The sequence below is a fragment of the Canis aureus genome, chromosome 3, assembly GCF_053574225.1.
Source record: "Canis aureus isolate CA01 chromosome 3, VMU_Caureus_v.1.0, whole genome shotgun sequence".
Classification (NCBI taxonomy): domain Eukaryota; kingdom Metazoa; phylum Chordata; class Mammalia; order Carnivora; family Canidae; genus Canis; species Canis aureus.
This window is the reverse complement of record NC_135613.1, coordinates 28747912-29314485: the sequence shown is the minus strand read 5'-3', so window position 1 is coordinate 29314485 and position 566574 is coordinate 28747912. Positions and strand designations below refer to the sequence as shown.

Sequence of the window (566574 nt, the reverse complement as noted above, 5' to 3'; positions counted from 1 at the left end):
GATGGGAGCCACCACCCGACACTTCTGGGCCCTGCAGCCACCCCAAGAGGACAGAGCTGCCCCCCACCCCACAGCCTAAGCAGGTGCAGCATAACAGCGGATCCACAGCAATGAAACAGTGCCATGCTCCAAGGGGTGAGGATGCGAGTGATGGGGTGGTGGGGGTGGGGAGATGATGGAGATCCAGTTTGTTGAAAGAAGAAAGAATAGGGCCCAAGTGGAATCACTTGTGCCAAGCCCCATGTCAAAACCAAAGCCTCTAAGTATCAGCAGCTGTGGCCCCTCCCAGGAATGCAACCTTGCCCTGGTCAGCGGGCATGGGCTGCGCAGGGCCAGGGAGCTTAGCTACCTGATAGGCCCCTCTCATCCCCTAAGGATGGTGACTTTGCCTGGAACAACTCACTCTCGCCACCCCCCCCCCCGCCCGCCTCTAAGAGCCTTCCATCGTGTGTGGCTTCTCAGAGCTCCTTCCCACCTGCTAGACGGAATGCTGCCTAATTCGTGAATCATCAAATAAGGTCAATTAGGTCTTTACTCAGATTTTGTGTCATAACGAGTCCCACCCTCAGGAGGCAGGAATACGTCACTCTGCAGTGACAGTGATTTGCCTGGTCTCACTTTAGGGTTCATTTTATTTATTTATTCTTTAAAGATTTTATTCATTTATTTGAGAGAAAATGAGCATGAGCGGTGGGAGCAGCAGAGGGAAAGGGAGAAGCAGGCTTCCCGCTGAGCAGGAAGCCCGATGTGGGGCTTAATCCCAGAATGCTAAGATCATGACCTGAGCCAAGAGCAGATGCTCAACCAACTGAGCCACACAGCTAAGCATCCCATTTTATTTTTTTAATATCTGAAAAGTCATGAGGTGTGCAGCAGAACTTGCCAGGCCAATCCCTCCATCTGCAAAATGCGTGCCCCATAGCTGCCCTGGTGGCCATGGCAACTGTCCCAAGCCTCCCACCCCTCTCTCCTGGACCTGCCACTGCCTCCCGACAGGGGGAGCCATGAGAGGCTGGTCCTTACCTCTCTTGACTCCTTTCCCACCACACCCCTCCACAGTGGGCAGCTTTATAAAACAAAATCAGATACAGCTGCTCCTCTGCTCAAAAATGTCGATGGATTCTCCACCCCCATTCAGGGAACATGGTATGTGACCTCTGTGACCTCATCCTGTCCCTTCCTGCCCCCTCACTCATTCAGCTCCACCCACGCTGGACTTCCTTTCTTTCTTCAATACTTCCAAGCTCGTTCATGCCTCAGGTCCTTTGCTCTTGCTGTTCCCTAAGCCTGGAATGTTATCCTCCAGAATCTCTGTACAATGAGCTCCTCCTTTCCTCCAGCATAAATGTCACCCCCTCAGGGAAGCCCACCCTGATCACCGACCTCTATTCTCCTACCTGCAGTCCCTCCTCATCCCAACGCCAGCACTGCCCGCTCCACTCTTGCAAATCTGCCAATCTTTTTCCTGCCTCTGCTAGGCAGCAGGCCCCCAGCAGGCTTGGAGAGGCACTGCCGCGTTCCCCACTCTGTTCCCAGGGTCTGCAATAGTGCCTGGGACATAGTAGCTGTTCAACTGTTCTGTCCAGGCCTCCAACTGACCAAATGAGACCAAGCTGCTTGGTGCAGGCAATCTGCTTCATTCAGAGCCCACTGATTTCAATGTTAATCTCATCCATCAACCCCATCACAGAACCATCCAGAATGATGTGTGACCACATATCTGGGCCCCATGACCCAGAGTAGGAGATGCATAAAATTAACCTCACAAACCCCAAACAAAGAAATCCATGCCAAGACACATGGTGCTTAAATTTCTGAAAATCGAAGACACAGAAAAGTCTTCTTTTCTTCAAATGCTTCAAAAGACTGAAGGAAGCCCAAGGAAAATAAGCTTTACCTATAAGAGAATAACTATCAGAATGAGAGCAAATGTTTTGTTTGTTAATGGCTGGAAGGAGATGGCATATATTCCCCACCTGGTAAAAGAAAAAAACTGTCAACCCGAAGACCTTGTAACCAGTGAAGATATGCCTGAGGAATAAAGGGGAAGTCAAGGCATCCCCAGACGAAGAAAAATTGAGAGACTTTGCCACTCACAGAACTGCCTCAGATGATGGCAAAAGGAAGTCCTCTAAACAGAAGGCAAAGAGGGACGCCTGGGTGACTCAGCAGTTGAGCATCTGCCTTCAGCTCAGGGTGTGATCTTGGAGTCCCAGGATTGAGTCCCACATCGGGGTCCCCACAGGGAGCCTGCTTCTCCCTCTGCCCATGTCTCTGGCTCCCTCTCTCTCTCTCTCTCTCTCTCTCTCTCTCTCTGTTTCTCTCATGAATAAATAAATAAAATCTTAAAAAAAAATAGTTGAGCACAAATTCCAACACAGCATGATGTGGTTCTACATGTATGTAGCATAAATATTTATATTATATTATACGCGGGGGTTCTTAAAAGGGCATAAAACATGGAAAGACTTCTCTACTTCATTCAAGCTACAAAATGGCAAAGCCAGGAGGCTGTGGTTAGTGATGCAGGCATCATATGATGCCCAGAGTAATCACCAAAAAGTCTAGACAGAGAGAGACACTCAAAAACACTCTCAATAAACAAAATGGAATTCTGAAGATGTGCAAGGGACAAAGGCAGAAGGGTGGAAAAAATTACACAGAGAAAACAAACACATATAGCAAAAACAGACATATATATGGTACTTAAGATCGAACATATAAATAATTATGTTAAACATACCAATTAAAACACAGATTGGCAGAGTGGATTTAAAAACATGTCTCAACAAGACGCCGTCTATAAGAAACTCACTTTAATTATAACAATATTGGCAGAAAGCAAAAGGATGAGAAACGCATAGCTTGCAAAGCCCCGTCCCATGAAAGCAGAAGTGGCCTCATTCATAAGAGATAAGGTGGACATCAGAGCAAAGAAAGTCACCAGACAAAGGTGAAATAAGGACAAAAGGGCCAGTCCTCCCAGAAGACCTAGCAATCGTAACCGTGAATGCACCCAGCAACCTGACAACCGTGATCAGTGCACACGACGTGAGGCAGACTCTGGTAGAAGGAGAAATAGTCAAGCCCACAAGTGTAGCTGCAAAAGTCAGCATCCCCATCTCAGCAATGCTAGATGTACGCAGCGCTAGGCAAGGATGCAGGAGCACCCGGCAATACCCCTCCAACAACACTGACCGGCATTTACGGAGCCTTGCATCTCACGACCACACAGTGCACGTCGTTTCCAGACGCCCTGGGAGCAGAGCTGAGGGTGAAAGTTGTAGTAATAAATGCATGCATTTAGGAAGAAACTGTCTCAAATCAATCATCGAGGTCCCTAGCTCAAGAATCTAGTCAAGAAGAAAATAAACCAGAGGCACCTGGGTGGCTCAGCCGGCTAAGTGTCTGACTCGTGATCTCAGCTCAGGTCGCAATTTCAGGGCCATGAGTTCGAGCCCCACATCGGGTGGGCTCTGCACTGGGCAGGGAGCCTCCTTGGGATTCTCTCTCTCCCTCGGCCCGTCCTCCCACATATTCTCTCTCTCTCTCTGTCTCTCTAAAAGACACACACACACACACACACACACAAATTAAAAAATAAAATAAACCCAAGCCAGGCAGAAGGGAAAGAAATAATAAATAGAAGAACAGGAATCGATGAAATTGACAACAGAGAAACAACACAGGAGCTCAGCCCAACAAAGAGCCCGTCTTCAGAAACGTACCTAAAAGTGACAACAGGGAATACCGTGGACGGCTGCCCACACATAAATGTGGCAAACTTGAATAAGCACAGCACCTCCGTACTAAACACAGACTACCACCGACTCCCGAGCCCCGTGTCTGGCACCTGCAGGCACCTGCCATCCTGCCCGCCGCCAGGCAAACGACATAACTAACCTTCGATCTAGGATGGTACATGCAGAGCCCAGAGAAGTTACCCCCGGATCGAGGAGGAAGAGAAAAACTAACTTTGTTTTTAGAAATGTGAACAGTTAGCCCAAGCCGAGCAGAGACCCGAGACCCTCCAGAGACCTGGAGAGAATGCACGGGGCTGGATCGCCGGGGTGGGGGGTGGGGGGCAGATGGAGGAGGTGGCAGGAGCCAGGGTGGGGACAGAGGCTGGAGGGAGGCTCTGGGGTGCTGATGGGAATTTGCAGGATGCTCCCTCTGCTGTATTTTCTTTAAAGAAAAATCTCACTGTGATTTTAGTGTCATGCTCACCAACCATGTAAGCAAGGCTGGGATCATCCAAGTACTAAGGGAGAGTTAAATGATGTGCCGAAAACTGCTTTTCCTCTAAGTTATGCTGTGCTTTGAAGGTGAAGAGGCCTCAGCCTCGGGGACGGCTTAGAACAGCAGAGGATGGGGAAGGCTCGCTGTCCTGGTGCATATCAATCCCAGACTCTTCGGCTGCATAAAGGAGCTGGGCCTCTCAAAGAAAACCAGCCTTTCATGAAATTTCTTGGAAATTCAGTCAAGAAAGTGTGCACGTCTCCCTCAGATAACATGGCAGTACTATAGGCGTTGAACTCCATCAGGGCTAGGGAAAAATAAAAGGTCCATTTAAATATGTGCCTGGAAATGCAGCCGAGCCACGGAAAGCCTCAGGCCTGTCCAGGCTCTGGGGTGGCCGGGCAGGGCTGGCAGGGAAGCACGTGCCGCCATCCCTGATGACACCCCAAAAACCCTCTCAGGCCCCAGCATCAGTGTCATCCAGGGTGCTGGCCCCATATGCAGGCTCCCTGACCCCATGCCACACCTGGTGGACCCAGACCTCTGGACGTGGCCCTCAGGAGCTGCAACAGGTTTCCCAAGCAGCTCCCGTGCACATCATGGGGTGACAGGGTGCCACAGTTGGGTTCCAGACCCGGTTTCCATGGAGGCCAAAGTCGAGGCCTGTGGACCTCCACAGTCCACAGCAAAGAGCCCAAGTACCTGTGCGTGATTCCCAACTATTTTCCAGTCCTCGGCCTGAGCCACTTTGAGGGTGTTGAGAGTTGGGGCTGAGTTGTCAAAGGGAGGAGGCCAGAAATTAGCACATCGGTTCTTTGGGAACAGATGGCTCTGCTGTGAATCCCACCATGCCACAGCCTTCCCCACAGTCAGAGTAAAAGAGAGAGGCTCCTAGGAGGCCCCTGGAGGGTTTGAGGTATGTCCCCAAGAGCGTGCAGGACACAGATGCAAGTCATCTCAGTTCCGAAGAGAGTCGGGGCCACACTGCCTCCAGGAGGATCAAGGACAGGACGGTTGTGACTCGGGTAATGTGCCACCAAGGACGGGGACCAGCTGTGGGCCTCCTGGAGACAGATGGCACCATGCGTATGTCTGGGGCCACATTACAGAGATTGTCCCCAGGAGGATGCCTGGAGGGCTGACAGGTTGGGAACATCTGTGCAGAGTGGGGGGCCAGGTGCCCTGGGGCCGTCCAAGGAGCCCCAGCAGAACCAGGAGAGGGCCAGCCTCCATCCCGGGGCTGCATAGACAGACACTCCAAGGGGGCCTGGGGCTCTGAGTGCCCCGTGTCCCTTCTGCTCTCTCCCCCCGCCTCACCCTCCAGTCTCACAAGGACCACGTGCCCAGGGCCTGCGAGGGCTGTGGGGTCTGGGTCTGCCACCCGGCCCCCCTGCGCTTCCAGCCTTGACCAGACCTGTGCCAGAAGAGCAGAGACACTGAAGTACAGTGAAGATGGGGTTTTGAGTCATTTTCCTGGACTAACCATACCACTCTAGAGAGAACTCAGACTCCCGCCGGGACTAAGAAAGACAAGGTGACTTTCCGGTTCTGAGAAGGACCAGAGACATCACATGACCCATCAGGTGCCCGGTTCACTCCACATAGGCCTTCAGGAGCCCAAAGGGGCATCACTGACAACAGGGGTGCTGAGAAGAGAGGCAGCTCTCCCAGGCCCTGGGGACCCCAGGACACTGAGCTGACCACTCGAGAACTGGGGCCTCCTGAGCGGCTGGGAATGAACCCTCTGACACAGACACGGCTGCCTCTGCCCACCCTCCCCGCACTGCACGCCCCAGAGCACTCGATCCCCTGCCTGGGTCGTGGCAGACAAGACCTCCCGTAGATGTGGCAGAGGCGCCTCGCTGCCCCCCCCCCCCCAGAGTCCATCCCCACTCTCTCCCTTAGGAATAGAGCCTGATTTTTAGCTGAGCCGTGATGATCCTCCCTTGCACTAGGTGTAGCCATGTGATTCAGTTCCGGCCAATGAGGTACGAGCAAAGCCTTGCATGGTACTTTCAGAAAGTGTCCCTAAGAAATGTGGATGGGATGGTTGGAGTTCCAGCACCATGTGGGACCACAAGGATGAGGGCATACTGGAGCGTCAATCTCTAACAGCTTCCTACAGCCACCCACCTCCAAACGGCTGTTACATGAAAAGGGGCATAAAATAACTGTCTTGTTTCAGACACTGATGCTGGGAAGATTTTTATTAAATGCTACAGAACCTAATCTTGGCTGATGAATATATATATATACAGTGACTCCTTCCCACACCTCACCAAGGACACTGCCAGCCTGGCATGCAGTGGGCTCTCCACCAGGCTTAGCTCCACCTCCCTTGCATGTTTCAGGATAAGTGTGGCTTGGGGGTTTCTTCCTTGGCTCTGTACACATGCCACGGGGATTCATTGAGCTCAGTGAAAACTCCTCCCAATGGTCTCAGAGGCAGGTGACAATGTGGCATATGCTGGTGGAGATGATCGTGACTCCACCCCAGGAGTGAAGGCCTGAGCTGTGGTTGGACCTGGGTCTCTAGGTCGTAGATGGCACTCTAACCCTGGCCTGGGATGGCTCTCTGTGGAGATGAAACACAGCAGGTGTCGTGGGCTCAACTGTGCCCCTCCCATTCATATGACATTTTAACCCTAGAAAAGGGATTGCTGCAGGTGTAATGAATTAAGAAGAGGTCAGTAGGATAGGTCCCTAACCCAATATGATTGGTGTACTCTTAAGAAGAGGAAATTGGACACACACACACACACACACACATAGAGAACACAAGCCCTGGGAAGACTGAAGTGATGATGCCACAAGCCAAGGAACTGCCAGAAGCCAGGACAGATTCTTCCCCAGGACCTGCCTTCAGAGGGAGAATGACCCTACTGACACCTTGATCTCAATTTCTGACTTCCAGAACAGTGAAACAACAAATTCCAGCTTGTGCTTTGTCATGGTATCCCCAGCAAACTCATGCAGCAGGTTATACCCACATCACCTTGTCCTTCAGGAGTTACCATGCCAGACATCACAGCACACTGACTGGCTGGTTCTCAGTGTTCCTGGATAGAAGTGGGTGGATGGATGGATGGATGGATGGATGGATAGATGGATGAATATGAAGATGTGAATGCATGGGTGGGTGGGTGAGTAAGAAAATGAACAAATAAACGAACACATGGATGCAAGAACACACAGGGTAGCCACCAGATGCTACAAGGATTCTGCAAAATGCCTCACATGCCTACAAGTGCTCACAGATCATCCCAGCATGTGCAGCTGGCAGAGTGGCTGCATCATGTCCGTGGATTCTACAGAAATCAATGCAACCTCACCTCCAGGGAAAAATAGGCCATCATTTTCTGTAAAACTGCCAAGAACTGCCCTGATCAATGACTGCATCCATCTGTTTTACTCTTCACACCACTTATTTTTATTCCTCATGAATAACAAAGGGAGCTTAGAGGAAGATGTAGGGGTTGCTGCAGGGGGACTGGGTGCATATCCCCCAGGGAGGTGATGGGGCAGGTCCTTTCACAGAGGATGACATCTTTGCCTGACAGGTGAGATGAGCAAGGAGCAGCAAGAGGGAGGTGCCAGCCCCCAAGTGTGCCATCCTCCATGGGAGCCACCTCAGTGGCAGGTGCTGCTGGTCTTCAGCATGAGAGTGTCTGGCCACTAAGGAGAATGAGATGGAGACACCAGGGGCACAGCCCTCTGTCGTGAGCACATCCAGGCATTTGAGACTGAGCAATGATAAACCCTCCCACCATGAGTACCTGGAGGGGCGAACGTTCATCAAAGGCTCAGCTTGGGGAAGTACCCTTCCTGTGGACCTTGACACAGGCCCCAGGGGAACAGATGTCCAGTAGCCTCAGAAGGAGCAAGCAGGAGTGAGGCTTAGGAGGATGATCCTGCCCAGAACAAGGGCCCTGCCTCTCACCAGCCCTCCCAGGCCGTGGGAGCAGCCTGGCTGAGCAATTGAGTGAAATAACCCAACACAGTTGTTGCCATGCTGTCCCTAAGGCTCCAAACACTTGTGCCTCTTCCCCCATGCACAGGCCACAGGGTTTCTCCCCTCCAAACATAATAACTATTGGGGAAAAAACCTGATGGACAGTGAGAAGTCTCTGGAAGGTGATGCCAGGAAAAGCCATTGGTTAATCTACTCCTTTCTGGAGCTCCCGACTCATTTGGCTGGGCTTCTGGGGCACTCGTTGCCAATGTGGCCTCGGCTAATAAGTAATTAGAAGATAATTAACATTTGTAACATACAATGGGAAACATCTGGACCTACTGACTTATTAAAACCTAAGAACCTGATTAATCAATTGTGTAGAGAGATGGAACACAGGCTCAGGTTGGGGGATTGGCTTTGTTGGGCTCAGCCCTTCCTATTCAGCCCTGAAAAGGTGTCCTCGGGTCCCGAAGCTGGTGACACTCGAGTGTGGACTCTGTCCACCCAGGCTGCCTTGGGCCCAGCCTCCCACTGCTTTGTGCTTCCCCACGTGTCTCCAAGGATCAGAGAAGACACCTAGGCCTCTTTCCTGAAACAAAGTTCCCTGAGGTGAAGAGAAAGCCCAAGGCATGAGTGGGATGGCACCTATGTCCCCACGCATCCCCTTCTCCTGCTTCCCCTCCTTCCCTAGAGAGAGAGAGAGAGAGCCCTGTGTGTGCTCCCTTGGAATACACTATGGCTTAGCCTCAAAACACTTCCTCCAGCCAGAACCATGGCTGATAAGATGTGCCGGATTCCGGACGGCACACCCCTGCTCTGGTGTGCGACAGCCTCCCTCTGACCCCTCTGCTTCTCCCCTCCATCCTCTGAGGGGCAGGGCAAGGGGAGATGTGCGGGAACACATGTACTGGATGAGCCCGAATGCACTCCCCAAATGCTTTGGTTTCCAGCCAAAACATTAGGATGTTGCTCTATCAACTAATCATCCTCCCGCAGACAGGAGGGAGCTGAAATAAAAAACCTGGCGTTTCTGTGAATGGGGAAAAGCCAATTAGGGCTGCGGTAATTCCCTCCAGTGGAGCCAGGCAGAGTGGAAATCCTCGGGCTGCTCCTTGAATGTCGCTGGAAGATGCTTCCTGGGGATTGTTCTTTGAGAAATGTAGGTCCAAACCACATCTACTATCTGTCTCCAGTGAGAAGCCTGAAGAGAGATACTCAGGGATGCAAATGAGAGAGGCCCCCCTCTGGGGTCCTCTCCTCAGCCCAGGCCCAGGCGGGGCCACCTCTATGCTCTGCTTCTCCCGCAGCATGAGGGGCCAGTCTCCGGGTTCTGGTGGGGACTGATCCTCTGGGCTTTGGTATCCCAAAGCCAAAGTAATTGGTCCAGGGGCAGGCATGTGACGTGAGCAGACCCTGTGAGAGGCCTACCCAGGACTTTCCTCCCTCAGGCTCAGGGAAGAAGCCTCTCCTGTCCCTGGAAGAGGCTGAAGGAACAGATCCACCCAGCAGGGAGGCAGAGGTGGGGCTCCGGGCTGGTGGAGAACACTCCCCTCACACCCCCCAGTTCCTTGGACCAGCTCAATTTCATGAGCCAGTGGGTTCCTTGTTTTTGCATAAGGCTGTGTGGGCTGCCTTCCTGCTGTTCTCAAGCACATGCAACAAGTGTTGATACCCCTATTCCGGCCTCATGGTTCATGGGAGAGGTGCAGGCACTCAGCTGGAGGGTTGTGTTCAGAAAAAAAAATAATAATAATGGGGCGCCTGGGTGGCTCAGCTGGTTAAACGTCTGTCTTCGGCTCAGGTCATGCTCCCAGGGTCCTGGGATCCAGCCCCACATTGAGCTCCCTGCTCAGCGGGCAGTCTGCTTCTCCCTCTCCCTCTGCTGCTCCCCACTGGCTCATGCTCTCTCTCTGATTCTCTCTCTCTCTCTCTCTCTCTCTCTCTCTATCAAATAAATAAATCTTGGAACACCTGGGTGTCTCAGTGGTTGAGCATCTGCCTTGGGCTCAGGATGTGATCCTAGGGTCCTGGGATCGAGTCCCGTATCAGGCTCCCCACAAGGAGCTGCTTCTTCCTCTGCCTTTGTTTCTGCCTCTCTCTGTGTGTCTCTCGTGAATAAATAAATAAAATCTTTAAAATAAATAAATAAAATCTTTTTTAAAAAGAAAAAATAAAAGAAAACAGATCTGAGAAATGATATTTAGCAAGTTAACATGACCACATTAGCAGGAGGGTAGATTGGGTCCACTTAGGAAAACAAACCACTTCAAGTGTTTTTGAAACCACGCTGCCCTCACTGGCATGCATCCCGTGAATGTTTTAAGCAGAGATCCATTTGCAGGCAACCTGTCTCGACCTAACGTCCCCATTGTAGTGGGTTTCCTGCAGATTCCTGTTTTCAGTGGACTGTGTCCTGGCTTCCCAATAAAGCAGGTGGAATAAGAGCTTTTCTGGGGGAAGTAGAGATCCCCATGGTGGGGAGAGAAGGTGTTGGGTGCAGAATCTCAGCCAGCCAGTATAGCCAGTCACAGGACTCAGGGAGCAAGGGAAGACTCCTTCACTGTGGGGGGCCGGGACCACCGCACCCCAGACCTAGAATCCTGCCTGACATGAAGAGAAATGAGCCGACACCTGCTGGGCAAGACAGCCATCCGGGCAGGAGAGCCCACCATGTCCTGAGCCCTGGGCTCTGCCCATTCCCCTTGCAGTTCTCATAAACACCAGGGAAGTATGCAGCCCACCCCCCATCACCCATACAAACAGGGATCCTACGGCTCACTGCTGGCAGGGGGCAGGTCTGGATTTGAACTCGGGTCTACCTGGCTTTCAAAACTCCATTCCTTCTACCACCTGCTCTGAGTCATTGCTAGGTCATGACCCCCACTCCCAAGCTCCCTCGTGGGGGTCCACCCTTCACGGTCAATCAAAATGCAGCAGCAGGGCACCCCTACCCCTGCCCAGGGCCACCTCACCATGGCAAGGCAGACTGTCAACGATGATCTTGGGAGGTGGGGAAGGAAACTGGCCAGGAGAGATAACTCAGTCACTTAGGACTGCGAACTTACTAGGCAACCAATTTGCAGAGTCTGTTCTTAACCTGCGCCATCGGCAAGGTCTACGCAGGCAATTTGGGTCTATCAGCCTTTAAATTATAGAGGGCCATATCCCTCCGTCAGGCCTGCCGCAGAGCCGAGACGGAGCAGCTCCGGAGTGAGTGACAGCTCCAATAAATGCATTCCTGCCAGGAAAATGGCATTACCACGCGGAGGTGCTTGGGAAAGTATTGAACTTCAGGAAGAAATAAAATAAAAATAAAATGGCTCAGGTGCTCCCAAGTGCTTCGTCATTATTGCCAGATGCAGTGGGGAGAAAAGGAGGCCCATTATCAAATAAATATCTCACTGTCCTTGGCAGAGAACGGTACTGCATCACGGCTCGTGAGCAGCTGGCCATAGAGCGGCGTCTGGCTCAAGTGGAGAGTCTTTGCCCGGTGAGGAAAGCCCGCAGGGGCATCCAGGCAGCTTTCTGTTCACAGTTGGGGAAACTGAGGCTAAAGCCACGCAGCAGGTCAGGTCCGTGGACTACAGGTGTCCAAATGTGGAAGCATGGGACAGCACCCCAAGCAAGGCAGGTGAAAGACAGGCTCCCCAGTGTCCTCTGAATTGGGACATATCAAGAGCCTGCTCCCGGGCCTGGGTTAGGAACCCGAACGGCTGCTGTGTAGCCTGTGTGGGCCATGCCCATGCCCCCGAGGAGTGAGGAAGAGCAGCTGAAAACCAGAGCAGCCACCGGACACCCCCAGCCTGCTTCTTGCTTCCTCTCATTGCTAATGTTCAGAAGCCTCCAGTGATGGTTTCTGACCCTGAGGTGCAGCAGTCTGTCCTTCTGGTCTAACTGCTCCTCTGCTTCCCCCACACCCCCCTGCTATGCCCAGCCCTGTGCCTTTGCCTCTCCTAGCCAATGAGAACCATCTGAGGCCCTCATCCTGCACTTTCTCTCTGTACCAGGGCTTTGGGAGGACCACAGGCTAGCTCGGCAGGAGCAGGCTTGCTCTCCGCACTCACTGCCGCATCCCCAGACCCAACACGGTACCTGTCATGTAGCAGGTGCTTAGTGAACCTGTCAAGTGCATGCACCGGGGCAGAGATCTAACAACAGACCAGACTCTGAATCAAACAAGAGAGTGGTTCCTATATCCTCACCTTTGGGATGTTCTTACCTTCCCTGTGGAATGACGATCAGGTGACTGGACCTCCATGCGGCCAGCAGGTCAGCACCTGGGCTCTGAGACACTACCGTCCCCCGCAGCTGGCTTGTCCTACCACACTCCCAGAGGAGGTCCCCTCTAAGTGTGTACCTCTCGCACCTCAAAATTTAGAGTAGAACCGAGGAAGGGCCAGGTGCAGGAGGGCTGAGCTGGACCCAAGCATGTCTCCAAAGTCATACTTTGGGGTCACTTTACTTCCTGAGTCCTGTGTCTTCAGACACAACACTGCAGGAATCAAGTGGGGCAGGGGGAGAACACAGCTACAGGCACTTGGACCCTATGCGCAGGGGGCTGATCGGTGCATTATCATCAGTCCCTGATACTCCAACAGCTCATCCAGACCCCTGAGTGGTCCCGATCCTCCCTTTCCGAGCATCTGTGCAAAGGGTTCCGATTCCAAAAGCACACTTCTTGCACACGGCCTCTTGTTTGACTCCCTCCGTGAATTTACCTCCTCGCCCTCATCATGCACTGTTTCTCTCCGTGATGTTTTACAAGTGCCTTTCAGAGTTAAACAACTGGAAATGATACCCGCCACCTCGGCAGTGAGTGCCCACATCGATGCAACAGCGAACGTCTAAGACGAACCATAGCCTTCTCGGGTCAGGAAAGCTTCTGAAAAAGCGTTTTTAACTCATTTCCCTAATGCTGGGTTGGCTATCATCCACGTGCACACTACCCGTGGCAGCAAGATCACAGCTCAAAGTCACGAGAACAGCACGTAACATGAGGAACAGTCCTGTTGATCTGTCTCCAGTGAGAGGGCCTCTGGCCTGCAAGAGGCAGGCGGGGGACAGGGCAGGGGAGAGGTGGGCACTGGGTTCTGGTGGCCATTACCAGGTGCACGTGAGCCCAGCTGGTGACCACACAGCTGCCCCTAGATGCCTGGTTCCCTGCAGTCGCCTGCACGGTGAGCGCTTCGGGAAAGTGGGTGCGTCTGGAGACCGCCACTCTAGGACCTAGAACACTGAAGGTCAGACTGACCTTGACCTGCTGGGCTACCCTGGAGGCCAGGGTGACAGTCTGGGTCTGTGAGACTCCTCTCACTAGCCCCTGCCCACTTCTCTCCAGGAACCCACGGTCCACAACCCCCAGTCCCTGTGGGAAACATGTTCTCCCAGATCACCCAGATTGACCCTCATCCTCAGGACTCCTGGCAGCACCTGGCTTCAGACTGACCACGGAATGGTGAGGCCCCGGGGCAGGGGTCACCGGGGCTGGTCCCTGCAGGTTCTTCGCCAGACAGTCTCTCTGGCAATGTGTTCCAAGGGTACGCAGGATCTGTTTTCATCGGGTATGGTCAGACACACAGACATGAAAGTGACTGCCGTGAAGGAAGAAACTTGGTATGCTCACAGATTCCAGAGCACGGGGCACGCCACACGGGGAAGCACCAGGGTCAGCCAGGAGGCAGGAGGCAGAGGGTGTGTGAGCCAAAGACTTTACTGGGGTTTCTATGGGAAGGAGCAGAGAAAGCAGGCTTCACGCTGGCTAGTTGGAATAATTTCAGGGTGTTATGGGACATAGATGCTGCCTTTGGTTATCCGTACCTGCCCCTCTGGTGATTGGGGCAGATCTCATCAAGAGAGTGCTTGGGGGTTGGGGCTCTGGATTGGATGCTCTGCATTTGGAAGGCACCCTCCCTTGAGACAGTTGTTTACTATCTCTGGGAATTGGATTACCCTGGCAGGGCAGTTGTCTAGTGCCAAGGCCCCAGCTCCCAAAGCATCACAATACAGAAAATAAAAAGATGTGGTCAAAATCAGACCCAGAAGGTCCTAGGACGACCAATGACCTCTACAAAGGCTTTTGTGCAAGAATTGTCCCCATTTCCCAGGCAGACACCAGGCTTGGCCAGCAGATTCCGGCTGAGTCTCAGTATGTGTTCACCACCTAGGCCCAGACACCCTTGAGCAGTGCACAACCAGCACAACAGTTCAGAGGCCCTGGAAGGCCCTGCCTTGCCTCCCAAGCCAAGGCCAGTCCAGCCATCCCTGGGGGACAAATGGCTCTACTGCTCTGAAAGTGTCCACAGGGACAGAGCACTCCTGACCAGCCTGTATCCTATTGGCTCATGCTCTGGATACAAGTCTAAAACTTCCAAGCAAGGCAAAGCTATGCTTCAGAACTCTTGGGGGTAAACATCCTTTTCCTAAAATATCAGCAGGGGTGAAACCATCAGAGAGGAACAAGTGGTCTCTGGAGAGAAGTCTGCTCAGGGGGCACCTGGGTGGCTCAGTGGTTGAGTGTCTGCCTTCAGCTCAGGTCATAATCCTGGGGTCCTGGGATCGAGTCCCATATCAAGTTCCCTGCAGGGAGCCTGCTTCTCCCTCTGCCTCTGTCTCGGACTCTCTCTGTGTCTCTCATGAATAAGTAAATAAACTCTTAACAAAAACAGAAGTATCTGCTCAGAGTCCCACCCATCCCTCCACAGCAGTGCCCGACTGGGGGGCTCCTGCAGGTGAATCCCATCTTTGAGCCTCTTTCCACAGACAAGGGGGACACTTTCCTGGAAAAAGGAACAGCTCCCCTTCAGAAAGTAAAGAATGAAGCTTCTCCCTCTCATTTCCTCAGAAAAGACCGAAAGGAAGGTCTCCCCTGAGCGTAGCTGTGTGCAGTGTGGCTCAATGGTCAGGGTTGTAGGTTCTGCTTTTGCAGAGACATTTTTTTTTCCCCAGCAAAAGAATATAATGAGGTGATGTCCTAACCTCAGGATGGAGCATGTTTGTGAAAGGCAATTTCAAGGCAGAAAGGTCAGCCCAAAGGAGAACTTTGTTTCTAAAACCGGATCCTGCAGAGGAGCAGCCACCAGGCAGGGAGCTTGGGTGTCAGTCCCTGGATTCCAGCAGGGCTGGGAGCCGGTTGGGGTTCAGTCAGGACGTGTAAATGGGACCTCTGGATTTCATTTAGTTCTGCTCTTTTTCAGACCGATGTTGCTAAAAGTCATATCCAACTGTGGTCACCCAGAGGCCAGCTCAAAGGAGCCCCTACCCACCCACCTGACCCCCAGCCTTGGGGGAGACTCAGAGTAGTCTCTGTAACAAACCACGTGTTCAGACACAAATTTTAGAAACATAAAAAGGGGGACTCCTGGGTAGCTCAGTGGTTAAGCATCTGCCTTTGGCTCAGGGTGTGATCCTGGGGTCCTGGGATCGAGTCCCACATTGAGCTTCCCATGGGGAGCCTGCTTCTCCCTCTGCCTATGTCTCTGCCTCTCTCTCTGTATCTCTCATGAATAAATAAGTAAATCTTAAAAAAAAAAAGAAAAGAAAAAAAAGAAAGAAAGAAAGAAAGAAAGAGAAGAAAGAAAGAAAGAAAGAAAGAAAGAAAGAAAGAAAGAAAGAAAGAAAGAAAGAAGAAGAAAGAAAGAAAGAAAGAAAGAGAAAGGAAAGAAACATAAAAAGACTAAGTGGCCAGAGACACTTAGAAGTGAACAGGTCCCTGGATGTCTTCCATCCTACGGCAGTTTCTGGGAAGGGGCAGACCCAGAGCGAGGCAAGGGTCCTCCACGGTCACCGAGTGATGGAGACGCAGGGCTGCATCCCCCGTCACCACGGGGACCGCCAGAAGGAGCTGTCATCACCAAAGGAGCCCACATACTTCTGAAGCACCTGGATCCCACCTTTGAAATCCTGTGTTTCAAGTCACCCAAACGAATCCACTGAGATTACCCTGGTGGCTCCCACTGTCCCAAGCTGCCCCGGCCAAGAACTAATTCCATGATAGTTCCCATTAACTGCACAGCTGACCAGCTCCTTGAGTGGAAGGAAAGTGGCCAAGTCAAGGCCCCCCCGCATCTGTGCTGTGGTGACTTGGAAGGAACCAAGAGCTCCAAGGAGCCTTGTGTGTTGTGGGGGTTGAGCGTGCCGAGCAGCCTGGCCGCTAGGAAGATAAAGTCTCTGCCAGAGGCCCCTGATGCTGTGGCTGCCACCCTGTCCCCAGAACCTTCCATTGGGCACTGTGGGAGAACTCCAATCTGGGTTCAAACGAGAACAAAAAAGCACACTGGCCCTAGAGCCCTGGCCCCAAGTGAGAGCTGGCATCACCAGACGCCCCTGTGGGCTTCGCAGTGGCTTGGGTGACAGGTGGAAGGGACGCTGCTGGGTGGCCTCGAGTTAACGCTGTGTTGGGGCCCAAACCCCACTGATGGCTCCACGTAGCCATAAGCCAGGAGAAGCTGAAGTGTGCCTGGAAGCCCAGCTCTTCTGTTTGAGACATTAAGAAACCGGGCGGGGGAGCAGGAAGCCAGCCTTGGTGTCCCCCAGGAAATCAAGTCACAGCTTGAGGGCACTCCGTGGCCCTGAGTCAGCTGAGCCCAGGGTAATTCAGACAACCCCGAGCTCCAGCAGGCTCAGTCCACTGCCCAGAGAGCTACAGCTGCCCTCCCCAAGGAGGACGAGGGAGAGGCCATTTCTCTTGGCAGGACATTCAGCAGCACCTCCTCCTTCAGGAAGTCCACCCTGATTTACCTCCTCCATGAGATAGGGGCCCCACTAGAGCCCTCAGAGCGCTTGGACACACCGCCCAACATCGACACTCATAACATACCCGGTGTCTGTCTTAATCCCATTTGGAGCAAGATGGGTACAAAAGCTAATGTCCCAGTGAACTGTAATTGTCTGGGCGCAGACCGTGTTTGTCACTGCATGCCCAGAGCTTGGCGAGGTGCCTGCCCATTGTTACAGCTGAAATAATAAATGTCACAGATCTAATAATAACGATAATAGCCAACACGGACTGCGGGCTCCAGGCCAGCACGTGCAGACTCTTTCCCCGCCTGAGCCCCAAGAGGCCACTCTTCTACCCGCAGGTGGCAGGCGATGGACCACTTAAATGGGTTAAATCACTCATCCAAAGTCACATCGCCACTCAGAGACCGAGACTATCAGCTCCCAGCATGGCAGTGAGCTCAGCCCTAGGCAGGGTGGGGGTGGGGGGGGGGTGAGGGACGGGGCATCTCGTCCATGCACCCCTGCAGGAGGCGAACACGAGTTCTGGGGTCAGGAGATCCCAGCCTGGCACCAGAGAGGTTACACCCACCCGGGGCTTCTGGGTTTGCTGTTCTCAGAAGGGCCTAAGGCTGAGCAGACATGAGGGGAATCCCAGCGCTCTCCTGGGGAGCCCTGGAAACCCCCCTGCGCCTGGGGGTGGAGGGAGGGGCCAGAGTCCAGCCCCAGGGGTCAGAGGAGCTGGTGGTGGGCGGAGCTGGGGGGCCTGGGAAATCAGCCAGGCTGTGCTCTGGAGGGAAGACAAACCTGGAGGCCCCGCATGCCAGCCGCCCCCATCTGTGCCTGTACTTTGCACCAGCAGGCTTCCAGAAGCATCTGACCGTGGTGCAGACAAATTGTTCCCGGCCCAGGATGTTTGGATGGACTGAAGGAGTTTCATTAAGGGTCTTTAAACAATTAATGCCAGCGAAACCACTGAAATCACGATGATTAAATCTAAATTAAATGCCACTTTGAAATTTCACTTTCGGGTGTAGATCAGCTACAGGAGATTCTCCTGGATCGGACTGAAGAGGTGTTTAACACGAGCAGAGATCGGAACGGAGGGCGGCTGGACGGGGACAGGGACAATGATGGACACAGGGTTGGAGGGGACGTGCTTGTCCAGCGGGTCTGGGTCTCCCCAGGTTTGTGGCGCTGTTCTGCGTATACGCCGCGGTCCATATGGTTCCCTCTCCCTCTCTTTTGGTAACAGCTCTCTGGCCACCCTGCCCCCGTCCTGGACTGTGAGGGTAGCTTGTCAACGTGTGGCTCAGACCTGGCCTGGCAGAGAACTGCATTTCTCTGGCCATGGTGATTGGTCCCATGATGCACACATGATCCCAGCTGAGCCCACAGACCCCACAGGACGTTTGCAGGGCCTGCTGGGAGGAAGGCTGGGATGAAAGCAAGACTGGAGCAGTAGCAGCCACCGTGCCACCACGAGGCACACCAAGGAGAAGATGGAGAACGAGCAGGAAAAGCAGGAAAGGGAGAAGGTGGCCCCATAGGGTCTCTGTGTGAGCCCCTGAATGAAGACCTCTTTTCCACAAGGTGGTGGGTTTTTTGTCACTAGCAACTGACAAAGATGTCCCAACCAGGACTGTGCTGATAGAAACCATTCCCTCGCCCTAGCAGCAAGAGCTAACGAGTAGTCTCAAGTACTTTTAAAGGAGTTTTACAGCAGTTTGCTCTGACATGTATTTTGCTGTAATTCACTGCCCTCCTTGAGACGCAAACAGACTGTAGGCAGCAGGGCCAGCCGGATGCTGGGATCCCGCCCAAGTCCAGCTTTGCCAGAGAGGAATGTCAAGTGCAAGAGCTGACTGGGCTCTCGGACTTGCTTGTCTTCACTTGCGTGGACCAGGGTCAGGACCAGGGCGAGGCAAGGGAGGCATTTGCACAGCCTGCTAGTGAGCTCCCCTCTTTAAAGCTCGTGCTCTGAGCCTCTTGCTGAACTAACCCAGGCTCAACCCTGGTATGGATGATACCATGGTCCTCACCACCCCCAAGACCAGCCACAGGCCACAAGTGGGTCCTAGAGACTATTATCCCGAACTTCAGCCCATGCACTGCCAGCCCCAGGCAGCCCACCCTCCTCCTGAGGCTTTGCTTTTCTGGCCTATGCAATGACCAACATAATGAGGGGAACCCCTGGAGCCAGGCCAGCCCTGAGTTCTATGATTCTCTGAGTACTTCCAACTGGTTCCAGGGACCTCCACACGCCTCCTGCTGCTCAGCCCACTAGAGCCCCAGCCCTCCTCGCCAGTCAGGGAAACTGGACCACAGCCGCCCCAGAGGCCCAGGGCTGGCCAGCTGTTTTCACTCCCCTGTGACCTCAGCAAGGTGGAACCAGCTTTCCACCCAGTGGCTCCTGGGGATGCCCATACCCAGGAAGAAACTCTGAAACAGGGGCAGATCATTCCTGGCCCCGAACAAAATGAACATTCAATCTGAGGCACAGGGGACACTCAGCTCGAAGTCTCTCCAGGCTGATGAGGGGGGTTGTGGCTTCCCATCTGAGCTCAGGGTCACACAGCTGTCCCCCTCTGTCCCCGGAGTTGAGCCCCTGGGCCCTGCCTGGCACCACAGCAAGCCACCTCCCACCACAGGGGCTCCGTGAGCACAGCAGATGCCCCATGTTCCCGAGGAAACAGACACCTGACTCAGAGTGGGGGGTGGCGTCCGTCTGCAGGCTCAGCTCCTAATGGTGAGGGAGGCACCCAGCCTCCAGGGGCAGGGGGACCCCCACCCACTCCTCCCTTGGCCAGCCACCTCCAGCTCTGCGCCTAGAGCAGGGCCTGGCGTGGAAAAGGGAGAAGGAACAGGAGACTCCAAGGGAGAAGCCCAAGCAGTTTCCCCAGGTCTCTCCCACCGCTGCTGCCTGCCCAGGTCATCAGCGCCCCCCACCCAGTTCCATCCACATCAACATTGCCCCACGCTGCAAAGCCTTCACTGGGAGTCTGCTCCATACCCACAGCTGTCCCGGAGCGCAGGGTCCAGGTCCTGAGGTCCCACAGCCACCCCATCCGGGGCCCAGCTCTGCCTCAGCCGGGAAGGGCAGGGGGAGCAGTTACTTCTCTGGCCCCAGCCTCTGTCTCCCCCCACAGAAGTTGGCAATAGGGTCCTCAGCTTATCCGAGCGTTGTGATCACACATGCACGGCACTTAGCAGGAGGCCTGGGACAGAGAAGTCATCGGGGACTTCAGGGGTGTGAAGGTCTCTGCGAGGGGTCGTGACTTCGGCCTCACGCAGCTCACGGGTGGTAAGAAGGCGGCACCGCCCGGGAGGATCATCTGGAAGCCGAGCCATGAGCCCCGTCGGTATCACGAAACAGGGAGGGGAGACTGAGCCGGGGCTAGGGAGGGTGCTCTGAGGCGGCTTGGTGCACAGATGGGAACTGGGGTGACACGGCCCTGGAGGGAGACAGAGAAGTCCCAAGGTGGGGTGAGTGAGGATGGCACATGGGGGGGGCAGTGGCTAGAGTAGCCAGAGGCAGGATGGGGAGATATTCTGACCCCTCCCCGCCGGTTCCTGCTCTAGAAGGACATGGGCTCCCAGAGCTGGGACTTGCTGAGAGTCCAGGAGACTCCGGAGGGTGGGGGGCCCCAGGGGGCTGCAGGGAGATGGGGCAGCAGAAGCAGCAGAAGGCAAGGTGCTGAAGGGGTCCTGAGCTCATCCATCACCAAATAGCAGCCTCAGGTGAACAGGAAGGTGAGCATGGGCTGCAGGTGGCCAGCCCCAGGCCTGTCACCCCCAATACTCATGCTGTCACCTGTTTCCCCTGAGCACTCTGGACATTTCGGGGAGGGGAGGAATGCACAGGACACCGTGGGATGTTTAGCAGCATCTCCTGCCTCTGCCCCCCACACACCACCCACCTCACAACCACAATGTCTCCGGACACTGACAGGGGTCCCTGGCGGGGAGCAAAATCACTCTGGGTAGGGAACCGCTGGATTCGTGAGAGGAAATGCTGAAGGCCTCTTTCCAAAGGAGACTAAAGAAAAATAAAGAATGCTCTGTTATTCCTCCAACAAATATTTTTTAAACAACTTTATTGCACTGGGTGCTGGGGACAGCCGGGGTTCACAGGCGAACAACACCCCATTTGTCTGCAGTAGAGGGGCACTCAGGTGTGCCTAGACACTTACTTCTTTGACTCTTGCTCTGAACCCTCTATCCTCTTGAATACGAAGTGTGAGCTGCAGGAACGGGCACATCACCAGCATCTTGAACTCACCCTGCAGAGGACGCTTGCCAGAGCCCACAGGGCCCGTCGGGTGGGGGCCTTGGGGCCTGTCCCCAGAGCGTCCCTTGAGAGGGGCAGAGGGAGGGATGGCAAGGGAAGACACATGCCGAGTAAGGACCCTGTGCTATTAGGTAAAACCTGAAAATGGAGCCTTAGGATTTCATTTACAATCGGAGTAGCGTTTTTTCTCTCCTATCTCTAATTCTTCATTAACAGCTAGAAATGTAGATTGTGCTACATAAATGCTGAACTAAAGCAGAAAGAACACATCTCTCGGACTGGCAGTCATCAATGCCACCCTGACGATGGGGAAGCGTATGGGCTGGGCCCCCACCCCCGACGACCATGGGACAGCACCTGGAGCAGGGGGTCCTGGTGGACAGGGGCTGGAGAGACGTGCCGACCACAGGTCAGCGGCAGGATGCACGACAGGGCCACAGCCCGATGGGCTGTCCCGGGTCTGCCGTCCTGTGCTCCCTCCCAGCTCACCTGCGGTCACACAGGAGAGAAGCAAGCAGCAGGCCAGGACTCAGTCCACGCCAGGTCTACACCACGCCAGGCTGTGGTCAGGGGGCCACTGGAGTCAGACTGAACTGCTAGGGTGGAAAGGGGTGGGGATGCTCATTAGACACTAGGCTCCTGGGCTGCACCGCTGAGCTGGAGAGTCACGACTCTAGAGGGGGCCCTGGGGGCTGCCCTCCGAGGAGTGCCCCCAGCTCAGCTCAGAAGCATTCCCTGTCCTGCTGTGTGCACAAGCCGCGGACACCTGGGTCCCTGGCAGCAGGACCTCTGCCCCCATCCCAGCCCTGCAGCGGGCAATGGAGCCGCACCTCTGCTGTGAGAGCCAGAACCCCAGCCTGGGACTCCGAGGTGCTGGCTGCACAGGGCCCCGCCGCCCAGCTCCAGCCCTCCTGGTAGCAAGGACAGAGGGGGCTTTGTTTTACTCTATTATCTGCTGGATCCCCCTGCCCAGAAGAGTACCCAGCACATTAGGAGGTGCTCAAAAATTATTGGAGAAAGGGAAGGGAAAGAGAGAGAGACAGAGAAAGAGGGAGGAAGGATAGACAGGGAGTCACAGTGGGGTGCTCCTGAGGATGGAGACTAGGGCTCTTCAGCCAAATCCCAGAGCCCTAGAAAGTGCCACCCTGAAGCCACTCAGTCTTGCCAGGCCCACTGGACAGACTCCCCAGAGCCCTCGGAGCCTGGCGCCAGGCTGCCCGTGGTGGACACCCAGGAAATCAGTGAGGAGGTGACTGGAGGAACCGGTGGACGTGACACTCTGCAGCATGAGTGACAGCTTGCAGGTACAGGGCTCCAGATGATGCGCCAGCCGGAGACAGCCACCGGCCCCGGGACTGCCCACGTCACTGCCCAAAAGGATGCACGCACAGAGTGCCCAGCACACGCGGGCTGTTAGTAAACCCTTGGTGAGGAAGGAAACAGGCTCTGAGGACCAAGGTATCTCGTCCGGGAACCAGCCCGGAGGAGGTGGGGGAGGCAGGACAATGCTACAAGCTCTCCTGGCTCCCCATGGGACTGAGGACGCCCACGCACCCCTCCAGCACCCAGCCACTCTGGCCACCCCAACCCGGGGAGGGCCTCGTGCTGCAGAATGAAAGCACCCTCCAGGAGCCGTGTCTAGGCGGGCTGCCGGCTGCAGAGGCCACATTCTGCCCCAGCATCGTGGCCGTCACACAACCTTAGGAAGCTTTGCTGCTGGCGTCAAAGGCCGGCCACGTCCACTCCCTGCACACAGGGCCGCACCCCACACGGTGCGCATGCTGAATAATTAAAGGGAGAACAGAGTTCCCAGGCAGAGAGCTGTGGGACCTTCTGCCGGAGGATACAGCCCCTGCCCGCCCCCCACCTCCTCAGCCCCAAGCCAGAGTAGCCCGGCACTGCCAGTGAGCACAGACAGCACCCCAGTGTGTCTCCCAGGACACCACCCGGTTTGCCGAAAACGTGTTTATCTAGGAGTTGAGTTTCCACTGGAAGGCTTTCCGATGGGTTTGGTTCAGGGTTTTAGAAGATATTTTTTGAAAAAGCAAACTGCCAGACTCCTTCCTGCCTCTGTCCTTGCAGAGAGGTGGGGACCGTGCTGGCTCTGTCTGCCGTGCTGTCCTCCAGCTGGGGAGGGGGTTTCCAGGACCCTTGTGTGCTTTGGCCACCAGCCTGCAAAACTGGGTCCCAGAGCCATTCTCATGCCCAGGGCGGCATCCGGCACCCTCCCCAGAAATCTACAGGCTCCTGCAACTCCCTGTGGTTCGCATCCTCGGTCTCCCGTCAGCTCCAAGTGCTGGCTTCCCCTGACCTCTTCATTCCGCTGCCCCCACTTCTCCTCTGGTCTCTGGGATGGAGCTTTGATCCTCAACCCCCACCAGGCCCCACACACCAGGCATCTTCATCTCTGCCCAGGGCTCTCACACCTGGAGGGGATGCGTGGAGTCAGCTGAAGGGGAGTGTCGAAGGTCCTTTGGTGGCTTGGACACTTCCCAAAGGCTGGGCTTTCTGGAGGATTCTCCTGGGTAACAGCAATTAGAAGCCCCCACCAGTGAAATGGGATGGAGAGAGTCTCCAAAACAAAGTAGGGCTCTGTACTTTAGCTTTGGAGATATAAGTAGCACCTGCCATCAGGCCGCTCCCCTGCAGAACCTGAACCTGCGTCTCTGCTTAAGGAGAACCCCAGATGGCACATATCACCCTCCAGAGAGCTAGTGAGGCCCTGGGTCAGCTCTGGCTGTGGAGGCCCCCGGAAGCCCCCAGAGATGTCGCTCTGCCTCTGGGTGTGCACCGCCCAGGCTTCAGCTCCCGGCAGGCTGGAGTGTCCCAGGCAGATGCTGGGGGTCAGTGGCCGGCCCCCAAACTCCCCGGGGCACTGTGAGGACTCCTAGCTCTCAGGTCCCTCCCAGGCCTCTAGGAAGGACCCCAGTCGTGTCAGGTCAGAGAAGTAATACCTGTGGGCTAGAGGGCACATGAGTGGGCAGGTGTGACTCAGTACTGAGGAGGTGGCCAGGCATCCTCCCACTAGCCATGCAGCCCTGCCGGTGCTCCCTCCCTCCCTCCCACTCAGTGTCCTGCCAGGGAGAGACCCTCCTGAAGGGAGACTGTCTCTGACACCCAGCTGACCTCCAGGAGAGCAGCCACCGCCCTAACAGCCAGGTCTCTGTCACACCTGACCACTCCCCTGCTGGCACCCACCCTCCTCCTTTAAGGAGTAACTGGCTTCCCGTCTCCTGCTCCTTCACAGCCCAGCAGCATCTCCTCTGTTTCTATCAACCTCGTGGCTGAAGGCCTTTGCGTGATCTGGCTCCTTCCACAGGCTGAAGCAATTTACCTGAATAATTTAGCATGGCACAAAGGCAGAGGGAAATTTGGAATCCTCCTCCGAACCTCTGCCACTTAGCAGCATTCCCGGAGTCCCCAGCATTAGCCAGGCTGGGGGCAGAGGCGGCGGGGTGGGAGGGGGAATGATCTCCCTGGAGCCCACCCCCCACTTCCCACTGGTCTCCGGTGGCTTCATTCTAAAGCAAAGGTAATGTTGGAAATTAATTCAAATGTGCTGTCAAAACAGTTATGTAAGCAGCTTTCTTTTAAAGACCTGGACCAGAGACGCAACCTGGCGACGGCTTACATAAGCTGGGGGATAATGAGCTGCTGGGATGGACGGCCCTGTGATGACATCCAGGCCCTCGGTGGAGCTGTCGGGAGGCAGAGCCAGAGCAGGGCCGCATGGGGCCCCCCCAGGTCTTGCCGCCCACCCACAGACTCAGAGACCAGGAAGAGGCAGGCGTGAGCTGCAGGCTGCAGAGGAGACGGCCAGGGGTCTCCAGGCTCCACGAGCCACTCTGCCCTCCACCTGCCCCCCATCTCCAGCCCCTGCACTACTCATAAACCTGCTCTTCCCCCGGAGAGAAGTTCCCGCAGCAGTTTCACCCTCTATAGGAACGTCCTTCCCAGCACTTTGCATCCTCGCCCTCGATTTCTTCCAGGTAGGGCTAACCTGAACTCCTCACCGTCTTATTCATCACTTTCAGTGCAGAGAAAAGCAAATGACCACTACCCATAGGATCCACCTGCCTGCCAATCGAAGAAATGGAAATTAAAATAAGATTCCTCCTCACCTTTCAAATTGATCAGATTTTTTAAAATATATTCCAATGATGCTACTCCAGGCAGTGAGGACAGAGTAAGACAGGCACTCTCCATCACTGAGGACGGGCATGTAAATTGGCATAACCATCTGGAAAACAATCTGTCACTTTGTATCTATCAGCCAGCCTGGGCCAGGGTATGCTACAGAAAAAACAACAACAGAAGTAATGGTTTATAACAAAGTTTTGATTCTTTCTCCTGCCACATGTCCAGAGCAGTTTAGTTGTCAAGCTGGGGGAAAGAGTGGTCTGCACGTTGTCCTGTTTCTCGCTCCAGGACCCATGCTGATCAGGCAGGAAACACCTAGAATGTTATTGGCATCTGTGATGGAGGGAAAGGAATGTGGCAAAATAGGAACCACCTCTCAACCTCTGCCCAGCGGTGAGACACATCACTTCTGCTCATATTTCATTGGCCAAAGCAAGCACATGCTTTGACTTCTAGCAAAACTATTTGACGATGGATGGATGGATATAAAGATGCATAGTTTAGGGATGGATGGATGGAAGGATGGATGGATGGATGGATACACAGATGCGTGGATAGATGAATAATACATAGACGTAGAGTAGGGGGAGGGAGGAGGGATGCAGGGATGAGAGGTGAATGAAAGAGTAATAACAAAAACAAGAGTGAGAACAGAACTAAAGGCAAATCCATAAATGGAAAGATGGACCAGAGAGAAGGGATCCAATCTTTTAATGGATAGATGATGTGACGGAGAAGATTAGCTTTTAAAAGAAACCCAGGTGTGCCCCCAAGGTATACATTTGAGGCATTTGGGGCACTTGGATCTTCATTTTGTAATGTTAATTTCAGAGAAGGACTAAAAGACATCCGGGGAGGGCATCATGGGCCAGGACGGGAAGGGCTGCTCTGGCCTCTTCCATCCACCCCCCACCCCACCCCGCCCACTGCCGCCCTGGCCTCATGAGAGGCAGGGAAATGTCTTGGAGCTGAATGCCCCGGAGGAAAAGAAAGAGTTTAGTAGCATCTAGCCAGTTTGGAGATAACCGTACGGATGCCCCAGCCACCCCCATTGAGCCCTGAGCACTCTGGGGCGGCCCCCATGCCCCCCTACACACGTGTTTAGCCCCCAGGTATCTGGGGAGCCAAAGGGCAGACTTGGAAAGGGACCTTACTCCCCTCAGCTGGCTTCTAGACAATAAGAACACAAATGAACAACCTGGGTATTTCACATCAACTAACCAGCTTGTGTCACAGGAGAAAAAGACATGAGGCCACCAGGTGGGGGGACGGTGGGCAGTTCTGAAGTTCTATCAAGGCCTTTCCTGAAGTTCATCTGTTTACTTGTTCGGCAAACAGACACTGTATGGGTCTCCCTGCCCAGCTCTGTGAGGACCTGGGGATATTTAGTGAAGATGGGAAGATTCAAACTCGTTGGAAGGATAGGGAAATTGGTGGCAACAATCCAGTGTGACACAACCGTGGGAGGGACGCTGCAGGGGAGCTCGAGAGGCTCTGCTGCCTTGGGTGAGTAGGACAGAGATAGTGATCCAGTCTGTCCCGGACAGACAGACCTGAGACGGGAAACTAGGATGACCATAGGCGGCCGGGGGACGTGGTTGAGTCTCCCATTTACAAAGACAGAGGGGGCGTGTTCATTTCCCAATAGGAAATGAACTAGACACAGAGCAGACACCTGTCAGGGACACGCCCACCTGTCACCAGCCCTGCTGGAGGCTCAGGGGTGATAGTTCTAAAACAAAGCAAGGAAGGCCTGGGATTCCATCCACCATCCACAGTGAGGGTGGTGGTGCCAGCAGGGACCCCAAAAGACTCCAGGGATGCTAAGACATTTCTATGGGGTGCTCCACCAGACAGAGATTCAGAAGATCCCTAACGGTGGGAAATCAGTGTCTTGGGAACCAGTTCCCAACCAGGTTTCTCACCCGGACCATCCACCCCAAAAATGATGTGAGTGACTATTTTCTCAATCATCCCAAAAAGCTGGAATGATTCTCTATGCAGAGGAGAGAAGCTATCGGGAATTTGGTCCACATCCCTGTCCTGCCTGTCAAACCCCTGACTCAGTGAATCCCTGGTTCATTCAGAAAACCAGCCTCACTGTTTTCAAAGTCAACAGGCACCATGAAGAAGCTTACGGCAAATTTCCCGGAGTTTAAGAGAAAATATCCCACGAGCACTGGTCTTTGAAACAGACAGCCATGGGTCAGAAGCCTCACAGGGGGGTTAGCACATGGGTCTGCAGGTGAGGCACGGAGCACACATAAGGTGCCCAAAGAGGGAGCCCAGAAGCCACCACTGTGCTTTTCTGCCCCCGGGGGCACCCTCCTCCTCCTCCTCGGGACCCAAGCAGCACCCAGCACATCAGGAAGTAGGCTGCAGCCTGGGAGGAGCACAGCCCGCCCAGTGGGGCAACTACCCTGCCTGGACTGAGGAGCCGAGGCGGGAATAAAGGTCTTCCGAGAGAGACTCCAGCTGCTTCCCGACCCCACTTCCTCCCACGTTGCCGCAGCCTGAGGCCCAGCCTCCTGCTCAGCACATTCTTCCCTCCGCGTCCAGAGTGGGCAGGCAGGAACGGGCATATCGGATCCCTCCATGAGATCTGCTTTCTCGACAGTCAGGGAGAAGCTCTCTCACCCACCCCCCTCCATGCACGGAGACATCTGGGTGGGAGGTGTTTCCACCCCAGGGAGGGAGGCTCCCACAAGACAGGCAGAGCTGAGGCCTGGGACCCTCAGAGCCCCATGCTCATTGGAGCCCCAGATCCAGGTGTGCAGGGAGCTAGACAAGCCGGGGCTCCCATTCCCTGGGCCGTGTGTGTGTGTGTGTGTGTGTGTGTGTGTGTCTATGTCTTGTCTGTGTGTGCATACACGTTCTTTCTTTTTCTCCCTTCATTTATTTTATTTTGCACAAACCGCTTAGATGCTCTCCACTGAAAGAGTCCCAGCCGATCCACAAATGAAGCGGACAGCCTCTTTTCCAGGAACCTCCAGTGCCGAAGGGTAAGACCGACACTGAATGCATCTGGAATTCAGAGAACCCAGAGGTCAGCTCAGGCCTCTCAGCTCTGCTTCCAGCTCGGTGCCTCCCTGGACCTCCATCAGCCCGGGCCTGAGCGGAGTTCAGAATTCTGTCTCTGTCTGAGATCCAGCTCCACTGACCAGCTCAAGACACAGAGAGAGAGACAGAGACACACGAGCAGACACGCACTCACACGTGTGATGCTCCAGCCTCGGGCAGGATGACTTCATCCCGGCAGCCTGGCTGGACAGGGGCGTTGAGGCCACGCTTGCAGGGAACACGTAGAAACCCACGATTTTCTCCCACGCTGGCCTCAGGAGCTCTGGGGCCAAGCTTTTCCCGGGCTGCCAGGAAGCTCGTGGGAAGAAGGGTCTTCGGCCTCCTTCCATCCTCCACCTGCCAGCCCCGGGCCCCACAGGGGGTGAGCTCTGATAACAGCCAGACACATGAGCGGAGACCCACACAAAGACTCACGCACATGTGTACATTCCAGGGAAGAAGTAAAATCCCCACTCCCGTTGCCATGGCAACTCAACTTGGAGCGGTGGCAGGAGCTTTAATTGGAAGTGCTTATTTGGCTGAAACCCCAGGAATAATCAACAGGAGATTAGGGACATTAAGAACCAGCAGGAGCCACAGAGCGTCTTGGAGGAGTCAACAACGGGAAGGATGGTCCCTCTGAACCCCCCCCCCACAGGAACGGTAAGTGTCGTTGCCATCTGCTGAGTGATGCTCCCACACCAGGCTGTGCCAAGCCCTCGCACACATTATTTCCTTGACCCCTCCAGCAACCCTTCAATCACTTTCCCATTTTACAGATGGAGACACTGAGGCTCAACGAGGTTAAGAAGGCGGCCCACCTGCACCCAGGTTTAGAGCCAGCCAGAATGACTCCAAAGGCCACCAGCTCTCAAGTGCAGTGTGGGCCTCATGGCTCCCCAAAGCCACCAGTGTAGGGCCCCAGAGCCTCCAGCCCTTGCAGGGCAGCTGGTACGCCAGGGCACCCCAGGTGCTAAAGCCCACAGCTCAGCTGGCCTGAGGGGCTGGCCGGGTTGGCCTCCCCACACCTACCAACGCTTGCATCCAGGCTGCTGCCGCGACTGCCTGCCCTGGCTGTCCTGTCCTGCTCGGCTCCGGGCCACCAGCGTCCACCCTCCAGCCCTTGGGCCTGGTGACCCCTGGTGGCAGCCTTGGGGCACTGCATGGAGCCGCGGGCTGCCTCCCACACCCCGAAGAGGGAAGGTCCGGAGCCGGCGAGAGGAGCAGCCTAGCCAGCACCCAGCACCTCTGGCTGCGGGCAGGAGTGACGAGAGAAGCAGGTGGGAGGGGCCGGCGAGCGCCCAGGCGTTCTCTGCCACCACCCCCCGTGGGGAGGCTGAGGCCCACGGGCAGGAGCACACAGGCCCCGCCATGACGACCAGCACCAGAACGGTACTTTCACCCAAACGTTTATCCACCTGGCAATTTAAATTACTTTTTTAAAGCGAGTGGCATTTACTCAGTTGGCATCTTATTGAATTTCCCCTTCCTGAACTACTCAAATATGCAAGTCACTGTTATTGCAAATAGGAGGACTCACGGTTCAAACAGTGAGGGAGCAGCGTGCAGAGCAGCCAGCGTCCCTCTGGAAGCCACAACAGGGAAGGCCGTGAGTCCATCAGGGAGCTAGGGGTGGGGGAGCTGGTGCGGGGCCAGAGGCCCACACCCTGTCTCCCAGGACCCAGGCCCCTGCTGCAGGGAGCTGGGAGCTCTGGTCTCCTGTAAGGCTCCGGGAGCACAGCAGGGTCACCCCAGCACAAGCCCTGGGGAGACCAGAGATACTGTGGGTTCCCGCCCCTGAGCCAGAGCCACTCCCACCCCTGCAGGCCTGCCTTCGGCGGAGGTGGCGTGGCGGGTGGCGGGGGTAGGCAGCACTCAGTCACCCAGACAGGTGGGTGGGACCATGGGCTTCCTTGGCCCCTTGTCACATCCCTAACAGAGAAGTCAGGAAGGGCTGACCGGTCTCCTCCCACGGGCTGTGTGCAACCCAGAGGGCAGCAGAGCCCGTGGGGAAAGGGCAAATAGCTCTAAGTCTCAGACCTCCCAGCGGCCTGAGAAGTCCCAAGGCAGAGCCTCCTTTCCAGGGAGGACCCGCGCTCCAGGAGACCAATGGAGGGAGGCGGTGAGGGGGGAGGCGGAGGGAAGGAAACAGACCTAGGAATCAGAGCAGCCCGGGCTGGCACCTGGCCCTGCAGTCTGCTAACTGTGACTTTGGCCATGTCACCTCCCTCCAACCTTCCATTTCCCCATCCACTAACCGGGATCGACAGCGGCTCCTCCTCACGGACCCCGAAGCGCTGCTCACGTGCAGCATGTGGCACAGTGCCCACATGGGGCCTCTGAGCAGTCCCTCCTGCTGCTCGGGGTCCCTGGGCAGCCCCTCCTCCAGGTTCCTCCGGACTCCTTCCTCCCCTCCAGGGTAAATCTCCTTCCCCACCCAGGGGCTGGCCTGGCCTCGGCCCCACCCAGCACACCTGCTTGGCTTCTGTGCTGGCTGTGTGATCCCCGGCACTCCTGCTGGCCCCCCAGGCTTTGGACTCCTTCCTCTGGACCCAGGGACATACTCTTCATCCTGAGGGATCCTGGGGCTCTGGAGTGGGTCTGGATGAAAGAGGACAGTCTCCCAAGGTCAGAGGGAGCCAGCTAGAGAGCGCAGGTGGGTGGGAGGTCCTTGAAAAGATCCGCTGTGGGCTCCGGGGCTGCACAATGGGACAGTACGTGGGCAGGATGGAGGCCCCGACGGCAGGCACCACCACGCTAGCTGCTGAATCCTTTGGAAGCCTGTTACAAACCTTCAAAGGAGTGCAGACCTAGGAAAGTGGGAGGGGTCTGGCCACAGCTCGCTTGAGTCCCTGATGGGCGGCCCTGGAGCACTGTGCAGGCGGCAGGGGCTGTCAGCAGGTGCCCCACAGCTGGCCCCCAGGGGCTGGGTCAGAGAGAGCTCTCCTGCCAGGAGAACACCCCAGAAAAAGGCAGTGACTAGTCCTCCCCAGCAGAAACCCCAAAGCTCGGACCCAAAGTCTCCAAAGTAGGCTGCTGGGTCCCCCAGAACACCAGAAAGTCTCCACCGCCACGGAGACCACGAGCTCAGAGTCCAGATCCAAAGGGTTGGCCCCCACGGGGGGAGCCTGGCCGGCTCCAGAACGGCAGTCAGATGCGCAGCATCCGAGGCATCTGCCTGCTGCGAGCCAGGCTGGTCCACCAGTTCCCAGGGTTCATGGTCATCAGCCACCGACACTCAGGCTCCCGCTGTGCCCCCCAAACCTAACAAGAGCCATAATCGTAGAGATAATAACTGCCATTTACTGAGTGTCAGTAACATCCCTGGGACTTAGCACCATGGCACCTCATCCTCCACTAAATCTAGGTGAGCTGAGGAGTCTGAGTATGATGATTACTATTATTATGCTTGGCCCCACCTAACAGAGGAGACGCTGGGAGCCGCAGCAATTTGAGTTTGAAGCAGCTGCACCCCGATGTAAACCCAGCTCCCCCCAGGCCTCTGACTTCTGCCGGGGAGCGGGGCCCCGGTGCACCCACCCCTCCATCTGGGTCCCTCCAGGAGGGAAGGGGGCACCAGCAGGAATAGGAAGCTGCCACAGAGCCCCCCTTGGGACTGGACCCAAGGAGGACCCCGCAGGCCCTCCTGCCACCTGAGTCCCTCCTGCAGCCTCAGATTCCCGCCAGGCCTGGAGCAGACTCCAGGGACAGCAGGAGACACAAATGGGACCGAGGCCTCACCCGCACCTGGATGAGGAGACCAGCCAGAGCTACGAGGTCCCCTCAGGCGCAGCGTGCAGCAGCCAGGCACGTACAGCGCTCCCTGAGGGTGCGTGGAGCACCCGCTGGATGTCAAGTGTGTGCGTCAGAAGGAGCAGTGAACAGCCAAGGGCAGATCCCTGCCTTCCTGGGGCCTGTGGCCCGGCACACAGGTAAGGAGGGGAGGCAGTGAGCAGTTCCACAGGGGATTGGGGCTGCTTTTCAGCACACAACAGAGAAAGTGAAAAGGAGGCAGAGAGACAGAGACAGAGACAGAGACAGAGACAGAGAGAGGGAGAGAAGGGGAGACACTCAGGGTAACGAGTGCCCTGGAGGTGACCACAGAGTGCATCTCACCTGAGCACCCACCACCACTGTGCCTCCACCCCCGCCGGCTGCTGAGCTTTGCTTGGGCCTGATGCTGGGCGCAGCCCTTTGCTTTCTGGGGTGTGGCTGCACCCCCAGGTCCAGGTTAAATTCCCCTTCAGACACAGAGCCCAGATCATACAACTCTGCACATTCCAGATTCTTCCTCCAGCCCGGACGCTGCACCTGGAGGGTCCCACTCAGCAACGCCTTCCCCCACAGCACTGCAGCCAGCCCAGCAGAGGTCCACTTGGGCCATAAGTGGGCCTGATGTGCCTCGGACGCCACCCTCTGCTTGTCTGTCCACCTGCCTGAGTGGACAGACAGGCCTCCCCCGACCCCAGATACCCAAGGGCACCTCTTCCCAAATAGCCCTGCCAGTCGGCTGGGCCCAGACAAGAATCTAGACTGTTCCAAACGGCTCCGAAGCCCCCCTGCGTGGTGACTAAGACTGAGCTTCCCTTTTTCTCAAAGACAAAGGAGGCTTCGGAGTGACAGGGTTCAGGACGTGCCACCTTAAAACATAGAGCCTTAGCATATTGAGTATTTGAACTGAAGGAACTAGAGAATGGTAGAGGCAGGAAGGACTCTCTGGCCTGTTCTGGAAGCAAGACTGTCACCGACCCTCCTGGGACAGGTGCCCTCCTCACTTGGGGAGAAAAGGAGCATCCTTACCTGTGAGAGAAGGGGTAGAGGGACGAGCTGACCCTGCCAGATCCCCCAGGTCACCACCCTGAGCTCACACACTTCTTCCCAATGGCTTTCCACCACTCACCACTCTTCATCAAACCTACCACAGACACTCAGGTTTGACCGTTTCCTTGGCTCTTCATTTCCTTACGAAGGCTCCTGTGTCCCATAAAACATATTAAATAAATTTGCATGTTTCTCTCTTCTTTTGTTGCAGAGCCCCAGCAGAGAGCTAGCAGAGAAGCAGAAAAGGGGCTTCTTCCCAGATGCAATCCCATGTGTGGCTGCAGGAAGGGAGCAGGTGGGCAGCCCTCTAACGTCCCCGACTCTAGCTCCTGCAGAGAAGGATGGCTGCTCCAGCCCCCCGGGGACCGCTCCCCCCTGGGATCTAGGCCAGGGCACCATGGTTACCTTGCTGGAGGAGGAAGGTGTCAGTGACACCCTCAAACTTCCTGACCACCAGCCCACCCACACAGCTAGGCGGGGAGGGCCGGGCTCTTCCCAGCTGGAGGCCCACCCAGGGGACCCCAGGGCTCGCACTGCCCTGCAGAGGCTGGGTACCAACCACCTGCGAGCAGCCGCGGTTAGGGTTGAGGGCTGGGCAGGCAACTTGTTTTCAACTCTGAGCCCCTAACTCTGAAAACTCTCAGCTTCTCCAGTTCTCCATATCAGGGGCCCTGGGCAGCCACGTCTTTGGCAGCAGGTGAGGAGCTCAACACCTCCCCTGCATGAGAGCACAGGGGCCTCTGCCCCTGAGGCCCACATCCAGGGCAAGGAGACTGGCTTGGGCCCTTTCTTCTGGGAAGGCGATTCTTCCCCAGTGATATTCCATCCATCCACCCATCCACCCACCCATGCACCCATCCATCCACCCATCCACCCATCCATCCACCCATCCACCCATCCACCATCCATCCATCCAACATCTCCTGAGCTATTGGGTGGGCTTGCTTCACAGTTGCTAGAACTCCAGTTCCAGAAAAGCACAACTAATCCTCCTGCTGTTCTCCAAGTCGGAGACTGGGGGAATCAGGGACTAAAGGGTGCACCCAAAGTAGTTTTGCCTTAGGGAAGAGCAACCCCACCTTTCTTCTGCCACAACCCCAGCCCCTGAGCTGGGAGGGGGACATGGGCATCCCCTGGGGTGGCAGCAGGCCACCCAAGTCAACTGTGAGCCCTGACTCCTGAGGTTGACTCTGCGCAGGGCTGAGCTCCCCCACCCCACCCCATAGGAGCCCATGGAAGCTCCACCTGCCCCTGGAGGCTGGGAAGCAAACAAGAGAGTTCCCCCTCCCCATGTGACCCACAAGGTGGCTGTGGGCTCCCGGGCCTCATCACGGACTCCCCTCGAGGTGCCTACCCTGCGTCGGTCCAGTCCAGCTGCTATAACAAGAAAACCATAAGCTAGGAGGCTTATAAATAGCAGAAGTTTCTTCCCCATGGTTCTGGAGATTGGAAGCCCAAGCTCAAGGCGCCAGCAGATCCAGCCTCTGGTGAGGTCCTGCCTCCTGGTTCAGAGCCAGCCCTTCTTGCCGTGTCCTCGGTGGTGGAAAGGGTGAGGGTGCCCCGTGGAGTCCCCTTTATAAGGGCACAGAACCCAATCTGAGGGCTCCACCCTCATGATGGATCAGCTCCCAAAGGCCCCTCCTCCTAACACCATCACACTGGGGGTTAGGATTCAACATATACATTTTGGGAGGAGGAGGCATTCACATCTTGGCCCATCCCCCACCCCCGTCTGGGTCTCCTGATACCAGGGCCCCAAGAAAGCGGAGGCTCCCCCCTCAGAATGGGTCAGCCCAGAACCAAGATCCCGGGCTCCTTGACAAGTGGCTGTGCTGTTCCCAAGGGGGCCCAGGGTGGTTAGGAGTGAGGCTTGCCTGGGTCACTGTGTGCTGCAAGGACACAGAAGACAATGATGCTGAAAATACAGTCCCCCCAAGACCCAACAGCCAGATCTGGTGAGGTGAGACCCCCCCAAGATTCAGCATCTGGATCTGGTCGGCATCAGGTACGGTGCTGGGCACTTTGCTAACATCTTCTCATCTGGCCTCAAAACAACTCCATGAAGCAAGTACTTCCATTAGCCTTACTTCACAGATTGGGGAAAGGGCTCGGAGAGGTTCGATAAGTTTTCCAGAGTCACACAATAGGTAAGCAGCAAAGCTGGGATTTGAACCCAGGCCTTGTGATGCCACATCTTGTGTTCATTTCTCTGCTTCTGAGGACCTGCTTTTTGCCTGTGGCTTCTGGCTCCCAATCCTCTTTACTCTGAGAAGAGCCCCTTCTTCTGTCTTTAGAACAGAAGTAGCAGTTAGCACAAAGGCCTCCTTTGACAGAACTTGACAGAATCTCCTGTACAAGCATCATTTAGAAAGCAGGTTTGCCCCAAAAATGCTTGCCATATTTTCCCTGCCAGAGACAAGAGCTCCGTCCAGAAAGACAATGTTATGGAGTGAATTGCGTGTCCCCGACCCCACCCCAAAAGTGTTGAGATCCTAACCTGAATGCCTGGGAAGATGATCTTTTTTGGAGACAGAGTCTCTGCAGAGGGTTAAGGTGAATTCATGAGCATGAGTCCCAATCGAACATGACTGGTGTCCTTATAAAGAGGGAAAATTCTGGTATAGAAACACATGGGGGAGAGCCTCGGAGCAGATTCTTCACAGCCCCCGGAAGGAACCCACCCTGCTGCCATATTAATCTCAGACTTCTCCAGAACTGGGGTACAAAATATCTGCTGTTTAAGCCATGCGGTCTGTGGTGCTTGTTACAGCAATCCTAGCAAACTAACACCAATGACCAGATCAGGGTTTCTGGAACTGGCCAAATGCAGTAGAAACTCTGACAAATAGAATAACCAGCCACCCACCCAGATGTCCTCTGAAGATGCCACTGCCCCCAGCCTTCATTCTGGGAGGGGAGCCCGAGCTGAATGAAAAGAATCCTGAAAACTTGTCTCAGCCCTGGACCCATAACACTTAAAACTTTAGGCAGGAATGCCATCTCACCTCCTGCCTCAGGGTGATCCCCAGGACAGCAGAGGCTGAGGACCGGCACAGTGGGAGGCAGACGTTCCCATGGGCATCTACATCAACCCAGGCTGGGAAGAAATTTTTCAAAATCAGAGCAAGTTGAGAAGCTTCAAGCACAGGCACTTACCGGGGTCACAGAACTGTTTATCTGGAATTATTCTAAATAAAGCCTCAGATTCAGTGTGTGTCACTCCTACAGTGGCAACAAGTTTCTGTTATTAAGAAAGAAAGCTCTCAGAGCTGAAGGAGCATGAATATTTGCAAATTCTGTGCAAATTCCACTTTTCTTTCCCCACAAATCAGCTCCTTAAAGAGCCTTTTGGGTAGAACAAGCATTCCAATTAGAAATACTTGTTCACCGCCTCCATTCCAGGGACAAGAGCTCCCCCCTTTGTCACCTGCTGGCCACATGCACAGAAACACCTGCTGGCCTGAGCCCAGACCCCACCACTGTTGGCATGAGGCCACGAGACTAGGGGCCCCGTCTCCTCCCCAGGCCCTGAGTATCCTCCCTGAGGCAGGGGAGGTACAAAAGCAAATCTGGACCCTATGGGCCACACGGCTGGTAGACCAGATGGCTCACTGATAGCAAAGTGCTGGAGGAAAGACCCAAGTGGGGGCACCACGGTGTAGTCCCGGAGGAAGCAGGCAGCAGTATCAGAAACTAAGGGTAGAAATCAAGGGACCGGCTTAGCACAAGAGGTTGACTTAGAATACAGCTTGCTTCCTGGAGATGAATTAACTCAGAGCCCCATGCTGACATCCCCAGCCCAGCACCAGGGCACCGGGCACTAAGGAAATGTCGGCTCTATCTACAGTCTGATCCCTCCGTGCCTCGGGTCCTCTGGGTCTGAATCAGAAAGTGACATCCACCCCTCTGGCACTAACACAGCAGCTGTCTGAATACAGATGGTCATGTCCCTTGTCCCCAGGGATGACATCTTTGATCTGCTGCCAGGACAGCCTGCACTCAGGGCCCTGAAAGATACCCAGACACAGTGAAGAGAAATTAAGGGTTTGGATAAAAGCTCAAATCAGACTAATGGAAAAGAATAGCTAAAGTGGTTGCGAAGTTCCTGTTAAGATTAAATATGGCATTTAACCACACACCAACCCCTGAGGTAGGAACTACCAGTTCTCTCATTTTGCAATCCAAGAAAGCAAAGCAAAAGGAATGGACTCACTTTCCCCAGTTCGTGGTAAAGCAGCCAGGAGGCAAACATAGGCCTCTGGCTCAGAGTCCTGCCCACCCCTATCCTGACACGCTGTTCTGGTCCTGAGCCCTGACCTGCCCCTGGAGACCCTGTCCCGGCAACCTCCCCCGGCGGGGCAGTTGTTTGGTGAAGCTACACCGTGGGGCGCTTGAAACGACCCCGAGGGACCTCTGGCCTCATCCCCTCCCCAGTTCACAGGGGAATCGACTGGGGCCCAGAGAGAGAAAGGATTGAGCAAATGCTGACTCCTGGAATGTTCGCCATCCCTGCTTTGCCGAGCAAGACTACACAGATGAGCTTATAAGAAACCCCACTTCTGACCTGAGGCCTTGGGGATACACAAGCCCCTGAGAAGCAGCCCAGCTTGCTCGGGGTCTCAGGGGTGACAAGCCGGTGGGGCACATCCTCAGGGAGGATGAGGGGCAGACGAGCCCTGTTTGGGACTGAACCCTGTCCCAGAACAGGACCACAGCCCAAAGCCCCTGCTTGCTTGTCCAGAGGCCACACCTGCCGCTCCACCGAGAAAGGTGTGGGTCTGCTGGAGAAGTGACTTAGCGGAACAGTAAACATTGCCCTGGTGGGAATTGTGGTGCCACAATGTTCTGTGAGCCACAGGCTCTCACAGAACATTTCTCTTCTCATTCATAAAGCTCTCCTGTCCCCGGACACTTCAGTCTGACATACCGACTGACCCATGAAAGCACGCTGGGCCCAGGAGATGTCAAGGAGCAGGTGAGAAGGGCCAAACATCCAAACACCCCACCTCACCCCCAAGAACCTTGCACTCACAGGGCTCCGGTACCCAGTTCCACCTGTGGAGAAACTGACTGTGCAGCGCAGAGCAGTTGCTGGGGGCCCCTGCCCGAGGTGGCCACCCCAAACCCAACGCATCTGCAGAGTTTCCTGCTGGAGCTTTAAAGTTCAGGCCCATTCTGCCTTCCACCCCTCATATAGCTACACTTTTCAACACAAAAGTAATGCTGTGCCCTAAACCTTGCAGAAAATTGATGCTGGAGCTGCCTCTTATTCCAGTGGATGGGGCTGCAGAGCAAGACTCTGGACCCCTCCTGCCCAGCACGTGTCACGTCAGTGGTGCAAGGGGGCTCGGTGTGCGGGTGCCTCAACTCAGGTCTTGGCTCTGCTACTTTCTTGGCTGTGTGACTTTGAGGAAATTAGGTCACCTCTCCCTGCCTCAGTTTTCCTGTCTGTAAAATAGTGAGCAATAATGGTGCCTACTTCACTGAGAATTGGGGAAGCTAAACCCTCTAACGCAGGACGTGCTCAGAACAGGGCTGGGCCCTGGAAGCACCCAGCGGTGGTTGTTACTAGAATGGCCAACATCCCCTGCAGGAGGAAGTGGGGATGGCTGGGAATGGGGACTCAGGCGGCCTCTTTGCAGCACTCATGAGGCCATCTGGGTCCCAGCAGACAAACCAGAAGAGGGGGACACAGGCGAGCCCCTGGTCCTGCTGCCCTGCTCCTGAAGGCCCAAGCAGGTGCAGGTGGGGTGATGGGGGCAACCCGGGTGCCCACGCTGGGTCACCAGGGGTTCCTTCCCCTCCCACTTCCTAGGCAGGACTTTCTGAAACTGGGATTTCACACAGAAAGAGGAGCTTTTAATGAGAGTGGCTGCAAACCTCTCCCCGTTCACGGCAAGAGAGTGCGCACTCATCAGAGCCGCGTGCCTGAGCTGTCTCCCCCTCAAGCACGCTTCAAGGACCAGACTTAAGGAGATTTCGAGGCATCGTGTTGTGTGCAGCCACTCGTCAAGGGTACAGCGCACTGTGCACTCTGAGCCAGCGGAAGCGGGCTTCCCCCGAAGTTCTAAACTCAAAGAAGCACCTGCAAAGGTGACATCCAGGGAGAGGCAGGGGTGACAGAGAGGAGCTCTGCAAATCAGGCCTGCTGCTCAGAGGCCCCGGCAGGCCCCCACAGACTTCAGAAACTTGAGGGTGCCAGCCCCTCCCAAGTGCCAAACCTCCCTCTCCTGACCCCAAAACCAGGCACACAGAGGTGGTGGGCAAGGGGCCCGCATGCAGGTGGCTGTGACAGGCTCCAAACGCAGGCTGCAGGAGGGCAGGCATGTCGGGTACCTGAGGCTTCGTCCCTCCTCCCACCCCTCCTTCGCTGAGAGAGCTGAGACGCCCCTGTAGTGGCTTTCCGTGGCTGCCATACACAGTGCAGACTTCGTGGTTTCACGCGAACTCGTTTTCTCGCAGCTCTGTCGTTCAGAAGCCTGGTGTCACTGGGCTCAAGCCACGGCGTGGGCAGGGCTGCCTCCTTCTGGAGGCTCTGGGGGAGCTGCCCTTCCAGCCTCCGGAGGCCGCCCACGGCCCTCGCTCATGGCCCCTGTCTCCAACTCCAGGGCCAGCACCCATGCCCCCTCGGACCCCACTTCTGTTGTCATCACCTATCTCCCTGCCTCCCTGCCTCCCTCGTCCATTTACAAGGATGCTGTGATCACTTCGGGTCCACCAGCATGACGCAGGCTCCTCTCCCCGTAGTGAGGTCAGCTCACGAGCAGCCTCGATTCCGTCTGCAACAAGAGTTGCATGGCCATGGAGCCCACCACAGTCCCAGGTTCTGGGGGTTCGGGCCTAAATGTCTCTGAAGTCAGGATTCTGCGGGCCCATGTGGCCACGGCACAGATGACAACGACAACGACAATAGCAAGCACTTATGCAGTGCTTACTGTGTGCCGGGAACCGCGCTCCATGCTCCCGTCGCAGTGCCATTCCTTAAGACCTCCCGCACAGGAAGTGCACCGGTGTCCCCTTCCTATAGGTGATGGAGCCAAGGCGCTGGGAGGCTCAGGGATGACAGTCCCCAGTACCACCTCGGAGCCCAGGCCCGACCCAGGACACCGAGTCCCAGTAGACGAGGAACACGGCGAAGGGGCTGGAGGCTGTGGAGCTGGAGGCAGAACTCTGAGCACAGGCTCACCCCGCGGAGGAAACTCTGCGGCCCGGGAGCAGGGGTGGGCGCCCTGCAGAGCACCTGCCCGGCATGAGGGGCCCGCGGAACCTGCGCAGCCCAGAAAGACAGACTCTCCTCCGGCACTTGGGCAGCGCGAAGGTGGGAGCTGAGAAGTCTTCGAGGAAGCCGGTTATCATCTCCGCCGCCTCCCCCGCGGCCCCCGAGCCCCCGCAGAGGCGAGAACACAGCGCGTCGCGGTGGCACCTCAGAGGCGGCTCATCCCAACACTTGTCACAGCTCCGGGCCAACTGTTAAAATAACTTTTTGGTTGTTATTACAAAGTAATAGATGTTTATTGTAGAAATTTTAGAAAATGCAGACAAGCCAAAAGAAGGGAATAAAAATTACCCCAAATCCCCAAACTGCAAATGCACCACTTGACATGTTTTTCTACATCCTTCCAGTAACGCTCCCCAGCATTCACTTCTATGTTTTTCTAAAATGAGCTCTCTAAAAATGGGCTCACACTTTCCTTCCTGTTTGGCAAAGTGCCTTTTCTCCTGACTGTACCATGACTATGTGGGGGAGAAAGCGCTCTCCTCTTCTCCTGCCCTCCCCTCAGTTCCTCCCCGAGAAAGGGGGGCTGGCAGGGCACAACCCACATGAGTGGCCGTGAGGTAGAGATCCCGCACAAGGATGCATGCACACAGGCACACACATGGTGCATATATGCATACATGTACCTGCGCATGCACATGTGCGTGCGTGCCCATAGGTACATGTATGGGCACATGCACACGCACCTGTACATGCATGCACACATACACATATATGTGCATATATCCACATGCATGCACACACACACACCCTCCTCTCCCCGCACCAGGAAATCTCTTGCTCCGAGCTGCTCTTGGGCTCACTGACCATGGGGCTCTGCCCTCATGTCCTCCCATGGCCACATCCATGCTCTCTGCAGTCTCAAGGTGGGCAGATCCAATCCTGAGAGAGGAAATGAGGGTTACTGCAGCCTTGAGCCCAAGTCCTGCTTCCGGGGCACTCTCTGGAAAACCCAGCACAGTGGTCACGGGCCTGCACACAACCAAGACCCCCTGCCTGCCCATCTGTTCCTGCTCACTGAGCACCCACCCACCATTGGGCTCCTGGCTCCCCTGGCCAAATACCAGCTAAGGGTCCCACTACCTTCCTCCAATGCCATCTTTGCCACCATGCTTTCCCATGACATCATCGTGAGAAACGGCAGGGCATCCAGGGTCTGAGTCCTGTAGCCATCCCCTGCTAGAGGACAGAGAGAGGGTCCCCAGTTAGCACACATGATACTGTGATCAACACCACACCCACCCCTGGGTGTTTCCTGAGTGGAACTGCAGTAGAGGCAGGGCCCATGTGCAGCACCTGAGTGGGTGTGACTCAGGTGGTGCCACTGCAGCCAGAGGTTGGGAAGTTGGGGGCACCCCAGTGGTCAGGGCAGATGATGTTGGCCCCTGGGGCCTGGGAAGGAAAGCACTCCTGGAATCTTCTTTTAGGTGCAAGGGAGCCACTGAAAAATTCTAAAAGCATGGCTCTGGCCACTGAAGGGAGAATTTGGAGGGACTTCCTTGCCACCCCTCACTCATCCCTCTGGTCACTCCACCTTTCCACTCTCCCGTCCTTCCCTGAGTGCTCGCCCTCTGAGGATAATGCAAGCTCCCCTTACAGAGGGCCCAGCACAGGGACAGACCTGCCCAGGGAGCCCATGGTGTCCCAGACCCAGGCCTCGGCCCTGGGGGCTGCCTCCAGTGCCCCTTCTCAAGACACATTGCCACTCCCTCCCACCCCACAGAGGGCCTCCCAAGCTCTGAAGGGGTGACCGGGGCAGCAGAGCAGTTGGGAAGGAGCTGTGGGAGCAGAGGAAGTAGGCGTGGGGACCTGTGTCCTGGCAGGTGCAAAGCCTCAGCGGGGTGAGCTCAGGAACAGAGCCACTGGCTGCCCAGACTACTGGACAGTCACAGTGCCGGTGGCCCCAGTGGCTCCTCTCCTCCTGGTGGCAAGAGGGGAAGCCAGATGTTTTCTTACTCCTGGCAGTACCACGTCAGGAGGGGTCTGACCCCTTTCTCCACTTGAGAGCCCTGCCCTGGGCTCCCAGGGACCTGTCAGCGTGAGTCATACGCCTCTCACACCCTGTTAGCACATGGGTGTGTGTGTCTGTGTTAGTCTGTAATCATCAGTCTCCACATTAGAACCAAACTTTGGATTGGCGTAGAGCAGGCAGTGGGGTGGGGGTGGGGTTCCCTCCTGCTTTTGCAGGTGACTGCGCAACTGCCCAGCAACCAGACAAGAGGGCCCCTGACCTGCCCCTAGTGGCAGGGAGCCCTATGTTTCCAAGTCCTCCTCCTGCAAATTTTCTAAGCCCTCCCCCGGTGGCCAGAAACAGGCAGGGTGCCCCCAAGAATATTCCTAGGCCCGCATGAACCTCCGTTTGTCTCCTCTGGGGTGCTCTGTCCTCTGCCCAGAGCCTAGGATCACACAGATGCCCCAAGAGGCTCTGAGACTCATAGCTGTGTGGTCATCCTGGAGCCTTAGACTTGGGCCGCAGCTCCCGGTTGGGGACGGTGGGGGGTTCCTGAACTGATGGCTCCTGCTGGCCAGTGTGGTGCCTTTGTTATGAGACCCGGTCACCATGCCCATCCTAGGTGACTCACACTCATGTTGAGCTTGAGATGACTGAAGGCTGCAGGCTGCAGATGGTGCCCCTCCTGCCCTGGGGCTCGCATCCCTGTGTGGGCCTCCGTGTCAGCTCCTGCCTGGCTCCATTCTGACCCCAGGCTGGCATTCTTCATGCTGTGACCCCACCACTGGCTGCACAGCGGTCGTCCCCTCTCCATGGTCTCCATGCCACGCATGGGTCGGGCAGCCAGCTGGGTTGGGTACGCTGGTCTCCTCCAAGGCTTTTTTCCACCTTTTGAAGCACTTATTAAAAGCTCAGTGGTGTGGAATTAGACTCACTCTCACAGTCGTCCTGAGCCCCTGCCACTCTCTCTCAGATACAGATATTATGAAGGCACCATGCTCATCCATCCCTGACACTGATGGAGGATGAGGTGCCTACTAAGAACTTTCTCATGAGTCAATATATCCTTGCTTGGTGCTCACTAAATACACAGACTAATGCTGAACTTGTAAAGCTATTGCATAACCTGTCTTCAAAATATCTTTTGAATTTTTTATTTTAGGATAACTGCAGATTCACATGCAGTTGTAAGAAATAATACAGAGATCCCATGTATCCTTCACCCAGCTCTCCTTGGTGGGTAGCATCCTGCAAACTTGAAGGACGATATCAAACCACGATATTGACATCGATATAGTCAAGACCGAGAATGTTCCCTTTGCCGCCAAATCCGCCTGCCATCCTTCCTAGCCACGTCCTCTCCCATGCCCACCTCTCTTCAACATTTTGCAACCACCACTCTGTTCCCCATTCCTGTAATATTGTCATTATGAGAATGTTACAGAAATGGAATCATATATGTAAGCTTTGGGAATGGGCTCTCTTCACCCAGCGATATTCTGGGGACTCACCCGGGTGTTGTGTACAGCTGTACTGCTGCATACTATTCCCCTACGGGTGTGGAGGTACCACAGTCTGTGACCCATAAGCTGTGAAAGGACGTCTGGGTTGTTTCCAGGGTTGACTTGACTTGTTGATTACAAATCAAGCTGCTGTAAGTATTCCTGTGCAGATATTTGTGTGAGCATAAGTCTTCATTTCTCTGGGAGGAATGCCCAGGAGCTCAGTCACTGGGATGCATGGTAGTTGCCTGGTTCACTTTTTTGAGAAACTGCCAAATTGTTGGCCAGAGTGGCTATTCTATTTTACATTCCCACCAGCAGCATATGAGGAATCCAGTTTCTCCACAAGCTTGCCAGAATTTGGTACTGTCACCTTTTTTCTTTTTTTAGCCATTCTGGAAAATGTATAAGGGGATAGCTCATGATAATTTTAACTTACATTTCCCCAAAGAATAATCAAGCTAAACGACTTTCCATGTGCTTATTTGCCATGAACAAAATATATTTCTTCTTTTATTTAGTTCTTTATTTCATCAGAATTGTGTAGCATATAACATACAAGTCTTGCAATTGTTTTTGATTCATACCTAAATTTTTTGAGCACTTGTAAATAGTACTGTATTTTTTATTTTGGTGTCCATGTAATCATTGCTAATATACTGAAATGCAATTGATTCTTATGTGTTGAGCTTGTATCCTGCAACCTTGCTGAACTTGCTCTAGGTGTTTTCGGTGTTTTTTATAGATTCCTTGGAAAAGTTTACATAAACAATATCATATACAGAGACAGCTTTAGTTCTTTTTCATTCTATATGCCTTTTAATTCCTTTTCTTACCTTATAACCCTGGCTAGCACTTCCAGCATTGAGTACAAGTGGTGAAAGGAGACATCTTAGACTGTTCCTGATCTTATGGGGAAAACATTCAATCTTCCACCATTATGCACAAACTTAGCAGTAGGTCTTTGTAGATGTTCATTATCAGGTTGAGGAAATTCCCCTCTATTCTTACTTTTCTAAGAGTTTTAAGTAATGATTAGGCATAGAATTTTGTCAAATGCTTTTTCTGTATCAATTTATATAAACACGTGACTTTTTCTTCTTTAGCACCGTGTTAACTTGGTGGATTATGTTGATTGATTTTCAAGTATTGAATTGCATTCCTGGAAATCCTTGAATATGATACGAAATTCTTTTTACATATTGCCAAAAGTTATGTGCAAATATTTTGTGAAGATTTTTTTAATCTATGTTCATGACAGAAATTTATCTATAATTTTCTCTTCTTTTAGTGTATTTGGTTTAAGCAACAGGGTAATACTAATTTTATAAAATAAATCGAGACATTTTTCTCTCCGTTTCTTTCTCTCTCTCTCTCTCTCTCTCTCTCTCTCCATTTCTATCTTCTGAAAAAGATTGTGTGGAATTGGTATTAATTCTTCCTTAAACTTTTGACAGAATTCTCCAGTGAAAATTTCAGGGTATAGAAATATCTCTTTTAGTTATTTTAAATTGTAATTCAATTTCCTTAATAGCTACAGTGCTATTCAAATTATCTATTTCACCTTGAGTGAGTTGTAGTAGTTTGTATGTTTGAAAGAAGTGGTCCATTTTGTCTAAGTTATCTAATATATGCATGCACAGTTGCTTGTAGTTATTCCCTTACTGCGCTGTTGATGTCTGTGGGGTCTGCAGTGATTTCTTCATTCCTCATTCTGCTTTTGAGCCCATCCACTAAGCTTTAAATTCCAGTTATTACATTTATCAGTTCTAAAATGTCCATTTGGTTCTCCTTTATATCTTCTATTCCTTTCTTGAGACTTTCTATTCCTTTGATAAGACTCCCTATTTTTACATTTGTTTAAAGAGTGCTCATAATTGCTCATGAAGCATTTTTTTAATCACAGCTGCCTTAAAATCTTTGTTAGAAAATTCTAACATCTTTGCTATCTCAGTGTTGATATTTATTATAATTTTTTTCATTTAGTTGGAGATGCTCCTGATTCTTGGTATGATGACTGTTTTTTTAATTCCCTGAAACCTGGATATTGTTGTCTTATGCTGAGACTCTGGATCTTATGTAAACCTTCTGTTTTAGATGGCTTTCTCTGGCTCCACTCCAGCAGTGGAAGTAGGAGAGGAGCTCTGCTTCATTCCTGTGAGATGGAAGTTCCCCAGTCTGCCTGTACTGACACATGACTGAGGGTGGGGGGATCTCCAGGGGTGGTCTCCCCCTTGGTCTCCACTGACATCACATTTGGAGTGACATTTGGAGACTGCCTAGTGATGGTAAAAGTCCAGACTCTTCATTGGGCCACCTGCAATACCCCTCCAGAGAGGAGACACTTCCAGGTGGGAGTAGAAGTCATCCCCATGTCCCCATGTCATCCCCACTGATTCCATAGGAAACGGGTCCTTAATACTTGCTAGCAGATGAAAGTCTTGGTTCTCTACTTGGCCTTCTCTAGCACCACTCCAGGGGGTGCTTAGGGCTGTTAAGGCATTGATCCCCAAAGCAGATGGCCTTTCCTATTGATGTTTCAGCTTGCTTCCCATCAAGTGGTCACATTGTATTTTCAGTCTTGAGTTTCAAACAATGACAGAGGGACATTCTTTATGCAAATGGGGCCCTTGCCTATCCTCCCTGCCTGTTTCAGTGTTTGAAAATAAGGGAGGTTTTGACACAAAGATCTCTTTCTAAGGAAGATTACAGCCTAAAGAGTCAGGAGAAAATATGGCAGGAAAAAGAGTTGTTCTGTGACTGCACTGAGAAACTACACACAGTGAGTGTTATGTGAGAGCCAGACAGCACATTCTTATTCCCATTTTCCTACATATTCTGAGTAAGACTGGCATTTGTGATTATCACTAATGAAGCACGTGGTCCTTTAAGAGAGTCACCGGAAGCCAGGACTCACAGACTATGCAACAGATGATGCAGGGCTGTGAGTAACGATGTAACCAGAATTAAACACATGGTATAATGGAGCTGCAGAATTGAGAAGATCTATATTGCTTCACTGCAAACAGGCTCCAAAGTGCCATGGCACTCTGAGTCATAACAGCACTGCTGCCTTCTTCTCATGGCAGGAGAGATGAGATAAGCCAAGAATGGTTCATTTAACAATAGGAAACAGGACAAGAAGTTTTCTGGACCTGCACAGGAAGAGATGGTGCCTGAATAGTGGACATATACATAAATACTTCCTTTCTACCTATTAATCTAAATCTATACCAATAAATCACTACAGCTCACATGGGCCCATGATTTTTTCTATATATTTTTAAAAACATTCTAAAATGAGCAAACATCCCATGGTTGGTTAAGTACCCTGGGATGACTTTGGATGCTGGCCAGAGCAGGGGCAGGTGTAGGAAGAGCTTTGCTGCTGGAGATTTCCAGCCCAATCCTGACTGCCAGGAAGGATGAGGTTGGTTCCCAGCCTCCTTTCCAAAGCCAGTAATGGGCCCTAAGAAAGCCAGTCAGGTCTTAGCAGAAACACCTCTTTTGCAGGGTCCTCCCTGACCCCCTACCTTATGGCAGTCCTTTTGCTAGGAAAGCATTGATCTCAATATGTTCCTAGAAGGCCAGGGACCCATTTTGGGTCTCCTGCCAGTGTCCAATAGTCCCCCAAAAGGCCTATTTCCCTTTCCCTAACCCTCAGTCTTACTGGGAAAGAGCTATAGGTCCCTTTGGGGGAGACTGGCAGAAAAACTAACAATATGAATTTCCGGCAGTGGGGTGGGGTCTTTCCTCAAGGGGACATGGCCCTCAGTTCACTCAAGGGGCTCTGGTCCTGTGAACCAACTCAAGTCTGGGGTTGATGGGAGCTGAGACTCTGTGTCTTCCTGCCCCCAGAGGACTGACCCCCAGCACCCCTCCAAGGAACAAAGGCCAAGATTCTCGCTTGCCTGGCTTCCTTGCACTGTGCCAGGAACAGATGTAGCCACACATGTAGCTGTGCAGAGAGACGACACCTTGCCCAGCTGAGGTGAGAACCCAGCAGGTCACTCCTCTTAGACCAGACAAGGATAAAAACGCCAACACAGCAGAAAAGCTGGTTCAGAAGAGGCAGCTCAGGTGGAGACTTCCTTCCTCCCCCACCCTCAATCTCAGCTTTAGGGTCCCTTGTAGGAGGATTAGGCCAGTGAGAGGCCACTTGCCGCCCCAAAATGAGAGACTTGAGGCTGGCCATGCCCACTGGGAAGGAGGAGGAGAAGGTGGCCACACCCTCAGTTCTCATGGTGTCTTGGCCTGTCCTTCTAATGTGGCCCTTCCAGAGAACAGGCTCCAGGGCAAAGCGAAGAGATGCTCCCTTCCCAAGAGGGCAAGAGGGCTGTGGGTGCTGTGCTGTGCCCACCCAAACCCTCATTCACACTGACACCCAAGCCCACTGCACTGTGCCTGTACCTGTGCCTAGCACAAGAGCCATCTGCTTAACCCAGACTTTGCTCGCTATGACCCAAGGACTCCACTCCTTTGATTTTGCTTAGTGTATCTGTTCACAGGGGAGGGGAATGTGTGATTTTCTTTTCATCAGCTCCCTCTCTTTGCACTATAAATGTGCTTTTTACAAATATCAGGTAACACAGAAAAAGGAAAAAAAGACACCAATCATTTTACCACCCTAATAAAAAACATAAAGTAATATAAGCTGCATAATAGAAAGCCTAGAACACAAAAGAAAGAAGCAAAATCCAAGGGTGAATACAGCTTAAGGCATTCCCAACTCCAGCATCCTTGCTCTCTGGCTTCCGGGCACCAAAAGGGGCTCACTTACTGCCCAGTGCCTTCACTGTGGCCCCTTACCCCTTCACACCTACCCCCAGCCCCTAGCAACCAGTAATCTGCTTTCTGCCTCCATGGATTTGCCTGTCCTAGACATTTCATATAAATGGAATCAGACAGTCTGTGGTCTTTGTGAATTGCATCATATCTGTATCTCAACACAGGTAGATGGCGTGTTCGGTTTATTTATTTTTTTTTTAATTTTTTTTTATTTATTTATGATAGTCACAGAGAGAGAGAGAGAGACAGAGACATAGGCAGAGGGAGAAGCAGGCTCCATGCACCGGGAGCCCGATGTGGGATTTGATCCCGGGTCTCCAGGATCGCGCCCTGGGCCAAAGGCAGGCGCTAAACTGCTGCGCCACCCAGGGATCCCGCGTGTTCGGTTTATAATAAGAACACCCATCCCTTGTTCTCTTTCTTAGAAAGCCTTCCATCCTTCCATGAGTGAACCCAATAGTTGGCCACATCCAGACTGCTTGGCCAACTGGAGATGTCGAGTGGGACTGGCCATCCAAAGCCAAGGCAGGTCTCTCCAAAACAGGGTTTTCACCTCAGCACTCTCAACACTCGGTGTGACAATGTTTTATGGGGCGCCATCCACGGTGAGGTGTTTCACAGCATCCCAGACCTGGTACAGTAGCAGAGTGCCCTGCAGGGAGCAGATATGGTAGCAAGAGTGCCCTGTAGGGAGCAGCGGGGTGCAGCCTTGAGGAGCCTGGGGTTTAGGCTCAGACCCAAAGGTCAGTTCAACCTCATCATCAATTTTACCTGAAGCCCCACCTTTCCAACCACATACCTGCCCAGACCCAAAAGAAAGCAGGCCAACTACAGACTTACATGTTGGGTGAGGCCCCTGCCAGCCCTGCTCGCCCGGAGTCCCTGACCTGGCCTTCACCCAGCCCAGCTCCAGAAGTCAGCCCCATCCCCTGACAGGAGAGCCAGGCCTTTCAGCACAAGTAAGTTCAGTCAGTGGAAGAAACTTTCCCAGCAGTGGGACAGCTGTGACAGCTGCAAGCCAAGCCCCTCCTGGCAGTCAGCCTCTAGGTCTAGTTCCAGCCAAATGTGTTGGTTTTGTTTTTGTTTTTTTTGTTTTTTTGTTTTTTCAAAAAGCAAATAAAGGGGTCAGAAGCCAACAAGGGGAACTGGAAGTTTCCTCTGGAGGGTAAGTTCCAAAGGATGAAGTTAGAGGCTCAATTAAAGAATATTTAATAAGTTAGAAAGAGATCAGAAACAGGACAAATCCAGGGTGTAAATCAAATATTAATCATCGTAAAGGCAAGGCTTACTAAGGCACAAATCAATAGCACTGGGCGGACTTGCAAACACCCGCCTCTCTAGAGAGTTTCCAGAACTCTGGAGCTAAAATGCAGGGGAGCAGGAATCCGGGGGAAGAAGACAGTCTCTTTTAGTCAGGAGCAATGAGACATCCCAGGAAAATAAGGGAACGCTGCTGGCCATCTACTGCCCCTTGGAGCGTGTCTTCCCCGAAGGTGCTGGGCCAGGGACTCTGGGCAGGAGAGGCCCCACTGCATCCTGCATTCTGCCGTGGAGCCTCCTCCTCTGTGCAGGGCCTTGCCCTAGACAACGACGTGCATCATCTCAGGCTGTTATTAAATTCTCGTGCCACCAAGGAGATGGAGGCTAGGACACATAAGTCAGCAGTGGAGGCAGGATTCCAAGTGGCGGCCTTGGGTTCAAAACCCTCTCTCCTTCCAGACTCCACACTGCCTCCACCCTGCCCAGGGCAACCTGCCCACCAGGTACAGAGAATGGGCAACACATCGTTGTGCGTGGTAGAAGGCAGGGAGCCTCTCCTTGCCCACATGGACCCCATCCCAGCCCTATTCTTCAGAACTCTCCACCCACCTGTCCTTGCCCAGGGCACCCAGCCCTCACCCTCCAGGAAAACACCTGGTCATCTTCCAAGCAGCATAGCAGCAGAGGCCTGCAGGGTGCATCCACCTTCCCTCGACACTGACCGCTTCTGGGCAGCCAACCCCGCACCTGCTAGATCTGTCAGTTCTCTGGTCAGGCTGCAAGTGCTGGGACCAGCTCCCTCATCCCTTGGCTGCTGCGTTAGATTCCTAGGTCAGCCATAACAAAGCCCCACAAACTGGGGGTGCTTAAAATAACAGAAATCTATTCTCTCACTATCTGGAAGCCAGGAGTTTAAAATCAAGGTGTGGGCAGGACCACACTCCCTCTGAATGCTGCAGGGGTGGACCCTTCCTGCCTCTTCCGGCTTCTCATAGCTCAAGGTGGTCCTCGGGGAGTGTCCATATCGCTCCAATCTCTGCTCTGTCTCCACATGGCCTTCTTCCCTCCTCCGTCTCTTTTCTTCTTTCAGGGACCCCAGTCATTAGATTAAGGTCCACTCAAACCCAGTATGTCCTTGTCTCAACTTGATGACATCTGCAAAGACTCTATTTCTAAATAAGGTCATACTGACAGGTACCAGGTTGGAACTGCAGCATATCTTTTGGGGGGACACAAGTCAACCCCTTCAGCTGGGGGAGCTCAGAAATGTGTTCTCCCATGCAGACCACAGACCAGCAGCATTTGCTTTATCTGGGAGTTGGTTAGAGGTGAGGAATTCAAGCTACTCCAGACCTGCTGGGCCAGGATCTGCACCTCACAAGCCCTCAGAGGCCCCAAGGTGCTCAACCTCAACCCCATCACCTTCCCCAGCCCTCTTGCATCCCCTTCTCTGTGACTTTCTAGGGTCTGCTTCCCCATCAATCACTCGCACTCATATCCTTGGCTCGGGGTCTGCTGTTGGACCCTACCTAAGACCGGGTCGAGGCCCAGGACTGTCTGGCCCAGAAATATTGATCCTCTGGAGAAACCATAGCTCCCGGCTGCCTGTGCTTGTCAGAACACAAACACTTGACTGTGAGCTCATCACACCCAGGCAGGCGATGGAAGGAAGAGAGGGCCAAGAGATGGGGCTCCTTCAGGGGAAGCTCCCTGTGACCCCCAGCACTAGGGAAGCCGACTGCCTTTAGAGACAGACATGGGCCTTGGGGAAAGGAGAGGACAGGTGAGGGACAAGGCCTGCATGGTCCCCCAGAGAGCAGCCCACTCCCCTCCCCCGCCCCAGCACCTGGCTTTCCACAATCTCCTGTGACCAGCTCTGCCTCCCTGGCCCTCCCCAGACCTTACCAGGCTTAGAGGGAAGAGGCAGCATGGCTGGATGGAAGCTGAGGAAGGTGGGCTCCCCAGCCCCCACCTGGCCCTGCTGACTGACCAAGCCCACCCGGACTTTTGGGGGGCATTTTTGGAGATGAGATCACCTTCGCTAGCTGTGGCTTTGATCCCTCCTGGGCCAAGGAACAAATGTAGCAGTTTCTGATCTTCTCCAAACTGCTCAGAGTTTACCACATGGGGACAAGAATCCGGACTTTTTCCTTGCTTTCAGAACACACCTCCGGCCTCTTTTAAAGTTTCCCAAAGAACTGGCTGACCTAGGTGTTACAGGACGGTCTCTGTTCCCATCAAACAAGAAAATCGCTTCTAAAGGGGGACAAGAAACCCAAAGGCTCCGTACGGGAGGGTTTCTCCTGAGCTAACTTTGCGGTGGCCCAGCCCACTTCAGACTCTCCGACGTGCACAGAAATCGTTCCTGGAGATGCAGTGCTGCCCGGGCGCCCGAGCCTGGGCCGTGGCATGTGCACCGCGCAGAGGGGCTCTGCTCTGCAAATGCCAGGAGCAGGGGGCAGAGGCCTCGGGCACAGCCAAGGCCGCCTCCCGACGGCCAGGACGAGTCCGATCCAGCGGACACCCGAAGGTCCCTGCAGGGCGGCAGGTGGCCGCGCCCGAGGCAGGGGTCACGCCCGTCCCCCGCGGGGCCTCGGGGCGCCGGGGCTGGGATCGCGGGATCGCGGGATGGCGCTCGGGGCCTCCCGCCCCGGGGAACCACCCGACCTCTCGGTCGCAGTCCCTGCTCGTGTGCAAGCGGGAAGAACGGAGCGCCTGCCCCCGGGTCGTCGTGGGCATCGAGGCCACAGGGGTGCCTGCGTCTCCCGGCAGGGCCGTCCCGAGGCTGGGGCTGCCCAGGAGGGGCCCGGGGCGCCCCCTGCCCCCCGCCCTCCGCCCCTCCGCGTGCCCCGGCTCGGCGCACCCTCCCGCAGGCTCTCCCCGCGGGGAGCACGCGGGCTTCCGCCTGGTGACGAATCACAGCCTGATTGGCCCTGCGGGGTCATGTGCCCACCTCTGAGCCAATCGCCACGGCCCAGGGGCGGAGCCCTGCGATGGGCGGGACCGAAAGAGGTTATCAGCCCATCAGTCCGTCGGCCGCGTCCTGTGCGGGAGCCCTGGCGCCGGGGCTGCCGCGTGGTATGCACACGAGGGCGCCGGGCGGCCCTCTGCCTGGTGCGGGCCTGCAGCCAGGTGCCCGGTCGCCGCCGCCGAGCTGCTCACAGGCCGGCTGCTGCCCGGGCCTGCCTCGCCCCCGCTCCCTGGCCCCGCGCGTCTGACCCCGCTCCACAGCGGGTGAATGTCCTCCCACGCCCTACCCTGGCTGCGCCTGGGGACAGCAGTCTCTGTTGTCTGCCCTGAACAGCGGGATGGGCTGCTGGGCAGTCGGGGGCTGCCTGGTGTGGCCGGGGGTCTTGGGTCTGTGCCAAGGGGCTGCAGGTCTGGGGGGACAGGATGGAACCTGGGCCCTCACCGCCTGCCAGGACAGGCTGCTGGAGCACTGCCCAAGGACAGCACAGCCCTGTATGCCACCCTGCCTGAAAACAGCATCAGAGCCCAGGCACAGAAGAGCCATAAAACCTCTGGGAGAAATCGGTCCAAGTCCAAGGGTCCCGCCTGAGAAATAAGCAGGGGACAGGGAGGAGGACCAGCCCCTGCACCAAGCCCAGCAGGGATGTCCCAGAAGAAACACATCTCTCAGCCAGCATCACCTGCCATTCTACCAAAACAGACTCCACCGGCTCTTGGCATCCACAGCCACACAGTTCCTTGGCACCAGCAGTCCTGGGTGCTCATGCACACACACAGATTTCAGCTGTCTGACCCTGGATCTTAGCCCCTATCAGAGGTGAGGATGAGATCACCAACATTCAGGCTGTGGGAAGTGCTTTGGACTCACAAGCTCATTTAACTCTCATCTAACGGCTGTGATCCCTGTCTCCTTCCACCAGGAGGTGAAGCAGGATACCCACAGCCCCACAGTCAGCAGACAGGCTGGAATTTGATTTTTCAAAGCCCCTACCCTGGCCATGGCCCACTGCCCACTGCCCAAGGCAGCCTAAGAAGGCAGCCAATGGGGCTGGGGCACAAGCAGCTCTGTCGATGCAGAGGAAAGAACTGATGAAGGAAGCCTGCAGGGTGGATGGGGTGTGGACTGCTCAGGAATGCATGCTCTGGAGGACAGAAAGAGCCACTCCAGGCAGCCCTGAGGAGCCAGGTAGAGGAACTAGAGGGCTAAGAGCATCAGGGTGTCTCCACAGACATTCAGAAGATCACTAGCATATCCTGGGGGCTCTTACCCTGCACAGGGCTCATAAGCCCTCTGGAATATTTAGCCAGAATTCCATGTCCCTAACTAGTGCACCTTTCTGAGAGAGTCCCCAAAGGGTCCGTGAACACTACTGCTTAAGAGCCAGCCCCATCTGAGATGACGGACACAGCACCTTCTACTCCATCCCATTTCCTTGTGGGTCACAGGAGCCCCTGGACCCTGCTCACTCCTCACCTTGATGCCTTGGGCTGGGGGACACCTGACATTCCAAACTTGCTCCCTTCTCCATGAGATCATCACAACTATGGTCCCCACTTGGCAGATGAAGAAAGTGAGACTGAATGAGGTAAGGATCTGGCCCAACCCATCAGTTTTGAAGTTGCAAGAAGGACCTGGTGCAGCTCAGTTCCACCCCTTGCCACTGGGCTGTGCTACCCTGGGTGCTCAGTGACTCAGCCTGGACTACTTCTCTCACACTGGCCCTGACAGAGACTGGGAGGCAAGGGGCAACCTCTCCCTTTCATGTGCCTTCTCTTCTCTGCACATCAGTCACAGAAAGAAGAGCTCACAGTGAGCATGAAACCAGCCAGTGAAGTTGCATGAGCACCGCCTCATCGGCCTGGCTCCCCTTGGCCCTTCAGCCCTGCCGGGCCACGAGCCATTGAACACGATGTGAGACTCACACTCAGGTTGCAGAATGTACCCTCCAGTTTCAAAAAGGGTGTCTGGCATCAGATCTGTGGATTGTTTAACAGGATTAATCCCACTTGCAAGCACTCTGCTGCTACTTTGCTCCTGGCAAGGCTGGCTCTGGTATGAAGGAGCCAAAGGGACTTGAAGCCAAAGGATCCGGCTGCTGTGTATGGGGTGCACACACCCAGGAAGCACCCACAACAAGCTCATTAGCCCACTGTGCTTATTACTGAGCTGCCATCAGGGGCTGGAGGGCCACTGGAACAGAAGCTGGATGGCCCTGGTGGGGGCCGGCAGGGACCGAGTGCCCCGGCTTCCTCCACAAGACTGTAGCCATTCAGGGTTTCATCAGGCTGCCCCCTCGTCCGTACTCCACCTCTGCCTATTTGGGCTTGTCCAGGAAGCCCAAGACCTGGGATCCAGTGGAACTGCAAGAAAACCCCTGGGACAGCTTCAAGCTTCAGATGCACAATAGATGTTGGAACCAGGCTGTCTGAGCTGATCAACTTGAGTCCCAGCAGGAGAGGCCACATGGTGGTATATACACTCAGGGCACAGAGGCAGGAACCAAATAACCTGGATTCCAATCCCAGCTCTGCCACTTTTCTACTGGACATTAATTGAGCACATTAACTTCTCTGGGAAATGGGAAGCTGGTGCTGTTAATGAGGCCTGCATCTCAGGCGCCCTTGGGAGGGCTGGACAGTAGTACAGGTCCAGCACTCAGGCTGGTGCCTGCCCCAGAAAGCACACTGCATGTGCTGGCTAGCATTATCATAATTCTTATGTATTATAATTAGAGTGTTATACTATTATAATATAAATGTTATTATAATTATTATATCATATATAATCATTATTATATGTTCTATTATTATAGTACAAATCATGTTATTATAATTATAATATATAATAATATTACTATGTGACAGTAGACTGTGCTTTTGTTTTTTCAGATTTATTTGTTTTAGAAAAAGCACACAGCAGGGAGGGGCAGAAGAGGAAGAGAGTCTGAAGCCACCTCCACGCTGTGTGCGGAGCCCAACACAGGGCTCAATTCCATGAAACTGAGATCATGACCAGAGCCAAAACCAAGAGTTGGAGGCTTACATGACTGTGCCACCCAGGCACCCCTAGACTGTGCTCTTTACGTGAATTATTGTCTCATTTACTCCTACGTACAACATTCTGAGGCATTTAGCCCATTGTACGGATGCAGACCTGAGATTCTGAGAGGTCAGGATTTGTCCGTGGCCCCATGACCAATTCCGGGAGGGGTGCCCAGGGGCTCCAGGGAAAGAACAGCCCTCCCCAAGGACCTCAGGCCCTCTCATCTGCACAGCCCACCCTCTGGCTCAAACCACAGTGATCTGTCTTCCAAACCCATCACAGACTTACAGACCCATCACCTGAGTCATGACCACTTGGCATGTCCTTCCCAAGAACCACTGAGCTCAACCCTGAGAGAGAATTTCCTTGAGGCAGGGAAGGAAACCACAGGAGAGAAACTGGGCATTATATACCAGCCCTGTGTTCCGGAACAGAAGCTGTTGGGGGCCGGACCTGCAAGCTCTCTCCCCATGGAACTGAGAGGAGTAGACCACATCCCCCTCGGAGAAGGCCAGAGCCAGAGGAGCCTGGTGCTCATGAAGCCCAGCCCTCACATTTCAGAGATGGAATGAGGCCCAGGGAGGGATGCATGTTGCCCAAGGTCGTACAGAGACACGCAGAGCAGTTCCAGGGGCCTGGCCACTCAGAGTCCTGGGCCACAGAGCAGGCTGATCTGCCATAGATGTCCTCCCTCATATCAAAGACCGTGAAAACAGTTTGAACATTTTACACTTTGAAGCTCCCTTTGACTCTAAACCCAGGCCTGCAAAATACTTTTGCAGAAAAATAACCTCCATTTGTCATGGCACATTTTGACACATTTGTGTGGTCCTTTGATCCATCCCTGGGCTGACAATAGCTCCCCGGTTTCACTTTAAATAAGGACATTCACAACAGACAAGAAGAATGGAGGATAAATGGGCAATTACTTAAAAAATAAATAAATAAATAAATAAATAAATAAATAAATAAATAAATAAATAAATAACTTTCACAAATGGGAAAACAAATTCAGTCCTCGGAGAATGGGGGGGGCTCCAGTCCTGTGACAGTTTTCACAACCCGGCAGCTCTCCCAGCGCTTGGCAGCCCCAGAATGAGCCCATGCAGTGGGCAGTGGGGCTCCAGCCTTAATCTGTAGGTCACCGGTTTTCACTGAGCCCTGACAACTGTCACTGAGAGCTGCTCCACTGGCCGGCGAGGAGCGGGCACACCGAGGGTGAGACGGGAGGCTGGGGTCCACAGGGGCCAATCCAGGAAGGAGAAGGCAGGTCCTCACTTTGTTCTCCCTTAGCTCTGTGGCCTCGGCTAAACCCCAGTGAACCCAGCAACAAAGCCAGTGTGGTCACCTGCTCAGGTTATCTCTGCCTGCACGGCGCATTCACTCAATTCGATGAATGCATTTCAGTGCACAGTGGAATGTTAGTCTTTTTTTTTTTTTAAGATTTTATTTATTTATTCATGAGAGACACACAGAGAGAGGCAGAGACATAGGCAGAGGGAGAAACAGACTCCCTATGGGGAGACCGATGCAGAACTCAATCCCAGGGCCCCGGGATCATGCCCTGAGCCAAAGGCAGACGCTCAACCACCGAGCCACCCACATGCCCCTGGAATGTTAGTCTTAATGAAGAAGGAGAGCATGACACCTGCTATGTCATGATGCAGCACAAGGACATCACGCTGAGTCACAAAAGGACAGACACGGTAGGACTCCACTCATCTGAGGTCCTGTGGGGAATCAAACTCCCAGAGAGAGGACACATAATGGGGGAGGGCCTGGGGGAGGGGAAACGGGGCATGGGTGTTTCACAGGGACAGAGTTTCCATTTGGGGAAGATGACAGAGTTCTGGAGCTGAGTGGTGGTGACGGTGGCACAGCAGTGTGAACATACTGGTCCTGCCACTGGACCATACATTTAAAACCAGTTAAAACGGGGTAAATCCCACATTGTGTATATTTTACCAGTGTCTCCATCCATTCTGCTGCTATAACACGACAGCACAGATGGAGCAGCTTGTAAACCGCAGGCATTTATTCCTCAGCTCTGGAGGCTGGTGCCCAGTCCAGAATCAGAGCAGCAGCCCCGCCAGACTCTGCCGAGGTCTCTCCCACGACGCCAGCTCCTCCCCATGTCCTCTCATGGCAGGAGGAGCCCAGGAGCTACTGGGGTCCCCCCCAGTAAGGACCCTGCACAGAAGGGCTTAGGTCCCGACCTAATCCCTTCCTAATGCCATCACCATGGGGGGTTAGGATCCCATCCTATGAATTCGGGGGGGGGGGAGGGGGGCACAAACATTCAGACCAGAATAACCACAAAAACCAAAAAGATGCATTGCAGAGCCTAGAAGTGGCACCTCCAGTGCACACAGGCCCTCCCTGTGGCCTCAGCACTGGGCCCTTCACTGAATGACCATTTCTCAAGCACAGGTACTCTGCTGGGCACTGGGCTGGAGATGCTACATGGTTTCTGCCCCAGGGAGACCTGAAACCTAGGGAGGGGAAGGGGCCAGAAAACACATAGCCCTGCCCTGTGCTCACGAGCCTGCGCCCATTGTAGGGATGCCGGGCAGAGACAGCAGCCGGTGCCCGGGGAAGAACAATGAGGCCATGGGCTACCCTTCACCAGGCGAGAAGGTGTGCAGTGCGCAAAGAAGCCTCAAACATTCCACTGCTAACGACAAATGCATCCCCTCAAGCTACGAAAGTCTTCCTGCCATTTATCCAAGAAACCTCTGGCAGCGCACAGGAGTTACAGGTGTGGTGACACTCACCTGCCTCCGCCTGCCAGGTAATCTGTCTTCACTTGGTGTCTCCATCAGAGTGAAGGGAGGCCTGCGCTCTTGGGAAGTGAAGGATGTGATGTTTACTCATTGCCTCCCCGGCCATTCTTCATGCTGCATCTACAGGAACCAGGAAGAGAGATGGATGGGCCCAGTGCCTCTTGATCCCGCTACAGACGGGAGCAGGGGCTCGCACCCAAGTTCCACTCCGGCATCATCCATCTCCACTTTATTATGTCCTGACAGCTTCTGCTTGAGATTTGTGTCATTTCCTATATTGAGGCTTATTCTTTACTTTTGGCAACTTGTCGAAAGCACTTTTTGTTGAACTGTTATTTCATCTAGAAGTTCCTCGGTCTGGCTGTGACTGAGAACACTTGATAGAGTTGCTCATACCCTGTAAAGATCTCATATCTGATTGCTGATGCTTTAATCTTAAAAGAAACCATTAAGGGAGGCCAGCCGCACCTCACCATGGCTCAGCCATGTAAACACAGGATCACGGCACCATGCTTTTCCAGATGGGCAGGATCTACCCTCTGGGGGGAGGAGAGCCCATTCTCACCACCCCCAGTGAAAAGCAACCAGGTCAGAGGGAAGGCTGGCAACTGCACCAATACCTAGGTTCTCCAACTTTAAAAGCTGCCCTCAGGAGGGATGCATTTTCACAGGAACACGAGTTTCAATGAACTTGTTTAAAGAAGATCCCTGCATGGCTACGGCCTGGGCCATGGTGGAGGGCTGAACATCACATGCAGCTTCAATGGCTCAGTTAGCCAGTGAGCCACGCGGGCTCTGCAGAGTCTGGAGGGCTGCAAGCAGGGCAGAGTAGAGGACAGTCTAGACTGTGGACGGTGGGCACACTGACCATGATGGGCCCTCAGACCCTCAGCATCCAGAGTAGGTGGTCAGCCATGGCTGGGGTATAGAACACACTGCCCTGTCGATACAGCTGTGCACAAGGCAGAGATCACCACCCTGTCTGCAGGCAGTGACCCCAAGCCACAAGGGTCCGCCCTGGCAGTGCACTTGTCCTGGGTGCTCCCAGCTGCCATGCACAGCCCTTGAGGTTTCTAGGAGCACTGAGTTGCAGCCAAGAGAAGTTTCCTGTCTGGGTGGCTTGCCTGTCCCTGCAAGCTTAGTTGCTGTGGGTGGCCATGTAGACAGTAAAGAAACCCGGGCCCCAAAGATGGGCAAGAATGAAGAGGGGAAAGACAGAGAAGCAGAAACAGAAGGCAGATGGTGCTGCAGCCCTGGCCCTGGCTGAGGCTGCTCTGGGCCCTGACCTGTTTCCCACTCGAGTCAGCTGGAGCAGCATGGTCCTTCCATCCCTGCTCCATGGAGCCCCCACTGTTGCTGTGTGGAGTAGGAGGCAGCAGGGGGGACACCAAGGTGGAGCTGGTCCCACCATGGGAGATGTCAGCAAGCCCAGTCTTCTGTTTCAACACTCAATGCTCATGCATTTCAAACACACTTTGTGTAAATTCAAACAAATTTTCACTTACTCATGAATGTTAACAGCCTTAAAGGAAGAACATCTTATTTAAAACAAGTGGCCAACTTCATCAGCCAACTGAAAGTCAAAAGGAACTTAACTCATGGATTTGCTAATGAGTTAACTGGGGTTGGTCTTTGGTTCCATCCAAATGCGTCCAAGGCTTCAAAGCTACAAGATTCAGGGGCACTTAGGTGGCTCAGCGGTGTCTGCCTTTGGCTCAAGTCGTGACCCTGGGGTCCTGGGACTGAGTCCCAAATCAGGCTCCCTGCAGGGAGCCTGCTTCTCCCTCTCCCTATGTTTCTGGCTCTCTTTCTCTTTGTCCTCTTCATGAATAAATAAATAAATTATTTTTAAAAAAAAACAAAGCTACAAGATTTACATGCATGGGAGAGGATGAGGCACTGGCAGCTCGGGAGAGCCCAGAGCTAGGGCTCCAGAGATGGGCTGCTGTCCTTTAAGAATAAGACAAGACAAGACAAGACAAGACAAGAGAGGAGAGGAGGAGGAGGAGGAGGAGGAGGAGGAGGAGGAGGAGGAGGAGGAGGAGGGGAGGGGAGGGGAGGGGAGGGGAGGGGAGGGGAGGGGAGGGGAGGGGAGGGGAGGGGAGGGGAGGGGAGGGGAGGGGAGGGGAGGGGAGAGGAGAGGAGAGGAGAGGAGAGGAGAGGAGAGGAGAGGAGAGGAGAGGAGAGGAGAGGAGAGGAAATTATTCAAAACCTAAAGTAAGAATCATACCAGAAAGAAGTGAATAAAGCCTTAGCTGACTGTAGCTGGCTCCACCTTCTAAGTGAGACAATGCAACCGACATCACACTGTAGTTCTCTGTTAACCACCTAACAAATTACTACACAGTAAAACAAGACACATCATGTCACAGCATCCATCGGCCATCAGTCTGAGGGCAGGGAATCTGGTTCCTCTGCTCAGGGTCCCAGAGTCTGAAATCAAGGGGTCAGCTTGCCCACATTCTCACCTGGAGGCTGGGGTCCTCTTCCAACCTCCTTCAGGTTGTTGGCAGAACCCAGTTCCCAGCACTCGTGGGACTGAGGTCCCCATCACTCTTTGCTCGTCCAGGCCACCCTCCGGTCCTAGCCACCTGGCCTTCTCACCCATGGCACTTCACTCATCAGAGGCCAGGAGAACTTCTCACTTCAGGAAGGACTGGTCCCTTTTAAGGACTTGCCTGATTAGGTCAGACTCACCCAGGAAAAAACTCAAAGTCTACTGAATTGGGACCTTAATTGCATCTTTATAATTCCTTCACTTTTGTCATGTAAGTGACTTAATCATCCAGCCTTGAGGAGACCCTGAAGCCTTCATGACATTGGGTAAGATCATCTCTTCTGTTCACTCCTTCCAGGGAGAATGCAAATAGAAATTCCTGCTTGTGGCCAATCAGAGATCTCACAGACTCAGGGTCAAGAGGCAGATGCAGCCCCATCCCTGTGCAAACTGCACCCACAGCCCCCACTGCGTGTGATCCTCATGGCAGCAGAAGAGGCAGAGGAAGGGGCTGCCCCTTGGATGAGGATGGAGATGAGCGGCAGGACGGTGGGGGAGGGGGCCCAGTGCAGTCCCCACTGCAAGCAGGCTCTGCCGGCTCTGTCTTCTCCAGGCACCAAGCTTTGCTGGCCACCAGCCCAGACCTCCATGTGTGACAACATGCGGCTGTCACCGGGGCTTTCTGCAGACATCAAACACGTGAGCAGCAGCGACCCAAGGTGGAACATGGTTTGTAACGTGCCCACATATCATCTTGCTCAGCCTCCTGGCCTGCAGGTCTCCGTTCGGCCCGGATTCGGCCCTTGCTACCGAAGGAAGGATTGAGGCTGGCTTCCTGAAGGAGGAGGCTATGAGCAGGACCTGGGAAGGGGAGGGGGCGGCAGGGCTCCCAAGCAGTTGGGACCACAGGCCTGCCAGGCTGTCTGGGCTCCTCCTGGAAGACCCAGGCTCCCCCCATTCCTCTGTCTGCCGTGTCCCTCCTGCTCTCATGTCCTTGAATCTGAAAAGGGTGACCTTGGCTGAGATTGCTCATCAGTCACAACACCAGCAGGAAGGATTCTCTGCTCCTTGCACGGCCGTGGGGATGGCTGGGGGTGGGGTGCTGCAGCCTGGGAGGTGGATCTGGCTGCGTGGTCCCCTCAGCCAGGACGAGGTGGCAGAGTGATGGCTCACTGCAGGATGGATGCCCCCTGGAGAGCCCCAGCCCTGCCCTGCCACGCCCTGCTCCCACCCTGCCAGGCTCACCTCTGGTTTTTAATACATCTTCTGTTTTAATGATGGTGAGGTTGAAACCAAGCTAAAAAGGCTCCAAATGCTAATCAACACCTCTGGCTGGCTACTTGGAAAGCCTCCCCTCCCTTTTTCACACAGAGGCACAAGAATGCTAGAAATCAGGGACTAAAGCTCCTGCACCCGGCATCTAAACCCCAGCCCTGACCTGCAGCTGTGGCCTCAGGCAGGCCAAGGCAGGAGAGAAAGTCAGGGGGAAAGCACACTTCAAAGCCCACCTCCAGGACGCCTGGGTGGCTCAGTGGTTGAACATCTGCCTTTGGCTCAGGGCATGATCCTGGAGTCCCGGGATCGAGTCCCTCATCGGGCTCCCTGCATGGAGCCTGCTTCTCCCTCTGCCTGTGTCTCTGCCTCTCTCTCTCTATCTCTCATGAATAAATAAATAAAATCTTTAAAAAAAAAAGGCCCACCCCTGTCCCAGTGCCAGACCTTTGCACACTAGAAATCCATGCCTTAAAACAGTGTCAGTGGATGTATGAATGTGTGAACAACATGTGTCACAGCCACTCAATGGAATATTATGCAGCCATGAAAGGGAGTGACATTCTGGTCACGCTGCAGCTCAGATGAACGTTGAAGACATTCTGCTAAATGAAAGAAGCCAGACGTGACTGATCACATATGGTCTGATTCTGTTTATATGAAATGTGCTAAACAGGCAAATCCATAGAGACAGAGTGAAGATTGGTGGCTGCCAGAGGCTGGGTGAGGGGGGGTGGGAAGTGACTGCCAATGGGTACTGGGTCTCCTTTTGGGGGGATGAAAGTGTTTGGGAACCAGATAAAGGTGCTGATGCACAGCATTGTCAATGTACCAAACACCACTGGACTGCTTACTTGCTGTGTGTGTGTGTGTGTGTGTGTGTGTGTGTGTGTGTGCATGAAGGTGCTAGGGTTTCTCGAAGTCTCCTATTAAATTAATAACACTACTAGACAAGACAATACATTTCACATTCCAGACAGGCCTGTATGTCGGATAAGTTTGCTTACTTAGTCCTCAAAAACATCTCAGAAAAGAGGAAGTCACAACTACTCTACAGTCTCAACACAATCCCAATCAACATCCCAGGAGGGTTTATGCAGAAATTGACAAGCTGATTCCAGAATTCATATGGAAATGCAACGCACCTAGAATAGCCCAAATAACTTTGATAGAGAACAAAGTTGGAGGGCTACTGCCACCTGCTATCACCAACTATTCTTCAATAATGCTGTTACAAAAAGAAAAGAGAGAGGAGTCACTTTATCTTCTGGTCTTTACAAAGGTTCTCAAATGCAGAGAGTTCTGTTACTTTATTTTTAATTACAGGATATTATCCAGGGGCAACGTGCTATGTGAGGCATGTGCAGATGCCACAGGCAGAGAAAGCAGCAGTGGTCATGACTAGGAGAGCTAACCTGGAAATCACTCCTCATACCCGAGTAGCTGGGCATTGACTGATGGGTCCCAGAGCTGCCGCTCACATGAACAACTTTATCTAACATGCTCCAGAAGAGTTTATATCAGGCATTTATTTGTGCCAGGCATCATGCTAAGGAGTTTACTTACATGATCCTATTAAATTTTCACGTCAACCTATGACAGTAGGTTCTGCCTTTAACACCATCTATAGACAAGGATAAAGCAGCTCAGAGAGGTCAGGTAACAACTAATAAGTAGCCAAGTTAGAGTTTGAATTCTGGTCAGTTGACCCCATTAGCCATCATCTCATGCTGTTCCTGACAGGTGTCAGGCCAGGGCTGGGGACATGTCCAGGTCCATCAGCAACAATGTAGCAAGAACCCTCAATGATGAAGTCAAGACACCAGCCACAGCTACTGTGGAAAACAGTATAAAAGTTCCTTTAAAAATTATAAATAGAACTACCATATGACCCGTCAATGCCACTTCTGGGTGTATATGGTCACAGGAATGGACATCGGGATCTCCTGGAGGTATCTGTGCTCCCGTGTTCATTGCAGCGTTGTTGACAATAGCCAAGACATGGACCCAAGAACAGTGTCTGTCAACGAAAGAATGGATAAAGGTGTGGTATATACACAGTGGGAAACTATCCAGGCACGACAAAGATGAGTGAAAAGCTTGCCATTTTTGACAATCTGGATTGAATTTAAGGGCCATGCTAAGTGAAGGAAGTCAGACAAAGAAAGATAAATACTGCACGGTCTCACTCAGATGTGGGATCTAAAAAAAGCCAAATGCAGAGAAACAGAGAATAGAGGGTTGGTTACTGAGGGCTGGGGGTGGGGGAAATGGGGAGATGTTTGTCAAAGGATAGAAACTTCCAGTTGGGATCTCTGGGTGGTGCAGCGGTTTGGCGCCTGCCTTTGGCCTAGGGCGCGATCCTGGAGACCCGGGATCGAATCCCACGTCAGGCTCCCGGTGCATGGAGCCTGCTTTTCCCTCTGCCTATGTCTCTGCCTCTCTCTCTCTCTCTCTCTCTGTGTGTGTGTGTGTGACTATCATAAATAAATAAAAAAATTAAAAAAAAAAAAGAAACTTCCAGTTATATGATTAACAAGTTGTGGGGATCTATTGCACAGCACGCTGATTATAACTAATAATATTGTATCATATACTTGAAAGCCGATAAGGGAGCAGATCTTAAACGTCCTCACCACACACACAAAATATTTAATAGGTGCATCAGACCAAAACATCTTACACGCTAACCTTACACAATGTTATATGTCTACTATATCTCAATAAAGCTGGAAAAGAAAACCACCACCAGCCACTCTGCCATGGGGATGAATCTAAAGAGAGAACTTTTGGCTTTAATGATACGAACCCTGGACCAGCTCAAATCCAGTCTCTGCCAGAAACAAGGGAGCAACCTTACATTCTCATCCTTCCAATTACCAGTAGAGGGGGGTTTCTCTGTCACTTTATCATGAACCACAAGGGATTGTTTGGGGGAAATGAGCTTCCCCAAACGACCTTCTGTCAGTGCAGTTTGGGAGGCTTACTGAGGCACCCTGATGATGTCGTTCTAGAGGGAGGCAAAGAAGTTTCTGGAGGAAAGAACTGACTTGCCAGCACAGGAGCTGGAGATGCCTGTAACAACCTCCTTGGAGAGCAACACAGTAAGTGCTCTCTCTCCAGAGACCACATAGCTTCACTTACTTACAGGACATTGAAAAACAAATTCTTCAAGTGTTCGGCAAATAGGTATGTGCAGCCCAGGATAAAACTTTCAGCATCCGTGGCAGGTCCACAGCATTCTGAAATCTTCCTGTTGTCCTCGGGAATGGCACAGCCCAGAGCAGTCAGCCAGGCCGGAACCAGGCAAGCATCTGCAGGGGCTGGAGGGAAGGGGGCCGTGGCACCCAGCACGAGTGGTCAGCGATGAGCAGGAGGAGGCTGCCTGCAGGGCAGGGGGCTGCCTTGGTAGCAACCAGACGGGGGGTACGGGAGCCCCAGCGAGGTGGGGTGGGAGCCAGCACAGGCGAGGGAGGGGGGACAGCGGTGATGAGAGGTTGGTTATAACCAGCTCTAGCCTGCAGGATTGGTCAAATAAATCATAGCGCATCCTCACTACAGGATATTATGTAGCCGTTAAAATCAATGTTGTAGAAAAACAGTTAATGACACAAAAAGATGCTCATGACATACTGAGGGGGGAAAAGGCAAGTTACACAAGGCTAAATTCCTAATGACCCTCATGACCCCTGTTCTGGTTTCCTGCTGCTGCACAATAATCCAGCCCCAAATTTGGTGCCATTTGACCCACTCCTAGGTTCCATGGGCCAGGTGCTTTGGAAGGGCACAGCAGGAAGGCCCCCCCACCCCTGCTTCAGGGGACCAGGGGCCTCGGCTGGGTTGGCCCGGGTTGGGTAGAAGGGGTGGTCAGCTGGAGGATCCATCCAAGGGTGCCTGTTGACTCTCACACCTGGCGCCTGGGCAGAGGTGACCTAAGGCAAGCACGGCCAGGACGGTCAGCCAGAGTGCCTGTGGTGGATGCCAGCATGGCAGGATCCGGGTGCTCGTGCTTCTCGCACAGTAGCTCAGGACTCAAAGCTCCAGTGTCCCCTGAAGTGGCCTTTCAGGACTTAATCCCGGGACTCTCAGGGTCGCTCTCACCACCTTCCCTTGGTGGAGGTGCTGCGGTCACAAGGACCTGCCCAGACTTGAGGGCAGGGCGCTGACCCTCTCTCACTGGGAGGAGTGCCAAAGCCTTTGCAGGCATGGCTTGGAAACCGCCACATCCTCCCTGAAAAAAGATGGGAAGGGCCAGAATGTCATGGCCACTTTCTAAGAGTGGTGACATTCCAGATGGCATTCTTCCTTCTGCTGCTCCCTGCTTCAGTCTACAATAAGCACGGATGACTTCGTAACACCGGGAATGGATACACGAATTTAAGTCAGGGCCTCCCCACCCCGCTGTCCAGCATCACCCTTGCACCCCCTCCCGTGAGGCCTCTGCTGTGAGCCTGGAATGGGGGGGCAGCACCTGGAGGGGCCATCGCGCTGTGACCCGCGCTGCCAGGAACGGCCCCAGGAGCCCAGTGCAGACAACTTCCTGACGCCCAGGGACCCTGCAGCTCCCCTCTTGTTGCAACAGTGAAGCAGAGCTGGGTGTGGGCTGCCTGAGTGCCAGGCACCAGGGGCTTGCAAACAACCCATGGCCTGGACCCAGCCCAGAGACAAAGGTTGTTTGTCCTATGGTTAGTTTTCCATTTGAGGTCACACTTAAAATTTAGAAGGTTATGTATATAAAAACCTAACCTTTGGGTTCTCTTGAGAAAGCTAGAGATTTGCTGACATGAGCCCCCTCTTATGCAGGGCTACCAGCAGGTGGCACTGGGCCAGTTCGACCCAGGCCCCTGGCCCCACCCCCTGGGCACTACATCTGGTGGGCAGCACTTGCACGATTTACCTGCCAGTCCCCAGGGACACTGGCTTTGTGACCCGTGCAGGCTTTGCAGTCCCAGAGTCTCAGCAGTGGGAGTATCCTCAGAAGGATCCCCACCCCTTTAGGAATACAGTGTGCCCGACAGATGCTCACCATGTTTCACTGAAATGCCTCCAGGACCGGGGAGCACTCTCCTTGACACACAAAGCCTGGACCAGTCTGGCCCTGTCTAATGCTCCAGCCTCACCTTGTCCTACCCATGTGCTTAGCGCCTCCCCCGGCTCCTTGTATGCACCCCTCTGCCTCTTCTTCCAGCACACCCTCCCTAATCTCCCTCCTTCTTATGCTTCCAGTTTCAGCACGAACATCAGCTCCTTGAATAGATTTCCCAGTCACTCAACTCAAAGTCAATCCCTCCCACCCATCATTCTCCTTCTCTCTCACAGCACTTAGCATAATATGGGAACGTTGTATTTGATTACTTGCTTATCTTCCTCCCCTACTAGGATGTCAGCTCCATGAAGGCAAAGAGTGCTGTTTTTTCCTTACTGTTGTATCCTCACCAGCTAGAATAGTGTCTATTCTAATAATCAGCATAATGAGTGCCTAACAAATATGTGATAGATGAACAGATGGATGGATGGATAGATGGATGGATGGATGGATGGATGGATGGATTGAGATGGACAGATAAACCATTACCATGAATTGATACTCTCATTCAGTGAATATTTGAATACCTGCTGTAGACAAAATTCTAATCCTATCAATGGGAGCTACATAGAATTGGTTGGCCCCACCCAGAACAGCCTTTCACATATTGGAAGACCAACAGTCACATCTTCCCCTAATCTAACCCCTGGGTCTGAGGGACCAGCAGCTCTAGTAGTCGTTGGTGACCCCCCTCCTGACTCCTCTGCCTTTTGCCCTTGTTCCCTTTGGCACTCCATCCAGGCCACTTTCTAAAGCCACAGACTTTTCCTAAATGTGGTCCTCCATAATTAAGTTGCTCTCTAAGGCAGACTTACGAACTATCTGTGGAGGACGCATTTTTTTTATTTCCTATTCATCGTGAACCAGTACTTTTATAAAATGTGGTGAAAATGGATGAATAGAAAAGTGAAATGAGGAAACATACAAAATACAAGCCACAATTTTTTTATTACATTCAACAGACATAAAATTACCCTGAAAATTACAAGGATTTCTAAATGCTTGCCCTCAATTTCTGTTTTTTCTTGACCAAACCAGTAACAGTTTGGGGACCACCCTTTGAGCAGCTGAATGAATAAGCTCCATAAGCCCCTGGAAATTTCTGAGAAGTGCGGAGGTTAACACCTGTGAGCAGGTATGATCCAGAGGCCTCGTGCTGCAGGGCTGGTGGTGCAATGGCTCCAGGTGCTCCAGGGAGACCAGCAGGCCACACCCCATGCGATCCCGGGGACCCCAGAGAGCCAAGCAGACCCAGCTCCACCTCGTGTTGGCCCACTTCCTTTAGAATCCAGTCTGGCCAGGCTTTGAGCCTCTGCCTTCGGCTCAGGGTGTAATCCCAGGGTCCTGGGATTGACTCCCACATCGGGCTCCCCACAGGGAGCCTGCTTCTCCCGCTACCTGTGTCTCTGCCTGTCTCTGTGTGTCTCTCGTGAGTAAATAAATAAAATCTTTAAAAAATAATCCAGTCAGGCCATGAAGAGAGCAGTCAAAACACCAGACTTCAAACAGTTTATGCTCCAGTTGGGGAGCAGAATATAGTTGACAATTAAGTATCTGGATGTCAGGTGGTAATTTTGTGAGGGGGGCAGGACTAGAGAACATAGCTATCAGGAAGGGCTGACAGAGATCACACACACCTGAAGGAAGGGACAGAGGGAACTCTGTTGACACCAGGCAGAGCGTCCCAGACAGTGGGAATAGGAGATGCAAAGGCCCTGGGGTGGGAGCATGGGAGGAGTGTTCCAGGAACACCTCTTCCAGGAAGCAGTGGGAGATAGAAAGGGAGGATGGGAGGACCAAGGACTGTTGGTTCACCACAGTGAAGGTCTTTGGCCTATTAACTGAGGCAAGAAGCAACCACACCTTGCCCTGTAGTTCCAGGTGGGACTGGTGTGGAATTTATACCAGCAGTCTCTGTCTGGCAGGGAAAATTCTTAAGAAATCCCTGACCTCTCCAAGCCTCAATGGACTTCCCCATAAAAAGGGGATAAGATTCACATACACACATCCCCAAGGATGTTGTAAAAATTTAATGAGAAGTCACAAAGGTATCTGGCATTGAGCGTAGCACATGAAATGACTCAGCGAACATTCAAAAAAAGAAAAGAAAAAAGCTGGGGCACCTGGGTGGCTCAATCAGTTCAGCATCTGCCTTCAGCTCAGGTCATGATCTCAGGGTCCTGGGACTGAGCCCCATGTTGGGCTCAGCAGGAAGTCTGTTTCTCCCTCTCCCTCTGCCCCCACATGCTTGTGCTTACTCTTTCTCTCTCTTCTCTCTCTCTCTCTGAAATAAATAAAATCTTTAAAAACAAAAAAGAAAAGAAAAGAGGAACCTTGGAAGGAGAAACACTTTGAGCCTAATCAGTCATTTCTGCTTTAGTGAGAAGTAGCATCAGAGTCTTTCCTTGGGACCTCCAGGAGGGGAATAGAGTGCCAGCCCCCCCTCCTCTCAGGGTTGCACCCTTGTCTGAGCAAGCTGTTCTCCCTCCAAGTCATAAGGAATCCCAGGGGTCAGCCGGTCCAACCTACTTGAGAGGGCTCCTCTAGGCTCAAACACCCCGAAGGATGAGGAGCTCACTCTCAGATGCAGGAAATGGCAGGTGGGCAATGGCCAGATTCTCCAAACCTGGTGTGAAAGTTGGTGTCACTTACAACACAGTATTTTCTTCCAGCATCATTCCTTCTCTTAAATATATGTGTGCCTATTCTTGGCCCCCTCCCTAAGCAGAATGGATTCACATCTTTTCTAATCCTAATAAATAATGTTCTTGCCAAGGGCAGGGTCAGGGCAATGTTGGAGTTAGAGCTGAGGCACAGAAATTCTTCAGAGCAGCCTGGATGTGATCCCTCTTGCCAACTGTTCAGTGATTCCTTCATGCAGTATCCTACACAGACACGCATGTAAGCATACATCCTCTCTCTCTCTCACACACACAAACACACAGGCACACATACATATGCACAAACATGCATACATGCTTACCTCTATATACACACGCACATACCCACAGATACAGATGCATATGTGCTCACATATGCATCACATGTATGTACACATACACATTCACACACATGTATCTGTAGGTGCACACTTGCTGTGCGTGTGTGCATGCATAAAAGAGGCACTCACACATGCATTCACATACGTACACAAATGCAGATTGAAAAGGATTAGCAGATGTCTGCTGAGCTTCTGCTTGCTGGGAGACTCTGCAGGGGTCTCTGGAGCCTGCAGGGAACAAGAGCCCCTGCCCTCAGAGCAAAGGAGAAGACAAGGAGGGAATGAACACATGGTAGGTGCCTGCGTGTTGGAGACACATCACGGCATATATTTGAAAAGGCTCAACGACATCTGCGCATCCAGCCCCTCATCCTGTGAGAACGGGTTCAGTCAGGCATCGATGTATGTGGCCAACGGTGTGTTTGCCTGACTTGCCCATTTCACTGGGCATCTTCATCAGAGATGAATTAGTCCAAATCATGCCCTGAGACTGAAAGTAGGAGACACATCCATTTCCAAGAGATGAAACCGTCAATCAGCACTCCACAAATGTGGGCTGTTTGGGGGCATCCACCAGAGCCCATGAGGATCCTGCCCCGAGGCCCCCCAGGGCCCTGGAGTGGGATTGGCATCTGACAAAAGAGAAAGTCCCACTGGGACTCCAGGAGGCAAGGTGATGCACAGTGAGCCCCAGGAGAGAGCGGATGCTCCAAGAATGATGGAGAGCTTTCAAAGGACCCAGAAGCCAATGATGGGAAGGGTTCCCCTGAACCATATCCTGGGCAATCTGTGCAGAACACTAATGAGAGTAATGGATTATAGCCCACTGCATGACTCCATACACATATAAGTCAATGAATAAATAAATATATTTAATAAAAATGGAACAGATGGAATAAATAAATTCAACAAGTATCAATATGATAACTCCAATAAATTATTGGGGGAATAAAGGAAAGTTCTTCCTTACAGAATGCCTTTTAATAAATACATAAGGAATGCTGAAATTAGGGAATCATCCAGCCATGCCCAAACCAGTCGGTGTAAAGGTTTATTTAGAGGCGCGATATTCACCTACTCTCGGAGCATCTCCCCACAGATGACCTAGTAATTGCAGAAGGAAACAAGTAACTCACAGCAAGCAAAGAATCCTGGTGGGCACAACCACAACCGAGCGATCAGTACTCTGTTACTGAGGCCCCGCCACCCCTGTGCCTCCTGACGCATTTGGCTGGCGAGGACACAGCGCCGCTTCGGGAGTCCGCCTGCCCAGAACACATAACCCGGATCTGATCGTTATGACACAAAACTCAAAATAAATGATAATACAAAATGACTAGCCTAGTCTCTCTTAAGATGCCAGCGTCAAAGTTCCCAGAGGAAGGCCGCAGAACACCCGCAGATGGCAGCAGGCTGGAGAGACGCAATCACGACCTAGACCCGGATCCTGGATAATGACAAACAGGCACAAAGCCCGTGATGGGACAGTTGAATACATTTGAATACATATAGCAAGGAGGAGAATGATGAGGCACGTTGGGGGAAATGTGAAGAGTTTGCATCTGGGTGGAGAACACAACACTTGCTCACACTATTCCTACAACTTTGACATTAATTTAGAATTACATCAAAACTTAATGTTTCAAGAACTCTAGCTTGGTTCCATTCCCCCCTCCAGAGTCGTGGTGTGTTTGAGGGTCTCCCAAACCACCCCTAGTTTCAGTCATTTGCTAGAAAGACTCACAGAACTCAGGAAAGTCTTTACAGTCATGGTGATGGTCTACCGCAGCGAAGGATACAGACTAAATTGAGCAAAGAGAAAAATTCTATAATAATGTCAGGCAGGGGGCTGGAGGGTGCAGGACCCCCCCACCCCCACTGCCCCCCCCCAACTTTGCCTTCCACTGGGGTTCACTCCCTCGTTCCATCTCTGGGTACCCTGGGAGGCCCAAAGCCAGCAGCAGAATCCCCCTCCTGCTGGAAGGAGTCAGCAGCTTTGATAAACGGGTGTCCTTACAGGACCTTTCTTCCTATCCTCCCCTCCCCAGAAGCAGATGGGGACACCCTAGCCAGGCCTCCTCAAGTGTTTGCATCCACACCTGGTCCCAACACACTCACAATAGGAGAAAGACAAAAAGGTTCTCAGAGCACACTGATCACATGGATAAAGTGAAGTGCTGTGAGTTAACTCCCCCACTGTTAGGGTCCTCATTTTACAGACAAGGTGGTGACTGGGGTGTTTCCCAGCGGCCCCTCACCTGCCCCATGTGGCACCCTTCAGTGCAGAGGATGAGTCTTTTATCTATTGTTTGCTGCTTCTCCTCCTCCCCAGACTGACAGCTCCCTGGAGACAGGTGCTACAGATTTGGGGGTTTGGGGGTGGGGTGGCAAGACAGATGCTGTCCTCGTCCCATGGAGCACAAGGCCTAGTGGGGAGACAGCCATTAAACAAAAACACCCCAATACATCAACCATTCCAATCACAACCATTGCCCAAGAAATAACCAGGGGAGCTAGGATTGAGACTGTGGCCAAGGAGGATGGTGGTTAGAGCAGGAGGGAACTAGGCAGGGAGACAGCACACACCGGGGACTTGGGCCCCAGAAGGGCTGAGAAATAACCCATCCCCTCTCCCTGGCTGGGATCTGGACCAACTGGAAACAGGATAAAGTGGCAGGCAGGGGAGATCAGAACTGTCACCCTCATTACCCCAAAAAGCAGAGCTGAAGGAAATGGCGGACAGGGTGACAGACTCAGCTCCCCACTAAACCCAAAAGTCAGCCACAGACTGGAGATGCAGAGCGGTGGGGTGCTGCCCTGACTAGCTCCCCCCACCAGAGAGGCAGCTCCACCCCCAGCCCCCAGCGCCCAAAGGGCAGGGCTGAGAACAGAGCCAGAGGAAGTGCTGGACTTTCCTCCCAAGAACAAAGGGAGATTTACTTTATTTTTTAATATATTTATTGTTATCAAGATATATAATTGATACATAACATTGTGTGAGTTTATGCACAGCACATCAGTTCAATACATCTATATATTGCAATACAATCAGCGACCTCTGTCATGTTGCATAATCATCCTTTGCTGTTTAAGGACACAAAATTGCATCTAGCAGAATAAATAAATTCTGGAGATCGAACACACAGCAGAGCGAATACAGTCCACGACACCAGATTATGAACTTCAAAGTTGCTAAGAGATTAGATCTTCATTGTTCAAACTTGTGTTGTCAGAAGGTGGACCTTGCCAACTAGAGGAGAGCAGGTGGGGGCACCCAGGGGCAGCAGGCCACAGGGAGTGCTCCGAGGGCCCAGGACAGTGGTGGCGGCAGCTCAGAGGAGGCTGGTGGCCTCAGAGACCCTGGGAGCCGCTGGGCGTGAACAAGCCAGGCCCGTTTTGCCCGAAGGAGGACAGCTTCGAGTCTCCCCACCCTGAGAATACCGTTGTGAGCACCTCCGACACAATTATTTGGAGCAAGTATTAGAGGAAAGAAAGGAAATAATCTTAATGAGAGGCAGCACTACGGGGGCTCTCTCCCCAGGCTGGCTGCAGCAGAGTGGAAGTTCTGCAGCTCGTCTCCCTGGGGTTCCCGCTGCTGGCTTTGGGAGCAGACCACGGAGATTTTTGTCTCCTGCACAGGAGGCCGGGGCCCCATGCAGCATCTGAAAAGACGTTGGGGAGGGGATTAAGAGGAAAACTAGGCTCTCCCAGAAATAAAAACAATACCTCTCAGAGTTACTTTGGAGAGGACTGCAGAATCTGGAGGGCATTTAGCCCTCAAAGCGTGAAATGTTCTGTTAAATTACTAAAAGGAAAGATTCAGGTTTCTTTGAACCTGAAAGATATAGTAATTACTGAACCAGAACTCACAGCAGGAGATGTTTTATGGAACCTAATTAAAGCTAAACGGGAGGAGCGAGTCATCAGAACTGTGTGAAGGAATCCATCACGGGGAGCTAAGAGAGCAAGCAGAGGCGAGAGCAAGCGAGGAGGTGGCCATCCGGGGACAGGAGGCATATGGGGCTGGCCGGGCTGGCTGGCGCTGTTCCTCATCCCAACAGGAGGCCAGGATCCTAAGTGATGCAGGGCGCAGAAGTGTCCCCTCCAGTGACGCCTCTGAGGGCAGGCCATTTCGTGTGTCCACACACATCCACGTGCACATCCATGTGCACACACATACGGACACGTGCACAAGACACACGTGTATATGCAGTCAAATGCTCTACCACTGAGCTATACCCCCTGATCACACGTGTATATGCACGCATATGTATACATTCATACACACATGAAGCCACATACACACACCCATGTGTGCAGGCATGCTGCTGTGCATACACAGTGCATACATGTACACCTGCACGTGTGTGCATACATGGACATGTGTGCATGCCCGTGTACACATGCACACATGTGCATTTCAGACACTTAAGTGTGCATGGGTATGCCATACACGTGTGCACACGCATGCACATACACACATGCACACACAAAACAGTTCCTCTCTACTTCAATTGCTCCCAAGGAGTACAGCCCTCTATCCTACTGATGATGCATCAACCTAGACTCTTGGGGGTCTTGACCATCAGCAGCAGAGAGGAGATGGACAGGTGGCTGCCCATTCTCCAAGGGGTCTTGAGCACTGCTGTGAGCTGTGATGCTTTATATTAGCAGATTCCAGGAGAATCTAGAACAAAGCAAGACCCCCGCCACCCCAAGCTGGGCAAAAGCACTAGGTCTTAGATAGGTTTTCCAGAGCGTCAAGCCTGAGGCAAGGATTAAAGTGCTATGGCTCTATCCAGGAGGTAAAAACCCAGGTCAGCCACAGTGAGGGAGAAGAGGGGCAGGGGAAGCGTGAGGCAAGGCTGAGTGGCCCACCATGGGCTGCCTGCTGTTCCGCGACGAGCCACAGAGCTCCACATGTCCCTTGGCCAGCGTGTCAACCTGACACATGTGCTCCTCCAGCCAGGCCTCCAGAAGAAACTGTGCTCCCAGCTGTCCCACAGTAAGGGGCAGGGGCGGGGAAGGAAGTATCCGCCCAGTTTCCCATTGGTCAACGGTCACCGCCCAGGGCTCTGGTTCCCCAGCAGTGTACTCGGAATGCCAAATCCCACACCTTGAGGCCAGGACTTTCATCCAAGGCTCGTGTCTGGTCAGCCTGGCTAGTGGCAGCAGCTAAAGGGAGGGGACCCACACCCCCAGATCCAGGGCCAGGCTGGTCCTTGAAGATGGCACAGCATCCAGGGCCGGTGAACACCACCGAGGGTCTCCAAGGCTTGCGTTCAACACAGTGAACCAGAGCTCCGTGTGAGGCCAGCACCGCGCTGCACACCACCTGGGTTCCAAGCCTCTCCACCCAGTAAGTGAGCCCAGCCTTGTCGGGAAGTCAGGACTGCACAAGTGCAAAGGTAACTAGGACGCGCTGAAGAATCCAGAATCTCATTTCTTCCTTCAAAAGAAAAGGTTTCCTAGAGTCAAGAAAATAAAATCCATGAAGACTGAGATTTTTTTTTTTTAATGTAGAAATGAAAGCAAACAAAGGAAGGCATCAGCCTGAAGATCAGACAGCAGCACGGGGGAAACGGGGACTTGCTGGGTGGATCGTGGATGTGCCTTATTGGATCACCTTTCCCAATCCCACCGGAGTATAGACAGCGTGAGCCGGGAGAGGGCAAGGGGACACACAGTACTTGGAGAGCTCTGCGTGCAGCAGAAAGTAACTGACTCTGGCTTTGCGGTCCCCTGGGGGAGGGGCACTCTGCCTGCTGGGCAGGAGGGGGGACTCACCCTCCCCACCGGGACAAGAAGCTCCGTGAGGCAGCCCCTGGCCAGAGAGGCTCCAACGCCCACCGGTCTCCAGCAGAGTCTAGAGTTTTGATGTCATTTCCCTACCCCCAGGAAAGTTCAAGGCTTCTCCAGGCAATCAGCAGGCTCTGTCCAAAGCAATCAAACCCACTGACAGCTCTCTTAGAAAAATGGGAGAAATGTAAGCTAAGCAAGGACACCATTTAGTTATTTTTCCCCAAGACCCCAAAGCGTTTTCATTCGCACCATTTCAGGGGCTGATATTTTGCCCAGCTCTTTTACCCCCATCCATTCAGCTTCATTGGCAGCTGCCAGCAGCGTGATGGAGTGCAGAGGGCCCCCAGCTGGGCACTGGGCCAGACCTCCGCCCCGCTGGAGCTGCGCAGCCCAGACAGGCCCTCAATCTCCCCGGCTTGCAAGCGGGGGTCTCCACAGTAGCGCAGTCACCGCAGGACTGAGGCTCTGCATTTCTACCTTGGTAGCTGCCCAGCATCCTAACGACTCTCCCAAAGCTGATGCCAAGACCCATGGTGCCGAAGAAGGGGGTGACCGGGCCAAGAATCACACCTCGAGCCCTCTTCCTCCGCCTCGTTCTGAGGACCAGAGGGGACCCAGCTGAACCCATCACTTCTCTTGTCCGGGCCCCAGGAACATGTCCAGGCTTGAGGAGGAAGTAGAGAGAGTGGAGCAGAGCTATAACAGCCCCTTTACCTAGGGCAAGCCAGGGGGCTCCCAAAGCTCTGCCTGGGGCCACCACACACATATGGGACCCACTCAGCATAGGCAAAAATGGGTTCAGTTCAGCAATGTCCGGACAGTAACATATCAGTGAAAAAATCTGCAGCTGTTTAATGAATTAGGGCAGAACCCTCGGGAGACCCAGGGAGCAGCTGCTGGGGACTTCTGCAGGCCAGACACCCGACGTGGCAGTGGGGTTCTCGACAAGGACCAGGGGAGCTCAGCAGAGCAGGGCTGGAAACTAGGCATCTGGCTCACTGAAGCAGCTTTTCAGGCCCAGAACGGTACAATCAGAGCAGCTTTGAGCATCAGCGAACGCGCTCCATTTCCTACCAGTTGCCTCCAATGGGGACCCAACTTGGGAGGACGGTCTCCTTAGGCTCACCCACCAGACAGAGCCGCTCGTCCTGCCTGAGATGCCTGCATAGGGCCTGTGTTCAGCTTTCCCCTAAGAAGCTCCGCCTCCAGTGGCAGATGAATATCCAGGCTTTGATGAGCAAGAGAGTGTAGTGGAAGCAGGGAAGTTCCCCTTTCCCTGTCAACAAGCAACTAAAACTCCAAGCAGAGGCTTGCAAATCCCCACCGGGAACACAGAGGACCAGGAGAAGGAGCCTTTGGACAGGCCTTCCCCAGGGTGACACACAGTGGCCCCAGGGAGAAACTCCAGGAGCCGTGCCTGGGGAGCCGGGAATTCATGGAGAAAAGCCAGGCCCCCTGACAGGTGGCCAAAGTCTCTTCCTGTGTCTTCCACCTCTGATGACAAAGACACCTGATGCCTGCTATCATGCAGGGGAGCCAAGAAAACATCACACTCGGTGAGAGAAGCCAGTCGCCAAAGGCTCTGTGGTCATTTATACCAAGTGTCCAGAATCAGTAACTCCACAGAGTCAGAAACAGATGAGCAGTTACCAGGAGATGGGAGGCGCCAGGGGTACGGGGGCGAGATGGCTTAACAGGTCCAGGGCTTCCGCTGGGGTGAAGAGCTGCTTTGGAACCACCAAGAGGCGATGTTGGCACAACATTACGAACATATCAAACAACACTGAATCGTTCGTTTAAAATGGTTAATTTAACATTATGTGAGTTTTCCTGCAATAGGGAGGGAGGGAGGAAGAAAGAATAGAAGTGGGTGTGTTAAGCGCTCAACAGAAGAGGATACCAGGACAGCAGGTGTAAACCCAGACTGTCCCAGCAAACAGAGGTGCATATTCACCTGCCCAAGGACATCACCTGAGGACAGGAGCTCAGGCAACCACTTATCAAAGCCCCAGCTCCAGCCCCAGCCAGCAGCCAGGGTCGAAGAGGGCATCTGGGGCCAGCACACTGGGGCTGCTAGCCTGGGCATCCTTCCCAACATGGGGCGAGAACACCCTGTCATCCATCTCATCTGCCCTCCGACAGGCAAAGGCTCCTCTGCAAACAATCCAGTCACCCCTGACTTGACCTCGGTTAGAAATGAGGTTTTCTGAGCAATGTACCTGCAAGAGAGCTCACAGTCCCCTCTACTGTCTCCAGGGTGGGGTGGAAAGGCATGTTGCCAGTGAGAGCAAAGCCCCGCCCTCTTTCCCAGCCCATCTCCAGCCAGGGATCCTGACTTCGCAAAGACCATGCTCCCACCCCCACAAGAAGTGACAAGGGATCTGAGGGTATCTGCCACCCCCCTCACTGCCCTTCCCAGAGCTGCAACCCAAAAGCATTTCCAAGAGGCCAGGGCACGAGGAATGAGCTCACCCTCCTACACATCTGAAGATGTGCTAATTGATACTGAAATCGAGTTTCTAGAAATAATTACAGCCTGTGCTAGACAGAACACTTAACAAGACAGGAACGCTTTAAAAGGGAAGATGTCCGATGCATCAAGGGGAATTACCAGCAGCAGAGTCTGGTTACTGAGGGCCCTGAGAGGGAAGTCATTACCCTGAGAGGCCGGCAGGTACCCCCCAGATCCAGCCTCAATTAGTGAGGTCTGTGTGCTAACAACACCCATTATTTTAAAAAGAAAAAAATCCCTTATACCCAAGGGAAGAGAAACACTCCAACACTTCTCTCCCCTGCCCTTGGCTGTCCTCCCTGAATACTGATGCAAGCAAGCCCTGGGACAAAACTCATATTCCTGGTATTTGGGCCAGGGGAGCCAATGGGAGAGCACAGTGGGTTGAATGATGGTCCCCCAAAAGATACACCCACATCCTAACCCCTAGAACCTGTCAATGTTACTTTTTTGGAAATAGGGTCTTTGCAATTATGATTCGAACTTGAGTGTCTCCAGACGAGATTGTGCTGAGTACCTGGGTGGGCCGTGAACTCGCTGACAAGGGTCCTCATAAGAGAAGCACAGGAGGCAAAGTAGAACGTTGTGTGACCACAGAGGTAGAAGAAGCGCCAAAAGCCACAAGAGGCAGGGAGGATCCTCCCCTGGAGCTTCTGGAGGCAGCGCTGTCCTGTGACACCTTCACATGATAGGACTTCTGTCCTCCAGAATGTCCCCACTGTTTCAGGGCCCCCATCTGTGGAAATTGGTTACAACAGCCACAGGAACCTCATGCCTGGCCCTGGCTCTTCTGGGTCTGACCATCCCCCTACCTGCTCAAGCACTTCTCTGACTCCCTGTCACCCTCACAATCAAAATCAGATTCTTTAGGCCATGTGCCACGGCCCTGACTTCACGCAGCCTCAATGTACCTTGACGAGCCAAATGCTAGAAGTGGGGGCACACACTGGTCCCTTCTGGGGTGCTCCTGGATTTGGAGACCACAGCAGGACAAGAGGACCCAAGTCCACAGGTGACTTCTCACTTTAACCAGCCATGGTCCCTGGTCCTCCACTGGCCTTGCCTGGCACCACCTCTGAACCACCCAGGGTCCAGGGGGACAGGTGCCAGTGGATGGCAGCCCCAGAGCGCAGTCTCAGCAGATCTCAGAGACCTTCACTGGGACAAAGCCTCCAGGGCTGCACGGACCCACACTGTTCCCGGCTGCCCCAGAGGCTGCACAGTTTGGCTTCAAGAGAGCCGGGACCCCGCTGACGGCATCCCGTCACGGTGGGCAATCAATGAGCTTTCCTTTCTGCAAAGCTCAGCCCCCCGCTGCTCCTCTGCCCAACAGCTGGGACCCTGGCCTCACTTCTGATATGTGTGAGGGACAGCCACTCCCCAGACCATTTCTATCCACAGCCAGGCTCCAAGTCCCAGGGGCCAGAAGACTCCCCACAGTGCTCTCAGGTGCACTAGCCATGGTAGTCTGCCCCTTGTGGGATGCCTGGGGGCGCTCTCCTTGTCTTGCCCACGGAAATGGTTGGAGAGGGAAGACGTGGCAAGACAGTCACCAATCACTGCTAGTATTCACATGACTAGAAGATGGGTCCCCACACATGCAGCTCGCATCCTCCACCTACTCACGATAGGGGAGCACCATCTGGCCCTGAATGGCTCAGACCCTAGGTTTGAATCCAACCACGGCCACTTACTAGCTGTGTGGCCTAAGGTGAGTTACCTACCTTCTCTGTGCCCCAACTTTCTCATCTGTGAGTTGAGAATGACACCGATGATGATACCTATCTCACAGGGTTAATGTGAGGATGGATGCACTAGTATTTGTAAAGTTAGAAAGTAAGAAATAAACTCTGTCTGAGCCTCAGCTTTCCAGCTATAAAATCAAAGAATTACCCTGAAGAACAAATGCAATGAGGTATGGTGGTTTAACACAGTCCCTGGAACACGGTCCATGATAACGAGGGGCTACAACCCATCGTCACCATCATCGTGATCCTTGTAATCATCTCATTATTCATAGGCAAGGGGGCCAGCAGTGTCTTTCCCCTGACTTCACAGGGCTGGAGGGAAGGCAACTGAAACTCAAAAATACCTCACAAATGCATTGTTTTTATTGTTTCTGGTCCCCAAAAAAGCTGAGCTGTGCTTCCTTGAACCCCTGAATACATCTTCTCAAAAACAGATTCCAAGTTCCTGCATTATGGTTACTGAGGTATTTGCCCTTTGGTTCTCAGCTGTGTGAACCAAAAGTATCGCATCATCCTCAGTCCAGGGCTCCCACCCATTTCTCAGGGTACAGACAGGTTACCCCACACCCCATCGGCCAGAACCAAGCCTCACCAGAAGGAAACACCCATTGTATTGATTGAGCCTATGACCTCTGAACACTCTGAACACTCTGCCACCAACCACTGTGAATGCTCACACACACACACACACACACACACACACACACACCACCTCCTTGGCCAAGGAACCACACATTAATTAGGGCAACAAGCTAAAACCTCCCCTCCCTAAAAATATCTTAACATTTTATAATCTCTCTCATCTGCCACAACAAAATGCCACCAAGTCTCTGGCCTCTCCCCAGTGAACCACTCTCATCAGTGCCATGCATTTAGACATCAGCTAGCATCACATGATATGCCTGAAAATGTCAAGCCCATTGGGTCAGACATAAACAATTTAAGAGAGGCTGAATGAGTCTCATTCAGAAGCCTACATTCTCTGCTGGAGCCCCCAGTGAGCAGAGAGAGAAAGAGAGACAGAAAAAAACAACATGATTTTCCTCCTCAGACAGAAGTCAATGCCTATCAAGATGCTTAACACCTGAACTTCCCCCACCCCGCCAAGTACTTCCTCAGAGCAAAAGAGAAATGATGGGAGGGGCAAGAGTTGGGGGCTTCCAGGTTCTTTGCCAGACCCTGGGGGTATCCTATGGTTACTATAGTCCACAAATGAAGTCGTTTCTTCTTGCCACCCATCCACCCACACAGCTTTCCCCTTCTTTCCATCTATCCACCCATTTACCTATTCATCCTTTCACTCTTTCATCCATCTGTCCATTTTTTTGTTGTTCACTCAGAAGTGATTCTTTCCCAAAGGGTTTTGCATGCAGACTGGAACCTCACACAGCACCTGGTCATTGTAGGAAAATCCCCCAAATGCAGACTTGTCAACCTGCTCTGTGTTCTTTGAAACTCAAGATACAGAAGGCTCCAGGGGGCATTTTTAAATAGTGGTAAAAATATAAGACTTTTATGTTTTCAGAAAAACATGAAGACTTTTTTTTTACATATCTTAGCAATAAAACAGTTGCTTGGGATATTCCTACTTTGTTCCTCCTGTTTGATTCAGTTCTTACAAGGTTATCACAGTATTTGGAAAAGCCAGCTCTCCCTGGAGGCAAATTATTAGGCAAATGTTAAGATGTGCTCAGAAACCTCATCCTGTCACCAGCTGGAGACCCTGCAGACTTTGCCCTCACTGGGATCCCTTCTTGTCCCTCCACACACAACCTCCACTGTAGCATTTTGGTCCTTCAGATGGGACCCTCTTACCAGTGTCAGCATGGATTCCCACTTGACCTTGGCACAGCAGTTGACTGAATGATTCTAGGTGATGACGAAGTTGAATAATGCCAAATCACAATTTTCCCCTAGGAATACAGCAATAAATTAAGGAAATAAGGAAGAGAAGCATCTAATATTGCTCTGCATAGATTTTTTTTTTTAACTCTGAGGCTAGGCAATCAAACGTTTGTATATACTTTAACAAAAAATCAATATGGGGGTTGCCCAGGTGGCTCAGCGGTTTAGCACTGCCTTCAGCCCAGGGCGTGATCCTGGAGACCCGGGATCGAGTCCCACGTCGGGCTCCCTGCATGGGGCCTGCTTCTCCCTCTGCCTGTGTCTCTGCCTCTCTCTCTCTCTCTCTCTCGTGTTTTTTTTTAAACTCAATATAGGTTGGAGCACCTAGGTGGATCAGTCAGTTAGGCATGTGCCTTCAGCTCAGGTCATGATCCCAGAGTCCTAGGATGGAGCTCTGTGTTGGGCTCTGTGCTCAGGGAGGACCTGCTTCTCCCTCTACCTCTGCCCCTTCTCCCTGCTTGTGCATGCATGCACACACACACACACTCTCTCTCTTTCTCTCTCTCTCAAGCAAATAAATTAAACCTTTTTAAAAATCAACATAGGTATCCTTCAGTTTGCCTCTTTAGCTTTTGTCAGGTTCGAACTTTGCAGGACTGTAAAAATAAGCAGACTTAGTGATATCCCATTCAAGAAACCATCTTGGCAAAAAAAAAAAAAAAGTAGTTGATTTTAAGGGACCAGAATTATTGATACAAGCTTAAAATTACCCTTATTTTTCACGAGCTTCATCCTCTTGCAAACTTTGCAAAATTAGTTGGCCTAAATATTTTGACTACCTTCATCTCTCTTTCTGCAATTTGGATTGGCTTCAAGAGCCTTTCAGAATTGATTTGATGTAATGCTGCTCTGTTTCATTATCGATTTTAGTTCCAGAGTAAAACAAGAAGTTTATGTCCACATTTAGAACATAAATGCTACCATGCTGTCTAAATATTATACCTCACTGTCACAGTGCAACAATGAAAGCGTAAATATACTTTGATTGACCTTCAGGCACTTAGAGAAAACATAATTTATATATATGCCAGGACTGGAACCTCCTTTCATCACTAATATAATATCTTCTAGCTGTGCAAACACTCATAAAGCCATTTCTCTTCATTAAAAAGCAAAGGCATATGGAATCCTCCCTCGACAAGAGGAACCTCCGCCTATTCACTTCAAGAAGGCTGGAGGGACAAGGAGCGTAAGTGGTGTGTCCTCCTATGTATTCACCCACCTAGAAATCGTTTTGGGTTTTTTTTGTTTGTTTGGTTGGTTGGTTTTTTGTAACATACAATGGTTTTGACAAGTGAAGGTCAAGTATGTCCAGCACCGTGGACAGAGCACAGGATCTGAATCCACGGTGTTCCCTCTGGGGAGAAAATTGTAGTCTTCCCATCCATTTTCTTACAGGAAAACAAAACAAAACAAAAAAAAAAGAGTAAATCTGGACTAGATATTTTTTCATATTTGGACTAGATATGGACTAGATATTTTTTCATATTTAATTCTTTAAACAGAAGTCAGCAAAAGTTTTCTTAAAGAACCAGTTGTAAGTATTTTGTCCTGGCAAATTGTACCCCCTCTGTTGAAACTACTCAAATCCAAAGAGCCAAGGACAATGTGTAATAAATAAATGGGTGCAGCTATTACAACAAAACTTTACACAGCAGGCAGATTTTGTCTGTGGGCTGTAGTTTGCTAACACCTGCTTTAAGGTAAGAGTCAAAATAGGAAACAGGTGGGGTGTCAAACAGATGGGAATTCTTGGGCATCTCTAATTTTAGGACTGTAATCGTGTAGCCGGGTCATGACTCATCAGGAACTACCTTCTGGTAAAAAATCAGTATTGTATCTCCTGATACTCAACAAAGACCTATCAATACACTTTTTTGTTTGTTTATCCAGCGATTTCTTCCTTAAGCTTCACCTCACAACCGTGACAGTTAGTGGTAAGAACTGGAACAGTGAAGAAGACGAGATCCCACTGAGCCTCTCTCTAAAAATCATTCCTCAACCCTCTACGGTGGTCATCCCAAGGCTGGAAAGAGCTCCATGGAGCAAAAAGGCTACTGATCCCTCACTAGTATACTGGTAGCGGAGCATCACTCACACCCCCATGCACCTCAGAAATGGTGCAGGTCTGAACACCAGGTTTGTAAGAGAAGCTGGCTCTTTGGAAAACACAAATGGGGAAGAAAATAAGGAAAGAGTCAGTAGAACTGTGTTGAAAACTTCAGGAAGGCTCCACTCGGTTGTCGGTCTGAGTGCTTCTCTCATAATTAAACACTTCAGCAGCTAATTGGCTTCAACAATTTTTTTTACAAGATTAGATTCAACTTCCACTCCCTTAAAATGCAATCTAGCAAATTTATGAAAAGCAACCAAAAATACTGCAGAGATGAATAGACTTATTCTTGCCATAACCTTCTTAAAAGCATTTGGAGAGGTAAAAATATTCTTAAATCAGAAGGAATGCCATACTTAATAAAATGAAAGTTGGCATAATTAATTTAGCAGCTCCTTTATTATCATAAAGGACAAACAAAGAGATTTGTTTTTACCTGTTAGGTTTTCTCTTGGATGAATCCATTTAGAATGGACAATTTTTAAATGAGGAAGGTTCAAGCTGCTAAAGAGAGGTGCAGCCCCCAGAGAACCTCCTGCTACTCAGAAAATGCACACGGCCTTAGCAGGAAACACAATCCTTGGGGAAAAAAGGAAGCTGAGAATGGCCTCCAGGTGTAGAGAAAAGAGGTATGGCAACAGTGACTGGGGTCTAAGCGGAGGTGGGAATGTCTGGAAAAGGGATAAAAAGTGTGATGGGAAACCTACAAACAGAAGAGACAGAAGGCACTAAAGGAAGGTGAGGAGGGGCAAGGACCTCCCCCCCCCCAGGAATCTCCACAGGATAAGGCCTCTCAGATCAGAGAACATGAGTATGCATGCACATAGCCCACGCACAGCACACGGAGAGACACAGACACTAGTGGAGACACACACCTCACACATGCATAGTCACATACACACGTACACACATAGACACAAGCACAGAACAGTGTGCACACCCACATACAAACACACACACGGAGACAGAGGCACATACACATTCTCCCACACACTGAGATGCACACAGGCACAGAATAGGCCCAAACACACACATTCAAATGCACACACATACACACGCTCACACACCAACACAAAGCACATATTACACTAAGCTAAAGAATACGAGTTCATTTCCAGACCCAGGTCTAGGATGCCAATCGAGGGGACTGGGAAAACCTAACCTAAAAAAGCAGCAAGCAACCTTATCCACATCTTGCTGAGCACTCTGCTCCAAAGACGAGGAATTATTCGTGTATCACCAATAGTCAGCATGTGACCAGACACCCAGTAGGTGCTCCGTATTTGTTGCACGAAGTACAAATTATGTAATTTAAGTCCAGAATCTAAAATCAGTAACCTGAGGCTCCTGGCTCCTGGCTCCTGACTCCCTCCCTGCCCTTCCCATAGAAGGAGTGTGTAGTGGTGCCCTTCGGGGCTGACCACTGCTCCCCATACAGACTCTCTGGGCAGGGTCAGCAAACCCCCACCAAGCAGGCATCAGGTTTCATGCCTTCATTCTACAGAATCAGGCAAAAGAAGTGGCCACCCGTGGCTCCGCCTGCCTTTGAACCTCAGCTACACCCCAGTTATACAACCTCAGGACCCTTGCTTGGGCTCTCTGGACTGGTCTCCTTGTCTATGCACAAGAATATGAGCTTTAGATGAGATGAAACATGTAAAGCTCATAGGGGAAGACTTCTGCCCAAACCTGCTCTACCTTAGATCTCTCTGTCTCTGCTGATGGCAAGTTAGTTCATCCTCCCACTGGATTCCTCTCTTTTTTCTGTGCCTAATACCAGATCTATCTGCCAATCCTGCTGGCCCTGCCCTCAAGACAGATCCAGAATCCAAGCTCTTCCCCCACCTCTACCCCCTCATTTCATACCTGTAGTGGCCTCCAACCTGATCTCCCCAGCTTCTGCCCTAAGCCCCCTGCAGTGAGTCCTTAATTCATCCACTGGAGTGATGTTTACCACATTCAAGAAGTCATTCCTATTTCACCCAAAGTAAAATAAACATCCCTATCCTGCCCACCCCCAGGCCCACATGATCTGCTCTCCATAGCTCTGACTCACTCCAACCACCTCCTTTCTATTCCCTGGACACAGCAGACCGGTGTCCACCCGGGTTCACTGCAATCACTGCTGTCTCTGCCTGGAATACTCTTCCCCAGACCTGCAACCGATTCCCTCACCTCTTTCAAGTATTTGCTCAAATGCCATCTTCTTCTGGGGCCCTAGCATAGCTACCCTGTTTTTTACAGCTCTCTGCCCCTCTCTAATCCTGGCATCAATATTCCTAAGCTTTACATTTCTGCACGGCACTATCATCTTCTAATTTAGTATACTGATGTCTTGTGTAAATTTTTGTCTTTTTTGTTCACCAATGTGTCCCAAGCACTTAGAACCATGCCTGACACACAGGAACCCCTCAGTGAAGATAGGTCGAAGAGATGAACAAGGGACTATGGGTCAAATGCCTACTCTGTGCTCAGTGCTAGGTGGGGGATGAATGGGTCAAAACAAAAGGTGAAATCTAACACCTCCCCCACCAGACCTTCCTTCTCTATTTTCACAATAGTTCTGTGAGGTAAGATACCCAGATTTTCCCTCCACTTTCAGGGCCTGCTCAAGACACTCACTAAGTGGCAGAACAAGAAGTGAAAACCAAAATGTTCACTCCAGATTGTGTGTTCCATCATTTAAGCCCCTCGGGAAGGATCAGGGGGTGGTGAGTATCTCTGTAAACTTGCCAATGCTGGATGAAAATTACTGTGGTTATTAAGGACACATCTTTTTCTGAATCTGAATATGGTTAACCTGGTGAGCAGTTTTGGAGGGGAGATCTGAAACCAGCCAAGAGTATATGTAGGAACAAAGTATTCACTTATTCATTTCCTTCCATTTTTCATCAGGTCAGAGACAAGATGTCTTATTTAAAAATTCATTATGAGGTCAAAGATAAAAACTCCAAAACCAGGAAACATAATATCCCTCAGTTTTTCTCTAAGCATTTTTTTAATGAAAATATGCTGGAATCCAGGAGCAAGAGAGTCTTAGACTCTGAAAGGTGACTGGAGGACCCTGGAAAAACCTTTATGTCAAGGAATGCTTCCTTATGGGGTTTCTCCCACCTTCACTTAAGCTGATGTCAGTTTCATTGTCCTTGACTCACAGAGAGCTTGTCTGTTCTCCATAAAGCCTCTTTCAGTTGGCACCCTCCACTCAAAAGCCCTGTGGCCTTGGGCAAGTCACCTGACCTCCCTGAGCTTCCATTTATTTTCCTGGTCCACTCTGCTTGGAGAATCCAGTGGGGACAGGGTCTTTCCCCACAGGCTGACCCATGACTTTCTTTTACCTCCTTATTCTACAATGCAGTTCCAGTTCTCTGTGATGGCTATTGTACGGTTTCCCATTGGATTCTCACAAACACCCATGTACACCTTGTCCACACCCACATCCACACACATACACACTCACTCTGAGGTGCAGATGCTTGTGGGGACCCCAGATTCTCCCCTGCAGAACCTGATGCACCCACCAGGTATGAAGGCTCCCCTTGCAAAACACCTGCTTTATGTTTCTGTCTGAAGACTTGAAAAGATGACGCCTCCTTTCTGACTGTGCCACATTTGCCAAGAACTTCCTCCCTGTGCAGACTGACCTTAAGGTAAACAAGGTGGGCTCCTGCCTGATGGGGACAGGGGCTGGTTAGGAATCTAGAGAATCACACCCACAGCAGGTCTTGCCTGGTAAGGAAAGAAGAGCTCATCTTCCTCCCAGCCACTGGCTCCATAAATATTCATTACAGGTGTCTGGGACCAGGTGGTCAGCACTGCTAATGGCCTCCAACAGGATCAATGGGCAACAGCACAGCTAGCCTGGGAGCTCAGAAACAGTGCCGTTGCCCATTTCAGAGCTATTACCACTTTCCAAAAAGCAAGACTCCCTTCTGGGGTCTGCAGGTGCACTCTCGAATCCTCAGAAGTTGAAAATTTCTCATATGTAGAGCAGAAGTCAGGCATCTGTCAGAGCTCTGATACTCCCAGACAATTTCCAAATGTGTCTGTTTTCCAGCTTTTTAAGGTTGCTCAAGCCCCTTTCAATAAGGAAGGAGCCTCCGGAGAGCTGGTGGCATCACCATGACTAGAACCATTCCACACGAGGAAATCCCAACTGCATTTGGTGCCTCTGGATCAGAGGGGATAAAGATACCGTTCACAGATTTGAGCTTGGGAGGTTAAAATTTTTAAGTCAAGACAACCTGAAAAGGGAAATCAATTGTGCGCAACTAGAAGAGACCTTACCCCATGGTAGGGCTAGCCTATCACTGAAAATGAGGTCATTCAACTGGAAATGCCCTTAGAAGCCATTTTTAGATCAAGGTGATACGGTGTATCGATCAGACCAACTCAAGACCGGAAATTCTGCTTCACTGGGTCCAGATGTGAAATAAGATGAAAGGACGTCAGGAAAAGAGAGAGGCTTTGCACATGAGCTGGATCTTCACTGGGAAAAATCAAGTGTAAGATTGGCTGAGAGGAGACACAGATTTCAGAGTGATCTGGCCCACGAGTGAGGCCTGAGACAATATGGTCACACTTGGATCCCCAAAACAGATGCCACAACAAGAGATTATAGGACCAGGGGCACCTGGGTGGCTCAGTGGTTGAGCATCTGCCTTTGGTTCAGGTCCTGATCCCGAGGTCCTGGGATCCCATACCCTGCACGGAGCCTGCTTCTCCCTCTGCCTATGTCTCTGCCTATCTCTGTGTCTCTCGTGGATAAATAAAATCATGAAAGAAAAAAAAAAAAAAAAGAAATTCTATAGCCTGCGCTCTCCAGATCCCTTCCATCAGACATGCGTCCTTTCTCACCTTTGCACAGGGAGGTGCACAGGCCTGGGTGGCCCACGGGTCGGAAGATGCCCTGTGCTGCAGCGCCCGCACTCCCTGCCAGTGTAGACCCACCTCGTCTGAAGCCAGAGCCACGAAGGCCCGCGCCTCCGCCAGCTGTGCCAGGACCACATAACATGAGGTAAGAAAGCCTAGACCACAGCACTCGCCTGGTAAGTGCTACATAAACATCGACGATTCAAAAAAAAAAAAAAAAAGGCAGCCCCGCGCATAACGATGGTTGGCAAGGCGTGTGTCCCGGTGGGCCGGGCCCTCGGGCTGCGTGGGCCCGTCAGGGCGGCCAGCCTAACCGCAACAGCATCAGCGTCTCTCATAATGACACTTACTATCCCTCTCAGGCCGCAGTCTGCAGCAGCAGGTGGCCCGTGCGGGGCTCCTCCAGGCCGTGACTCAGAACTCTAGGCTCCTCTCTGATGTCATCTTGATACCACTGAGGTCACCAAGAAGGGGAAGTGGGAGCCACCAAGGTCACGTTCAGGCCTCATCCCATTGGCCAGAATCACATCATGTGACCCTCTTCCAACAGCAAAGGAAGCTGGGAAGTCCCTGCCGTAGGAAGTGCAAACCACAGCCCTGCCTGAAGGTGGCGCACACCACTCCTCCTGGCTTCATCCCATTGGCTAGAACCGCATCATGTGACCCTGGTCTAACAGCAAGGGAAGCTGGGCAGTGCACGCCGTAGGAAATGCAAAGTATGGCCATTCCTGGCCTCATCCCATTGGCTGGAGCCGCATCATGTGACCCTGGTCCAACCGCAAGGATGCTGGGAAGTTCAGACCTCCTGTGTGCACTGGAAGAGGAAATGCAACTGATGATCATCTAAGCAAGTTGCACGTCTTTGTTGTTCAGTCATTGTCTTTTTATGTTTTTTCTCTCTTTTTAAAAATTTTATTTATATGAGAGAGAGAAAGAGCATGAGCAGGGGAGGGGCTGAGAGAGAGGGAGAAGCAGACTCTGCACTGAGCTGGGAGCCCTCCAGGGGCTCCAATCCAGAACCCTGGGTTCACGACCTACCCAGAATCAAGAGTCAGATGTTGAACCAGCTGAGCCATCTTGACGCCCCTTCTTTCCTCTTCTTTCTTATTTTTCTTTCTTCTCTCTCTTTTTTTTTTTAAAATGCACATAGTCTAACATTGTGATGAATAATAGTCCAGACTTTCTCTAATGACTTCAGGGTCATCATTCAGGACATTAATGGAGATGTGTGAAATTTTTTTGCTTGGCTCTATGAATACTGACAGCAGTATATTCTATGGGGAAACTTTTATTTAAAAATTGATACAGACATTTGCCAGACATCTTCAAGAGGAGAATTGGTTCGTTCAAATGTTATTTCTGCTCCAATCTAAATTTCACTTCAAAATTTCATTTAGAAATCAGCGATATGAAAAACTCATTTTACTTATCAAAAAAGCTAACCCGGAGATCAAGTGGCCACATATATGTTCCTGGAAGGAGGGAGCAAGGTATGGTTTACTGGCCAGCACCCCTGAACAGGCATCAGGGTATCTGTGCAGTATCTATGCAGAATATCTCTGTTAGAGTCAAATATCTGGGGTGCTTGGTTGCTCAATTGGTTAAGCCTCTGCCTTCGGCTCAGGCTATGATCCCAGGGTCCTGGGATCCAGCCCCCCATCAAGCTCCTTGCTCAGGAGCTCTCAAATAAACCCTTTAAAAAAAAAGTCAAATATCTGAACTCCCCACCCACCCCACCAATGACTGGAAATGGGGCCAAGGTAGCTAAATAGTAACACACTCTACCACTCTTCGTGGAGCTCAACAGTTTTAGAACCCACCAAGTTTATAGAGAGAAAACAGCCTTTGGGAATTAAAGAGTCCGGGGTATCAATCTAAACTCTGATTCCTACAAGATGTACTCCCTCGGAGAAGGCTTAAACTTCCCAAATCTCAGCTTTCCCATCTATTAAAAGGAGTTGATACTTTCCCCCATCAATTATTGAGATGAGTTAGCAAAACAACAAATGTAAAGCGCTAAGTTCAAAGTCTAACACGTGACAGGAGTGCCATCGCTGGTGGCTTCTGTTTTGAAGGAGAATGGTCCCTGTACATTGCAAATGTCCACAGGAAATCAAGTTTCCAACTTGAAAAATAAAGACTATACACTTGATTTGCTTTCACCAGGACAAATTGAGACAAGCAGCTCCCACTCAAGTTAAAATCAGGCTGTCCCAAAGTGGTATGAGGAGGTGGCGAGGAGGAGAGGGAGACACAAGGGACTTAGGAAGTGTTCTCCTCTTGCTACATGTGGGTCTGGGTTCCTCAGAGTGAGACAAGAAAGGCTCAGAAAAGAGTGAAGTGGGGAAGCCATGCCCAGATGCTGCTCTAAATAACATCCGCCCTAGACTCCCATGCAGAGAGAGCTTGAGTGACCGGGAGAAAATCTCAACAGCTCTCTCTAACCATGCTGACCTCTCCCCTTAACAAGAGACAGGGAAAGGAGAGAGAGAAAGAGCAGGGGTGGTACGGAGGGAAGAAAAAAGAAAGAAAAACCGCAACGAAAACTGCTCTCAGGTAAAAGCTAGTATTTGCTGCAAATAAAAACAGCATTTTATATTCACGAAGTTTATTTTTACAGTTACCCTACTATTTTTGAAAAGCAAATTCTGGTGTTTCATGATGTATGTACATTTCCCTTATGAAATAAGTGTCTTTAGCTAAAAAGCCCAGGGCATTTAAAGAATAATAATGATAACTCGGCCGAAGTGTTAACAGTGTTAACGTGGTAACAGCAAAAATTGGGAGGCAGGCAAGATGGCAGAGGAGTAGGGTCCTCAACTCACCTGCCCCCCCCCAACTTACCTAAATAACTTTCTTTTTTTTTCCTAGATAACTTTCAAACACCCTGAACACCTACGAATCTGACCTGAGATTTAAAGAGAGAACAGCCAGAACGCTACAGAGAGAAAGGTTTTTGCTTCTAACAAGGTAGGAAAGAGGAAAAAAATAAAAAAGAATCAAGTGGGGGAGGGGCCCCACAAGGAGCCAGGCTAAGGCCCCAGTGAAACCCTCCGGGACAGGAAAGCCCAGCCCCAGGGAAGCGGGAACTTTAAAAAATCTGCACTGCATTCTTCGCGGATGGAAAGGTGCTCAGCAGGGAAATCGGCCAGAATCGCAGGAGGGGCAGTGGAGCCTCCAGTCTCCCCGGGTCACTAACAGTTGGTGCACCCCGGGGGAGAGCACCCCACACCCCGGGGGCCGAGCTCGGTAAAGGGCTAGAGCGTGGACGGGGGGGGGGGGGGGGGGGGGGGGGGGGGGGGGGGGGGGGGCTCTAGACGGAGGGGGCTGCACCCTGCTGCCTTCAGGAGCCCTGGCCCGGAAGGGCGATTCCAGCAGTGCAGGCCCCAGATCCCGGGGCGCCAGGGGACACAACCCAGGATTTTGTGCTCTCTGGGGACAGGTGGAGGCCAGGAGGGCCCAGGACAGCAAGGACGCTCCTGCCGCCTGGTGCCCCCAAGCTGTGCAGATCAGCGCCCCTACTGCCCCAGAGTATCCAGGCCCCCGCTGACTGGGAGCTGCGGTAGTTACTGTGGAGCAGACTCCAGAGCTGGAGAGCTGGCCGCCGCCAGTGTGGTTTTTCCTCCTTGTTTCACCCTGTGCTTGGGAGAGGCGGGACCGCCAGGGGACAGAGGCCTCATGGGGTCAACAGCTCCCACTAAGCCCAGCACCTGGGGGGGCATCTCCCCCAGGTACACACACCTAAGAATCAGCACAACAGGCCCCTCCCCCAGAAGACCAGCTGGAAGGACAAGGGAAGAGCAAGTTCTTGACCAAGCAGCACTGGAAAGCTCCAGGGAAAGTCGAGGGATTTACAGTATATAGAACCAGAGGGTACCCTCCTTTTTTCTTTTCTTTTCTTTTTTTTTTTTTCCTTTTTTGGTACAACTCGTTTTTATATCAGACTATAAATTTCCAATTTTTTTTCTCTTTTCCCACCTTAGCTACAATATTTTACCACCTCTTCATTTTTAAGTTTCTTCCTTTTTGACTTTCATATTTCTACAATTACAGGTCTTAGATATATTTTCCACTTGTAGATTCCCTTCAACATACTCAATTTTGGGAAATATACAAAATATGTTTTCTTTGTTTCATGTTTTTTGTTTTCTCTGCTTCATTTTGTTCTACAATGGCGGAAGCTAATACCTTCCAAAACATAACCAGCATGCACCCAGAACCAAGTGGTATACCATGCTGGTTCCTTCTGTGAGATTATATTCTCTCTTCATTCCCATTCTGCCCCCCTTTTATCTCATTTATGTTTTGGTGGTCAATGTTGGGGCTCTCTACAAGTATTTCTGGTTTATATAAATTTGGGACTGAGCATCTTCTAACATACAGAACTTAATATACTCAGAACCAAGAGGATCACCCTCTAGGACCCCCTCAGGTAGACTAAATTCTCCCTCCACTACAACTTCATCATCACCACCATCCCAGTACCCCCCTTTTCTCTTCTTTTTTTTTCTTTTTCTTTTTTTCCCTCCTTTTGCTTTTTTTCTCTTCTTTTTCTCTTTTTTTTCTTCTTTGGGATTCTTGGCCTTTTATTTTTTATTATGTTTTAAAATTTGTTTTTCACTTTAGTGGCCCTTTTGTTTTATTTCGTTCTGATCTTTGTTTTCAATTTCTGGTCTCTGACCTCGTCAGAATCATCTAGGGTGAAATATACTTAGGTGGTGGCTGATATTCTTGACTCAGCCCACTCATACAGCCACTCTGCACTGAGCAAAATGACTAAAAGGAAGAATTCACCACAAAAGAAAGAATCAGAAACAGTACTCTCTGCCACAGAGTTACAGAATTTGAGTTACAATTTGATGTCTTTAAAAAAAACCAACTCAGAAGCATAATTATAAAGCCAATTCAGCCAATTCATAATTATAAAACCAATTCAGAAGCATAATTATAAAGCTACTGGTGGCTCTGGAAAAAAAGCATAAAGGATTCAAGAGACTTCATGACTGCAGAATTTAGATCAAATCAGGCCAAAATTAAAAATCAATTAAATGAGATGAATCCAAACTGGAGGTTCTAATGATGAGGGTTAAGGAGGTGGAAGAAAGGGTGAGTGACATAGAAGACAAGTTGATGGCAAGGAAGGAAGCTAAGGAAAAAAGAGAAAAACAATTAAAAGACCATGAGGAAATGTTAAGGGAAATAAATGATAGCCGCAGAAGGAAAAAATCTACGTATAATTGGGGTTCCAGAGAGCACCGAGAGGTACAGAGAGCCAGAAAGCATATTTGAACAAATCATAGCTGAGAACTTCCCTAATTTGGGGAGGGAAACAGGCATTCAAATCCAGGAGATAGAGTGGGTCCCCCCCAAAAATCAATAAAAACCATTCAACACCTCGACATTTAATAGTGAAACTTGCAAATTCCAAAGATAAAGAGAAAATCCTTAAAGCAGCAAGAGACAAGAGATCCCTAACTTATATGGGGAGAAATATTAGATTAACAGCAGACCTATCCACAGAGACCTGGCAGGCTAGAAAGGGCTGGCAGGATATACTTAGGGTACTAAATGAGAAGAACATGCAGCCAAGAATACTATATCCAGCAAGGCTCTCATTCAGAATAGAAGGAGAGATAAAGAGCTTCCAAGATAGGCAGAAACTGAAAGAATATGTGACCACTAAACCAGCTCTGCAAGGAATATTAAGGGGGGCCCTGTAAAAGAAAGAGGAAGCCCAAAGAAATAATCCACAAAAACTGGGACTGAATAGGTATTACGATGACACTAAATTCATATCTTTCAATAGTTACTCTGAATGTGAATGGGATAAATGGTCCTATTAAAAGATGCAGAGTTTTGGACTGGATAAAAAAGCAAAACCTATCTATTTGCTGTCTACAAGAGACTTATTTTAGACAGAAGGACACCTCCAGCCTGAAAATGAAAGGTTGGAAGACCATTTACCATTCAAATGGTCCTCAAAAGAAAGCTGGGGTAGCAGTCCTCATATCAGATAAATTAAAGTTCATCCCAAAGACTGTAATAAGAGATGAAGAGGGACACTATATCATACTTAAAGGGTCTATCCAACAAGAAGACCTAACAATCATGAATATTTATGCCCCTAATGTGGGAGCTGCCAACTATATCAATCAATTAATAACCAAAGTAAAGAGATACTTAGATAATAATACACTAATAGTAGGAGACTTCAACACCTCACTTTCTGCAAATAACAGATCTAAGCACATCGCCAAGAAACAAGAGCTTTAAATGATACACTGGACCAGATGGATTTCACAGATATTTACAGAACTTTACATCCAAACCCAACTGAATACACATTCTTCTCAAGTTCACATGGAACTTTCTCCAGAATAGACCACATACTGGGTCACAAATCATGTCTCAACTGATAGCAAAAATTGGGATTGTCCCCTGCATATTTTCAGACCACAATGCTTTGAAACTAGAACTCAATCACAACAAGAAATTTGGAAGAAACCCAAACACGTAGAGGTTAAAGAGCATCCTGCTAAAAGATGAATGGGTCAACCAGGAAATTAGAGAAGAATTAAAAAGATTCTTGGAAACTAAGAAAATGAAGATACAACCTTTCAAAATCTTTGGAACACAGCAAAAGCAGTCCTAAGAGGGAAATACATTGCAATACAAGCATCCCTCAAAAAATTGGAAAAAAAACTCACATACACAAGCTAACCTCGCACCTAAAGGAACTGGAGAAAGAACAGCAAATAAAACCTACACCAAGCAGAAGAAGAGATATAATAAAGATTCAAGCAGAACTCAACGAAATAGAGGCCAAAAGAACTGTAGAAAAGATCAACAAAACCAAGAGTTGGTTCTTTGGAAGAATTAATAAGATAAACCATTAGCCAGCCTTATTAAAGAGAAAAGACTCAAATTAATAAAATCATGAATGAAAAAGAAGTGATCACAACCAATACCAAGTAAATACAAACGATTTTCAAAACGTATTATGAGCAGCTATACGCCAATAAATTAGGCAACCTAGAAGAAATGGACGCATTTCTGGAAAACCACAAACTACCAAAACTGGAACAGGAAGAAATAGAAAGCCTGAACAGGCCAACAACGAGGGAGGAAATTGAAGCAGTCATCAAAAACCTCCCAAGACACAAAAGTCCAGGGCCAGATGGCTTCCCAGGGGAATTCTATCAAACGCTTAAAGAAGAAACAATACCTATTCTACTAAAGCTGTTCCGAAAGATAGAAAGAGATGGAATACTTCCAAATTCATTCTATGAGGCCAGCATCACCTTAATTCCAAAACCAAAGACTCCACCAAAAAGAATTATAGACCAATTTCCCTGATGAACACAGATGCAAAAATTCTCAACAAGATACTAGCCAATAGGATCCAACAGTACATTAAGAAGATTATTCATCATGACTGGAATTAGAAAAGACCCCAAATAGCCAGAGGAATACTAAAAAAGAAAACCAGAGCTGGGGACATCACAATGCCAGATTTAAGGTTGTACTACCAAGCTGTGATCATCAAGACAGTGTGGCACTGGCACAAAAACAGACACATAGATCAATGGAACAGAATAGAGAATCCAAAAATGGGCCTTCAACTCTATGGTCAACTAATATGCGACAAAGCAGGAAAGACTATCCACTGGAAAAAAAGAGAGTCTCTTCAGTAAATGGTGCTGGGAAAATTGGACATCCACATGCAGAAGAATGAAACTAGACCATTCTCTTACACCATACACAAAGATAAACTCAAAATGGATGAAAGATCTAAATGTGAGACAAGAATCCATCAAAATCTTAGAGGAGAACACAGGCAACACCCTTTTTGAACTTGACCACAGCAACTTCTTGCAAGATACATTTATGAAGGCAAGGGAAACAAAGGCAAAAGTGAATTATTGGGACTTCATCAAGATAAAAAGCTTCTGCACAGCAAAAGAAACAGTCAACAAAACTAAAAGACAACCTACAGAATGGGAGAAGATATTTGCAAATGACATATCAGATAAAGGGCTGGTATCCAAGATCTATAAAGAACTTATCGAACTCAACAGCAAAGAAACAAACAATCCAATCATGAAATGGTCAAAAGACATGAACAGAAATCTCACAGAGGAAGACATACACATGGCCAACAAGCACGTGAGAAAATGCTCCGCATCACCTGCCATCAGGGAAATACAAATCAAAACCACAATGAGATATCACCTCACACCAGTGAGAATGGGGAAAATTAACAAGACAGGAAACAACAAATGTTGGAGAGGGTGTGGAGAAAGGGGAGCCCTCCTGCCCTGTTGGTGGGAATGTGAACTGGTGCAGCCACTCTGGAAAACTGTGTGGAGGTTCCTCAAAGAGTTAAAAATAGAGCTGCCCTATGACAGATGCAGTGAAACGCCGGAGCACCTGCACCCCAATGTTTATAGCAGCAATGTCCACAATAGCCGAACTGTAGAAGGTGCCCTGGTGTCCATAAAAAGATGAATGGATAAAGAAGATGTGGTCTCTGTATACAATGAAATATTACTCATTACAATGGAATATGTATACAATACAATGTCATTAGAAATGACAAATACCCACCACTTGCTTCAACGTGGATAGAACTGGAGGGTATTATTCTGAGTGAAGTAAGTCAATCAGAGAAGGACAAACATTATATGGTCTCATTCATTCAGGGAATATAAAAAATAGTGAAAGGGAATAAAGGGGAAAGGAGAGAAAATGAGTGGGAAATATCAGTGAGGATAACAGAACATGAGAGACTCCTAACTCTGGGAAACGAACAGGGGTAGTGGAAGGGGAGGTGGGCGGGAGGATGGGGTGACTGGGTGACAGGCACTGAGGGGGGCACTTGATGGGATGAGCACTGGGTGATATGCTATATGTTGACAAATTGAACTCCAATAAAAAAATATACAAAATTTTAAAAAAGCAAAAACTGTGCAGAAAGTCAGAAATGGATGAACCTTGGGCCAGGTTCTCCACCCCTTCACCCTCAGGATGAGGAGAGCAGACCTGGAAGGTCAGAAGTGTGGATACCTGCAGAGCCTCCTTTACCCACTGCCTTCTATTTCTGGGTGTAAATGGGTATCAGTATCCCTCTAAGTATGAACCCCAGCTTCCCCCGCCCCTGACAGTGGCAGATGGACTTTCCATCCTACCCAAGTGGCAAAGCCTGGGACTCAGGTTTGAGGGGTCAGATAGAAGATGGAGCTGTCTGCACTGTCAGCCCAGCTGGCCAGAGACCTGCAGCAGCCACACCAGAGCTGCAGATGCTAATAAAAGTTTCCCCTGCTTCCCTTTGCCCCCTTCAAGTGGTACCCTTGGGACTTTGCAGGAGAGGGGTGGGGGCTGGGGGCTGGGCCAAAGCCAAAGGCAGGGGTCCAGGCTTCTTAACCAATATGTTGTCCTAATAGCTCCCACTCCCCAACTTTTTACACCGTGTGTTTGGCACTGTGTTGTACGTATATGTATAATAAACATATTCAAATTCTCCAAAGCACATTCAAGTGGCCTTAGGGTGCCATGAACAGGCTCAGCTGGGTTGGAAAATTGACCAGAGAAGAAGAAACTTGAACCTACCTCCATCATCTGCCAGACTTTCTTTCATCAGCAGAGTGGCCAGAACCAGCAATTCTGACATCCTTGCTTCCCTGATCCATCAAAACTAGGGCTTCAAGAGACATAAGAAAAAATGCTCAACATCACACAGCATCAGCCAAATACACATCAAAACCACAATGAGGGGATCCCTGGGTGGCGCAGCGGTTTGGCGCCTGCCTTTGGCCCAGGGCACGATCCTGGAGACCCGGGATCGAATCCCACATCGGGCTCCCTGCATTGAGCCTGCTTCTCCCTCTGCCTATGTCTCTGCCTCTCTCTCTCTCTCTCTGTGTGTGACTATCATGAATAAATAAATAAAATCTTTAAAAAAAAAAAAAACACAATGAGATACCACTTCACACCAGTCAGAATGGCTAAAATTAACAAGTCAGGAAACAACAACTGTTGGTGAGGATGAATATTATTCACGGAGAATAATATTCTCCATGTAGAATATTATCTACGTGGAGAAAGGGGAACCCTCTTAAACTGTTGGTGGGAATGCAAGCTGGTACAGCCACTCTAGAAAACAGCATGGAGTTTCCTCAAAAAGTTAAAAATAGGGCTACCCTAAGACCCAGCAATTACATTACTAGGCATTTACCCAAAGGATATAAATGTAGTGATCTGAAGGGGCACCTGCACCCCAATATTTATAGCATCAATGTCCACAATAGCCTAACTATGGATAGAGCCCAGATTTCCATCACACAGATGAATGGATAAAAAAGACATGGTGCATATATAGAAGGGAATATTAGCCATCAGAAAATGAAATCTTACCATTTGCAATGACATGGATGGAACTAGAGGGCATTATGCTAAGCGAAACAAGTCAATCAGAGAAAGACAATTATTTGTTTTTCACTTATATGTGGAAGTTAAGAAACAAAAGAGGATCATAGGAGAAGGGAGGGAAAAATAAAACGATAAAATCAAAGAGGGAGACAAACCATAAGAGACTCTTAACTATAGGAAACAAACAGGGTTGCTAGAAGGGAGGAGGATGGGGAAATGGGTAACTGCGTGATAGGCATTAAGGAGGGCACTTGATGTAATGAGAGCTGGGTGTTATATGTAACTGATGAATAACTAAACTCTACCTCTGAAACTAATAATTCACTATATGTTATTTAAATTTAATTTTTTTTCTCTGTCACATTTATTTTTTATTTTTAAAAAACTAGGGTTTCATCAGAACCAAACGGTATCACTCTGCCAAGGGGTGACCTCCACCGGGATCCCAGGATGCCCACCCACACAGACACATCTCTTCCAGGTGAGTGCAAACCCAGAAGTGTCAAGGCATGGGCTCCTCTTGAAGACAGCAAAATCACCCAGTCATCTTATAGGGTTTTTTTTTTTCCTCTGTATCCTTATGAAGGATAGGAACTTCATATACTCACATTAATAATTAAGATGTATCCTAAACTTGGGGAAAGGAAATACAATGACCGCTTGGTTTGTTCATATCCTGCAAGAGGATTTCCTAAGTCACCCAGAGCATCAGATTCTCTGGGGAGCATAGTTTTGTTCCCTAACAATGCACAGTGGCTAGGAGCCCAGACATTCTGCAGCCCTGTTAGGGGTTTTAACCTGTAGAAACTGGCAAGGAGTAATGGTTATATTCCAGTGGAGAAGATGGCCCCAAAAGTTATACTTTTATTGTTCTGTAGGCCATTAAGTGGTTTTGAATCTAACTTAGCAAGCTCATTTCAGCTCATTTCAGCTTGCCTTTTCCTACTGACTTGCTCCTGACTCATTCTTCAAATCAGCTACTTTTAACTTCCTGCTAGTTCATTAATTCATTCATTAATAAATTTGATTAGAGTTTAACATGTTCTCATGTATTTGTATGAGAATTTTAAGTAATGTATTGATATAGACCAGTATTTTTTAGGACAGATACATTAACAATATCAATAATTATAATAAACAAAAACCAAAATTTGCTAAATGCAAACTCTCTACCAACCAAAGTGCTGGGGGCTTAATAAATATTATCTACTTTAATCCCCGGAAAAGTCCTGGAGAGGGTGTAGTAGAATTGTGCTCTTTCTACAGATGAAAAACTAGACACAGAAAAGAAGTAACTTTCCCAAGGTCACACCTCCAGGGAAGATAGATGAGCTTTGGAAACCAAGCTATGGGCACCTCTTGCATAAAAAGAGTCAAAGACACACTTGACATGATACAAGTCACAAAATCCCTATCCCATGAGTTTACAGCAATCTTGACAGATCACAGAAGCTCCAGTGATAAAGAATGAGCAGCAGCTAAGATGCTAACACCAGTCTGGCCCTAACCCCGAGTCTCACATCTGTCCTGAGTTTCCAGGGCCAACTTCCCTTGCTCCAACAGGGTGGGAGATCAGAGCAACATGGCATGTAGTCCATGCTGCCCTTTTCTAAGTGCAATGTCCAAGGATTACTGGGCATGCGCATCTCCATCTATTCAGTCTTGGAGAACACCTACCAGGACTGTGGAAGCTGGAAAGCTAAGAACTACATTTCCCAGAATCCTTTGCAGCTTGAGGGCAGGGTGAGATATAGATTGCACCAGACAAATGCATTTGTTGCGCAGGACTTAGGGTTGAATTGAGCTGGGTGGGTGGGCAGCCTCTTCCAGCTCCTGGACAGCTTCCTGATCTCCTGGCACCAGCTCCCTGGCCGGTGCATTCCATGGTGAGGTTTTAAAAGTCTTTCCTGGAAATTCAGCCTTAAGTCTCTTATTTCAGTCCTCCCAGTGATTCCTTAAGCCTTTTAATCCCCGACAGTGAATCCCCTTACAGTTAAAGTGAGTAGAAGAGATCTTTTCTCTTCCACTGAAACCTGAGCCTCACAGGAACCAGCACCTGGAATGAGATCTGGATTGGTTATCTAATCTGACTATGGCTACAGGGAGCAATAGATGTGTGGATATCCGAGGATGGAGCCCGATGGGGAGAGAGGGCCATGGTATACATAGTGACCCAATTGCCCTGGGATCTCGGACCAGTAGCACTGACCCCGCAGAATCCAGAAGGCATGGTGACCCCCAAATGGCCACACAACCAAAATGCTTATCAAAATAGCTTAACTCCTAAGGCTTCTGAGAACAATCAATTGCTCCTGGAACCCTTGAGGCCAAAGTAGGTGGCAGCCTGCTATAGTCCTGCCTAATCAGCCCTTCAGCCCTCCAGGCCAGGGAACAGTGCCTGAGGCACTGTAGCAGTTACCCTCCCACAGCCCCGAGCCCTTTGATAGAGGAGGCCAGGTTCCCCTGGGGGTCAGCACCTATATCTGCTAGGCATTGCTGTATAACAAACCGCTCCAAAACTGAGTGGCTTAAAACATGATTATCACTCATGAGTCTTGAAGTCAGCTGGGAAATTCTGCTTTCTAAGCCAGGCTCAGCTCATCCTGGCCAGCGCATCCTGTCTCTTCTCCCTATGACCTCTGATCCCCCAGTAGGCTGGCGCGGCTGGTTCCTAAGGAGGAGGTGGAGTTGCCAGGGAAAGAATAGAAGCAACTAAGGCTTCTGAAGGCCTTGGCTCAGAACTGGCACATTGTCATTTACACTACATCCAGTTGATCAAAGAAAGGTCACAAGGCCTTAAAGGGAAATAGTCTTCACCTTTTGATGGAAGTTGCCACAAAGTCACACTGCAAAGGAGTGTGCATACAGGGAATAATAGCAGCCATGTTTACCTCCTGCAACCCCACAGGTGTCTTCTGTCCAGCGTCTTAGCCTTCCCCAAAGGGACCTGTGGCCACTGGCCAATGTGTTGCCCACATGGGAGAGAATACCTAGACCTTTGGGGGAATCTTAGACACTAGCTTTGACCTAAGGACAATCCCTGAGACAGAGATCCACAGTGGCCACATTCCAAGTGCAGGATTGTCAGCACATTGACACTTGAACCTCAGTTGCCTCATGGTGAACCCAATGGGCTCATGAACCACACCAGTTATTTCTGCACTTCCTGGGCAGTGCAAGCCCAGACTGGGCAGCACAAGCGCTGAGACTGGCACAATTCTACACTGGCCCCGACCTATGCAGTGAGGGTTGCTATGGAAGGAAGGAGCAAGTACAGGTCTCTGAAACCACCATTTCCTTCCAAAATAGCAAATGAGAGCAACTCTGCCTCCCTGGGGAGATTCAGGTCCCATGCCACCCTCAGAGACTTAGAAGAGTCTTCTTACCTCCCCCTGAAGCCCACCTGATGGACTCACATAGAAGACCGATGGGTCTTGGACAGTGACCAGGGATCATCATGAACTTGTTCATGTGATAACTCCAATCGCTGCCCAGATAATGTCCCCTTGATGGAACACCTGATACTTGGCTCTGGATCTGGCAGGTGCTTCTTTTTCTCTGTCACATTTATTTTTTTTTAAGATTTTTTATTTTGAGAGAAAGAGGGTAGAAGGTGAGAGGAGGAGCAGAGGTTTTCTCTGTCACATTTAGATACACTTTGCTTAATCCTGACAAAAGCAGCCATACAATTCCATTGTCATACCTGGAGCTACATTAGCTCTCTTCTCAGAGTCCTAATTCCATCTACAGGGGCCTTCATCACCCCAGCACCCCGGAGGACAACATGCTGGTCCACTGCGTTGATGACTCCCTCCGTAGTGACAAGGTCTTAGAGCGAGAAATCTCAGGCAAACGTCTGAAACCTTGCTAAGACCCAAGTGTGCCACAGAGTAGGAGACAAACCTCTTAAAAATTCAGGAAACTGACCTGCAGTAGGTTCAGATATCTCTTCCAATTATGAGGGGGAAAGGGAGATTTCTATACCCTACAACTCCTTACTAAAACAAGGTACAGGCCTCCCGCACCTTGAGCAAGGCACCCATCATTCTGCCTCCGCCAAGTGGGGCCCACAGCAGGGGGAGGCTCGCTGGCCGGTCTAGGCTACAGCACAAGCAGCATTGCCTCCTGACACTTAAGAACCTTGAGATCCAGCAGGGCTTAAAGTGTCTGCAGTGGTTGGGGAGACTGTATCAAGAATCAGTGTCTGTCCCTTGGGTTTTGGAGCAAAATCACCACCTCTTCAGCAAACAACAATTTCCTTTAGAGACACAGTTCAGCAGTTGCTATTAGACTTAACAGAGACTGTACTTCTAGTCATGCCTGGATCCCTACAGAGCGCCAAGGGACCCAGTATCACTGGATGGAATCCCATCTACCAGGCCACCACCTGGGCCATGCCAAGCAGCAGCCCCACCTAAGGTATATACAAGAGACCAGGGCAAGCAGGTCCTGAGAACCCAAGAAATTGCATGAGGAGGCAACTCCAGCATATCTACTCCAATGGCACAGTACCTCTTCCCCCACCCACCCGACCATCCAAGGGTCTCCCTGTGACCAGCCAACTAAGGAAAAAGAAGCTCAAGCCTAGTTTGTAAGCTCTGCACAAAATGCTTGCACCAGCTGAAAACAGACTTTACCACAGCTCCTCCCTGGAAAGGCCCTGAAGAGGGGTAAAAGGAGTAATCTTCCAGTGAGCAGAACCCCAGTGGCACAGTTGATTTTCCACTGGGTCCTAGAAGGAGAAATGAGAGCACAAATGCCCAGTGAATGGGGGAATGTCTAAAGGCTTGGTCTGGTGGTCATAGCTTGTAAAGAACAGTGTTGGGGGAGTTTGGGGGACTGGGCCTCTCAGAATGAACCCTAGGTAGTAGGACATCTGGTCCCCACTGCAGAGGAGGCTCTCAGGAATCAGGTAGACAAGTTGACCCATTCTGAGGATGCCAGTGAACCTCTGTCCCCAGCTGCCCCCATGCATGTTCGGTGGGCTCATGCACACAGAACCATGGAGGCAAGGGTGGAGATTCTGGCCTGCTGTCCCTCCCAGGGCAGCTCTACCACCACCCTCCCAAATGTGGCAGCGATACCAACTGAGCCCCCACAGGAGCACATACCCTCGGGAACCAGGCTCTTTCCATCAGAGATGGGAAAGCCAGTTAGCCTCCCTGGAACAGACCTCTATGTGGAATATCGATTTGTTCCCCCCACCCAGCCACCCATCATGCTTCTGCCAATCTTTGGAACTGCCAACTGCCTTGCATGCCACCTCACATTGTGCTGCTCCTGGCCAAGGAACTCACTTCACAGACAAAAAAGAGGCAATGGTATGGCACATGGAATTCACTGATCTTACCCTACATCCAACACCCAGAAGTAGTTGGCATTCCAGAATAATGGAGTGAGTAGAAGACCTCATAGACTCAGTTATGGTGCCAGATGGAAGCCAATGACATTTCAGGGTAAGTACCATCTTGTGGGATGCAGTGTGTACTCTGGACCTGCAAATACCCTGCAACACTCTTTCCCGGTAGAACACTCAAGTCAGGGAAGCAATGGGTATATACACCAATGACTCTTTGCTTCCCACCTGCCAAACCCCAGGCTCAGCCAGTTCAGAGGGCTTGGTGCTTGAGGGAAGACATAAAGGGAGGACGCAGCAATGCATCCAATGAAGAGAAAGGACCACTTGGCTGATTGGGGATAATCGTGCCACTGAATCAACAGAGAGAATGTTGTCCAAGGTAACTGATGCAGAAACTCAAGAGGAAGTAGGGCTGTTCACATCGATAGGAATGGAAGGGGTGTTCTAAATCCAACACAATCTAGGGGGATGCATCCTGTTACTGCAGGGTCTTGTGATAGAGATGATCAAGTCTACAGTAACCCCATAGTGGTGGGACCACCAAGAGCTCAGAGCCAGCAGGGGTAGAGAGATAAGTCCACCTCCAGGTGAGGAGCCTACCCTCAGTGAGGTGTTCATTGATGATAAAAGAACAAAGAGTAAGAGGAGAAGAAAAAGTTACAAACACCAACTAGATAGCTGCTGGGCCAGTTGCATAAATGAGGAGAGTGTCTTGGGTTTACTTTTTGCCTCTCTTTGCCCTACTGCTTTAAACTGCGAATGTGGTAGGTAGCTATTTTTAGAATTTGGTGGGATTTGGGTCTTCCTTTCAGGGCAGGATGGGGACAGTTGAATTTTTATGATGCCATTTGCACGGCACTACACAGGAGCAGCTGGTTGTTCATGTTATTTGTTCCGGAGTTGTTTTGGGGGAAGGAGTAGGGTCAGGGGATCTTAACTGGAAAGGGTAGATTTGAGAGGCCTGGGTCCTGCCTGCAGGTGTCTGCTTCAGCTTCCTAGGAACTGTCTAGTTCCACAGAGGCTGGGGGACAAAACTACATCTCCCAGAATCCCCTGTAGCCCACGACCCAGGTGTGGGCTCTATCATCAGTGGGATGCTCTCCTACAAAGTGGGAACATGGACCTGAACTCTGGGGAAGGGTGGGGGACATGCTGCATGCACTGCGCTAGTACAGCTCAGAGCAGGGACCTCTTGGTACTGGCAAGGGGCCCCATTTAATAGAAGCAAATTCCTGATCTTGCCTCAGAGCTCACACCAGAGCTTGTTTCTTCAGCCCCCCACACCCCTGCCCCCAGCAGTTTAAGAAGCCATTTAATACTCTATAATAAACCCTTTTCTGAAACACTCCTGGTGTAAAATTCATTCTCTGTGAGCAGACCTTACACATCTCTGGGATATTCCCACACTAGTGTGCTGCTTAGTAATTGAGGGGTTGAGTTCATCAGGGGATGATAATGGATTTAGGGTTATGAGAAAGAAAAGGCAGATGTGGATTTAGATCACTTAATTCCTGTTTCTCTACTTAGGGTTCCTTCCTTTGGGTTCCCTACAAACATTTCAATAGCAAATTATCAATAGCAAATTTGTAGCTCTAACAAAGAAATCTTTGAGTCCTTGAGGTACATGTTCTTTCGGTGTCAGATTCACAAACCAGATCAGAAGTTAAATTCAGAAGCAAATAAGTGGTCTTCCCTGCTTCCCTAGCCTCAACTGCGGGTGCCATAGGATCTGCATCCCTGAACCAGGCCTCGCTGTCTACACTTGGTCCCTGCCACTCTCCTCTGTAGCCCTGCCTAGAGAATGGCCAGAGAACGGAGGGAAGGAAAATACCAGGGCTATGGTCCATGACAGAAGCTATTCTGACATCCTTTGGAACACAAAGGATAGTTCCCTCAATGCCTAGAGGCTCTTCCCTCCAAATGACAGTGATTTTCTTCAGACGAGGGATCCTGGCTGAATTAAAGACCTTCTCAGTTGGATAGAAACACAACTCAAACTTGCTCAACTGTCTCAGGGGACATTTTTGGCTGGTGTAACTGACAATTCCAGAATGTGTCTGAGACAGCTGATGCCTGGCACTGGGACGATGTCATTGGAACTCAGTTTCCCTCTGTATTGTTCACTTCTGCCCTTCCCACTGGCATCACTCCCAGGCAGGCTCACTCCTGGAAACAGCCCCTGACAATATAAGCATACATTCGACCAGGTTCAAGATCGAATAAAGAGATTCTCTCTTTGCAAACTATTCTAGCAGGATTGAAGCTCCTTGAGTCAACATGCATCCAGTTATTCTGAAGATCCCAAAACCAAGAGTAAAACTCCAACTGGTTGGATTTGGGTGCCATCCTTACACCTAGAACAAGGTCGTGAAGCAGAGAGGGGGTGTTCAGTCCATACGACCCACATACACAGAGTGGAGAAAGGCATTCTCTCCACTAAAAGAAAAAATAAATGGAGGAAGGGGTGTAGGTGCCAGACAAGCTAAACAACAGATGTGATGCTGCCTGGCCATGGTAGACCAGCGCTCCTTCAGAGGGGACAGTAGAAAGCCAGAACTCTACAAAGCTTGGGGCAGAGCAATAAGCATGGGTCAAGAATCCCAAAGAACAAGTTAGCCAGGATAGCTGCCAAGAGCAGGGCTGGAACTCTACAGTGCAGGGCACACCCAACACCTCTCCAGCGAGCAGTGCCTGCTCTTTTAGCAGCTTTAGAGAAAACACTCCTGTGTTTACAAGAACAGAAAACTCTACAATGTTCAGCTGCTTGAAATGAACACTGCAAAGCCCGTTCAACTGTTAAAATGGTATTAAATAAAAGCTGCAGATAGGCACCATGTTCCCTGGCAGGAAAATAAAGAAATCACCTCATCCTTCCAGGCAAAGATGTCCTTCTTGACCTGTTCATAGGTGGGTCTCCATTTTCTTCCCAGGAGTGGGGCTTCCCAGCACTCAGCCACCTCCCTCTCTCTAATCCATCCTCTTCAGGGAGCTTAAGTGCAAAGGTCCAGCAGGCATAAAGCTCAACAAGCATGGCACAGCCATGGAAGGTGGAGGAGGAGGGGGGTCTGCTCAGCACTTGTCAGAGGCTGGAGGTGTGGCTCACTTCTCCAGAGTACTGGAAAGTAAACCTTAGGGTAAGAGAAATGCAGTGGGAATGCACAGGTCAGGCTGTTTGCTGAAAGAAATCCATTTGAAAATTATTTTGCACTGTGAGAAGTCACCTCTATTTGTCTCTGTGGAAAGGGTTCATTTCCCAAGTGGGGTTCCCTTTATCATAAAAAAAATCATTACCAGATAATATCATCTTCTGCTGGTCACAAAGGGCTTTTATGCCATTTGAAGCTCAGAGAATCCTATCTGCTAGAGGGTGGTGGTGGTGGTGGTGGTGGTAGTAGTGATGTGGCATGGTCAAGGTGGCAGGGCTGTGTTGGGTGGCAATGGCTGGGGAGGTGGTGATGGTGGGTGATGATTTTGGTGATGCCTGGGGTAATGGTGATGTGGTGACAGTGGTGGGTGGTGGTGATAGTGGTGACAGTGATGTCAAAAGTATAGTGATGGTGATGATGATGATGATGATGATGATGATGATGATGGTGGTGGTGGTGGTGGTAATGGCTGAGAGACAGTTGGCAATGATGACCATGAGACTGCTTCCACTTTGCTGATAAGGAATGTGACTTGAGATTCTTCAAGTTCGTAATGTTTTGTTCAAGAGATGAAAAGGTTTATAAACTCTGCTTCAGCCCAAACAGCAACTACCAGCTGGAGCTATTCCAGTAATATTTAAACCATTAGGCACCTCATTTCATTTCAGCCATGCATTTCATGAGCTTCCCGAATAACTGAGATGTTCAGGTACCATGCCTGATCCTTCTGGGAACCCACTGTCTGAACCCTGCTGCCACACTGTGAGGAAGCCCCAGGACTCCATGTCTGCTTCCATGCCTGGAGAGGTTGCAAACAGAGCAGACCAATTTAATCTAATTTTTCTGGATATCAGAGGCTCCTTGAATGTCCTGGAAATGTTTTTTATTTTTATTTTTTTTTAAGATTTTATTTATTTATTCATGAGAGACACACACAGAGAGAGAGAGAGAGAGAGGCAGAGACACAGGCAGAGGGAGAAGCAGGCTCCATGCAGGGAGCCTGACGTGGGACTTGATCCCGGGACCCCAGGATCACACCCTGGGCCAAAGGCAGGTGCTAAACCGCTAAGCTACTCAGGGATCCCCTGGAAATGTTTTTTAAAATGAACATTAAGTGTATTTCTGAGGGGGGAGTCCACATTTCTTAGTTATCTAAAACTGCATAACAAATTATCCTAAATTTAATGGCTATTAACATTTATCATCTCACAGTTTCTGTGGGTCAGGTTTCTAGGAGTGGCTTAGATTGATTGTCCTGGCTCGGAATCTTTCTCAAGACCACAACCAGGCTGTCAACCTGGGCTGCATCATCCGAAGGCTTGCCTGGGGAGGGGCTGAGGACCTTTTCCCCAGACAGCTCACTCACATGTCTGTTAGCAGGAGGTCTCCATTCTACTGGCCTCTCACAGGAGACCTAGTTTTATATCATCTGGATCCACTTGAGTATAGGATTGCATATGTGTCCTCACAGCATGGCAACTGGCTTTTCCCAGAGTGAGTGATCCCTGAAACAGTGAGACAGAAGCCAGATAACTTCTGTGACCAACCTCAAAAGTCACACTCCATCACATCTGCAGTATGCTACAGTCTACAGGGGCTGACTCTATGCAGTGTGACTGGGGACCACACATGGGCATAAATGTCAGGAGTTCACCTTGAGGGCTGGCTACCATTGCTCTCATTATTATCAAAAAGGCCCTGACCCCCCCCCCAAAAAAAAGATCTTCATCAAATCTTGAGTTCCAGGGATCTGTTGCTACTGATGGCCCCCTCTGCTTCCTTCAGAAATGGAACCAACAGGAAAATTGATAGTGGCCAGAAATAGAATACATTCTGCTCCCCCCCGCCCCAACCTGTCCCATCTCCAGTAGGCAAATGAGAACAGGGTGGAAGAGGGTCTGACAAGGAAATTTCAGTCCCCTGTTTATCCATCTCTCCCACCAGCCCCCACATTGCCCCAGAACAAGTCATCCACACACTTCCACTGAGCCAGCTCATCCCAGAGAAACTCAACCACCCTCTTTCCCAGCAGAGCATCTCTGATGTTTCAAGACATGAGACTTCAGGCAAAGATGCACTCAGAGCAGCAGTCCCTGAGAGGAGGGTGATAAGCCCCAAAGTGACAAGACCTTTGGAAGCTACTCGGTCTGACTTCTGGGCCCAATGTGTGATCGCTATATGTAAGGGCAAGTGTTCAACCTCCATGAGTCACTGTGTTTCTACAAGGTTGTTGAGGATTATTTTAATAAGAAAAATGAATTATTACCTACACAGTCCTTTACTAAGCCCTTGACCTGTTCCACTTCCTCTGATCCCTGGCATTAGCCCCATTTTACAAGAGGGTAGAATGAGGGGAGGCAGGTTTTGCCCTAGGTCACCAAGTTTGTAAATGGCAGAGCCAAAAATGACCCCAAGAAGTCTGATTCCAGAACCTGAGTGATTAATCACCAAATGAGCCCAGAGGCTGCAATAAAGATGGTAATGTGCAGCTGCGGCTGCTGCTGATGGTAATGGTGATGCAAACTTGATGGTGATGATGGTGATGATGGGGGTGATAGTGATGACAGTGTTGGTGATGATGGTGGTGGTGGTGGGGATGATAGAGATGATGGTGATGGTGGTGGTGATGGTGGTGATGATTATGGTGATGAGAATGATGACGATGATGATGGTGGTGATGATAGTGATGATAATAATGAAGCAGGGGGAAGATGAGGTCCCAAGGATAGGGATGGACTCTTAGGCCAGATGACCAGGAAACATTACAGAAAATGTTAGGCAGGAGGCCCAGGTAACTAGTAAAATTAGGGAACTTAACAAGGGGAACAGAAACCGCGGGCAGAAAGGAACTGAAACTTGTTCAAGTCTCCCATTGCCCAGATGACCATACCAAAGCCTAGAGAGAAAAAGCCATTGGTCCAAGGTTACTAGCCTGTATCAGTGTTCAGGCCCAAGCCCCATCTCTCAGCTCCTAGTGAGCAGTTAATCACTCAGCCTCTCCACAGAGAGCTAAGTGCCAACATGGTACTGGCCACGGGAGGGCTTCCATTCCTATTTGTTGAATTCCTATCAACTTACAAAACAGTCCCAGCATGGGTCAGAAGCCTGGAAGGATGTCAGGCATGCAGCCAGCAGAGCATCAAGTCTTGTTTCTAGGGAAGACTGAGGGGCCCCCTAGGGCTCCAGGAAGGTCCTGGCAGGAGACAGTATAGCCCAACAACAGCCTTTCTGACAACTGCAGTTACTGTCTCAGGAATGGGGTATGGAGGTCAGACCATCCAGGGCTGGGCTGGGCCAATTGTTAAATGACAGCTGCTGGCTGACCTGACCAGCTGCCCTCCCCACCCATCAGCTGCTGGCTGCACACCCCCTTCCCAGCTACAGAGAGCATGTCCCCAGGGTGCCAGGAAGCCAGCAGAAGGAGGACTGCAAGTCTCCAGAGAAGCCAGGAGGTTGGGGGATGGACAAGGCCAGAGATGCTGGCTCCCTCGCCAGGGCTGCCCAACTGTTCCATCCCTGCGACCCTCCCTGACCCCCAGGCCCACCCCTGTCCACTGTCCAGCCACTGTCCTCTCCACCACCGAGGAAAGCCAGAGACCTCAACAAAACTCAGTAGTGGACTCGGTCCAGGAAACCTGCACGGCTGTCTGGAAGAGGACTGGCTGCCCAACCTGCGGCCCTATCCTCCACCCCTCCCTCGCTGGCCCCGGCCTCGCCCAGGAGGCTGCAGAGCTGCTGGCCCAGTGCCTGGTGTGAGCCAACAGCGCCACCATCAGCTGCTAGCTGGGAAATCCTCCCTCCCACTCCACCAAGTCCCACGCTTTGAACAGGGCCTCAGCACCAACAGCTTGCCCCTGCCTGGGAACCAGAGCCCCGACCCAGTGAGGGCCTTTCCAAGTGCGTCCGCAGAGAAGCCTGAAAGATACATCCGTCCTCACTCAGCAGTGCCCGGGTTGGAGCGCACTGCTGGGGCTGCTGGTAACAAGCCAGGCCGTCTCCAAGCACCGCAGGCCCAGCAGAGAGCAAGGCAGACAGACCCCGGCCTGCGGTCGGTGACAGTACAAAGAATAAGAGCCATTACCTGGGCTGAGGGACCCATGTTAGGGATTTCCCCACTCCTTTACACCAGGATCCGAGGCTGTCGGTCTCTTTTTCCATGGGTCCCACAAGAGGGAGTAAGGCTCGGAGGTGTCAAGGGCACTCCTGGCATCCCAGAGCTGGCAAAGCTACACGTGGGCAGAGGGGAAGCTTCCGCAGGGTTACTTTGCTACCTGGGCTCCAGTCCCTGGAGATGTGCGGATTGGGAGCTGCTGCTCAGAGAGAAGGAAGATTTTAACGCCTTCCCCCACAGTGACCTTCAGATTGTCCCAGAGAGGATCAGGGGTGCATGCACCTGTCAAGACTAAGCTAACCTCATACAAGCCCTTCCAGGGAATAATCCTGGATGAATCAATATTGAGATGGCTTGTGGCTAAGCCACACCCACAATGACAAAATTCTAGGTTTTCCTAGAAGCAATGGTAACAGGGCCTGGCACGTGGAAACATCCAACATGATCACATTACAGATGGGCCTCCATCCCCAAAGAGGACTGCCTCAGGTTACCCTGGGGCTCCGAGGATGTGAACAGAAATCCCACAGGCCCACACAGACACAAATGCCACAACACAGCACGACAAGAGTTCATGGCTCAGGTGATGCTAGGGATCCTGGGCCACTGGACAGCAGAAGGACATTTTAACTGGTTGTGGCATCACTTGAAATTTCCTGCATGAGACAGGCATCTTTTGTGATTCATGATGAACCCCCTCTTCACCCTACAGGTGTTTATGCTAAAGAGGTGACTCTTGATGGACCTCTAGTAGCTCCTGGCTGGAGGCTGGTTGTCAGGGGAACCAAGCCAGGGATTGGAAGGTTGGAACTTTCAACCTCACCCCCTGACCTTGGGAAGGGGGTAGGAATGGAGTTCAATCACCAGTGATCAGTGATCTAATCAACCATGCCTCCATAATGGAATCTCCATAAAAACCTTAAATGATGAGGTTTTGAGATCTTCCAAGCTGGGGAACACATGCTAGGAGGGTGGTGTCTACGTCCCCACCCCACCTTGCCGTATGCATCTCTTCCGAGCTGTGTCCTTTATGACAAACGAGTCAACTCTATGGAAAGTGCTTTCCTCATTTGGGGAGCTCTTGAAGTAAATTATCAAACCTGAGGAGGGGGTTGTGGGAACCCCCAATTTATAGTCAATCAGAAGTACAGGTGGTTCGGGCCACATGACTAGCATCTGAAAGAGAGGGCAGTCTCTGGGACTGTGGGACTGGCCTCCTAGACTGTGGGGTCTGATCCCAGGAAGTCAGTGTTGGAAGTGAACTGAACCCTTGGACACCCAGTCCGTGTCGGAGAACAAGATGGGTCAGCCCAAGCACTTCAGAATGTTGATATGGCCCATCCTGGGCCCCCTGCCCTGCTGACACCTCCCTCCAGGTGGCACCCTTGTCACTGAGAACTCAAAAGGGCAGTACTGGACATTGTGTCAGCACGTTTGCCAGAGTCACTGGGATTGTCCCAGTGGGGGCAACGAGGAGGAGGCACCTGAGCTTTGAGGGCTTTTCTGGTGGGCCTCCCCCACTACCCCATCACCCACCCCCTGTCCAGGCTTTGGCTCACCACCCCAAGAGAGGAAACACCAGGCCTCACAAGGACCAATGCCTAGCCCATAGGAAGTGGGGCATCACCCAGTGTGTCCCGCTTGTTCCAACTCTAGCATAGGCCTCCTCCCCGCTCCTGAACCACCTCACCCCCTGCCCCCTCCTGACCTACCCCCACCCCCACAAACATGCCTAGCAAGTGAAAACAGTACCCCAGCCTTGTCCCTCTGCCTCCCGGCTCCCACCTGGCCTGTGATGAATCGTGTATGATGTCTGATTGAGCCAATTAGATTGCTTTCTTCCCCAAATCACAGACTCAACCCATAACTGAGCCAGAACCCTCAGAAACCAACCGCTGGTGGAGAGAAAGAAGGGGTGTCCCCACACCATACCCCAAGTCCACAATCAATGATGAGGGGATGGCCTCAGTCACCCTGAGGTACAAAGGACAGGAAGAAGGTCTTAACGCCTCCTGGACAATGATTATTTTGTTAACCTGACAGATTCTCTCTTTCACCAAACTCTGCAGGCTCCCCTGAGTCCTTTTCAACCAGGCCTTGGACCGGACCTTCTGTCCAAATTTGCCCACTGTCCAAATTTAGCCAGAATGCCCCACACCTAACGGGTCCCTCAGCGCCCACCATTCCCAGGGCCTGTGTGACCGCCTGGCCCAGCCTCAGCCAAAAAGCCGGTCAGGTGGATTCACTTCTGCTGTTTGCTGCGGTGATTTCCCGTCCTCCGCCTCCCCCCACCCTGCTCCATGGCCACAAATCCCCACTTGGCTGTTTTGTGCTTGGATTTGAGCCCAACCTCCCCGCCACCACCAAGCCCCACGCAGTGGTCCCCACACCTGTCATGGTGTCCACCCTTTACCCTTCCACCCCCGCCACCACCCCGGAATAAAGTCTGCCTCACTTTGCTCTTTAGCAAGTGTCACTAACTTTTTTTTTAACCAAACCTTTGGGAAGGAAGAATGCCTGAAGGCACGCCAAGCCAAAGCTTGGCTTGCAGAGCCCCAAGTTTAGAAGCAACTGCCTGCTTCTTCCTGCCAACACTTAGCAGTTCACTTTCTTCCGTGCAGCCCAGCCCTGAGTCCCACTCGGCGTGGGCATCGCCAAGCTGCGTCTCGGGCTGTGAGCTCACGATGATGAGGCCGGGGGTGAGGAGGAGGGACGTGGAGGCAGGGCACCCATGGTAGTCACTGGGATGGATGTAAGCTCCGTGGGGATAGGACCTTCCATCTGCGGTGTCCCCTACGTCCAGGCCCTAGAGTGGCACCTGACACGGGAGACTCGGTGACTGAAGGGAGCAGCCGTGTCACCCTGGGAGCAGGGCTTCCCGTAGGTGGCGCTCCAGGAAAGGTCAGCTCTCCGAGGACAGGACGCGTGCACACCGGCTCGATGCAGCAGCGGGGACACCTGGCCTCTGCTGCGGGGAAGGGCCTCCAGGGCCAGTGGTCACAGTTCCCCACCGGGGCAGGGAGCGCCTCTGCTCTTCTCTTCTCAGAAAGCCTGTGGCCGCCCGGGCTGGGCTGTGGAGGTCAGCTGGCCACCGAGATGGGGGCACCCCTGGAAGTATGGACCACAGCTTTCCAGGAGACAGAGGAGCCTTTGCAAAAAGAACAGAGACTGAATTGTCCAGGGGAGGAGGCGGGATCCACCACGCGGAAAGGCAGCCTGCCTCTGCCCTGGGACCCCCAACACAGTGTCCCGGGCTCTCAGCTCCATCTCCAACCCCAGGGGCTGCTGGGCTCTGGGCAGCAGCTGAGTTGAGTCCAAGCCCCGTCCTCTCGGCAGCCCGAACCCACTTGCTCAGACTCCCTGACTGGCCACAGGCAGTTGCCAGAGCCTCGGGGAGCTCTCAGCAGGGGCAGGATGTTACCGACTGGCGCAGCCTGGTTCCTCCTGGCAGACCTGTCCCCTTCTGTGGGGACCCACTGTCCTGTCTGCTCACGGGGGGCTGGATCAGTCCCTGGCCGTGAGTTGGGGGCCAGGGGAATGGGCAGCAGAGCCCAGGGGAGGGAGCCAAGCAGCATTCACCACCCTGGCCCTTGGGTCCCCAAGTCTCACACAGGGTAGGGCCCCACCACCGCGGCCCATGCACAATCCAGTTCTCACACGCACGCCTCCCACCAGCTCCGGCCTCCACTTACTGGAGCTTTCTTCGCCATGCCCTCTGCTTCCTGGCTTTCAACGCCTCCCAAACATTTTTAAGGAAAGCCTCAGCTTCCTCCTGGGACCGGTATCCCTTCCTCTGGTCAGTACAAACCTTCCAAGGCTCCAGTGAGGTCTCCTTCTGTTGAGCCACTTTCTGGAAAGATCTGCCCTTCACCTTCCCTCCACTTGCTTAGGAGAGGATCCCTAAGCACCTGGCTCTCCCTCCTCCCTTTCCTCCTCCCAGGCAGCTGAGCATAGCGACCTGAGATGCAGTATTGATCAGGCCTCTAGTGGCTGTGAGTTCAGCCGGGCTGTTGGTCAGCGTGAGCAGGCTTCAAGCCCCCCCTACCCTCACCGCCACCCCCACTCCAGCTAAGAGCTTGGCCCAGGGAAGCCAGATTCCTCATTGACCATGTTTGACGTCTCATTTTCCCCTGGGGGCTGCAGCCAGCCTGGGGCCCAGAAAGCCAGGTCTGGCCCCACACCTTCCAGCACCAGGGCAGAAAACAGGCTGAGGTCACACACAACATTGATTGGCTTCCTGAACCAGAGAGGACAGCTCTGTTCTCCGCAGCCTGCAGAAGCCCTGGAGAGCCCTGCAGCACCCTCCTCCCTCCTCAACCCCTCCATTGGCCCTCAGGCTCCCTGGGGCTCCCTCTGCACCATGGCCAGCAGGGAAGGGGCAAGGGCCATGGTAGCCCAGACGTGGCTCTGCTCCAGCCTCACCCACCTGCCAGGCTGGGAGCAGGAATGCCTTAGATCCCTGGCCCTCCTTTGCCTCCACCTCCATTGCTCTTCCTCCCTTCCAGCACCTTCCAGGAACTGGAGGAGCCTTAGGGCAGAGGATTTGCCTACCCTAGGTGGAGCACCAAGGCCCATCGGTGGTGAGGTATCCGCCCCCGGTCCTCCAAGAAATGGAGGTGCTGTAACGTGAACACTGTGCCCCCCGCAAATTAGAGTGTTGAAACCAAACCCCCAAAGTGAGGGTGTCAGGAGGCAGGGCCTCTGGGAGGTGACAAGGTCACAAGGAAGGGCTCCATGGCAGGACTACCACCCTTATGAAGGGACCCCAGAGAGCTCCCCCCCCCCTCCAGACACCCAATCAGTCCAGGCCTTGACCTCGGATTTCCAGCCTCCAGAGCATGAGAGATGCAGGTCTGCTGTCAGCAAGGCCCCCACCTGCAGCATTGTGACAGCTGCCGACGAGGACAGTTCTCCATTCCCATTAGCGTATCCCATTTACAGGACAGCCCTTTCTCGAGTGTATCCTTCCTTGTTCTGAGCATTTACATGTTCTTCCTTTGATGAAATGGGGGCGACTGGAGTCGTTCAGGTTTAGAAGGAATCCTTTCAACGCCCTTACTTAGCAAATAGCAAGTCGGAAATTCTAAACTGCTTCTCTGATACTTTTTTAAATTATTTTTATTGACCCATGAAATCCAAAAGTTAGCAGTTTAGAGGGTGAAGCTTCTCACCCAGAGAATGACACACACACACCCAAGGAGCCCCTCAGGGCCGACCGGTGGTGCTTGCCTCACTACCTTGCTTCATCGTTGGCTTCCAAGAGCAGGACAGTGCCGCTAGTGCCATCCTAACTGGTCACACGAGGAGGTACCTGGGAAGCCGAGAGGAAGCTACGCTTTACAACTTCCCTGCTCATGCTGGAGCAATAAAAAAAAAAAATTAGAAAAATTCTCTTCAGAAGCAGGCCAGAGTCAAACCCACCCCATTCTGTTTTATTAAGTCTGAACCACTGATGTACCTCTGCAGGGATACGGACATGGGTGGCTGGGCTGGACACAGCCAGGGGGACGTTTACCAGAGGCTCTGAGCACCAGGCCCTGGCACTGGGGATGCAGAGCCCACCAATGGAACTCCAGGGTGGATGAGCCCAGAGACCCCCATCCCACCCACCCAGGGAGGCAGGGGTGACTGTCCTGCCCATGCTTCATTTCATACTCGCAGGAAGCTAATTTTCCTCCTGCTGGGGAGGAGATAGTAGGACAATGACAAGACAGGCAAGCCATAGCTGGGAGTGATGTGAGCATTGAGTCATCACCATCACCGGGGACAATGTCCTGAGCCAGCCTGAGCAGAGCAAAGGTCACACTAACTCCTTCTAGGCTGGTGCCCATGGGAAGCTTCAGCTTCCCCCAGTCAAGCTGCCTGGTCCCTGCACTCTGCAGGTGGCACATGTCCACAGGTCCAACCTGGGCGTGAGGCGGTAGGGATGCGCCAGGCCTCTGGGGCTGCTGCCCTGCAGTCTGTCCACTGAATTGCATTCTGGGGGCTATGACCACAGGGATCTCAGCCAGGACCCCTCTTGGCCAAGGTCAACGCCGGTGCTGCCAGGCTCAGGCCCAGCGTCCTCGCCTTCCTACCAGAACATCTCCATGGGCCAGGTAAGGTCTCCACCCCCCACCCTTGCTCCATTTCTCTTAACAGAATTCACAGACGTGAAACTCACCCTTTTAAAGGGTTTGGTGGGTTTTGGTACATTCACAGTGTTGCACAACATCACTTGTACCCAGTTCCAGAACATTGGATCCCCTAAAAGGAGGCATTGGCAGCAATCCCACCTCCCTCACATTCTAGGCAACCACACAAATCCTCTTTCTCTCTCTGGGGATTTGCCTCCTCTGGATATTGAAGTAAGAGGGATCAGATGATATACGGCCCTTTGGGTCTGGCTGCTTTTCACCCAGCGCTGTGTCACAGGGTGCGTGAGCTCTTCATCCCTCTTCGTGGCTAATCAGCATCCTGCTGTATGGATGAGCCATCCCAATTATCTGTTGATGGATCCAGGTGCTCCGGGACGTGGGCCTCATTAGGCTGCACCTGGGCACTGTAGAAAGTTCACTGCTCAGCTGGAGCCAGTGCGGTGAGGACAGACTAACAGGCTTGCCCGGGGTCCTGACAGGTGTGTGTGAGCCTCCTGCACAGGACGTGGGGTGGGGGACTGTGGTCCCTGGGCCTCCCCGCAGCTCCAGGTGGGACTGTGCTGGGCCTGGCAGGAAGGGGTCCGGGCTGAGATGCCCACCACCAGAGGGGCCTCAGGCCCAGACTGTGGCCTCACTACCCCTAGCTTGGGTGACATCAACAGCCCCAAGCTCAGTGCCCAGCACCCTGAGGCAGGGTTGGGCCGGGCCCTGCTCCCCAGGCGTCCAGGCCCAGGCAGGGCAGGACCCAATGGGGCTAAGCTGGCTCCCACCAACCCACTCGCTCCCTTCCTGGAGGTTGAGAGCCCACTGGGTCTCAGGAGGGGCCCCTGCCTGGGAGCCCGGGGACTCCGAGGCCCGGATTCTGCAGTGAGTCCTCGGCCCTGGGACTCCAGGTGGAGGTGGGTTGCGGGAGGGCACAGGCCTCAAGGGAGTGTCGCCTTGCTTCTTCCTGCGCACACGATTCATGGCTGGCAACGGCTGCAAACCCAGCCTCCTTCCCACTGCTCATTAACTGGCACATATATTTATGAAGAAAAGGCCTCTCTAATTAAAGCTGTCACATTATCACTTTATGTATCTGGCCCAGGCTGAATCAGCGAGGGCCTTAATGAGGCCACTAAGGTGGCCTGAAGTTGTGCAGGAAGCCGACTGTAGGGAACGCCGCCCCCAGTCCCCCAGGAGTAGCGGAGCCCCCAGAGCCAGTCCCTCCTCTGCTCCAGACCTGCGGTGCCCCTGTAGGTGGCAGAGTGGGGATCCTCACGCCTGCCCCCTGCCCCGCAGACCCCAGGCCTCTCCGACCTGGGACACAGCCAGCTTCCCGGGGCCTTCCTGCGGTGCATGGAGGGTCAGGCCCCACCGTGATCTCCCCACCGGATCCCGAGAGCCCCACATGGCAACTTGGCGTCTCACCCATCCCCCATCCCTGGGATTGAATTCACTCACCCGGCCCTCCACCTGGAACACTCTTTCCCACGCACACACCAATCTCAGCCTCAGTCTCACCAATTTTCAGTCTCAGTGCAGGCTTTTCTCCTCTGGGAAGACCCCTGCCAGGCAAGCAGCCCCTGTGTGGGTTCCCATAGCCACATGCTCCCCTGCAGCACCACAGGCACACGTCCAGGGCACATCTGTCTCACCCACCGCTCACAAGCAGCACTGAGCAGGGGCATGCCTTACTCTGTCCCCTTAGTCCCAAGCACAGAGCATCCCTTCTAGGGGCACCACAAGTTTCCCTGTAGGGCCCTGACCAAAACCAGCACTGCGAGCCACACTGTCCAACCAAAGTCTCCACGGCAAGAGTCCTGCTCCACCAGCAGCCCCACACAGCTCATCTTCCAGGACTCGACTCACTAGTCAGCTGACCCCAGGGTTCAAGGATCTTCTGAGAACCCAATCTTGAGTCTCCTGCTGGCACTTGAGGGGGTCACCACACAAGACCCCAGGGGCACACTGAATTACTGCCCAAACTCCCACCTCCATCCTCACAGCGGGACCCCACCATCATGTCCTCTGCCATGGGGCTTGCCCTGGTCCACAGAGTGTGAGCAGGTGTGGTGTGAGCCCAGTGATCACATGCCTGGTGCTCTGACTTGCCCTCTGTGCTTCTGCCACCGTGGAGAACAGGCCCTGGGAGGCCACTGGTCCCAGCACGAGATTCCTACAGGGCCAGGCTGACCCTGTCCTGCAGCCTAAAGCAGAGCCACCACAGCCACTGCAACCAGAAATTCAGGAGCAAAAAAGCAGCATTGCTGTCGTCAGCTACTGAGCTCGGGAGATGTTTGTTTTGCAGCATTAGTATAGCTTGAAGCTGCCTCTCACACCCTTACACCCACCACGCTCTGAAGCAAGTGGGATAAAGGGAGCATGGGGCTGACAGAGACAGCAGGTTTCTGCCCAGGAAGGGAGTCCACAGACAGTAGCTTAGGTGTGAGGCAACACCGGCTTCCTGACACCCCCCACCGTGACTGGGGTAGAACTGCCCACCTGTCACAGGTAGGGGCATGCACACCAGCATGCAGGCTCGCCGCACACCAGCAAGCCCCGAGGAGAGAGGGCAGTGGGGACAGGCTGAGCTGCACAGGCCCAGGGCTCCTCCCAAACTCTCCCCTCAGAGGTTCAGAGCCCCTCCCTGGGGAAGCTCCACCCCCACCCAGAGGAGTGACTCGACCCGCTACATACTTTGCAGGGCCCCTTGCTGAAAAGTTGTTCCTAATTTCCAACAACAGAGCATTAAACCAAGTACGCACGAGGTCCCATGTTGCTGCGTGGCCACATGAGATGGGGCAGGAGTGTCCCTACCACAAGCAAGCATCCAGCCTGGGCCTGACAATGACTGGTGGACTTTCCTCCTGCACGGAGGGGTGGCTCAGAGCCACAGGCTCCCTGAGGTAGCCTCTCACTGACCGGGGTCTGAGGTCCCCCAGGGCCAGGTACACATCCTCAAAGGATAGGGTCCTTTAAACCTCCCACCCTGGCCGGCTAATGTCTCCTATAGGTGCTAGGCACCTGACTCAGCCCCTCCCTCCACCTGGGGTGCAGGCAGCAGAGCCCCTCCAGGCATCTCCCCCCAGCTCCTGCCTCTGCACAGTGGGGGAAGCTAATATGAGCCCCAGAAGTCCCCAGGCCCCTAGCTAAAGCCAGCCTCCCTGTTCAGACCCTCTATATCGCAGCCCCAGGCATCGCCCACTTCTGCAGCTGTTGTGCATGGGGTATCTGAAAGGCATCTGTGACGCAGCACCTGGAAATTGCCTTTAGTCTCCACGTGACCCTGTCAGTGTGCCTCCAGTACCTGCATCAGTTTTCGTTTCCCACGGGATCCTCACAGGCCCTGCAGACTCACACAGCGACAGGGAGCCACCCTTGGACATTTCTGGCTCATGGCGCCAAGCAAAGACCAAGACTCATTCATAATCCTTAGGAAACATTATTATTCTAGGAAAATTATTCAGTTAACCTGCTTTAATAACCCTGTGTAGGACCATTGATATACTACTGTGGTCTTTACAGAATTCATTTCAGAAATACTGGCTGTCGTTCCCATCCATGAAGCAACAGAGGCACCCAGCCTGGGCCCTGACGTGGATGCCTGCTTGTCAGCTTAATGCACCATAAAACCCAGCGACACTGATCCCCTTGGGGCATAAATCTCCCCAAGCCCAGAGAGGGTTTGGGTGCAGATGGGAAGAGCAGTGAGTGGCTCCAACCAGCACTCCAGGCAGACCAGGGCTGCCCTCTGCCTAAGCCCCAGGAACCCAGGGCTCCCGTCCATCAGTGCACTGACCTCAGGGACTGCAAGCGAGCAGCAGTGACCCGGCTGTGTTCCCGGGATGTGGAGATAGGTCGGAGTGCCTGGACAGACGGATGCTGCCTGGGGATCCCGAGATGCAGCTGTGGATTGAGTGAGTGAATGAATGAATGAAAGAGTGAATGAACCAACCAACCTACATGGCCTCCCAGTAGAGTCATGCCTGGTCACTTCCTGGCCTGCAGGGCCACGTGCCCAGGGACATTTGCAGGCACCGAGGGCATCCCATCCTCACAGCTTACCATCCACTCCCCTGGAGCGCCCCCTCCCCGCCTGTGACACGTGCAGCAGCGCCCTCCCAGTCTGAGCACTGCCCCTCCCTGTCCACTGTGGGGGTGGATCCAGAGGGGTCAGGGAGAGACTGGGGAGGGGGCGCGGCTGCTTCCCGGGACCAGGCCTCTCTCTCCCATTTGTCCCAGGCCTCCCTCGGGACCAAGACTTCAGATCTCTTCCAGGCCATGCTGCTTCGGGAAATAAAACGATTTCTAGCAGTGCCTGTTTCCAAATCCTCATCGATTTTGTCTCTGTTTTCCCAGCTTCCTTTCACAATGGGTTATTGCAGGTGACGGACAGAACTCACCCTGCATGAACCTGCCTCCTCAAAGCCCAGCAGCAGTGCCCTGGCCTGCGGGGAGGTGCCGGGCCCCCCTTGCTCCCCGCCGGGGCGAAGGCACTGTATGAGGAGCCCCCTGAGATGGGCCATAGGGTTCACCTAGCTCGGGTCCAAACACCTTCTCTCTATGAGACCTGACACAGGCTGCCCAACCTCGGGGGGGCCCCAGGGTCCTGGAGGACCAAACCCGGAGCAGCGCCCCCTCCCCAGGGCTGGGGGTGCCTGGGAAGTGCAGCTAGTATTCTGGAAGGCCTAGCCAACCCCTCCCTCCCATCCCCCCTCCCCCCACAACCTGTGACAGGGACTGGTGTCCTCTCCTCCTACATGGCCCCTGCCACATGCTGACCCCGCCCACCCAGCCGGTCCCCATCTCATGCTGGGCACAGCACTGTGCACACATCACAGGAGCTCCTTCATCCCCAAAGCGCCTGTGCAGACTGTGTCCAAAGCAACAGTCAAGCTGTCCCTCCTCCACCCTGCTCCAGGCTGCTCCTCTGACTCGGAACCTGCCTATATGCACCGGCCTTAGGGGCAGCCAGGAGCAGGGCCACTGTGGCACTGGTGGGCAGGCACGAACATCTTTCCTGAGGCTGGATTCACAGGCCTGGGCTAACTCTAAAGAGACAGGGACTCTGAATTCCCAGTGGCCCCGGGGCCACAAGTCACAGCCATGTCAGCTTAGAGCTATGGGAACGGAACAAGGGGGCTTCGAGCTAGAACCAGTGAGTGTCAAGAAGGCTGCAGAGGCCCAGTAAATGACCAAGTATGGCAGCCAGCGCATGATGGAGACTGGTCCCAGCAGGGCCTCCCCAGGACACAGGATGCAGGACAGAACACAGAGAGACTGGCCGGTCAGTTTCCTCCTGGACCCTGGGGTCTGGCTCCATAGAAAGGTCAGCCTGGGGGTGGGAGCAGAAGGTAGGCCCTGGTCACAGCCCCAAGGCTGAGTGGATGGAGCCTCAGAACCTCAGTTCGCCATATCTGGTCCATACAGCAAGTTCCTACAACATTCTCAGCCAGCTCCCTGCCATACCCAGTACTGCAGCAGCCTGACTCCCAGGCCAGGAAAGGGGCTCTAACCACAGTGGTGGTGGGGAGAGTGGGGTCTGTGGCTGGGAGGGGCCAGGACAGAGATAGGCCAGGCCAGAGAGGCAGAGACAACAAATGTTGAGGCGAGAGAGCCCCAGAACCAGAGGTCTTCACGGAGAGAGAGAAGAATTAGGGCGGGGGCCTGTGTGGGAGGAGAGAGCAGAATACCAATGGGGGAGGGGGGAACAGGGACCAGTGAGGGTGCCCCCACATCCAGGTCCTTCGGTGCACAGCCAAGCAGCCAAGCATGCCTGTCACTAGGAGTAGGGGACAAAGCAGCTGGAGGGAGAGAGGCTCCTGCCCACCCTGAGGCCAGCCTGACGCTACTTGTATCAAGACCCCCAGTGAGGGTCAGACACCAGGAAGGAAGCCCAGAGACAGGAACAGGTAGGGGCCGGGCCTACTGAGTGGGGGGTCCCCAACCTACCAGCAGGACCCGAAGCGGGGTCATGGGTGGCAGTCTGAAAGGTCCAGAGCGCCAAACGGAGCTGGAAGGTGCTGTGCTCATCACCAGGTGACATCAAGGAGGCCCTCCTTCCCCTCCCACGTCTTCCAGCCACCAGCACCATGCATTCCACTGTAACCCAGCACTAGGGGGAAGGAGCCAGGACGTGGGCCTGGGCGGCTGACCTGGGCCTCAGCCTCATGGGCCCAGCCTGTGAAACAGGATGTCCGCGGGGCTTTCCAGGCCCAGGCTGGTGTGAGTCCCAAAGAGGCACAGATGGAGGCTGGGCTCTGCACATTTGTCAGTTGTTGAGTGAATGAGGCCAGGAGTTTGGTGGTTTGGTTTTGCCAGGAGTTCCGAAAGCAGAGCAGCTGGTCCAGGACAGAGAGGAAGCTGTCACAGAGGCCTGGGGTAAAGTGGCAGCTGGCTGCATTTTGTTCTTGGGGACCCACTGGTCACAGTTGTACAAGGACTTGGGGGACTCAGGAAAGGCAGCATCCAGGCTGGGAGCTGTGGGCAGGCCTTCCCTACATGCTCAGCTCTCACTCTCGGGGGGGAGGGGGGGGGGTGGCTGCCCCAAAGGGGCATTGGGTCAGGACTCTCAGCTGGGATTCAACTCATACTTCACAGCCCAAGGAGGCCTGCGAGGAAGAGCTGCTCAGCCTAGACATATCAGACCCACATGGGACTTGAGGACAGAGACCTTGACTTTCCTCCTAAGAGCTAAATACCTGAGCCTCTCCTCAGCACTGGTAAGTGGACCCACCTCACTCACAGAGGGGAGACCGAGGACCCCCACCTGGCAGAGAGGAGCCATGTGCAAGCATAGAGAGCAGCCAGGAGGTGGTGGTTGGCAGCAGCAGGGTGGAGGGGTGGAAGGCACAGACCCAAGCCTGGTCTCCCTACCTGTCTGAACTTGAACAAGAAAGGAGTCTCCTTGGATTCTTTTCCCTTAAATGTCGTAGCGACGCTGCCTCCCATGGAGGAGATCACTTTGGCGTGTGGTTATTTCAAGGATGAATTCTTGTAATGAAATTTGTCTTCGGAACCTTGAGGCCCAGATTGGTTCAGGACAGCTGACAAACCAGGATGACAGACAAGCGGAGGCTGCTGCGTCTCCCCAAGGATCCCTGCACTGCACTGGTGGTCATTCCTTAGCTCTACAGCATGCTGTCCCCCACGCTCCCAAAGAACTAGAAGTATGATTGCCAGTTCTGTGAACCCTGAAGACCCCCAGTTCTGCATGCGACCAGAATTCCTCTGTGCTCATCTCCCAGGGCCACCACAACATATTATCACAGACTCGGTGGCCTGGAACACCATGAACATATTCTCCTTCAGCTCTGGGGGCTGGACATGTGAACTGCAGGTGCAGACAGGGCTGGTTCCGGAGGCTCCGGGGGGAGATTCAGTCGCATGTCTCTGTCCTGGATTCTGGAGCCTTCCAGCGATCCTGGGGACCCCGGCCAGTAGACGGATCCCTCCCCTCCCTGCCTCTGTCATCACATTTCCAGTTTCTCTGTGTGTCCCTTTCTATCTCTGTAAGGACGCTCTCCCTGGATGTAGGGACGGCCCTAATCCAATATAATTCCATCCCCATCGTGACCTCCGTGGCAGCTGCAAAGACCCTATTCCCAAGTAAATCCACATGCTGAGTCCTGGGTGGATGTGAATTTTGGAACACACAATTCACCCCTCCCCGGGTGGAGCGACAGTTCCTCAGTCCAGCCTTTCACATCCTCCCTGACGGCCCCGGAGCAGCGTGCTGCCTCCCCCAACATGGAGAGAAGGCCCCTCTGGCCTCCTGTGGACTAGTTCACACCTGGCTGGTCCTTAGGGTCAAAGTCACAGGGCCCATGCAGCATTGCCAGCAGGTGCATCCCACCTAACAAGGTTTCCAGGATATGTGGTGTTCCTCCGCCCTCTTCATCAGCAGGAAGGGCCTCAAAATTCATTGCCAGTCCACTGGGGCGAGGGCAGTGTGACCCCCCCCCATGTCCAGACCCAGGACCCGTCCAGACCCAGGACCCACCCGGACCCCCTCGAGGCGGGCTGCAGGCTGCTTCCCTCACTCTGCCCTCTCTCCGTGAAGCTCTCGGCGAATAAAATAAACTGCTACGCTGAGATTATTGGGGGTCAGGCCAACAAATGGACCTCAACTCTCTGCAGGAGGAGGAAGAAAAGGTTGTTAAGGAAACATAATGGCTGTTTTCTCCAACCTCTTAAAACCTGAAGCAACAATTTTTAAAGGTGCTTTAATTTATTTCTAAATAGAGACAAACATAGCATTAAATCATTATCAGACATGAGAAAAGCAAAGCAGCTAATCTGGCTTTCATTTGACTCCATTTAGTTAAAAGTGGCTTTCAACAGGGGTAAGAGGAGGAGGAGCAGAGGGAAGAAATATAATAACACCCGAAAATGCCCTTGATGGAAATGATAACGTTCCTGTTGAAAGATGGTGTGGTTTTGTGTGCAGGAAGAAAGCAACCGCTCCTTATCGGGAGATCCCCGAGGCGGGCGGCTTTCTCATGTAAATCCCGGGCTGTCGCAGCACCAGCTGCACCCCACGACTGGCAACGGAAGCCCAAACACTAGTCTTCATCCTGGGCACCTGCTCAGAACTCGTTTGGGGTTCACAGAGGAGAGAAGGCCCACCTTTCCATGCTCACAGCGCTTGCTCCAGCGGCCCTGGGCCAGCCCGGGGGTAAAGCAGCTCACTAATTCAGCCCCAGGTTCTGGTCACAGGCAGGGCACCTGTCCACTCCAGCCCCATCACCAAGAACCACATCCAGACTCCTCCCCACAGCCCATGGGCCCCTGTGAGCTGGCCCAGACCCTCCACTCCTGCCTACGCAATTTCATTCCTCGCTCTGCTCAACATCACCTCCTCAGAGAGGCCTCCGCCTCCTTCTAAAACAGAAAATCCCTTCTTCATGCCCTTTGCAGCTCTTCCCCCTCAGACTGTCACTACCTGACCGACGCTATAGGATGCACCATGTTTATTGTCTGAGCCCCACAAGATGACAGGTCCTGACCTGGGGCAGGGACCATGTCCATCTCTGGCACCACCTGCCCCGACCCCTGCACAGTGCCCAACACAGAGGGGCACCCACCAGTCCATGTTGGGTGAAAGAATGAATGAATGAACAATGGAGTCAGTGATGAATAAGTGAATGAGCATAGTTGCTCTGGCCAATTGCATCTGTCTCACTGCTTCCTGCTGCTATGGCCAACTCCCAGGGCTCCAGTGAACCAGTCACCCATGGGCTAGCCCGGGTGTGTCCAGGAGGGGCACCCGCCACCCAGCACCCTCCTGTCGTGCCACCATTCCTGCCTCCACACAGCAGGGTCCCGAGGGACACCAGTGTGGCATGACGGTACGTTTCACAGGCATAGTCAGGATGACTTGGCCAGGTTTCCGTGGTGCCCCAGCAGGGCACCCAGCACAGAAGGGCCCCCGTGACCCAGCACAGTCTGTCTCACAGCCGAGACATGGGATAAGGAAGGTCTTGCGGCCCCACCGGGTGCAAGGACAAAACAGGCTCCCTGTGGATCTGCCTCCCTCAGAAAAGGGGCCACCCGGTGACTTCCCAGTTCTCAGAAGCATCCAGAATGGGAGGAGATGGGAGGGGAAGGTCCCAGGCACCCTTCCCAACGGGTGTCCTTGCCCCCTCCTTTCCGTCCCACTGCGTCTCAGCCAGGACGGGGACCAACACAGCAACTCCTTGGGGAGGACATTCTGGCCAGGGCTCAACAATGCAGCAGGTGTGAGAGCATAGTCGGGGGGCGGGGCGGTCTTAGCTCAGCCCGGCCCAGCCTATGAAGCCAGTCACAGAAAACAGGGAGCCTACGTCCTAAAACCCTAGCCCCCAGGCAGACAGACCCAAATCCTGCCCTTCCACCAGGAGCCACACAGCATAGGCACCGAGGGGCACAGGAAGGGCATGGCCACACACAACAGGGAGCGAGGGGTCCTCAGGGACAGCTGGTCTCCCTAAGGAGCACCAAATGCACCCACAATCCACAGGGTATGCAGACCTTCCAGGAGCACCACAGAGGACTACCTCCTTCTCTGCTCTCTTGAGAAGCTAGCCCACATCTATCACCATAGCATCAGCTGCCCCCAGGGAGGTCACCCTTGCCGCCCACCCCTCATAGCTGCTCCCTTCATGTCTGCCCTCCCTGGCCCCATGATTGCAGCGCTGGGCTGCTTCTGTAGCAGGGGGCTCTAGACTTCCCACCAGCCACCACCCCGAAGCCGAGCAGGCCCTCCGACTCCTCCTGCCTCTCTCACCTGATTCTCCTGTGGCCGAGGCCCTCTGCCCCACCCCTGGCACAGACCCTGCATCGGGCCAGCCATCGATCCCCCAGCATGTGCGCCTGGCTGAGGTTTTCTACAAGAGGAGGAGAAAGTGGTCCCAATCACCCTCCCCAGTGAGGGAGCAGGAGAGAAATGGAATGTAACAGTTTCATAATCATATCCATAAACATTAAAGTCATCTAGTAGGATAAAACCCCAGCACTCTGCCAGCACATCTCCCTACCTGTCACAGGCGGCAGCAAGTCTGAAGATACTTAATTAGAGCCGCGTGGCCTCACAGAAACAGCAGAAGACCGATGAAGCAAGGCCAACAGAGCATGCCATCTCCCCCCGTGCACCTTGATGGGCAAGAGGAACACAAGGGACGGGATGGATGAGCCACTAGATGGTGGTGGTTGAGTGACAAGACCTTGTGACCCCCACATGGAGCTCAGAGGGTGACACTACAGAGGCCTGGAGGGGTCCCCACAGTCTTGCAGCTGGTGCCCTTGTTCTGGCTACCAGTGCTTGGACCGGCATAGGGTGTGGGCCCAACTCTTGCCCTGTGTATGCAGACTCAGAGGCCGCCCTTTAAGAAAATACAAGGTGAGGCCTCCAAACAACAGCAAAGATGAACTTTGGTACGTTGTCACATGGCACAAAGACCCATAAATACACGTGAAGAACTTTCCCCAGAATCTCTCCTCCACGCCATTCTGTGGAGCACACCCTAGTGCAGGGCTAGGGACCCGCACACAGGCAGAAGCCATGGGGAACAGGTTGGCTCCAGCACGGATGTACTCTTCAACCCCACCGACAGGACCGAGGTCTAAGTCAGGGGCACCTCTCACCTACATGGCAGCTGGCCACTGGGCTGCCTCACTGCCTCACTGACCATCTCTCCGGGGCCTGCTCAGTCGTGTCTGAGCACATCCGAGCCCTGGGTCTTGCTCCTAACTGCAGGAAGCCTCCTCAGTTCATGGTGCCAGGGGACACCCCTCCAACCCACCCCAGGCTTGCTTCCACAGCAGTTTCAGCTACTCATCTGCACACTGGGATGGCTGGCCACCACTCTGCTACCTTCTCATCACCTCAGAATTAGGAACAGCCTGGGTCACCACCCACCAGTGTTCAGGCACCGCGCTCCCTTCTTATCCGAGTCTGCAATGAACTAACAGTGAAGTTTTTGCTGTAAAACCTCACAATACTCTGCCTCTGGGCCACGCTCCATCCTCCATCCCGGTCCTCTGTCTCCAAGAGTGCTACCAGGCCTCTTCTCAGCTTCTCCACCAACAGCTGTGGCCAAGGTTAAACATCCCCCCAAACCTGTTCCCATTTGCTCAGTCGTAATAACACCCTGATACGGCAGTTCCCAGACCTCTTGGAGCTAGGCGCAGCCATGTGACTGGGTTCTGGCCAATGGGATTCTGGTGGACAAAAGGCCTCTGCCCAGGGTGTCCCCATCCTAATCCCTGGAAGCTGTGAATGAGTGACAAGGGGACTCTGCAGGTGGGATTAAGGTAAGGACCTTGAGATGGAGCAGTGACCCTGGATTTTCCAGGTGGGACCAATGTAATTACAAGGGTCCTTTCGGGGGAGGGCAGAACCAACGGGAGCCATGACAATAGAGGGCAGGCACCTCACCCGCCTCGGACGGCCCATGCCGAGTCTCCGGGAGGCCACCCCACCGTCCCTCAGCCATGCTGTCCTCCAAGGAAACCCGGGCTTATGCCTGGTTATGTCAGAGCATCTGACAAGGGTGAAAACAACAGAGAACGCTCAAGAAAACCATCAATAGAGAAAACAGGTAAAAGTTTAGTATTTCATACGTAACTTAAAAAAAGATATGAAAGGACACCAATATAAAATATTGCATAGCAAATAATGTTTGTACAAAATCCAGTAAGAATACATAATTTTATCACTTAAGATGATTCATAAAATATATATTCCTAAAAAGTAAATCAACATGTCATAGACAGTGACAACAGCCAGAGTGCAGCAGAAGAAACGAGCCTCGTACCCTGAGGACGCCCGCGGGGCTCGTGGCACAGCTGGTGACGGCAGCGCTTACTTGGGCAGGAGGACTGGGCAGGGGCACGGCGCGCACACCACCCTCAGCCATGCTCACCAGCAGCCCCAGCAGGTCATCGAGGGGACAAAAGGCTACAGAGCCCCCAGGACAGGAAGCCCCACCAGCACCTCCGGCTGCTCTTTTACTGGTACACGACCTTGACGCAGAAGGCTTCTTCATTTTTGTCTTCGTGGTCATTGATGTAAATCAGAATCTCCTCCTCCCCGGGGCTCTGCCGAGGTGCGAACCACAGGCCGATGGTGTAGGTCTCTCCTCCCCCAATCTGGAAGCAAGCATCAGATCCTAGCCCTACTGCAGCCCTGCTCTCCATGCCAGCATGGTCAACACATGCAAACCCAGGCTGACAGAGCAGGGTAAACCGAGGCTCTGGCCCCCACTGCTGCCAGGCACCTGAGGTTCTGAACACAACCTCCCCGTGTTACAGGACACCGCTGCTCTGCCCACGCCCCAGGGGAGATTCACAGCTGAAGAAACACCTTCCAATGACAGACAGACTGCCATCTGCTGTACTGTCGTTAAAATACTTGCAACAGAGAAAAGGCTAACATGCAGGACACTTGCGAATAAAATCGCTGATAAACTGCAGGGTAAATTGGCCACCAGAAGCCCTGTGACAGTGCCCAGATGTGGGGGCCCTAGCCGCATGGGCAGAACTGCTGAGAGAGGGGTGGCCGCCCCTACTCCCAGTACCACCGGTGCAGATCAGCACTGCCCCCTCCCGGGGCTCTGGAGACCCCTGTGCCTCGGGGCCCCTGGGACATGCCGAGGCTGGGTGTCCCACATGCAGTGCGCACACCCTGTACGCAGCGCTTCCCGCACCTGGAAGGAGTCCTCTCTGAACTGCAGCAGGTCAGGGTGGTCGCTGTACAGGTGATAGGTCCTCTGGGAGGGGTAAGGGTTGGTGTAGGTGATCCGCTTGTTGGCGCCTCTGCCTTTCCCTGCAGCCAGTGTGATCTCGAAAGCCTGTGTGGGCAGGGGTGTCAGCCTTCCTCAGCCTGCTCTGCACGTACAGCCCGACCTATGTCTCCATAGACATGACAAGACACCCGCCGAGGGGGCTCACTGTACAGGAGCAACCCCCGCCCCCACCCCCAGGCCATAGACTGCGGAGGAGACTCGGTCACAGGACCAGGAGACAGCGAGGTGACACAGCACCCACACCACACACGACCCAGCAGGTTCCCCTCCAGACCTTGGAGATGAGAGGCGGGCGGCAGGAGAGGCACACGAGCCATGAGGCCACCAGCTGGTGGTAGTCCACGTCGACCAGGTTGAGGTGGATGAACCGGCTCCCTGCCCTGCGGGGCCTCACACCGACATGCAGGTCCTGCACCCCATGTGGTGGCAGCACGAACACACCTTTGGGGTCAGTCTTTCAAAACAACAGCAGAGAGGCGGGTCAGTATGCAGTCCCTCATGCTGTGCAGAGGGGTTCCCTGAACACCTGCAGCCAGTGCACGAGAATCCCAAGGGACCTCAGCTATTCAGAGGCAGGGGGCACGTGGCCTGCAGGAAGTCAGAAGGGGACCGAGTGACAATGCCAGGTCTGAAGCCAGACGCAGCCACACAGTCAGGGTTGCAGTGCATCTCAGTCCGCATCACCACCCGCATGGGCAAGTGCCCCTCCATGTGGCAACAGTCCCCTTAGCACCAGAGCTGCCTCAGCAGAGGGAAATCTTAACAGGCTCCAGCTGTAAGCTTCAGCAAGGAGTCTGCATTGCCCTCATTACCCAGACGCATAGTTGTGGCTAAATTAATTCCAAAATTCTATTAATATTTACCTTCCAATAATTCTAAAAATTGGCCTATAGGGTTTATATGTCACTCATTCCATGATGGCAGATCCAATAAAAGGCAGTTTGAATGAAGACTCTGCCAAGAGTCTTAAAGGAGCTGTGAGCCGATCCTCAGCCCCACACTGGCTGCAGCCAGTCTCCACACCGTCCGTGCCCCAGGTGGGGTGAGGATGGGGAGAGGCCAGAGAACACCCAGCGACCTACCTTCAGCTCCTGAGGGTGTGAGGTGAAAGCCTGCACTCTCCTAACCGTCTGTGTCCCTCGAAGGACAAGGGATAGGCGTGTCCGCTGGCCTGTGACACAGGAGACGTCCACACGCTGCAAGGAGTGGAGGTAGACCTGCCATATTTGGATGGGTGTCGCCAGCCAACGATCCCTGTGTAGGACAGAAACCGTGATCAATGGTGGTGAGGACAGCAGCACTGACCAGGAAGAGGCCAAGAAGGTGGCCAGGACAACTGGGGCAGGCTGGCCAGGACAACTGGGGCAGGCTGGAGCCCAGCTGCCATCATCCCTGCAGCCACCTTCCCCACTCTGAAGGCCCACTGTGACTTTGCACCACAACACCCTGTGTGAGTGGTAATGTGGGCTTCTACCAGCAACAAAACAGTCCCAAACCAGGTGGTCTGGGACAAAGCCTGTGGAAAGAGTGCCGTGGAAGAGTATGTGGGTTCAGAGGCCACCCAGACCTGAGCTCACAGGCCCCGTCCTAGCTGCCTGGTGCTGGAGGCCACTGGCCCTTCCCTGGAAATGGGGCTCGATAACCCTGCCCCTCAGGCTTCTCCACACGGCCAGAGACCAGAACCGAGCATGGCTACACCTGCCCCAATCCCAGATGTCCTATTCAGAAGCCCCCAGCCTACCCCAGTTTTAAAAGATCCTCAAGGGGGACACCTGGGTGGCTCAGCAGTTGAGCGTGTGCCTTTGGCTCAGGGAGTGATCCCAGGGCCCTGGGATCAAGTTCCACATCAGTCTCCCTGCAGGGAGCCTGCTTCTCCCTCTGCCTATGTCTCTGTCCCTCTGTGTATCTCTCATGAATAAATAAATAAAATCTTTAAAAAAAAAAAAAAAAAAAAAAAAGAAGAAACAGGGTTATTTCAACTGAGTGGGAGAGGCAAGAAGGCGATGTGATCACCATCTCAGGCACGGAGGATGAAGACTGCCACCCTCCCTGTCCCCTGAACGGAGCCAGGCACTGCTCTGGGGCAGACGCCACCCCAAGTTCCTTTCCTTGGTGGGCTCTCCATGCCTCTGCAAGCCGCCGGGCCACTCTGATCCGATAGCGTCCTTTGTGAGGCCCCTGCCAGCCGTGGAGTCTCACCTCCCGTGGCTGAAGGCCCCACGACAATGTGCCCCATCAGGAACTCAGCATGAGCCCAGGCGGCCTCTGGGATGCTGTGGCTGCCTCCCAGTCCCGCCCACCCTCCAGACCTCCCGGGTTTGGGCTCACAGACTCACGCGTAAACGGCGACAAAGAAGTCTCTGCTCTCTGGGCTTGGACCGCTGGCCACCTTCAGGAACACGTCCCGAGGCTCCCTGGGGCCCTGGCGGACATGGGCGCCCTGAGAACACCACCTGCCTCCCCCCCAAGCCCCTGGCAGGTGAAAGCGGGCAGGAACTGGCTCCCTCCCTCCCAACAGGTGTTGCATTTTCAGTATTAGGCAGAATTCGTTTTTTTCTTCACTGCAAAAAAGAAAATCATTAACTTCTTGATTTCATATTGAGTTCAATAATTATATTCTGCAGGAGATTTTATCCAGTTTCCTAACCAGTCATAACATAATTATTGCCTTTATTCTTTACACAATGGCAATTAATAAGTGGCTTAATTACCACTCACTTTATTCACTTTGCTTCATGCCTTTTTTTTTTTTTCATTTGAATTCAGGTAATCCAAGAACTGATCTGCCAGCAGAAAAGATGAAAACTCATGCATAAAGCTCCCACAAGGATGTCAAAATAGCCCCTTAGCACCTTAGAAAGACACCACTTAACTCAAAAGCCGCCGTGAAGAGGCCTCAGGAGGCCAGGGGCTCAGATGACCAGGCACTGACTGGGAGACACTCGGCAGAACTTACCACATTCTGGGTCTCGCAGATGACGTTGGGGTCGCTACATCGGACATAGACTGGGGGCTCCTCACCAGGTCTTCCCACGGGAGCACCTGCTGCAGGGAATATCATAGCAAACGTCTTCTGGACAGGCCCGGGCCACATGATGTTGCTGGCCCATCACAGGTACCCCACAGACACCAGAAGACAGCAATGCCACCCTTCCTACTGTCCCGCCCACGTGGGCACTGGCACTCCCGCCCTAAGCCACACCCGCAGGCACTTATCCGAAGAGAGTGACCAAAAGTAAAGGGGGGGGGCTATGGTGCAGGGCGCCAGACACGGGGACGCTGCTGCACTCTAAAGCACCAGACCAGAAGCAGACAAGTGACGCGGCAGCAGAAGGCGCGAGTGCACTCCAGGCACAGCCCTCGGGGCCATGGGCTTTAGGAAGTGGGATTAGCCAGCCAAGGGCATACCCTCGCATCTCAGAGGACGCGAAAAGGTCACCATTTCAAACCATAAGGGCGGGTGGCAGACTTTACAGACGGGTCACAGGTTGGAATAAGAGCATCACAGGAGAATGTGATGATGCCACTTGTCACCCTGAGGGAAAAACCTTTAGCCATCTGTGGAACCTGCAAAATGCCAGCCGCAGGGACAGATGGGACCTGCCTGGAAGCGTGTGCCAGGGAGGCAGGCGGATGGCCTTCTTCAGGAAGGTGAGCTCTGGGTGGTAGAAGCGGAAAACCTGGTCCACCACATGGGGCTGGGTCTCCACGGTTAGGCAAAGCACGGCGATGGGCTTACCGCCACTCCCCCGGAACAAGACCTGCCAGGAGAGCAGAGGTTGCCAGCATCAGGGCTGGCACGTGGGCTCATGAAGAGCTGCCTGCACCAAGCCAGCATCCACAGGGCCCAATCCCCCCACCCCCCGCACCGTGACGTGGGAAGCACAGGTGTTGTCAGAAATGGTGGGCTGAATCTGCAGCAGCAGGTCCCCACAGAGGGGATGGCACCCAGCACAGGGACTGCATGTGGACATGTTCCCGTGACACACATGCCTCAAATGTGTCAGCGCTCAATTTGACAGCCCCAATGTCAAATACTCCTTCAGCCACCGACCCATCTCCCAACATGCCTGCCATGTGCATGCTGGGAAGCTGCCCAGAGGGTCTGACGTTAACCTCTCCAAGTCCTCATGGGTGGTAGTGGAGCACAAGCTCTTTAATTCTGAACCTAAACAAGAAAGGCTAGAGATACAAACTTCCTTTCTAAAAAAAAAAAAAAAAGTTACTGGGACACCTGAGTGGCTCAGTCAGTTAAGCATCCAACTCTTGGTTTCAACTCAGGGTCATGAGATGGAGCCCCACGGCGGGCTCTGCACTCAGCAAGGAGTCTGCTTGAGATTCTCTCTGCCCCTGCAGCCCTCCCAAGTGCATGCACATGCATGCTCTCTCTCTCCTCCGCCCCTTTCTCTCTCTCTCTCTCTCAAAAATAAAAAATCCTTTTAAAAGAAAAAAGAAAGAGAGAAAGGGAAAGAACGGGTATCTCCCTCTGGCCCTGAGCCCTCCAGGCCCTGCATGAGGCCAGGCATGCAGCCTGACACCCAAGGCAACCTTCCCACAGCAACAGAACCCGGTCTGCAAACCTTCCACACGGGTAAGACGTTCTTCTGCTCTGGTACGTTTTATTGTGAAATCTTTCAGATGTACATATGTAAAAAGCTCTATGTATAAGAGCATGTTTAAGTCATAAATCATAACAGGACAGCCAGCAGGAGCCCAAATCCCCACTTGGGATTAACCCACCATCCACACTGTTGAGCTCTGGGTGCCCCACCAGCCCCCCACCAAGGAAGCCACCCTTCAAGATTCTGTGGGCCTGGTCCCATCTTTTCTTGGCTGTCTTCCCACCTTTGGATTTCACGCAAGGTCACACTTCACCTGAAAGGTCTTCCCCCATCACATGTGCTCCCTTGGCTGGGAGAGAAGCTCCCACAAACACACCCACCACCCCATCATCTGTGCCTTGACACTGGCCACATTTGCACCGCTAGTCTGAGACTTCGGGTCTAACAGGAGCACGTGTGTGTTCAGCTGCTATGCCCACTGCAGACCAGGCTTCTGCCCCACCCCACCCACCTGCTCTCACGGCTGGGCACCCCCTCAGTCCACATGTCTGCTCCCCCTTGCCACTCCTGGAAGTGCAGGGAAGAGCCAGGCTTGGGAGGACAAGGACTCTCTGGTCAGCCTCACCCAGTGACCCGCCCCGGTCCAGCAGTCCCTCCCAAGTGGGGCTTGGGTCCTGGGGCTTATTTCCCACACTACAGACCCAGCACCAACAGGTGACACCCTCCTTCAGATGGAGTCTTGGGCTCAACCGAGTCCTCTAGCACAAGAAGGGGCAGACAGCCACTTCCTGACATTTCCACCACCTTAAAAGCTTGGGAGTGCTGGTTTTACCCTTCCAGTGACCTGGTTAGCACGTTAGCAGTTAACCTAGGTATCAGTGTCAGAGAGCGGGCAGGTCTAGCGTCCAATGCCTGTCACAGGAGAAGCAGCAAACCTGAAACCACGTGTTCATAATGAGACTCCAAAAACATGACCTCCTCTGGAGGTTGCTAGGGTATAGTTTATTATCTTGAAAACTGATAAATAAAATCAAAGAATCCAACATTGTGATGCCTGGGTGGCTCCGCAGTTGAGCATCTGCCTTTCACTCAGGTCGTGATCCCAGTCCCAGGATCAAGTTCCACATCGGGCTCCTTGCATCTCCCTCTGCCTATGTCTCTGCCTCTCTCTGTGTCTCTCATGAATAAATAAAATCTTAAAAAAAAAAAAAAAGAATCCAACATCTATCCTGACTTTCTGATATAACATATATTTCAGGGCAACCAAACTGCTGGTGGGGAAATTCTCGTTCATTGCCAAATCACAGCTAACAAGTACAGAAAGAATGAAAATAGTTGAATGTCCCCATTTCCCAGGGTGAAAATGAGCACAGGCAATGAACCCGAGGTAGACCACAAACACGGGGAGCCAAGGTCAGTGGACCCCAACTCACACACACCAAACATGAGAAGTGAGCAGTGGGGACACCAGGAGATTCAGAAGGCCTGCTGCTGACCAGGGCAGGGACAGCGGCATGTACTAGGCTGAAAGTCCTCATCGGCCAGGGACACATCCCGGGGTCATTATGGGTGAACTCATGAGCTCTCTGGGGTTTGCCTTCAGACTCCAGATCCATATATGGCAAATGTACCAGGCTCTCAGATTCCACTGATAGCCCTACATAGAGAGCGGACCTACTCCTTGACCAAGGCAAAGCTGTGCCTCTACAGTAAGTGAAATACAGCAGGTTCCACTAGAGATGGGGCCGTGGGCACAAGCTGACACCACCGTGATGTGGGAACACAGGCCTGCAATTGGGAACCGTTTCTTATCTGGGACCCACTAATAAAACCCATTCTCAGGGGGCAGGGACAAGGCAAAGTCTTGTTGCTTTTGTTTTTACTTTCAAACTACTTCACAAAGGCATTTGTCTACCCAAAAAAGAGCTTCAGAAATTCCTAAAAACAAGTGTCCTAAGCTCTCCCTCAGGATATCCTAAAGGCAGGCTGCAGGTGTGTGTGCAAACACGCCCTCCCTCCCAGGCAGTAATGAAGGTTTCCAGAAGTAACTGCACGCCACTCCCACTGGTGCTATGGGATATGGGATGTGGTGGACGAGGGTCAGAGGGCTAGTCTAGCCCCCTGTGTGGTGGCCACGTGCTGGGACAGCTGTCCTCCCAGGGCCATGGGGCAGGCACACAGACCACCAAAGGCTACAAGGTGGCCAGTGGCTGGGGATAGGCTTCCATGCAGGACACCCACCCAGAGGCCATACCAGCATCGCCTGAAGCAGTCACTGCCCTATCAGGACATGAAAAGTCCACCCTGGTAGAAGGTGCAATAAAGGACAGAGGGTCAGGTCCTAGGGGCCTGAGGAACAACAGAAGGCAGGAATGCTTCACCGGGTCTGCTCAGAGGACACCTGGCTCTCAGGCAAAACCCCAGGAGTGTCTGGGATCAGAGATCTCCTACCCCTTACCTTGGCATGCTTAGTGGGCATTGCACTGGATTTCTGGGGCAATCCGGTATCCGTGTCCTTCTCAGATCCGAGCTCAGCAGAGGGCTGTGAGAAACCAATCGGTCATGAGATGGGAGTCCGAGGGTGATGGCCACTACCTGCAGGACATCTCTTTGTAGGAACAGCTGCCACCAAGGCAGAGGGCTCCCGTGCGCTGTCTCATGGGTTCTCACTGGGTGGCTGTCTGGGTGACCACTGTCATGAACCAGACTCACAGCCCCAAAGAGGGAACAGGGGTGGCCATGAACTATGAAGGCTCACTGGACATGTAACTGGCTCTGCCTGAAGTCAAAGACCTGACGTCTTCACTGTCTTTACGATCTCTTATCCCAAAAGTGCATCTAAAGAGCCTGTTGAGGATTCTGTGTGTCTCTGAGAGCTCCTCAAGCCCATTTAAGTGACAACCATCCTACAGAACTGACTCCAAAAGCTCAGGATGAAATGCATGCCCTGCACCCTTACCCACCCATCCCACCAGTCACACGGGCATGTACCACTCACACCCATCACTGGAAACCTCCACGCCTGCATTTCCAGCAGAGGAGCAAATGCTACAGAAGACGTGGGCACACAGCATTAACTAGTGAACACAAAATGCAGCAAAGTTTCAACCCATCATCTCTTCTAACGTAAGGGAGAGGTCCTATACCCAGAGCACTCAGAGGAGACAGTCCAGCCTTTCCTGAAGCCCAATGCATAGGGGCTGGGAGAGCAGGTGACCTGCTGAAGGCTAACGGGTCTGAGCAGCACAGGGGGACACATGGAAATGCCCCACTATTATTTAGCCAAGTGGGATTTGCCCACGTGCCTGACAAGTCCATCTGGCATTGGAAGAATGGCCTCCCCACCTGCACCAGGGCCAGTTGCCCTACAGAGAAGGTCTGGTATTTGAAGGGGATGTGGGCGGTCTCTCGTGGGCGCAGGAAGATCTGCGGGGCAAGGCTGCCCCGCAGATGGAACATGTCCTCCTCCACCGGCGTGTGCAGCTTGGCCGCGTCTTTGAAGTATCTCCACTCCTGACTGTCCTGGATGATGCTAGATGGCAGGGGAGACACAGCACTCCCAGTGAGTCCTCCGCCCGCCCACTCAGAGCTGGCACCTAGGACCAGGGGTGAAAGCCAGGACCAGTGGGACCCCTTCAGGGATGAGAGCAGCCCAGCTTTCAGGGAGAACCTGTAGACACCCCCAGGGACCCTGTCGGGGCTGCCACTCAAGCCTACCTGAGCTCAGGATTGTCCACCTCAATGGTCACTGTGTGCTGTGTGTTGTGGGGGTTCCTAAGGGCAAACTCGAAGAACTCGGCAGTGCCCAGTGTGACGTGGATTGTGTGCATCGTGGTGATGGCCAGGCTCAGCGCACTGGTGATGCTCTCTGCCTTCGTACGCTCCCGATAGGCAGCAATGACCTGCAGGTCACGTGCGTGCTGTGCGCGGATATTCTGCTGAATCTGTGGGACACAAATGCCAAACCAGGCCACCATCATGGGGCTGGCTCTCCTTCTCAAGGGCTGTTTGGCCACCTCCCCCACTCCCATGCTGAATACCAAATTTCTTCTGGAATCACCACCTCCTCCTTCCCCAGACACCCGGGTTGGATGGGACTGGCCCATCCTCAGGTCCAGAGGACAGTAAACGGGTCTACACGGCACTCCTGGCTCCAATCAGCCCTGCAGTGGTCTTCCCTGTAGAAGGTGGCATCTGCCCTGCAGGCTCCCAAGAGACTACAACCACCCATGAGGCCACCTCTTCCCATGGCCTCAAGGCTGGCATCAGCATGATGGGGAATTAGAAGCAAAGGTTTCTAACAAAAGGGGGGGAAATGACCTCAAAGCTACTAAGACTAGTTATGTGCTCATTGGCCAGGTCCCCAGTGTGGCGCCGGGAGCCCCGTCTGTGAGCAGGCGCCTGTGTAACCTGAGCCAGGCCACGGTCCAGACAGCTGGCACGCTGCCTTAGGGGGCTCAGCCACAGCTCAGCCTGCGGTCCTTCATCCACCTCCTTCCTCCATGCCCTGATTCACTGGGCTTGGCCAACACAAAGTGTTCTAGAGGCTGGAGACTGGCTTAGGTTTCCTGTGTGACTTACACTGAAAGGTGAGGTCCTTGGAGGCTGCCCTGATCTAGGACCTAGGAGGGGATGCCCCGTGCTGGGGAATGAGCCAGGCCCCGTGCTAAGACCCTCTGAACCCTGAGGAGGCCCAGACATCAGCAGGCAGAGGATGTCTGAATGTCTCTGGACTTCAACTCAAGAAGTAAGGATCCAATATGGTTTCTGACTTAAATCACTTTGGATATTGACTTCCAACATCCAAAACTTTGGCCTTCCCCTAGCAAGAGAGTTGAGGCCAAGTCTTTAATTTCTCCCTGGGGATTTGAAAACGGGATGGTATTTGTGCTTATATTTGAGGCCTCCCCACACAGACAGAGATGATTAGAGCTTCTTGATGGAGTGCGGGTCACTCCCAGTTTACCATGGACCAGGTGGTGAACAGCCTCAGGGAGAGTCAACATGATCCTGGGGGTTGTGAGGGGGAGACTCCTTGCCTGTCCTGTGTCCTGCCACACCACAGAGGAGGCTGTCAGGAAGCCTGGCACCCCACAGGACATGGGGTGACTTCTCCGATATGAACCAGCCAGACATAGCCCTCCCTCTCTCAACCCTTCCTTTTGGGATCCACCTGCCTGGAACACCGGGTGTTTGCACTGCTCCTCACCAGTGGTGGGGTTAGTGGGAAGGATCCTGCCTGTGGAGGCGGCCCACAGCCATATGGTGTCACCCAGGCAGCTTGGGTCTGGCATTTGCTCTAGACTCAGTGTGATAAGCACCTCGACAGATAGGAGCCAAGTCTCCAAGATCTGCTTTACCCATCACTAGAGTCATCAGTGACAGAGGTGACACTTGGGTCTCTCCGCCATGCTTCTAATTTCTCAATCAATTCAAAAGGCAGGCAGGCAAAGGGTGAGACACTTATTGGAATCCTCAGGTCCCAACAGGCAGCAGAGCCCAGTGACCAGAGCAGTGAGACTGCTGAGCCTTCTGCTGGGATTTCTGGAAATAAAGCTCTGTCTTCTGTGGCACCTGGCATGGAATGGTGTGAAGCGGGGTTAGTGCTACTATAAGAGACAACCTGGGGGCTGCAGGGAGTGGGCAAGTGGCAGAGGTAGGGGCATGACCCCAGGGGCCTGAAGCAGGGCCCCAGGCCTGCCTGCTCAGTACCAGGCTCGGAGTGCTAGGGCACCTGCTCCAACATGGAATGGCTGGTCCAGAGCCCAGGCCCAGGCCCTGGGGACCCCGTGGCTGCACAGACCTGAGTGCATGGGGCTTTGTCACTGCAACCTCAGAGGACCCCCCTCCCCGCCGGACAGGGAGATGTCCTACAAGCCTTCTCCCAAAGCTGGGTGGGGGGTCAGGGTCCACAAAGAAGGTGCCCAGCACACAGTCTCCCTATGGGTGGGGCTCTGCTGGCATAGGGGCTGACGCTGACCACAGCAGAAGGTGGGACCTGCCACCATCCCGAGTGCCAGACACAGAAAGCCTAGCCACCCTCATGAGAACACTGAGACTGCTGCAAACATATGTCGAGCCCAACTCTGCTCCACCACTTCCCCAAGAAGCCCCCAGATCATCACCACCCCTCGAGCTGTTCCTGACTGCTGGGGGAGTGAGCCACGCACAGCGCTCTTCTCTGTCTTCCAATGAGCAGCCCCCAGGGCCCGAGACCACCAGACTGCACCAGCATGTCAGGGGCCAAGGACCAGCCAGAGGCTGAGCACCACTTCCAGCTCCCGGAGGGCCAACTGACCGCGTAAATTCCCAAACTCTCCTGAAGGCTGAGAGAGCTCTAGGTGCGGAGAAACCACCATCTCCTCCATAAAAACAAGTCACTTTCACCTTAAATTCTCCAGGCCGCTGACCCAGAATATCATGAGAATTTAGTGGAACATTTCCTTGTATTTAGAAATCCAATTACTTCCCAATTCACTGCTGTCATCAGAATGAGGGCTGCGAGCTGCAGAATCTCTACCAGGACACATCAACAGGAGGAAGCCCACCAAGGTAAGAATCGTCAGGACACCAGCACCAAACTCATCAAGGACTGGCAGGGTGCTGGGCCCACCACCCTCCAAGGCGGGGCTGCTGGGGAGCCTGGGGGTGGGGGTGGGGGCAGCATTGCCTAGGGGTCTCTGGGGCCACTAGCCCCAGGGGCCTCACCCTCAGCAGCTGCCTGGCTCTCTTTGAGGAGCACCTGACAGCAGGAAGCCTCCCCAGCTGCTGTGAGCACGAAGGGCCGAGCAGGTTTTGCCTCTATTCAGATATCTGCCTGCCCTAATGTAAAGTGTGATCCTCACCCGTGTGGCTTCTTGATTCCATAAAACCATCAGGTACAACCACCCTCTCCTCCCACATCTAAGCTGTAAATATGGTAGGGTCTTCTTTAGTTTTTTAGCCAAAAATGGGAATTTTTCCAGTCAGAATGGTTACTTGATTTGCACTGATAATTCATGATACGGAAGGCATTCACAGCACTGACCCCAAACCTGGGGGACCCTCAGAATCCCCTGCTGAGCTTTCTTAATAGCCCAGGTAAAGACCCAGGTGCAGCAAACTGGACACAGAATTCCCTGGGGTAGAGCCAAGAATCGGCTTTTGTAAAAACTCTCCAGACTTGAAAACGTTGCTTGGGGGATGCCTGGGTGGCTCAGTGGTTGAGCACCTGCCTTCAGCTCAGGGAGTAATCCTGGAGTCCCAGGATCAAGTCCCACATTAGGCTCCCTGCATGGAGCCTGCTTCTCTCTCTGCCTATGTCTCTGCGCCCCCCCCCCCCCCCCCGGTCTCATGAATACATAATCTTTAAAAAAAAAAAAAAAAAAAAAAGGAAAACCTCCCTTGGTGGCTGAGAGGGTCCGTTTCCCATACATTCCACAAGTAGGATTTGGGAGAGAGAGAGCGAGCCACAGGGGAAGAGAAGAGAGAGCACAGGCTGCTTTCATTCACAATGACTGTGGCTCTGCACGGGGACACCCGGGGGCAGAGGGGAGGCGGATGGAGCCCTCACCAACATGCTGGCCCCCCAGCAGCTGAGCTCTCCTCTGGACTCTTGAAGGCGCACGGACCTCATCCGCTCCAGCTTGCGCCTGCGGACGGCATCCCCCTCACGGCAAGCACCTTGGGGCCCCTTGCTCCCATGTTGCATGTGGGTGAACAGCATGGCGGCCAGCTCACGGTCCACGTCAGCCAGCTTCTGTGCTTGGACAACATTTTTTACTGCTAGAAGGTTCAAAGAGAGAACAAGAGGTTAAGGCAGAGTCTACATTCTTTAAACAGACCTGGCAACAAGCTTCCAGCCACCTCACCCAAGGAGGGAGCTCAGCAGGCAACCTGCCCTTTCCTGCACCTTCTAAGATGCTGATAAAGATGGTAATCCTATAACCTGGTCTATACAGTGTCCCCCCCCTTTACCAGCCTTTCAAATAAAAGGATTCTGATCCTTAGAGACAAATTCATACACCATTGGATAACTTTCCAGAGGAAAAAAAAAAGTCAGTGTTCTAGAAGCTGATGCTTTCTGGATTCCCAAGGGCCTTGCCACCCTGACCCAGGACCACTAGCCCTGTCACCCTCACCCAGGACCACCGACCGTGCTCACAAAAGCCCCCACCAGCGAGAGCCTCCTGATACAGGCACCACTGAGCAATCAGGCCCACGGCCCCACCAGGGCCTCAGACGCACTCGTGTGCTCAGGTCAGGAGTCAGGGGCTCTGATGAGCTGCTCACTTGGCCTGAAGCCCCCTGAGCAGCTCAGGGGGGTGGGGTCCAGACTAGGCCTGGCTCCCAAGCTCATGCCCCTGTCTCTGCCACCAGCTGCCTCTAGACAGCCTGGCCCCCCGGCACTGACTCCTCTGGGAGACTATGCTCAAATCCTGGACACACACAAAAGCCATGTGGGCAAACAGAAGCTGAAGCAGGCCAGACACCAGCAGGCAGAGGAGCTGCATTTTCTTCAGGTGATGAAGCCACACGCGGCACATGGCCATGTCACAAGCTGACACACGAGATTCACAGACCACCACTCAAGCCAGTGCAGGCAGGCAGAAGGTGCACCCCAACTTAGCACTGGCCCTTCCTGACCCTGAGGTACCAGCAGTGCCTACAGGAAATGGGTTGCCGTCCTGAATCTGCCAAGGGGTTGCACATGGTCACCGCATCTCCAGCCTCCTACTGAAGGCTCCATGTGGTGGTAAAGCAGTCCTTCCCCCGGGCTCGCCCACCTCGTCCTCTGTCACATGGAACAACAAGTGCTATTTCCATGTTCCTCACCACCATTTTAAAGCTGTTCAACTGCTTTTCAGATACCATGAGTCAGTTTAGACAAGTAAAATGCCACCCCAAAAAGACTGTTTTCACGTCTCAGGTGCAAGCATGCTGAGTGGGCAACCCCGCCTAGGTTGGGTTTGAGAGGCCCGGGGGAAGGGGCCAGGGCAGGAGACAAGCAAGGCTAGGGGTAAGCCAAGGAGCTCACATGTCAGATTGCATCACTCTGCTCCAACAAAATCAGAAATGAAATCTCCACACTGCTCAGAGCCTGGAAGCACTTTCTAAAACTCTGTACAACTTCCTACTTGCCAAGCCTGCCCTGTGGGGGAAGACAGGCTCTCTGATGGAGCACCCCAGCCTCTGTCTTTGACCAAACAGGGAGAGAGGAACCAATGACTCCAGAGACTCAATTCTCTCAACAAACCCTCACAGGTTACAGCACCCTGCATTTCGGGCAGAGCCCCTGACCTGCTGGGCCCTGAGGCCGTGGCTTTCACAAATACTCCCTGCCTGTTCTTGGGACAGCCAGGGATGGATGGGCCCTGGCCCCAAAGTGGGAAATCCAGATTCTCACCCAAGTTCACCTCCCTCTGCCACACAATTAGGCAAGTCACCTGACCGTCTCTGCCTTGGTTTCCTTAACACTAAACAGGAGAACAGACTCTCAGCCTGCCGGGATCATGGACCTTAGGCCCGTCTGAGCATCTGAGCCTCCAGGGCCATCTCCCAGAAGAACATTTGAGCACCCACAAAGTCTGGGCTGGAGTTTCAGAGAACTCTCGTGGGGTCCTGGAGGCCTCGCGGCTCTCACCAGCCACGTCCAGGGGCCTCCCCTCCCTGGGCACAGGTTCAAGGACAACAGTATCCGAGGACCATCAACACAGGAAGCTCGAGGTAGCTGCAGATCCACATGAGATGGCCTGCAACATGGTGACACTACCCAAAAGACCCAAAGGGCACACCCCACTTTGCATCCTACCTACAACTACTTTGGGTCATTTAATGGGATGTAAATCTTTGGATGCCCCCTGCTGTGAAATTCTCCAAGCCCAGGCCTTTATCTCTCAGGCTCCGTGACTGGTTTACTCCTCCTCACCCCAACATAGGGACTTCAAATCGGTTTTTAAAAACCAGTGTTTGTTCATCCTAACCTTTTCTTCATTTTTTGCTCCCCTGCAGATGGGCAGCTAACCAAAAACCGATCCCCTCGAAGGATTATTGTCAGCCCAGACAGCTTCCACAGAGCCCGCTCTAGAGTGTCCCGGGTATGACACACATGCTTAACCCACCCAGCCCAAGGGGCCACTGAGGCAGGGCGCTGAGCTGGACACAACAGCCCCCACTCCCGCCCCCAGATCACACGTGTACCTGCATGCACACAGACACACACGCAGCCTTCCACCTCTTACTCTACCCCACCCCCATGTCAATCACAGCTACACATGGCCCACCTACCCCAACCCGCTCCCCACTCACATCTCGGACCCCCGCGCGAGAGGAGACTGCCTCCCTCGAAGTGTCTGGCTCCATCATTCGAAATGACCCGTGACCTGGAAGGTGGCAATGAGCTGGAATCTCTCACTCTCTGCTCACACACATGACCTAAATTAAAAACATCCCAGTATAAGGTATTAACACCAAAAAGAAGTGTGATGGGACACATCCATGTCCCCTGGAGGGAGTTCTGGGTTTCCAAGGGCCTGTCCATACCCCCTGGCCTGCTAACACCCCAAAACTGCACTCTGGTTCTGAGTCTGCTTGGCAGTTGAGAGGTGACGGGCAGGCGGGTCCTCTCGTACATGGGCAGTGGTGTCTGCTTTCCCACGGGGGTTAAGGCTGCAAGTACTCAGGACACTTTTTCACACACACTCAGTTCCTGGTCTCTGGAGCAGCCTAGCAGCCCTGCGACGTGGGGCAGCTCACACATTCCCACGCCAGCCTTTCCAATGTCACCCTGCTCATGGAAGGCCCTTGGGCATGTCCGCAAATGTCTGACTTTAAACATACTTGAAGGTAAAAGAGCCTCTGCAAGCTAGAATCTTCAGGAGCTGTTTTCACACAGAAGCCTTGGAGAGAAGCATGCAGCCTAGAGGGCCAAGCACAAGTCCAGAGGCAGAGCACACAGCACACCTGCCCCGGCTGAACGGGAAGCAGTGTCCCACTAACCAGCCAACATGTGCAAGGCTCAGGGGATAAGAACTGTTTGCCTGAAGAAATGCCTCTCCTAGGAGGACAGAATCATACCCTCAGGACCCGTGACCTCTCTCTGTGGACATGACTCCCAAGAGCACAGCTGAAGTCAGATTCCAAAATGAACCCAAGTTCCAAACACAAATGCTCATGCTGTGGGCTTCCATGATTCCAGCAGGATGGTGGTGATCTTTCTGGGAGCTATTAGAACAGGTACCCCTTCCCCTGGGTGCTCGTCTCCCGCCTCTCTGCGTCTCCTCCCACCTGGCCTCCACTCTGCCCTGCTCAGCTTCATCCGCCTCTGCCTCTGTCCTGTGGGACAGTCTGGGTGCAAGAGCAAGCCCCCCATCACAGCCGTGGGCTGGTCCTCAGCAGTGGTGACCAAGGTGACATTTTCATATCCAGCTGCCTAGCAGAAATGTCTTCCTCCCGACTGGTTCTGAGCTGAGCTGGGGAAGGGAATGCCTATGCTGCCAGGGAGGTCTCTGCCCTGCTGCCAATGGGGGCCGCCCCTGCAGACCCCAGGGAATGGCAGCTGGAGCCCAAGACATGGGTGTGACAGCTGACCGTCCCTTGGCATTGTGGAAAATGCTGGATTCAAAAATGAGAGACTGACACCACCTCTGGCCAAACCAAGAAGTGATTTACTTGGCATGGCTTAAAGCCTGGCCACAAACAGGTGAGCAGAGTCCTCCCCTAGGGACTTCCATTCTCATCATTTTCAAACTCCCTTGGTCATCTTGAGCGTTTTCTGAGCATCTCAAATCAGGCTGGCCTTCCCCCAGCCTTCCTGCAACAAGAGCCACTCCTGGTTATCTGCCCTTCTGCCTGCTAAATGGTGTTCACAGCTCAGCCAGTAGCCCTGGCAAGCGCCAGAGCATCAGCTGTCATCCACGCTCCCCGTCAGGAAGACCACTGTCGAGGGGCTTCCCTGACACAGCACCACACTCCGGGAATGGGGAAGCATGGAGCCCAAGCACCCACCCACCACAGGCAGAGAAGTCGGCTCCAAAGCCCAGGTTCGCCATGAGACTCCAGGCAGGCAGGCCTGTCTCCTCTGTAGCAGGTTCCTTACCTGCCTGGCCACTGTGGCCAGTGACCATCCTACCTGGGGTCTCTGCCTAGGGTAACCTCGGCGCCAGCCTGGTCTCTTGCTCTTCTGCCCCTACCTGGACGTCGGCTCTATATGTACAGCATACACTTGGACCTGCAGGCCCAGACTTCCGGGCAGACACCCTGTCGGCCACTCCCACCCCTCCCTCTAGCCCTGTGTCTTGAGAACAAGCTTCTTGAGCCCAGATGTTCTCAGCCTCTGCTCTGTTGAGAAGCACGGAACACTTCTCCACAGGGGTCTGCCCGCCACCCACCCACAGCTGCTTCTCTGCTCTTCCCCTCCAGATGCAGGGGCTGCAGTGTCTTCTGCCAAACATGGTCATCTCAGCATCACAAGGTAATAAAGCTCGTCCCCAAGAGTCGAGCCTGGTGTTAACACCCCTTCACTGGGATCAGCTGCTCACACCTCGGGGCCTGCTTTGTCACCTGAAGCCCAAGAGGAGCAGAATTCAAGGCAAGACAGGCTCTCATACTTGCTCATCCACCCATTCATGAACCTCTCATCACCAGGCCAGGTCACTGTGGCTGCTGCTGGGTGAGCATCACAGCAGGAACCAGGATGTCCCTGAGAAAGCCCCCAGGTCCCTAGGGGGACAGACAAGCCAGTAGGTGGACAGGCAGGGACAGAGAGCCTGGCTAAGTGGGCAGGAGACAGCCAGCTAGTGCCAGGGCCCAAGTCCCAGCACTGACACTACTTGCTCTGGTCCTACCCTGATTTCCAGGTGAGAGGGGAACAAAGCACCATCTGGCCCCAGCTGCACTCAGTTCCTGCCATGAGCTCAGAGACAGTCCCTGCTCCTGGCTCTCAGCTGCTTCTTCCCAGTGAGGGCAAACAGGGCCTGCAAGCTCTCCATCCCACCCTGAGGACCGGCTCCATCTGTCACCTGGCAGGGGGCACATACCACCTCCACTCACTGTTGGGGACAGCGGATTCATGCCACACCTGTGGGAACCTGGGGACCCTCCGTAGCCTTCCCTGAAGCACAGGCAGGGAGGCATTCACCATGTCAAGCTGAAATGCACGCAGCCTACCCTTAGCAGGCAACAGCTCTAGGGGGAGGGACAGGAACCAGGGAAATGGCTGCAGATCCGGATCTGGTGCAGACAGGTGCACTGCCAGGGCACACAACCGGGGTGCATGGCCGGCATTGTCAGAGCCCAGGCTCTCAGGACTCACGGCTGTCATCGCAGCATGTGGGACCAGCAGGACCATGTAGTCCCCTCCAGACAGACAAGGGCCATCCCTGAGTGTCACAGTTTCCTCTAACAGTATTTGCACTCAGAGCGTGGGTTCGTGTGGAAGGCTGCACAATAAGCTAGATCAGGGCAACATACACATGCTTACTCTGGGCCTGGATGTGGTGAAGGTGCTCACTTCTTCAGGGCAACATCTGCAATCTCAAGTTGCTGTGGGCTTTCTTACCCTTCCATGACACCGGGGTTAAGCTGGGGACCCACACATTTGCTGTGGGAGCGGAGACTCCCTCCAGATGAGCAGGGTTCCTGACTCAGCTGTGCAGCTACCTTCATTCCACGGTGGCAGCAGAGCACATCACCCCGTCTGACCCCAAACCCAGGCTCCCTGTCCACACCACCCAGCTCTCCTTCAACCCTGAGAATATGGTGCCAGGGGTCAGGGCAGCCCCTTGCTCCCCTGAGGAGCCCTGGAAGGGCTGCAGATACAAGTGACAATAGCTCCCCGATGAACCACAGCCACACCGGGATCCCGGGGACAGAAAAGCACCAGAGACACTGCAGTCTTGTCTGCAGGGACCATCGCGGAACCTAGAAGCCACCAGGCACAAGCACCCCGCCGCCCCCTTCCTATGGCAGATTCATGGGAGATCTGGGCTCAGAGAGGGCACCTCGTTCTGCAGCCTCACACTTGACAGCATACACTGGGAGTGCAGAGCCATGGAGCGCCGTCCAAGGCAAGGCCACGCCAGGCCCATGATGCTGTCCTGACCCTGCTTCTGTCCCCTGAAGCTCACACAGCCTCATCCAATATGCAGGCCTGCACCTGCTGCTTGGTTCTAAACACCCAGTTTTAAAAAAGAAATACAAGACACAATGCCATTTTTTGTTTTTTGGTTTTTTTTCAAAAAATGCAAAATTTACAGAGGAAACCAGACCATGGCTGTATGGACAGTGAGCTGCTCGCGCTCGTCCTTTGTCAATCCCCCTCCGCTTTGGCGCCTCTGGGCGGGTGTCTCTGACTCTCCCCCGTGCGCTATCGCTCCCTTGCAGGCAAAGTATGGAAATGACAATTTAAGATAACGTATAATAGAGCTAATCTTTCTTCTGAAGATAAGATTTAAAGCGCGGAGTCACTGCACATTTGTGGGCTGTGAATAAATATAAAAATAACCAATGCAATCTCAGAAGCAGAACGCTTCTTGCAGCTCCCTCACTCATAGGAGCTTCTGAATGATGTCTGCTTCTCACATACAGTTCCTTTTTTTCTCCAGAACCTAATTGAGTTTTGCTGTTTCCATATTGTCTGTTTTCAAGGCGGCCTCGGATCTTACAATTGTCAACAAGCAGGCAGAAACCTCCAGCCTAACTTAACGAGTATGCACGCCTCCTGCTGCTGCGGCCGCCCCAGCCTGCCCGCCTCCAAGCTGCCCGCACGAGTGCATGTGGCCCATGGGGCTCCAGGCTTTAAAGCCAGCCTGGGCTTTGAGGAATGGAAAATTCCCCCATAAACCATGAGAGGTTTGAGTCTCATCTAGACAGACATGGCTCCAGAAACCTCAAATGGCTTGGTTTCGTCCTGCTTTCCATTTCACCCCAAAAAACCTCAATCCTTCCATAGTCTCCTCAAGAGAGACTGAGTGGGCTTGTCCCCTGGCCCCACAGGGGCTCACTCCAGGCCCCTACCCAGTGGGAAGCACAGGAAGACATCTCAGGCCCCATATCCCCTGTCGATCAGGACCTCCGTGGAGCTCCCGGAATGGCCAGCCAACTCCACTGTAGCCACAGCCAGCCCCATACCCTGCCCCAGGCATGTGAACAACAGCGCACAGGGCTGCACTCAGTGTCTGAAGAGTGACCCTCAGACATCATTATATGTATGGTCAGAGTATAGGCTCTAAAGAAGTGTGTTTCTCTGTTCCCTTATGCCCAAGCTGCATCAAAGTTGAGAAACATTTTGCTTTCCTGTCCTATGATGAAGTAGGCTCATAATCTAGATGAAAATCTCTCCTGGAACCAGTCATTTTATCTGAGGATTTTCATAGAGATGTCACATAGACAACACCAAGAAACAAAATGTGGACAAGACTGAGATGACTAATGATTCCAAGTCCTGATCAGAAACCAAGAACACCAAACAACTAGTGCCAAGACAGGCTCAGGGGTCAAGGACAGATCTAGTGGTCAAAGACAGGTCCAGTAGTCAAGGACAGATGCTCAGTGGTCAAGGACAGGTGCTCATGGTCAAGGACAGATGCTCAGTGGTCAAGGGCAGGCCAAGTAGTGAAGGACAGATGTTCAGTGGCCAAGGACAGATGCCATATGATCAAGGACAGATGCTCAGTAGTCAAATAGTAAGAGTTTTTCTGAATTCCGGTTGATCATATGATGCCCACAATAGGACCACTGCCCTGAGGGAGCTCATGCACCAACTGGGAAAATGAGGGGCCACCCAGGAGACAGCATAAGACCAGGTAAAGCTGCCAGGGACTCTTACCCACGTTGGCCAACGTCAGGTGCAGCCAGCCCTTTACCACTGTGTAGACACCGATGGGCTTGACACAGCCAAATCTGGTCACATCTCCACTCACCACCACATCCTGTTCATATTCAGTCGCCACGACCTCAAGCTCATGCAGGACCTGCACAGCCGGCCGGCCTTGGCGGAGGAGATGCTGCAGAGAAAAAGGCACCAGTCAGAGGGTAGCCGAGGTAGAGCCCATCTTCTACTGAAAATCTACACTCTTGATATTGGGTCTTTCCCACAAATTCTTCAATTAAGTGCACCCCAATTCACCCACTGAGAAAATATCATGGATGCACAAACAGGCCTGGCAGCCACCCTCCTGGAACCCCTTCAATGGGGAGAACAATGGGAAACGAGCAATAGGAGAAGGCTGGGAATGCTGAGCAGACCCCATCTCCCAGTCAGTGAGAGCTTCAAGAAGGAGGTATGAACCAGGCCGGGGATGCTAAGGGCACACTAGGCCCAGGGTACAGAGCAGACCCCCCACACCCGGGGCCAGGAGCATCAGGCTTCAGCATGGCTGAAAGACAGGTGAGGCCTGGTTGTGGAGGTCCACATAAGGCCCAGGTTGGTCAGAGCCGGCAAGAGCAGATCCAGGACAGGCCTCCTAAACCCAGTGCTTTCTGCTAATCCAGTTCACCCCTCAGTGCCCTGCCTGAGCCTAAGTCATAGTGAGGCCTGCAATGGCCTCTTCCTGGGAGGCCTTGGGAAAATCACCTGACCTTTCAACTAGTGCTTCCCACTCACAAATGGGCATGTGGAGGTCAGACAAGCATCCCAACTTCTGGAATTCTTGCACTTCTACTACAGCAAACATGCCCAGCTCTGGGAGTGGAAGTGCCCCAAATGACCCCTCTGTAGTGGCTCTGGCAGCTTCTGGTTGCTTCAGGAGGATGAGGACCTGGCCGGACTCCCCAGCCACCCACCCGCCTACTCTGCGTGCCGAACCTCCCACACAGGCACACCTCTGACTCAGAACCACACTTCTGATGAGTTCTCATCTGGGGAGGGCAGAGAGTGACGGTAATAAGCACAAGCTTCCAAGTCAGAACTGGGCTAAAAGGCTGGGTCTGCTGTGGTCCGCGTGACCGTGGGCCTGTCTCTCAGCAGCACATGAAGACAGTGCAGTACAACTGGGCTGAGGACACCGTCCACGAAGTTCAAGAGCAATCAGATGCCGTGGCAACTGTCACTATTGTCCTAACAACACCCTTGTAGCCTTGGGAATGAGCTGAAGATTGGGCAAAATGTACGTCCAGATGTTCACTGCAACATTGCTCATGGGGAAAAAAAAATCACTCAGTGCCCAGCAACGAGAGCAAGTGAGACGAGTCCTAGTGTATCCATACCTTCCAGAAAATGTGCCTACCCAAGGCACACAGCTAGCTCAGCACCTGGAGTTAACAGGCGGTTCTCTCTTCTTACCTCATCTCCCATCTCTTCTATATAAATTATTAAGGTAAAGACCTTATTTTTAAAAAGTAAAATTTAATTTTAGTTTATCCAAGTTAAGTGTCAGTAATCACAACAGCATTTGTTTCAGGGGCTCTTTGTGGAGGACAATCTAGAGTAACGTCATCTCCAGGGACACAGGGACACCGGGCTCCGCAAGGGATGAGGCAGGAGCCACAGCGGGTCCCAAGGTAACATGGGCTCCTCTCTGCCCCTGCAGTGCCCTTCCTCCCCCGACTCCTACCTCCCTCTTCCCTCCACTCCCACTTCCCCCACTCCCTCCTCCCTCTATCCCTCCCCATCCCTCCTCCCCCATTCCTTCCTCCCTTCACTCCCTCCATCCACCTTCCCTCCTCTCTCCATCCCTCCTCCCTCTATCCCTCCACTCCCTCCCCTCATTCCATCCTCCCTCCATTCACCCTCCCTCTTCCCTCCATCTCTCCTCCATCCATCCCTCCTCCTCCGTCTCTCATCCCTCCTCCCCCACTCCCTCCTCCTTCCATCCCTCCTCTCTTTATCCCTCCACTCCCTCCTCCCGTTTTTCCTCCCTCCATCCCTCCTTCCTCTATCCTTCCTCTCCCTCCTCCCTCTTTTCTCTCCTCCCTCACTCCCTCCTCCCTCCATTCCTCACCCTTCCCCCCACCCCCATCCCCTCAATGCTCCTTCCATTTGCTCATTCCCAGCTACACAGCACCATGCCCACTGTGGGGGTCATGACTGCACTGAAGATGAAGAGCAGTCCCATTCCTACCCTCTAGAACTTTCACCAGCCAGCATCAGAGACAGACAAGCAATGGCCACGATGACCCCCTGGAATTGCACGGTGACCCAGAAAGGCCCAAGGGACCAGGGTGAGGAATGAGAACATCAGCCAATATCTACTGGGTGCTCACCACGGGGGACCCCTGCCCTCACTCCTCCTGCTCCCCTGGGGGCATCACTCCTGAGGGGTAGACACTGAATCGGGTGGAGGAGGGATGGTACAATCCAGGTTAGCCCTCAGAGGGAAGAGGGGAAGCTGTGTCCTCTCCCACCTCCGTCCCACAGCCGGGACATCGCGTCCCCAGTCCCTAGCCCAGGAGCTGCGGTGTAATTACACTGACCCTCTGGGTAGAAGCCCCAGGAAGAATCTTAAATTAACATATGGATTTAGGTTTTAGTGTAGGAGGAAGATGGAAAGCACAATTAGAGAAAGAATTAGATTCTAATTACAATTAGAAAAGCAGAGTTGAAGTAACAGATAGCAGGCACCAGGTGATCTCTGCACACCCAATCGATGACTCATCCTACCCTCTGTGGGCCAGGCCCCTGCTCTCACTGGTGGGGGGCAGAGGCAGAAGGGGACTGCACCTGTGGTCAGTCTGTAGGAGGAGCTGATGACTGAGGAATAATCTCGCATTACACAGCTGAGACTCTGGGAAAATCTTTTCCTTTGGGGAAGGACGGACTTTATGAACAAAGACATCAGATGACAGCCCACACTGGACGAGAACCAGCAACTGAGCAGACCCCCCCCCCAGGAGGGACACCCCACCCTAACCAGCCCGCTGCAGAGCACTGCCACCTTCATCTGGACGGCCGCAGATCCCACGAGCAGCAAGGAGTCTCCATCCCAGATGTCGATCTGGAGGGTCTGAGCAGCCATGTAGTGGGTGAACCAGCGCTGTTCTCCGGGTTTCAGGAACCCAGGTTCCACCAGGTACTTGAGTTGAAAGCCAGGTGTCCCTGTTCAGAGAGGCCCCGAATGAGCCCAAAAGTGATTTGAGTCATTATCATCTTCACATTTTGAAGAGACTCCTGCTGTGGTCACAATCACTAATTTCTGCTTCCGTCATAACTACAGTTTAATAAACACATTAATCAAAAATATCATAAAACATCCACATTTACAAAATACAGAGTCGTATGCAGAAGTCTCCATTTCTTTCCAATACATACAATGAACTCCTCCCAGAATACCCCAGGGAAGAATCTTGTGAAACAGTCTATCCTGAATGGGGACAGATATCCTGACGGGGCTGCCCAGGGAGGTCATTATTCTGTGTGCAGGGTTTAAGGGGAAACATGGTCTGCCGTCAAAAGTGGGACAGCACACATGAGCGCACGCGCACACACATGGAGCTCAGGCTAAGGTCAGGCTGAGCTGCCCTCACACAGCACCCCCCAGCGGCCACTACCAGGTCATCTCTGAGACAGCTTCTCCAGGTGGCATCACCCTCGATTCTAAACTGACAAAAACACCACTAAAATCATTAGTTAAACATTTCCCCCTTCCCATCAATAACCTATTTTCAGGGGCACCTGGGTGCCTCAGCGGTTGAGCATCTGTCTTTGGCTCAGGTCATGATACCGGGGTCCCAAGATCGAGTCCCACATTGGGCTCCCTGCATGGAGCCTGCTTTTTCCTCTGCCTATGTCTCTGCCTCTGTGTGTCTCTCATGAATAAATAAATAAAATCTTTAAAAAAAAATATTTTCAGAGCCTCTGACGAGTAGAATACTACCATGTTTACTCAGCATTGGGAAGCGCGACCCAAGTCAGTCTCTGCCTCTAGCCACCTCAGCCCCTGGGGAGCGGGGTGGGGGTGGGGGGCACACAGTCATGAACGTCCCCTCTCCTCTCAAGACTAGAACAGTGCTTCTAGTTGAAGGAGGGAAGCGGGTTGGGATGGGACACAGCACCACTGAGGGCCTCGCATGGGCCTACGGGACTAAGCCAGGACCAGTTGCCATAGGCCTGGCTCCGACCACAGTGAGAATTCACAGGGACACCTCATTAAGGGAGCCCAGCAATAAGGAATCAGGAAAAAGGCTCAGAGAGGGGGTGGTAATGACATCATGCAGCGGCAGGCCAGTCCTTAGTATCACATATCCAGTGACCAGACAAAAGTCACAGGGCCAATGGAGGCCAAGGACACCTACCACCCTTGCCCCAGTGCCACCCACCAGCTGAGACCTAAAGTGGCCTGTGACAACTGGTCATTCTCAGGACACCGCCTAAATAATGGGAGCCAAGGCTGGCTCCTTAGATGCATGGTGAGGACCAGACAAAGACCTATAAACACCCAAGACCCTGCTCATGGCCCGAATGGTATGGCACCCCATACCAGGCCCACCTGGGCTGCAGGAGAAGGAAGAGCTCAGCCACTGGCTTCTACACTGGTCATACTTCTGATTCGAGGAGACAGAACAGGTTTGACCTCTGTGGGCCAACTTCCCAAACGATGCCTACAGACACCAGCCTTGGGAGCTCCATACTCCACCTCCAGCATCGCCCAGATCCACAGACCCTCCATCCAGAGTTCTACCTGCTCCCCAGTGATGCATGTCCCAGATGGACCCTCCATCCTTCCCACACCAGCTCCTTATCACATCGTCCCAAAGTACTTCCTTGGCACCAGACCCTTGCAACGCCCATGCTAGGCTGGCTCCCGCTCCACCACCACTGCATCCACTCAGCTGCCTGGCCCTTTGGCACACCATTAACTCACACTCATCAAATAACTGCAGTGCCCCCAGCATGTGCACCAAGCACCACGCAGGGATAACTTGAGAGAGAAGGACGGACAGGGAGGGTCCCCACCTGATGGAGCTCATGGTCACAGGATAACACACTCAGTCCAGAGCTAATGGCGTGCTGAGTACCTGGGGGAGGCATGTGGGGCTGTGGGGGCCATCCTGGTCTGGGCCCAGCCTCAGGGCTCTCATGCTGGAGGCTCCCAGTTCCTCCTGCCACAGGCTTGGGCCCCTTTACTTCTATCCAGCTCTGACAACCGGCTCCTCAGTGGCCTTCCCTGAGGTCCACACTCCCTGCAGTCCATCCCACTACACAGCCAAAGCATCCACAAAGGGAACCCTGTGTCCTCCATCCTGCTCAGAAGTGAGCAATGATACTGACCATCTACTCACACAAGACAGACCTCAGGGGCAGTGGCACCTCCCCAGGGTCCACTCAGGTTCCCAAGCTTACCTCCCTCACCCCCTCTCAAACACCAAGCCCCAGCCCAGCTGGCTCCATTCTGAGCCTCAGTCCAGCCACACCCCCACATCCAAGTGTGGTAGGTACTCTTCCTCCGGTTGGATGGTCCAGTCTCCATCTCTCCTTCATGACCCACAAACACCCCTACTCTGCGAAGGCATCCACAACTTTCACAGATGACAGGCACTTTATACCACTATGGTCTACAATCCACAATGAATCCACAATGAATATACAGCAGCTGGGAATATCTACACACCATATGACAAAGCAAAAATCTAGAGACGCAAGGAGAAACAGATAAAAACATAATAATAGGAGAGATCAACTAATCACTTTGTTTTCAGGGCAGGCCAAGAGGGCAATAAACAACAGCATGGAAGGCCAGCCAAGATAATCCATCACATAGAGCGTATACATGTACATATGACACCATTCCCTGCTAACATTGAATATATCTTTCGAGTCTATCTGGAACATTAATAAAAATTAACTATATACCTGGCCACGAAGAAAACCTGAATACGCTCCAGAAGGTGAAAATAACACAAACAATATTCTCTGAATACAATGCAACAAATTAGAAACTGGAAACAATTTTTTAAAAACTAATTTACAGCTTACTTTTAAATAACTTGATGTCAAATGGAAAACAAACTCCAGGGCAGCCCAGGTGGCTCAGCGGTTTAGCACCACCTTCAGCCCAGGGTGCAATTCTGGAGACCTGGAATCGAGTCCCACATCAGACTCCCTGCATGGAGCCTGCTTCCTCCTCTGCCTCTGCCTCTCTCTCTGTCTCTCATGAATAAATAAATAAAATCTTAAAAAAAAAATCCAAACAGATTTTCTACAGAATAATGAAAATACTACTTATCTGAATCACCAAAGCATAAAGCTGTAATCAAAGGAAAATTCATAGCCTTGAATACTTTGCATCCACAAAAACAAAAGAATTAAAGTGAATTAAGCAACTCAAATTAGAAAAATAACACTGAAGAATACAAAAAAAAAAAAAAAGGCAAGAAAGATAAAGATGAATTTTAATTGGTTAGAAAATAAGAAAAGAGCAAAACCTGCATGAATGTGTCTTTGGAGAGTCAGGGAAGCAGGAGTGAGGACATGAGAGGATGCCCATATCCCTGTCCCATGTCCCATTAGGGCAGTTCTCCCGAGGTTAACCTGGATTCAGCAGAACCCCCATAAAGGGCAAACAGTTTCACATGGAAAACCAACCCAGCCAGAATGTGGGGGGATGGTGGTGGGGCTGCAGGGAAGAAGAGCATGGTGGAGTGGAGGGAAAGCTGTAAGAGCAAAGTTGCACCTCTAGCTCCACAGCACACCCACTGTGTGGACAAGTGGTCTAATGCAGAGCTTGGCAAACCACAGCCCACAGGCTGATTCAGCTGTAAGCTAAGAAGAGCTTTCACATTTTTAAAGGGTTGTTAAAAAAGAAGATTCCAGAGAGAACATATATAACCCAGAAAGTCTGAAATATTTACTATCTGGCCCTTAACAGAAATCAGTCTGCCAACCTCTGGTCTAATGAAACAAAATATAAAATCCAGAAATAAATCTGAGCCATAAAAAAAGGGTATAAGGTAAGGGTGGCTCTCAAGTCACTTTAGAAAAAGATGGACTTTCTTCTAATAAATGGCACTGGGTCAAAAGAACAGACGTTTGAAAAAAAAGATAAACCTGGACTCCTATGTTCCATAGCACAACAGGACAAACTACAAATGGACCAGAAGTCTCATGTAAAAAATGAAACCTATAAGGCCCCTGGAGAAAACGTGTGTGGATCTCTTTATGAACCAAGGAGAATACCCTCGCATCCATGACTCAGGAATTTAGAAGCAATAAAACTAAAGACCACCACATTAAATGGCATAACAGCAAAATTTTATGGGGTACCTGCAAGTCTCAGTCTCAGGGTTGTGGTTTTGAGCCCTACCCTGGATGGAGAGATTACTTAAAAATAAAAATCTTGGGATCCCTGGGTGACTCAAAGGTTTAGCGCTTGCGTTCAGCCCAGGGTGTGATCCTGGAGACCTGGGATCGAGTCCCACGTGGGGCTCCCTGCATGGAGCCTGCTTCTCCCTCTGCCTGTGTCTCTGCCCCCCTCTCTCTCTCTCTCTCTCTGTCTCTCATGAATAAATAAATAAAATCTTTTAAAAAAAAATCTTTAAAAATAAAACTTTACATAGCAAAACACACCAAGAGCAAAGTAAAAATGACCAAAACAGGAGAACATATTTCCAATTTATATCACAAGTAATAGCTAATCTCCCCAAGAAACAGACTTCCCAAAATAGAGGACAGAACAAGAATTGGATTTAAAAAATGGGAAAAAATATGAATAGAGGTTTGCAGATAGACAAATATCCAAGATGCTCAATTTCACTCATTATAAGAGAAATGCAAACTAAAACTTCATTAAGATCTATCTCACATCGATCAGATTATACAAATCCCGAAGTTTATGCCACATTTTGTGGGCAAGGCCCTGAGGAAATAGGCAGCCCCATGCGCTGCAAGCGGAGCTTGGAAGGCCATCGAATGACAGGGGAGTGGCTGATGGCTACAATCTGATTGTTAGTAACGCCCCCCAAACACATGTCCACACACAGAGAACATATAAACAAGGTTACAAGCTACTACATTATTTGAAACTCAAAGCCTGAAAGCAGCCTGAACGTCCATCAGAAGGAGGTTGACCTGAATCAATCACAGGGCACACGCCCAGTGCCAGACGATGTAGCTGTGAAAACAGTGCAGGGGGTCCCCACATGGAGTCAAGCTCAGGACAGAATGTTAATGGAAAAAAGCAAAGTGATAAAAGAGCATATTTGGTATGCTATCTATTGAATAAGGAAATAAGGAGAAATAAAAATATATTTGCTTACTTGCTGAAACAAACAGAAACATCAGAAGGAGAAGCCAGAAACTGGAAGCCTGGTTACCTCCAGGAGGCCCTGCAGGGAGCACATGGTCTAGAGGGTACAACGGTTTTAGACTGTGAGCCATGTAAATATTCCAAGAAATTATACCAGAAGGGAAAGAAAGCCAATAAAAAATTGATAACAAATTGAAATAAATGAATCTGACTGAATATCAAATTGGTAACAGCTCCACAGAGGAAAGCATGAGCTGCAGGGATTCTGACATGCTGAACTAACTATGTCCCCAGCGGGATGTGGCTCCGCCCTAGAGAATGCCAGAAACCTCAACCCTCTTCACTCAGCACGCGTGCCCTTAGCAGTAATACTGGCAATGAAATTCTAAAAGTACATTATAGAAATCATAAGGAAAGCAAGCCATATGATCAGGAAGCATGATTTTCAGTATAAGATGGAAAAGATAAAAATAAATTAAGGAAAAAACCCTAAATCTGAATTAGAAATATCAATGTGAACTCATGTTTGAATATATATTCTCCAGCCCTGCCCAGGGAAAGGCCCGGAAGCAAGGCCATGCAGGACCAAAAGTAGCCCAGCCCTCAGTCTCCAAAAGCAAATCCCATGCAGGAGAAGCGGCTGGTCCAGGTCAAAGGCAGAGGAAGTCCACAGGAGCCGAGGATGCTGGGCCACCCAAAAGGCAAGGCCATGCCCAGGCTCCTAGGTTAACCAGGCCACCAGCAGCCAAACAGAGGGGAAGTAGTAGTAATGAATATATCACAGTGAATAGATATCAGAGTGATTCAAAAGCCAACACAAGAAACAAAGAAAAAAGACATATAAAACCTCAATTGTTACCACCAGAGTAACTGTCACAGCTTCTGACTCTGAAAACTGGAAATTAAAGGGAAAGTATCAAACATTTGCTCTGTTTTGGAGGATGTATACATAGTTCACTCTTGGTTGATAAGGGAAAACTGGTTTTTTAATAAAAGAATGTCAGTGAATAAAGGGAAACCAAATGACAAATTAAGAAAAATTACCATTGCAAATTCCAATTAAAGACCTGGCCCAGGGGATCCCTGGGTGGCTCAGCAGTTTAGTGTCTGCCTTTGTCCCAGGGCGTGATCCTGAAGTCCCGGGATCAAGTCCCACATCGGGCTCCCTGCGTGGAGCCTGCTTCTCCCTCTGTCTGTGTCTCTGCCTCTCTCTCTCTGTGTCTCTCATGAATAAATAAATAAAATATTTAAAAAAAAAGACCTGGCCCAGGATGTAAAGAAGTGGGTAAAATGTTGTTGGGTGGATATTCACATGGAGCTAATGACGGGCCTGAGTAGTCCATGCTGAGAGCCAAGGGGAATGGCCCCCTGCTCCCCAGAGGGATGAGGGGTAGATGGAGCCAGTGCCCTGAGAATAAGAGGCCTGACCTCCACACTGCTGATGAAATCCAGGCCCGGGGGAGTGTCAGCCCTACCTGCCCGTGCACAAGCCCTTCGGGGAGAAACCAGCAGATGCACACAGAATGAGTGACGTTCTATGTGACAATTGGTCTGGTACCTTCCAGTGGCCACTGTCCCTGGAGAGAGAATGCAGGGGACTATTCCAGATGAAAGGAGCTTGGGGAGGTAACTCCCAGCACAACCCAGGACCCAGACTGAATGTTGGAGTGAAAAAGTCACTGTCACAAACATACAAGGAAAAACCAGGAAAGGAAACAGTGAGATCCCGCTCATTGTCAGTATGATGGAGGCTGGTTTTCAATAGAGCCTGTTGCTATGTTCAGAGGCAAACCATCACCTCACCTGCTACTGACTTTCAAATGATTGAGGGAAAAAGATGAACAGTTAACTCTCAAGCATGTCCAATGGCCTAGACACGATCTCCATGGCAGAGGACATGGGACTGGATGCGGAGATCCACCGAAGAAAAAGCAGGCAAGGCAGCACCAGATGGACCCAGAGGAGGACTGGCAAGCCCCAGATGAGACTTTAGCCCAGGGGGGAGGGGGGTCTCTCGGATGACAGCTCAATGACTCCAGCGCCCTTGGTAATAAGGAAGGTCACTGAAACACCAGGAGGAACAAGTTAGAAAAATCCAACTCCAGGCCTGAAAGCAAAAGACACGAAAGGAAGGAAGGTACCGTGTGTGTGGAGGACGGCCCACTAACACCTGGACCCCTGGAAGGAGCAGGGGCACCAGCGAGCATGGAAGCCCTAGGGGCACACCCCAGTCCTAAGGAGAGGAGATAACAAGAAACAATTCTACTCACAACCAGGAACACCAAGAAACAGGAGCCTCGGGCAGAGGCCACCAGACCCAGGGCGGCAGGTTCCAGAAGCTTCTGTTCAGGAGGCCACCACGTCTCCTGCTGGACCAGATCTACTCCAGCAGATGTGCCCTGGGAGAAACTGCTTGGCAAATTGAGTAAAGATGAACATGTGGGACCCTATAGCAATTTCACTCCTGGGCACACCCCCAACACCAGTGCGGGCACATATGCACCAGAAGAATGCTCACCACAGCATTATTCAAAAGAAATAAGCTGGGAACAGGGGGATCCCTGGGTGGCACAGCGGTTTGGCGCCTGCCTTTGGCCCAGGGCGCGATCCTGGAAACCCGGGATCGAGTCCCACGTCGGGCTCCCAGTGCATGGAGCCTGCTTCTCCCTCTGCCTATGTCTCTGCCTCTCTCTCTCTCTCTCTCTCCCTCTCTCTGTGACTATCATAAATAAATAAATATTAAAAAAAAAAAAAGAAACAAGCTGGGAACAATACAAATGTCTATGGACAACCAATCAGATAAATGGTGTGCAATACTCAGAGACTTCTATACAGCCAAGATAAAGGACAAACTACTGCCCCACACAACAACATGCGTGGACCTCATAGACACAATATCCAGTGGAAGTAAGACTGGGAAAGGCACACGCAAGATGATCCTATTTCAGTTCAAAACTGCAGGTGCACTGGTCTACAGGGCCAGAATTCAAAGAGTGGTCACCCCTGGGGAAGCCACCGATGGTGGGAAAGGAGAAGGCTGGGAGAGGCCTGGGGATGGGTCTGCGGCCCTATCTGAGTGGGCTGGTGATCACACAGATGTGTTCACTGTGTACAAGTTACAGCTGTTATAAAAATTAACTCAAAATGGGTCACAGACCCAAATTTGAAACACAAAACTTAGATACTCTTGAAAGAAAATAGAGGACAAAATTCCAGGTGTGGTGACGAGTGTTTACCTCTAACACCAAAGACACGAACGATCCATGACAGAAATAATTGATAAATTGGACTCCATTAAAATTACAAACCTCTGCCCTCCGAAAGACACTGGTAAGACCGTGAAAAAGATGAGCCACAAGCTGGGAGAAGATATTCGCAAAGCACACATCTGATAATAGTGCAGGCAGGCAAAATATAAGAAGGATCTCTTTAAAAATACAATAAGAAAATCCGTTCTACAAACAGGTAAAATATCTGAACAGACACCTTCCCAAGGAAAGACTCATGGCAAGCAAGCCCATGAGAAGATGCTCCGCATCACACGTCATCAGGGAAATGGAAATAAAAACAACAGTGAGATGTCACCATGTACATATGAGAATGGGCACAATCCAGAACGCCATCAACACCAAATGCTGGGAGGATGTGGGATAGCAGGGACGCTCACTCACTGCTGGCAGAAATGCAACATGGCACAGCCACTCGGGAAGACAGTTGGGCAGTCTCCTACAAAACCAAACATACTCTTACCATACAACCATGCAGCCATCCTTCTAGAAGTTACCCAAAGGAGTTGAAAATTTATGTCTACACAAGATCCTGAGCAAAAATGTCCATGATTGCTCTAGTCATAATCACCAAAAACTGGAAGCAACGAAGATGCCCTTCAGTAAGTAAGCGAATGGATGTCCATCTAGACAGTGGAGTATTATTCAGCACTAAAAAGAAATGAGCTACCAAGCCACAAAAAGACATGGAAGAGTCTCAAATGTGTACTACTAAGTGAAAGAAGCCAGTCGGGACAAGCTATATACTATATAATTCCAAGTGTATAACATCCCAAAACAATGAGGACAGAGGAGGGGGTGACGGGGCAAAGAGGTGGAGCTCAGGGCATATTTGGGTGGTGAAATTATTCTCTACGATATTGCACAGGGATACAGATGCTCGGCATTTGTCAAAATCCATAGAAGGTACACCACCGAGAATAAGCCTTGTGAACTCTGAGCTTTAGCTAACAACAAAGCATCAACACTGGTTCAGCAACTAGGGGAACTTCTGGGGCAAGGGGTGGATGGGAACTCTGTACCCCCAGCTCAATTTCTCCATAAACCTGAAACTGCTCTAAAAAGTAAAATCTATAAATTTTTTAAAATTCGGGGAACTGAACACTGTGTTGCATGCATGTTAAATTTCATTAACAAAAGAAAACACATCCTAAGTGAGACTCTAGTGGGGCTAGGCACTGAGCTATGGGGACCTGAGCTGGGGCTGCTGGAGGAAGCCTAGCCCCAGCCAGGTGCCCAGGCAGTGGGGTGGTGGACCTTTGGCTGAGCCTCATCAGGTAAGACACTGAAAAGAACTTGTTTTGGACTTCAACTTAAGGTTTTTGGACTTCGAGTCTTAATCCAATAATGACAAAATGTGATTTTGGAGCTTAATTTCTTTGGACTTCAACTTACAAGGAAATTTAATTTTTGGACTAATTTCTCTCTGGGAAACTCCTAATGGAAAGGATTTATATTTGAATCAGGAGTACCTCTCCATGGTTGGCCTTTTGAATTAAATTACCTGAACACTATTCATTTAACCTCATCACAGAACCTCTGGTGAACCACTCCAGATAGAGCAGATAGATGGGGCTGGGAACAGGAAATGAAAGAGGAGACAGTTTCTCAGCAAAGGTGCCTGGGAGCCTTGAAATCGATGCACTATTCTGATCCATTTCAGAGCCTTCTGAGGGCATGAGCTAAACTGTCCACCAATGGTCCCCAGGAGCATCAGCAAAGGGAAGGCAGTTGGTTTGGGACAAGTGGTCCCAGGATTGTTAGGAAACCCAGGGAGTTGAGAAAAGAAAACCTAGAGTATTGCAAGAGAGCATCCTTAGCTGGCCACACACTTCATGTAGTGGGGACCCCCTACAGTCACCCTCTGCCCAGCACATGCCTCTCCCAGACCAAAAGCAGCTCATGGGCTGGAGGGTTTGGGAGAAGGAACAGGGCCTGAGCTGTGCCCCCATCTCCTCTCTCTTTCCAGATTTGTCTGCAGGAATCGAGGGCTCTACCCCAGGGTCTGTGGCCAGGTGGTCCTACCTCTGTCGGCAGCAAAGCCCATCTGATGAGGTGAGCACCAGCAAGCACACCCAACTATTGGGCTGACCAGTGCCTGCAATAGCTCTGACCCTCTTGACTGATTCTGACCTTGGACAAGGGACAACAGCATAACCTGCTGTACTTATGACTCCCCTACCCCAAGCCCAGACAGACTCTGTCTACTACCTGTTTTCTAAGCATTTATGCTTATTTTAAAATTTCTCTCCTTCTACTTATATTGAATTTGTTCTGGTTGTTTTCTTCAAACTTCTTGAGTTGAACAATTAGATCAGAATTTTTAAAAATACTTTCTTCTTTCCCAATACAAGCACTTAAAGCTGTAAATTTCCCTATAAATAACATTTTACCTGGATCTCATTTGTTTTGCAATATTTGCAACATGATTTTGTGATACCGTTTTCAATAACCATTCTTATTTTGATTTCTTCATTGACCCACAGAATAAATAAAAGTATGCTTTAAAATTAAAAAAAAAAAAACTAGCAGTTCGGAGCCTTTTTAGGGGAGGGAGTGGTTGATTTCTGACATGTGGTATTACAGTCAGAGAATGTCATGCCATTCAGATCAGATACTGGTCTCCTGGAACATGGTGATGCCTGCACGGTGGCCTAAAACATGCACACGTATACGTGACTGATCAGTTCTTGTAAATTAGTCTCAAGCGTGCTTGGAAAGAATGCACATCCTCTAAATTGGTTCTATAGGTTTTATAAGATTATTTTTTTAAATTGTATCTTATTACATCCTTGATTATTTTCTGCTTGATGCGTCAATTCACTTGGAGGTTCATCACCTTCCACAACCATAGATTTGTCAATTTCCCCTTCTAAAGTCTGTCAATGTGTCAACATTTCTTTTGTGTTTTGAAGCTGCTTGTTGGCAGTTCACAGGTTCAGAATTATTTATTTTCCTAGTGATTATTCTCTTGATTATATTTAATAGGCTTCTTTATCCTCATTACCGCATTTGCCTTTTGTCTCTTTTGTCTGATGCTAATGTCACCAAACTACTTTCACTTGATTATCATTTTAATATGGCATTTCCCACCTGTTCTTTCTACTGAAGGGGCAGCAAGGATTCCCAGCTCTGCCCCTCAAAAACCCTGCCACTGGCCAAAGAGGGGTAACTCATCATTGATAAAAACAATATATTTGGTATGTTTTGATCCATTGCAGTGTGGTTTATAATGATGCCAGAAACAAAAGCCCTTGGCCCCACTTTCAAACAATGCTAGGGAACTGGCTCATTATTTTGAAAATTTGTAAATAAATGGGAAGAACTGAACACCATTCTGCCTTTCCTACATGGACTACACCTCAAAGTAACCCCATAGTTGAGGAGGGCAAGTTTCTCTATATGGAAGGATTCCAGTTGAGAAACAAAAAGGTGTTCCAGATGGGGATCCCTGGGTGGCTCAGCAGTTTAGCGCCTGCCTTTGGCCCAGGGCGCGATCCTGGAGACCCGGGATTGAGTCCCGGGATCGAGTCCCGCGTCGGGCTCCCAGCATAGAGCTGCTTCTCCCTCTGCCTGTGTCTCTGCCTCTCTCTCTCTTTCTCTCTACGTCTATCACAAATAAAAAAAAAAAAAAAAAAAAGGTGTTCCAGAAGTACAACATCACCACTGTTCAACCTTGAGCAAAATAACCAGCCTATGGGCAACCATCCTAACAGCCACTGACTATCCACAGAAAGAAGGGACCAGCCCCTGCACAGCCCCAGCCCCAGAGAGTTCCTGCCCAAAACAAAAACATCCCTCTGACCGTGCATAGAGATCTCCAATGTCCAGGAAAAACAGGTGACAGAGAAGGGCACTGTAAATGTCACCACTGGGAGGCAAAACCCAAGTGTAGATGGTGCGAAGCTCTGAAGGATGAAGCAATGTGGGTACTTCAACAAATAACACAACAACCAAGGCCAGGGGCGGCAGGGGAGCTGCAGACACACACACTGGAGAGTCATGTCACCGCAACTCACACCTTCCCAAGATCTTGATCTGAACAAACTATTAAAAACTGTATCCTCCATAAAAACAAACAAACAAAAATCCTTCTTCCATCAAGTTCGAAAAAGTTTTTTATAAAGTTCCTGGGAAAATTTGAACAGTAGCTAAATATTTGATAACATTTAAGGGATTATTATTAATTTTAAGCAGGATAATACTGAGTTTATGTCCTCTCAAACAAGACTATTTTTTTTCAGATATCTTTTTTTTTTCTTTTCTTTTCTTTTCTTTTCTAATTTGTTCAAGATGTTTCCTCTCTCTGGCATCCCACTACCCTCTATTTCTTCTTCTTCTTTTTTTTATAAATTTATTTTTTATTGGTGTTCAATTTGCCAACATATAGAATAATACCCAGTGCTTATCCCGTCAAGTGCCCACCTCAGTGCCCGTCACCCAGGCACCCCCACCCCCCTCCCACCTCCCCTTCCACCACCCCTAGTTCGTTTCCCAGAGTTGACTCTTTACTTTTTAAAAATACATAAGGAAATAGTCACAGATTTTGCTTCGAGGGATCTAGGGTCTGGGGGGGCGGGGCACAGTTGACAGCTGCTGGCACCCACTGGCAGAAGCACTGGTTCATTACACTATTCCTTCAAATTCTGCACGTAGGGATCCCTGGGTGGCGCAGCGGTTTGGCGCCTGACTTTGGCCCAGGGCGCGATCCTGGAGACCCGGGATCGAATCCCACGTCAGGCTCCCGGTGCATGGAGCCTGCTTCTCCCTCTGCCTGTGTCTCTGCCTCTCTCTCTCTCTCTGTGACTATCATAAATAAAAAAAAATTAAAAAAAAAAATTCTGCACGTGTTCGAATATTTTCACCATACAATATTTTGTAAGTAATACAATTTATAAACAAGGCTCAATGCTGGATTTCTCACATCTTTGCCAGACACATAAGCACTTACCAGCATCAGAGGAGCCATCTTTGTCAGTGAGAACCAGGAGATACAACAGGGAACCAGAGCCTGTCCTGCCCGTCTCGTCCAGCCTGATCAGCTGCAAGCGTGGCGTTGTCACGGGTGGGAAGCGATAGAACTGGAAGGTGAAATACACGGTCTTTGGCCACGGTGCTCCCTGGCAGTCCTGGGACACTCTGAATCCAAAAAAAGCCCCAAATTAATCAAGTATCCATAGCAGAGAACCTGGGTTTTCAAGAGCCCAGCACCACAGGCAAGACACTGCCTCATCCACCCACATGAGCAGCTCTACTGGGATCTCGGGGAGCCCGTCAGACAGCAACCCATTTCAGCCCCATCTGGAGAACCCTGCTCTCAGAGCTACATGAATACCAAGAATTGGCCAACAACACTGTCCATGTCAATGACAGAAGTTCAGGCAAAGCCAGTTTCACAGCATCTAGAGATGGCTGTGTGAGCACCCTAACCAAATAAAAACAAAAACACATAGCATTCCTTAATCCAGGAAGACCTCAGCATAGAGAGTCCTGCCAACTCAGAGCCATACAGAGGGGTTTCTTCAATGCAAGGAAAGTGAAAGCCAGGTAAAGAGTAACATAAATAGAATATTTAAGATCGCACCTGCTAAAGGCAAGAAAATGCAGCACTATCTCATTGCTTTGTAGACAATCTGATTCTTCCTTTTGGGGGTTGAATTTCACGGGATCTGTAGGATTTACAGCCTCGGCTGGTTGCTTATTGGCATCCAGAATCTCAGGAAAGCCGCAGGCTTGCAGGAGCACCATTGAGGCTCGTGAGAGCTTACTTCCAGAGCTAAAACAGAAAGATCATGGTGGCCGGCCTCCAGAAAAGGGCCGGCAAAGAGGTAGGACCTGCCGACAACCCCTCTCTGGGGAAAGCCTGTTGTTCAGAGTCAGTCTTCCCAGCACAGCATGCCAGGGGCCTCAGGGCCACCTCTCACCTCCTGGTCTGGGCTCCCACAACAATCGGGGTGTGCACCGGCGTAAAAGGCAGCTCCTGCAGCTGTTCAGCAACAGAGGCTCCCAGGACCAAGGACGCCTGGCTCAGCTGGGCCTCCAGGTGAGAGATCCTGCCCTCCGAGGGGGGCTCCTGCTGAGCAAAATGCGGCCCCAAGTGAGGCCAACAAGGATCCCAGCCTGTAACAACTGAGGAGGCTGAGATGGGGGGGTGTTCATTGATGAGCCACCTGTCGGACTGCTAGCTTCAGCAAAGGAAAATACAGGACGCCCAAGTGCCTCTTACACTTTAGGCAAACAATGAATAATTATGGTATAATGTAAGTATGTCCCATGAAATATCTGGAACTTACACTAAAAAGTCACCACTTATCTGAAATTCTAATTTATCTGGGCCAATTCGTATTTTAGGTGAGTCAAAAAGCAATGAGGGAGGTATCATCAATTTTATGAACTGGCACCATTGAGAGATCTGCTGTCTGAGAAGGTCAATTAACATAAAAACCACATTGATAGATCAGAAAAATGAACCCTCCTTCAACGCTGCAAGACAGACCACTACTCAGCTCCCAGCTCGCCTGTATAGACATTTCTCTGATCCCATCACCTGAATATTCTAGTCATTCCTTTGTATTCCACCTTCCACATCCCTCCAGAGCAGAAGACGTGTCTAAATGAAGAGACTGTTTGGAAATCAGAATGCTCTCTTTCACACCAGCTCACCTAGCTTTCTGTTTCAGCTCAAAAGGAATACCACAAAACCAGCGATAACTCCGACATGTCTCAGCTGCCTATAATAAGAAATGCAGGCTTTTCATAAATACGTGAGCCCTAGACATGTTCTAGAATAAGGCATCTCACGGTACTGTTTTCAAGTAAATAATTTAATGGCGCTATTTTTCCTCAATAGACTTCCAGTACAGGACTGAAGATACAGTTTGCAGGTGAGCCAGCCAACTTTTGAAACCAAACTCTATGTGAATTCCCCAAGGTCAGTGGAAACACAGGCCTGTTTTCCCCACTAGATGCATCCAAATCCAGGACGGTGGGCTTCACTACTTCTCCTTCAGCTGCTGCCAACAAGGAGAGTGTCCTGGAGCGCTGGAGGCTTGGATCAGCCTCTATTTAGAACTCTAACAAAACTTTCCTTCCCCCTTCATGTACAGAGATCTGAGGGGGGGTCTAACTTTGTCTTGTCAGGCAGAGCAAAAGCCTAAGTAAGCCTCATAGCAGGGAGAGCTCCCACACCAAATTCCCAGGTCTGCAGGACAGAAAGGTGGCAAGTACCTGGGGCATGGAAGTAAGCCATGCCCACCCACTCCCCCTGCCACCCTGTCCCTACACCCATGTCACAGAGAACCCACGAAGGTCTCAGCCACCTCCCCAAGGACCAGCACAGCTCACAAAGTCAAAGACTCCAGCAGATGTCAGGAGTTCAGAGCCATTCCCTGGAAGGAGGAAGGGTGGCCATGCTTACCTCCTGGGCCGGCGGGGGCTTAGAGCTGTCGGGTTGCCGTGGAGGGGGTGTGGCTGAGCGGGAGCGGGTGGTAGGCTGTGGGGAAGCTGCGAGCTGGGAAAGGGACAACTAGAGGGGGAGGAAGAGTGGGTGAGAGGTGGAACACAGCCCCCCTACATCCCAGCGCCCCCACACACACACATACACTCACACTGGCATAAACCCAGGAGACATAGCACAGAAGGCAGTGAGGTCTGCAACCGCTTGCTGGGTGGCTGCTCCTCGTTCCTTTACTAGTTACTAAGAGGCAAGATTGTGGTCCCTACCACGTGGTAACACTGGCATAAAAACAATAGTAACAAGGAACAGCAGGTAGAAAAGAGGAAGGGCCGAGGAAGACAGGTTCTCTGCCACTTATGGGCTGTGGGGGCAGCTGGTCTTTGAACTTCTCTGGATTTCACATCCAGCCAGGGACTGAACAGGTGCAAGGTCCCTTCCAGGTCTCACCACCGCTGTGCCTGGGACACAATCCCGTCACTGAGGCAGTGACTGGAATGGGAGCCGACATGAGCTCTAGGGACAGCTGCTGAGACTGAATCCCCACACCACTATTACTGTGTGACTGAGGGCAGGCCATTGAGTCCTTTCTTTTCCTCTGTCTCCTCATCTGCAAAATGGGGGTGAAAATAGTACCTAAATCACAGGACTATCACAGGAATTAAATGAGAAGTCGTGGAAAGGGCTTGGCCAGAACCTGGTGCATGTAAGCCTCCTGTCACGTTGCAGATGTCTGGAAAGTGAATGCAGCTGTAAGGAGGGCCTATGCTCCATGGAAGACCTGCCTCTCAAATCTTGGACTCACTTTATGACATATACAGTTAGCTGGCCCAGCACGGTACTGGGACAGAGGAACCCAACACGAGACAGATCAAAGGAGTGGCTGGGATAGGCATGTGGCAATGGGGGACCCCAGCAGCAGCCCCAAGGGCAGAGAAGAGCTGTGGGGTCTGTTCAGCTCCCTTCAGACCCACAAGCTGTTTTGAGACTTTCCTGCCTCAGGAAGTGGGCAGCACTGTTCTGTGGCCCTGAACACTTAGGGTGACATGGAAACTGCTGTAACGGGCCAGTAGGGAAGCTTGGGAGGCTGTCTCCAGACCTGTATCTTCAGGCAAATAAAACGTTCACTTCTGAGCGAGTCTCCAAGCTGCTTGGTACACGTTAAACCCACTTCCTTGAGACAGACTTTGATAGTGAGTTATTCGACTTTTCTAGATAAGTCATTTTCCAGGGTGATGCTGGCAAAGTCATCAGGTAGACAAGCCAACTCTGACCCTGAACAAGGTGATGCCGGAACCACTGGCAAGCACTGTGACAAGCTTGGGGTTACAAAGGGGTGGACTCAATGGCCAGCCAACAACCAGCACCTCTCTTCCTATGCAGGAGACCCTCGCACACAGAACTATCTGCTGTCTGACAGGCGGTGGCCCATCTTTACCAGCACCAGCTGCTCAGCCTATGGGCCTGGCTTTGGCCCCACTGCCCAGGGCGGTGGTCAGTGCCAGGCACCCTCTCCTGGTAGAGACAAGACAGGAGGAAATGAAGACCACAGGGCAGCCTGGGTGGCTCAGCGGTTTAGCGCCACCTTCAGTCCAGGGCGTGATCCTGGAGACCTGGGATCGAGTCCCACATCGGGCTCCCTGCATGGAGCCTGCTTCTCCCTCTGCCTGTGTCTGTCTTTCTCTCTCTCTGTTTCTCATGAATAAATAAAATCTTTTAAAAAACTTTAAAAACCGAACTTAAAAAAAAAAAAAAAAAAGGAAATGAAGACCACACTGTGGCACCTCAGAAAAAAACAAAGTCTACTCGGCCCTGAAAGATTCTCAGCTATCAGACATAACTGCCAGAGAGAGCACATCATTTTTTAAAAGTACTGAATGTGTCCCAGCAAAACAAAAGAGACACCACTGTTCTTAATGATGCAGAGAATGTTCTGCCCCTGGGGCCTTTAATTAATGGATTTTGGAATTCTGAAACAGGCCTCTCAGCCCAGACTTACCCCTGGTCCCACCGGCGAGTCCTGGAGGGCAGCGAGCCCCTGGGGCGGCAGTGCTGGCAGGTCTGGGGGGGAAGCAGACAGAGGTGGGGAGGGGCACTCAGGAGCCTTGGGAGGCCTGACTCAGGGCCTGACCCATCTGCCCCCGGCTGTGACTGGTGTTGCCGCTGGCGTTGGGCAGTCCAATCACTCTGCAGTAAGGTCCAGAGCCGCTCCCCCAGGTCACAGCCTCAGAGGACGGAGCTGAGCTCGGGCTGCTGTCACTCCAGTTCCCCTACCCCTGGCCACCCCACCTGGCCTCATACTTTCTGACTGTGTGGTGTCACCAAGAATGGGCTTCATGACCCATGAAGTCCTCACACACCCATCCTGTGCCTTTCCATCTTCCCATCTGCTCATACTCCCGACTCTGGAGAGCTGGGGCCCTGGGTCAGCTGGCCTGGCACCCCCACTCCTCTGACCAGGGTGGACTTGCTGTTGTGCTAAGTAAGCAACTTTGAAGCAGATGCACATGCCGCACTCTGCTGTTCCTGCCTCCACCCCCGCAGATGCCCAGCGCACACAACCTGTCCTGAGTCCAGCGTACTCTAGATGTGGGCATGCTGGGCCCAGGAGGGGCCGGTGGCCATGCATGTCCTTGACCTTGGTGATGCCAAGGCTGGCTCCTGCAGGCTCCAAGGTGCCATCCTCCTGCCAAGTCCAGGGGCCAGCCCCATCCTCACAAGCCAAGTCAGGGCGCTTCCCAGAAACTGAGAAACACTCTGGCCTGCAAGCCTTCACCCCCGAAACCAGCTCACAGCAGATCATGAATCCAGCTGTGCTCCCAAGAAAGGTGTCATCTCACCAGAAGCAAAGTGTGGAGGAGGATTCCAGCAGCCAAGAACCTCTCCCTCCACTTGAGAGTGCTGGCGGCAGCTCACTGCCCATCCCAAGGCGGAAAGCATTACAGAGCCACTGAGTCCTCCGTATCCCACCCTGATACCAGGACTCTGGAAAGCCCCACAGACTGACTCTGGTCACAAGGATGAAACTGCAGGAAATGGGAAGGGACCAGACCAGTGGCTCCCCCACCACCAGGGCTAATGCTGTGCGGACAGGTCCCCACTGACTGCCTGAGACAAAGGAGCAGCTCACATTTCTGCTCCAGCAAGATTCACCACCTGTCTGAAGACACTCTGTTACTCCCCCATCAGCCTCAACTAGCTGAAAATCACAGTCAACAGAAGCTCAATCGTCCAAGCCTCCCTCCTGTCAATTCAGCTTCTAGAAGCCCAAACTGCCTCCACTGACACCTGGGCTATCTGTGTCCCACAGGGTCACATAAAGACCTGTGACCAGGTGTTTTCTCTGCTGGGAGGGCACACCTGCAGCATCACACAGATGGGAAACATCAACACGGCCCAGAAAGCACTTTGGTGAGGGGACCAGACAGGATCATAGAGGATATAAAGACAAGTGCACAGGTGAACAGAAGGCCAGGCAGTGGTCTTCCTGGAGAAAACTCCCAGGCTGGAGGGCACAGAAGTCCCCCCAGAAGCACTGGGGAGCCCACAGTACAACTTCCTCCCTGCCCATCATCACCAACCATGGGCCAGACCTGAGTAGCATGGAGCACTGAAGCCCTTTGTCCCAAATGCCAGCTATCTCCCTAGGAGTGCTTCTCTGAAACATGGCTGTGCATTCTGGGGAGAAACTGAGGCAGGCCTGCGGAAGGGTGCTCACAAGTCCGCCTAGGTCTAGCTGCAGGTCAGGCCTTCACTGGCAGAAGCCTCATCCTGGGAGCAAGGGGTCTGGCGATCTTAGAGGATGGGGGAACAGCTGCCCCAAAAGGCAGAGGGAAGAAGGGCTCATCGTTGCTCAAGACAGAGTCACTGTGACTTAAAGAAAGATGGGGAAAAATAAGTGTCCCACTGGGCCCTGAAAATAAGGCTTTAATCACTATTTAAAGGTTCTTTAGACACTAAGAACTCATATGGCAAATCCACCTGAAGACCCTCATTTCTAACTATTTGGGGGTAAAAAGCCATCCTCCCTAAGACACTGATCACAGGAAATGAGGGACATAAACCTAATCTGTGTAGAGATAAAGGGACAGGCAGCTCAGTGACGGGGTGGCCATGGGCCTCGCCGCAGAAGTTGCTCAGAGTGAAGGTGGCTGAGGCCCTCCAGCACACAGGATGCCGGGTGGCCCAGGGCACTAGGGGGCTGTAGCTGGAGAGGGGCTGGACTTGCACACAGAAGAGCCCAGGCCTGCCTGCAGCATCCACACCTCCAGCTGCACCAGCCCCACCACACCGGCCACCTGTTGCTCAGGCAGGCAGGGCAGGCAGGGACAGTGAGGAACATGTGTCCCAAGCACACCTGCGTGTCCCAAGGTCCCATCGCTGCCCACACCAGCCGCTTCCAGAATACTGCGAAGTTAGGCCCAGAACAATATGCACTCTGGCACCTGGGAAATGGCATTGCCCTCTGGACCTGGGGGGTGCATGGGGCTCTTTGGGGCAAGGGATGCGTGCACCTGATAAAGCTGCTGCTGTACCCAGATGTTTCCTAAGCAGAGGACACAGGAGAAGATGCACGTCCCAGGTGCTGATAAGGGAGCGTCACTACAAAGGTGTCATGGTTCTGTCCATGCTGCTGCTGGCAGTACTATAAAACCCAGACATAGGGCAGCCCCTGTGGCGCAGCAGTTTAGTGCCGCCTGCAGCCTGGAGTGTGATCCTGGAGACCCGGGATCGAGTCCCACATCGGGCTCCCTGCATGGAGCCTGCTTCTCCCTCTGGCTGTGTCTCTGCCTCTCTCTCTCTCTCTCTCTATGAATGAATGAATGAATGAATGAATGAATAAATAAATAAATAAATAAATAAATCTATCTTTAAAAATAAAAATAAAAATAAAAATAAAAATAAAATAAAACCCAAAAAAAAAAAATAAAATAAAATAAAATAAAATAAAATAAAACCCAGACATGCAAGGTGCCCTGCCTCGGCGAACTAGGCCCCAGAGGAGTGGGGAATCCCATGGGGCACCCAAAGCCTAAGGCTGGCTGAAGCAGTGACTCGTCCCCATCAAGGCTTCTGCTCTGAGCCACTCACTAACATCCTACAGCAGAGCACACACACCCTGGGATCCCTTTAAATCTGCCCATTCACATGGCTCCAGCTGGGCGGTTCAAACTCCCGGTCCTGCATGACTGCCTGGGTGACACGACTGCCCCGGGGGCAGGGAGCCTTCCATTGGAGAGGACGTCCCCGCAGCATCGACACGCAGAAGGTCACAACCGTGCCAAGAACCTGACTCAGGATATTCCGGGAAAGGCCATGGTGACATATTTCCCTCGACCCAGCTATTTGTCAAATCTACTGAAGCAAACATACCAACATTCTGACACCACCAGAACACTGAAGAGCAAAATATGGGTCAGGGAAATTCTGAGTTTCCAAAAACCAAGACCGAGTGCCCTCTAGTGGCTCTGTGCACTGCTTCCTGGAGGGTGAGGAGTGGACCTCTGCTCCCTCATTAATTCTAGAGAGGACATAAAGATCATTCATGACAGAGAGCCGAAGTCCCTCACTTAACATGACAGCCTCATGTCATCAAGATTTCCAACAGAACCGACTAAGTTGGTAAATATCAAAGGAGAAAAAGTTTCCATCACCAATTAAACACGAATGAACCTGGGATGAAGGCAATCACATCAATGTAACACAAATGCAGCAATAAAATCCAAATTAAATAAAGCAAATGCAATCAGGATGGGTCGGTGCAGACCTGCTGGCCCCAAATGGCAGTGGAGAATGGAGGACGTCGGTACTAGATCCTGATCCCTCCAGCAACCTGTCAATGGGTGGAATGGCAAGTCTCTTTGCAAAGAACTCAAGCTCTGCACAGGGGAGACACACTCTCCCCCCAACCATCCAGGGAGACACCTGTCCCGCTGGCCAATGGATGGATCTGGAGCCCAAAGTGAGCTGTCTTTGTGGGGAGGGGTCCCCTTCCCCCTGAACCTCCACAACATGCCCTGGAGCCTAAGAATGTCTGGCCTCCCATGGGCGCTGCTCTGTGCCCAGCTGCCCACGTGGAGCTGGAGATGGCCAGCTTCCAGGGGACAGGCCAGCTCTCCCTGGTCTGCATCCTGATCGTACAGCACAGGAGGGGCATGAAGTGTTGGTATCTGCCCGTTTGAGCATCTCAAGATGCAGGAGCAGCTGCCAAGCCTGGGTGCCACCACACACAGAAGCAGCAGAGTGCCAGGGATGACCTTGGACTTGGGAGTCCCGAGGTCAGGCACTCAATCCACGGCTGACACATCTGCTAGCTCCATGCCCTGACTCCACACTCTCTCCCGAGAGCAGCAGCAATGGCCTCCAGTTGGAGAAGCACCCTCCCAGCTCTTAACCACACGAGGAATGGTGGGGGACACAGCAGCGTGAAGGGGCTCCATCTCAAGACGTTCATGGAACACCTGAACAGGACTTCTCTCTGCTGGGCTTCCTAAGCCCCAGGGTGACCTCAGAGCTCCTGGGGTCGCTATGGGGAGAAACCCTTCCTGGAAGGAAGCTAACAATGGGAGAGCTGGATGGTAAGGGGACCGGGTGTGGAAGGCAGACAGAGAGACAGAACCCGAGTGCCAGGACACAGCCAGCCTCACATCAGCTCTGCAAACATGTGCCCAGTGCTTTCCTGGCCCAGGACCCCGGTGGGCAATAGAAAGAGGAGTACACACAGCCCCCATTCGTGAGATGCTCCTAGGACAGTGCTCAGGGTTGGACAAGTGCCCACACCAAAGATCTGCACCTCTTCACCATCAGGGCACAAATTAGGGCACTTGCCACTAGATGGAGCCACCCGGCTCACTCTCAGCCAGGAGCTGGGAGGGGTCCTGTGTGTCACTTCCATGCCACAGCAACTGACTGTGGGGCAGGTACCTCCGACATGTCCCTTTCCTCGTGGTGCTATGGCCAGCAGAACTCAGACTACGCCGGCCATCTGTGACCACGAAAGACAGAGTTGTTACCAACCTGCAGGGGATGTGGAGCAAGAACAGGAAATAAAAGCCTTTTGTTTTAAAGCGGTGAGATCTGGGGATTATGTGTCACCATGGCAAACTGGACTGATTCATTCTGAGGGCAACAGAGGAAGGAGGAGACACACAACAGTATGGAATAAACAACAGGTGTCCCAAGATCAGAGAGTTGTGGAAGAGCACACTATGCCTGGGAGATGCCTGCGCCGGGCTCCAAACATGAGCAGTTTACTCTGGGTATTTCAATGCAAGACTATTTTTTCTAAACTTCTAAATTCAAGGTCAAAGGAAAATAGAAATTGAAACCAATAATTTAGAAAATAAGAACACTGTAGATCAATATGTCAGAAATAGAGTCAAAGAAGTACTTGGAAAGAAACCACAGGACCTGAAATGTTTTATTAAACAGACAAATGGAGGGACAGTGACTCCATGGTTGAGCTGCCTTTGGCTCAGGTTGGGATCCCAGGGTCCTGGGATCGAGTCCCGCATTGAGCTCTCCACAGGGAGTCTGCTTCTCCCTCTGCCTATGTCTCTGTCTTTCTCTCTCTGTGTGTGTCATGAATAAATAAATAAAATTTTTTTAAAAAGGCAAATGAAAATAAGCTAAGCATTCAACTTCTTTAAAACTTTAAAAAAAAAGAAGGGATTAATAAAGGCAAAAGCATATAAAATTAAATTATAATTAATTACATTAAAATTAAAGACACAATTAGAAACTTCAAAACAGCACAGGAATTAATGAAGGTATGCAAGAGCCGACTCCCTACAGAAGATAAAAGGTAAACACCTCTGATGAATCTGCCCAAGAGAAGGAGACACTCACCAGGAGACCAGGAATGGCAAAGGAATCCACACAGAGATAGAAATTAGGATATTTACATTACATACAAGTTTATCCCAGGATCCATTCATCTATAGACTATATATATCCCCAAAGTTAACCTGAGCTGAGATAGAAAACCTAAATAGAGCCATAACCATAATAAAAACTTGAAGGTAGGGGATCCCTGGGTGGCTCAGCTATTTGGCACCTGCCTTCAGCCCAGGGTGTGATCCTGGAGCCCCGGGATCAAGTCCCACGTCGGGCTCCCTACATGGAGCCTGCTTCTCCCTCTGCCTGTGTCTCTGCTTCTCTCTCTCTCTCTCTCTCTCTCTCTCTCTCGATCTCTCATGAATAAATAAAAAACCTTAAAAAAAAGAAACTCGAAGGTGGTGAAAACGAGCTAAGGAAACCCCACTGAGCTGGGAGAAGGAGTGGAGGGTCAGCAGGTGCCATCCCCCACCGGGTCCCATCTGGGTACCAGCAGGGACCCAGAACCAATGAGAAGCCGCCACATGGAGTTCTCTTTTCCTCACGAACTCCTGTTCAAAACCATCCCTTCCAGCCTCCTCCTTCCCTCTATCCCCTCTATTAGTGGACCCTTGCTCTCTGGTCTCTCAACTGGCCTATTGGTTCACCATGGTCTGCACATCTCCTTTTTTTTTTTTTTAATTTTTATTTATTTATGATAGTCACAGAGAGAGAGAGAGAGAGAGAGAGAGGCAGAGACATAGGCAGAGGGAGAAGCAGGCTCCATGCACCGGGAGCCTGACGTGGGATTTGATCCTGGGTCTCCAGGATCACGCCCTGGGCCAAAGGCAGGCGCTAAACCGCTGCGCCACCCAGGGATCCCTCCACATCTCCTTTTGTAATTCCTCTGCCGTTCTGGAATAAACCAAGTTGCTACTCAATAACTTCGTTGTTTTCAAGGTTGGCATGATCAGAAAATCCTTCCCAAAGGCACTGAGTTCCTGATGGTTTTATAGACAAGTTTTACCAAACCTTCAAGAAACAAGTCTTGCCTTTTGTTGAAATTATTTTAAAGCCCAGAAAAAGAGAGAAAGCATCCTAACTCACTGTGATGATTAATTTTTTTTAAGATTTTATTTATTTATTCATGAGAAACACAGGGAGAGAGGCAGAGACACAGGCAGAGGGAGAAGCAGGCTCCATGCAGGCAGCCCAACGTGGGACTCGATCCCAGGTCTCCAGGATCAGGCCCTGGGCTGAAGGCGGCACTAAACCACTGATGATTAATTTTATGTGTCAGGTAGACTAGATGAATCAAAGGGGCCCAGACAGGTGGCCAACCATCATTCTGAGCGTGTCTGTGAAGATGATTCCAGATGAAATTCCTATTTGAATACTCCCCCTGAGTGACGCGCTCTGCCCCCCCCAACCCTGCCCCCGTGTGGGTGGGCATCATCTCATGTGTTGAGGGCTTGAGGAACACCAGAGGGGAGGAAGGAAGAACTGGGCGTTCCTGCCTGTCAATGGGGGACGCACATCTCCTTCCCTCCATGCTCCTGCTCCGCAGGCCTTCAGACCCAGACTGGAACCTGCATGGTGGCTTTCCCCCACTCTCAGGCCTCTGGATTTGGACTAATTCCCCAGCAGCTTTCCTGGGCCTCTTCTCAGCCTCCACTGATGGTGTGAGCCAATTTCTTATAATAAATCTCTTCCTACATGGATGGCCCACTGGTTCTGTTTCTCTAGAGAGCCCTAGCTATGCACTCATTTTGCAAAACGAGCACTCCAAATACCAAAGCCTGATAAAGACATGACAAAACAGAAAGCTATAGATGAGCGATCTGCAGGTGATGGCCCACTCATCAAATTCCACCCACAACCTGTGTTTGTGAGTAAGCTTTTATTGTAACACAGCCAAGCTCATTCATATGGTTTCCACTACACAGCACTGGAGATGAGGAGCTACAACAGGGCATCCGGCCCACAAAGCCTAAAATATTTACTATCTGGCCTTAAAGTCAGCTGACCTCTGCCACAGATGCAGCTCAATTATGGAGATGAGACAGAAATCCTGAACACAGGTTAATCAAATCAAGACAGACATGATTATAAAGCTTCCTAAAAGTCATTCCCTCTCTGTTTCTTTTCTTAAATAGACTTTATTTTTAGGGCAGTTTTATTATATTCATAGCAATATTGAACAGAAAGTACAGAGAATTCCCATGTACTCCCTGCCCCAGATATGCATGGCTTCCCCAGTATCTACATCCCGTACCAGGGTGCTACACTATTCTTTTTGCTACCTAAAATATTTGGTAGTTTTTTATTGTCTCTTTTTAAAATCAATCTTTTAGGTGCCTGGGTGGCTCAGTCAGTTAAGCATCTATCTGCCTTCCACTCGGGTGATGGTCCCAGGGTCCTGGGATCAAATCCCACATCAGGCTCCCTGCTCAGGGGAGAGTGTGCTTCTCCCTCTGCTCGCTGCTCCCCATGCTGGTGGGTATACATGCTCTCTCTCTCTCTCTCTCTCTAATAAATAAAATCAAAATTAACTAATAAATTAAATTAAAGCATAAGCTCTGTGAGAACAGGAGCCTAAAAAGTACCTGGCACATCACAGAGTCCCAGTAAGGATTTGCAGAATGGATGAGGGAGGGAGGAGAGAAAGAGAGCCACTAAGCAAACCCTATCTTAGTAAGTGTTGCCTTAATTTCTGGCTAATGTAAAATGATAGAAACAAACAAAAATAATGGTAGAAACAGAGTTAACACTGAATGTGCGGGGCCCAATGAGGACCCACTTCCCTGGATGGTGTCATGGGCACTGGTATGTGTCCACTGAAGACTCTGGGGTCAAACTCTCCATGGAGATGTGCTGCATTTGCACCTGCCCTGGGGACCATCTTGTTTCACTGGGCCAACGGCTAAAAGGGGAATGAGCAGGTGGCACTGCCCAGCGATGGTGCCAGCCAGAGATGACAGCGGCAGCCGTGAAGCGTGCCCAGTGCCAGGCCATCCTGAGCGCATCCACAGATGTTTGCCCACTCAATCCTCCCTACAACCTCTGGTGGACCATGTCTGTGTTTCTTTCCAGTTGTTTCCTTCTTACTGATCTGCAGGAGCTCTTCCTATAATATTGCTTCTTTCTGATATTCTAATTCCTTCACTTAACTTCTCATGGTTGTAGGCACTGTAACTGTCTTTCAATTTAAGGTTTGTCTATCGACTTGTTTGTGGAGTTTTCTCTCTTACAAAAGTTTTATATTTTAATATAATCCTATTTCTTAGTCTTCTTTGTTTATGCATTGTCTAGCTTGTTTAAGAAAGCTTTCCTAGGTGGCTCAGTCAGCTGAGTGTCTGACTTTTGGTTTCAACTCAGGTCATGATCTCGGGGTTGAGATCCAGTCCCAAGCAGGGCTCAGTGCTCAGTGGGGAGTCTGCTTGTCTCTCTCCCTCTGCCCTCCCTGGATCATGCAAATGTGCTCTCTCACTCTCTCTCTCTAAAATAAATAAATAAAATATTTAAAAAGAAGAAAGAAAGAAAGAAAGAAAGAAAGAAAGAAAGAAAGAAAGAAAGAAAGAAAGAAAGAAAGAAAAGAAAGAAAAGAAAGCTTTCCTAACCCCAAAGTCACAAAAATATCCTCTAATTTTTTTTCGAAGGCTTTTCAAGTTTTATTCTTTCCTATTCAGTTCTTTGTTGCATCCCATTTTACAGCTGAAAAAATTGAGGAAGAGAGACAGTCAGCAAGGGGTCCGGGGTCATCCAATTAGCACACATGCACCAGTCAATGACACATGCAACTGTTCTCAAAGTTACTGAAAGCCGCCACGTTGTACACTTCCTTCCAGAACTTGTCCTCACTCCTCACATGGTCTTGAAGATTCACCCCTGAGGACATGTAAAGACCTTCTTGGTTCATTCTGACTGCTATACGGCATCTGGTCATACAAACATACCAGCTCGTTTATCCACCCCCAGGGGGAGGAGTGAGCAGGCCACCATGTACCCAGGAACCAGCTGCTCTCAACAACAGGTGTCTAGAAACAGCACTTCTGAGTAGCAGGGTATGAACTAAATATTATGAAATTGCTCTTCAAAGCAGCTGTCCATATAGCGTTCCTGCTTGCGTGGTAAGACCCTTCTTCCCCATGAGCATCCTCATGAACCTTGTATATGAGGCAGCTACATTTCTCCAGTTGTGAAGTATGAGATGATTCCTCATTTTATTGTGCATTTCTCTGATCACGACTGATACTGAGCCCTGTCTCATGCTTACGGGCCCCTCTGGCTTCTTCCATAGAAATCCCCTATTCATGTGTTTTGCCCATTTTTCTTTCCTGTTACCGTTATTTCTTATTGATTTGGAACAGCTATTTCTGTAACCTTTCTTCTTTCTAATCTTCTAATTCTAGAGTTTTCTAAAATTTCTAAAGTTTTATTTCATAATCCACCTACAATTTATTTTTGCACAAGATATGAAATTAGGATCTAATTTTATATGTTCCTTATGGATAAGCATTCCTGCACTGTTAAGTGACTGGTCCATCCCTATTCCTGGTGGTAAGCAGAACGATGTTTCCTACCCCAGAAATACCCACATCCTAACCCCCAGAGCCTGGCAATGTGATGTTGCACTGCCGGTAATCATGGCTGCTGATCGGAGAGACCATCCTAGATGTTCGGGTGGGCCCAATGCTATCACAGCAGTCATAGCGGTCCTGGTAAGTGCCAGGGAGCCAGGAGGATCAGAGTCAGAGGGAGATTTGGAAACTGCACTGCTGACTTCGAAGAGAAGAGAATGAGCCAAAGGCTACTAGAGGCTGGAAAGGCAAGGAGGTGGAGCCTGCCCTGGAGTCTCCGGAAGGAACCAGCCCCACCAAAACCTCTACCTTAGCCTGTGGGACCCCTTTTGGACTTCTGACCTCCAGAACTGTGGGACAGCAAGCTCATGCTATTTTAAGCCATTTTACATTTATGGTAATTTGTTACAACAATAAGAGTAAAGTAATACACTTATCTATAATGTGTCCAGTCATCACACTCTGTCTTCTTATCTGTCCATTTCTGCCCCGATGCCACACTGTTCTAGTTACTATAACTATAAATCTGCCAATTAGGAAAACTGAAGCCTCTTTTCTACTTCAAAATTGCCTTGGCTATTCTTGACCATGTAATTTTTTAATTAAAAAAAAAAAAGAATCTATTTCAAAGTAAAATAAATGCAGTGCACGAGGGACTACACTGCAGCATAGAGCATGAGCCCAACTCAGAAGTCATGAAAACACACAACATAGCTGGTGAATCACAGTAGCACAGAGCAGCCAGGAAAACTTTCAAAACCACTAGACCATCAGGCCTGGGTGGAGGATCTCAGCAGCCCACCGACATCAGGCAAAGACATCTGTCTCCCACCAACGTAGAGTAAGCAAATAGGGACCAGACTGACCGCCCCATGAAACAAATTTTTTTAAAGGGACAAAATATATGAAACAACTGGCCTCAAGACATTAGAATTCAGGCAACAAAGGACAGTGATCCTCAGGGACAGGAAACAAAAGAAGTGGGCCCTGAAACCGCCCCAACTCTCAGCAGCTAATGAGTCTGTGGGCCACAGTACAGGGAGACGGGGCACCAGGGGCCCCCAGTGGAGAAAACAGAGCTGAATGTCCAAGAAGACCGAGGAAGCTCCCATTTGCAGGGCCAAGTGCCAGACAAGACAAGGTGCACAGAAAGAGAGCTCTGGTCATTTACAGAGGCTCCCCTCTAGAATTCAGTAGGTGACTGGTCAGGAAAGTACCCAATGCTGGGGCCAGAGCCATTGGAACAGTCCCCAGTGCTTACATGGGGCAGAAATAGACTTACTGCACAGACAGGCCAAACTGGCAAACCTCATAATTCAGGAGATGTCAGGCAGAGCACACAAAGGGGTCTTGTCGTGGGGAATAATTAGCCCTGGACTAAAAGCTGGTCTGGTCCCACCTAACAACCCTTAAGGGCAAGAGCCCAAAGGATCAAACTGTTTCCAAAGCTCAAGAGTATTCATCAAATACAAACCTATTTAGCACTCTCAATCAAAGAAAATTCACAATATCTGCAATCCAATAAAAAATACTGATGGCAGATAAACAGGAAAATACAACCCAAATTAGGATAAAATGACTCAATCAAAACTGAGCCAGAATTGGGGCACCTGGTTGGCTCAGTTAAGTGTCTGACTCTTGATTTTGGTTCAGGTCATGATCTCAGGGTCCTGGGATTGAGTTCCAAGTCGGGCTCCCTGCTCAGCGGAGGGTCTGCTTCTCTCTCTCTCCCTCTGCCCACCGCCTACTTATGGGTGCACTGCACACTCCTATTCTCTCCCTCTCAAATAAATAAAATCTTTTTAAAATAACTTAAAAATAAAATAAAAATAAAAATAAATTAACATAATTCTGGGAAGCAGAGCAAGCAGCAGACTGGGTTTAAAGCCCAGATCTGCTCACAACAGTCAAGGCAATTGGGAAAATGAGACCCAAGCCTGCAGACCGCAGAGCCACAGCGGGTACAGCCGGTGTTCGCCCCAAGCAGCCAAGTGATAAGGCAATTCCATCATTGTTTAGAATTAATTTGATTAGAAGGTCTTCAAACAAACCAGCTGCTTGCTTCCAGCACCACAGCAGCACCATAAACTAACCCTTGAAAACTCCTTTCCAGGAAAAGTCAGTATATCTTCCCCATAAAAGCTACCTGTACAGGCATGTCCCCCAAGGACATGATCTATTCTGGCATTTCCACAGACACAGGTGAACTACACATACTACATTTCACTAGTGTCCTTTTTGAGTAGCTTAATCCAAAATATTTAATCATAACATTTACCTATTTTTGTAATCTGGAATACTATCTTTCATATTTACCTTTCTCAGAGCTTACTATTTGTTGTATTTTTATTTTTATTTTTTTAAAGATTTTATTTATTTATTTATTTCAGAAAGAGAGAGAGCAAAAGCAGGGTGAGGGGCAGGGGGAGAAGCAGACGCCCCACTGAGCAGAAAGCCCAATGAGGGGCTCAATCCCAGGACCTGGGATTATGCTCTGACTCAAAGGCAGATGCTTAACCGACTGAGCTGCCTAGGTACCCCTTGTTTTATTTTTTAAATGTAACTAAGAATATATGTCAAGGAAGAAGAGACGCTAGATTTACAGGAGAGAATGAGTGGGAAATAAATTGTACCCTTTGTTTAGTATTTTTAAGCGATATGTTCTATGCCTTCAATGCATTCGACTTTATTAAGTAAAACTGGAAACACTCTAAACAAACCCTGAGAGAAAATCCATGTCTTCCGCCCACCACTGCAGGGACTCCATCAGATATCCTGGCAACAGCCTCGGGGCTGTGGTGCTGGACGTTTTCAGGGCTACACTGGTAAGAGTGGTTATTAGCGGACACACTGGTGGTAAACAGCAATCCCAAGAGCAATGTGACAAGCACAATATTCAAAAATTGAAAGATCAAAACAACTAAAACCATCAAATGCACTGCCTTTTTGAGAAGAAGGAAAATACTCAATGATGTGGTTTGTCCCAAAGCTACGGATTGTTTGGCACCTGAATATGTTCCGATACCTCAGAAAACCTTGGAAGATCATGAAGACAGTGGCCAGCATGTCCAGGTCCAGGCCAAAGAAATAAGGGGACTGCTTCCACCAACAGTAAATTAAATTCAACAATACCACCTTCCATTAACTAGATTCTCAACTCAGAAAAAATCAGTCCCAAATGAGTCCCAGACCCACTAGTGCCTCCGCTCCAGCAGCCAGGACCTCAGTAAGTCCTCCCTGGGGACAGAGAAGCACCCATGGGGAAGATGGATAGGATTAAGCTCCCCACTGTGGGCTTATACATTAGTTCAGTCCCTACCTTTCTAACTTTCTAAGAGACTAACTTCCTATATCTAGAACATTCTTCCAGCTGGAGCAGTCTCTAGAAGCCTCAGGTGCCTGAGGCTCAGTGCCCTGCCAAGTGAACTTCACCAACACCCCTCTGACATCAGCCCTGCAGGGACCTGACCCATGGGCTTCTCAGTCAGATGCTGGCACAGGGGTCCTTAGGGGTCCTTATGGTCCTTAGGGGTGGTGAGGCAGAAGCCAAGAGGCCCTGACCAGCAGGTGCTAGGCCAGTCAGACACAAGGCTGACAGCAACGTTCGCTGCTCCGCCACCTGCACACATGCAGACACATCACTGCCCCCAGGAAGATGTTGCTCTGAGGGTAGCCCTCACTCTCCCCAAAGTCGCCAGCTGAGATCAGACACCCCATTCTTGGAATGCTTCAAGGGAGTAAAAAGCACCTTTTCTAAACAACAAATGTACAGCACGTTAACAACAACACCCAGAGATGGCAGCCCATGGCTCTCGGTCAAACTCTTACTCTCAACGCTGCGTCTATAGGACTCCCATGCCAAGTGCCCATTAGGTGTCACTGGCAGAGCCTTCCACAAGCCTCTAGTCAGGGGGCTGCAAGACACAGGTGACAACACACTTGGCCACCCTCTGTCACTGTCCAATTCTACATCCCCGTATTAAGCAAAAGCTCAACCAACTGACTCCAATTAAAGCAATCTGTAGCAATTATCTGATAATTGTTATTGTACTGGACTAAGTATTTTTCCTTAAGAACAGATGGAAGTCATGCTATGTGCTCAAAAAGTCAGTTCTCTGCAAACACTTACTTGCAGGAGATGTGGGTGGCTTCCTGGAGGGCTGCCGCTCCGCCTCAGGGCTGTGGACCAGCCCCATGGGTGTGTCCAGGTGTCCCTCAGGGCTCAGCGAGAAGTGGAACTGGACAGTCCCTGACTCCACTTGCTGCACCTACAATCAAAACAAGAACAATGGCAGCTGCCTCCTTTCATCGGTGCCCTTCTATTACAATGCAACCAGCCCCAAAGTCTACATAAAACCAGGGATTCCTGAAGCCCCGTGTTCTCAGATCATAATCAAGTCACTTTCTGAGCAGAAACAATCAGCCGTGGCATTGAAATCCCAGAAGACCACATTAGCACAGAATGGCTCTTACTCAAGGAGAAATTACATTTCCCCAGTTTTGCACGTTTTTAAACAAACCTATGCAAAACTGACCTTTTAAATGTTGGTATATAGTTCTGTTCAACACATGTACTCACTACCGGAGTCGGGGTGCAGCGTGGCTCCATCACCCAAACAATCCCTCGTGTTGCCCCAGTCTGACTCCCTCAACCCCCTGTTTCTGAGCTGCTCCTGTCATGGCAGCCTCGGCTCTCCAGAATGCCACAGACACGGAACCCAAGGATATATAATTAAGCCTAGCTTCTTACACTCCACATAATGCTGATGAGACTCATCCCAGTAAGTAGTACGTATCAATAGTTGGTTCCTTTTCCTGCTGAGCAGTATTCTATGGTACCATGTGCATGGTTTATTCATCCATTTAAGCACATTTAGGCTCCTTTCAGTTTGGGTGGTTACAAACACCGGGGTACATGTGTCCATGTGAACCTAAGTCTTCATATCTCTAGGAACAGGATTGCTGGGTCACGTGGTACGTGTATATTTAATCCTATAGGACACCATGGTTTACTTCTAGAGTACTCTGCTCCCAATTTATATGCCAATCCCGCAGCAACAGCACCTTACAGTGGTTGTCGCAGCTCTACTCCAAGTGTCACACTGTGGGGAAGGATTCCTCCAACATCACTGCTATCGTCACAGTTCTTTGGACTCTTCTAATTCCTGGGACTTTCTGTATAAATTTTAGGATCAGTTTCTCTACATGTAGACCAAAAAAAAAAAAAATCCTACTGGAATTTTGAATAAAATTACATTATCTGTACATGAATTAGGGGAGAATTTCTATCTTCAACACACTGAATATTCCCATGCATAAAGATGCTGTGTCTCTCCATTTACTTAGAGTCCTCTGTGATCTCACCCAAGAGTAACCACACGAGAACTGTGACATGCACCAAAGGGAATATGCTACAGTTCACAACAGACAGATCCTGTACACACTGTGTTAGATTTATCTTACTGTGGGAAGGCCTTGATAAGTAATACTGTTTTTTTTTTTTTATTTTGTTCATCAACTGCCCTTTCTTAATATACAGAAAAGATTGATTTTTCTATCTTGATCTCCTATTGTGTCTTGCAAGCTCAATAAAGTCACTAATTCATTCTAGCAGGTTTTTGTAGATCCCTTGGGATTTTCCACACAATCATGCTGCCTGCAAGTAAGTACAGTTCTGTTTCTCTCTTTTCAATCTATGTGTCTTTTATTTTGTCTTCTTGCCTTAACGCCCTGGCTAGGACTTTGAGTATGATGCTGAACACTGAGTGCACATCCCTCACTTATTCCTGATCTTGGGGCGGGGGGGCACCCAAACTCTTACCACTCCATAGGCTGCTCACTGATGGGTTTGTGTGGATGCCCCCCGAGCAGGAAGAGGGACTGCTCTTCTACTGTTAGTATGCTCACAGTTTTTATCATAAGTCAGTGTTAAATAAATCTTATCAAATGCCTTTCATGTGTCATACAGTTCATCTCCCTTAGGCTATTACTATGGTGAATTATATTTATTGATTTCTTGCATTTCTGGGATAAACCCCCACTTGGTCATGGCCTAGTCTTCCTTCCACATTGTTGGGTTCTATTTGCTAGCATTTTGTTGGTTGTTTTGCAACTGTGTCCATGAAGGACACATGTCCATGGTCTTCTTATGCTGTCTCTGGTTTTATTATCAGGGCAGCACAAGCCTCATTACATGAATTAGGAGATGTTCCCATCCTTCTATTTCCTGGGGGAGACCGTATTAAACTACTCTTCTGTCTCTTCCTTAAGTCATTCTGTAGAATTCACAGTGAATAGGCCTGGATGTTCTCAACAGTGTTTTAGTCACGAATTCAGTTTCTATAATGGTCATAGGACTACTCAGGTTGTCTACATCATCCTGAGTGAGTTTTGATCATTTCTGATTTAAGATAAACTGATCCATTTCATCGAAATTGCCAAGTTTACAGGCACAGAATTGCTCACAGTGTTCCTTTGCTGTCTGTTTGATGCCTGTGGGGCCAGTAGTGCTGGTCCTTCTTCCATTCCTAACATCAGCAGTTTGAGTCCTCCTCTCCTGTTGTCGTTCTTGCTAGACATTTATCAATTTTATTGATCTTTCCAAAGCCTCAGTTTTTGGTTTCATTGATTTCCTCTGTTTTTGTTCTCTATTTGTTCTGTTCTGTTTCTTCTGCTGGATTTAGGGTTATTTTGTTCTTCTTTTTTTAAATTTTATTTATTTATTCATGAGAGACACAAAGAGAGAGAGGCAGAGACACAGGCAGGGGGAGAAGCTGGCTCCATGCGGGCAGCCCGATGTGGGACTTGATCCCAGGACTCCAGGATCATGCCCTGAGCTGAAGGCAGACCCTTAACTGCTGAGCCACCCAGGCGTTCCTGTTCCTCTTTCTCAAGCTCCTAAAAGTAGAAGATAAGATTACTGAATGAAGACCATTCTTCTGTTCCAACACAAGCCCTTAATGCTATCAATTTCCCTGGAAGCACATGTCAAGTGCATCCTCCACCTTTTGATGTATTTTCATTTTTGTTCAGTCCAAAACATCCTCTATTTCCTCCTGAGTCTTCCTCTTTGATCTATGGGTTATTTAGAAATGTATTATTTACTTTTCAAATGCCTATACTTTTTAATCTTATCTTTGCTACCGACTTCTGGTTAAATTCTGTTATGACCGAAAAATGTACCCTATATAATTCCAATTCTTTAGAAATCATGAAGATTTGTTTTATGGCCCAGGATGTGGTCTGGCTGAGTGTTCCCTGTGCCCTAGAAAAGACTATGTGTTCTGCTGCTGTTGGGTGCAGAGTTCTGTAGACGTCATGTTGATCCAGACGGTTCATGATGTCCTTTAGCTGTTTCATGTCCTCGGTGATTTTCTCTATGTTCCCTGGTTTACTTAGAGCGATGTTAAAGTCTCCAACTATAACTATGAGTTTGTCTATTTGTCCTTTAACTTCTAGTAATTAGTTTTTGCTTTATGTATTTTGAAGCTCTGCCTATACTGGATGCACATACCTTTAGGACTGCTATGTCTTCTTGGTTAATTGACTTTTTTATCATATGTCATATCCTTCTTAATTCCTGAAAATTTCCTTTGCTCCAAAGTCCACTCTGTCTGGTGTTGATACAGCCACTCCTGTTTTCTTTTGGTTTTTGTTTTCGTTTTTTTTTAAAGATTTATTTATTCATGAGAGACACACACACAGAGAGAGAGGCAGAGACACAGGCAGAGGGAGAAGCAGGCTCCATGCAGGAAGCCCGATGTGGGACTCAATCCCGGGGCTCCAGGATCACACCCTGGGTCAAAGGCGGCGCTAAACCGCTGAGCCACCCGGGCTGCCTTCCTGTTTTCTTTTGATTGGTGTTTACATTGAATGTTTTGGTGTCTGTTGAGTGTCTTTTCTCTGAAAGTTGAGATTTTCCTGCCTCTTTGCATCTCAATTACGTTTAGATTATATCACAGACATTTTGAATACTATGTTAGGAGACTGTGAGTCTCATTTAAATTCTGTGGAGAATGGTGATATTTTTGTTTCGTCACGAATCAGCTCAATGGGTTCAGGCCACAGTTTCCAACCAGCCTTCTATGCATTGTCAGCCCCTGTGCAATGCTTTTCAGATCCCTCCTGCATGTGATCCACCCAGGTAAACTGTGGAACGGGGCTGGAGGCCTAGCCACAGTCAGTTCTCAGGGTCTTTGGAACTGTAGTTCAGGGTCAGACTCAGGCAGCCTGAGGGTTAACCCAGCATTTCTTAATGTTATGGGATTGCTTTCCAAGCCTCTCCCTCTCCATAGCCTCCCCAAACCTGTCTGGGACTTTACAATCCTCCAGCCAGACCCCACTGCGCTGCACACTTCTGGGAACAAACAGTCCCTGAAGCCAAGACCCCTCAGGGGGAGGACAGAGTAGTTTCTTAAAAGAGCTCAGGAGTGTATCAAACAAGTTCTCATTTATCATTATTGGAAGTCAATATATAATGTCTAAAGTTGATAAACCTAAGAAATAGCAGAAGCATAATATTTGGAAACAAAGTAAATATCATAAGTCAGAGCAAAGAGTTGAAAGTGGCTGCCTCTGGAGATAGAAAATTTTTTTAAAAGACAATTATTTGCTCAAAGGAAAAATACAGGAGTTAAGAAAGAAAACATAATCATAATGTACTACTTAGCTTCACAGTAACATCAAAATAATAACAGAAACCCCCAGATTTACGTAGCCAAAAATTATGGGATGTTTCTAATATTTATACTTTTCTCTGATTAGTATCTGCCAATTCCCCTTAACTGTAAGTTCACAGGATCGGGGATCTTTTTCCAAGGGTATAAGTGCTCAGTAAAAGTTCACTGAATGGGTAAGTAAGACACAGAATGACCTGGCATAGGGGCAGAGACAAGGTGCACCTCACTCAGGGGCATCTCTGCCCCTAAGCCTCCACACTACCTGCCCAGACATGGCACTGCTGTAGAAGACACAATGGGAAGAAGCAGAGGAGGAAGCAGAATTAAGTTTATGGCCAGTTTTAGTTCATTATTTTAATTAGTTATGTATTTTAGAATAGTGATCCTCGACTAGAGGCAATTTTGCCCTTGAGAGACATTTGGCAACGTCTGCAGACAACTCAGTCTATCATAGTTGGGGGCACGCTACTGGCATCCAGCAGACAGAGGCCAGGGCTGGTAACGAACATCCTCCAATGCACAGGACAACCCCCACAGCAAAGAATTATCTGGCCCAAAATGTCAGCAGTGCTGAGGGTGAGATAACCCAATTAGAAGTGATATTCCTTGTGAATAATGGCAGAATTTGATATATTTGTGTCCTCAAGATAGTCAAGCCTTCCATACTCATCCCCAATGCAGTTTACACACTCAGGGAGTGAAGGAGATGTAGTGGCATGACAAGGCTAAAGTTAAATAGAATAGATATATATTTAAATACATACACATATACATCCAGAGAGGGAAAGACAGAGACAATGGCTCCAGGATCTCTCACGGCAGTTTTATAATAAGGGCTCAGACTAGTCCATGGGGGAAGGCAGCAAAATGTGCTCCCATAATGAGATATCCTTATAAGAAGGGAAGCTGCACAATCAGCTGTTCCTGATCCAGGTCCCTAAAGCATCACCCACATCATAAATAACATTGAAAATAACATTTGTGGCGAGAGTCAGCACACGGATGATGCATGGAATACCAGGGATGGTCCTTTCACCTGAGAAAAATGAGACAACTGAGCTGTAGACGGCTCCCAGCCACACTGCTGAAACAGCAGAGTGTGGTACAGGAGTGCAACTGGGAGAACCAAGCACCCTTGCGTGACACTGGCATCAGGATGGGCCAGCCAGAGCAGTGCTTTCCTGCGCGGGGTACCTGCAGCTCCCTGGCAGGTGACCCCTCACTCACACTTCAACTGGCCCTGCCACCGTTTACCGGTCTTCTCCACCGGGGTTTTGGAGATAGCTTCATTCCAAACATGGATTTTAAAAACTCCTGCTGTGGCCCGCCCTCCATGCAAAGCTGGAAGGAGCCAAGGGCCAGTGGGCAAGAGTAACAAGTCACAGAGATGCACCGGGCTCAACACCAACTGCCAGGCACTGACCACAACCCTGGTACCACCAAAGCTCATTCTCCATAGCAAAAGGTTCCAAGAGTCCTTTTTGAAAAGACACATATAGCACAGAAGCAGATGCTGTTTGCACAGTGCATACAAATAAAAGCCACAGGCCCCACAGGCCACCTTGTTGAGACTTATGTGTGAATGGGGATGTCCTAAGCCCCGAGATAAAACCTGCCTCAGTGAGTTCACAGCCAACTATGACTCAGCAATCATGCTTGTCCTTTAAGGGCACGTCCACGACATGAAAAAAATTCTGTTCATCACATATCCACAAACATATCTGTCAACTTCTGGTTTTGAAAATGTGTGAACTTGCTGGAAGCTCACAGGCAAAGATTCATACTTATAAAGTATCTGAACAACTTACCTCTTCAGAGCTCATGCTGGCAGGGGTTACTTTATAGACCAAACAGTGTGAGGGGTTGGGCCGGATCCCACCCTGCAGAGGTAAGATCACCTTCCCAGAGCCGGATTCCAGCAAGGGGTTCCAAACAGCCCAGCGAACTATGTGCATACACGCCACACTGGACAAAGAGGTGACCGAGGCTGCCTAAGAAGGGAAATGAGGCACATTGGTACATGACTTACCACCAAACCCACCGTGACTTACCACCAAACCAACCCTGCAAACGTCACTAGGGAGCAGTGCAGCCAAGCAGGGATCACACAGAAGGAACCAGACCAGGAGGAGGGCAACATGGAAGCTTGGGGCAGGGGGCAGGGAAGCAGCATCCAACCTAACCAGTACCCTTTCCTATACTGATCTTTCTTCTGGCTCAAGGAAGTAGCAGCTTTTCTTTTAAAGACCAACACCATCCTTCTGATCCCTCCTGTTCCCCCGAGGCTCTTGTGCAGATCTACAAGCATGCTGTATCTTGACTACATCTGCCCACATCCATTAGGAAAATACTAGGAATGACACTTGGTGTTAGTGACAGGAAACTGGAAAATAATGAAGAATGCCCATGGAAGTTCAATTTGGTATTATTTGCACACATTTTCTCCAACCACCTTTTGCTCATAATGAATGGTACATTTCATATACGTGACTCTCCATGGATCTGGGAAGTTGGCCAGGTCCAATTTTCTGCACCGTCCCTTCTTCCGCCTTCTCTATCACTGACCAAGTGAAAGCAATGAGGACACTAAGGAAACCGGTTTCAGGGCTCAACTCAGCAGTTTTAATGGCACCACCTTCATCCATTCACCCAGAAAGAATTAAGAATAAAGTCACACTCCAGGCCTGGAACCCGTGCTCAGCTGGGCAGTGAGACTTGCGATTGCCGCCTTGGGGGAGGCAACATCAGAGACCCCAGCTCTGACTGACAGATGCCGCAGGTTCCTTGGGAGGCAGCACGTCAGGACCCCAGGAAGAGGCCATAGGGCACTTGGCAAGAGCCCAGGCAGGTGTTTTCCAGCTTCAGAGCACAGCTGTCCTGACCAGAGTCACATTGAAACTATCCAGCCCAAGGAGGCAGCAGCCACACCTGTCACCCTGACTCCCACCTCAGTGGTGATGTGGGAGGAGGAAAACCTGAAGGTGTAGGCAGTACTTGGAGCATGCACACAGCATTCCACCTCTTAATGCCCTCTTCACAGGTGGCAGACAGCTGTCTGTGCCCCTCTGGGATGAGGACAGCAAAGGAACTGGGTGACTCCGTGTGGTATCCAGGTGGCTGAGGGACCAAAGCCCTCTGATGCTCTAAACCACCAGCCACATCTGTGAACCCAGACAGCCCTCTCAATGGGGGCCACGGGCTGGGGAGGCTGGGCAGCCTGCAAGGAGGGGGCCTCGAGCTCTTAGAAAGGTTGGAAGCCCATACCTCATCTGATGGTAAAGGACATCATCCCCAAGGAGAAGAGAGCTGTATCAGAAGCCACAGAGTAAGGCAAGACTCCAGCAGAGCTGCTAAGGCTCCCAACAGACCCCGCTCACTTGCTGGGCGTGGGTGAGCTGCCGTGCCATTGTGGCACGGACTTGTGGCATGGGCAGGACTGACTGAGCTTGAGTCCAAGGCAGACTGTGGCACACATACACAAAAGGACTCTGGCCAGAACCCAATGCAGATGGTTCAATGGTCAGCCAGGCCACACCCCAGCCGAGCATATCCATGAGAAGCAACCAACATGGAAAAGGAAGCACATTCATCTCACCCAAGTCAGACTATCCAGACTGTTCCCTAGTCAGGTAGTCTCCCAGCCTGCTGTATCCCTAGTCACATGGGGATAAATGTCCAGAGTCAGTGTGTGCTCTTGAATTAATCCCTTTCCTGAAGCCCCATTGCAAGTGGCCCAACCTCACTTCAGCAGGGCCTGTTCTCATTCTTTACTGGAGCCCAACTTCAGATCACAGGCTAGGCTCCCATCACATATGCCTGGGTCACAGGGGTAACCAGGTCCCTGCCAGTTCAATGACAAAAAAACACCAATCCTGAAAGTACAAAGAACCAGCAAAGTAAGAAGCCTAAGCATATGACTCTGCCACACTTCAAACGTGTCAAATACGTAGCCAATGCCTGCCGCTCTTCATCCCGTTAGCTGATGACAGTGACATAAAATGGTACTGAGCAACTGTGCAAAGTTGACTATAAACTCACTGCTCTTTAAAAACAAAATTACTATAAATGTATTGGCAAAACTGGACACTAAAAAACCATGTGATTCGACCATTTCTGGACTACTTTTATAAACAGCCATCTCCTATAAAATCCAGTTTATTACTGGATCAAAAATAAAATGGCACACCTGGGTGGCTCAGCGGTTAGGCATTTGCCTTCCAGCTGGGGGCATGATCCTGGAATCCCAGGATCAAGTCCCACATCGGGCTCCCTGCATGGAGCCTGCTTCTCTCTCTGCCTTTCTTTCTCTGTCTCTAATAAATAAATAAAATCTTTTTAAAATTTTTTAAATTTAAAAAAAATAATAAGATAAAGTATGTATCCAAGCATAACACATGCTATTCGTGCAAATCTTCTGGTTTAGTCTTTCAAATTAGGCGATTCTGATATGCAGTTTTCCAATTTCACAGTCCCTCTGGTTTCCTAGTTCTCAATCGATAATGGCTCTCCCCTACGCGGAGTACCTGTCAGTTATACACATACCCATTTCCCCTCACTTTCGTCTCTAACAGCTACAACAAGAAGAGATGGCTAGCGAGTCACTGATCACTCCTTTGCAAAGATTTCTGTGACAATTAGGACTTGTTGGCAATTTATCAGCCTGTGCCCTCTTCTGCCAGGCTGGGGTGACACCTGCAGGTGAGAACCTCCTCAATCTCACACACCTCGAATCCCCCCAGCTAGGTCCCTGGCTCTGAGCAGGTCAGGTGCATCCAAGCAGGTGGGCAGAAGAAAAGCAACTATTTAACTGGTCAACAAAACAAGGCTCTTCCTGTCAGTGAATCTAGTGGTTGAGATAAAATCAGTTGCTTTCTAACATCTTATCCGCCCAATTGGGTTTGGCTTCAAGAAAAGAAATACAAACTGAAAAGAGAAAAAAAATATTGACTTGTTCCCCATTTAGACTTTTATTTATAACACCACATAATATACAAGAGGCCAAAAGAGTACACCTGGGTTATATATAAAAAGCCAGGTTCTTCAGGAACAGAAGAACTGCACCAACAGTCACCAGGCAAAGCCCAAACAGACAAGGGACCCTGACCTCTGGGAATGCTGTAAACCAGGTTCCCTAGGGTGGGTGCCATGGTGGCTTCAAGAAGGCAAGTCCTCAGCCTAATCCCTGGACCCTTTGTGACCTGATTTGGACAAAGGGTCCACGTAAATGTAATTAAGTATTATGAGATTAGGAGACCTAGATTATCCAGGTAGGCCTCAAATCCAATGACAAGTGTCCTTAGAAAGCAGGATAGAGATTTGAGACAGAGGGAAGGCCCTGTGAATGAGAAGGCAGAAGCTGAAGCAACACGGCCATGAACAGAGGGAGGACAGCAGGCGCCAGAACCTGTTAGAGGCAGGAGGGACCCTCACTGGAGCCTCTGGAGGGAACCCCACCCTGTAGGCCCACTGCTTTCAGCCCCCATTTGCAGCTGATTGTCAATCTGTGGCCTCCAGAGCTGAGAGAATAAATGTGGATTGCTTTAAGACACATCCAGTTCATATCAATGAACAGCAGACACTCATGCACCACGACGAGGCACCGAAACCACAGTGGCATGCGGGATCTCCCCAGTAAGTGACCCTGGGCGGCAGGATGGCACCAACGTGCTGAGCATAAAGGTGAAAGTGGACACAATGAACCCCTGCAGGAATAGGATGGGCTCTCCTAGGACACCTCAAATCGAGACATAACAGACATCAAGGCAGGCAGATCTGCCTACAGGAAAAATGGTGCTGAGGTGGCCAAGACACCCTGGGCCAAGGCCCATGGGTGAAAACCCTGAGTTCCAGTGGGACACCACTTGTGGTGGGGTGGGGGGGTGCCTCTGGGAGGTGACACAAATCCGATGAAAGTGTTGGGGGGTGTTTTTAGTGTCCTTGCAAGAAGGGGAGAAGGGGAGAGAGACCTCCCGCCTTCCACACACACACACCAACACACTCCTACACACCCCTACACACACACACCAGGGCAGCAGCTGCAAGGTGGGGCCCCACTGGGAACCCATCTGCGGCTCCAGCACCTGGAGGGATAGGAGTCTGACTTTCACATGGCATTTCCTTCAGCTGCCACAGCAGATAAAGACAAGGCCAAACACAGGGGTGTGGGTCAAAGGCAGACCGCAGAGCAGGAAGAGGTGTCACACACTGTCCCGAGGGAGAACAGGTACCCTCACTCACAAAAATCACCACAGAAAAACGGGTTAAAGAAGTGACCAGACAGACAACCCACAACCTGACTGCACATTCCACTTCACGAACTGTCCCTCACCATGAGGCCATTTCTCCCCTCCAAGTAGCAGAACCCAAAGTATGAGAGGCCACTCCTGCAAAGGATCATGCTCTTGCCCCTGGACCCAGCATCTCCTTGGGGCGCACGCGCACAGCCCTCAATCCAGCACACCCTTGGGGCACACACCCCTCGATCCCGCATGCCCTCAGGCGCATGCTCACACCCCTCAATCTAGCATGCCCTCAAGGTGCATGCCTACACCCCTTGATCCAGCTCACCCTCGGGGCACACGCTCACACCCCTCAATCCCGCACACCCTCAGGGTACAGGCTCACACTCCTCGATGTGGCATGCCCTCCGCGTGTGTGCCTACACCCCTCGATCCAGGACCTCCTCAGGGCGCACAGCCATACCCCTGGACCCAGCACCCCTCAGAGTGCATGCTCACACCTCTCAATCCAGCACACCCTTGGGGTGCATGCTCACACCCCTTGATCCCGCATGCCCTCAAGGCACATGCTCACACCCCTCAATCTGGCACCCCCTCAGGGCACATGCTCACACCCCCTCAATCTGGCACCTCCTGGGGGCGCACCCTGGAGACACCCCAGAGCACAAGGTGAGCCAACACACAGACAGTTCCACCCACACCTGGTCCACCTATAGGCCCTGCAAATTGCTGAGCTATCCAACCACAGGAAATGCATGCACAAGCTGGGGGGCACAAGCAGAGTACATGCCGTTGGAAAAGGAGGAGACACGCTCTGTGGCCAGCCCCGCCTGATGGCCAGGGCACCCCAAGAGTCACCCACGCACATGGCCACTTCCCTCCCTCACCCCAAGAAGCAGCCCAGGAGGGATGCACTGGGAGCAACAGCAGCGGCTGGCTCCAGAATGAACAGTGGAAGGGACACAGAGGAACAATGCCCTTCTGAAACCAGCTTTGGGTAGAATTTTTACTGAAAAGCCTATCAGTGTCCTACATGTTCCGGAAGTGAAATGAAATCACTAGGATGGGAGGGAAATAACTCTGAACTAGAGCACAGATAAAAACAGGATGGTGAAAGACTCCTAACTCTGGGAAACAAACTAGGGGTGGTGGAAGGGGAGGTGGGCGAGGGGTGGGGGTGACTGGGTGACGGGCACTGAGGTGGGCACTTGACGGGCTGAGCACTGGGTGTTATTCTATATGTTGGCAAATTGAACACCAATAAAAAATAAATTTATAATAAAAACAGGATGGCCCACTGTGACCGAGTGAGCAGTGAGGCTACACCATTCGGGCCAGGCCTAGGGGCTCTGGACACTCTTCCCCTCCATCTGGGTGGCCAGAGCCCTGAACGGCTGGGAGGGCCATCTGGCAGCAGCAGTGTGGGTGAGGCAACCCTGCGCTGAGGCTGATGGTGCCCTGGGCTTCTCCCTGGGGAAGGAGGCTCGGAAAGCCTTGCCAGTCGGCTGGGATCGGCAAGAACTGGGTTTTTTTTTGTTGTTGTTTTTTTTAAGAACTGGGTTCTTAAGGTCAATCTGTGTACATGGCAAGTGCACATGTGTGTGCTCACATGTGTGCATATGCGCATATGTGTTTCTAGAGGTAAGTCTCCCAGCTCTGTCCACTGACATCAGATCTGGGAAACCAAAACACACCAGCACCCAGATCTGGATTCAAATACATCCCCTTTAAAAAGAACCAGGGTGGGAGCAGCCCAGGTGACGCAGCGGTTTGGCGCTGCCTTCAGCCCAGGGCCTGATCCTGGAGACCCTGGATCAAGTCCTGCGTCGGGCTCCCGGCATGGAGCCTGCTTCTCCCTCTGCCTGTGTCTCTGCCTCTCTCTCTCTCTCTCTCTGTCTCTTATGAATAAATAAAATCTTTAAAAAAAAAAAAAAAAAGAACCAGGGTTCATCAAAAACAAGGAAAGTCAGAAACTGTCACAGTCCAGAGGTGTGTGAGAAGACACGATGACTACATGATGCATGACATCCCAGGTGGGGTCCTAGAACAGAAGAGGACTTTAGGAAAGGAAATTCAAATAAAGCATGGACTTAGGTTGGTAACAATATATCGATACTGGTTCATTAGTTGTGACAAATGTACCATAGTAAGGAGGCTAATAAGAATGGAACTGGGGACAGGTATGTGGGATCTCTGTATTATCCACACAGTTTTTCTGTAAATCTAAAACTTTTCTGAAATAAAAAGTTTATTGAGAAAAGGCAGGAGTGGGGAGACCACAGCTCCCCACAGAAATGGCTGATGTCGAGGCTGGAATGGGGAAGCTGTGAGATGAGCCTGGGGCACCTTGTTCTACCAGAATGTAAGAAACTGCTCGGAAAACAGAACACCATGGAGGATGTCACAAGGACACAGCCTGAAGGGACTACGGACAACTCCAGGACAATCTGAGCACTAAAATAATCAGGAACAGTAGTTTGGTTTTTTTAAAAGGTGTCCTTGAGTCCATCCCAATGTAGAGCTGGAAAGCCTCACTCAGAGGCAGCAAGGATGCCAACCCCAGCAGATGTCTGTGTGGCCTGAAGGGTCTCCCCACAAATTTCTTGTAAGGACAAAATCAGTTACTGTCCAGTGGGGACATCACACGACACCCGACTGGTGATCAAAACAGGCCAAAAAGGTGGGAGGGCTGCCACGCACATCTGATGTGGGACTCTGCGGGACACAGCCCACCCCACTGCAGTGTTCTAGCAGAGATGCAGAGGCTGACCCCATTGGGAGGAAGCATCACTAAATCCAACAGGGGAACATGTACTTTAAAACGTTTTTACCAAAATCTATAAAGAACTTATTAAATTCAACACCCAAAAAACAAAGAATCCAGTCAAGAAATGGGCAGAAGACAAGAACAGACATTTCTCCAAAGAAGACATACAAATGGCCAAAAGACACATGAAATCAGGGAAATACAGATCAAAACCACGAGATACCACCTCACACTGGTGAGAATGGCTAAAATTAACAAATCAGGAAACAACAGATGTTGGTAAGGACGTGGAGAAAGAGGAACCCTCTTACGCTGTTGGTGGGAATCCAGACTGGTTTAGCCATTCTGGAAAACAGCGTGGGGGTTGCTCAAAAAGTTAAAAACAGGGTTACCCTATAATCCAGCAACTGTACTGCCCTAGGTATTTACCCTAAGGATACAAACATTGTGTGGCCTGAAGGGGCACCTGGACCCGAATCTTTATAGCAGCCATGTCCATAATAGCCAACCAACAGAAAGAGCCCAGATGCCCATCGACAATGAATGGATAAAGAAGATGTGGTGTATATATAGAATGGAATACTAATCAGCCATCAAAAAATGAAATCTTACCATTTGCAATGACATGGATGGAACCAGAGGGTATTATGTTAGGTGAAATAAGTCAGTCAGAGAAAGACAATTATATGATTTCACTCATATGTGGAATTTAGGAAACAAAACAGGGGATCATAAGGGAAGGGAGGGAAAAATAAAATAAGATGAAATCAGAGGGGTAGACAAACCATAAAAGACTCTTAACTCTAAGAAACAAACTGAAGAACACTGGAGGGAAGGGGGGATAGGCATTAAGAAGGGCATGTGATGAAAAAAAAAAAAAAAGAAGGGCACGTGATGGAACGAGCACTGGGTATTATACATGCAACTGATGAATCCCTGAACTCTATTGTAACACTAAAAAATAAATTAATTAAAAATAAAATGTTTCCAAAAGGAGGGAAAATGTCCTATAAAAATAAAATCAGTAAATCCAAAAAAAGGCTGAGGAGCTGCTCCAGATCAGAGGAGACCCTGAAGGCAGGAACCGTACCACCATGAGCCCTGCACTGGAGAGAAATGCCACCAAGGACACACCAGGTCGCTGGCAGGTCTGGATTACAGTGGAGATTATGGTCAGACTCAGTGCTGAGCCAGGCAGGCTGCTGTGTGTGCCCATGGAAGGGCATCTCAGCTCTGCAGAAATGCACACTGAAGCATGTGAAGTCAGGGGCTGTGACGTCTGTAAGTTACCCCCAAAGAGCTCACAAAAGATAATTGTATGGATCTGCACACACACGTACACATGCACAGAGGACAGGTGGGAGGAAGAAATACTGGCCAGAAGGTATGGATAAAGCAAGTGTGGCAGGTGCGAACATCTGAATCTGGGTTAAGAATAGACCAGTAGTCCTAGTAATTTTGTAACTGGTCTGTAAGTTTAAAATCATGTCTAAATAAAAAGTTTTTAAAGAAATTATGCAATATCTACTATGCCTTTTCTTTTTCCAAGAACTATGTTAATATGAAAAGGCAAGTGACAGACCATGGAAAATATTCACAATCTATATATCTGATGCAAGATTTATAGCAAAAATATATAAAGGAAATTCCCATCTATCCAATAATAAAAAGACACACAATCCAAAACATGGACTGGCCACTTCATGAAGGAAGAATAGGAATGGCCAACAAACATGGGAACATATATTCTTGCCTGGTCATTAAGGAAAAGCAAATTAAGACCACATTCACACCCACTAGAAAGACTGAAGTCAAAAAATAGAAACCAAAAGCTGGTGAGGATACGGAGAAACTGTAAGCTTCAAACAGTGCTGGTGCAAGCACCTTGGGAAAATATTTAACATGTATTTACCTAGGACCCAGAACATGGTTCCATAGCACTCAATAACAAGAAATGAAAATGTATGTCCACAAAGACTTGCCCAAGAATGCTGAAAGCAGCTTTATTTATTAGCTGGAAAAGCCTACCAATGGTAAAATGAAAAAACAAATTTGCAACCCACATTATCTGATAAGAGATTAACATCCAGGGATACCTGGATGGCTCAGTGGTTGAACATCTGCCTTTGGCTCAGGTCATGATCCTGGGGTCCTGGGAATGAATCCCATATCACACTTACTGCGGAGAGCCTGCTTCTCTGTCTGCCCATGTCTCTGTGTCTCTCATATATAAATAAAATATTAAAAAAAAATTAACATCCAGAACACAGAGAGAACTTCCTAAGCCTGCAACAAAACAACAAACCACCTGATTCAAAACCAGGCAAAGGACTCAAACAGACATATCTCCTATGAAGATACAGGCCAACAAGCATGCAAAAAGATGCTCAGCATCATTGACCATCAGGGAAATGCAAATCAAAACCACAGGGAAACCCCACCTCACACCCATTCACTGACTATTATCAAAAAACAAACAAACAAACAATGAGTGATGGCAAGAACGTGGAGACACCAGAACCCTGGTGTACTATCGGTAGGAACACAAAATGGCACGGCTGTGGTGGAAAACAGTGTGGGGGTTCCTCAAAAAAATTAAAAATAGAATCACCACATGATTCAATAATTCTTCTAGTATATACCCCAAAGAACTGAAAGTAGGATCTCGAAGGGATATGTGTATACACATGTTCATGTTAACATTATTCACAATGTTTGAAATGTGGAAGCCACCCAAATCCATCAATCGATGACTAAATGAGCAAAACGCAGCATATCCATTCCTCAGTCATAAGAAGGAAGGAAATTCCTAAAATGCAACAACGTGGATGGGCCATGAGCACACAATTCTGAGTGAAAGAAACCAGCCACAAAAGGACAAATACTATATGATTCCACATACATGAGGTCCTTAGAGTTGTCACAACCATAAAGCTGTCAAATATACGGTGGGAGCCAGGGGCTGGGGGTGAGGAATGAGGAGTCAGTGCTTCATGGGGCCAGAGTTCCAGATTCACATGATGTGAATTCTGGGGACAGACGGTGGTGACAGCTGCGTAACAAATGTAAATGTCCTTGAAGCCACCAAATTGCACACCTAAAAATAGTTAAGATGGTAAACTTTGGGTTATGTGTATTTTTACAAGAAAAAAGAGACATGAAAAAAAAAAAAACAAAGGTAAGTCAGAATGCCACTAATCTATACACTTTAAAATTATTCTAGGCCTTGTGGGTTTCTTAGTAAAATAAACTACAGTTGAAAAAGATAAACCAAAAAAAAAAAAACAATTTTCAAAAAGTGAGTTGAGGGCAGCACCGGTGGCCCAGCGGTTTGGCGCCGCCTGCAGCCCAGGGTGTGATCCTGGAGACCTGGGATCGAGTCCTACGTCAGGCTCCCTGCATGGAGCCTGCTTCTGTCTCTGCCTCTCTCTCTCTCTCTCTCTGTCTCTGTCTCTCATGAATAAATAAATAAAATCTTTAAAAAAAAAAGTGAGTTGATATCTTTCTTAAAGCTATAAGGGGAGCCTAAGTCTGAAAGACTTCCAGAAAACCCTATAGATATCTATATTTCTAAGTTTTGTCTTTTTAAAAACGTTTTTTTAAGATTTTATTTATTTATTCATGAGAGACACAGAGAGAGAGAGGCAGAGACATAGACAGAGGGACAAACAGGCTTCAATGCAGGGAGTCTGATATGGGACTCAATCCCAGTCTCCAGGATCAGGCCCTGGGCTGAAGGCGGTGCTAAACCGCTGAGCCACCCGGGCTCCTCTATTTCCAAGTTTTACAAGTTTAACTTTACATCATTTTCAGAATAAATCGAGACATAACTCTTATGTGCCAAATATGCAACATCAAAATATTCAGTTCTGAGGATTCCCAGGCACCTGGCAAGCACTCAGATCTTTGTTATATGGACTTACATTGTCCAAAGAATGCTAGAAAATACATAAATAATAAATTAGTTAATCTTCACCTTCTAGAGATCTGGGAGTTATTTTGCTATGTGACTCCGAAAAAAAGGACTGTTTTGACCGCTAGCAGCCCTGTGGGGATTTGCACTTATTCTGACATAAAAATGCAGCAGAAGACACCGGGCCTGGTTATTTCCACAGCTACCGTCATTCTGTGTCACTCTCTTCTGCTCCAGGGAATCTGCTTTATCAACTTTCACAATCAGTCAATGCTGATGGAGCCCACACCTCTGTGGCTTCCAGCATTTTCAGGCCTCCTAATGCAGGTGCACTGTCCCCATGTATTCAAATTCCTGGGAAGGAAGCTATCTGGATGGGAAGAAATACTTTCTCTGTCTCTTTACAGTTCACCCAGAGACAAATTACAAATGGCTTTAGTTGTTCTAAGTAAAAGATGCAAACATTACCAACAGATTACCAACAAGGAGCATGTCTTCTCAAAATGGTCTTTCTAGTTTGTTTTCCATGACTACCAAAATACTCAGGACCAAAAAAGTTCCCTCAGACTCAGGTAAGCAGGTCTAAATGGGATACACTCAACCTGGATGGTTTCTCCCATTTACCACTCATCGGTGACCAATCTCACACAGGGCCCCAGGACACTGAGGCTTTTGGCTCCTAGTCCACCCCGTGGACAAGGCCTGGCCCATTCTGTGTCTCCAAGCGTTAGGCACAAAAGAACACAAGACATAAGGAACATGGCAAGGTCATCCTGAGAACAGGTCATGGCACAAGAGGCATCCGTGAGGGAGCATACAGCTGCCCCACTTAGGAAGATTGGTTCAGAAATCATTTTTCAAAGAAAAGTACATTTACTTTTTTTGGCTCTTCTGATTCTGTACTTGAGTACTTGAGAAACATCCAGGCAGGCTGACTAGATACTGGGTGACACTGGACAAATCTGTGTCAGTATTTTAGGTGTGACTATGGTACTGCAGCAGCACGCTTAAGCCCCATTGTTAGAGACACAGAGGGACCCGTTCACAGAGGTGGCAGCGGGCTGTCTGGGACTGACCCAGCTGGACTGGGGAGGAGTGGGGGTGGGCACCTCCTTCTCTCTATCTTCATTTGAAATTTTAAGTAACAAAAAGGTTAAAAGAAGAAAAGAACCTATGTGCCACAATGTTCACAGTAATCAAAGCAGAAAATGACTGGAATTTGCTTCAAAATAAATCAAAATGGGGGATCCCTGGGTGGCGCAGCGGTTTGGCGCCTGCCTTTGGCCCAGGGCGTGATCCTGGAGACCCGGGATCGAATCCCATGTCGGGCTCCCGGTGCATGGAGCCTGCTTCTCCCTCTGCCTGTGTCTCTGCCTCTCTCTCTCTGTGTGACTATCATGAATAAATAAATAAAATCTTTAATAAAAAAATAAATAAAAATAAAAAATAAATAAATCAATCAAAATGGGTCGTGGGAGATGGTACAGACAATATAGGCCTGCACATGCAGTTGGTAACTGCTGAGCCAGCTGGTTCATTTTACTACACGGTCTGCCTTGGTTTACCTCTGAAATGTCCATCGTATGAAGCTCTGACACAGGGAACAAAGGGGAGAAAGACTGGCAGGCGGGATGCAAGCAAAGAGTGCGCTCCACGGCTCTCCTATCTGCCAAGGGATCGGGGTGTGCTGGCTCAGCCTGTCCCCACACCCCGGGCTGCGCCCCCACAACACACATTCCTGGGGAAGGATGGGGGCCCAGCCAGCAGCACCCCTGTGCCCTCCCCTCTAATGTGGAGACCTGTCTGTGATGGGAGTGCCCTAGTCAGGCCAGCCCCATGCCCACAGCAGGCAGCCTGGGCGGATCACCACCTCACAGCCAGGACCCTCCTTCCCAGACTGCACCCAAGAAAGTGCACCCAATGGCAGTCCAGTAGAATCCAGTATTCTGTGTGAAGAGAAACCTCCCCACCACTAAGAATCGATGAGCTAGATAAGCCCTGTTTCGTAAGGCAGCAACACACAGTAAAACCACCTGCAGGTTAAGCACTGCAGGGAAGAGTTAAAAAAATAATAAAGCATCATCAATGAAACGCCGGGACACCTGCACCCCGCTGTTTATAGCAGCAATGTCTACAATAGCCAAACTGTGGAAGGAGCCTTGGTGTCCATCAAAATGCATGGATAAAGAAGATGTGGTTTATGTATACGATGGAATATTACTCAGCCATTAGAAATGACAAATATCCACCATTTGCTTCAACATGGATGGAACTGGAGGGTATTATGCTGAGTGAAATAAGTCAATCGGAGAAGGACAAACATTATATGGTCTCATTCATTTGGGGAATATAAATAATAGTGAAAGGGAATAGAAGGGAAGGGAGAAGAAATGGGTAGGAAATATCAGAAAGGGAGACAGAACATGAAGACTGCTAACTCTGGGAAACGAACTAGGGGTGGTAGAAGGGGAGGAGGGCGGGGGGTGGGGGTGAATGGGTGACAGGCACTGAGAGGGGCACTTGACGGGATGAGCACTGGATGTTATTCTGTATGTTGGCAAATTGAACACCAATAAAAAATAAATTTATTATTAAATAAATAAATAATAATAATAATAATAAAGCGTCATGTGAGACACACCAGTTTCTGTATACATACTCTGTGATCACCAGCAGACCGTAATTCAACATTCTAGAGTGGATGCTAATGACACGTCCACAGACGCAGAGAGCGCCAAACGCACACAGCAACTTGGCCGGCTCCCTCCCTGTCTCCTTCCAAGGGCAGCACGGGGGGCCACCCCAGGAGCCCCCTCCCTCCTGGATGAGTCCCCCACCCAAGCCCAGAGTGCCCTCCCCACGCAGCCAGGTGCCTTCACATACAGTTGCATTTCAGTGGCAATTTCTGGTAATAAATAAAGCAGAGCTGGAAACGACGGCTTGATTAAAACAACTGTGACCAAAAAATAAATAAATAAAACAACTGTGACCATGTGTTCAGCCATAATCAGAACACCTGCCTCTAGATTTGTTCAGCTGATCAGGACTCTGAATTATACTGACCTGAGGTGTGGACGGCAGAGAGCAGATGAGAAAATAAAACAGCACCTCCACTCAGCACCCCCTTCACCTTCCTAAGGCTCCCCTCAAGACCATACTTGGTCCTGGTCCTCCAGCAGCAAGGCTGCAATGCTGGCAGACCGACTGCCATGGAAGGTGCCTTGTCATCCTTTTATTTCTAATTTACATGTTAAATTGATATTTACTTATTCAAACAGAAAATTGAATCTTAAGGGTAGTATGATTTGAGTCTTCTAAAGACTCTCCATCAGTGATACAATGTCTAATAAATAAATAAATAAAATTTAAAAAAAAAAAAAACCAATGTCTATATGCTATACAGGGACCCATGAATAACCCGGGGCTGAAGGACAGCAACCCCCACGCAGTCAAAAGCCTGCATGTAACTTCTGACTTCTCCAAAAACTTAACTACTAATAACATTCAGTTGACCAGAGGCCTTACCACTAACAGCAACAGTCAGTGAACACATATTTCGTATGTCGTATGTATTATATGCTGTGTTCTCACCATAAAGTCAGCCAGAGGTTAGAAAATGTCATTAAGAAAACCATGAGAAGAAAAATACACTTACAATACTGTATCTAACAAAAAAAAAAAAAAAATCTGTTGTAAGTGGCCCCACGCAGTTCAAACCTATGTTGCTCAAGGGTCAACCACATTTCTTCTAAGTGAATCTTACAAAGTCTTAGCTATGATACAGGCACACACAAAGTTCACTGTAAGAAAACATTTACCACTTAGTAATGGTAAAAACAGTAAAGTGCATAGTAAAGCTTTACTATCCTTAACATCATACGAAGAATACATTAAAATAGACTCATTTTTCACAATAATTATCAACTTGATATTTGTGAATTAATGCTATTATGCATGCCTATTGAACTATTGATTACCATCGGCCAGCAGAACATTCCATCACCAGAAAGAGGGGCAATGATTGCAACAAAGCCACAACCAGGAAGAAGCGTTTTCTATAATCTCATTCTACACCCATTATGTACACTGCTGATAATCACGCTGCTCTGAACAGAAACAATGTTAGTGGTGACTTTGTTTCTCCTTGGGGCACGGAGCCCAGGGCCTTCTCACCTTGCTGTCCACTCCAGAAGGGCTGGTGAACACGTACTCCAGTTGAAAGACTATGGCAAACGCAGGGTGATGGACCATCTCAGGGAGTCGGAGGCGGCTTCTCAAAACTAGAGCCTGGTTTCCAGAGCTGGGTCAAGAACACAGAGCAGCAGCACATCAGGCAGTGTTCCTGCCACCCTGCACCCCCCAGGGTGCCAGGCCCTGCTGCTGTGGCAGGTTCCCCCAGCAATGCTGCAGAGCTCTGCACTGTGTCTGGCCCCCAAGGTAGATCCTAAACCAGAGCCTCTCATGCTTCAGTCGACACTCATTCCAAATCGCCAGAGCTTACATCAGGAGGACAGAACCACATGGCCAGGTCTCCGAGGAGGCTCGTCCTCCAGGGCACCCCTCGGAGAGGTCTCTGATCCTGACTTGGGAATAGAGGACTGAACAGAATGGCAGAACTTCCTGCCTGCTGCTTCTCCACCACGTGAGAGACTGATCACAGACACAGTGGGGGTATAAAGTGTGCTAGGGTCCCCTCAGATCCTAAGCAGCCACACCTGGAGACACCTATAATGTTAGCTCCAGAACTGTCACAGCACAGTTCAGGATTTTTCCAACCTGATAACACTGAGGTCTGCTCCTAACAGATATAAATCAGCAAGAGGAAACAAAGGCACCAGGGAAGAAGTCCAGGTGGACAAGTGCATACTTCACATGCAAAACCAGCTCCATTTCCCTTTGATCCCCAGTAATGTGCACCCTAGTACCTCCTAATTCCACGAGGCTGGACATCACGACCCTAGGGAGAATACCTGGTCTTCGAAGAGGAGCCAACTTTCCTGCTGAAACTGGCAGAGCGCGTCAAGGCCACATCCATCTCGGGCACCAGCACCACCACGTGTGGCCTCTGCACGAAGCCCAGACCATTGTGCACGCCCACACACAGGCGGCGCTCCAAGATCTCCAGCGTGCTGCCATCTAGTGGACTGTCCCCCTAGAAGAGCACATGTCACACACAGTAAATCCCTGTGCAGAAGGGCAGAAGCTCCCAGTGGAGAGGCAAACAAAGAGAAGAAACTGTAACTGAAGTCTCAGGCATTTCCAGATCAGATGGTGCTCAGTGAAAATGAATTCAGGCAAATAATCCTATGAGAACCGCCAGCCTCAGGGCATTTTCTAGGTAGTTCTGGGTCTTTACACATAGCACGGTCTTCTCAGAGCAATATCACCCTCCCCCTAGAAGATACCTGAATCACCAAAGTCTTACTCAGGTTTCCATGGCTGAGCTCAATTCTTAGGATGCAGCAAATGAGCAACCAGGGCCCTAGCGCCCCAAGGCAGAGAAGCCCACTGCCCCCAAGGTGCCTCTATCCTCCCCCAGACTCAGACACCAGAGGCTTAGGGTGGAAGGGGCAGCAGGAAAAGGGAGCACATTTATGCAGTAAGTCATAAACCAATAAACACAGAATCTGCCCCAAAGTGATCGCTGGATATTAAAGTTTTTCATCTTAACAAAATATGTACAGGCACTTTAACAAATGAGTCAGGATAGTCCTCCAGGCTATTACTGTTTATTAAATTACGTGATCGTGGTGAAATGATTCCTGAATTTTCAAGTTTTCTTCACTGCCCATTAATCAAGCTGAACAGACCTAAATTCAGCCTATTAGTCTCTGAGTAATGAAAACAGAGCGATGGAGGAAACAGAGTAGCTACCAGTTGGATAAGGACAAAAATACAAAGTAGTAAAAATATGTAATAAAGTGATTTTGGGGGGATACACAAAATTCAACAATGATACTCCTAAAGCATCTCTACCCTTACGTGACCCACTCTGAGCAATAAGAACACAGCAGGAAACACAGCAAGAAAATGTGCTCCGTCAATCCTCTTTTCTGTGTTTCTACTTCACATGAGACATCGTATAGAACTACCTTGTCAAGAACGGGCAGCAAGCAAAAAAAAGTCCATCTCATCTATGTGTGCTGTGCACATGCATCTATGCATACATGTGCATGTGTGCATGTATGTGTGTGCTTGTGTGCATGTGTGTGCAGCTAAGACTTTGCTGACTTCCCAGACTGCTAGGATGGGCACCTACCAATGGAACTGCTCGTTGTCACGATGGAGAGATAGCAAAGGCCTGTGACAGGCTGACACTGAAGCACCTTGGGCACAGCAGAGAACCCAACCACATCCCTGTTTTCCTGGTGCAAATACTCCAGACAGACAGGCAACAGAGCAAGGAATAGGTAAGGAACCCAGGTGCTCGTGGGCAGGGCCAAGCACCCGGAGAAAGGAAGCAGGTGACATACTTACAGAGACTTGGGGGGTGGGCCTCATCAGCACATTCCAGTGGCCTGCAGGACTGTCAAGTTTGCACAGAGACCTGAAGCCTAAGGGGAGCCATGCAAGGGTCTAGACGCAGAGCATCCAGGAAAATGAGCTACCAGCCCAAAGGCCACAGTGGGGACACACTGTGACCTGTGACCACCAAGACTTCATGGCAGCACATCAGATGGGTAGGCAGACCTGGACCCTGTGAGGGGAGTACCTTTCACAGAAAGTGGGTCGGCCGGGATAAAATGACTAAGACTTCTAGTCGTCTCCTTGGAATGAGCCAAATATCTTGAAAATGTCCTTTATAAATGCTGATAATTTTATTGGTCTCCCTAAGCTCATTTGGTGATTTAATTTACTTTTACATGAAGACTGCTTTAAGATACAACAAAACTAACATTAGGGTCTCACGGTAATAGCACCATCATCGCACCAAAGTTAAAACAACGGGTTAGACATCCTCTTCTGCCACTAAAAGAGGAAGCACGCAAGACTGTGGCTGGACCGTCCAGCCTGGTGGTGTCAGAGACCGGCAGCGTCCCCACCTCTGCCGTCCCCACCTCTGCCCTGCCCACATCTCTACTGTTCAGATTAAGCTCCACCATGTAGGACAGTACCTCCCGGAAGTTATCACTGATGAGGAGTTCCAGAAGCTCTTCCTCAAACTTCTCAAGGGAAGGATATAGCGTGAAGAATAAATCATCCAAGTACCATGTGACAGACTTCTGAAGGCGAGGCTTTCGGAGGGTGTCCCCTGAAAAAATGAGGGGGTTCGTGTAGAGTATCCGTGGGGACAGGACCACCAGAAGCACCTAGGGCCTCTCACCCACCTAGGTCAAGGCCATGGTGCCAGGCCCTCCAGGCAGAGAAGAAACCACAGGCACAGCACTCAGAGCCCTAAATCAGAAGCCACCCCCATTCACACCAAGACGCCAAGCCCAGATTTCAATTACAACCCAATTTCTGCCCCCACCCTCCTCCAGGAACACATTTTATAATTCAGCAATCCAAAGAACACAGATCACTGAATGCAGGGTAACATCTGTTCCTATCAGCTTGGTTTCCCTTTATCGCTAACTTCCTCTCTAGCAAGAACACAGCCAGTGATGCCGTTTCTTATTTTTGTACGTTTACCTTGAACCATTTGGAAACATGAAGAAATACTCATGAGCACATTAAGCCAACAAGCAAAAACACCGTCTGGGCTGGCACCACAAGAAAAGTCCCCATCTGGGTGGGGGAGCTGCCCTGGACTGTGAGCTCCATGAGGACAGAAGGGGCGGTAGTTCCTGGCACACAGCTGGGTGCCCGGCACAGAGCAGGTGCATCAACCCTGGGCTGTGAAAGGCATGGTCCAGTCTGAGCAGAGACCTCCCCTCCAACTCGGGCACGAAGGCCAAGCCAACCACCTCCACACCAGTACACACCCCGCGCTCTGCCCTCCCATCCCGTCACTGCCCTATTGCCCTGTCTCTTCCCCAGCTTTCACCCGTAAGAACTAAGGAGCAAAGCCTTAGATTTTAAGAACTATTTCCAAAGTTAGAGAAAGGAAACATCAGCGGAAGACTCAGCGCAGAGGGAACTGTCGTGGTAAGAGCCCTTGGTCGTCCTGCTAGGAGGTCAATCAGCACAGCCAGAGGCGATCCCATCTTCGCCTCTGTGTGCACTGAGACCCTTCAGAATCTCCTCAGCCGCTCTCTGCCCCACTAATTCCACATTTTGAACCTATTCAGCAAAATTAATCGAATGTGGGAGCAAAGCTTTATGCGCAAGAATACTTATTAAACATTATTTATAACAGAAAAAAATAAGAAACAACCAAATGCTCCCTAGGATGGGGAATGTTAAACAAGTTACCATGCCTCCGTATAAAACAGGAATGAAACTCCTATTGTCAAAGATCACTTAATGATTGAAAAATAATCATAATATTGCAGGTAAAAACGATGTGTGTAACACTGCGTATGAGATCATTTAAAGCCAATTTTATTTGAAAATCTACATTTACATGCATACATGGATATGTATGAGAAGTAATCACAGATGACTTTATTTCCTTCTTTATGGTTTTCTATCCCTTCCTCATCACAAATATGTATTAGATTCTCATATTTCACAATTTCTTATGCTTCTAAGAAACGTTGCACGTTCCTTTCTGAATTTAAAAAGAAGTGTTGAAGCTGCTCTGTGGAGGAATCAGAACCCACGCAAAGTATAGGTATAGTTATTCACCATGGCCAAGGGTTAAAGACAACCCAAGTGACCAGCAACAGATGAAAATAAGGAAAATGTGGTCCATCCACACACAGAATCTTATTCAGCATTAAAAAGGAAGGAAATTGACACCTGGATGGACCTGGAAGACATGGCGCTCGGTGAAATGAGATAGTCACCGAAAGGGCAAATCCTAGACAATCTACTCACAAGAAGCCCTAAGGTGGTAAAATCAGAGTCAGAAGATGGAAGGGCGGGTGCCAGGGGCTGGGGAGGGGCTGGGCACTAGTGTCTCATGGGGCTGAGCTGCAGTTTTTGTGAGATGAGACATTCTGGAGGCAAACGGTAGTGGTGGCCGCAGACTGCATGGTTTACATGGTTCAAGTGGCAAGTGTGACACTACATCTATGTTACCACAATTTTTCTTTAAAGAGCAAAACATAGAGTCCAAACTTTCATGAAATGGCCAACAAGTGTCTGAGGCATGTCCTGAATTGAGATCCTCCACCAGAGAAAGAGAAGGGACGCCTGGGTGGCCCAGGGGTTGAGCATCTGCCTTCGGCTCAGGGCATGATCCTGGAGTCCCAGGATCGAGTCCCACATCGGGCTCCCTGCATGCAGCCTGCTTCTCCCACTGCCTATGTCTCTGCCTCTCTGTGTGTGTGTGTCTGTCTTGAACAAATAAATAAAATCTTAAAAAAAAAAAAAAAAAAAAGGAGAAAGAGGACCGACAAGGAAAGAGAGGAAGGAGCTAAAGCAGCACACTTCCACCACCAGTGCCAAGGGCAGCAAGCCAGGTCCTCCATTATGGGCCTCCCTAGCAACAGGTCACAGGGCACACAGCAGCATGGGGGTGCTCATGGAGGATTTTGGGGATGACGAGACAGGGCAGCTGTGGCCCTCTGGGCACAGAGAAGGAGCGAGGGACCATCATCAAACCAGGGCCCATCAGCAGGAAGAGGCCAGGCCCGAGCCAACACCACTGCCTGCTGGGGGTGCTGAGTACATCCTACCCGCAGGTAGAAGGCATGTGTCCTGAAACAAGGGAAGACAACGGGTGGTCAGGCACCCTGGGGCCAGGGCCTAGGAGCCAACCCCAGTTTCTAAACCTGTGTCCTCAGCTGTGGAAGCCAGGTGACAGCCCCCCACTCAGGACAGTGCTGTGGGGACAGAGCTAATACCATTCACAGCCATGAACACAGGGTCATAGCTCCCGAGGAAAGGCACACACATGTACACACATAGCTCATCAGACTAATCTTAAAGCCTCGGCATGGCTCATCCCTGTACGTTCTAGTCTCTACTTTACAAGAGAAACAGGGCTCAGACATTCTAAGTGACTTGCCTGAGGATACCACACCCACAGAATGTGAGTGAGGGAGACCCAAATGTTGAAGCTGCTAATACACATCCCCAAATGACCAGGAAAGTACTGTGAAAACTTCAGGGAGTGAATAGATTCACAGATACAGAACCCAAGAGAAACAAAGACGGGCTGCTCTGGGAGCAGGGGACTCAGGTGGGACCCCAGGGGCGCCAGCCAATGCCAGCCCTTCCAGAGATGGGGCAGCAGCAGAGACAGACTTGCCGGTATGCTGGGGCCACTGCCTGTCCAGCAGGGAAGCCACCCGCCCCTCGCCAATCTCCACTACTGTGCTGTTGCCTGCCCCTCTAGACAACAGTACAGTAGGATGAGCAAATCTGGGCATCCAGAAGGTGGCGGAGTCCAGGGCTTCTGGAAGAGGCTCAGTCCTGGCAGGAAGCAGGCTCTGCCCAGCTCCCCATTGACAGGTGGCCCCCAGGCCCACAGCCATTAGCAAAAAGGAGCCTTGACTCTAGTCTCACAGAGATGTGAGGAAGGGAGCCCCACACACAGAAGTCAGACAGGGAGAGGAAAGATGGTTCCTCCACCAGGAGATCAGACTAAGGAGCCACATATGCACAGGGCAGAACCTTCCAGATCCTGAGGGGCCCAGGAGGCAGGGCAGGGCCAGGTTGCATCTGGCCGGCTTTCTCCAGGCCATGTCCTGTGAAAATCACAGGCACTGGAGAATGGCTCTCACTCAGAGGACAGAGCAGGCCTCCCAGGATGCTCCACTGCAGAGGAGCGGCCAGGGTGAGGACAGTATCCCATGAATAAAGAACAAAGGTCCTGGGGCCGGTGCTTCCTAAGTTCTCAGTGCTGAGCTCCATCGGCTTACTTCTTTGCTCCTCACATGCATCTCCAGGGGCAGGTCCCAAGAAAGTCCCCATTTTATGCAGGAAAGGGCAGCAGCAGAGGCTGGGAGAGGTTAGGAGCCTGGAGGCCCACTCCGTACTCAGAACCTCTTCCCTGCTCCCTCCTGCATCCCCCTCACAACAGCTTCACCATCTGAAGTGTCACCCTGAAATGTCACCTCATTCACTCTGAAGTGTCACCCCGTTCACTCTACCACCCAACCTCAGCAACCGGGGTTGGGGAACTGGGGTGAGGCGGGGGACGGGGACTCATGGCCCGCACACTCTGTGACTGGGGCTATTTTTCATATGGTTGTTGCCAAGGCTCTGGGCAGGAATGCAATCCCCAAAAACAGCAATGTTCCTTCAGGAATCCAGACTCCCTGCCCTCAGGGATCCCCACACATGCACTGCCGAGAAACCAGGGATTACAGGCGCAGACAGGCAAGAACTCCCTGTAGTGACATCCTTAAGAGAAGCGTTCAGAAATGCCCTCCAGGTGCCCAACAAGCTCTCCACGAGGTCCTAACAGGGTCCCACAGCCTCCCCAGGACACAGCTTTCCTGGAAGGGCAGTGGATTCCCCAGAATGCACCCCACCAAACAGTGTTGCAAGAGGAACAACAAAATGAGACCAGTTAGAGGGTGACCCAGGCAGGAGCGGAAAGAGTCTGAGCCATCCACATTGCTAAAACACCTGTTGCCTTTGATGGCTGTGGCGAGACGTGACATTGCCCTTGCTTCCATCTGTCCAAGACAGGAGCACTAAGAGCCCCATGCTGTGCCCTCACCCTGGCTCAGTGTCTGTGCACACGGATCCAGCCAATGAGCCTTCCGCGGATGAATCATGGACAAACCCAAGCATCGGTGAACCAGGGAGAGGATAAAAGGATACACCGAAGTCGGAGCACTGCTTTCTCCAGGGAGGTTCCCCGGGGAGCAAGCCTGGAAGGAGGACTTTCAGCAAAGATGACCTCTGTCGTATTAAAACTGGAGCTCACACAGGGCAGGAGTCAGCTCTCCTCTTGTCACCCCACCACCACCCCTGCCTACCCCCACCTACCCACAACCCACAGTAACGTGGCACAATCCAGAAGGTGAATCCCAGCAAGGACCGAGCGGCCCAGAGAAGCCTAGGAGAAGGCCCACAGCCACTGAGATACTTGGATGGAGGGTGGGTAGGGTGGGGGAAGCAGCATTTTTAAGGAGCACCTCAGGAGATTCCTGAGCAGGGACTTGGGAGGACCATGTGGGATACCACCAGAGTGGGCCACCTCGTGGCAGACTGGCGGGCATGAGGTTCTGACACCCCACTTCTCAGCTCTACCGAGCTCTGGTGTAACAGATGAGGAGGCAGACCTGGAAAGGAGAGCCCACGGCAAAGGCCGCTTTGTCTGCTTCAGACGCCTGCGTGGTATCAGCCAGCTCAGGGGAGTGTGAGGCCCTCTGCTTCCTCCAGCCCTACAGCACTGTGAGAAGTGGGCCCAGGAGCCCTGCACTCCCTGAGCACCCAGTCAGGAAGTCTCGCTCAGGACTCCAGGCAGCCTGGCATTCACCTAGCCTTCAGGGCCACTGTTAGAAAACAGGCTTCCAACTTATATTTACAACGAAGCCTCCAGTGCACTCAGCTACTTTATGCAAAGCTCGCACCCACTCCAGGGCAGGATGAGCAATCTGAGCCTTCCCCCAAACGACAGACATCTTTCTGGTCCTGATCTCCTGAGACCATCCCCCCAATGACAGAGGCAGCATGCAGATCCGCAACCAAGGAGCCTCCGTGTGGAGACTCACTCTGAGCCAGGCCACGGGAGCTCTCCTTGAAAGAAGCAGCTTTCAGGAGCCACGGCATGTGTGCAACGACCCTGGTGCTGACACAGCTGTCCAGGTCTGTCAAACCAAAGCAAGTGAAACGGTCAGAACCAGGCCGAGGAGACCACGAGAGGGAGGGTGCGTGGATTTCCAAGATGCATTGTCAGGACCTGCTAATCTGGCCAGATGCTGAGGGCCTCCCTCTGAGAGCCACCCGAGGGGAAAGGCCTGCCTCCCTTCTGGAGAGTGACAAAGAGCCACCAGCACAACACAGCTAAGACCTTCATTTCCAGCCATTCCCAGGCTGAAAATCACTCTTCCAAAATCAGTCTTCACAGAACTGAGTGAGTCAAAGTGGAAGACAGGAGGAAGGTTGGAGACTGTGTCAACATCGGTATCCTGGTCGTGACTTTGTGCTACAATTTGGGGGAAACCAGGCAAAGGACACATGGAGTCTCTCTGCGTTATTAAAACCACATGTGAATCTAGACTGACCTCAATATAAATTTCAGTTAACAACTCAATCTTCCTGTATTGTGTGATATTTTACAAATGAACAAATATCCACATCCCCATATGGCACCAAAATAAAATCAGACCCTCTCCAAATTGCACGTGAATTCCACCACTGAAGCTGGTAGCAGTCACTGCCTTGGCCCTCTCAGGGCTATAAAATATTATTCAGCAAAGAAACACTTTTCCAAGAGTGAGTCACAAAAGCCCAGAAGACCCTGGGCAGGATTTATAACACAGACAAGAACGGCGTCAGAAAGCAGGGACAGTGCCTGCATGGCTGAGAGCACAGATCAGCCTGGCGTCCTGCACATCCAGGGAAGGTGGAGCAAAACCAGTTCCTTTTCTCAGATGGTCACTGGAGGACTTGGTGAGAAGCTGTGTTCCGGTCCTTTCTCCCCAAGAAGAGGGAGTATGCTCCTGCCCACCCGGGCACTTTCCGGCTCCACTTCTAGGGTCCCTGGTCATTAGCTTTTATGCAAAATATTAGGGACACCTAGGTGGCTCAGCAGTTTGGCACCTGCCTTCAGCCCAGGGCATGATCCAGGAGACCCGGGATCAAGTCCCACGTCAGGCTCCCTGCATGGAGCCTGCTTCTCTCTCTCTGCCTCTCTCTCTGCCTGTGTCTCTGCCTCTCTCTCTATCTCTCATGAATAAATAAAATCTTTTATAAATAAATAAATAAATAAATAAATAAATAAATAAATAAATAAATAAATAAATAAAAATTAACAACAGATTAAAACAACAGCAATTTCCCAGACGCTGCCTGCACCCAGTAAGTGTCCCAGTGACCAACTGGCCGCTCTACAGGAGGGGGCTCAGATGGCTTCTGAAGACATGACCCTTCAGAATGAGGAGCTGGAGTATGCCCCACTCTGCAGCTGGCCCCTCTGATGCCCCAGGCTGACACAAGACACTGAGAATAAACTCGGGGCCACCAGAGCTGCCCATTGTCACCACAGGAATGACATAGGACCAGGCTCCAGATGAGCTTCGGCAGGTCCAGGTTTTATCTGCAGCTCTACTGACACCCACTGGCAAGTCATAGAGTGAGGGACACACCTGAGCCCCCACCAACACTCTGCTCACCCAGAAGCCCAGGTCAGAAGGACTCATGTAAGCTGAGTTTTAGGCAGGTGTGCACCTAGGTTCTTGACATCAGGACATAGCACAGTGGCACAATGGGCCCTCTCTGATCGAGAGGGCCGAGGCCTCAGAGTCACACGCGGATTGTCATGTTTTCAATCTCGATGGCAGTGACCACGCAACATTCTATCTCCCTGCTTGACCCCGTCTTCTCTTTCGAGAGGACATAAGCAAATTCTGGAGGGTGAAAAGGCTTCCTATATGGGGCTGGTGGCAGGGGGCAGGGGGTTGGGGGGGCTGGGGGAGGGTGGTTGCTTGGTAAGCCATGGCAAATCCAGAGGTGGGACCCTCCTCAGACTTGCTCCTGTTCATAGCTATCATTTCTGGTGTGTCATCATCTCTTCTTAGCAACACTGGAAAAATAGTGACCTTGTAATGGGCTGACCACCATGGGCCCATCCCAGAAATTTACCAACTCAGATAACAATGTCTGGGCCCCAGTATTGACTAGAACACTGAGCCATGTGCAGGGACGTTGTTACTGAAAACATTCCCATACTGGAGAGCTGAGCTACTTCTTTTTTGGGGGGTCTTGAGTATTCCTATTCTAAGTCAAAACTCGGCCCTTCCAGCTCACGCTCATGCCCAATCCTGCTCTCCCCAGAACAGAACAGGGAGCCAGCCCACCCCACACAAGAGGTTCCAGCAGCACCAGGTGGGGAAGGATGAGTGTGGCACCTTCTCCTGGATACCTCAGACAGCCAGACGGAGAGCCTCCAGAAGTGCCTGGAAGGAGCATGAAGTTCAGATCGAGGCCCGTCAGCAGAACCCAGGAGCAGAGCATATCTCTGCAGAGACCTCCTGGCTAATCCACCACTGGAGAACCTAGTTCTAAACACACCAAGACAGAGCCCGGAGGCTTTCACGTGGAGTTCGGTTTTCAAAAATACTCAAGCCATGGCTCACCCGCATTCACAGCAGCATTATGCACGACAGCCAAAAAGCATCCTGTCCATTGAAAGGTAAACAGAGAAACAAAATGTGGTCCATCCCTGCAATGGAATATTATTCAGCCTTACAAAGGAAGGAAATTCCGACACATGACCCAACAAGGATGGACCTTGAGGACACGATGCCAAGTGGAATAACCCAGCCACAGAAGGGCAAATATGGACTATTTCCCTCAGAGGAGGAGCCTGGAGGAGTCAAATTCACAGAGGCAGGAAGCAGGGCAGTGGGGTGGCCAGGGCTGGGGAGGGGACATGGGGAGTCATTATTGAGGGATTGACAGAGTTTCAGTCAGGGGACATGAGAAAGTTCTGGAGTGGATGGTGGTGGTGGTGGGTGTACAACAAGATGAACATCCTTAATGCCCCTGAACTGCATACTTACAAACGGTTAGAACAGTAGATTTATGTTATGTCTATTTTGCCACAATTTAAAGAGAACGATAATCAAGCCTCTGATATGGCAGCCCAGCAAGGGTGGGAACTAACAACAGTGGTTTTCCCGTTTTCCCGACCTTGGTCATGAAAATGCGAACGATGGATCTTATGACAGCATTTCCCAAGTAAGGACACAGAAGCAACTTGAGGGATGAGAGACACCGCTCTGAAGGGACCTGTGCCCTGCCCTCCTCCCTCCCCTCCCTCCCTTCCCCTCTCCTCCCTCCTCTCCTCCTCCCTTCCTCCTCTCCTCTCTCTCCTCCCATTTGCTAAGGGTACCTAGCCACACCCAGCCCACCTCATAGCACAGAGCCTGATCCCTGCAAGGTCTGACCACCAAACTAATACAGACTCACCAAATAGAGGGAGACAGAGCAACCCTTACCCTTTTCTCCATGAGCTGGAACGAGGCCAGGGATGTGCTGCAGACCAGACACCAGAAGGTTCTGGGGAAGAAGATGGAACACGGGCTCCAGGAGCGGGTGTGGCTTCAGAGTGTATTGCAGGCTGCAGCTCTCAATGAGGGTCATGTGTTTATTTTCTGTAGGAGAAAACACCTATATGAGAGTTGGCACTAAAGGCCCTTTCAGTCAAACCAGCCAATAAACTGAGCATCTAAGAAACACCACAAACAGGAAACATATTTTTCCATGGAGATGGGGGAATCGCTCTGTTAGTTCAGCCTAAAAAGCAAACTAATCCTTACTAAATCCTTAGTAACTCTCTACCAAAACTGCAATAACAGAGATACTTGCTTTTAATCCACATAGTGAAATCTCTCCTGCTTGCCTCTCCGCCCAAGGTGTGAAGTCCAGGCATTGCCTGGTCCTCAGCTCAGCGGGGGACTGCAAGGGACCCTTTCCCCTCAGCACCTGCACCCTGGAGTCCCACAGAGCATCGGGACTAGGCCCTGGGAGAGGCAGGAGACCAAGACAGAGCCCCGCCTCGAGGACATGTGCTCATCTGGGCAACCGATACACAAACACAGATACCCACAGCACAAAGGACAATAGGATCGGACCCTGAGAAAGGTATACATAACGCACAGCGAGCTAGGGGAAGAAGGAGAGCACCCTGAGAAAGCAGCAGCTGAGAAAGGCCCAGACACAGTGCTCAGGGAGCTGGAGGGAACAAAACCAACAGAACAGACCCTGGGGTGCAAGAGGCAGAGTCCAGAATCACAGGGCCCAGAAGCTGAGAGGGACCAGGACATGCCCTCTACTCATCCCCGCCAAAACCTTGCTTGGCCTTGATTTCTTCCACTGACAGGAGCCTCACCACCTTGTGAGGCAAGCTACATGATTTCATAAGAAAAGAGCTAAAGTCTGAAGCTTAATTTTATTGATAAAGATTGGCTTTTAGGTTATTTCTCAATATGACCAACTGCATTCATTAGGAAAAGCAATTAATGAAAACTATATTTTTATTACCTAATGACTACACACATAGGGTCTGCTAACTTTAAATTTTTAAGTGCCCTGAGAGGTACCCTCTCGTGTGGCCGGCTGGAGAGACACTGGTTGGGCCTCCATGGAAGGCAAATAGGAGAAATGTTACAAACTAGCCCCCAGACCGAGCTCTGCAGCTTCCAAGAGCTCGACCCACAGTTATTGGGCACATATACAAAAGAGAGGTGTCCACACCAGCAACGTACCCAGCCCCAGGGCCCTGGATCTGCCCGGTATCCACTGGCAGGGCCACTCAGTCAACACAGAACACACACTCAACAACTCAACAACATACCATGAGGTCATAGGGAGAACGAGGGGCTCTCTCAACACCAAGACCAAACAAACCTTCTCTAAAATGAGAAAAATGAGATGGACATGCGGCTCTGCTCCTGTCCTGGTACAAAGACCCCCCAGGGTCCAGGAGACTCAGAGGGGCTGCCTGGGGTATGGAGGAAGGAGAGCAGAACACTGCAGGGGCAGGGGAGCTCACTGAACCTTGTTACACTTTTTTATGCTATTTTTTTAAGATTTTATTTATTTGCTCATGGGAGACACAGAGAGAGGCAGAGACATAGGCAGAAGAAGAAGCAGGCTCCCTGCAGGGAGTCTGATGTGGGACTTGATCCCAGGACTCCAGGGATCACAACCTGAGCCAAAGGCAGACGCTCAACCGCTGAGCCACCCAGGCATCCTTTTATGTTAATTCTGAATCATGTGAATATATTGACCATTCAGGCAAGAAATGTGTACATTTCTGGAAATGCCCACGAGAAGGTGAGCTACCAGCCACATAGCTCCTCAGGCACTGCCACAGCCACACAATCTTCCAATGCTGCCCGGGACAAGGTCCTGATGGTGTGTGTCCTTCCAAAGGTCCTGACCCTGGGGCACTGCACTAACTCAGTCAATGGAGCACGTGACTCTTGATCTCAGGGTTGTGAGTTCAAGCCCCACATTGGGCATAGAGCCTACTTAACATAAAATTAAAAATTAAATGAAAAAAAAAAGCCCTGATTCTAAGGATGCTGTAGGACACAAATACTGGCAAAGTAACGATCAGACTCAATTGAGAAATAATGTAAAAGCCAATCTTTATCAATAACATTAAGCTTCAAACTAATTGCTCTTCTATTGTGACATTTCCGTCAAATTCAGCAGGCAGTGGAAGGGATGGGGCTTGCTCAAAATTCCCATCACAGAATCCAGGCAACAACTCAAAGACACAGAAAGTCACCCTCCCCAACAGATCTACCTCCAACCACTGGACCCCCTCCACATCCTGGCCCTGGGCCAGGTCAGGTCTCCACCAGGGGCCTCCAAGATGGCTTCCACCCGGTGCCCCCTCCCCATCGTTCAAGTGGCCAGGAGCCAGAGTAGGTCACATGCCCTTCAGGTCACAGAGGCATGGCAGGAAGCCCCCTGCTCTGCCTAAGACACCCCCCACCCCCACCCCTGCAGCTGCTGGGCCTCATGGAAGATGGCAGGCATCCCTGCAGGACGTTCCTGTGCATTTAGGCTTTGCGGTGCTGGACATAACCAATGGGCCTCACAGTGAAAGGTTTCTGGTACTAGCATGGCCATGGCCAGTGATAGACAACAACTACTTGTAGTGGTTGTCAGGTGGACAGGCCACCGCCCCAGAGGCCAGGAGGCCCACATCCTTCCCACCAGGAGGTTCTGGGGCTGCCTCTCCCAGGGCCGTCTGCACAAAGCAACACCTTCCCCTCAGGCTAGTGCTTACAGTTCCTTCAGTTACGTCAACCATCCAAGCTCATGACACTTTTTGTCCTAATCCCTTAAATAAATCAGCTAAGCTGATAATGGTTTACACAGAGAAAGAGAACAAGATGGAGTCAAAGCAGATAACACCAGGAAAGTCATAGGGAGGATGAGAGGACTTCACAGCAACACCTCAGGCCAGGCCAGGCCTTGTCTCTTACGTTCGAAAGGGTCCTGGAGCAGTGGGTGCAGGAGGGCTCGGGGAGTGCCGTGATACAGCCTCAACCTGCAAAGCAAGACCACAGAGCGCGTGTCAACCCTCCGCATCCTGCATTTAGCCAAGAAACATCAGTGATGCTTCTCACTCCACACCTACTAGAGCTGTGTCAACACCATACAATCACATCCTCTGCAGGAGAGACAGGTGAGCAAAGCAGCAGCCCCCCATGCCCCCGGGCCACATGCTTCCAACACACAGACAGTACTCCTCCCGACACACGCAAGACCCAGGCACCTAGAAAAAGTTCACCAGGGAAATTTCTAATATCTGAAATGTCCCAAGAAAGACAGCATTTGAGGAATCTTCATGGTTGTGTATCTAGAGCACTGTTCTCAACCAGGGATGATACCATCTCCAAGAGGATATCTGGTAATGTCCAGAGATATTTTTGATTGTCATGGCTAGGGGTGGGTGCAGCGGGGAGAGGGCTTTGGAATCTGGTAGGTAAGGCCTGGGATGCTCTCAGACACCCCACAGGGCACGAGGACGGCCCCCACAGCAAAGACTTGTCCTGGCCCCCATGTCAGCATGCCAAGGCTGAGGAACCCTGTCCAAAGTGACAGTGTAAACTTCAGCACTGGCTGACATGGGGACACACCATCTTCTCCGTCCTGCTATATAGCCAGTTCCTGAACAGAGCCCGGCACAATGTGTCTGCTGAACAGATGCCCACTGCTTACTGGGTGCCTGTTGGTGAAGAACATATTATTTAGCACCCACACAACCTTATGACATGTGTAGCGTTCTCTCTCATGCCCCGATGAGTGAAATCAGTCAAGAGTTTGGGTCACTGGCCTAAAACCCTACAGGAATAAGTGAGAGCTCACTTCATCCTACATCAGTTCCTACATCAGCCTGAAGAACACTTCCTTGGCTCACTGAGAAATGGCAGACAGTTACCACACAGCAGAAAAGCTCCCAGACAACACACGGTTAGGAAGAAACCACAACACAAGCTGACAATTGCAAAGTTTTCTGTTACAGCCAATGAGGGAGCGTGAAATCTCCACAAAATGATGCTGGAAAACTCCAAGGATGAAGAAGACGAGGCAGGTACCGCTTGTCCTGGGAGGCAGAGGTAGGAGATTCCAGTTTGTTGCCAAAGATCCGAAGAATTCCAAAGCCACATGACAGAGCCTGGAGAGAGCCATCCTGCTTCCGGCCTTCGGTGACCACCTCAACCACAGCCACCACGTTAGGGTGGTTCAAGGACGTGTGAAAGTACAAGGGCTGCAAAACAGAAACCACAACTTCGGTGACAGACTGACCATCCACCAGCTGCAGAGAGCATACAGAAAAGGTACAGGCGCCCTCGCTCTGCCCTCCTATGAATGTGTGTGCCCGTGTGGAACACCGCGTCCCTCCCAGGGCACCGCAGGAGAGAACAGGCATGGTAAACTTGCTCCCTCGGAGTCAAGAAACATTCCAGAGCACCCAACACCCAAGAGAGCAGACTATTTGCTTCGCTCCTGGAGCTTCTGACCCACAGGAAATGACAGATGGCAGGCCCTCCACATACCACCTGTCGCACACACCACCCCATTGCCCGACAAGGACCCAGTCACTGCAAACACACACACCTGCTGAGCTACTTCACAGAGCTCTCACCACGTAAAACTTCAAAACAACTTGCCAATATTGGATCTAACCCGTTTTGTGGGTAACCATTATGAAGTTCCACCTAAACTAGTTTTGTTTAAACTAAGCAGGATCCCTAGATTTTAGGAGATGCTTTGTAATTATACCCAGTTCAGAGCCCGACTAACATCTTTTTATGACAAAAAGCGCCTAACATCATTTTCTTACAAGATTTTTTTCTTTTTGAATCTAAGCCAAGTAGATAGTATTCAAGTCTCTCTTAAAAGGTTTTCCACCTGTAACGTTCCCTCGGATGCAAATGGACCCCCAGCTGGGGCGGTGGAAGGGGTCAGATCCACCTGCGTCCAGCCTCCCTGCGATGTGCACTCCTGCTCAGGAGAGACAGTGCCTCTGCTCAGCGGTCGCTTCCTTCAACTTCATCATGCCCGGTCTGGCTGCTTTTATTTAAAACTAATAAACGTCGTAGGCACAGAAGATGGGGACAGAGGCGCTGCTGGGGTTTGCAGAACAAATCTAGATGGAGGCACTGAGCTGTGGCTCTGGACACGGAAGGTCCCCAGAATCGCATCTGCACTGGGGGAGCATGGGTGTGGCACCCGCCCCCAACACAAAGACCACCCCCCTCCAAGCAGGTAGCGGTAAGGCCGGGCTGCTGCGATGTGATTTAAACTTGGACTAATCCCCCATTAACGAGTCATTACCGTGGTGTCACCAGGAAAACGTTTACTGTAATCACAGACTGTCAGCCCAGGATAACAGAGAGACACATTAAAACATCAGCCATGAGATATAAATCGTTATTCTATTATCTTTTATTGCAAAATGATGAAATAATGACCACTTACAGCTGACAGGTGGTTGGACCAAAAGAGAATTATGTTTCTGTTTCTAAGACTCAAGAACTGTTTTGGAGAGCCCCACTGCAGAGTTGGGTTTGTCACTGTCTCACCTCTTATATTTATACCTGTGCACATCCGTGTTAGGAACACTACCCACTTTTCCTTTGGCAGTGAAACAAATACCTTAAACCGTGATGCAAAGCCACAGTCATCTCCTACCCAGAGGTCACCTTGAAATTGCTCTGCCTGGAGGCCCTGGGACCAGCTGCTTCCACACGTCCCAGGTTCAAATTTATGGCTGCTCCCTCTCCTTTCCGTTTACCCCAAAAACAACTGCTCTGAGACCAAAACAACAGGAGCAGAGCCCTGCTGTTGTCCATCTGCAAAGACCCCATCTTCAAGTGGGAGGGTCAGTGGTGGAAGTGCCACTTCCTGAACACGACCCGAGGTGTGAGGGGTGTTGCCCTGGCACTACTGGCCATGAAGGGCACATGGTCTCTTCCAAATATAATTTATGGACCCTTTGGTGTGGGAACAGCATCGTGCTAAAGAATTTCTAAGGAGCCTGAAAACACGATCCCACCCTCAAGTTCAGAGTTCAAATGTAAAGGCTAGATTAGGCAGGTAGAAATGGCAAATTCTGCTCAGGACCGACCAGAATCACGTGGAAGTAAAAGCCTCCCACAGGTGAGAGCACAGGGCAGCTCCACAGCTTGTTAGGAAAACCCAACAGGCCCTATAGTCACCTATGCTAAGCCCCAGTCAGCAAACCAAGGGACACAGACCCAACTGCAGTTCCCACTCTCCCGGGCTTGGAGCTCTGAGTGGGTGGATCTGGAATTCCCTGGTCAGCACCAGTGAGGTGATCTCCTGGTAGACCCTCTGCACCCCCGCACACACAGGAAGGTACCTTGCCTGAAAAAGTTTCTCTTTGCTAGAAACTTCTTCCTTCCCCATTGTATCTATAAAAGCCTTTCACTTTGTACAGCTTCCTATAGATCCTTTCTGGAGGCTAAATGGGATGCTGCCCAAATTATGAGTCGTGCATAAAGCCAATTAGATCTTCAAATTTACTCAGTTGATTTTTGGTGTTGTGGGTTCATTTAGATTTTATTTATTTGAGATAAGATCGAGGGAGCAGGAGGAGGGGTGGGGGTGTGGAGGGAAAAGGAAAAGCAGGCTCCCCGCTGGGCAGGGAGCCCAACTCAGGGCTGACATGGAGCTTGATCCCATGACCCTTAAATCACAACCTGATCCGAAAGCAAATGCTTAACCCACTGAGCCATGCAGATGCCCCTGATTTTTGGTTTTTGTCTTTTTTTTTAAGATTTTATTTATTCATGAGAGACACAGAGAGAGGGAGAGGCAGAGACACAGGCAGAGGGAGAAGCAGGCTCTATGCAAGGAGCCTGACGTGGGACTTGATCCTGGGACTCCAGGATCACACCCTGAACCAAAGGCAGGCACTAAACCACTTAGCCACCCAGGGATCTCCATGATTTTTGGTTTTTAACAAGCTTTAATCCCCTGGTCACCTTGAGGGGACCGTCCCCAGGAGGGTAAAGTTGGGCCAGTCCAGCTCACCTGGTACCTAGGCATATTCCCACCTTACAGCCCAGGAACAAGCTACACTACAAATCCTGCCAGCATTCAGCTGAGCAAAAACTGCAAATAAGCCCTTCAGTCTAAGGACATTTAATTAACAACATGCAGCAAGCTTTGAGAGGAAAACCCTATGCATCAACTGAAATTGCATGATTAAAAGTTTGAGTCAAGCCCATCAAATTACCTGCAAGAGAAGGCCTCTCCAGACAGAAGAGGGGACCCTCGTTCACCCCAGTCACATCCCACTCATCTACATCTGACAGGTTTCCTCCCTGACAGGATAAACAGATTAATAAATCATGGAAATGCTCCTGTCTTAATGCCTTGATCTTCAAAAACATGGACACCATTTTGCCTCGGGGCCAGGTCCCCATTTCTCACCCACATGACAGAATTGAAATTGGGCCTCTGATGATGTGCCTCTGTGGAGAGACTGCAGCCAATGTGTCCCCAACGGCATTGCCACTCGACCTGCCCTCTTCAGTCCCCGAGCAGAAAGCTGATGGCACGGCCAGGGAAGAGCAGAGCAGAGATTCTAACAGTGCCTTCCAAACAATTTTTTTAAATAAACCTTTAATAGAATATCTTCAGGAAGGCAGAAAGATAACACTTCCTGCAGCTCCTACCTGCTAGCTCAGCCTCCCACCTGAGGGCTTGGGTGGTTCCTGTACACTTCCCACCTCAAGACTGAATGCTCCAGGCCTGGGGAACTCTGCTACATGAAACTCTGCTGAGAGATGCAAAGTCTCTAGTTCCAGAGTCAGAAGCTTCAGTCCACTGTTACCCACAGGAAACAACACGATAGATCCAGCCCCACTAGGAGACTCGTCCAGCCCCCCATGTCAGCGTGCCAAGGCTAAGGAGCCTGTCCAGAGTGACAGTGTAAACTTCAGCCCTGGCTGACATGGGGACACACTGTCTTCTCCAACCTGCTACAGCCAGCTCCTGAACAGAGCCTGGCATGATGCATCTGCTGAACAGATGCCCACTGCTTACTGGGTGTCTGTTGGTGAAGAACATATTATTTAGCACCCACGTAAACCTTATGACATGCGTAGTGTTCTCTCTCATGCCCAGATGAGTGAAATCAGAGTCAAGAGTTTGGGTCACTGGCCTAAAACCCCACAGGAATAAGTGAGAGCTCACTTCCATCCTACATCAACCCCTATATCCAAGGCCAGAGCCAATCCCACTCCAACCTAAAGGACACTTCCTTGGCTTACTCAGAAGAGTAAGCAAACGCAAATAACCCACAGTATATATTATTATGAATAGACAACACAAGCTGACAAATTTAAAGCTTTCTATCATCCCCCATGGTAGTTAAATCTCCGTACGACTAAGGCCCAGTGCTAGAAACATCCAGGAAAGTGATCATTCCTCCATATCTGGCTCGGCGTCCTGGGGGTACTTTCCATAGAGCTAGAGAGGAAGGGGCCACGGTGAAGGACACTGCCCTAGGGCTCCTGCCATGGTCACATATGCTTGGGAGCTGCATAGAGGACACATGAGAGGCTGGCTATTGAGGGAGAACCAGCACGTGTTCAAGAAGTAAGGGATTAATCAAGTCACTTGGAAGAGCTTCCAGGACTTTCCTTGGGATTACATGGATATTCCTTAACAGCATCCACTTTTAAAGAGGGAATTACATGGTTCTCATTACTCTAACAAATAAGAACATTTGAGAATTGTTTCTCATGGTGTCACTTAAGGGAAGCAGAAGCCACCCAATTAGCTGTACCTTGAGCTCAAACACCTGGGTTACCTACTCCTCTAACAACACCCGGGGCCAAGGCAAGCTCTGGGTAGGTGCAAGCCTGGTCTGTGTGGCGGTGGTCAGTGGAGACCCCTAGGACTCCTGCCCAGTCACTCCCATAACATAAGAGGAGGAAGAAAAATGAGACTGTCACAGGAAGCCCGTGTGCGGTTAGTTAAGGGGAAAATTTAAAGGAGAATTATGTCCATCTCAGAAACTGCACGGTACTTTGGCTTCCCAGATTATTTTTTAAAAGATACTTTCTGAGAGGCTGAACAAATTATTAACCATCTCAGCAGAAGTGAAAGGCAATTCCTCTGCACGAGAATGGTCTGGAAGGACGGCCCAGAACTGCGGGCTGGGAGCTGAGAGGCTCCAGCAGGCAGCACCTGGGAGGCCGAGCCTGAGAGGGGAGGAATTCATCATTCACGGAAACATCAGCTCAAGTTCAAGGCAAGGTCTTTCTGCAGGACAGTGTTTGCCAAGTAATAAAATCAGGCCCACATATGACACCTAACGACTCAGTAAAAACCCTGAGCACAGGAGCTGGGTTCATTAATCTACATTTGACTGGACAGCCATGGTGATTCCAAAGATGCAGCCTGCCCACCTCCAGTCAGATCTCCCCACGCCACTGCTGGCCAGTAAGACCAGAAAACACAACCAATAAAATCAGAGAGAGACCTTCACCAAATTTCAGAATCCCCCTGAAAAGGGGCACCTGGTATTCACTTCCACGGGTATGCGGGCAGAGCGCACAGACCCTCCTGTGCATCAGTGCCCCGTGTGCGTGGAAGTACGGATGTGCACATAAGCTTGCGTGCATGCGCCACACAGGGGTTTTGCTTTCCTTAACTCAACTCAAGAGGAACCTATTTCCCTGTGTGCTGAGCACCAAGGAAAGGAGAGTAGTGCTGGGCTCCGTGAGGACGCAGCTGAAGGGCGCGGCCGACCGGAGCTCATTCCTGGGCCGCCACTGGCCTCTGCTGCTCGCCTTGGGCATAGCAGCTGGACGGCAGGGCTCCCTGAGCAGGTCCGGGCTCTGGCCTCACCTCCCAGCCGAAGACACTAGGGCCAGCCCCCGGCCCTAATGCACACTCCACTTCAGCAACTCCAAGACTGAAGGGTGCAGAATTTTCCAGAAACATTAAACCCTGAAGTCCTCACTAACCCAGAATCCCCTATCACCCTGCCCAGCTCAGCAGAAGACAAAATGTGAGGGCAGCCGAGGCAAAGCAGGGTGGCGCTTGGCACCCTGGACCTGGGACTTGGCCGTGAGGGCTCAGGACTGGGAGACACCTGAAGTGTTGCGGTCCCACGAGTGGCACGGCAGCCGAGGTCTCTGGGGGTAGCAATGCTAACCCTAGACAAGTCCAGGAGGAGCAGGTCTGCTCTGAGGGCTGTTTTCTACCGTGACTGCAGTTCTAGAGGGTCACCATAGCCAAGCCACCCTGGGCAGAGGACATGACCCTATGACAGGGACGTCCCACCACTCACCATGGGCCAGGGAAGGGTGGGCTGAGGGGAGGATGTAGAAGAGGAACTCATTCCAAAACTACAACCGCAAAGCACTCAGTACTGATTTCAGTGCACGCCTCCCTCCCTCTACCCACAAGACTCTTCCAAACGGAAAGCCCAGGAGCAGACACTGGTCAGGGGAGGCTGCAGAGCAGGTGCGCTGCCCCAGGCACTCCCAGCCCCCTAATGTGCTGGGTTACTCTTCAAGGAAGGACATGGAACACCAGCCTCTGGAGGAGAGGGGTGGGAATGGAATCACATAAATGTGCTGTGAGCCAACGCTCAGCCCACAGTTAACTCCCTGGTAGGGGACAGCCATGTCACCATGGCCTTCATCATTCACTTGGTAACTGTCACAACACCAGGCTTCCCAGGGCCAGACTGTACCCACGACAAAGAGAAATTTGAACAGCCATGCCCTTGAGGGCCACCCTCAAAGGCAGCAGAGGCTGAGCTGAAGCCAGGTGATCAGCCACACCGGGGCCATGCTGCTCCTGGTGAACCCTGACCTGCTGGATCAGAGGCGTGAAGGCCACTCATCACCTGTGCTGATGAAACCCTGTAGGGAGTCACCGACAGGCCCACAGGTGACTCACACTCGGCACGGCAGGCCAGAGGCCTTTCAGCAGCACAACTTCTGTCCCCAGGACAACATTCCTGACGTCTAAGGGGTAGGAGCACCCTCCACTACCCTGTGATGGGAGGGCTCCCATCAGAATCAATCCAAGCCCCAACCACAATCCAACCATAATCTGGACTCTGGGTGGCAGCCAAATGCTGAGAGCAGCACATGCTCAGCTTACTTTGTTTCACGTCTGGGCCAGGTCAGTCCCCAGCAGCAAAGGGCTACCTTCGGCTCTGGTTACAGGCAGTGACACCTCCAAGAATGGCTATGGTCACAGCCACCTCCATTACTCACAGCACTACCTGCCCCTCGAGCCCACTCTGCCCATGAGAAAGATCACATCAACGGGGCCTCAGCCCTTTCCATACCTGTGACCATCACCCACATCAATCAAGCAGACCAACTGTGTTGGGAAGTGTGCCCCAGCGCTGGGCTCTGCCCCCGGTGTTTGCAGCCTGTGAGCGTGCAAGCCCTGCTCCACTCACAGTGCCTGTGCTCACAGACATCCAAAGGACTAGTCCCTCTTGCTGCAGGTCTGGCTTCAATGCTCGCTGCCAGGGAGGACCCTCCTTCTTTGCCCTCCCACGTCAGGTCTCCCCGTTCACCCCCAGGGACAGTTCTGGTCTCCTTCAGAGGCTTACCACAATTTGCAATGACCCTGTCACCTGCCTTTGTGTATCACCCCTGCTATACACCATGAGTGCCACGGCCATGCCACCCACCATCACCACTAGACGCTCAGTCCAAGGGCTGAGTAGAGGCTCGTATTGGGTGCCGCCAAACAAAGACAAACCATCTAGCTGCAGCCAGACACAACCATGCGGGCAAGACCATGTCACCAAGCAATGCCAATGCAGCCACTCAGGATGGAAACAGAAGGCATGGGTTTGAGTCCAGGCTCTGCCACCTGCTACCTGGGCAAGCCACCCTCCTTCTAAGCTGCAAGTGCTCATCTTTAAAAACAAAGAAAAAAGCCACAATGAAAGAAAGCAGACAAGGAGAGTGAGGGAAAACAGGAGAATCAGATGAGATCAATAATTTCCTAACTTTGTTCCAAGAACCCCAAGGGTCCTTGAAGGCGAGAAGACCTCCAGGAGCCCCCTGTCCTACCGCTTCGACCAGAGCCATGTGCTCTCATCTGTTCAGGATGTTTGGCCTCCACACAGATTTTGTTTAGAAATGAAGTGCCCCAGTGTTAAAACAAGCTTTGCAATGACCCATCTGCTGAGATGGGTCTGAGATGCACTGGTCGTGTCCCCAGGTCATAAGCCCCACACACCTGCTCTTGGCCACACAGCTGCCCTGCCTGCCACCATGGCCCACCTCATCAAAGATGATCCTAGACGGCTGCCTGGAAAGCTGCTCAGCCGGCCTCACCGCGGTCTTCCATGTCCTCCCGAAAAAGTGTCGGTAGGTGACATCAAAGAGAGACACACGCAGATGGCAGCCCACCTCCGAAAGCACCTCCAGCACTCCCTAGGAGACAGAAGGGTACAGGTCCTGAAGGGTTCTTGACATCCTGAGCCATCCCATGTGTGCTGACTGACCAGCTTGGTAGAATCGGATCACTTAGCATCTTTTAGGTGTCAATATCCTTGGGGGGAACTTTTCTCTCCCATGGCCAGTGGTCTTCAGGTTATGCATGAAAGTGCTTGGCCCTCCCGGCTACTTAGAGCACTGAAGCCCCGAGGCACAGACACGGGCATATATGCCCCTCCTGGGGCCAGCTAATTCCTATACAGAGTAAATGACTTGCCCTCCAGAACATCTAGGATGAGCAAACCAACCAATCCAGAGTTCACACTCCCACCTGGCCCTCCATCTGGCTCTTAGACTCGGGGAGACCACTGAGATTACTCACACCAGCCATCCTAAGCCTGGTCATCTGCTCAGCCTGCCTTGCACATTCCTCCCCACAGAAACAACAATGAAGGCTTTCAGCCACAGTCTCTCCAGCTGCTCTGCCTCCCGATCGACCCCATGCCACCCCGCGTGGCCCTATGTGGCCTGGTACACCCCCACCTCTTGGGAATGGCAATAAACGGTCTTCTCTAGGTTGCTCTCACTGGGCCTGAACAAACAAAATCCCACACCTGCCTGTGTCCCTACAGCAGCTGTGAGAGGTAGAGGGAGAAGCCAATGTGCCATGGAACTCAGCAGGGGTGCCTCACAAAGCACATGGGTGTCAAATCCCCGCACTGCATGCTTACATAGCTCTCAACTGTTTTATCCATTACACCTCCCTCCAGCTACCACATGGAGGTGACTGGGTGACACCAGTGATGGGCCAGATGTGGGGAGGTGAGGAACAACAGCTGGAAGGACGGGGTGGCCAGCTGCCTCCAGGTGCCCAGGCCTCACCTGGGCCTAGTGCTGCAAGTCCTACATCCCTAGCGAAGGATGATGGCATGTTTTCTGCCCCGGGCTGCTGGGAATGAGGCAGTGTTGGGTACAGAGGTGTCAGACAGCTGACAGGTCTGGAAGAGGCATCTGAGCCCCGTTTCAATCACAGAGGTATGGGGGCCCCTTGGGACTTTGCAGACCTTTCTCAGACCTCTCTCGACACACGGGCTGCCTCTCTACCCATATGTTTTCTCAGGAACCTCCCCAGCTCACTCCCATGCCTTCCCTGAGCACTGCCATCTAGACACCTGCCCATCCTCTGACCCTGGTTTTTTTTTTTTTTTTTTTTTAAGATTTTATTTATTTATTATTTTTTTTTAAGATTGTATTTATTTTTTAAAAGATTTTATTTATTCATAGACACACAGAGGCAGAGACACAGGCAGAGGGGGAAGCAGGCTCCCCTACAAGAGCCTGATGCGGGACTTGATCCCAGAATGACAATCTGAGTCGAAGGCAGATCCTCAACCACTGAGCCACCTGGTTAAACTGTGGTTTCTGGGGCCAATTTCTTTCAGGGATGTTTGCTATCATCTAAAGTTGTCAATTCTCAAAGTGACTAAACTCGTACACATTGTAGGACTAACTTTTTCATGTGTTTCCTACTTGGTCTTTTTTTTTTTTTTTTTTTTGACTTGGTTTTCCTTTAAATGCTATCTTTTCACTGATTTTGTACGTACAGCTGACCCTTGAAGAACACAGGTTTGAATTGCACAGGTCCACTTCTATGTGGTTTCATTCTGTTTTGATGATGTTTTGAGGATGATGGTACAGAACCGTAGATGTGTTTTCTCTTCCTTACACCTTAACAGGATTTTCTTTCCTATAGCTGACTTTATTATAAGAACATAGGATATGATACATACAGCATAAAAAAATACATATTAGTCAACTGTTTACATTCCCAGGAAGGATTCTGGAATAATAGTAGGCTATTATTTGTTAAGTTTTGGGGGAGTCAAAAGTTATGTGTGGATTTTTGACTGCGTTGCGGGGTCAGTGCCCCTAACCTCACATTGTTCAAGAGTCAACGATAAAACTTGTAAAATTTAGGGTTCCTGTGTTAAATCCCATCTGATTGTGAGGTACTATCCTTTACGTATATCACTAGATCTGATGTCCTCATAGTTTAAGAACTTTTGTGTTCATATTCATGAGGGATGTCTGTACTTTCTTGTGATATCCTTGCCCAAACTGGTTATCAGTTATGGCAGCCTCAAAATAACAGCTGGGAAGCATTCTCTCCTCTGTTTTCTGAATGAGTTTATCAAAAATTCAAATTAATTAATCTTCCTCTTATACTTTATAAAATCCAACAATGAAGTCATCAAAGTCTGGAGTTTCTTTGTAGGAAGCTGTTTAATTATGAATTCATTTATTTAACAAATATAGGACTTTTTATATTTTCTATTTCTTTTAGTGTCACTTTTGGCAAGTCGAGCTTTTCAAGAAATGTGTCTTTCTCAACTAAGTTATCAAATTGGTTGGCACACAAGTTATTCATATCCCTCGACTTTTTAACATCTGTAGGATATATAGCAATGCTCCTTCTTTCCTTCCTAATATTGGCAATCTGTGTGTTTTCTTGCTCTTTTTTCATGATCAGTCTTGTAGGAGTTTATCAATCTTATTCATCTTTTCAAAGAACCAACTTCTGGCTTTGCTGATTTTCTCTATTATTTGCCCTTTCTTTACTGATTTCTGCTAAATGAGCAGAAATCTACCATTTTCTTCTTCTATTCTCTTTGGGTTTAACTTGTTCTTCTCATGTGATGCTTAAAGAGGACATAGAGGTCATCGAATTTATAACTTTCTTCTCCTCTTACATAGTCATATAAAGATGTAAATTTCCCTACAAGGACTAAACTACTCACACCCAATAAATTTTGGTCTGTTCTTCCATTACTCAGTTCAAATTATTTTCTAATTTCCCTATGAATCCTTCTTTGACCCAAGGATTAGTTGTTAGTATGCTGTTTAATTTCCTCCTGTTTGAGGATTTTCTAGGTATCTTCTTGTTCATTTCTAATTTAACATCATACAAGTCAGTGAACATATATATACTCTTTATAAATTCCAATCCTTTTAAATCCATTGAGACTTATTTTCATGGCCCAGCATATGGTCTATCTTGGTGAATGTCCCACATGCACTTGAGAAAAACGCGTATTCTATTTGTTGGTTATAGTGTTTTAGAAATGACAGTCAGGTCAGAGTGGTGGATGGTGTTTCAATCTTCCAAATCCTTATGAGTGTTCTGGTTCATTTGTTCTATCAATTATTGAGAGAGGAGGGCTAAAAGTCTCCAATTGTGATGGTGAATATGAATGGAGCTCCCTTTAGTCCTACACAATTTTGATTCACGTGTTTGGAAGCTGTGTCGCTGGGTGCTGCACACAAAGGCGCAATCACAGCTTGCCCAACCATTATGCCAAACTATTGCCAAACTATTGTGCTTTGAAAGGCCAGTATAGGGGCACCTGGGTGGCTCAATTGGTTAAGTGTCTGCCATCAGCTTAGGTCATGATCTCAGTGTCCTGGGATCAAGAGCCGCATTGGACTCCCTGCTCAGTGGGGACTCGGCTTCTCCTTCTTCCTCTACCCCTCCCCCCTCCACTCACACTTGCTCTCTCTCAGATAAATAAATAAATAAAATCTCTTAAAAAAAAAAAAAAAAAAAAGCCAGTATAGGAGGCTGGCCCTTGGATGGAGGCTGGGCACTTAGCATTCAGGAGGGTTCCCATCACCATACTGACAACGGCACCCTGTGCCTAAACTGTATACAGTGGTTTACGCTAAACACCTCCTTTCTTGCTGGGAGTGTGGAATCTGGAAACATGCTAGGCAGAGGATACCCGCCTGACCAGTCCTCAAACACTGTGGCCACTGAGTGTCTAACGAGCTTCCTTGCTGGGAACATTTCATACGTGTTGTCATGACTCGTTACCGAGGGAACTGAATGTGTCCTGTGAGGACCCTTGAAGCACATGCCTAGCCCCCCCACACTTTCCCCCATATGCCTTTCCTATTGCTGATCTTACTCTATATCCTTTCACTGCAGTAAACCTTTTCTATGAGGCTGATTATATGCTGACACATGTGAAGTCTTCCCAAGGAATCACTGAGTCTGGGGGGTGGTCTCACAGGTCTCAACAGAGGTACATGCACATTTAGAACTGTCCTATCTTCCTGACTGCATCATTATGAAATGCCCCTTCATCTCTGGTAGTACTCCTCACCTTGAAACTGACTGTCTGACATCACAGCACAAAGGCTTCTTACAAGGTCTACATGGCCTGTATTTTCTCCATCCTTTAACTTTCATAGGTACAGTTCATTTCTTTCTGCTTAAAGTGTGTTTTTTTATAAGCAACCTATAAATGGTCTTAACAATAATTTGAAACACGTAACTCTGAGTCAGGAACTCCATTTGGAGGAAGTATTCCACAGACATATATGTACATATGTGTAAATGAAGTTAATCACTGTAGCTGTGTCTGTATTGCAAATGACTGAGAAAAAATCTACATGTTCATCAATAAAGGTCTGGATAAATACAGGCAGGTTCATCCAGAGAAATACTATGTTGTCTTAAGAGAGATTGTTCATGTCATTACATGAACAATCTATAGGACATATTACTAAGAATATTTTTTAAGCAAAATAATACAGGTATATTTACCTGCTGTGTTTGCTTAGAGTTTCCAGAAAGTTACACAAAAAAGCAGGTCACACTAGCTGAGTCTAGGGTGGGACACTGCTGCCTTAGGGATTCTGTGTAATTATACACTCTCCTCACGTACCCTAGTGAATTCTGAACACTGATAATTACCTTTTCAAAAGTAAATAAATACAAATAAACAAAATAAAATAGGAAAATAAATAAAATTTCCTTCCTAAAATTCCTAAGAGAGAGGACAGCACTGTCCACTACTCTGTGAGCTCCTATTAGGTGGAAGTCACTGGCGCTGGGTGACCAGGCAGGAGCCCAGCTGGCCACCTGGATTGGGGCACCCCACGCACCCGGCTGCAGTCCCCTCAGGCTGTTTCCCGCTCTGTGAAATCCAGTAGCGACGGACCCCACTTCAGAGGGCTGCTGCAAGGAGCAGGCCAACTGGAACAGGAAAGTGTTGGGCTACTAGTAAGGCTGGAAGAGCAGCAGCCACCATGGGGCAAGCACAGTGGCCACACACAGCAGTCGCTGGATTAGAGGGCTTACAAGCGAATGCTATAGGGTGTGAGTGATATCAAAGAAGTGAGCTCTTACAGATCCAGGCCCCCAACAACTAAATACATGGAGAATCACTTGTCTATCTGCAGAGGAGAACATAGCCTTGCCAAGCCAAACCCTATGAAAGTCACATGTTCACACTGGCAGGTCTGGATCCTTCTCATGCGTCCCACTGGGTGTCCCACTGGGTCTCACTAGAACCATCCAATTACATGGGTGCTCTGTGGGCAGCGCAGAAGTACCAGCTTCTCTAGCAGTTTTCCTGCCCCTGAAGGACACAGATGAAGCCAGAGCCACAGAGCAAGGGCCTGAGTGTGCAGGACGCTATGGCACATCCAGGCACACAGCTTCAGCCAGAGCTCTGCCCTTGTGGTTCTAACTGCCAGGCTGCAAGCAGGCTGCTTGAGTCGTGCATGAGCCCACCTCCTGCAAACCACCCAGCTCAGAAATAATGCAGGAAATCATATTACCTGGATTTTAAAATGGCCTCACTGTGGGCAGAAAGAAACCTTCACCCAGTGTCAAAAGTGCTGACCGAGTTGCTGAATCACGCATGTGTTCTCTTTGCTGATGAGCCACTTTGCCTCCAAATAATGCCAAGGCCCAAGGTAATGGGTATGGTGGTAAGACTCAAATAAATAAGTGAAAATCAATACCCTCTCAGCTGAGAGCAGGAGCAACATATATAGGAAAATAAATAGCAAATTTCTATACCTGCTTAATTAGTGGCCCGTCAAGCCACTTCAGGACACACTGAAATGCTGTTGATTCCTTTAAAAGCTGGCGTGCTCTCTGTGGGTGGGGAGTGACCAGCACGTTTTGGTCAAAAATCCTGAGCCAGTCATTCATTCTGCCAGTCCCGAGGGTCACTTCGGCCTCTAGGATTACCTGCACAATTTGTGTTCAAATAAATAAAGGAGTTACGAAGGCCATAGTGCACAGAGCAATTCTGAAAGTTTCCTACCTCCCCTTGCATCCCAGAGGAACCACCATCCCCAAAACCCACACTTTGCAATTCCTCCCCTGCATCCCCAGTGCAGCACACTGGTATCTGTGCCACCTTCCCCTGGTAAACACACCCATCTTGCTCCAGATCATCTCTCTACCCCTGCTTTCAGGAGCCAACTACAGCATGACCATGCTGGCCTCAGTGACTAGTGCAGAAATAGGTATATGCAGGGCTGCTTTGTACAGCTGCAGAGGTTGAGCACTACATGACAGTGCCAGGCCTTGGGGACTGGGGCTATCTTGGAAGGGACTAGGAAGCATGACCCAATCAGAGCCAAGGAGATGCAAATCTCACAGTTTCTGCTGGCTCTGCTGAGGGAAGGGAATACTCTTCTGCAGCCCTCGAAAGAGAGGTCATCAGTATGAAGCTGTCCGGAACCACCGTGGGAGCAGCTTCCTTGAGACACACATGAAAAAAGCAAGCAGAGCAAAAGCACAAGCAAGGGTCAGTGGATCTAGGTGTCACAGTTAGAGCCCTGGCCTGAGGAGACCCTAAAGCACCCCAGGACTGCTCAGCTACATTAATACAGTCTCTCGTTGCCAAAGCTGGTTTGGAACAGATTTTGAGTGTTATGGGCTTTTTGGTGACCTGGCTCACTGAGGACATCATCCACCTTCCCACCAGATAGAGATCTGTACCTTCTCTAGCCTCTTTTCGGCTGACATACAATCTTAAGATCTTGGCTTTGATAGGAGGCTGAATTCTGCACACTAAAATGACAAGCAAGATAAGGCAGCAGATTTGGTCTCCTAAAACAGAGGTACTTTAAATGGGTTCCCCAGACTCTGCGGTTCCCCGGAGTTGTCAAAAGCTCAATGTCAAAGCTATTTTCATAATATTCAGATGTTATTTGCCTTTTTCACCGTGTCGATGTTTGGGCTGATGAAGCAAAGGGAAGAGTGGGCACACTGGCCTCAGTGCACCGAGGCAAACCTCTGGCCGTCGTGCATTCTTCACCACTCACAGCAAGGGCAGAGTCCCCAGTGAAGCTGCAAAAACTATGAATTTTATTACATCTTGATCCTTGAGACTGGCATTTTTAATACTCTGTGATGAGAAGGGAAAGACAGGGTAGCCCTGGTGGCGCAGTGGTTTAGCGCCGCCTGCAGCCCAGGGCGTGATCCTGGAGCCCCGGGATCAAGTCCCACGTCGGGCTCTCTGCATGGAGCCTGCTTCTCCCTCTGCCTGTGTCTCTGCCTCTCTCTCTAGCTGTGTCTCTATGAATAAATAAACTTATAAAAAAAAAAAAAAAGAAAGAAAAGAAAAAAAGAGAAGGGAAAGACACAGCAAGCATTGCTGCTGCAAAATGAAGGGTACTGGTCATCTCAGGGTGAGGCTGCTGTGAGCCTCTGTGGCACACTCAGGACCCACTGCTCCTGTTGTCTGGTGATGCTATCTTTTTTTTTTTTTTTTTTAAGATTTTATTTGAGAAAGAGAGAGAGAGAGAGAGCATGAGCAAGGGAAGGGGCAGAGAAAGAAGCAGACGCCCCACAGAGCAGGGAGTCCGATTCAGGACTCAATCCCAGGACCCTGGAATCATGACCTGAACCAAAGGCAGACACTTGACTGAGCCACCCAGGTGCCCCTGGCAATACCATCTTTACTAAAAGAGTAGCTGAGAGACAGACTGAGCTTACTCAAACTCGGGCACTTTGCAGTCTCTCAAACGTGAACTAAATGAGTCTGTCACTTTCAAGGAAAACTGGTAATAAGAATTGGGCTTTCAGGCAAAAATCAGAATTGGGAAAATCTGTATCCTCCACTGTGATTCTGACAGCTTCCTCCTCCTTAAAGACGTGCTTGACAAGATGGATGGTGACTGTGACAAAAGTGATCTTCTGAAACTACGATTAAATGCACACTATTTGGAAGATCAGCATACCTTAGAAGCAGTGTTCTCCAAGTGAGCAGTGCATCATGATATAAAAAAGCCTGCATGAGTAAAAGATCCATCCACAGTGCAGGACAGGGCAGCCCTGGTGGTGCAGCGGTTTGGCGCCGCCTGCAGCCTGGGGTGTGATCCTGGAGACCCGGAATCGAGTCCCACATCGGGTTCCCTGAGTGGAGCCTGCTTCTCCCTCTCCCTGTGTCTCTGCCTCCCTCTGTGTGTCTATGAATAAATAAATAAAATCTTTAAAAAAAAAAAAAAGTGCAGGACAGACCAAAGGACTTTAAAGTACCGGAGCACGCAAACTTCACTGGCAGGGTGCCAAACTCCACACTGCAACAAACTTTTAAGAAACTACCACTCGCAGTGGCGCTGGCGTTGCATTTGGATGAAGAATCAAAGGAGAATGCCACAATTACCTGAGACTCTGCTCCCTTCTCCGCATGAGGCTGTTTCTTTCAAATACTTCAACCAAAACAACTTTGCTCAACAGGTTAAAAACAGAAGCCTAAGGGCGCCTGGATGGCTTAGATGAGTATCAGACTCTTGATTTCAGCTTAGGTCACAATCTCAGGGTTGCACTCAGTGGGGAATCTGCTTGAGAGTATCTCCCTCTTCCTCTCCCTCTGCCCCTCCCATTGTGAGTGCTCTCAAATAAATAAATCTTAAAAACAAAAAGAAAGAAGCCTATATGAGACCCAGCTGTCCATTAAGCCAGACATTACAGAAATGTGCAAAAATGCAAAACCACCCCTTTTCCTGCTAATTTTTTTATTCTGGAAAACAGCTGGTTTTCATAAAAAATACATTTTATGCTAACATGTAACAGGTCTATTGTTATCTCTACATGAGCAATAACATTGCTAACATCTCTCAGTTTTCATTTCCAATACAGTTAAAGCTGGTAGACATAATAATTAAAGTAAACAAAAGGTCTCTGGAGTCCTCGGCAATTTTTTAAAGGGTAAAAGGTACGAGACCACAAAGTGTGAGAAAGGCTATTCTAACAGGACCCAAAAGATGAGGGCTTTGTACAGCCAGGCCACCCTCCACCTTTGCAGGCTGTGTGGGGAGCGGAGAGGATCCCCCAGAGCACGGACATGGCTGGCGTGAAAAGCTCTCCCACACCCAGCATGCCCAGGCACAAAGGCCCAGCACCCACACCCCACAGCCCCTGCAGGCAGGCATGCAGTGCAGCATCCAGATCTAGACTGTCACCATGTGAGCAGTGAGGCACACATGCATTGCGTTTTCTGTTCTGAGCAGTTACGTCTGCTCAGTATCCCCTTGTTTTAAGGAATGACCCTACAATCCAGTGTGGGAAGGCTGTCCACAAATCTAGGCAGAGCACTGTAGTGATGGGCTCAAGATGAACACGTGACCCACACTGTGCCAATCATCATCTCCCCCAGGACTCCAGCCGCGGTTCCCTCTGAAGAGGCTGTCTCTGCTGAGAGGGCAGGAGCTGCTGGGCCAGCCTGAATCCCAGGGGCTACCCTGCCACTTCAGGGAGAGCCTGAGGTCAAAGGGTGTCCTGCCCACAGAGCCCAGACCCCTAGGGGGAGAGAGCCTGATGGAAGGCAGCCCCCACTCCCATAGCAGCCGAGGTGTAGCAGCCAAGAAAAGCCCATGGAGGCTTTCCCTGGTGGCTAAATGGCCCCCAAAGAAGTCCCGGTCCTCGTCCCCAGGATCTGTGAATATGGGACTTCGCATGGCAAAAGGGACTCTGGGAGTGTGATTAAGTGAAGGGTCTTAAGGAGGGGAATGGATGACAGGAGCCACCTAGATCCACCTGGATGACACAGGTGGGCCTGATGTAGTCACAAGGATCCTCAGAAGAGGGAGGCAGGAGGGTCACAGAACAGGTCGAGTGACCACGAAACAGACAGAGAAGGGAGGGAGGGAGGGGTCACAGGCCAATGACCAGCTAGAAAAGGCAAGGAAGGCTTCTCCCCTGGAGCTTTCATAAGGAACACAGCCCTGCCCACACCTTGATCTGAGCCCAGTGATATTGAATTTGGACCTCTGACCTCCAGACCTGGAAGAGGGTAACTGTGTTGTCTCAAGCTGCCCAGATTGTGGTATCATTACAAAAGCCACAGGCACTCACACAGGTGTCTACCACTAGTAAGCAGCAGAGGCCTGATACCCAGCAGGAGGGCCACATGCCCAGGAGAGCTTCTTGGAGGCCCTGGGGGCCAGTGACTGGGCCCACCTGGCCCCTGTGCTTCCCATGGTTGCAGCACTCGCCACCTGTCCTGTGAGGGTCTGCCTGCTGGCCAATCACTTGCACGAGGGGATCTATTTTGTTGTGTCCTTGGTACCTGGCTCACCATCTGAACTCAACAAATTTTCATAAAATCAAAGTCTCAATAAAATTGACTCCCAAGCATTTTTTAAAGAGAAATTTTTGGGATCCCTGGGTGGCGCAGCGGTTTAGCGCCTGCCTTTGGCCCAGGGCGCGATCCTGGAGATCCGGGATCGAGTCCCACATCGGGCACCTGGTGCATGGAGGCTGCTTCTCCCTCTGCCTATGTCTCTGCCTCTCTCTCTCTGTGTGTGTGTGTGACTATCATAAATAAATTTTTTTAAAAAATTTTAAAAAATTTTAAAGAGAAATTTTTAAAAGAAATGTTTTCTCATTGACTTTCATTAAAAAAAAAAGGGGGGGGGTGTTAATTCATACAAAGTGAGTGTCACTACGGATTGAAAGTCCCTGTCAGGAAGTCCCCCTGCCTAGGGAGCACCGTAGCCAAGCATCACCTCTGAAAGGGGCCTCTGTGCAAGGCCCGCACTGTTTCCCCGGCTCCAGGACTGGGTCTCTTTTGCAGGCCCTTCCAGACTTTGCTCATTGGGCCCAGATTCCTGAGCCAGCACCTACCTCCCCACCCCCTGGCTACCACACTTGGCCAGCAGATGCTGAAGGACGCTCCTGTTCTAGTCCACCTAGCAGAGGAAGCATGTCCACAGGACTGCCCCAGGCTGTACCCAGTCCCCATAGGATGCACGCTGGGAAGATAGGCCTCCACTCTGAATGGGACAGTCACCCAACCAAAACAGTGAGCCAGGCAGATGGAGGCGGGTAGCAACAGTCTGAGTGGGCGATAGAGAAGAGGGCACCCGCCACGTAGGCTCCTGGGAGTGGGAGACCTAGTGGGCACAGAGCAATTCCCTCCCAACCTCCCAACCCCCACCTAACACTCTGTCCTCTCTGTGGCCACTGTGCCCCCGCTCGGCCCCTGCTCCAATTCCTCCTGGACACCATGCCCCCTAGGATCCTGTCACAGAAAGTCACCACAATTGCTCAGGCTCCCCATTTCTGTTGTCCTGCGAGAATGAGCTCAGCCAGGTCAGGGCTAGATCCTCAGTGAAAATCTTTTGATGACTACGTAAATAATTAAATTATGCTGTGAAGGAGCTAAGACTGCTACAGAGAGAGAGCAGAAGGCCTGTAGGGCTAGATGAACAGGGAGAAAACAGTGAGGCCCCATGCCCAACACAAAGGGCTCTCCAGGGGAGAAACAACATGAGAAAACACACCAGCTCCCACAGAGAGCCTGCTGCGAGCTGGGTGGGCACTCACAGACCCATTCATGTGTATTAGTCCAACAAATGTGCAGATAAGTATCACAGACGAGGACAAGGAGACTAAGGCTAAACAGCCAGGCCAAAGCCACATGGCTGCTCATGACCAGGCTCAAAGCCAGGAGAGGCTCCGGAGCCTACAGCATGACACTGGCTGGAGCACCCAGGCTAAGCCCCACTCTCCTCAGACTTCAGGGAAGTCTCCTGCCCTCCCTGAATCTGCTCCCACCTACAGGATGAGAGGGGACTGTGAGGTCTCCCAGAGGGCTCTGCTCTGCACACCTCTTCTGTTCCACTGTGTGCAATGGTGAACAATGCCAAAGGCCAGGTCTTTAAGAATCTAAAAATCCAGTGGGGAAAAGACAAGGGTTCGAGTGTGAGCAGCACACAGAAGACAAGCATAATTCAGTCTCCTTTTTGGGAGGATGCGGGGCAGAGAGAAGAGGAAATCCCGGCACTGAAGAAGCAAGCTGGGATAAAATCTCAACAACAGTGGAACACCAGAGAAAGAGGGGGGCAGGAGCAGCTGTGCAGGCAGGGGGATGTTTCCTTCCAAGAAGTGAACAAGATCTGGGATGCCTGAGACCGAAAAGCTTTGGGAACTTACCTGGGAGTAAGTGGCAGTCTAATCAAGCACTGCCTAGAGTTTTCTGCCCCCCCCCCCCCCCCCCCCCGCCCAAGCAATCTTCTTTGCACACCTACCAGGTGCCAGGGCCTGGAGAAACCATCCTCAACATAGCAGACAAGCTCCCTGCCCTCAGGGAATGGATCTGGTGTGAGGCAGAAAGACAGGAGATAAGTTAGCACACAAGGAAGACATGGTGTGATCTATGAAAACCACAGAGCTGTGGAGCATGCAGTTGACAGGGACGGAGACTGGGTTGGAAGTGGAGCCCATTATCCATCATCACGCGACACAGCAGCCCAAGACAGGGCTGTCTGAGAATGCAGCAGTCTGCTATAGAGGCAGGCCCTGGACATACGTGCACAGGTAGGGCCTCTGAGTGGGATGGAGTACGCAGGAGAGCAAGCACTGGGGCTGCGGGAAGGGCCCAGGTGGCCAGCTCTGAGTGGGTCAGGAAGTCAGGGAGATGGGCAGTGGAGGGAAAGGCAGGAGCGGCTGCAGGGCCAGCAGGGCAGACAGTCCTCCTGCGAGATCCAGGCAGTCTCGCACTCTCCACTGGGCGGTGGCTCTGGGCTGAGCCAGCAGGGGACACACACCAGGCCCGGAAGGGGCGCAACCCAGGCCCAGACTCCAAGCAGGGGCCCCAAGTGGGGTCCCGCCGGGGAAAGGGCGCAGGCCGGGCACAGGCTCCATGCAGGGATCCCCCACTGGGCTCCGGCCAAGGATGGGCACTGGGCACAGACCCCCTGCAGGGGTCCCCCACTGAGGTCCGGCCGGGAAGGGCAGCGGGACCTCGGGCGGGACCTCGAGCGCAGAGGGCCGACGTCAGGGTCTCAGCACAAGTCCGGGTCAAGCGCCTCCCGCGCGTCTGAAGCCCAGCGGCTGCAGAGGGGCGCAGGGTCAAGGGCAGAGGGCGCAGGCTGAGCCCCAGGGTGCCCCCGACGCCCACGGGAACCCCGGGCCGCGCCAGGTGTCAACGCGGGGTGGGAGGCCACCCAAGCGAGCACCTGGTCCCCGCGGAGAACGCCCGGAGCACTCCAACCCCGGGCCCCGGGGGACCCCGCCCGACCGCCCCCCGCGCTCCAGGTCACGACCAACCCCCCGCCCCCCCCCCTGCCCGCCGGCGTGGTTCCGCCCGCCGCGCGCCGCGTTACCTAGGAGACGGGCCAGACGCGGCCGCGCCCCCGCCCCGAGGCCCTCGCTCTAGCAGACGAGCCCCCACGGCGACCCCAGAGCCTGAGGCTGGCAGGCCCGCCGGAGCCCGCCGGAGCCCGCCGGAGCGCAGGCCTAGCGGGCAGCGAGCGCCGGGGATCGCCGGGCCGCCGCCACCGCGAGAGGAGCGTCGGCAGGCGGCGCGCCGCGCGCCCAGGCCGGGAGCCCGCCCCGCGTCGGCGTCGTTGGCAGGGCCGCGGGACCAATCGGAGCGCCAGTCCCGGGGCTACGCTCCGGCAGCGCCAGCCAATCGGCGCGCCGGCGGGCCCGTCCTGATTTGCATGGCCGGCGACCCCCTCAGCCAATTGGAACATGACTGGCGTGAAGGCCAACCAATGAGAAGCCAGTGGAGGCGTGGCCCCGGGCGTCCCACGAGGTGAAGATGCTGCAGGAGGAACCTGGCCGAGCGAGCGGGATTCGGGGGCGCTAAAGTCGCCGGGGCAGGGCGGGAAGGAAGATCCGGAGCGGGGCTACAGGATTCGGAGCTGGAGCCCCCAGGTGAGTGCGGGGGACCCCGGCGGGCCGTGCCGTCCACTGCCGTGCGCCGGGAGAGCGGCGGCGGGCGCCCGCCAGGCCCGCGCCGATTCTCCATCTCTTCTCCCACGGCGCGTCCCCGCGCCCGCCTCCGTCCTCACCTCCTCTCCGGCGGGCTCACCTCCTTCTCCATCATCTCCCTTCCCCCATCCAGCCCGACCCTTCGGCTCCCATCCCCGACCCCTGCCCCAAACTTCGCGCCTCCCCTCGTCCCGGAGCATCCCTCCCCACCTCTGCCACCTCACCTACCCGCAGCTTCGCCTCCCCCTGCCCCCATCCCTCCTTCCCGTCCCCTCTCCCGGCCTCTGCGCAGCCCCATCCGAGCGCTCCCGGTCACGGACCTCCCCGTCTCGCCTCCTTGTTGCTCCTGAAGCCTCATCCTGCCTCTTGCTCCTTATCCCTGTGCCCATTCTCCCATGCATTCTGCTCCCCAGCCCCTACCTCTCTTCCCGTGCACGCTCTCCCTCCACCTTGCAGGTCCCCAGGACCTTGGCATTGCCTTCCTGCACCAGTGCCTCAGGCTCCCTACACACCAAACCCCACCCAGCCTGGTCCCTGTGCCCCTTACCCAGCCTCAGCTTTTCTCCTCTCCACACCTCCCTACCTGCTGCTGCTCCCACAGGATGCAGAGACCTAGCAGCAGCACTGCTTCCTGCTGCAGTGGCAGCAGCCCCGTACCTGCCCACCTTGCCACTCTCCTACCCAGGCACACCCTGGCTCCACTCCTCCTGGCATTTGTCCTGCAGGATCCCGTGGGGGACTGTGCTTGGCCTAGAGCATCCTGGGGGGTTTCAGGTGGGAAGCCCCTCAGCACCCTTTCCTGCCATCCTCCCTGGCCACCACCTCCCTCCCCACCCCACCCCCACTTTCCTGCTCAGCCTCACTTTGTGATTCAGCATTTTTGGGGTTGGAAACTTTCTTTGCTTCCTGGCATGACAGGACTCGGCTGTGGGGCTGAAGGCTGGGGGTCCTGACCCTGCAGTTTGTTTCCGTGGCCACTTTAGAAAACAGACCTGAGTTGCCTGGTGGGGACAGGGGTGGGGAACAAGGGACCCTCCAGTGAGGGTTGCCTTCTCCCTTTCATTTGTCTGTCCTGTGTTGAACCGCATCCAAGGGGAGATGACATAAGTAATAGCTCCTGGAGAAATGGGCTATTAGCATTTATGGAAATTAATACATCCACATCGGAGGAGTAAGAACACCAAGTTCAGGCCACAGCTGTCCCACTGTCTGTCATTTCAGGATTTCTTCTTTCTCTGCAACTTCTCCTCCCCCTCAAAAAACGCCATCCCCCTTTCCAATGCCAAGAGCAAGCTCCCACTCTGCTAACACATTGCAGGGTTTGGGGACCTGCGTGTGGGGAGTCCCATCTGCCCTCCTGATTATTGCTTGGAAAAGCATCCACCTGCAGAGCCAGGCTCATTTGCAGTCCCTGGGCTCCTGCCCGTGTGCCCTCTCAGTGGGGGCCCAGAGGGCATTGGCTCCCCAGATTACATCCATCCCTTGGAACACGCCAGGTGCACACCCAACCTCAATGGCACTGATGATGTTTGGGCTACAGTGCATTCCTGCCTGGAAAGCAACCTGAGGGAGGCATCCCGTGCAAAGCTGGGTCCAGCTGCTTCTGTTTCTCTCTGCCCTGCCAGTTGCCAGATACGGTAGACACTGCTCAGCACCCCAGGACTGAGCCAGGGCATGGGGGATAGGGGTCAAAAAAATATGAAACCCCGGTGTTGTGCTCAAAACCCTTTTGGGTCTGGATATGGAGCCTGGGTGGGAAGAAATGGGCAAAAAAGCAATTGCACACCACAAGTGTGGAAAGACGGGATACCACTTATTGCCTTGGAAGGGTCACAGCCGGCCGTGGGCACTGGGGGTGTGAGGGGCAAGTGAGCTCTGTGCATGGGACAGCTGGAGAGGCCTCACCCCATGGGGCTGGCTTTCTTTCTTTCCTTTACTTTTTCAATGATCTTCTAAACCTCAAGTGATTCAGGAGGAAGTAAGTGGTACAAGTTTTGATTTGGCAGTTTCCGGTAGGGGCTCAGAAGGAGGGGGCCTCCTCCAGACTTTCCTGTTTGTTGGTACTGGGCCCATGGCAACTGGACAGCCCAGCGTGTGGCAAAGAAAGGCCTCCTCCTTTTTAGAACCAGTGTAACATGTTTCGTTTCTGGGGAGTCTGGCTGAAAGCAGCACGTGTTTTGTCCTTGACAGAAGTCCCAGTGACCTTCATGTCACCAAAGGTCCCAGAGCAAGAGTGGTTTCTCTGGGTAACAGGGCAGGACAGTGGCAGCTACGCAGCATTTGAGGAAGATCGTCTCTGATGGTGTCAGAGGGCCGGAGACACAGTGCCTCCCTCCATCTCCTCTCCCAGCAGCCAGGGGGACTCACCTCATAGAGGTGAAAGGTCTTGGCCATCTTCCCCACTAAAGGAGTCCACAGGAGGCCAAAGGCAAAGACTTCTCCAAGGTCATTCAGGGCAGGGGCAGATCCCAGATGGACCCTCTGCATCCCACTAATTGAAACACAGGTCACTTCTTGGGCTCTCCCAGATGGAGGAAGCCAGCATCCTGTGGATGTGCCCAACCATCAGGTTTGGCTGCCTTTGGGGAAGGTTCTGGAGATGTTGCTGACATGCATAGAGGAAACCAGTGCCCTGGGGTGTGTCTGAGTCACTGGAGAGCTGTTGAGAGTGGGGGATGCCATCAACCACAGAGAGTTCTGGTGATACCATCCTGCCCAGCCTGGCAGGTCCCCAGAGCAAGGGTGCCATGTTTCCAAAGATGTCATCAAAGAGATGGCAGGGGGCCAAGACACTGAGCAAGATGAAAGGGGAAAAGAGACTCAGGTCTCTCATGCTGGGCTTGCACTTTAAACCTTGCTCTACATGGTGGGTCCTTGTAAATAACCCTGCAAGGTGGGCTGGTTAGCCTGGTGGAGAAACTGAAGCACAGGTGCCAACCACCTCCCCGTCCCACCAAGTTCCAGAAATGCCAAAAATGCACACACACACACACACACACACATCAGATGGGTCTCAGATGCATAGGGGAGTCAGCGGTCAATCCCAGCTCCCAAGAAACATGGAAACCCACCTTTTTCAGGAAGGGAAACCCAGCACACTTAGCTCTCTACTTACTCTGTGCCCTCCCTTTCTTGGGGGCAACCCTGTGAGAAGAGGCGGTCCTTGGCAGCAGTGTCTTGGCTCAGCCACTCTAGGCGAGGGAAAGAGAACAGGGCCTCCCCGGGAGAGAACACGCACTAGACCCGGTGGGAATGTGACCTGCCTGGTCGTACTGTCCACCCATGGGGATAGCTCGAGGCTTTCCATTCAGCCTGCCCTTGGCAGGTAGGAGAGCTGCCCTGCTAGGTGGATATGAACAGCTGCCATGTCTTCTTACTCTTTGCCGCTTTCTGTGGGGCTCAGCTAAGAGCTGGCCTTTCTGTCTCTGTATACCCAGGATGAGCTCTGGCCCAGCGTCCTCCCACCCCCAGCCTGAGGGTCCCCACGGCCACACATCTGGCTTTCTAACTCATAGCCCTGCAGGACAGGGTCTCAGGAGGCTTTCCTGCTCTGCCAAGTGGCCACATAAGTGGTACATAACCCTGGAGACCTCAGGCGTGGGGGGGCTAGTGTGTGTCCCTCGTAGCAAAACCAAGCCCCCCAACGCTTGTCTCACCTACATCCCTGGCACCTGCCTTCCTCAGTTCCCTGCTTGCAGGCAGCACACTTCTCTCTCACTCCAGCACAGACACCTGCAGTGTTGGCTCTCGATGCCATGCAGGATACAGATAAAATAGGGTTGGGGCAAGGGAAGAAGCGGAGAGGGGGACTATCTCCCTCAGCTTCACACCCTCACCTCAGATTCAGTTAAGGCATCTCCTCTGAGGACATCTTAGGCCCTGGCTGCTGGGCAGTTGAGGTCTGTGTTCCAACTAGGGGCCGAAAGCCAGGCACATCTTTTTTCTCAGATCCCTGCGCTGAGTTCAAGACAAACCAGCCATCCCAGGGTCAGTTTCCACAGTAAATGAGCAGCTTCCTGGGTCCCCTAAACAGTAGGTCTTATCCACAAGGTCTCTGTCACCGCTCTGGCCTGTGGACCTTGGTGGGGAGTTAGCTCTGCATCTCCCCCATTTCTCGATTGGCAGAATGAGACTGTGAATCAAATCATCAGGCCAATCCCTGGCTCATAGCAGGTGCCAATCAGTGTCGCCTACCCCCTCACCCGCCGCTTCCGATCATGGACTGAACCCAAACAATCGCCCTACCTGGAACCCAGGTGGCTCCCGAGAAAGCTCAAGCCATGACTCAGGTCCCCTTTTGAGTGACTTTATGGGCTTCCACAGCACTCCTCAGGATGGGATGCCTGTTCTTAGGGGACAGCCTGGGAGAGCCCAGCCAACTGCTTTTTGCGGGGGTGGGGAGGGTGGGCCTGTTGCCATTGGTCTGTAGAGAAGAGCCTCCCGGTGAATGGAGGGACATCACCCTGTCCCCCCAGACCTCAGGCCTCCTGGAGGGCAGGTCACCCCTTCTGGCCCCTGTCTGCACACCTGCATACCCGTGCGGAGGCCCACGGGCACCAAGGGCTACGGAGCCACCTCCAAGTGTGTCCACTCCCCTTCACACAGTATGCTTTCCCGTGCCCTCCCTTGGCAGCTGTGTGATCTTGCAGAGCAAACGCCAACCCTGATGTCCACAAGCTGTCCAGTGCAGCCAGGGGCAGAAGGATCTGCAGTTCTGGCTGGGAGCCTTGGTATCTTGAATGCTCCATAGTGGTGGGGGCCTCTCTGGATATAGTGCCCCCCCTTCTAGATGGAGGAGAATCAGACATAGCTAAAAGGCACGGACAAGGAGATTCTGATCCTCCAGCTCCACTGGCAGCTCTGCCTAGGTGAGACCACAGAGCGGGGAATTTTGGGGGCTCTGGGGGTCCTGTGGCCCCCTACATGCCAAGCCAGAACCACGGAGAGCTGTGCCCAGACACAGTCTCCCAAGGACCCGGGAGCAGCTCAGCAAGCTCTGTCTTCGGCCAGCACTGGTCCAGGGGTTCCAAGACCCCACTGTGAGAAAGTCGTGCCAGCTTGAAAATCTTTCCCTTTCTGATTATCCAGGAGCTTCCTGCTTGTTCTGATTATCGGGGAGCTTCCCACCTTTGCTTTTCCTGGGGGCATCTTTGATCAGTGGAGGCTCTGATGAGAAGGGCTTTGCTGGGGTTTCCTCAATTCTCAGGAACGTTCTACCTGAGAACGTTTTATCATCTTCGAACCTCAAATTGTGCTTTTTTTTTTTTTAAGATATTATTTATTTATTCATGAGAGACAGAGAGAGAGGCAGAGACACAGGCAGAGGGGGGAGAAGCAGTCTCCCTGTGGGGATCCCTGATGTGGGACTTGATCCCAGGAGCCCAGGATCACAACCTGAGCCAAAGGCAGACGCTCAACCACTGTGCCACCCAGGCGCCCCTCATGCTCTTGTCTTGACAAGCATGGCAGGATGCTGTTGTTACTAGTGTTGGAACGAGGTTTGGTTTGGTTTGGTGAGGCTGATGGCCCGAGCACTTGCCTGATGGGATATGGAGGAAGCTGGAGCCCTGCAAAGGAGCAGGCTCTGTCACTCTGTCTCATCCTATGGCATCTCCCTCCCCTGTCTCCATGGCCTCCCTCCCCACCTCTGCCCATGGCTTCCTCTCCCTACCTGGGGGGTATTGCCTTTCCCTCTCAACCAGAAGGTATTTCTAGTCACCCTGGCCAGGAAGTATTCAGGCACCAGGGACAGGAGGCCTGGAGCCGTCTCTGCCCCTCCTGCAAAGAACACCCAATGCCCAGAAAAGGAATTGCAAATCCCAACCAAAAATCACTACCTTTCTATGTGTCCACAGGCATGCTTTGACTTCCCTGAAGTAGCAGACACCTCCCCATTAATACCTGCCTGTTGAAAAAAGGAAGTGAGGGGTGTCTGGAGACCAGCCAGGGCACTTTGGAGGCACCCGGGATGCTGCTTCACTGTGCTTTTCCTTTATCCTGAAAGATGGGTTTGGGAGAGAGTGCCAGGGCATAGGGCATGCAGAGCATCTCCCACAGGATGTGGACCCACTGTCCTAACAAAAGGGTTTGTTCAGATGAGATGCGTCAACCATCCCAGGCCCAAGGTTGCAGCCCAAGAGTCTCTGGCTGCACATAGGAGACCCTGTGCTCCCAGCCCTGACCTGGCTTTGTGCAGGTGAGGCCTGTGCTGGGGACTCACCCATTCCTCCACTGCCCCTGGGGAGGTGCAGATGGTGTCACAGTGCAGGGAAGACGCGGGGTTCAGAACATGTAGCTGCCACTTGGGCAACCACAGAAGTGTCTGCAGGCCAGACAGGCACTGCAGTGGCATGCATCCTACGTGGTCAGGAAGAGGTGAGGCTGAAGCCCGGCCTGAGGCCAGTGGGGCTGCAAGGAGTGTCAGAGGGAGATAGGACGGGCAGGGCAGGGAGAGCTGCATGTAAAAAGTGCAGAGATGGCAAGGGGTCCTGGGGTGACCTCAGGGGAAGGACGCTGGGCTAAGCGAGGAAACTTCTTGAGGGGCTGCTCATCTTTAGAAGGTGTTTCCTGTCTCCTGTGGGGCTGAGCTGGGTCAGTCATGCGTCTTGGGGAGAGTGAAGCTGACCAAGTTCCACCAGCCGCCCCCAGCCCTGCCCTGCGGGTCCCTCAGGGGACCCTGAGCTTCTCCACCTGCCATAGTTACACCACCTTCCCAAACATACACATGATGGGCTGGGCTCTCGCTCCCTGCCTCACCCATGGTAGGAAGATTCTGGCAAAGCCTGCAGGGTGCCACAGAGAAGGTTGCAGAAAAAAGGGTTTCTCCCCACCCTCCTGCAGCCTGGTAACCATGGAAACCAGTAGGGAACTACCAGAGGTGCCCAGCCACCTGCTGAGCTGTATGGGTGCCCAGGACCTGGCTGGGCCCCACAGCAGGCCTGTGTGGGTTCCTGGGTAGCAGCCCATGTGAGCAGTAGGAGGGGTGGCAGCAGGTGCAGCCCCAAGCTCTCACCCAGTGCTCTGCAAGCACAGACATCAGAGGCCAAAGGGCCCTTCCGCCAGCCCTTCAAGGAGACAAGAGCGCTCCTGTCCCCCACCTCAGGCAGACTGCCTGGTCTCTATAACAGCCTCAATGTGAGCAGACACTTGAACAGATACCAGGCTTCATTTCATCTGGCATTGCTTCTCCAACCAGTGGGAAAGTCCCTTCAGGCCCCTCACTCTGGTGCCCTGTAGTCCCGCAACCTCATTTCAGAGAGGAGGAACCAAGCTCAGGGAAGAATCAAGTTGTTGGCAGAGCTGGGTGGGGTCGCAGTGCTGCTCTGGGCCCCCATGCTGGCATCCTGTAGGTATCTACACTCTACAGTGATCATGGTCACTGGTGTGTGGTCCCTCCTTGACCACATGCCTGTGAGGATGGGGTATATCTGTGTGTCACCGCCCGACCCCCAGCTGAGCCCTCAGGCAGACACATGCCAGAAGCAGGCTCTCAGCCACGATCTGGTATAGAGGACTCTCCCAGAAAGCAGAACAGCGTCGGAAATGGCACATGAAGCTCCTGTTTACCCAGTTGGAGGCATCCTTTGCCACACGGGTAAGGGGTGTGGAAACACAGCCCAAGGATGCGTGACTGCCACCTGACTTAGAATGGTCAGAGAAGGGAATCCTCTGGGCAGAAACCAAACCTCATGCCACAGTCCCAGAACCCTGGTCCATGCATGAGACTGTCCATTGTGGGGGTCCCCAAAATGGGGATGTCCATTTTGCATCCCCAACCCACTCCCTGAGCCAGACAGCCTGCACCAGGGAAACGTTCCTGTCGCTGTATTGGTGAACTTGTGAGTACAAGGGACAGGGCCAGGGGCATCCACTCACCTGGTCCAGCCTGACTCCAAACTCCTGAGTGCATACAGTCCTTTGAAGCCAGCACCCTCCACACGTCAGAGACCAGCCTCAGTGTCCCAGTCCCTCACAGTGTCTTTGTCGGGGCTCAGCTGCAGAGAGCAGTGAACACCACTGTCCAGATGAGTCCGAAAGTGCTTTGTGAGGCAGGGCTCAGGTATGAAGTCATGCCCTCGCCCAGCACTGCTCTGTGGGCCCCCCTTCTGCCATTCCTCCCTGCCGGAAATGTTCAGAGGCCCTACTTGGGGAAGTTGACCTGCAATGTCCTTACCACCTCATGGGCTTTGGGTCCTTAAGCTGAACCATGGGACCAAGCCTGGGCTCCTTGGGCCAGACAAAGGCCACCCTCACTGCAGTCTCCCTGACTTCATCTCCCCCATGCTGGCTACCGACCAGTGGATTCTCCCCAAAGTGTCTCACCCACCATTGGATCCAGGGAGCAATCCTGGCATACCCTGAACAACAGGCAGGGAGGGCCCTAGGGAGGTCAGGGCAGTCACAGCCTCTGGGTCCTGACATCTAGCCAGAAATGGCAGCAGTGGGGACTTGGCCTAGTGTGCTGAGACAACGTGGTCCTCGGGCTCGGGCTAGTGTCACTAGCCAGTGACCACAGCCTCCAGCTGCCTGGCATCTAAATGGACGGCCTCTGTCCTGCAGCCCCTCAGCCTCCCTGGATAGACCACAGGTTCAGTGCCCAGCAGCCAGGATGCCGCTCATGTTTATACAGCCAAGCCACTTAATTACGCAGAGATAATTCCTCCTAACTGAAGAAACTGTCCCAGGGCATTAAGATTGAGTGGTCCCAGGTGGCAGGCAGAAAAGGCCATGGTCCCATGGGCATATTTGCTGGGGAGCTGGGAGCTGCCAGGGGGAAGCCTGAACAGCTGAAAGCCTTTTGTCCCACTGTGAGAAGGAGCAGACACTTCATGTGATGCTGGAAGATGATGATGATGACACTGGTGATGATGGGGGTGGGGATGACAAGGATGGTGGTGATGATGATGGGGTGGGGATGGTCGTGGTAATGGGGATGATAGTGGTGGTGGTGATGAGGATGGTGGTGATGATAAGGATGGAGTGATGGGGATGGTGGTGGTAATGATGGTGATGATGATGATGTTGGGATGGAGATGGTGGTAAGTGATGGAGATAATGGTGGTGGTGATGAGGGGAATGATGATGGTGGTGATGATTGTAATGATGATGATGGGGTGAAGATGGCGGTGATGGTGATGATGACGACGGGGTTAATGGTGAGGATGACAGCAGCAATGCTTGTTGTCACTGTCTCTATTTGTACCAGAACTGCCATTTGTTCCATCACAGATCTTTGTCAAGCCCCTACTTAAACCTGACCTGCATTTACTCTTAATCCTCCAGCCAACCCAGGATTAGGTAATATGATCTTCATGGAGGTGAACAGGCAGTCTGCCTTCCCTCGGGTTGTGCAACCAGAGGACAGAGCTAGAGCATGACCTCAGAGGACTCACCATCCTATGGCCCGGACCAACCTCATTAGCAGGGCAGATGCATAGACCTGGCCTCACTCCTGGGCTGGGGTCATCAGGATCCCTCCTAATGGAAACCCCAGGAAGGAGCAGCCTGGCTCCCAGCTGGCCATCCTTGTTGCAGCTCCGTGGATAAGGAGCAGCGCTGGCAAAACCCCCTGTGGGATTCCCATGTTGCCACTGGAGCCTTCCCTGCCTTGTTCACACAGGCGCTATACCCCAGAAAGGGGGACTGAATCTGAATCTGCAGCAGGAAGAGTGTGGTCAGGAAGAGGGACCCCCTCCCCCCTCACCTGCCTGCTTTCCCTTTTGCCCACAGAGATGTGGGCATCCCTCATTCATGAGCAATTTCCCACACGAAGCAATGGTCACTATGAGCAACCATGATATATTCCATCATTCACTTAAGCGTCATTTCCTTAGGGACTTCGCAGTTATAGTGAAGTGTGTGTACATCTAAGTTTACTTGTTCTCTTAAGCCTTTAGAATATGTTTATAAGTAGGATTTCTGGGTCCCGGGCTGTGGACCTGTATTACCCTAGTTGTTTGCCCAGAAGTAGCAACAGCTCAGTGGAGTAGCTCCATTGTAACCTCACCGCCAATGAGTATTTCCATTTAAAAAAATTTTTCCTGTTAATTATGATTGCAAATGTGCAGTGCCTGGTGGCTTGCTTTTGCATGGCTTTTAATTCAGCAGAGCCTCTAATGGATGTGGTGGGGTAAAGCTGGCTTTCACATTGCTGGTGTAGTGCTGCATGGGCAGGATATTAATCTTTCATGCCTCCATCATGTGGTGCTGGGACGTAATCCTCTTTGAAACCATTTGTTATTTATTCTTACAGTCCCCTGGAGAGCAGAGAGAACCCCAGGAGCCTGATCACAGATGCTAATGCAGGGAGAGCTGCAGAAATATCCCTACAGACTCCTCCTCCCCACCAAGGTGTGGAGCTAAGCCAGAGCTGGGGACACAAGGCTCCAGCCCCCCACCCCCACAAAGGGGCTCTTCCCCCAAGAGAAGGCCATTCTCTGCCTCCCCTACAGCCTGCTGACATTACAGGGTTTAAAAGGTTAGGTGGGTTTGTTAGTTCCCTAGCACTACCAGAACAGGTCACCGCAAACCGGATGGCTCAAAACAGCCATATCGATTCTCTCCCAGCCCTGGAGGCTAGAAGTCTGAAATCAAGGTGTGGGCAGGACTGGTTCCCCTTGCAGGTTCTGATCTGTGCAGGCCTCTCTCACAGCTCTGGTCCTGCCAGTCATCCTCAGCATTCCCTGGTTTGTCGACATCTGCCTGCACCTTCACATCCCCTTCTTTCCCTGTCTGCATCATCTTCTCTTCTTATAAAGACACCTGTCATCAGATTTAGGGCTCTCCCCTCCAATCCAGCATGACCTCATCACTGGGTCCTTACTTTAACTACCCCTGCAAGGAGCCTTTTACCATATAAGGTCATATTCATAGGTGCCAGGGATTAATATTCTGACATATAGCCAGGTGGTGCAGCACGAAACCCACTCCAGTGGGTTTCTGCCACTGACACCCACCCCCTTCCCCCTCCAGAGAGTTCTATGACTCTCTTTCTAGTCTGCTATTTATTTTCCCCTTGGCAAAGATTACACATCAGGTGTCGTAGGCTCAAGTGAGCGTTCACAAGGACACTGGAGTGGGGGAGGGCAGTGTCAAAGTTACACCTGGAACTGGGGCTTTGTGCTCTCAAGCATGGGGTGACCCCAGCCACATCCGCTGGCCTACTTGGAAGGTAGACCCCCTACTCCCCACCCCCACCCACCCCCCCAGTCTTGGCTCAGCAGTGGCTCAGCAGCCTGGAGAGCCTGTAGGAAGCCCAAGCCCTCCTACTGGAGCTCACCTGAGGGTGACAGGGTGAGCAGGTAAGACAGGGCCATGTATCTATGCAGGATGGATGGTAGGCCCTCAGGTAAACCCTCTTTTCAGGATTCCAGCTTGTGCCTCCCCCCGGCAGGGATAGGCTTGTGCTACAGACTTCAGGGGGCCCCAGATCTGTCAGACATGCTGCTTTGCCAGCATCCTTCTCAGGCTTTCTGCTTCCCCTTTGCAACTGGAACCAGGATCTGTCCCCCCAACTTCCAAGGTTGCTATTAAAATACATCTAAAGTGCAAAGATAAGAGCTACAGTCCAGGGACCCGGCCCCCACTGTGTGTACATCAGCACAGGATCATTGTAGACAGCCAGCAACCATGCTAAGCATAGGGAGGAGGCCTGGCTGGACATGAGGGCTGGAGTGTCCCAGGATGGCCTGGCCAGGGGTAAGGGGCTCCCATCCCCACAGCCCAGGACCAGCATTCCCTGCCCCACTCCCCATGTTGCTTCAGAAACTCACATCAGCCATCAAGACGGCAGCACCCACCGCCCCGCAAGCAGGCTGCACTGCCTGGTCACTACATGGGGAATCCCCCCACCCAGCGAATGGGTTCATGCAGGGCTCCAGAGAGGAAGAGACCCCAGCTACATCTGGGGGAGGGCCAGGTGTCCAGCTGCTTGGTAGCACAGTATGATGGCAGTGTGGCCACTTCAAATGGACAGGCTGTCTCTGAAATTGGGCATGTGAGAACACCAGGATGCTGGCCTCTCTCCTTCTCCCATCCTGGGGTATAAGCAGTTAAAACCCACCCCTCTGCCCAGGAAGCTTGGAGCAGCTCCATCCATCCGTGGAGCTGGGCTACCTCTGCTACCTCCTGTGTCAGCTGCTCTGACTGCTGAGTCAGGCTCTGAGATGCGGTAATGAGTGATCATGGCTGTAACCACCAGCAAGGTTGCTTGTTTTCTTCCCATCTCTGGAACTCTATGTTTTTCTGCATCAGCTCAGTTAAGATAACGATCGTTTGTGAGAGGAGACAGTGTTTATGTTCTCTTATTGTGCATGTTCCAAAACGAGGGGGGGAAGCCAGGCCCTCCTTCAAGGACACTCTCACCATCACAGGGGGCTGGGGGTGGGGTGGCCAGCCCCTTGGTTCATTGATTACCCCACTCAGAAGTGGATGCAGAGGTTCCATCTCTGATGTGCCAGCCAGGTACTCAGCATCACTGCAGCTGCAGCTGCGGGGCGGGAGGGGCTGGAGACGCTAAAGCTGCGGTGGCCACAGGGTGCCCTCAGCTCCATGCAGCCTGCGGGTGCTGCCTAGAGTCCCTCAGGATTGCATGGCTGCCCCCATGGGAGCTGGTGAGTGTGGAGGGCCAGGAACTGCTGCCTCGTCCAGGATCCCCCACTAGCACCAGGGAGGAGGGAATCCTAGAGGTGAGCCATTACAACCTGCAGATTTTCTACTCCGTGTAAAAGGCAGAGCTTGGGTTTCAGGAGGGAAATGGTCTCCTCTAGTCCTGCTGCAGGAAGCTGCGCCCCCACCCAGTGCAGGACAGCTAGCACCAGGGACAGATCTCCTTTGCTTCCCATTCATAATCTATAAGAACCTCTTCCCCTTGTAGGACCAGACCAGCTGGCCCTGACACCAGGATGGGGGAGAAACACTGCCTGCCCAACGCTATGATCTCATGCTGTGTGTAACCCTTGTCTCCCCTTGAGCCATGGGGGAGGGGCTGCCCCTTGGGGACTCAGGCCTTGGCCTTCCTAGTGGGGAGATGCCTGTGGCCTTGATCGTGGCAGGCTCCCCAGAGGGAGGCACTGAGGCAGCCCTGCCGTTCCTCTGGGAGTGGCTGCAGCAAGAGCTGTAGAGACAGGTAATTTGGCCATGGCCAGGGCCCAGAGGGAAGAAAGCAAAAGTGCCCTTGGGCACACTTCATCCCCAGGGAGGTAGGAACCGACCCCCCTGCCTCCCTCCAAAAGTGTGGGAGATGCTCTCTAAGTCTGTCTGAAATGTGCTGCAGCTGGATGTTCACTTCCCCTGAACACAAGCCTGAGGGTCTAGGTGGCATTGTGTTGTTCTCAAGTCCTTCTGGCCACCCAACACACCTGTGGCGATCCAGGACTCTTGGTCTTCACCTACTCTGTTGGCATCTGCTTTTTAGAGCACCAAGAGGTGGCCCCAGGGGTGGGGTGGTCTGGGATGCCAGGGCCTTCCACACGTGGGATGCTTAGCACTGCCCACCTGGCCCAAACAGGATGGAGCATCTGGCCTGTGCAAGGGCAGACCTTTCCCCGGTATCTCTGGGTACATGAGTGACAGCAGACTGTGGGTCACCTGGCTGATAGGTGGAGTGGGCCCATGTGTGTGCACACATGTGTGAGTGTGTATGCGTGTGTGTGTGTGCGCACACACACGTCCCTTTGGATGTGCTTCCATACCTAGACACCCCGCCCCCAGAGCTTCTCGCCAGGGCTGACCTGGAACACACAATCCGCTGGAGTTCTGCTCTCTCCCTGGATCCTCTTGATAAGCTTCCTGTAAGGTGAGAAACCCTGACACGGTTTCACAAAAGGGAATGTAAAATTAGTTTCAAAGGAAAGCAAGAACTGCATGATGTCCTGGGATTCACATTTGCCCTGGGGCTCTGCTCTGAAGGCTAGATTCCTTTTCCTGGGATTGTTGGGATGAGATTTTGCCAGAATGTCAGGGACACTGTCTCTCACTCAGCTCTCTGTCTGTCTCTCAGTCTTTGGCAAGATTTCCCACACCAGTCATTGGCCTTCCGTCTGAGGATTTGGGTCATGCGTGTGCACTACCAGCCCAATTTCTGACATTATAGTATTTTTTCTTTTAGTCAGTTTTTTCTTAAATAAGCTTATTTGGAAATTCAGCTTGCTTGCAGCCCCTCTAGTAAAGAGAAATCCAGCATCACTTGTCATAATTTTGAGGTAACTAGAAGTAGGTAGATACTGGATTCAAGAACCATCTCAAGTGTGACCAGAGCATGTCCCTGCCTTAGGGAATGTGAGACAAGCCCTTGCTTGTCTGCTGGCGATTCAGTGGTGTGCCACCTGTCCCTCCCGCTCCAGTCATCCCCACCCCCCTAGGTCACAGGAAGGCTATTTGCATTCTCAAGGGCAAGGTGAGGCATCCCTCCCTCAGGTGAATACAAGAGACAAGGAAGCCTTGGGGGCATTAGCCCCATCTATCCCAGATTTCCTTGGATTTGGGCTGGGTAGGCAGTTACTGGGGAAGGGGTGCCCAGAAGCTGCGCTGGCATTCAAGTGTCAAAGACTTAAGCCAGAAAGCTACAGAATTCTGAGTGTTGGCCTGTCCCAGCTCTTTGCCTCCTAGAGTTGTGTGACTCTAGGTAGGTCCCTCAGAAGACACAGATAGGAGGCGCCTGGTTGGCTTATTTGGTTGAGCGTCCAACTCTTGATTGTGGCTCAAGGCCATGAGATTGAGCCCCATGCCAGGCTCCATAATCAGTGCTGAGCCTGCTGGAGATTCTTCTTCTCCCTCTGCCACTCCTCATGCTCATGCACACCCTCTCTTTCTCTCCCTCTCTCTCTAAAATAAATAAACAAAGCTTTAAAAAAAAAAGGATGCAGATGATAACAGTTAGGGATGGAAAGTGCAAACTCGCTCCTTGCTGCCTCCCACCCCCAGGATCACCCTGAAAATACTGTGGGGGGATCCGTCTAGGCCTGGGAACCAGCTCTGCACTGATGCCCAAGGCTGATGAAGTCTGACAGATGAGGAGTTGTAGCCGTCCCCCAAGACAACAGCAAGAACAAGGACAGGGCTGCCATGGGCCTGAGGGAAGAGGTAAGCAGGTGTGCCCAAAGTCAGGTGTGCAGGAAAAAGATGTAGGCAGGCCTGAAAGTAGGTGTGCAGGAGACCCAGAGAAGAGATAGCTGGAAAAGTAGACAGGGCGAGTCATGAGTTGTTTGGCATGCCAAGCTGAGGTGCTTGGACCTGATGCTCACGGCCCCAGGCAGCCATTGAGGGCTTTAGAGAAAGGCGTGATGGGGTAGATCCATGGGTGAGCACTAGGAATGGGACTCTGGTGACAGGTGGACGACTGTAGTCCAGGCAGGAGCTCCCACGGCCAGCTGTGGAAATGGGCAAGAGAGGAAATGTTCCAGGGATAGCTAGGTGGACAGAGCCAACAGGCAGCTGAGAGTATGAACATAGAGCTCAGGGCAGAGAGGAGAGGGAGGCACAGCTAGCTGTGAGGCTCATGGGGCTGAAGCTCAGAGGGGGCCAAGGAACTGCCCTGGAGGGTCATCCAGGGGGCAGTTTCCACAAGCAGATCACTGAAAGCAAGAATGCTTGGAGGAAGAGGAGCCAGCCCAGGGTAGAGGTGGTGCTGGTGACGGAGTGGTGCAGGTAGATGTGCTAAAGGTGGTTGGGGCACATGTGATGGAGGCACAGGTGACAGAGGCAGAGGTGGAGCCAAAGGGTGGTGGAGGTGCAGGTGATGGAGTCCCAGGTGGAGGCAGCAGAATGTATGCATGCGCGCACAAGCACACATGTGTCTTTGTGCCATGCGTGCATGCCCATGAAGTGCTTGCCTGTCCACATGCTTCAGGAACCTGGCATCATCTTGCTTGGGGCTCCAGGCCCGGTGGAGACTCAACAGGCTCTACCTGAGATCCTGGTCAGGATTGTGCAGCCCCCTGAAGGAGGCCACCACGGCTGTAGGATGGCCTGCCTGTCCCTTGGAGGAGCCACCAGGAGACAACCTGCTCATGCTGCCCCTCACCGCTCTGCATGGCACAGCCTCATGGGGAGTCTGTGTTAACAAGAAGGAAATTTCCGCCTTTCCTGGGCAGCATGACACACTCGTGCATTCAGCAGAGGTCTGTCCTGGCACGAGGAGTTCCAAAGGGAACGAGGCAGACCCAATCCTGACACTGGGTCTCAGCGTCTAGCTGGGGGACAGCTACAAGTGCTGAAGGAAATCCATGTGCTGACATGATGGACAGGACACTTTGGAGTGAGCTGTCCAGGATGATGTCTCTAAAGATGTGACGTTGGAGCAAAGACGCAAAGGAAGAGCATCCCCGGCAGAGGGACAGTATGTACAAAGGCCCTCTGGTTAAGGAGAGGAAGCTGCTCTGGCCACAGCCTGAGGAGGAGCCACAACAGTGGAAGACCATCATCCTCTCAGCTGGACATCCAGTGAGCACTTCGGAGCAGACACAGCCAGCACCCAGCTCCGGGACTCCCCCAACCCGCTGCACCCACCCATTCCCCTGTCTCGGGAACTGGCACTTCTTCTCCAAGGTCCCTGCACACACATCCACCCTCCAGTCACCCGCTTGGTCTCAACCTCCTGACTCCGCCAGCCTCCTCCACCTTGGCCCACAGCTCTCCAGCTTGCACCTGGACCGATCCCTGGCCTCCTGACAAGAGCCCTGCCCCTGCCCTAGACCACTCCTCAGTCCTCACCCCGCTGCCCAGAGACAACGGGAAGCATAGATAAGCTCGTCCCTAAAAAGAAGGCCTTTGGTCACCCACCCTCCGGTGGCTGCACAGGGCTCTGATTTAGAGGAACGACTCCCAGTACTGCCATCTGCTGAGCGACTGTGGGCAGGCCAGCTGAGATGCCCTGGCCTCAGTTTCCTCAGCTGGCACCACTGGCTAGTCATGAACAGTACCACCCTCTCAGGGTTGGGGGCTAGGACTGAGTGAATGAATGTATGAAAGCCCATCTCCCCACCTGGTTCACTGGCAGCTCTCACTGGTCACCACAAAATGAGGCAGCCCAGGGCTGCTGCTCAGGTGGCATCTGGCACATCTTCCCCCCCACACCACTAAGAGGACACACAGATGTCCCTGGGCCCCGTCCACACAAAGTCCAGTTTCAGGGCAGGACCTGAAGGCCCCACCTTTTCCCCCAGGACTGGACAGGTCACCGTGTCCAGGAGAGCAAGGAGTGGTGTCTCTGTCCTACTGTTTTCATAGAGACCAAGGGCCGGAGCAAGAGGGCAGGCGGCCTTGCCGCAGAGGCCACTCTCCAGGTGCAGTGGCTCATCTGCACTAATCATGAGCAACACAAGCAGGGTTTAAATATACTATGCTTATTTCATTTCAGCACAGGAGTGAGAAAGAGAACGTACAGCCTGTATGAGCAACTCAAATCAAAAATAAATGAGGCAAAAAGAGTAGCCAAAAATAGTACGGCATTGGAGGCAGCAGCCTGCGTCCCTCGGCCAGCTGTCCCCGGCGAGCGGCATCGCAGAGAGCGGCCAGGAGGACGGCTTTACATGTTTATTCCGGAACAGATTAATCAGGCCTGCAATCCGATGATAGATCAGAATTACTAGCAAAGTAAAAGCAAGATAACAACCCCAGGCACACAAGCCTCTAGACTCTACCCTCCAGCCCTGGCACCCTTGCCAAGCCGTGGCCTGGGGCTTGGCCTGCAGGCAACGTGGGCTCATCTCTGACCTTCCTGACCCAGAACGTGCCCACTTAAGGCTACCCCACCTCCCTGCAAAGCAGAGCTGCAAATGCCATGGACCTCATGAGGGTCCATACTTTTGTCTCTCGGTTTCTTTACAGCAGATGTCACCTTTTTTTAGTGTCATAGATGAGAGTTTTGCAAATCACTCCAGCCCACCACCTGTTTTTTGTAAACAAAGGTTTATTGGAACAGCCACCCCCATTCATTCACATGCTGTCTCTAGTTGCCTTCCCACAGCTTTGCCAGAGACCGACTGGCCCACAATGCCTAAAATATTGACTCTCTGGCCCTGACCTGCCCAAGCTTGTGGTCTCCTGCCCCTAGATGCTTTTCATCATCTGCTCAAGCACCCTAGGGAAATATCCGGTCCACCTAAAGACAGCCATCAGTGATAGGGTTTTGTTTGGTGGTGTGTCTGTGTGGATGTTGGTTTAGGGCTTTAGAGGTGTTGTTGGGGGGAGAAAAAAGATTCTGCAGTAATTATGTTAGGTTCTTTTATGTGAGGAACATGTTTTGGGCAGGGATATTTGAGTTACACTACTAGACTCTGACCCCGCCATGAAAGGAGAACACATGTGCTATGCGCAGCTGCCACCTGTGGACAGCTACAGCCGGCCAAGCGAAGGGGGCCTCCCAGTGATCCGCAGGGGTCAGGTGGGGCCCCCCAGGCCCATCTGAGGTGGAGAAACAGGCAGAACACCACTGGGCAGGGCCTGAAGGGACCTTGATCTTGAGAGGCCCCTTTCCCTAGGACATAGTCTGGGCTATCCCTCCGGGCTATCCCATAGTCTGGGCTATCCCTTCCCTTCTGTGAATCACTGTGGAGCCCTTTGAAGCCTCCAGCCATGTCCATAGCAGTGCATCCACCCACTCTGGGGCCTTCTGGGGAGGGAACCCTTCAAAAGACCCTAGAACCAAGTCCTGGACTCAATTAGGTGTTTTTACGTGGCCTATCTTGAACGCTTGGGAAATCTGCATGGCATGTCACTGGGGAGGTGCCTCCAAAAAAAACCACAAGGAGCTTTTCAACCGTGAAGGCTTACATTCCTGCAGACTCTGGAAGGCCTCTCCTACATGACACGATGCATGAGGACCGTTGGCTGGGTAGTGGCATTGCTGAGCACATGCCAACAAAAACCCACCACACTGTGACATGTGGCACCCGCGACAACAAAGGGCCCCTCCTGCCACTGCTTCCTCCTCATGGTGAGGTTCAGACAGGGATGGATAGAATCCTACAAGTCACACCAGCACTGAAGCGGGGCTGCCTTCTGGGTACGGGTTGTTAAAGTAGGTTAGCATGCCCAATCCCCAGGTGGGAGGTTGCGATGTCACGAGGTGAAAACTCTCAGCAGAACCCCAGGACTGGCTGGAAAGTCACCAAACCACCCACAACGCACCCGCACCCAAATGCAAGAGACAAAACAACGGAGACCAAGGGCATGCTTGCTGGTCAGCGCTGAGCAGCATACGGAAGGAGATAAAGACCCAAACCTGAGCCCAGAGGCAAGTTGGGCACAGGCCAGGGAGGGGCGCGAGGAGGGGAGAAGCTGGGTCTGGATGTGCTGTGTTGAATTCATGTCTTGAAGTGCTGCCCCTACCCCCAATGTGCTGGTATATGGAGGCTGGGCTTTGGGAGGTGATTAGGACTCCAGAAGGTCATGAGGGTGATGCGATTGGTGCCCTTATAAGATGACAACGAGACCCCAGCAAGCTCACAGCCTGCCACCTGAGGACACAGCAAGAGCTTCATGGCTGTGAACCACGACTCCGGACACTGAATCCACTGGCACTTTCATCTTTGACCTCCACCTTCCAGAACTGGGAGAAATACACGTCTGTTACCTATGCCAACTCCCCACCCCGCCAGGCTACAGCATTTTGTTAACGGCAGCCAGAGCAGACCAACAAAAAATGACCGTGGCTCTATGGACACTGAAATCCGAATTTTATGATTTTCATTCTCATGAAATACTCATTTTTTGTTTCTCTTCCAACCACTTAAAACCATGAAAATGACTGTTGGCTCACAGGCCATGCAAACACAGGTGATGGGCTGGAATGGACCCGCAGACCTTGCAAAACCCTCTCCCAGAGCAAGGCCCCCCTCTCCTCCCTCACTGCCGACCAAGGCCGTCATGAGGTGCTGCTCTCAGGTCCGTGTGACTTGTCATTTCCCGAAGGATCTCAGCAAACAGCAAACCGAAGGATGTGACCTCGGTATTGATGTTCCAGAAAGAGGCCATACCCAGCGGTGGCTAATTAAGTGCCCAGGCTCTGAAGTTAGACCCTCCAGGGTCAGATCCCTGACCCTCCACTTACCAGCCAGCTGACACAGGCCCAGCGTGCTCAGCAGCATGATTGGAGTCATCCAGCCGCCTTTACAGTCTTGTAAGGGTTTTGTGTGATAGCCAAGTGAAGCATATTGCGTGACGCTGACCCAAATTATATTTATTAAGTCAGAAACCTCATGTGGAAATATTGAAAGACATGGCAGGTGGGCAATGCCAGATGTCCTCTGTGTGCCTTGAGACACAGAGACCGGATTTGTCTCCAAGGAACAAAAGTGGGCCTAGTGGGTATAGTTACAAGGACACCAATTTCAAATAACATAAAAAGAATCGTTTTCATCATTTAAATGGTCCCAGGGAGACTCACCAGCTCAGAGTTCCCTATGGGTGGAGATTTTCAAGAAACACCAACATGGAGATTTTGCAGAGAGAACCAGTGTCTCCATCGCTGGACCTTGACTCTGTCCCTCACACTAGGGGGGTTTAGGATGCACAAGACCAGTTCTCCTGCTACAAGTTCCTGGGGAACTTGCCCCCCCACAAAGGAACGTGAGTTACATCAAGGCTTGCTCCTTACATTGTGGAAGTATCCAGAACCACTGTGAGGCTCCCACTTAATGGGAGAATTTTTTGGTGGTCCCGGGACCACCAGGTTGAGTCGTTGGGGACAGTGCTTGCTTGCAGGTCTCCCCAGTAGGACCTTTGCAGTGCCATCTCCTACCTCTGCTCCTGCCTGAGACTCCCTCGAACCCCCAGCATTACTCCTGCTGAAAATGGCAGAACTTGGTCAGCAGCCTCTTCCACAGGGAAGAAGGTACCAGAAGACTCTACCCTTTTCCATGAGAAAAGCAAACCTTTCCTGGAAGCCAGGAAAGGCCATGCCAGCTGGGAGGCTATGTGTCCAGGCCACACCAGCTGGGAGGTCAGTTTGGAAGTAGGGCTCATGAGAGGCAGTTGAGCCAGTCATGTTTGGTGACCCAGCGTGAATGTGGGGCTCAGACTCATCGGGATCCAGAGAGGAGCGGCTCCTGGACTCAGCACTTTTCTAAGGCCAGCCGGTATGTCACAGTCATGTGCCCTCCCGTTTAAGGTACAATGGACACTTAGGGCCGGGACAACGCTGAGGTGTGAGTGCTGCTTCCCTGCATCTGGAAGTGCAGAGCAGCCAGTCAGTGGGTTGAAATGTTGAACTTTTGCCTGCTGCCCGGATATCTGTGATGGTGCCTCCTCAGCCCCACAGGGTCACAGCTCCATCCCCATGCACAGCAGAGGCTCCAGGGCCACGGGAGGAAAGCAACCAGTCTAGACACACCTGGTTCCCATCCCAGCTCTCCACTGAGCTATTATGTGGTGTTCATGGGTCTTGGCTTTTGCCTGTGGGGGTGACAGGGTTGGGGGGAGACTGGAGTGAAGCCCAGAGGGGCTCACCCCCTCACGACCTCTCTCTCCATCATCTCATTTGCTCTCTGCTCCCTCCTCTTCACCTCTTGTCACTTAGGAGATACTGAGTGCCCCAAACTGTTTACGACTCCCTCCTCTCTCCTCTTTTTCCCATCCCCCCGCCTGGGTCTTACACCTGCTGGGAACCTGTAGTGGCACCCCCCGTCTGATGCACATGGGCCGAGCCTTTTGATTCCCTGCCAAGGCTTCAGAGCCCTGTGCCCACCCTGGGAAGGAGGGAGCCCACTCCAGTCTCCAGAACCGTGGGTAAGGGGGTAGCTGGGGCAGCAGCTCAGCACAAACAGGTGGCTGCCACGGGGGACATTGGAATGTTGCATCCAGGTCCAGCCTTGGCCTCAAGCTCCCTCAGGCGAGGGGCCTCCCCAGGAAGGAAGGGCAGGGCACCCATCCTCCTGAGCCACCCCACCCACACATCATTGACTAGAAGCTGCTGGGTCCTAGCACAGTGTTGGGAGCCAGGATGGAAGACAGGTGAGGCAAAGCCCTGCAGAGCTCAGGCTGGGTTTGAATCCTAGCCATGGGCCTGAGCGTTGTCCCTCAGAGTCATCATCTGGAGGGTGAGGGAGCAGCATTATACCCCTGGAGGGCTGTGGGGACACCCAGAGGAGGGGACACAGGTGGAAGACATGCAGCGCAGCCTGGGTACAAAGCTGGTGCCAAGAGGCAGGAACTCTGAGATCACTAGGACTAGGTGGTGGCTGCATATCTGTCCCTCCCCCTGCTGAGAGACAGGCTCACGGCTGCCCTGGGAGGGAGGGGAGCTGCTAAGGAGTGTCAGGGTGTCGGGGCCCTCCCTCTGTTCGTCTGGGAGTGGAGGCCACACCCCAGCGCGTCTGGGCCCGCCAGGCATCCTCCCACAAGGGCTGCCACCAACTTCCTGCTCGGCTGGCCCGTGGTCCCGCGCCTCGCCTTCCACCTCACACAGGCCCAAATGGCCTTGTCTTAGGAGCAGGTACCTGGGGTCTTTTGGGGGTCCTGTTCCCTGAATGGGTTTTGTGCTGGAGGAGGTGGGCACCCCGGCAACCTGAGCAGGGCTTAGAGCTCCCCTGACAGCCAGGGGGCCCCCTGCCCGCAGGGGACTGGCTGCTGCTGGCAGGGGGCCCTCCCTGGAGACACCTGGCTGCACCCAGGCAGAGCCCACGTGGCCGTCTGTCGCAGCAGCTCAGCCGAGCAGCAGCCGCAGGCATCCTCCTCGCTCAGGGACATGGCAGGCCCCCCACAAAACCCAGCAGCTGCTGGGGCGGGCGGGTGGGGCATAGCGGGCGGCACCCCGCAGAGCTGTCACGGTTCTGCAGGAGCTGCTGGCGTCCACTTTCATCCCTGGGGCAACAAGACAGGAGCTGCCTGGAGATCAGAAGGACTGTGGGGCCACCTCTATCCTGCCGGTGGGGGGTGGGAGGATGTGCCAACTGTCGAGCAACCCCTGCCAGCTCCTGGAGGGATCCCTGCCCATCTGCTGTCCCCTGAACCCCTGGCCAGGGATTTCCCGTCTCTGAGTGGAAAGTAGGTTCACAGGCAGACGTGAGGGTCCCTGCCTTAAACGAATGGGCCCCTACCTCTCCTCCCTCCTGCAGAGCTGAGTGCAGGGCGAAGCAGAGGGTAGGTGGAAGACCCATTGAAGCCCCTCCCCACCTGGCTGCCTGTGGTCATCGGGCAGGAGAGGAGCGCAGGGGTGGTCAGGGGGCTCCCTGCTGCCCAAGGGGCTTCCTCCCCACCCAGATAGCTGAGTGCCTCCTAGAGAGCTGTCCCCCATCCCTCCACCCGGCTCTCTCCTCCAGTTCTGTGCCAGGACAGGATATGGGTGCAGGGTGTGGTCAGGGCGGCCAGAGGGAGGCAGCAGGAAGAGGCGTGAGCTTCCCAAGGTGGAGCAGGAGGGCTGTAAAGCTTTGCTGAATGAATGACCCCAGGCAAGGCCTGTGGTTACAAAGATTCTGGAGCACGAGCACATGGGGGATTGTTTCTTGCTTCTTGCCCTGACCAGCCGCAGCCCTGAGGCCCCCTCTACCCAGGTGCCAGGTGAGGGCTCTCTTCCAGTTGTGGGTGACAGGATCAGGAGGGAGCCTGGGGAGCCACAGCTCCCACGGTGGAAGCTTCCATTTCCTCTCAGGGAGGGAGGGCGGCTATTCCAAAGACTGGGGGCCCTTGGCCACTGACCCTGGCAGACCCCTGTCCATCACTGTGCATACCCTGAATGTAGCTGGGAGCTACAGCAGAGCTTCTGCTTCCGGGAGGAGTTGGGAGACATTCAGCCTGCAGGTGCATGGGAAGCAGGTGTGGATCTGGGTGGGCTGCGTGAGGCGAGAGGCGTTTCAGTGTTGCTTTGGGAAAGTTGGAATTTGTTGGCCATGATGTTTTGGTTTGTTTTCAATTGTGGCACTAACTAGATAAGAACAGGGCCTCTGCCTGCAAGAGTGTAGGCCTGAGCCAGGCTCCATGCTGGGTTGTAATAAGGGGACAGGCATTTGAATGTTGCTTTGAAGACGGAAAAATTCTAGTCTGCCATCTTTTTAAGAAATTCTTATGGGGACTCCATGGCTTGGTCCCAGTGCCTCTGCTGCCATCTGACCATGTGAGGTTGGCAGGTCACCATACCACCCCGTTCCCACAGCTCAGCAGCTTGGAGGAATGATGGAGGTTTCTCTGTGGCAAAGAGCAGGGGGTCCTGGCCGTGGCACGCAGCCTGTACTAATTTTTCAGTGTTTTCTCTGACCGCCCCCCAACCCCAGTCTGAGCAAGACCTGATGATGCTACTTAGGAGTTGGGTTGTGGATCTCCAGACTGCCCCCCGGACCCCTGGGCCACCCCTCCAGTGACTGGGCCTCTCTGCTTGCTCCCCAAGACGACCCCACAGGCAGAGCCAATCCCCAAGCATGCTCAGACTCGCAGGCTTTCAGCAGCAGCCCTCACTCTTCCCCGCCACTGTAGCTCACAGGGGAGAAGTGGGGTTTCGTCTGGCGGCACTCTGCTTGTGGGACAGAGAGGAAGGGTGTGTTACGCAAGCACCCTTCCGGATCTGGGTGGTTGTGAGCGGTTACACCTCTTCCTGTCTCTTCGCGAGGCTCATGCTGGCTGCCATGGCTCCTGCAGCTTCGCCCTCATCCAAGGCAGTGGTTTCGTGCCATGTAATAGTCATAGTGGTACATTGGGGCTTTGGCAGGAAGGATCTCCAGAGTTCAAGAAGCAACATGCAAAGTGACATGAGCTCAAGGGGCAGGAGCTGGAGTCCAAGCACTGAGACTGAGGTTTCCGGGGGAGGGACCACCCAGTGTCCACCACACCCGACAGTGTGAACCTTTCCTGCCTTCTTCTCAGGCAGTGTTCACCGAGCACCCACTGTGTGCCTGGTGCTTCTGGAGACAACGCTCCCAGCCCTGGCAGAGCTGACGTCCCAGGGATCTCCAAGGACATGGGGAAGGAGTGAACGTGGGGAACAGTGCATGCCTGATGTCTCGGTAATGACCGGTGCCATACCTCCTGGGCCTCACACCCACCCCCTTATCAGGGTTGGTCTTTGCATTCGAGAGAATGGCCTCAGGCATAAAAGACATCACACCTCTCTCTCTCAACCCCTCCCTCTGGGGAAGTCAGCTGCACTGGTGTGAGAGACCCAGGTGGTGAGGAGTGGGAGCGGGCCCCTCCTCACCTGTGTGTGCATGAAACCTCTAACACCTCAGCCCAGCCAACACCCTGACTGCAGCCTTAGGAGAGACTCCAAGCCAGACCTGCCCAGCCAGGACAGTCCCCGGTTCCTGACTTTGCAAAACTGTATGAGAAATCCTCATTGTTTTCAACTGCTGACCCGTGTCACATAGCAATACATAACTCATACAGTGTCGTCATTCTTAAGGCCTCAGCTATGTAGCAACAAGCCTTCTGGAGGCTCCGAGCTGCCAGAATGATCAGGAATTGGGATGCAGCCACAGAGGACCCAGGAAACATGGGTCCCGTCACGACACCGAGTCACACCTGTGTGTGACAAGTCGCATCTGCGAGAGATTAGTCTTTTTCTGGGGAAGTGGAAAAGATGAGCAGCCCCTGAGAGCAAAGCAGAGAGGCAGCAGGGGAAAGCAGATGTGGTAACAAGTCTGAGGACCCTAGAAAGTGCTTTTCTGGAAGACCACCACCTGGGAGGAGGCTGGGGCACATCTGTGCAAGAGCCACTCCATTTGCCTTATGCCTGTGGTGTAGACGCTGAGGAAGGAGACTACCAGGCCCTGGCCAGCACCTGCCCTCCGCCAGGGCCAGCCACAGGTAGACCGAGCCCATGGCCCACACAGTGCATCCCCACCTGGGTGCCTGTCGGATTCCCCCTGACTCCCCTTCTCCTGTTTCACTTGGGAAGGTTGAAAGGGTTGCCCAAGATCATATAGCAGATTTGAGCCCACTGGGCCTCGCCTCCCTCCCTGACACATGAAATGGTCTCCTTGGGTCACCCAACAAGGTGGGATTGTGTCATCCAGCTGGCCCTGGAGGACAGGAGCGTGCACGGTGGCCCTGGTGAGGTTTTGGGTTAAAAACAGTTTCTTCAGTGCTCGAAGTGCTAACTTCACCTCAGGAGATCTGGCTAAGTGAAGGTTCTCGCCGCCCAGGTTTTCTCGTGCTCCAGCAGTGGGCAGATGAGTGGAGGCCTTTTGCAGGAACTGGAAGTCTCTCTCGCAACTCACCAAAGTTGTATCTTCATGTCATAAGGATGCCCCTGAAGGGTAAAGCCAGCAGAATGTGCTCCCAGAAGGGCTGAAGGCACTTCCACATCACGGTGCTGGGGGCCAGCCACAATGAGCACTCCTCTGTCTCACATTCGTGGGGTGGCTGGCCCCCATCCCGAGGCAGCTGGCAGTGCTCAGGCTAGGCCGGGTGGCTCTCGCTTGTGCAGCTGTCCCCTTGGACCCGCAGGGTGATCTGGAGCATGTTCGTCTGTGGCAACAGTGGAGGCAAGTCTCCATGGCTGAGGCTGGAGCTGACACATCATCATTGCTCATTCCATTGGCCAAAGCACGTGTGACTGTATGAATGTGTGTGTGTGCATGTGAGTGTGTGTGACAGCATGAGTGTGTGTGGCAGAGAGTACATGAGTGTGAGAGCACTGCATGCGAGCGTGAGTGTGTGTGTGAACATGAGAGTATGAGTGTGAGTGGAGAGACAGGAGAGGGCAGAGGGAAGGCGTGCCAATGAGACCAGTTACAGATAATGGGTGAACGGGATGAAGAGCATCCGAGTGTTGGTGGCTGTGCTGATTCTCTACGACAGTGATGATTGAAAGTTTTCAGCATAGTGAGCTGAGGAAAAGAAAGGCAGCACCCACAGGGGGAGCCCCTGATTCCAAGGGGCCTGTCGTCATTGCCAGGCTCGCTTCCCACAACGACGCAAAGCTAGGATTTACCCAACATCTTCCCTCCTGGGTTCAAGGCATTCTGGTGTCTTCCTTCTCCACTCTATGAGAGTATGGATGGGCTCCATGCTTCAGGTTCTCTGAGAATGCCTCAGGTGACTTGCTCAGGGTCACACACAGACCCAGTAGGAGTACAGGTGACGGGGGCACCCAGACTGCAGACCCCTCAGCCTGCACCCTGAGCCAGCTGCCCCTCCTGGGCCTAGTCAGTTCCCAAGTGGTCTCTGAAGCCCTCCTCCAGTGCCATCACTTTTGGATGACAGGGCAGCCCTGCCCATCTGCCTGCCTCCCTCCCTCCCCAGGGCCTGGGATTGGCAACATCCTCCTGGGACATCGGCTTCTTGGGGCTCGGCCGCTGGGTTGGGCTGTGGCAGTGGCGGAGGTGGGCTCTGGGCAGGTCAGTGGAACGTGAGGTGGGGGGCATGGGGCACCAGCCCCCTCCCTGCTCTGGCAGGTGGCAAAGGTAGCAGCTCCCCAGGAGGGATGAAGCCTGTTGTCCCTCGTGAAGTGGGCACCAGAGTGTGGCCAGTGCCTGGCTGTGGGCCAGGGAGCTGGCCACTGACTAGGAGTTGAGTCTGACCATCAAGAGTCCAGCCAAGGCAGAGGCAAGGGGTGGGACCGGTGGCCAGCTGTCCCTGTCCCTGCAGCCGCCCTAAGCACCACACCTGAGACAAACAGAGCATTGCAGCGTCCAGATAAGACTGCCCTTGTGCCCCATGTGAGCAGGGTCCCCTGGCCCTCCCATCACCGGGCCCCCAGGCAGTCTGTGAGCCGTTAGCACACCATGCCTGGCCCCTTCCCTTGTGCCTTCCCTGGATGAACCTCCAGCGGGCCAACTCAGAGTCCTCATGCATTCGTTCATGTATTCACTCAGCAAACATTTGAGAGTCTACTGTGTGCTGTGCACAGCTGAGAGCACAGCAGATAAATGCATGGTGCTGGCATCATAAGGCGAGGAAGCCACAGACCATAACTGGGACACTAGCTAAGTATAAGGCACGTTGGAAGTTGACAGCACTAGGGAGAAAAATTAGTAGGGAAGGACCAGCAGAACATGGGGAGATGGGGTTTGCAATTTAAGATAAGGTGTCTAGAGAAGATTCATTGAGAAAGTGACCTTTGTTCAAAGATGCGGAGGTCAGAGAGGGGGGCTCTCAGGTGGTTCACGGGGACTCAGAAAGCTTCAGGAAGAAGGAAGCCCTAAGGCTGGAGCATCTGCTGAGGTCATGGGACGTGGAGGAGTCCGTGTGGCCAGGGCAGAGTGAGCAAGGGGGTGGCAGGAGATGAGGTCCAGGGGGTCAAAGGGAAGGGGGAGCTGGGCCATTGCTGAGCTTCGGGCTTTCCCTGCATAAAATGAGTAGCCACTAGGTTTCGAGAATTATAATGACATCTGATTGGTGTTCTAGTAGGATTGCTCTGGCTCCTATAAGGTGGACAATGAGGGGTAAAGGTGGAAGCTGTTGTGGGGACCTGTAAGAGCGAAAGGGTGGCCTGGACCAGGGAGGAGGTAGCAGGGACTACTCAGACAGGCGTGGGATTCTGGATGTTTCTGAAGATGACTCTATAATGGGGCAACCATGGTGACAGGGGAGCCAGGGTAGAGGCTACCAGGAGCTCTGCATGGGACAGATGAACCCAGGTGGTAGTTCCATGCCCTAGAGAGATGCCCGTAGGGCAGTAAAAATAGATACGTCTGGGATCCAGGGGAAAGATGAGGCCTGGATATATAACTGCAGGAGTTCTGGCCACACAGTTCAGAGCTGGGAGACAGGTGGGAATCTGAGGAATCTCGTGTGATAGAAGAGAGAAAAGATTCCAAGTCTGAGAAGTGAGCAGGAATGGCCAAGGGGACTGAGAAGCAGCAGCGGGGTGGCAGGAGTGCGAGCCAGGAACATGCAGGTCCTCAGAGCCCAGAGCGTGGGGGCAACCCCGCTGTCACCCCCAAACTGCCCTGCCAGACATGGCAATGGGAAGGTCATAGTGACCTTGGCAAGTGCAGCCTCCTCAGAGCAAGGAAGGCAGAAGGGAGAATCATAGGCAAGAAAGGACAACTCTTGAGGGATTTTCAGTTGGTGGAGAAGGAAGGGGATCCAATAAACTGTGCTTTTTGGTTTCTAAGGCAAGAGAATTAGTAAGGGGTGTATGAAGAGGACAGCGCCCCATAAAGAAGGAAGAATCAGCATAAGACTTGGGACACCCTTGAGCAGGGCGGGAGTGGGCTGTGTGTTCAGGTGGGTGCTGTGGTTGTGGCCGTGGCTGGGTCGTTCAGGTGGCAGGAGGAGGGAAAACAATGTTCTGAGAGCTGATGGTGGCTGGGGAAGCTGGCCTCTGGTTGCTCCTAGTTTGTCAGCGAAATGGAAGCAGCAAAGCCAAGGGCTGAGAGGAGTGTGGCAGGGGAGGCGTTGGGGCCTTGGAGAGTAGAGGAGAGAGGCCTACAACTGGGCTCAGCACACTTCTGCTGTAAAGGGCCAGGTAGTAAATGTTTGAGTCTTGGCAGGCCAGACAGTGTCTCTTATGGCTGCTCAGTGCCACAGCGTGGCACCAACACAGGCATGGTTCACACACAAATGGGCATTGAGGTGTCCCAGTAACACTTTATTTACAGAATAGGCTGGATTTGGACCGTTGTTCATCATCTATAAATTCCTGCTCCAGGTCAGCAGTCCTCAGGTGTGGTCCCTGGGCCAGGAACACGAGCATCATCTGGGAACTAGTTATAAATGCAGATTCCTTGGGGATCCCTGGGTGGCTCAGTGGTTTGGCGCCTGCCTTTGGCCCAGGGCGCGATCCTGGAGTCCTGGGATCGAGTCCCACGTTGGGCTCCCGGCATGGAGCCTGCTTCTCCCTCCTCCTGTGTCTCTTTCTGACTCTCTCTCTCTCTCTCTCTCTATCATAAATAAATAAATAAATCTTTGAAAAAATGCAGATTCCTGGGCACACCCCACATCTATGGAGTCAGAGACTCTTGGTCCCCACAGCATCTCAAATTCAGATTGAGTTTGCGATTCTGGATTTCTGGACTTTGAGCTGGGGATTGAGACTCCACCGCTCAGTAGACCCAGGGAGAGCCAGAGAGGAGAGAGTGGGGTGTGGGGTGGGTCACGTCCCCCAGTTAAGCCCAGTTAAGGGCACAGGCATCCTGGCCTGCTCTGGGCTGCTTGGCCGCCACCTCCTTCCACGAGACCCTATGAAGACATCTTGCCCCCCCGCCTCAGCCCCCTGTGGCCACCCTTCCTCACCGGTGACCTCTGGACCACTGTGTTTGGATGCAATGCCTGGGGCTCTGCATACTGACAGCTCTGTGGCTGTGGTTTCCTGTCCAGGGCAGCCACCAGCACCTGCACACAGTAAGGCCTCAGCAAGCACTCTGTTCACCAGGGAACCCACCGCCCTCTGACTTAAGGTTAACAACTCTGGTGAGATTGTTGGGTTTCATGCCCAGAGTCACCTAGTACAGCCCACTCCAGGGGCACCTGATGAGCGTAAAGGAGAGGCTGCCTCTGAAGCCCCCCCACTCCCAAGGCTGCAGGGACTCTGTTCCCCCGCAGCCATGTAACCATCCTCGTTCTGCAAGAGAGGCACTGTGCCTCTTGTATAGATCTGAGCAGCGGGGAAGTCAGGCTGGTCCATCTGGTGACAGTGGCCCTGATAGAACCCCAGAGTTTGAAAGAAAAGGTGACCAGGAGGCCTTCAGGGTCTGCCTGGAGCCATCCCACCAGGTGCAGGTGGACAGGGCCATGTGGACAAGGGGCCCTGGGAGAGGTCAGCCTGGATTGCAGTATTGCAGCTCGTGAGGAGTCACCTGATCAGCCCAAAGCCTGGATTCAGTATCAGCCACTTCTCTGTGGGTGATTAGACTGAGGGCCTCGATTCCTGGCTACATGGGCCTCTCCAGCAGGGCAGCTTACCTCTCAGAGCCAGGAAGGGAGAGAGTTTGCTAGCAAGACAGAAAGCACAGTCTGCATATCACCTGATCACAGGCATGATAGCTTGTCACCTCTGCCAGGACCAGTGGGGCAGGAACCGATCTGCATTCCGGAAAGCTCCACAGTGACACCAGCAAGCTCCCCTGGGCTGGGAGAGGGTGAGAAGCTGAAGTCAAGCATGAGCCTGGGGGATGGTGGTGCCACTTCCTGGGACAGGAGAAACACTTCAAAGTTCTAAGTCCCTGGGACCACCAGAAAAAGGTTCCCAGACCCTCAGGAAAGCAGCTGGGGAGATGGAAGGACATCGTCACACATCAGGGTGGGAGAGTAGGAACCTTTTACAGAACCAGTGACCCCAACCATCAGCTTTGTCTGAGCCCCCATGGATTGGTCTGTCTGTCTGTCTGATGAGGGATGTAAGATGCCCCACAAACTGGACCTTCAGCATTACAGAGCCTCGTGGGCAAACCAAACTGGTTTTTTGAACTACCTCCCCTCTACTCTGCTTTTCCTACAGAATCTTCCCTCTGTGAAGAAGAGAGCAGGTCGGGACAAGTGAGGCCAGCCCCATGTATCCAGAATCGACGACAGGATCCCCGGCTCGGCTCTCTCTGCGGCAGACAGGCTCCCCCGGCATGATCTACAGGTGATTCCCTGCCCCCCACCTACCCAGGCCACTCTCAGGTCCAGTCCTGCCTCTGAGAAGGGGTCCCGGAGGCCAGTCACCAGCCCTTGATCCAGAGGGAAGGATGGAGGGAGCTCCACAGGGCTCTGAGGTGCGTGTAGGCAAGCACTTTCTCTGAGGAAAGAATGGAAGCCTTTAAAATCCAGGATTTTCCCTGTGGAATAGAGCCAGGATTAGACTTGTCCCCTACTCTTCTGAAGCATTCCATGGGTAGCAGCAGGCCTGGAAGTGAGCACGGGACCCTCCCCAGCTTGTTTCTTTCTCATGCACCTCCCTTTGAGGGAGTCGCAGAGCTTGCCCCGGGGAGATGAGTGGGGACAGCCAGCTGCTCACCAGGCCGCCTTGCCTTCCTTCTGTGGAAGCTGGTTCCAAATCCAGCTCTGGGTCTTTCCATTTGGAAAGTAATCCAGGCTGACCCACGGGGAGAGCACGCAAGGCATTGGATAACAGCACGGAACACAGCACCCAGACAGCAATAGCTGTCACCAAAGATGGACCCAGGTGGGACCCCAGGGGTCCATCAGCCCTCGATTGATTGGGCCTTTCTCAGTGGCTGTTAGGGCCTGATCCAGAGCAAGTATCCGTAGAACCCACAGGGAAAAGGAGTGTCCCTCTCTTATCAAATTCCTAAAAAGAGCCCCGTGGTCACAGAAAGACTCGCCAGCATGTGGGGGGACGGGCCACTTCTTGGTTTGAGGGTTTTGTACGGTCGTTCTAAAGCATATTTCATTAAAACCCGACCAGACTTGCACTCCCAGGTTTACCTCTTGTCTTTGCTTCCCTGCCCTGTGTGGGAATGATACCAGGCACCAGAGGACCCCCGCGTCCCAACCGATCAGGCTTCTGCCTCCGTGTGCCACTGGGTGGCGCTGCCGCCGAGCACTTGGTACCTGGGCACGCATCCTCCCAGCAGTCCGGAGCAGAGCGGGGTGGGGCCTGGCTGCGGGGTGTCGCTGGTGCTTCCTGGGCCTGCATCTCTCTGTGGCTAATGCCAATTGTGGACTCTCTCTCTCCTTTTTCTCTGTCCTCCATCGCTGTCCGCAGTACTCGGTATGGGAGCCCCAAAAGACAGCTCCAGTTTTACAGGTAACGAGCCCTCTGTTTTCCTCAAACCCCAGAAGCTGAAGGCAGGGGAGCAGGCGGGAGGGCCACACCCATCCAGGTCAGGCGTTCTGGGGATCTCTCGGAAGTAAAGGTCCCCAGTAAGACTGGGCTCTGGTTCCCTCCCGGGGCCCACGCATACAGCATGATGTAATGTCTCAATGAACAGCGTGAAGTCGGGTTCCATATGTGTGCTGAGCTCTAGAACTTGATATGATTGGAGCAAATGGACTTCTGATGCCTGCTTAACTCTCACCAGATCTACATTAAGATCTCCTTTGTCAGGCTATGGGTGCTGTGCTTCCTGTCATTGGGTTTGTGCTTTTTGGGTGATCTGAGTAAACGACGCAGGCCAAACCCAACCATCTCCCCTTCTTTTTGGGTTTGAGCTGATTTGCAATCAAAGGCCAATTCCTTTCTTGGGGCATGTGGATCCACTGTGACCTGGGCCAGGGGTGGACCTGCTGGTGTTTCTCTGGTGCATCTCCCTACTGGGGAACTGGCACACCGTGTTCTTCGGTGTGAGGCTGTGCCCCAGAGAGACGTGGCATCAAGGGGCCCTGCTTTGCAGCCCAGGCCAAGGCAGGTCAGCCAGCAAAGCCCTCCCAAACGAGTCCCTTCCTCCATTGGACAGTTCACCTGTGAAGTGGGGAGGCGTGCCACAAAGATGTGTGTTTCTCAGGTAGTCTGTAACCCTGGGAATTTACACCAATGGCCATCTTCCTCATGTTGGGAAAGTGTCAGGGTTGAGGAAGCCACTGGTCAGCCCCGACAGCGTCAGGACTGTGGGGACTCTGTGTGGCTCTTAGGAGTGGGGCCCCAGTGTGTGGTGTGTGCCTTGGCATTCAGACCTGGGAGGTCTCTGTCTGGGACAGCCGCCAGGGCCGTGCCCACCTACCAATGCAGAGCCAGGGGGGCGGTTACCACTGATGCACAAGGAATTGGGGGCAGTGGGTGCTGGGGTTGGCCCTGGGTTTCCACCCAGCTTTTCCTTCCCACAGCCTCAGCACCTCTGAATGTGGCCATGGGCCTGGGTCCTCAGGTGAACTTCAGCACTGCTTCATTGCCTCCCACAGGGTCTCACCCCTTACAGAGAGCCCCAAAGAGATGGCTGAGATTTTTGCTAGATAAGATTTTGCCTGAAAACAGTTAGATATGAACTTGGCCTTACAGATACTTTTCTGGGATGACTCATTTGCCATCACGTATACATGACAGCACGGTGTGTAAGAATGGGGATGAGACTTTTGTCCCAGAGATGTAACCCGCCCATAAGACCAAATGTGACCTTGAACTATATCCTCAGAGACCTCAGGGGAGAGGAGTGAGACAGCCAGCAGCAGAACTGCGGCCTAGACCACCAACCAGAAGGGCCATGCCGAGGGGGGTGCCCAGGAGATTGTGGGGTATCACAGAGCTTAAGCAAAAGAGAGTCCCTTGCCCCTTGCTGGCCCTTGAGGTCTCACAGATCCAACCTATTGTCCGCTCCCGGGGAACCCTCTGTCCTGCCCTGAGGCAAGTTCTATTGGAGAACCGCCCCCCAGATGCGCAGACCTCCATCTGGGCCTCCCAGCACCGCGTCCCTGATGCCCACGGGCTCCAGCCATCCCACCCTCTGCATCTCCAGTGTGGTTTCTTCTCATCGACACTCACGTGTCTCTTGTGGGTTCTCCGATGATGATCTCTAACGAGGTGGAATCTTTGTTGAACCTCCTGGGTGCCACTCCCAGTGGGGCATCCTTGTTATATGGGCACTGATGCAGCCACAAGAGATTAAGACAGTTGGCGACATGGCCCCTCCCCTGACAAGGCAGAGGTGTTGTTAGAGGCATGTGCCCCACCCTCAGACATTTCACAGACCAGTAAGGGACACGAGACCCTATGTCTGTCAGCTGTTCCAGAGAATCCCTTGTAACAAACAGCCTCCAAACTCAGTGCCCTATGACAAGAAGCGTGCATTTCTTGTTTTATGTGTCTGTGTCAGTTCACGGAAGCTGGGCTCAGTTGGACATGGTCTGAACTGCAGGTGGGGCCAGATGTTCATCCTCCCGCCAGGAGGGTGTCACATCTCTGAAGGCCCATAGTCAGAGGCGGTGCACTGGTGCTTCTGCTCGTTCTGCTGGCCAAAGCAGGGCTCATGACCTTGCCAGATGTGAAAGGGCAGGAAAATATACTCCCACCCCCGATAGGAGAACCACTGCCACGTGATGCAGAGCTGGGGTCGAGGACCTGGAACCATAGTGCAATCTATCCCAGAACCCAAATAACCAATAATATGTAGATGGCAGTACTTGTCTTGGGAGAAGTCCAAACAGCTGTTGGCGCTCTGAGGAAGGAGCAGGCCTGGCCAGCTGAGAGTCAAGGAAGGCTTCATGGAGGAGACAGCATGAGGGCTTTGAGCAAGGGCCTCGGAGGCCAGGCAGTCCTCAGCATAGAGCCCAGGAGGAACATTCCAGTAGAAGCCTGAGCTACCGCTTGAAGAGGTGCCAAGAACAGGAAGTGGTGGAGACACAGACCCCGCCGTGAGGAACAGAACAGACAGTGGCAGAGGCCAGACTGTAGAGGAAGATGGATGTCAGGTGGAGAAGGGCGTTGAGCACCTGCAGAGGAGCCTGGACTACATCCAGTGGGCACTGGGGAGCCATCGATGGTGTTTGAGCAGGGCAGAGACCAGAGCCCTGTGAGGGGAAGGAATAAGATGGCAGGTGGAGAGGCTGAATGTAGGGAGCCCAGGAATGATAGAGAAGGACTGAGCCTCAGAAGCCACAGGAAGAAAAGTAAAGGGCAGGAGAAGAGGATGTGAGGAGCCATGTTTCCAAGTGACTGACAGCTGGTGCTGAGAGGGAGGTGGAAATGACAGAGGGACATGGAGCCCAAGGGGAAGGGGACGGGACAGGTCAGAGCATGTCAGGGACCTGACATGGCAGGTTCGTGCCTTTGAAAGCAGCCATCCCAGTCTCAGCACTGGGGCCTTTCCAGGGAACTATCCACTGCCCATTCTCAGTTCCGCGTCCCACTTCCCATTTTGTTTGCTTTCTACTCTGGGTCTTGGTAGCAATTCCCTGTCTGGGGAGCAGCCACCATGTGCACTTTTGTCACTGCAGAAGCCACTCAGCCTCCATCCAGAATCCCTCATGCTGGAAGATATAGTCATACTGAGATTTCTTTGGGATCCTAGGATAATGAGAAGTGCCTCTGGGGTCGTGACCCTGGAGCGGGGCCTCAGCATGGCCTCAGCCCAGAGCTCAGCCTCAAAGCACCTTCCAAAGCCTGGGTCTGAATGTGTGATGTGAGGAAAGGTGCACCCCTGTCTGGAGCGAGTGGTAGTGTGTGTTCCAATAGCAGACGTCCAGAACCTCCTGGCCATTTATAGGTACAGACAGTATAGGATATACCAATCTGGGGCACGTCCCAGTAGGAGGGAGGGGGGATGTCCATCTGCGTGGCTGAGGGCAGATTTCTCCAGGCCCCAACCCCTTCACTGCGGGTGGTGGTCACACCCTAGGGGAACCCTCAGCGCATTCCCACAGACATGGGAACGTGGTGGGCAGAGCTCTAAGCCCTGGGTCCTGGCCTCAGACAACCAGAAACACGGCCTGCCCCTCCCTACCTGTGGGGACCTGTGGCCCATGTCTCTGGCACCTGTTGGCGAGCAGGCAGTGGAGGCCCGATGGGAGAGTGTGCCCAAGGGAAATGGCAGGACCCCAGTCAGTGCCCCTTCCCAGCCCCCCATGCCAAGAGTAGGCCTTGCCAGGCTGCACCACGGAGCTGCACTTCCCGGGCTTTTAGGGGAAGAGACACTCGTGAATAATTCAGCCTCTCTCACTGAGCTGAAAACGCCCTAATAGACTAATGGACTCCCTGCCTCCAAACTCGACCCTCGTGGGGCGCTTCTCATTCACCAATTGCTTCTGACGTTCTACAGTGACACTCCCTAATGAAACAGCTGCTGCGCCAGATCCTTAGAGCGTCTGGTGAACCCTAGTAAACTAGACTGTGTCCTTTTTAACGAGCAGACGCCCGGAAGGCAGGTGAGTGGCCCCCGCAGCTCCAGGAGTCCAGGGGCAGCCTCCTCCTTAGGGGTTGCTGCCTGGGGACACGTGTCCCAGGAATGGAAGTCACAGAGGGGCCATATTAGGGGATGCATTTGGCTGATCTGAAATTAGACCCCCTATATATTTTTTCAAGGCAGAAAACCTCAAAAAAAAAAACCCAAAGAAGCTGGCCCTAGGTAACTGCAGGGTGACAGTGGGAGGAAGGAGGGTGGGCATTCTGCTGCTTGAGCACGCTTGCCTCCCTGCCTCCCTGACCTGCCGGGTGCCCATGTCCATCTTCTCGTCTCGGGGAGACCTAGACGTCCAGCCTCACCGTCTTGGGTTTACCATTAAGATTCAGCGTTTTGGGAGCTTCCTGAGAATGACAGCAGGGGTGGGGTTGGTGGCTGTCAGAAAGATCTTTCTGGAAACACATGCCTCGGGGTGCTGGGGGGCTGCCTGTTGGGGCCTTGGTTTGCTGACTGTTTTCGAGCAAAGGTGGCTTTGCTTTTGCCCTGCTGCGATGCTGTGCGTTGTACATCCGCACTCCGGAATGACGCAGCTTCCCCGTGCATCCCCGCTTTCAGAAACTTGGGCTGGTTTCTCTAATATCGAGACAAATGTCACTGCTTAAAAGAGCCGTTCGGGATTCCTTCCAAGCCTCACGTTTCAGGCTTTGGGGGCTTTCGGTAAACAGACCCAAGTTCAGAAATTCCAGGTAGAGGGCCCTTCGGGGAGCCTGTGGTCCTGGTTGATTTAATGAGGCCGATGCCTCCCCTTCGCTTTTCCTTGTCACGGTGTTCGTGTTCGTTTTACGGGAATCCCCGCGAGCCCTCCCTCCACAAGAATAGATTTGCAGAAGGCGGCCCGGCTGTGGCTCCGGGAGGAATCTGCAGGTACCTGTAATTAGCTATTGAGGAGGGGGCTGATTTTCCCTGAGATGGGGCGGGGTACGGATGGTAAGGAGGAGGAACGCAAGGTCAGAGTCACTGCGCCTCTGAACCCCAAAAGCGGGGGACCTGAGGCAGGAGCCCCGGAAGTGGGCCCTCCCTTCTCCCAGCAGGCTCTTCCTGGGGTCCTTTCTTCCAACTACCCCAGCCTGCTCCAGTCACCCTGGGAGGAAGCTGGGAATAAGCCCCAGCATGAGGGAGTCCCAGGGACCCGGACTCCATCCTCTCCGAAAGGCAGCACTGCCAACCACCAGAGCACCTGTGTGCCTTCTGTGTCCTTCCTCTTTGGTGGGGTCTTGTCTCCCTGGAGGAGCCGAGGAACACTGCCCAGCTCCTCCCGTACTGTGTGCCATCGTGGCACCAGGTCCTCCCCGCTCCAACCCGGCCAGGGTCACCATGCTCCCCCACACCCCACCTCTTGCAGAGTCCCCTGGCCCAACCCTGTCCTGGCGTCGTGGGGGTGCTCTCCTCAGGAGGCTCTGGGCACCTTCCATGCTGCAGGTGACACCCAGAGGCCCGCTCCCAAGGTCGCTATGAGGCACGCTACAAGGAAATGTCACAAGCAGAGGAGACCCCAGCCCCCACAGAGAGGGTACCCCCAAATCCTGGCGGCACCCTGCGCTGCATCCATCTCATTAAGAATGAGTGATGTGAATTTAGAAATTTTAGGAATGCACGTGCTGCACACGACCGGGCCGGATCGTTAATGTCCGCGTTCATCCTGTGCAACATTTCCTAGCAATGTCTGGTAGATAGCACATCCTTACATCATTCGAGCTCATGCTCATGTGTGCCCACTCCAGCGGCCTGCCCTGCCTTCTAGCCTCTATCCGTGCCCCCACCCTGTGTGTTTTTCATCTCCCACTTATCCTAACGTGTCCTATGCCATGCCGCGGCATTGTTGGCAGCCGCTTCCCCACACCCGGCCCTCTCTCAGTCCCACCACCAGGCCCTGCCCAGCTGTCCAGGCTTGTCTGCACAGCTGATGCTATCAGCCTCTGCTCATCCCACTTCACAGACACAGAGACTGAGCCTTGGAGCCATCAAGGTGCCCTCGCAGGTTGCACAGAGTAGATGACAGAGAGGGCTGCCCCTGTCCAGAACACTAGCTGCTTAGCCACGCCGCCAACCCAGCCCAGGACCCTTAACCGGACTTCCAGAGCCAAACCAGACTAGGTTGCTTTTTGTGGGTAATATCTTGAAAGCTAATGGTTATTGATCCCGGCCTCGGTGGGCCTGGCTGGGAACATGTGTGTCTGAGGTGGGTCCTGCTTTTCGGGAAGAACTGCTGCGGCCCCAGCCTGCCAGGCTGCTCTTCTCTCTGAACGTGGGCCCCCAGGGAAGCCAGAATTGGCCTGCCTTTGCCCCACTCAGGACAAGCAGCTGGCCACACTGCCACATCTAAAGCAGCTGCCAGCCACTGTCCTGCCCCTGGGTGTGCTAGCAGGGGGTGAGCGGCCAGCAGGCAGGGAGGGAGGGAGCCATGCTGCTGCCTGTGGGCTTCCATGGTGCCCTTTCCTAAGACACCCCCCATCCTGGAGCCCTGGGCCCCTCCACTGCCTCCAAAGCAAGTCTCCTGGAACATGGGAATTTCAGACCAGGGACATCTCCACCCTCTTTAGCATCCATCAGAGACCTTAATCCAAACCTTGGGGGACGCCAGAGGTCATAGGCCCTGCTGACTCCCTCCCTGTGGGTCAGAGCTATGGTGATTAGGAGTCCTGGCCTCTGAGCACCACCCCCCACCCTGCTCCATCAGGAGAAGGCACACTGCTAGGGCTCAGGCCTGAGGCAGGGAGCCAGTCTACCCCTGCCAGGTGCTGTCCACACAGCCAGCAGGGCACAGTCTCTGCTGTGGGCACTGAGCCTCACTGGTAAAAGCAGACGAAAAGGTCCTCGCCCTCCCAGACCTGACGTTCAGGGGATCCGAGGCGAGAAACAAGGTGATTAGAGGTGATTCTAGCAGGCCAGGTGAGCATATGGCCATGGAGAAAAATCACAGCAGGAAAGGGAGCTACGAAGTGTCAGGTGGTGGGGCAGAGCTTGCTCAAGGAGGGGGCCAGCCCGGGGCACCGCCGCTGCCCTCAGGGACCCAGCCGCAGCCTCTGCCACTGCCTCAGCTCCCACAACAGTTTCTCCAGCCCCTCTCAGGGATCATCGAACTTGATGTCCCTTGTGACAGAGGTGGGGACCCTGCCAGTTCCTCCAGCTGCCGGGGCTGGGCTCCCGGATCCCGCTCTGCCACTGACCCTGCAAAATAGCAACTCCCACCCCATCTCTGTCTTGGTGATGATGCTGGAGCCACCCCACTGGTATCCACACCAGGGCGGAGGGCTGTGGTCAGGCATGGGGCGGGGCGGCGGGGGGAGTACCCAGATTGCAGAGCACCCTTGACCCCGGGACCATGTCTTTGCTGCCCAAAGTCACTGCAGAATGTGGATCCGTGGCCTCGGGACCGTCCTTCCTTGATTCACCCACTTACGTACATACATACGGGCATTAACACAGATGCTAGCATTCCGTGCACATGCCTCTTCTCCTTGCCTTGTGGTATTTTTCACTACTATCTCTTAGGATTCATCGCATATCAATCCATGTAGAGAAGCCTCACTGAAGGCTGCACAAATTTCCATTATAGGGATAGACCATCATTTATGTAATCAGTTCCCCATTGACAGACACTGTGGTGTGTTTAGTTTCTGAGAGACGGTCATCCTCCCTTAGGATGACTATTTTAGCAACAGTTCCGCACATTTCCGAGGCAGTTTGCCTATCTGTACTAAACCTCTGTCCCTCTCTTGTCACTCCCCCTAAATGCATCCCACTCGGTCTTTCTGTTGCAAAATTTGTGGATTGTGACATACTTAATGATCACGGAGGATGGAGCCCGAAGAATGTGCCAGTGCCGTGGCACTTTCTGCAGGCAGGGAGTGTGTGTATGGGTAGCGTTCTCTTGTGAACAAATGAACAAGGCTTTGCTCGGGTGGCTCCTCTCAGGTATTCACCCTCAAGTTTACATCTCTGACAGCTGTGGCTCAAACTCCTTCCAGGAGACAGCCCCATACCTGCTTTGACCTTGGGAACACCTCCAGGAAGCGCTATGACATGGTGCCTTCGGCTGGGGGGGCCTGGGCTTCTCTGCATGCTCTCCTGCCCCTCTTTTCATTTGGAGCCCCTTTGGGTTCTCACTCCTGGAATGCAGCTTGGCCTGTGCTTGTCTAGGGGCTGTGAGGGCCGAGGACGTGGCTTAGCCAGCGTCCACCCTAGCCTGTACCCCCGCTGGGTGCAACATCGAGGACTGAGATTCCAATGCCAGGAAGCGTTCTCATCCAGGGCCCTGGCCTCAGGCACTGAGCCCCTTTGTGGCTGCTCTGGGTGGAGGATGTGTCTCTGTGGCACCCCCTGCCCCAGACACAGCACCCCGCTAAGCACTGGGGACGGTGGCCCTTTATCTAATGCATCGCCACTCCGCGTTTCCCGTCTGGACAGCAGCGGCTCCCAGGCCAGCCGGTACCATGTTGTCCATGACATACAGCGAGAGCCTGAGGAGCGTAAGCAGCAGGTGTCACTCGGACTGGGCCCTGCACCCCGTCCGCCAGACCGACACGCTGGAGCTGCAGCGGCTGCGGGAGGTGCGGGCGGCCGCCCAGGCCAGGAACATGGAGAGCTTCCTCCGCATGCACGGCCTCTCCCTGGATGGCTGCACCGCCCGGAGAACGGGCATGAAGTACCGGTAAGGGCTGGGCCGGGGCTGGGCGGGACGAAGCAGGTGCTGCGACACGGCTGCCGCTCAGCAAACGCGGAGAGTGACGTTATCAGACATTGGGGTAAATAGTTTAGGCTTAAAAAGTCCAACCGTGTAGAAATATATGAAAGAAAATGAAAGTCCATTCTCTAAGGGACAGTCCTGCCCTGTCACCAGTGTGACTCTGTGCAGGAAAAGAACGTGGTTTCTTGAAAACACTTTACAGCAGGGGTTAACCGCATGGTTTCATTGGTCTTCCTGGGACGTCACTGGGACAGATTAAGGATCAGGGGTGGACTAGACAATGAATTAACACAAGTGCTCTGTTCGTCATCTCTCGCAATAAATTCGACCTGGCACCAGAAACCCAGGTTGGGTCCCGGGGGCAAAGATGTGCCCCCCTCTTGTCTGATCTCAAGCTGGGCCGTCCCCAGGGGAAGTGGTTTTCCACAGGCAGCCTCTGAAGCTGCCGCTGCACCTGCACATGGGTCTGCAGCAAAGGCCGTGGATTCAGCGTCCCCGTGTTCTCCGGGTGATAGGCGTGCAGGGCTCATTCTCCTTGGAACTTCAGAAGGACATTCTGTTGAGCTGGCTCGTCTTTGAATTCAGCATCTGGGGCAGCACTCAGGTCGGCCCACTTTCTCCTGTGAGAGCCTCAGAGAGTGGCCAAAGAGCCCCAGAGCTGGCATGTCCATTTATAAACTGCACATACGTAGCTTTGTTCCTCTGTTAACTTTGAATTTCAAATAAACTTTTTAAAATTTTTTTTAACTTTTTTTTTTAGTACAAGTATATCCCACGCGATATTTGGGTCATACTTATACTGAAACATTATTGTTTATCTGGAATTCAGATTTAACTGGGTGTCCCGTATTTGACCTGGCAACCCTAGATCTTTGGCTTTTATCTAATGCAGGCCCCAGGGTTTGTCTGCTGGCTCCCGGGGAGTCACACCCAGACCGGCCCTATGGCTTTAACATTTGCTCGTAGTGACTGTGTCTGGACCTGTGGCTCATTGTTTGAATGTGTGGTTGCCATTTAAAGAAATAAACACTTCTGCTGTGAGTCCATTAGATGGCAGAATTTTTAAGGTTTTGTACTCTAAATCCAGCTGTAAGGGAGGGACAAAGTGTCAGCTAGTTTGGCCCCAACAGCTCTAATTCCAATTCTAATGGAAATTTCTCAGGAGGGAGATGAGACTGGTGTGGGAGGCATGGGGAGGCACTCGTCATTGATACTCGGTCGTTAATTCAGCAGATGTTTATTAAGGGTCTGTTGACAACAGGACAGATGCCACACAAACAGGATGGACTGGGTCCTCACCCTCGTGGATGGTCCATCCTCATGCAGGGAAGCAGAAAAAAGCAAGTGACCACCTAAGGCAGCAAGACAGGCCAGGTACAGCTGAGACACCCCCGAACCATCTGAGGATGCAAGGTAGAACCATCCAGGCCAAGGAGACAGGAGGACATCTGGCCAGAGGGGCTGGGCCTGAGCGAGGAAGGTGGAGGGCAGTAGGATGAGGTGAGGTGGCTGGAGCTTGTCCTCCTCCCCTGGAAGGACACAGTTCATGATGGCAGGTGCACCAGGGTGAAGTCCTCAGAATTTCATGTCCATCCCAAACCTCAGAAGATGGCCTGTTTGGAAGTAGGGTCATTGCGGATGTCATATGTCAGGATGAGTTCCCCCAGAGCAGGGTGGACCCTAGCTCCAATGACTGGCGCCTTCAGAAGGTCCGATGAAGACACACAGGGAAGAGGCCACGTGAGCCTGGAGGCAGAGAAGGGACGTGGCCAAGAGCCTGGGAACACCTGCAGCCCCAGAAGCTAAAAGAGGAGGAGGGGGCAGCGGGGTTGTCCCCTGGAGCCTTAGGAGGGAAATGGCCCTACCCACACCCACATCTGCATCTGAGACTTCTGGCCTCCAGAATATGGAGAGAATCCATTTCTGTTCTTTGACACCTCCCAATTTGTGGTGCTTCCTGCCCCAGGAAGCCAATATTGGGCCGGGGGAGATGGGGACGCATCTCTTATTTGTCTGACACCCCAAGGAAAGTTTGGGCCACATCTGAAACGTGGGGGACTAACCAGGGGGGCGGGGTACGTGGGGAAAACCGGATTCCCAGGGAGCAGAAGGGAACAGAAAACCATGGTGCCTCGCCTCGATGGGCCAAAGGTTGTCACACCCGCGAGGCCCCTTCTTTATCTGGCGGATTTCATCTTGCTGCCTCTAGGGGGTTTTCGGTTATCGGGAAACAGAGGCCTCTGCAACTAATGCCTGCAGTTATTAAAGATCCCAGATAAATGCCGCTCCACAGTTAACGTCCCTGCCAGCAGCAGGGCTGTGACTCCGTTAAACTCGGTCTTAAATATTAATGTAAAAAAGATAATGCCTCCAGATAAGCATTGCTCGGTGGAGCAAGGGGACAGCTGTGCCCCAGGCCTGAGCATTTTATCAGCTGAACTGAGCTCACAGCTGGGGGAAAAGCTTTCGTGTTAACTTCCTTCGCTTCTTTTTAACTTTCCTCAACTCTTGTGGTTTAAAAAAAAAAAAAATGAAAAAAAATGTGTTGAATTTTTAAATCCACACATGCCCCTGTGAGCGCCCCCTCCTGCACCCACCTGGTAGTAGGGATTGGGGAGCAGGGGTGAGGGGGGCCTGAGATGTGGCCCCAGAGCGGGCAGCAGCTTCGGCCCAAGGCCTGACCCCAGACCTTGGTTCAGTTCTGTTCCTCCCTCCTCCCGTGGCACCAGGAAAGGACCCCATGTCCTCTCAAGGCCCAAGGGACCCTTGATTTCAGCTTAGACCCCTCTGCCTCCCACTCAGGAAGCTCCTTACTTGTGGATCTTGAAGGTGCCAAGCTCATTCTTTCCTCGGGGCTCTGCACATTCTCATCCCCCAGATTTTCTCACGCTAGCTCCCTGCCCCCAATCACATCTTGGTCCTTGGGGAGGCTTTCCTGAGCACCTGGTCTAACAAAGGCCTCCCAGGCCATCCTCAAACCCACCATCCTGTCCCATTGTCATCCTCACACTCCCTGCTAGCCCTCTTTCTTGCACCCCTCCTTTGTTCTCAGCACCTAGAGCATCCCAGTCCTCTACAGGTATCTGCTGGATGGTATTGAATGGTCTTGGCCCAAACCCCCTTTCCAGAACATTCCCCTGTAAAATGTGTCTCCTCCCTGCTGCTTCCTTGGCAACAGGACTGGAGGCAGCGTCTGCGCCTCTGATGCAGCCCAGACAGGGAGGGCAGGAGGGCCCTGGGTGGGAAGGCTTGGCTGTCAGCTTCTAGTGGGGTGAGCCGGCCTGCGTACCTGCAAGTTCTGGCCCTAGACCATGGGCTCCTGCCACGACCCAGCAAGATCACCATGCAGTTTTTGATTTGTGGTCAGGTTCACTGAGCAGACTCTACCTAGCTCCTTGGTTATTTACAGGAGATCCCTTGCAGCAGGGCTGTCAGAGAGACCTTCCTGGAAGAACAGGGAATCCAGGTGTGTCTCAGAGGGCAGATGGGCAAGAGGATAGGTGGGCAGGGCAGGTGTGGTTCCATGGACAGGTGGGCAAGACAGGTGTGTCTCCATTGGCAGGTGGGTAGGACAGGTGTGTCCCTGAGGACAGGTGGGCAGGACAGGTGTGCCTCCATGGACAGGAAGGAGTGAAAGAACAGAGACTAGAGAGGGACAGAGTGTGGACCCATCTCAGGGGGAATCAGGGGATGAGTCCACCTTGTGAAAGGTCCTGTACCACTTTCCTGCGGCTGCTACAACAAAGTACCACACGTGGTGGCTTACAGCAACAGGCACTGATTTCTCTCACAGCTCTGGAGGCCAGAAGTCTGAAATCCAGGTGTGGGCAGGCCCCCGTTCCCTCCAAGTGCTCTAGGGGAAGATTGCTCCCTCCCTGCCTTGTCCAGCTTCTGGAGGCTGCCAGCCAGCCTGACGTCCCTTGGCTCACAGATGTGCCACTGCAGTCTGCCCCCGTCTTCACACGGCTGTTTTCCCTGTGTACCTATCTGTCTGTCCGCATAAGGATGCCCACTGTACTCCAGGATGACCTCATCTTAATCTGACTACATCTACAAAGACCCTTCTTCCGAATAAGTTTGCAGTCACAGATACAGGGAGTCGGGACGTCAACATAGCTTTTGGGGAGGGGTGCGTTTCTACCCACAACAGGTCCCAAGGGCTAACTTGACTCCTTGAGCTGCCAGAGTGTGGGTGAGTGCCTGGGGAGGAATCCCAGCTCCCTGCTGGTACCTGTATGACCTTGGAGGAGTCACCTGGCTTCTCGACGGCTCGGTTTCCCATCTGGAAAGTGACCGTAGGCACTTCCGCAGGGGATTGTCCCGAGGACCATGTAAGAAAGTGATATAACTCAGAGTTGGAGGTGTGGCCGCTGGTGGGAGAGAAACATGGTCTCAGGACCAGTGGCACTTGGAGGTGTAGACAAGGAGCTGTGTGGACAAGGAGCAGGTGTGGAAGACAAGGAGGGGAAAGGCAGGGAGGGAGGTGGCGAGACCAGCCAGTGGTTCAGGAAGAGCTGCCTTGACAGGAGCAGGGGCTGGGATGACAGCAGGCATGGGTGTCTCAGGGGTCTCTGTGGACGGCTGACCAGGACCACGGTGTCAGCATGGCCACCTCCACCTCTCAGAATAGGAGGGGCCACAGTTATCCTAACACCTCCACTGGTGGATTGCTCTGTAACCGGTTCACAGCACAGCCCGTTGTTTCCCGGGTTGGCCTGCCTCAGGAATCAGGGGGTTTATCTATCAGCAGGACGGATCCCCAGGCCTCCACCCTGGGATTTGGGGGGATCCACCCCCAAGAGGCCCTTCTCGTTGGGCAAGAATGGGGGCCAGCATAGCTGGTTCTGCATGGTCCACCTGGAAAGGCAGGGGTCAGCATAGCCCAATCAAATCCATAGACAGCACCAGGCAGCCCCCGGGATTGCCCCCAGCCCTCACCCTTTAATCAAGGGTCCAGGGATCCCTAGGTGGCGCAGCGGTTTGGCGCCTGCCTTTGGCCTAGGGCGTGATCCTGGAGACCCAGGATCGAATCCCACATCGGGCTCCCGGTGCATGGAGCCTGCTTCTCCCTCTGCCTGTGTCTCTGCCTCTCTCTCTCTCTCTCTCTCTCTGTGACTATCATAAATAAAAAAAAAAAAAAAAAAAAAAACAGAAAATTCCTTTCCTTGGAGAAGGGGGAAAAAATCTGAAAAAAAAAAAAAAAAAAAAAGGGTCCAAGAGCAGGGGGTCCTGTGTGGGAGGGGGCACCGACACACTGCTCAACTCCCAGCCTGCCGCTTCTGTGAATGGCGGCTGACTCAGCATCAGCCTTCCTGACTCAACCCCTGTGCCTGAGTTCCCTCGAGTGTACACGGACCACCACAGCGTCCACCTGACAGGGTGGGTGGGAACTCAACTGCACAAAAAGTGCTGGGCACAGTGGCTGGCCCAGCAAGCACTGCTTCAGTGGCAGTGTGGGTGCTGCTGGTGGTGCCTCAGATGTTCTCAGGAAAGTGCCAGAAGCCCTTACTCGGGTACAGCACAGCTGCTTTGTACCAGGCATTAACCTTTTCCCCATCTAGGGCCAGTAGCACTGGACATGACTGGGGTATGAGGTCCTAAAGGAGGCCCCTGAGGGGTCTTTAGCTCTTACTCATCAGATGACCCCTCCTCCAGGAAGGCCACCAGTCTGCCACCCTTTGCTCTTAGAAGCTTCAGGGGCAGGACCTCCCATCCACTGGAGAAGCCCCTAACCCATCAGCATTCACCCCCCTGTCTTTGGGCGGGAAGTCACCTTTGGGTGCAAAACATGTTCTATTTGGCACAGTCAGGGCAGCTTTGCTGGTACAGAGGAGACACCCCGGCTTCTGCAGGATGCAGCCGATCCTCCGCACTCTTGAGTGAATATTGCTGTCTGTGCTTTTTAAAGCCATCTTTAAAACTTCTATTCCAGGAACGCCTGGGTGGCTCAGCGGTTATGCATCTGCCTGCAGCTTAGGGCGTGATCTGGGGGATCCCAGGACCGAGTCCCGCATCAAGCTCCCTGTGTAGATCCTGCTTCTCCCTGCCTCTCTCTCCCTGTATTTCTCATGAATAAATAAACAAAATCTTAAAAAAAAAAAAAAAAAAAAAAAACCTTCTACTCCAGGCCTCAAGTTTCTCTGGGCTTTGCTGTATGGAGAGAGCACCCACCGCCTCCCATTGTGAGCCTGTCCCATCTTAAAGGAATGGCCAGACTGGGCTGCAGCTTTCCTGTATCTCCAAGCCCTCCTGGGGCAGGTGAGGCACAGGGTGGATTCCAAGTGGCTGAGCCAGAAGCTTCTTTCCCGAGAAGCTCTCTGTAGTGGCATTCTGTGGACAAAGAGGAGAGCTTAATTGGGGTGGCCATGCCTCTGATTAGTCGCAGCAGGAACTAGCTGCTTTGTTTTAACAACAGCAGGTACTAGAGAAGCAGAAGAAGAACCAAACAAGTTGTTATGTGTCAAAATCCACCAGCCACACTCAATGCCTCTTCTTAAAGCCCATTTTAAGTGGACCAGTGCAGGTCTGTAATCCATTCTCTTCACCTAAACATGTTGCAAAGGAGCAGCCCTTTCAGGATGATCTTGAATCATGACAAATGCTTTTTTTCTTTTTCTTTTTCTTTTTCTTTTTTAAGATTTCATATATTCATGAGAGACACAGAGAGACAGAGACATAGGCAGAGGGAGAAGCAGGCTCCCTGTGGGGAACCCCATGTGGGACTCAATCCCAGGACCCCGGGATCACAGCCTGAGCCAAAGGCAGATGCTCAACCAGCACTGAGCCACCCAGGTATCCAGGTGTGGCAAGTTCTGATCAGGGTTTAGACTTCTGGCTTTTCCACTCTTGTCTAATTCTTGAGACCTCCTAAGAGTATCACAAGTCACAATGACCCCTGTTTTAGGCAAGTGTAAACTTACTCTGACCAGCCTTTAAACACCTATCTGCCCACCTGCTCCATGTGGCAGTTCTCTGCTGAGAACAGCACCCCTTTGTCCTAGATTTCCCTGAGGAGTTCTGAGGTAAAATATTCACTTTTATCGTTTCCATATGTTACAATGGGGTGGAACCAGCGCTGGGGTTCTAGTGCAGGACCCTTCTCTGGCCTGCCAATGTCTGGAAGGGGTGCTTCTTGCCGAGAGGAACCAGCAAGTGGTTCCCAGAACCCTGATGCATCACTGGGTAGAGCGTAGTTGGTGGCACTTGGAGAAGGGAAACGTGGTGCCTGGGGGGCCTGGGTTCACATGGTGTATATTATCTGAGGTGATATCAGGGGGCTAGGAGGACTTCCAAGACAGAGAAATAGGAAGGTTGCTCCCACAGGGAACAGCAAGAGTGAGGCCCAGTGGCTTTTGAGGCATATTTTGAGTTGAGGTACTTTTTTTGGCAACAGCTTTACTGACTTATAGTGTGTATACCATACATATCTTTAAAGTATACAAGTCAATGATTTTAGTATATTCATAGAATTATAAGTCACCACAATCAATTTGAGAACATTTTAAGCACCCCAAAAAAAAACCCTATACCCACGTAGTTATCACTCCCCAATTCCCCACTCCCCCCAACCCCTGGCAACCATGAAGCTCTCTTCTGTCTAAATGGATTTGCTTATTTTGAAGACTTCATATAAATGGAATCATATAACATGTGGCCTTTTGTCACATGTCAGGCTTGTCTCACTTAGCATAACATTTTCAAGGTTCATCCACGTTTGAGTGAGTGTCAGTGCTTTTTTCCTTTGTGTGGCAAAATAACATTCTGTTGTATAGATGGACCATATTTTGTTTATCTATTCATCAATGGATGGACATTTTAGCTGTCTCCACTTTGGGGCTATGATGAATAATGCTACTGTGGACATTTGTGTTCAAGTGTTTTGTGTGTGCATATGTTTTCAGTTCTCTGGGCACATAGCTAGGAGTGGAATTGCTGGGTTGTATGGTGAGGCAGATGATATTTTACACACTGTGGTGACTAAGTCTTTGTGAAATCTCACTTTAACCTGGAGCTGCTTAAAGCACACCAACGAGGAACCCCTGAGGAACAGTAAGATGCCAGATCTGATAGTTTGCCAGAACACAGACAAATGAAATATATACAGAAGAATGAATTAGGAGATTTTGGCATTCCCTAGAGCAGGTGCACAGCACGGCTAGAAGCTCTTGATAAAAACACAGCTTCCTGGGCCCAGCCCCAAAACTGCTGATTTAGTAGATCAGTGTGAAGCCGAGGAATCTGCATTTGTAACAAGCTCCCTTGGCATCCTGGCCAGGTAGTCGAGCAACCTCGCCCTAGACTATTAGCTCCATGAGCCCTTGGAGGAATGGAGGCACTTTGCCCTCTGCCACTGGGAACACTGAGGCTCAGAGAGAAAATCACTTGCCCTAGGCTGCCCCTCTGCGGCCCCTTTGGCAGGCCTGTGGGCTTCCTAAAACCAGGGTCCACTCATAGAAGGGTTCATGCAAACTGCCCTTCCACCTTCCTGGCCCCTGCCACTCGAGAGGACCAGGAAGGGCCAGGCAGGCCCGTGGCTTATACAGACAGGTAAATGAAGAAGGCAGAGCTGGACCTCTGGGTCCTGAGGAGCCCCCACTAGCATCTGAAGATGATGTCTATGACCTGCCAGGGCTGCCTTGGCAAAGGCCCAGCTCTGTCCCTGGGTCCAGGCATCACTCTCAGTGGCAAAGGGTGTCTCCTGCTGCCGCGTCAGACCTGGGGAGGAGGATAGTCACCAGTGAAGAGGTGGGAGTCTTACACATGGGCCTAGACCAACTCCCACCTCCAGAAAGCTGTTCCTTCATGCTGAGGGGTCACAGGAGTATATACCATTTGTGATCTGACCATGCTCTGTGATCTGTGTCGGACACTGAAAATCACTTGCCCTAGGCTGCCCAGCTCAGAGCAGGGAGACCAGGACAGGAACAAGGTTTCATTCTTAACATCTGTGTCAAAAAGGCAGGGCCAAGCGGCGCCGGGTGACTCAGTGGTTGGGCGTCCGTCTTCAGCTTGGGGTGTGATCCTGGGGTGCTGGGATCAAGTCCCACATCAGGCTCCCTGTGAAGAGTCTGCTTCTCCCTCTCCCTGCGTCTCTGCCTCTTTCTGTCTGCCTCTCATGAATAAATAAATTAAATCTTAAAAAAAAAAAAAAAAAGCAGGGCCAGGGCTGAAAACAAGTTCAGGTAACATCCATCACGAACATCTTTGGGTGGTTTCTTCTCTGGGTCCTATCAGAGCAGAGAGTGGACAGCCAGCTGGTGTGGAAGGGCCCTGTGGGTCCAAGCTGGGAGAGAGAGCATCTTCTCAGACCATGCCCCTCATTTTGTTAGTGGAGACCCAGAGAGGGCAGGCCTCCTGCCTGTGATCACACAGCAAATTAGCCTCAGATCCTGAATGAGACCCCATCCACCTACCTCCCATCTAGCTCTGTTTCTCTGCCCCTCCTACATGGCAAGAAAGAACCCAAAAAACAGCTTTGGCCAGGGCTCACCTTGCAGGGAAAGAATGGCATGCTCAGGGTCAGAAGGCAAAGCTAACCCCTCCTGCCATTGGGGGCATCTCCTCAGGTTCCAGGACACCCCATCAGCTTTGTTCCAGAAGGAGAGCCTTGTTTCCAGCTTCATCCTGAACCCAGGAGTGTGGGAAAGGAGGATGGGGCAATGGGGAGAGGTGTATTCATTCATTCATTCATTCATTCATTCATTCCAGAAGTATTTACAGAGCGTCTGCAGTGAGCTAGGAACCGTGGCATGCCAGAATTTCCCAGGTCTCTAGTCCACGACCCCCAGCTCTCTCTCCTCGGATCGTCTGCGTTACATCGTCTAGACAGAGAGGTCTTTTCCCACATTTTGAGTGATTCCACTTCCCCTTGCGCCAAGCCCTGTTGGAAGCCCTGCTTTCCTGGGTGCGAACCACAGCAGCTGGAGTTGGCCACGGCCAGCTGCCCTCAAGCTCGGCGGCCCTCCTGGCGGCCGCGCCTGCCCGTCTGCGTGTGGGCTGTCAGCCTGGAGCAGCCAGTGCCGGTCTCCCGGGGATCGGCCAGGGCAGGCAGCTCTGCATCCCATGTCATTAATAATGAATCGCTAGATTCCTCCTGTGCTTCTCACCGCTCACCTAATTTACTTGGTGGGAGCCCCAACAGCCCATGGTGTGTAGAGCCAGGAGTTGGGCTCCGGGAGGCCTGGAAAAGCAGCTGCTCCCCAAAACCCCCCAGCAGCAGCCTGCTCAGCCCCCAGGCTGCCCTCCCTCTGCCTTCTCCCTGGGAGTACAGCGATGTCACGCGGAGGTCGGGAGTGACTGGCAGCCCAGCCCGGCTGGACACTGGCGGGCTGGGGGCTCAGGCAGCCTGAGCCAGACCAGGGTGAGGGCAGGGGAAGGACCCACGGAGCTGAGACAGATGTGAGGGGAGAGGAAGTGGCACCTCCCACCCTCACACCTGGATTTCCGACTTCCCTCTGATGAGATCTCTAGACGATTCTGGACATTTGATTCACTCCCCTCGGATACTGCACAGGATTTTTTCTATCATTGCATTGGGAAGTCCTCGCTCCTGAAGGAACGTCTTGCAGCTTCGTGGCTTTCTGGGATAAAATCTTATCCCAGGGAAAGGAGGGCTTCTAGGAGCAGTTGACTTCAGAGCCTGGAAGGAGAGGGACGCCGACGGGAGCGGGGCACCGGCCTCAGCATGCAGGTGTCCTTCGTGTGCTCAGAGCACAGCCTCAAGGGCCGGGGCCCCGAGGAGCGGCTGGGCCGCCCAGCGGCCAGCAGCCCCAGCCTGGGCTCCCGGGGCCGCTTCCGTGCGGTGGCCATGGTAGCCCGGAGCCTGGGACACCTGTCAATGCAGAGCCTCCCGTGCGCCGGTGACGACAGCGTGAAGCAGCCCGGGATGAAATATAGGTACAGGGCCCCGGGGTGGCTTCGCGGAGTCAAGGCTGCCCCCCAGCACCCCCACCAGGGATCTTCCAGAGGAAGCCAGGAAGATCAGCAGATCCGTGTCAGATGTGGGCACTTGGCATACTGAGAGGCCAGGGAGGGCTCCTAGCACTGGGTGGACTGGGTGACAAATACCATCACGTCTCAGGCTCAGCCCCAAGTTCCTTCTTCATCACTACTGCGGCAGGGGGGTGCATGATGGCTTCTCTTCCTTCCTTCTGCTCAATTGTTTCCTTTGATGGGGGTGGGACAGGGGGCAATAATAATAACCAAGCCACCCTCAGAGGACGGAGGACGCTGTGATACTTTCTCTTCCCGGAAACCCCCAGCACTGGCCACAGGCCTCCTGCCCTCCTTGCCCTCCTCTGGGCACATCGGGCCCCAGAAGATGGCCCATGGGTGGTCTTTGCAGTTAGGCCATCATGACAGGCATTGGTTTGATATTCAGGGACCATTGGGTGAATCATGTGATGAAATTAATTTTCCCTGCTGGACCTGAGCTAGACTCCCCCAGGCCCAGGGAAGGAGGGGATACAGGCATTGGGTCTTGCTCAGATGCTCGTAGGATGTGCCCCGGTGGAAGAGGAGAGTCCCAACTTTGTATAAAGGATGCCAGGGTGGGGGCAGGTCCTAGGGCATCTTGCTTGGGCGTATGGCCTTTCTTAGTTCTTCGTCCTTTCTGGAATGACGTTCTTGGGAAATGATGTTCTTATAGCAAACAATCTGCATCATCTGGACCCAAAGAGTCACATAGGCTCAGAAAGAGCCACAGAAGATTCTAGTTGTAATTGAGAAGAGTGTCTGGGTTTCTAGCTGGCAGTGCTGCCAACTTGAAAGGTATTGAGAGACCCCTAACAACAGCTAAAATCTCCCCCAAACCAATGCCTGAAGTCGGACCACACGTGAAAGAACCGTGTTGATCCCCATGCCTCCTGGAGATGGATTTTGGAATTGCTGAGTCCTTTTGCATCTCCGTCCATATCCCCTCCTTCCCTGGGCCCTTGGGGGCGTTTGATATTCCTTTATGAACCTCTGGAGGAAAAGCTTGTGTTCCCACCCTCTGAGCTCAGTGAGGACAATCCAGAATGGACTTCTTTCCAGTCTAGAAGCCCTGCTGGCTTATATCTTTTGTTAAGGGGGGATCAAAAGCTAAGAATAAACATACTATATATTTCAAGTTAGATACCTGTTACCTGCTGCTACTTTTAAGTCAATCCTGGGACCATTAAAGGAATTAATATAAGTGAGACCATTTTTAAAAATGTGAAGTGCTATGTAAATGGAAAATGTGGCTATTAACATGATTCCTGCCGAAGATCCTATGATCCATTAAGGGGTACATCTCGAAGAGCCCAAGTGCTCAAGATTACCATGTGTGCATATGTATCCGTGTGTATGCCCATGGGTGCATGTATGCATGAGTTTGGATGTGCATGTGTGCGTGCATATGCACTTGTGTGTGCAGGAGGCAGGAAGGAGGTGGTAAGGGGAGGCACTCACTAGGCTAGGGGGTTTGTAGTCCAAATAGCTGGGTTCAGATCTAGCCCCAACACTTCCTAACTAAGGGACCCCCAACTGTCCTTACATGTAGCCTGGTGAGCTCTTCTTGACAGTGGGGGCGGGGAGGGTGGGTTCGTAGACCTGCAGGCAGTGTAGTTTCACAGAGGCTGAAGTGGGAGCCAGAATCCAAACTGCTGGGTGCCCCTGAGCACAGAATACCTGTCTTACAAGTAGGTATCTGCCCCATAGGGTACAAGCCTCATGGGGTCGCTCTATAGTGACTGTCCCAGGGCCACAGCTAGGATGCAGATAGGGGCTGCAGGGAGTCTGATTGGTATTTACCCCCCACTCTGACCACCTCCATAGGAAGCTGGCCAGGAAGGGACCTCTAGCCACAGCCTTTGGTGTTAAGGGAAGTGAAGGTGGGTGGCCAGAGTCCCCCTTCCAGCCCCCAGAGGGACTCAATGTGGGGGAATCAGGATGCCAAGCCCTGTGAATAAGGGGGGGCAGCATTCAGTCCCAAGGGCCTGGCCTCCGTGCCTGGGCTTCTCGCCCCCCCCCCACTTACTCAACAAGCACCCCTGAGACCCTGCTGATGTCAGCAACAATTTGAGGATGAAGACACAGAAGCCCAGGCCTATCCATAGGGAGGCTGGAGTCTGGGAGAGTGACAGACCCATAAACAGGTTGTCACCTGCCAGTGCAACGGCTGGTCAAAAAACACCCTGGCTCCCACATTCATCATACCAGCTCATGAAGGCCACGTGGCTGTCCGTCAATCCCAAAATGCTGTCCTCCACCCAGATGGCTGAATTTAAAGGCCTCAGACTCATTTTAAAGGACCTCATTTTAATTTTCATTTTAATTCCCCGGGGTCTGAGGTGCAGTGTCAAGGGGCACGGGTCATCCGGCAGCTAACACGATGGGCATGAGTGCTTCTTCCCCTCCCCCAGCAGAGGTTAAATCCAGGAGTCCTCATTAGCATTTTTCCAGACCACAGGAGAGACATAAGGCAAATTCATGAGGACTAACATTATTTGGGTTTAGGGATTTAGCCAACTATTTTATCAGTATATCAAGTTTTAATTAGGGGAGACAAATCTGTAGGAAGCAATGTTGGGGTCTTGGGAGTTTCAAGGATCAGTGGGTCCCCAGCCCTGGTCCAGACAAGGCAGAGATGTGTTGAGCTCCCCACCCCCACCGAGCAGCCGTACTTATAAAGCTTTTAGCCCCGAGATACCCTGTCCCTTCTCATTCCTTCTCCCGAGGCCTGGCAGCGGATGGCAGAACTAATACCGTCATTTTATCGGGGAGACAACTTGAGCGAGGTAATTACAGCATCACGCGGTGTCCTAGTTTTGTTAAATTATTCCTGTGGGCAGTGGGTGGAGAAGCAGCTGGAGAGCCGGATGCTGTGGGTCCCAGCACTGGCACCAGTGGAAACGAAGATCCCGGCCTGGTGGGCAAGGGGTGACGCCCCTTCCAGCCACAGACCCAGGCGGACCCAGCCAGGTGTTCTGAGCTCCTGCCCGTTGCTAAAGCCGCTCATCCCTCTGAACACACAGCGTGTTGTGGTATCTGGTTCCCCGCTGGCCTTCCGCAGAGCCTGGCCAGGAAATTGCTCCCCATTGTCACAAGCAGGAGTTAGTTTTGCGGAGCCTGTATTTACTGAGACCAGGTGCCCGGGGCCCTGTGCACGCCGGGGCATTGCAAACAGGGTTCTTAGGGTTTTCATGTCCGTGTGCATTTCTACAAAAGGGATCCAAAGCCTTCGTCGGTTTCTCAAAGGGGCCTGTGACCCCCAAACAGTTAAGAGCCACTGACCGTAATCTTCAATCCCTGGGACACCTGGGTGGCTCAATGGCTGAGCGTCTGCCTTTGGCTCAGGTCGTGATCCCAAGGTCCGGGGAGTTCTGCATCAGGCTCCTAACAGGGAACCTGCTTCTCCCTCTGCCTGTGTCTCTGCCTCTCTCTCTCTCTGTCTCTCATGAATAAATGAAATCTTAAAAAATAAAAATAAAATAAAAGAATTTTCAATCCCTTTTGCTTCCTTACCAGACTGCTTTTAAACAATGCTCTGATTTCCCACCATAGGTACTTTCTAGCTAGCGTGGGGAAAATTATCCACACTGTTAAATAGGCCTGGCCCGATGCACCGTCTATAGGTGATGTGGTTGTGCCTCTTTCTTTCTTTCTTCCTTTCTTTCTTTCAGATTTTATTTATTTATTTATTTATTTATTTATTTATTTATTTATTTATTCATGAGAGACACACAGAGAGAAGCAGAGAGAGAAGCAGGCTCCCTGTGGGGAGCCTGATGCAGGACTCGATCCCAGGACCCCAGGATCACGACCTGAGCCAAAGGCAGATGCTCAACCACTGAGCCACTCAGGTGCCCCTTTCTTTCTTTAAAAAAAAAAAAAAAAAAAAAAAGACTTCTTAATTCCAGTTTATTTATAGACAACAAAACAAAAATTCACTTTCTGCTTAGAAGCAACATCGATTCCAGCATGTTTCAAAGAGCACAAGAAAACTTTTAGGTTATGTCTTTGACTACTCAGCCCTTACATTTCCTATGTATTATATTTTTAATCTCTCGTAGCAAATCTGAAGCTAAATTGGGAATATTCTAAGTATTTTCCCACAGGCTTTTGGAGATGCAATAGCATTGTGTGCATTTACGACGAGATAATACCGCGCCTTCCTTTTCCGCAGCCACCAATGCGAGCTGCTCTGGGTCAGAACACATGGGCCGTGTTATTTCTCTGATGTGTAGGGGAGAACGGGGGAGATTTCAGTTTTTAAACACAGTAACTTTCAAAGCTGTTTGATTTGCCTATTGCTTCTCACATGAGGAAAAAGGGAGGTAACAGTGGGCTGGCAGCTGGGCCAGTTTTCATGGGAAATTTGAAAAGAAACCTGGGCATTCTAGAACTACTTTAAATTCGGTGGCTCAAACCATTGACAAGTTTGTTATATTCCCTCCCCACATGCCGTGACTCCCTGTGATATGGCAGGGTCTAGGGGTCTTGCAACCAGGAAACCCAGGCTGCTGAGGGTCTAAGGGGGCTGGTTTTGGGTGCAGAAACTGAGGACACAGCATCCCCTGAATTTGGAAGCAAGGTGCCCTAAAAAAAAGCTGGAGCCCTCAGGGAAGGAGGCTGGGGTTCACTCCTGAGTCTGTTGCTACTCTCTGACTTCCCATGGCCTGCCTGGGTGTTGCACCCAGGCTGGTCCCAAGACTGGGATGCCAGCATCAGGGTTCCCCCGAGAGTAGTAGACTCCCACCCTGTCCTGGCCAACTTTACCATGTGAGCGGCTCATATCTTATGTTCCCTGTGAATGAGGAAGGGGGAATGCTGTCGTGGTGGGGGGCATGCTTGCGGGGCTGACTGCCCAGGTGGAATCCTGACTCCTCGGCTCCTGGGCAGGTCCAGGGTATTCGTATTTAAGATGGGAATATGGGGAAAAGGAAGACACCGACCCACAGAGCTGTTGGAGATGGGTGACATGATGCTTAAGGACCATCAGGCCTGTGGCTGCCCCTGCAGGCCCCCAGCCAGCCTGTGCCAGGTCACACAGGCCAGGACAGATGGGCATCCCAGTCCTCAGCAGGGTACTGCCACCCTCCACAGCCTCCTAAGGACATTAGTGATGGCCTGTGGCCCCTTTGTGTGGACCTGGGGATCTTCATCGGGCAGGTACCTTGGCAGGCCCGTGATGGCCGGGACCACAGGGCCCCAGTCAGCCTTGTTTCAACCCATGAAATGAGACAATGTCCATTCCACTCCTCCATCTCTCTGAGGTGGCCCTCCAGGCTCTGCCGTGGTCACCAGCATGGCCCAGCCATGTGCTCTGCCCTGGTGTGGGGACAGCACACAGGGGGAATAGACAGTTGGCTCTTTACCCCCAAGGGAAGGTGAGCCCCAGGCCTTTCCCCAAAGAACCCCTTGCCTTCAGAGTCTCAAAATACACATTGACTGGAGTGGGGGGGCAAGCTCGGGGTTGGATATTGGGAACAGTGGGGGTGCCCATGCCTGGCTAGCATGTCCTGTCCTGGTCATGAGAACTCACACCAAGTTTGTTTTCCAGGAACTTGGGCAAGTCCGGCCTGCGGGTCTCCTGCCTGGGGCTCGGTGAGTGTGGGGGGCCCCCTTGGTCCACTGTCACCCAAGGAGGCTGAGGGAGGCATGAGAGGAGGGGGGATTGGGGAGGGGAGTACCAGGGGCCCTGTGCACACACAGCTCCCTGCCTCACACCAGAAAATCAGAGAAGCACCCTGGCCCCGGGTGTGTCTGGAGAGCGTCTTCTCTCCTTACATGACCGAGTCCTCATAAAGGGCAATTTGATTTTCCCCTTTTACCTGTTTCCCTGAATGTGAGCTCTGTTCCCAGAATACACTGTCCCTCCACCTCCATGGTACACTCAATATGCTCCCCACACACCCCTCAACACACACACCGCCCAGCAAGAACGAGGGCACGGCTGTCACATCTTGCCCGCTCTCAGGGAGGTATCCCTCACCCTGCTCCTTGTGGCAGGTCAGCAGACTGCGAGCTGCATCAGCTGGAGCCGCAAGAAGCATTTCAGAGACCTGCAGCCAGCTGCCTGCTCCAAGCGCCCACTGTCCCCAAGGGAGGGAGACTTGCCCCGAAAGCCAGGTGTCCACACATGCTCACCACAGAGCAGGGGGGCATGATGGCCTACGGCTGCTCCACAAGCCCTGCAGCCTAGGGACGGAGCACCCTGGGGGAAGCCCAAGCTCCTTGGAGAGGTTCTCTGACTTGAGCCCATGTGTCTCCTTCCAGGAACATGGGTGACCTTCGGAGGCCAGATCACCGATGAGGTAAGACGGGGCTCCCACAGGCCCCAGGTCCCAGTAAAGGCTGGCCACATCGGGCGCGTGGTAAAGTCCACTGCATGAACCAGCGGGCCTGTGCTCACACAGCCACCGCAGCCTCTCTCTTTCTGTTCTTCAAGGGTGCCGTGGCCCTTTGGGGCAGCGGGAAGGGTGAGGTGAGCCATGGTGTTGTCAAGAGAAGCCAAATCTGGTGCCCGCACTCCACAGTTGGGTGCCTTGGGGTGTCCATGAGGTCACCTCCTCTGCACACCATCTAAGTCCACCGCTAGCCAGGAAAATCCAGGGAGCACATGTTTTCTTTTTTTTTTTTTTTTTTTTAAGATTTTCTTTATTTATTCATGAGAGACACACAGAGAGAAGCAGAGACATAGGCAGAGGGAGAAGCAGGCTCCTTGCGGGGAGCCCGATGTGGGACTCGATCCCAGGACCCCGGAATCGTGACCTGAGCAGACAGACGCTCAATCACTGAGCCACCCAGGTGCCCCTGGAGCCCATGTTTTCCAAATTACACAGCCCAGTGTCTTTCTAAGCTGCTCCAACAGCGTACACCCCCATGGATTTGAAACTTAAGTACGTATCTGCTGAGGTCATTCAGAATGCAGATTCTGCAAATTATGCTGCAAGCTGAAGACTCTGAGTAGCTTTACATCTTACCAAGCCCCGAACCGCACATTTTCCATGGCTGTTGTTCGTCTTGTGCGCTGCAATCGAATGCACTTGCCAGGGCTCCTCTCTTCACACCACGAGGCGGTGCTGCTGTGGTGGCGGGGCTGGTACAACCCCGGGCTAGTGTGCTCCTGGGCAGTGAGTGAATATCTCAGGAGGGGGAGCAGTGGCATTCGCTCAGAGAGCTCTGGACATCTGCATGCCAAGCTGTCCTCACGTCTGCCCTACTTACTCTTGGAAAGGTTGCGTTTAAAAATTAATAAGTGAGTTCATCTGAGACCTTGTTAGCTGTGATTGCTCAGTTAGTTTTCAAAGGAAAAGCTTCGCTTCTGTCAAAATCTAAATGTATTTAATTTGTGTTTTTGTTCCTTTTTCCTTTTATGACAGTAGCTGGTTGTAGAACTACTTGCCCTTGTTCTGAGGTTCTGACTCTGGACTGTCTCAGGGTAAAGCTAGGAGTCCTTAAGTTCAGGGAATTGTTTTGCCTTTAGCTACCAGGTTGGTTGCAAGCACCTAGAATGAAGGTCAGCGCCCCTGAGTCCAGGTGGTTCACCCAAAATAAATAGTGTCTGACTCCCCTGCCTCTTTTTTGCTGGGGAGAAGAATGACTTCATTTCCAAACGGCAGTAGCTCCTTTGTGTGTGATGCCCTTGTGAGAGAGATACAGAAAAGTGCCTGGGTGATAACTGTCCAATTTAGGTGATTTTTTTCACCAATAGATCCATTGCACCCAAAGAGTATTGATTAACAATCCAGTGGTGGCCCTGCTGGCTCTGACCTCTACTGTGTCTCCATCATGTACATGGTGCCATATATGAAGATATTAGGAGTCATTTCCAGATGACACAAGGCAGGGAGGATGGCAGATACAATACATGACAGATTCGAGGTTCCCAAAAGGTCCTGGCAGGTGAAAATGATTGAGCGAAGAAACCAGCAGAATTTTCGTATTAAATCCTACAGTTAGTGTCCAAAAAAATCAATACGTCAAGTATGAGAGGCCCACCTCGCCACGGTTCAGATGAAGAATAGCCACGTTTTATTCTCTAGCTGGCCGCCTGCCCTGTCCGAGCCAGCAGGTTTGGCACTACAAGGAATCAAGGACCATTCCAGACTACAGAGGGACAGGTGTGCTCCCCAAAACTAGGGAGGCCACGGGCCCACTGGGCATTCCAGATGGGTGCGCCATGCAGAAAACTGTGTTCCTTGGTAAGCCCGTGTCCAAAGGAAGATGGTTGGCCTGCCAAGGAGTCCAGAAACAGAGTTCCGTTTATAGAGTTGCCTTTTGTGCACAAGACACTGAGGTGCCACAGGAATATAGAAGTGAGGAATTGGTAGATTTAATGTGGCCAACAGTCGTTCCGCGGCAGGACTCCGCGAATGTCAGTGAGCAGTGGCCCCCAGGAGAAATCCAGCCCCCAGCCTCTTGCTCTTCTCTTTTGTTTTTGTTGTTGTTGTTGTTTAAAGATTTTTCTTATTTACTCATGAGAGACACACAGAGAGAGGCAGAGACATAGGCAGGGGGAGAAGCAGGCTTCCCGTGGGGAGCCCGATGCAGGACTCAATCCCAGGACCCTGGGATCACGACCTGAGCCGAAGGCAGACACTCAACCACTGAGCCACCCCAGGTGCCCCTGGGTTTTTTTTTACTTTTAATTAAATATATGAAATATAAAACTTGCTACTTTCACCATTTTCATTGTGGTTAAAATATGCATAATATAAAATTTGCCACATTAACCATTTTTAAGTGTACAGTCCCATGGCATTAAGTACATTCTCTTTGCTGTGTGACCATCACCACTGTCTATCTCCAAACATTTTCATCACCCCAAACAAGATTCTGTGACCATGAGGGAATAACTCCCCAGCCCCCTGGTAACATCTGTTCTACTGTTTGTCTATGCATTCCACAAACCATTTTTTTTTATAAATAAACTTTTATTGGCAGGCAGCCACGCCCATTCATTTACATACTGTCTGTAGCTGCTTTCACATTACAAGTTGCCAAGGGACCATCTGGCCCGCAAAAACTAATGTGTGTGCTCCCTGTTGGGGCCACAGCAGGTGTCCGCAAACGCCTGTGGGGCTGTGGCCCTGGGGAGGGTGTCCTTGGGGGCCGGGCAGAGCAGAGCCAGCCCACAGAGGAAGCAGACAGTGCTAGCAAACCTCTGATCACATGGCCAACTGTTGGAACTGCCCTGGTCAGAGTCAGGTCTCCAGCCTCTAGTCCAGTACCCTTTCTGTGACCTCACATGGCTGCTCAAGTAAAGAACTCCCCCCCAGAGCAGATATTAGATTAATAGATTAGATTAAATATCTAATAAGGGTAGAGGCTACAGATGTTACATTTATTACGGCACCCAGCCCCCTATCAACCCAGGGAGGTAAATGTTATTACCCCACTTGGAGGAAGCAGAGCCCCAGAGGTGGAGCAGGTGCCCAGGGTCTACCTGGAGAATCATACCAGAGAATGGCAGCGGGGCTCTTGCCTCAGAGCCCACCATGGCCAGCTCCCAACTCCAGGGGGGTGGGATGGATTCCCTTGCCCCCCAAGAAGGAAGGGCAGGGAGGAGGCCCACATGTCTCCCAAAATTAATCCTGCCTTTGGTTTTGGGAACACTGATGTTGGAAATATCCAAACAGTCACAAAATAGAGGCTCCCCCACAAAGTAGGGCTCACCCACAGAGCACAAGTCTTTAGGGGTCATGTTTTAAAGAACACGGGGACAGGTCCAGGAGCGAGCGTGTGGGAAACAGCGCCGACAGCGGTCTGTGTGTTAGAACTACAGTCTGGAGCAGGGAAGAAGCATATATTCATATAGAAAAACCTGGAAGAAGAGGCGCCTGGGGGCTCAGTCAGTTAAGTGTCCAACTCCTGATATCGGCTCAGGTCAGGAGATCAGAACTTGCATCAGGCTCCATGCTCAGTGGGGAGTCTGCCTAAGATTCTGTCTCCGCCTCCTTCTGCCTCTCCTCCCCTCCCCACTCATGCACGCACACACCCTCACTCCCCCCACCTCTAAAATAAATAAATCTTTAAGGAAAAACCTGGAAAAAGTTTTTTTAAAATAGGGAAAAACCTGGGAGACCAATTATGCCAAAATCCTAGCAAAGAAAAAATTATAAAGCACAGCCCTGAGAATTCCCACCCCTCACTTTCTCAGACCCTGTGTACGTCTTTCTGCTAGGCAACAGGGGAAATGGGGTGGGTGCCTCTGTGTCAGCGCCTGTGATCTTCCCCACTTGCAGGCCTTGCAGGGTTGGCCATGGCTGCCGAGGTAGCCACGAGGGAGGCCTCCCTGGGGCAGGAAGGGAGGAGGTGGGGAGGCTAGTCTGGAGGCCACCAGAGCCAGCCAAGGACAGTGTCCACTCAGCTCACACCTGCTGAGTATCAGATCCCTGCCATAGGCTGCTGTCTTTCTGGAGAGGGGGACAGACAGTAAGCACATCTTATCTCCAAGGGCTAGACATGTCCTGTGGCTGCATTAGAAAACCACCACCATTTATGTGGTTTTAGAACTAGATAAATTTCTTTCCTCATGGCTCTGGAGGCCAGAAGTCTAAAATCATGATCACAGAGCCGAAATCAGGGCATCAGCAGGGTCACACTCACCGTGGCGCCTCTGGGGAGTAGAGTGGGACTCTCCCGCACCTCCTCTAGCTTCTGGTGGCCACTTCACTCATGTCTGCCTCTGTGGTCACATTCTTGCTCCTGTTAGACCTCCCTCTGCTCCCTCCTGTGAGGATACCTATGGCACCATGCAGGGCCCACCTGATAATCCAGGATCAGCTCCTATCTCAAGACCTTTTTTTTTTTCTTTTTTAAGATTTTTATTTATTCATGAGAGACACAGAGAGAGGCAGAGACACAGGCAGAGGGAGAAGCAGGCTCCATGCAGGGACCCCGATGTGGGACTCGATCCCGGATCCTGGGATCATGCCCTCAGTTGAAAGGCAGACGCTCAACCGCTGAGCCACTCAGGTGTCCCCTATCTCAAGACCTTTGATGTCATCATGTTATGAAGAACCTTCTTCTCCCCAAGGGACCGTTATTTAATCAAACACAGAACAAGAGCACAGAGAAAGGTGGGCTGGGATGTGGGCTCACATTTTATGCTTTTAATCAGGGAAAGTGGAAGCAAGAGTGAGCCATGTGATGATTCAGAGGGAGAGCATTCCAGGCCAAGGGAATGGGGCTGGACCTAGCCTCCAGGAGGCCACAGGAGGTGCCCCAGGTTGTGATATGTCAGAAGTGAGGGAGCAGATCTCTGTGGGGACTCTGGCTCTGACAGTCTGTGACAGAAGCCACAGAGGAAATTTGACCTGACTTCACTCAGAAGGCTCACTCTGGCTGTTCCACTGAGAGAGCCAGTCTCCCAAGGACAGGGGATGCTTCTCAAACTGTAAAGTATGCATGAGTCCCCTGGAAATCCAGTTAAAATGTAGGTTCTGATGCACAAGGCCAGGAGCAGAACCCGGGATTCCACATGTCTGATGCTGATGGTCTATGGACCACACTTTGCCCCACTTTGTAGGGCACTGGGGGCAAGGACAGAAGCAGAGAGAGTTAGGGGCTACCACAAAAACCCAGCTGAGGGCATTCTGTCTGGGACCAGGTAGAGGCAGGCAGGAGGGTCCGATTCTGAATCAGCTTCAAGGAGGAACTAGCAGAACTGGCTGAAGGTACTGATGCCACAGTAAGAGAAAGATAAGTAAAGGAGGATGCCCCGGTGTTGGACCTGAGCATGGGACGGGTGAGACCCGGCACACGGCCCACCCCCACGCACACCAGCCTCTCCCTGCAACAACCCCCCCACCCCATGCTTCCCCTTCCTGCCTGACAAACTCCTAACCACCCTTCAAACCCAGCCCTGGAAATGCTCACACACATCACAACATGGATAAACCCTAACGGCATTGTGTTAAATTCATCAAGTCAGCCAGTCACAGAAAGACAAATACTGTAGGACTCCATTCGTATGTAGTAACTAGGGGAATCAGAATTCTGGAAACGGAGAACAGATGGGTGGGCGCCAGGAGCTGGGGGAGGGAGGAATGGAAAGTTGGTGTTTGATGGGGACTGAATTTCTGTTTGGAAAGATGTAGAAGCTCTGGAAACAGGTGCTGGTGATGGCCACACAACAATGTGAATGTACTTAATGCCACAGCATCCTATGCCTAAAGTGGGCAATTTTATGTTACCCGTATTTTACCACAATTTTAAAATTATTTTAAATAATTTTTTTAAAAGAATAAAGATGATCTTTCCATAAATCAATACGGGTTGATTTCTAAGCTCAGAAGAATACCTGTAGCGTGCTGTTCTCCAGATAAGCAAGATAGGAGTATAAGAAGAAATACAGGGACTGAAACATGAAAATAAAAGCCCTGATTCTGAGTCACCCAATCAGAACCCTCTCCAGAGGCAGCAGGCCCCCCTACATTGTCTGTATAATCTGGCTGGGGCCCAGCACGAGGTGCCCTTCTGGGTAGAGCTTGGGCAGCTTGGCAGGACTCATCCCTGAAAAGTCAGGTTGAAGACAGAGGTGAGCCAGTGAAGGAGCTTAGTGTATACCTGGAGCATTGGAGAGGAAGAAAGGAGCCCCAGGAGGAAGAGAGACGCATGGGAGGAGGAAGAGGCCTCCCGGGAGGGTGCATGGATGCATCTGACACATGATTACACTTGAGCTCCAGTGGAGCCAATCAGCCCTGCAGGTGGATCCAGAAAATCCTCCACCAATGGCCTTTCCACCCACCCTGGGCTTTCTGACTCAAGTGACAGCCATTAACAAATGGGGGTTCACTTTGGCCTGCTCGGTATCAGAAATCTTTGGGGTTCATTGCCAACATTTGAAAATTAGGAGATTTTTACTGCCCCCAGATACCCTGGATCTCTGGCTTCTCTCGAAAAATCAAAAGAGGGATGCTGGGGTGGCTCAGCTGGTTAAGGGTTTGCCTTTAGCTCAGGTCACGATCTCAGGGTTCTGGGATCAAGCCCCATGTCGGGACTCCCTGCTCAGTGAAAGGGTGGGGTCTGTTTCTCCCCCTCCCTCGGGCCCCCCACCCCATGCTCTCTCACTCACTCTCTCTCTCAAATATATAAATCCTTAAAAAAGAAAAGTCAAAAGATGTAGCCTTCCCACAGGCAATGATTGAGTGTTGGTTCCCCACCCCAGTGGACCCCACTGGCCACCAGCCTCATTCTCCATGTCTGCCTGGCCCATGGGGCTTCTGAGTTTGGTATTGAGAGAATCTCCAGGAAGCCGAACATAGCTGGCTTTTCGTCCCACAGTGCTTGAGGGTTGTTAACTATTACTCACCCCACCCTGGGTAGCTGGGGAGGGAGGCTTGGCACTCTGAGCTGAGCTTTGAGAAGTGAAGGGCGGAGGAGTTTGCATGTGACTCTTAAAGGGACACCTGCACAGTCCAGAGGACCAGCATTCTCTGCTGCATTTTGGAGAGGTCATTAATTACAGGGGGACTTCCCCAGCTCCTTGATCCTCACCCCCGCTACCAGAGGGTCATTGCTGGTGGAGCGCAAGCTCACCCTTAGAGCAGCCTAAGGAGCAAAATCTGGTCAAAGGCGTGTGCAGATTGGGCACCATTCATCAACTCCTGCCTGCCAGGCAGTGGAGGAGCGCCAGCCGGCCGGAGTGCTAGCTGAGGATGGCAGTTTCTCCATCTGCAAACAATAATCGTATCCTCCTCGGGTGGCTGCTGGGAAGGATCTGGGGGGGGCCTACAGCCACAGCACACATTCCAGCCATAGCTTTAAAAAACTATTCATTCTGCCAAGATCTGTCACACTCCTCTTGGGGGCTTGTTCCAACCCAGTATAGGTGCTAAGCTTTGTGATGACCCAACAGATGGGGTCCCTGCTCGCATGAAACGCACAGCCCACTTTGTTTTCTTTCCTCCCTGTGGGTATGCTCCTGAGAGCAGCTCCATGCCTGTCCTGTGGCAGAGAGGATAAGGGGAGCCTCGGGGTGCTTGGGATTATGCCCTGGAGCCTCCAGGCACCACCCCCCCTGGCCTGGCAGGACCGTGCTGCCGGCAAGCAGCTCTGGTTTTCTCATTTCAGATGGCAGAGCAACTAATGACCTTGGCCTATGACAATGGCATCAACCTCTTCGATACTGCAGAAGTCTATGCGGCGGGCAAGTACGTGTCTTTTCTCACGGGGAGGATGCAGTGCAGGCCACGGCTTCCCTGGGAAGAGCCAGAGCTGCTAGTCCTCCCATCCTGGGTCCCAGGTGTCCACAAATGTGCCTCCCACTCTGCCTGCTTTTTCAGATTCTAAATGGCTTTAGAAGGTGCTGTTTTTATGAGGCCAAAATTGCAGAACACTTGGACACCGGCCACTTGCTAAACTCCCCATGTGTCCACGATGACCACAGTCCCTCTGGTGCCAAAGATGCTGTGCTGGGCCAAAGCCTGATCAAGCTGTGGTCCCAGGCTCTCCTGGACCAGCCCCACACGTCTGACAGTCTCATGTCCTCACGGTGCAGTGAGGGCTGCAGGGAACGCAGGGCCTCTCGAGCTGCGGAGAGCAGAGTCTGGCCAGCCGAGCGCTGTAGGAAGCACTTCCCATCTTGGCAGTGAACTTCCCTACTCAATTATGTAAAAGCCCTCTTCAGCCAAGGCTGCTGGCTTCAATTTTAAAGACTAGCTGTAATCAAATCATCCACTCTCCTGCATCGGGTTTCCAAAAGTCAGCTTTTGTTTGTGAAGTCATCTGCTGGCTCTCTGTTTGTCCTCCCTCCGGCCCCCCTGCCTGGGGCGAGCCAAGTTCCTATCAGCTGGGTTGGCTGCAGCCTGGCTGGCAGGGGCACGTGGCCAAAGGGCCAGCATCTGCCTGGAAGCCTCTGGGTCATGACCTGAGGCCCAGAGCACTGAGGATCGGGAGCCCAGCTGGGTCTTTTCTCAAGTCCCAACTCAGGATTTGAGGACCTGACAGCCCTGGGGGCCTCCTTGGGATCCCCAAATCTTCTCCAGCGCCTTTTGGCAGCCCTTCGCCCCTCCTGATGTACAGCTCCCTCCCTAGCCCTCCATATTGGCAGCTTCTTCCCATCAAAGTGAAATGCTTTCCAGACAGATGAACTAAAGCCAGAGGGTCAGAGGTAGAAAAGCCCAATGCAAATGCCAGGCTCAGGCCAGCCCCTCACTGGCCTCAGCAGCCCAGCCCATTCCCTGGCCCTGCTTGTGCCTCAGTTTTGCTGCCCATTTGAGAGCGTGCAGGAGGCAGCTCCAGACCATCCCCTCTGGCTCCAGACATACGGGCCCCGCACACTCTGCTCCATAGCAGCCATAGCCTCGCCATCCCTGTCTTCACTTCCCCCTGGTTAGCTAGATACCAGCGCTGGCATATCAAGGCAAGCACACCGGGTACTAGGCAGCCTTGGAGCCTCATGGAGGCCCCTTACCAGCAGCCAAGGACTCAGGGAGTGGCTTCCTGTGGGTCATTGCCCCTGGAGCCCCCTGCCTTCATCCTGCCCTCCGCTCCTCCACCGGCCTCTGTGGCTCCGTCTCAGTCCAGCCCAGAGCTGGACATGCCTGCTCACCCCCCATCCATGGCTCGGTGCCAGCAGTAACCCCCAGGGGAAGCCAGGCACCATGTACCAAGGGACAGGCAGGGAGCAGCTCTGGTCCGGGGGCTGCCTGGCAGCTCCAGTGGCCAGTGGGCCAGGCTCTGTGCCTCTTGCTATCCAGAGCACCAAGTGCATATTTTGCTGAGTCCTCTGCTGCTTATGCTGATGCTAATCTGGGCACTTAGCAGAGAGCTGCAGGATTTCTGTGCACCCCACCACCACCCCCCTCGGCAGATGTCAGGCTTAGCAAATTCAGGGCCACAGGAATTCATAGCCTCAAGCAACAGGCTTTGGGTAGCTGATTGTAGCTCCTATCACCCCAGGACCCCTGCTTGCTTTTCTCCCTTCCTCCTTGTCCCGATCTTTTGTCCCATAAATGAGGGACCAAGGCAATAAAAGGAGGAGGCCCAGGGCTGAGTGAATTTCTGTACATCTTGACCATAAATGAAGAGCATTCAGAATGTATGCTGAACAGCTTGCAAATTAGAGCCCATTATTTCTGAGTGGATGACTCAGGCGCTTTTATAATTGGAATGTAGCACTGGGTATGGATCATTCGCCGTCTGTTGTTTTTGCTCAGAAACATTTTGCTACAAGCAGAAAGTTCTTAAAAGTTAATCCAGTGCTGCGGTGCCAAGCAAGGCGGGAGCAGCCCACCCATGACCCCGGCTAGCCCGAGTTTGGTGCAGGGCCAGAGTGACGCCAAAAAGAACAGAGAGCAGTCAGCATGGCATCTGTCTCTCTATTGTTCAAGAGCAAGAAACAAGAGACACGCATGTACCCACACACATACACGCACACACACACCCGTGCACTCTGCTGGAAATCCAGCCCCTGGCCCTGCATACATGTTGATTGTCTCTGAAAAGAGAGGATGCACTTGATGAATAACTTAGCTTTCAAAAAATACGCCTCTATGGAAACGTCGCCCACATAACATGGGAAATGGGGTGGTGCTGGCCTCGCCAAACAGGACATCGGCTCCTTCCGTCTCTGTGAGAGCCGGAGCCACTTCTGCTAAGACAGGCGCCCACAGGGTCACCTCCTTCAGCCACCTGCATGGGGAATGATGGCTGCTGGTGGGCTCTCTCCTCTTTCTGGAATGAGCTGCCCGAGCCAAGATGAGCATTGTTAACAGCCCAGTGCTCTGGCCCCAGTGGCATTTTCACAGAGGGAACCAAGTGGCAGATTGTCATGGCAGGGCGAGGTTTAATGTCTCTGTCATGCTGTAATGAAATCCCTGTGTGTCTGTCTTTCTTGCAGGGCCGAAGTGGTGTTAGGGAACATCATCAAGAAGAAGGGATGGAGGTAATTACCATGTTCTCTCTGGGTCGACGTCCAGGGTGCACGCAGGGAAAAGCCTGCAGAAGGCCAGTCGGAGGGTCAGAGGCACCGCCAGGGGCAGGCGTCCTCTGGGTTCTGGGCACATGCTGGTGTGGGTCCTGTTGCTGTTCCTGCCTGCTTAGAAGTGGAGCTTGCTCTTTGGCCCTCAGGCAGCTGGCCAGCCCTTCTATAGCCTGGAAGCCTCAGACTTTTTCTCACCGGCAAGGGGAAGAATATTCTAGAATGGAGGCAGCTCCATGCTCCCTCCAGGGAGACGAAGTATTCACACTGTGGGGGGCTGTGCAGAGGTGGGAAGCTTCTGCTGAGTCACCAAGTGGGGTGCAAAACTCAGCTCTCCAAGACAAGAGGCATCTCTGCTGGAGAGGGAAGTCAAGTGGAGGTCCTTGTGGGGCTCCCCCTATATCGCGCTCTGCCTGCTTTGCCCTGACATCCACCTCTGGTCCTGCAGGGATTCGGAGGGCCAGGGTCCTGGGTTGCAGCCTGACTTGCGTTAGGCCAAAACAATCTGGATGTGAAGACTTCCCAGGTGGCCTGGTTGTAAAGCTGGGTGTAGAGCCACTGAGGAGAGGGACAGTCCTTCTCTGGGCTTGGAATCCACCCATCCTCACGGTCCCTGCCTGTCAAGGGACCACTGTTGACTCCCTGGTAGGTTGAGGGCCTGAGTCTATAGAACACTTGCCGGGCTCAGGGCTGGGCATCACGCTCACCAGAGAGTGGCAGCCATTGGTCAAGACAATGGTCTTCACCATAGCCACCCACCAAGTCTCCCCCTGCCCCCAAGCAGCTCAGAAGCCTGAGGCCCCTTGTCACACAGGGTTCCCACCCTCCTTGGGACAGACCGGGCCAGGCGCTTGACTACACTTTGGGACCCCTTGGGGCTCACATGTCTTTATTTTCAGAGGAAGCATTGTTAAAGCTGGGCCCACCCACCCCTGCCCAGAAAGTGCCACTCAGAGGCCCCTGAGGCCACTGGGCACAGATGACTGACACCTCTCTTCTGATCCCAACAAAGTTGTTTGTTTCTCCTCGGCTCTAGTTCATCATAAAACAAACTCCCCCTCACTCTGTAATTCAAGGAAATTGCACATATTACTGAGGGCCCTGATTATGTCATAGAAGAATACAGGGGGAGGTACATATTAAGTCACCCCCCGGGACATGAAGCTCCTGGGGTACACAGCTTCTGGCTCTGAGGAGCCGTTTCCTGAGCGCCACCACCCCTCCATGGGAGGAAGGCACTCCCACAGAGGACATTCTCCATCAGATGTGGAGGGGCCACCATCACCCCACCATCCCGCCAGCACCAGACAGGCGGCAGTGCTTGCCTCTCCTGGGTTTGCAGCAGGAGACCTGAATCCATTCCTCTCCCTGTGGGGTCTCCATCACCCAAACCCCAACTCCCTCACACCCAGGATCCTGCCTCACCCAACTGTCCCTCCCTCAGGGCCACCCAGCTCTCCCAGGGCTAAAAGCCTGTAGGACTGCTGGGCCCCCTCGCCTCTTTCCATCCTCACTGAAGCTCCTCCATGTGCTGCAGCCCTGACTCTCGACCTCCCAGGAGCGTCCTCCTGCACCTGCTTCCTCCCTGACAAAACCCACGGGAGCAGGGACAGCGGCTTCCATTCCCCAGGCCAAGTCTACATAATATCTCCTGCCCTGGGCTCCAGTACACTAGACCTCATCGTCTCCCAGCCCCCACTGCCTGACTTGGGGTGACACAGTGAGTTGGTCACATCTGTGGCTTGTCTCCTGACTCTATGGGGAACCCCAGGACCCTGGACTTGCACACCACCAACATGGAACAATCGAGAAGTACCCATTTCACATCCCCATGCTCCCAAATGGGAAGGGATTCAGGACCCTCTGTGAAAGCTGAAGACCAGTGCCCCTCCAAGCCACGTCCAGTCACACCCCTTCTCTTCTGTTCTGCAGACGGTCCAGCCTGGTCATCACCACCAAGATCTTCTGGGGAGGAAAGTAAGTGCACTGGCAGGCGATGCTCCCCGGCGGGGCCAGGTCCAGAAGCCGAAACCCCTGATTCGGGAGGCTCCTGGAGGGGGGCTGGGGGAGTTGTGTGCAGCCATCTGCCCTGGCTGGTGCCCATCCCTGTTGACATCACGTTCCAGAAAAGCAGCTTTGGCTGAGTGTCCTTTTACTCAAACTTTGGTTGATTTTTATTTTTACTTCAGTGGGTCTGTGATTTTTTTCTGATTACAAAGGTAACATTCTAGAAATTCTAGAAAACACAGGAAATTCATGAACTGTCTACAGCACTCCACCCTCCCTGGCCATCCCTGCCAGTTTCTAGGGGTCCAGCCCCACATTCTCTCCAAGGCTGGAAAAACCAGCTTCATAGGAATTGTAAATACAATTCGTTCTTAATTAAAAAAAAAAAAAATCCAAGGGAAACAGAAGAACAAACTGAAATGCAGACCCCACCACCACCACCACCCTCCTCCCCCAGGACAGCCAGGCAGCAGCGACCCTCCTCCCAGCCTGCATGAGCATATCCCCATAGCCTTGTGGTTTATCCCAAGTGGAATCAGACTGCACGTGACATGCACTGACCTATTTTTTTTTTTTTTTTTTGCCTAACATCGAATCATAAACATTTTCCCCCAAAACCGCTTACAACATCACACACACTGTCATCCTGTTTTTCAGAGCGGAGACCGAGAGGGGCCTTTCCAGGAAGCACATAATAGAAGGTGAGGGGGGCGCTTTGGCCCCACATGGCCCCCCAAACCCACAGCATCCTCCTGCAGATGCACAAGTGAAGAAGGCCAAGGTCTCCCACCCCACCGCCGACGCACGTGGGGCCTAAGCCTACAGACACCCATGCTCTGGTCCCACCCTCTCCCTCCACCCAGGCTCCGAGGCATGAGAGCAGGGCCCCTGGCACCCTCAGATGGGCAGCGTTGTCTCGGGGAAGACAGGACAGGCCTGGGCTGCAACCCTGTGCCGACTGGTGATCCTGAGAGGGGACATATCACCTCCCCAAGCCCCTGTGGCCACATCTGTAAAATGGGTGTGGGAAGAGTGTCCACCTCGGGAGCTTTGGGGAACGGGGAAGAACCCCGGGGTGGAGGATGCATGTCAGACACAGCGGGGGGGATCCTCACACAGGAATGGAGAGAGAGGAGGGAGGTCGAGTAGGTGGTCTGGTTTATCCCACGATTGCATTGTCTTCCTGCTTTTTCCACCTTTGCTCATTGTCATCAAGGTAATACAATCGCTCCTCTATTTTTTTTTTAAGATTTTATTTATTCATGAGAGACACACAGAGAGAGGCAAAGACAGAGGGAGAAGCAGGCTCCCTGTGGGGAGCCCAATGTGGGACTCGATCCCGGAACCCGGGATCACCCCCTGAGCCAAAGGGAGACGCTCAACTGCTGAGCCACCCAGGTGCCCCTACACTCGCTCCTTTAAAAATCCAATGAGAAAGGGGCTCTGGTCCCCAGATGCCCACACCGGGCCCCAGCCCTTGGCTCAGCAACTCTACTCTGACCCACTGCTGCGTGACTTGTGCCTTTGGCGCAGGGACGTGGATGCAGCCCCCCATCACCTCAGGGCCACCAGGGGGCCTAGGAAGTCACAAGTCACCCCTCCATTCAGTCACAGAGCATTGGGCCTAGAGAACCGACCACCACCCACTTGGGGGTGCCCACGTCAGTCCTCCCTTCCCCTCGGGTGGCCTGTGCCCGCATGTGTCCCACACCGCCCCACAGCTCCCGGCACCACGGGCCTCGTGTCTCTCTCTCCTCTTGCTCCCTGAGCCCCCTGTGCCCGGGAAGGTCTGTGAAGATGCTGACGGCCCCTTCTGACTCCTCCCCGCAGGTCTCAAGGCCTCCCTGGAGCGGCTGCAGCTGGAGTACGTGGACGTGGTGTTTGCCAACCGCCCGGACCCCAACACGCCCATGGAAGGTAGGTTGTCTCTGGCTGCTGCCACCACCGGGACCCCGCGGGGACACCCCGGGCCACAGGGCACCGGCGGGTGGTAGGGGCGGGGGTGGGGGCGGGCTCTGAGGGCCCGCAGCACCCGCAGGTGCGCCCCGACACCTCCAGGCTGACCGCCCCCCCACCGCTGCCCGGTTCCACGCCTGCCCTCCTGGGTTTAGAACTGTGTGGAATGTTCTCTCCTCTCAGCTGTTAGTATTTTGTAGCTACATGAAGTCACAATACGATGGCTCTTTGCAACTGCTGTGTTCCTTCCAATCACATTCCCGCCCTGCGTTCTGAGGGGAGGTTTCAGGGGCCTTTTGCTCTGGGGGATAAACGGTTACTTAGAGGAGAAAAAACAACGCGTGGGGCTTTGGAAAGCAGTTTTGGTTTCTTTGGCGCTTATTTATTCTCCTCTTCCCTGCGATCTCTGCCCCCACCCCTACCCCCCTTCTCCAACTTCCCGCTCCAGACTTCTCATTTGTGCTTTGCTGCTTCAGGGATTTGGAAAATTAAGTTGTGCTCAAGTTATTTTTTTCTTCATTTGTCTATATATATGTGTATATATATATGCATATACATATATATATACACCGTGCACACATGTGTGTATATATATGTGTATGCGGTGTGTGTGGTTGGATTGGTGTTTTTTGTTGTTTTTGGTTTTTTGGGTTTTTTTTAACCGAACAAGTATTCTGTGAAGGAGATTTGTGCCTCAACCCCCATGCCCTGTGTCATACCGTGCCTCTCCGTGTTCCCACAGCTATAAACTCTGGTCTCTTTAAATCTTTCTTTATCACCAGGGGACCCATTTAGTTCCTCCAAGTCAAGGACATTCATCATAGAAGGTACACAGTACCCTTAGCCCGACAATTGACTTCTGTGTCCAAGCTGCATTTTATGAGACGGTGGTTTTATTTACACCACTCTCTTTCCCCCAAGACAAACTTCTCCATAAAATGCATAAAGGAAAAATAAATGCCCTATGAGAACATATTGCAAGTGAAGGAAAAAGCCAAGCGGTGTGGAGCCCCCACCCGCGCCCCCCTGCCTGGCCCGTGCTGTCATTTCATCCTTCCCCCACCCTGACCCCCACCCCCTGTGCATGACCCACGCCCCCCTCCCCTGCCTGGCACTGCGGTGGTTATCCTCGGGGCCGGCTGTCTGTCTGCCAGGGCTCCTCTTGATCTGCGGATGCTGCCATCAGCGCCTGAAACCTTGACCCTGGATGGTCTGGGAGAGGGTTGGGGAGATCAGGGACCCCAGAACACGTGGCTTCCAACAAGTCTTAGCTTGATAGGTCACATTTGCTAAGCTCCTGCCTCAGGCAGAAGCAACACACATGGGTGGGCAAGCTGCCCACTCACAGCATGCTGGCTCTACCGTGAACATCAGGGCTGTGTGTGAGGTGCTCATGTTCCCTGGACAGGACTGGCCACCTGCCACTCTCATTCCGTGCTGTGCAGCCTCGGCTCTGCCCACCCCTAAGCTAAGGGCCTCCCCAGGACCCCACACCCAGGCCAGGCCATGGCCTCCCTGGGAGCTAGGCTGTGACCCACAATGGAAGGGCTCCTGTCTGCCAACTGGCACTGCCACCTGACCCCTCCCATGTATTATTTGTGACCAGGGGATAGGTACTGTGGGTTCTGGCAGCAGCTATAAGGATTTGGTCCTGCTTCTGTTCCACAGCATTAAATATTGAGGTGGAGGACAGTTTCCCTAATTATCCCTGTGTCTAGGGCCACTGACATGGGCTAGGGCAGAAGCACAGAGTGCTGTGTGTGGGCTGCACACCCAGCCAGCCACTGCCTAGAACCCCTTCTCTCTCAGGCCAGCTGCAGGCTCTTGTGAGCTCGTGCCCCAGTGGCCTTGCCTCCCTGCATGGAAGGGGCAGTGTAGTGCATCATGTCCTGGCCCTCATTTCCCTGGTGAGGAGAGGCAGCCAGGCTGGCGAACGGGGGTGTCCTCCACTTCCCTCTCTGGCATGTGGGCCTAAGCCTTGGCTGAAAAGAATCAGTGGTTATGCTGCATGGTCACGGGGGGTGGGGGTAGGGGGCTGAGAGTGTTTCTAAAGAACGTGATGAGGACAGCTAGCCAGAAGCCTGAGCTTGGGCTTGGGTGTGGGGAGATCTTTTCCTGGGACCCTCGACCCTTCCCACAGGGGTGGTTCTCCTTCGTATTGAGTGGTGTTGGCAGTCCAACCTGGCCAGAGGTCAGGACCGGGGTTCCAGCTTCCCCACCAGCCCCCCTCCCGAGGATGGGCACAAAGGAGCCTAGTCCCTGATCTTGGAAGGAAGGAGAGGGCAGGATTGGCCTGCAGGCCTGGAAGCCCAGGCATGGTTTTGCAGGGGTCCTAGGCGAACCCACTGAAAGAGGGGACCTTGGCTCAGAGAACCTAGGAGGGGTGACCCCCCAAAAAACAGAGGTGCTGCCCTCTGTGGGAGATAGTGCTGGAGGGCCTGTGCCTTCCTAGGGGAAGCTTTGGGAACAAGGCCTGCCTTCTCCTTTCTTCCTCTCCCACCCCCTGCCAGTCTTCCAGGACCCTAGCCCCCCACCCCATCTCAGCAGCAGATGAGGAGCAAGCCACCTGGGAATAGATGGGACTTCCAGGGGTCAAGGTTGCTGCTTCGTTTTTAGAGACACCTGTTCTTCGGCCCTACTTCCTGCCCTGGCTTTGGCAGTGGGACTTGCAAGCACTGTATGGGATCAGGGAGGCATCTGAGGGGGTAGCCCTTCTCCCCACAAAGCTAAGAGACGTTTGAGATTTTTAAATTTGAGGCCAAGTCTGTTTTCAAAAACCACAACATCCCCGTGGACTGAAGCAGCCTGGCATGGGAGCAGAAAGACTGTGACTGGCGGATTTTTATTTCTCCAAAATTTTTTTGAGTCCTGGGAAGAATTTGTGATGCAGCCGGGGTGAGGGTCCCCTGCCTGCCACTGGGTTGGTTTGAGAATCCAGGGCAGATACAACAAACAGGGCTTTCTGTGTCTACTTCTGGCTCTTGGAGGATGCGAGGTGAGCGCCATGCTATACCCCCTGCCTCTGGGAGCATCCAGGGTACCCCCACCAGCCCTTTATCCTGGAAGATGCCCTATGACCGCTCTGTTCAATGCTCTAGATCGATGCAGGAAACTAAAACAGGCAACAACTTGTGTTTACACAGTTGCCTTTTCCCAATCTGATTCTTCCCCAAACTAGAGAGTCCACCCCATTTAAGAGTCTAAAACCACGTTCTCTGATCTCACCTTTTTCCCCCCTCCTTTCTCCAATCTGCCATAGAAAGGCCGCAGTCCATCTAGTACCCATTTTTCAAAGATCCCATAGGACTTGTTACTCTTTGGGAAAGTTATTTTCAAGACCAGCTTCTTGGCTCGTGGTTCACTTTTTCCTGTGGTCCCTGACAGCCCTTGCCACACCCGACTTTGGAGAGGAAGTACACTGCTTGCAAGACATCTTCGCAGCTCCCCCCTCCTCCCAGTGCCCCACCTGTATTTGCAGAATATCCCCAGGTTGGGCCCCAGGCCCCTCAGTCACCACACCCCCGACCTGCAGTTTCTGCTTCTCTCCTGACAGAGACCGTGCGCGCCATGACCCACGTCATTAACCAGGGGATGGCCATGTACTGGGGCACGTCGCGCTGGAGCTCCATGGAGATCATGGTAGGGTGACCTCACTGAGTATGTGTGTCCTGGGGCGTAGTCTCCCTAAACCCTTCTAGGAATGAACACCTGGACTCTGGCAGATTCGGTGCCCCTGGCCCCAGTGGCACAGATAACTAGGTACTAAGTGAGGGACAATATGGTGATATGTGGCAGCTACATCTGTAGGCAAGGCTTTTAACTTTGAATCCCAGCACTGTGTGGCCCTGGGAAGATGGCTTAACCTCTCTGAGCCTTGGTTTCCCCGCCTGTGGAACAAAACTGCTAGGAGGACCTAGCCCCCCCACCAGGAAGTTGTTCTGAGGACTATCTGGGAGAACAGGTGTGAAGCTCTTAGCAGAGGAGCTCAGCTTGCGCTCAGCAACAGTAACAGTGCAAGTCACTTGCACTGAGCTTTTGTGACCCTCCAGTTGCCCTTAGATTTGAGGGCTCCTGTGGACCAACTCCCGTTTAATTCTCACAACACCCTACAAGGTGAGTGTTGCTGTCGTCCTGTTTTTCAGATATGGATGTTGAGGCACAGAGAGGTTAAGTAACACACCTAAGGTCACACAGCTCATACTGAGGTCCATCCTCAAGCTGTACAGAACGTGAGCCGCTGCCAGGAGCCCGGCTTCCATCTCATAGTCTGTGATGTTTCCCCTTACCCGCACTTTCGGGGAAGCAGCCCCTCCTTTGTCACTTCCCCCCAGGAAGCCATAGAGACAGAGGGCTGCAGATGTTTCTCCATATTTCTGGGTGTTCCACAGAGTCAGCAGGGTGGCGCTGTGCTCAGAGGCAGGCAACTGGGAGCCCAGGGGGTTGGAGAGCAGAGGCCTGGGGACCAGGTCTTCCCTGGACTGTCTCCAAGGCTGACGTGCCACCCCTGCTTCCAAGCCTCCCCCCAGAATTCCCCACACCCTGGTGTCCTTGGGAGGGTGTTTCTCCTCTAATGAGTCCTGGATTTCTGCTTCATCAAAAAAAATCAGAATTTTCAAGTTCAACACAATTCTGGAAGCCTGTGATTTTAATCAGCCTTTGGCATTTGCAGCATTAATGAGCATTTGGCACTTTTCTTAGGCTGCCTGGAGCCAGCACAGGGCTCACTGAGGTGTCAGTGTCTTATCCCCATTTTACAGATGCAGTAGCTGAGTCTCACACCAAAGGAGAAAGGGCCTCTTGGGCTGGCAGGCAGGGCTTCCCCAGGAGTCCGTCTGGAGACACCGGCCCTGGCTCACACCCATGTGGTGGGAGTGGAGGGAGAGTCTGCAGAGTCCAGGCCTTGACTTCCAATTTCCAGAAATGGGCTGATGCCGGCCACTCTCCCCTCCTGACCTTGCATTTCCTGCCACTGCCACCATCCTCCCAGGGCTGGAGCCCTGGAGTAATGATCACGATAAAAACAGGGACTGCACTGTCCTGAAGGCTGTGAACAGCGCTGGCTCACTGATCCTCACGACAGATGGAGATACTGAGGCAGAGAGGGGCAAGCTCCTTGCCCAAGGCACCCCAGCCAACAAGTGCCCAAACCCAAGGCTCACTACTGGGTTGTGCATTCCCCCATGCCTTCAGCTGTAGAGCACCCCCCTTTGCCGGCAGAGGTGGGCGGGGGGAGAGAAGGTGCACCAGCTGTTTCCTGTCTCCTGCCCCCTCCTGCGCGGGCAGCCCCCAGACCCCTGACCGACAGGGACCATCCACGGCCCTGTGTGCATCCGTAGGAGGCCTACTCCGTGGCCCGGCAGTTCAACCTCATCCCGCCCATCTGCGAGCAGGCCGAGTACCACATGTTCCAGCGGGAGAAGGTGGAGGTACAGCTGCCCGAGCTCTTCCACAAGATAGGTGGGCTGCCCCGCCCGCCCCGCCCCGCCCCTCCGCGCTGGCCCCGCCCTCTCCGTGGCCCCGCCCCTCGCTGGCCCTCGCCGGCCACGCCCTCTCCGTGGCCCCGCCCCTCCGCGCCGGCCCCGCCCTCTCCGTGGCCCCGCCCCCTCCCTTGCTCCGCCCCCTCGGCCCTCCCACCCTCGGGCCCCTGGGCCTGACCTCGCCTGGCTTTCCTCCCCCAGGAGTGGGCGCCATGACCTGGTCCCCCCTGGCCTGCGGCATCGTTTCCGGGAAGTACGACAGTGGCATCCCGCCCTACTCCAGAGCCTCCTTGAAGGTGACCGAGCGGCCAGGCCGGGGAGGCTATGGCCGGCCACAGGCATTTCGCACTGAGGGGGCTGTGGGGGCGGATCCAGGGCGCGGGAACCTGGAGCCCTGCTGACCACATCCCGCCTCTGGAAGGGCTGCCGCGGGGAGAAGGCCCTGCCCCTGCCTCGCCACCCCCTGCCCCCATTCAACCTTCACAACCCGGTGGGGTCCACCGACTCTTCGGGTCGGCCCTGCCCCGAGGTAGCCCCTCCACCTTCCGCGGCCCACACTGAGACCTCCGGGCTGGAGGCCGCAGGGCTGCTTCATTTGTCGATCGGGGGAGGTCTCCTGGGACAAGACAAGACCCCACGCACAGACACACCTCTGGAGGATCCCAAAATGCAGGGCTTGAGGGATGAGGAGCAGGCAGAGAAAGGCCTGCCCAGGTCGGGGCAAATCCCGCACGGAGCCCCGGGCCTCGGGTTCAAGGGCAGGATGGCCTGTCCACCCACTCCTGCCCCATCCACAGCAAAGTCAGGGAGTCCCCTGGAAAGCGTTGCAATCCCATGGGTTGGGGCAGGTGAAACCACAGCTCCCCCAGACCTTTGGGCCACAGGCCAAAGCATTCCTCGCCAGGCTGCCAGGCTCCTTGCCTGGCTCAGGGGCCCCACAGGCTTGCGCTTTCAGACTAGACAGGCCCCATGCTTCTGACTGCCCGGGCCTGTTCTGCAGTGGGACACGGTTAGGCAGGGGGGCGGATGCTGCTTTGGCACAAGCCATCAGCCATCTGCATCCAGAGGTCCAGGTGCCCTGCCCTCACCTGTAGGCTGTGCTCTTCACCCTCCACAACCAGGGTTACCAGTGGCTGAAGGACAAAATCCTGAGTGAGGAGGGCCGGCGCCAGCAGGCCAAGCTGAAGGAGCTGCAGGCCATTGCAGAGCGTCTGGGCTGCACACTCCCCCAGCTAGCCATAGGTAACAGGACCTGGGGTGAGGGTGGGGGTGGAGGGGGAAGGATTGAGTACTGGCCCTGGGGCTATGTCAGGAGTCCTTGAGTGCCTGGGCGGGCCACTGCCTCCCTTAGCCAGTAGGTAATAGGGCCCCTACATTCATGGGGAGACAAGGGTGGGGGGTCGTCCCTGAGCACTTGGTCCACTTCTCCCCCTGGACGCTGTTGGTACCAGGCCTCTCCCAGAGCCCTCTGCAGCCCCATCCCCGGCAAATCCCCCACCCAGCATGCCAAGCGGCAGGCTTGCCAGGGACCTTCTGGGCACCCTCAGCCCCATGGCCCACAGGCTGGATCTCTGTGGCCCAGTTAGGGACAGGGAAGAACCAGGAAGGGCCCCTGCCCTGGGTGTGTCTCCCTCACCTCTGGTTCTACTGCCCCAGCCTGGTGCCTGAGGAATGAGGGAGTGAGCTCTGTGCTCCTGGGTGCTTCCAGCGCAGACCAGCTAATGGAGAACATTGGAGCAATACAGGTGAGTTGGGGGGGTCTGTGCATGTGCATGTGTCACCCCCAAGCCCTTGAACCGAACTCAAGGTCCTAGTCAGTCATTCGTCCAGCCCATGTTATTGGGCACCTACAATGGGCCGGGCACTGTTGTAAGTGTCCGGGCTACATCAGCGAGCCACCAAAAGTTCTGCTCTGGAAGAGCAGACAGTGAGCTCTGAATGCAAGAAATGAGGAAATTGGAATATGAAGGTGATAAGCACCAGAGCAAGGGCAGGGGAGTTGGTGGGCGCAGAAGGGAGGTGGTGCTGTGGTCCAGGCTGAAGGGGGTCAGGGGGTAGGCTTGCTGAAAAAATGACATGTAAGCAAAGGCTCCAAGGGTGAGGAGTGGCACCTGCAAACCCCTGGAGGAACCGCCGGGAGCAAAGGAGGCGCCGGTGGGCATGGCCTGGAGCAGAGGGGCGGGGCAGGGGAAGGGGGGACTGTGCCCGGGGTTCTAGGGACTTCGTTGGTTGTTGGGTGAGCAGGAGCCCCCGCTCCAGAGCAGAGGAGGGCCTGATCCCTCTCCCCCTAGCTGCTGAGTGGAGGAAAGCCTTTAGGGAAGAGGAGGAGGCACGGAGAGATCTGCAGGGAAGTGACAGGAGGCCCCCTCGGAGAGGGTTGGATCCTGGATGTTCAGGACTGTGAGGCCAACGGGATGGGGACCAGGGTGAGCACAAGAAGAGGCTGCCCACAGGCTTGCGTTACCTGCAAGGATGGCCTTGCTGTTGGTTGAAGTATGGAAGGCTAGGAAAAGTAGTTTGGGGGTGAAGGTATCAGGGGTCTGGCCCTGGAACCTGTATTTTATGCCTTCTAGACTGTTCTAGAGCATTCTGGAGCTTGAGGCGCAGAGATAAACCCAGGCAGGCTTCCTCTCTGCCCCAGAACTTGTGGAACACAGAAGCAGCCTAGTGCCCACCTGCTTGGGCGAGAGTCTGATGCGATGAGGCGGGCCAGGCCAGCAGTGGCCCGAAGACTGTCACCCAGCCTCCTCCACAGGCCGGGCCAGTCTCGCGGGTGGGATTCTGATTAGCTCCTGTCCTCGCACGCAGGTCCTTCCGAAACTGTCGTCTTCCATTATCCACGAGATTGATAGTATTTTGGGCAATAAACCCTACAGCAAAAAGGACTACAGATCCTAAGAAGCCCCCGGCCGCTTGCCCGGACAGTTTCTCTTTCCCTCCTAGTCTCTCTGTTCGCTCGCTTAAGCCGTTTTGAAGCCAAGTCAGGGGTGTGGTTTGCATCAAACAGAAAACATCACGGCAAGATGTCCTCCTCGTGGGGAAAAGATCTCAAAAGTTGCTGCAAAACACCATTCACTGCTTCGCGGGACCGAATTCAGATCCGTGCCGGGGAGGCCGCGTTGATGGGGCAGGATGTTGGAGCGGTCCCGCCCGAGCCCGCCTACAGCCTCTACTCCCCCTCCAAGAAGAAAGCACCCCAGTTGCTCCCAGCCTCCGCCTTTCCCAGAGATGCCTCCAGGCCTGGCCTGTGTCCTGGGGGCAGCAGGGCTGGCCTCTCATCTGCTGAGAACCCCCACTTGGTGTTGGGGGTGGGAAAGAGGAAACCAGGGCTGGCCCTTCCTGTGGCCCCCTCTGCTGGGGCACTGGATGTTGGGCAGGGCCTCCCCAGTGGGGTCCCCCTCCACTTCCCTCTTGTCAAGGGCTCCCAGGATTTTACGATGGGCCTGACCTCAGATTCATTCTGCGCCTTCTTCAGCACCACCACCTGCCCCAGCAGGTCTCTCTGGGGCCTTCCGTGCTGTCCCTTGGCCCCCACCCCCACCCTTACTGGCAGGGGCAGAGATCCAGGGGGATTCACTATCAGTTTGGGGCCCACGGGAATTTTGGGGGTCTGAGTTCATCACCCTGCCAGCTGCCTCCCTGCACACAGTTGATGAGCCTCGTGCCCAGAGCAGCCCCAAGCCCACGGGAGGGGTCTGAGGAGCTGGCTCCAGCCCAGGTCCCTCCAGGGCCCCACTGTCCTCCTTGCCAGGGGCTCTGTCCTTACCCCAGAAGGCCTTGAGGTCGTGCATCCGTAGCTAGACACTGGGTTTGACCACATGCAGGGCAGCCCACTCTGCTCTGCCTGGGTTGTGGCCCTCAGGGATGCAGAGAGGCCACCCTTAGGCCCTTTCAGTGAGGGTGGGTCCCTAGGGCTTTGTGTGCTGCATGCCCAGGGGCTAGGGCGACTGAACATCTAGCAGTGGCCCCCACAATCAAGGAAAAGACCCCGGGAGCCTCTCCCTGGAGCAGTGCCTTCTTCAAGGCCTCAGATCAGGTTGGGGCAAGGCACCCCATGGTAGGGTGCCAAGTCAGGGTGCCCGGAGCTTGTCCCCCAGGCAGACAGGCAACAGTACCACCCCTGGCTCTCTGCACACACCCTGTGAAGAGGCCAGGATGGCTGGACTTAGGCATTCCCTCCCGGCCTAGAACAGATTGAGGAAGGACATACAGAACTGTCAGCCCCCGCCCCAGAAACATGGGAGAGGGGCCTATAGCCAGGAGTCCCGGCCCCCAGGGTCCTGAGGTATGGGCCTCTGCTGGCGGTGGGGGCGGGAGCCAGGAGCCCACTCTGAAGGACGCCTTACGTGCCTCCAGTCCAGGTGGTCTGGGCCGACAGCGCTGGCCACCCCCACCTGATGCACCCCCACCCCCATCCCCACCCTCACTGCAGCAGGCAAGCCGGTCCTGCTTCGCCCTTCAAAGAAGCTGCTGTTGGAGGGGCTCCTCCCTGCCATTCCCAGAGGGCCTGCTGGCCAGTGCTGGCTGGGCCGAGGCCTGAGGCAGGGAGGCAGACAATTTCCATTCCTGACATTTGTGCTGACCCTGGAGTCTAGAACCTTCCCCCTTCCTCCCACACCAGGCCCCTGGGCATCACCTCCACCAAATCTACAAGCTGCAGGTTGCAGGGGTGGGGAGGAAGTGAGCCTACCCCAGCAGGGCCCCTCCACTCCAGCTGTGGCCACCCTCCACCACCACTTGGGCCAGGCAGCCCCAGCTGAACAGAGGGACCAGATGGCCCACCCTCCAGCGGGGAGAGTGATAGCTGGCGGGGGTGGGGGTGCTCACACTGCTGCCCCGAGCTTGCCCACTGCCGAGAGATAGAGCAGGGCTGGCAGTGGGGCCCCCTCACCAGGAGCCGCAGCTGGGAAGGCCAGGCCCCTGTTGCCCACATGTTGGCCAAACAGGAGACAAGGGCCCTCAAAGCTGAGCTCGGCCGAGGCCGAAATGCCTGTCGCCAGGACCCAAGCAGCTTCCCAGCCTGGGGCGCAGTCCACAGCCTGGGCCCAAGGTGTCCTAGTTTTTCCACAGCCACTAGCAGGGGGGACAGGGCTCAGCCTCCTGGGGGAGCACCCCAGGACTTAGAAGGGGGCTGGTGTGGGGGGAGGGGGTCAGGCGGGCCCAAGGGCAGCCTGAGTCTGGAAATAGGAGGCAAGCCCTGGAGGAGCGGCCATGCCCCAACGCGGGTCAAGGGCCAGCTGGCCTGACACCCCCCGGTCGAGAGCAGCCCCTCGGAGCCCCAGCGGCCGCCCGCCCGCCAGCCTCTGGCCCTCCCGTCGAGGCAGAGTGTGCTCCTGGGGAGCCCTCTGGGTGTGCCCAACGCAGGACAGAGGCCTGGGCCGGGGGCTGCGGGCCTGGGTGGGCTCGGTCTCCCTTGCAGACACTCGGAGCCCCCACCATCTCTCATCCAAATCCAGTGCGAATCCGAGGTCCCGAGGAATGACAGAGGGGCTCACTCCGTCTTCTGTCCCCTTCCCCGTCGTGTAAATAATGCGCTTTTCTTCTCTCCCCTTTTTTTTAACGACCGTGGCTCCTCAGCTAACTGCACTCCCCACCGCAGGCAGAGACTGCCTTCCGCCCCGCGCTCCCAGGACACCCAGCCGAGATTCAGCCACCGTATTTATGGAATGATAAATAAAACCCCAGCCTGTCGGGGGTCTGCGGCTCTCTGCTCCTCTCATTTCCAGGGGTCCAGCCGCTGGCAGTAGGGAGGCAAGGAAAAAGCTGGGCTCCCCGCCCACCCCCGGAATCCTGACCCTGGGGCAAAGGGTAGGGTTGAGAAGAAGGGTCCTGGGGAGAGACTGGGACCAGAGACTGAGGCCCCCTCAGCCCAAGTAATTTGGGGACAGGGGTACCCCCCACGCTCAACACACACAAGCTGTGTTGCTGGGAGGCTGCTGTGCTCTCTGGGTACAGAGACCAGGGCCCAGGGAGGCGGGGGCTCCCCTCCACTGGGAGCTCAGTGTTTCCCTGACACCATGTTGTGTTGGCGTTTAGAGGTGCAGGGGGGAGAGTCAGGCACCACCCCTTTCCCAGCCAGCCCCCTCTGCCTCACAAGGCCCTGCTTCCCCGGTGGGAGGTGGCTTTGGGGGACACTCCATCCCCACCCCCCAACCCCACCCCCCCATCCTAGATGAGTGAGAATCTAGGAAAACACTTTGATTGAATCCTTTCCCAAAGGATTTATTAAAACACAGAAAACCAAGACACACACACAGAGTACAAAGTTAAGGGGATTGTGTCGGCTGCAGTCCCTGTCCGGCCTCCCATGTGTCCTGCCAGGGACCGGACGGGTCGCCACTCACGGGGGCTCAGCTTCCAGCTCCAGCCCCCTGGCCGGGACCCTCCCAACTCACCCCAAAGCCCCTGGCCCCTTTGTTGGCCTGGAGCTGTACCCAGGCCCAGGGGCCCGGCCCCCTTGGCTGGGCCAGATGCCAACCTGGGTGGGGGTCTGCTCCCCCACACCCCCACGCTCTGACGCACAGAGGGCAGGACCCTTGCCTCATCTCCGGCACACAGGAGCTCCCATCTCCACGTCAGGGGTTCAGGACATACACACATACCCAACGGGCCCTTTCTGGGTTATCGCACCTAAAAAAATACTTTGTTTAAAAAAAATCTGAAAACTAAGAAAAAAACCCAAAACACAAAGCCAATGACTTTGGGCTGATGCACCACAACCTGTAAACTTCCAGAAATAGAAAATGGGGCAGGAGCCGGCTTCCTCAACAGAGACAGGGGTGGGCACAGGACAAGCCGCAGGCTCAGGGCAGGGTGGGGAGGGACCTGAGGCCACAGCCAGGCCAAGACCTCACCCCCGCCTCGCAACCAAGCCCTGGAGGCACTCCTGTCCTCAAGCCCACCCTCTACATGACCCTCGCAGGCCCTCAAGAGCTCTGGGACCCGACGTTTGGGAGCAAGAGCTACAGTGTCACTGCGGCAAGACTCGACCAGCCACAGTCTGGGCCGGGGAGGCCCCAGAGGACCCTGGAAAGGGACCCCCGAAGAGCAGGAGGGCAGGCACCTGGACCAGTCATGAAGACCAGCAGGACCATGGTCATAACTTCCAGAAAGCAAAGGAGCTCCCAAAGCTGGCTTGCAGGGAGGGTCTCCTCACGTGGAATGCACTTTCGGGGGCAGGTGTGTGCAAGGGTGGGGGCGCCCTCCAGACCTGGTCAGGCAGCCCAAGCCCCCCTGTCACCTGGGAGCCTGGAGGGAAATGCTTTCTGAAACTGTGGCCCAAAGATGGTTGGATAGAAAGCCTACTCAGTACTGGTATAAATAATAGGGTGGCTGGAAACAAAAATGCGGGCGGGTGCTCTAGGACTCTGCTTGTATGCCAAGCCCCTCCTTCTGCCAGCAGCACAAACCAAACCCAGCCGGGAGATGCCAAAGACAGCGGATGCCCTGCTCCCCGCCACCACCTGTGGCAGGAGATAACTGATAAACTAAGAAAACAGTCCGAGATCCATTTCCTCTCCCAAACCAGCCAGTCGGAAACCCACTCTCCAACTGCCTGAAGTACCCCCCTCCCGGGCTTCCAGGTGCAGATCGTGGAGAACTGAGCTTTTCTTAGACCTGGCCATTGTGGGTACCCAGCTCTGGCCCAGTAGAGGAGGGCGAGGGGAGGCCTGGCATGGAAGCAAGGATCGGGGGACAGAGGGAGGCTTCCTGGGAGGAAGGGCTGACAACAGGGGGACTGTTGGCCCTCGGGGCAAGAGAGTGGAGATGTAGACCCCTGCCCTACCGTGTGCCTCCTGGCTGGACACTTAAGACCCATCCTCTGTGGCCAGGAGAAGCAAGACTGCCCAGTGAGGTCTGGGAGAGTGTGTCACAGGGCTCTGGGTTAGGGCGGGTGGGGGGGGGGTGCTCATGTGGTCACCTCGCCTGTGGCCTGAGCCAGGAGCCTTTGCAGGGAGGCACTGACCAGAGGACACAGGCACGTGCAGGAACTGCAGGAACTGAGTGGACTGGAGGTGACCCTGCCCTTCCCAGGGGGCAATGTCCCAGAAACCAGCATGCCACCTTCAGGATACTCGCCCCTGTGCCCACCACGGTGCCAGAGCAGAGTCAACCTTGGAGGTGCTGATTGAGACCAAAGCGAGGGGACACCAAGATGGAGCAGCTTTGGGATCTAGCCCTCAAGGGGTTCACAGAGAGCCATTTACAGAGGACACCTGGGACCCCATGAGGGCTGGCCGGTTGCCCAAGAGCTCCCAAGACAGGCCCCCACACCTTGGCCCATCCTGGATTCTACAGCCGGGGTACTTCCCCAGGAAGCCTCATGCCCAAGGCTGGGAAAACCCTTCCAGGCTGAGCCAACGCCGAGGAGGCATCAAACACAGCCCCTGGGCCTGGCCCACTCCTCCCCACCAGCTGGGGCCACACAGGAGTCCACTGGCTGAGTGCAGGAGGGATGCCAGTGGCTGTTCCCCACAGGAGACAAGGCAGGAAGCCCGGGATGCTCCAGCTAGGAGGGCTGGGGGGTCATCAGGTCCAGGCCCCTGTCTCCACGCCATCCGACAACACAGCAAGGCAGCCGTGGCCCCAACCTGGGTGGCAAGTGACCAGGTCAGGACCCCACCAGGGGCAGGAAGACAGGGATAAATCCAGGCTCCAAGGTGTGGCCAGGAGACTGAACAGGGAGTGTGGATCTAGAGGTGGGTGTGACGGGCCTCCTAGGGCAGGGCCAGGGTCTCCAGGGCCATCCCCAGAGCCAATGTGGCCTTCTCTGCTAGGATGCTAACCACACCCCAACAGAGGGCAAGCCCCTGCCCTCAGAGGCCGAGACTAAGGCTCTAGCAGCCTCTATGCCCCTCGCACAGGTTCTTCCCCTCCCTCCCAGGAGCACATGCCGTGGCCTGCCATGCAGCAGGGCAGGGACCACAGGCCCTCCGCTGGTGATAAGAGTCCAGGTCCTGCAAGACCTGCTGGGCCAGGGCCACATACCTGCTGATACCACATACCAACTTCCACCAACCCCGGAAGTTGGGCCCACAGAGATAGCACATACCTGGTGGTCTCCAGCCCTGGCAGGAAGGGGGTAGAATAAACTCCCTGCCCTGGGCATCAGCCAAGGTCTCTACCCTTGGGCTGGACAGCCATCCCCAGTCCTGACCCATTCAGCACTGGGGCGCCCCAAGGGGCAGGGGGCCAGAACACGGGCAGTCAGGCAGCACAGACGGGGTGGGGGTGGGGGGCACGCCGAGGGCTCCCCAGGCGGGCTGAGTTCACGGGGCAGCAGCAGGGCTTCTAGGATCTTCCCGTGCAGTCTGGAGCCCGTTGACAGAGAGAGACGTGAATGCTGCAGGTTACATCCCTCCATACGTCACTCAACTTTTATCAAGACAGACTCGTTCAAGTCTTCAATAAGAAAGTGCAAAAGATGTACAAATAAATGAAATCTCCTCTAAGAAGTTGTCTGGCAAAGGTGGCCAAGGGGCACGTCCCAGTGTGGTGTGGGTGTGACGCTGGGTGGAACACTTGCGATATGATGAGGTGGCACTTCCGGGCTCCAGCCCAGCCAGGCTGGGCCTCGTCCCCCATGTGGTGGCATGACTCAGTTTCCCTTTCTGTCCCAAGGTGGCATGGCTCCTAAAAAGGTGGGAGCTTTTCTCTCCTGTGGGGGTCGGGCAGGTGGCCCGGAAGGCATGGCTGCAAGAGGCAGATTACAGGTCATCCCATTGAGGCGCCAGGTCTTCATCAGAGGGGAGCACCCAACACCATGCAGCCACCCACCCTCCACCTGCCCCAGCCAACTCCCATTGGAAGGAGCTCCAGGATCTCCCCGTCACACTGAGGGTGCCAGAGAGGCCCTAGGAAGAGTGTGCTGAGGGGGCGGTCAGCCTGGAAACCCCCAAGCCTCCACCCCAAAGCCACAGTTCTTACAAGGACAGACAGGACTCAGGGGCGGGGAGGGGGGCACTGGTCCACGTGGAGGAGGCCTGAGTAAACTGGCAGTTTTTGAGGAATGAGCTCCCTACTCCCAGTCATCAGCCCTTACGCCCTCGGAACCTGAGCTACCCCCTTGCCCCAGACAGGAGTAGAGGTCCTGGGGTGCCTGCCACCCAGCTGGGCAGTGGAGGCAGAACCGTGAGGCCTGGGTTTGGGGCTCACTTCTGTGAACACACGCACGCCCAGACATGCAGGACCCCACCCAGGGGCGAATCCAAGCTGATCCTGGCAGGGCCAGACTTGCCACCCTGAGGAGGGGATCAGGGCCCGGGAACATGCCCATGCCGGCTTACCTCAGCTGGAAATGAGCACTGCAACAGAGGGAAATCGCGCGGACAGCTAGATATCTGCGGGAGAGACAGAAGCTGGGCTGCCGGGGTGCTGCGGGCAGGCCAGGCCCCGGGGGCGCCCCTGCACATGCTGCCCAGAAGTGACGGGCACCTACCGGTCACATAGGGCCCCAGGGGCATCTGGTTGTAGTTGACAATCCCTCCCGGTCCAGGGCCCCGGAAGTTGGGCCCAAAGTTGTTGTTGTACATCTGGGAGTTGCCGAAAGCGCCCTGGAGGCAAGGACCCAGGTTGAGAGGTCACGCTCCTGCGACCCCGCCCGAGCCCCAGCATAGGGCACCCTGGACTGACAGTGCGTGGTGGGGACTGGGCCCAGGGCACATGGGCCGAACCTGACCTGCTGGATGGTGGGGTCGCCAGCTCGGTTGGTCAGGCGGCTCAGGATGCTACGCTCTGACATCTGGAGGCGGGCGGCCACGGGGGGGATTCGGGACAGCATGGACGGGAGGCGTGTCACATCCGCCTTCATGTCGCTTAGCAGCTCCTCCAGCTGGTTCAGGACTTCAGGAGGTTAAGGGGGGAGAGAGGAGTTGCTGCTCATCTACACTCCCCACCCTGCAAGCAGCCTTTCCCCAGGGGCCGGAAGGCTGCCAGGAGAGAGCCAGCCTCAACACCAGGCTTCCACCAGGCCCTCCACCAGCCCCCAGCTCCCAGGGAGGCGTCACCCAGAGCACCTGCAGTGCTCAGCAGGTCCAGAGGCTCTCGTGTGAGCCTGACCTTGCTCCCCCGTCCCTCTGACCAGCCTGGGAGCTTCCAGAAGTTCTGGAGCATAGGAGTCAAAGGTCTGAATCCTGGGAGATCTTGGGCAATTAATTTCACCACCCTGAGCCTGAACGTCCCTTTCTTTAAAATGTGGCAGTAAGAGGCACCTGAGTGGCTCAGTGGTTAAGTGTCTGCCTTCGGCTCAGGTCATGATCCCAGGGTCCTGGGCTTGAGCCCCACACGGGGCTTCCAGCTCAGCGGGGAGTCTGCTTCTCCCTCTGCCTCTGCCCCCCACTCGTGCTTGCTGTCTCTAGTGCTCTAGTAAATAAAATCTTTAAAAATAAAATAAAATGGGGCCATAAACCTTACCACTTTAGGATATCACAAGCATTAAAGAGATAACATGTTTAAAGCATATTGTCAGGGCCTCATAAGCAAGAGTGTAAGTCAAATAGACTTCTGTGTTACCTACCCCCAGCCCAGGGCCTTGAGACAGAGTCCAGAGACTGGAGGGGCTGAACTCTCCCTGACTGGCTCATGGGGCTGGCCCCTGCCCCATAGTGCCCTCATCAAGGCCAAGGATCCACAGGGCAGGAGGAAGGCAGGTAGGCCCACCGTCAGGAAGTAGGCTCACTCACCCTTGTGCAGGACAGCGTTAGCTGGCTTGTTCCCAGCAAGGGACTCCTTGGACAGATGCTGGTGGCTCTCGGCAAGGCACTCCACCTCGGCCAGGCGGGCGTTGAGGGCCATGGCTGGGTGGTTGGGGTCCTGGGTCATATTAAGGTAGGCAGCCCTCCGGAGCTGCTCCTCGATGACCAGCGCCTGCTCCAGTAGCTGGGGGATGTGGCAGGAGGGACTGAGTGCCAGCCCGACCCCCCGTCCACCAGCACCCACCCCTTTGGGCCTGGGAATGGGTGAAAGGGAAGGAGGGAAGCTGCTCTTCTGCTCATCAGTCCACCCTTGCTGTTCTTAGAGCTCCCAGCCCCGGAACTCTCCGCAATCTGGGTTCTCTGCACCATCCTCCCCGGGGCAGGGACACGCACCCAGTGGGGCCTGACCCAGATCAAGGACCTAGCACACTGTTGGCAGACTACAGGACAACCCTGGTGGACAGCCTGGCCCAGGACCACGGAAATGAGGAGGGGGCTGCCGGGCTGCTGCTCAGTCAGTCCTGCCTTGCCCCAGGCCCCCTTCATGCAGCCTGTCCTCCTGCAGCAACAGCCCCCCACCCCTGCCCCGCAGGCTCTGGCCCTGCTGGGACTGACCTTGAACCTACGGGCCAGAAACTTGTTCTTCATCTCCAAGTAATTGCCCTTGTGGATCTCGGACTTGAAGGGCTCGTTGAGGATCATATATCTTGGGTCATTCTGGATGTCCTGCCAGCGGGCATAGCCATGCCTGGGTGTGGCTCCGTTAAGGGCAAACCCAGCCGTGGAGGGCAGGGAATGGGGGAAGGGAAGAGCGAGTGGGGACCAGGCCGATGCCAGCCGGTGCCAGCATCCCAGCTGCAGCAGCCCAGGCTGTGTGCTTTTGTACAGTCGGTCATCAACCTTGGCCAAGAGGTGAGCAGGTTGACAATGACAACCTGACAATCAACAAACACCAGCAGGGGCCCTCAGGAGCCCCAAGAGCAACAGAGCTTTGGGGACTGAACCCTTTCATCCTAACAAGTCCCAACACCCACACCTGGGGCTGGGACTTCGTTCGGAAACAGTCTTGGTAGCTGCAATCCAGTTAAGAAGGGGTCACGCTGGATTAGGATGGGCACGAATCCAGTGACTGGTCTCCTTATAAGAGGAAATCTAGGGCACCTGGCAGGCTCCGTCAGTGAAGCATCTGCCTTCCACTCAGGTCATGATCTCAGGGTCCTGGGATGGAGCCCCACGTCAGGCTCCCTGCTCAGCGGGGAGTCTGCTTCTCCCTCTTCCTCTGCCCCTACCCCCCACTCATGCTAATTCAAATAAATAAATAAAATCTTAAAAAAAAACCAGAAATCTGGACCCAGACACCCAGACACCCAGGGAAGATGGCCACGTGACCTCGCGGCCAAGAGACCCAAGGATTGACAGCTGCCCCAGAAGCTGGCGAGGAACAAGGAACAATCCTCCCCTGGAGCCGTCAACTGAACAAGGAAACTCAATAAAATGATCTCGCCCAAGGTCTCACGGTGAGCAAGGGGCAGAGTCAGGATTGGAACCCAGGCAGACTGGCTCCAAACACCTTCACCTCCACAACAGGAATCGTAACTACGATCCATAGGCCAAACTGGCCCCCGGCCAATTTTTTTTAAATAAACCTTTATTGGAACGTGGTCACACTCACTGGATCACTATCGTCCATCACTGCCTTTGCTACAATGACAGAGCAATCACGCTGCAAAGCCTGAAATATTTGTGCTCTGGACCCTTACAGGAAAGGTTGCTGACCACTGTTCTAGAACACTCCCAGCCAGTTCCAAGGCTGTCATGAAGGTCACCTTTGCTGAGGGGCTTTCCGCAGGCAGTTGTGTGGCTTTCCCCTTGCCTCTGGGAGGTCTCTGCTCAAATGTGACCCCTGACTACTTATGAGAAAAGGCAACGGTCACCCCCAGCACTCCCCCTGCTCCTTGCCTGCCCTATCATGTTCTGTTGAATGCCACACTTGGCTAACTTACAGCATTCGCCATCTGTCCACAGCAGGATGTGAGCCCCAGGGAGACAGGGACTGGGGAATGTTCACGGTTGCATCCTCCATGCCTGGCACATAGGACACGAGCAATCAAAACTGAATGAATGAATGCTAGCCAACCACAAATGGTGATGCACCCTCCAGGCGTCATCACAGGAAGGAGGTAAAGTATGTCCCGGGTGGGAGTTAGGGGTATTTGTTGTGGTCAGACAGGTAGGCTATGGCTTATTAGCTGTGTGTCCCTGGGTAAGTCCCGTGGCCTCTCTGAGCATGGTTTCCTCCCCTGTATGATGGGCAACAACGATGCCCCCTGGAAGGCTGCTGTGCAGATGGAGTGAGCACTGAGCATAAAGGGATGAGCCGCAGCTATGGTTATCACCATCATCACCATCACCAGCAGGAAAGGGTCCTCGGCACCTGATCAGAAGCGCTGGCTACTGATTCCTTATCCCACACACCCCATGTCCCTCCCTGAGGTCCACAGAGGAACAGGCCAGAGTCCTGCCCAGCCTGGCTTGGCCAAGGATACGTCACGATGCCCGCCAGCAGCCAGTAGTCATGACGCCGGTGCCAGATGTCGTAGATTTTCCCCGAGGACACAGCAGCACGTTCCTCATTCTGCCACAGTGTGTGTAGCTCTGGGAAGCCAGCCAAGGGGAGCAGAATGAGGTGCCCCCCAGTCCCTCACAGAAGCTGGCATAGGAAGGTCTCTTTCTCACCACCCACCGTCTCCCCACCCGTGGAAGCTCAGTGTTCCAGTTACCAGGAAAGGTTATATAATGCACTTTTATCAAGCATTCACACTTTAGTATAAAATAACCATCTGCCCAGACTCCTGGGACTCCCATAGTTAGGAAGACTGTGACAACACCCACACTAGGTCTCTGCCCTCCGCCTCACCGCAATACCTGTGAAGCCCCCATCTGCAATGTTGAACATGAATTTGAACTTCCCATTCTTGTCCTCCTTCTTCCCCTCCTCATCATCCTCTTTGTCACCATTTTGCTGTGTTTCAATGGGCTCCTTCTCCTCCACTCTGGTGTCATCTACGGGAGAACACACCCATATTCATTTACCCATCTGAAAGGTGCTACCCAGGGACCTCTCTGTGCCAAGCACTGGGGCCTGGGGACCCAAAGGCAAGTGGGACCCTATCTCCTCATCCTCCATGGGCTCACTGTCAAGAGGGATTTTAAACAGACAAGCAAGCAGCCCCTCCTTCTGTCCCAAGCAGAGATGGGGATTCCAGGCCCAGGTGCCACTCCCTCACTCAAGACGACCTGGGAACACGGGGCACAGCACTGTGAAAGTGTATATTAAATTAAAGGACAGCAGTTCTGTCCTGGGGGGTCTGATGTGACAAGTGTTCCAGAACATTCTAGCACCTACAGGTACATAAAGTCTCTGATGGGAGTCCCAAATGCTCCAGGCCAAACTCTGTGACAAGTTCTCCTTTCTGGTGATAGCTGGGGCCATGGGAGGGATTAGGAAAGGGGAAGGCATCTCCTCCCACCCTGACTCCCACTCCCGGGGCTGGTGGGCTCAGGCTCCCATCCACCAGCTTCAGTTGGGCCAAGTGAGTAATGGGTAGATGGTGGTACCCATGGAAGCTGCAGGAGGCCCAGCAAGGTCCAGAGAGGGTGCCTTCAAGAGACCAAGGGACATAGGACAGAGTACACACAAGAGCCCCAAACCTGGCCTGAAATCATTGCCATCCCCTCTGCTGTGAATCAAGCTTAGCTCCAGCTTGTCCAGAATTTTCTCCTTCTCAGGAAGCATTTCTTCTGCAAGACAAAGGGTGTTTGTAGAGTAGGGAAAGGTCTGAGACAGACAAAACGGACTCTGGGCTGCTGACTTTCCAACTCCATTTCAGCCACACACAGAATTCCACCTGTCACTTCACTGAGGAGTCCAACCAGTGCCATCAGGGAGGGATCCTCCGGGAAGGCAGGCATAGAGGGCATGGACCCCCTTGACACCGTCGGCTTGCCCCTTCCCCTCACCCCTACCCCAGCAGTACCCCACCCCCAAACTCCTCAAGGCACAGTCTCAATATCCTCCCTACCACAATGATAACTAGAGGTCTCAAAGTTCTGGTAACACAGCAGGACTTCATTAAATCAAAACCCTCTTACAAACACCCAGAAATGTCAGGCAAAACCTATCACCTTGGAAAAATACACAGTGAGCTCACAAGGAGAAAAGGAAATTGTCGATGCCATAAAGAGAAGGTGGGGAGCAGATGCCAGGAAGAAGCCTGGGCGGGGGGGTGGGCTGTGTCTTGACACCCAGACAGGGAGGATGAGACTGCAAGCCCCGAAGACCAGAGAACCAGAATCCAACACCCTCCAACAACACCCTCCAGATGCCAGGTGCTCAGTGAAAGAGAGAAAGTACCATCCAATGCCTCGTGGCTGAGCTGAGGAAGCCTGGCTCCTGCATGGAATCCAGGGGCAGAAAGTCTCCAGCAAGAAGCCCAAACCCCATGCAGAGTCCATGCGGACCATGGAATCTGAATTGTGCTGCCCCAACAGAGAGAGTCCAAGAAAGACTGGTCCCAGACCAGCCAGACCACTAGCGAGACCACAGGGGCCGGGGCTTCTGGAAACGGAGCAGGACATTCCTGCTACTCAGGTGACATGGGTTCCCGTGTATAAAAAAATCCCATGAAGATGTGCCCAAGCAAACTTCAGAAACCATTTATCCATCCACCAGAGAGAGAGAGAAGAAAGATGAGAGAATCCATAAGTCCATGAAAAAAGAAAAATTAGAAAAAGCCACCTAAAACTTCTAGAAATAAAATACACAATAATTAACATTTTAAACATTTTCACTGCAGAAATCTGAGATGTCCTCCAAGACTTCCGGGCCCTGGAGTGGGGTGTGGGATGGGACACAGGGGACTTCAAAGAGGGAGATCATGTGAGTGGGCTTGACCTCATCACACCAGCCCTTGAAAAGCAGACTTTTTCCAACCAGTCACAGAAAAGGACATCAGAGATTCGAAACATCAAGGGTATTCGGCACACAACTGCTGGCCTGAAGCCTGAAGACCAAGGGGGCAAGGAATGTGGGCGGCTTCTAGGTGCTGAGAACATGCCCCATCCGAGAGCAGCAAGGAAATGGGCCCTCGGTTACCCCACCCCAAGGAGTGGAAGTCAGCCAGCAAGAACTGGCTGGGAAACAGATTTTTCCCTGAGCTGCCAGGGGAGAACTCCGCCACTGGAGCTAATGCCTTAACATCAGTCTTTCGAGACCCTCAGCAGAGAACCCACCCAAGCCGAGCCAGACTTCTGACCCACCAAACTGTGAGCTCGTAAATGGGTGTTGTTTTAAGAGCTGAGGTTACAGGGCAGCCCCAGTGGCGCAGCGGTTTAGCGCTGCCTGCAGCTTGGGGTGTGATCCTGGAGCCTTGGGATCGAGTCCCACGTTGGGCTTCCTGCGTGGAGCCTGCTTCTCCCTCTGCCTATGTCTCTGTGTCTCTCTCTCTCTCTGAATAAATAAATAAATCTTTAAAAACAAAAACAAAAAACTGAGGTTACAGGGACACCTGAGTGGCTCAGTGGTTGAGCGTCTGCCAGTGGCTCAGGGCATCATCCTGGGGTCCTGGGATCGAGTCCCACATTGGGCTCCCTGTGAGGAGCCTGCTTATGTCTCTCATGAATAAATAATTTTTTTTAAAAACAGAACAGATTATAATGATTTGTTTTGCTGCCATAGAATATATATAACACAAACGGGTAGTAGGAAAAAACAAAACAGTATAAAGAAAGAAGCGGAAGCTAGATCTAAAGATGACTCAAAAAGCCTTGCAGAGGGGTGCCTGGGTGGCTCAGTCAGTGAAGCGTCTGACTTTGGCTCAGGTCATGATCTCAGGGTCCTGGGATTGAGCCCCATGTCAGGCTCTGTGCTCAGCGGAGAGTCTGCTTCTCCTTCTCCCTCTGCCCCTCCCCACCTTACTCATGCCTATGCTTGCTCACTCTCTCCCTCTCTCTCGAATAAATAAAATCTTAAAAAAAAAAAGAGAAAGAAAGAAAGAAAGAAAGCCAGCCTTGTAGGGAGATAGGTTAAAAAGAAATAAAAGATGTGAAAGAGGGTAACCTGGGTGGCTCAGCGGTTTAGCGCTGCCTTCAGCCCAGGGTGTGATCCTGGAGACCCAGGATCGAGTCCCACGTCGGGCTCCCTGCATGGAGCCTGCTTCTCCCTCTGCCTGTGCCTCTGCCTGTCTCTCTCAATCTCTCTGTGTCTCTCATGAGTAAATAAATAAAATCTTATAAAAAAAAAAAAGATGTGAAAGATACACCAGTCCCCTCTTTGGTTAACCTGGTACCTGCTTTTTTTTTTTTTTTTTTTTATTGCATTTGGAGTTTGTTGAACAAAGACATGTTTCTGTTTATCACTGATCGCCTGCTTCCCCCACTGGAATACAAATTCCACGCAAAGGCTGTGGCTATTTTGGTCTATTGCTTATGGCCCCAATACTCGGGGTCGTACACAGCAGGTCTTCAATACATATGTGCCAGATGAATGAAAGAATCGGTGAATGATTGGAAGGCCGGGAGAAAATAAACAGGATGGGGATGAAGAGGGAATGACTGAGAATTTTCTCACAATCAGTGAAAGACATCACACTTAGCTTTAAGAATTACAGTTAGTCACAGCAAGAGAAATAAAAATTCCATTGTAGTGATACCGTGCTTGACCAGACGCAAACAGAGTATCTTTAAAACAGTCTTTTCATTTCAGGAAAGATCGAAAAGGCAGGTTTCCCACAAAGGAGCAAAACAACTACCCTGAGAGCAGCCTTCTCAGCACAACAGAAACCACAATACATGGGAAATAAACATCTTCAAAGAGCTGAGAGAAGGGGTGCCTGGGGGGCTCAGTCCGTTAAGCGTCAGACTCCTGATCTAGGCCTAGGTCTTGATCTCAGCATCATGAGTTCAAGCCTCATGTTGGGTCCCACGCTGGGCCTGGAGCCTACTTAAAAAAAAAAAAAAAAAATGCTGAGGGAAACCCCCCTATCCTATCTTGTGCTTTGGTAACTTTGAATAAAGAATACTCTTTATTCAAGAGTAAAGGGAAAAATAATACACAATGAATTTTCCACACACAAAATTTGTAGAAAGCACCATTAAAAGGGTATACTTTAAGAAGAAAGCATTGAACGAAGCAATGATGAGCAAGGACGCAAACACTAAAGTGCTAAGAATGGTAAGATCTAAATAAGGATTAAAAATTTAAAAATAAGTGCCACAACAAATCTGGGAAATGAAAACAAGTTGAAGCTAAAACACTGAGCAGCAGCACATGGAAAATGAGAAGTTAGTAGAGCCACCCACAGTCTTTCTCTTATCCAAGAGGGTTACATGTTAAAAACTTAAGAGTAGGGGCGCCTGGGGGCTCAGTCTGCCTTCAGCTCAGGTCATGATCTCAGGGTCCTGGGATCAAATCCCACATTGGGCTCCCTTCTCAGTGGGAAGCCTGCTTCTCCCTCTCCCCCTATCCCTGCTCAGTCTCTCTCTCTCTCTCTCTGTCTCTCTCTCACACATACACTCTCAAATAAATAAATAAATAAATAAATAAATAAATAAATAAATAAAATCTTATTTTAAAAAAATCTTAAGAGTATAAAATAGGATTGACTATAAACTTTTCAAATTGAGAAAAAGGGAAATATAAACAAAGTCTGATCAATCCAAGAGACAGCAGGAAAGATTTAAAAAAAGGCAAGTGTACTATAAAGCACAAAATAAGACAGTAAAAATTAATCCAAATACCTAGCTATTACAATAAATATAAAGAAATCATACTTGCCAGCTAAAAGACAAAGATTCTACATTGAGACTCAAAATAACAAATCCTAGGATGCCTGGGTGGCTCAGTGGTTGAACGTCTGCCTTTGGCTCAGGGCATGATCCCAAGGTCTCAGGATAGAGTTCCACATCAGACTTCCTGCAGGGAGCCTGCTTCTCCCTCTGCCTATGTCTCTATCTCTCTCTGTGTGTCTCTCATGAATAAATAAAATCTTTTAAGAGACACAGAGAGAGAATAGGCATTCTTTACAAGCACACATGACCATTTATAAAATCTGACCATATTATGCTGGGAAGCAGATTTCATCGTAGGAACAGTATCATTAGACTCATGTGCTCCAACCACAGTGCAACAGTTAGAAATCACTAATAAAAAGACAGCTCAGGGACGCCTGGGTAGCTCAGGGGTTGGGCATCTGCCTTTGGCTCAGGGCATGATCCTAGAGTTACAAGATCAAGTCCCACACCAGGCTCCCTGCGTGGAGCCTGCTTCTCCCTCTGCCTGTGTCTCTGACTCTCTCTTTCTATGTCTCTCATGAATAAATAAATAAAACCTATAAAAAAAAAAAAAAGCCCAATAACCCCCAAACTCTGCATGGTAGGAAATGCTGAAGTCCACTGTAGAGACCCACGCCCCAGGCTCTCTCCTCATCCTGGGGATCTTATCACACTAGGATGGAGCCCACCACCCGGTCATGGAGAGGCATAGTGGAGTGTAGTCTGGCAGCCCTCTTCTGAGCCCAGGCTGCTGAGGCCAGAGGCTACACTGGTTGGGGGGGGGGGGGGGGGGTGGCAGTGACTGTGGGGAGCCACACCTTTTGGCAGCTGCTCTGGGGATGGCGGGGCCTTCTCCGTCTCCTCCAGTCGCTCCTTGCCATCTGAGCTCTCATGCTTGTCCTCGCCCTCCACTCTGTCCAGGGCAGTTGGCAGGGCCTGGGGAGGACAGGCTAGGGATGCTGCAGGGCCTGGGGCCTCCGCAGTGTGCAGGGGCAGAGGACAGGCACTGGGCTGGGAACCCACTCTCCTGGTTCCCATCTGTGCTCCCAACCTGCTCCCCCAGACCTGGAGGCCCACACTTGGAGCCAGAAGGCCTGGTTCCAGCTGACTAAGCAAGGGCTGAGACAGTCCCCAGACCCAACCCCCAACCCACACCCACCAGGGGCCCAGACAACAGCATCTTTCATACCTGGATTTCTGGGGGCTTCTTTGGTTTCTGCACCCCCAGCTCCTTCTCATCCATGTAGCCTAGCTGGGCTTCCATTTTGTCTGAAAGATCAAAGGAAAGAAGTGAGACAGGTGGGCGAGAGCAGGCAGGGGGTAAAGGGCAGGAAATGGGGGTGCCAGAGAGGAGAGCTAGGGCCTGGCCTTCAGGAGGCTCCATTTGGGCCAGGTGCCTCCAGGAAAAGGACAGGCAAACCAAGTAAGCCAGAGACCCCAGTCTAAGTCTGCACAAATGGGGATCTTTGCAGGACCTTGGGCCCACTGGGGCCAAAGCCACAGGCTGATTGGACAGGGCTACCCTCAGCAGGGCCCCCATCTAAAAGCAGGGAGGAGAGAAGGGTGGAGGCTGGCCTTGGAGCCAGAACAGCTAGATGTGGTTCCCACTTTTAGGCTGGCTGACAAGCTGTGTGACTTCTCTTACTGAGCTGATCCTCGACACACTGCCAAGTGCCGGTGATTCTCATACTCAGAGAAGCCTGGGAGGTGGGCGCTATCCTGTCCCACATCATGAATGAGAAAACGGGGCTCGCATAGGGCCTGTGCACTCCAAAGGGACTGTCCACTCCAAAGGGACACTTGTGCCCAGAAGCAGGATGCATGTCCTTGGAGGCAAAGTATCTCAGACTTCATATGTCACCTGGGCATCGGTAGGGCAGTGCCAGGCCTCCGAGGTTCATCCAAGGGAAGAAGATGCTTTGCCCAAATAAATACATGCATCACCAAAAAGATACTCAGATAAATAACCCATTAAAAAGAGGAAAGGATCTGAAAAGGCATTTCGCCAAAGAAGATATACAAATGCCCCAGACGCACATGAAAAAAGATTCTCAATGTCTCCAGCTGTCAGAGAGACACAAATCAAAACCACAGGGAGACACTTTGTACCTCCTAGGATGGCTAGAAGCAAAAGGTCAGAGAACAAATGTTTGGTGAGGATGTGGGGAAACCGGGATCACCCTACGTGGTGGGGGAGAATGTAAAATGATGTGGCCACTGAAAAAGTCTGGTAATTCCTCAACACATTACGTCCTGTGATCCAGCAACGCCATTCCTAGCTAGAGGCCCAAGAGAAATGCCACGAAGAGATGTGTCCTCACTTGAGCACAGATGTTCATAGCCACACAACTCGCAGTGACACTCACATTATTCCCACTGGCCAAGAACTAGAAACAACCCCAAATCTGTCAGCTGACAAATGAATAAACAAAAATATGGTTCATGGGCAGCCTGGGTGGCTCAGCGGTTTAGCGCTGCATTCAGCCCAGGGTGTGATCCTGAAGACCCGGGATCGAGTCCCACGTCGGGCTCCCTGCATGGAGCCTGCTTCTCCCTCTGCCTGTGTCTCTGCCTCTCTGTGTCTCTCATGAATAAATAAAATCTTAAAAATATATATATATATATGGTTCATCCACACAATGGAATATTATTCAGCCATTAAAAGGAAGGAAACTCGGACGTACCCTACAACGTGGATGAACCTCTTAAACATGCTAGAGGATAAGGGGAGATGCAGTTGCATCTACGCGAAAGGTCCAGAACAAGCAAACCCACAGACACAAAGGTTTGCCTGTTGCCGGGGGCTAGGGTGGAAAGGAATGAGGAATGACTGCTAACAGGTATGGGTTTTTCTCTGGAGGACGAAAACGTTCTAGAATCAGATGCAATTCAATCCTGTGAATATACTAATAACTACTGAATAGTAAGATTTTTAAAGACTGAGTGTCATGGTATGTGACTAGCCATTAAAAAGAAAAACTGGGGAACCTGGGTGGCTCAGTGCTTAAGCATCTGCCTTTGGCTCAGGGCATGATCCTGGGGTCCCAGAATTAAGTCCTGCATTGGTCTCCCTGCAGGGAGCCTGCTTCTCCCTCTACTTCTCTCTGTGTCTCTCATGAATAAATAAATAAAATCTTAAAAAGAAAGAAAGAAAGAAAAGAAAAGAAAAGAAAAGAAAAGAAAAGAAAAGAAAAGAAAAGAAAAGAAAAGAAAAGAAAATGAAAAACTCTGAGAAGAGAGATGGATCTGCAGGCAGAAGCTGGTAGGGGGAAGGGAAGATCTCCCAGGGTCTTGCCACCTCCCGAGACCCAGGTGCCCTCCCCCCTAGTCATTGGAGCCCAGACCTGGCAGGCCCAGTGGGGCCGGCAGGAGGTGGGCAGGGCTGGCAGGCACTGGCGTGTTGGGGTCCGAGGAGATGACCTCGCTTGGCTTCTTGCCCTCGGGCCCCTCGGGGATCAAGTCCGGGGTGCTGTACTTCCCGTTAACGTGCTCAAACTCCTGAACCTGGGGCAAGAGGCAGAGAAGGAGAGAGGGGGATGGTCTCAGTTCAGACCAAAGGGCCTCAGGGTGCTGCTGGAACAGGGGGTGTCCCAGGCTTGGGGTGAATGCTACCTCCCTCCAAGGCTGGTCAAGCCAGATGCACTTCTGACCGCAAACCTCTATGGCAGGCCCACCCCCAGCCCCGGCTGCCTGTGTGTCCTCTGCCCTGTGACCTGCCATCTCCACCAGCACCCCATCCCCACCCAGACAGGCGCTCAGAGTCGTCCCTCCAGCTTGACTCAGAGTCCTGAGCCGGGCACTTGCCCTCTGCCCGCTGACCCCCAGGGGGCACACAAGGGTCAGGAGGGGCCACCAGGAAAGGCCTGGGCAAGACTTACTCACCCACCTTCTTCCTAACTAGTGACATGACCCCGATGCGGGTGAGCACGTGCTGCCTCGAGAGGCCCTCCCGGGGCACACCGTCCGCGAAGGTCTCTGCGCCATCAGCCCCCGGCTCACACAGGTGCCGCATGAAGAGGGACACATAGGCTCTGGGGTGGGAAGCCAGCAAGGAGCCTCTGAGAGGCTGGCAGGACCCCAAGCAAAGCCCCTGGCTGGAACCATCATCCATCACTGGCCTCCCAGCTAGGCCTACGGGACAGGCCTCCATAGAAGGTCAGAGGGCACCTCTCTTGGGAAGGGCACCTCCTAGGAAAGCCCTTGCCCTGGATCTGGTCCAGCTCAGGGGGAGCTAGTCAGTGTTTTCTACAATGAGCCCTGCCAGGTCTAGAGCTCAGACAACAGTGGATTCTCCAGAAGGCAGGCCCGAGGTGGGAGCACAAATGCTGGTCATGCAGCATGACCCATGGATCCTGACCCGTGGCTTGCCCTGTGGCTCGCCCCGTGGATCCTGCCCACTCTAGGGCGGACAACCACACCCTGGGCCACCACCTTTACCTAAACTCCTTCTCGCTCTTCCCTCGGAGGTCCCGCACCAGCCAGTGGGAGTTGAAGGCGTCCTGGGGGGGCATGCCCCAGCGCATGATGGCGTTCAGAAAGGCCTTCCGCTGCCGGGCATTGAAGCCCAGCACCTGGGTGGGCAGGGAGCGGGGTGCAGGAGCAGACAATTCAGGGATAGAAAGAAAGACATCTGGAGGGGAGGAGGCAGGGAGGAGCCCAGAAGACAGGCCCCTGGCTGGGGCAGGACCCAGTGGGCAGAGGTGTGTCCCAGCCCCACCTCCACACAGCTGCGACCTTGGGCAAGCCCCTTGCCCTCCTGCCTCCACCCCTACTCCATACCCCAGAGCTGTAGCAGGGGTGAGCTCTCTGTTCTGAGGAGGGGGAAGGGGAGTGGGTAAGTGGTGTGCAAGCGGGCCCCACCTCGATGTTGCCACCCACACGGGCAAGAAGAGGTGGCAGGGGCTTGTCCCGGTCACTTTTCAGCTGCCTCCTGGACTGTCGCCGTCCACCTGGGAAGGAGCCCCATCACAACACCTCACTGGAGCCCGGGGTGTCCTGACCCCCCCATCCCACCCCACCCACCAACTCACCCCAAGACAGCAGGACCCCTCAGGACATCTTCCAAAGGATGGATGACCATCCTGACACTCCCGGGGAACCCCAAGGGACTCCAGGCTGACCACCAGCTCCCGGACATAGGTCTGGGCCCCAGACTCACTCTGCCCTTCTGGCCTTTCCTCAAAGTCCTCGTCCTCATCCTCAGAGCCAATGGAATATTCAGACTGGTTATCTGAGAGCTCGTCCTGCCACTCTGTGAGGGACCATGAGGGAAAGTGCAGAGTGAGCCCCTCACACCCAGGGCCGTGCCAAGCCCCTAAACTCCAGCCCAGCAGGGAGTGACCATGAAAACAGCCCCCCCGGGGACCTCCTGAGAGCTTACTGAATCCCACCGGCCCTGCACCAGATCCCAAGGCATCATCCCATGATCAACCCTCTCTTACAGATGGGGGAAACCAAGGCTTGCCCAAGGTCACACCGTGAGAGTGCTAAAGTCACTGGACCACTATCCATCTACTTCGTCCGGACTACCAAAAGCCCACACCTGCTCCAAACTCCCTTTCTCAAGAAGCCCCACACACTGCACCCCGGCTGGCGTCCCCCAATGCAGCCCCTACTCTGAGCATCCACGGGCTTCCTGCCTGCAGGGGCCACATACCCTGGTCCTCCTGGGAGGCATCGTTGTAGTTGACCTGCTTGCGAATGCGCTTGCCCTTGCCCAGATTGCGGGCCAGGTCCTCCTGCTGCTGCTCATAGTGGTGGCGCAGCAGCTTCTCCCAGTAATCAGGGTCCACGTTCTCTTCCTGCTTGATGATCTCCCGCTCCACCTCCTCCTGGACACACAGACACAGGGGCCCCAGTGAGGGCAGGACCTGCAGGCCCCGTGGCTCAGGGGTGGGGCCAACAGTGGGCACCCCTGCCTCTTAAGAGCCTGGTCCTGTCTCCACTGCACCTCACCCTCTGGGAACTCCAGGACGACACTGTGATCACCCCAGACGCAAATGGCCTTCATCCTGCCCCTGTCACGGCTGTCTACTCACTCATTCATTCATTGGTTCATTCACTCATTCACCTATTAAGTATTTTCTAGCTTCGCACCAGGCACAGGGGTACAGAATTGAATAAGCCACACCCCTGCCCTCAGGAGGCTCCCTGTTTCCTAAATGATAATTAGTATCCAGAGTCCTCACAGAGGGCGGTGGGACTTGAGGAGGATGGCCCTGGGGGGGCGGGGGGATAAGCTTGCTGGGTGGAGATGGGTGGGGAGGCGTGGGCAAGGCGGGGCGGTGGGGGCGGGGTCAGAGGCAGCGGGGGCGGGGCTGTGTTGGTGGAGGCAGGGCAGGGGGGCGGGGCAGGGCGGCAGGGCAGGGGCGGGGCGGGGCAGGGCGGGGCAGGGCAGGGCGGCAGGGCAGGGGCGGGGCGGGGCAGGGGCGGGGCGGGGCGGGGCGGGGCGGGGCGGGGATAAGGCCCCAGCCGCAGGCTTACCACGCCGTCCTCCTCGCGCACAACGTACTGGGCCACCTTGAAGGAGCTCAGGTACTCATTCATATTCTGCAGCTCCGTGTCGTCCGTGGCGTCCTGGTTTCGATCCAGCAGCTTGGAGATGGCCGCATCGTCATAGTGGATCACACTGCTGTCCTCCACGTCCTTGTTGTCACCTGAGGCAGATGGGATGCAGAGTGAAGGGACTCACGGCGGGGGTCCGAATCCCATGCGAGGACCTCATAGGGATAGGCTCCAGACCATGGCCCTTCTCAGCCCCCAGCAGGGGCCGCGGGGGTAAGCATGGTGACCAGGGTGGGACCTGCCCCCTAAGAGCCCCACTGCCTGCCCACGGACTACACAAAGGAGGGGCCGGTGGGGACGGCCAGGGGAGTGTGACAAAACACAGAAAGAGAGCAGCAGGCTGGGGAGAAACCTTTTCTCTCCAGGACCAGAGACACTGAGTGCAGGAGGAGCTGGGAGCTAGGCTGAGTTAGCCCCTACCTGGCGGGGTGCTGCCATGTTTCTTCTTGGCACTGGCAGCCAGGGCTCCGCCTTTGGAGGACTGGACATCAGGAATGGGCGTGACAGGCCTCTGGCCCTGAGACATCATGCCTGTAGGACAGTCAGAGGGGCTGCAGGGCCAGGCAGGGGCAGTGCCCAGAGATGCCACCCTGGCCCTGCCCACTCTGGCCAGGAGACAGGGAGCAGAGGAGAGAGGCTGTGGGGTGGGGTGGGCCAGGCCACACCCCCAACCACCCTGGACACCCACCCTCCACATCGTCCTTGAAGAGCTCCTCTGTGCCGAACTTGAGGATGTCATCCAGCTCCTGCTTGGTCATGGAGCCAGACTTGGAGCCGAGGCCAGGCCGCACCACTAGGTGCGTGAGCATCATCTTGCGCTTGGCCACCTGCGTGATGCGCTCTTCCACTGAGGCCCGAGTCACAAAGCGGTAGATCATCACCTTCTTGTTCTGTCCAATGCGGTGGGCACGGCTGAAGGCCTGGGGGCAAGCAGCAGCTCAGGGCTTGGGACTCAGCCAAAGATTAGGCTAGGGGTGCAGGGCCGGGCATCTCAAGGGGGGAGGGGGTATGGACATGTGCTCATGGGCATGTTCTGCATGCAACAGCTGTGTGACCACATGGAGATGTGCATGCATCAGGGTAGTCTCCTGGGGGCCTGCACAGGTAGAACCAGGCATGGCAGCAGGTAGGCAGGGCTGTACACCAGAGGCAGTAGAGCCCAGGTGCTGGATATATTGAAGCCATGTGGGGCTCTGATGGCCATCATAGGGAGATGGGGCTGCAACTCCCTTGGAGGGAGCCACTGATGGGACTGCAGAGCCGCCTTGGGAGGGCCGCAAAGCTGCCCCAGGTGCTATGAGGACTGCCTGAAGCTCCATGCATTACATGTTGTAATGATGCGACCCTAGTGTACTTCCATCTGTGCAGGTGACTGTGCATAGGTACACATGTGTGCATGAGACATGAGTGTGTGTGCATGTGTGTGCCCCATGTACTCAGCATGTGTGTGAATCCATCCCTGCCCCAGGTGGGGTAGCCAAACGACAACAGCGTATGTCTCTACTTCCACAACCCCTACCTACTCCCAACCCTCCCAGCCTTCCTCAGCAGCCCCTTTTGCTTCCTCCTTCATCTTTTCTCCCACAGACTGTCCTCCTAACTCTATTTCCCTTTCTTCCTCCCAAACTGGCTCTCCCTGGGCCCCATGACTCCCTCCTGTCTCCTTCCACGGCCTTGCTCCTAAGAGTGATGGGACGGACCAGGGGTTATCAGGCACACAAATTAAATTGTTGTGTCCTTGGACATGATGCCTGCCCTCTCTAGACGTTTCCTCTTTTGTACAGTGAGGGAGCCAGAACAGTGGGGGCAAGCCTCCACTCGCCTCCTGGGGCCCCTGTTGGGGCTGGGACTCCATGAGCCTGGCCCTGGGGAACATGAAACCCCAAAACAGTCTGAGGGTGAGGTATGGAAAGTTCACAGAACCAGGGGATAGTAAGGGGCTCTCGGAGAGTGTTTTGGCGTCAGGGCCACAGACCTGGATGTCATTGTGCGGATTCCAGTCCGAGTCGTAGATGATGACTGTGTCCGCTGTGGCCAGGTTGATGCCCAGGCCACCCGCCCGGGTGGAGAGGAGGAAGCAGAACTGCTGCGCCCCAGGGGCTGAAGAAAAGAGGCGGTGCTGGTGCCCATGGGGTCAGAGATGGGAGGGAGGGACCAGGCTGCCGCAGAGAGCAGGGCAGGCGAGGATAGGAGAGGGGAGGGGGATGCCAGGAACTGTGACCCCACCATGGACAGCAACCACCACAGCTGCCAGGGACGCTGGAAGAGGCTGGGGGCCCAGGGTGGGCACAGAGCACCACTCGAGCCCCACTTAGCCCCCAGGTGTGCCAAGTCCTGACTCAACAGGAGGGAGCCAGAATGAGAAGGAAGTTGATTCTCAAAGCCCAGATGGGCAAAGAACAAACTACAAATAGCCAGCAACACGGGGAACATCTCTGGTGAGGGTCAGCCCTGCAGAGCTCAGTCTTTCATCCTTTGGGCATCCGGGCAGTGAGGCCCCAGCTCTGTTCTGACGGTGGAAAGCAGGGGACAGCCACAGGCCCCAGGGAAACAGCTCATTACTTGCTGCAAATCTTGCCCCTAAAGAGGCACTGGGTCATCTGACCACTCCCCCCTCCGCTGTGTCCTTCACTGAAGAGCGAGCGAGCGAGCGTACCTCGCCTCTCCTTCCCAGGTAAGGAAGAGAGCAGATTGGGAGTACGTTGGTGTACTCTTCCTCCCTGACTCCAGGAAGTAGCCCGCAAGGAGCAGGTGCTCAGCATCATCCCTCCCGCTGTGTTTTACGATGGCAGCGTCTGCCCTGCTCTGCTCATGACTGGTGTTTATCTGGTGTCAGGACCAGAAGCCCACAGGTACCAGCCAGACCCTCAGCAGTCAGCTCCATCTAGTAACATGTGGTACTTTCCTCCCTGTCTGGTTCTCAGTCCTGAACAGGTATTACCTCCTGGGCCCCTTAGCACCCCAGCTGGCCCCCAGAAGTTCCATGGAATTCCTTTCAGCATTGAAAAATAAGGGGCAGCTGTTAGGATCTAGGGATGGGCTTGCTTTCTTCAGCCATTTGAGGGGAAGCTAATCTGAACATCAGTTGGGTGGCCTAAGAGCTTAGCCTGGGAGAAAAGGCAGACATGGGATCCCAATCAAGAACCCCTGGGATGGGACACCTGGGTGGCTCAGTGGTTGAGTGTCTGCCTTTGGCTCAGGGCATGATCCTGGAGACCCAGGATCAAGTCTCACATCCAGCTCCCTGCATGGGGCCTGCTTCTCCCTCTGCCTCTCTCTCTCATGAATAAATAAAATCTTAAAAAACAAAAACAAAAACCCTGGGTGAGGCAGGACTACCGTTGAATCTGTCGATCGCCTCTTGCCGGAGGCCCCCCGTGATGCCACCGTCAATCCGCTCATACTTGTAGCCCTCATACTCCAGGAAGTCCTCCAGAAGGTCCAGCATCTTGGTCATCTGCAGGGGACATGGTATGCCTAAGGGGCTGCCACAGAGCAGGGAACCCCATGGGGCCGTGGGCAAGGACCCCATGACAGTTGGGGGAAGATAGAACAGCGTGCTGAGTGGGGAGGCAGGCAGGACCCAGGCAGACCAGACGTGGGGCTCTCTGAAGAACCACCTCAACCCCTGGAGCCACAGTCATCCCCATGCCAGCCCCACAGCCATCTGCCTGAAACACAGGTCTGAGCATGAGGCAGTCTCCCTGCCCTTAACTCATAGAAGAAAGTCCCAGCTCCTTGCTCTGGCATTCCAGGCTTACAGGATTTAGTGTCCAGTCCACCTGCGCTTCATTTCTCAATGCTTCCATCATACCCCCCAGCCATCTCAAATTACATGGACTTTCCTCCTGGAATGCCCACCCCCTTACTGCCTAGGGAATTCAAACAGCACCTCTTCTGTGAAGTCTTCCCTGGTTTTGCTCCCCCTTATAAGAGGAAGGCAGTCCCTCTGGGCTCCCATACCCCTGTGTATCTCCCTTCATTCTTGAGAGATAGTTCAGCTGGATATAAAACAATCTACTCCCACAGGGTACTGCAAATTTGCACTGGTCTCCTGTCACCTATTGCTGCTGAGAAGTCTGAGGACAGTCTGATCATCATTCCTTTGTAGGTAGTAAGTCTGAAGTGATGTGATTTCCCTGTGATGGGCCTGGGGCCTTATATTTATCTTGCTTGGTACTCCAGAGTGCACTTCCGATCTGAGACCTCGTGTTTTTCTCTAGCTCTGCAAACTCTCACTGAGTCCAGCTTAGTCACTGTTTTCTCTTCTACTTCTGCGGCTGTCAGAGGATTACAGGAGCCTCTCCAGGGATCCTCCGTGCAACTTCTCATTCCTAAGCACTCGCTCTCTCTCTCTCTCTCTCTCTCTCAGCTGTATTCTGGGGAGATCCCACAGGGCTGGGTCCCATTCATCAGCATTGCCTTCATCAGGTTGAGAGTTTATCCAATCTGGAAGTGTTTTATTTCAGTTCCACACAGATCCTTTTCCTGTCCAAGTATTCTTGTTTCATTTTTTCCTGCTTGTGCTCAACTGATTTCTTTTGATTGATGCGAGGCTATTAACTCCATCAATTTTGAGGATCCTAAACATGTTTGTCTGAAGTCTTTTTCAGGCTATTCTAGGATTCCTTTCATTTGGATTCTACTTACTGTTCTGTGGGACATCTCAACGTCCAGTTTTGTCATGAGTTTCAGAGGTGAAGTTTGTAGGCTCATTTCAGATGGGAAGGCTCTGTCTCTGGTACTTTCCCTCTGCAGCTCCTTCTATCTTGGTCCCTTGAGGCCTCAGCCCAGAATCCTGTCTTATGTTGGCAGGGGGCTGGAGGAATTTGGATGGTCTCCAGGCCAGTGCATAGACCCAGGCTTAGTCAGCTTTCCCCAAATCCCTTGACCTCCTGTGGGCTCGTGATGGGACTGGGGGCTGCAGGCAGGAGCAGCTGTTATGAGTTTAATTTAATACACAGAGGAGACACATCCTACCCTGTGGCCATGAGCAAGGGGCCTGGCTCAGCCTCATCAGACAGGAGCATTTTCACCAGGACCCCACAGGAACATTCTTATGACTTCCACTACAGACCCCAGAACTAAGTAACTATCTCTTTTCCTCCATCTCTCACACTGGACCGTGGGTATTTCAAGGACAGGGACAGGCCCCATGCGGAGCACAAAGTCTGATGGAGCACAAATGCAACTAGAGGAATGAAAGAATGGGGCCCACAAACCAGCAGACCCCCGAGGCTGCACAGTGTGCCTCTGACCACCCAAGAGGCAATGCTATAAGTGCTGGAGATGGCCTCCCGGAGCCGCCCCCATGCAGGCTCCTCCCAAACAAGTCCCAAGGCTGCCCCTCTGTGACAAGTCAGACTGCAGGGGTGAGGGGCTAGGGCTGTTGTCCCAGCCTGGACATCAAAGCAGGCTCACTGCCTAGAGAGGAACAGGCCAGAAGGGGTGGGTGGTGAGGACAACACTGGCCTTTGTAGCCAACATGCCCTGGGTGCCTAGAACTTGGCACCCAGCCCGTTTTCCTTGGCCACGTCAGGCCAGGACACAGCAGAACGGCTTTTGACATGCAGCCCACATGGGAACAGCACCAGGCCTTGGGGGCTGCCAGAGGGTTGTGCTCTCGGCTAGCAGGGATGGCCTCTGCAGTGTGTGTGGTTGAGGCTGAGGGAGGCAGAGAGGTGAGCCAGCCACTCAGGGCCAGCTCACCTGGGAGAAGATGAGCACACGATGCCCTTCGTCCCGCAGCTTCTTGAGCATCTTCTGCAGCAGCATGAGCTTGCCTGAAGACTTGACCAGGGAGCTGCCATCGTAGGAGCCATTGGGCAGGACAGGGGCCTCCTGCAGACACAGCAGAAGGTGGGGCACTGGGGGAGGCATCCCCTCTCCTCTCCGGCTCTGCACTGAGGCCCGCAGGGATGGACAGAGGCCCAGTAATGGGCTGAGCACAAAGCCCGAGCCCAGGGTCAGGCCAGGCTCAGCAGAGGCAGCCGGGCCACGCATCTCACGGCCAGGCCATGCATCTCACGGGTCCCCTCCCAGCACGGTGTTCCCAGGCAGAGCGCAGCTGTGTTGGCCCGCCCTCCGTCTCCCCCTGCTGGCACTCCACCAAGATGCCAGGGACATCAGGAAGCCGGCAGATGAGAGTCTTAAACTAAGCCGGCTTCCCAGAAGGAATTATGCCTAGTCTCTGCCGTCACCGTGGGGCGCCTCCTGGCCAGGCCAACCCCGAACCCCAGCTGGGTAGGACCTACATCTGTCTGAAAGCCCCTGTTGTGCCAGAGTGGTGAGAGTGACCTGGGTTGCCTTAAGTGCAGATCACCCACAGGACAGCCCCCCACACCTCGCACTGCATCTGTCTGCTCCCCTCGGGAGTTCCCTAAACTGCCGAGGGCTTCAATGAGAACCAGAATAGTAGTGACAGTGGTGACAGGGACAGCCATGCCAGGCTCCCTGTGAGAGCACCTCACGTGCACTTTTGCATCTAGCCTTCACTCTCAGGCAGGTACTATTGCCCCGTTTTAGAGAGGAAAAAGTCGAGGCTCAGAGAGGGACAACTGGCTTTGCTGAGATCACAGGGCTGGGATCTAGTTTCTCACCCAGGGCTGCGTATCAGAATCACCCGGGGCACCACTCAGGCCTGCCTGACCCCCTCCGTGACTGAGCACAACCAGATCAGCCTGGGATCCCCTGATGCTGAGGCTGGAGGAGACCTTGGGGTGCCTCCCTATCCCCCACTACTTTATGATCATAAGGAAGGGGCAAGGGAAGGAGAGGGCTTGCCTGAGCAATGGATGGAGGTAGTAATAGAGAAACTTGGCATAAAGAGGACCTATGTCACCTCTAAGTCTTCATACTCGGGGAGGGTGGAGGGCAGAGGGCCTGCCACAGCAGCCAGGGGCACTGTGGCAGCCATGGATACACACTGCAGTGGGCAAAAGGAACACACGGCGGCAGCCTCATGCCCTGACCATGGTGGCCATGGGTACCTACCACAGTGGCCACGGGGCGGCCATAGGGACCTACCACAGCAGCCACTGGGAAGAGGTAGGGGTGGTTGCAACACTTCTTCAGATCCATCATGATGTTGAGCAGCGACACCTGGTTCCCACCCCCCTTGGAGTTGAGTGCCTCGAAGTTCCGCGTGAGGATGAACTTGTAGTACTTCCTGCAGCAGGGCGAGGAGGAGAGGCAGGCTGGACACCAGGGCACAGCAGCCCCTGAGAGAACACTCTGCTCTGCAGGGAGGCCAGGGGCTTCCAGCCAGCACAATTTACAGGAGACCAGGGGAGGCCTGGAGTCACCCAGCAAGTTACTGGGGACAGTGCAAGAACTCGGGCAGCCCCAACCCTAACCACTGAACAGGTCAAAGAAATGTGTGCAAAAATCAAGTCAAGGCCTCAGTGGGGCCAGAGAGCCTTCCCACCACCCTGGGAAGCAGTGCAGGAAGGTCAGGTCAGACCTGGGGGAAGACAAGCCCAGGGGGAGATGAGGCCCACTGCTCTGTGGTGGGGCCCCAACGGGCCAGACATCCACTCACTTCTGCATCTGGCTCAGCTCCACACGAACAATCAGCTCAGTCTTGGCTGGCATGTTCTTGAAGACATCAGCCTTGAGCCGCCTCAGCATGTGTGGCCCTAGCAGGTCATGCAGCTTCTTGATCTGGTCTTCCTTGGAGATATCAGCAAACTCCTCCAGGAAGCCCTCCAGATTGCTGCAAGAAAGAATGGGGATAAGAGCCAGGAGCAGGGGACTGAAGCAAGCCAAAGCCCTCTGCAGAAGGAGCCAGGACTGGGGTTGGGGGGACCAGAGGGCCATAGGGCAGGCCGGTTGGCTGCTGGGCCTGGGAGCCCTAAGTGTCCATCTAAGCCAGGGCCCCCCCATCCCCAACGCCCCCACACTGCTCTCTCAGCTACATAGGATATGTTCCTCTCCTCAAAGCTATCCTGGACATGAAGGCTCTAGAATGCTTACCCATATTACAGAAAAGGAAACTGAGCCTGAGGGGGGCCCAAGGTTATATGGTCCAGCCTGCCCTCCAATCTATCCTCCCAATTCCAAAGTCAGCACTGTCCACCCTGAGCCCCTGCATTCTGAGCCGAAAAATGAGGTAAGTGAAGACAGGGAGGCCAAGGAAGGAGACCCCAGGATTCCCAATGGCCACAGGTTTGCCCCTATATCCAATGCCACCCCCAATGTTCTGTGCCCATCACTGCACCCATGTGGTCACTTGGGTTTCCACGGAGAGGAAGGAACAAGCCTGGGCATGGGGGTAAGGAGGAGAGCCCCAAAGGACTCGCAGGTTCTCCTTGAGGAACAGTCACCATGTCCCCTGAGCACCTGCCAACCCGCAGCCCCTCCCGCACAGGTCATTCAGGGCAGGCTTGCTCATGCTCCCATTCTACTGATGAGGAAGCCAAGTTCCAGCAAGCAGCTGGGGTGCCGCCATCAGACACTCCCGCTCCTTCCCTAGCTGCCCATTTGCTCGGCCCCCCGACCAAGCCCCCCAGCTCACTTGAATCTCTCTGGAGTCAGGAAGTTGAGCAGGTGAAAAAGCTCCTCCAGGTTGTTCTGAAGGGGGGTCCCCGTCAGCAGCAGCTTGTAATCGATCTTGTAGCTGTTTAAGACTCTGAAGAACTTTGAGGGGGAGGAGGCTGGTCAGGAGGCATGGGGCAGCCAGCTGGCCCACCAGGGGGTGGGTGGGGGCTCCAGGGGCCAGCAGCCGCCACCACCACCTACCTTGGACTGGTTGTTCTTAAGCCGGTGGGCCTCGTCCACCACGAGGCAGGCCCACTCAATGGAGCCCAGGATGGCCTGGTCGATGGTGATGAGCTCATAGGAGGTGAGCAGGACGTGAAATTTGATCTGCACTTCTTTCTGGAGGGGAAGAAGAGCATCTGGGAGGGGAGCAGATAGGGTCTCCAGAGACCAGGAGGCATAAGGGAAGGGTGGCAGGACCCCTGAGGGCCCGGAGAAGCCCTGGGACTGAGAGGATGGGCAGAAGGTTAAGCTGAGACCCAGGCACCACTCCCCGAGCAAAGGAAACACTGCCATTGAGGGGCAGCCAGGAAGATGAGCCTGTGCTCATCCTCAGGTCACTCCGCTATGCCCCCTCTGTCCCTATGTATGGCCCGTGGGGTCTCAGGCTGGACAAGCACCCCCAGGCTCCCATGGCCCATGGATGGCTGAGCCAGGATTCTAACAGAGAAGTGGCCCTGCATTTGAGGCTAAACGCTCTGCAGGTGCTGACTTGAAATTCCTAGTAATGATATCATTGAATTGGTGTTTCATAAGGGGAGGCCGACGGGGACAGTAGAGCCTCCAGTGGCCAGACCTCTGCCCAGCAAACACCAACACCTCAAGCCCCTCGTGGAGGCCAGGTCCGGGCATGGGGGGCACTCACCCTGAGGGTAGCCCCATGTTGAGGGAACATGACATTAAACAGCCAATAAAAACCACAACCTGGGGAGAGAGAGGGACCACGGGACACAGGGAAAAGCTGTTTCCTGCACTAGAACCAGGGGCCATGGATCTTCATTCTTCACTGGGCCCCACAAAGGAAGGAGCCTGTCCTGGCTCTCCCAGTGACCAGCGTCCCTGTGGGAAGGGGCCTGAGATGGGCAGAGGGGCATCTCTGGGTTTGCACCAGACCCTGCCCTTCTGAGCTAGACCTCAGTCAAGTTAATCAATCTCCAGAGCCTCAGTCTCCCATCTGGTAAAAAGGGCACAATCCTGTGTATGTGAGGAATGCCATGAGAATCCAAAGAGCACAGGTTGTTCCTCACAGAATGACACAAAGTCCCCCCAGCGTCCAACAGTGCCACTTCTGGGGACAGACCCGAAAGGCCCCAAAGAAGTGGAACAGGGATCTGAACAAATATTGGCACATCCACGTTTCACAAGAACTGAAACGTGGAAACAACCCAAGCATCTGTGGACAAATGAGTGAATACAGATTTCAAAATGCGGTCTGTTCACACAGTGGAACGTTATTCGGCCTTAAGAAGGGAGGGCATCCAGCCCCGTGTGACCATGGATGAGGATGATATTACGCTCGGCAAGGGAAGCCAAACACAGAAAAGCATATACTGCACAATCCCACGTGAAGGAGGTATGGAGAGTCGTCGAGGTTAGAGAGGGAGGAAGCTGGGTGGGTGCCAGGGGCTGGGCAGGCAGAGGCGTTACTGCTTGCTGGAGACCAAGTTTGGGTTTTGCAAGATGACAAAGTTCTGGAGGTACATGCTGTGATGGCTGCATGAAAAAGTGAGTGTACTGGGCAGCCCAGGTGGCTCAGCGGTTTAGCGCCGCCTTCGGTCCAGGGCGTGATCCTGGAGGCCCGGGATCAAGTCCTGCATCGGGCTCCCTGCATGGAGCCTGCTTCTCCCTTTGCCTGTGTATCTGCCCCCACCCCCACCCCCGTCTCTCATGAATAAATAAATTAAAGATTATAAAAATAAAAAAAAAGTGAGTATACTTAGTGGCCCTAATGACAACACAAAATGGTTATGATGGTAAATTTTATGATTGTGTATTTTACCACAATTTTTTATTTTTTAAAAAATTTGTTTTTTTATAAAGATTTTATTCATTTATTTGAGAGAGAGAGAGAGAGAGAGCGCGATCAGAGCAGGAGAGGGGCAGAGGGAAAGGGAGGCTCCCTGCTCATCAAATCCCAGGGGCTCAAATCCCAGGACCCGAGGATCATGACCTGAGGTGAAGGCAAACGCTTCATCAACTGAGCCACCCAGGCACCCATTTACTTATTGGAGAGAGGGAGGGAGAGCATGCTGTGGGGAGGGGCAGAGGGAGAGGAAGAGGGAGAGAAACCCAAGTAGACTCCATGCTAAGGCAGAGCCTGACGTGGGGCTCAACCTCATGACCCTGAGATCATGACCTGAGCTGAAACCAAGAGTCAGATGCTTAACTGACTGAGCCACCCAGGGACCCCTATTTTACCACAATTTTTTTTAAAAAGAAAAGAGATGAGTCTGCAGCATGTCCAGCACATCATAGGACCCCAGCGTGAGCTCAGGAGAGGTTTCTGTGACTTACTGGCCCACAGGCCCATCACCTGACCCCTTTGGAGTCACTGAGTGATCCCCTCATTCAACAAATAGTTACCGGGCATCCCCCGGGGTCATAGCTGTTCCACGGTGCTGGAGTAAGCTGGGGTGAGAACCCCCGGGGTTCCTGGGAGGTGACTGCCAGCCCCGAGTGCCACAGCTAAGGTCAGTGCTAACATGAGTTGAGGGCCTACCATGTGCCATGCACTGTCCCAAGTGCTCCTCAAAGTGAGTCTGAGGACCAGAGGCATCCGTATCTCCTGAGACTTTGTCACACATGTGGCGTCTCAGGCCCCACCCCAGAGTGGCTGGATCAGAACCGGCCCTTCAACCCCCAGTGACACGATCAAGTCTGAGAGACCCTGCCTAGCTCATTCAGTGAACCCTTCACAACCCTGTGGGCAGATCTCTTAGCTCATCTTGGTGAGAAGAATCTGAAGCACAGAGAGGTCACACAGCTGGTGTGCCAGGTTGAATCATGTCCCCCCGCCCCCAGAATCCATGTCCACCCTGTACCTCAGAATGTGCCCCTTTTAGGAGTTATGGTCTTTGCAGGTATAATCAGTTGAGATGAGACCATCTGGACCAGGGTGGGTCCTGAATCCAGTATGAGTGGCGTCTCTATAGACACTGATAGGATGAGGGGCGGCCCTGTGCCCAGAGGCAGAGATGGGAGTGATGTAGTCATGAGCCAAGGAACGCCAATAGGCAGCAGAAGCCAGAGCAGGCGGGACGGATCCTCCCCTAGTGCCTTCAGAGAGAGCACAGTCGTGCCAACACCCTGATTTCAGATTTCCAGCCTCGAGAACCAGTAGAAAGTAAGTTTCTGTTGTTTTCAGCCCTCTGGTTTGCGGTGCTTTGTTACAGTGGCCCCAGGATACTGACACGGCTCGGAACTCTGCCTGGAGAGCAGCCCTTGGCCAGTCACAGGCCTGCACGGGCAGGCGCCTGAGCTGAGGGACTCCTGCCCAAATGCAGCATGTTGATGGTACCAGGGGCGGACCAGGAGCCTCTCCAGGGTACCCCTGGGGCTAAGGGACACTCACCTTCATGCGAAACACCTTCTTCCCGCTCCGAATGGCGTTGTCCTCAAAAGAAAACTCATTCTCCCGGATCACGGAGCGGCTCTCCTTGTCCCCCGTGTAAGTGACCACATAGAAGTCGGGTGCCCACATCTCGAACTCACGCTCCCAATTGATGATGGTGGACAGGGGAGCACTGACCAGGTAGGGCCCCTTGGAGTGCCCCTGGAGACAGGCAGATGGATGCAGTGAGGCTGACCACCTGTGGCCAGTGCTGCTCCCCTGCCCCCGGGGATCCCTGCCCCTGCCCACACACCTCCTTGTACAGAGAGTAGAGGAAGACAATGGTCTGCACGGTCTTGCCCAGCCCCATCTCGTCAGCCAGGATGGTGTCAGTGCCCTGGGCCCAGGAGAAGCGCAGCCAGTTGAGGCCCTCCAGCTGGTACGGGTGCAGCGTGCCACCCGTCGAGTCAATGTACCAGGGCTGCTTGTCAAACTTGACCGTGGGCTACAGAGGAGGAGAGAGAGGTCCAGATACTCCCTGAATCTGGGGCACGAGAGCCCAGCCCCGGGCTTGGCACACACTATTCCCCTGCCTGGAATTCTATCCTCACTCCTCTCAAGCCTGCCTACTCATGCATCCTTCAGGTATTGGCTGGAACACTCCCAGCCTGGCTTAGGTGTTCCCATGTCCTCCTGTGGCCGCCCTGTACATTTCCAATGGGGTGGTTTCCTGATTGTTGGGTTCTCTGACTTTGAGCCCAGGTTGCAGTCACCATACTTGTCCTGTTCACCACTGCCTCCCAAGCCCTACATGGTACCTGGGACCTGGTGGACACTTGGTCAACATTTGTTTGGTGCATGCCTGAGTGCTTCTTTCCCTTGATCCTAAACATCACTCTCTGTCTCCTTTATCCTGCAGCTCAAGGCTGCCTCCCCCATGAAGTCCTCTAGATGTTCCAGGCCCATGTGCCTTCCCCTGGCATCCCCCAGTTCCAGGCTGAACCCCCAGGTTCTGTGTGTACCCGCCATGGGCCCGGGGGAGATGAACACTTCTTGAAATGGGGCCAGAGTCCTTGTTCCAAAAGCTGGCAGACACCCCAGAGAAGTCTGCTGAATGAATAAAGGTCAACCTTCCACACCCTGATGGGCTCAGAGCTGGGGTAAGGCAAGCTGGGGAGGGTCTCCTCTCCCAGGAAAGCTAAGAATAGTGCAGAATTACAGATCAGCTGCAGTGCTCCTGAAATTGATTGAAACGCTGGGAATTAGCTCCTCTAAAGTAATGTGAACATGTGTGCTGAGCAGAGACCATTTGCCCCCCACTTTGTTCAATTTCACAGGAAGCCAGGCCTCTGTGCCCCGGGAGGTACCCCTCTGCATCAGGCTGGGGGCCCTAGATCCCAGGGTGGAGCTCGCCCTGGTGGGACAGGGCCGGGTCTTCATCACCTTGTCCCGTCCGCTGCCCGGCTTAAGTGGACTGAACCCAAGGGCACCCAGCGCACCACATCCGCAGAACATGCCAGCCTCCAAGGCCCAGTCTGGGGCAGCAGGACCCGGCAACCCCAGCCACTGCCCCCTCCCTGCTCACATCCACAATGGGTGTGTCTGGCGGTTTCTCCTGTTTATCGTCCTTGAGCTTCTTGCCTTTCTTGACCAGCCTCTTGGGCAGCCTGGCATCCTCACCCAGCATCAGCTCCCTGAGAAAGAAAAGGGCAGGCAGATGAGCCAAGCTCAGGCCAGCAGGAGGCAGCAGCCTGGGGACAGCCAGGTGGCCGGTATACCTGTGGCCCCAGTAGGCCTGCTTCAGGTTGTCATAGTAGGGAATGTCAATGTCGTCAATCTCCCAGGTACACTGGTCATAGGGCAAGTCCTTCCACTTGATCAGGTAATGCACGTCCCCCTTCTTGTCGAAGCTGCAACACAGCACATGGGTGGTAGGGGAGGGGTGGGCTGGTGGTCTGGGTCGGGGTATAGGGAGTCTGGGAGGGTAACTCACAGGATGCCCTAGGGATCATGAGCCCAGCCAAGAGGAAAGCACCAGGGCAGTGACTCTAGAGAAGTGAAGCGGCTTACCTGAAGCCACACAATGAGTACCAAGGATGAGAATATGGGGTGAGTGGCAGAGCTGGAGAGGGACAGGGGACAGGCCACACTCACAGAGGAGCAGAGAGCCTGAGACACTTCCAACCTCCATCACAGTGACCAATCCTATCAGGGCAGGGGGTCTGAATTGGACAGTCCTCTCCCCTGACCAGAGGCCTTTGTATTTTATTTTTTTAAGATTTTATTTATTTGCCAGAGAGAGAGAGAAAGAACATAAGCAGGAGAAGCAGCAGCCAGAGGGAGAAGCAGGCTCCCCGCTGAGCAAGGAGTCCAAGGCGGAACTTGATCCCAGGGTCTTGGATCATGACCCAAGCAGAAGGCAGATGCCTAGCCGACAAAGCCACCCAGGCACCCCAGGCCTTTGTATTTTAACTTAAAAAATTCAAAGGACCAGAGCCATGCCCATCCTGGTCCCATCTCTGCAAAGTAAATTAGGACAGACTCCCACAAGGGCAGGTGGGGTGACCTCTTCTGAAACCCCCTGGGAACACGGGGACCTGAAGACCAAGCTAACAGCATGGAGGGGGGTTCCAGAGAAGCAAGCTGCACTTCAGCTTGATTCCAGCTGCTGGGAGAGTGCTCGAAGCCTCCCACCCAACCTGAGCTGAGTGGGCACCCAAGCTTGGGCTGGGGTCAGGAGAGCCAGGACTCCATCAAAAAAGCTGTGGCTGCTGCAAGCCAGGGTACCATTAAGGGAAAAACCAATCCCCCCATCACCATGGAAACTGACGGTTGTTTTTTTTTTGTCTTTTTTTTTTAATAAATATTTAGTCATTACTCAGACTTGGGGTAATAAATGTAGGGAAAATTCACCTGCCCTGCCTTAAAAGCAGGGAGGAAGATTGCCACGAATGTTTCTAAAGTGGAATTTAATAAAGGTTAAAAACTGCAGGTCAGTTCAGTGGGAGGCTTAGGTTTGCATAGGATCTAACCTTCTTTACAGGAGTCATTCTCAGAGTGCCTGGGCAGCTCAGGTCATGATCTCAGGGTCCTGGGATCAAGCCCCAAGTCAGACTCCACTCTCAGTGGGGAGTCTGCTTATCTCTCCCTCTGCCCCTCCTCTCACTTGCGCTCTCTCTCTTTCTCTCTCTCTCTCTCAAATAAATAAATAAAATCTTTTTTTTAAAAATGAACTGTTCTAAGTGAGGGCTGGGGATAGCAAGAGGGCACTCCTGCCTACCTTCTTCCTGAAAGCTGCTCTAGCAGGTGCTGGCACATGCCTCTGGCCCTCACAACAGCCCTGGGGGGTACTCTCGTGATCCCACTTCACAGGAGAAACACAGAAGCACAGTGCCCAGGAAATGGGGAGCCAGGATTAGAACCTGGGTCTGGCTCAGGTTCTTAACTTCTGCACTGCCCAACTCCCACCGCTCAGGACGCCTCTGGTTGGCTGGACCCTGAGCCCCTCCAGGGCAGAGCTCATTAGCCACTGCCAGTTCTCAAGCACCTGAGCTCAAGAATCAGCAAGAGCTCCCACTGCTCCCCAAACCAAAGCCAAATTCAAGGGATCCACAGGCTTCCTGCCCTGGTCTCTATCCAGCTTTCCGCAGCCTCTGATCACTCTCACCTGGGGCATTTCCAGATTACTCAGCCAAGAGTTGCCTCAGGGCACTGGGGTTTGGAATAGTGGCCGAGAAAGGAAATCCTACCATCATAACTCATTAGGTTCAAATCCCAGCTCAACCACCCCTTGGCTGTGTGACTTTGGGCAAGTGACTTAACCTTGCTGTGCCTGTTGGCACATCCATAAAAGGGATAGAAATAAAACATCTACCTGTCGAGGTAGATAGTGCTCAGTAGTGTTAGCTGTTGTCATAAAGGAGGATCAATTGCATATACACCCCTAGACTTGAGGCCACCTCGGAGCCCAGGACCCTACTGCAGGAGCACAAGCATCCTGACCCACTGATGGTCCCACTCTGTATAAGCATCACAGGCTGTTCATCAAGTTGCCCTTTATATACATGACTTTGGAACTGTACTCCCACCATGAACATGACATGTGTCCACATGTGACAACATGTGTACACAAACGGATTTATGTGCATATGGTACCCCCTCTAGTGGGGCAAACTGTTGACAGAGGGGGCCCGCCATCTCCTCTTCCTGCCCCCGCTGCACCCACGTACAGTCCTGTGCCCACTCCACAGGGTACAGGAGCTGGTGTGTCCCCGACCTGCAGGCACCTCACTGGGCACCCACCTGTGGTTCAGGATGCGGTGAATCATCATCCACTCAGGCTTGATGCCATAGCGGTAGAAGCGCTCCTCCATCTTGGCATAGAGAGGGTCCTTGTTCTTCCTTTTCTCACTTTTGCCATCCTCGTCACCGGAGCCGTAGTCAAAGGGTGGTGGCTCGTCCATGTCATTCTTTCTTTGGTAGTTGCGATACATCACCGTGTGGTATAACTCCAGCTGCTTGCAGAGGGGCGGAGGTCACAGGAGACACAGGGTCTCTGGCCCCCCTATGTCCCCGACCCAGTTCCCCTTGCCGGGTCCCCAGCAGGACAACTTTACCTTTAGCCTCCCCGTCCCTGCCTCCCAATAATGCTCCATACTCAGTGCTAGCCAACACCTTTCAGGATAGAAGCCTTAGGACAGCCACACCTGCCCAGGGGGTAAGGGGGCCTCACCTGTAGCTCTTTCACCCAGGAGCAGTGCCAGTAGGAGAGCCCAGCCCACTTGACAAAGAACTCTCTCTCCGGAATGCCCTCCAGGGGCTTGGGTGGGGGGACACCAGGCTCCACGTCGGGCCCTGGTAGCCCCACCATGAAGGGGGCAGGGGGCTCCGTCCACCTCCAGTGTAGGATCCGCTGGACTTTGCCCTTCAGCGGGGGGCACTGTGAACAGAGGGGAGTCCCTAAGTTTAGGGTTTAGCCAAGGGGCCCCACCCTGAGGCTCTGGTGACATCAGATTGTCACATGGCTCTCTCCAACAAGCCTCCCTGCTCCCTAAGTCAGCACCACCGTGACTCCATGATACTGCCCTGTCCTTGGGAGCCTGCACACGCTGCACACACAGGAGATGGGCAACATGGGTGTGTGCACACCCATGCACACGGACACACGCGCCCAAACCAGAAGCCCAGATGCACACAGAATAACAGCACTGGCCACATGACCTCCCAGGATCCAGAGGGCAGGCATCCCAGCACTGGGGGTGGGCCTGGGGGACAATTCGGGGCACGAAGCCCTCAAATCCATACAGAGACTGGGGGCAAGGTGGGAGTGCCACTCTCTCCCTGCCTCCTGCCCTCTCATCACCCCCAGCCTTTGGGACAGAAGCCAGGTCCAGGAGGGTCTGAGGGCGCAGTTCTGCTGTGTGCGGCTTGAGACAAGTCACTTGACCTCCCTGAGCCTCAGTTTTGTCATCTAAAAATGGGAATAACCAAAAAAATAAAAAATAATAATAATAAAAATAAAAATGGGAATAACCAAGGCCTGTACTGGGAAACTTGGAAAGCCGTAAAGAGATGCCCAAGGAGCGGTGGCTGTGGTGGGAGTGGGGTGAGAGGGTCATCACCACCTGTTTCTTCACTACGGCTCAGAGAAAACTGTGTCTGGGTCTCCAGAGAAAGGATCTCGTGAGATGGTGGGCGGGGCTCCAGGGAGGTGGGGGGAGGGGGGGCTCGCGGTGGGCGGGGCCTTGGCGAGTGGGCGGACCAGCGCTGGTGGGGACCGTCCCGCAAAGACCCGGCCCTCCCGGCAAGGCTCCGTGGGTGGGCGTGGCCTAGCGCTACGGAGGCGGAGCCTTGGCGGGCAGGGCCCAGCTGGCGGAGCGGGGCCCGTAAGGTCACGGCCGTGGTGGGCGTGGCCCAGCCCCGTGGAAGCCAGGCCTTTGTGGGCAGAGCCCGCTGGGGGCGGGGCGCTGGGGCGGGGCGGGGCGCTGGGGGCGGGGCGGGGCGCTGGGGCGGGGCGGGGCGGGCGTAACACTCACAGTACAGCGCGGGCAGAGCCATTCACCGTTTGGGATCTCGGGCAGCGGCGGGTTGAGGCAGTGCAGGTGGTAGGAGGAGGGGCACGCGTCGCAGCAGAGCAGCTCGCCGCCGTCCTTGCACACGCGGCAGAACTCCATGTGGTCGTCCTCCTCCTCCTCGCAGCCGCCCTCCTCCTCCTCGTCGTCGTCGTCCTTTGGCTCCCACTGGATCCCCTCCTTCTCCTGGAGGGGAGAATCGGGGTGCAGGCACCTCGGGCCGGCCCGGCACCCCCCCTGCACGGTGCAACTCGCTCCCTCCCTCCCGCGCGCCCCTCTTCCCATCCCGCACCTCCCCGCGGACTGCGCGATGGGGGCCAGGCCCCAGGACCTCTGCCGGTGACTTACGCAGTGGGGACAGCTCCACTTGCCCTCGGGAGCCTTCTCCAGCTCTGGGTCAAGGCAGACGAGGTGGTAGGCCCGCGGGCAGGTGTCACACAGGATGATCTCCCCACCCTGCTGGCACACCTCACAGTAGTCCTGGTGGTCGGTCTCGTAGCCATCACCATCGTCAACTGGGAAGGGGCAGAGTGGTAGTGGAGGGCCTGGTCCCCACTCCCAGTGCCCAACCAATCTCCACCCCCAGCTGGACCCACACATGGTAGGTGTTTAATAGACGTTGGATGAATGGATGGTGGATGGACAGGTGGGGTGAACAAATGCCTGAGGAAAGGCTGAGGGAATAGAGGGGTGGGAGAGAGGGGTAGAAGATGGATAAAAGGGAGGGAGGGAAGAAGAGGGAGAGGATAAGGAATAGAGGGTGAATGGTGCAGGAGGTTAAGAAGCACTTCCTTCTCCAGTGACCCCTTTGCTAGTGCAAATGCCCCAGGGGGCCTACACCAAAAGTGTCTGATCTAACCGCACTGGGACAAGACCCTTCTGACCACAGTGACCGATGGGGTGAGGAAACACAGGTGAACTGCCTGGCCAAGGCCAGGAAAGGCTGAGGCATGAGGATGTCCCCCCCTGCTAACCCAGGGTGGGGCTCTGCAAACCCCCTCCACCAGGACAGCCATGGAACCCCCTCCCCCGAAAGTCCTACTCCTCTTCTTCTTGCGCCGCCTCTTGCTCTTCTTCCCCAGGGCAGTGGAGCCCTCAGAGCGCACAGAGGAGCTGTGGATGCTGGCACTGTCCAAGTCCGACTCCTCCCGCTCATCTTCCTCGCTCTGCAGGGGTAGGGGAGGGCCTGGTGAGCCTAGAGCCTGCCCTGGGGGCCCATCCCCAAGGGCCTCACCGGCCTGGACACAGGTTGGAGTAGGGTGGGGCATGGTCAGGGCTCCAGAGGCACAGTGTTCTCTGTGGTTAGTCTCTGGCTAGAAATCCTGAAGCCCCACCCACCAGTCCAGCCTGCTGTCCTACCACCTTCCCCAAGCCCTTCCCTCCAGCCCTCAGACACAACTCACATTTTCCATACCTCTCCCCTGGGTCTGCTCTCCACCCTGCCAAACTCCTACTCATCCCTCAAAGGAAAGCCCTAAGGATACCTCCTCCAAGGAGTCTTCCCAGCTCTCTCCTTAACTGGACCTGTTGCACAGCCTGTGTGCCAGGTCTGGTCTGTCCCATCTGCCTATCATTAGCTCCCTCCCAGTGTATCTCCTAAACACCCTCCAGACTGTGAACATCTCTGGAGGAGGGCCCACCATGGCTGAGCAGAGCGTTTTAGCACATGGAAATGTGCTCAACAAATATTTGCTGAGCTGAGCTGCACCACCAGCTCCAGGCTGTCCTACCTGCTGCTCTGTACTTCCCTCTAGAGCAGCTAAACTCAAGTCCTGTCATTTGCCTCTACCAAGAAATGGTTTCCAACTCTGCCCCTCTACAGAGGTAGGGCAAGGTGTGGGAAACAGGTGCCCTGTGGGGGTGGGGGTAGGGCATGTATGCCCCCCCCCCCATAGAGAAGGGAGGCCCAAAGGCTCAGATGGGGACTTAGGGTTAGTCTGAACCTGGTGCCAGAGCTGGCCGTGGAAGGGCAAGGGAGGGTCAGAGCCCCAGCCCACCCAGTTCCTGCCTACATGCCACCTTCCTGGGGTCCAGCCTCCCAGCAGACCTGGGCATGCAGGCCTCATCAGAACTCTCAAGGGCCAGGTGACTCTCCTACCTGCTACCCAGATGGAGCAGAGGCAGAATTGAGCCCCTAGCCCAGCAGGGTAGACAGGGAGCTCCCCTCCAGAGTCCTGGTTCAGGACAGTGGACTAACAGCCCTGCATTCCAATCACCGTGCCTTCACCTTGCACACATGTGCACAAGCACACTCACACACATGCAGAATGTATCGAAGGTTGCTTACACAGCCACACACACAGCCAAGTACCTGTGGTCTCGCTGTCTCTCACACTCACACATCCCAGCATACCCTATCACACATTCATATATTTACACACTCACACATTACACACATTTACACACTCACATGCCCACAAATCCACACATACATTCCAGCCCTCCTTCTCTCTTTCTCTCTCTCTCTCTTTCACACACACATACACACACACACACTCACCGAGGAGCCTTTCTTCCTCTTGTTGCTGATCCCTCCAAAGCGGAACTTGAGCCCTGCAACCTTTCTCCCCTTTCCCTTTTTCTTTGCATCCTTGGAACCTTTGATCTTCTTTCTCACTCCTGGCCCTGAAAAGTGACAGTGGATAATCTGCACCTGCCATGGCTTGCTCACCCAGTGCCATGATTACAGTCAGCCCCCACAACCCACCCCCAGGACTCCATAAGAGAAGGGTCCTTCTGCTGCCACCCCTCTCCAAGTGAGAAGGCTGAGGCTCAGAGCCATGAAGTCCTTGCATAAAAGTGACATAGCAAGTAAGGGGGATCCAGAACACAAGCCCTGCTCAATCTCTGCTCTGGCCACCACTGCCCCTGTTCCATGAATGGCAGGAATGCCAGCCATCTTGGGAACAGCCCCATCCTGTCCCCTCTCCCCAGAAAGAAGCCATGGGCCCCTGTGGCCAGCAGGGCTACCAAGAGTACACTTACCCCCTGTGGTCCATACCTGGGCCCAGGGCAAGAAGCCCTTTCCCTGGTCGCCAGGTTATCCCCGTGCCCAGGCAACACTGACACCACTCAACACTGTCCCACCTGTGCCAATCACCCACAGCAAACACGAGCTCCTGGGTGGCCAGCAGGGTTGAGGCTGTTTTTATGGAGCCGGCCACAGGAAAATTAGCCACCTGGGTAGTAATGACCCCTCGGCAGCCTCTCCCACTGGGCTGAGCAGGGAAGGTGGGGCTCTGGAGGCAGGTGGCCTTGCTCCGGGGCCTCCTCCAGCCGTATCACACACAGATGGGGCTAGGAACCCAGCTGTAACCTCCGTGGCGCCATGGAAAATCTATTTCAATTTTTCAAGCTCTGAATGGGCAGCTCGGAATCAATAGCTCGGTGGCTGGAGCCCAAGAGGAAATGAGAAAGCAAGGCAGGCTGGAGAGGCCCAGGATGGAGGACAGTGATGAAGGAGAAGAGGAGCAGACTCAACTCCATGTCACTCTGCCCTCCGGGCCCTTGCAGAGACCTGGAAAAAGGGGCCCATTATTCTAGAAACCAAAGCTCCTTGGGGCTGAAACAATGGGTTCCTAGAGCCCCCTCGGCCCCCCATCAAAATCCAGTCAGAGCCCCAGAAGGGCTGAGCCACCAGCAACCCCATGTTGGAGAGCCCTGGGCCTGATGCCAGTCTCAACCCCGATGGGACCAGAAATCCTCCAGTGAGGGAAGGCCCCTCCCCTGGGAACTTGAAATCATAGAGAGCCTCTGCTGTCCCTGTTCTTCCCCCAGACAGCAGATATCCACCACTGAGTCTGATTTTGTTTCTGGACCTCCTTCCGGGCTTCCCAGGGAAGCCAGCCTTGACCATGACCACACTCATACCCATCCATGACCCCAGGGGCTGGGCATTCAGATAAGAGGTGTCAACAGGCTAACCCTGGGACACCTTCTCAAGCTCAAGAATCCCCAGACTTCCAGGAACATGGGGAGTCTCCCTCTCCCTCCAGGCCAAGTCGGAGGGGTCCAGGTGCACAAGTCCCAATGCTCTGAGTGCACCATCTCCTCTGCTTCACCCCAGCCCCAAAAGGGAAGCAGATGGAAGCTACCATGCCACAAGATAGCTGAGAAAGGGCGAGTGGGTCCAAGGTCAGCCAAGGCCCTGGGTCTCTGGTCAAGGCTACTTCAGCTGTCCCAGTTGCCCGAGGCTAGAGGGTCTAGGGTGGGACTCTGCCAGCAGGGCGGGGTGCCCACCCACCCACAGCCTTACCCTTGCCCTCCTTGGTCTTGGCCTTGCGGATGGGTACAGGCTGGGGTGGCTGCTGAGGGCTGACGGCCAGCGGAGGGGCGATGGTGACTGTCTCCACAGCCGCAGCCACTGCCGCTGCAGCTGCTGCTGCTGAGCTCCCCTTGAAAGGGTTGTTGGCACTGAACTCCCGCCACTTGGCACCCAGAACAGTCATCATTTTGGACATGGGGATCTTTGGGTTCTTCTTGGCGATGAGCGGCCTGTGTGGGGTGAAGGCATTGCTGTGGAGGGCATGAGACACCCCCCCAGTGCAATGACCTAGGCACCCCCTCCTCTCCCACACTTAGGGTAAGAAGCCCCTAGGCTGGGAAAACCAGGCAGAAAGCAAGACAGGGTGCAGGGGAGAAGATACAGCTTGAGAGTCCAGTCTACCCCGAAACACTCCTGATTCCCTGTTTATGCAGTTGGCGATCTTATTGGGATTCCAGACCCTGTACCCCCTGAGGGACCAGAGGGAGAGGCCTGCCATGGGCCACTGGGTGTCCGACCCCATTTCTTCCAGCCAAAGGGGCCAGGTGCACAAGTCCCAAAGCTCCAAGCATACCATCTCCTCTGCTTCACGCCAGCCCCCAAAGGGAAGCAGATGGAAGCTCTGATGCCACAAGACAGAACTAAAAGAGGCCACGAGAGCTTAAGGCCCTGAGGATTGACCAGGACCACCACCCTGGGGCTCAGGGCCAACAAGAGAAAGCAGGGACATCTATTAAAATGAAAGGGCTCCTGCCCTTCCTGCCAGCTCTGCCCAGGGTTGGTGTCAGCCTGATGGTCCCCCTGCACCCCAAGAGCCCAGGGCTCTGTCCCCCAACCTGCGGTTCCCATGGATGCCTGGCCACAGTGGCTGGCGGTGCGGCCCACCTGAGGAACTGGCTGAAGGCCTTGTAGTTGGTCAGCGTATGGTAGTCAGCCTCGGAGAACAGGTACTCCACGTCATCCAGGCCCCACTCGGCCATGAGCTGCCCTGAGGACTTGGGCTCCTAGGGACACCCAGGCCAGAGGGGGGGGTCAGAGCAGGGTCCTTCTAACCTGTGCCCCCACCCAGGAGGTCTCAGAACGGGTGGGAAGACTGTGTGCAGTTCCTACCCACCCTCTACCTTCCAACCCACCTGCCCCTTGATTGGGGGGGACACAGCTCAGGCACTGACTCATGACGGGGTGCAGGGCCAAGCCTGAGGTTTCATGTGGGGGGCTTTAGGGTGTGGCTATGTGCACACCAGGGCAGAAAAAGTAACAGAACTCTCTCTGGAAGGAATATGTTCTGGGAATTGGAGCACCAGGACAGAACAGCAGCCTATAGGGCTAGTCTAAAGGGCAGCTGCCCCTAAGTAGCTAACATGCCTCAGGTAGCCCTTTAGCCCTGCTAGGGAGAAATGAGGCTGCCTCTGGATGTCCCCCAGTAGGTCACACGTGGACCCCATGAAATGACAGACTGCTCTCCTGCTTCCAGGGCCAGGAAGGCAGGCCCCAGCCAGGGTAGGGGCATGGGACAAGAGCCCAGCTGAAGGCAGACATGTGAAAGGGTTCCTTGGCTATTGCTTCATTTTCCAGATGGGGCACCATGGCCCAAGGAGGTGAGGGACCTCCCCAAAAGGGCACACAGTGAGCTCTCCAGACAGCCAGGCTAGGTGAGTCCGGATGGGGGTGCTGGCCATGAGCTTGGGCTCTGGAGCCAGACGGACACGGCTGAGAAGTGGGCAAGCTGCTTCACCTCTCCAAGCCAATTTCCCCAGCTGTAGACCAGGGTGACAGCGCCTACCCCCTCTTTCCCCAACAGGTCAGCACACGTGCTGGGAGCAGCCCCCTGCCCGCCCCGCCCCATCTCGCAGGGTTCAGAGCAGCCCCACCCCCTGACCCACTCAGCCAACCGGCACAGGCCACACCCCAGAGCGGTAACTGGCCCAGGTGCGAATGAGTCCAGGGCCGGTGGGGGAGGGCGGGGGGTTGTCCCCGTAGGGACCTCGGGCCTGCTTTCCCAGCTGCCGGACAGGGCCGTGGGTGGACAAGAAGCCCACTCTCAGGCACAAGGGTGCCTGGCCCCAGCCCGGAGCTGACCCTCCAGAGGCAGGGTTGAGGGATGTGAAGAAACAGGCCCAAAGAACACCCCAAGCTGGAAGCCCCCTGGCCTCTGCACTCCTGGGGCACCCATTCAACAGACCCCATCACTACCTAAGCCCCTCAGAGCTGCGCTGTCCGCTCCACAACAGGAGGCCACGTGGGAGATACACTCAGCCTCCCTCCATCCCAGGACCTGAGAACCAGATCTGCCTGCCCAGCGAAGCAGCAAGGCTTGGAACCTGCTTCCCAGCATCCTGTTCTCTATGACAGTTCAGGGGTGTGCCCGTGTGGGACACCCTCCCATGGCCCCCAGCCCCCATGACACACAGCCATTCCTGGAGGCACCTGAGACCTTGCTCCCAGCAGGAAGCAGAGCAGCATGAGCAGGTGACACTGCCACAGGAGAACCCTGGATCCTGCCCACAAGTTCATCCTACAAGCTGTCAGGCCTCAGCTCTTATCGGTCACAGATGACTCACAACACAACTGCTGGCTAATGAAACCCCTCTGGGTTTTGGGACAGCAGGGTGCTTCCTAACTCCAGCCACTGACAGCCACCATTCCTGCCTCACCAGGCAGTACTGATATTCACAGAGCCCTTATCTCTAAATCCAAGGCTAGCCCAAACTGAGCTTGTGTACCATGCCCAAGGAACAAAGGAAGCAGAGTGCTCTGTCGAGGACATGCTGACATCTGCCACAGCCCAAGAGCTGGGCCCAGGGCCCGGCCCAGCCCCTCCCGGAGGAGCCCTGAACTGGCTTCTGAGACTTGAGGGATTCACATCATCCTGCACACTCACAGAGAAGCCACATCCCCCCCAGGGAGAGCCACAGGCCAATCCATAGCTGCCCTGACTCGTGCTCACTGGGACACCCTCTTGGATGCCCACATGGCCAGAAATTCAAGATACATGCTGAGTAACCAAGTTCCCCTTCTACCATAAGCAGAACTGGCTGGCCGCTTCTTGCTGGCAGAGGCTCCATTGGCTGGTTTATTTTCCCAAAGTGCTCCAAGGGAAAGGCTCCTGATACAAAACTTGAGCCAGACCACCACTCTCCTCAGAAAGAGTTGTGCGCTTCAGTAGAAGAGCAGAAAATGCATCAGCGTCCATGAGAGGCCATTCACTTCCCTCCCAAACCCAAAATGTCACCCACCGTTATTTCAAAAGCATCTCCAGGACTTGGTGCACAGTTTTCTTCAACACTTGTGTCCAACCTCCACGCACATCCCCACACACTCACACCCACAGGCCCACCTGCCCCCAACCCCACCACCACACACACACACCCGTGGGGAGGGCGCTCCAGCCCTTTGCTCACAGGGGCTCAGAAGGCAGAGAACCGACCTGAAGCCTCAGCCCATCTAGGCAGGGCTGTCCTGCTGGAGCCCAGGCCCCCTGGCCAGCCAGGCCTCAGAGGTTACCTTTAGACACCCATCATCATTATCATCCTCGTCATCATCCTTCCTTTTCCGCTTGGCTTTCTTCTCCTTCTTGTCCTTGAGCTTTTTTTTCTTCTTTTTATTGGGGGAGTAGTCACTGCCTTCACTCTCTGACTTCTCTTCCAGATCATCTTCATTTTCCGACAGCTCATCATTGCTCCCCTAGAAGAGAGAGGAAGATGGTAAGGGCAACAGAGGCCCAAAGAAAACCCAGAGTCCTGGGCAGCAGGACTCTCCTCAGCAGCCCCTGACACTGTCACTCGGCCCATGCTTCCCACTCGGCTAGTTCAGTGTCCTGCTGCTCACAGCTCAACACAAGCCCAGCTACAGGGGCTGCCCCAAGGCAGCAATGGACAAGGGTCCTGTCCTCAGTGCCAGGGCCATAGCACCTGGTGGAGTGTGAGGTGAGACAAGGCCCTGGTGAAGTCAGACTTCCCCCCTGGGCAAGTTCAGTGCTGCCTGCCCGGACTGCCGCAGGGTGAGGCTCAGGCTCTGCTTCAATCAGAATCAGATTTCTAGGGACTTTAGGATTTTAACAAGTGTTGCCGGAGAGGACTGGGACCCAGGAATTCACGCCGAACCCAATGTCCAGAGCCAAAACCAAAAGGGCACGGGAAAAATCCTGGGGAAATGGGTGGGTGAAGAGCCGGGGGTGTGAGCCAGCAGCCAACCTCTGTGTACATGTGCACCCAATGGAGCTGCATGTGTCAAACGAAACCTGTAATTAATGTAGAGCACACGTCCCAGTTCCATCTGTCTGTGGACTCTCCAGAAGCTGTGATGGCACGAGCCCACCTTCTCTACCACCCCCACCCCGGCCGCTTCCTCTCCAGAGGAGACAAGGTAATTTAGGCAGCTCTTAAGCTTGGCTTCCTTGATTTAGTTTTCCCGTCTGTACAGGCAGCAAATGGCCCATTTATATGGAGATAAGGGCGTTCACAGCCAGAGCATCCCCACCAGAAAGGCACTGTCCCTCCGAGGAGGCTGTTTGTTTACTCTCCGCCTTTCCAGATGCAAGTGAACTGTCAAAGCCCTTGCCAACCCCCTCCTGGCTGGGGTCTGCGGGAGAGGCTGGGCACTGAGGCTCCAGTTACCAGCATGGGGCTTGGCATTTTCGAGCTGGTTGTTTACTGTTTTCAAGGTGAGCAAAGAGAGTCATGGAAAAGATAGAGAACTGGAGAGGTGGAAAATGAGCTCAAGACACCACTGGGGGGGGGGGGGGGCGGAAGGCTGAAGAGGAGGTGGGGACCGGGCAGGATGGGGGAGGAGAAGGAGAAGAGCCCACAAGAGAAGGGAAGAGGGCAGCAGGTCTGTCTGGAGGCTCCTGGGAGGGCCCCAGCAGATCTCTGCCCCTTCCAGGCACACTGTAAAGAGCTGAGAGTCTTTCCCCAGGAGGGAGGCTCTTCCGGAGATGCAACTGGAAAAGGACTCCCCCACAGGCTCCCTGCACTTCCCAACTGTCTCCCACTGGGCTCTCTGCTCCCAAACCTTTTATGCTCATTAAGCCGCTGAGTCAGTGCGCTGGCCGGAGGTTGGCAGACAGCAGAGCCTCTGCGCTTTTCCGGAACTGGGTGTTTCCCGGAATACTGACTCTCTGTGCAGGGGCCCCAGGGGTGAAGACGGTCCTGGCTGCTGCCAGAACCTACATGGGGCAGGACAGCCTATCGAGCACTCCTGCTCCCAAGGCAGGGCAATGCAATGCCAATGCAGAGCCATGGGGACACAGCTCCCAGCTCTGCCACAGTCCTCTAGGGAGGCAGGGGTCAGACAGGGACATCTATTTACCCCGAGGGTGTAAAGTTCGGCCAGTTTCAAGAGACCACCCTTCAAGAGACCTGAGAGACAGGCACTACCCAGGCCTCACCCCAGCAAAGGTAAGGATGGGAGAAGGAGGCTGCCAAGAATTTCAGCACCTCGGACAGAGGCTGTGGGGCGGCCAGAGGGAGGGGCATGGGCTGGCCCTGTAGCTGCCCTGGGGTGGACACCACACTTCAGACCGGGAATGAGGCAGGAAGACCCATGCCTGATATCCACTCAGCTAAGAGTCGAGTGGCCCGACCGTGGGTCCTGGGGCTCCCTGGGGAGTCTACAAGACACAGAATGCCTCGGAGCTCTGTCCTTTGCTAGCCTGGAACTAGGCAAGTCACTAGGGTCTGACCTCAGCCTCCTCATCTGTGAAATGAGGATTTGACAAAGGGTGGCAAGAGGCACAAAGGAGATGGTGTGAGAGGAGGCCGCAAACATTTTGAAATGGGAGAGACCCAACCACCCATGACCCCAACTCTTCCTGGAAGGCAAAGATGTGGGCCAGATGACAGACAAGGACATCACTAGTTTCACCCTTCTCCTTTCTGCCAGTCAGAACCAGGCTAAGCCAAGTACAGAGTGAGTGCCCACAGCTGGGCGACACTTACAGGGCAGCTGGGCAACCTGATGCCAGCAGAAAAGGCTGTTGTGGCAAACGCCTGAGGGAGGGTTGACCTGGCCATCTGATGGGAAGAAGGCATTGCCACACTCCAAGTGCAGGAGAGGTGAGGAGCAGCCAGCACAGTTCCAAATGCAGGGCCCAGAGGGAGCTGGAGGGAGGGAAGGAGGAAGGGGCGAAGGCACCACAAGCAGATTTCAATGTCTGTGTGTCTCCACAGACGACACACAGCTTGTCGCCTTCTGGCGAAAGGCCCCAAGCTGAGCACTGCCAAAGGGCTGGCCCTGGTCCACTCCAGGGTTAAGTGGCAGAGCAGGGGAGGTGGAACGAGTTAGAGCTATGGCAGGGCACATCTGCCAGTCCTCAGTGCCTCAGTGGCCCCCTGGGTGATGGCAGTGGTGGCAGCCCCTTGTTTTAGGGAAAGGAGAGACTTCTCCCTGCACCAGAGAAAGCCTTGTAGGAAAGAAAACTCTGATTCCCCAGTTCTCCCAACTCACCACCTATCCCTTGATCCTTCCCAGGCAGTGCCTTCTCCACTCACCAAATGGAAGTTCACACTGCCTGGGCATGCCCCCGCCTGCACCCCGATCTCATCCAAGCCCTCCTGACTGCTCAGGGTGGGGTGTGGTGCTGGCTGAGGAAGGAGGTGCAGGACAGGTCTTTGGAGACTGGTTTCCCACTGGCATAAGTCTGTATCCACAGCATTATCTCTGCATCCAGCTGTTTGGACCCTTCAAGATCTGGGCCTCGTTTTTTCTTCCCCCCAAATCTTTCCTTGCAGAAAAAGGGGCAAGAGGAAGGGCAGCAAGTGGTTCTGAAAACAACACGAAGAGGAGTGACCCAGGAGCAGGACCTGAGGGATGTGGCACCAGCCAGAGGCAAGAAGGAAAGAATGGCTAAGAAGCAGGGGTAGACCAGTATCTTGGAACTTACAGAAGGGGTTTTGAGCCAAGTCTTGTTCAAGGGAGGAGACACAGGCATGGAGCGGTAATGTCCTAATAAAGCCCTAAAGCAACCTCAGCCCCAAGCCACACCAGAGGCTGTGAACACGAAACGGGGCTTTGACCTTGATGCTGTCCTTTGGGCTACGATGATGTCCTTTGGGTTACCGTAGCCCCAGGCATGACTACAGGGGAGGAGGCGCCTGGTGGCAGGAGTCTTAGTAGACTCCGAGTCCCCAGCAGAATCCATCTGCTGAAACACCACACCCAGACTGCATGTGTGGGGAGCTGGGGGTGAACGGGAGGGCTCTCTGCCCTGACCCCCGGCCCACTGAGACCACACCATGCCACCTGTGCAGGCCACGGGGTCCCCCAGTGGGCAGTCCCCACCCGCCCTTCCTCCTCTCCAGCTCTGCAGATGCCTGGATGCCTTTTATCCAGGCCTCCATCTCCCGCCTCTCCCTTCCTTCTGCACCCAGCGCTCAACACACACCACATCTCTCGATAAAGGCGGCATTTACACTCAAAAGGGAGGATTCAGAGAGTTGGTCATTCTCAATTTGGGGTCCTTCAAGATTGAGAGGGAAAAAGAAAGAATGAAATATGAGCCTTCCCATTCACGAGTGTTATAAACAGTTATAATTTAGCACTGAATAATTGGTTGCTATGGTAACCGCTGCAGTACAGGTTGAAATCATTTCTCCCTCCTGCGCTGGGCCTGACAAGGAGCTTCATCTACATATGCTCAGGTTCTGGCTGCAGCCCGGTTGTTTTATGTAAATCACGATCCACGACTTGTGGCCTATCCCCCCTCCCCCCCCCACCCCCCTACCCAGCCTCAACTCCCACCCCTGCCAAAAGAAAAAAAACCTGAGGCCCCTCTTCTGCCTCCACCCACCACCTAATCTTGGGTACCGCCTAATCTTGGGGCCACCTAGTCAGAGCTGAAGCGAGCACAGGGTGAAATCCCCCTCCCCATGTCCTGGGGACCCAGGTGGCTGGGTGGGGGGCATGTGGGGCCAAGATGCTGCTCTCTGGCTATAGCCTGCTCCAGATCCTCCAAGATTTCTAAGATTTGACAGCTGGCCAAGCCAAGCTCTCAGGAGTACAGGGGAGGGGGTGGCCATGACCTCGGGGTCACCTTGGGGGCCTGCCAGGCAGCACCCACCCGTCATCTGCAGGCCTCCCATCCACACGGCCCTCCACCCCTAGTGAAAAGCAGAAGGAAGAAGAGATGGTGAGCAAGTGAGGAGAGGGCTATGACTGGGGGTTTGGAAACCAGGCTGGATGGGGAGGAGAAATGGGGAGGAGAAATGGGGAGGAGAAATGGGGAGGAGAAATGGGGAGGAGAAATGGGGAGGAGGAGGGAAGAGAGTGAGGGAACAAGAGGTGAGTGAGGCAGAGGCCAAGTTCTGGCCAGAACAGCAGAGGGAGACACAGAGACACAGGGCCCAGAAAAACACAGATATAGGTAGGTCCAGGGGAAGAAGGGAGGGGTGAGACCTGAGTGAGCCCAGCACAGGGTAGGGGAGAGGTAAGCACCAGCACCCCCAGGTTTGGACACCAGTGGCCTTCCCAGCTGCTGAATACGTGCCCTCTGCCCCAGCCTCAACAGTGCAGACACTGCCCACCTCTAGCCTGTCTTCCTGGCCAGAGCAGGGTGGGGGAGTCCTGCTGCACTCTGTGGCCAGGAAGGAGAGAGAAAATTCAGCCCTGCCTGGGGCACCCCTGGTGGTCCTTCATCTGCATTTGGGAACTGGACAGACCCAGCCTGAAGGCCTGAGACCAAAGACCAGAGAGAGCACTGGGCCTCCTGTCCAGGTCCAGTGCCTGTGAAAACAGCTGCCAGAGAGAAAATGCTGAGGAGGAGCCAGAAGGGGGGGCGGGGGCAAAGCTCCTGCCCTCGGCATGGCACGAGCACCACCCCTTCTCTGCCCACAACATCCACAGAGCCTCAGGTCTTGGGGGTTGGGGACATGTCAATGCCTCAACCAGGAGGTCTGTCCCTGCATCCCAGGATCCTGTCAGTCCCAAACGATCTACGTTCTGTGGCATAAAGATAAATGACCTTGGAGCATCCTGCTTAAGAGGTCAGGGCATTTCAGATCCAACCCACAAAGGACACGCTGCTTTTGGCATCTCGCACTCAAACCCAGCTGAGATCTTTCTCCACAGGCCTCGACAGAGTAGCCGAGACCCCTTGGAGCCCGGACCCACCCGCCAGCTGGCCCGACCCCAGCAGGGCACCCCACGCACCTCTTTCTTCTTCCGCTTCCCTTTGGACCTGTTCTCCTTGAGCTTCTTGGATTTCTTCTTCTTGGGAAGGCCCACAGGCTCCTCAGGGAAATAGTCATCAAAGCCTCCAAGGCCACCATCTTCTTCTTCTGGAGGAGTCAGAGTGGGAGGGGATTACTCTGCGCTCCCCTCGGGGAGCCCCCAGAGACACAAAGGCAGAGGCAGGGCCCAGAGGGTCAGCCAGCTCCACAGGCATCCACCTGCCACCTCGGTCGCCACCCCTTCCCAGGGGACAGTGCCTCTGCCTGCCCCAGCCTCCTACCAAGCCCTCAGAGCCACCAGACCAGACCCAATGAGTAGAGTCCCATATCAGGCGGGCTGTGTCACAAGTCCCCACTTCTCTAGACCTTTCCTCTCTTCACTGTAAAATGGACAATAACCACCCACCCTGACAAGATAGAGCTCAGCAACAATGTTCTGAGCAAAAATGAGCAGCTAATTAAGAATCCTCATTGGCATGACTCCCCCAGGATGGAAGCAGCCCCACAGAGTCATGAAGCCATCTCTGGGTGGCTCCAGGGAGGGGTCAGGGCCTATTTCTGCCCTCTGCCCATGGTGTGGCTGGGAAATGGCCTGTGAATGCAAGGCTAATGGGGATGCACGGGTCACATCACCCCAGGACCACCTAGAGCCACAAGCAAGGTCCTTGAGGGCTTTGGAGGGAGATCAAGGAAGAGGATGCCAGGTTCCCCCTTAATGAGGATCAGAGACCACATTGCCTCTCCCGCCCAAACCCGCACACACACCCACACAGTACACGCACCCCCAGTCACACATGCAGGATGCCAAACCCATTCCGGCTGGGCACCCTGGAAGATGTGAAATTCAGAGAGATGCTGCATCCGCCACACGTGGGTTTTCCAAAAGCAGCCACGATTTCCGAGCTCCCCTCCCTCCTCCATGAATTTAAAAGGCCAAGAGGGGAGCGGGACAGGTGTGAGTGTGCAGCTGGCTTCAAGCTTCATGTTACTCCCCCCTCCAAAAAGGAGGGGGCTTGACATGTGGCCCTGGGGCCTAGCTCCCACTCAGGAAATCAGAAATGAGAAAGGGCAGCCAGCCCTAAGTTCCTGGGGGTGGGGGTGGTGTTAGATGAGGAAGAAGGGGAGAGTGGGGAGGGTCCTCCAGAGCAGAGATCCATCCAGAAGAAAGCCACCAAACCTCCCAGGTCCACAAAAGGGGCCCATCAGAGATCAGCGCTCCATGCCAGCCAGGGGCCCTGAGCACCCACAGTCAGGCTGTCCTACCCCATGCCCCTGCACCCAGGGGAGCAGAGAAGAACCAACTGGGGATCCACCCCCACAGGGGTTGAGGGGACACACAACAGGGAATCTCAGCCTGATTGGGTGTGCCACCCTGTGCCCCTGAGGAGGGTGCCCAGGAGACTTTCACTGGGGAAGGGCGCAGTGTCCCCACTGAATCAAGTTAAAAGAAACAAAGCTCCCATCACCCTCCCCAGGAAGCCTACCACCACATATCGTGGTCAATGATCATGTGAGCTGCACATCACAGTGCAGACATCCCCTGACATACATGGACACACCTGTCCTCCAAACAGGGCCCCCCCACCCCCCGCCTTGGACCCCTGTCCCCTAGAGTCCCCCAGGTCCTATGGCTCCCATCGCCACCCTCTGGGTGCAGCTAGAGGGCGCTGGTGACTCCAGTGGCCAAGTGCAAGGCCTCCTACCCTAGTGCCTTACAGGGCTGGTCCCTACCAGAGGCAGGTGCAGGTTGCACCACTGTCTGGGCACCCCTCAGTCCTGAGGCCCCCCTCTAGCAGGTCCGGGTCACCGTATTATAGAGCCCTCCCCCACCAGGAGTCCATGGAGGAAGGCAGCAGGGCACACTGGAGCCCCAGAGCACTCCCCATCCTCCTGGGCAAACATAGGTATGGAGAGAGACTCCCTGCAGGACTGGGAGCTGCTGCAGAGAAGGTGGCCAGAGTGCTGGCTGTCCCCGGAGGGCCAACTCCATGGTCCTGGCTGGCACAGGGGGACACAGCTGCCAGGGCTTGGCCAGGGCTATAGCACACAGGGCCAAGCAGTGGCGGGTCAGCCCAAAGCGGATTTTAATGTGGGCCAGGTCTTGAGCGGAGCCAGGCTGAGGCAGAGCTGCACAAGTTGACCCTGTCCCATCCTGTCCCTCTTGGCCCTGGCACCAGAGGGGCATGGATTTTTTGAACCAGTTGAATATGTGCACAGAGACCCCCCCAGAGTCATCCTGGGGTCTGGAGGTAGTGACAGAGCTGTCTGTCCACACCTGCTCACCCCCACACCTGCCCCTACCTCCCCTAGAGCCACAGGGAGACTGCCTGGGCAGAGCCACCCCTGTACCCCAGCAATGCCCAGCACCAGTTATGTAAGAAGCTCGGGCTGATGCAATCGGGAGGGGCCATCTCCCTCCTGCCACCTCCCCCAAGTCACCCGTTCCCTTGGCAGGGCAGTCCCCCAAATTGGGAAGGCCAGCTGAGCACAAGGTCACTGACTGACCAACTGGCCATCAGAACACAGAGGGGATGAACAGGTGGCTGCAGGAGGATATCTGCCTGGGGCGGAGGGTACGGGGCCAGGGGGTGCCCCACAGGGTAGCCCTAATCCACGCCCAGAACGATCCTCAGAGGATAAGATCCCAGACCCTCTGCCCAGAGACAGAGCCCCTCCTCCATTCCCAGAAGACCTCGTGGCCCAGGGCCATCTGCCTGATTAAATCCCTCCTCCAGGAAGTTTCCAGAGCTGGCACACTAGGATAGGGACCCCACCCCGTCCACTCCCCATCTCTGACAGACCCTTCTGGTTCCTGAACAGATTCTGGTAGCCCTGAGGACATCCCAGGACTGAGCCCTGTGACACTCCTTCCCAACACCTCATGATTCCCTACACCATCTCCACCCTGGCCCCATCTCCCCCTCCTACATCTCCTGTAACAGCCTCTGAGTTTTCTAAAACCAGACCTCGAAAGTCATAGCTAAGCAACCCTGCCTGGTGCCCCTTGGCTGCTCCCCAAGCCCCCAGCCCCGGGCCCCCCTCAAGGCACAGTTAGTGGTAAGGGGGGATCCCACTCACCCTGGGTGAGGGCCCCAGGAAAGACCACCCCAGGGACTCCATGCCCCGCCAGCTCCCCACCCCTCCTGGCTGCTCCCACAGCCCCCTGCCTGCCCCCGCACTGCCCTCCCACACCAGCCCTGCCCCTCCAGGGCCCCGAAGCTCCATCGATCCAACTTGGGCTATAATTAGGACCCATTAGCCTTGTTATCTCTGCTACCTCCTAAGCTTCCAGGTCGGGAGCAGGTGGGGGGGGGGGGGGGCGGGGGTGAGGGGGGGTGCGGGGGAAGCTGCTTCAGAGACAGAGACAGGGTGACAGAGGGGCAAAGAGAGATATCTCTGCTGTTTTTTCCTGCATTCCCCACAGCCCTCTCCCCAGCTCCTGCATAGGCTTGGGCTCCGCCCTAGGGGACCTGGGGCTGGCCTCACTGAGCCATTTAAAGCTGCAGCCCAGGTGAGCTGGGTGGGCCCTTCTCAGGGTAACATGTTGTAACAGTCCCAGTACCTACGTGCCACCTGCACCGCAGCTGGAGCAGGTAGTGTATGTTAATTTGTATTAATGCATTTACTCCAAACAGGAACCTTGAGAGATGGTACTATTACCCCCAATTGCAGAGAAGGAAACTGAGGCTCAGCAGTCTCATGACTTAGCCATGGAGCTTCACAACCAACAGCTGGTAGAGTCAGGGTGGAACCCAGACAGGCAGTTCCCACCACCATGCGTGGTCCTCACCCCCACCCTTCCCCAGGCACCGGAACTCCCCCCAGAATTCAGACTTTCCCCATATTTACTTAGCAGGCATTTTGATAGCACTGCCTGTGGCTGAGCTCGGGCCTCACCCCGGGCCAGCCCTTGGTCTGGAAGGTTCTGGAAAGTCCCACAGGGGTCCCTCAGGGGGTCAGGGCTAGTCCACCCCACGCTCACCCCCAGAGCAGGTTCTGCTCAGCCCAGCCCCCTCCTCTGGGCAAGAATGCAGCCCCCCAGGGAGTTTTGCAGATGCAAGGTGACAGAGCAAAAGGAAAGCATGTGATGTGGAGGAAGTCAGGACCTCTGATTTGAGGGTGGTTGAAGGATTTGGGGGCCCAAGCCAAGTGGAGGGACAAGAACTCCACTGCCAGGGTCCAGAGAAGCGGCCAAATCTGCCAGTGATGGGGACCTGGCTCAACATCCACCATTCTCTCTGGGGCTTGGAGTGGAAGCTCCTTCTGTTCTCTACCTCCAACCCACCACCCAAGCCGAGGACAAGATCACCTGGTGGCCAGGAGGGAGGGAGGGACAGGGGAATACAGAGGTCAAATCACCACCCCTTCCTGGCAGGTGGCCCCCAGCCCTTCCCAGCTGAGACCATTTCTTCTTCATCCTTAAAGAGCCTAGCGGTGCCTTTTTCACAGGGTGATGGAGAATTAGAAGCTGTGAGGCGCACAGTAAATGCTCGGTGATAGCAGATGGAGCCCAGGGCCCCAAGAGGGGTGACAGAGGGTGGGGGTCTCCAGTCTGAGCACTGCTGAGCCAGGGATTCCCAAGGCCACTCTAGGGCTACCCTGGGAGAGGGGGGTGCCAAAACGAAGGTTCGCATCAGTCCTTGGAAGACCCCTACACCATAGGCCCTCTGCTGATAATAGGTGGTCAGTACTCCTGCCCAAGAGAGGATTGGTAATTTATTTACGACATTTAACAAAATCCAGACATCACCTCATTGGCGTCTCATCAAAGAAAGCGTCAATTCTGAGCACTCTGGGCAGGCAGGCGAGGGGAAGAGGTAAGGTTTTACCCCAAGGGCCTGGGGCCAGGGAGAGAGTGAGGATGAGGAGAGGGACCGGGGCAAGCAGGGACAGGATCCCATGCAAACCCAGAGCACTGGCGGGGAGGAGGAAAGAGAATCAAGGAGGGAGGGGATAGGCAGCCATACCTGACGGCCGGAGAGAAACAGACAAAAAGAGAGAAAGTGAGGGACAGCCAGAGAGAGAAGCAGAGGCAAGCACTCAGGGAAGGCAAACGGAAACAGACAGAGGAACAGACATGGGGGCAGAGTGAGAAAAAGAGACAGGGAGAGAGAAATAAAGACAGAGCCAAAGAAAAGGCAGAAAGTCTCAAAAGTTTTACCTGCAAAAGCCCCAGAAAATTAGATATCACATGCTGTGTTCCATACCTGGTTCAGAGAAGATACTTGATAGATCTATGCTGGGGACACGGATGGATGGATGAGGGATGGAGAGTGGGTAGGCTGGGTGGGTGGATGGATAGATGGATGATGTGGGTGGGATGGATGGATGAAAGATAAATGAGGGATGGAGAGTGGGTAAAATGAATAGATGGATGGATGGATAGATGGATGTTGTGGGTAGGATGGATGGATGGGGAGTGATACGTGTATGGTTAGTTGGGGTTGGTTGGGGTTGGTTGGTTGGTTGGTTGGTTGAAGAGATATTTGATGGGAGGGTGGGTGGGTAGATTAATAGGAGGCTTAGTGACTGAATGAACTGGTAAATGATAGATCAATTTGGAATGATGTGAGTATCCCACAGGCCAAGGCACTGGGCACAGCATGCTGGTCACTTCACCTCCCTCTTCCCAGCAAACAGTACAGGCTCCCTGGACCCCCCAAAACCACACTTCCCTGTGGGGTTGAAGTGAGTTAAGAAAGCATGAACCGAGATGCCCAGGTGGCTCAGTGGTTTAGCACTGCCTTCAACCCAGGGTATGATCCTGGAGACGTGGGATCAAGTCCCATGTCAGGCTCCCTGCATGGAGCCTGCTTCTCCCTCTGCCTGTGTCTCTGGCTCTCTCTCTGTGTCTCTCATGAATAAATAAAATCTTAAAAAAAAAAAAAAAAAAAAAGGCATGAACCTTGGGAATCATGGCTATCACTGCCTCCTGGCCCCTGGGCTGCAGGAAGCCTAAAATGTTCACATGACTGGGGCCAGTCCTGTGGGCATGGGGTGGTGGTGGTTATGGGCCAGTCAAGTGACTCTGGGGCAGAGTGGTCACACTGCCCAGCCAGAAGAGAGGCTGGGCACACCAGCACTGGGAAACCCACCCTGGGACTGGGGTCAACCAGGCTGGGAACTTGAAGGAAAAGGCGGGGGGACTCTTTCTCTCCCTCTCTCCTCAAGCCCAGGCTTCCACACCCCCAGCTTACTACATGAGGGTGCAAGTCTCAGAAGCATTTCCTTGAGGAAGGAAGGTCAACTGCTCCCTTGGACAGTACTAATAGCAGTCACAGTTTATTGGGGACCTATTATGTGCTGGGTACTGTGACCTAAATGTTCCACATGCACTGTCTCACCAGTCCTCACAATAACCCTCTGTGAGGTAGCTAGTGCCATATCCCCATTCCACAAGTGGGGACACTGAGGCAGAGGGGCTGGGGAGCTTGCCCGGAGTCGGGCAGCTAACAAGCAGCAGGGCCAGGACCCATCTGAGCCCGGAGTCCTCACTTCGACCAGCCCTCAGCACTCCTTGGAGAGTCTGGCAGCTGCCAGGCCCCGAAACCCGAGCCCAAGCCTGAGCCCGAGCCAGAGCCTGAGCGGCAGGCGGCCACCACACCTCCACCTCCCAGCAGCCTCACCTACCTGCCACAGTGCCAGAGCGCTGGCCCGGCTGAGTCCTGTGTGGAAAACAAGAACACAGCCCAGGGGGAGGGGAAGATGGGGCACAATGGAGAGAAAGATTTGACAAAAACAAGTCCAACTGCTGCAGACTCAAAAATTAGTATGACCGCTCCTGACACACTGGCTCCTCCCTCCTCACACGCTGCAGTGTCTCAGAGCCAGCTGACCCCAGGTCCAAGTGGGTGACAGCCCTGAGCTCAGGCCCAGGCCCGCACAGCAGCTGTAATGGAGGGCTCGGGGGTCAGCTGGCCAGCACTTCGAGAGACACACAGTGTCTGGGCTGAAGCTGTCACCATGTCCGGAGGCCAGGGGTGAGCCAGGGACTTACTGCCTTCAGACCCCGAGACCACGACCACCTCTCAAGCATCCATGGTGCCTGGTGCCAGGCACAGCTGAAGATCAAAGGGGTCACACTCAAGGGGTGAGCCCAGACACAGAAGCACACTGGTGGTAGGAAGTGCTGCCAAGAAAATAAAGCATTATAATGGCCCTGAGGGCTGAGGCCACACTTGGGCCAGGAGTTCATGGAGGGCCTCCTTGTGGAGATATATGGGCTGGGACCTACTTGACAGCAAGGAGGCAGCCAGGAGCAGAGAAAAGAGTGGGTCAGACAGAGGTCACAGCCAGTGCTCAAGGGCAGGATGGAGTCTGGAGTTTGGGGGTTTCCAGAAGCATCAAGGAGGCCAGGGTGGCTGTAGTTTGGGAACAAGGCAGGGTGGGGTGGATGAAGGTGGAATAGAATAGGAGCTCATCGATCCATCCGTCAGGTGAGTCTGGGCCTGATTTGTGTTTTCAAAGGTGACCCTGGCTCCTGAGTGGAGGGTGGTCAGTGAGGTCTAGTTAGAGAAGGCGATGAAGTGAACCCGAAGCAGGGGACAGAGCCTTGGGCCAGGCATGTGGAGAGGGAGCTTGGAAGACCCCTGCAGAAGGATGGGGCTGCAATCCCCAGGCCAGAGGGGCTGGAGCAGGACCTCTTCTCTGCAGGGCTTTGGGGTTGCTTCCCTGGCGACAACCTTACCCCTCCTCCCTACCTTGCCCTGGAGCAATGGGCATGGGAGGGATGAAGGGACAGGGAGATTAGGTAGTGAGCAGGCGATCTGACCTCTCTCACCCAAAGAGAGTGAGGCAGGTGCCCATCAACCCTCTCCATGCTCTGAATCCCACCATAACCACCAAAAGCCAGGGCATGCGAGGAAAGGGGACAGGGGACCCCATCTGGGGTTCAGTGAAGTCCCGGAAATAAGCCTGCTAATGCATGTTCAGCTGTCCACTGCCCCATCAGTGCCACAAAGGGGCCACGCCCCAAGCACCACCTCGAATGCCTGAGGAAGTCAGAGAACAGCTTAGGGGGGAGTCAGCCTCCTAGGTAGGAAACAGCCATGGGTTTCAGTGCAGCTAATGGGCCTCTCTGTTCTCTCCCAAGAAATAGGCCTAATTCCTTGCACCCAGAGACTTAACAGTCAACTATTGTCCAAGCACCCCCTCCCACAAGGGGCCATCTCACCCCCACTCCCCTAACTAGAGCAGGATCTTTGCAAACTTGGCCAGACTGTCTGAAAGGCAGTGGGGCCAGCTCCGGGAGGGGCCCTAGTCACAGCGTTAAAGCAAGCGAACAAGGGGGGGGGGGGGCGCAGTGGGCGGGGCCATCTGGGGGGAATCCCCTCTCCAGGAAGACTCAGAGCAGCCTGGGGAACTGCGGCCTGCTGGGTCCTCGGCCCCTCAACCCCCTGCACACAGGGGCTGGGGGTGCCAATTTGCAGAAGGTCCCACTCGCCCTCCCTCCAAGGCACTTTTGGGGCCAGACAGCACACTCCTGGGCTCGGGAGGGCCCCCGAACTTCCCACGAGTCTCTCAGGAGCCCAGAAGGGGCCCTTGACTTGGTGCCGGGAAGAGGAGAAGAGTCCCCAAGAAGGAGGGAGGGAGGGAGGGAGGGAGGGAGAGAGGCTGGTTGACAGGGTGAGGTGAGGCCCTGCCCTGCAGGGCCAGGAGGAAAACCGTCCCGAACAAATGGTGAGCAGTTAACTAGAGAATGATCCTACAGGGCTACCCCCGCCGCACAAGCCCTGCTTATGCTCAATTCCGAGAGGGACGGCAAGGGCTGGGGCGGCGGCCCCCGGCGTCAGGCCCGTGGCCAAAGCTGGATGCGCTGGGAGCGCCACTGCCCGGCCGACCGCGGGCTGGAGGCGCCGGCGGCCCCGGGAAAGTGTTTGGGAGCGGCGGGGCCAGCGCCCCGCGGCCGGTAAGGGGAGCCCGGGTCCCAGCCCGCGCGCCCCGGCCCGCAGCCCCGGCGGCCCCGGGGAGGGGAGGCCGCCCCCCGCCTGGGCGTTCGCGGGGTCCGCCCGCACCTCCGGCCCCACCCAGCGCTGCCCCGGCCCAGGCGGGCGGGGGCCGGTCCCGCCTGCCCCCGCGAGGCCAGGGGCGCGGGGGGCGCGGGGGCCGCGGGGGCCGCGGGGGGCGCGGCGCCGGGAGCCGAGCGCGATTCCCGCCCCTTTCAAGGGCACGCGGGGCTGAGCCGGCGGCGCCGCGCCCCCTCCCCGCCCGGGGCTCCCGGCGCAGCCCCCCGCGCGCCTCCGCCCGCGCCCGACCCCGCCGCGTCCCGCGGGCCCCGACCGCACCCCGCCCCGGCGCTCGCCCGGCCCCGCGCCCTTGGCCGCCGGCGCCGACAGGGCGGGAGCGCAGCCCCGCGGCCCGGGCCCCCCTCCTGCGCGCCGCCGGGCCCCGCGCCCCCCGCGCCCCCGGCCCCCGGCCCCGGCCCCGGCCCCGGCCCCGGGCGCAGCCGGCGCCCCGCTCACCTGACATCTCGTCCTCGTTCTCCATCTCGTCCGCGAACAGCCGCGGCAGCTCCTCCTCGGTGCCCAGCGGGCCCCGCATGCCCGGCGCGGGGGGGAGGGGAGGTGGGCGCCCCCCCTCCCGCCGGGCGCGGTGCCAGCCTTAACCCGTGCGCGGCCGGACGGGCGCGCGCGGCGGGCGAGGCGGCCTCGGTGAGAAGATGGCGGCCGCCTGCCCCCCCACCCCCCCGGACCTCCACCCCTCCGTCTCGACCCCTTCCTCTCGGCCGCCCTCGCCCGCTCCCCGCAACGCCGGCCGCTCCGCCCACCGCGCCCCGCAGCCCGAGTCCCGCAGCCGGCCGAGGTGGCGGCGGCAGCGCCGGCGGCACGGCGGCAGGCGGGGGGCGGCACACATGCCCGGATTGTGACGTCCAGTCTGTTGCTGTGGCAACCCCATCCCATCGTTCCGGCAGCGCGACTAGTTAACGCGGAGAACAAGTTGGGGGGACTAGTCCTGAGCCCCGGGTGCAGGGGGACGCGCCCGGCGCTCCGGCAGGGGGAGCCGTCGAGGCGCCCGCGCGCGGGGACCCGACGGCCGAGCGGGCGGCGGGGACTCGGCGGAGCGGGGCCGGGTGGGAGGCGGGGAACGCGCCCCCGCGCGCCCCGGGCAGGACCCGCCGCCGCCGCCGCCCCCCCCCGAAGGCGTCCTGCCCCGGAGGCCCCCCGGGCGCAGGGGCGGGGCCCCGTGGGCGGCGAGCGGCGAGCTCCCGCACTCGGCTCGCGTGCACCGAGAACCTCCCCGCCCCGCAAGGCTGGAAGAAGAACGTGCTCTGCCCTTGGGGAAGGGCCCCTCCGCAGGCCGGGTCTGATTCCTCCAGAAACCTGCGTGCAGCCTGGCTCCTCCCGCACCCCAGGCACCACGCTCCCACCGCCACGTGCCCTCTTCCAAAACGCCCCTCCGGGCGGTCGGGCTTGAACACATCCAGAGCCCCTGGGGGTGATGCAGAACTGCGATCTTTGCGCCCGGAACTCCCGCTCAGAAGCGACACCTGTCGCAGGGGCTAAGGAGCCTCAGCCAACAGCCCTCAGGTGTTAAAGCTGAAGATGGAGCCCAAAGCCCTTGGGAGCAAGGCTGGAATTTTACATGAGGGCGGCCAGTCTGGGGAGCCCGAAGTCTTAAAGCTACTCCGAGAAGCCCGAAGTTTCAGTGGCCCTTAGGATGGTCGGCTCTCTAGCCCAAGAAGAGCCAATAAAGGGAGAGTACCCCTACCTCACTGCCTCGGGTCAGACACGTTTGGGGGAACCCACTGGAGACCCATGTGGCTGCCAAGGACCTACGGAATCTGCCTGACTCAGGAAGCAAGAAAGCAGGGCACTGGGGTCTCTTCTCTGGCACCAACCGCTCCTGGGTTAGCTGAACATCTGCCCCATCCTGGCGGGTGTTCACCAGTAACCCCTAGCACCCTGAACAACAAGAGAGCCCTCCCTTTCCTGGGGTGTTTGGGGAACCAGGAGAGTCGTGACTGCCTGATGAGGGCCCCCCAAGCAACACCTCTTGGCAAGGTGGCCACAACCCAAGCTATGATGAATCCAAGTTGTGACCGGAAGGCGGAAGGCGACGGATGGCCTAGGGGAGTCGGGACGATGTGTAGCAAATTTTTCCTCCCCCTTCCCAACCAAATGGAATTGCCAGCAAGCCCTGAACAAAAAGCTGGTCGTCATTCATTCCCTGGCACAAGCAGGTCTGTCCAGCCTCCTGGATGAAAGTGCAGGATGCCAGGAATCCCCTTCATCTCCCAGATCACTTTTAAACCACACTGGAGAGAAGCTGGAAGCGTCTCAGGGCAGGTGACATGCAAGGGCCAAGGGAAAGGCAGCAGGGCGGTGGGCTAAGCAAGCAAAGGGCTTCTCCGGTCGAAGGCTGTATTTCACATCACTGAGCATGTGGCCAGGGAGGCGCCATTCTCCCTGGCAAGGCTGCCTTGCTCTTTCCTGACCTCCTGGGTTTCTGGATGTTAGCCATCCAGGAAAACCCCAAAGCACCACCAAACCTGTCCAGCCCTCCGCAGCCCCACCCCTGGCCCTTCCCAGATAATGGGAAGAGATCAGAACACTTCCAAAGGTTCTCTGTTCCGCTTGAGAGAAACTTGGACTGACAGTACCTCCCATCAGCAGAAAGCCCCCACCTCAAGCACACACCATTAACCTTGGGTGCAACTGCCCAGGTGAGGCTGAGACAGTGGAGACACCATTCAAGAAAGAACAGTTCCACCTGCTTAACTTGGCAACCAAGAGTGGAGCCGCTCACCATTCCGATCCTCCCTGGCCGACCCATCTTGCCCACAGGCACAGCTTGCTCACACCACTCAATGACCAAAAGCAGAACGAAGCAAACACCGGAATGGCAGAAACAAATGGATTTTTCACTGGAAATCACCAGTATTTAAAGGAGAGCTCTAAAAATTAAGAATAAAATTAAATTAGGGACACCTGGGGGCGTCTGCCTTCAGCTCAGGGCGTGGTCCTGAGGTGCTGGAATCTGTCTCTCGTGAATAAATAAATTAATTAATAATAATAATAAAATTAAATTAAAAATAAAGGGGAGGGACACCTGGGTGGCTTAGCGGTTGAGAATCTGCCTTCCGCTCAGGGTGTGATCTTGGGATCCGGAATCGAGTCTCCTGTCGGGCTCCCTGCATGGAGCCTGCTCCTCTCTGTCTCTCATGAATAAATAAAATCTTAAAAAATAAAAAAGGAGAGCTCTGATTCTTGTCAAACTATTTACAATAGTGACAATGAACCTAAAATGTCTGATGTTAAAAGCAGTCCCTAAAAAAGGTGAAAATTCAGTGAACTCTCCAATGCGGAAAATAAATGCCTCATTAAGGTGACAGTTTCAGGAGACAAGATGCTCCTGTTGGCTGATCACAGGGCTTGGAATTACACCTCAGGAAAATTCAAAAAAATCAAAACTTTTTTTTTTTAATTTTTTCTTTAAATTTTTAAAATATATTTTTTATAGATTTTATTTATTCATGAGAGACAGAGAGGCAGAGACACAGGCAGAGGGAGAAGCAGGTTCCATGCAGGGAGCCTGATGTGGGACTCAATCCCGGGTCTCCAGGATCACGCCCTGGGCTGAAGGCAGCGCTAAACCGCTGAACCACCCGGGCTGCCCCCTCCCTTTTTTATTAAAGATTATTTATTTATTCATAGAGACAGAGAGAGAATGAGAGGCAGACACAGGCAGAGGGAGAACCAGGCTCCATGCAGAGAGCCTGACACTGTACTTGATCCAGGGTGTCCAGGATCACGCCCTGAGCTGCAGGCAGCGCTAAACCGCTGCGCCAGGGGGCTGCCCTTTTTTAATATACTGGTAGGATGTCTGGGTGGCTCAGTGGTTGAGTGTCTGCCTTCAGCTCAGGCTGTGATCCTGGGCTCCTTGCAGGGAGTCTGCTTCTCCTTCTGCCTGTGTCTCTGCCTTTCTCTATGTCTCTCATGAAGAACTAAATAAAATCTTAAAATATATGTGTGTGTGTGTGTGTGTGTGTGTGTGTGTATTTTACTGGTAATGAAAGCACCAAGGAACAATGGTTCTTCCAAGCAGAGTTGCAGGAACTGGTCACCTTCCACACACACCCCTACCAGTCCCCATCCCTGGGTTACAGGAGTTTCTCATACAGGCCGCCCTCAAGTTGCTGTCCGAGGTCCGTTCTCTACCAACATCCCCCACTAGGACCACCTGATGGCCCTGTGAAGTGAAGCCCCTGTTCCTACAGCCCTCACACCAGCCACAGGTCAGAGCTCTGCCACAGCCTCCTATAGGCAGTGGGGACTACATCACTGGCCAGATCAAATGGTCTTCTCAAGTGAAGGGTAAACACCCCCTACACACCAAGACCTCTGTGTACGTGCAGCCTGGTTCTTAAGATGGGGGCCTTGCCCCACCTGAATCCAAATCACTTGGGGTTGCTGGGGATGAGGAAAAGGGCTTCTCCAAAAAGGCAGACCTTTGGGCCATGGCCCTGAACCTGAGAAGTGCCTGGATAAGGCTGAAATCACCTTATGAGTCTTTTCTGGGTTCTAGGTATGGTAGCAGCTAACTCAGCTGGTCAGCACAGCATTAACAGACTGTTTTAGCTTGGCCAGAAATAGCCTAGAAAAAAAAAGAATGTGAATCCTCAGATCCTCCCAAAGATAGGGAAGATAGGAAAATGACTAGATTACAAATTCTTAAGTTTTTTGTTCCCTGAGATAAGCAGCATGATGGCATCATTTAAAAGGCAGCCTTCCACCTGCTTCCTTCAGCCCCCTTCCCTGCTGGGATGGCAAATCCCACAGACCAGGCCTCTTCCTCACCTTCCTCCCTTCCAAAATAGGGAAAGAACCTCCACAACTTATCACTGCAAAGAATCGAGGCTCCTTACAACTCAGCACCCACCTGCAGCAGGACCCCACCCAGGTTCTCCCCAGCTTCTGACCCCCACCAGCCCTATTCTATCCTTGGTTACCAAGGAGAAGAGGTCTGTCCCGACTACTGTGGAATGTTATCTTGTCAATGACCCACACATCCTAAGTGTCTGCCCCCTCATGGACAAAGTGTGCACCACATGCTGCTTCTAACACTAGATAAGCTTAGAGTGAAGTCAGGGGAAGGACCATGGCAGCAAGAGGAAGGAAATTAAAGCAGGCTGCCAAAGTCAGCTTCCAGGCTCTCCTGAGGTTAACGTGATGACCTGGGGACAGACCAGTCTTTACCTCACTGGAGTCCTGCTCACCTTCCAATAAATCAAAAGTCCTCAAAAAAAAAAAAAAAAGGCTGAGGTCTAAATACCCCCAGAACATTCTGTATCATTCATATCAATTTGTCTTTTTAAAGTATTTGATATGCTCAAACTCTCCCACTTTCCTCCGTGTTGCTCATGCACACGGGTTTCTGAACACCTCGGCCAGGCGCCACCAGGGAAGATAAGATCCATATATTTCAACACTTGACTCTTCCCGAAGAGGTAGGAGAACACTACTCAGAAAAAAAAAGCACTTTCACCAGTGAAAAGTCACAGGGAAAGGTGGGTGTCACCGAGGCTTTTGAAAAAACACTAAACCTTTCGCAGAGAGATGGTGTTGGTAGCCAAAACCCGCTCAGAACTAGACTGTACCAGCTCCCTATTCCACAGCCTTTAGGACGGTGAATCTGCCTCAAACTCCCCATCACCCACCTACTCTGTTCCTGCGCCATGAATATTTCCCAGCAGGTAGGTAGGTCACGAGTCAAGAAACAAAAAGGAAAAGTGGTCCAAATGTGGTCTGGACCCAGCAGGTGTAATGGGTGAAAGTAATTCAGTTTCCACTACATAGCCTCCATCAGAAAAGGTCATTTGTTTGCAAAGTTATTCTCTCAGCTCTGGATCAGAATAAATTCTACATGGACAGTTCAGTTACAAACAACTCCAGAACCTCACTGAGGCAAAGACCCCATGAAGGTAAAGAAAATGGGAATAAAGGACACATTTTCTTCCCGAGCTTAACAAAGACCAAGGTCATTGTTGGTACAGCAATTAGAAGGAAAAACATTGCTAAATAGCTTAACATGCTAATCCTTAAAAAGAAAAAAAAAAAAGCGCCTTCCACAATAAGAGTAGCCATGTGTTAGCCACTTTAATATAAAATGTGATCAAAACTCAATTACAAGAGTTCAAAAAGGCATAGAAAAACCAGTTTCCATTTTATTACAAGTTTTAAAACCTGGGAGTAGTTTGAAAAAAAAAAAAACTTATATGCTAATTTCTGCCCAGGGTTAATATTCTTACAACCAAACTAGGAATCACTGCAGGTGAACATGGATGCAACAAACAAGTACAATTTGCAAACCCAGGTCATAAACTTACTAACAAAGTTAATGATCATGTTAAGGGACAAAGCCAGAAACCAGCTGATGCCTCAGTTTCATAGGAAAGAAACCTCTTCTTGCCCTAGGGCAGAGAGACAGGCAAACAATTCTGCTTCAAGAAATTTGCATAGAAATAGAAAATGCTGGAGCCTTTACCACAAATGAAATAGCAAAGATTCAACACTTTAAATTCAATCCAAGGAGCACCAATTGTTAAATTGGAGCAAAGCTAGGACTCCAACATTTAATTTCCAGTGATGCAGCTAGCGGAGCCCAGGAATTTCAGGTGTGGAAATTAGCTGTGGGCAAACTTTAAAAACATGATTTTATACACTGTAATTTTAAGACAATGCAGACATTTCTGCAGAATTGTTTAGATTTTAGAAGGGCACATAAGGCATCAGGGTCTCTTTTCAGAGCCGTTCTCAAATCCTCTGCATTTTTGGTTAGCGACAACCACATCTTTACAAGTCAGTAACCTTTCACAGATTTCCAGCCTCTGCACTAGAGGCAACAAAATCCCACTTTCTGTCTGGCCCTGCTTCATGTCAGTTTGTAGCAGGACTTGACATTAAATCTAGCCATGGCCTAAATGACACAGAAGTAACCATTCCCTGGGCATGTTGGTTCTCCCCCTCCACAGACGAACAGATCCCCGACGGCTTCTCATTGGTGCCCACCCCTGTGAAAAGGCTCCAATCCCAGGGAGATGCATGGAAGTCCATCTCCGGAAGCTCTACCTCCCGGAAGCTCTACTACTGCTCATCTCCAGCTCCCCCTGCTGGGGGCCAAAGTACCAGTTTGTTGCAAAGAGTTGTAGAAACCATGATTATTTACAAATTCAGTTTTGTGCACGTTTACTTAATTTAAAACCTGGGACCTTCCATAACCGCTCTCCACACTCTTTTCTGGAGGGTAGGAGAATGTGCTGCAGCGCAAAAGGACATTTTATTTTCTACAGGAAGAAAAAAGATTAACATATACACAGTAATTGTGTGTGCACTGAGTAATTTATATATAAAAAAAAAATTGGTAGAAAATGCCCCAGAACCCTGCCGTTTTTATCGACACTGCCTTTTTCCTGCAAGAGAACCTCAAAGGAGTCACTGGTTTTGCTCTGGGAACTACAAGTCCCGATGTTTGTATACCTCAATCTTTGAGAAAAGCACTAGATAAAAACTGTCACACTATTTGAAGTAAAATAGTGACCAACTGAAGCACAGACATTTCCACACCCTTAACTGCCTGCTCCAGGGCAAATCACTGGCAGTTCCCTTAAAGGAGCTTCCTTCTATCTTGGTATTCTTATTACAAATAACTATAATTTTCAAGCAGGAAAAAAAGTCTAATTACAAATAAGTGGGTGGTAGCCCAAGTGAAGCCCTTTTACTATATGATCTCCAATTTTCTGTTCGATCCACACTGCAGAGATACAAGGAAAACCACAATTTTGGGTTTCCAAGTTTTATTCAAGAACTCATACAAAATATTTGAGATAAATGAGTTTTAATCCTCATCTTCCTCCTCTTCCTCGTCCTGGTTAATCTGGAAGTAACGCAACTCGTAACTCTCTTTGCTGTTAGCAACTACGCGCAACCAGTCACGGAGGTTATTCTTCTTCAAATATTTTTTGGTGAGATATTTCAAATACCTGCAGAGAAAGAACACTTGAGAACTCCACCACAGGGCTTCCTGGCATTCTCAAATACTATACCTTTTATGAGACCCATGCATTCAAATCATGACAATTCTGGGTGTTTTCCCACCATTCAAAAACAGCAAAGATAGGGCCAAAGGTATTAGCCACGTGTCATCTAAACTGGCAATAAAAATGAGAACAGAGCAGATGTTACAGTTGTCCATTAAACACAGTAAAACAGAGCACCTGGGTGGCTGTCAGTTGGGCGTCTGCCTTCAGATCAGGTCATGTACCCAGGGTTCTGGGATTAAGGCCTATATTGGGCTCCCTGCTCAGTGGGAGGTCTGCTTCTCCCTCCCCCTGCTCATGCTCTAATAAATAAATAAAATCTTAAAAAAAAAAAAAAAAACCCACAGCAAAACATCTCTGAAGTGGTTTTTAGTGACTACAGGACAAAAGTATGGTGGTAGTAACTTAACAATTAAGCACATGATCTTAATATCTTTCTATTGAGAAATCACTGGGTTTCTGAGCTCCAAAGTACTTCCCATACATCACACCTCATGGATTCCAGCCTCCTTTTGAGGTTGTTCAGATGATCGGGATTATTTCTTAGGGCTGCCATATACACTCACTCCTGCTATGTGGCACCCACCACCCAACTCATGGGAGAAAGGTTGCTACCCTGTCACTGCCCTTGCTGCAGCTCTGCAAGTGAGCACACAGTCTCCATCGGGCTGCCGTGGTCTGCAAGACAGATAAGCAGTCACCACAGCAAACTGCTTAGAAAACTATTTATAGGGCAGCCCCAGTGGCGCAGCGGTTTAGCACCGCCTGCAGCCAGGTTGTGATCCTGGAGACTGGGGATCGAGTCCCATATCAGGCTTCTTGCATGGAGCCTGCCCCTCTCTCTGCCTGTGTCTCTGCCTTTCTCTCTCTCTCTCTCTGTGTGTGTCTCTCATGAATAAATAAATAAAATCTTTAAAAAAAAAAAAAAACTATTTATATAAAGGCAGCAACTGGCTTCTGTGCTCAACAACCCAACTACACAAAGACTACAATCTTGTTTCTTCTCTCACTTGTTTACTTATGAGGCCCTGGGGCATCTTCTCAAACCCATAAAGAGAAGAGGGAATAGAACACCAAGCCAACTCACTGCTGGGAAAAATCAACCTTTCCAAACCTCAGTTTCTCCCTCTATGAAATGAGACTCCTGATACTTACCATCTCTTCTGAAGGTTACAGGGACTAAAGGAGATGTACAGGCAAACTGGCCTATTAACAAGGACCTAAAAGTATTAACGAATCAATAGACTCCCCATCTCCAAGAAATGAGTATTGTTCAACAGTGTTACTTACGTCAACAGAGCAATCTTCACAAAGATGTGAAGATCTCAGTTCAATTCTATCCACTTTTCCCTACATAAAAATAAATAGATTGGGTCGTTCCATCTAAAAAGTATTCTTTTGGGGTGCCTAGGTGGCTCAGTCGGTTGGGCATCTACTTTAGCTCGGGTCATGACCCCAGGGGCCTGGGATCGAGCCCCACATTAGGCTTCCTGCTCAGAGAAGAGTTTGCTTCTCCCGTCCTCTCTCCCTGCTTGTGCTCACGCTTTCTCTCTCAAATAAATAATTTTTAAAAATAAAAAGTATTCTTTTCTGGGGCCCCTGGGTGGCTCAGTGGTTGAACGTCTGCCTTTGGCTCAGGTTGTGATCCTGGGATCTTGGGATCGAGTCCCACATCAGACTCCCCATAGGAAGCCTGATTCTCCCTCTGCCTTTCTCTGTGTATCTCATGAATAAATAAAATCTTTTAAAAAATAAAAATAAAAAATAAAAGTATTCTTTTTTAGCATTTATTATTTCTACCATATTATATTCAGGTAAGTGGTTAATTCAAAAGTTCAGGTGGTTTAAAAATTTTCGTAATAGAATGTTGGGAAAGGAGATAAAAAGCTACAGAAGTTCAGAGACAAGAAAAAGTCCTGGAGTCGGAACACCTAGAATGCTACAAGACAGGAAAGCTACTGTTCTCAAGAGAGAGGAAAGTGATGAAGATGAAGGCTCTAGACCTCCTGCACTGGGGACAAACAGGCGATCTGTGAACAGAGGTAGAGGGTGTTAGGAGCCATTCTCAGGCCAGTCTGGTTAAGTGTGGAAACAGGTCACAGAGGATCACAGCATCTCTCCCACGAGCTCTGTGAAAGCCCAGGGAGCTACAAGCTTTGTGCACCAGAGAGACCCCACAGTTGCACCAGTCTCTCTTGGTATCAGATCTCCTTCTGCACGAATAAAAGAACTCAAGCCAGGAAGAATAGAAAGTCTCTTTTTGACTGGTAATAACTAAAACTAAAAGCAAAGGCTGAACTATACTGAACCTGACCTAACACACCTTCAAATTTCCCACTACCTGACTGAGTCTGATTGAATGTTCCTAAGGGTATGCTGGCTCTGGGCTAGCAGCCAGGTCTAAACAGGTCCAATCCCTTACAACCACTGTGTAATACTGCAGGGTAAGTGAACTGGGATCTCTGAATTAAAAAATGGGCCCACAGGAATGAAAAGGATGGCTTCAGTCTAAACTGATAGATCTGAATCCTCATCTAACAATACTAGCACTTACAGGGAAAAAAAGAATTAAAAATGAAGGCATACTTATTGAGGTGAATTCTGAATAATGTAGAGAATCATCCTATCACTAGACTATACACCTAAAACTAATACAACACTATATGTCAACCATACTTCAATAAAATAAAAATGAAAGCTCCTCACTGTGACCTAGAGGCAAAAGAAGCAATATTCTCCCTCTTAATACCATTTAAGCAAGTCTGAGCATCTCTACTGCTTAAAATACCTTAGCCTATGAAAAACCAAATTTTTAAAACTATCAAAAATTAAATGCTTTTAACCCCCTAAATAACGTTCATTCATTCACTGCCTCCTTGCACTAAGCCCTGGTTCTAGGAATTAAAAGCTGCAGGAGGAGGGATCCCTGGGTGGCGCAGCGGTTTAGCGCCTGTCTTTAGCCCAGGGCGTGATCCTGGAGACCTGAGATCAAATCCCACATCGGGCTCCCGGTGCATGGAGCCTGCTTCTCCCTCTGCCTGTGTCTCTGCCTCTCTCTCTCTCTGTGTGACTATCATAAATAAATAAAAATTAAAAAAAAAAAAAAAAAAAAGCTGCAGGAGGAAAACACAACGGACTCTGGGGTAGTAATATTCCCATGGAGTGGAGGCAGGACTCAGTGCTAGGGTGCTGGCAGGTCACTCTCATCTGTCCCATACCTTTTGGAAAAAGGCACCTCAGAAGTTACAGTAATTTTGCTCTTGCTTCTTTCGATGGTTACAACCCCTCCACCGAGATTCCCAGCTTTTCCATTCACTTTGATTCTCTCTTGAAGAAACTGCTCCTGTGGAAATTGTCAAATTGATCAATTAGTGAAGTGACAGCTTCACCCACTCCTTAGCAGAATGTTTTTATACTCCTAACACTGAGCAAAGTTTTTTAAATGCTCAGTCTTTTAAAAACTATATAGCAAATCTTTAGCTATTAATACCAGGTCTGAAATCTAAGAACAATTAGAACATGAAAACATCCCAGCATTTCCACACCAGGTCAAATGTGCCTCCATACAAAAGGCTTGCCTGAGAAGTCAAAAGTAAAGAGAAGACAGGAAATGGAGGGCCAAGCTGTTACAAAGTACCTACAATTCCTGAACCTAAGAATTTAGTATAAAGCACTGTTGTCAGTACCATCAGAGGAAGAAGTCTTCAACCTAATACAAGAAGCAAAACATACAGAGACCAACAGCTCTTCATCAGCTCAGGGGCCAGGAAGGCAGAAGCCCAGAGACTCTAGTCCCCCATGGAAGCCTGGACAGGTCATCCATCTCTGAGGAAATCAGGGGATCTCTGTCAATAGGGCTCTGGGGGCACCTGGCTGGCTCAGTTGGTGGAGCCTGCAACTTTTGGTTTCAGGGTCATGGGTTCCCAACATTGGACACAGAGCTTACTTCTTTAAAAAAATGAATAATAAGGGGCACATGGGTGGCTCAGAGGTTGAGCATCTTCCTTTGGCTCAGGGCGCGATCCCGGGGTCCTGGGATCGAGTCCCACGTCAGGCTCCTGGCATGGAGCCTACTTCTCCCTCTGCCTGTGTCTCTGCCTGTCTCTCCCTGGGTCAAATTAGTAAATTAAAATCTTCAAATTAGTAAGATAAAAATAAAAGGACCGGTTCTCTTGATGTTGCAATGATATGAAGTCCCTTTCAGCTCTAAACCCCTACAATCCTCTATTTAAAAACCCCCATTACCCGGAGCATGTGGGTGGCTCAGTTAAGCATCAGACTCTGCAACTCAGGTCATGCATGATCTCAGGGTCATGAGATTGAGCCCCCAGTTGGGTTTCACACTCAGCAGGGAATTGGCTTGAGGATTCTCTCTCTCTCTCTCACACACTCACTCAGCAGGGAATTTTGGCTTGAGGATTCTCTCTTTTACACACACACACACACACACACACACACACACATGCTCTCTCAAGGAAAAAAAAATAGGGGCACCTGGGTGGCACAGTCGGTTGAGCATCCAACTCTTGGTTTCCACTGAGGTTGTGATCTCAGGGTCCTTAGACCGAGCCTCACTTGGAACTCTCCCTCTTCTGCTACCCCTCCCTCAGCATGCTGGCACTAGGCCAAGTACACACAGGCTTTCTCTCATTCTCCTCTCTAAAATAAATCAATCTTGGTGGCTCAGCTGGTCAAATGTCTCACTTGGCTCAGGTCGTGATCTCAGGGTCCTTGGATGGAGCCCCACATGGGGCTCCTGGGGCTCCAGGCTCAGTGTAGTCTGCTCCTCCATCTCCTTCTGCCCCTCCCCCACTTGTGCTCTCTTACTCCCTCTCAAATAAATACAATTTTTAAAAAAGATTTATTTATTTATTCATGAGAGACACATAGACAGAAACAAAGACATAGGCAGAGGGAGAAGCAGGCTCCATGCAGGGAGCCTGATGCGGGACTCAATCCAGGCATTCTGGGATCACACCCTGAGCCCAAAACAGACGCTCAATCGCTGAGCCAGCCAGTGTCCCTAAATACATTTGTTTTTAAGTAAATAAATCTGAGTGGCTGAGTTGTTTGAGTGGTTGCCTTTGGCTCCTGTCATGATCTCGGGGGTCCTGGGATCAAGCCCCACATCAAGCTCCCTGCTCAGCAGAGAACCTGCTTCTCCCTCTGCCCCTCCCCCTACTTGTACAAGTCACTCTCTCTCAAATAAATAAAACCTTTAAAAATAATAATAAATAAATCTTTTATTTTGTGGTTGTTAAAGATTATATTTATTTACTTATTTGTGAGAGACACAGAGAGGCTGACACACAGGCAAAGGGAGAAGCAGGTTCCCTGCTGAGTAGGGAGCCCAACGAGGGACTGGACGCGATGCAGGACTAATCCCGGAACTCTGGGATCATGCCTTGAGCCAAAGGCAGATGCGCAACTGCTGAGCCACTCTGGTGTCCCAAAAAATTTTTAGTTAAAAAACAAAAAAACAAAAACCAAAACCAAAAACAAAACAAAACAAAACAAAAAAAACAGGGATGCCTGGGTGGCTCCCGGGTTGAGCGCTTGCCTTTGGCCCAAGGCGTGGTCCAGAAGTCGCAGGATCAGTCCCATATCAGGCTCTCTGCATGGAGCCTGCTGCTTCTCTTTCTCTGCCTATGTCTCTGCCTCTCTGTCTCTCTCATGAATAAATAAAATCTTAAAAAAAACAAAAAAACAAAAACTCCAATACACCAGTAAGTTAACTGAAGACAGAGTAGAGTGACTAGGTCAGAAATCTTGACTTTGGGGCAGCCCGGGTGGCTCAGCGGTTTAGCGCAGCCTTTGGCTCAGAGCCTGATCCTGGAGACCAGGGATCGAGTCCCATGTCGGGCTCCCTGCATGGAGCCTGCCTCTCTCTCTCTCTCATTCTGTGTCTCTCGTGAATAAATAAAATCTTAAAAAAAAAAAAAAATCTTGACTTTGACATCTCAGACTCATAAATGACTCAAGTTTTTTTATCCTAAGGAGGATTCTAGAAGGAAAGACAATCACATATACAAGAGAGTGTAGAGAAGGGAGAGGGAAAGGACACCAGGGCAGGGCTGTCACAGACATGAAATGGAAGAAGCCGGGCAGCCAGGTTGGCTCAGCGGTTTAGCGCCGCCTTCAGCCCAGGGTGTGATCCTTGAGACCTGGGATTGAGTCCCACATCAGGCTCCCTGCATGGAGCCTGCTTCTCCCTCTGCCTGTGTCTCTTGCTTCTCTCTCTCTCTCTCTCTGTGTCTCTCATGAATAAATAAAATCTTAAAAAAAAAAAAAAAAAAAGAAATGGAAGAATCCAGAGGAGAGGAGGAAAAGAGGCCACTGAAAAAGTGACACACAAGAGGTTACTGGAGTTCCATTCAATGTAATTAATGGCCATAGGCTGAGTCTAGGTTTTTTCACCTGAAAATTATTCTCATTGCAATGATATTATTTTGCCAAGAAGGAGCAAATGTGAGGTTAGGAGGATCTGCACAAGTCTGAATCCCCCATGCATGGCTACTGAACAAGAATAGTAAACTGCCAAAACCACGCTGCAAAGTCAAAATGTGGCCATGAGGTTAATTTTTCTAGATATAAGTGAAACAGAATATTAGGGAATTATGCCAAATATAGGGGCAAAATATCAGTACAGAGCAGGGTATGGAAAAAACAAGTTCCAATTACAAGTCAGCAAGCAGATATTTAACATAAACACTGCAGCTCTGATGCCCAATAAATTGGGAAGCTTGAAGATATGCTGCCATCTGTCCAGTACTCCACAGCCCAGCAGTCAGGCCCCTGTGGAAGCAACCCCTTGTACCAGGAGGACCAGGGCCCAATGCTCATGCTTAAAACACACATGTGAGGTGGGCACTGGCTCCAGTCGAGTTTGTGATTTCTCAGGACCTTTTAAGTAAAAAAAATTTTGGAAACAAAAGGAAAAGAGAGAGAAGACACTGAGATATGAAGGTCTCTGGCACTGATGTTTATTCCCCACCACCAATACATAGAAGAGAAAGTAAGATTCAGAGAAAAATAACCAGACCCCAGTTTCCAAGGTTGCACGCTGAGCCAGAACTGCAGGGTTACCCTATAAGCCTGAGAACAGAAATGCGCTCCCACAGGTTTTCTCAGCAACATCCCAGAAGGTTCATTACTGTCGTGAGTGGCATCAAGAGAGTAACTTACAAAATTGGCAGCATCCATGATTCCATCTTCTACCGGGTGGGTGCAATCAAGGGTAAACTTCAGAACTTGCTTCTTTTTTTTACCCCCCTTCGCCACAAGCTTTTTCTAGGTACACAAATGATAACCAGATGAAGGCACCACCAGTCCCCTCCTCCCCCCAACCACCAAAAAGTTAACAAAACCAAAAATGCCTGAGATGCAAAAGCCCATACAAATGCAAAGCCGGTGGAGTAGTGCTCCCTCACAGGGTAGCCAAGAGACTTGCCGGGACACTCTGTGCTCTGCCCAAGAGCGTCCAGGGGTAATACCCAGGATACTTCCTACAAGCTGAGAGGCCAGGAGTCATGCCCTTTTGAAAGGGCCATCATTCTAGCACTCTTTACACTTTCCAGCCTCCCCAATCTCTACGGGCATGAAGGTCTTACGAACCACAATAAAAGGAACATTTCCTTTTATTTACCATAAAACTTCCAAAATGAGGTTTCAAGAAATATCACTCTTGAATCCACAATCAGGGCAAGCATACAAATGCCCTGCACACCTGAAACAGTACGCTGTTCTCCCTTAATCCTATCTCACCTACCTTTCCTCAAAAACCGCAATGGGAACTGCCCATCCCAGGGACACCTCCACCCCAGCTGGGACCAGATAAGGCTAAAACTTAGGTTCTGACACAACTGTCAATGTCTGGGTTTTGATTTAAACCATCGGTCTGAGGACATCCTACAGGATCCAGTGCCTTGAACTCTCACAAAGCCTGGATTCGTCTTCTCCCTGTAAAACTGCACCACCACTTAAAATAAAATAAAAAAGCCTCTGTACCACCTTCCCTATTCACTTCTACTTCCACTCTAAAAAGCCTTAAAAAAAGAAAAAAAAAAGTATTTTCCCCAAAAAACACATCTGGTCTCCCTCCCTGTTGAAGAGAACTTCATCTCAAACTTGACCGGGTCAACCTTTCAAACATTCAGCTACTGCAAACATCAGGGGCCGGTCTTCAAGACGTCTCTTCCCAGGAACAATCCAAAGAGTTGCTTTGAGGCCTCGCCCCGGACATACACCACCAGCTAGTAAAACACCTGCCCGCGAGGGGCTCCTTACCTCGCACCGAGGTTTTAAACCAAAGACACACAAATGCACAGAGGCGTTCAAAGCGTGCTTGGCCACAAGGAGTCAGGTGAACCAAAAATGTTAGCCAGGCTGTCCCAACAAAAAGCCGGGAAACGAGCTGCAGGCGGAATGACATGAGGGCGCCCCACGGCCGAGCCCCCCCGCCCCCCGCCCCGGCCGGGGCTCCACGGAGCTGGGCCTCGCCCCGGACCACAGGGGCCGGTGCAGGTGCGCCCCAAGGAACTAGCTTCCTCCACGGACGCTACGAGGGTCCTCCAACCAAGCCTCTCCCTGAAACAAGCCGGCCAAGCCACCTTCGCACCGGCCTCGGGCTCCCCGGATGCGCGGCCCCCGAGACTGCCAGGTCCCCTCCCGCCTCCCCGCCCTCCGCCCGCGTAACCGGGCCCGGACGCTGACTGCCTCACGCCGGCCACGCTCCCGGAGGCCCTGGCCGGCCGAGGCCGCAGCCCGGGCGCTCCAGCTCCCCGCCAGCCGCAGACAGAGGCCCGAGACCGCGCCACGGACGCAGAGAGCTGCGGGTCTCCTCTCGCGCCCCAGGCCGCGGCCTCCTCGCCCACAACGTGCTGGGCCCGCGGGCGGCCCCGGCCCGCTCCTGCCGGCCTGCCAGCCCAGCCCCGGCCGGGCTCTGCAGAGCGCCGTCCCGTGCGGGCCGAGCAGGAGCCGGGCCGGCGAGGCCCACGTGCCTGCCCCAGAGCCGAGGCCTCGCGCGGAGCCATACTAACCACGGGCGCCATGGCGGCAGCGGAGGCAGAAAGGGAGGTGGGCGCACTACGCAGACGCAAAGAGCCCGCAGCGCGCAGGGCACGCACGGCTCCGGCCGTACCAATCGCTCGGCCACGCCCCTCGGCCGCTGCCGGGTCGCCCTGCTCTGTACGATCGGGGAGCGATTGCTTTTCCCTGAGTGCGAAGCCCGTCTCGTGGTCAGCCGGGGGGGGGGGGGGGGGCGGGGCGGGGAGCGGAAGGGAGGAAGGAGGCTGGGTGGCCTGTCCCACTGCTATCGGAGGGGGGGCGCTAGACTGCCTAGACGAGCCCAAAGAGAAAGGAAGGGGTTCGCTCTACTTTGGAAAGTTTTGGAAAAAGAAAAGAAATAGGGAAATTCGCCAGCTGGTGGGATGGGAGTGGAACCCACCAACCTGGCGGAGGTGAGGCCTTTCTGGTCCTGGGATGCTAATGCCCGAGAGCACTTGGGCTTCTTCCTACCTGAAGTGGAGCCCAGCCTTGAAGCTGGTGCCCAGGGCCCTATCTCCCAGGGCTAGCCTTCTTTGCTGCAGTCAGGGGCACTCTCCCGTTTGACCCCATGGCCATCTCGAATGCAAGCCGCCCACCCTCCGATCGCCACCACCGCCCCCCCCCCCCCCCCAGCTTTCCACCTCGTTCCTTCCAGGTTCCCAGCTCCAAACCTCTCGTGCCAGAGCTTCTCAAACTGGCAGGTCGACAGGAATCCCCTGGGGATCTGTCCAAAATGCAAATTCCAAGTCAGTGGGTCTCAGGGGCTTGAGATTCTGCATTTCTCACAAGCTCCCAGTAGACGTGCTGCTGCAGGTGGCATCGTGTGTACCGCAGGTTGAGTAGCTAGGGTCTTCGTCCCCAGGCCTAGCATCCATTGCTGGGACTGCCTTCCTCCCACTCTCACCCCCTCTTGTCCTTTCCAGTTACATCCTGGGGTCCTTTGCTGTAATCACGCAGTTGCATGTGCGTCCAGCACTCCCCTCACCTGGCTGCACTGTCATCTGGCAGGAATCCAATCCCAGAAACACACAGCTCTGACTGGTCTAGGCTTAAACTCCAGCATATGGTGCCAGTTGACCAAGTACCAAACCCATCCTGGCATTCTTGACTGCAAACCCCATTCGTGCTTTGCCAGCTGCTGCTGGGTAAGTTCTTTCAATGGGGAGCTGGAGGGGAGACTGCAGGGGTGGAAAGACCTCATCCTGTTTGCTTCCCGTGTGTTCCTCTTCTGTCAATGTCACCCACTTTTGCTTCTTCATCCTGGTAGTGGAAGTTGGATGGGGGGGGGGAAAGGAAGTTGGATGGAACATTCCAGAAATAGTAGTTGAATCTACTTTACAATTAATCCAAAACCTGTTGAACCAGCCTCATTTTCTTCTACCCAGAGACCCCAGCCCAACCCAGCAGCACACCTCCCATCCTAAGATACCAGCTCCCTGGGGCCCCTTCTTTAAGCATCTACATTTTACTAAAACCACCTTAGAAGCGGTAGCTACTTCCTACAGTTGCTACTGCTCCTATTTTACCCCTTCCAATACGTAGTTTGCCAGTCTTTATGCCTAGTTAACAATCCTTTACATTAAATTCTATTAAAAAATTGTGTGCTTTCTCCTCGCTGATACGACCCCTAACCCCAGCAAGCCCTTGGGGCTGCCTGACAATCCTAACCATCCTCTCCTAAGTGAGTATTTCCCACCTCTGGTCAAATTACCAGCCCATCTTTCCCCAGCCTCCCTCTCAGCTGATGACTTACATTGCTTTTTCTTTGGAAACATAGAAGCAATTCAAAGAGAATATTCAGACACTTCCACCTCCACATCTAACCACCCAGAAATATCAAAGCACCCCCCCATCCCACCCCACCCCACCCCTTGTTCCCATCTGAGACCAGCCTGACACTTGGGGATTTACCATTTTTTAATAACTTCTATCTTAAAAAAAAAAAAAAAAAAGCAATCTCTTGACCCCCTAATATTCCCATCAGTTACCAGCCCTTCTCTTTCCTCCCTGCAATGGACTGAATGCATCCTCCTAAAATTCAGAGTGGAAGCCCCAGTGCCCAAAGTGATGGTATGAGGAGGCAGGGCCTTTGGTGATTGATTAGGTTTAGATTAGGGTGGGTCTCCATGATGGGATTGGCACCCTCATACTGGAAAAATGGACCTGAGGAGAGCCTGGCTCAGTCCATGGAGAGGGGGACTCCTGACCCCCACCCAGGTCTTGAATTCAAGCCTCACATTGGGTATAGAGATTACTTAATTAATTAAATCCATAAATAAAGTAGACCTGAGATCTGACTCTCTCCACTGTGTGAGGACACAGTGAGAACATGGCTGACCTACAAACCACGAAGAGGGCGGTGGTCTCTCCCCAGGAGCCAAATCTGACTATACCTCGATCTTGGACTTCCAGCCCTAGAATGGTGAGAAATTTCTGCTGTTAAAGCCACCCAGTCTGGCATTTTGTGACAGCAGCCTGAATGAACTAAGACAGTCTCTTTACACCAATTTTCTTGGGAGAGTTGCCTCTGTGCACTGTCCTCCCTTTGTCTGTTGAAACTACACTGGTCAGGCCTTTGCCCCCAGCACTGGGAACAACTCTCATCAAGGTCTCTTGTGATGTCCACCAGTCTTAGACTGGGGTCAGGTTTCCATCCTCCTCTTCCTGCTTCCTTAGCGGCATCAGATACTGTAGATCACTCCCTCTTCCTTGCTGACCTTTCTTCCCTGGGACCCCAGGACCTGGGGCTCTCCTGGTTCTCCTCCCACCGCACTGGCCACTCCTTCTCCATCCCCTTGCTGCTCCTTCCTCTTCCCTGGACTTGACGGGCTGAAGGGCACAGAGTTCCCCTCATCTTTATATGCACTTGATCTTTGGTATGACCCAAGATCATGCCTTTAAATACAATTTGCCATGCCTGTGTGTGCAGCCTCTACCCCTCCCTGGACTCCTGAGACATACGACCAGTGGCCTCCTAGATATCTCTAGTCTAGAAGTAGGCCACCCTCACCCCCATGACCTCACTCCACCCCTTACTCTTCTTCCCACACTGAAACCCATGCCCCTCACCCTACCCCCTCCACCCTCAGCCCCACACCAATCCTGAGTCCCTGAGTCTCCACACAGGTGGGTCTACTTTGCTTTGTTCAACATTTATCCCAGGTTCTGGGACCTTGCATCTGTTGCTCCCTCTGCTATGAATTCTTCCTGGCTTTTCCTGTGTCTGATTTCTTCTCATCCTGCCAGGTCTCAGGCTCCATGCCACTCCCTGCCCATGATTACCTAGTGTGCCCTCAGCTCCACCTCTCCTGGCTGCCCTCCTTCACATCATCCTGATTATTTTCTTTGGAGCATTTAGCACAGTCTGTCATTATTGTATTTGTCTATTTGTACACTTGGTTAACCTTGGCCACTGTGTTGCCTCCCATGTGCATGGCCTATAGCTCTGCTGGTAACAGATGAAGACAAGAATGGATGGGTGAAATAAGCCGATGTATCAGGAACGAACATCCATCTCCTACTGCTCCTCCAGAGAGAAACTACCTCATAATTCATTTATAAAGCCCCTTCCCGTTTTGTATACCAGCTCTCCCACTTACTTGGGTAATATTTTCTACTTTCTAAGGCTGTTGTCAGGATTAGATGAGTTAATACAAGTAAAAGAACTTTGAGGGGATCCCTGGGTGGCGCAGCGGTTTAGCACCTGCCTTTGGCCCAGGGCGCGATCCTGGAGACCCGGGATCGAATCCCACATCGGGCTTCCGGTGCATGAAGCCTACTTCTCCCTCGGCCTGTGTCTCTGCCTCTCTCTCTCTCTCTGTGACTATCATACATAAATAAATAAAAATTAAAAAAAAAGAACTTTGAATAGTATCTTGGCCCAACATTAGCCATTGTTATGAAGTTACTGCTGCTTGGAGCACGAATGCAACCTGGGAACCCTTGAGAGAACAGGTAGTTTACATCTAGAATTCACTTTTCTTTCCCTGTCAAACTCCTACTCCTATTCATCCTTCAAAACCCAGCTTGAATATTATCTCCTAGCTTTTTCATAAGACTTTATTGAGAACCTTCTGTGGGTCAGGCTCTCAGCTTGACTGATTTCAAGAGATGCAGAGACAGAGGCTGCTTTCCCAGAGCTCAGGTTTACACGTGCAGAGAAGGCAGATAATGACATAAGGATGGAAGGCACTCTGGAGAAAATCACTCTGGGATAAACAAGCACTAGCCAGGCCAAGAACAGCAGAGGGAGACCTGCCAGAAAAAGCTCAGAACCTCCTCTCCCTCCCAAGCCCAGCCCCTTTTTAAAAAAAAGATTTTATTTATTTATTCATGAGAGACTGGCAGAGACACAGGCTCCCTGTGGGGAACCTAATGCCTGACTTGATCCCAGGACGCTGGGATCACGACCTGAGCTGAAGGCAGACACTCAACCTCTGAGCCTTCCAGGTGCCCCACGCCCAGCCTTTCTTTTTGGGGAATTCGGATGGTAATGGGGGTTGGGGCTTTAATTATTTAGAAGCCTAGTAGGCGCGTTTCACTTCATTAAACTCAGGCGCAGCACCAAGAGGCCGTCCCTGACTCACCCAAGCTCTGGGGCTCTGAGAGGTCAGTGACTTGGCCTAGGGACCCCAACCAGCCAGGGGCCGGCCTGGGATTCCGCGCCAGCCCCCACGCTCTCTCCAGCACCCGCTGTCTGCAGAAAGGCGGTCGCTGCTCCCTGGCGCCCCGGATTGGCCGAGGACTAAATGGGGACCCGCTGACCCACTCGCGTCCCAGCTCCAGTCCGCAGGGAGAGAGCTGGCCCAGCCAGGGTGCCTCCGCACCCCTGGAGAGCCCGGAGTCTGGGTCGTCGGGTCCCGCCCCGTGCGGCGCTCCTGCGGCTCCGGGATCCCGGCTCCATCATCCCGGGCGGGGGCCAGTCCGAGCCTCGAACCCACGCCCCGTTCTTTCCAGCCCGGCCTTCGGCTCTGCGGCCGGATCCCTAGCTGGGCGCAGCGGCCGGCCTGGGAAGGGTGGGCAGGACACCACGCCCGGGCAATGCTGCGGCCCCGCACGGAAGGGGTGTCGCCTGCAGGTCACCCAGAGGACACCAGGACGGGAATTCCTGGGGTGGGAGTGAGGCGAGGAAGGCGAAGTGGAAATCGGAGAGGCTAGGCGTTGGATAGACCGGGACGCATTGCCGGGTCCTGCGGCCCGACCTCGAGGACCACCGAGGGGGTGCGGAGAGGAGGGGAGCGCGCACAGGACCCCTCCGCTCGCCCCCTGCCCCTTCTCCCTGCTCTGGACGCTCCAGACCCCAGCCCGGGCCTAGCTGCTTCCCGCTCCACGATCGCTGCACGCCCCGTCGGATCCAGGTAGAGAAGAGGGAGCCGCGCGCAGGCGGAGGAGGACTGGGTGGCCGGGCGCTGGCGGGCTCCGCAGCGGGTCCCCGCACCGGGCACGTCCGCCGCCTTCCTGAGCTCTCCCAGAAGATGTCGGGCGCTATCTTCGCGCCCCTGGACGGCCTGGGTGCCCTGGACGCCGCGAGCGGCCACCCGCTGGTGTGCCCGCTGTGCCACGCACAGTTCGAGTGTCCGTGCCTGCTGGACTGCTTCCACGACTTTTGCGCCGGCTGCCTGCGCGGCCGCGCCACCGACGGTCGTCTCGCCTGCCCGCTGTGCCAGTGAGTGCCTCAAAGCCCCAACGGACACCCCACCCTACCCCGGGAGATTGGCTCCGTGGGGCTGGGGAACAGGTGCAGGGCCGGCAAGGCTCTGACTCCCAGCTGCACCTGGCCATCTCCCCTCAGCACTAGAATGCACGGGATCCCACCCATTATACAGAGCAGGCTCTCGGAGGTCCACAGTGACTGGCCAAAGGCCCTCCATAGAAAGCCAGGAGGCAAGAGGGAGGCTAGAACCCGGATCCTGTCAGGTCGCAATGCTGGTGCAGTACAGGTGCAGTACAGGATAGCAGCACAGCAGTTATAATGCTCCCAGCAATTCACTTCAGGGATCCCTTGAGTCTTAGGTCAACATAAGCAGGTTATGTTGGCTCAAGTTACAAGTGGTGTCCTTATATTTGTGCAATGCAGTGAGGGGCTGCTGGTGGGGGGGTTACCTTTGACATCCCAGGCTGCCAACCCCAAAGCCCCCAGGATTCACCCAGGACTGGGCAGAGGGAGGGACAGAGTGAGCACTAGCTGAGCTATTTATAGCAGATGCCCCACCCTATTTTTAGTTCCAGCCTGGAATGTGGGGGGTGGGAATGGTGATAGGGAGCCATTGGGAAGGGGCATCTGGATCTTGGCTGCAGCTTCTCCACAGACACCAGACGGCGGTGAAGGGCCCCAGCGGGCTCCCTCCGGTGGATCGGCTGCTGCAGTTCCTGGTGGCCAGCTCAGGGGATGGCACGGAGGTGGTGCACTGTGCCAACTGTGACCTGGAGTGCACTAAGCAGGCAGGGATGGCTGGGGGTGGGCTGGAACAAGGGGGCCAGGTTTGACAATCCTGATGCTCCCAGTGTGTGCCCAACATGTCCTTAGACAGTTGTCTGTCAGTGGATTCTCCAAAACCTAAAGCACCCTGCATCCCAAATGTGGGCCCCATTTTACAGGTGGGGTGACTGAGGTCCAGAATAAGTGACTTGAAACACTAGCCAGATAGTGGCAGAGTTTAAAGTCATTCAATTACTGGTCCCCAACCCAGGGTGGTATTGAGGCCTGGCACAGGGAGGGGAGTCCAGTGCTCTGGCTTGAGCCTGTCCTTGAGGGCCTCTGCTACCTGGGTAGCTATCCGCAGCTACCTGCAGCCCAAGGGGAAGGGAGGACAATGTGCTGTTGGGAAGGGGTGTTCCTGCCCACCCCTTGAGTCTATAAAAGACTAAGGAGCAGAGGCCAGGCTTCCAGACTCTGACCTGTGGAAGCCAGATTCGGTATCCCAAGTCTCAGGGGGACAGTGTTGCAGGAGCAAACGCTCGGAGTGTGCTGGGCAAGTGCTGGGATGAGTGAGATCTAACAGGAGAGAAACAACCAGCAGGAGGTTAGGGGCTGAAGGTAGGGAGAATAGGGGAGGAAATGGCCTTGAATGCCAAAGTAAGGAATTGGGGTCTGTGGTCTCATAACCACTGCTGGGGTCAAAGTCACAGCTGCGGTCCAAGACCTGGAACCCCCCCCCCCGCCCTCGCCTAGGGAAGGGAAACAATAGACCCTCATTCCCTTTTCTCTCCCAGCCATGTGTGACTCCACGTGGCCGGGGTGGCCACTTTCATCTGGCCACTATTGAGGGTGCCAAGGAGGGCTTGGAAAGCCTTCAAGCAAGAAAGTTTGTTGTAGGTGAACTGTTTAGGTCCCCACCCCTTCCCTGTCTCTTCTCATCTGTAAACGGGGTATATTAGAGCGTGGGGATCGCAGGAGAGGGCCACCTGTAGCCGTGCCTGCCCCAGGCTGAGACTGCTTGGTGCGGGCTCAGGCTCCCCAGCAGCCCGAGGGCAGGCTGAGGCCGCCCTCGGTCCTCCTCCTTAGGATGCGGAGACCACGTACTTCTGCAACACGTGTGGGCAGCCACTGTGCGCGCGCTGCCGCGAGGAGACGCACCAGGCACGCATGTTCGCGCGCCATGACATCGTGGCCCTGGGCCAGCGCAGCCGCGACGTGCTCCAGAAGTGCAGTGAGTGCGGCGTGCCCGTGGGGGCCTGCGGGGGCCTGCGGGGGCCTGACTGTGGCGGGCCTGCCGGAGCCCTCACTGGCGCTCCCGCCGCAGCGCTGCACGCGGAGCCCTACATCATGTTCTCCACCGACAAGAAGTCGCTGCTGTGCATCCGCTGCTTCCGGGACATGCAGGGGTGGGTAGAGGGCGCGGGAGGCAAGGGGGCTCTAGGGCGGCCGTGAGCTGGGCTCACACGCGGGCTCCCCGCAGGGAGAGCCGGGCGCACTGCGTGGACCTCGAGTCAGCATACGTGCAGGGCTGCGAGCGGCTGGAGCAGGCGGTGCTGGTGAGCGCGAGCGCGGGGTACCCAGTGCGCCGGGGGCCCGGGATGTGCGCGCCTGCCTGGCTGAGGTCGCCTTGTTGCCAGGCCGTGAAGGCCCTGCAGACCGCCACGCGGGAGGCCATCGCGCTGCTGCAGGCCATGGTAGAGGAGGTGCGGCGCAGTGCAGCCGAGGAGGAGGCCGCCATCCATGCCCTATTCGGCAGCATGCAGGTGAGGGTAGTGGGGACTGGACCCCACGGGCTGAGCATCCTCATCAGCCATGACCTGGTACCCACAACCCTCCCCCCCCAACCTGGCCTTGTGGGGTTCACTGTGTAGCAGGGTAGCAGGCACAGAACTACTTCCAGGGGTTACTTGGGCACAGTGGCCAGATGAGTTCCACCCCTAGGTGGTGCTAGTGGGGAGGGGTGGGAGGCTTCCCCCAGGAGGTGACATTTCAGGTGAGGGCACCAGGGCTCTCAGGTGGTGGGATGCAGGAAGGGAAAGCTAGGAGGCCAAAGACGGCGGCGGCCAGAGACAGAGACACAGCCAGCCCCTGTGCAGCTAGGACCCAGGAGTGGGTGAGTGCTGGGAGGCAGTGGGTGCATGCCCAGTCAGAAGCCGGCTGTCCCTCTCAGGACAAACTGGCAGAGAAGAAAATGCTGTTGCTGCAGGCTGTGCAGAGGTGAGTGGTGATGGGGTTTCCACCCCTGTGCCTTGGCTCTATACGCCTACCTCACTGCCTGGACCTGGGCAGACCCTGCCCCACCCTGGGGAGCGAGACCTCTGGGTGAGGATGGCAGGGTGACTCAGGATGCAGGGAAGTGGTGATGGAGAAGGATGGACAAAGGTGGTGGGGAGATGGAACTTCTGGCTTCTGAGGTCCCCACTATGTGGGGGTGAGCAGCACTCCCCTGGGAGATGAGGCTGCCTGCCCCCCACTCCTCCCACCCCCAGCCAATATGAAGAGAAGGACAAGGCCTTCAAGGACCAGCTCTCCCATCTGGCCACTCTACTGCCCACACTGCAAGTAAGGGGAACCAGGGATACAGGGCTGGGCACCCCAGCTGGGAGGCCTCCCTCCCCTGGCCAGGTACTGAGTGGTGTCCCTCCCACAGGTCCACCTGGTCATCTGCTCTTCCTTCCTCAGTTTGGCCAGTAAGGCTGAGTTCCTGGACCTGGGCTATGTGAGTCCCCCTAGCTCTTGAGGGGTCTCCCCCCTTCCCACCAGAAGCCCACCCTGCACACTCAAGACTGCCACCTCAGGGCTTGGCAGCCTGCCACTTGGCTGGACCAGGGCTCTCTGCACTTACCTTCCCCTCCTCCATGCCATCATCTGCAAACCATTTGGGGGGCAGCTGTGTCCCTTTTAAAAGGACAGCGAAGGGCAGCCCCGGTGGCACAGCGGTTTAGCGCTGCTGCAGCCCGGGGTGTGATCCTGGAGACCTGGGATCGGGTCCCATGTTGGGCTCCCTGCACGGAGCCTGCTTCTCCCTCTGCCTGTGTCTCTGCCTCTCTCTCTCTCTCTCTCTCTCAATAAATAAATAAATCATAAAATAAAATAAAATAAAGCGAAGCCTGAAAAGGAGCATGAGCTTCTACTCCCCCAAAGTGTGGAGTGTCTACTGGAGTCCAGCCACCCCCAACTTTCCTCTGGGGTTTGGGGCTGGGGTGGTGTGGGGTTCTGGGATGGTCCCAGGGAAGGGCTGGAGCCCCCAGTGCACAGCAGGTAAAGTGCCAAAGACAGCCTTGCCCGCAGGGCCCTGGGCCTCACTGTTGCCCCCCACCCCCCACTCCTACACTGGCCTGAGCATCCTCCTCCTGCTGCAGGAGCTGATGGAGAGGCTGCAGGGCATTGTCACCCGTCCCCAGCACCTCCGGCCAGCACAGAATAGCAAGGTACAGGGGCAGTGCAAGGGATGGGCTTGGGGGGTGAGTGGGCTTGAGAGGTGGGTGGGCTTGAGGGGTGGGTGGGCGGCAGCCAAAACAGCCACCTCACCACCTGCTCCTGTCGCCCAGATCACCAGTGACTACCGCGCTGAGTTTGCACGCTGCCTGGAGCCACTGCTGCTGCTGGGGCCTCACCAGGTGACAGGTGCTGGGAGCAGCACCAACATGTGAGCAGCTGGGGTGCCCTCCCTGCCATAAGAATGAGGTGTGGGGTGGCACCAGGTACCCCTCGCAGCAGGGACAGGCTGCTTGCCACCCTCCCCAAAGACTGGAAGTCCCTTAGGGACCTGACGCAGAGCCTGGTTAGGAGAGGATGGGAAGGACCTGGGTGCTGTCCCCAGTGGCCACTGCAGTCTCCACCACCAGGCTGCAGCATATAGAGACTGAAGGGGTGGCTTGGGATAAGGAATAATCCGGGCCCCAGTCTGGAGAGCCAGAGACACTGGAGGACTTCAGAGAAATGCCTGAGCTGGATGTATGTGCCAGGGACCCCAGGGCCCCAGTCAAGGGAGACAGGGCGTCAGGCCAAATGTCCAAAGTCCCACATGTGAGTGAACAGTTTACTCTCCAGCCAGGATTCTTGTCCATACACTGACATGTCCCTGGGGAGTTTTTAAAATACCACGCTGACATCCTTGGTCTCGGTGGGCCTTGCAGAGAGGCGTCTTTAGAGCTCCTGGGTGGTTGTGGTGTGCAGTCCAGGGGGAAGAGGCTGAGACCCTGGAGGAGACCCCCCCACACACACCGCATTCACAGTAGCTCTCTCCTCAGGCTAGCAGCAGGCTCAGGCTCCAAGGTGTTGATGGTGCCCAGCCGCCCTTCCCCAGTGGGAAAGACATTGGGGTCGCTGGTCCAAAAGCCCACACTGCACCGGTCCATCAGCACCAAGGTGCTGCTGGCAGAGGGGGAGGACACAGCCTTCACAGAGCACTGCCGCCACTATGAGGGCTCCTACCGGGTGAGTGGGGCCAAAGACCTGCAGGCTGGGAAAGGCCCTGTCCCCCTCTTCCTCTCACCAAAGTGCAGTGGCCGAATCTTTCCTGGCCACTTGGCCCTCATGGTGAACACAGCCTTGCAGGAACCACAGGGGCTCACCAGGTCTCTGTGCACAGCGCCTGCAGGCAGAGATACAGAACCTGAAGGACCAGGTACAAGAGTTGCACCGGGGCCTCACCAAGCACCACTCACTCATCAAGGCCGAGATCATGGGAGACATCCTGCACAGGTCCCTGCAGGTGGACGCACAGATTGCCTCGGAGTATGCGGCCCTGGAGGGGATGAGAGCAGTCTTTCAGGAGGTAAGCCCCTCTGCCCAGGCACTGAACACCACTGCAGCCCTGCCTGTCCACTTATACATGGGCTACCCGCAGACAGGAAAGGGGTAGAGGAAGAGGACCGTCGCCTGGTCCACCAGAAGACACTGGTGTGGCAGGCTCTGGATCCTGGGTCTCTGTTTCCTAGAACCGGGTGAACTAGCTCGGGGTGCCCTATGGCTCTGAGACGCTAGAGGACAGAAATGCCACCAATGGAAATTCCAACTCATGGCCATCTGTAACGTTCAACTCACTTTCTCTTTCAGATTTGGGAGGAATCCTACCAGCGGGTGGCTAACGAACAGGAGATTTACGAAGGTCCTAGGAAACTGCTGCTGGGTGCACCCCTGTCCTGGAGCTAACCCACAAGCTGGCGGGGCAGGAAGTCAGTTACCCACTAACCAGATACAAGCTCCTGTGCTCTTCCCCATAGTCTTTGACTTTGCCCCACAATTACTAATGCCCCAAAATGATGCACGTGAGGTAAGCAGGATGCCTTCACAAGTCTTAGGTTGCTCTTTAAGAGGCAATTGCTGGGATCCCTGGGTGGTGCAGCGGTTTAGCGCCTGCCTTTGGCCCAGGGCGTGATCCTGGAGACCCGGGATCGAATCCCACGTCGGGCTCCCGGTGCATGGAGCCTGCTTCTCCTTCTGCCTGTGTCTCTGCCTCCCTCTCTCTCTCTCTGTGACTATCATTTAAAAAGAAAAAAAGAGGCAATTGCTGAAGTAGTTGGGATATTTCAGTGGTGCCCAGCTTGACAGTAAAAACCTGAAGCCAGTAAGACAAGACCAAATGCTCTGGCCTTGGCCCCCACAGCCCAGCTCCATGACCTTCTCCAGCTGAAGCAAGAGAATGCATATCTGACCACCTTCACCAAGCAGATCACACCCTACGTCCGCTCCATTGCCAAGGTGAAGGAGCGGCTGGAGCCAAGGTGAGACCAGGGGGTGTATGCAGGGGACCTAAGATGCTTCAGAATGTGTGTGGGAAAGGAGCCACACATCCAGAAGAGCTCTTTTCAGGACGTCCGTGGGTCAGGTGATGAGGGTTTACTCAGGGCCTCCGGGCAGATCAGGTTCTAGACATCTCCAAAAACACAGAATGAGTGGGCTGCCTGGGTTTCTGCTTCTAGGTACAAAATCGCCCACCATTAGCCCTCAGGTATAGGTCAAAGCAAAAGATAGTTCTCTGGGGTGTAATAAGGGCCCTCATAAGGGCCCTCATAAGATCTGGGCAGCAGGACAGAAGAGAGAGCAGAGGTTCCTCACTACATGGTTAAGCCAAGTCTAGACAAGGCTAGGCTCTTAGCACTGTACTTGGGCATCAGAAAGTGTTACAGTGGCAGAAGGATGTTGGTGGCAGGTTCTCAGCGTGCCTGTCTCTTGAGTCACCTGGCTCCAGGGTGAGCTAGTTGCCCTGTTGGTCGGGTGCACAGCCCTCAGCCTGAGCTCTTCCTCTGCCACCCTTTGGGGGACTCCCATTTGCCTCGCTCCTGCCTGCGACCTGTTTCCTATAACCCACATTTCCTCTTTCATGGCTTGGTGTAGTCCATCACCCCCACCATAGCTCTTTGAACTAGGGGCCACAGGAGGTCTATATTTTGGACAGCACCAGTCTGAAACGTCTTTATTCTGCCTTCACACTTGACTGATAGTTTTGCTGGGTATCGGATTCTAGATTGAAATTCTAGATTGGAAATTACTCTTTTTTTGACAGCATGGTTGTATTATTTTCTAGCCTCCTAGGCTGCCTTTGAGAAGTTTGAAGGTGTTCTGATTCCTCATCCTTGTGACAAGACCTAGTTATTCTTTCTAGAAGCTTGTGGAATTTCCTCTGCTCCCAGGGTTTTTTTTTTTTTTTTTAAGATCTTATTTATTTATTAATGAGAGACACACACAGAGAGAGAGAGAGAGGCAGGCAGAGACATAGGCAGAGGGAGAAGCAAGCTCCATGCAGGGAGCCCGACGTGGGACTCGATCCCGGGACCATGGGATCACACCCTGAGCCGAAGGCAGATGCTCAACCGCTGAGCCACCCAGGCGGCCCTGCTCCCAGGGTTCTGAAACTTCCCACTGGTGAGGGTCTACTTCCATCCACTAGACAGGACTGGACTGGTGGGTCCTTTTAGTTTGGAAGTTCATGTCCTTTAGTTTTGACACATGTCTTTTTGAACCAGTGAGTTGATTTCATTTTTGCTTTTTCTGAATGCTCATGACTGGAGATTGGCTTTTCTGGGTTGGCCCTCTGATTTGCCTTCCAGTGTTTTCTCCTCTTTCTCTCTGCTGTACTTTCTGTGAGATGTCCTTATTCTTCCAACCCTTCTACTGGGTTAAATTTTTTTTTTTTTTTTTTTTTTTTTTTTACTGAGTTAATTTTTGAAGAACGTTTCCAAGAGCTGTTTTTAAATTTTCATTGCTTTCCATTTCCAAGGGCTCCTGTTTTCTTTTTCTTTTTTTTTCTTTTTTTAAGATTTTATTTATTGGGCAGCCCGGGTGGCTCAGCGGTTTAGCGCTGCCTTCAGCCCAGGGCGTGATCCTGGAGTCCCGGGATCGAGTCCCACGTTGGGCTCCCTGAATGGAGCCTGCTTCTCCCTCTGCCCATGTCTCTGCCTCTCTTTCTCTCTCTGTGTGCTTCTCATTAATAAATAAATAAAATCTTTAAAAAATTATTTATTTATTTATTCATGAGAGACACAGAGAGGCAGAGATGCAGGCAGAGGGAGAAGCAGGCTCCATGCAGGGAGCCCAATGTGGGACTCAATCCCAGGATTCCAGGATCATACTCTGGGCCAAAGGGAGGGGTTCAACCACTGAGCTACCCAGGGATCTCAAGAGCTCGTTTTCTACCTTGGACTTTTTTCATAGCCTTCTGCTGTTCATGGCCATGGTTACCCCTCAGAGGCTAATAGGTGTGTGTTGTTTCTTTCTCCCTTGTCAGCTTCTTCCAAGTTGTTGTTTGGTTTTCTATCTTCCATGCTAAAGGCTTTTCTCAGGTCTTTGATTAGGAGCAGGGGTGGAGGAGGGCAGGAGCAGACTGATGCTCAGAGCACATCAGTGGCACTTCAATGCAGGGGATTGGGGTGGGCAGGGCTTTCTTGTGTTTCCCTAGTCTCCTTCCTGAAGGCCACCATGGGGGGCATTTGCAGGCACACCGGTTTTTCTGCAGTTCTCACCCGTGTGGCACCTCCCAGAGGCTAACCCTTTGTGGGCTGCAGGGTAGGGGAGCGGCAGTTGCTCTAAGGTAGGGGTCTTGTCACCCCACCCCCAACTTGTGTCCTGTCCTCCCTGTTGCAGAGGCGAGGGGGCTGCCAGCTGCTGGGTCCCCTAGGATTCGGTGGTGTGAACCAAGTTGGGCCTCGGCTGGTCCCGATGTCCATTCTGAACTCAGCTTTCTCATGTCTACTGAGGTAGTTAACCGCTGTCCGCGTGCCCTCCAGCTTCCAAAATTTTGGTGTTATCCTTTTCTGTTCTCAATCTGGAGTTTTCTTCCCATTGTTTTGGCCTTTTTACTAGAATTGTAGTAAGTTTGAGGAAGAAGGGAGATTAAAGTGTGTGCAATTACATGTTCGTCCAGAACTGCTGAGCCACCCTTCAAGTGACTCTCCTGGCACATGTGCAGAGAGAGGTTAGACTCGGCATAGCTCCTGCACCGTTGTGATGCAATCCTGGTCTATCCAGGCCTGGTTGCAATGTTGTCTCCTCACCTGGCATTCAAAGTCGTCACCTGGCATTCATACTCCACATACTATGCAATTCCATTTATAAAACCTCAAAACTGGATAGAACAAGTGATTGTCCCCAGGGGCCTCTGGGTGGAGGTGACATTCTGCGTGCTGCCTACTCAGCTTGTTCAGGCTGTGCACATGTACCAAGCCTCATTCTTTTTTTGTTTGTGCACATTTTCTTCTGGTGCTCTGCTTCGGTGAGAAGCTACTTCACATAACATGCTCCTGCCCACCTGTCTCTGGGGAGGGACATGGCGCCTTTGGTCAGTGTTGGCAAAGGGAAAGCTCAGGCTACAGCCCCGCTCCTGGAGGTTTGGAGGGTGGTGGGAGGCTGCCTGCGTCCCTTCCCAGGACACCAGGTGTCTGGCATTGTTGCCTCTCCTTTCTCCTCTTCCATCTCTTCCCCCAGCCTGCTCCCACAGTGCTGTCATCAGCAACCGCTGGCTGCAACTTGGTCTCTCAGCAGCGCCTCTGAGCAGGGTCCGGCTGCTGACCTCACCATGCTCCTCTCTTGCTTCCGAGGCAGCCCATGCTTGTTTCCCTCCTGCCACTCAGGCTGTCCCTTCTTAGACTGCCTGGCTGCTCTGCCATCTCTGCTCGGTGCCCAAGTATCAGCTTTCCCCAGGGCCCAGTCCTAGGGCCTCTGCTCATCCCACACCCTATGCTTAAGGGACTTCATCCAGAGGCACCTGGGTGGCTCAGTGGTTGAGCATCTGCCTTTGGCTCGGGTCCTGATCCCCGAGTCCTGCATGAGGTTCCCCACAGGGAGCCTGCTTCTCCCTCTGCCTGTGTCTCTGCTTCTGTGTCTTTCATGAATAAATTTAAAAATCTTAAAAAAACAAAACCAATACAAAATAGAAGTCTCCCAACTTTAAAATCCCACTGTGACAATCTCAAAGCCCTCCCCAGCACAGGCCCTCCTGAGCTCCAGGCTCCTAGCTGCCCCTTCCTGGGGGTCTCCACTTGGGACACATCATAGGTACCTCAGATCCCCCAATGGCATCACATCACCCATCGTAGATGGCCAAGTGAGAAGACCAAGGGACTTCTGATTCCTTTCCTCACTCCGTTTCCAACCAACCCCCAGGTCCTACTGACACAACAGTCTCAGCCCAGTGTTGTCCCCATGGCAGCCCCAGGCCAGGCCACCAGCACTGACCTTCTTTCGCCCCTCTAGGGTGTTCCATGGCCAGCAATCTTCTTAAAGCCTAAAATTCCCATTACTCCAGGTCCTGACAGCCCTTCTGGGACCCTCCTTGTCCACCTTCAACCAGCCCCTCACCACCCCAGTCATAATGGTCTTCCAGTTCCCCAGAAGTCAGACCATTTCCCCCTTCCTAGCCTCTGCCTGGAATGTTCTTGCTTCAGACTGTCCCAGGGATCCTTGTCACAGGTCTCCACTCCTGCCATTTCCTGCTGCCTGGCCCTGTAATGATTTCTTCCCAACCTCAGCATGTCTTCCTGACCACAACATAGCTGTCATGAGAGCAGTGCCGGTTCTCAGTCAATATCTAAGGATCCAAACCCTAGGCAGGCCCTGGATTGTCTCTTTCAGTTTGGTCCTGACTAAAGAGGGAGCTAAAGGACAGGCAGTGGCCCACTCTGCTGCCTTCAAGCCTCCTGAGAACTGTTCCTCTCACACAGGTTTCAGGTGCCAGTGGACGAGCAGTTGGGGTACCTACAAAACATGCATGATGACAGCACCAACGGTGAGACTCAGGCCAGGTAAGGCAAGTCTCTCCAGTCCAAGTGGTAAGTGATTCAATCTCAGGGACAAACATGGGGCACAGAGACAGGCCCCAGGTTTTCCCATTTGGCCCAGGCTTGCCGATGACCAGCTCTACGGCCTTGGCTGGGTCTGTTTGTCAAAAACGGGGCCAGAGAGGTTCCCAACCTGGACAGTGTATTCAGAGATGACAGATGTGACCTGCATTCTAGAATTATAAATGGCCCTGGCTGCTGCCTGTAGCACGCACAACACTGAGGGCTGCAAGCACAGCAGACTGGCCTCACATGCACTTACACGAAGTGACTCAGATTCACTTAAATGAGAAAAAGTGACTGAGGCTCATCTCTCGATGTGAGAGCATCCCTATTCACTGAAGACACGGTGTTTGCCAAAATACTTGCCAGAGGGAAAAATAATGCGCAGGGAACAGATACATCGCTGTCATAGGCTGCTCTCTTAGTATTTTGCTCTCAGTGAAGTGTGCTCGTCACAGGGGAGAAGAGGACTGCAGAAAATCAGAGCTGGCAGGTCCTGGAGGGCCTGGAGCAGTCTGCTGCTCTAGAGTGGCTGGAGACAGAACAGAAACTAGTCTCACTCTCCCTGCCACCACGTTCTGCTCAGATGCTCCAGGGCTGTCAGTTCAAACCTGTTGTCACCACAAGGCACTGAGAAGGCCTGAACTGCTTGCTGATATTTTGGTAACTAAAAATCATTAGAAATGAGAGAAGAATGCTTTAGGAGATGATAAGGTTCTGGTTCACCCACTGGTGCCTTCCAGAAAGGCTTAGCATTCCACAAACCTCAGCCTCAGTGGATGTCAGCGCTGGCATAGGGGGGTGGCGAGCAGAACTCATGTCAAGTGTTCTTTAGGAATGACCTGGTGAGTGTCACAGAGAAGAGAGAGAAAATACCAGAACCCAGAGGGAACAGCAGGACTCTGAACAGCCTCACAGAAGAGCCTCCACTCAAGAATAAAGATCCTCATAGACCCAGGCAGAAAAATGGGGGTGATGTCCCCACACGGAGAGAGCACCCGACTTAGCAAATGGGACTGGTCCTGAGGGTTGGGCATTTTACAGCATGCACATCAAGACTGGAATGTTTAAGAAAAAGTTGTTCCCATCATGAAATAAAGGGTAATCACTAATCAGCAGAAAAATCCAGAGTCTGATGGGTCCTAATTTCAGATTCTTTGGCTAAGTGAGCTAAGCTTCACTCTTCCCTGCGTTCACATTGCACAAAGCCTTGGTCCTCATCATGGACACTGGGGACGACCAGTCCACGTGGAAAATGTGAAAAAAGTGAACATCCAGTGCAAGTCCTTCACCACTCTGGCATCTCTGTAACGTCTGTGTGCGGGTGCACCTGTCTAAACTTTAGATAACAAGACTACAATACTGTGTGGCACCTGCTCCACCTCAAATGAATTCAGGGTGTCCTGAACCATGGCCCTGCTGGCAAGTTCTACCCAGTAATCTAAGCACTGACTCAGCAAAAATGAAAAACCATTGCTCCAGTTTTCTCCTTTCAGGCAAGTACTGAGTTCACCAAGTGAAGGAGAAGAGGCTAGCGGCATGTGTGGCAGGAGATGGTCGCGACAACTTCTCCACAACTTTTCCCTGCTTTTGCAGACAACTGTCACTCTCTTGTGTTCACCTTCTATTGAAAGTAAAGGACAATCCAGAAGTGACTTTCCCACTCCTGCACAGTGCTGCTTCTATCAGGTGCAACTTCAGGTGCTTAAAAAGGAAAATTAACCCAGATGACCTAAAATTTAAAGTTTTGGAGGTAAAATGCCCACACAGTCACATTTTAAGCAGATATCCAGCTTGATTCGGTAGTTCCAACAGTGAATGGCTTCCATACGCCAGGTCGGCCCACAATGAATACATGAAAACATCACATCAATACCCAACACCTCTGCACCTGCTGTTCTGGAGCATTGGCATTCTCATTCAAGAGCATCACAAACCCACAGGAGCCTAAAGGGCAGGAGGAACCTGTCTAAGGAACTGGTTAGAGATTAGAATTCAGAATGGAGTTGAGTGGGCCAAAATACCAAACCAAACCAAAATACATCTGGTTTTGTGCTGTAGGTACCAGACATTTCTTAGCCAGAGGTGACATGATCTTAGTTTCTATATCCCAGACAATCACACTATGGTTCATAGTGAAATCAAGTACAGTTTTATTTAAGAATTGGAAAGAATATTCAGTATCTGTGAAAGAAAATCCAATTTAAAATATTTAAATAAACATTTCTGCATGTAAAAAGAAGAGTAGAATAATTACTCCATTAAATTACTCTCCTAGCTACGGGACGGCTTCCTCTAGAGCAAGCGCTTGGGATCACCCTGAAGGCTGGCCCTCCAAGCCCAGGGCAACGCGTCAAGCTCTCACAGCAGGGCACAGAGAGCAAGCCTCTCCCACCAACCTCATCAAGTCACTATAGAAGCGAGATACGGTGGGAGAGCACGAGTATCTAAGGCAGTAAGAAAGTGCAGAGAAGGGACAGTGGTTTACTGTACCTACTACAGAGGGACTGCTACCAGATGAGCTTGAGCTACGGCCAACCCTCCGGAGCCTAAGCTATTAACACATGTATTGATTTAGGAATATTTTCCTATCATGTCAATCACTCAGAGTGTTAAATAAATGGAAAGGATTAATAATAAAGTGTAGTCTTTAGGCTCAAGAAGCAGTTCCTACAAATGATGAAGGGACAGTGGGGTATGCTGCCTTTTGCTTTCAGCCAAGCTCACCCTACTCACTACCCCTTTTCTGTAAACTGCTATTCTCAGCCAGTCTGCAAAGCTTCATAGAATGTTTCATTTTACGCTGCTTCAAAGTAGCTTTGCTCTGTGCATTGCCTTTTTTCCATTTAAGAATCTCCACTTTAAAACCCACAATGGAAAAAGTAAGTCATCTCTTGACAGTTTCTTAATTTGAGGGAACTGGTGATATGGCCTTTACCCAAAAAGCTTTTGGGAATACCCAAAAACCCTGTACTTCATTAACCTGATTCTCTGCTGTGTACACTGTCATTGCTAAATTTACAAAGTTAAAAATAATCTGGAAATGTCAGTACTAGATGAAAGTCAATCACTTGCCAAGTCCTGCCCCTATGTAGTTCATCTTTTCTCCCTAAGTAACTGCTGACTTCTGTCCTGGGTATACAAGTCAGGGTGGGAGTGTCTCCCTACTCTGGCCCAGGGGATTGCTCTTACAGACCAGGTGGTAAATGGCAGCATCTCACTACAAAACACCAGGCCTACCTTCTGAGCTCAAGGGCCTGGCAAGAAGGTGGGTTTCGTGAACTCCAGCAGGTAGACAAAGTTGAGATCACCAAATGCCAACATCTTCCAACTTTCTGTCCATAGAGCCAGGGGCCATCATTAGCTGCTCTCCATCTATTAAAGATAACTTCACAGCATCCCCCTGGGAATGAAAGCTGGATCCAATCCTGCTATATGCAGCACAGAACTTTCCCTCCAGGAGCTGGGGGTGGCTGCTGAAACCCCAGCCACGCCCTCCTCCATTCTGTAATCCTGATGAGTGGAGTTTACTTTGCTAAGTGTGGTCTGGAGAACAAATCAGAACTGATTCAACTGAAGTTCCCAGAGTAAGTGCATGTGGACGCCCCACTGGGGAGTGTTCGTGTCAGTGGGACCCGTTGCTGAGAGCTCCAGCAGTGGCCTTGGCCGGCCTGGGTGTGAGGCCCTCTCAAGGGCCAATGGTAGGGTCCACTCACACCAGAAGAGTGTCATTCCAGTTATCAACAAACCCGTAAACCTCTTTGGTATATATAATAACGAAAAAATTCGTTAGGCCATGAAATCTAGAAATCAATAATATTTCTGAGTTGGTAACATGCTCTTTTGAACACACATTTCCAGGGTCTGGTACAGCTAACCAGGGTCCATGTCTGTGCAATCTCACACAGTACAGATTCCATTTATGCCATCTCTCTTATCTATGTATTAAAAAGGTTTGACGTTGTTCTTCTAAGTTTTCACAACACCCCTATGAGGTAGGTGGTATTGACCCCATTCTACGGATGGGGAGTCTAGGCACGGAAAGGTTAAGTGGCTCCTTGAAGCCGCTGGGTGCGTGCAGCGTGGCAGCTAGGCAGCACTGCAGCCAGGGGCGGCCGCTGCCTTCATGCGCGGGCTTCGTTCACGCCACCTCGAACTGCAGGAAGGATTTCACGTGGAGACCAAGGCCCTCTCTTGTCCAGGATTCACAAGGGTCTTAAAGCTGATGTGTTTAAAGCCAACCATTCTCCCCAGACTTGAAAAAAATACTAAATCTCATTTGGGATCACTTGCTCTATTTAAGACTTTTGTGAGCTGTCTTGCTTGAATTGTGTATAGATGCTTGAACCCCTTTGGAAAAGACAGTCTGAAATGGCATTAGTGTTGGTGGAATTTTGAGAACAGAACATAGAAGTCAATACTTAATAGATTTCAATTGAAACACAAAAATATAAGCTATGATGCGATGAGACTAAAATCCCAAATAAATGGAGAACAGTACTTCCCAAAGTTTAACAATGCCTTACACAGAGCGGTGTGCAGTTAGCATTTCTTGGATAAAAGAAAAACGACACATCTCTGACAAGCGTGCCACTGATACCAGCCCCTCCTGGGAGAAGAGCAGGAGCCGAGATCCCAGAGAAAGCCACAGGGGCCCACAGTATCCCTGGCGTGGGTGCCCTTGTGAACACAAAGCCACTCAGCCAAATTGCCTGGTGGTGTCCATGCTGCCTTTCTGCCAAACAAAAGTTGGGGCCAAAACACCGAATCCCCTTTGAATTTATACTGCTATTTATAAAAAATAGATATGTCAATACGATTAAATATATTAAGAGCCAAAGTGCCTTATAAAGAATTATTTTTAAAACTGTATAGATGCTCATGCACTTAAGCACAGAAATAAGGAGGTCGAAGCTGTGCTGTTTGTGTTTTTCAGTTAAGGATTTTGAATGTATTTCTAACACTAAGCACTGCTGCCCACATACCCCTTCCTGCCAAAGAAGCCTTACTCAACGTAATGAGTCCACCTCTCTTCAGGGGTCTTGGTTACACTAAATACCTCGTGGGGGTTGGTGCGTGGCCTGGGTTCTCACCAGGGCCCTTCTGGAGGGGCACTGTAGAGTATTGCTGTTATTTGCTCCTTGTCCATCTTTGATCTATGTCCTACCTTGATTCAGCCCAAGAACAGATTGCTCTAGGGTGTGGGGTCTTTTGGTCCTAAGGCCTTCTGACCATTTGGTCTTGAGTGATATTCCAGAAGAGTAATTGGTGACATAGAAAATGGTTCAGAGACTCCATTCGGCAGAGTGGCTGACCGGAGGCAGCGTGGGCCCGGGCTACGTGCAGAGTGGAGGCCCCTCGGCCCAGCCTGGCCCGCTCCTGCAGTGTTATAGTTCCACCTTGACCCCTTTTATAAAAGGCAGGCCTGTGGGCACCCGCTTCTTATATTCCAGGTACTCCTCTCCAAAAAAGTGAATTAATGAGATCTCCTCTTCTTCCGTTCGATCTCGGAAGAATCGCCACACTGTCAGAGCATAGCCAACGCCACAGATGGGATTACACAGCATCACCTGGCGGGGGACACGAAGTTGATCAGGGTCAGAGTGTCCCGACACTGAGAACTCCAGCAGCACCTGCTGCTCCTGAATATCCACAGAGGATTTCCTGCCAAGGGCCCAGGGACTCTTAAAATCCTATTGGGGTCTTTGATATCTGAGGCCATTCGCTAAAACCTTACTACTATCTTCACAAACAAACTAAACATTCATCACGGTAGCTTCTTTTCTTTCTTTCTCTCTCTCTCTCTCTTTCTTTCTCTATTCTTTTTTAGAAATTTTAATTTTTTATTCATGAGAGACAGAGAGAGGCAGAGACATAGGCAAAGGGAGTGGCAGACTCCATGAGGGGAGCCCAATGTGAGACTTGATCCCAGGACCCGAGGATCATGCCCTGAGCCAAAGGGAGACGCTCAACCATTGAGCCACCCAGGCACCCCTCGGTAGCTTTTTTCAGACACTATTCTGTTGTTCCTCTTATGTGAGACAGATCTAAAAAAAATTAAAAGATCAACTTCTTGGATTTCAGTCCTCAGGGTGGTGACAGCAACTCCTGCCCCCACCCCAGGGGCTCCTAGCCTGCCCCTTCCTGTTCTATGCACGCCACCCTCACCTCTCAACTGCCTTGTCCCCTGCCCCTGGCCCCCCCGGCCTAGCCCTGTACCACATACACTGCTACCATGAAATCACTTTTCTTCAAACCATTCCCCTGCCCAAACCCAGAAAAGCAGTGCCCTGGCTACTTCCTCCAGTCCCCTTCCACTGGACTGTACCTACTTTTGACTACCTCTCTCTCACATCTTTACTTCTGTGGTTTTCTTACTTTGAGAACATCCTCCCCACTGATCCACTGCCAAATAGTCCCTCCAGGCCAAAAACATCTTCCAGCTCTCAGGAATTTCTGTGCTGTGTGGGAAACCCAACACTCCACTCCTGCCCACTCTGATGGACCCCCACGGACACGTATCTTCCACAAGTGGGCAACTTTCACCCAGAAAGCCAGGCACATGTCCTTGACTTCTTATTCCTATCACTGCTTACTAGGTACTTAACTGTATTTCAAGCATAAGCTAAGCCCTTTACAATGAATAAGCTCTCAGGGTGAACCTCTGAGGCACTGCCCTCCTCACTTAATGTGTGTGGGCAGAGGCCAAGCAGTCAACGTGAGAGCCAGACTGGCTCTGTCAGTGATGCTGGAGCTTGTGCCGTCACAGCCAGCACACATGTGCAGCTTCTCGACATATCCTATAGCGGGATTTCCCAAATGCAGCCTATTCCTGAGCCCTGAAATCCATTCAGTGCATCATAAATAGCATTACAAGTAACAAGATAGAATAAGTATTTTGTACATGACAAGTATTATCCTGGGAAAGACCTGTTCCATATTTATACACATGTGTACTAGGTCACAGGCACAGAGACCTATGGTCACAGAGCACTTCTGTATGTGGGTAGCATCTATGGTAAATGACATGATTCAACTACAATCAACTTATTCCCAGGGAATATGATTGTTGATGCAGGAGAATCTTAAAGTTTCAGAAACACAAGTATTAAAGTAAATCCTGTGCAGTATCCTGCTCCTTCTATACCATCGGGGGTCAGTAGAGAGTCCCCAACAGATCATGCATTGCCAATGGAATGCTTGGGAAAATCCAGACTGGATTTTCCCAAAGAGATGAGGAGTTTCCTAAACTCTGGTCACATTCTCTGGTCTTTCTAGGACCAAAAGAATGTATTCAAGAGCCAATGGGCAGGAAACAAGGCTCGGTCTCTAAACTGAGATAGAACAAGCCTCTGTAGCTCATATTAAATCTAATCCATGACCTTGGCCTCATCAATACCAGCTTCTAATGAAAATCAGAATCCCCTTGAGCAGCAGAAGGCTTTCTCTCCTCAAAGCACCCACTGAAGTGCTCCTGATCGAACTTAAAGAAGCAGGGAAAGGGTACTGCAGATGGGGGTCACAGCACCTAGAATTGTCAGGAGTTTACAAATTTAGAACATCCAGATTTTAGGTACATAGTAAAAAAACATTAAGGGCTACATCAGTTCTTCTGCATTTTATTTTGTTCTCACTTGAAACATGGCAGGTGGCTCATGCACCTATTTAAAGGAGACCAACAACATAACATAATAAATCCACTGAAATCCACTGAACTGTACATTTTGAAATGGTGAATTTTATGTTATGTGAATTGTCAAGTTTTAAGAAAAGTAAAAAAGATTAAAGGCAACCACTGTCATTTCTGATACTGTACCTGGGTTCCAATACTCCAGTAAAACCACCCAACATACGAAGGATGCCGGAACCAAGCGTACACGCCACTTGTCACCAGAGTGTGGGTTTCTGATTTTTCATTCTGCACCACGTGATTGAAATTGGAGCCAGCTGTGAACATCGCTGCTTTCCTCAGACATTCTCCAAAGACCACCATCAGCAGCCCCATGGCACTGAGCCAGGTGATCTGCTTCAGTTCTGGAGGAGAGACATGTGACAAACAGGAAGTGAAGACATGGGACTGTGGAGCTCCCCCTGTGGATGCTTAAGAATTAGCCTATTTTTCCAAGGCGAGCAACATTAGGAAACATGCTAGTGGGCAATTAGCATTTGTCATCACATTAAAATTTAATTATAAGCAAAACACATTCCCCTAAGTTGTGCTGTTCATCTGTTTAAAGTGCCAACAACCCAATTAGAGCTTCATGGCAAAGACCTGATGGGCTCCCCATCCGTGTCCTTCTGCCACATGCCCCCCTCCTTTCCTTGGGGACAAGGACAGCTAAGTGAAGCAAAGAAGGATCTAGTGTTTCCCACCCTGGCCCTTTACTGAATCCTGGGAACCACATATATTTTACTTAATTTGCTGCAGAAAGTTCAATTTGAGAGGTTTTCACTAATAAAATCTTCACGTGAAAAAGTCTCAAGTCACAGAAAATGAGCAGATGCAGTTGGCTGACTGTAAAATTAGGATTATGGCTATCCCAGGTTGGGACTTCATATCAGACAATGCAGTATGTTATGGAAGGCTTAAGGCAACATGTCCTCCATTCAAAATCCAGAAGTGGAATTCACAAGCTCTGCTTGTCCTTTATAAAGAGCTTAGTGAGGACAGAGATCTGGGGAAAATCGCTCCAGGAGATTATACCTGAGAGGTGAACCCATGTCACTGCCCTCAGGCCTGCACAAAAACCACCCTTCTCCCTTCCAGAGGGGAGAGCAGACACACTGACCTGGCCAAAAGATATTTTCCAGTGTGAACTCTATCCAAGAAGAAAGAGCAGCTACTGTATACTCCAGACTGTGATTCAGGAGAAAGGAATCCAAGGATAGACTTTTGGGATTATTGACTGCTGTGACTAAGTATTCAGAATAATGGAATAGTGACAAGGAGCACATATACCTATTAAAAAACAAAAAGAAAGAAAGGTAAGTGGGGGGCAAGGGAATCAGGTCAGTCATAAGTCAATGTACAGACTTGGGTTCAGCAGAACTGTCTGTGAATTCTACGGAATTCTCTGAATTCTGCTTATAATTAATTCAACGGGAGGAGCTCCTGTTGTCGCCTGAGAGTGGACATCAGGCATCCACACGTAGAATGTAACAGGCCAAACAAATATTGGTGGGAAGGCATTATGAACCCTTCCGTCCTTTAAAAATGATACTACACACAATAAAAATACAGAAGTGGGACATAATCAAAACAAATCAGCGACGTCTGTGGAATACAAAAATTCAACAAAACAAGTAATTCCAGCAAAGAAGGATTAGACGGCTCAGAGTATTGATCACAGGAGATAAAGCTTTTTACCTTGAAGCCACTGGTTCATATCCAGGTGAGGGACTAGAAGGCTCAAAGGCCTGAAATCATAGCGTAGGGGAAAAATCCTACACTGGCCGTGGGGGATGCACTAGATGTGACCTAATAGAAATTAGAGATGGAAAAGGCCTGTGAAGATGAGCCAGAGCCTTGCCCCTTCCTGTCACCTCTTCTGGGAAGGGCTCGCCACAGTACTGATGAGGGCACTGACGGGGAAGGCGCCAGGGAGACCTGTCTGTGCCTGCAACAGAAGCAACCAATGGGCACAAGTTCTAGGTGGAAGTTAGAGACCGGATAGGATCCTAAACAGGTTTCGGCCAAAGAGGAGACACGGGGATGAGGAAATACCAGTCCTGACCCTCTGATCCTTCCACCCCTGCCTCAAAACCATTGTTCCCAAAGTCCTTCTTACCAGCCAAAGTGATTCCAAGAAGACTGGCTGAAACTTAGCAACATGCCGCAGCCGAACACAAAGCCGAGGAAACAAGCTCGGATGGCTATCTGGAACAGACCAAGAAAGCTCAGTCACCTACCTGGCTGTTCCCTGAGCACACACCCTACTCCTTAGGAAACAGGCAGAGCTGGCGGGCTCGGAGATTAACAGGGCAAAGCAGGGGTGCCGGCGTTCAGATCCCGCAGCCACCCCGCTCTGGCTGTGTGGCCATGGGCACGTTACCCGGCCTCTCTGGACCTCCGGCCGGCCTACATACAGAACGCAGCTACCTTTTAGGATTGCTGCGAGGAGCGCCCACGTAAAGCACTTAAGAGTGAGTGCCTTGTAAGTTCCGGCTGCCATTACTCTTATTGCTGTCACTAGTCAGGGCCAGCCGTGGGCAAACCGCATGAACCTTCGGCCGGATTCTCCCCGGACCACGCTGCGAATGTGGTCGGGGCAAGCGGGCCTCTGCGCCCGGCCCCCTCCAGGAAGGTGCGGGGGCATCCGACCTGAGCCTCGGCAGCAGGTAAGTCCCCACACCTTCGATTACATAAAGGAGCTCGTGGGCCCGCTCCCTCCGCACCCCACGCGCCTCTGCCGCAGCTGCGGGGCCGCGCCGACTGCAATTTCCCACCCACTCTGCCGGAGCCGGGCGCGCCGGGGTCCCTGCCGCCGCCGCAGCTCAGCGAGCAAGCGCACGCCCCGGGGAGGCGGCCCAGCTCCCCGCCCAGCTCCCCCGAGAGGACGGGGCCCCGCGCCCAACCCGCCCGGCCCGGCCCGGCCCGGCCCGCCTCCGCCCGGCCGCACCTGGTAGCGCGGTGGCCGGTAGAGCAGCAGCAGCAGCGCGTTGAGTCCGGCCACGTAGAGCGCCAGCCCCGTGCGGCCCTGCAGGCCGGCGCGCGTGAGCAGCGGCAGCGCGAGCACCGAGGCGCCCAGCAGGAAGGTGGCCAGGCTGAGGCGCGCCTCGGAGCCCGGCGGAGCCCGCGCCGCGCAGCCCGCCATGGCGCCGGGCGGCCGACTAGCTGGCGACGGCGCCGGCTGTAGCCCGGGGAAACCCGCCCGCCGCGCCTGCGCACTGCGCCGCCGCCGCCGCCGGCCGGGAAGCGCCGCTGCCGGCAGCCGCGCGCCTCCCGCGAGCTCTCGCGATATCGCCGCGCCGCGCGGCCGGCGCTCGGCTTTGGCGGGAGCGGCCCCGCCCCGCCGGCCCCCGGGAGCCCTCTCCCTGCCCTCCCCCGCCCCCCGGGACCCCCTGACCCAGGCCTAGCGGCAAACGGCCGGCGCGGGCGCGGGCGCGGGCCACCCGGGTCCCGGGCCGAGGGGCGCACGCGGGCGTCTGCCAGGAGGCAGCCCCAGCCTGCGGAGGGACCCCGCCCTCGGCCGGCCCCGCGCGGCCCCCAGCCCAGCGGACGCCCCCGGGCGCGCAAGGCAGGAGCGGGGCGGCCGGCGGGGTGCCCGGGCTGCCCCCCGCGCGCGGATGACCGAGGGGGAACGTTGGCCAATGGTGAGGAGCTCAGCCTGCACCACGGCTTTCCAAAGGCAGAATGCGAAACTTTACCGGGCGGTCTTGCGAAAGCAAACGCGCGAGCCTGGGGAAAAGACGGAGATAGAAGCCACAGTTTTCTTTTTTTGTTTTTTGTTTTTTGTTTTTTAACAGCGGTCATCTCCAGGTGATAGAACCCGGGTGACTTTCATTTTCCACATTGCGCACGGTCAACACACATTTACTTTGTTATTATTTTTATTTTATTTTATTTTATTTTATGATAGACCTAGAAGGAGAGAGAGAGAGGCAGAGACACAGGCAGAGGGAGAAGCAGGCTCCATGCCGGGAGCCCGACGCGGGACTCGATCCCGGGACTCCAGGATCACACCTTGGGCCAAAGGCAGGCGCCAAACCGCTGACCCACCCAGGGATCCCCCACATTTACTTTTTTTTTTTTTTTTTTAAATTTATGATAGTCACAGAGAAAGAAAGAGAGAGAGGCAGAGACATAGGCAGAGGGAGAAGCAGGCTCCATGCACCGGGAGCCTGATGTGGGATTCGATCCCGGGTCTCCAGGATCCTGCCCTGGGCCAAAGGCAGGCGCCAAACCGCTGCGCCACCCAGGGATCCCCACATTTACTTTTTAAATCAGACACTGTTCTTGTTTTGAAAGGGTTCCTGTTCTCACCCGGGAGAGCTCACAGAGGGATGAGGAGGAGAAAGGCAAGTAAGCAAGTGAGTGCAGTAAACTGTGGGTGGGGTAGAAGTGGGACCTGAGCCCAGTCTGAATGGAGAGGAGAGAGAGGGATCCAAGGTTAGGAGGCAGCATGGAAGAGAGGCTGGAGCTAGGTCTTGGGGCACTCAGCCTTCTGCTGAAAATGAGAGCAAGGGCATCTATGGAGAGGGAGGGAGCGCGGGCACCAAGTTTGCAGACTCAAGAGGCAGGAGAAAGGAAGCCGGGAGTTGGGATAGGGGACAGGCCCCGGGAGAGGCTGGAGCCCAGAGTAGTGGGTCAGAGAGTCCTGAGACCAAGCGGGCTGTGCACAGCAGTCAACCAAGCCTGCTTCTGAGCCTCTGGCTGCCCCACACTCTTCTGTCCCCACAGGACCTGGCTGGAGGCCTGGCGTTTGAGCAGCTGGGGTCAGGGAAGAATGGGGAGCCTGGGACTGAATCCTCCTCTCTGCACTGCCTTGGCCCAGCTTTTTAAGTTAGGGCAAATCACCTCCAAACCTCGGCTTCTTGTAAAGTAGGGGTCCTAATTTCACCATCAGGTATTGATAACGTTCTGCAAAGCCCGGTACCAGGTTTAAATGATGTTCAGAAGACATTTGCTAAACTGGGTTCCTGGGAATTGAAAGGAGATTTAATGTTTTAAAATCCAAAGTTGCCCAGTTGCAGTGCCACGTTAGGAAGGAGGCATGGTGTACTGCAGGCTGAGACCTCAGGCTCCTGACACTGCCCCCAATTTCTGATGCTCTCACCCAGACTCAGTACCTCTCTTCCAATGCTGGGATGCCTCAGGGACCCTAGAGAATGATCATTGCATTTTCACTCCTGGGAGTGAAGTTAGTCCTGGGGCAGAGAGCTGCCCCCAGGACACTCCTTTTCTGGCCATTGGCATCTGCTGTCCACACTGATTTAGGGCCCTGATTCACCGTCAGGGACTGTCCCTGTTCTAGGGGCACAGAGCAACAGGAAAGCCAGTTAGGTTAGCCTGAGCAACACTTTCTCCTCTGCTCACCACTTCCCTTTAGACCATACATCTCCATCAGCCTCATCTTGGAGAAGGAAGAAAGAGGAAGCAGTCCCCTGCCATGTATGGCCAGATCAGAGGGAAGGGGAATTTTAAGAAGTGCCTGGAGTTGCTGAATCGGTCAGGGAGGGCCCATAATTCACAGAGCAGTAATGGAGGAAAGAGCCAAGTAAGCAAATATATGCATGCACTGGCATAGACCCAGAGAAACAAAGTTACACACAGAGATGGACAGATGCACAGAGAAACAGTTCACCCAGAGGTACGGGCAGAAACATATGCAGAGACCTGCATTCCAACCAGAGAGGAAAGCAATCTGATCAAAGAAGTCCATTCTGCATCCTGTTCTCCAGTGTCCTCCCCAGGCAGGAGAACAAGCAGCCCATAAAATTATAAGAAAATAAAGGTGAACTACTCAGCCCTGGGATGCCTCTCTTGCCTTCTTTTGTAAATAAGCATTTGAATGTGTTTTGTTCTTGGAGCTTGGAGGCAAGCACAAAGGGAGCCCTTTCTCATGCAGGAAGGTCCCTCTGCTGGGTCTCCCCTGGGCGCCCCTCCTCCTGGTCTTCGCCCACCAGCTGAGGTAGCTTTCTATCCCACGCCTAAGCAGGGATTCCTCCGGTTCAAAGGGTTCTAAGAACCTCCTTGACTTTTCCAAGTTAAACTTCAGGCTGGGATGAAATCAGACTTCTTTTTCTTAAATGGGGCTCCTTTGTGGAGAGAATGTAGAAGAGGGGATAAAAGCCCGAGCAAGCTGGAGGCAGGTGCAAGGATGAGGCATGACCAAGCACCTCAACACACCAGCTTCCCAGGGTGAGAAGTTTGTTCTTGTCCAAGCTTGAGATAAGCCACGCCGGCCACGTTAGATAGAGTCTGAGAACTGGCCTCTCCCTCCTCCCTGCAGGTGGGCCCCTGGTCAGTTGTTAGAGCAGCTTCCTGGGGCTCCTTGTCACTCACAGGCCCTCGGTCCCATCCACTTGCCACGTGGAGGCCAGGAGGGGCCAGTTCAGGGTAGCTGCAACTCTCCCCAGGAGGGAACACTGATCCTCCAACACTTTTCTTCTCCTTCCTCTGGCCACTCTGGGCTCCAGGCATGAAAGCCCCCTCTCTCTAGTCTGGAAACGGGTAAATGATGCGTAATTTATGAGCACATCAGCCTGAAGTGCATAAGTCATATGTGCACAAAAGGGCCGGGTAAATATTTAAAGATTAGAGCCAGCTGGGGAGAAACACAAAGGGCTGGGACAATGGGGGTCTCTCTGAATTCACTCTCCCTGAGCTGGGCCAGCCCGGTTCAGTGTTGATGCACTCACTGGAGTCCCAGCCTTTGTCCCCTGGAGGGCCCTCTGCGGCCCGGACTATTCGGAGTCCCAACACAGCTAAAGAGAGTTAAACAATCGCAGCCTCTCCAGCCCCATCTGGAGACAATTGGCTGAGTCATTTCAGAGCTTTCGCTGTGTCCCAATAGTTAATTACACGAAGCAATCACTTCATTCCACTTTGAAATGCAGCTGCAGAGACCAACGGTGCATTTCTCCCCACCCCCACCCCCAACTCACCTCACCCTCGGTGGCCTCAGCGGCACTCACCAGTTAGCATTGCTTTCAATGTCTGGGTGCTGCAGGAAGGGAAGGGGCTTTCTCACCCAGGGTGGAGAGGCTACACAGGGCCATTACCCGGGAGGACTGTAGAATATTTGCTCTGGTTCCTGTCCCGGGACCTGTAAACCCCCCTCTCTACCTTCTGCCAGAGCTTAGTTGCTCTGTAATGTTCTTTCTTTTGCCAAAGTTGAGAAAACCAAACGGGGAAAGGAAGAACAAAGTCACAGGCCACTTTTTGCCTTAAATTCCCAAGCCTGAGGAAGCTGAGGGCTCTGAGTATTCCTGGAAGCCCCCAGAGGCCTCCAGAACTATAGAAGGAAATTTTTCCTTGAATGAGCAAAGCGCAGCCTGGGTCTCCTCAGCGCTTTGCCCGAACTTGTGCTGCTTTCCAAGCCCCCCCTAGGGATCCCAGATGCTAAAGATGGAAAAGGAGTCGGTGGCCTACATCCCAGTTTGCATAAGCCCAGCTTCTAAGTTGGTCCATGTCCTTCCCTGCAGCCTGAGAGCGCTTTGCCCTGCTTGCTCTCAGAGAAGGGGGTGGAGGGGGTGCCGCCCCTCCCAATTCGCCTTCCCTATCTCTACACACCCCATTGGAATATGAGCATGGGTAGGACGCTCAGGCTCAGGACTCAAAAGCAGATTGAGGGAGAAATTGGGTCTCAATGGGGAAGTGGCTGCCCGGGAGCCAGAGTTGTGGGTAAAGTGGGGATTTCTCCGGGCAGGGGGATTGGAATCCGCCCGGGGTTCTGTGCGACCTTCAGCCCCCTTAAGGGCTATTCGGGGTGGGGAGCCGGGCTGGGGTGGGAAACCTGTAAAGCCGGGATGAAATCAGCCTAGCTGTGTGTCTGTGTGTGTATGTGTGTGGGGGGCACCTCAGCCCAGGGACTTGTCCCAGGATGGGGAGAGAGGGTACGTAGGGGCAGGTGCTTGGGGTAGGGGTAGGGGGCAGCGGAGGCGGAGGCCCATTAAATGGGCGGGGGTGGGATTTGACGGCTGCGAGTCCAGCTCGGGCCTCCCCGCCAGGCTCGCCGCCCGCAGCCAAAGCAGAACATTGCGAATTAGCTCATTTTGCGGTCAATTTTCCACTGCTTAGGAAAACACTAAGCCACCCACGTGAGCGGCCCCACCCAGCGCGGCCGGGAGCCCTCGGCCAGGGCTCAAGAGGAGTGATGGCCCGAGGAGGGCAGGATGCCCGGGTGCGGGCAGGGGCGGGCCGCGGGCCCCTTTACGGCAGCCCTAACTCTGGAGAGAGGGCGGGCCAGGAGCGCAAGACGAGGGCCATTAGTTAGCTAATACGCCAGAGTTGAAAGGCGCGGGCGGCGGTTTATGGGGAGGCATCATAATTAGGGGACAAATTGCCCCGCAGCCCGCGCTGCTCGGGAGCGGGGGGCGGGGGTGAGGGGGCCCGCGGAGCGAGGCGCGCGCCCAGATTCCGTGCAGATGTGCAGCAGCTGGAAGCCCGTGCGCGGCGGGGCGCCCGGAGTTTGGCCCCGAGGGGGCGGGCGCGGGCGGGCTTTGTGGGGCCGGCACAATGCCCTTAACACTCGGCTGCCCCCTTTGTGCCCGGCCGCGCCGCCCGCCTGCCCCGCGGCGCCTTTGTACGGGGCCGCCACCCCCCAAGCCAGAGGAACGCACAGAGGCCCATGGGGCCCGGTCAGCCCCCGCGCTTCAAAGCTGCCCGGCGCGTGCCAACGCCCGCCGTCCGGCCTCGGCCCCGCCGCCCCACCGGGGCCCGGCCCGGCCCGGGTCCGGCCCGCGGCCTGCAGCCCAGACGGAAGAGCACCCTGGAGCCGCGGACCACGCAACCTGGGCCTGAAAGGAGGGCGGGGCGCGATTCTCCACGCTGTTTGGCGCTTGAGAACGCCTCTGCGCGGCAGGGCCCTTCACTGCTCCGGGAGGGGGGCGAGTGTCCGCGGAGAAGAAACCCCGGGTCCAGAGAGCCAGGGGGGAGGGGGCCCACCCAAGACCCAGCAATATCCCTTCCCCCTCACGCTGAGTCCCTGCAAAGGCCAATTTGTTTATTCCTCTGCCACAGGGCTCAACTGCACAACTTTTGAGTCCCTGCTTTCTTCATCACCCTCCAGAGCAGCTGTGGGGACCTGCATTGCGTTTTACAAACCCTGAAATGAGGCCCTGCGAGCCCAGTACAGGGTATGAACCCAGGCACTCCTCTGGGCCTCAGCCTTCTAGTCACAGCTACTGGAGTCCTGCTCCTGGGGCCCCACCGGAGACTGCACCAGTCCTGCTGTTAGGCCTAACCCATCCTGGTGTGAGTGCCTCCTCCACTGAGCTCCCTGGGTCCAACCACACCCTGAATAATAAAAAGCCTTTGGGGATCCCAGACCTCCAAGAGCACAGAATGGTGTTCTTCCCATATGATCAGTGGTCTTTCCCACCCTCACCTTACATTTGTTGGGACTGAGAGAAGACTGGTGTAAATAAACTTGCAGGCTGTGAGGGAAAGTGTCAGTGCCTCACATGTCCAGCCTGGAAACCCACATCTTTGGATGGGGAGGCTGTTCTATTCCTCCCGGTTTGAGGCTGTCTGCAGCCTCCTCCCAGCTAGGAGAGGTGAACTGGGGCCTAACAGGGCCCAGAGGGCACATGAGCCCAGGCTACACCTCTGCACGGGAAAACAGACCTCAGCCAGGGGGAGACTGGCCCCGAGGGCGGGCTGCACGCTTTAATGGGACACATGTTGCTGCTTGGCCCCCTCGGGCCCAGCCTGTGCCCGGCTTTGAGCAGCCACAGGCAGAAAATCGCTGCATTGTCCCAACATTAGGGCGGCTAATGTGGCGTTGCCAGCGTGGCCAGAGCGTGAAACCCGCAGAAAGGCCTCGCTGGTGGGTCCTCCCTGCTTCCGCATCTTCATCAGGCCCAGAGAAGCCCGGCACCTTGTCAGAGTCATTAGTGGGGCTCAGAGCCTGCTGGGCTGAAGGACATTCCTCGGTGAGTGCCCCCCCAGAATGTTGGAGATGAAGGGGCCTAGTAAGTGGGCCTAGTGGAGGCTCAGTACCTATGGACACTAGACAAGGGGACTGGACAGGGCACGGAGGGATGTGTATTGGAGGGGACCCCAGACTAAGGGAATGATGAGGGAAAAAGGAATGAGAGGGATAAAGGAAAGACTGAGAAAGGAGAATTAAGAGTCCCTTGGAAGAGAGAAGCGTTCCTGGAGGTGAAAATGAACCCGGACTGAGAGAGGGGGTCGGGCAGAGGGAGGTGGGGAATTTCACAGTGCATTCCCCCCCCTCATCTCCTCCCCCTCGGGGTTCCTCGAGTCCAGAAGGGCCTCATTGACATGTAAACGAGGAGCCCCTATAAAGGCGGCACTGCCTCCCACAGGCGCAGATAACGACAACATGGGCACTAAGCCTGGGACCCAGGGCAGCTCTGGTGGCCATGCCAGCAGCTTCCGCAAGGTCTGGGGGCCCTGAAGGGCACAGTCTGGGGACCCTGCCAAGCCGGGGGTGGGATGGGACTGACATGGAGAGGACTGTGGCCCTCCCCTAAAATGCCACCCCTCCACAGATCTCCAAGCCGCTCATGGAGAAGAAGCGACGGGCACGCATCAACGTATCCCTGGAGCAGCTGAAGTCATTGCTGGAAAAACACTACTCACACCAGGTGAGATGTGGGGACCTGGTGAGGTGGGGGTGATACAACCCCCCCACCCCTAACCTCGTCTCCTCCAAGTTGGACTGCCCCACTAAGAGCCTTTTCCACGGATCTGCAGATCCGGAAACGCAAGCTGGAGAAGGCAGACATCCTGGAGCTGAGCGTCAAGTACATGAAAAGTCTTCAGAACTCGGTGCAAGGTGGGAGGGCACCCGGAAGGGCAGGGTGAGGAGCTGCGGGGTGGGGATGACTTGGGTCAGAGCCACGGACATGACAAGGCCAGATAAAGGAAAAATGGATGGAGAAGAAAGCTGAGGCAGTGGGCAGCTGGGGGAGGAGGGGGCCGCAGACTGCCGGAGGCAGGAGGCTGCAAAGACATTGCAGACCCGTGCAGTTGTGATCCGGGTGGGCGAAGATCTGGACCCTGGGAAAGAAATTCGGGTTGCCTGGTTCCTCCCCTTCCTCCCTGCCACTCTTCCTCCCCGTCCCCCCCTTCCCCTTCTCCACCGCTCCTCCTCCCCTCCTCTTCCCTCGCCCTCACATTTCTCCCGTCCGCCCCCCTCCCCCCAGGGCTCTGGCCGGTCCCCGGCGGAGTTGAGTTCCCGTCGGGCTTCCGCAGCGGCCTGCCCGGCGTCAGCCAGCTTCTGCGGCGCGGAGAGGAGGGCGGCGGCGGCCTGCGCTGCCCCCTGGCGCACGAGCGCGCAGGTGGCAGCACCATGGACAGCGCCGGCCGGAGCCCCGAGGCCGCCGCGCCGCTCGGGCCCTGTGCCCCAGCCCTGTGGGGCCCCGCTCCGGTCCCCGGCGGCTCCGGTCCGCGGCTCCTCTTCCCTGGGGATCTCCCCGGCCCGTCCTCCAGCGTCCCGGGGCCGCAGCCGGCGCCTCGCCAGTGCACCGAGAGCCCGGGGCCGGGTCGGGGCGTTTGGCGGCCGTGGTGAGGGCCCGAGCGGCCTCGGACTCAAGGGGGCCCTCGTCTGGCCTGGGGACGCAGAGGCCGGTGAGGGCGCGCCCGCGGCGACGGCGGGACCCCAGTCGTCGGCCCCGGCCCCGGCCCCGGCCCCAGGCAGGGGCGGCTGGGAGGGGGCCGCGTGCCCGCGAACGCGAGGACACACACGGAGCCGCAGGGGGCCGGGGTCCGCCCCCACCGCAGCCCCACCGACTCAAGCCAGACCCCCGTCTCTCCTCCCCACCTTCTCGCGGGGCTGGGAGGGGACGTCCCGGGCCGCGCCTCGTTCCCAGGGCTCCCGGCGGGCAGCCCGCCCCCCCCCGCCCCCGCCCCGCAGCCTCGCCGCGGTGGGAAGGTCGCCGTCGGCAGCGGCGCAGAGCGGACCCCTCGCAGCGAGGAGAATCGCTGCCCCGCCCCGGCCCATTCAGCCGGCCGAGGACGCCCGGTTCCCACCGGCACAAAGCGAGCCGGGTCCCGCCCCGCCGGCGAGGGGCCCCCGGCCCGCCCCCACCTCGGACCCCCTCGGACCCCCTCGGCTGCCGCGGATCCCCACCCCCTCCGCACGCGGCGCGGCCCACCCGGCCCGCCCCGGCCCGCCCCGCCCCGCCCCGCCCGAAGACCCGCCCCGAGCGCTCGGAGCTGCGCCGCGGGCCCCGCAGGATGCTCCGCCCACCGCGCGCTTCGCCCGCACCTCCCCGCGCGCCGCCCGAGGGTCCCCGCCTCCCGACCTCTGGGGCAGCCGCCGAGCCCGCGGCCCTCGACAGCCTGCCCCCGTTTGCGCGTCCGAAAATGAGGTCACGACTGTGCTCGGACTCTAGCCCGGGGTCCCGGTTCTCAAGGACCAGCCTGGGGAGGGGGAACGGGAATCCCGCGCCGAGCCCCGGAAGACATCCGGGCACTTCCAGCTTGAAATCCAGAACGCAGACAGGGCAAACCTGTGAAATGGGTGTAAAGAGACCGTGAAGGTCCAAATTTCTCCCACGATGCCGACTTGGGTGCATCTTTTGAGCTACAAATACCGACTTCTATAAAACATTTCTCCTTTAGGAGGGCCCCTGCTTTGCCTGTGTGCTAAACCGGTTCTGGTTACACTGCGAGGAGAGGGCGGCCAGGCTCCCCCACTCCACCCATTGGGCTCTCTGGATGGAGCACGGGCGGGAAGGGGTCCCGGCTGTGGCGGTCTGGGGGGAGGCCTCTTGGGTCTCGGCCCCCTACTGCGCGGGGCGGGCGGACGGGGGCCCGGGACAGCCGCCCTCATCCCTCTGCTAGCCACTAGGTGGCGACATTACACTGCGGACCCAGCGCGCGGCCTTGAAATTCCTACTCCGGAGGCGGCGAGCTGCAACCCCCCACCCCACCCCGGCCCGGCCCTACGCTTGCCCTCCTGAACCAACCAACCCCCGCAGGGGCTAGACGCCCCTGAGGCCATAGCCATATCTGGGGCCGAGGCTACCAGCTGCACTCCCAGGGCTTCTGCTATTAGGGCTTTGGGGGCACACCCTACCTCTCCATCCCGTTGCTGCTCCAGGCCAGCCTCACTCCTTGGGTGGGGCTGCAGCCCTTGCTTAGAAAAAGGGCACCACCCCAAAGGGGGGCACACTAGGAGGAATTTGGGCCCCAGAGAGGGAGACGTTTGGGGGCAGATGGCTAGCTCTATTCTAGAAAAGTGTGTTTTCATGAAACCAGCCTTGGAATGCCAGGTGCAAATCATAGGAAGTTTTTATTGTATTCTGTACAGAAAAGAAATGCTCAGTTGTCAAAAAACTACAAATGTATCCCTGGCTCTAGGTGGGTGGTGGTATGAAGACCGAGCTCCCTCCCCTGTGAGCCTAAGGTCCTGCTGCTTATGAACGCAGCAAATAAGCCTGGAGGCTCACAAAGTGTGAGAGGGAGCCCCAGGGTCCTCCGTTTGGGGTCCTCTATTTTCTTGTAAAAACCAGAACTGGAGGGACTTTGGGGTACCATGTCTCCCTGCAAGTATTGCCATAGGATATGAAATACACAGAGTAAAAACCCAATGTGACAAATGGGCCAGCCTGAGCGAGGGGCGGTAGGGGGTGGGGGTGGTGAGATGCAGAGAACCGACACAGTGGCTAGCTGATGATCTCTGCCCCCACATGACATGTTGGTCCTTGAAGGCACAGCAGCACTGGCCAGAGGTGGCCCCTCCCATGGCAGGGGCTGTACTGCAGTTTCCTGCCTTGCTCACCTGTGGCCAGCTCATCCCTCCCACGTTGCCCGGCAGCCAGGGACTAGCAGGGCCTCTGAAACAGAGCTGGATAGGCAGTCTCCTATTCTCACCCCTCCCAGGAGCCTCTCCTGGGGCCGGGTGAGGAGATAGGCTTGGCCACCAGAGGGTGGGAGGGCAATGCTGCAATTCCAGGTTACAGAGCAGGAGGGAACATACTGCAGGCAGGCTGCGTGCTGGCCCTGGAATCCGCTCCAGGTTTTTCTGGGCAGGGGCCATTGTGTGGAGGCAGGGGCCAGGACAAGACAACCTCTGCATTGGCCTGTCATTTCAGCTCAAGGTCACAGTTGTTCCTGGACCTCTGCTTAGCCTGATTCTAGGGTCTCTCCATGGAAGACCCAGGCAAAGCCAAGCCCCAGGCCCCAGGGGAGATCTGCCCAGAAGAGAGCAAAGAGCCCTATCCCCCAGGGTGAGGGAGGACTCTAAGCAGGGACCAGGCCTTAAGCCTAGAATCTGGGAGGCCTCACCCCTTCCCTGGGGCATCAGGATAAGGAAGTCCATTCTTCCGTTGCTTCAGTTCTTTCAGATCATGGAGCCACGATCTTCATGGTGAGAGTCACAGAGGTGGCTGAGAGTGATGAGGGTGGGGATGCTAACAGTGGTAGAGGTGGGTGATGGTGCAAAGTGTTGTGCTTTAGCTGGGGTGTGGGTGGGGTAAGTTCCTGGGCGGGCCAACGGCACTGAGAGTGGGAGGCCCCAGGTGCTGAGGCCACAGCAGGCCACACACTGAAGAATGACCCCCACAGAGGACCCACAGAGGGCCCTAGATACTCTCACACTCTGTCCCTTCAGGGGCCGGGGCACATGGACCAGGAGACTTCTCCAAACAGTCCTGAGAGTTAATATGGTCACCTGCTCATGACAGATGGGGAAACAGAGGCAGAACTGGTGAGCAGGAACACCTGCTCAAAACAGTGTGTTTGGGCTCCAAAGACCCCTGTGCTTAGAGACCCTCTGTACCCTGCCACCCCCTGCTAAGGTGAGACAGTTACAATGCAAAGTGGAAAGCAGGCGGCAATTCTGGGTTTTGTGCTGTCTGGTGGTGGCCCTTTCCCCAGACTCCCTGCGGCCCACCCCCATCCGCCCCAATCCCGCTGCCTAGGGCTGGGCGAGGCACATAGGGGCGTGCAGAGCTCGCCTTTACCCAAGCCGAGCCTCACTCTGCCCCGTGATGCGGTGCCCGGCAGCTGCCACCCTTCCAGGCCGTGGCCCACGGCTCATGGCTCAGTCACGCAGGGAGGGCTGGCACACGGCCAGGCGCCATGGACGGGCCCCGCGTGGTGCTGCCCGGGACCTGGCCTGGGTCAGCGTTAGCATCTTTGGTGCTTTGGTCCCTGTGGGCGGCCCGGCCCGCCGGGCGCGCGTGGGGAAGCGCGGGCAGGCCCGAGGACGCGGAGCCCGCACGCAGGCCCTAGGACGCGGAGCCTAGCGAGTCCGAGTGCAGTGTGGCGTAGCCCGAGGACTCGGAGGGCGAGCTCAGGAAGCTGCTGGTGCTGCCGCCGGGCTCGCCCCACGGCGCGCTCAGGCCGCTCCTCGGGGGCCCCGCGTGCGCGTGCACAGCCGGGCGCAGCCCCGGGCCCCGCCGCGCGCCTCCGCCAGGGGCCACCGCGTCCTCGGGCGGCCGCCGGCTGTCGGGGAAGGGCCCCGGCGGGGCGGGCGGGCGGCGCGGGGCCCGCGGCTCGCCCTCCAAGGCGGTCAGCGCGAGGGCGTCGGGCAGCAGCGAGGCGGAGGCGGAGCGGGCGCCGGGCCCGGGGCGGAGGCGCGGGCCGCCGGGGGGCGAGGCGCGGGCGCGGCGCGGGCTGCCGCCGGGGCCCGGGGGGCGCAGCGACAGCAGGCTCTCGGCCGAGCGGCGGCGCGGGCGGAACGGGGGCGCGGCCTCCGCGAAGGCTGCCAGGCTGGCGCGGCGTTGGTCGGGCGCGGCGGGCAGCACCAGCGCGGCCAGGTCCTCGCCTGAGCCCCAGCGCGGCAGGAAGGCGGGCGGCGGCACGGCGGCCCACACCTCCGCGTCGTCGTGGGACAGGCGTCGCGTGGGCGGGACCTGTCAGGACGGGCGGGGTTAACCCGGGCTGCCCTCCTGGAAAACGGGACCGACGCGGGGCTCAGAGGCCGAGCCTGGGGAGAGGACGGCCCACACCCTTTCGCCCCTGCACTTTCAGTGTCTGGAGCCCTACCCTACCTGCAGGTACTGCTTCTTGTCCTCCTGCAGGGGCCGCAGCGGGTAGAACTGGGGCAGGTCCCCCTCCAGGGCAGAAAGCTCATACTTTGCCATCCTGTCCAGGACCACAAAGTCCCCTCCGTAGCTGTAGTCAAGGGAGTGCTCCAGCACCAGGTCCGGGGGGATGCCACTCTCCAGGCTGGTATCTGCAGGATTAGGCAAAAGCTTAGGGCCATGGAAACCTGGGGGCATCAGGGAGTGAGTTCTAGGCATCCCTAGAGACATACACAGGGCAGGGGGCTGGGTTCAAATCCAGCACTGCCACCTTTTAGCTGTGGGACAGGGGAGATCACCTGGGCCAGGTTCCTCCTCCATGGGATGGCACATGATGTTACCTGGTACAGAGCAAAGGCTCAACCTAGGGTAACACTGTTACTGCCGGGGCGAGCCAGCACCTGGGTCTGTCTGCAGGAGCCCCCCAGGGAACCCTAAGGGTGGAAGGCCTGTGGAACACATTCAGTCTGGTGTTCACAGATACTGCCTGGGACAACGAGGCTGGAGAGGAGCATACCCCACCTAGGTCCCATAGGGGTTCAAGCACATTTGAGAACGTGGTCACCTCAGTGTCATGGGGGTGGGTCACCTGACAGCTGTTATCCTGCTAACCTCCCCCAGGCACCACTCTCCCTAGGGGCCTCCCCCAGGCTATCCTCACCATTGTCTGAGTCCTCATCGTTAGCCATGAGGGCCATGCACTTCTCCCAGACGGCTTTGAGGTCCGCGCGGTAGCGGTCGCAGGCCCAGAGGAATATGGGCAGCAGGAGAGCCTGGGCTACTGAGCACCACAGCATACACAGCGCCATCCAGGGTGCCGAGGCATCCGCCCGAAGGCTGCTGAAGCTCACCACCTGTGGGCACACAGCTCGGCCTGGCACCTGGCAGCAGCCCTGTTACACAGCCTCGCCTCCCAGCCTCACTTCTGCCTGCTGGAGGAGGAGCCCACAGACCCAGCTAGAGGCTCTTGTGCAGGAAAGAGCCAGAGTGTGAGCAGAAGTCCCTGTCCAGCAAGAGCTGCTGGCTGCCAGCATGAGCAGCTACAGCCCCATGTGTGCACGGACAGCCCTTCACATGGTACCGGGCAGCAAGGGCGGGGGCAGGGTCTATCCACCCCTTTCTGGGAAGAGGAAACAGGCTTGGAGAACCAGGTCTCTTGGGCAGCCCGGGTGGCTCAGTGGTTTAGCACTGCCTTCGGCCCAGGGTGTGATCCTGGAGACCCAGGATCGAGTCCCACGTCGGGCTCCCTGCATGGAGCCTGCTTCTCCCTCTGCCTGTGTCTCTGCCTCTCTCTCTCTCTCTGTGTCTCTCATGAATAAATAAATAAAATCTTTTTTTTTTTTTTTTTTTTTTAATGATAGTCACAGAGAGAGAGAGAGGCAGAGACATAGATAGAGGGAGAAGCAGGCTCCATGCACCGGGAGCCCAACGTGGGATTCGATCCCGGGTCTCCAGATTGCGCCCTGGGCCAAAGGCAGGCGTCAAACTGCTGCGCCACCCAGGGATCCCAAATAAAATCTTAAAAAGAAAAAAAAGAGAGAGAGAGAGAGAGAGAACCAGGTCTCAAGCTTCCCAGTTCAGGGACTTTCTTGCCATCCTCAATCCTCTCTGGGCTTGTCCTTACACCAGGGGTGGGGTGGGGAGGGGGGTGTCTAGGCCTTGGACCTCAGAGGAGAATCAAAGTAGTTTCTGAGAATCAACCAGGAAGCCTTTGGGTCACTGTCCAGGGACCTTTGCTCCTCCTGTCCCAGGAGAGTTCATTTCCCCACCCAGAGTGACACTAAATTATTCCATCAAAGCAGAAATGAGTATGATACACTCATCACACTGGTTCTGCTAAGTGAGCCCGTGTGACCCTCAGAAAGGTGCTATACCTCTCTGGGGCTCAGTTTCTTGGTCTGTGAAATGGGCCAAGGACACCCCATAGAGTGAGGTAAAGATCCCAGACATCATATGGGGCCTGCAGCATGGAGTGAGTTCCATAAACTGCACCCCCTTCCATGCCCTGAAGAGAAACTGGGGAGACTCTTCCTCCACAGCTGTCCCCTTCTGGCTCCATGATTTTATACACACTCCTTCTCTCCATCAGCTTAGGCTAGAGACACGGGCTCCACTGCACACAGAGTCCAGTACCTGGGGGAGGGTACTTTGTGTGCCAGGCCCACAAAGGGTGGGGGCACAGGTTGCCTGGGCCTGTATCCTGAGTATGTCCCCTGATTATGAGGCTGCCATCCCATCTGCCACTTTCTGCAGCTTGTGTTTTTTTTTTTTTTAAGTTTTTTTTTTTTTTTTTTTTTGCAGCTTGTGTCTTACAATGACTCTAGAGACACAGCCCTGCCCAGCTGCTGCTTAGACAAAATCACTGGCTGGTCCTTGCCCCAAACCCCTCCCGATCCAACTCCAGACCTTCCAGGGGGTTGGGCTGGAGCCCCATGGGTACAAGGGCATGACTACTGAATGGAGTTTATTCTTGGGCCAGGTGGACATGTTACTTCACCTTCCATACCCTCTGCTTTGAATGGCCTCACTCTGGTGAGGAATGTCTCCTACAGTGTGCCAGAAAAGATCCTGGGCCCCACAGTCACTGGACAGTCCTCATCCAGCTGCCTTAACTCTAGGTGGGTCATGGTCAGGGCCACTCTGAACCTCAGTTCCCAAATCAGTAAAATGGGGATGATAATAATACTGCCTGCCCACCCCCAGCCCAGGACTGGATGCCTGGAGCATGCCCAGCCCCAGGGCTGTCCCAGAGTCCACATCCCTGACAGACTCCCATCTCACCCACTGAGACAGTCTCACCCACCAGCACGGGGAAGCCCATGAGGCAGTCATAGATGATGACGATGGTGGCCACCAGGCCCGTGATCTGCAGCGAGGTTTTGGCAGGCTCAGAGCCGTCGATAGAGGAGCGACGCTTGCCCTGCGCATCCTCCACCACGATGGTGGGCACGGTGAAGGCTCGGTGGCCGGCCCGCGGCCCCACCTGCACAGCCAGTGTCTGGAAGAGGGCGATGGCTGTGCAGACCACACCCATGGCCACACTGCCACCCACCAGCAGCAGGAAGCAGACGCCGAAGCCCAGGCCGATCTCAGCCACGATGAAGCGGCAGCCGTGAGTGTAGAAGCGCTCACTCGTGTCGTGCCAGCCGACGGCAGGCAGGGCAGACAGGATGAAGGACACCATCCAGATGCCCATGACCGTATGCACTGCCTGCTTCTTGGCGTTGCTCAGCCTGGCATGAGGTGGGGGCAGGACGGAGGTGTCACTCATAGGGTCTTCCTAGAGCCCTGGGGTCCTGCAAAGGATCCCCACTGCCCTGGCCCCCTGGTACATCATCACTATGGCACAGCCAACAGAGGGGGGCCTGGTCCCTTGCACAGGGGATCCTCATGCATGGTGGCACACATCCCTCTCACTGAGCATTTCTGTCCTGGATGCTGTGGACGCCCATGCACACACAGGTGTGCAGCCCAGAGCAGCCCTTCCTCAGCTTCCCTGCCTGCCCCCCACACAACACAGGTGTGGGGCACTGTCGTCACCCCGGGGTGTCTGTGTGCACAGGTATGCCAGGTGGCCTTTGCGTTCACTGCCCACACGTCCCCCTCTCTAAGAACAGCACATGTGCCCAAGAGCTCACCGGTAGTTGACGGGCCATCGGACCATCCACATGCGGTGGTAGGAGAGGGAGGTGACGGAGAAGCAGGTGGCCAGGGTGAGGGTGTAGAAGGTGGAGACAAAGACCTTGCAGAGGCCTTCATTCCACTCGTAGTCGGGACGCTGCCGCCGTAGCTGCACCACAGCATAGGTGGCAATGGGCACCGAGACGTTGAGCATGTGGGTGGCCGCAAGCGTACACAGCAGAAACTCCAGTGGCTTCCACTTCTTTTGCTTGGCACCCACGCTCAGGATGCCCCAGGCATTGGCCAGCAGAGAGAGGCCTCCACATGCCAACCAGCCCACCGCACTGCCAGGCAGCCGCCGCTCATCACTCATGGTGCAGACAGGAGCTGGCCGGCAGCTGAGACATCCTCATTGGGGGCAGGCCTTGGCTCAGAGCAACAGCCCTCACACGTGGTGGCTCGGAGACATCAGGGACCGCGAGCATCTGCAGTGGGGGAGAAGCCAGTGAGTGTTCAGACAGTCCCTCTAGCTACAGCGTCAAAGCTCTTGTGGCTCCTTGCAGTGGGAGATGGAGGGGTTCCCTGATGCACCATTACTGGTGTGGTCCTGGCTTGGGCTGGGATGCTTTGCCCTCCTGTCTACTCCAGGGCCTCTAGCCCATGTCCCTGGCACCCAGGGAACATAGACAGGGGTGCCTGAAAAGTGCTAATATGCTCCCTCCCACCCGTTCCTGGTCAAGGTATGGAATCTGGGTTTGCTTCTGGGGCAGCTGCATCCTCCAGGAAGCAGCCAGGCTGGCACTGCTGGGCTATCTTGCTCCGGTGCCCTAGCCCTGCCTGGGAACCAACACACTCACCCTAAGTATCCCAAATCTCACACAGCCCACATGATGCGTCCCCAGGGAACATCAGAGGCCCTTATCTTAATTTGTCCTACTTCATTTGGCCAAATGAGGACATGCCTTAGAGGGTAAGCCCCCTAAATCTCCCTGTGCAAGAGGGGTGATCTGAAGACTGACCACTTCCATGGCCATCTTGGCAACAAGCAGCCTACTCTGTCTGGGCCCATCACCTACTGGCTCTGGCTTTCTGTGGGTGGCCCAGGCACTGCCACAGGCTGGCATTCAAATTAAGCTCCATCATACTAGCTGTGTGGCTTGAGCAAGGTCCCTACGCCTACATCCTCTGTAACGGGGACGATGATGATTCTTCCAAGAGGAGGCTGGGGTGGACAGACACATCTTTAAAACCCTGGGGCGGGGATCCCTGGGTGGCGCAGCGGTTTAGCGCCTGCCTTTGGCCCAGGGCGCGATCCTGGAGACCCGGGATTGAATCCCACGTCGGGCTCCCGGTGCATGGAGCCTGCTTCTCCCTCTGCCTATGTCTCTGCCTCTCTCTCTCTGTGACTATCATAAATAAACAAAAATTAAAAAAAAACAAAACAAAAACAAAAACAAAAAAACCCTGGGGCAAGTATCACACAGAGATGCTCTGGGGAGGTGGTCATTATTATGCTGTGGATGCCTTGGACAACATGGGCCTGTAGAAAGCCAAAGGGACCAGACCTTGACCCCAAGGAGGAACTGCCGATAGCTTATGGCCATGAGCCAGGGACACAGGATGTTGGGCGGAATGTACAGGGCAGAGAAGCACTCCTGCTGACATGCCAACAGCCAGGCTGTAAGTCCCTCCCTCCCCCTTCCCTGCCCAGTAGCCCCAAGCCACACCCCTGTGCAGAGTACTGGCTAGTCCCTCTGAGGTGAGGCCCCACAATAGGCCTCTCTGGCCATAGCCTAGGGAAGGCAGCACGGGAAGAAGTGCAGGCCTACTGTGTGCTCTGCTGCACTTGGCCATTTTTACTTGGAAGCCTGTTTAATTTTACTGCTTGTGATTCTCTTACCCCCAGCACTTATGAGCACCTACTGTACCAGGCACAGCCATGTGATTCCTCAGGGGCTGTTACCTAGCTTGGAATGGACAGGCCACTGCAGGCCCCGGGCTCTCGGGGCAGGGGAAGCAATACTTGGTCCTGCTGTGACACCCCTTCTTGTCTTGTTCAGAGTTCTTTTGGTCTGTCTGTGGCCTGAACCCCAATACCAAAGGACCTCTCAGGGATGAGTCTCCTTCATCTCCGTGCCCCTGCCATGGGCCTGCCCAGACCCCTGACCTAGGGGAGGAGTCTTTTCTGGACTGTACCACTGTTCCTTAAGGGCCTCCTAGGGAGTTGGAAGGCTTCTGGGGACAGGGAAATACCTTCCCAAACATTAGCCTTCTGCTTACAGAGCCTCCTCTTCTCCCCTCCTCGAGATCCAGTGTGGGTGGTGGGGTGGCCCCATCGGACCCTCCAGCCATTCCAGTATCCAGCAAACCCCTCCGACCTCAGCATACAGAGGCCACATGGGGTTGAATAAAGAGCTGCTGGACTCCACCTCTAGCTTGCCAGGCAGTTACTGACTCAGCTGGGCCTCGTTTTACTCATCTGTAAGCTGGATGCGATACCTGCCCGGGAAAGTGCTATGGGTAGTAGACAGCTATGCCATGGGATGGAGCCAAGCACACAGTAAGCGCTCAATGAATGCTTGCCAGGTACAAATCTGTACTACAGCCCTCTCATCTCACTGAACTCTGCTGCCCCTTAAGGGCCAAGCGGCTGAGCTTGGGGGGTGTGGGTAAGCCTCAGACGTGTGGGTAGATACAGTCACTCCAACCAGAACCTGGGACAGGGAGCTTCAGGGTGAGAAGGCCACAGGGCCTCCCAGGGGTCCAGAGCAGGCAGGGTGTGGGTGCTGCTGTGGGCCAGAGATTGCAGACCTCAGAGATCTTTACACTGTCAAACAGGAAGCCGGGTTCAGCATGCACCTGGTAGGCCAGCATCTCTTTCCACCCGCACTGGGTCTCCTTGGCTGTCCCACTCGGAGGCAGTCCCTCAGTACCCCCAGTGGCTCTGCCTGACTCTGTAACCCTGTGCCCTGTTGATCCCTGGTGGAGGGTGGTGGGGAAGGGGCCACAGGCTGGAACTGGCACAACCTCTCATGGTGCCGGGTCTTCCCCTTGTCTGGCCTACCCATGTCTCGCTGCAGGGAAAGGCTCTAGGTCTGTGGGCAGGAGAACATGCCTTGCCTGGAGAGGGAGGAAGCAGTGTGAACTAACCTCTCAGTTAGTGTCCCCAGAAAGGTGATGTGATCAACACTGACACTATCCCCATTTTAAAGACAGTCAAGTAAAGACAGCGTTGGTAAAATCATTTGCCCGAGTTATGAAGTGTCTGAACCAGAACTCAAACCCTACTTGGCTGACATCAAAATCCTGGCTTTTCAAACCCAAGCCCAGACCCTAACTAACCCACAGCCAAGCAGGAACAGGCATCTGTCCTTCCTTGAACTGAGGTTGCCTTTCTCAACTCCCTACCCCTGCAGGATGGGTCCTGCTGTCCCCACACTGATCCACAGCGACACAGGGTGGAAAGGCCAGGGCTAGGTTTGGAGTCTGACTCCGGAGAGCGGAGGTGCTGGGATGGGGGAGGAAATGTCACCGCGGAGTTAATAGCAAGGTCTCCAAATGCACAGCGAGAGGGGCTCCCAGTGCACAGGCACTGGGAGACCCCTTCCCCCGGGCTGATCGCGCACCAGCAGTGCATTCTCCGCAGGGAGCAGCAGCCACTGAGGGCCAGACCCAAGCTGGCCTCCAGCCAGTGCTGGGGGAGGGGGGACACCCAGGTGTCGCCACCCCCCACCCCCCGCGGCAAGTTTCTCCCGCAATACTCAAAGTGTCCCCGCCCTGCATTTCGGGTTGGGGCTTCCTGCGTCCCGCCCCCCTCCAACGCCATCCTGGGACCCTCCTCCCCTCCCCCCACAGCACATCGCAGGGCCGCCTGCAGGTGTGACGGGCGTGGCACCTGGAGGCCCCAGGACTCCCTCCGCAGGGTCTGCGGGCGGGCCCCGGCGTGACGTCACGGCCCCCGGCCAATGAAGCCTCGTTGCCCCGGGGCTCTATTGCGCAACAAAGAGAACCGAGAACTTGAAAGGATTCCCCGGGTTCCAGGCGGGCGCCGCTCGCGCGGACCTGGCCCCGGGCGCCCCACCCCCGTCCCGGTCGCGCCCCGCCCGCGCTGCCTCCTAGCGGCCCCCGGGCCCGGACCGCGGCCGCCCAGGGCGGGGCTCAGCGCGGTCCTCCGCGTCTCCCGCAGGCCCCCCGCCCCCGCCCCCGCCCCCGCCCCCGCCGGCCCTGCGGCGCCGCGTTTCCACACTCCCGCCCGGCCCCGCGCGGCCCTACCCGGCCCTACCCGGCCCCGAGGGCGCGTCCGCGACGCGGGCCGTGAGCCGGACGCCCCAGCGGATTGCTCCGGGCGGGGTGGGCCCGGGCCCCCGACTGGCCGCCCCGCTCCCTGCAAGCCGCGTGGCCGGGCCGGACGCGGGAGTGGGGGAGGGACCGAGGAGAGGGAGGCCGGCCCCGGGGAAGTTACCCCGGAGGTGCCCCCGTCGAGGGCGGGAAGGCGGCCCCTCGGACGGACTCCGGCGGCCCCGCCCCGCCCCGCCCCGGCCGCAGCGCTCCGGCCGCGGGTCCTTCCAACCCAGCGCACCCCGGGCCCCCGCGGCGCTCACCCTGCGTTCGGGCGCCCGGGGCTCCTGCTCGCCGCTCCCGCCTCCCGCTCCGGCTTGGCTCCCGCGCTCCCAGGCCGAGCGCGGGCCGCCGGGGGCCGCGGGGGGCGCTGGCGGCGGAGCGGCCCGCGGGCCGGGGCATTCTGGCGGCGCCGCCGGGGCCGCGCCTTCCGCTCGGCTCAGCTCCGCCCGCCGCCCCTCGCGCCCCTCGCGCCCCTCGCGCCCCTCGCGCCCCTCGCGCCCCTCGCGCCCCTCGCGCCGCCGCCGCGCTCGGCTCCCGCCGCTCGGCTGGCTGCGCTCGGCGGCCGGGGGCGGGGGGCGGAGCAGGGCGCATGCCTCCGCACCGCCCCGCGGACCGCCCCGCCCCCGCCCCCGCCCTCGCCCCCGCCCTCGCCCTCGCCCTCCGAGGCGCGGGCCGCCGCCGCGTCAGTCTGTCCGTGCGTCTGTCGGTCCCTGGCCCCCGCCACGCCGCCGCGGCACTGAAGCCGCCTGGGGAGGGCGGCGACTCCTGGGACCCCGAGCTCAGCCGCGGCCCTCGCTGCCGTTCCGCGTCGGCCCAGGGCCCCGATGTGGCCTCCAAGCCCCCTGGAAACGGGAAGGCCCGCAGCTCCGCGGGCTGGCGGGGCAAGGGGGCCGGGGACAGAATGGACTGGGGTTGGGGGCTCAGGGAGGCCTTGCCGGAGTGAGCCATCTAAGGTGAACGATGTGGGAATGGAGGAGAGGTGGGGTGCCTGAGGATTAGTGACTTCCAGGAACTGGGGAGTCTCTCAGGATCGAGGTTGGGGCAGGGAGAGGTCAGGTTGGGCCAGTTAAGGATTCACATTTATCATGGGGGTGGTGGTGGTGGGAGAGTAGAAGGGAGGAGGAGGATTCCACCCCGGAATGGTGAACCCACTGCAGAGGGCCGGGTGGTTGCACCTACGCACACGGGCTCGGAAATGTTCTCTCAACCTGGAACCCAGACAGTGCAGCTGGGAGAGGCCAGGCCTTCAACCTAGAACTCCTGGTGCCCCACCTCAGGAGCCATACCCCGCTTTAGCACTTCTAGCAGGGGCGTAGGCTGCCACCCATGGATATCTAGGGGGAATCCTATCAGTGCCCTTGACAGAGGCCTCTGGAGTCACAAGAGAGAGACTGCTGGCACCTTGTTCTCCCATCCAGGCAGTGGACGCTGCCGGTCTCTTCTAGGATGCCCATGATCACATCCACCCTGGGCAGAGTGCCTGGAGTCACTTCTGGGCTGCTTGGCCGGGCACCGCTCTTCCCAAGCACCTGGGGAGTATCTGTAAGTGCATAGCCGTGGCTGGAGGAAGGGGGCACCTGTCCAGACAGGACCAGACCCAACCCAATGCAGCCAATGCTGCTTATACCACTCCACTGCCTGGCTCCTGCGCTCCCCTCCCCGCCGTATATCCCAGGGAGTTAGGAACAGCTGTTAGGATACCCAGGGTAGGCCTTAGGGTCAGTCCTCTGAGGTAAAAGTGAAGGTGTTTGTATCCAGACACTCAACAGACTGGTTAGTGGGGGGGCCTTGGGCCATATGCTCCGTGTGTGTGGCTTCTGGGCAGTCAGGATCCCTAGTGAGCCCTCCATGGATGGCCCAGCTCCCTGACCAGGTGGCCCTGGTTATAAATAGCCACGGAGGGGGGGGGCTGGCAATCAGGTGTGACATTTCTTTTTCAAATATTTTATTTATTCATGAGAGAGAGAAAGAGACACAGGCAGAGGGAGAAGCAGGTTCCATGAAGGGAGCCTGACGTGGGACTTGATCCCAGGTCTCCAGGATCACACCCTGGGTTGAAGGCGGCACTAAACCGCTGAGCCACCCGGGCTGCCCCCCCCCTTTTTTTTTTTTTAAGATTTTATTAATAGAGAGAGAGAGAGAGGCAGAGACAGGCAGAAGGTAGAAGCCAGCTCCCTGTGGGGAGCCTAATGTAGGACTCGATCCCGGGTCTCCAGGATCATGCCCCGGGCTGAAGGCAGGTGCTAAACTGCTGAGCCACCCAGGGATCCCAAGTGTGACTTTTTTTTTTTTAAGTGTGACATTTTATTTTTTTTATTTTTTTTATTTATGATAGTCACAGAGAGAGAGAGAGAGGCAGAGACACAGGCAGAGGGAGGAGCAGGCTCCATGCACCGGGAGCCCGATGTGGGATTCGATCCCGGGTCTCCAGGATCGCGCCCTGGGCCAAAGGCAGGCGCCAAACTGCTGTGTCACCCAGGGATCCCAAGTGTGACATTTCTAAGGCAAACACAGTGATCTAGTCAGCCCTAGGCTTTGGCCATCTACTGCCCTGCCAGCAGAGGGCAGCCTGCCCTGGGTGTTAGGCCCCCAGCACCCTTCCTCCAGCACAGCTCACCCACTGCTGTCTTTACCAGTGTCCCTGTCCTGGGCTCGGCTGGCTCTGGGGCAGGTGGAGATGGGCCTCCCATGGTTTTTCTGAGGGCTTTGTACAAAACGCTTCATTAGCCTGGGCTCCTCCCAGCTGCCCTGGGAAGCGATTTTAGGTACCACCTGGCTTGCCCAAAGCCACACAGATGAGTAGCCAAGCCAACCCTGAGAAGGATGTAGATGCCCTGGTGTCCACTTTCCCTTGGGGAACCCAAGGGCTCAGGCACTGTTCTGGTTTGACAGGCCATGGTTTGGCTGGCTGGGGCTGGGCTTTCTGCTGGACCTGAAGGGCAGGACTCCCAGTGGCCCCCAGCCCAGGACACCACCCATGGCCTTCAGGTCAGCATGGGCATAGGTGGAGCTGGGGCGGCTGAGGGGATTGCTGCCATGGCCTCATGTGGCCTATTCCTTCCCCCTGCTTCTAGGCAGGAAATAACCCTGTCAGCTGGGCTTGAGGCCTGAGACGGATTCCGAAGCTCTTGGTGGGTGTTTCTGCACATCTGGAGCTGCATTCTCTCTCTCTGGGCCCGAGGGAGCCCCGTGTGAGGCTGCAGCTGTTGTGGCCAGTTTCCATCTCCAGGCTTCCAGGATAAGCCTGAGTCGGGAACATTCTCTCACCACCAGGTGTGCCTGGTGAAGGAGTCTTTCTCAGCCGTGGGTGGGGGTGAAGGACTGACCCCCCCTGCCCTCCTGTAGTGGCCTTGGTGGCTTGTCTGCTCCCCAAGGCTGCTGGCCTAGGTGGATGCACAGCCTCATCTCACACATGCACACATGTGTGCACAGACAGGGTCACAGATGTGTGTGCACACACAGCTGTACATAGGCACCATTCACACGCACTGCCCCTCAGACTCACACCCCACAAGCCTTTCCAATGATCCCTTGTCCTGAGTATGTGGGGGTTTGTATGATGGGCACAGGGGCCCTGGCACCAGCTGGGAGGCTCCTTCTAGCAGAAGGAGCTAGACCTCCTGCCTCTTTCTCCAGAGCGCCAAGGTGTCAGAGCTGCTTCCATGAAAGGCTGGAAGGAGCGCCAGGGCAGGGCTCCCATATGCTGGGCATGCTCCAGTCAGGTGGGCTCAGCTCTCTCTTGAGAGGCACCTCCCTGAGTCCTTGAAAGCACCTTCCACCCCCAACTACGGAAAGGCCACTGGAAGCTCAGAGCTAGCATCCTGCGTAGGCTGGAGGGACGGTAAGCAGGGTGCTGGTGTCTCCAGGCCAGGATGTGGAACCAGCCCTGGGAGGGAAGGGGTGTTCTCTCCAGCCAGCAAGTCATGGGGCAAACCTGAGTTCTGGGGTATGCAGGTACTGGCACCCTGGGGGGTAAGGGAGGGGTGGGTCCGTGAAGCCTCTGGCCCCTGCATCCTGTGCCCAACAGGAAAGCAGCCCCAAGACAAATGACCACCCAGGACCAACGTCCAGCCAAACAGCAGCTTTATTAGTGATGCTGGATTCTTGACACACCAACAGTGTGCACGCAAGTATTCCCTAGGGAGCCTCTGGAGGCAGGGACAACACTGTAGCACTTACACAGGAGTGATAGAAATAAAGCTTTGGTGTGTAGGTTTTCAGGAGAGCACAGGTTAACACTGCAAGACGAACACTTCACACAACACCAGCTCTCAATGTGGATTGGGTTTTTGGCCAAGGGGGTGAATTCTAAGTGACGAGACATTGGGGCCACTCCGGGGCCCGGCGTGAGGATGGCCTCTAGGGCTGGGGCTCGGCCCGGCCCTGCCGTTTCGCCTTCATCTGCAGGTACCGCCCTTTGCCTTCCTCAAAGCGCTTCTTCTCGTCCTCGGTCTCGGGCTGTGGACCACACACACAGAGACAGACAGGTTAGACCGGGGGCCAAGGCCGGGGCCCTGCCCCAGGAGGACTCAGAAGGCCCCACCGGGCTGCCAGGCACTGGCCTTGGGACCCACGGGAAGAAGTCCCTGTAGGGATGCCAGCAGCACAGGCACCCCCACACCACCCTTCACAGCAGGTGGAATCCCAAGCCCAGTGCCTCTGTGGTAAGGAACTTCTGCTAAAAATGCAGACAATAAATGAAACGTGGGAAGGAAGGCCTAAAACGCAGCCTGTGGGTGTGAGGAAGGAAGAGGGTCCCTGCTGAGTGAGGGGAGGGCTGCGTTTGGTCCACACCCAGGGAATGCTAGCAGCTCACAGCCCCTGCCCCAAAGGCAAGTGGGGATAAGCACTGGGCTGGCTGTGTGACCTTAGGAAGGCCACTTTATTGTACCAGGAGCAATAGTGATCACTTTGTGGGCAGGGAGCCCGGGACGGCAGATGACCAGGAAGTGGCTCCTTGGGTCCCACTCACCCCTTCTGTCGCTTTCCTCTGAGCAACCTAAGAAGCTATGTCCCCATACTCCGGGTAGGGGGTGAGGGGGCACAGAGCCTACTGCTCAGAGGGAATTAGCTGGAGGCTGGGTTTTGCCTGCCGACCTGGCACGACTGAATGGTGCCCCCTTTCACTTTTACGAGTAGCCTAGGTGGCTGTCAGTTTTAAGCATCAGACTTGGTTTTGGCTCAGGTCACGATCTCAGGGTGAGATTGAACCCCGCTTTGGGCTCTGTGCTCAGCAGAGTCTGCTAGAGGATTCTCTCTCTTCCTCTGCTCCTACCCCCTCTCTCCCACTCTCTCTCTCTAAACTAAAATTAAAAAAAAAAAAAAAAAAAAAAAAAAAAAAGAGTGGCCTGGCCTGGCCGCTAAGGGCAGCGGTCACTCCCCAAGGCCCCATCTATTCGCTGCAAAGTTGCGCTGATTCCTCGGGGACGTTTTCCTTGTGATACTTTAAGGGTGTCTGAAAGCCAAAGAAATGGGGCAGTTGCCCTTCATCCACAATGACACCAAGCCCCAGCGGCTATTTTTAGGCTCAAGTGTTTTACAGGCAAATGGTATATTGGCAAAAGAGAGAACAATCAGCCCGAGGATATAATGTCAGGTTAAACCAAATATCTCCTCCCCCTCAGCCTTCTCAGAAAGTGTTCGCTAAATGTCACCAGGTGTAAACTGTCAAAACCTCGTGGCGTAGAGCCAGTGGGACATAGGGTATTTAAAGAACTGGGATCATGCTCCTTATGGTGGCTCCGGTGCCTATTTGGAGTCTTCGGAGCACATGTGGGAAGTGGTGGCTTTCCAAGACGCGTTAGTGAAGATGGCCCTCCTGCTGCTCTGGTTTCATCTCTGGCTGACTTTTTAAAAAAATGAAATTTGAGGCCATGCAATTTAACCTGAAACAGCCTAGGGAAACAATGTTCTCTCGGTTAGAGCAGGCAGTGCTAAGGGGGAGCCTTCTGGGGGCAAGAGGGCCAGGGGGCCAATCCTTGTTGCTGAAGGCACCCCACAAAGACCAGGCCGCATTCTGATGGGGCTGGCTCCTGTGCAACGCAGGCATAACATGCCCAGCCAGGGCTTCTCCAATGCTTCCATGTGCATAAGTCCCCCGGGGATCTTACACATGCAGATTCTGATCCAGGGGGTCTAGGGGCCTGAGATTAATTGCTTTCTTTTTTTTTTTTTTAAAGATTTTATTTATTTATTCATAGACACACAGAGAGAGGCAGAAGAACATGCAGAGGAAGAGAAGCAGGCTCCATGCAGGGAGCCCGATGCGGGACTCGATCCTAGGTCTCCAAGATCACACCCCAGGCTGCAGGCGGCACCAAACCGCTGAGCCACCAGGGCTGCCCCTTGAGATTAATTTCTAACAAGCATCCGGTGATGTGATGCTGCTGGCCTGGAGGCCACACTGAGTAGCAGGTCTCTGCCCTCTATCCATCGATTCCTGTACCAAATGGGGGACAGCCAAAGAGTCCAAGAATGCAAGGTGAAGGCCACCAGGCTGGGACAGTAGGGGCCTTCTCTTTCCCCGCTGTGGAACGTGCTTGGCGTGGCTGAGGGGAACTGTGGCTCCTATCCATTTGCAGCCAAAGGCCACAGCTCAGGAGAGCTGCATGGCCGAGCCCCTCCTTGGGAGTGGAGGACCAGCTCACGGGCAGAGTGTTTGGGTCCTGAAGGTGGCAAACAGGGGAGCTGGCTGAAGGGGAGAGCGTGGGCTGGGCCACGTGCCAAGGGTCCTCCCAGCTCCAAAGGCCCAGCCCCTCTCTGTTGAGGGTTCTGGAGTGGGGCCTCCCTCCAGCTGGTGGAGTTTCCATCCCTGGAGCAAGGAAAAGGCAAGAGCTAGGAAAGAAAATAATTTCTCAAAAACAAGAGCAAGAGCTTGGCATGGGCATGGCAGCAGGATGGAGACTCATGGCCACCCAGGCCGTTTGCAGAGTCCACGGGAGCCAGGTCCAGCCTGATGGGAGGGGTGCCTTTCCATGTCTCCAGTCCATGCTTTCTACCAGCATTTCTACAAACTGGCAGACATGGGATTTGCACAAGGAATGTGGTCCCCAAGTGCTTGTGTCACCAGCCAAAGGCTCTCAGGGCTCAGAAGAGCAGGGAAGGGTCCAGGGAAGAGCAGCAAATGGAGTCGTCCCCAGGGGCACCCTAGAGTGTGGGCAGAAGTGGGTCATTCAAGGGGTGTCTGGGTGGCTTGGTCAGTTAACCATCTGCTCAGGTTATGATCCCAGGTTCCTGGGATCAAGCCCAGTGTCAAGCTCCCTGCTCAGTGTGGAGCCTGCTTCTCCTTCCTCTGCACCTTCTCCCGGCTCATGTTCTCACGCTCTCAGTAAATAAAATTAATCTTAAAAAAAAAAAAAAAGAAAAAAGGGGCACCTGGGTGGCTCAGCGGTTGAGCATCTGCCTTTGGCTCAGGTCCTGATCCCAGGGTCCCGGGACCAAATCCCATATTGGGCTCCCCGGGAGGAGCCTGCTTCTCCCTCTGCCTATGGGTCTGCCTCTCTCTCTGTGTCTCTCATGAGAATAAAAATCTTAAAAAAAAAAAATAGCAAAAAAACCCTTGACAGCTCTGGGAGATGCCTAGATAGACACTGGCTAGCACCACCTGCCTTCTGGATTGGGCTGGCCTGCCTTGGGACCCCCATCACACTGCATGGCCCTTCCTGGAATGGCCTTTTTTTTTAAAGATTTATTTATTCATGAGAGACATTGAGCAAGAGAGAGGCAGAGACACAGGCAGAGGGAGAAGCAGGCTCCATGCAGGGAGCCCAACATGGGACTCGATCCCGGGGCTCCAGGATCACGCCCTGGGCTGAAGGCAGTGCTAAACCGCTGAGCCACCCCGGCTGCCCAAGGAATGGCCTCTTCATTCTGCTCCCAAACCAGCCCAGCCTCCCCTCTGGAGCTGGAGTGGGGTGGGGGGAGGAGAAGGGGGTGGCAGCAGGGCTGGCTTATCTCTGGCTTTGCTGCTTACCCATCATAAGGCTCAGAGACTCACCTATATTCCTTTTCTGTAAAATGGACCGGTATCCATCCTATAGGGTTGCTGGGGGTAGGTACCAAAGTCCTTTCAGCTGTCCCCACAAGCGAGAGAAAGAAGCCCCCCAACTCTCCATCCATCTCTTGTATGAGTCCATTTATACCAAACATTTGGAGTAAGCACAACCACAGAACACAGGCTAGTGGTGCCAGGGCCCGGGGGAGGGCTGATGACTACGGGGCACATAGTTTCTTTTGGGGGGATGAAAATGTTCTAAAATGGACCATGGCAATCGTTGCACAGCCCTGTGAATATACTAACAGCCGCTGGATTATATGCGGTCAATGGAGGAACTACGGTATGTGATCATAGCTCAGCACCACCAGCTGTGAACAGCCTCCTCAACAGTTCACAGAGTCAGAGAAGCTTCAGCATGGCCATGTCCCCCTCCCCAATCGTGGCACACAAGGGGCTGCAGGGCAAAGGAAACGGTCAATTTAACTTGGCCCTCTCTCTACAGTGGCCAAGCTTGATTCGCTCATTCCCCACATGTGTCCCGAGCACCTCCTGTGTGCTGCTCTGTGCTAGGTGCAGGGACCCTGGGCAACAGCTTCTGGGGAGCGGCCTGCACTGAGTGAGTCCTGACACATGCCAGGACCGCACCAGCACATCAGAGTCTGCACAACAACCCACGAGCAGCACCAGTCATTACTGCTTCCCTTCTACTGATGACGACGTGCAGCAGAGAGAGGGTGAGTGGCTTGCCCAAATGACAGCTGGTTAGTGGTAGGGCCTTGATTTGAACCTGGGCACGGCTGCTGATGTCCAGGTCATTCCATGCCAATGGGCTCTTATCGGTGGGCTCATCAGCGGCAGTGGGGGACATGGTGACCCTCCAAAGTTGCCATGGTGAACGGGAAGGGCCTGCCCTCCCAGAACAAGCCTAGAGCCCACTTGGACATGCAGCGGTGCAGCCCCTGGGTGCTTCTCCATCTGGGAGGGAACAAGCCCATGGGCACCAGCCACTGGACTGAAGGCACCCTCTCATTCTGGTGCCAGCCTGCCAGGAGATCACGATCAGAGGTGTGTTTCTGTCCCAGCCGCTCGCTCCAGCCTTGGAGCTACTCACCCCTCAGGGGCCAACAGGCCATCAAGCCTTCCAAAATGTGTGCACCAAAGGCTCTGGATGCTTCTCTCACTAGTTCAGGCAACGAGTGACTGGGGGCAGAGCCTGAAGTGCAGGTGATTCCCATCTATTCTGCTGGCACAAAACACGGTAAATTCTAGCGTCCACTCGGTGGAGGGGGAGGCCAGCGCCCAGCACCAACGTTCAATATTCCACAGCGAACTCAGCAGCTGGGATCTGCCCTCAGACAGAACTAACACCGTCTCGTGATGGATGTGGAGGCAGCTGGCCAGCTGCAGCGAGCCCGAGACATTCGCAAGGCCTTGGACGAAGGAGCCCGCCAAGGACTCATCCCTCTTTTGGTCTTGGCATGAGCCTCGTGAGCTGCGTGTTCTGGGCTCTGGAGCACCCCCCCACCAAGCCTGGAAGCAGTACTGGGTTGACATCAAGGCATGGAGCACCCACCCTAGGAGGGCTGCACCCCTCCCCTCACCTGGCTGCCCTGGATGACAGTCAAAGGCAGGGAGGCTCCTCGCTGCCACCCTGCAAACAGGGGTGGGCAGGGCAGCATCTCTGCTCTCTGTGCTGGCACAGTCCCTGCCCTGCTGGCTGGAGGATGTTCGGCCTCCCTGGGCCGTGGGTTCTGACAAACAGCCTTCCCAGCCAAGTGACGAAGAGAGGCCACCACTTCCCCACCGGGTGTGAAGCCGACAGAACAGACAGATGGCTGCCTGCACGCGGCCCCCGCCCACGGCCCAGCTGCTGCCTCCTTGCATCCCATCTCCCTCCATCCGGCAAAGTAAATAAATACATAAGTTGTTGGCTGTTGCTGTTTTTAATGGAGGGCTGGGGGTGGCGGGGAGAAGGAAAAAGCTCTTCCGTGGGAAATCACATTTGCCTTCAAATGCCTGGAGTTGTGGGCAGGAAGAGGGCTCGGGACCATAGGGTGATAGCTCTCGATGGCCCGAGCACCACACTGGCACCCTGGGGTTGGGGCGGGGCTCGGACCTTGGAGCACCACATCCCAGGGCATGAGGAGGTGCCCACGTGGTGGAAGGGACGGTGGACGGGTGGGCCACAGGGGCTTGGCCCCCGCCCTCCCCGGCAAGCTTCACCCACCTATAAATTGGGGACTCGAGAGTGTGGTATGGCCAGGCATTTCTTGCAGTGCCAGCAGAAGGCTGCCCATGTGCAGGAATCACGCCATGTATGCATGTGCATACCCATGAGGTAGCCATGTCGCAGAACAGGAGTCCTTACTATCTGCCAACCCACAGCACCGCCCGTGGGGGAGAGGGGTGGGTGGCCCTGGGGGTCATCTTCACAGCTGGCCACAGAGACCAGGGCTCGAAGATGCCCCTGCCCCTCTGCTCAGGGAGCCCCGTGGCTCCCGCCTGCCAGCTGCAGGGGCCTCAGATCTGCGTCCTCTCCCTCCCTCCTCCTGCTCTCCTGCCAGATGCTGTCTTCCAGGCTCCCTTCCACGGGAGGGAAGCCTGTGGCTCGCAGAGCCTAACGGTGCAGACCAAATGTTTTCCAGTTTGCATTTTCTGTGCTGCGAGAACACACATTTGGAACTTGGCACGGAGGGCGAGTGACTAAGTTCCACCCTTGGTAAAATCAATAGCTTGTCCTTTTTGTAATTAACGAATGTCTGGTGTGAAGAGGGTTTCCCGTGGTGACAGAACAACTTCCTGCGAGCCGGAGGGACACAGACATTCTTAATTAGGAAACCACGCACGCACCCTCTCCCGTCTTTGTAATGGGAGACAGGAGGGATCTTGGGACAATTGTGCAGGCAATTAGGATGTCTTCTGATGACTGGGGCCACTCAGCACAGGACGAACTTGGCATCCAGGACCCCTAGCCTAGCAAACAGTCCTGTCCCCAGAGCGGGGCTCCCCCCAAGGACACAACCTCAGCAGGCGGGTCCGGGCACCTGGGAAGCCACCCCTGAGGGCAGGCAGGTTACAGAGCTCTCACCACCTGGCCTGAGGCACCCACAGGGGGCTCATCGTGGCGGCCTCCACTGGCAGCTCTAACAGTGAGATGGCTGTAGAACCTTGAGCACTCTCATTGGGGCTCCTCACCCTGCTGCTAGGCTCAGCCTCCAGCATGTCTGCTCTGCTGTGCAGCCAAGGACTCCCCTAGGAGAGGCTGGCAGCATGGGGCCACGGGAAAGGCAGGGGAGGGGGGCAGTCTCCGGTAGAGACCGGCTTCCCCCAGGTATTGTGGGGGGTGTCACAGCACTTGCTCCTCACACCTGGGCTGACACGGCTGTCCTCTCTGGACAGTGATAAAGACCGTAACTGCCATTTGCAGAGGCTGGGCCTGGCCTCACTTGAGTCCTTGGCCCCATGTGTGTGCATGTGCTGTGTGTTGAGTCTGTCTTTCCTGCCGTCTGTCTGAAGCCAGCACTGTGCCTGGGACACAGTGAGGGCCCAGGACACATCTGCTGAATGAGTGATGAGCAAACCAACTGAAGAGCAAAACAAAAGAGCCTTCATTCCAAATTGGTGTAGTCTTTTTGTTAAAGATCCAAAACCAGTGGTTTTGCTCATAGGACACACAGTTAAGCATCATCTGTCCCCACTCAAGTCTAGAGCTCAGCCCACTGACAGGCTCAAAGGAGCCTACATGGGTGACAAAGGCATGAGCAGGAGTGTACAGCGTGCCAAGGTGGGGATGAAGCCCCCAGAAGCAGGAGCTCCTCCCCTACTGGCAGTGCTGACATGCTTCACTCTGAGTGTGTGTGTGTGAGCACGCAGGGAGGCCCTTCTGCATCCTTCCTACCACCAAGGTGGGACAGAGAGAGGGGTCCAGGGCCTGTTTCTTACCTGTACCTCTGAGTATACTTTGAGTACTGTGTCCCTCGATTCACAGGGCCTTTGCCACGGGACTCCACCTTGCAGAGAAAGCATGGTGCCACCAGGCAGCAGGTTTTCATATAAGCTGGGGGTGGGTGGCACCACATTCCACCCTGGGGCACACCAGGCCTGCCCTGCTGCGCACCCCTCCGTGGGGGTCAGCAACCTTCATAGGTCTCTCCCCTCATTTACTGTCCAACGTGGCTGCAGCGGAACCTGGGGCTCCCTGACGTACTGGGATCCCCGCCTTTCCACTGTAGGTCTCCCCCACGGGCCTCCCCTCCTGCAGCTGCCTTCTGGCACCACACAGAATCAGGCCTAATGTTGCCCTCTGAGAGCTCGCCTCTGGGTTTCCAGCTCTAAGGAAATTAAAAAAGCAAGGGGTTCCCTGGACTTGAAAACAACGCCAACAAAGCAACAAGACTGGTATTTCATGAGTAGAAACCACCAGCATTTTAACATGAAAAGGTTTATCACTGGTGCCATGAGCCCTCCCATTTGGACAGCAGGCTGGTGAATATTAACTGAGTGGTCTCCAAAACACATGCCACTTGGGCAAAGGGGACGTTAGGGAGCAGCCAGGGACACAGTGGAGTTTCCGAGGGCATGGTCGGAGGAAAAGCCTGGGCTCAGCAGAGCATGTGAAGGCCGTGCAGGTGGGGCATCCACAGCTGAGATTCTCCTAGGCCACCGACATTCCCCAGCACTAAGCTTTTGGGTGACAGGAGCAGCTTCAGGACCCTGGCATTATCTCATCACAAGACAGACTCTCTGTGAAGCCTCCAGAACCAAGGGAGAGAACAGAACACTAGGCGGAGAAGCTTGGTGAGCAGTCCAGTCCCTGACGCACCCCTGTGCAAGGAAGCAGCGAGTACAGCTTCCCTTGGTACCGTGGCTGCTCATACCCTTCCAGGAACAGGGTTGAGCTGCTGCACTACAGTGCATCTGAATTTCTGAAGTCAGAGAGTAACTGGAAGTCATTCTAGTACAGTGAGCATCCAGGCTGCTGACATGTCTTCCCAGGCAGGAAGGGGCCAGTGGGGTGGGTGCCCTCTGAGCACGCGTTCTCACTGTACTCTGGGTAGAGCTCACCGGCTGGGGTAAGCCTTGCTCTAAAAGGACAGAGGGATGGCCACCCGATTTCCTCACCACCTCCCGTTTTAACCTAGAAAATACTTTCTTGTCATTCAGTGGCTGAGGCTGCTGGGTCTAGGCCCTGGTCCACTGTGCCTCAGCCTTTCCTGGTGATCCTCACGTTTCTGGAAACTAAAAAGGTCTGGAAAAAAATCACCCATAGGTGTTGGGACCAACTCGATGCCAGGTCCCCAAGTGGCTTCCTCCATCTCTCTGCACAGGCCCCTCTCCAGCCCCGCTCAGTGAAATCTGGGGCGTGTCTCTACCCCCAAGGTCAGAGGTCATAGCCAGAGAGAGGCCTTCAGAGGGAGGCAGGGCAGCAAGGGGCCCTGGACTTGGTGTCCAGACCAGCAGCCTGGCTCCATGCTCTGCATTTGCCTCTTTAATGATTAGCCTGGGAAGTGCCGGCAGCTGCTGGACTCGGTGCAGCCTCCCTAACATAAAATATTCATCAAGAAAAACCCCAAACAGCAACGCTGTCTTCCGTGTCAGCTGGGCCCTGGGGATGGAAGCTAAAAATAGACGGGAGGTAGAAGAATTGCTGACAGCAGGGGGTGGGGGTGGCGAGGAGGGGAGGAGGGCTGAGTGCCCCCCATGGGCACACACATTGGCTGTGGGGAGCACATGGGCTTTGGGAGACAGACGCTGCTCAGATGGTGGTCCTCGAGTGCCAGGGACAGGCTGGAGCTGAAAACCCCTCTTGGGGTGTCACCAGCCCTCCCTGCCAGAGGCTGGGCCCCAGGACACCTTCGTGAAGAATCAAAGACCATCTTTAATTAGCAAGCAGTAACATCCAGGATCAGCATGAGGACATCGCTAACCCCTGGCCCCTTAAACCCAGGGATTTGGTCACTGTCCCCGTCATTCAAGCAGTTGTCTTTTCCTACCATCCTTCTGCAGCCCTGCTAGGCACCAGTACCTTTTTCTCTGGGCTGGCCCTCACCTAGGACTGACATCCCCCTGTCCAATGTCATGGGTCTCTAGAAAGGGCACAGACAGCTTGCTGGATCTATAGACTGGCCCAGACCCAGGACTGCTTCCTGTGTCTGTGAAGGTCATAGTACCCCCACAAAGGGCTCCCTGACCGCAGGTACTCTCCACAGGAGACTGGACCCCTCTCAGCCACAGCACTGGTCTACCCAGTGGGCTGAGTTCTGGGGTGCATGTAAGGTGGGGGCTGCAGAGGCAGCCATGGCCCCTTCAAACAAGCCCACAGCAGCTGCTGAGCTCTTGGGGGTGAGCCTTACAAGTCAGTAATGGTTAGCACTTTGGACCTTGCCAGAAAACCCTGTCAATTCATGTTTACTCAGAATAGGCCTCTGCAAAATGAAGATGGTTTGACTCCTTGACTGTTCTTATTCATACCCATTTGGGGAGCCCTGTAGGCTTCTGTACCCACTCAGCTGACAGGAGAGGAAAGAGCCCAAGTGGTCAGAAGGCTGGGTCCCGGGGCTGGGCCTAGCAAGGATCAGCTGGGTGGCCTCAGGTGTCTTCCTGTCCCCTTCCCCCTCCTATGAGTGGCCACCTCTGGCCCCCAGGGCTCAAGTCCCTGGTTCCTTTTACCTGGATAGTCTCTGGGAAACAGCTCCCCTGCCCCAGCACCAGGCCCTGCTGCAATGCAGCCCTGTCCACAAGGCCCTCCTTGGAAGGGACCTACTCAGGTAGCGACAACTGTCTCAGGGGATGCCAATCCCCAACCTCCTGCTTCTTCCCTTGTGACCCTCAGGAGCATCTAACGCAGCAGTCCAGTGTCCCTACCTGCTCCCCCCAGGAGGGCAGCAGTTCCAGCAGAGCATAATGAATAGCAGCAGACAAGTGTGAAGCTCCCAGAATCCTCCTCCATCCTTTGTGGTGTGCACTAGGGCTGTCCCCCCAGTACAGATGCAGAAACAGGTGCACCAAATACGAGCCAGGGACCACACCATTAGAACTCCTGGGGCCCTGACCAGAAGCAGGTGGCAGGATACCCACACTCACGTGTGTGCCTGACAGTATGGGCGTGCCTGCAACAGTGAGGGGAGGGAGGCCCTGGGGTGTTTAGGGACCTGCAGCTGCCAACTGTCCAGCAGGGCACTGAGCAGCGGGGTGGAGAAAGATGGCTGGAGAGGTGAGCAAGCCCATGAGGCCCCCACAGGCATTTTCCTGAGCCCCACTGTTGTGGGCATCTTGGAGTCACATACCAGGCCAGGGCTGGATCCAAAACAAATGCATATGCACCAGAGGGTTTGAGATGGTGCTGGGTGCCCAGAGATGGTATGGGGATAGGAGAGAGTCACCAGGCAGTGGTGGGGTCAGGCTTTATCTTGAGTGTGCAGGGAAGACCATCTAAGGACAAACTCTCTGAAAAACAGTGGAAAGAGCTGACTCCATGATGGTCTGAGGGAAGGTGTCCAGGCAGAGAACAGCATGTGCAAAGTTCCTGAGGCAGGAATGAGTCTGGAGGCCGAGGCCAGAAAAGCCAACTTTGCTGTGCTGTACTGTGTTGATGTCACAGAGGCTGCTGAGCAGATCAGGCAGGAGAGGGAGAAAATCTGATTTTAACAAACTCCCTTGGCTCCAGTGTAGGGTCGGAGCAAGGGCAGCAGGAATGGAGGAGGCAGGACAACTCAGGGCTGAGCAGGGATCCAGCCATGGATGCAGCCTAGAGACAGTGGGTATGGTGGGGTAAGCAAGAGAGAGGACAGAGGAACCAGGCACATTCTCAGACTCACTGAGAGAGGAAATCCGTGAGGACCAGTGGGGTTTTTTTGGGGAAAGATAACGAGTTCAGTTCAGGATAAATCATGTTTGAGGTGCATGTGGAGACTCTATGGGAGAGAGGCAGAGCTGGCAAAAGGCAGGTGGAGACAGGCTGCAGGGGAGGCCCCACAGCCACACCACGGGTCTCACTACCATGGTGGCCTGTGTGCTAACACCCCCTACACACAAACAGGGTCTCGGGGGGCCTCAGGCAGGCCACCAGCCACAGGGTTGTCCTCAGCATGTGGAGAAAGCAGAATGGGAGAGCCTTGTTCCCAGCTGGCGTGAGAAATGGTCTTAGTTACAGTGTGTCTGTTACAAAGGTTTTCATTGGCTGGGGCCACAAAAGTGCCAGGTGCTCAAGAGAACCCACCCTGCCCAGGCCACTCTGCCCCCTCACCCTCACCCCACAGAGGCAGGAAGCTCCGACCATGGCCCCAGAGGAGTGGCCTCTAGCAACAGATGTGCAGTGTGGCTCAAGGAGAAATAAGGGGCAGCCCAAGCAGCGCAGTTGTGCGCTGGACCCACACTCAGGACTGGATGGAGGACCCTCCACAAGTGCCTGAGTCTTGCTGGTCTGAGAGGTCCTTGCAGGCTGACAGCGAAGCCAGCAGCAGGGCCCCACTCCCCAGGGCTGGGGCGGTGTTGGCTTTGAGGAGTGGGCAGCGGGTTCGGTGCCCCACTCCCCAGGGCTGGGGCGGTGCTGGCTTTGAGGAGTGGGCAGCAGGTTCGTTGGCAGGTGCTCCAGGTGGGACCCCTACTGTGACCGCGCTGGTAAATGATGTGTGAGGCTTATGGTAAAACCATTATTGGCCTTGAGAGATCGGGAAGCAGCGTGCATGCATTTGTCCATTCATTCCCTCAATACACAGTTCCCGAGCACCTCCCAGCCGAGCATCCTCACCACCCACCCACCACCTTCCCCATTCCCCACCTTGAACCTCAGCTCCCTGACTCTCAAGTGCCCCATGGCCAGCGCTTGTCAATTTGTTGGGATTCCAGCTGCAAGACCCTTCAGGATTGCAGTGGCAGCAGCCCACATGGGGGGCTGTGTGGACAGACACCTGCCACCTCTCTCTGCAGGCCCAGGTCAGAGCCTGGGCAGGTGGCCGGGGCAGGGAAGGGCCATGAGACTCCCAGGTCCAGCCCTGTGATGTAGGGGTCTGGCCTGGTCCCCATCAAGCAGGACACTCAGGCCAAGACTCCTTGAGAAACTGTCTCTTGGGAAAGTCCTTAGCCCCTTTCTTTCTTTTTCTTTTTTTTTTTTTTTAATATTTTATTTATTTATTCATAGAGACACAGCTAGAGAGAGAGAGGCAGAGACACAGGCAGAGGGAGAAGCAGGCACCATGCAGGGAGCCCAATGTGGGACTCGATCCCGGGTCCCCAGGATCACACCCTGGGCTGCAGGCGGCGCTAAACCACTGCGCCACCGGGGCTGCCCATTAGCCCCTTTCATACATAGTATTGGGAACCCCTGGGCTCTGTACTAACTCTCCAGAGGGAACCCCCAGAGCAAGGAGCTGGTGAAGAGGTTTCTTGTCCTGTCTGCCTGGTCTGACCTGACAGTCTACAGGGGCCGTGCAGCCAAGGTCACTGGGCCAGGGAGCCACCAGGCCAGGGCCCTCCTCCCCAGAATGTGCTCATAGGACTCAGTCTTCCCTGGAAGCACTATGCGTGCTGACTGGGCACCCCCAGCAGGGCAGGTGGTCACTCACCACGAGTTGGGGCACAGGCAGTGACTTGCCCTCCTGGCTCAGGGACACATAGGTGAAGAAAGCACTGGCAGCCCGGTAGCGCTTCTGTGAGTTGTCCACCACGGGGTCGGCATCCACCAAGACCTCGATCTCCATGGATTTATTGCTTGTGAAAGTCATGCGCCCAGAGATGGTAATGACACAGCCTGCAGAGCACACACAGGGGGTTAGCCGAGGGCGCAGATGGAGGAGCCGGGGGCAGGGGAGGGCACGGATGGCAGGGTCACTGAGGGCGTTAGAGGACACCTGGTTAGGCAGCGTCTACAACTACAAGGACATCAAAACGATGAGCTCTCACAGTGCCTCGTTAGTAGCCCTTGAATGTTTACCTTCCTTGGGAGCAGGCGTTTACTCTCAACATTTCTGTGAACATTCAGAGTGGTGGCCGTCACCTGGCAACCTGGCCTCCAACCTACTTTTGGGTGACTGCAGGGTGAGCTGGTTCTGTTCCTCAAAAGTAACGCTGAGGCCAAGCCAACCCACACTGTCCACACCATGGCCTTACTTGTGCCACACAGCTGCCCCATGTTTGTCTAAGCGCCACTCAAGAACCTCCTTCTATCTTCCTAGTACCTTCCCAGCATCCAGGCTACCGTTCCTGATGCCAGTGTGATGGCAGCCTTGGGTGCCTGGGAAGGCCAGCCCTCACCTGACATCCCCCATGAGCCGCTGTGTGCACTTCAGCCCACATCCTCCTACACTTATGTCTAGGCTCTCCTCTCATCAGGCTGGCTCATGGGACAGAGCTCTCCTTGGAGCCACGGACACTACCTTCCCACAACATACCCACGGCCCTGTCGTAGGTTAGGGTCCCCAGGTGCTCACCTCCCGCCTGGACCAATGTGGTTTCCTTTGTTGATTATGATGAAGTCCAAAGTCCTACGTTCCTGTAACACCATTCCAGGCGACCCGCTCCCTCTCAACCTCAACCCCAACCTCCCTGTATCCCCAGTGCCCTCTGGGCCATGACTATCCACCCTGGCAGCTACTTCCCAACCTAGTGTGGCTCCTCTGCCCCCACCCTCCTGTACGTGGGCTCTTGCCTACCATCCAGCCTTGCTCCCTTCACCTCACGGAGCCCTGTTTTTCCCTATAAACAGACATGCCTTGCCTCACAGGCTAACTACAAGGAAGACACGAGATGAATGAGGTGCTAACCTTGTGCCCCAAGGCAGAAGGCACTCAGCGCAATCATTATCATCACCAATGGTATGGTTCTGGACCACAGGGCAGCACTGATCCTCAGGGATTTATAGAGGAAGGGCTGATATCTGGTTGCACCCCTAGCAAGGTGTTAGGAGAACAGCTCACCCAGCCTCCACTCCCTGGAACCACTGCTGGCTGTGGGGACCTTTCAACAACCCTGGGAACCCCGAGGTCCTAGCTCCAAGGAGTCAAGTGCTACAAGACACATTTAAAGACCCGGGAAGACGGACAAGTCAAGACAGTTTGGTGAGTTAGGGGTGAGTGTGTGGGCAGGCTAGAAGCAGTTATTTCAGGTTATCAAGTACCAGAATGTTCCATGCCACATCCAGTGTCATACTTACAGGGAGTGCTTCATGTCCTGAACAGCCATTTCCGGGAGGGAAGGAAGGAAGGTCAGTGACAAGTGCCATTATGTGAGCTATAAGGGTAGGGTCATGAACAAAGCACTCAGCACACACCTGGTGCTCGGCTCAAGGGTCAAGGGTCAGTGGGCAAGTCCTGCCACTCTTCTGGAGGGAGCTGCCTCCGTGACCAACAGGGACACACCACTCATAAGCTTACTAGGCCCTGCCCAAATCACAGAAGGGTCAGCAGCCAGGATGCAGTGGCTCCTTGTACCCAGAACAGAATGGGAAAGGTACAAATGCATCTCTCTGTTTTTTCTTTTCTTTTTTCTTTTTTCTTTTCTTTCTTTTCTTTTCTTTCTTTCTTTCTCTCTTTCTTTCTTAAGATTTTATTTATTTATTCAGGAGAGACACAAAGGGAGAGAGGCAGAGACACAGGCAGAGGGAGAAGCAGGCTCCATGCAGGGAGCCCGACGTGGGACTTGATCCCGGGGCTCCAGGATCACACCCTGGGCTGAAGGCGGCGCTAAACCACTGAGCCATCCGAGCTGCCCTCCTTACGTTCTTTCAATAATCGAGTCCCCTCTACCCTCTGAGAACCTGTGATTGCCATGGGTACTCTGCTGAGAGAAATGTAACAGATCAATTCTGTGTATGGTTTCGGGGGGTTAGGACATCCCTGAAGTGCTCCGTGTCCCCAAGTTGAAGGCTATGTTTTGAATGACCCCTTAGGTGCACTCATTTGGAAGCATGGTCACAGCCTGTGTCTGAGTGAACCTGGCATGAATGAGGCACCACAGACATGTCCGTGGACCAGCCTAGAGTACAACCGACCATATTCAGCCAGGGTCTACATGCCTTTTAAAAGAACACACAGCATCCAGGCTCAACCTGCTCACCTCCAGTGACTGCCACTCCTATCTCACAAGGCCACAGGTCAGTGGGAGCAGGTGCTCACAGCCTGGAAGGTGGTGAGGACAGAGGCCATCATGTGCAGGGTACTGGTGGACAGAACCTGCTCTGAAGCTCAGTCTGGGCTGGCTTCTCTTCCTGCCCTTCCTCGAGGCTCCTGCAGTGATTTCTCACTGGATCAGAGCTTGAACCAGGTGCTTGCAGGCCCCTTTACCATACAGGCTGGGTGACGCTGAAGAGCCACCATGTCACCGTGGTTCACTGGGGAACATAGGGCTTGGACACAAAGCCAGAAGCAGGATGCTCAGAGATCTCATGGAGATCTTTCCCATGAGTTCTGGCTCATTCCATCCCAGGTACAGGAGCAGGACCACAGGATCACAGAAAGGGTTGCCAGGCCAACTCTGAACCCAGCCTGAAATGCTGGGAGACCACCTGACACACGGAAGGATGCCAATCAGTGGCCGGCTTGTGTTCTTGTTCACTTCTGTTTGCCCAAGGAGCTGCAGACGGGGGATCAGGACACGCTGGGCACAGTAGCCACGTGCTTCAAGGCTCTCTGTGGGGGACAGTGTTGGCTGAGCGGTCACTGAAACACTGCCTGGGGACATTTCCACTAGGTTACATGTCCAAATCCACCCAAAGAATGGCTTGTTTAAAAGACCGGGTGTGATCAGCTAAAGGGGGAAAACAGTTGCTATCATTGGTGCTTGGAGCCATGAGCCCACCCAGGATAGGCTCACAGTGTTAGGCCACCTCCCAGCCCTGGGGAAGGGAGGCCAGGAGAGGGCACCCAGTTCTCTGAGCTGCCGAAGTGGGAACAGCCAGCCATTCCCTACTGAGCATCTCCGTGAAAGAAAGGTAGGCTCTCTGAGGCCTGGAGCAGCCCTGAGATGGCCCTGGGGAGGACCCTGGAATCCAGGCTCTGGGGTACACCAGGCAGGTGGCCAGCCGGGAACTACACAGTCAGTGCCTTGGCTTCCTCATCTGCAAACAGACACAGGGGCAGCTGTCTCTCAGGGAGATTGTGAGGAACCGCTGAGCCTGCCAACGTGGTCAGCTGGAGGTCACTTGCCCACATTAATTATGTCACGTGGATGTAAGCCCAGGATAGAAATTTCTGGTAGGGTCTGGGTACTCTTCTGCTTAACAGCCCTCCAGGAAATGCCACCTTAAGTCCAAGGGCAGAGTGTGCCCACTTAATACTCTGAGTCTTTGGGTGGAGAAATCGCACTGGTACGGAATAAGAAGCAACGTCTAAAACAAATCACGTTTTTCTTCTGGAGGGGGCATGTATAGACAGGCCAAGAAGCTGCTTCTAAGACTATCTATATGACTAAAACAGGCTACTGCATTAGCAAGGGAGATTTTCTGTTTTCAGCTTGTGAAGAACACAGGGTAGTGAAGCATTAAAAAAACCTGCCATTTAAGGGGAGGCCTGGGTGGCTCAGTGGTTGGGCATCTGCCTTGGCTCAGGTTGTGATCCTGAGGTCCTGGGATCAAGTCCTGCATCAGCCTCCCCCAGGGAGTCTGCTTCTCCCTCTTTCTCTGTGTCTCTCATGAATACATAAAATCTTAAAAAAAAAACCCTGCCCTTGCTCTCTGGGTCCCAGGAGATCAGCAACTTGCCAGCTCTGACGCTGAGATGTGACCACAGCAGTCACGGTCCCTGCATGGGAAGGGGACTGAGAGCATGTTCTGAGAGGCCGAGACTCAGGACCCCAGCGCCAGCTCTCTGTAAGAGGCCAAGAGCTGCCAGGAAGCTCACCACCTCTGCTGCCTCTCTGACAGCTCCCAAGCCTCGGACATGCCAGGTATCTACAGCTGAGGGCCTGGGACAGACTGAGGGGCACTTCCTCTCACGCTGCTCTGAAACCCCCCAGGGGTTCTTGCCCTCCTGTGCTCTCTGCCACAGGCCTGTCTACAGAGCTTATTGGATAAGACACGGGGCGGGGGAAAGGCAGAGCTTAGAAATGGTCTGGAACCTTACCTGCCTCTGTGTCACGTGGCATTAATGGACTATGATGGCAGGGGGACCAAGAGCCCCCAAAGATGTCCACGTCCTGATCCCTCAAACCTGTGAATTATGTGACCTTTTTAAATGTGCTTCGGTGGAGGACTGTGAGGTGGGGCGACCAGCCTGGATTATCCAGGTGAGCCCAATGTCATCACAAGCCCAAGAATCCTCCCAAGTGGATGAAGAGGCCAGAGCAGAGGCTCAGGTAGACATGACAACAGAAGCAGGGTCAGGGAGATGCTATCCTGCAGACTTTGGAGATGGAGGAGGGGCCACAAACCAAGGAAGGCAGGGGGCCTCTAGAAGGTGGAACAAGCAACAAGTGGATTCTCTCCTAGAGTGTCCAGAAGGAACAGCACCCTGACTTTAGCCAGTGAGACCCGGGTCAGACTTCTGACCTCCAGAACTGGGGAGACAGCAGATCTGTGTTGTTTCTGCCATTGTTTTTGGTAAACTGTTACAGCTACCATAGAAAATAATTTCAACTACCTAGATAGATGCGACTCTGGCTGATTTTAATGTGGTCCAGGTTTTCGGGGATGCTACTGACTCTAAATCACTAGTAACTACACAATCGGGAGCTCGATACTTTATAAAGCTTTATAAAGAGAATATTACTTTTAAATGGTTTTATTGTACATTTCTACCACTTAATGTGACATTTCCATGTTTCAAGCAGAGATTCTATGACAATACAAAGAATCTAGAAATCTAATGAAGCTCCAAATAAAAATGAACGGATCCCAAAGGAAACTGAGCCAGGGTCCTGGCAGCCACATGGTCGCAGACCTGGTGGGTTTCTGGGGGGTAAAGGTGGTGGATGGCAGCAAGTGGAAATCCATTCCATCAATGGCCCAGAAAGTCAATACTTGCAGTTATTTTGCCACAAAGTATCCAACAAAAATGAAGGGACACAACTTTTTAATGTTTTTAAGTTCAGTCTCTTCTCAAGTGGTTCCAACCATCAATATATATAACCGAATTTGAGAGTTGGAGCTGGTATCAAATTCCTCTTGTGAATTCCAGAAAAAAAGCCCCTGAATACCACCAAGAAGCTGAGAAGCTGGCCCTATCTAGTGAACCTCAACTGGGCCCCCTGAGGTCTGAGCGGGGTACCCCTGTGGATGGCATGCTGGTGGTACCCTGGGAGCACAGGCTGCCTCGCAGGGAAAGTTCCGCACCCCACTCTGTGGAAACCTGGGTGGCAGTGGGACCCTGCTGAGGGGGGTGCTGAGGCACCATGCTTTGTGCTGAGCATCCATGTGACATCTAGGGGTCTACAGAAATCCCTGCTAAAGCATCAGACACTGGGGATGGAGTCCAGACAGCCCAGAGATTAGGGCTGTCCAACAGACTTCAGTGATAGTGAAAATGCCCTCTCTGGGCCATCTTATACAGCAGCTACCAGCCACACGTGGCTCCTGAGCACCTGAAATGTGGTGAGTGGCATGGAGGAGCAGTAGTTTCCATTTTGCTTACCTTTAATTATGATGCAAATAGCCATGGGTGGCCAGCAACTGTTGTGGGGGACGGCACAGGTGGGTCCCCACCCCTGGGAAATCTGATGGGACTGAGGGTGCAGCTGGAGGTGGGGCGGGGGGCAAGTTGCCTGCCTCGGACTCTGGCAAAAGGGCCTTTGGGCCAAGGCTGATGACAGAGACACCAAAAGAGCAGCGCCTTCCTTGGGGCTGGACTCCCCTAGCAAGAACCCATAGCGATGTTTTCAAGAGGCTTGAGAAAGCCAGGAGAGTTCTATACACAGCTGTGTGGGCCAGCTACCACTGCAACAGCTGCGTTAAGTGTCAAAGGTGAATGGCGCTGCACTTGATTGGCAAGGGTACAAGCTTATCCTCGCCAAGGTGATGCCTGTGCCCCAGTGGTGGATGTCCGTGTTGTTCAAGCCTGGTAGTGAGCAGGCGCCAGAGCGAGGGGCTCAGAGCTCTGGCCCTGGACCCAATTGTCCACTTGCCCTCTAGCTCCACCATGGAGTAACCCCGTGGCACGGGTGCATTCCAGATTTGGAAACGGGATGAGTTCCTGTGGCACCATGAAAGGTAACGTGTATGCCCCTCCAAGTGAGGCATGAAGCACACTCAAGAACCACAGCTCCTCTCTGTTTCTGAATCCCTGTTGAGCTGCCTGGAGGGGTCCAGCCCAGGAGGGCCAGCAGGTGCCTCACCAGACCCCCCAGCAGCAAGAAGTCTCTCCCAGGGCAGACCGCACAGCTTGCAGGGATTTAGAAAACAGAATAATAAAAAATTGCTCTTATCACAGCTGAGGGGTTGCCAAGCATTTCAAATGTTAAGAACGGCTCAGTGTTTAAGTTCCAAAAAGAGCAGCGAGCTTTCTTCAGCAAAGCATGGAGGTAGTGAAATAACTTTGGTGTTTCTTACATAACACAGCCCAAAGCATTTTCTAGAAGATTCCTCACTTCCCACCCAAATAGTCTGGGAAGATGGCTCTTTTACAAACAACTCCAGCGTTAGGTTTTCCTGCCAGGGCTTCCCAAACCATGATATCCACAGAAAGTATGTTCCACTTTTACTTTCATTAACAGCTGCCTTGGCATTTTAACATCTCATCTTAAAAAGAAAAAACTGGCAATAGAGCAAGCGACGTACAAAAGTTAGTTCAGGTCTTTAAGCTTCACCAGCTGGCCCTGAGAAGTGCCAGCAGTGATTGCCCACCCCACCCCACAATGTCAGCCACCCTGCTGTGCTGCTGTACCATCCAGTCGGCCCTTGTCAGGATGAGGGTCCTCATAAGAGGTAGGGAGCAGGTCACGTAAGAGGAAGAGGCAGCAACAGGAGCAGAGGCTGCGGAGGAACATGGGGCAGCTGAGAAGCTAGAAGAATCAAGGCAACAGATCCCTAACCCCCTGCCCCGGAGCTTCTGGACACCACACAGCCCCGTGGACCTCTTTTAGATGCCTGACCTCCAGAACCACAAGAGAGGGAATCTGTGACCTCTTAAGTCACTAGCTTTGCAGTTAACTCATTAGAGCAGCCACAGCAAGCTCACATATAGGTGGCATGTCTGGCTGTCTATGCTTCTGGGCTTTGGCCCCCTGCATCGGATTAGCCTTCAGAGGGCAGGGGGCACCCCTCCCAGGAGGAGCAGGGGCCTCTTAGGGTTGCATCTCCAGAGTGGTGCATCTGAGGAGGCCAGACACTGGCCATGAACAGCTGCTACCCTGTGACCACAGCCCCAGGGTGCCCACTGGCTCAGCCACCTGCGTGTGCCTTTTCTTTGAAAATATTATTTAAAAACAGTCCTTGTGCTGATCACATTTTGCACTCAACTTAGGAATGAGTTAGTTCTATGCCCAACAAAAAAGAGGGCAGCTCCACACTCTGTGCTACTGTGTGTTGTCATTTTGTCCTTTCTACTCATCTGTGTCCTGGGGCCGACCCTGTCTCCTGCCACGTAGAGGAAAGTCACTGGTCCTTCATTGGTGCCCCCTACACCAGAGAAGCATGGGGCCTGTTAACTCTGTTCTTGTGGGGCTGCTCTCAGGAGTCAGGTCCTGGGGTTCTTCCCCAACAAACAGGGGGCCCTCCCTTCTGCGCCCCTCAGGGTCACTCCTCCTCTGGGCTGGGTGCTGGCTTTACCACTGGCCCTCACAAGGGAAGGACTCACCCCTGTGTGGGGAATGGGGCAACTCTAGGCACAGAAGAGATTTTCTCCATCTCATAATCTTGCAAATGAGGAAGTGATCTAGTGTCTACAAGATTCAAGCTGTAAGGAGAGAAAGCCTGTGCAGTGGGCTGAACAGTGGCCCCTGCCAAGGTTAAGTCCATTCAGAAGCTCCGACTCTGACCTTACTGGGAACAAGAGCCTTTGCAAATGCCACTGATTTAAGGACCTCAGGATGAACACCTCCTGGATTATCTGGGTGGGCCCTAAATCCTGTGGCAAGTGTCCTTATAAGAGGCAGAAGAAAAGAGAGATGGGAGCGGGAAGGTGGAGGGAAACTGGAGTGATGTGGCCCCGAACCAGGAAATGCCATGAGAGGCAGGAAGAGGCAGGATGGGCTCTCCCCTAGTGCCTTTGGAGAGGCCCTACCCACACCTGGATTTGGGACTTGGGGCCTCAGACCAAGGGAGCAAAGGTCTGCTGTGTGGAGTCCCCAGTGCATGGTCCCTTATATCACCAGGGACACACACCACAGTGTGCTGAGGGCCCACCAGCCAGTAGGCCTGGCAGGGTGGCAGCATCTGACTCTCCTGGCTCCTTTCCCTTGGAGCGGAGGAGACACTGACTCAGGGACAGCAGGAGCTTGGAGGCCACAGTTAGCTCCCCAGGCTTGGGCATAACAGGACTTCAGGGGGTTTGCATCAGACAATCAAAGCAGGACAGGCAGGAATGTCCATCTCCATCCCCTGGCACGCATGGGTGGCCCACTGTCAAGGATCTGCTGCAGGCAGGGTCACCCCTGCCTCACACTGCCTGCCCAAACCTCTACCCCATGGAACTGAAGACAAGACGTGCCCACTCTGTTTCTTTTTTTTTTTTTTTAATTTTTTTTTCAATTTTTATTTATTTATGATAGTCACAGAGAGAGAGAGAGAGAGGGAGAGACATAGGCCGAGGGAGAAGCAGGCTCCATGCACCAGGAGCCCGATGTGGGATTCGATCCCGGGTCTCCAGGATCGCCCCTGGGCCAAAGGCAGGCACCAAACCGCTGCGCCACCCAGGGATCCCACCCACTCTGTTTCTGAAGCAGATGTGGTCCGTGCGCTGCCAGACCTGAGACCCCGCCCAGGGACACTGGTGTGGGCTCTCCAGCAGAGTGACAGCATGGAGGACAGAGGAGCCCACAGCTTCACACAGGGACACTCCTCCAGAAAACAACAAATAAGGTGTGACAGTGTCTAACAGCCCCTGGAGGACACTGGCATAGAAATAGGCCAGACTCCAGAGCTGCTAGTTTGGTCCACATTCCTTTATGCACAAAACAAGAAGTGATCTGAGAAGGCAGAAATGATGTCTCTGCTCGCCAGGGGTTGCTAGCACAGGGGCCCTGTGTGGCACGGGCTCCAGGCTGGGGCTGGGCCACTGGCGAGGGCAGGGGCTGTGTAGGCTCAGCATCCAAGGGTGCAGCCAGGCAGGCCTCTGCAGCCTACCCTCCCTTTGCCTGCTAGAGCAATCCAGAGGGGAATGTCCCACCAGAACTATGGCTTCTGAAAATGAATATTCCCTTCTCTGTGCTTTGGAATAAGGGTTAACATTTTAGAAACTGAAAGTGTATGTCAAGGGCAGTTCCATACACAGGTCACCACAATGGCTTCCATGCTATTTAACGAGTCCTAAAGGGCATTGTCCTCCAAGTGGAGTTCATGGTCTCACCTGCAAATTAGTAATTCCTACGAACTAGGAACCGACCACACTACCTCCTCAACTGCCCCTTAGAAGTTAATTCTGGCCACATAAGGGGCTGGGGGTAAAGACTGGGGTCATTCTCAGGGAGTGTCCCATCTGCTGAGCAGGCTGACATTGAGCAAATCGGCTGGCTCTCCAGGAAAGTCTGTTTTTCTAGCTGGCAGCTCTCAAAGGGCCCCTGGGAGACACTCAACAGAGCAAGGGCATGGAATGCAAATGCGTTTTCCGCTGTGGATTTTGAAGCTGTATTTAACAATGAAGTTCTGATCGCAGGGACTTATCCAGGGAGTAGTTCTAGAAAAAGAGAAGTAGGGAATCGCAGCATGGCATTCTATCTTTCTCAAACATTCATGCCACCGCTGTACACAACACCCAAGCCTCAAAGAGGACCAGCTAAGATGACAAAACCTACTTGTTTTGGACAAATTTTAAAATGACCCTGAGGTCTGCATCTGTGGCAAACACCTGCAGCTTATGAAGGGAGTTTGCAAAGTCGAGAACGCAGTGCACAGACCTCTTCTTTATCCTAAGAGCACCCAGATCCTACTAGGGTATGCTTCAGCTGCTCTTGATTACCCAGGGTGGGCAGGTGAGCCCTTCCAATTCCAGGGCCCTTCTGGCCCAGCACTTGGGCACGCACTGCCAGTGTGTTCCACAGGAGACAGCATGGTGGCGGCAGCGGCCCTGGGGCCTTCAGGGGTCGGGAAGGCCTTGGGGGGGCTCAAGACATAGCACTGCTCTGCTCACAGAGGTGGTTGAAGGCTTCTAGTGACAGCTTTTCCAGCGAGGCTGCTTTCACAACGAAGCTGCTTTCGAATTTGCTTTCAAATCAATACCAGGCTTTCACAACCCTGACATCACCCGACCTCGCAGTGAAATGCTACCTTTCTAGGGCACAGAGCCTCACTGCAGAAGATACAACACACACAGAAATCACCATGTGTCGGGAGGGGACGGTCACCTCACACCTTCGGCAGTAATGTGGGATGAGTGTGATAAGCTGGCCCAGTCTCCTGTGGTGGTGACTGAATCCCTGGGATTGGGAGAAAGACCAAACCCCAGCACTGCTCCAGATGGTGCAGGTGGGCTGGCTGAGAACTGTGGTCCACAGGCTTCTCTGCACAGACCCTGCCACTACTTATATCCTGGATAATCTATTCTTTCCCCAGAGGAAATGTGCATGGTGGCATAAAATCTGATGGAGCAGGCATTGCAACTGTGCACGTAAGGTCCTCAGAGGGCTCTGTTTGTGGAGCATTTTAAGAGGATGAGTTTATGGCACTCTTCAGTAGCCTAAAGGCCCCAAACACATCTGAATTACTAGATTGAAAAATCAAACCAACAAATCCTAGTCTCACAGATGGATCAGCAAGAACAAGGCACAAGATTCTGGATTCCTGTTTCTCATGGCAGATGGGCAGACACTAGGGTGCTGGCAACACTCGGTGCAAGACGAAAGGAAAGTGGCAAAGGAGTCAGAGAGCCAAAGGCCATCCACTTTCCTTTTGTCAGCAGAGGCTCCTTACCTTTTCTGATCTTGTCGTGAAAGTTAATGGCATCCACAGAAGCAGTGACAATGTTGGTCTTGCAATGACGTGCAGCCACAATCCCAGCTACCTCATCCATGAGCTTCATGGTGACACCTGCACAGAGAAAAGGCACATGGCAGATCAGACAAGGGGGGCAGCTATTTTTCCACCCTGGAAACCAGTCATAAGATAGTCCTCCCACTACCCCCCAGTGGGGGGCTGCCGCCAGAGGTGGCTACGGGGGTGCATGATCAGGGCACTGCTGAAGCTCATGCTGTAAACCTAGCTTCCTCAGGAGCTTCTGAAAACTACCACAGCTGATGGTCTAGGCTGCTAATAGAGTGACAATCCTTTTCCTATCCTTTACAGATACCTTATTCCCCCAGGAAGGTTTTGTTACAAAATCCACCGGGATGGCTGGATCCAAAGTCAGAGAGCAAGTGTCAGTGAGAATGTGGAGATATCAGAGCTCTCACGCATCTCTGGTGGAGATGGAAATGGTGCAGCCGCTTTGCAAACGTCAGGAATTTCTCAAAAGGCTAAACAGAGTTACCATATGACCTGGCAAATCCTCTCCTAGGTACGTACCCATGGCAACTAGAAATTCATGTTCACACAAAAACTTGTACACGGATTTCATGACAGCATTATTCACAACAGCCAAAAAGCAGACACAACTCACATGTGCGTCAACTGATGAATGGACAAAGAAAATGTGGCCCATCCACATGGGGGAGTATTATCTAGCCATGAAAATGAAAAAAGCACTGACACAGGCTACAACACAGCGGAGCCCAGAAACACAATGCTCAGTGGAAGAAGCCAGGTCCAAAACCAGAAACTGTAGGATCTTCCTTATAAGAAAGGTCCAGAACAGGTACATACATCTAAAGAGGTAGAAAGCAGATTAATGGTTGCCAGGGCTAGGGGTCAGGGAGAAATGGAGAATGAGTGCTAATGGGTATGGAGCTTCTCTTTGGGAGATGAAAATGTTGTAACATTGATTGTGGTGATGGTTGCATAACTGGGAATACACTAAAAATCAATGACTTGTAATGGATGAGTTGTATGGCATGTGAATCATCACAATAATAAAGGCGTTATATAAAACAAACAAGAAAAGCAGGCTCACAGCAGGCCAAGGTTTTTTTAAAACCTGAGGCTGCAGACGCTGGCTTTTGCTCACTGCCCCCCTTAATTTGACGAAATCACAACTGCACACCTGCTAGTTTCCCCACCCCCAACTCTTGCCCCCCAGGACAGCACATAATACTTATTTCATATTTAAACATTTAAGCCAGGGATCCCTGGGTGGCTCAGCGGTTTGGTGCCTGCCTTTGGCCCAGGGCGCGATCCTGGAGTCCCAGGATCAAGTCTCGCATCGGGCTCCCTGCATGGGACCTGCTTCTCCCCCCTGCCTGTGTCTCTGCCTCTCTCTCTCTCTCTCTCTCTCTATCATGAATAAATAAATAAAATCTTAAAAAAAAAAAAACATTTAAGCCATGTCTTTTATTAGGCCAAACTATGTGAGATTACCAATATTCAGCCATTTTTAATCTATAAAAGCATCAGAGTGATATCAATCAACCTAATAGCTATAGAAAGAAGTCTTAAAGGGTGCCTAGGGGGCTCAGTTGGTTAAGCATCTGACTCTTGATCTCAGGGTCATGAGATAGAGCCTCCCATCTGGCTCTGTGCTTAGTGGGGAGTCTGCTAGAGTTTCTCTCCTTCTTACTCTGCCCCCCACCCAGTGCTCTTCTCACTCTTGATAGATGATAGATGATAGATAGATAAATAGATAGATAGATAGATAGATAGATAGATAGATAGATAGATAAATATTAGAAACTCATGTACATTCACCCAGGATACAGAATGCTTTCTAAAAATCCAGAGAGAGGCAGAAAAGCAGATGTCACCCCACTCATGAAAGCCAGGCTCATGGGAAGCATGTTTGGGGTAAGGTTTGCAGAACTAAATGCCTGTAGGATCAGGCAGGTGCTGTAGGGTAGTGAGCAGGGCCACTGCCTGGCCCTGCCTACTGCCTCCCATCCCCAGGAATGAGGGCCCCATGTCGCCAGCCTTCTGATGTTTCCAGACAAGACCAGAACCTATACATTTATGAGGAATCTGCCAATTTTTAAACATTGGTGACTAATTAAAACTCTCTTTACTGTGTGGGGAAAACAAAATACAACAGAACTAAAAAGAACAAAGGTCCCTTCCATACTGGACCAGAGGCCCTGTGCAAATATAGAAGATGCTACTTACAAGGAACTTGGGAGACAGAGGGTGGAGCCCTCTAGGAGAGGGACACCTAGGGTCCAGTAGACTCTTATCCTACTTTTGCACATATCTGAGCATTTCCAGAATAGAAATATTTTTTAAAAAAACACGTTCCTGTTTGTGATTAAAAAATGATGCTTTTATTACCGTGAGTTTTTCAACGAAAGATGATGCTATATTACGGTAGTGATAAATGATCAGCTGGGATGCTGCTTGCCGTTTTATTTTTTTATTTTTAAAGATTTTATTATTTGTTCATGGGAGACACAGAGAGAGTGAGAGAGAGAGGCAGAGACACAGGCAGAGGAGCCCCATGTGGGACTCGATCCCAGGACTCCAGGATTACACACTGAGCCGAGGGCAGAAGCTTAACCGCTGAGCCACCTTGGCATCCTGCTGCTTGCCGTTTTAAAGGCGCTTTCACACTGGTGCATTGATGCTTGATCCGAGAAAGAATGGATTGGTAACCTCAGTTTTCAAATTAATAACACAGGCTCAAACACACACACCAACCCAATTCTAAAGACTGTGTAGAAGAAATCCTCAGCCAGTAGCTCTTTTGAGAGGAAAGAATTACAGGTGCCAGGTTTTCTCTCCAGGTGACCAAAAGCCAGGGGCTCCTGCAAGGGCAGGGAGCCTCTAGCCTTCAAGTTGCTTGGCTCAGAGGTCTGAGACAAAGGGTTGCACTTTGCAAGGAGTCTCTGCTGGGTGAAGTTGTTACTAGAAATGGACACAGGCAGCCTTCCTGAAGCCCCCCATGAGACCTTCTGGACCTTTCTACTCACAGCAGGGGGTGTTAGTGAAGGTGGGGCAAGCACAGGCTGGCAAGGCAGAGGACCTTCAGCTATGTCCCCAGCCCAGCACTCTGATCAGGGAAAACACAGAACAGTGCCCAGGTGAGTCATCCTGATTATCAGTATGGACTGCCTCCCTAGAGGACCATCTCAGCCTCTGGATGAACCCCACTGTGGTGTGAGCACAGCCTCACCACTGCAGTGGTTCAGGCTTGGACTCTGGGGTCAGATGGCCTGGGTATGACTGCTCCATCACCCCCACCACCGCCTGGCAGGGGACCCTGGGCAGGCAGATGGCCCTCGGAGCTCTGGATTCTGGAAGTGCAGGTACAAGAGGTGACAGCACCTTCATGCCAGGCGAGCCCAGCAATGGCAGCTTCCACGACAGCATGCAGGGCTAGTGGAGGTCTGTAAAACCCCACACCAATTTAACTGGAGACTTTGTAAGAGATCAGATGCTTGGAAGATAAAGAGAAGTGAAATGTCTCAGAATGCCAGGAAAACACTCTGAATGAGAATCATACACTCAGCTCAGGAGACAAGGATGAGGTCCAAGTGATAGCCTCCCCTTACCACATGTAAGCCAGAGGGCATAGAAGCAGGTCTGAGAGCCACAGACCACCTCCTCATGCAGTGCAGCTTCAGGGTGCACATGCAGGTATGGGGGGGTGTGCATGCGTGTACCTGCAGGTGTGGGGGTGTGCATGCAGGCATGGGGTATGTGCATGCAAGTGTAGGGTGTGTGTTTGCATATGTGTGCATGTAGGTGTGGGGATGTGTGCATGCATGTACCTGCAGGTGTGCATGTGTGTACATGTAGGTATAGGGCCTGTACATGTGTGTGCATGCAGGTGTGGGGGTGGAGTGCACGCAGGTGTGTGTGTGCATGCAGGTGTGGGGTGTACGCATGCAGGTGTGGGGTGTGTGCATGTGCGTTCAGTTTTGCAGAGGGACTGAGAGCCCACAGACAGAGTTCTCCTCGGTCGATTTGCCTCATAAAGAATTGAGTTGTCCCAATAGCTGGATAAGTGGTCCCTACTTGCTTGTTTTTGAATTCAGAAGGCATTTTCCCATAGGCTTACTCTAAGCACAATACATAAACTTCCTCGGCAGCCAACAAAAGCTCATTCAGTCTGAAGTAGTGTCAAGAGAGGCTACATTTGCCATGAAACACTACAGCACTGGCAATGATTTACATTAAGGAAATGCCATTCCAGAATCTAGGAATAGCTGAACACAAGAATGATGAAGAGACAGGATTCTGGTAGAAATTGTAGAAAACTCAGTTAAAATCCCTTTTTTTAGTGTTCGGGGAGAGTTTGGTGCATTTTAACTAGAAAATTTTATTTTATTTTATTTTTTTTAAATTTTTATTTATTTATGATAGTCACAGAGAGAGAGAGAGAGAGAGGCAGAGACATAGGCAGAGGGAGAAGCAGGCTCCATGCACCGGGAGCCCGATGTGGGATTCGATCCCGGGTCTCCAGGATCGCGCCCTGGGCCAAAGGCAGGCGCCAAACCGCTGCGCCACCCAGGGATCCCCTAGAAAATTTTAAACATTTGCAACAGAATGTGCATTACATGTGGCTGTCCTTTTCTTAGATGGAGCCATCTAAGAAATCAGGGGTCCTTCTGATGAGACAGAGACGAGGAGGATTTTTCAAGAGAAAATGAAGGAGACAGTGAAGTCTGGCCCAGGAGATGAGTGTCGCTGGGAGCAGAGAGCTATTTGTGAAGAACAATGGCTGGGTTTCCTGAGGGGCCAGTGGCAGCCACTGCTCAGGCACACTGCACTCTCTTGTGCCAAGTCGGCCCTGGACGGAGAGAACTTTGTTTTGCTTGAGAACATAGCCCAAGTATCTGCTCCCCAGTACACTTTCTATAAACATTGAACACAGGAATGAATGAATGAACAACTGAGTGAACACTGACCTTCCCTGGACAGAAGCCCTGGGAGGTAGGCATGTTGTGGTCTCCATTTTCCAAAGCAGGAATTGGACACACAGAGAGGCATGTGTCCAAAGGCATAGCACTGGCTTGGGGTAGCATGGGGACCAGCCTCTGACCAAGGCACACCAGACAGAGGCCATGCCATACTGCCTGCCTCTTGATCCAGGACCCATGACACTGACATCTGAGATGGAATTCCTGCCCGAGATAAGATAGGAAGAAGAGAGTGCAAGATCATGGTGATAGGTGGGTGTGGCAGTAAAATTAGCATGTATGGACATGGAAGGTCATGACACCAGAGCTGCCAGCAAGAGCCACCAGGTGGTGTCATCACTTTGGGGTGGAGAAGGTGGAGTCTGAATTGGAAGTAATGTTTGGAATGCAGGAAGTACCTACATCTAACCCCTTGTTTGTGTGTCCTAAAAAGTGGAACCCATCAAGAATGGAAGAATAATGGAAGAGGGGCTTTCCCCCCATTTATCTAAAATGCAGGTAGAGATTCCACAAGCAACTTTGCTGTTACTAAAAATATCACAAGACCCACAGGCATGTGTTGACCAGGATCAGCTCTGAGCCCAGGGCAGAGGCCGGGCAGAAACAGGAGCAGATGGGTGACTTCTGTACGGTGTCTTGATGCAGACCATCAGTATCACCTGTGACACGGAAGCCAGCATCAGGTGGGGACATGCCTTATTGTCTGTGTCCCCCACCCAATTCAGAACCTGGCAGACAGCGCTCAGGAAAGGGTTGTGCTAAGTGAATGAACGAATGAGTGAGCAAACTAATGAAAGATCACCCACTACAGATCACATTCAACCCAAGGAAGCCGCTAGTGAGCTGTAGAGCCCATATTTGGGTAACAACCTGGTTCACAACCAGTTACAACTGAGGCCAAGAAAGGTATGCTTGTCTAATCCAAAGCCACGTGAGCTAGGTGATTTGTCAGATACCAAAACCGACACTCACAATTACCTTGCTATGTCTGTTGGAGAGTGACATTTAGAAAGACAGCCTCCTCACAAAAACAGATACAAAGATCAATGGAACAGAATACAGAACCCAGAAATGGACCCTCAACTCTATGGTCAACTAATTTTCGACAAAGCAAGAAAGAATCTCCAATGGAAAAAAAGGCAGTCTTTTCAACAAATGGTGTCGGGAAAATCAGACAGCCACATGCAGAAGAATGAAACTGGACCACTTTCTTACATCATACACAAAAATAAACTCAAAATGGTTGACAGATCTAAATGGGAGACAGGAATCCATCAAAATCCTAGAGAACACAGGCAGCAACCTCTGTGACCTTGGCCACAGCAACTTCTTGCTAGACACATTGCCAGAAGGGAAACAAAAGCAAAAAAGAACTACTGGGACTTCATCAAGATAAAAAGCTTTTATACAACAAAGGAAACTCCAGTCAACAAAATCAAAAGACAACCTACAGAGTGGGAGAAGATATTTGCAAATGTCTTATCAGATAAAGGGCTAGTATCCAGATCTATAAAGAACTTATCACACTCAAAACCCAAAGAAAAAATAATCCAATCAAGAAATGGGCAGAAGACATGAACAGACATTTTTCCAAAGAAGACAAATGGCCAATAGACATTAAAAAATGCTCGGCATGGGATCCCTGGGTGGCGCAGCGGTTTGGCGCCTGCCTTTGGCCCAGGGCACGATCCTGGAGACCCGGGATCGAATCCCACGTCGTGCATGGAGCCTGCTTCTCCCTCTGCCTGTGTCTCTGCCTCTCTCTCTCTCTCTGTGACTATCATAAATAAATAAAAATTTATAAAAAAAAAATGCTCGGCATCAGGGAAATACAAATCAAAACCACAATGAGATACAACCTCACACCAGTCAGAATGGCTAAAATTAATAAGTCAGGAAATAACAGATGTTGGCAAAGTTGTGGAGAAAGGGGAATCCTCTTGCACTGTTGGTAGGAACGCATGCTGGTGCAGCCATTCTGGAAAACAGTATGGAGGCTCCTCAAAAAATTAAAAATAGAGTTATCCTACAACCTGCAATTGTACTACTAGGTAGTTACTCCAAAAATACAGATATAATGATCCGAAGGGGCACCTGCACCTCAATGTTTATAGTAGTCATGTCCACAATAGCCAAACTATGGAAAGAACCCAGTGGTCCATCAACAGATGAATGAATAAAGATGTGGTATACACACACACACACACTAGAATATTACTCAGCCAACAAAAAATATAAAATCTGGGCAGCCTGGGTGGCTCAGCTGTTTGGTGCCACCTTTGGCCCAGGGCATGATCCTGGACATCCGGGATGGGGTCCCGCATTGGGCTCCCTGCATGGAGCCTGTTTCTGTCTCTGCCTTTCTTTTTTTTTTTTTTTTTTAAATAATTTTTTTTTTAATTTTTATTTATTTATGATAGTCACAGAGAGAGAAAGAGAGGCAGAGACACAGGCAGAGGGAGAAGCAGGCTCCATGCACCGGGAGCCTGACGTGGGAATCGATCCCGGGTTTCCAGGATCGCGCCCTGTGCCAAAGGCAGGCGCCAAACCGCTGCGCCACCCAGGGATCCCATGTCTCTGCCTTTCTCTCTCTCTCTGTGTGTCTCTCATGAATAAATAAATAAAATCTTTAAAAAAAAAATATATATATATATATATAAAATCTTGCCATTTGCAAAGATGTGGATAGAACTAGAGAGTATTATACTAAGCAAAGTAAGTCAGAGAAAAACAATTATATGATTTCACTCATATGTAGGATTTAAGAAACAAAACAGAGGATCATAGGGGAAGGGAGGGAAAAATAAAACAGGACAAAATCAGAGAGGGAGACAAACCAACTATAGGAAACAAACTGAGGGTTGCTGGAGGGGAGGGGGTGGAGGATGGAGTAACTGGATGATGGGCATGAAGGAAGGCACGTGATAGAATGAGCACTGGGTGTGATATGCAACTGATGAACCACTGAACTCTACCTCTGAAAGTGATAATACACTATATGTTAATGAACTTAATTTAAATTAAAAAAAAAAAAAAAAAAGCCTCCTCCTGACACCAACAGCCAGCATACAAATCTGAGCCAGGACAGGGGAGAACTGTGATTACCTGCAAACCTCACACACACACACACACACACACATTGGCATTTTATGCCAAAGGTCACTCAAGGACTGAATTCACAGACTTCTAGTGCCCAGATAAGGGGGCAGGCACAGCTGCACCATGCGTGTCTACTATGAGATTGTGTCCCAAATTGGAGATTTATCCCAGGTACTGGGAACAGTGACTACCATGGCAGCGGGCATCCAGGATGGGGAGCCATCCTCACAGTCTGCAGGACACAGAGGACTCGGGGAGGTCTGGGTCTAGGGGAAACTGAGAAGTGACAGCAAGGTAGATTTCAGGGCTCACTACACAGAAAAACTCTGCCCAAAACTCAGCTGTCTGGCCTGGAATCAGGGAGATCTCACTGGGGGTGCTTGGGTGGCTCAATCAGTAAGTGACTCTTGATTTCAGCTCAGGTCACGATCTCAGGGTAGGGAGATCAAGCTGCACGTCAGGTTCTGTACAGGGCATGGAGCCTGCTTGGGATTCTCTCTCCCTTTCCCTCTGCCCTCCCCTCCAAAACCGATGAAAGAAAGAAAGAGAGAGAGAGAGAAAGAGAGAAAGAGAGAGAGAAAGAAAAGAAAAGAAAAGAAAAGAAAAGAAAAGAAGAAAAGAAAAGAAAAGAAAAGAAAAGAAAAGAAAAGAGAAAAGAAAAGAAAAGAAAAGGAAAAGGAAAAGAAAGGAAAGGAAAGGAAAGAAAAAAAAAAAGAAAAGAAGAAAAGAAAAGAAAAGAAAAGAAAAGAAAAGAAAAGAAAAGAAAAGAAAAGAAAAGAAAGGAAAAGAAATGGTATACTGGTGCCTGTAGTGTTTGAGGGAAGCTGTGGCATCAGAGCTAAAGCAGAAATGTCTGCCAGAGAAGACGAGCCTTACTGGGAACCTGCCTGCAGCCCCTGGTAACCCCCAGAGTCTGTGTTTTTAAAAAGGCACATTTCAGCCTTCTTGCTTCAAGGGAAGGCAAGGACACTGAAGTCCTTGGGGTCCCAGATGTCAAGTGACCTCTGGTGTCTACTTAGAGGGAAGAGAGCTGATCTCCTAACATTGAGATTATAATAAGAAGCTGACTTCCAGCTGTCTTTTCCCTCTTTGTGGCAGGGAGAGGAAGGACTCGCATGGGGCTGGTTCTGAGATGCTCCTGTCACCAGCTGCTGGGAGAAAACCATAAGTTCAGGTGGCCCGTGCAGAAATAAGATGATGGAACATCTCATCCTGTCCTGACACGTTTGTAAGGACCATTACCACAAATGACACGATATGTTACAATTCATGTGTCCACTGAGAAAAGTAAATCCTATGAAAAACAAACAACCTCACCTTGTGGAACCCCCCACACCATCCAGTTTGTAACTGGTCTCTCCCTAATTGTGCTACTGGGTCCTCTGTCTGGCCGGAGAAGCCAACGCTGCCAGCCTCCTTGACACTGCAGTCCCCACTTCTTGCTCCCTTTTCTACACTTAAACTGGAAACATCGAGTACCCAAGCCTCCCAAAACGTGCCTCTTTCCAGGGTCTCCCTGAAAACCATGTCAATCGCTCCCGATTCAGACACCATAGGGGCTGCCAGTGACAGGAACATCACTTTGGCAAATTACAGTGTCGTGCATGGTCCTCACCACCCAGGATTCGCCATTTAAAAAATGACAACAAAATTGTAGATTTGCTGTCCTTGGACTCCGCATCCATTCCAGGAATTGTGGGAAGGAAGAAAATGAAACCTGCTTGGCCACGAACACACAGATAAACAGCGGGTACCGGAGATATTTTTGAATCTAACATTTAACTGCTCATAGGTTTTTTAAGTATCGACAACGTGTTGGCTGGCTTAAAAATAGAGGCTTAAATTTATTTTCCCAGGCCCAACTGGCTGCCTGGGTCACGCCTGCCTACAAACCCAGAGCAGCAGTTAGCAGCTCAGAGCCCAGCGCCGCTGCCTGCACCGTGGGTGGCGATTTGAGATGCCCCCGTTTCTATATTTAATCCCAGCTGACGAAGTGTGGGTGCCAGCCTCCTATATTAAGAAAACAATAGTAAGTTCATCCTATTTTAACTAGCCCACCCCTCAGCAATGGCAACGGGTTATTCTGAGAGCTGGCTGAGTGACAGGCTCCTAAGACAGTCTGGCATCTCCCTCCCATGTTCCAAAAGTACCTGTGGGCACCTCGGTGAGCCAGGACCAAGGGCAGGGAATATTAGATGAGGTGGTTAAGACGGATTATTTCTGGCAATTATTTTTTTTTAAGATTTTTAATTTATTCATGAGAGACACAGGGAGAGAGGCAGAGACACAGGCAGAGGGAGAAGCAGGCTCCATGAAGGGAGCCCGATGTGGGACTCGATCCCAGGTCCCCAGGATGACACCCTGGGCCAAAGGCAGACGCTCAACCGCTGAGCCACCCAGGCGTCCCTATTTCTGGCAATTAATACACAGCGTAGTAAAGATGATGGGTTTTTAATGTCAAAATACCAAAACTGGGAACTCTGGCAGAGGCCTCAGGCACAGCTGGACGGTGGCTCCCACATGCCCGGGAGCATCACAGATCCAGGGAGCCGGGGAAGGGGCTGGCTGGCCATGTTTTCCCCTTACATTCTGTGCCGAGTCACAACCGAACATGCTTGCTGTTCTTTGAGAATCAACGCAGGGAAAGTAGGGCAGGCAGATTCCTGTCCCAACTGCCAGGGAGATTAGGGATCAGATGGCAGTGCTCGGCTAAGCCCCCTACACTGCCCCACTCTGGGTAGGGCAGACTGAAGCGTGGGTACATGCAGGGCCAGGTCGGGTCTCAGGAGGCCGAGCCATGCCAGTGGGTGTCAGCTTCCTCAAAGGAGACTCAAGCCAGGGTGAAGGGTAATATTTAAGAATTCCATGCTCAGGATACTGAACAGGAAAGACATTGTTAGGGGACATCCGTGCCCCTAATGATGCACTAAATAGGAAGCAAAAGCTAATTAATCTGGCACCAAAGACAAAAGAACCCAGTACATCCAAAGAGAAGGACGTTCTGCTGCTGTACAGCTGACCGGGTTTCTTGAGAAAAACAGTCTGCATTTCTGCATGAAAAAGGACTGCTGGCCAGCCACACACTGAGGGAGTGGTGGGCAGGAGGAAACCAGATCCCAGGACAGACAGCAGCAGGGCTGTCAGACCAGTGGGTGGACCCCATGGCCAGCTCACGAGGGCAGGAGCAGCCGCTGCTCACAGCACCTGGGGCTTCAGGGCTGTAACCAGACCCTGCCTGCGGCCCTGTATTCAGAGCCATCTGGGTGGACATGAAGCCACTCTCTGGGGCTTCAGCCGCAGAGAATGACATTTTTAAAACTACTGGTTCTTAGAAAGTGAGAAGTGGGAGGAACGCTCAGCTGCGTGATGAAGAGATGGGGGGCCTGAACCAGCATGTGCTTGCTCACCTCAGGACCCCACTCCTCCAGTTCCTCAAAGGCAGAAACGTGCCTCACTCACCTCTTTTCTCCCTCTCCCCAAACCAAGGGCTGGGCACACTGTCTCCCAGGCAGGCGGGGGCCCCAGTGAGATGAGGCCCTAAAACTGGAAATGAGCATCTGTGCCTTATTCTGTGTTTTGCAATGAAATCAATTCCTCCCACAGGCGCAAACCACTACTAATTCCCGACCGCCCTGCGGAAACCAAGCAGACAGGAGCATCTGGGTGGGAGGCCTCCTCTCTGCCCGGGTACCACCCGCCTCAGCCCATCGTTTCCTCCTCCTGCCTTCTCCTTCAGGTCCCGGCTAAGCTATGCAGTCCCCCAGGCCTAGGAACTCCGATAGCCACACATGAGCCCTTGGCTGCTGGATGTTCATGTGGCATGTAAGAGGTCTGTCCCCTGATGTCTCAGGTGGGTGGTGTCTCAGTGGTGCTCTGTAGCATCCCTGGGGCTCATAGCCCTGTGCATGCTCCTCCAGGGTGGGGTGGGGGCAACACAGCTGCTGTGCTGCGGCCCTCCTCCCCGCCTAGAGGTCCCTGCACTTTTTCCATGCCTGTGTGGAAAAAGTGCAGCCCTGTGTGTCTGCTCTACTCCAGGTCCTGCCTTCAGGGCTGGGGATGCAGCAGTGAGCACATGGGACCAAGTCCCCACCCTGTGAGCCTGCATGCTGGGTGGGGTGGTGAGTCAATATGCAAGTGTCTATGAGGTGTGCTTGGCACACAGCAGCTTGGGGAGGGGTCTACCTTACACGAGGTGTTCAGGAAGAGCCACCCCTTCTCCAAAGACCCGCAGAGGAAGGGGAGCAGCTGTGTGGCTGTCTGAGTGGTGGGAATCCGGCAGAGGGAAGAGGGAGCAGCAGGGACCCAGTGAGGTAAGACGGCATGCAAGATAAGGAGGATCGGGGACTGGAGGGCCTCGTAAGGACAAAAGTGGCGCAAATTAAAGGATCTGACTTTGGGGTGCCTAGGGGGGCATCAGTCACTTAAGCATCTGACTCTTGATTTTGCTCAGGTCATGATCAGGGTTGTGGGATCCACGCTTGTGTTGGGCTCTGCGTGGGGCCTGGAGCCTGCTTAGGATTCTCTCCCCCATTCTTCCTTAAAAAAAAAAGAAAGACCTGGCTTCTACTGAGAGTCAGACAAGCAAGGTAAAGCTCAAAGGACTAGCTGATGGCTAGGTGCAGAATCCAGGAGAGCCAGCCGAGTGACAGGAGATCACAGATCACGGGAATTCTGGCTAGAGAACCAAGGGGGTGGCCTGGCTGCCACTACAGGGGGACGGCTGGAAGAACAGGGTCCGGGGAGCCTGTGAGCCATCCCAGGGGAGGTCCTGAGGACTCAGCTGGAGTGCAGGGAAGAGGTCTGGCTAGAGCTATAAAGCTGGGAGCTGGATGAGCACCGAGGGAGGGAGCTCAGGATGCACACCTGAGGCCTGAGGCCCCAAGGCCATGGTGTAGGGAGGGGAGGGAAGGGGCCCAGGGTGGGAGGCTAAGGTGGGGGGGGGGCTGGATGAACTATGAGCGCCAAGACCTGCTCTTGGGCTGTGGCAACAGCAGGCCAGAAGGCTCCTTCACAGGAGGGAAGTGCTGGGAGCAGATTCCAGGGAGGATGAGGAGACAGCCTGGAGGGATGGAGGGCAGATAGCACACCAAGGCTCCAAGCTGAAACAGGGAGTAGAGGCCTGGGGGGCGAGGAGTAGAGGCCTGGGGGGCATAGGAGGGCACGGAGACCTCTCTGCCAGGAAAGAGAGGATTGGCCTCCAGCCAGCCTGAGGACACTAAGGATGCTGTGACGAGTGGAACCCCAGTGACTCCCATTGACAAAGGTTTTCTGACAGTCACGATCCCATTATTCTTTTTCCAAAGCAAGCTGACTGCAGAGCTGGGAGCCCTGTCAGGTCAGCAAGGTCACCCTGGAAATCAGGGGCCCCACCACAGCCAGCATGTCCCACAAGACCTCAGAGTGCATTAGAGCTAGGGGGAGGGGTCCCCACACATAAACTGATTTGTAGACTCACAGTAGCACAGGACACATAATGCTCCACCCTGGCCCCTTATCTTCTGGAACAGCAGTGGTCACTCCTGGAGCCAATCGATGCTCATGCTCCCCACGCTGAGTGTCCAGTCACCCCTGATGTGACCTGGGGCAGGGGTGCAGCCATGGCTGACACTGACCAGGCCCCTGGCCTCAGTTAAGGGTCAGTGACCACTCCACACTCCAACCAAGTGCAGGGCAGGGTCAGACAGACAGGTGTGGGTTCCCTTGCAGGGATGTGGCCGCTGCAGGGTGCTGTAAAGCACAGGCCTGTCCTACGAGTGCCCACCACCCGGGGCCAATCAGACAGCTGGATCTAAGGCCACTGGAGCCCCATACCCAGTCTGATTTACTGCCTGTGGTGCTAACAGAGAAAAACTGCTAACAGATTAGAACACAGCTACCCGGCAGCATCAACACAAACCACCTTTCCAAATGACTTCTTTCATCCATTCAATGGACACTCATCAAGTTCCGTCTATGCATAAGGTTCTCTGCCAAGTGGTGGGGAAGAGAGGAAGTCAGGACGAGAAAGCTCACCATCTCCAGGAAATGAACACCAGAGAACATCTCCACCATCTTAAGCGGCAGAAAAGCTGAAAGGCGTAAGAGGAACGATAATGTGCTATGGTGCGTCAGGACCAAGGGGAGGGTGCTGCTCCCCAGGGAGGGAGGGGCTCCCAGAGCACCAGGGAGGAGACAGGATACGGGCCGGACACGCAGAATAGGTGCAGGTGGGAAGAGCAGGATTAATAAAGATACAAGAGGCGGAAAAGGAAGAAACACGTTTAGGGAAAGAGGGTTTCAAGGGTTGTAAAGGGAGCCCGGAGCCACGAGGCTGGACTGCATCCTGCAGGCAGCAGGGAGGCCCGTGGTCTAAGACCCTCTGGTGCTGCAGGCAGAGCTATGCCTGCCAAGGCTGTGTGCTGCCTGGGGCAGGTCAGGGAGGGGACATGCCGGAGGCGTGGGGCCCCAGGACTCGGCAATCTGGGGAGGGCCCTATCGGCTCAACGTTCACAGGTCCTGTGGCTGTGAGCTGGGGCCTGGTGGGGCTGGTGCAGAGATGTCGGGGGGACAACAGGCCTGGGGTCCCAGGGCTGGAGCACAAAGCCAGGCTGGCGCTGGCCCCACTCTTCCTCCTTCCTGTGGGTGGATTTGCTGCTCTTTTTCCAATTCCGGCACTCAGTTATTTTTAATTCTTCTTTTTAGGTAACACAAGCTCCAAGTGACCCACTCTCTTTTCTGAGAACATCTTTAGCCAAACCCAATTTTGAGAGGAAACACTCTCCTTTTTGTTATTTGTAGTTCTAGATAATTTAGAAGCCTAGGCTTGAGTTTGAGAGAGACCAGAGCTTATTTAGAAGACTGTGTCTTAATGTCCAGGTGGTTACATTCTTGTTATGGAAGCTCAGGCTTCATGGGTCCCACACTGGGGAACCCACAATTAAAATGAGCTTTGTGGGGATGCCTGGAGGCTCAGTCATTTAAGCGTCTGCCTTCAGCTCAGGTCATGATCCCAGGGTCCTGGGATCAAGTCCTGCATTGGGCTCTCTGCTCAGGGAGGAGCCTGCTTCTCCCTCTCCCTGCCACTTCCCCTGCTTGTTCTCTCTCTGTCAAATAAATACTATCATCAAAAAATTTTTTTGGAAAAAAATAAATAAAATGAGTTTTGTGGTCACGGTACAGGATATTCTACAAATGCCCTACTGGATGTGAGAAAAAAGCATGTGTTCTTCGTATTCTCTCTGCATGTGTAATAAAACTAGCCAACTAAGTACAAATTATAGTTGACCCTTGGAACACAGTGAGGTTAGGGGTGCCGACCCCTTCATATAGTCAAACACCTGCCTGCGAATTTTTTTTTTAAAGATTTTATTTATTTATTTATTTATTTATTTATTTATTTATTTATTTATTTATGAGAGACAGAGGAGAGAGGCACAGACATAGGCAGAGGGAGAAGCAGGCTCCCCGAAGGAGCCCGATGCGGGTCTCGATCCCAGATCCTGGGATCAGGCCCCAAGCCAAAGGCAGATGCTCAACCACTGAGCCACCCAGGCATCCCCCTGCCTATGACTTTTGACGTCTCCCAAAACCTAACAACCAATAGCCTACTGCTGAGCAGATGCCTCACCCACAGCAGAACCGTAGATTAATACATACTGTGCACGTGATGTGTATCATATGCAGTGTTCTTATAATAAAGTCAGCTAAGGGAAAGAAAATTATATGAAAATCATAAGGAGGAGAAAATACACACATAGGATTGTCCTGTCTTTGCTGAAAAAAATCCACGCACAGGTGGCCCCTTGCAGTTCAAACCGGTGTTGTTCAAAGGCCCACCGCTTCTAACAACCACCAACCTTTATTGTTTCCTATGTGCTAGTTGCCTTCCTTGTATTATCTCATTTAATCCCCCCACCACAGAACCCCCATGCAGGAAGGAAGACCGTAAGGTCCCCCCGGGGGGGTTACATTAGGATGGCTGCACGATTCCAGGGGGTGTCATTCACTCCATAGAAGTTGTGAGAAGAATGGCCAAGTGGAGAAAGCTCAGATCCATGGGGCCACTGCCCCAGTGAAGATGCCAGAGGCCACATAAATGGGATATAAAAAAATCTACCAGTGGTCACTTGGATAAGGTCACAGAGACCATGGGGCTCTGGGTGAGGCTCGGCAAAAAAAGACAGAAGAGGGAGGAGGTCCGGGACAGACTTGGGGGAGCAAAGACACCCAGGAGATAGGGGAATCCGAGACTCAGGAGGCCCTCCTGGAAGCCCTTGATGACCGTGTGGGGGAAGCAGCCTGGGAAGCGAGTGAGCATGCAGATGCCTGGGCTCGCCCTACATTCACTGAAGGCTTCTTGGGGTCTGTGTCTGCACCCAGCCTCTTGGTGCCAGCATGGATTTGTTGTGTGGGAGCACAAACCCAGGAGGGAAGTTATGGGGGTTGCAGGTGTTCAATGCTCCTGAGAGATTGGAGGAATGGGGCAACAGGACACAGTCACTGGGTATGTTGAGACAAAAGCACTCTTGCTGGGAGTTTATGAGAGCCCTGAATCAGGAGAACCCCCCAGGGCACTCGTGACTCAAAATGCAGGCTCCCAGGCTGGGGCCCAGACCTGTTCACCATCCTTTCCCAAAGAAGGCCCAGGAGTCTGTTTTTAACAGGCACCAAGATGACTCCTAAAGAACAGACAAGTTTAGGAAACTGAGTCAGTGCCAATTCATGGTCAGGGCCCTGCCTTGATTCTCATCTTGGAGCAGAGGTGGTTTTTGCTCAGAACCAGATGCAATCATTAACACTGAGCTCTGCCACAGACAAAGCCACGTCTATTCTTCCTCTGACACTAAGGATCTGGGACAAGCACTGGAGAGGTAACCAGAATCACCCAGGTCAGCCCCTAGGACAAGGGCCCCACAGGTCCACCTCTGCCAGGAGCTCTGACAGGTGTGCCCTGCACAGGGGAGGCCAGAGGGTCAGGGGACCGTCCAGAACAGAGCGCTGCTGCCCCTGACACCCTTCCTTGACTGAGAGTCTGTAAACTTCCTTCCTCTCCTGGCTTTTGGGGTCTTCCACAGTAATTAAGAGAACACTACTACTGTAGGAACAAGGTTCTCCCTCATCCAGCTTTTAAATAGTTAGCACAAAATGGGGGCACTGGTTGCTCACTTAAGGACACCTGGGAAGACAACCAGAAAGATTTCTTAGTTGAGAATAGTGTTCCAAGGCAGGATGCACACTCTGGGCTCTGGACCCGAGCACGGTTCACTGTTCCATCTGTGTCCTCTTTCCCAGGGCCACATATTCATAGCAGTTGTTGGTAACCCAGGCCGACCTGTCCGTCAGAATCACTGGAGCTGCGATACTGCACCACCCTATGGCATCTGGTCCACCTGGTGGGGCCTGGACATCTGCAATTTTTAGTGCCCTGGAGATCCCAGGAGGCAGCAAGGAAGAGACCACAATCTACAACCTCTCAGGAACACTGTAGGATGAACTGGCCAACAGGGCAGACACCCAGAAGTGAGCGAGAAGTGGGTCCAAAGCCCAAGTGGAGGGGTGACTCTAGGGAAGAGGAGGAACAGAGAGCATCAGAGGAAGGTTCCCTGAGGCAGAGGAGGCCTCAGAAAGCTGGCTGTGCTAAGACTGCCTGGCAGGGACAGGGCCGGAGCTGCAGGAACCCAGGTCAGGGACATGCAGCAGGGACTCACCTCAGGAGCAGTGGCTCCCCAGCATGGTCCCCACACCTATGGACCCTTGGGATGCTCACAATCCCCAGGGATGAGGCCCAGCCATCCAGATCAGTGGCTCCGAGGGAGAGTTTGTTAAGTACAGCTTTGGTGGGGGGGGGGGGGGTGACATCACAAACCAAAGGAGTGCAGAAACTGCAGACCACCTGATGTAATGGTATTTGGGAAGGCAGCCAGCAGGAAGACAGTGGATGGGCCCTGGGCAGAGGCTAGCATGACGAGTGAGGGTCAGGTAAAAGGACCAGAGAGTGGAGGGGTGGAGGGAGAGAATCTAGACTCCCCGAGTTTCTGAACAGGAAGGGGATGCACCAATGCCTCTGAGCCCTGGGGAGAGGATGCCATGCCCAGCCAGGAAATGCTTTACATATGCCAAGTTCAGAAAAACGACTACTCAGCCCCCCAACAGAGACTGCCCCACACCCCGCCATTAGTTCTCCCTTTGTTCTATAGCAACTCCAGGGTTTGACTGATGCGTCTGGCCAGCTAGACCTAGAGATGTGAGCAGTGGGCATAGTTTCCTGGGAGCCCCCCCCCACCTCCTGGGGTGGAACACTGGTGCCACCATGTGCCCCCACCCAAAGAAATGGTAGCACCCCAGGGATGGCAGAGGGAGCTGGGGTCGCCAACACCAACGAGCTTCCAAATAGGCCTGGACCTCTTATGACTGCATCACCCCACAGGATACAACCATCATCTGTCTCATGGAAGCCACTGTTGGGGCCTTGGGCACAGCCGCTGAGCCTTTAATCTGGCCAATATACACTTTGCCCAGGAAGCCACTGGAGGACGTGTTCCACCTAAACTAGTGAAGAGGAAAATCAACAATCTGTGAACCAGAGCATCCAACTGAGGAGAGCTGTGCAGAGCAGGTGCAAGGAACGAGCAGTCCAACTTGAAGTGGGCGGAGGATGGCTCTCTCCAGGGAACGCATACTGAGCGGCTACCTGGTAGGCAAAACTGTACTCTGAAGCATCTTACAGAGTCCTGGAGGCTGGATGTTGGGAGTGGGTGGGAGATAGAGACGACACTGTGATAACAAAGCTGCACAGTGACACAGTCATAGTGCCTGCCTGACTCAGCGCTGCGTGGCGCTCCCACAGGCCGAGTCTTGGGCTGACCCACCAAAAGACCCTGGGAGACAAGCCATGTACCAGAACAGAAGCATGGCAAGGGCAGATGCCCTTGGGCAGTGAGTGTTGGGGGGCAGCTGCGTTTCATCAAAAGTCACTTTGGTCCACTTCCACAGTATATCTTGGTTTAAAATAATTAAACATTGGGATACCTGGGTGGCTTAGCAGATGAGCATCTCCCTTTAGCTCAGGGCATGATCCCGGAGTCCTGGGATTGAGTCTCGCATTGGGTTCCGCACAGGGAGCTTGCTTCTCCCTCTGCCTATGTCTCTGCCTCTCTCTCTCTCTCATGAATAAATAAATAAAATCTCTAAAAAAGTAAAAATTAAAAAAAAAAACACTTTTTAAAAGTGCCAAAGAAACATCCAAGGCCACCAAAAGTTCAGAAGTGAAGAATCCATGTTGGAGACACCTCTGGCCTGCTCTGAGCAGGATGTTGGACTACCCGTCAGGGGAAGCCCACAGCCATTGTTGCAGTGGGGTTGGCAGTGAGCAGCAGTACCCTCCCCTCCCAACAGCATAAACAGAACAAGGACTTTAGAAAGATAAATCCAACCAACAGACACAGAAGTAGTCCTGAGCCTTTTCACCAAATTACTCAAAGCAGTTTTTCACGATATAGATAAAATTCAACCCAAAACGCACCTGGGAGAACAAACAAGCCTGCAAAAAAAAAAAAAAAAAAGGTTTTTCTATTTCAGGCAAGTGTTCTCTTATCACTCCCATCAGTCAGTCACTTTCTGTGCTGCTACTTTACTGAATTCCTGCATGACCTGCATTCTCTCTATGGTGGGACCTCTTGGCTGTCTGGGTATTGTGTTGCCTGCGAACACACACCTTGGTTACCCCCCCTCTCTTCCTGCGCCTCTGAATTTCCCTTTGGTTTAACAGCAGTGGCTCAAATCCCCAAAGCAACACTAATGCGCAGTGAGAGAACAGCCCCTTGCCCTAGTCCTGACCTTGGGGACAGTCCTCAGAGCTCCCCATTTAGAGGAAGATGCTCACTCTAGGGTTCAGATACCTCTTTTATCATGTTGGGGAAGCACCATCGATTCTTATTCTTACTGTTTTTATCAAGGATGGGTGGGTGGGTGAGGTCCTCACTGCGGCATGAACCTCAACACCCCAGATACCTGCCAAGTCCTCACTCAAGGGACACAACCAATAGCGGGGAGGGATGGGGAGGCCAGAGGAGGAAGGAACCTGCATGGCTTCACTCAGGACTAAGCCCAAAGCCAGGCTGATGCTTGTACTGTGGTTCTGAAATCAATAGCACAGCCATACAGACAGCCCCCTTCCCAGCACACTGGATGAACCCCCAAGTCCTCTTGCTTGCTCCCTGCTGTTCTGACTCCCCTCAGTGAATCACTGGATGTCCTGCCCACTCACCCAGGAAAGGACAAGAGATCTAGCATCTGACCACACTCATGCATTCCATCTGGGACCTCTGACCCTTCCCATACGCCTCTCACCAGGTTAGCATGGCCAGTGTCCACATCACGTGTTGTTAAGTGGCAGGACAGGGCCTGGTCTGCAAGATCAAGACTGTCCAGAATGTGAAAGTCACAAAAATGGGATGCAGAAATAGTTTTTCAAAAACACATATGCAAAAAAAAAAAAAAAACACATATGCAGTATGGAATTACAGAATAAAAGCCAAATCAGCATCCCTCTCCATTCACGGTGTTGATTGGCATCAACTCAATTACAGATTAGAGAAGACTTTGATTGAAATGAGTTTAGATGCCACTCTTATTGACAGCATTCTCTCTGCAGGAAAACACCATAAAATCACAGTTCTTGCGTGGGTGTCTTCAGCACCGTGTTTATTTTGTTCACTGGCTCCTGGTGAGTTAGTAGACGCTGTTCAGAGATGATAATGTTTGGTAAAAATATTAGGCGTGTTTTTTAACTTGTGTTCAGAAAACCCCTACTAAAATAGCCATTAAATGCTGTGAAACCATCGTAAACACTCCGTTAAATGCACTCCTTAAAGAAATGTGCCTGTAGCTCAGGCTCCATAGATGAACATGCCATGCCATCAGATTCTAGATTTCCAACAACTCCCTTACTCACACCCTCCAGCAGGTGAGGATAGAAGACTTGTCAACAAGGAGATGGCAAAGGGTGGAGATGCCACCCCTCCAGAACTTCTAACATGTGGACAGGATTAAATTCTAGCACAGAGTTCCACAAATTTCAGGCAGAAAATAGCTCAGTGAGGCTGAAAGACAATTCTGAGCAGTTACGGGCCTGGGCTCTGGATGCGGGGCTCAGGAGAGGGGCTGCCCCTCACTTTCAGGAGGCGGGCAAGGACTGGTGAAGAAGAGGAGATGAGCAAACTTATGAGGCCATGGCTATCCTCGGGGTACAGAGACACTGATGGCCACTGCATGCCTGGGCCTGGGGCCACACTGTTTGTAAAGAAGCAGAGCTTCCCATGGGTAGGCTCTAAGTGAAGTAGATCTAAGGGCACTGCAGCCAGCTTTAGTTGAAAGAGGAGAATAATCATTACATTTAAAAAAATTTAAAAAAATAATAATAAAATAAAAACACCAAAGAGAATTCCCTTAAAAAATAAAAAGAAACAAACTTTAAAAATGCATCTCACATCAGGACCCACTCTGATTCTGATAGGCCCAGGGCCCATTATCCCATACTTCTTGACCTGAAAGTAATCTATGCCTCTCGTTCATGCAACAAGCCTCTGCAAAGTACCTCTTTGACGCTGCGTGAGGCCCTGGAGCCAATACAAATAATAAGAGGCCTCCCCTCGTAGAAATACTAAGGTAACCTGGTATAGAGTGGTACCATCTGAACTGGGTTTTTGAAGGATGAATAGGAGTTTTCTGAGAGTAATAGAAAAGACAGCGTGGCACTCCTGGCAACTGGAGATGAGTGTAAATGAACGGCACTGTGCCCATGCCTGTAGGCTTACTGTGTTCCCTAAATCACAAAAAATAATTACACTCCATTAAGGTCAAGTGTCCCTCTATGAACCTGGAGTTTAGTTCCCTATGTCCCACCGTATTTCCTGAGCCAGGAACTAAAAGGCCTGCATGGTTTAAGGTGGAATCTGACCAAAGGAAGAAATAAATGAGAACATCAGAGGCAAAAACATGCTTAAGGAGCCCCTCTTTGTTGGGGAGTTAACACTGTACTCCTGGTGACATCACTCTTCCTCGAAAAGCCCTGCCCCAGGCCACAGCCACTACACACCATGTGGCTCTATGCTCCCAGACTTGCGTGTGACCCTCCGTCAGGACAGTCATCCATCTGACTTTCATTCCCAATTTTAAAAAACAGGCGCCGACTATATTTCAGTAATTTATTATGCAGCCTCTTAAAAGTTTAAACTTAGATTTCATTAAACACAAGAGCCAAAACTGGGTCAGAGAGCAGCCTGGCTGCAGGGTGCCAGTGGGAGCAAGTGGACAAACAGCCGCAGACTTACCTCCATGCACAAAGCCATGCAGGGTGCAGTCGGAAGGCCCCACCAGGTGGATCAAGCTGGACTGGCTGTAGCTGACCGTGTTGGGCTCTGGAATTGCAAAGGAGAGAGATTAGGGTGTGGGAGGGGTCGATGCCCAAGGTGGAGCGCTGTGACACACTGACTGCCCTGACGTTTGCACAGCCACCTGGGGCATCCCACTGCCGGCAGTGCAGGTGTGATTTCTCTAAGGAACCCATGGTCTGAGCGCTCAGGTCAGTAACGTTCATCAGCCACACTGTTATCAGTTCGTGATGTCACTCTTGTGGCACCCTGCAAGGCCTGCAGGCAGCCAGTGAACACCTCGTGGCTACTCACTTGCTCCCAAGGCTGCGGTGACCCTGTGTCTAGATAATCAGCCCTCTGACTTTCACTCCCAATTTCATAAATAATCGCAGACAGTATTTCAGAAACTTAGCATGCAACCCTGAGAGAGTGTACATTTACACTTCACTGAACATGGTGGTAGGTGGAGACACCACAGACACAGCCTCCCTGGATGGCTCCCAGGGACTCCTGCCAGCCCCTTGGGCTCGGCCCTGGCCCTGGAAGCCTCAGCTCCCAGAGACATGCCAGCTCTTCCCTCCCATTCACCGCCCTAGCTCGCCAGATCCCTGGGGGCATCCTTCCCTCCATGCTGCTGCCAGATATCTAGAAGAGGCTACACTTAGAAACACATGAAAAAAAACCCCAGAAGACAGATGTGACACTTTGACACCATCTGTTCTAATAGGTGCATGTGTCCACCAGAGAGCCTCAAGGATGCTGGTGTGACTGTCACTGAAAGCTGACAGGAAGCCAACAGATGGACGCCCACAAAGTTTAGGAGGGACAATTGTTCAAGCCTAAATAACCTCTGATGCCTCCAGTTGTAGACGAGAAGGCACCCACTTCAGAGGAGGCCGAGGAGGACAGCGGGCAAGGAAGACCCTCTGGAGAACGGATGGGCTGAGGAGCCCCCGACCCTATCACCCAGAGAGCAGGCCCCCTGTGAGCACATCAGTCCTGGGAACATGTGAGTGTGTTCGCCTTTGTCTCCTATCCCACCTCCATGCGGTGCTGCTGCAGGGGTCCCACTGCTTGGTCACCAGCCACTGGCCCATGAGGTACCACATCTAAACCCAATAGGAAACCATAGAATCCAAGGTACCGCCCCCTGAGGTTAGGCAGTGGCTGGACAGGGTTCCGGGGAAGTGTCCCACATGTGCAAGGGAACAAAATGGGACCTGGTGGTCAGCAGGCAGCAGCAATAAAAAAAAGCCCCTCCTCCTCGCCTGCTCCACACACAGCTAGACTACCCTCCTCCTCTACAGGCTGCCTTCCTGCCAAAGGGGCGTGAGCAGAAGTGCCACCTGCTGTTTTCAGGCCCAGCCCATCCAAACCTCCGCTGTGTGAGCCCCTGTGCTCTTTCCCCTTCTGAGGTAACCCAGAAAGCTGCCAGAGGCAGGGCTACAAAACGGAGTCCACCCTATTTGCAGGACACCCCCTGATTTGGAACACCCGGTTTGGACTTTATGAGAAATAAACCTCTACTAAGTTAGGCACTAGGACTTTAGGGTTTAGCAGCTTGAGAGGCCACCACAGATGGCACTGATTAACACAGTGCCATGTGTGTGAACCTCAACCTCATGACAATGTCCAGAACCTGAGCAAGGCCTCCAGGGCAGCAACGGGAGAGGTCATAAACACACACAAAATTCCCTTTACTGTGATTCCAGCCAAGGAGACAGAGGCAGAGAGATTAACCCTCATGGGGCAGAGGTGGGATTCAGACCTGGGCAGTCCAACTCCAGACAACGTCCCACTCACCACCCTGCCTCTGCCTCCTTACACTTCGCTCCCTCCCCAGAACAAATGCTGATGGGCTCAGGATGATGGGGCCTGGTCAGGTCCTGGGAGACCCCAGATGGACATCGAGCACTCTCAGGGGCAGCCGGGCAGGGGCTGACCACAGGGAGGCAGAGCGTGGGCCCAGCCCAGCAACCGGAGCCGGGGTTCTTTGTCACAAACCCGACAGCCCTCAAATGGCTCCAGGTGGCCAAACAGTCCCTACATAGTCAAAGCTGGACATCTGACAGCCATGGATCAAACAGTTCAAGGTAATTATATTTTCTCTTTTCAGATGCAGAAAACAATAAAAAAAAAAAAAAGCTTGGTTTTAAAGAACTCCCAGAAAAAAAAAAAAAAAGAACTCCCAGACTCTCTGAAAGGACACCTGAAGGATGAGGTCAGTCCGGCGAGGGAGTTGCTAGGCAACGGCCTGGAGAAATCGGGTTCTGGTGTCAATGGTGACAGAGAGCCACAGATAATGTGGGGGTAGCGGAGTCCTTTCACAGGAAGGGGCTCATGAGTTAGAAAGACCCCCAGTGCTGAGCACATGCTCTGCTCTTCCTGCTGAGTGCCTGTCCTGCTTGCACAGGCACATCCACCAGGCCCAGCCCATCCCACCACACGGGAGCCCATCCTGCCCTTCCCGGGGGAACTGGGAGCCTGGCCTGCCAGGGGAAGGCCAGCTCTAGCAGGAGGCTGAGGTCAGAAATAAAACCACATTCAAAAACACCAAGGAACGAGCATGTGACTTCCTTAAGAAGCATTTAAAAGCCAGTCCCTAAGCCAATTATCTGAGAAAGATGCATTTTTACTGGAACATAGGAAAATAAAAAAGAAAAGCTTATAAAATTCTATCAAGAAATCTTGAGATTCAGAATGTCACCTTTGAGTAACAGTGTTGGAGAATAACAGATTCTGAGAAACGTCATGTATCAGATTCACAAACAGGAGGGCAAACAGGAAAGAGCCCCATGCATGAAGGGACTTGGGCTGGAACCGTGGGCATTATATTAGTTTCCCAGACCGTCAAAGGAGGAAACAAGGACTAAGCTTAGGTTTTCAAAGCCCCAGACTCGGCCCTCAGCCTGGCTTTCACAAGAGCACTGGCTAGAAATAACCCAGAGAGGAGCGCCCAAGCAGCCCCCAACGTGCTGCTCAGACTTCCTCCTGGCCTGTCCTTGCTGCTGCTGGGCTGACACGGTCTCTTCCTGCCTGTCTAATGAGAACAATAGTCACTGGATTTGGGGCCCACCTGGATAACACAGAAGGACCTCATCTCGAGATCCTCAACCTGATTACGCTACAAACACTCTTTTCTAAATAAGGGTCCAGAATTTTAGCATGGACATGTCTTCTGCAGGGTAGGATGGGGGGCTGCCCCTCCAGCTTCTCTGTCCCAGAATATACCCTCAGCACCCAGTTTGTACCTTTTCAAAGACATTTCCACATCCTCATATCACTTTGCAGTTCTCCGTGTCTTTGCCTGACCAGCATGCTTGCTTACCCCTCAAAAGCAGGGCCTGGGTCTGGCATTTCTGCTGCCCTCAGCAGGGGTCCGAGGGCCTGGGTAGACCCTCAGTCTCAGGAGTGACCCCAGACCTGTCTTGTGGGTTACTGTGCTATAAACAGATCGTTGATTCCAGTAACATACTTCTTAGGAATACCAAGAAGTAATTTATCATTTTGGTATTTACTGAAAACCAGATGTGAAAACACCGAAGACACCACCCCACGCACAGGCCACCAGCCTTAACCTGCCCACAGGGAAGGGCAGGTTAAGGCTGGAAAGTGAGAAAGATAAGATGGAGACCGCAGAGTCTTGTGCAAACCAAACAGGCCCTGCCCGAGGGCACCCTGCGCGCAGAAAGGTCCTGTCCTAATGCACACACGTGATGCATTGTTGCCAGGGCCCCTGCAGGCAGGGGAGCAGAAACTGTCCAGCCCATGCCCTAGAGTTCCCTATAGCCCTGGTTAGCAGGAGCCAGGGCACAGCTTGGAGGGGGAGAGCCCAGGGCACATCGGGATGTAACACCGAGCAAGGAAGGGATTACTCGGGACAAGTCCATAGCTGTCTGGGACCAAATCCAGAACCCAAACACTACTTGTGTCCAGGGTCACCCTATGGAACCCCATACAGAACACACAGCACATTCTGGAGAGTCCTTTCCACATGGACACAATGTGGTCGTTGTGGGTATAGGGGAGACACACATTACAGGGAAACCCACGACCCAAGGGCTCACCATATCCTGATGGGAACAGAAGCCCCAGAGACCCTGCCTTGACCTGTCTGAGTGCCAGGGGAGCTGTCTGTTAAGGGCGCAGGGAAGAAAGTCCCATCTGGGGGGAAACCATCCCTGGCCGTTCAGGTTGTGGCAGACACTTTGCTAGAGCCAGCCACCTGGATGTGCAGGCAAGAGAATGAGGAGCCAGAGGACATGGCCTGAGAGGAAGCCAGCACGCCCGTGGAACTTTCTCACCCTCACAGCCAGGGAGTCAGTCTACCTTTTTTCCATGGTGACATCTAAGTGGCAGGCTGATAAGGAACAACACAGGAATAGCAGCTACCGTTTGCCTGTTTTGTTGTTGTTGTTGTTGTTGTTGTTGTTTTTATGAGCTGAAAATGTCATAAAAAAATGTGCTCCTGGGCAGCCCGGGTGACTCAGAGGTTTAGCGCCGACTTCGGCCCAGGACCTGATCCTGGAGTCCCGGGATCGAGTCCCACGTCGAGCTCCCTGAATGGAGCCTGCTTCTCCCTCTACCTGGGTCTCTGCCTCTCTCTGTGTGTCTCTTGTAAATAAATTAAAAAAAAAAAAAAAATTGTGCTCCTGAGCCACCCTGGGGGAGGCTACACACAGGTGTGCTTCTCTCTGCCCTGGCAGTGGGGCCTCTGTCTCTGCACTCTACGGGCCTGTAGGGCCCCTTGAGATGTCCTGTCCCTCACTGCTGACTGCAGTACTGAGAAGGGGTCTGCAAGGTGCAGGGACAGGGGACACGGACCCCAGGAACCCAGAGGGCCTGGTCACTCCAAGTGGAGATTTGTGAGCCTGCCGCATTTGGCACTTACTGACCGAGGTTAGCCCCCCATCCTGCACCCCAGCTCTCACCTGGGTTCAGGGCGGGCTGGACGATGTCCCCATTCCTCCACTTGGTCTCCATGCGCTCCAGCTTCTGGGCCTCGTACCGCTTTCGGCCCTCCTCCTCCTGCTCCTGCCGGGAGTACTGTGGGGAGGCACGGCAGGGGTGGGGGGGATGTCAGGCCAGCAGCAATGAGCCTGGCCTTCCTCCCCGCACCCTCCTCGGCCAGGCGTGGCTTGCCTCCCAGGCTCAAGGCCTCCTTGTGTGGCCTCCATTTATGTAATTGGAGCCATCTAGTCCTTTCCTGATAATATATATTTAATAGAAAAAATAAAAACACAGAGAAGGCAAAAATCTCACGTATCAAGAGATAACCCAAGTCAAATGTTTATGTTCTGCCTCCTAGAATGGTTCCCATACCCACGTATGTGTAAGAGTTCTCCCTGGCCATGTGTGAAGTTCTGGGGTACCAATGTTTCCACCTCCCACTGCAACTGTGAACTTCTCAGCCTAACACAACTTAGGTGATGGACCTGGTACCGAGAGCATTAAGCCTGCACCTGGTCCTTCACCGTTAAAACAACATCACGTTAACAATCTCAGTCATACTTTACACTTGCCCCTTCCTTCCTTCCTAGGATTTATCCCCAGACACGGAACTACAGGATCCCGGGGGGCCCTGCCAAGGTGAGGACAGAGCAGTTGCCTGCATGCCCCCCACACCCTCACTCTGCTGGGTTCCCAGCCGGTCCTACAGGTTGCACACTTGTGGGAACGCAAACCAAAGCTGAGAGAGTCCAGTGGAGCTCTCCTAATGGATGGCACGAGTTTGGACCCAAGAAGTTAAGAATAAACGTGAATATAAAACCTGACACAAAAACTGGGGTATCTCTGGGCACAGCAGGAGATGCTGGGTTTCTCAAATGTGACAGCAAGGGCCTGTCCTCTGCCCAGCGTAGGGCACACATGTCCTCCCTGGGGGACCCCTCGGAAAAGCCCCAGGCCAGGTCCACGGGCCCTCATTAGATGGCTGGCTTCCCTAGCAGTCCTCTCCCTTCCTGCTGACCACAGCCCAGCCCCCTAGCGCCCCCCACCCCCCCGCTGCCCCCGCCCACAGCCCAGCTCTCTTCCTCTGGGTTAGCTCTGACATCTGCCCCTTCATTCACTCAGCCAGCATTTCTGGCTGGGCCCATGGAGAAGCTACTGAGCTCAGGGCCCCTCTCCACCCCCCTCGGAAGCCTCTCTGACTGAGGCAAATTCATTTCAGAAGGCAATTTTAGATCTTCTTTCAAAAGCCAGTTTTAAACGTCTTGATTTTCCTGCTCATGGCTCTGCTCCAAATCACACAGGGTCTGAACACCACTCTGCAGCTTAATTACCATTATCTGAGGCTTGAGAACCTGTCTCCCAAGGAGACTGAGAAAGGGACTGAGTGGCCTGTTCAAAAGAAACAAACCATGAGTGTTTAAGCTGTAGTGGATAATTTAACCTTTTCTTTCGTAAATAAACTGCTGCCTCCTGTCCCACCGCCCAGAGTAAAGACTGTACAAGCAGAGTCTGTGCTGTGCCTACCCAGTAAAATTCACAGCTCAACTCAAGTGTCCTTAAGAAATGCCTTTTAAGGGCAGCTTGGGTGGCTCAGCGGCTTAGTGACGCCTTCAGCCCAGGGCATGATCCTGGAGACTCGGGATCAAGTCCTGTGTCGAGCTCCCTGCGTGGAGCCTGCTTCTCCCTCTGCCTGTGTCTCTGCCTCTCTCTCTCTCTCTCTGTGTCTCTCATGAATAAATAAATAAAATCTTAAAAAAAAAAAAAAAAAAAGAGCCTAATAAATCCTGGCCATGTGAAACACACCAATCCAGCCTGTGCAGACATGTAGGGCACGTGGCAGGGCCCTGGCCAGACATGAGCCATGAAGACAGAGGAAACACAACCTCCTCAAAACTGTCCTGCCAGCTTTAAATCTGAGATAGGGGCATCTGGGTGGTTCTGTGGTTGAGCATCTGCCTCAGGTTGTGATCCCAGGGTCCTGGGATTGAGTTCTGCATCAGGCTCCCCACAGGGAGCTTTGCCCTCTGCCTCTCTCTCTCTGTGTGTCTGCATCTCTCATGAATAAATAAAAATTGTTTTAAATAATAAAATCTTTAAATCTGGGGATAGAATCACTAGAACATCCCAACGATAGGCTGGTACCCCATTCTCATCCCCAAGGGCTTGTTGTCAAGCCCAGCTGATGTGAAGAAGCCAGCTCAGCCCACATGTCCAACAGTCTGGGCAAGACTCTGAACTCAAGCTCGTATTCAGACACAGGAAAGAAAAAACCAACACCAGCATGTCTACTCTTTTTTTTTTTTTTTTTTTTTTTTTTTAGCATGTCTACTCTGATGGCCACTCAGGCCCCCTGTCCCCTGCCCTGGTCACCACAGGGGTCCTTCTCCTGTCAGAGGGATTCTGAGTACTGAGGTCCCTGTTCCGTGGAGAAGAGGGTGGAGCGGACACTGAATAACACTGCACAGGATCAATACCCGCTTCTTCCAGGGAGATGCACATGTGCAGTAATCTCTGTCCACATGTGTGTATGACATCAACATGTGTATATGTAAGATATGTGATGTACCTGTCTGTGGTACATATACACACGTGAGAGATGTGTAATACACACACTTAGGCAGAGAAATATGTGTATTCTCAAATAAGTGACAGCAATCTGTAAAGGCTGGAGGGAAGATTCTGGTGGGTATTAGAAAGCCTTGAGGCCATGCTACCAGTGAGATGAGCACAAATGTCAGAGAGACACTGAGCTTTCCAGGATCCAACAGGACACAGCAGATCTATATTTCAAATCAACTGAAGGCTTCTATGTGGGCCTCACGTTGCGGGGGGGAAGGGCAGCTCCCATAAACATTAGCATCGGCTGCAGCTAGGAACTACATGGCTTCTCCCATCTGGAGCCCTCTGTTTCTGCCTCTACAAGGGCAGAGTTGGTATTTATGTCTTATCAAACCCGGCTGAACAAAGGGGATGGGAAACTCTGGGCCCCTCTGGGATATGGGGGTGAGTGCTCCCTGGGGAGGAGGGCTGCCCCGGCCCTGTGGGGGGACAGGAACCGGCACACTGCTGCCCCTGCCCCACTGGTTGGAGACCCAAAGCTTTCAGCCCCCAGCCCCAAGGAGCCAAAGGAAGCAGAGCTCACGGGCTCAGCCCCGGAATCTTCCTGCAGTATCAACCCCGTAACATGCATCACGTGGTGCTGAAACCAGAGAATAGCCAGCCACAGACCTCTAAATTCTGTGGCATCTGAAAATGAAATCAGTTAAATAATTACATTGTATTTACACACGATACAGCTAATTGAACACCGAGTACTTAGTGGGAAAGATGAAACAAGGAGTGGGTACACTCATCATTTCTAAGGAAAAAAGTCACTCTAGACTCACTCCTGCTTCTTGGGTCTTAAGGCCCCCGATCAGTGCTGCAGAGAGGAGGGAGAGAGGGAAGGAGGTAGAGAGGCTGGAGGAGGGGAGAGAGGGGGCGACGCCAGCAGGAACTGAGAGCAGAGCTTGGGGTTCCCTGTGCACTGGGAAGCTGCACATGTGACGTCACACAGAACTGGGGTCTGTGCAGGTGTGTTCACATGAGGTAAAGCTGCAACAGAACGGAACCCACAGGTAACAACTGGCACACATCTGAGGAGGAGGTGCACGGCCACAAAGCCACCAGAAGCTGGAAGATATAGGAAGGGTCCTCCCCTGGGGCCTCTGTCAAAGCAGCCCCAGGACACCCACAGAGACATGACCCCTAGGAACTGCTGGGCTCCATGCCCTGGCTATGAGCTTCCACTGCTCTCCTCACTTGTTAGGGATGGGTGGCACCAGGGCTGTCGGCAGGTGGTGGCACTACCTCCCTTCTCTCACAGTACTAGAGGACAGGCCACCAACCCAACCCAGACCAAGGTCCAAGCATCCTTCCCATTCAACATGGAGAGGACTCCTCTATCTCAAGATGTTTTTTAAAATATCTAGACTACACAGCAGCTAGAGTCTCGCAGGCAGCCACCCCTACCTACCTAGGAGATGTGCCACCTGGGCCTTGACTGCCCCTGGGGGCCCAGGCAGGGTGTGGGGTCAGATACTGAGCTGGCACAGGTTGTGGGGGCACTTGCAGGGAGTGCCCCAGCAGCATTATACCTGCAAGGGTGCAGGGAGTGGGAAGGCCTGTAGGAAAGACAGAGCAGGCCTCCCCCAAGCAGGAAGTGCCTACACTGCGGCATCTCAGGGAGGCGAGGACAGAGACTGCTCGTGCCAGGAGTGCTCAGCTCCCCTGTGAGCTCTGAGAAAAAAGAGCAGGCACCAGTTTCTAGCGGTCTGGTTCCTGTTCTGGAGGATGCTCAGCACGGGGGCAGACATGCCCTGGCCACGGGATATTCCCCTCTAACTGCTGAGGCATGAGGGCAGAGAGCCACAGGTCTCCACAGAGGAGCTGTCATGCGTGTCCTGGAAACATGCAGGTACATGGGCCACAGGAGGAGGTGAAGGGTAACTAGGAAAGGAACAAAATCCTTTTATTGGCACAACCTTCGCCCTCCGGAAGCCTGCCTAGCCAATCGTGCCTGTGGCAGCCTGGGAATGTTTACAACAGGCCCCTTTATGCAAAGAAGCTTCTGTCTGCAGCAGAACCACAATGAGAGAACCACGGGCGGTGACAGAAGAGGTAGGAACAGAGATGTCTTAAAATCTGTTTCTTTAGGGGCCAAGGGGGGTGGTGGCAGGCTGGGCCAGGCAGCCTGGAGGTCCTGGCTCTCGGCAGAAGGACCTGCCACCCAACACTGGGTCCCTCCGGTCAGGGGTATGAGGAAGGGTCCTCTGGGAGGGGCCCCCACCAGGCCCAGGCCAGCCTTCACTCACATTCCCAGCATGAACAAAACCTGCACAAAGACCCCTTCAGGGACACCTGCTCCACTGGCATCTCCGGCTGGCAGACCCAGGCCTGGTCCCTGAGGCTGCTCTCCTGGGATACCTGTGTAGCCTCTCCAAGCTGCCCCCAGAGAGACACAGAAGGGGGTCTCCTTACCACAACCGGAGGCACCTCCAGGACCTTATCCACATTCTTCAGTGACAGGGGCACGTACCATAGGGTGGCCTTGTTGGTCAGTTTCTTAGTACCTTTAGAGGAAAGAACCACATGAGTGATGGCATAGGGAGGGCACAGGGCAGGGGAGCTGAGACACAGCTCTCTGGCCCCCAACCCCCACACACAATGGGAGATGGGCACAGAGCTCAGGGAGCCTCCCACCACAATGCTGCCCCTCCGGAGGTTGCTGGAAAGACTACAGATCATATGCTTTAACCCCGGGGATGCCCGCTTTCCAGCATTTCTACCACAGAGGGCTCTGACTGCAGGCACCTCCTCCTTGCGGGGCTTTGACATAAGGGAGGTTTGGTCGTCAGCATGCCCAGAAGCCTGAGGAGCACAGGTAGGGAGGGGGCCCTCACTCAGCCACTTTCCAGAGAAGAGGAACAAAGCCAGGGGACTCAGCCCAGGCTGAGCTCGAGTTTCTGCAAACAGATCCAGCAGACCCGGAGCTCCCAATCGAACACACTCTGCTGGGGAGCTTCAGCACTCAGCAAGGGAACGTCCACCTGCCTACACACAGCTAAGAGCTCCTGCCCGATGGGGGCCAGGAGGACAGCGGCACACAGATGTGAGGCTCAGGGGGACACGGAGCCAGGGCCCACACGGGCAACCTGGTGAGGGGCTGTGGCCGGGTCACCCGCTGGAGCACACCTGCACCGCCGGCTGGGCAAGTCCCATCCTTCAAGGTGGGATGCCTGGATTTGCTGACTCAGAGCTCCAATTGAGAAACTTCAGAGAGGAGTGCTTAGAGATGGGCAGTAGGCTCAATGACAGGAAACAGAACCTACCAGAGATAAGTGTCTGGGCTGAGAACCAGGGACCAGAAAAGTCCAGAGATCACTTGGTGCAGCCCCTCTCGCTTGTACAGGAAGAGTGTGGAGCCCAGAGAGGTCAAGTGGTTAACCTAGGGTCACACAGAAACTCAGTGCTATTCTGTGTACAGACCCAGGCCCCCACGGAGATATCAGCTAGGATGCCTCTAAAAAAGCAGTTTCCGGGCAGCCTGGGTGGCTCAGCGGTTTAGTGCCGCCTTCAGCCCAGGGCCTGATCCTGGAGACTTGGGATCGAGTCCCATGTCGGGCTCCCTGCATGGAGCCCGCTTCTCCCTCTGCCTGTGTCTCTGCCTCTCTCTCTCTCTCTGTCTCTCATGAATAAATAAATAAAATATTTAAAAAATAAAATAAAATAAAATAAAATAAAATAAAATAAAAATAAAAAAGCCGTTTCCTCAACATGGAAGATCCTCAATGTAGAGGAGAACAGCAAAACCGCAGGACATAAAGGAAAGCAAGTGGGGAAGGTGGGGAGCAGCTGGCATCCTCTCTAAACTCCTGGTGGAGTTCCCTCTCTGATGTTCCCCAAGGGAGCTGGGGACTTTGGTTTCCTCCCCTGAACACAGCCCCAAGGGCCAAGCCAAGCCCCACGGTCATGCAGGAGTGCAAGCCCCCGGTGCCCAGGGCTCCCAACGCCAGAGCCGCCAGTGCTTGGCCCCAACATGGAGGCACCATCAGGGAACAGGCGCTCTGCGCTTGGGAACCACAGGCAAGTAACATGGAAAATATTTTCACTGCACTTTGACTGAGAGTGGATCTGACAACTTGCTTCTGGGAATGAAGATTTCCTGTCTGATCTGCCAGAGCCAGCCTGACAAGCTGGTTTCCATGGAAACCGGAGTGGCCCTCCTCTAGACCCAAATGAACACCACAGGGCAAATGAGGCAAAACATGCTAATTGTACTTTCTCCATCACTTAATAAAACCATCAAAAGACAATTGCAGCATTAAAAACACCTATTTTAAAATCTTAAGAGCTCCCAGCTATTTTCTGGAGCAATTTGCAACAATCATGTCCCAGTTAGCTTAATATTTTGACAGTTGCCGGAGATGAATGAGCCATCTCGGAGGCAAAGGTTTGCTGGTTGTCTGCCTCGGCGTGTGCTCACTCGGTTGCCTCCTGACAGGCGGCACAGTCCCAGAGGAGGGGGACCCCTGCCTCCTGAGGTCTCAGATCCCAGGCCTCCTAGCCCCCATCACCCTAGGTCCACTGGGCCAGGTGCTGCTATAGGCAGTAGGGGAACTGCAGTAGACAAGCCACCAGCCCTGCCTTCACATCCTAGACACGTGAGCACAAAGATACACGTCGGGATGGAGAGGACAGCCTTGAGAGACACAGGGTCCTAGAATCAGAAACACCTGCATGGATCCAAACACGGGAACACACAGGGGGAGACTCAGTCACCCAATAACAGAATAGAGACCCAGAAATGAGAAAAAGAGACAGACCCGCAGTGGCGGAATACAAAAGGGAGCCTCCAGCCCTTCATCAGGACATTCCAGGGCAAGACAACTGTCAGAGTTCCAAGAACAGCTGCCCTCTTCATGGAACAGGGAGGCCTGAGGGTCACGAGGGGCAATCCCAATCAGGGAGCCCAGCCCCATCCTGAGAGGTAACACAACTGGCCGTCCCTTGCTTTTCCTGAGCCTCTCCTTTCTCAGAGCACAGGGGATCACAGAGCCTGTGCCTCTGTCCCATGAGGGTGGATGGCCCCAGCACTTCTCACCCTTGCCTCTCTCCTTCTCAGGGCACATTAGGCTGTGTGTGCCCATCCTGCAGGGAAAGAGCAAAGCCAACACCGTGGGACCTGGACGCCTGGGGAGGTGCGTCCTCACTGGCCCAGTAGAGGGCTGCCATGGCCCAGGTGAGAGCAGCCCGCCCTGCGGTGGGAGGGATCCTTTAGAAGTCAGGCAGAGCATGTTGGTCTGGACAAAACCTTCTGTCAGCTTCCCATCTCTGCACAGAAACACAAATCTTCCTGACAGCCTCTGTTCATTTGGTCACCCGTTCACTCCATCACTCATCTGCCCGTAGTTATCAGCCCTACATCTGTTGGGAGCCAAGAGAAGTCAGGAAGAGGCAAACGGGACTCGCTTCCTCCAAAGTTCACGATCCAGAGCAGGATTTCTCAGTGTCGGGACTGAGACACAGGGGACTGGGTCACTGTCCATGGTGGGGACCACCCTGTGCCTCCCCCACTAGATGCTAGCACCTCTGCTCCAACAGTGACAATCAGTCACCAAGCTGGGAGTCCAATGCCACCAGGGTGAGCTCCACTTTGAAAGTCAAGAACACCCTTGCTTCTGGCCTCTTCTCCATTTGCCAACAGGAAGCTGCTATTCTGTCCCTCAGAGGTTCCTCCTGGGCCAGAAATCTGGAAGGCAGGGCCCTCCCCCACTTGAAGTGCCTGGCTCTGAGCTGCTAAACATCACCATGAAAAAGCCACACTGCTAGGATGGCCATCCACAAGGAACCATGAAGATGGGAAGCAGAAGAGGCAGTGATTCACCCCGTCAAGTCCCAGCCCCACCCAGGAGAGGAGGCCTTGGCCACAGAGAGACAGACCACAGGGAGTGAGGACAGAGACCCCAAGGTCCCATCGTGAGAAGACAGTGTCCAGGTACCCCGTCCTGTGCCATAGCCATAGGCACAGGGATGCTGACTGCTCCCCAAGCACCAGCCCTTGCTTGGCTAAATCATTCACTATGCCTTGGCTGGGCCTGCTGAGAACACCCTGGGATGTTCTAGATGGACAACTATGCTCCAGACCCAAGGAAGAGAGAAGCCTGAGTCCCTGGAAGATCTCTGAGCACAGTACCTTGCAGGCAGCCAGGGCCAAGTAAGGGGCAAGGGGCCATCCAGAGGAAGGTCCAAAGCCCCAGGCAGCTCCTGGTTCTAGAGAACCAGCATGGACTGTCCTCTGCATAGGATGTGGGACAATGGGGTGGCCTGGGACAGGAAGGTGGGCAGCAAGGGGGACAAAGGGGCCTGCCTTCCCTTTAGCAGCCAGGGTTATAAAAAGCAGCAGTGAGTGCAAAGCAGAGCCACACTCCCCTGCAGAGCCCAGTGGGAGGATGAAAAGGGGTTTCCATGGTTACCACTCAGAGAAAGAGAATATTCAGATCAACCCAGAGTCAAAGGTTCGCCCAGTGAGCTTCAGCCTAAGCCTGGTATGCAGGGCCAGGGGTGCAGGGGAAAGGATGGGGAGCAACCCACCTCCCCATCCCCACTCCCCACCCCCGCCCCCCCAGTGGCCTCCATCTACAGGGAATAGCAAGGCAGGTTGAGGGGGTATTGACAGCAGCTTGTGCCCCCCTAGCCCACTGCCATCCCCCTGCCCCTGAGGAGCTGATTACCAGGCTCTGGAAGGCAGGAGGGGCAGTGGCCATTCAACCAGGGCCAGAGCCCAAATCCCACTCTAGGGCCATTCTGTTGAACTCACTGCTTAATCCATCCCTGTCCACAAAACAAGGATGGCAGAAATATCTGTTCATGGGCAGAGCTGGGAATTAAGGGAGGTCATTCATGGGTGGTGTCAGGACCAGGCCCTGGCACAGGGTCAGCCCTCCATCCATGGGATCTTTGGCTGCTACCTTACTGTCACTGTTGTTGGCACTGACCCCAACGAAGTAGGCTTGGTGAGACATGTGCAGAAGTTACCTGTGAGGATGTTTTCAGACATCACGTTGACCTGGACTTCCACAGAATGCTTGGAGGTATAGGTAATCTCCGCGCTGACATGTGCCACCTCTCCGATGCACATGGGTGACAGGAAGTCCGTGCGCTCCACTCGGGCCAGGGCGGCTACACAGCGCTCCTGCAGAGACCGGGGACAGGTTAGCCTCGCAGGGCAAGCCCAACCCTAGAGATGCTCCTTGAAAACGGCCTTTCTTTTTCCCCACTGTGAAAGTCATACTGTTTACTGACACCACACGTTCCCAACTGCAAAACCACAGGAGACACAGAAGTGCCTGGTGGGAACATCCCAAAGCAATCACTAGCAGGATTCTCTGAATGATGGGGGTTAGGAGTGGCTTTTTACTTTTTTTTCTCATTTTTCTACAAAGGATGTATATTATTTGCATAATGAAAAGTAAAAAAAAAAAATTTAAAGACATACTCATTTTGGAAAATTTGGGAAATACAGAGATGTAGACAGAAAAGGGAAAATCACTCCTCCTATCCAGAGAGAGCCCAGGGTTCTATTTTGGGATTTTCCTTCCCAGGCTCTTCTCCCCAAGAATGAGATCTCACCGGTTCTTCTGTATTCAGTCTTACACAGTCATGAAAACGTAAACATACGTTTCTACAACCTGCTTTTTTTCACTCAAAATGAGGAAAAATAACATGCCTGTGTTACAAAGAGTGCTTCGCAATCAATATTATTTTATTTCAATTTAATTCTTCAAATAGGCAACCCATTTGCAGGACTCAAAATTCAAAAGAATGAAAGGGTACGGGGTACCAGGTCTGCCTCTTGTCACTTGCCCCAGCCACCTAGGAGCCCCTTGGTAACCGGTCAATGTGGCCCCACAACAGGAGTGCCATCTGGAGGGCATGCAATGGTCTATCCCGGGGCTCATTCTCTATGAAACATGACAGACTTCCTTATTCTTTTGCATGGCCCTTTCCATGACTGACATGTCATGATACTCCATTACAAAAGTATGTTCGGTGGCTAGAGAGAATGGAATATTCTGTTATGAGAGATTTAGGTCCAATTGGATGCATTTGCTTATCATAAACAATCCTGTGATGGGTGTCCTTTTACTTAAATCATTTTCAGTATTGGGGACTACTTCCAGACTGAAGGGACACTCTGGTGTATGTTTCCAAAGTACTCGATAGGAAGCAGTGCCTTGGCACCCCCTGGCACTTGCGATGAGAACTGCTAACTTCTCTACACCAACTGAATGACACAGAAGATACTGGAGTTGGAACAGCGGGACCTCAGCCCCTCGTGGCCCTCAGAGCACGAGGCACTTCTATCACTTCCTCCTAGAAACCAATCCTCTTTCCTGGGAGGCTAAGCACAGGTCTGGGGGCGCTCCAGCCACCCCCAGGCTGGGTGGGGAGCAGGGAGTGGGAGGTGGAGGTTCACTTTGGGAGCCCATCCATCAGGTGTGCCTGCTCTGGTATTTGCCTTCCCAGTTAATCCCCACAGCACCCCTTGTTCAAGCGTTGGCCATCTGAGGTTGCAGAGAACAGTCGCACTGAGCCCTGCTGGGGCCTGTGCAAGAGCCCACCTGCCACCACACAAGCATGTAAATTCCCTGGCCCACCTCAAGCCACCTGCCTCCTTGGAGGGTGCGTCAGGGAACCTGCACCTTCACCCCTCCCAGGTGAGTCTCAGGAACACAGGGTTGGGGGCTCCTCCAGCTTCTCTCAGCAAGGCAGGGGACCAGAGGGTCTAGGAAGGGTCCAGGGCTAACCTGTGGCTACTCTGATCTGCATGGGTTTCCCCCCAACTCGCCCCCTAAGTCACACTGACACTTAGACTAAGGACACCCCTATGTAGACTTCTGTGACTACAGCACCACCCACTGGCAGAAAGCTGGAAGGGCAAGCCTGAGCGGAGGACCAGGACCCGAAGGGAGGCCCCACCTCTGGGCCGCCTGTTGGAATTATCCAAGTGCTGCTAGCAAGACCCAACAAGGAATGAGCCAGATGTCTTCACTGGAGAATGGCTAAAATTTGGTATGGAAACACTCACACACAAGTAACACACATGCATATATATGAATCATTTTTAACAGGAATGTGGCTTATTCTCACATCTCTCCACATCCTCGCTGTGGATGGACTTGAGCTCTTTCATGCCCACAAAAGCATTCCTCCATTCTCAGCACAGAAACCCTCCATTGTCCATGGGGTTCCTTCCAAGACCTCCACTGGAAGCCTGAAACCATGAACAGTCCTGAATCCTACATATACTATGTTTTCCTGTACGTACACACATATGAATAAGTTATAAACTAGACACAATAATAATAAAAGTTAGGGATCCCTGGGTGGCGCAGCGGTTTGGCGCCTGCCTTTGGCCCAGGGCGCGATCCTGGAGACCCGGGATCGAATCCCACATCGGGCTCCCGGTGCATGGAGCCTGCTTCTCCCTCTGCCTGTGTCTCTGCCTCTCTCTCTCTCTGTAACTATCATAAATAAATAAAAATTAAAAAAATAATAATAATAAAAGTTATAGCAACATACTGTAATGAAAAGTATATGAACGTGATTTTTTTCTCTCTCTCCATCTAGTACACTTCTTCCTGGGAGGAGCAGAGATGATAAAATGCCTGTGTGCTGAGATGAAGGAGGTGAATGGCGTTGGCAGGTGACACAGCATTAGGCTACTACTGACCCTCCTGACGCTCCATCAGAGGGAGGGTCATCTGCTTCTGGACCATGGTTGACTGTGTGTACATACCCTAGGGTACCTGAGACCACAGATCAAGAGGGAACTACTGGCACGCAGGAGCCAGGCACCATGCTTCATGCAGCATGCAGGGGACTGAGGCAGAGCACCTGCCCTCAGCTTGGGTTCAGACTGGCGGATGGATAATCCATAAGTAAACAGGCCAATGCCATATGGTGGCAGGTGCCCTGGAGAGAGCAGCGTGGGATGTGGTGGGAGTGGGGCTGGGCCTCCCCACTGAAGGCATATCTGAGCTAAGAATCAAAAGGTGTAGATGGGGAGGAGGTAGATGTGGAGGGTGTGCACCCCAGAGGAGGGGAGAGCAGGCTAGACTGTGCACAGTGCAGGGCAGGGTGCACAGTAGGTAAGGCATCAGTCCAAGACTCTGCAGGACGAGCAGAGAAGGCTCACGTTTTAGTTGATGCACTTCAGAGTTGTGTGAACTTTAAGCAGGCGGCATTTCTGCTCCCTTCCATGACCCAAAACACTGACAGAGCAACAGAGGAGGACACAGAGCAGCCTTCCATGCCATCCCAGAGAACGCTGGCAGCATACACCTGCCAGGAGAAGCCCTCAGACCTGGTGCAGGATGCCTGATGGAGACCTTTCACCTGCTCTCCTGGTTGGGAGGCTGCTTGTGATGGATTTAAGCTTGGTTCTAAAAGAGAGAAGGGATGTTTACAAGGTAGCCACCAGAGTCCTACCATACTGCCACTTCGAAGGTAGAGCAGCCTAAGAAACAGGTGGGCTGCCTTGGGGACTCTACACCGGCTTGGGGTGCGGGCAGCACAGGCCTGGACCTGGGGTAGATGCAACCTGTGAGCTGCTGCCCAAGGGCCTAGCAGAGCAGTGTGCCTGCCCCAGGGAGTCTTTAAAGAAGGGTGTGAAGGGTGCCTGGGTGGCTCAGTCGGTTGAGCATCTGCCTTCGGCTCAGGTCATGGTCTCAGGGTCTTGGGATCAAGTCCTGCATTGGGCTCCCTATTCAGTGGAGAGCCTGCTCCTCCCCTTCTCTCTGCTAATGTCAGTGCTTATGCACATGTGTTCATAAGTGCCCACGCTCTCTCTCTCTCCCCTCTCTGTTAAATAAATAAATAAATCTTTCTAAAAAAAGGACAGGTGAAACCCAAAAATTCAAAACATGAGCCAATAAATATCTGTATCCCAGACGAGGATCTGCATCCTCATGGTTGCCCTGCCTCGGATGGACCCCCATAACTCTCTACTTCTGGGACTTTCAGCAGGAGGAGCAGCCTCCACCCCAGGATGCAGCCATGAGCATTCTCATTAGTCTACACCAGGAAGTGCCCCCTGCCACACTCCCAAAGGTGACCAGTATCACAGTGCTCATTGGACTCAGGTGCCCAGAACACCACCGGGCCTGGGCTCCTGGGTGGCCACAGGGTTTGGGGCCAGGACAGCAGTTTCAGAAGAGAGCCAGAAAGAACAGTGTTGAGCCCTGGGCTCAGCTCCCAGCTCTGCCTCTCACTACCTCTTGACCTTGTAAAATATAGAAATAAGTGAGGCCAGCAGGCTGCTTCCAGGATTCGAGGGGATGATCTTGGAGAAAAGGGTGAGCCACCCCTCTCAGAGACACGTGGGGATCAAAGTGAGTGGGTCCAGGAAGCTTAGCTCTCACCACTAGGACTGTTTTGGCTGCACCTGCACTACACCCACCCAGGCTGCCCTCAGCTAAGGCCACCTTAGGTGAGGCCGCTCTGTGAGACCTTCAGGAAGTGACGTAACTTCTCTAGGCCTCTGCTCCTCACCTACAAAGTGGGGTTAAGAGGATCCCTGGGTGGCTCAGCAGTTTAGTACCCACCTTCAGTCCAGGGTGTGATCCTGGAGTCCCAGGATCGAGTCCCACATCAGGCTCCTTGCATGGAGCCTGCTTCTCCCTCTGCCTGTGTCTCTGCCTCTTTCTCTCTGTGTGTCTCTCATGAATAAATAAATAAAATCTTAAACAAAACAAAACAAAGTGGGGTTAAGATGGCAGTTGGGAAGGTACCATCAAGAAAAGGAGGTCAAGTGTACAGCGTGGTTGCTGATGCACCCTAAGTGCCTGTTAAACTGAGGTGCTCCATAGGATGACAAAGCCACACACACCCTTCTGGCAATGAACCAATCACCGATGGGAGTCCACTGTGTTCCAGGCTTCCACCAGATGCTAAGCCTCCAGGAGCGACCCAAAAGACAAAAGTCCCTCCCATTTGTGGGGCTTACACTCTGACAGTGGGATGGGGTGGGGTAGGGTGAGTAGACCAAAGATAAATGAGCAAAATACACAATACTCTAGGAGCAACAGTGCTGTGGAGAACAGCTGGGAGCAAAGAGGGAGCTGGCCATCAGGGAAGGCCTGAGTAGAGGTCACATTTACACAGAGACTGGAAGCTCAGGCAGAAGGAAGAGGCAGTGCAAAGGCCCTGGGGTAGGAAGACCAGCCAGTCACACGGCAGCAAGAGAGCCAGTGTGGCCCAAGGGAGCATTAAAGGGAAGGCATGGGAGATGAGATCTGGGAGCTGGATAGTGCTCAGATCCAGAACTACCCAGCAGGTGGAGCCAACAGGATTGGCTTCTGGTATCCACAATATGAGAGGAAGAATGGGGTCACTGAAGGCCCCAGGTTTTGAATGTGAGTAACTGGATGCCACAGAGGTCATTTACAGAGGAGAGGGAGAATGTAGGAGGAGCAGCCTGGGCACAGATCCAGGGTGTCTTTTTGGCCCATCAAGGTCAAGGGGCCAGTTAAATCAACAGACAGAGCCAACCAAGAGGTCCCAGCTGAAAACAGACCCCGGGGTGCACAAGGGTACTAAAGGCACAGACTGGACAAGACCTCCATGGGAGTGGGGTGGGGTGCCCGCTCCCTGACCCAGAGCCCCAGTAAAGCCCCTCAGAGGCCAGCATTGGCCCCCACACCAATGTCTAACCACCTGAGCTGCCTGGGGTTCACATACCCTCCTGAGCCTGGGACTCCTACACCCCTATCCTGGGACCACCCATCCAGAGACATCTCCAAGCCAACACATCAACACCATCCCTCCTGCACCCTCAAACTCCCTCCAGGGCAGGAAGGAGGAAGAGCATGGGCTCAGAGCACAGGTTCAAGACCTGGATTCATGGCCCAGACCTACTCTCTGCCTCCCCACTGGCCTCAGGCAAGCGGGCAGCCTCCCCTATGCAATGGGGGTAACAGGGAAAATAATGTGGTGCTGTGCATATTCTGTGAGCGGAAGTGCTTCAGAGCTTTGCAAAACGCTGAGCACTCGGTAGCCAGCAGCAGTTACATGAGTCCTCACCATCCTGTGACCTCCCCAGGTCCCCCTCTCCCTCACGCCCCCAACCAAAGGTGTCCTCCCCGGTGTCCAGCCTCTCTCTGTAGGCCTGCAGGGGCCCTGGCCCCGCCCTCAACCCCGCCCCACAGGCTCAGGCCCATCCTCCTCACCGCCACCAAAGGACGCACTCCACTCTGAACGTGGCCTGGTTTGCCCCAGGACTCCAAGGGCATGGAACAAATCCAGACTCCCACCCGGGCAGGCGAGCCCCTTCACAGCATGCCCAGGTCACCCACACCCATGTCCATCCATTAAAACTTTCACCCTGGCTTGGTTCACACACAGGTGCTGCTCCCGCTCTCCTCCTCTCCAGCCAGTGTGCATTCCTCCTCTCATCACAGCAGGTGGCTGGCCAAGGCCCACAGGGACACAGGACACAGGATACAGGACACAGATGCAGTGTCGTATCTCTGTTGGACCCCAGGTGGCAGTGTAGAGCAAGACAAATCCTCTTCCCCAAGCAAGGAGACAGGGCAGCCTCCACAGGAAATGTCAGGCCCCTTGGGGCTGGAGGCAAGGCAAGAGAGGATGGGCCAAATGCCCCTCAGCTGCCTTGAAGCCTGGACCTCCTCCCAGGCACTCTGGCAGCCCAGGCCCCACCCCTCTCGTTCCCAGGGGTGTCAATTGAGCAGGGGAGGGGTCAGGTCCAGGACAGCCAGGCTCTGGGGGATTCCAGAAACCAAGACTCTTCTGCATGAGGGGGAGGAGGCAGCTCCCAGCAGCTCCCAGCAGCTCCCAACATAGTCTCCAGCTGCCCCCATCCCTCTTTCATGAGTCCCAAATCAAGCAGCATTCTAAAAGGTCCCATCTAGGACTTCCAGAAGTTACCAAGGCCCAGAGGACGAAGGAAAACACTCCAAAGCAAACTCCCATGCTGACCCAAGCATGGTGCGATGCCAGAGGGATGCCAGGCCTCCCGGGCTTGAACCTTCCAGGTGATCTCAAGCAGGCTGGGTGAGGGCCCACAGATGCTTACCCCATTCTGGCTGTTACAGTGCCGGGTGCTGATGATGGCTCCTGCCTCCTCGATCATCTTCAGGATGGTTCCACCATGGACATTGCCTGCCACATTGGCATCATCTGGCCGCATGATCCTAGGCAGAGAGAGAAGCAGCAGGATGAGGCCCCTGGGAAGGACGTCACTCCCAAACAGCGATAACCCAGGGTGAGGAGAAGGTCCTCCAAAGAGACCAATAGCTCCCAAAGGAGGAAAAAGAACTTTCTGGGAGTTTGGCCAGAGTGGGCTGCTGATCTGAAAACCCTAGACAAGGCGCTGCAACGTCCTGTCTCCATGGGAGGAAGGAGGGCAGACAGTGGGACTTTACCCCCTGGAGCCACAGGCACCCAGCCAGGAAGGGGCAACGGCAGAGGCCTATGGAAAAGGCAGCAAGGCAGCAGCATAGCCATTGGGGTTCCCAGCACACCTGCCCCTCCCAGTTCTCAGGCTCCCCAACGACCAAGAGCGCTGAATGAGCACCAGGACATAGCACCATGGAAGATGGACAAAGTCCTGGGGCCACTACCAGCAGGATCCCAGAGGGGCTCATTCAGAGTCAGTGTAGTCTGCTCTGAGAAGTGGAAGCGCACCACAGCTCTGAGACTCCTGTCGGCGGGGGAACACCCATCACCACCTGCCCCCTCGCATGCTGAGCTCCTCAGAGGCACCTGAGGGGTCAGAGTCCCTGGGACCAAAAGCTAGGAGCCCTCCAGGGTCAGGGAGAACTGAACTGCCACCTCATTGCCCCAAAGGGGAAAAACTGCATCCCTGCTGTCGGCAGCCAATGATGGGCAAAGTCCAAGAAACCTCTGGAATCCCAAGAAGGCAGCCTGGTGCTCTGGAGTGGGCAACCCCAGCCATGCTGGCACTTTCCCAAACTACAGTCCGGGCCTCAGGCCCAGAGATGGAGGATAAGCGAGAACGCCTACCACCCAGTTCCAGCGTGCCAGCCACACCTGCACTCACCCAGCACAGCACCCTATGCTCGGGGCCAGGGAGCTCCGCCACCCTCGAGGGCTATGATCTCCTGACAGCTCAGTCTAGCCAGACTCCGAGGTCACTCCTGGCTCCCACTCTTACTAGATGAGTAAGCTGAGCGAGCTGATCAAACTTCATTCCTCCACTTCCTTGTTTTTAAAATAGGCATCATAACTGAACCCCTGCACTCGGCCAAGGGAGGACAGACTCACCCAAAATAATGTAGATAACAAGTCCAGCCGCAGTGCCTGGCACACGGCCAATACAATGCCTGCTCATCAGCAGTACTCTTCCTTCTAGGTAAGTATTTAACCAACCCACCACAAGACTGGAAGCTCCACGACAGAGCCAGATGTTATTTTCTCGGCAAATAAGCAAGGACATCATGTGGTGACTGACAGTGGACTGCTGCCCACCCCCAAATATGACCACTTCATCCTGGGGGAGAGCTGGCTACTCGTGGCTTCTTCACCTGGCCTTGCTGGCTCGGGGTAGCAGTCACGATAACCTGAACAGTGGCCAGGAGAACCCCAAGGCACAGGAAAGAGGCTTCACTTGGCTTCACAAATATTTACTTAAAAATATTTCTTGAGTCAACTCAAAACGGATAAAGACTTGAATATAAGACTGGAAACTGGGCAGCCCGGGTGGCTCAGAGGTTTAGCGCTGCCTTCAGCCCAGGACGTGATCCTGGGGACCCTGGATCGAGTCCCATGTTGAGCTCCCTGCATGGAGCCTGCTTCTCCCTCTGCCTGTGTCTCTGCCTCTCTCTCTCTCTCTCTCTCATGAATAAATAAATTTTAAAAATCTTAAAAAAAAAAAAAAAAGATGAAACTCCTAGCAGAAAATGGGCTTCTAGTAAGCAACCTAACGTCAGTCCTGGCAATGGTTTTTTGGATCTGACTCCAAAAGTAAAAGCAAGAAAAGCAAAAATAAACAAGCGGGACTTTATCAAAGTAAAAAGCTTCCGTGGAGCAAAGTAAATCATCAACAAAATGAAAAGGCAACCTACAAGACAAAGTATTTGTAACTCATGTATCCGATAAGCAATTAATATCCAAAGTATGTATAAAGAGCTCACACAACAGTGAAAAAAAAATCTGATTCTAAAATGGGCAAAGAGGGATGTTAGACTGGCTCAGTTGGTGGAGCATCTGACTCTTGATCTCAGGGTTGTGAGTTCAAGCCCCACATTGGACATGGAGCCTACTTAAAAAATAAATAAAAATAAAAAATAAAACAGGCAAAAACTGACTAGATAGTTTTCTTTTCTAAAGAAGGCCTACAGGCACATGGCAAGGTGTTTAAACACCACTCATCATCAGGGAAATGAAAAAAGCACTGTGAAATATTACCTCACACCTGTTAGAACAGCTATTGTCAAAAAGACAAAAGGGTAACGGGCAATGGCGAGGACGTGGAGAAAAAGGAACCCTCGTGCACCACTGGTAGGAGTGTAAACTGGTGCAGCCACTATGGAGAACAGTATTAAAATTATATATATAAAATTTGGGATCCCTGGGTGGCGCAGCGGTTTGGCGCCTGCCTTTGGCCCAGGGCGCGATCCTGGAGACCCGGGATCAAATCCCACGTCAGGCTCCCGGTGCATGGAGCCTGCTTCTCCCTCTGCCTGTGTCTCTGCCTCTCTCTCTCTCACTGTGTGCCTATCATGAATAAATAAAAAAAAAAATTTTTTTAAAAGTATATATATAAAATTTAAAAATTAAAGCCAGAACTACCACATGATCCAGCAATTCCAAAGTATTTTATTTACCCAAAGGGAACAAACACGAACTTGAAAAGATACACACCATTCCCTGCAGTGTTGCTGGGGACAGCCAAGCCGCAGCAGCCACCCGAGTGCTGGTCAGTGGGTGAATGGATAAAGTTAACGCGACATACGGAAATACAAAAGAATAGTATCCAGCTATAGGAAAGGAGGGAATTCTGGGGCACCTGAAGCGACTGCCCTCAGCTCAGGTTACGCCCCCCGGGGTCCTGGGTTCGAGCCCCACGTTGGGCTCTCTGCTCAGTGGAGAGCCACTTTTCCCTCCCCCTCTGCCATTCTGCCAGCTTGGATGCTCTCTCTCTCTCAAATAAATTAAAAAAAAATTTTTTTTTAAAAAGGAGGGAATTCTGTCATTTGTGACAACTTGAATGGACCCTGATGGCACAACGCCAAGTGAAAGAAGGGCAGACACAAAGACAGTGTAAACACTACGTGATCTCACTTGCACGTGGAATCTGAAAACAGATCTCAGAGAGGGAACAGACCGCTGTCGCCCCAGGCCGGGCAGGGTGGACACCGCGAAAGCTGCGAACTTCCACCATGAGGCAGGCCAGTGCCTGGGGGGGTGAGCACAGCGCGTGACCCAGGTTTACAACAGGGCACCGTGCACGCAGACGCCGCTGAGAGAGTAGGTGGTAGATGTGTCCACCACAGGGAAAAGAATCTGTGACCGTGTCAGGTGACAGAGCTTAACTGAACTCACTGGGGTGATCCTTCTGCTATAGACACAAATCAAACCACCCCCTTGTATAACTAAAACGAATACAACATTCTATGTCAATTACACAACAATGCTGGAAAACCAAAATAGAAAATTTTAAAAATATTTTCATGTTAAAAAAAACTCAGGCTTAAAAAAAATAGAAATTCGAATTTATAGCAAGTGGATTTTTTTTTGGAAAAGATTTTATTTATTTATTCATGATAGAGAGAGAGAGAGAGAGAGAGAGAGAGAGAGAGGCAGAGACACAGGCAGAGGAAGAAGCAGGCTCCATGCCGGGAGCCCGATGTGGGACCTGATCCCAGGACTCCAGGATCGCGCCCTGGGCCAAAGGCAGGCGCTAAACCACTGAGCCACCCAGGGATCCCCGGATTTTTTTTTTAAAGCCTGAGTTAAGAGGTAGCCAATTTTAATAATGAAACTGCTGTTACCAACTTCTTTCCTTTGTATTTGTTTTCAACTGAGTAAGGGACAGTTGGTCATTTCCGCCCAGAGGCTGGTCCCCCTGGGCACAGATACTAGGGAAGCTGTGAGGAGGCAGGGGCTGGCCGGGAAAGCAGAGCTCCTGGGTTCCAGAGCATCAGGGAAACCTGAATCCAGCCTTTCCAGAAGCACCAGGGCCTGCCTCAGGGGCAGCCTGATTCCCCCCTGCCCTGGCCTCAATTTGCCTGTCTGTAAAGTGGGGCTGTGCCTTCCATGGTCGGCCGACAGCCACGACAGCCACTCGGCTCAGGCTGGGAGAGAAGGACAGACTGGGGGCCACTGGGCAGACAAGGAAGTGCTCACATCCGGCGGGGCGCTGGGGAAGAGGCTGATAAGGAGGCAACCTTTGAGATAGTGCCTGGGGCCATCCTGCAACACTTCACGGTCCTCAGAAAGCCCACATCGTCCACATCCGGGTGCCCCCAGGAGCCCAGGCACTTGAGAGTAAATGCTGAGAGCTCCAGACCACAAGCTGTTGGGCACAAAAGCTCATTGGGACGCTTGTTATCCCCCACCCTTCCTGTCGCCCTGGGTCCCACACAGAACAGCGTCCTAGCTCCCCAGGCCAGCTGGCCACACAGGCAGAGTGCAAGCACATACCTCCCCAGTCTAGGATGTGACCCTGACCCTGACCCCAGCCCACATTCTGCTGCAGGGCAGGGCTGTCCCCCAGGGCCCCCACAGCACCAGCCTCTCCCCCAGGGCCTTCCTCCCCAGCCCCTGGCCTGGTCTTCTCTAGGCAGGCAGGTGTCTGAGAAGTGAGGGCAGCCAAGAGAACATGTGGTCCCTCACTCAAGCTTTTGTTTTCCCATTTTTAATGAAGATGTGTGTATGAAGAGTGTTTCACTTTCCTTTTCACTATTAAAAAATAAGAAACAGGCACAACGCCAAGCAGCACTTGGTCTGGGAGGCTTCTGCACCTGCCTCTCATCTCTGGGACCTAAGTGGCCACTTATCTCACTGCCTCAAGAGGCATTTTTTTTTTAAGATTTTATTTATTCAGTTGACAGAGAGAGAGCACGCACAAGCAGGGCAAGTGGCAGATGGAGAGGGAGAGGGAGAAGCAGGCTCTCCACTCGAGCCTGATGTGGGGCTCCATCCCAGCACCCTGGGATCATGACTCAAGCCAAAGGCAGATACTTCCTAGCTGAGCCACCCAGGTGTCCCTGAGAACATCCTTCTTAAGCAGGATTCTAGTCCTCAGTCACCTGCTCAGACCTGCCAGGGCCCTTGCTAACTACAAAGTAAAGATTTAAACTCCCTACTGAAGGCAGCCCTGGTGGCGCAGCAGTTTAGTGCTGCCTGCAGCCTGGGGTGTGATCCTGGAGACCCTGGATTGAGTCCCACGTCGGGTTCCCTGCATGGAGCCTGCTTCTCCCTCTGCCTGTGTCTCTGCCTCTCTCTCTCTCTCTCTCTCTCTCTCTCTGTATGTCTCTATGAATAAATAAATAAAATCTTTGAAAAAAAAATAAACTCCCTACTGAGAAGTTTGAAGCCCTCAGGGGTCTGGAACTTCTCCTACCTCGTCTTCCATGGCCCTGGTCAAACCAGGGCTGTCTGCCACACCTGCCTGCCATCCTACCTGTACCCACCTGTCTCAGCAACATCTGACCTACTTTCTGTGAGGAAAGTGGACTCATCTATGAATGGGGGAGCATAAGTAGACACAGCCTCATGAAGGGCAGCCCAGCATCACCCATCAAAACCCCTAAGTGTGCAGGCAGCTCCCATCCAGTGATTCCACTCATAGAAGTTCATCCTACACATTGCCAAACATGATTAAACCTATTCCCCCTGCATTCTGTATATGTAGCCTCACAGCAGACACCTTAGGACAGGCCCTATCCCCCTATTCCTTGGTCCCACACAGAGCTTTTATACTGGGTTGAACTGTGTCCCCCCCAAAAGATCTGCTCACGTTCTAGCCCTGGAACCTGTAAATGGGACCTAATTAGAAATGGGTCTTTTCGAGCATGACTGAGTTCAAATGAGGTCATCAGGGTGCACTCCGATCCAAAGTGACTTGTGCTCTTTTGAGAAGAGGGAAATTTGGACGTACACAGGGAGGAGGCAGAGACAGGAGTGATGCGTCTACAAGCCAAGAAACACAAGGATGCCAGGAGCCACCAAAAGCTGGAAGATCCTCCTCGAGGGCCCTCGTGGGGAACAAAGCCCTGCTGATGCCAGGACTTGGGCCCTATGACCTCCAGGCCGCAAGAAAATAAACCCCTGTTCTTTTAAGCCACCCAGTCTATGGTCACTGGTTCTGACAGCCACAGGACACTCTACTCACACTAAAGGGGGCTTCACTCCACCACAGAAGACAGCAGCGATAGAGGTGAGCCCCATAGGACCTGCGGTGTGGTGGCTGCAGCCAGAGCTGACACTCAGCTCCTGCGTCCCCAGCCCGGCCATCGCTGGCCAGGCCTCCTCACAGAGGGCTGACCACTGTCCCTACCATTCCATAGGCCCCCAGCATGGGGCCAGCCTCTCTGATTCTGACACAAAAATGTCCCTGCTAAAACATAACACTGCAGCCTGAGTTCCATGGTAACTGGGGGGTGGGCAGGGTCCCCTGATCCAACAGTGAAAGCTCAAATAGCTCTCTGAGGTGGAAGGCAGCAGGCAGCACCAAGCACAGCCAGATTCCCTGGACAGATAAAGTCCTCTTGGGTTGTCCACCTGCACTAAAGACAGACAAAACCACCAGGCCTGCTGGTGTGGTCCAGGTAGGGGCCTGCAGAACAGCCAATGTGGTAAGGACACCTCACAGATTGTGCCAAAGGTCCCTGAGCCTTAGGCTCAAACCAGAGAGGGAACGACAGCTGTCCTGAACAGGGATGACCTGGGGTGCTTCCGCCCTGACCAAACACAGAAGTAGCTTTAGAGCTTCCTTTGTGCTCAGCACAGGGAGCAGCCACCTTGGCAGGGAGACAAGGAAGAGCAGGCACTGCCGTCCCCAGCAGAAAAGAAGCTGCAGGGCTGACCACGGGGTGGTCTAGGGCAGGGGGCTGGTTCACACCAGGCACCCTCGATCATGGCACATGTGAACACCTCATCTTTTTAGGGAGGACCCTGCCAATCAGAAGCCTAAGTGACACCGTTGATCCTCTCCAATTTACTGCCTAAGAAGGTTCCAGCAAAGTTGCTTTAACCCCGGCGCCCCCACCACATCCCCTAGAAGAGGCAAGGGTGGAAAAAGTCCCTGGGGTCTTTCAGGCCCCAGAGCAGGGGTAGGAGGCGCCAACCACACCCAGACCCCAGGCTCACCTTTTAGTTGGGACAGGGAAACGAACCAGGAGAAGACTCCGAGTACAGGCAGCTGAGCAGCACCCGCTGATCCCAAGAACCCAGAGCACCCAGAGGCTGGGCAGGCAGGAAGCACAGCCAGGTCCCGCACAACCCCAGAACCCCACTGGCAAGGGTAAGGGAAGCGGCAGAAGCAGCAAGGTTGCCAGGAAATGCAGGTTCCATCATCCCTGGGGCTCTAGCCAGGAGGGAAGGGGGGGGTCATGCAGGGGCTGGACTTCCTGGCCCAGCTTCAGTCCCACCCAACATCCGGAGAGAGCAAGAACTGGAGCAGGCACAGCTGTCCTCGGCCCCATGAAGCCAGACAGCCCACCGGCTGGACACAGGAGCCGCACGCCCTCTACCACCTGATCCCTTCACGGTGCCCCCAGACAGACTCTCTGCTACAGGCTTCCCGAAAGAGAAGAAGGGGCATGTGACTGGCGGTACCTGCTCAACTGGGAAGCCATGCCCGCGGTTCGTCCTGGGTCCCCGAGAGAAGCAAGGGGGTTAGTGGTAGCCACGTCACCCCCCTCTTCCCCTCCAAAAGCACCGTCCCAACTCCCCGCCACACTAGGCTGCCCAACTGAACCAGGAAGAGGCTGCCACACCAATCCGAGGAGTCTACTAAAAGCTGGTTGTCATAGAAATCTCACTTACAAATAATGACAGTGGAGAAGTGCCTCTCTGAGCCCTTCGGCGACATCAAGAAGTCACAGGAGCGGTCTCTCAGAAGCCTCTGGGAGGCCGAAAGACGAGGGGAATGCCTGCCCGGACTTTCTCCAGGGTCTCAGGACAGAGTCAGACTCACGGTGAGGGGTCACATCAGGTGCAGAGCCCAACATCCTGCCCAGAGGGGCTGGCATGGGACACCTGTCCCCAAGACTACCTCCTAAGGCTCTAGGGGCCAGGTGGGCCACCAGAAGGGAAGCAGGTAGAGGAAGAGCCAGCCTGCCAGCCCCAGCTCTCCCCTGGCTGACACTGCTGCCCTCCCACCACACAGACCTGCCTCCCCGCCTCTCGTGGTGCCAGGCCACCAGGGACAGACCTTCCGTTTGCACTTGGTGTTGGGGGGAAAGAAGGCAAGCCATCAGAGTTGCCGAGGAGCAGTTGGCAGCCCTGTTAGAGGAGGCTGGATGTGTAATTACTTTCCTTGTGTTTAAGCGCAAGTGTTTCCTTGTGCTTCTCCAGGAATTCTGCAATCAGGGGCCAGGATGGCTGCCATGAATGGTTGAATCTGCCTGCAAGCCACCTGAGGGCACCCTGCCTAAGAACTGTCAACCTGGCTTGGCTCCTGGGCACAGGTCCGCCTTGCCCTGTGCAGCAACTCTGGCAGGTACTGTGCTCAGGAGGTCAACTTAGGACCAGCGAGGTCCAGGCAAACTCAGCCTGCAGCTTCACTCACCAAAGGCCCAGCATGTTCCCCGCTCCTGGTGGCCTCCCTAAAATACAAATTACTCCTAAAGGTACATGTGCTACTGTCTCAAGTCTTCCCACTTCTCTGTGAGAAGAGACAGAAGCAAAATTCCAGATTTTGGCCTGGGGCCATCCTGTTCACTGAGATGTCCCCCATACCTGGCACCATGCAGGACACAAAGTGCCATGAAAAGGTGTCAAATCAAAGAGAAATAGAGTGGATGGAGGCCACCACCCCGCCCACCCTAGGTCTCCTCTGGTCAGCTGGGTGCTCAGGCTGTGTGCACCTGGTCATCATCCTGCCCCTCCTCCTGCCTTCCCTGCCTAGAGAAGCCTGGGCCCACTCCCCACCCCTGTACCAAAAGGCCAAGAGCATTGCCCCCACACGCCGCTCAGGATACAGACCAACACAGTGGGTTCTGGGTGCCCTACATAAGAGGGCTATGCTCTGGCTTTGGTCAAGCCTATCTATCACCTACAGGCTGGAGAAAAGGCCCCCAAGGCCACCAGTGCAAGCACCACAGCTCTTCCCACCCCATATCCACCACCAGCGCCCCCTCCAAGCACCTCTACCCCCAGCCATCCCGCAGTTGTCTTACAGCTTGGCCTTCTCCCTAAGACAGGCCTCTTCAGCTCCCTTCCTAAACACCTTTAGGGATGTGCCTCGCCGCAGCACAAGCATGGTCTCTGTTAGTCCCTCTCGGAGCCGCAGCCAGATGGGATCCAGAGGAGGGCTTCAACCCAGATGCTGTGCCCTTTGGACTTGGTCCCTTTCATCCATGCAGGCATTGCCGCCTCCCTAAGCAACACTGACTTCTCTCTCCCCCTTGGTCCCAACCCTGGGTCTTCTGGGCACACTGCTCACTCCAAATAAGGTGAGGCCACCCCATCATCCAAACACTGCATGTGTCCATGACCTTTTCAAATTCCCTAAAATCACAGCAAACTGGAGTCAAGAAAAGATGCTGGAAATGACTTGGTTCAAGCCCCAACTTCTACCTGTGTGTAAAGCTGGCATGCAGAGGTGAGGAGAGAGGCCCCAGGCCTGTATCACACAGACCTGGGACACATAGCATTTGGCTCCTTTGGGGTGGTGTCCTGGGAGGGTGATGGGCCAGGGGAGACGCAGCCTCTGCACACTGCAAGCCCTACTGTCCTTCCTGTCAGAACACCACCCCAGTGATAAAGCAATGACTCACACACGGACAAGAACGGGGTGCAACTTGCCCCACCATGTTATTTCTCAATTATGGAAAGATCATTAAAACGCTACAGGACTGGCTTAAAGAGAAACGATTCTCACCGGAGCACCCAGGGAATCCCGAGTGATACATCTCTGATGGAGAGGCCAGCTGGCACCAGGCCGGGGATGCACAGCACGTGGTGCAGAGATGCTGGGGGGCAACGTGCAGAGAGGTAAACCCACATCAGCGACTGAGAAAACGCTAACCTAGAGAAAAGCTTTGAGACAATCCACAGAGTGAAGACCCAAATGAAGTTCTCTTCCTATTGTCATCATGAGAGGAAAGACATTTTTCAGATTTGGAACGATCCATGGGAACGACAGGCAGGGTCAATTACTTAACACCTGAATACGTGGATACACCCTAGGCCAGTAGAGCTAAGGTCTTTAAAAAAACAAAACAAAACAAAACAAAAAACAAAAAAACCCAGCAGAGACATGCAATGAGGGAAATCTGCAGGAAATGACACAGCCAAGAAAAATACCTGCAAGTCCACCCACAACTCGATCATATCAGCGATGACGGTGCCTCATCTGCCCGGTCCTGCAGCACGCTGGTTCAAGTCGGTAACAGATCTGTCCACAGGGAGCAATCCTCTCTTATCAGCCTTATGAGTAAATAATTACAAAGTGAGATAACCATAAGGTGGTTTGTTATGTCCTAAATTATCCAAGAATCATTTGAAACGATAAAACCAGACGTCCGGAAAGGTTCTCAGCAACACTATCCTAACAGCCAAAAGAGGTGGGAAGAGCCCAGGTGCCCATCACACAGAAGCAGATGAATGAAGGGCCGTCTATCCACAGGATAGGATTTGACTACAGACAGGAATCGAGTACTGATGCACACTACCACGTGGGAGAATCGTGAAATCACGACACTGAGTGCAAGCAGCCATCACGAAAGACACAGTTCCATGGATGCAAAGTATCCAGAGCAGGCCAACCCATAGAAGAAAGCCACCTGGTGGCTGCCAGGGCCTGGTGGAGGCAAACGGGAAGGGAGAGCTAAAGAGCACAGTGCTACTCGGTAGAGGGTGGAGTGGGTGGGTGGTGTTCTGGAATTAAATCACAGTGACAGCTGCACAACCTTGTGAACACACCAGGAAACACAGAACTACCCTCAAGAGTGAATGAACCCACGGGATGCGAGGTATAGCACAATACAGCTGTCCTGAAAATACCTAGGGGCAGACAGCTGTGGGGAAATAGGCCCACTCCTCCACCTCCAGAACCCTCTGCCTCGACACGGCCTCGAAACACTCTGGCTCAGGATAGGGCTCCCAGAATTTAGCCCCTAGGAAACCAGGCACAGCTGGACACAGCAGCAGCTTCAGGGCTTCTGAGGTACCCCCAGCATCTCAGCACCAGTTCTATGCCTGCAACCCCCAGAAGAGATGGGAAGGAGGCCGCACTAGGAGCCCTACCCGCCCAGTGCAAGCCAGTACCACCACAGCACTGATCAAAGCCCTTTTTCATGCCCGCAGGGCATCGGCAGTGAAGCCCGCAGTGGGCAGATGAACAGGCCCTGAGGACTTCTCCAGAATAACCGAGAGCATGGGCTAGTTGCCACTGTGGCCACCCTGAGTCTCCCTGTGCAGGGGTGCTCAGACTCCCCTGAATGTTAAGGAGGATGCCACTGAAGACAGTCAATGGCAATGGCTCTGGGGTGACCAGGATTCGACAGAGAAGGGAGAAAGGTGAGAGGGGAGCGACTCAGCCTCTACAACCACAGCCCCGCCCAACACACCAGGCATCAAACAGCCCATCCATGGGGCACAACCCATAGACCACACTGGCAGGTTCCCACAAGAGGCAGTAAGGAAATGCCCACCACAAGTGGGCCCAGGAGACACAGTCTCGGGTCTGGTCTTGGTTCTGTCATACCTGCCACTGTCCCGAAGTCAGCCATCATACCACCAGGGTCTGTTTTTCACCTGTTACATGGAGCTGAGTGCAGAGCTGAGAGCTCCTGGAAGCTGTGGCACTTTTCCTTGTCACCTGGCCAGAAAAAGGCCTGGCTCCTGCCCCTGGCCAGCTGAAGAAACCAACCAAGACACAGTTAAGAGAATAAAGAGACAAGCCAAGGACTGGAAGAAAATATCTATAAAACACGTATTTGATGAAAGACTTTTTTTTGTTGTTTTGGTTTTTTTGTTTTGTTTTTAGATTTTATTTATTTATTCCTGAGAGAACACAGAGAGAGACATGGGCAGAGGGAGAAGCAGGCTCCCAGCAGGGAGCCTGGTGCAGGACTCTATCCCAGGAACCCCGGGATTACGACTTGAGCCAAAGGCAGACGCTCAATCACTGAGCCATCCAGGTGCCCCCTGATGAAAGACTTGTATCCAAAATATAGAACTCTTAAAATTCTACAATAACAACTCAATTTGAAAATGGGCAAAAGATCCAAACAGACACTTCATGAAATAAGACATACAGATGCCAAATAAGCACATGAGAAGATGCTCAGCTTCATAAATCAGTAGAGAATTGCAAATTAAAGCCACTACACACATATTAGAATAGCCGAAATACAGAACACAGACAAAATACCAAATGTATGGAGGCTGTGGAGCCCAGGAACTCACTCACTGATGGGAATGCAAAAACGGTGCAGCCACTGTGGAAGATAGTTTGGAATTTCTTACAAAATTAACTCCACTCTTTAAGTGTATTCTATTCTATATTCTATCAGTTACATAAAAATATATGTAAAAATTTAGTAGGTACATGAAAGCAATTAAAGCAAAATCAAGTAAAAAAAAATATTGTTGGGTAGGCTGGACTAAGAGTATCAGTAATATGTTTTCCAGAGATGCAAAATCCTCAACACAATATTACCAAACCAAATTTAAAAATATATTAAAAGGGTCAATAAGCACGATCAAGTGGGATTTAATCCAGGGATGCAAAATGATTCAATACCCACAAATCAATCAATATGATACACCATATTAACACAATGAAGGAGGGATCCCTGGGTGGCGCAGCAGTTTGGCACCTGCCTTTGGCCCAGGGCACGATCCTGGAGACCCGGGATCGAATCCCACGTCGGGCTCCCGGTGCATGGAGCCTGCTTCTCCCTCTGCCTATGTCTCTGCCTCTCTCTCTCTCTCTCTCTCTCTCTGTGACTATCATAAATAAATTTTAAAAAATTAAAAAAAAAAACACAATGAAGGATAAAAACTGAATGGTCATCTCAACAGATGCAGAAAAAGCATGTGACACAATTTAATATCTATTTATAATAAAAACTGTCAAAAAAGTGGGTATACAGGGAACATACCTCAACATAATAAAGGTCATATATGACAAGCCCACAGCTAACATCATACTCAACCATGAAAAGCTGAAAGCTATCCCTCTTAGACCAAAAACAAGGCAACTCTCACCACTTCTATTCAACACAGTACTAGAACTCCTAGCCACAGCAATCGGGTAAGAAAAAGAAATAAAAGGCATTAAGATCAGTAAGGAATAATAAAACTGTCCCTATTTGCAGATGGCATGATACTATATAGAGAAATCCCTAAAGAATCCACCAAAAAGGGGTACCTGGGTGGCTCAGTGATTTGAGCATCTGCCTTTGGCTCAGGTGGTGATCCCAGGGTCCGATGAGTCCCACATCGGGCTCCTTGCAGGGAACTTGCTTCTCCCTCTGCCTATGTCTCTGCCTTTCTCTGTGTGTCTCTTATGAATAAATAAATAAAATCTTTTTTTTAAATAATAAATAAAAGAATCCACCAAAAAACTATTACTACTAATAAGTGATATCAGTAAAGTTTCAGAATACAAAATTAACATACAGAAATCTGTTGTATTTTTATTTTTATTTTTTTATTTTTTTTTTCTGTTGTATTTTTATACTCTAATAATGAACTAGCAGAAAGAGAAATTAAGAAACCAATCCTATTTGGGATGCCTGCCTTGCTCAGTGGTTGAGCATCTGCCTTTAGCTCAGGCCATGTTCCCAAAGTCCTGGGATAGAGTCCCACATCGGGCTTCCCACAGGGAGCCTGCTTCCCTCTCTGCCTCTGTCTCTGTCTCTGCCTATCTCTGTGTCTCTCACAAATAAATAAATAAAATCTTAAAAAAAAAAAAAAAAAAAGGGAATCAGGGCAGCCCCGGTGGCCCAGCAGTTTAGTGCCATCTTTGGTCCGGGGTGTGATCCCGAGACCCAGGATCGAGTCCCATGTCGGGTTCCCTGCATGAAGCATGCTTCTCCCTCTACCTGTGTCTCTGCCCCCCCCCCTCTCTCTCGGTGTCTCTCATGAATAAATAAATAAAATCTAAAAAAAAAAGGAATCAAAGCCACAGTGAGATGCCACTTCACACCCACTAGGCCAGGACAGCTGCAACCCAAGAGGCAGATACCTAGCACTGATGTGGAACCCTCTGGCACTGCTGGGGGAGGGCAACAAAACAATGGCCAGGCTGGATAACACCTGGCAGCTCCTCCAAAGCTTACCTCTAGAGTAACCATAGGACCCAGCAATTCCACTCCCAGATCAACTAGTTTTACTCATACCACCTCTGACATCTGGTGTGCGGGGTTTTTTTTCTGGCTGCGTGTCCTACAACTCAATGCAGTCCTGACGCTAACCGCCCAGGGTTAGTGCAGATCCTATGTTCAAGGGCTCAATTGTCCTCACCTTGATGCCAGTCCAAGTCCCAGGCCACCTGCACTTCAGAAAAACTGGCTCTATATATGGAGTTCCTACAAAAACCTCCTCCAATTGGATAATGTGCTGGAGCAGCTCACAGGACTCAAGCAAACACTTTATTCCTATTTACCAGTTTGTTATAAAGCATATACAGCTCAGGCATAGCCAAATGGAAGAGACTCATAGGACATGACACGGAGTGGGAGTCCGGCACACCGCCCTTTCCAACACCTCCATGTGTTCAGCAACCTGGAAAATCTCCAAATTCCACTGCTGGGGATTTTTATGGAGGTCCCATTATGGAGGTACTGGTGATTAACTCAACTTCCAGCCCTCCCTCCTCCCACATCCAGGTAGGAGGTAGAACTGAAGGTTCTGACCCTCTAGCTATGCCTGGGCCATCCTGGCTACTGGCCCTCATCCTCAAGCTATCTCATGGGCTCCCAGCCACCACTCATCTCAACAGCACACCAAAGACACTCTCATACAGGAAGTTTCAAGTGTTTTAGGAACTCTGTGCCAGGACCCAGGGAAAAAGATCAAATATATATTTATTAAGCCACAGTGGCTATATACTCCAGAGAAATAAAAACATACGCCCACACAAAGACTTGGACAGGAGTGCACATAGCAACATTATAGATAGCAGCCAAAAGGTGGAAATGCAGCAATGTCCATCACCTGATGAATAGATACGTGAAATACGGTATGTACCCCTACAGTGGATGATGAAGGAAGCACGGCACCTGCTACAACCCAGATTATCCTTGAAAACAGGATGCTCAGTGAGAGAAGCCACACACAAAACACCAGATGGCACAATTTTACTTATTTGGAATGTCAAAAGACAAACCGATAGAGAAAGAATAGAGATTAGTGAGTGGAGGGGATTTAATAAATTAATAAAAAATTATTAAATTTATAAAAAATAAAGCCTCATTTAGAACAGAATCGACAGGCCAGCAGGGGGCGCTCTCACACCCAACTGGTCAGCTGCAACCACATCTGGAAGAGAGGTCTCCACAGGTCCTCACCACATCACTCCTGCCCGACCACCCCAGTACCCCTGCGGAGGAAGAGAGGCGCTCAGGTTCAGGCATCAACTCAGCCAGTGAGAGACTGTCACAATGCAGCCAATGAGAAGCCACCACACTTCCACCTCCCAGTCTGCTCCAATGGACTTTTAGTTTACAACAGCCCTCCCAGCTCCCCCTTCCCTCTATAAAAGCAACCTCTTTGTTCTCCAGACTTGCCAGTGGTTTCACAGTAGCTTGCTTGACGCGGGTTGTCATTCTCTGCTATTCCCAAATAAACCTATTTTTGCTGGTGAGGTTGTACACTTCAGTGAGTGAGTCATAGAGAACACGGGTTACGTGTCAGGAGAGCTGGTACAAAGTAGGGGGGTAATACATCCACTGAACAAAGTTTCTGTAAAAGTTTGAAATAAACACAGGAAGGCCCCGGAAAGCAGCACAAGGTGATGCTGCTGAAGATAAGCCCACCACGCAAGGACAGCTCCCCCCGCCCTGTACAAACCTGTTGGTCCAAAATTTCAGCTTGACCCCTTCCCTGCGGGGACAAGCAGAATGCACACATCCCCAGACTGCTTAGCAGTGCGTGCCCAGAGAGTGATGAGCCGGAACAGCTGTTGGCAGGCACAGTGCTTCAATCTCCACACCTGCCTCAACCCCTCCAAGGTGCCAGCTGCCCAGAGCCCGGAGCCCACCAAACCTGAAAGCCCATGTCCTCCAACAAAGCCTGGCAGGTTTCAACTGGTCCCTGGCAGAAAAGCATGCTAGATCCTCCACTCCAGATGAACATGTGAGTGGGTATGCTCCATCAAGCAGTTCACTGAACACCCAGCACTCAATTGATTAACAATAAATCCTGAGTCATGTGACCCAAGGCTCAGTCTGCCCTACGAGCTGGACACCAAGAGTGGAAGATGCCACTGCAGTGGGCACAGAAATGTCCCTGTCACCCTACCCTGGAGTGACACAGGCTCGAAACAGCAGATCAGACCTGGTTACAAAAGCCTTCGTGGAAGCGCAGCATCTCTCCCCAGGACGCTGGGAGCTCCCAGGCCCCAGATGCTCCCAGGTCGCTGCCTGCCTGGCGAGCGCACGGAGGCGGAGAGCATAGACAAGCAGCTTCATTTCACAACAAGTTTACCCAGCTGCCAGCACAGGGCTTGCTAGCAGCCTCCACTCCCGTTTCGCCAGCAGGCCTGACCAGCCCAGAGTCCTCCCTACAGGAATGCAGGTCTCCCTCTCCCGGTGGCCTCCTCCTAGGACCGCCCTTCCTCTGTCCACGGTCAAACTGGCACTTCTGCTTCCGGAAGCGTCTCACAGGATGCTTCTCTACAACCCCAGTGATGCATGGAATTCATGACTCGGGCCCTGAGATCATCGAGCTTGGCTCTCTCCTGAGCAAATGAGAGAGGGCGACAACAGGGCCACAGCCTGTCTGTGGAGTAGCAGCATGACCACTCATAAAAGGAAAACCCACTGGATGGAGTCAGTAGGTTAGAGGGGAAGCTGTGCCACTCCACAGCAATCACAGATGCTGACAAAAGAAGCTTCCAGGAAAGAATCCTCAGCTGAAATCTGGTGCATGCTGCCTCTTCCACAAGAACGCAGCCACCCCTGCAACTGAGCCAGGGAAAGGCCACCATCACCTGGAGCCCTTGCTCCTTTCTGGTGGACATCCATTCCTTCCTCTCAGGCTCCCCCCTCTGCTCCCTGATAACCCTCCCCCTTCTGTCTGTTGGACTTGCCCACGGTTTTACCACAGCTCGATTGTCCCAAATTGCAACTCTCTGCTCTTTCCAAATAAACCCATGTTTGTTGGTAAAATAACTGACTTTTGTATTTTTAAGGTTGCCATTCTTTGGGGATCAGAAGTGGGATGCAGGGGCAACCCTAGCAACCCTGAGGCCAGTAGACACACAGGTGGCAGTGCCCCCAAAGCCAGCCAGGAGGGCTTGCCGCTTCCTTGCTGACCCTGGATTGTGAAGGCAAGTTTTCTCCCACATTTCAAGTACTGCTGTCTTTGTGTTTGAGCTTGCCTGACTTCATTCAGGATCTATTTTTGGGCTCTGACCTTTCAGTGAGTACTCACTTATCTGCCCTCTGGTCTGATTTCTGTTCCTGTTCTTTTTTTTTTTTTTTTTTTAATAATTTTTTAAAATTTATTTATGATAGGCACACAGTGAGAGAGAGAGAGGCAGAGACACACACAGGCAGAGGGAGAAGCAGGCTCCATGCACCGGGAGCCCGATGTGGGATTCGATCCCGGGTCTCCAGGATCGTGCCCTGGGCCAAAGACAGGCGCCAAACCGCTGCGCCACCCAGGGATCCCTGTTCTTTTTTTTTATAAATTATTTTGACTTTTTAGTTGTTTTTTTTTTTAATCTTTTTTTTTTTATTCATGATAGTCACACAGAGAGAGAGAGAGAGAGAGAGAGAGGCAGAGACACAGGCAGAGGGAGAAGCAGGCTCCATGCACCGGGAGCCCGACGTGGGATTCGATCCTAGGTCTCCAGGATCACGCCCTGGGCCAAAGGCAGACGCCAAACCGCTGCGCCACCCAGGGATCCCTCTGTTCCTGTTCAAACTGTGTTGTGTAGGAATTTTTCTGTGTGCTCTAGAGACAAACCTCAAGGAGATGGGGTCCCCATCATCAAAACTGGGGGTGCTGTCCCCCACTTCTGGGACCACAGTTGGTTTTATGTTTAAAAACTATAATCCCTCCTCATGAGCATTTTTTTTATGAGCACTTTTTTTAAAGATTTTATTTATTTACTTGACACAGAGAGAGAGAGCACACACACAAGCAGAGGGAACAACAGAGGGAGAGGGAGAAGTGGGCTCCCCACTGAGCAGGGAGCTCAACACGAGGCTTGATCCCAGGACCCCAGGATCATGAGCCGAAGGCAGATGGTCCTCCGACTGAGCCACCCAGGCACCCCCCTGCCATGCACACTTCTAACTAAATGGACCAACTTAACCGAATGTAATTTAGAACTTCTATGGCCATTATGGGAACTTTTAATCTCCCCAAACTTACTTTCTCAAACTAAACTGGACAGCCATGGCTCTAAAACCAGGACACCTACTGGTATCAGTACTTTGAAGGTCTAGAACATTATCAGGAATCTAGAAATGCTTCTGCAAAATACACTTTCTGGACGTGATTCTTGATCTCAGGGTCATGAGTTCAAACCCCACAATGGGAGTAGGGTTTACTTAAATTAATAAATAAAATCTTAAAAAAAAAAAAATGGACACAGAGGCTCCTGAGGTCTCCTCTTCCCTTTCCCATCTTCTCTGTCTCAGGACATGCCCCAACCACATCCAGGGTCCCACCACCTCCTACCTTCCTCTTCCTCTGAGTCTCTCTTGAACCTATTAAAATGTGCCCCTTTGAGACACCTGGGTGGCTCAGCAGTTGAGCGTCTGTCTTTGGCTCAGGGCCTGATCTTGGTCCAGGGATTGAATCCCACATCGGGCTCCCTGCGAGGAGCCTGCTTCTCCCTCTGTCTATGTCTCTACTTCTCTGTGTCTCTCATGAATAAAAAAATAAAATCTTAAAAAAAAAAAGTGCCCCTTTAAAGGTAAGTCTTAGGATCCAAATAAAGCCCATATTTCTTACCTTCTCAGACTAAGGCTGAATTCTGACCCACAATTTGAGTTTCCTAAAGTGACTTGAGGACCTGCAAAGGTAAGCTACAGAATCTTTTTTTTTTTTTTTAAGATTTTTATTTATTTACTCATGAGAGACACAGACAGAGGCAGAGACATAGGCAAAGGGAGAAGTAGGCTCCGTGCAGGGAGCCCAATGTGGGACTCGATCCAGGGTCTCCAGGATCACGCACTGGACTGAAGGCGGCGCTAAACTGCTGAGCCACCCGGGCATAAGCTGCAGAATCTAATAGTCATTCAAACCTTACCAACTTGCTTTCTCAGATTTATATCAACTAGTCCACAGGCTCACAGGTGAGTACCAAGCCAAACATGAGAGGCAACTAGCCGAATGGGAATATCCTGAAAGAAAGAGACCCCCAACTTGCAGCAAGATGCTAGAACACTTGCTGGAAATCTCCATGGGGCAATTATAGCAGCCTGCTGATGGGAACAGAAGTCAGGCTTGCACACAAGACTGGTGAAACCTGTTCATGACCATTATAATCAACTCCAAATTGCCTTTAAAGAAAATTCTGGTCATCCTTTAAATGTTGAATCCACCTGGGGAGCATATGACTAAGTTTATGAACAGGCGGAACTGGGATTTTTCTTTGAGTTAAAAGGAGTAGGATGAGGGACACCTGGGTGGTTCAGTGGTTGACCATCTGCCTTTGGCTCAGGGTGTGATCTCAGGTCCTGGGATAGAGTCCCGCATCAGACTCCCCACAGGGAGCCTGCTTCTCCCTCTGCCTAGGTCTCTGCCTCTCTGTATCTTTCGTGAATAAATAAATAAAATCTAAAAAAAAAAAAAAAAAAAAGAAAAGTAATAGGATGAAATGGAAACTATGTCCACTCTAAATTTAGCTAATCTGGCAAACCAGCTCACTTGTATCCACGAAACTCTCCGTTTTCAACTCCAGCAGATGAAGGTCCTAAATAAAACCAAAACCTCCTAGTTTCTGCTATTATGGCAAAAAGCCAGGACATTGGAATAAGGCTGCTACCATTTTTAAGTAGGCTCCGAGCCCAGCATGGAACCCAACACAAGGCTTAACCTCACAACCCTGACGTCAAGTTGAGCTGAGATCAAGAGTCAAGACACCAAAAAAAAAAGTCTAGACACCTAACTGACTGAGCCACCCAGGTGCCCCAAGACTGCCACCATCTTTTTTTTTTTTTTTTTGTATTTATTTATTCATGAGAGACACAGAGAGAGAGGCAGAGACACAGGCAGAGGGAGAAGCAGGCTCCATGCAGGGAGCCCGACATGGGACTTGATCCCCGGGCTCCAGGATCACACCCTGGGCTGAAGGCAGTGCTAAACCGCTGAACCACTCGGGTTGCCCGCCACCATCTTTTTTTAAAGAGCTTTATTTATTTGAGAGAGAGAGAGAGAGAGAGAGAATGACCAGGGAGAGAGGCAGAGACAGAGGAAGAAGGAGATACCCCGCTGAGCAGGGAGCCCAATATGGGGCTTGAACACAGGACCCTGAGATCACGACCCGAGCCAAAGGCAGACACTTAACTGACAGCCACCCGGGCGCCCCAAGACTGCTACCATCTTGAGCACTATGGGCCCCTGCATCCCCTCCAGCCAGCCTAATTCCCAACGTTGGAGCTCTGAGAAACTACAGAGGCCCCCGACACAAGCCACTGCTTGACAAGAGCAAGCCATCTTGTTCTCTACAGGAGGATTATCCAGGACCTCCAAGCAAAAAACAACATGGTTATCTCTCAGCATCCTGTTGCTCCTAACCCCTGTATGTTGCTGACATTTGTTCCCAGAAAAAGCAAGTTTTTTACTGCACTTGATCTATGCAGTGCATCTTCAGTATTCCAGTTAATAAGGAGAGCCAAGATCCTTTTGCTTTCACTTGGGAAGAACGTAAATACATTTGAACAGTAATGCCCCACAGTTTCACAGATGGTCCTTGCTTCTCATAAACCTTAAAACATAATTTGGATGATATACAATTTTCTGTAGGCTCTACTTATTATAATACATAGATGATCTGCTTCTTCACTGCCCTTCTCAAACCTCTTCACAAGAAGACAGCATCCACCTGTTAACACTTTTGGCCTTAAAGGGACATAAAACCCCAAAGAAAAACTGCAGTTTGCTAAAATCAGGTTCGATACTAGGAAACCTGATCTCAGAACAAGAACTACGTTAGAATCCAGGTAGGCTTCCTGAACTTCCCAAAACCTCAAACTAAGCTCCAATTACAAAGTTTTCTTGAATTGGCTGGTTAGTCAAAATTGGATGCCAAACCTCTCTTACGGCTCAATCTATACATGTTTTACTAAAAAATGAAAGATCAAGGGCTCCTGGCTGGCGGAGTCTCAGTAGAACATGCGACTCTTGATCTTGAGAACATGCTCAAAGCCCTACATTGAGCACGGGGCCTACTATAAATATGAAAGTAAAAGTTAAAAAAATGAAAGATCAGGAAAACACAGCTTTGGGGCCTTTAGAAGAGCCTAATAAGACCCCTGCCCTCAGATATCCTAATAATTAACTTCTCTTTTTCCTCTCCATAAATGAGAGGGAAAGGAATGCCTTAGAGCACTCACCCACAAAAACAGGGACCATCGTCCAGACCCTGTGGCAGAGGAAAATCCCCTCTGCTTCACAGCCATTCCTGCCACCAATTACCCTGTTAGTTAAGGCCACTGAAGAAAGAATCACAGGATCCCCTTTAACCATCCTTGTGTGTTGGTCAAGGGTAAAACCACATTTATACCAATGCTCAGCACACCATGGCTCATGACTTTGGAATGTTGGTTAACAGTGAGGTTTCCTTACCTTGAATGGGAATAGAATTAAAAATGGTCCCATCTACAAAATTTATCAGATGCCACACTTTTGCTGGCTGCTGTGGCTATGATTAAGGCTCCTCAGGATTCCAGATGCAACTCCCTGGAGACCAAAAGAAATCACCTCGCTGACATTTCTCCCGAAAATGATGCCATCAAGAAAACCAACAGCCAAGTCTCTGTCGTGATCCAAAGGGATGTTGTTCCAGATGATAATTTGGAAAAATCGATGAGATATCCCACAATTGGCCCCAGAGAAGGAAAAACAATATTGGAAATCTAAACATTGTGGGATCAATAAAAAGAGAGAACTCTGGTTTTGGACCTAATAACAATCTGGCCCTCCTGGAAATTCTAAAACTCCCACCACTCATCTCTGTACATCCACTAAACCACTGGTCCACTGACAAAATGATAGTGCTCATGAACTAATATTGGTGAAGAATTTTGTTTTTTGGTGGAGAAATATTAACAAGCCTGCAAAAAATGCCTACTTTACTTACCCACCAAAGTGCAATCTGGGGAAACCTGCTCACACAAATGGATGTTAAACAGCTTTGCCTGTCTCATAAATACGTGTTAGTCACAATTCATACATTTTTTCACTGGCCTGACCCTTTCCCTTATGGGCAGCACACTACTTCTTCTGGGGTTAAAATTCTGTTCAAAAAGATTATCCCCACCTGAGTAGCTCCTCTCAAACTTCTTATTGATCAAGCCACTGCTGGGTGGCTCAGCGGTTAAGCGTCTGCCTTGGGCTCAGGACATGATCCTAGAGTCCCAGGAAGGAGTCCCACATCGGGCTCCCTGCATGGAGCCTGCTTCTCCCTCTGCCTGCGTCTCTGCCTCTCTCTATGTCTCTCATGAATAAATAAATAAAATCCTTTTTAAAAAATCATCTTAAAAAAATAAAAATTAAAAATAGCCATATTTTGTAGAACCACCATTTTACCAACCATTCCCAAGATAAAAAACCTTAAGCATCACATTGCAACCTGGAGATCTCATCTGTTGGAAGAGTCACCTCCACAAAGACTCTCCAACATTGCTGGAAATGCCCTTCTCAGGCACTGGTACCCAGCCCCTGTGCCACCAAACTCCAAGGAACAGACTCTTGGATTCACACAACACATCCAGAGGAAGGAACAAACCCTGACTGACCAGCACACCAGCTGGTGACCTGAAAGCAGAGGCTTCCCAGGCGTGAAGCAGATGGCATCTGACGAGACAGCTTTCCTCGGATGTCTGGACCAGGTCTGTGTGCCTTCTCCTCGCTGTTTGGTTCTACTCTTACTTTCATGGAAAGATAATGCCCTCGTTCACATTTCCCCAAGCCTCTACAAAAAAGGGAAACTTTTTTTTTTTTTTTTTTGGATTATGGCCTTTTTCAGAAACAGCCTCATCATGATCCCATGACAAGTTAGTTTTCAGTTGCTTTTTCTGAAGGATTAGAAGATTCAGGAGTCACAGGAGTCTTTCACCTCAAGTATTATTTGACTCTGGGTTCTTACCCAAACTCATAGTCTCTGAATTTGCAACCTTATAGGCTGTCTTAATGAATAATATTTGTTTTCCAAGCAGTTATTTTGAGGTAACAATGCTGCTTTAATACATCTTTGAAGTTTTACTATTTTGCCAAAAAGTTCATTAGCTATTACTTCATGCTTAGACCTGCTCTGTACCATCCCAAATGTCCTCAGATAATTCTTTCCGTGGTACTCGCTATCCTGCTCTTTTTTTTTTTTTTTAAGATTTTATGTATTTATTCATGAGAGAGAGAGAGAGAGAGGCAGAGACACAGGCAGATGGAGAAGCAGGCTCTATGCAGGGAGCCTGACGTGGGACTCGATCCTGGGACTCCAGGATCACACCCTGGGCTGAAGGCCATGCTAAACCGCTGAGCCACCCGGGCTGCCCTCGCTATCCTGCTCTTGTGGCCACTCTCAGCAGTGACTTCCAGGAGGCATACAGGACTCCGGCTTTGCCTCTGTAGGGAGAATTTCTTCCTCTAAGTCAGAGTAAGTACCAATACATATTTTCAGTTGGCTACTTTCAGACCTCCAGTCCTAGTACAGAACCAACCCATACAACTTGGAATTGTTGTTACTTCTTCTGCTGTACAAATACTTTAAGTTTCGTGTTTCATTGCCTGTCAAACTTCTGTAAAAATGATACTCAGTAAGGAGATGATCTCCAATGCTCATGGTCTTGATAAATATGTAGCATGGATGGAAGTGCCTGGGAGTCCTTCCTCCTAACTTTCCTTGTTCCTTAAATGTGGTCTTACATGGTTTCCAACTGCCACGCACTTCCCCTCCAAGATAGGACATGCCAACCAGGAGATCCTTCCTGGCACTGAGGGACAAAGCCACTGAATAACAAAACCTTGACTCTTGATCGGCAATGCTTTCAGAGAAAGAGCTTGATCAAAAACAAAGCAGGGGCAAGTGCGTGGCTCAGCCAGTTAAGTATTCAACTTGATTTCAGCTCAGATCATGATCACAGGGTCCTGGGATCGGCAAGGAGTCTGCTTGAGTATTCTCTCCCTCTACTCCTCCCCTGCTCATGTACTTTCTCTGTCTCTCAAACAAATAAATATATAAATCTTAAAAAAACATGGGGTGCCTGGGTGGCTCAGTCGGTTAAGTGATCATCTCTCAATTTCAGCTCAGGTCATGATCTCAGGATTGTGAGATGAAGCCCCGTGTCAGGTTCTGCACTGGGCGTGAAGCCTGCTTGGGATTCTCTCTCCCTCTCCCTCTGCCCCTCTCTCCCCTAAAAAAAAAACCCAAAACAAAAATGGCATGAAAATTAATAAGGCAAAACTAAGTGGAGTTAGGCTAGAAGGGGGATCCATGGCATTCGATATCAATTCCAGGAAGCACTGCCAATTACAGACTTCCAGAGAAGAATCATTGATAGGAAAGAATCATTAATTAAGGGCCCCAATGGAAAAAGATGTACATTGAATTTTTATAAGAAATCAACTACCCCTGCAGCTCAGCCAATGAGAAATTGTCATCACCAACCTCTCATTCAGAACCACCCCTCCTGATCTCCTTCTCCATAAAATAATGTTCCTCTCCTCTGTTTGTTGGCCTTGCTTATGGTCTTTCCACAGCTTGCATGTCCTGAATTGCAATTCTCTGCTTTTCCTGAATAAACCCAGTTTTGCTGATAAAATAATTTTTATTTTATTTTTTTTAATTTTTTATTTATTTATGATAGTCACACAGAGAGAGAGAGAGAGAGAGAGAGAGGCAGAGACATAGGCAGAGGGAGAAGCAGGCTCCATGCCGGGAGCCTGACGTGGGATTCGATCCCGGGTCTCCAGGATGGCGCCCTGGGCCAAAGGCAGGCGCTAAACTGCTGCGCCACCCAGGGATCCCTAATTTTTATTTTTAAAGTTAACAGGAGGAAGTGGGTGGAGCTGTGGGCAACACGGCCAAGATTCCCATCTCCACGACCTATAAGCCTCTAACTCCCATCAGGCCAGACCAGGCCTCCAGCAGGGATGAGCAGCTCCACCTGGACTGGAAAGCTCTCTGCATGGGAGGTGTCGTCCCCATGGGAGGCTGCCAGCCCTGTCCCAGGGGTCCTGGGACAGCAGGGTAGCTGAGGAAAAGTATGCATGCACACAGTGGGAAATTCCCATCCCTACTTTGGACAGGGGCTCTCAAGCTCCAGTGGAGCACTGAGGGAGATGCGGATTTCTGGCCCTGGCCCCCAAGACGAAAAAGCAGTAGGTCTGGAATATGGACTCAAGAGGCTGTTTGCCTTTTCATTCTTTTTTTTTTTTTTTTTTTTTAAGATTTTATTGATTTATTTGAGAGAGAGAGCAATTGAGTGCAAGCGATGAAGGAGCAGAGGCAAAGGGGGATAACCTTCAGCAGACTCCCCATTGAGCATGGAGCCCAAATCAGGGCTTAATTCCAGGACCCTGAGATGACAACCTGAGCTGAAACCAAGAGTCAGACACTTAACTGACTGAGCCACACAGGCGTCCCTGTCGTTTTATTCTCTATTGTGGAAAACATCACTTACAAGAGCAGGGAGAAGGAAATGAATCCCTGAGTCCCCACCAAACAACTCCACTGGTCAATTCTGGTTTCAGGTGACATGTTTCCTCTCTACTCCCACTCACTCCCTCACTGAGTTTAAACAAATCTCAGACATCACAGAACGGCATTTATAAGTATCTCAGCATTCCCTCTAAAAGAGAAAGACCAGGGACGCCGGGGTGGCTCAGCGGTTTGGAGTCTGCCTTCAGCCCAGGGCGTGATCCTGGAGACCTGGGATCGAGTCCCACCCACATCGGGCTCACTGCATGGAGCCTGCTTCTCCCTCTGCCTGTGTCTCTGCCTCTCTCTTTTGTGTGTGTCTCTCATGAATAAATTAAAAAAATTTTTAAAAATAAATAAAAGAGAAAGACCCCATTTAAAAACAGAACCACAAGGGCGCCTAGGTGGCTCAGTCAGTTAAGGGTCTGCCTTTGGCTTAGGCCATGATCTCAAGGTCCCAGGATTGAGCCCCATGTCGAGCTCCCCGCTCAGCAGGGAGTCTGCTTCTCCCTCTCCCCCTGCATGTGGGTCCATGCTCTCTCTCAAATAAATAAAATCTTAAAAAAAAAAAAAAAACAGAACCACAAAACAATTATTCCACCTAAAATATAACACCAATTCCTTAGTGTCGTCAAGTACCAAGTGAGTGTTCAAGTTTCCCCAATGATGTCCTAAAAGTTTTGAAATCCACATTTGTGGACTGTATTCACAACCACCAACAGCTAGAAAGTTCTCAGATGTTGCCTGACTGGTGAAAAGAGAAACAAAGCACAGGTAATATAACAGGGCGGTAAGAAAGAAGCACAGCACATACAGCAAGTGGTGCTCACAAGGACAGTGCCAAGTATATGATTCCATCCCCGTGAAATTCTAGAAGAGGCAGAAACCAGAGTGATAGGAAAGCAGACCTGTTTACCAGGGGTCGGGGCTGGGTAATGAAAACATCCTATGTCACAGTTGTGATGGTCATTCTGCAGGTGTACACATTTGCTAAAACTCAGTGAGCTGTAGGCTTAAAACAGGTGCATACTGGGGCACCTGGGTGGTTCAGCTGACTGAGCTTCTGCCTCCAGTTCAGGTCGTGCCTGGAGTCCTGGGATGGAGCCCTGCATCAGGAATCCCTGCCGCTCCATCTCCCTTTGCTCTTCTATGCTCTCTTTCTCTAAGTAAATAAGTAAAATCTTAAAAAAAAAAAAAAAAAAAGTGCATATTATTGTCTGTAATCATTATCTCATGAGGTCATTTTTTAAAAAGCATAACTACAATGATCTCACCTTAAAAAACTAGAAATTCCTTAGTATCTTTTAAGTTTCAAAGGACTATATCCGAGTTCCCCCAAGTATCTCAGAAATGTTTTAAAATCTGCATTTTGTTGATTTTCTACTCAAGTGTAATTTGCATGCAGAACATGTGCATTTGTAACAAGCTGTCTCAGTTATTCAGATGTAGGTGGTCCGTGGGGAGGAGGGGATTGACCACATAATGTGTCCTCCTCCCGAGAACACCTCTGGCAGGGAGACACAGTGGACCTAGAGGCACACAGTGTGTCCACGGGGGCTGGGTCCCACCTGGATAAGCCCCCAGCACAGGGCTAAGAACATCGAAGACCTCCTTTAGAGTGGCGTCAGGGGCCGGCAGGGGGAGCTCTCACACCCTGCAGGCCAGCCAGGAAAAGCAGCTCTTTGCAAGTGCATTGGCGGTAGATCCTACTGTACCACCCCGGGAGCAGGAAGCAAGCTTTCCTCTTCCCCTGGCAACAGCCCCAGCCAGTGGGGGACTGTCACAACTCAGCCAAAGAGAAGCCACTACACTCTGAACTCCCAGTTTGCTCCAATAGACTTATGGTTCCCACAACCCTCAGAAGTTCCCCCCTCTCCAATATAAAACAGCATTCCTCTCCTTTGTTCTCCAAGCTTGCCTATGGTTTTGCTATAAGCTTCCTTGCCCTGCAATTCCTGAATAAATCTTTTTTTTTTTTTCTGGTAAAATAACTGGCAATTTTATTTTTAAGATTAATAGGAGAAAGCAACCTCTGGCCAGACTGAATGTGGGGAGCTGATGGGCTGTGGTGCCAAGCTACCTGGCTCACTTATGGGGGAGGCTGGGCAGTGGGTGAGCACAGCCTACCCAACCATAGGCTCCTTGGGCTGCAACGATTGTGCCTTTTCCCAGAGCCTCTCTGTCCTGGCAAGAAGGGAGTTAGCACTGGTTTCTGTAAATCAGATTCAGTGTTTTCATTATTTCCACTGTAAATCCAAACACAGAGTCCAAGGGGAAAAAAATCTAACCCATTAACATACTAGAATTCAGGTCCTTTCCACTAATATTTTGGCTACTAAATGCCACATCTACCAGATGCTGTGTCTCCTAGGGGCCAGACACTACTCCAGGCATTCCCCACACAACAGTGAACAAAGCAGTTCCTAACTCAAGGCATTTCTGAGCAGATTTGCATCTAAGAGCATGCAAACAAAAAACCCCAAGCAGACCTCACACACTTACCTACAAATAAAGAATTCCTAGATTATCCACACCGAGCAAAGGGCAAAGTCCATACCAAGGTCCACCTCCATTAACTAGGTGGTTTGAGAGCCAATTGCAGTCCCCAGGGAGCTTCTGAAACCTTTAGGAAATCCTTCCTCTCATAAGCCTGCCACAAATCCCAATTTCTAAATCCCACTACATACTATACTGGCCCACAATGTAGCCACAGGTCAGAAGAGACTATCAATGTTTACATTCAAATAAGTTTTTTTTTTAAGATTTTATTTATTCATGAGAGACACAGAAAGAGAGAGAGGCAGAGACACAGGCAGAGGGAGAAGCAGGCTCCATGCAGGGAGCCCGATGAGGGACTTGATCCGGAGACTCCAGGATCACGCCCTGGGCCAAAGGCAGGCTCTAAACCAATGAGCCACCCAGGATGGATCCCCCATTCAAATAAGTTTAAATAAATGCAATTAAAAATCCAGTTTCTTCAGGGCAGCCCCGGTGGCTCAGCGGTTTAGCACGGCCTTCGGCCCAGGGCATGATCCTGGAGACCCGGGATCGAGACCCACATCCGAGCTCCCTGCATGGAGCCTGTTTCTCCCTCTCTGCCTGTGCCTCTCTCTCTTTCTCTCTCTCTCTGTGTGTCTTTCATGACTAAATAAATCTTTAAAAAAAAAAAATCCAGTTTCTCCACGTCTGGCCACATTTCAAGCACTCAGTGGCCAGTGACTAGTGGTTACCATATTGGACTGTACAGACATGGACCATTTCTATCACTGCTCCATGAAGCCTAACTCTCCAACAACCTGTTACAAGACACATCCTTGAACTTTATTTCAGTAAACACTCGGGGGCTGTTCTTAGGGGCCCACACTGATACCATAGTTAAGTCTCACAACCAAATATAAACTTCAGCTTTGGTAAACAGAGGAAAAACTATAGCAACAGGGACACCTAGCAGGGAATAATCCACCAGTAGCCTTCAGTTCCTGGTCAAGGCCCAAGGGCTGCCCTTGACCAAGTCCTTAACCTCTGAGGGCCTCATTTTCACCATCTGTAACATGACAGAGCTGGACTGGGGGCTCCCTAAGGGTCCTTCCAGGTCTGACATTCTAGAACTCTGAGTCCAACAAAGAAAAATGTAATCTACTAACTAAATGTTTATTAACATTACTTACTTCGGGCTCCCAGCATGGAGCCTGCTTCTCCCTCCTCCTGTGTCTCTGCCTCTCCCTCTCCCTCTCTCTCTATCATAAATAAATAAATAAATAAATAAATAAATAAATAAATAAATCTTTAAAAAAAGAAAAGGGGGGGATCCCTGAGTGGCTCAGTGGTTTAGCGCCTGCCTTTGGCCCAGGGCACGATCCTAGAGTCCCAGGATAGAGTCCCACGTCAGGCTCCCGGCATGGACCCTGCTTCTCCCTCCTCCTGTGTCTCTGCCTCTCTCTCTCTCTCTCTCTGTCTATAATAAATAAATAAATAAATATTTAAAAAATAAATAAATAAACATTACTTAAAAATAAACCAAAATAAATAAAGAGAAAAAGCTCTTCTAAGACTTTAAGTGCTGTCCTGGACCTGTAACCTAGGGCTAGGTCAAAAGGTAGAGGAAATGACATCCCACAGTGGCCGCCCATCCAAAGTTCAGGTTCTCATAGGTAAATTGCCCTCTTTGTGAGCCCATTTTCATAAGCACCATGTCCAGCAGCATGCCAAAGATTGTAATCCCCACAGCCACCCTCAAGGAGGCATTATCATCTCCACTTCACAAATAAAAGAGCGGAGGCCCAGCAAGGTTTAGGAACGTGCCTAAAGCCATGAGGCAGAGAGCTAGGATTTGAATCCAGGCCCCCTGAGCCTGTGTTCCACTTTTTGGACAAAAAGAGCTCCCATTTACTTACACAGTGCCAGCCAAGCACTGCCAAGCACTGGATACACTTTCTTTAACACCCAGAACCACCCATGAGAAAATGGGACACTGAAAGGCCAGGCAGCTTCCAAAGGGGCAGAGGCTGAATTCATTTAAGTAATGCTAATGTTTATTTAGCAGATGACATTTTTTCCTTGTTGGACTGCGGAGCTGCTTCTAACCACTGCCTACCCCAGCCTTTCAAGCCCCATCCCTCCAACACCTCCTTCAAAACTGAGCATGAAAAAAAAAAAAAAACCTGAGAGCATCTTAATTATCTAGGATGATGGAGAGTCTGGCATCCTTCCCTGCTGCCCTGTGAACCTTCCAAAAGTGGGGACCAAATTTTCCACGTTGGTCAGTGTCCCTCCATGGCACTTTGCTCCTTGGAGGCATCCAGTGAAACTTGTTAAATTCATGGGCTTGGCTGTCTTTGGCCAGGAGGCTCCTCTTTCAACACAGGGTATCAGCTTAAATGTCCTTAAAGGGCTCCCCACCCTGCTATGTCCACTCTCCAATGTCCTGTAGTTTCTCCAGGCCAAGCCCTTGTGAGCCTGGCCCTCAGCACAGCCCCACCCCGACACCCTTTGGCAGTCATGCTGGGCACATGACGCTCACCTCAGCCAGGCATCCTGCCCACTTGTTCCAAGGCCACTCAGAGACAAAATGCAGTTGTGAATATGCCAGAGGCAGTGTGGTACACACCATGGGTACACACATTTGTTTGTGCACACACAGAAGTGCCTAAAGCTACCCAAGAACCATTAACTATTAGAAGGTGGCTTAACAAAAGATAACATGTACAAACTGGGTATTCATCATACTGATGAAGTAAATAAAAGCTTGGCTTTCCATGTGTAGACTGAAGTCAGTATCTTCTTTTTTGAAAGGGAGTGCAGAGGAAAATATATAGGTCTGGATACAGCTCACCTGGCAGGAGCTACCCTCAGGTCTTGTGGTTGGATGAACTTAGAGAGACACTGGGTCTTCCAGAGCCTCAATTTCCTTCCTCACTTCACAGAGGTGAGATCCCTGCCATCCTGCCTCTCAGGGAAGTTGGGCAAACCCAATGAGACAGCAGATACACAGGCCTTTTGCAAACACTGACTGCCAAGGTCACCTGACCAATACAAGGATCCAAGGCCCTGACTCCAGGCCTATCATTTTCCCAACTTAACCGCTTCTATTATTTTTGCCCTGGAGCTTGGGAGTTGGTGGGGCCTTAACCACCACACCACCAGTAACAAAGGGAACACAGTAAGGCTCCCCTTAAAAATCTTCTCTCCCTGGAAAACTCAAAACTGACCTTGAGGTCAGGAAAGGCTTCTGACCGAGTAGAAGTGAGAGGTCAAGGCAGTCCATTGATCCCGCACTTAATATATACCCAGCCAATGCCTTCTCAGGTGAGATGTCAACATCCACAGGAAACCAACCTGCCTGGGACCCAGGGTCAGTGTGATGCCCAACCTGCAAAGCTGAGGAACCCGCCTGCAAAGCTGAGGAACCTGCCGCCCCCAAAGCAAGAAGCGGCTCCCTCCTCGGGGTGAGCCAGGCCAGGCCCTGCTACAGGCCCCAGTCCTGCCGTGGCTTTCCCGGACTTCTTGCCCTTATTCTGCTCAGGCCCAAATACCAGCGTGTCTGCTTCTGGTTTTTCCCAAAGGGGTGCAGAGTAACCTTGAGGCTGCCCTCCGCGCTCCAGTGGGAAATAACCCAGCTCGTGATCTCCGGCTTCCTCCGGGGCTTCGGTCTACCCGAAGGGCTCGTGCAGGAAGACACGGGCGAAGAACCACCCTTCGCCCCCATTATGTAAGACGCTTCCGGGCTCAATGGAGCAGTAAGCCGTTAGCGGGAGGATATTTTCTGGTCTTCAGGGAACACCGGCTCTTCGCAGAAGCCGAGGCAGGCCACGGACCGAGCTGTAGCTCCGCAGCCCCCGCCCACTCGGGGACCCACCCAGGGGCTCGCCCGGCGAGCCTCCACTCGGGGGCTCCGGCTGGCGATGCACCACCGCCGGGAGGACGCCCTCGAGTGAGGGGGCTCAGCTGGGGCCGGGCTGCGGCCCCGGGGCGCCCGGGCGCGGGTCGGGGCGGGGCGCGGGGTATGCGCACCGACCCGGCCCGGAAGGGCGCCGCGTCTACTCCTCCCGCAAACTGCGTGCGTGGCGGCCGCGCCGTCCCCGGGTTGCCAGGGGCGGCCGGCGCTGCGGGGCCTGAGGCGCATCCCCGCCCGGCAGGCGGGCGACGAGCCGGAAAGGCAGGGCCGGGCACTGGCTGGGGCGGGGGCGGGGGCGGGGAGGGGGCAGGGCGCCGAGGGGCGCGGGCCGGGGCGCAGACTCGGCGTCCTGGCCGCCCCCCGCGCGGCGCGGCCTGCTTACCGGCAGATCTGGATGGCGGACGGGGTCTCCGCGGCGGGGCCTGACATGCCGGCGGCGGCGACGAGCGGCTGAAAGAGAGCGCAGGTGTCTGGCAGGCCTGGCGCGGAATGAATGAGCCCGGGCGGCGCCATGGAGGGGGAGGGTGGGGGCGGGGCCATGGCGCCGGAGGGGCGGGGCCTGAGCGCCGGCGGCGAATCGAACGCGGCCTCCTGCGCACGCCCCGCCCCGAGCCCCGCCCCCGCCCCGCCCCCCGGCGGCTGCCGGCTCCGCTGGCGTCCGGTTCTGGTTGCGGCGGGGCGCGGTGGGGTGCCGCTTCCAGAAGGTTCGGCGGCTGTTGGGCGGCGCCGCGGGGGGCGGCCGCGTGGGTCAGCCTCGCCCTGCGCGGCGCCTGTTGGTGCGGGGCGTTCCGGCTGCCCGCGCCCGGCGGTGGCGGGTCACAGCGCCCCGCGAGGCGGCGGCGGCCCGCGCGCGGCAGAGAGGCCCGCGGGGGTCCGTCCGGGTCTCGCCTTCTCGAATCAGCCATGACAGGAAATTAGAGGCGGTTTCCCGTAAAGCGGCATTTATGGCCGGGCTGCCGTGTGTTGTGCTGGGAGACACGTGGGTGAGCGGAACCCGGAGCGCGGGGCCGGCCGCCAGGGCAGCGCCCCTGCTGCAAGCGGCCGAGCTGGGCTGGGCTGGGCTGGGCTGGGGATCGGCCTACACCGCCCACTGCAAAGATCTCGCGGTTCGCGCAGAAGGACTTGGGAGTACTGAGCTTTTGCTCGGGGATGGGGGGGTGGGGGGCATACTGCAGTAGGGACCGTAAGGATGCTGACCTGTTACGTTGCACAACGTGCTCTGCCAGGGAGTCCAGGTGAAGTCGGGGTCACAGATAACACCCATAGTACACCAAAGAGGGCAAAGGTGATCACTCTACCTACCAGAATTACAGAGAGGTTTTTACCCCGGAGGAGAAATTGCTTTTTTCCAAATTTGTTACAATTACCATTAATTGCTTTTGCAGTCCGATTTTTAAAAAATCTGATAAACCCACAGAGCTGGAGCTGTTTCGTGAAATGTGAAAACCCATTTAGTCTAAACTGAATACCTCTGAATGAATCGTTCATCATCCTGCTCACTCCAGTATTGCCAGACCATGGAGGTGGCCCAGATCATATCTGTGATTAAAGATTATTGCACTAGAAATTTTGTTGTGTAATGTGAATTAATGCAAGCATCAAGGGTCACACCAAGCCTGTTTAACCACCACCTCTTCCCAGGTTGAATCCCAAAGTAGACAGATTTCCTACAATGGGACCAAGGAGCAATAGCCAGATTTGGAGCCAACTCATCTGAGCCTTAGGCCAGGCAGTTTCCTTATCGTTTATTTGGAGGAGAAAGGAGGCAGCGAATGTAAGGGGCCTACCACAATAATTAGGGCCTTTCTTCCCCTTTGTTCTCACCCAGAATGTTCTGTTTCTCTAAAGTGCCCTTCCTTCCCCAGTCAGTGCGATGGAAGAAGGATTTACAGAGTCCCTGCTCTATTTGTATAGGTGGGAGAAGTTCCCATGAAGATGGATATATTTTTGTTCTTCAAAAAGCTCAATATCTAATTGGGAGACAAGTCTGGGACACAAAGCCTGGCTGTGACTACAGGCAGAA

At 52.9% G+C, this 566574-nt stretch overlaps 9 protein-coding genes and 7 long non-coding RNA genes across 63 annotated transcripts; 9 read left to right on the top strand and 7 right to left on the bottom strand.

The window, feature by feature from the left end:
* Window positions 1–73556: 73556 nt before the first annotated feature.
* LOC144310476 (uncharacterized) lies at window positions 73557–90206 on the bottom strand. Of its 5 annotated transcripts, none has more exons than XR_013376198.1 (4): window positions 89953–90206; window positions 82528–82625; window positions 74063–76118; window positions 73557–74010 (listed from the first exon to the last, which is right to left on the bottom strand). It is a non-coding gene; the product is annotated as an uncharacterized LOC144310476 (long non-coding RNA). The 5 variants fall into 5 exon arrangements; XR_013376197.1 differs by adding an exon at window positions 81998–82105 and having other exon boundaries at window positions 73557–74312; window positions 89953–90189; XR_013376199.1 differs by lacking the exons at window positions 73557–74010; window positions 74063–76118 and adding exons at window positions 76141–78282; window positions 81998–82105 and having other exon boundaries at window positions 89953–90191.
* A 2266-nt stretch (window positions 90207–92472) lies between these two features.
* LOC144310475 (uncharacterized) lies at window positions 92473–108201 on the top strand. Its single transcript, XR_013376195.1, has 3 exons — window positions 92473–92572; window positions 100420–100511; window positions 103781–108201. It is a non-coding gene; the product is annotated as an uncharacterized LOC144310475 (long non-coding RNA).
* A 9576-nt stretch (window positions 108202–117777) lies between these two features.
* On the bottom strand, window positions 117778–247728 carry NPHP4 (nephrocystin 4). Of its 15 annotated transcripts, XR_013376187.1 has the most exons (36): window positions 247575–247728; window positions 246498–246565; window positions 240961–241032; window positions 240617–240718; window positions 240028–240201; window positions 234003–234155; window positions 225795–225967; window positions 224679–224743; window positions 221673–221828; window positions 212619–212755; window positions 210474–210655; window positions 209677–209803; window positions 194393–194575; window positions 188036–188174; window positions 173511–173572; window positions 171476–171583; window positions 169983–170134; window positions 169643–169834; window positions 169010–169197; window positions 155465–155625; window positions 152419–152596; window positions 146901–147026; window positions 144166–144377; window positions 140331–140557; window positions 139959–140145; window positions 139072–139155; window positions 135656–135812; window positions 135008–135096; window positions 134388–134473; window positions 133134–133305; window positions 132326–132505; window positions 131953–132096; window positions 131170–131395; window positions 122565–122671; window positions 118810–119187; window positions 117778–118003 (listed from the first exon to the last, which is right to left on the bottom strand). XR_013376187.1 is itself a non-coding variant. In XM_077891448.1 (33 exons), exons 3-33 carry the CDS (start codon window positions 240985–240987, stop codon window positions 131255–131257), a joined length of 4464 nt encoding a protein of 1487 aa, XP_077747574.1. In that variant the 5' UTR covers window positions 240988–241032; window positions 246498–246565; window positions 247575–247728; the 3' UTR covers window positions 130834–131254. The 15 variants fall into 15 exon arrangements, 13 of the variants coding, with proteins under 13 accessions (XP_077747574.1, XP_077747576.1, XP_077747577.1 ...); XR_013376188.1 differs by lacking the exon at window positions 118810–119187 and having other exon boundaries at window positions 117778–117957; XM_077891448.1 differs by lacking the exons at window positions 117778–118003; window positions 118810–119187; window positions 122565–122671 and having other exon boundaries at window positions 130834–131395.
* A 242-nt stretch (window positions 247729–247970) lies between these two features.
* KCNAB2 (potassium voltage-gated channel subfamily A regulatory beta subunit 2) lies at window positions 247971–332560 on the top strand. Of its 7 annotated transcripts, none has more exons than XM_077891466.1 (18): window positions 247976–248130; window positions 272980–273119; window positions 279500–279628; window positions 280712–280753; window positions 306047–306090; window positions 306763–306800; window positions 314566–314645; window positions 317336–317380; window positions 319349–319393; window positions 320081–320124; window positions 321254–321340; window positions 322162–322206; window positions 324933–325018; window positions 326716–326836; window positions 327058–327152; window positions 327978–328098; window positions 328513–328601; window positions 329665–332560. In XM_077891466.1, the coding sequence occupies exons 3-18, from the start codon at window positions 279552–279554 to the stop codon at window positions 329752–329754; spliced, it is 1149 nt and encodes a 382-aa protein (XP_077747592.1). In that variant the 5' UTR covers window positions 247976–248130; window positions 272980–273119; window positions 279500–279551; the 3' UTR covers window positions 329755–332560. The 7 variants fall into 7 exon arrangements, with proteins under 7 accessions (XP_077747589.1, XP_077747593.1, XP_077747594.1 ...); XM_077891465.1 differs by lacking the exon at window positions 247976–248130 and adding an exon at window positions 270494–270619; XM_077891463.1 differs by lacking the exon at window positions 272980–273119 and having other exon boundaries at window positions 247971–248130.
* A 492-nt stretch (window positions 332561–333052) lies between these two features.
* CHD5 (chromodomain helicase DNA binding protein 5) lies at window positions 333053–394154 on the bottom strand. 6 transcript variants are annotated; one of them, XM_077891442.1, is made up of 43 exons: window positions 393992–394153; window positions 384511–384638; window positions 381303–381464; window positions 378871–379050; window positions 376252–376370; window positions 375358–375596; window positions 373603–373727; window positions 372145–372268; window positions 371451–371617; window positions 371067–371288; window positions 369764–369970; window positions 369334–369545; window positions 366810–366941; window positions 366617–366725; window positions 365345–365536; window positions 365053–365253; window positions 361683–361820; window positions 361459–361580; window positions 360484–360657; window positions 359970–360111; window positions 358653–358784; window positions 356283–356400; window positions 354919–355043; window positions 353632–353863; window positions 353364–353474; window positions 352863–353035; window positions 352036–352210; window positions 351538–351630; window positions 351240–351328; window positions 350817–350950; window positions 350266–350410; window positions 349724–349883; window positions 347569–347648; window positions 347198–347315; window positions 342261–342350; window positions 341475–341612; window positions 341096–341204; window positions 339165–339297; window positions 338538–338733; window positions 337535–337698; window positions 337295–337409; window positions 337143–337214; window positions 333053–336549 (listed from the first exon to the last, which is right to left on the bottom strand). In XM_077891442.1, exons 1-42 carry the CDS (start codon window positions 394068–394070, stop codon window positions 337189–337191), a joined length of 6030 nt encoding a protein of 2009 aa, XP_077747568.1. In that variant the 5' UTR covers window positions 394071–394153; the 3' UTR covers window positions 333053–336549; window positions 337143–337188. The 6 variants fall into 6 exon arrangements, with proteins under 6 accessions (XP_077747568.1, XP_077747569.1, XP_077747571.1 ...); XM_077891443.1 differs by having other exon boundaries at window positions 337143–337196; window positions 393992–394152; XM_077891445.1 differs by lacking the exon at window positions 393992–394153 and adding an exon at window positions 390728–390804.
* LOC144310474 (uncharacterized) lies at window positions 371362–382384 on the top strand. 5 transcript variants are annotated; one of them, XR_013376192.1, is made up of 7 exons: window positions 371362–371703; window positions 379015–379070; window positions 379622–379731; window positions 379900–380029; window positions 380680–380762; window positions 381247–381419; window positions 382095–382384. It is a non-coding gene; the product is annotated as an uncharacterized LOC144310474 (long non-coding RNA). The 5 variants fall into 5 exon arrangements; XR_013376190.1 differs by lacking the exon at window positions 381247–381419 and having other exon boundaries at window positions 371371–371703; window positions 379015–379292; XR_013376193.1 differs by lacking the exon at window positions 381247–381419 and having other exon boundaries at window positions 371377–371703; window positions 380689–380762.
* Window positions 394155–401305: 7151 nt separating the features above from the next.
* RPL22 (ribosomal protein L22) lies at window positions 401306–410753 on the bottom strand. The gene is made up of 4 exons (XM_077891441.1): window positions 410604–410753; window positions 408751–408855; window positions 404784–404908; window positions 401306–401508 (listed from the first exon to the last, which is right to left on the bottom strand). Exons 1-4 carry the CDS (start codon window positions 410613–410615, stop codon window positions 401364–401366), a joined length of 387 nt encoding a protein of 128 aa, XP_077747567.1. The 5' UTR covers window positions 410616–410753; the 3' UTR covers window positions 401306–401363.
* A 4168-nt stretch (window positions 410754–414921) lies between these two features.
* Window positions 414922–435360, top strand: RNF207 (ring finger protein 207). 4 transcript variants are annotated; one of them, XM_077891430.1, is made up of 19 exons: window positions 414922–415059; window positions 415166–416275; window positions 416919–417051; window positions 418115–418259; window positions 418353–418434; window positions 418509–418584; window positions 418666–418791; window positions 419199–419245; window positions 419518–419590; window positions 419679–419747; window positions 420391–420459; window positions 420580–420677; window positions 421282–421468; window positions 421623–421808; window positions 422090–422141; window positions 422640–422757; window positions 427192–427272; window positions 427770–427974; window positions 428147–428283. In XM_077891430.1, the coding sequence occupies exons 2-19, from the start codon at window positions 416085–416087 to the stop codon at window positions 428150–428152; spliced, it is 1944 nt and encodes a 647-aa protein (XP_077747556.1). In that variant the 5' UTR covers window positions 414922–415059; window positions 415166–416084; the 3' UTR covers window positions 428153–428283. The 4 variants fall into 4 exon arrangements, with proteins under 4 accessions (XP_077747556.1, XP_077747559.1, XP_077747558.1 ...); XM_077891431.1 differs by having other exon boundaries at window positions 414962–415059; window positions 415141–416275; XM_077891433.1 differs by having other exon boundaries at window positions 414944–416275; window positions 416919–417009.
* On the bottom strand, window positions 429441–438154 carry ICMT (isoprenylcysteine carboxyl methyltransferase). The gene is made up of 5 exons (XM_077891440.1): window positions 437931–438154; window positions 437100–437188; window positions 436101–436270; window positions 435128–435345; window positions 429441–432881 (listed from the first exon to the last, which is right to left on the bottom strand). The coding sequence occupies exons 1-5, from the start codon at window positions 438123–438125 to the stop codon at window positions 432699–432701; spliced, it is 855 nt and encodes a 284-aa protein (XP_077747566.1). The 5' UTR covers window positions 438126–438154; the 3' UTR covers window positions 429441–432698.
* Window positions 438155–445506: 7352 nt separating this feature from the next.
* On the top strand, window positions 445507–446513 carry HES3 (hes family bHLH transcription factor 3). Its single transcript, XM_077883641.1, has 3 exons — window positions 445507–445587; window positions 445697–445778; window positions 446149–446513. Exons 1-3 carry the CDS (start codon window positions 445507–445509, stop codon window positions 446511–446513), a joined length of 528 nt encoding a protein of 175 aa, XP_077739767.1.
* Window positions 446514–448222: 1709 nt separating this feature from the next.
* Window positions 448223–459354, bottom strand: GPR153 (G protein-coupled receptor 153). Of its 6 annotated transcripts, XM_077891435.1 has the most exons (7): window positions 458008–458376; window positions 457411–457719; window positions 454617–455084; window positions 453782–454211; window positions 451640–451832; window positions 450946–451130; window positions 448223–450807 (listed from the first exon to the last, which is right to left on the bottom strand). In XM_077891435.1, exons 3-7 carry the CDS (start codon window positions 454970–454972, stop codon window positions 450181–450183), a joined length of 1791 nt encoding a protein of 596 aa, XP_077747561.1. In that variant the 5' UTR covers window positions 454973–455084; window positions 457411–457719; window positions 458008–458376; the 3' UTR covers window positions 448223–450180. The 6 variants fall into 6 exon arrangements, with proteins under 6 accessions (XP_077747561.1, XP_077747560.1, XP_077747565.1 ...); XM_077891434.1 differs by lacking the exons at window positions 457411–457719; window positions 458008–458376 and adding an exon at window positions 459201–459354; XM_077891439.1 differs by lacking the exons at window positions 457411–457719; window positions 458008–458376 and adding an exon at window positions 458872–458996.
* A 385-nt stretch (window positions 459355–459739) lies between these two features.
* LOC144310463 (uncharacterized) lies at window positions 459740–463397 on the top strand. 2 transcript variants are annotated; one of them, XR_013376182.1, is made up of 4 exons: window positions 459740–460482; window positions 462015–462213; window positions 462577–462781; window positions 462968–463397. It is a non-coding gene; the product is annotated as an uncharacterized LOC144310463 (long non-coding RNA). The 2 variants fall into 2 exon arrangements; XR_013376183.1 differs by lacking the exon at window positions 459740–460482 and adding an exon at window positions 461089–461928.
* Window positions 463007–565093, bottom strand: ACOT7 (acyl-CoA thioesterase 7). Of its 2 annotated transcripts, none has more exons than XM_077891427.1 (9): window positions 564934–565093; window positions 531989–532106; window positions 524929–525085; window positions 520372–520463; window positions 515334–515448; window positions 510361–510447; window positions 487926–488042; window positions 476500–476684; window positions 463007–463398 (listed from the first exon to the last, which is right to left on the bottom strand). In XM_077891427.1, exons 1-9 carry the CDS (start codon window positions 565089–565091, stop codon window positions 463300–463302), a joined length of 1128 nt encoding a protein of 375 aa, XP_077747553.1. In that variant the 5' UTR covers window positions 565092–565093; the 3' UTR covers window positions 463007–463299. The 2 variants fall into 2 exon arrangements, with proteins under 2 accessions (XP_077747553.1, XP_077747554.1); XM_077891428.1 differs by lacking the exon at window positions 564934–565093 and adding an exon at window positions 548617–548765.
* LOC144310462 (uncharacterized) lies at window positions 464352–468861 on the top strand. 2 transcript variants are annotated; one of them, XR_013376181.1, is made up of 3 exons: window positions 464352–465354; window positions 467439–467670; window positions 467978–468861. It is a non-coding gene; the product is annotated as an uncharacterized LOC144310462 (long non-coding RNA). The 2 variants fall into 2 exon arrangements; XR_013376180.1 differs by having other exon boundaries at window positions 464352–465421.
* On the top strand, window positions 499795–516197 carry LOC144310460 (uncharacterized). 4 transcript variants are annotated; one of them, XR_013376177.1, is made up of 7 exons: window positions 499795–499901; window positions 502013–502153; window positions 505322–505549; window positions 506457–506723; window positions 511266–511411; window positions 511710–512495; window positions 515943–516197. It is a non-coding gene; the product is annotated as an uncharacterized LOC144310460 (long non-coding RNA). The 4 variants fall into 4 exon arrangements; XR_013376176.1 differs by lacking the exon at window positions 499795–499901 and adding an exon at window positions 500234–500361; XR_013376175.1 differs by lacking the exons at window positions 499795–499901; window positions 502013–502153; window positions 505322–505549 and adding an exon at window positions 505914–506008 and having other exon boundaries at window positions 515943–516195.
* A 63-nt stretch (window positions 565094–565156) lies between the features above and the next one.
* LOC144310461 (uncharacterized) lies at window positions 565157–566118 on the top strand. The gene is made up of 2 exons (XR_013376179.1): window positions 565157–565534; window positions 565937–566118. It is a non-coding gene; the product is annotated as an uncharacterized LOC144310461 (long non-coding RNA).
* Window positions 566119–566574: the final 456 nt, after the last annotated feature.

Coding starts and splice junctions, on each gene's coding strand:
- NPHP4 (XM_077891448.1), bottom strand. CDS start 240,987: ATGTCAGCCGAAAAGAGGCTAGAGAAG. Junction 170,135..171,475: donor AGCCCCCGCCGGCCCAGGAG/GTAAGCATGGCC, acceptor CATTTTGCTCAG/CAGGAGCCCCCCTCGGAGGG. Junction 147,027..152,418: donor CCTGACGTTGGCCAACGTGG/GTAAGAGTCCCT, acceptor TTTTTAATTTAG/GTCATGTGTGTGAGCAGAGA.
- KCNAB2 (XM_077891463.1), top strand. CDS start 279,552: ATGTATCCAGAATCGACGACAGGATCCCCGGCTCGGCTCTCTCTGCGG. Junction 279,629..280,711: donor TCCCCCGGCATGATCTACAG/GTGATTCCCTGC, acceptor CGCTGTCCGCAG/TACTCGGTATGGGAGCCCCA. Junction 320,125..321,253: donor CAGGAAGCACATAATAGAAG/GTGAGGGGGGCG, acceptor TCCTCCCCGCAG/GTCTCAAGGCCTCCCTGGAG.
- CHD5 (XM_077891442.1), bottom strand. CDS start 394,070: ATGCGGGGCCCGCTGGGCACCGAGGAGGAGCTGCCGCGGCTGTTCGCG. Junction 366,726..366,809: donor CAGGCCTACTGGGGCCACAG/GTATACCGGCCA, acceptor TTTCTTTCTCAG/GGAGCTGATGCTGGGTGAGG. Junction 337,699..338,537: donor TAACGCTGTCCTGCACAAGG/GTGAGTGAGCCT, acceptor AACCTCCTGAAG/TCCTGAACCAGCTGGAGGAG.
- RPL22 (XM_077891441.1), bottom strand. Junction 404,909..408,750: donor TCATGGATGCTGCCAATTTT/GTAAGTTACTCT, acceptor CAATTTCCACAG/GAGCAGTTTCTTCAAGAGAG. Junction 401,509..404,783: donor GAGGTGCCTTTTTCCAAAAG/GTATGGGACAGA, acceptor CTTTCTCTGCAG/GTATTTGAAATATCTCACCA.
- RNF207 (XM_077891430.1), top strand. CDS start 416,085: ATGTCGGGCGCTATCTTCGCGCCCCTGGACGGCCTGGGTGCCCTGGAC. Junction 416,276..416,918: donor CTCGCCTGCCCGCTGTGCCA/GTGAGTGCCTCA, acceptor GCTTCTCCACAG/ACACCAGACGGCGGTGAAGG. Junction 422,142..422,639: donor CGAACAGGAGATTTACGAAG/GTCCTAGGAAAC, acceptor TGGCCCCCACAG/CCCAGCTCCATGACCTTCTC.
- ICMT (XM_077891440.1), bottom strand. CDS start 438,125: ATGGCGGGCTGCGCGGCGCGGGCTCCGCCGGGCTCCGAGGCGCGCCTC. Junction 437,189..437,930: donor ACCGGCCACCGCGCTACCAG/GTGCGGCCGGGC, acceptor GGTCTGTTCCAG/ATAGCCATCCGAGCTTGTTT. Junction 435,346..436,100: donor GGAAAATATCTTTTGGCCAG/GTCAGTGTGTCT, acceptor TCTCTCCTCCAG/AACTGAAGCAGATCACCTGG.
- HES3 (XM_077883641.1), top strand. CDS start 445,507: ATGGAGAAGAAGCGACGGGCACGCATCAACGTATCCCTGGAGCAGCTG. Junction 445,588..445,696: donor AAAAACACTACTCACACCAG/GTGAGATGTGGG, acceptor ACGGATCTGCAG/ATCCGGAAACGCAAGCTGGA. Junction 445,779..446,148: donor TCTTCAGAACTCGGTGCAAG/GTGGGAGGGCAC, acceptor CCCTCCCCCCAG/GGCTCTGGCCGGTCCCCGGC.
- GPR153 (XM_077891434.1), bottom strand. CDS start 454,972: ATGAGTGATGAGCGGCGGCTGCCTGGCAGTGCGGTGGGCTGGTTGGCA. Junction 451,131..451,639: donor CGATGAGGACTCAGACAATG/GTGAGGATAGCC, acceptor CTAATCCTGCAG/ATACCAGCCTGGAGAGTGGC. Junction 450,808..450,945: donor ACAAGAAGCAGTACCTGCAG/GTAGGGTAGGGC, acceptor CCGTCCTGACAG/GTCCCGCCCACGCGACGCCT.
- ACOT7 (XM_077891427.1), bottom strand. CDS start 565,091: ATGGCCCCGCCCCCACCCTCCCCCTCCATGGCGCCGCCCGGGCTCATT. Junction 532,107..564,933: donor TCCGCCATCCAGATCTGCCG/GTAAGCAGGCCG, acceptor CTCTCTGCCTAG/GATCATGCGGCCAGATGATG. Junction 476,685..487,925: donor TCACGACAAGATCAGAAAAG/GTAAGGAGCCTC, acceptor TGTGCTCTGCAG/GCTGTGTCATTACCATCTCT.